Source organism: Kogia breviceps, chromosome 12 (assembly GCF_026419965.1).
Source record: "Kogia breviceps isolate mKogBre1 chromosome 12, mKogBre1 haplotype 1, whole genome shotgun sequence".
NCBI lineage: Eukaryota > Metazoa > Chordata > Mammalia > Artiodactyla > Physeteridae > Kogia > Kogia breviceps.
Genome location: NC_081321.1, coordinates 77,384,341 through 77,869,485, shown reverse-complemented (window position 1 = coordinate 77,869,485; position 485,145 = coordinate 77,384,341). Strand labels below are relative to the sequence as shown.

At 41.9% G+C, this 485,145-nt stretch overlaps 2 protein-coding genes, 1 long non-coding RNA gene and 1 pseudogene across 19 annotated transcripts; 3 read left to right on the top strand and 1 right to left on the bottom strand.

Moving 5' to 3' along the window:
• The first annotated feature begins 53,140 nt into the window (after positions 1-53,140).
• Positions 53,141-195,566, top strand: CEP83 (centrosomal protein 83). Of its 15 annotated transcripts, none has more exons than XR_010835863.1 (22): positions 53,141-53,644; positions 96,123-96,448; positions 96,607-96,879; positions 97,298-97,448; positions 112,321-112,413; positions 114,262-114,393; positions 124,092-124,343; positions 127,190-127,321; positions 134,863-134,977; positions 136,247-136,391; positions 136,505-136,654; positions 147,147-147,222; positions 149,942-150,099; positions 151,706-151,835; positions 166,297-166,400; positions 168,274-168,463; positions 169,458-169,610; positions 170,566-170,686; positions 173,817-173,859; positions 174,944-175,157; positions 177,352-177,418; positions 178,606-181,287. XR_010835863.1 is itself a non-coding variant. In XM_067009871.1 (18 exons), exons 3-17 carry the CDS (start codon positions 96,707-96,709, stop codon positions 169,560-169,562), a joined length of 2,106 nt encoding a protein of 701 aa, XP_066865972.1. In that variant the 5' UTR covers positions 53,141-53,644; positions 96,123-96,448; positions 96,607-96,706; the 3' UTR covers positions 169,563-169,610; positions 191,228-191,922. The 15 variants fall into 15 exon arrangements, 4 of the variants coding, with proteins under 4 accessions (XP_066865972.1, XP_066865971.1, XP_066865973.1 ...); XR_010835860.1 differs by having other exon boundaries at positions 170,497-170,686; XR_010835864.1 differs by having other exon boundaries at positions 170,497-170,686; positions 177,352-177,414; positions 178,606-180,181.
• On the bottom strand, positions 170,896-320,458 carry PLXNC1 (plexin C1). 3 transcript variants are annotated; one of them, XM_059081250.2, is made up of 31 exons: positions 319,335-320,458; positions 301,229-301,369; positions 289,308-289,442; positions 285,806-285,906; positions 264,209-264,323; positions 255,545-255,692; positions 252,094-252,181; positions 249,984-250,086; positions 249,738-249,839; positions 237,583-237,722; positions 234,318-234,497; positions 231,612-231,699; positions 228,425-228,628; positions 228,119-228,304; positions 225,430-225,532; positions 222,184-222,285; positions 221,768-221,871; positions 217,374-217,412; positions 217,039-217,163; positions 215,848-216,046; positions 211,117-211,263; positions 197,783-197,960; positions 195,266-195,369; positions 185,005-185,059; positions 182,565-182,596; positions 182,358-182,465; positions 180,600-180,763; positions 178,681-178,828; positions 174,847-174,987; positions 174,678-174,752; positions 170,896-173,530 (listed from the first exon to the last, which is right to left on the bottom strand). In XM_059081250.2, the coding sequence occupies exons 1-31, from the start codon at positions 320,391-320,393 to the stop codon at positions 173,426-173,428; spliced, it is 4,719 nt and encodes a 1,572-aa protein (XP_058937233.1). In that variant the 5' UTR covers positions 320,394-320,458; the 3' UTR covers positions 170,896-173,425. The 3 variants fall into 3 exon arrangements, with proteins under 3 accessions (XP_058937233.1, XP_066865969.1, XP_066865970.1); XM_067009868.1 differs by having other exon boundaries at positions 174,847-174,954; XM_067009869.1 differs by lacking the exon at positions 301,229-301,369 and having other exon boundaries at positions 319,335-320,415.
• A 73,491-nt stretch (positions 320,459-393,949) lies between these two features.
• Positions 393,950-398,148, top strand: LOC131766679 (uncharacterized). Its single transcript, XR_010835684.1, has 3 exons — positions 393,950-394,035; positions 396,929-397,096; positions 397,978-398,148. It is a non-coding gene; the product is annotated as an uncharacterized lncRNA (long non-coding RNA).
• A 65,636-nt stretch (positions 398,149-463,784) lies between these two features.
• On the top strand, positions 463,785-464,524 carry LOC131766667 (small ribosomal subunit protein eS6-like; annotated as a pseudogene).
• The last annotated feature ends 20,621 nt before the right edge of the window (positions 464,525-485,145 follow it).

The window sequence follows — 485,145 nt, the reverse complement described above, 5'->3', positions numbered from 1 at the left end:
ATGAAGAAAGATTAAACTTCACAAAAATGAAAAGTGCAATCTGAGTATTAAACCACACACATATTTTTTACTTATTAAATTAGCAACAATGTATTAAAGTAGTCAATCATGATGAGTGTAGTGGTGTGATCAGCACTCATATCTCTGTATGGAAGTATAATTAACAAACCATTTTTTGAATGTAATTTAGCAAGATTTAGAGAAAGCCTTTGGGGCAGATGCAGTTGGTTGGGGTGAAACATTACATTATTGTTCCCAATTCCTCATCACGCTCTTTGCATGATTTTGTAGTTCCTTTTCCTAGAAGCAAAGTGTACTTTCTTGCATATTGATAATGTGCTTGGCTCGTGGCTGTTTTTGGCCGATGGAGTGTTAACAAATGTGTCCTGCAAGCAGAGGCTTAAGCATCCTCTGGTTTCAAGTTTGTTCTCTTGCATTTCTCATTTTACCGTAAGAAGAACTTCCCCTGTGTGCTGCTGCCCCTTCAGTTTGAGACCCAGAGTGAACACGTGGACTTGGGAAGATGGAAATGGCAGTGGCAGACTAGTGTTTGGAACTTGCCTAATCTCCGCATAAAAACAGAGAGCACTTGGGTAGAAAAACCAAAAACCCACAGATGTTTTGCAACAAAACCAGGTGAGAAGGATCCCTGTGGACTCTGAAATACAAGCAGGTGAGGAGAAATCATTGACAGTCACAAGAAAAAGCAGTGGGACATCTAACAAACCTGAGAACAAGAAACCCCTAAAATATCTAACAGGTATTCACTGGAGAGCTCAGCAAGCTAGTTTTAGAACAACAGCTGAAACTGTGTGCCGACTACAATTAGCAGGTGAGTGCACAGGCCTGCAGTAAGTCCTGAAAGGTGTGGAGCGGTCTAGCCCCTGTGAACTCTCAAAACTCACCAGCGAGGGCTCCCTTTGAGGACAGGGCCCTTCCCTGAGGATACTGCTGGGAGTGGGATTAAAACTGAGCAGAACAGACACTACAGCGATGAAGGAAAGAAAGTCCAGGTAAAAGAGGATGAGGGGAACAATATCCAGGAACTCTTACAAAGCAAGCTGTTATATTTTTTGCACCACATGAAACACAACATAATGGGTAACTTTGTGAAGTTAAAAAAGTTATCCCTGGGCTTCCCTGGTGGCGCAGTGGTTGGGAGTCCGCCTGCCGATACAGGGGACGCGGGTTCGTGCCCCGGTCCGGGAAGATCCCACATGCTGCTGAGCGGCTGGGCCCGTGAGCCATGGCCGCTGAGCCTGCGCGTCCGGAGCCTGTGCTCCGCAACGGGAGAGGCCACAACAGTGAGAGGCCCGCTTACCGCAAAAAAAAAAAAAAAAAAAAAAGTTATCCTTGGTAAAAACCTCCTTATAAGAGGTCAAATTTTATACAAAGTTATTCTAAGGAAAATTAGAATAAGGAGCAGAATAATATCCCTACAGATAATGAAAGCAGGCCAGAAATACTTGCTTTAAAAAAAAGAAAGAAAAAGAAGCAAAATATAATGTACTATTTCAAAATGAGCTAAAAGACATTAAGAAATGATACAAAATATGAAAGGCTAAATTAATGAGAAATAGAAAAACTCAGTAATGAAGTGACAGAAATTAGGAAAAACATAGAAGTAAAATAAATGAAGGCTAAACTACAACGAATCCAGTGAATAAATACACAGATAATGCCTTAAGAGAAATAGAAGGTGAAAATAAGGAAATTTTTAAAAATAAATTAAGAAAGAGATAAAGATTTGAGAAACAATACAACTATTCAATAAATATAAACAAAGAAGATCCAGCATATGGTGAACAGAAGTTCCTGAAGAAGAAAAGCAAGAGAATTGAACAAATACTAAATATAATTCAAGAGAAATTTTTCTGAAATAATTTTAGTGAAAAATTTTAGTGAAATTTCTGGATTTTAAAGAAAAAGGAAAAAAACTTTAGGCATCTATGTTGAAAGAACATGTGGCTTATAAGGGAAGGAAGATTGTTATTAGACTTTTTGATTGTAGCACTTTATGTCAGAAGAAAATGGAATAGTATTATATATTGTGACATCCAAGTAAAGAAAATGTGACTTTCAAGGACACAGAGAAGCTGTTATGAACATGAAGGAACTTAGGGAATATTCTTCCTGTGAGTTTTTCCTCAGGAATCTATTAGAGAATGAGCTTTAGGTAACCAAAATGACTAGAGAGACTTTGATATAAGGAATTATGGTGAGCATTACATATATAGTTACTTGTAGTTGAAGACCAAATAAGAGTAAAAGAGAGAATGTTGTATGTGATGATTGTATGTTTTGACAATATGAATGTAGTACAATTAAAAGAAAAATGAAGTGAGGATGGGAATAGGGTATGCAAAATTTTAAAAAATTGTTTCTAGTAACATAGTTGGTGGTGCTTATTCTGAGTATTACTATTTTGAAACTGTTCTGTGTATATTGTAGGATAAAGTAAATGAGCGATCATGGGATATTCTGTCATTCCTTATGTCCTTGAGAACCATACCAGAATTCTTGTTATGGACAAAGGAGATTCAGGAGTAATATAAAAGAGATTAAAGAATAGCCCCGTAGTCCTGAATTTGGATTGGAAATATCACTGTGAACTCATGAAATGTTTCATCTTAAACAATATATTTCCTAGTTCTGTTCATTATAAAAGACCAAAAATATTGACCAACCCATCCAATAGCATAAGAGATAGTGGTTATGAAATGCCATTTTCCACTAAAAGAAAACCAGGACTTCTTGAAGAAATGACTGATTCCAAATCTGTGGCAAAAATTATCCTGGGATATTTTGTCATATCAGACCGCAAGAAATCTGTCAAAGACAATTTGGGTTATGTCAAAGTGACATAGAAGTCAATTTGAGAAGTTCCCAGTGGTCAAAGATAAGAAAATTTAAGCTGCAGTAAGGATAAGAATTGCCATGGATCAAAACACATTGAATATATTCAAATTCATGAATTCATAATAATAAATGAATTGTCCTCCTTTGGGGGATAATAGGGAGTTAATTCATTCTTTTGAAAACTAGATAAATAAAGGAAAAGAAACAAGCATTATCCCACCTTTCCCATATAATCTGTACCACTGGGTAGCCAATAGTAGATGAGAGGATGTGTTTTCTCTTAAAAAGTAATTTATTTAATAAATAAGGTGAAATGATAGACTTATTATCATTTTGCAACTCAAATGAATTAATCGGTGTAGGCACTGAGCATTAAAGGCTGGTAACATTTTAAAAAAGCAATGAAAAACAGATATCACCTATAGACTTGCCATAAAGTAAAAGCAGGTTAAACCTGATTCTATTCAAGCCTCTAGATCCAGCTGCCTATTTGCAGGAAATATGAAGGACAAAGGAATGTGCTGAGATGTACTATGAATATGCAATCAGCAAAATCCAGGCTGTGGGACATTCTATAGATAAATAGGCCCAGGTTCTTAAACAGATAAATTATAAGAAAAGAAAAGTATAGAGAAAGAAATGATATATTAAAAAGGACTTAAATGATATGTCAATTAAAAAAATACTAAACCATAGGGTCTATGGATATGCACATGAATGATTAAGCCACAAACCAATGCAAGGAAGTGATTACTGTAAGAGTCAGAAAGGTGGTTATTTGTGGGGAAGGAGAGGGGTATATTTGTGATGGGGCATATAGGGAGAGTTCTGGGTGTCTGGCAAAGTTCTATTTCTTAACCTGGGTGGTGGTTACAAGGGTGTTTGTTTTATAATAATTCACTAAGATATATATTTATTTTGTATTGTTTTCTTTATTTTTATTTTACGATGAAAAGTGAAAACAAAAATAAACAAACAAAAATGACCAAACATAGGGCAGACCTGAGCCCAACCATAGGCAAGTCTAGCCAAATCCAATCTAGCTTAGCCATTCAATTGATCCAAGATGTGGTCAAGAAAAAATGTTTATTGTTTTTTACCTCTAAATTCTGGGGTCATTTGTTACACAGCACTATTGCGACTTCTTCTGTGTCATACAGTTGACTACACAGAAGCTATATCAAACCTCTTATTTCATTATTGAATCTGGAAAGGGAAAGATATTGTTTTCCTAGCCTCCCAACAGTTAATGAGGGCCATTTGACACAGTACTGGGAATAAGCCAGCGAGGAAATTCTCATAGAGGGTTTGTGGGAAAGATTTTCTTTTCTAACTAAAGGATAGCTGTATATGAGGAGATTCTCTCACTTTCCTGACTTCATATATTCCCGCTTTCCTGAATTTTGGTTATATGACAGTGTGATGCTTGGAGCCATCTTGCAATCATGAGCAACAAGCACAAGGATGAAAAGTCAATATTCTGAGGATGTTAGAGAAAAAAATAAAAGAGTCTGATTTCTTGATGACATCATTGAGTTTTCCTGCCTTCTTTCAGACATCTTAGTTATATAAGCAATAAATATCCCAGTTGTTAGTTAGCTTTTCTGTTACTTGCAGCTGACATTCTATTACTTCCTAACTTACTTTAAAATAATGTTCATATACTTTAACCCAGTAGTCCCATTTTTATCAACTTAGATTCAGAAAGTAATCCAAGATATAGTCAAAGGATATTTATCAAGGCATTTAGCTATAAAGAGGAAAAACAGAAAATAATCTAAAAGTTCAGTATAAAAATGATTATATAAAATATTAATAGGATGACATTATGCATCTGTTAACATTTATTTCTTTGGAGAGTATTTAAGGATATGGAAAATGCTTATGAATAAAAAAATTAATATATAAAATCACAGGGGAATTCAACCGAACATTTAGGGAAGAGTAAACACCTATCCTTCTCAAATTTTTCAAAAACTTTGGGGACTTCCCTGGTGGCACAATGCAGGGGACACAGGCTCAATCCCTGGTCCAGGAAGAACCCATGTGCCGTGGAGCAACTAAGTCTGTGTGCTACAACTACTGAGCCTGTGCTCTAGAGCACATGAGCCACAACTACTGCCCACATGCCACACTGCTGAAGCCCGTGCAGCTAGCCTGTGCTCCTCAACAAGAGAAGCCACCTCAATGAGAAGCCCACGCACCGCATCGAAGAATAGCCGCCGCTTGCCGCAACTAGAGAAAGCCTGCACACAGCAACAAAGACCCAATGCAACCAAAAATAAATAAATAAAAATAAAATAAAATTTAAAATTTAAAAAAAACACAAAAAACTTCAGAGGTCTCATTCTATGAGGCCAGTACCACCGTCATACCAAAACTATACAAAGCTATCACAAAGAAGAAAATTAAGGCCAATATCACTGATGAACCTAGATGTGAAATCCATAAGCAGACTGAATATTAGCAAACTGAATTCAACAATACATTGAAATGCTCATACATCATGATTAAGTGGGATTTATCTCAGGGGTGCAAGGATGTTTCAATATCTGCAAATCAACCACATTAACAAATTAAAGAATAAAAATCATATGACCATCTCATATCAATAGATGCAGAAAAAGTGTCTGACAAAATTCAACATCCATTTATGATTTAAAAAAACTCTCGGGCTTCCCTGGTGGTGCAGTGCTTGAGAGTCCGCCTGCCGATGCAGGAGACGCGGGTTCATGCCCCGGTCTGGGAAGATTCCCACATGCCGCTGAGCGGCTGGGCCCGTGAGCCATGGCTGCTGAGCCTGCGCGTCCGGAGCCTGTGCTCCACAACCGGAGAGGCCACAACAGTGAGAGGCCCGCGTACCGCAAAAAAAAAAAAAAAAAAAAAAAAACAACTCTCAACAAAGTGGGTATAGAGAGAATGTACCTCAACATAATAATGGCCATATATGACACGCTCACAGATAACATCATATTCAACAGTGATAAACTGTAAGCATTTCCTCTAAGATTAGGAACAAGACAAGGATGCCTACTCTCACCAGTCTTCTTCAACATAGTATTGGAAGTCCTAGCCACAGCAATTAGACAAGGAAGAGAAATAAAAGGAATTCAAATTGGAATGGAAGAAGTAAAACTGTCACTGTTTGCAGGTGACATAATATTAATACTATACATAGAAAATCCTAAAGATGCCACCAAATAACTCTTAGAACTCATCAATGAATTTGGTAAAGTTGTAGGATAGAAAATTAATACACAGAAATCTGTTGCATCTCTATACATTAAGAACGAACTATCAGAAAGAGAAATTAAGAAAACAATCCCATTTATAACTGCATCAAAAAGAATACAATACCTAGAAATAAAACCTAACTAAGGAGATGAAAGAACTATACTCAGAAAACTATAAGACACTGATGAAAGAAATTGAAGATGACACAAACAAATGGAGAGATATACTGTGCTCATGGATTGGAAGAATTAATATTGTTAAAATGTCCATACTACCCAAGGCAATCTATCCATACAAATTCAATGCAATCCCTATCAAAATACCAATGGCATTTTTCACAAAACTAAAACAAATAATTCTAAAATTTGTATGGAAACACTAAAGATCCCAAGTAGCCAAAACAATATTGGAAAGAAGAACAAAGCTGGAGGTATCATGCTTCCTGGTTTCAAACTATACTACAAAGCTACAGTAATCAAAACTGTATGGTACTGGCACAAAAGCAGACACATTAGATAAATGGAACAGAATAGAGGGCCCAGAAATGAACCCACTTGTATATGGGCAATTAATCCATGACAAAGGAGGCATGGATATACAATGGGGAAAAGACAGCCTCTTCACTAAAAGGTGTTGGGAAAACTGGACAGCTACATGCAAAAGAATCAAACTAGACTACTTTCTCACACTATTTTAAAAAATAAATTCAAAATAGATTAGAGAGTTAAATGTAAGACCTGAAACCACAAAATTTCTAGAAGAAAACATGGGCAGTATGCTTTTTAACATTGGTCTTAGCTGTATTTTTTGGATATGTCACCTCAGGCAAGGGAAACAAAAGCAACAATAAACAATGAGACTACATCAAACAAAAAAGTTTTTGCCCAGCAAAAGAAACTATCAACAAAATGAAAAGACTGCCTACCGAATGAGAGAAGATATTTGCAAATGATATATCCAATAAGGGCTTTATACCCAAAATATTACAAAGAACTCATACAACTCCACATCAGAAAACCCAAACAACCCAGTTAAAAAATGGGCAGAGGATATGAGCAGACAGTTTTCCAAAGAAGACATACAGTTGGCCAACAGGTACATAAAAAGATGCTCAACATCACTAATCACCAGGGAAATGCAAATCAAAACCACAATGAGATATCACATCACACCTTTCAGAGTGGCAATTATCAAAAAGACCGCAAATAACAGGTGTTGGTGAGGATATAAAGAAAAGGGAACTCTTGAGCACTGTTGATGGGATTGTAAATTGGTGCAGCCACTATGGAAAACAGTACGTAGATTCCTCAAGAAATTAAAAATAGAACTACCATATGATCCAGCATTTCCACTTCTGGTTGTTTATCCAAAGAAAACAAAAACACTAATTAGAAAAGATATATGCACCCCTCTGTTCACTGCAGCATTATTTATAATAGCCAAGATATGAAAGCAACCTAAGTGCACATCAATAGATGAATGGATAAAGAAGATGTGGCATGTATGTATGTATGTGTGTATATATTTATGTATATATACACACACAATGAAATATTATTCAGCCATAAAAAATAATAAAATCTTGCCATTTGTGACAGCATGGGTGGACCTAGAGGATACTATGCTAAGTGAAAAACGTCAGACAGAAAAAGACAAACACTGTATGATTTCACTTATATGTGGAATCTAAAAAATAAAACAAATAAACAAAACAGAATCATAGAAACAGAAAACAAACAGGTAGGTTTCCAGAGGAGAGGGAGTTGTGGGGAGGGGAGAAATAGGTTAGGGAGGTTTAAGAGGTACACACTTGCAGTTGCAAAATAAATGATTCAAGGGAATAAAATGTACAGTGTGGGGAATATAGTCAATAATTATGCACCATTTAAAGACAAAAACAAAAAACTTGTGATGTCTGAGAAAATAGCAGAGTAAAGACTTCTAAAAAATCTTCAGTCCCATTAAAGCAATGAGAAAACTGGGAAAATTGTCAGAATCAACCAGAGAATGTTGATTCAAGAAAAGTGACTGGATTTCAGTAAAAGCAGTGAGCTTTGTGGCATTTTAATTAGTTGTATTCCATCCTCCTCTTCCCAGTTCTGCAGTAGCCTTGAAAATGAACATCACGCAATCATGTTGAAAACCCGTAGCCTGGCAGCCACCAGAGGAAGCAGAACAGGGCTGGCGCTCCTTCAAAGCCCCATCCCCAGAGAGGGTCATTATTTGACCTGTCTGGTGGTTGGTTCGCTGGAAGATCCCACATATAAAGCTGTCTTTATTTGACTTCATCCAGAGGTTGCCCAGCATGAAGAGTCTTTCCCCAGGGGTGTTTTCAAGAGCAGTCAGAGGCAAAATCACTGGCTGCCTCAGGTGTTGGATAACTTCGGGCAAACCATAACCAAAAGCTTGAACAAAAGTCTAGGGAATGCGATGCCCACAGGGGGCTTTGAAAACCTCCAAGATATTACTGGGAGTCTAGAAGGCCGTGTGCGTGCTACGGCTGTGCATCCGACCACGGCTGTGTGCGAGCTCAGGTAGGCATGAGGAGGGCCTGCGCTCTCACCTCTGGCTCACCTTGAGGCTCTGTGTCAGCACTAAGTGAAGGCCAAGGTGGAGTTGTGAACTGCCTTTCAACTGAGTGTTGAAAGCATGCCCCAGTGTGCACATAGAGGCGTTCAGCAAAGGCTGGGGAACTTCTTGGCTCCAGGCATTTAAAGCAATTGGCCACTACACCAAGCAGATACTTTAGTGGCCACATACAACAAAGAATAGACTTTATAGATTAGCTCAGAAAGTCCCCAGACAACAACAGGTCAGGAGCAAGAACACCAACAAAACCTGGTATTTCCAGAGTTATTTCACTATATAACTTAAAATGTTCAGTTTTCAAAAAAATAAAATAAAAAGAAATATGAAAAAAAAACCTAAGAAAATGTGACACTCTTAGGTATATACTCGAGAGAATTGAAAATATATGTTCACATAAAAACTTGTACATGGGGCTTCCCTGGTGGCGCAGTGGTTGAGAGACCGCCTGCCGATGCAGGGGACACGGGTTCGTGCCCCGGTCCTGGAAGATCCCACATGCCGTGGAGCGGCTGGGCCCGTGAGCCATGGCCGCTGAGCCTGCGCGTCCGGAGCCTGTGCTCCGCAATGGGAGAGGCCACAACAGTGAGAGGCCCGCCTAGCACACACAAAAAAAAAACCAAAAAAAACAAACAAAAAACTTGTACATGAATGTTCATAGAAGCATTATTCATAATAAGCAAAAAAGTGGTAATACCCCAAATTTCTATCGACTGATGAGTAGATAAATGAAATGTGGTCTATCCTTACAATAGAATACTATCCAACCATAGACAGGAATGCGTTACTGATGCACGCTCCAACATGGATGCACCTGGAAACATGCTGAGTGGAAGAAGCCAGACACAAAAAGCCATATGGTGTATGATTCCACTTACAGAAAATATCCAGAGGGGGCTAATCCATACCGACAAAATGTAAATTAGTGGTTTTGGGGGATTTGAGGGGAGGGGGTTTGGGGAATGATTGCTAACGGGTGTGAGATTTCTTTAGATTGATGAAAATATTCTGGAATTAGATAGTGGTGGTGGTGGTTGCAAAGCTTTGTGACTGTCCTAAATGCCACTAAATTGTATACTGTAAAAGGGTGATTTGTTGGCATGTGAATTGTGTCTCAATGAAAACAAAGTGTGAATAGTATGATTCCAGTTTTGTTTAAAATATCATATTTGATACACATCTTGTGCAACTTCTCAAAATCTCCTGACTGCCTTCTTCTTTCTCTTTCGCACCAAGTCACCTCTTTACCTCCAGACTCCATTGAAATGTCACCATGAGACATAGGATCTGGTTTCATATGAAGCCACCAAGGGGCTACATGATGTAACTTGGAAGCTAAGGAAAGTTAGTTCCACGTGGGTGAGCTTTGGTTGATAGAAATTAGGAGACAGGATGGAATCAGAAGGAATTCAGTGATACTTTCCCAATATTTCTCCATTCCTTGGATTGTTCCAGTGTGGTTTGTCTTTGAAAGCCTCCCAAAGTCCCTCATGCTAAGTGAACACATCTGCAACGTGACTTGCTGTGTCTCGTTGTAGCTTGTCATGAAGAGATGGCCGGCACGATAAAGCTTCACACTACATTACTCTGCATCTTTCCTTGCCTCATGCTGTCTCTTCGCTTCACCCTTCAGCCCTGTGCTTGCATCTCCTAAATAAAGTGTCAGCACTGCAATCCTTGGTTCTGCTTTTCAGAGCACCCAGGCTAAGAAAAATGCATATAAATTTAAAAATTTGGATGAAACTCCCTAGTATCAATAGTGGTAATTGTGGAAGCATGTAGCTTTTATTTTCTTCTTTACTTTTTGCTGTTATCCAAATTTTTGATAATGAACATGTTTTTCACACTTAGAAAAATAAAACAAAAAACACAAAGCAACTGGGTTTGGTGTACCTCCTCAAAGAGAATCCTTTTTACTTATCCAGATATTAGTCAGTCATCTAAATAGCCTCTTTGTTTACTGTCTTTTGGCACTTGCTGAGAATAGGTAAAGTTCACTTATTTATTCATTCAACAAATATTTTTTGAGTGCCTACTATATTTTAGACACTGTTCTAGGAAACTAGGATCTGTCAGTGGAACAGACAACATCCTTGTTCTCCGCTTATATTCTAATGGGGAGAGTCAGACAATAACTGAACAAATAAAGAAACATGTTAGTTTTGATACGTGCTCTAAAGAATAAAGCTGGGTAGGGCTTCCCTGGTGGCGCAGTGGTTGAGAATCCGCCTGCCAATGCTAGGGCACACGGGTTCGTGACCCGGTCCGGGAAGATCCCACATGCCGCGGAGCAGCTGGGCCCGTGAGCCATGGCCGCTGAGCCCGTGCGTCCGGAGCCTCTGCTCCGCAATGGGAGAGGCCACAACAGTGAGAGGCCTGTGTACCACAAAAAAAAAAAAAAAAAAAAAAAAAAAAGAATAAAGCTGGGTAAAGGGATTGTGAACAATGGAAGTGGTATAGGGTGATAGTTTAGGGATTGCTGCTCTAAAGGAGACATTTGAGTAGAGAACTAGATGAACTAAAGGAGATAACCACATGGACTTCTGGGTCAGGGGAAATATTCTAGAAAGAAAGAACAGCATATGCAAAGGCCCTGAGGCAGGACAGGGCTTGGCATGTTTGAATGGCAATGTCTATAGCTTATCTGAGGAATAGCAAGGATGTCAGTGTGGCTGGAGCAGAGTGATGGAATAGAGAGTGGTAGCAGAGGAGGTTAGAGAGGTGACAGGAGCTCCAGGGTGTAGGGCCTTATAGGCCTTGGTAAGGACGTTGGATTTGACCTTGAGTGAGATGGGAAGCTATTGGAGGGTTAAAAATTTTGGAGGGGATAAAATTTACCATTTTAAGTGTACAGTTCAGTAGCCTTAAGTACGTTCATGTCGTTGTGCAACCGTTAATCACTGTTCATCTCCAGAACATTTTCATCATCACAAATCGAAACTTTGTATCCACTGAATAATAACTTCCCATTTCCCTCTCCCTCCGGCCCCTGGTGAACACAGTTCTACTTTCTGTCTCTGTGAGTTTGACTATTTGAGGTACCTCATATAAGTGAAATCGGATAATATTTATCCTTTCATGTCTAGCTTATTTCATTCAGCATAAAGTCCTTAAGGTTCACCTGTGTTGTAGCAAGGGTCAGAATTTCATTGGAGGGTTTCGAGCTGAGGAGTGATATGACTTTACTTACACTGCAAAAGCATAACTCTGGATGCTTTGTGGAAAGAGACTGTAGGCAACAAAGGCAGAAATGCAAAGACCAATCCCAAGGCCATCTGTAAGGCCAGATGAGAAATGACGGTGGACTGGACTCAGGTGGCAGTGCTGGAAATGATGAGAGATTTCAGGATCAAGATGTATTCCAAAGGCAGAGCTAACCAAATTTGCTGATGGATTGGGTTTCAGGTATGAGAAAGAGTACAGGCAAGGATGATCAAAGGAGTTGTGTCTGACAACTTGTAGAGTGAGGCAGTAATTCACAGAAATGGCCAAGGATGCAGGTGAAGTGGGATTCGGCACTCTGTGTGTGTGTGTGTGTGTGTATGTGTTAAAGTTTAATTCTGAACATACCAATTTTGGAATGATTATTAGACCTCCAAGTAGAGATATAGGATAGACTATGGATATACAAATCTAGAGTTCAAGCGGGAGGAGAGAAGTTAGGGCTTGAGATACAAAATTAGGTGTCATATGTTCATAAAAGCCCTAGATCTGGATGAGATTCCCCCATGACCTAAACACAAATCTAGACAAGAAGAGGTCTAAGGAGGAAGGCCAGGGGCACTCTGACGTTCAGAGGCCAGGAAGATGAAGATGACCCAGCAAATGAGATTGAGAGAGAAGGGCCAGTCCCTCAGGAGCACAATCCTGAAAGAGACGGTTAATGAACAGAACACTTCGGGAGGAGGGAGTCATCAAGTAAGGAAGATTGGAAATCACCATAAGAATGACAGTGAGGAGGTCTCCTAGGTCCTTATCAAGACGGGTTCCTCATCACTATTCCACGTAAATTGGGAAGCCAGTTCTGAGAGCTTTCCTTTATTCTCCCAAAGGGAGAGAGTTGAAGAGAGTAAGAAAGTAAGTGTCCTACCTCCAATGAGTGCTACTTCCAAGGATCCTTTATCCTCTACCCCCTGAGTCATCTGAGACCTCGCTGCTGAGGTCAGAGCATTGATTCCAACTAGGTCACTTAGCTTTTCCTAGGGTTTCCCTTTGGATCACAGACTGTCCAGAGTTTTCAGAGCTTGTCCCCGTGGTCCCCATCCTGTGTTTGGGTTTGTCTCCTTGCCTTGTCAAGTTTGGCTTTATACAAGAACTTTCCATTTTTCACACTCCAAGCTTTGTCTTCTTGACCAGACTATTTGCATCCATTAAGCTTTTTCCCCTAGTGCCCGCTGACCACATCTCTTCTCATCATTTAAATTGCATTTCTACATTCAGCTCCATTTCCACTGCCCAACTGGGAAGTGTCTATTCATCATTCTAGGAAAATGTTTGAGTGCTGCCTGTGCAGAGCCCTGTCATAAATGCTACACAGTATACCAATAATTTGACACAGTCTTTGTCTTTAACTTCCCTCCAAGGTAATTTGGGAGACAAAAAACTAATATGTGAAATGAGAGGCAACTACACAATAAATCATGTTTTCCAAAAATTGCCATCAATTCATACTGATGCCAAATGGGAGTCAGGGAAGATGGCATTTGAGCTGGGACATTGAGGGGTGAGAAGGTTGAATAATAGAAAGGAAAGGGGTGGGCAGCCCAGGAAGAGGGAAGATAATTAAAGGCTTGATGACAGGAAGGTGCAGGGAAAGGTAAATTTGATACAGGTTGTAGAGTATGAATATGAAGCATTAGATGCAAGGAATTTAGTGGCTGCTCAAGAGTTTTTGAATAATGTTAAAGCAGTGCTGAAAAGAACAGCTTGGAAGCTTTGGTCAGTGTGAAGAATTAGGAGTCAAGGGGACCAGTGAAAAGACTGGTGCAGTAGTCCAGCTCTGACGGGATAAGAGCCTGAGCTTCCAACTGGTGTAGGACAGAGCACTTCTTTCCTGAGACTTTCACCAGCTGATTTCTCTTGGTCCAGGTTTAATCATGAGCCCATCCCTGAGTATATCTCCATGGCAACGGATATGTGGTGATCTGATTGGCTAGGTTCTGGCCCTGGGGGTGAGGTCAACTCTATCCAACCATTGACAGAGAGAGAGAGGGGTGGTCCCAAAGGAAAATCAGGACTGTTATCAGAAGGGAGGCTAGAGGCTGAGAATATAAAACTAGTCCTCCTCACCGCTTTCCATTCATTCTTCCACCTACCACAGTCTAACCCACCACTCCATGGAAACTGTTCTCACCAAGATCACTCACTCCTTGTTTATCAAGCCAAAGATCTTTTCGGGTCTTATCAAGATCTACTGCATTTGACACTCTTCTGCCCTCTAACTATTAGTACTTCCCAAGGTTCAGTTTTCGGCTCAGTCTCTTCTTACTGTCCGCATTTTGTCCTTCTTTGGCTGCCTCAGAAGAGTTCAGACACTTCCTCCTCCCACCTGTCTTGGACATACCTCTATTGTGGCACATCTTACACTGTACTGTGATTATTTGCATGCATCAGAGGCTATTATGTATCTTTGTAGCTCCAGCCCCTGGCACTCAGCAGGAGTAGACTTAATGACTCAATAGAAATGGAGTGTGCTGGGGAAGTCAGTTTTGGAAAAAAAGAGAGTGAATTTGACTTCAGATGTGCTGTGTCAGGGATGGTGGGACCATTAAACAGAAGTGTCCAGTGGAGACAATTGAAGAGATTGTGCTAGGAGGAGCCCACTAGATTCAATTTCATGAGAGTCAAGACCTTACCTGTCTTGTTCTAGCTTCTAGAATATGGCACAAGGTAGGTGCTCAATAAATATTTGTTGAAACAGTGCAGGGAGGTGATAGGTGGAACCATGTGTGATTGAGATTGCTAAGGGCGGACACAGAGCCAGGCCTGACCCCAGGGGAAGGGTCCTGCATTTCAGAGAAAGGATGAAGACCAGCCATCACATGCAGGCAGACATGTGCCAACAAACAAGGGGCAGAGGCCTTTCTCTTCATGTCCCCCTTTATTATTAGGAAAGAAATCTTTCTTAGAACCCCTTTATTCGATTTCCCCATATTTCATTGCCTGAATTAGGTCACATGCCCATGCTGGGCTGCCAGAGAGGCTGAGAAAGCAAATATGTGACCTTTTCAGACTCTATCAAGCCTCTGTAAATCAATTTTGATGACATGGAAGAAAGGAGAAGGTACAGGGATGGCTAAGGGATTGTATCTGCCTCATAGAAGTGAAATTTTAAACGGGGAGGAGGAGGAGTACAGATTTTTTTAAAAACCCAGACTTACTTCGGGGACATTCTTTCAGGTTCAAAGGGTTCTTCCAAATTCATTCTTCTAGTATATTGCACAATATGCAAATGATCCAGGAAAACTGAATCTCCTCTCCCATCCCCTCCTGCTCACCTCCTTCTCATCAGCAGCATCAGGATCTTGGTTTGAACACTTAAACAACACTGGGGTGTCTGTTTTCCTCCAGGTCAGGGGGGAAGTTGAATTTCAATGCCTCCAGTTCGAAGCAGTGGTGTACTCTAGGAAAGCTGACTTTGAGATTTGCCAGATGGGTCAGACCTATGTGCAGTCTTAAAAAGGCCTGAAATCATAGCCCTGACACAAAGCTGCAGGGGGAAGAAAGTGCAGGCTTTCCCTCCTGAAAACAGCATCAAGGAAAATGTTACCACAAAAGAATTCATTTTCCTGTTCCCTATCCCAGCCTGCAGTTGGGCCTAGACTCCTGTTCCTGAGAGACACAGTACAGCGGTGTGAGATGGGAAAAGGAAAGGAGCCAATGATTTTTTTTGTTTTGTTTTTTGTTTTTTGTTTTTGTGGTACGCGGGCCTCTCACCGTTGTGGCCTCTCCCATTGCGGAGCGCAGGCTCCGGACGCGCAGGCTCAGCGGCCAGGGCTCACGGGCCCAGCCGCTCCGCGGCACGTGGGATCTTCCCGGACCGGGGCACGAACCCGTGTCCCCTGCATCGGCAGGCGGACTCTCAACCACTGCGCCACCAGGGAAGCCCCAATGATTTTTTAATGCTGGATTTTTGAAGTGAAGGAGAACGTGATGATTGCTAGAAAAAGGAAAAAGTGCAGGCGGAGGAAATGATTGGGAAAACCACTGGCAGGGCTAAAGCAGTGGAGAAGCCACCCTAGACTGCCAGCAGGACAGAAAAAGACCTTTGTCAGAGGCAGAAAGAGACAGTGGCCAACAGGTCAAGGTAGACAGCAGCCAACAGGTCAAGGGAGACCTTCATGCCCTTTTATGTGGAATCCAAAAAAAGCCAAACTCAGAGCAACAGGGAGTAGAGTGGTGGTTACCAGGGGCTGGGGGTGCTGGGGGAAATGGGGAGATATTGGTAAACGGGTACAAACTTCCAGCTACAAGATTAGCTTATTTTGGGGATCTAACATACAGCATGGTGATTGTAGCTACTTATACTGTATTATATACTTGAAAGTTGCTGAAAGAGTAGATCTTAAGTGTTCTTACCACAGAAAAGAAATGGTAATTATATGATGGGATGGAGGTGTCATCTAAGTCTGTGGCGGTAATCATTCTGCAATATGTAAGGGTGTCAAATCAACATGTTGTTACTCATTACACTTACACAATGGTATATGTCAAGTGCATCTCAATAAAGCCAGGGGGTGGGAAGGATGGCCTTCACAATGTCAGGACCACAGGGGAAATGTTTTCCACAAGCAGCCGACTTATTATAATAGCATTTCGGAAGCACTGACCGTGCCAGGCACTGTTCTAGGTTTCTTGTATTATCTCACTTGGCAGGTAGTCTTAGTTTTCTTCCATGACAGAAAAAGAAGCCTAAGCACAGAGAGGTCAAGAAATCCCTTGCTCCAAGTCCCTGAGAGACTGAAGGGGGAAGGCAGGGTGTAGGGGAAGGTTGTCTGACCCTGGTTAGCACTTGTGAGCCACTCTGCTAAATCGCTTCCAGCTGGTGATGCAGGCTTCCTTATCACTTAGCAGAGACAGCTCTGGTCACTGGGGGCAGCTGAATTTCCGTGGAGAAAGGAGCATCTCCTGGAGTCTTTGCCCTCTACACTTAGGACTATGGAAGGGCAGCCAGGAAGCAAGTGGCTCCTTCCACACCAGGAGCAGAGCTAGGGCTTCGGAAGGGATCTAACTCCAGCTGCGCCTGTGTGTGGAGGGCGCGATGGTCAGGACAGGGGCTCTGGAGCCAGGCTGCTCGGGTTCCAATTCCGGCTCCACCGCTTATGAATGTCGCACCCTGAGTGCGTTCCCTAACCACACCATTCTTCAGTCTCCCGTCTGTAAAATGAGGTTGGTAGTAAAATTACCTACCTCACAGTGTTTTCGTGAGGATTGATTATACATAATATATACCTATGCAGACAGGCACATATCGATACAAAAAAATTCGATTAAAAAAATTTATATATTACATATTTGTTATTTTATACATATACTTTTAATGTATTAACCATATTAATAAATTATTAAATATATAAAATTATATCTGTATATAAATATACACATATTTACATTGTATAAATATATACATGTATCATATATACATATATGTACGCATATTTGTCCATTTTAATATATTATATATTTATTTTATACATATACTTTATATATATTAAGTATGTTATACATATTATATATATATATAAAATGATGAACAGGGTCTAGCGTATAGTAAGTGCTGTGTGAGTGTTAGCTTTTGTTATTAATGGGTCGTTTCTTCTTACTCTGAGGGGACAAACACTGTGGAGGAAGTTTGGAACTCCCTGGAAGACCCAAATACTCTTGTTTTTTTAAGCCCCTGAACCATTTCTTAAGCAGAAGCAGTGTGACTGTTGTGTGATGACAGGTTGGGCTGAGTGACTCTCAGATTCTTAGTTGGTTTGTGTCGCTGTGGGACATACTAATGGCAAAGGTGCATAAATCTGATCTTCTCTGATATTTTCTCCTACAAATTCAAGTTGGAAATTAGTTCTTCAAGATGGTGATGGCCCAGATATTACTTACATTGCAGGCCCAGCGTAAATATGCACATTTCCATGAAGCCTTCCTGATTCTCACTTGGAAATAAAATTTCCATATTCTGCGCTTCATCCTTACATCTCTTGTGGCACCTATTGCTATCATTTTAAAGTAAGCTTTGAACATTTTTATATATCTTTTAGTCAGACTTATCAAGGTATACTTTTTTTTTTTTTTTTTTTGGCGGTACGTGGGCCTCTCACTGTTGTGGCCTCTCCCGTTGCGGAGCACAGGCTCGGGTCACGCAGGCTCAGCGGCCATGGCTCAGGGGCCCAGCCGCTCCGCGGCACGTGGGATCTTCCCGGACCGGGGCACGAACCCGCGTCCCCTGCATCGGCAGGCGGATTCTCAACCACTGCGCCACCAGGGAAGCCCCAAGGTATACTTTCTGTAGAGTAAAACTCACCCTAATTTTTAGTGTACAGTTCTGAGTTTTGACGAACACATTTAGTGGTATAACCACCAGGACCATAATGAAGTCATATAACATATCCAACCCCCCAAAATTCCCTTGTGCCCCTTTGCAGTCAACCCCTTCCACAAAACCTAGGCAACCTGGTCTGTCACATAAATGGAATCATACCATGTGTTGCCTTTTGAGTCTGACTTCTTTCACTTGCATGAAAATCATCCAGGTCGGTGCATGGATCAGCAGTTCACTGCTTTTCAGCGCTGAGGACAACAATAGCATCCCATTATTGGATGCATCACAGTTCATTTATCCACTCACCTGATGAAGAACATTTGGGTTCTTCCAGTTTTTTTAAGATAATGAGTAAAGCTGCTCATTTGTATACAAGTTTTTTTTGTTTTTTATTTATTTATTTATTTTTGGCTGCATTGGGTCTTTGTTGCTGTGCACGGACGTTCTCTAGTTGAGGCGAGCCGGGGCCGCTCTTCGTTGCGGTGCGCGGGCTCTTCATTGCGGTGGGTTCTCTTGTCGTGGGGCACTGGCTCTAGGCACGAGGGCTTCAGTAGTTGTGGCTCACGTGTTCTAGAGCACAGGCTCAGTAGTTGTGGCGCACGGGCTTAGTTGCTCCACGGCGTGTGGGATCTTCCCGGACCAGGGCTCGAACCCGCGTCCCCTGCATTGGCAGGCGGATTCTTAACCACTGCACCACCAGGGAAATCCCTGTATACAAGTTTTTGTGTGACTGTAAGTTTTCCTTTCTCTTGGGTGACACTTTGGAGTGGGATTGCTGGGTTACATGGTACATGTATGTTTAACTTTGTAAGAAACTGTCAAACTGTTCTCCAAAGTGGCTGTACAGTTTTGCATGCCCATCCAGCAACGAATTCTAGTTACTCTGCATCCTTGCCAGTGTGCTTCCTGCCTCTCTTCCCTCCTTCCCTCTCCCTCTCCCTCTCCCCCTTTCATTTTTTCTTTCACTGGCATTATAATAGGTGTGTAGGGGAGTAAACTTTTTGTTGAGGTATAATATACTTACAGAAAAGTGCACAAATCCTGTGTCAAGCTTGATGAACTTTTACAAAGTGAATGCATCCTTGTAACCACCATCCCGATCAGAAATCAGAGCATTACCAGTGCCCCAGAAACAGCCCTGTGCCCTCTCCCTTTGCTGTGGAGTAAATGTTGTGGCTCCCCCTCTGCCAATGCATATTTTGAAATCCTAACTCGCAATGTGACGCTATTAGGAGGTGGGGCCTTGGGGAAGTGATTAGGTCATGAGAGTGGAGTCCTTCTGAATGAGTTTAGTGCCTTTATAAGAAGAGACACTAGAGAGCTTGCTTCCTCTCTCTCTGCTCCATTCTAAAGGCAACCTTATTCTGACTTCTATCACCATAGATTAATTTTTGGACCTTCTATAAATAAGATCATACACTTATACTCCTTTATGTGGCTTCTTTTGCTCAATAGTATGTTTGAGAGGTTCATCCATACTGTTGCATGTAGTTATAGTTTGTTTATTTTCTTGCTGTAGAGCATTCCATTGTATGAATATACCACAGTTTATTTAACTGTTTTCTCTTGGGTTGTTTCCAGTTTTTGTCTTTTACGAATGATGCTTCTGTGAATATTCTCATGGCCATTGGACAGGTACCCAAGACCACCATCCGGTTCAATAATTCACTAGAAGGACTCACGGATCTCAGAAAGAAAGCTGTTATACACAGTTATGTTTTATTAGAGTGAAAGAATACAAACTAAAATCAATGGGAAAAGGTTCATAGGGCAGAGTCCAGGAGAGTTCCAGGTGTGAGCTTCTTTTGTCCTCTCCCAGTGACAGCACTTGCTTCTCCCAGCAGTGATGTGTGCCAATATGTGTGGATTATTGCCATCCAGGGAAGCTCACCCCAGCCTTGGTGTCCAGAGACTTTATTGGGGGTCATGTAGATATGGTGACTGCCCACGTGGGTGTCATTAATCTCCAAGTCCTCCAGGGGTCAATCTGATACCATGTGGCCCGAGGCCCTGACCGTAAATCACATTGCTAGCATAGATCAGTGGTTCCCCAACCTTTTTGGCACCAGGGACCAGTTTCGTGGAAGACAATTTTTCCATGGACGGGGGGTGGGGGGATGGTTCAGGCGGTAATGCGAGCGATGCAGAGCCGCAGATGAAGCTTCTCTCGCTCACCAGCCGCTCACCTCCTGCTGTGCGGCTCGGTTCCTAACAGGCCGTGGACCGGTACCAATATGCGGCCCGGGGGGGTTGAGGACCCCTGGCATAGATGATCTGGAATATCCTAAAGCCCCCAGTCAAGACCTTCCAAGGGCTTAGAGGTTACCTCCTAGGAGCTGCTCAAGAACCAGACCTTTGTTTGGGCAAGGGTAAGCCATTATTGCATACTTACTTGTATGTGTCTTTTGGTGAATATATGTAGCATTTCTGATGCGCATATATGGAGGAATAGAGTTGCTGTGTCATAACTCATGCATATGAGTTATTCTTTAGTGGTTATTGTCAACAGTTTTCCAAAGTGGCTGTATCAGCTTATTTACATTCTCACTAGCAGTAGAAGAGCTCCATTTGTACATCTTAGCCAACACTTGCTGTTGCCAGATATTTCATTTTATTTATTTTAGCCATTCTGGTGGGTGCATAGTAAAATCTCACTGTGCTTTCAATAGGCATATCCCTGCTGAATAATGGTGATGAGCATGTTTTTGTGTGCTTCTTAGTCATTTTTATATCCTCGGCACTTACTGTTATCAACTTCCTGTGTTGTAAGTTAATTCAATTCAATAAAACAGTCATATAAAACTCTACCATGTGCCAGACCCTGTGCTGAGGCAGTGAGGAATGTAACAGTGAACAAAATGTAGTTCACGCCTTCCCCACACACACATACACAGAGAAGAAGAAGCTCCTTATGTATTGAGGTGGAAAGATCCCCAATATATTCTAAGTAAAATAAAGTGCAGAAAAAAATGTGTATAGTATGCTACCATTTGTGTGGAACGTTTGCAGGAGAAATGAATACACACACGCACACATATACATATATATTTAGTCTTGGATCACGCATAAACATTTTTCAGATGGATAAACAGAAACTATAATAGCTGTTTGTAAAGGAAGAAAACAAAGTGAATGGGGGATGATAGGGGAGGGGAAAGAGACTTTTCACTGTACAGTGAATCTTTCATACCATCTGAGGAGTCAACTAATCATGAATTGAAAATACTTAAAATCCCGTAAAGTTCCAAAGAGCAAAACTTGAATTTGCCACACACCGGCAACTATGTACATAGCATGTACGTTGTATTTAGGTATTATAAGCAATCTAGAGTTGATGTAAAGTATACAGGAAAATGTGTGTAGGTTATATGCAAACATTATGCCATTTTAGGTAAGGGACTTGAACATCCTCAGATTTTGGTAACCGCAGGGCAGGGCAGTGGCGGGGGTGGGGTGGGAGTGTCCTGGAATCATTCGCTCATAGGTAGTGAGGGAATACCGTTTTATACTCTGATGTGTAAGCAATGTAAATCTTTTTACCTAAACCTAAGTCTTTTTACCTTTTAAAATCATTGTATAGAAATATTTAAGAGAAACGTAAATACTGCTTCTGTCTCCATTCTGTTTATAGTCCAGTTGGGAGGAATTGTGGGGAAGTTATGGACACTAGTCATGGACAGTAGTTATGGATACTAGTGAAGGGGAGACTACAGGATCCTTTGGTGAAACATACAAGAGCCACCTAACCCAGGATTTTTTTTTTTTTTTTTTTTTGCGGTACGCGGGCCTCTCACTGTTGTGGCCTCTCCCGCTGCGGAGCACAGGCTCCGGACGCGCAGTCCCAGCGGCCATGGCTCATGGGCTTAGCCGCTCCGCGGCTTGTGGGATCTTCCCGGACCGGGGCACGAACCCGTGTCCCCTGCATCGGCAGGCGGACTCTCAACCACTGCGCCACCAGGGAAGCCCAGGATTTTTTTTTGAGGAAGTGTATTTCCTGCAAAGTTTCCCAGAGGAGCCTATGTCTAAGCTGAGACTGAAGGGCCAGTGGGACTTAGTCTGGGAACGTCTGGGGATTGGGAAAGATGTTGCTGATGGAGGTAACAGCCTGCATCTGACGGTGGAGTGCAGTGTCCTGGGCTCCAAACTGTGAGCAGTTCTGTGTCAGGGGATGGAGGAGCCCTGGTGGGGAAGGGTAGCAACAGTTAACTGGGGCTAAATCTTGAAAGCTCTGCAGACTCTGGATGCCTAAGACTTGGGGAGCCACCTTAGGGTGTTTAAGCAAGAGAGCGACAAGAACACACTCGCATTTCAGAAAGATCACTTTGACTCAGAGAGAATGGATTGCAGGACTACAGGCTGTAGGAGGCTATGGAGAGTATGGCATCATGGGTAAGAACTTGGGCTTTGGAGTCAAACCCACTTAACCAGCTTCTGTAAATGGAAGAAAATGGCACCTCCCTCATAGAATTATTGGAAAAGTAGAATGAGAAAATGCTTATAGGGTCATTATCACAGTGCCTAATACAAAGTAAACCTTCAATAAACATTAGATATTATTACAATATTCTCCTGAGTCTGACCACTTCTCACCATCTCTACCTCTACATTTCTAACCCTGGCCACCATCTTCTTTTACCTGGATCATTAGGGTAACCTCCTGACAGGTCTGCCGGCTGCCATGCCCGCCCCATCAGTTTATTCCTTACAGCAGCCAGGTTTTTTGCAAAATGTGACTCCATCACAGACACAGCCTCATTTTCCTAATATGTGAAGGACTAGAAAAAGATTGACAATCCAGTAGAAAAATGGGCAAATAAGATAAATAGGCAATTCATTGAAAAAAACCACAAATGACTCTGAAGTATGTAAAATAATTGCTCAGCCTCATTCATAAGGAACATGCAAATTAGAACCATTTTTCCACCTATCAGGTTGGCAAAGACCAATGCGTTAGATAATACTCTGTTTGATAATTGCAAGTAACATATTGCTGGTGGCACAGTAACTTGTTACAACCTTAATGGAAGGCAATCTAGCAACACTTGTGAAAAACACCAAAGCACAAACCTTTTGACACAGCCATTTAATTATGTGAACTTACCTTATAGCTATAATGTCGCTTATGCAAAATATCTATAAAAATGTATTAACTTCAGCATTGTTCGCAATAGCAAGATATGAGATATGACTACCCCACAACCACCTCTAATTTCTTATTGCTCTTTTCCCTTGGACACTACACTCAAGTGACAAACCTACTATTTCTAACATGCCAAGCATTGCTCCTGCCTCAAAGCTATTCACATGCTATTCCCTCTGCCTGGAATGCTGTTCTCTCCACCTGAAATGCTGTTCCCTCAGATAGCCAAATGGTTCAATTCCTCTCTTCATTCAGTCCTCTGTTCAAATGTCATCTCTTCAAGGAGGCCTTCTCTGATTACCCCATTTAAGTAGCAGCTCCTCACCACTCGGCTCCATTATAATGCTCTATTAGTTAGCTTTTGCTGTGTAACAAACCATGCCCGAACCTAGTGTCTTAAAACAACAAACATTATTATTTTCTGACATTCTGTGAGTTGGTTGGGCAGTTCTTTTGGTTGGGGCTGGTTTGGCTGTGGCCAGATGGTCTCAATGGCCTCATTCACATGTATAGGATCTTAGCTGGAGTAGTTGAAATGGCTGGGATAATACTTGTTCATATGGTAGCAGAAGAATTCTCAGAAGCCAGAGAAAGCAAGTGCACTACACAAGTACTTTTCAGTATCTTGTTTGCACCTCATTTGCTGATGTCATGTTGGCTAAAACATGTCATATAGTTGAGCCAGAGTCATTGTGGGAGGAAAATACTCAAGGGTGTGGATACTGGGAGGCATGATTGGGGACCATTACTACAATATTGGGGCATAGGTTCTTCATAGCACTTATCACCATTAGATAGTATACTATACATTTGTTCATCAATTAACTGTATCCTCTCCATGAGGAGGATAGAGTCCTCATGAAGACAGGGGCTTTGTTTTGTTTACTACTTATCTCTTCAGCACCTAAAAAAGTGCTTGGTATATACTAGGCACTCAATACATATTTACTGAATAAGTGAATTAATGAATAAGGAGATAGTTAGGAGGCTGTTGTAATAAAAAGTGGGAGAAGGGGAGCAGGAGGGACAGTGACCTGACCTAAGACAATGGAAGTGAAGATGGAGAGAAGTGGCTGAAGTGACCAGATAGTAGAGGTATTATGTGGGAATATAAACAAAACTTAGTGATTGCTTATATGTGGGAAATAAGAGAAAGAAGTCAAAGATATTTCATGTTTCTGAGTTGGCCGATTTTTTATTAATTAATATCCTTAAATGAAAGCAACATAACTCCATCTCAAGGAGCCTAAGCAATAGGGAAACTTATTGGAAAGATAATGGGAAAGATCAGATAATTGAAGGGTTGTATAACCAAAGGGCAAAAGAGAAGGGAATGCAGGTCGGTCTTGGGAAAACTGGATCTAGTCTCAAACATGACCATGACTCTAAAATTCTCTTTACTATATGTCTTTTTGAGAATTGGCTGTATTTTCTCTGTCAGTTTGTTTTCCTAACTTTACTGCCACTGGCAGTTCCTAAATTTCAAACTGTAGGGACAACTGGTTTTTCCTATCTTCAGTTTTTTACAACTGTTTTTTATAAGTTCTGTGGTAGAACTCTTGCTGACTCATTCCCCAACCAGTCAGCTGTGGCCAGTGGGGTAGCGTACCATGACAGGTCCAACTTAGATTAGGGGTCCACTCTAGACTAATGGGCTAAGAGCAGGAGGATGGGACCATTAAGAACTTGGCAATAGAGCTGGAACCACATGGTTGGTGTAAGAGGGAGAAGTTACCCAAAGAAGGGAGTGCTATTCACAGACACAGGGACCTCAGGAGAGGATTTTGGGTGAATATGTGTGCACTTATTAAAAAATCTCCGTTATTGGACTCTGTTTAAGGCAGAATCTGTGTCTGATTCATCCCTCACGGAATTACACACACAAACACACACACACATTTTACTAAAAAAGAAATATTATTGTCTTAGTACTTGTTTTCTTAATATATCATTTTAACACTCTCTTATAGGATTTTAATGACAATAGTGTCCTAAGATATGAATATACCAAAATTTATTTAACTAATTTTCTGTTGGTAGACATTTAGGTGGCTTCCAAGGGTTTGTTTGTTTGGCTTATAATTGATAATATATACGTGTAAAGTTTGGGGCTCCTCAAGACCAATGCCACTTCTGATACCAACTGAAAGTTTGGAGGTCCCCAAGACCACTCTCAGGTTCAATAATTTGCTGGAAGGACTGACAGAACTAGGTGAAAGCTGTTACACTCATGCTTATAGTTTATTAGAGTGGAAGCGTGCAGATTAAAATCAACCATGGAAAGAGGCACATGGGGCAGAGTCCACAAGAGTTCCAAGCAGTAAGCTTCCAGTTGTCTTCTCCCAGTGGAGTCATAGGCAGCCCTAGCTCCTCTCTGAAACAATGTACATGACAATACTCCATAAGCATTGCCCCCCAGGGAAGCTCACTTGAGCCTTGATGTCCAGAGTTTTTACTGGGGCTTGGTCACAGAGATATGGTCGACTGCCTACATTGCTGACCTTAGCCTCCAGCTCCTATAGGGTTTAAGCTGATACAATGTGGCTCAAGGCCCCAACCGTCAATTCATTGTTAGCACTGACAATCTGGTGTGGCCCCAAGGCCCCAGATAAGCAAAGGCACTCTTACCAGGCAGGACATTCCAAGGGCTTAGAGGTTACCTCACAGAAGCTGAGAGCAAAGACCAGACCTCTCTTTGGATAACGTTCTTTACTTCTCAGTATATAATATATTGATATATAATACTGTGATGAGCACCCTAATAGTTTTATCTTCTTTGAAAAAGTAGCTTTTGTCTTTATAAAAATGAATGCATGTCCTTTATAAAACAAAACAAACAACATAGTAAAACAAAGAGAGCAAAATTAGCCCAAATTCAATCACTAGGTGATAATAGTGATTAATACATTAGAGTATGCCCTTGCAGACATCTTTTATGCAGTTTATATAACTAATAAGTATAGAGTTTTATATCAACAAAATCATTGTATTCATGTTGACTAACAATTAGTTTAAGTTTTTAAATTGTTTTTATTAACCATTGACTAGATAAAAAAATATTTATGAAGTACAAAGAAGCATATTTCTCAGCAAACACCCATAACTCATCATCAAGTTTAAGGGAAAAAACTCAATATTTTTGTTACCTTTAGAGTCTCTTGTGTGCCTCTCTCCAACCTGTGCTCCTTCCTCTCCCTCAGAGGTAACCACTATCCTGAATTTATGCTCATCATTACCTTGTTTTTAGCTTTACCACATATATTTGTTTCTCTAAACTACGTATGAATTAGTTTTTGCATGTTTTTGAGCTTTATACAAATGGAATCATCCTGTATACATTATTCTGTGACTTACTATTTCCTCACAACAGTATTCTTGAGAGCATCCATTTTCACTGCTGTGTTTATTTATTTATTGCACTGTTGGTTGACAGTTGGGATTGTTTCTGTTTTCTTGGTCTTACAAACAGTGTGGATATGAACAAGAGTTTCTCTTGACTACATGCCCAGGAGTGGAACTGCTGGGTCATAAGATATGCACATCTTCAGCCTCATCAGATAACATCAAACTGTTTTCAGAAGTGGATGTGCCAGCTTACATTCCCAGCAGCAGTGTAAAAGTGTTCCAATGACTTTACATTCCCACTGACACTTGATATTTATTTTTGTATCTTTGTCTACTACCATGCTGATCAAAGTACAATTAGAAACTTGTGATAGGTATTACCAAATTGCTCCTCAAAAAGGACTTACCAATATATACACCCACTAACATTCTATGAAAATCTTGTTTCCTTACACCTTAGCCCATAATGAAAACTATGTTTTAATATTTGCCAGTTTTAATTTTAATATTTGCCAGATGGCTAGGTGAAAAAATTATCTAATTTTAGTTTGCATTCTTTGTTTAGTAGAATTTTCATGTTTTTTGATGTTTGTATTTTTTCTTACATAAAATGTCTTTTCATATAAAATTGTGGTGTTTGTAGATCCAAGGTTAGGGGTATGAGAGGGGAGCCTTGACTAATGAAAACTTTTCAAACAGAATAAAGAGGTATGGTTCTGTGCAGCACAAGAAAAGACAAAATTAAGTCTGGAGATTCTATTATTTCAATTTTAGTATGGCTCTTTCACCCTAATTGAAAGGAAACTGGAGATATTAGATTTTGACAAACTATCAAATTAACTTTTGTTTTCATTGTATGAAACTTATATAGTACAGAATTAGAAAGATATTTTAAAATAGCATTTACATAATTGAATCCATTAGATATGAGTATACCTACAAATAACCTAGACTTATCCATTTTCTCCAATGATCTCAAAATAATATCCATATAGTTTTTAATGTTTAATAATTAAAAAACTGAAACTGCAGGAAGATAAATGATTTTTGTACAGTCACAGCAAAGTCAATATCAAGATCAAGAGTAAAATTCATTTTCAGTCTATCACTATGGCCCAAACTCTTCAAACTGCCTGTAAGTCTTTTATGTATTAGAAATTTAAGTGTTTTGAAGATGAACGACTTCAGCCAGAGAATTGTTAGTTAAAATACAAAACAAAAACATTAGCACTGAGAGCTTCTAAAGTGTTGAAAGCTAAGTGTTTTAATGCTAAAATCCTTGACATTTAAAAGGCTCAGGAGCCAAGGTTATTGAAAGCCAGCTAACATGCAAATTATAATAATTTATCTCTCTCAGGCCTTGGCATGCTTCTTTTGGACGCCAGAAGTAGAGTGAGATATTTGAGATTTAAATTCTTTGGAAACTTATATAAATTAAAATTATATTCTGCGTGGAAGAATATCCTTGAATCATTTTTCCTATTCCTTTCCCTAGGAACTGGCTGGACTTTACAACCAATTTTGAGTTAGTGCAGGGGGATCAGCTGTGAGAAATTAACCCATACATATAGGGTCAATTAATCTATTAGTTAATCTATTACAAAGGAGGCAAGAATATACAGTGGAAAAATGACAGTTTTTAAAAGAAATGGTGTTGGGAAAACTGGACAGCCACATGCAGATGAATGAAACTGGACCACTATCTTACACCATATACAAAAATAAATATAAAAAGGGATTAAAGACTTGAATGTAAGACTGAAACCATAAAACTCCTAGAAGAAAACATGGGCAGTACACTCTTTAGCATCAGTCTTAGTGATATATTTTTGGGCCTGTCTCCTCAGGCAAGGGAAACAAAAGCAAAAATAAACAAATGGGACTAAATACATCAAACTAAAAAGCTTTTTGCACAGTGAAGGAAATTATCAATAAAATGAAAAGAAAACCTACTGGATGGGAGATGATTGTAAATTATATATCTGATAAGGGGTTAATATCCAAAATATATAAAGAACTTATACAACTTAATATCAAGAAGACAAACAACTTGATTAAAAAATTGGCAGAGGACCTGAAAAGACATTTTTCCAAAAAAGACATACAAATGGCCAACAGACACAGGAAAAGATGCTCAACATCACTAATTATCAGGGAAATAGAACTCACAATAAGATATCACCTCACACATGTCAGAATGGCAAATATCAAAATGACCATAAATAACTGTTGTTAAGGATGTAGAGAAAAGGGAACTGTCATGTACTGTTGATGGGAATATAAATTGGTATGGCCACTATGGAAAATATTTTGGAAGTTCCTCAAAAAGTTAAAAATAGCATTACCATATGATCCAGCAGTTCCACTTTTGGGTATTTATCTGAAGAAAACGAAAACACTAAGTTGAATAGATACATGCATCACTATGTTTATTGTAGCTATATTTACAATAGCTAAGATATGGAAGCAACCTAAGTTTCCATCATAGATGAATGGATAAAGAAGATGTGAGATATCTATCTATCTATCTATATCTATCTATCTATCTATCTATCTATCTATCTATCTATCTATCGGAATATTACTCAGCCATGAAAAAGAAAGAAATCTTGCCATTTACAACAACATGAATGGACTTAGAGGATATTATGCTAAGTAAAATAAGTCAGACAAAGGCAATTACCATATGATTTCATTTATATGTGGAATTTTAAAAACAAAATAAATGTAAAAATGAAACAGGCACAGACTCATAGATACAGAGAACAGAGCTTGGGGTAGAGGGCAAAATAGGTGAAGGGATTAAGAGGTACAGACTTCCAAGTATAAAATAAATAAGTCATGGGGATGTAATGTACAGCATAGAGAATATAGTCAATAATATTGTAACAACTTTGTATGGTGACAGATGGTAACTAGACTTATCATGGTGACCATTTTGAAATGCATATATATATCAAATCACTATGATATACACCTCAAAGTAACATGATATTGTATGTCAATTATATCTCAGTTTAAAAAAGGAAATAAAAATAATAAATGAATAAATAAAAATAGAGAGGTAGTTAAAAGCAGTTTTAGAGTAAAATAATCCTGGGATGGGAACCTGGCATTGAATTTTTTTTTTCTTCCTTTCCTCCATCATGAGTGTTTACTGAGCACATTCTATATGCTCCTAAGCTTTGAGAATGTAGAAGTGAAAAAGACAGTAGGGGTCCCGGACCCCATGGAGCTTACATAAATGAGAGGGGCGAAGATAGTAAAGATTTCTGATACTGGTAAGTGCTATTAATAAAAATGATGTGAGTGGTTGAAAACTCTGACAGGAAGCCAATTTTAGATAAGGTAATCCCTAAGAAGATATTTGAGCTAAAACGTGAAGGATGAAAACGAGCCAGCTAGTAAGATGAGCTGAGGGAAGTTTGAGACAGTTCATATTGTTTATACTACAAAGTCCAGGAGCAAAAAGAACTTGATGTGTTTGAGGGAAGGAAAGGACGATATTGTGACTAAAGAAGAGTGATGGTGGGAGACAACTATAGGAGACTGGGGCAGGAAGGAGGACCTAGACCACGCAGGGTCTTCTAGGCTATAGTCAGGAGCTTAAATCATATTCCAAGAGCAATGGGAAGCCATTGAAGACTTTAAAGCTGGCAAGAGTGATGGCAATGGAGGGGAATATATGTCAGGGGGGAAAAGTACATACATTTAGTGGAAAAGTTCTGAATAACATATATCCAGTTTCATTACATCTTGCAATCATTCTTTAATGTTCCTTTTAGTCTTTGTGTCTTAGCTCTTCTGGAATCAGGGCTTACGATATGAGAATTTCTTCTGCTGTGGATAGTCAAAAGTTGCTATGACAACTGCATGGAAATGAAAGTCCTGTGCTTTATTTATTTATGTGAGGGTGATGTGCTACAGAAGGAGGGAAACAAGACTGCCACAAATGTTGCCTCACAACCTTTGGAAAGAGGACATGCGAGGGCCATCTTCTCTCTCATACTGTCAGTATCCTTTATAATTTATATAAGATTTACTCTCTTCCTCTTTTTTCCATAAAGTATTTGAGGTCGTTGACAATATTAAGATACATATAAGTTAGACGGTTTTAAAAAGGTAAATCAAGAAGATTAAATACTATTTGGAGGAGAAGTAATCCATAACAAACCTACAATAGCGTTGTTAACACTGCAACAAATTTAACTCCAAGTATTTTGGAAGTCAAATAAAAATGGAAAACATGATGGTTTAAGGAATTCTCAAAAGTCTGCTTAAAGGCCACAGGCAGGTTGATTAGACGAGAGAAAATTTTAAACTGATACATATGTTGATACTCTGCGATAATAATAGTAGCCAATATTTGCATACCACTTTACAGTTCATAAAGCACTTTCAGGCTTTACAGAAGGTGGTGTTACAGCATTCTATTTTTTCTTCTTGGTCCCCAAACCATACAACAGGTTAACACAGATAGAGAACTTGAATCATAAATCTTTTACTTCCCAAACCCTGCTTTTTCTAGTAAACTAAGAGGCAAATTCCTTACTTGCAACTAAAAAAAAAAAAAAAAAAAAAAAAAATTGTGAAATACAACATTCACAAAAGTACATAAAATTTGTATACATATTTTAAGAGATAACTGTAAAACAAATATCCATGTAGCTGCAATTTCAAGAAATAGAATACTCCTGTAACTCTAGAACAGCAGTTCCATTTTTGGTCTTAGGACACCCTTATGCTTTTAAAAATTATTGAGGACTTCAATGAACTTATGTTTATATGGCCTATATCTGGCAATATTTACATTGTTAGAAATTAAAACAGAATTTACAAAAATATTTATTAATTAATTTATTTCTGGCCACACCATGCAGCTTATGAGATTTTAGTTCCCTGACCAGGGATTGAACTCTGGGTCCCAGCAGCAAGAGGGCAGAGTCCTAACCATTGGACCACCTGGGGATTCCCTATTAATTTACTTTATTTTTTATTTATTTATTTTTTTTGTGGTACGCGGGCCTCTCACTGCCGTGGCCTCTCCCATTGCGGACCGCAGGCTCCGGACGCGCAGGCTCAGCGGCCATGGCTCACGGGCCCAGCCGCTCCGCGGCATGTGGGATCTTCCCGGACCGGGGCACGAACCCGTGTCCCCTGCATCGGCAGGCGGACTCTCAACCACTGCGCCACCAGGGAAGCCCCTAATTTACTTTAAAATAACAGTAAGTTACTGCATGTAACCTAAAGAAAACGTTATGAAAATTAAACATTTGCCAAAACAAAAAAAAAGTGAGAAGAGTGACATTTCACACATTTTTTTCAAATCTCTTTAATGTCTGGTTTAATAGAAGACAACTGGTTTCTCATATCTGATTCTGCATTCAGTCTGTTGTGATATTCTGCTTTTGGTTTTGGGGGGGTTCAGGGCAAGCATGTGAATTATTAAGAACTGAAGACAATTAAGGCCCAGTGGACTCAGGAGGAGCTATTTACCTCCCCTTGAACTGCCTAAAACAATTTAGATAGGGAACTTGTACCAATAAGAGCACTGTTACCAAAAATAACTTTTTATATCCTAAAGACTTATCTTTAAGTCTTTGCATGGCATAGCAAACATTTGTCCACCATAGATCTGCTCTTCTCATCTTCCTGTGAATCATCTTCCTTCCCTTTGAGACCTCACACCCCTATCCTCTTCTCCTTAGCTCAGGATGGTATATAAAGCATTAATTACCTGACAGCTGGAGAGTCTCTCAGGTCTTTGTGGGCTCCCGTACGTACAAAATTAAAGTTTTCTCCTGCTAATCAGTCTTATGTCAATGTAATATTAGGCCAGCCAAAGAACGTAGAATGGACAAAGGGAAACGTTTTCTGCCCCCAGAGGGTTAAGTATATGAAGAAAATCTAGCCCCACAGAGAAATGTAGTTGGAAAAGGGGCCCTATTTTAGTGGCCTTTTCAGATAACTGTGGATATTCTTTGTACTATACCAGATCTCCACAGGCACTAGTTTTTAAAGGTTAGTTGCAATGTGGAATCTAAAACTACATCATATTCTGTGACATTAAAATCAGTTGGTCTAACTTGTTCTTTGAATGACTCTGTCACCCATACATGATTTGGTAACATTATGCACCGTTCGTTTGGAAAATACTGCTTCACTGAGTTATGCAGGTTTTCCAAATATTAACACATTTCATTATATAATATCAAAAAAAATCACATTCACTAATCTCACTACCAACCTTACCACAGAAATCTTTTAAGTACTGGTATGTAGTCAAGCGTATGATGGTGGATGCAAGTTTTCCAAATTTCTAGTTTCCACTTGCAAGTTCAAATTTTGTCATTGGCAAAAAATAGCACCACTTATTTTCCTCGAAGTGACTGGCACACTTTTTGAGAAAATGTCTCCTAAATACCCAAGTCTGTACAACTTTTGTCAGCATTCTTTCAAATAAAAATGGTGTTCTATAAACAAGTGTCAAGTTCAGCACTCAACTGCACAGTGCTTTTCCTTGAGACAGCCATTGTCCTTAGGGTGTGCAGCACCTTATGAGAACCTTATGTTCTCAAAATGTGGTCTCCAAACCAGCAGCCTCAGTATCACCTGAGAACTAGTTCAAAAATACAAATTGGGCCCCCCTCCAGGTGATTCGGATTCTCTCTAAACTTTTTTTTTTTTTTTCTTTCCCCCGGTACGCGGGCCCCTCACTGTTGTGGCCTCTCCCGTTGCGGAGCACAGGCTCCGGACGCGCAGGCGCAGCGGCCATGGCTCACGGGCCCAGCCGCTCCGCGGCATGTGGGATCTTCACGGACCGGGGCACGAACCCGTGTGCCCTGCATCGGCAGGCGGACTCCCACCCACTGCGCCACGAGGGAAGCCCTCCCTCTAAATTTTGAGAACCACTGCTTCAGTCTTCTAGCAATGGTTCTCAGTCTTTGTCGCACGTTAGAATCACCTGACTAGCTTTAGATTTCCAATGCCTAGTTACTCTTGATCGATTAAGTCAGAAGGGTGGGACCCAGATATCAGTATTTTTTTTAAGTTCCCTGGATGATTCCAAAGTGCAGGCACTGCCTTTGACTCGCTGTCCCAAACAGTTCTCAGCTGTTTCTTGCCTGGTGCTGGGTAGTCAGTCGTCTATTGAAAATGAAGCTCTCTGACAAGTTTCTGGAGTGTTAATAACTAGCCTGCTGCTCTTTGGAGAAAAATCAATTTGTCTTCAGAATGATTTTCCCATCTTGCATAGTTAGGAAATCCCAAATGGTGAACAAGAAATGTCCTGGGAGGACTCAAGATACTTTGAATTGTTAAGCCTCTTTTTTAGGAAAGTAGAAATCCCGGCAGGTCTGGTGAGGTATCTGCTCTGGTTACCATTGAAGCTGCCCATTCAGCTGCTAGGGCTTGCTCTTCTCCATAGCCTTCATTTCTCCACAGACTGTCTTAGATTAGCAGCTGTCACCCTTATTGGACTCAAATTCCCATTTTATAATAAATATTTTTAACCATCTTCAAATGAAACGCATATATAGTGCAATCTGCCTACATACATCCTTAAAAAAAATCAATTTAATGCCCTAACTGTATTATAAAGGATAAATAAAATGAGGTTAATTTATAATAAAAATCATTAAAATATGTAAGTGCTTGGGAAAAAATTGGCAGGTATAATGAAGTTGTCAGGTGTTGGCGTATGAATTTTATAAAAAAATTTTATTATGAAAAATTTCAAACATGCTGAAGTAGAGAGAATAGAATTGTGATATTGTGATTTACAACAGGAAACATATTTGGTCTTCATCCCATTTCTGGCATACAACTAAAACCCTTGGAATTTCTTAAAAGAGCAGCAAAGGTGTCTTTTGTTATGTTAATGAGGCAACTTTGGGAAAGTACCTACGGATGGGGGCTGGTCACCAGAGGAGCAACAGGTGATTAGAGGATTGGAACTTTCAGTCCTGCCCCTCCCCCTACCTCCGAGTAGGACAGAGGGGCTGGAGGTTGAACCTGTTGCCAATGGCCAATGATTAGTCACGCCTATGTAATGCAGCCTCCATAAAAACCCAAAAGGATGGGGTTCAGAGAGATTCTGGGTTGGTGAACACAGAGAAGTTTGGGGAGAGTGGTGCACTCTGAGAGGGCATGGAAGTTCCGTGACCTTTCCTCACACCTTGCCCCATGCGTCTCTTCCATCTGGCTGTTCTTAAGCTACATCCTTTTATAAGAAACCGGTAATCTAGTAAGTAAAATGTTTCTCTGAGTTCTGTGAGCCTCTCTAGCAAATTAATCTAACCTGATGAAGGGGTCACGGGAACCTCCAATCTAGAGCCAGGAAGTACAGGTGGTAACCTGGGCTTGTGATTGGCCTCTGAAGGAAGGCGTTTGCTCAGTCTGCGGAACTGAGCCCTTAACCTGTGGAATCTGATGCTGTCTCTGGGTAGGCTGTGTCAGAATTGAGTTGAATTGCAGGCCACCCCGCTAATGTCTGGAGAATTTATATGTCTCTTAAAACTCTCTTAATCTATGATGATTTTTCTTTTTAATTTCCTGCCATTTATTTGTTAAAGAAACTGGATCATTTGTCACAGAGTTTCCCACGTTCCAGATTTTGCTGATTGTGTCCTTATGTTGTTGTTTTGTCATGTTCCCTTTACCTCTGTATTTACTGTAATCTAGCTGTTAGATCTACAGTCTTGATCGTAGTCAAGTTTGATTTTTTGGTCAGGGGTATTTCACAGGTGGTGCTATGCCCTTCTCGTTGTATCACACCAGAAAGCACATCAGTATCTGGCTGTTTTTCTGATGTAGAGGTTGATTAGTGGGTTCAAATGCTGACAGCATGAACTATTCTGTATCAGTGTTTACCAGCAGCCTTTTACCTAATGGTCTTAGCAGCCACTTGATCATGGCCTCTGTTCATTATTTCACTAAGAGATGCAAAATGGTAATATTCTAATTTTAATAATTGTTTCTGCATTTATTGCTTGAAATTAAAACTTTCTCTTCAAATATCTGTATAGGAAATACAATTTGGACAGGAAGGGGAATATAGGTGCTCAATTTAACTCCTTTATAAAATAGTCCTCAAATGAATTTATACTCAATTTTTACTTTTGAATGTCATTGTGTACTTAAGGATTTTAATATATTTGATATTTTTAATTCACTTCAGTCATAATTCATTATAATGCTTAAATTGTCCTCTTTGGCCAGAAGAAAGCAAGAATGGAGGTGCAGGAGGGACTTCCCTGGTGGTCCAGTGGTTGAGAATCTGCCTTCCAATGCAGGGGACGTGGGTTTGATCCCTGGTCAGAGAACTAATATCCCACATGCTGGGGGGCAACTAGAGAGCCTGCACCACAACTAGAGAGCCCACGTGCCACAGCTAGAGAGCCCGTGTGCCTCAACTACTGAGCCCGCATGCTCTAGAGCAGCAGTCCCCAACCTTTTTGGCACCAGGGACCAGTTTCATGGAAGACAATTTTTCCACGGACCAGGGGTCGGGGGGGTTGGTTTGGGGATGATTCAAGCACATTACATTTATTGTGCACTTTATTTCTATTATTATTACATTGTAATATATAATGAAATAATTATACAACTCACCATAATGCAGAGTCAGTGGGAGCCCTGAGCTTGTTTTCACTTGCCACTCACTGTTAGGGTTTTGATATGAGTCTGCAAGCAGTTGATTTATTATGGTCTCTGTGCAGTCAAACTTCTCTGCTAATGATCATCTGTATTTGCAGCCACTCCCCAGCACTAGCCACCTCAGCTCCATCTCAGATCATCAAGCATTAGATTCTCATAAGGAGCACCCAACCTAGATCCCTCGCATGTGCAGTTCACAGTAGGGTTTGCGCTCCTATGAGAATATAATGCTGCTGCTGATCTGACAGGAGGCCCAGCTCAGGCAGTAATGTGAGCAGTGGGGAGTGGCTGTAAATACAGGTGAAGCTTTGCTCGCTTGCCCACCACTCATGTCCTGCTGTGCAGCCTGGTTCCTAACAGGCCGTGGACTGGTACCAGTCCCTCTAGACCCCTGCTATAGAGCCTGCATGCCACAACTAGAGAGCCCACACACCACAACTACTGAGCCTGCGCGCTCTGGAACCTACATGCCAGAACTAGAGAAGCCCACAATGAAGACTGCGTGCACCATGATGGAAACCCAGCGCAGCCAAAAAAAAAAAAAAAAAAATGGAGGTGCAGGAGGTTAAGGGCTGTCACCTCAATAAAAAGGCACAATACGTTTGTTGCTCAGTTCCTGAATTTGAGCCAATTTTCAGATCTGGAATCCACTAACTAAAGAAGTGGCTGTGTCCCTAGGAGAAGGACTCTGCAGCATTGTGTAAAGTATACTATATTGTAATGATTCCTTCAGTCATTCCCCAAAGGGACCCAGGGTATTTACTTAAGGTATTTATGACGAGGAAAGGGCCATGCCCAGTCATTTCAAGGAGCTTTGGAGCTAGGTTCTGAGCAGACTTTGGTAACTGGAGACCCAAAATGTCATCATGGCCCCCTGTTAGAGCCGGGGCTTACAGAAGCAGCTAATAGAGTCCTAGCTAAAGTCTGGTCTACAGAGAATTCACTGGGTCTGCAGACTCACCTGCCAGTCATTTTCTTGGTCCCTGAGTATATAATTGCAATAGACATACTTAGCAGTTGAAGTATTGGGTCGTTAGGCTGTTAGATAAGAGCTACCATAGTACTGAGGACCAACTGGAAGCCTTTAAAATCGTTCCTCAGCCCAGCTAAGATAATGAAAACTTATATTGTGTCCCAGAGGACATGGTGGTGTTTAGTGCTGCTCTGGATCCCAGTGAATGTAGACTACCACAGCAAGCTTAGACAAGTAGTAGTCCCAATTCAAGCTGTGTTGGACATGTTATCATTGCTAGAGCAGATTAATAAGGCCTCAGGTACATGGTATGTGGTCGTTGATTTGGTGAACGCATTCTTTTATATGCCAGTCAGAAATAAGGATAAGAAGTAGTTTACATTGATGTGGAAGAGATATTTATTTCCAATTTTGTCCAAGGACTATGTTAACTCTTCTATCCTCTATTTTAATATAGTATGAAGGGATCTGGACTGTCTGGACATCCTGCAGAATGTCACATTGATATGTTATACCAATAATACACTGATGGGTAGGGTGAGCAAGAGGTGGCTTGTATACTAGAGGCCTTGATGAGATACATGCATCCAGAGGGTAAGAGATAAACCTTAAGAAGATTCAGTGATCTGCCACTTCTGTAAGGTTTTTAGAGGTCCAGTAGTCAGTGGCATGTGGAGACACCCCCTCCAGAGTAAAAGACAAACTTTTATATCTTGCGTCACCTACTATAATGAAGCACGATATCTGATGGGCCTCTTTGGGTTCTGGAAGCACGACTTCTACACCTAGGAATATTGCCCTGGCTCATATCCTGGGTGACAGTTCTGTGCAGCCTGGAACAGCAATAAGCTCTGCAGCAGTCAGTGTGGAACTTACAGCAAGTCCCAGTGGGAGATCACAATATAGGCCTCTGGGAATTTAGAGCAAGGTGATGCCATCTGCAGCAGAGGACTTTACTCCTTTCAAGAAACAGCCCCTGGCATGGTACTGGGCCCTAGTAGAGCCAGAAAGCTTGACTATGGGGCACCAAATTATCATGTGTCTGGAAGTACCCATCATGAGCTGGGTTCTTTCAGATATGCCCAGTCATAAAGTTGATGGGCCCAGCAGCAGTTCCTCATAATATGGAAATGATGCATTCAAAATCAAACTCCAATAGGACCAGAAGGCATGAGCTAGTAGTCCAGACCCACTATGCTTGTACCAGTACCCCATGCTTAGGCTGTATGGCTATATAGGGGGCCATATTCGACCAGCTGAGGGAGGAGAAAAAAGCTCAAGCTTGATTATGAATGGGTTGGCTTGGTATATGGGTGGGAGCTGAAAAATGGATGGCAGCACATTACACCACATTCAGTGGTGTCCCTAAGAGACAGTGGAGAGATAAAAGCTTCCTAAAGGGCAGAGCTTCACGCAGTGTAGCTGGTCATCTGCTTTGTGTGGAAGAGGAAGTGACTGGTGGTGAGAATTTATACAGATGCCTAGATTGGAGACAGAGAGGTCTGGAGTAGAGGCATGTGGTCAAACAGAGTGGGCCTAAGAGTGAAGATTTTTGTATCTTATATTCATTCTGACCAGAAAGCATTAACCACGGAAAAGGAATGAAACAACCAAGTAGACAGAAAGATTCTACCAGTTGATGTCAGCCACGTGTTGTCATGGCCTACCCCAGACCTGGCACAGTGGGCACATGAATGGCCATGTTTGCAGATATAGAAGCTACACCTGAGCCCAACAACATGAATTCCCACTTACCAAGGCCAAGTTGAGCTACTTCTGCCTTTGAAGGTCTAGCTTGCCCGCAACACAGGCCAACATGGAGTCCCTGGTATGGCACTATTATTTGAGGAGATAAAGCAGCCATTTGGTGGCAAGTCAACAATACTGAGCCCTTTCGATTCTGGAGTGACCACTGGTTCACCCTCATAGGGGTAAATGCCTCTGCTTTTGCCTTTTTTGCCTGCACAGCCTCAGCTGTACCACTATCTAGGAGCTTACAGAAGGCCAGATCCACTGGCATGAGATCCAGCTCAACATAGCATCTGAAAAGGGGAACCACTTCACAGTCAAGGTGATTTGAGTATGAGCTCATGACCAAAACATCTACTGGTTGTATCACCTATTACACTTTCCAAAAGCTGCCAGCCTGATAAGAGCACTGGACAACCTACTGAAGGTGCAGGTAAGCTGCCAGTTTAGAGGCAGTATTCTGCAAGGATAGAGTGCCATCCTTCAGGATGCAGTATATACATTAAATCAGAGACCTCTGAATGACACTGCCCCTAACAGGAAGAATATATGAGTCCAGGGGAGGGAGCAGAAGTGGCCCCACTTACCACCTCATTGAGTCATTGAAAGACTTTGTGCTTCCTGTTCCCAAAACTCTGGGCTTTGCAGGTTTAGAAGTCTTAGTCCCCAAAGGGAGTGCATTTCTGTTAGGGAACACAAGGGTTCCATTGAACTAATAGCTATGGCTACTGTTTGGGCACTTTGAACTCTTTGTGTCCAGGCACCAGCGGGCAAGAAGAAGAGTCCCCATCTTGGCAAGAGTAACTGACCTGGATCAACAGGAAGAGGAGGGGCTGCTTTCATATAATGGGAAGGAAAAATATATGTGGACTCCACGTGATCCATTTGGAACTTTATGATACTTAATTGGAACTGTGGAAGGACACGTGCAGCAATCCCAGCCTGAGAAGTGTCTAATTACCAGTAAATATACGTTCTCATTAAGAGAGCATTTGGGTCATACACAGGTAAGCTACGAAGACCTGTGGAGGCGACAGGTAAAGAATAGTAGATTTTGAACTGGATAATGGAGGAGGAGGAAGATGCGTAGCAGTTACGTCCCTGAGACCAGCTGAGTAATGGGGATGTAGTTTGTCCCAATAACCTCCTTCTTCTGAGCTTTCGCTCCAACAAAGAGAAGTCACCTTAATGAGAAGCCTGAGCACCGCAATGAAGAGTAGCCCCTGCTCGTCGCAACGAGAGAGAGCCCGTGTGCGGCAACGAAGACCCAACGCAGCCAAAAATAAAATAAATTAATTTTTTTTAAAAAAGACTGAGGGCTTCCCTGGTGGCGCAGTGGTTGAGAGTCCGCCTGCCGATGCAGGGGTCACGGGTTCGTGCCCTGGTCCGGGAGGATCCCACGTGCCGCGGAGCAGCTAAGCCCGTGAGCCATGGCCGCTGAGCCTGCGCGTCCGGGGCCTGTGCTCCGCAACGGGAGAGGCCGCAGCGGTGAGACGCCCGCGTACAGCAAAAAAATAAATAAATAAATAAATAAAATAAAATAAATTAAAAAAAAAAATTAAAAAAAAAAAAAATAAATAAAGACTGAGCACAGCAGGTGTATCAGAGCCAGGCCACGCCTGCCCAAATTGGGACCCTTCAAATGGTCAGTCTTTGTTCTGAGATTCCTCACTGGTCTGGCCAAGACTTCTCAGAGCCGAATGGCAGTCTGAGGCTCTTCCTACCTGTCCTTGCTTCCTTCTCTCTCTCGTTTCATGGGTAGCAGAACTGCATCAGTCTGAAGGCACTCCTGGCCTACTGCTTCCTCTTTCCTTTTCCTTAACAGTTATTTTCCCCCAATAAATCTCTTGCACACCTAATTTGTCTTGGCATCTACTTTTCCAAGGACCTGATCTGACCAAAGTCCCATGTATTGCAGGATGTTTAGCATCCCTGGCCTTACCCGCAAATGCTGGTAACACTGTCCCCCCAATCTTGAGGTAACTATTGACACCTTCACAGATTGCCAAAATGCTTCTATTGAGAACCACTTAGAGCATAATCATCAAGATTAAAATTTTAGAGCTAGAAGAGCTCTTACATGTAAAACAATTAAGAAACAGAAAAGCTTAATGACTTCTCTATTTCTTTTCTCCCTCTCCTACAGTGTCCTCCCCTTCTTTTCATTCTCTAATCTAATTCTTGGACCTCAACTGAAACTGATAAACCTGAATAGTGGGTTTTAAGTACCAAAGAGGCTGTATAGCCTCAAAATTTAGAGAAAACTTTAGGAAATGATCACCTTCTGAAACTGAAGCTAGGGAGAAAAATGATTTATGATAGATGAAATTAGCTCCTGTATAAGTAACCCACTCTTGGAATTGGCTACAAAAGTACTGCTTTTGTGATTAGAGTGCTTTCCATGCTTTCCAAGTTTCTATCAAGTCACAAGCATATAGTCTCAGGAAGACATTCTTGGAATGCGGAGTTATTGTGGAGTAGTCAGTAGTATGTAGCACTGTCTGAAAAAGATCCAAGAATTTTAGTTTAGTTGACCCATAAGTTTGTAGCAGAGATCATTTTCACTTTTAATTTAATAAATATTCATCTAAAATATTTATGTATTGCCTACTATGTCCCAAGCATTATATGTTCAGCACAGAACATACAGTAGTAAACAGAACATGATCCTTTCCCTCAAAGAGCTTATTATCTCGAGCATGCATTCTCAATGGGCAGAAAACCTTAGATATTACAATGGTTTGTGGCCCTCCAAAGAGCCACAGTACATAAACAGATATACAGGATATCTGTGGTTTAAGATCTCATAGTGGGTAGGGGGGAAAATTAGGATAAAAGTGCCTAAAATGACTCCTTAGGAGGTCAATCATGAAACTAAAGTTAAAAACCCTGATCGAAAGGAGGAGAAAGAGAAAAAATGAATAGGATGAAAGAGAAGAAGGAGAAGTAGAATGATGAAAGAGAAATAGGAAAGGAGAGATGAGAAAATGAGAAGGTATGTGAAATTTTAAGAAGACAAAAATAGTTCTGTCTACCACTGAGCCATACGACATCTAACTTTTTTTCCTTGACATTCCGAAATACAAGCTTATTCTTCTTACATTATTTCTGGCTTTGGCAACAAAGTATTAAATGCAATACTGGAATGCCTGCTTTTTATCAAAAGAATTCCCATATCCTAAATCAATCTTTCTTAATCAAATACTCCTCGTGTCCTCACTTTCTCTCATTTAAAATTTAAACTTATAAAACAATTTCCTATTAGGTTCCTAAGGACCCCATTATTCCCCTCATGTATGTGTAATGCGAATTTATTAGTTCCATGATATCAAAGCTTTCATTTTTATAGTAGTTATTTCTTTCATTTATCTGCCATGGTAAACAAACACATTTGTTGTTGCTTGATAGCTTATCAAGCTTTTCTGCAGTTTGGATTTACCCCTCAGGACCATATACTTTCCTTTGCTCTGAATATGCGTGCACCTAACAACTTTATGATTACTAGTTAGATTTCTCAGATATCTTGATATAAGGAAGAAAGTGACCTTGCTAGCAGACATTGGTATTTCAGTTAACAGAAAGGAATCATCTTTATCAGCACTTTAAAATATATATATTTTATTGTGGTATAATTAACATAGAATAAAATGCACACATCTTAGATGTTCATTTTTAAAAAAGACTTTAAAAGAGCAGTTTTAGGTTTACAACAAAATTGAGATGAAGGTACAGAGATTTCCCATATACTCCCCATTCTACACATGTATATCCTCCCCTATTATCAACATCATTCACCAGAATGGTGCATCTTTTTTTACCAAGGCTGAACTGACATTGACACATCTAATCACCCAAAATCCATAATTAACCTTAGGATTCAGTCTTGGTGTTGTACATTCTCTGGGTTTGGACAAATGTATAATAACATAATCCATCATTATAATTTCATACAGAATATGTTCACTGTCCTAAAAATTCTCTGTGCTCTGCCTATTTATCTCTCCCACCCCCACCATCAACCTGGCAACCACTGATCTTTGTCTCCATAGTTTTGCCTTTTCCTACAGTAAGTAGCCTTTTCAGATTGGCTTCTTTCACTTAGTAAATATGCATTTAAGGTTCCTCCATGTCTTTTCATGGCTTGATTGCTCATTTCTTTTTAGTGCTGAATAATATTCCATTGTCTGGATGTACCATAGTCTATTTATCAATTCACCTGCTGAAGGATATCTTGGTTGCTTCCAAATGTTGGCAATTATGAATAAAGCTGCTAAAACATCTGTGTGCAGGTTTTAATGTGAATTTAAGTTTCCCACTCCTTTGGGTAAATACCAAGGAGTGCAGTTGCTGGATCATATGGTAAGAGTTTGTTTAGCTTTCTAAAAAATTGCCAAACTGTCTTCCAAAGAGGTTCTACCATTTTGCATTCCCACCAGCAATGCATGAGAGTTCCTGTTGCTCCACATCCTTGCCAACATTTGGTGTTGTCAGTGTTCTGAATTTTGGTCATTCTCATAGGTGTGTAGTGGTATCTCATCGTTGTTCTAGTTTGCATTTCACTGATGATTTATGATGTAGAACATCTTTTCATATGCTTATTTGCCATCTGTTTATCTTTGTTGAAGTGTCTGTTAAGGTTTTTGGCCCATTTTACAATCAGATTATTTATTTTCTTATTGAGTTTTAAGGGTTCCTTGTATAATTTGGATAACAGTCCTTTATCAGGTGCATCTATTGCAAATATTTTCTCCAGTTTGTGGCTTGTTTTCTAATTCTCTTGACATTGTCTCTTGCATTGTCTTTTGTTTTTAATTTTAATGAAGTCCAACTTATCAATGATCTCTTTCACAGATGATGTCTGGTGTTATATCTAAATCACAAGTTACAAAATAAATGAATCATGGGAATGAAATGTATAGCATGGGGAATGTACTCAAAAATATTGTATTAACTTTGTATGGTGACAGAAGATAACTAGACTTATCATGGTGATCATTTTGTAATGTATAGAAATATTGAATGACTATGTTGTGCACCTAGAACTAACACAGTGTTGTAGGTCAATTATACTTCTGTTAAAAATAAGTATGTAAATAAAATTTTAAAAGACATCACTATACCCAAAGTCATCTAGGTTTTCTCCTATGTTATGTTTTAGGAGTTTTATAGTTTTGTGTTTTACACTTAGGTCTATGAACCATTTTGAGATAATTTTTGTGAAGGGTGTAAGGTTTGTGTCTAGAATCATATTTTTGCATGTGGATGTCCAGTTGTTCTAGCAGCATTTGTTGAAGTGACTATCTTTGTTCCCTTGTATTGCCTTTGCTCCTTTGTTAAAGACTGATTAAATTTATGGGGGTCTGTTTCTGGGCTCTCTATTCTGTTGCACTGATCTATTTGTCTATTATTTTGCTAATACTACACTGTCCTGATTACTGTAGCTTTATAGTAACTCTTGAAGTTGGGTAGCATCAGTCCTTCAACTTTGTTTTTCTCAGACGTTCATTTTGGTGAGTTTGACAGCTGTATGTATACCTGTGTAACCACCACTCAAAGCAAAATATAGATCCATTACTCCAGAAAGTTCTCTTGTATCCCTCTTGGCATTGTCCTCAGCAGCCAATTTTAGATTTCTAATATCAAATTAGTATTGTCTTTCTTGGATTTCACATAAATAGAACCATACAGCATGCACTCTGCTGTGCCTGGCTTCTTTTACTAAAATATTTGTGAGATTTATCCATGTTGTTAGGCATATTGGTGATTCCTTTTTATTGCTGTGATGTATTCTATTGTATAAATATATAATTTGTTTATCTGTGCTCCCTTTGATGTACATTTGGGTTGTTTCTAGGTTTTATTTATTATGAATTAGGTTGCTTTAAACTTTCTTTGTATGAGTCTTTTTGTGAACTTGTATTTTCATTTCTCTTTCATAGCTATCTAACACTGAAACTGCTGGGTCATGAATAGGTTAGATGAATATTTAACTACAAACAAATTGCCAAATAGTTTTCCAAAGTGATTGTACTATTTTACATTCACACTAGCAATGTAAATATCACAATTTGAAGCAGCTGGAATTCATATTTGTGTTATTATTAGACTTTGATTTTAGCCACTTCAGTGCATGTGAAATGGAATCTCATTGTGCTTTTAATTTGCATTTCCTTGATGACTAAAGATACTGAGCACCTTTTCTTGTGTTATCAGCCATTTGTATATCTTATGAAAGGTCTGTTCAAGTCTTTGCTACTATCCTTTTTGTTTTTCAACATTTTTTTATCGAGATATAATTGACATATAACACATTAGTTGCAGGTGTACAACATAATTATTTGATATATTTGATATTTATATAATTATGAAATGATGACTACAATAAGTCTAGTTAATATCCATCACCATACAGTTACAAAAAGTTTTTTTTCCTTGTATGATAATTTTTAAGATTTATTCTCTTAGCAACTTTCAAATATGCAATACAGTATTGTTAACTACAATCACCATGCATGTCTGTCCACTTTTAATTGGATTGTTTTTCTGCTATTAAGTTGTGTGAGTTCTTTATATATTTTGGATATTAACCCCTTATTGGATATATGATTTGCAAATATTTTCTCCCATTTGGCAGGTTGCCTTTTCATTTTGTTGATGGCTTCCTTTGGTGTGCAAAAGCATTTTAGTTTGATTTAGTCTCACTCATTTATTTTTCCTTCTGTTGCCTTTTCTATTGATGTCAAATCCAAAAAAATCATTGCCAAGACTCATGTCAAGGAACTTACTGCCTACATTTTCTTCTAGGAGTTTTATGGTTCCAGATCTTACATTTAAGTCTTTAATCCATTTTTTAAAAATCCATTTTGAAGTAGTTTTTGTGTGTGGTGTAAGATAGTGGTCCAGTTTCATTCTTTTTCATGTGGCTATCCAGTTTTCCCAACAGCATTTATTGAAGAGACCGTCCTTTTTCCATTGTATATTCTTGGCCCCTTTGTTGTAATTGACCATATATGTGTGGGTTTATTTCTGGGGCACTATTCTGATTCACCGAGCTGTATGTCTGTTTTTAATGTCAATACCATAGTGTTTTGATGACTATAGTTTTGTAATATAGTTTAAATCAGGAAGAATGATGCCTCCAGATTTGTTTTCCTTTCTTAAGAGAGCTTTGGGTATTTGGGGTCATTTGTGCGTCTATACAATTCTTAGGATTGTTTGTTTTAGTTCCGTGAAAAACACCATTGGAATTTTGATAGGGCTTGTATTGAATCTGTAGATTGTTTTGGGTAGTATGTACATTTTAACAACATTAATTCTTCCAACCCATGAGCATAGACTATCTTTCCATTTATTTGTATCTTCTCCAGTTTCTTTCATAAATGTCTTATAGTTTTCAATGTACAGTTCTTTAACCTCCTGGCTTGAATATACTCTTTGAATTTACTCCTTTTTGATGCAATTGTAAATGGGATTGTTTTCTTAGTTTCTCTGATAGTTCACTATTAGTGTACAGAAATGCAACCAATTTCTGCATATTGATTTTGTATCCTACTACTTTACTAAATTCATTTATTAGTTCTAATGGTTTTTTGATGGAGTCTTTAGGGTTTTTGATATATATTATTAATAATTAATATAATTACTATAATTATATATTATTATATTTTCTATATATAATATTCTTTCCTTTGCCTAACTGCTCTGGCTAGGACTTCCAAAACTATGTTGAATAAAACTAGCAAGAGGGGGCATCCTTGTCTTGCAGGATCTTACAGTAAAAGCTTTCAACTCTTCACTGTTGATGTTAGCTGATGGGCTTGTATGATGTTAGCTATGGCCTTGTCATATATGCTCTTTGTTGAGGTACGTTCCTTCTATACCCACTTTGATGAGATGCTATTATCTTAAATGAGTTATTGTTCAAACTTAATTTTTATTTTTAAATTGTAGGAGTTCTTTTTATATTCCTGTTACAAGTCAATTGCTAGATATGTGTGGTGAATATTTTCCAGTCTGTTGTATAATGCTGTCTTTGAAGAACAGAAGTTTGTTTTTGTTTTTTTTTTCTATGCTGCACGGCTTGCAAGATCTTAGCTCCCCAACCAGGGACTGAACTCGGGCCCTCGACAGTGAAAGCGGGAAGTCCCAACCACTGGACCACCAGAAGTTTAAATTTTGATAAACCCTAATTTGTCAAATTTTTCTTTTATGATTAGTGTCTTTTGTTTCCCATGTAAGAACTATTTGCCTACTTCAACATTATAAAGGTGCTCTTCTATGTTTTCCTCTAGAAGTTTTATGGATCTGGGTTTTATGTTAGGCCTATGAGTCATTTTAATTAACTTTTGTGTACAGAGTGAAATAGGGTTGAAGTTCATTTTTTATTAAAAAAAATAGATATCCAGTTGTTTTAGCAATATTTGTTGGAAAAAACCCTTTTTTTCATTATTTAATTGCTTTGGTGCCTTAGTAACAGATGAAATGATTGTATATGTGTGGGTCTATGTCTAGGCTCAAATCTGTTTATTTACTAGCCTATCCTTATGCAAATAACACACTGTCTTGCTTCCTGTAACTTTATAGAAGGATTGAAATCAGGTAGTGTAAGTCTTCCAACTTTGTTTTTAATGATTGTTTTGGCTATTTTAGATCTTCCATCTTTTTAGATAAATTTTAGAATGATTTGTCTATGTCCTGAAGAAAAGCCTTCTGGAATTTTGATAGGGATTGGGGTGAATTTACAAATCAATTTAGGAAGAATGGACAGCTCAGTGATGGAGTTTTCCCATTCAAGAATATTATGGTTTTTTTCCTCCATTTATTTGTCTTTTAAAATTTCCTTCAGCTATGTTTTGTGGTTTTTCAGTACAGAAGTCTTGTACATATTTTAAGTTTATTCCTAGGTTTCTGATGTATTGGATACATTATAAATGGTGTTGTCTTCAATTTCATTTCCCAATTTTTGTTGCTGGTAGGTAGAAGTAGAATTGATTTTTGTATATTGATCCTGTATCCTATGACTTGCTAAATTAATTAGTTCTAGTAGCTCTTTTGTATAGTCCATAGGCTTTTCTTGTATATATAATTATGTTGTCTGTGAATAGTTTTACTTCTTTTCAATGTTGTCTGTGAATGCAATTTTACTTCCCATTTTTTAGTGATATAATCCATATAACATAAAATCAACCCTTTTCAAGTGTATATTTCAGTGGGTTTTAATATGTTCACAAAGCTATGCAACCACTGCCACTATCTAATTTCAGATTATTTTCATCACCCCATATATAAACCTCATAATTAGCAGTCACTCTGCATTGTCCCCATCCCCTTCCCTAGACAGTTACTATTTTCTTTCCCTACGGATTTGCCTATTTTGGGCATTTCATATAAATGAAATCATGCAATATGTGTCTTTCACTTAGCATATAATGTGTTCAAGGTTCATCCAGGTGGCAGCAGGAATCAGTACTTTTTATGGCTGAATAATATTCCATTGTGTAGATTATAGCACATTTTGTTTATTCATTCATTAGTTGATGGGCATTTGGATTGTTTCTACTTTTGAGTTTTTTGGTTTTTGTTTTTTTGAGGTACGCGAGCCTCTCACTGTTGTGGCCTCTCCCGTTGTGGAGCACAGGCTCCGGATGCGCAGGCTCAGCAGCCATGGCTCACAGGCCTAGCTGCTCTGCGGCATGTGGGATCTTCCCGGACCGGGGCACGAACCCGTGTCCCCTGCATTGGCAGGCGGACTCTCAACCACTGCGCCACCAGGGAAGCCCTACTTTTGGGTTTTTATGAATAATGTTGCTAACTGCTGGATCATACGGTAACTCTATGTTTAACCTCTTGAGGGATTGCCAAACTATTCCCAAGTCACCATTTTACATTCTTACCACAGGAGTACGAGGGTTCCAATTTCTCCACATCCTCACTAACACTTGTTATTGTCCATCTTTTTTTTTTTTTTTTTTTTTTTTTTTTTGCAGTACGCGGGCCTCTCACTGTTGTGGCCTCTCCCATTGCGGAGCACAGGCTCCGGATGCGCAAGCTCAGCGGCCATGGCTCACGGGCTTAGTTGCTCCGCGGCACGTGGGATCTTCCCAGACCAGGGCACGAACCCGTGTCTCCCGCATCGGCAGGCGGATTCTCAACCACTGCGCCACCAGGGAAGCCCTGTCCATCTTTTGAGTATAGTCATTCTGGTGGGTATAAAGTGGTATTTCATCGTGGTTTTAATTTGCATTTCCCTAATGACGAATCATGCTGGTCATCTTCTCATGTGCATATTGGCCATTTGTATATCTTCTTTGGAGAAATCTCTATTCAAATCCTTTGTTCATTTTTAAATTGGGTTGTCTTTTAATTGTTTAAGAGTTCTTTATATATCTTGAATACAAATCCCTTATCAGATACATGGTTTTCAAATATGATCTCCCATTCTGTAGGTTGTCTTTTCACTTTGTTGATGGTGTTCTTTAAAGCACAGTTTTTAAATTCTGATAAAGTACACTTTATCTGTTTTTTTCTTTGTGCTTTCAGTGTCACATCTAAGAAACCATTGCCTAATCCATTGTTGCAAAGACTTACGGCTTTTTTTTCTGACAAATTTTATAGTTTTAGATCTTACATTTGGAACTTTGATTCATTTCAACATTTGTACCTAGTATGAGGTCCAAGTTCATTCTTTTCCATGTGGATATCCAGTTTTACCAGTACCATTTATTGAAGACTATACTTTCCCCCACTGAATTATCTTGGCACATTTGTCAAAAGACAACTGATCATAAGTGTAAGGGTTTAGTTCTGGCCTTTGAATTCTAGTCCACTGATCTATATTTATGTATGTTTTTGGCAATATGGCACTGTCTTGATTATGTATGTAGTTTTGTTGTAAGTTTTGCAATCAGGAAGCCCACGTCTTTCCAATCTTTATGCTTTTTCTTATTGTTTTATTGCATTGAGATCTTCAGTATCATTCTGAATAGAAGTGGTGAAAGCAGACATTCTTATGTTTTTCGTGATCTTAGGGAAAAAAGTCTTAGTATTTCACTATTACATTTTTCAAAGATGTTATCATATTGAGGAAGTTCCCTTCTATTCCCAGGTTGCTGAGAGTTTTTTAACATGAATGAGTTTTGAATTTTGTCAAACGCTTTTTCGGCATCCATTGAGACTATCATTTATTTTTTCTCTTTCATCCTGTTAATGTGGTGAATTACACTGACTTTTCAATGTTAACCTAATTTTCCCTGGTCACGGTATCTTATCTTCTCTATTCCAAGTTTCAATTTGCCAATATTTCATTCAAACTTAAAAAGTCTATATTCATGAGACATATTGGTTTGTAATTTTCTTGTAAACTGTCCTTGTTAAGTTTTGGTATCAGAATTATGTTGGCCTTATAAAATGAATTTGGAAGTGTTCCTTCTTGCTCTATTTTGTGAAATAGTGTATTTATAGGGTATAAATAGGGTATACCCTATAAATACCCTATATATACCCTATAAATACCCTATATATAGGTATATACCCTATATATACCTATATATACCCTATAAATACCCTATAAATAGGGTATTTTAACTTATTTAAAATTTACTGGTGAAGCCATCTGGGCCTGGAGTTTTATTTGTGGAAGGTTTTTCATTACAAATTCAATTTCTTTCATAGGTGTTTGGACAATTAGATTTTCTTTTCCTTCTTGTGTCAATTTTTTTGTAATTTTTTCAGAAATTTGTCCATTTCACTTAAGTTAAATTTTTTGGCATAAAGTTGTTGAAATTATCCCTTTAATATCTGTGTAATTACATTAAAATGAAAACTTATGCACAGCAAAATAAAGTAGATTGACAGAAAAGGAATCAGGGGAAAATAAGCACATAACATGGCAGAAAAAGGACGTGTGTGTGTGGTAGGAGAAAACAGTCTAGTGTCAGAAAGGAGGAATTATAGTTCAGTGTGGCAAATGCCATGAGAGGCAAACAGAGAGCACACAGGAAGGATACCCAGTTCAATCTGGAAGTCAGATCATGATGTCCAAATGGTAAAAGTTTGTCCAACTCTAGGTAAATTAATGTAACCAAATCTATGGACACTTAAAAAGCTGAGACTTAGATCCCAAATATACTTACTTCACATTGGTTATCCACCTGTGAGGGTCTGTAGTAAACTGGCCCTTTTTCACTGGCATCTTTAATTAAAACACAATTTTGTTTTTGTAAAAATGATATATTATACAAAATTCAAACAAGATAGAAAAGGTCAAAAGATAAAATAAAAATCAGTTGCATTTTGGCCGACATCCTTCCTGATCTTTTTGTACTTACATTCACATATATACACATGCATACTCATGTTTGGATGAAGCACTGTTCGTGCTAAACTGTACCCTGCTTTTTAGGGGGAAAAAGAAACCTATATGCTGCGGACATATTTTTGTGTAAATAGAGATTTACATCATCGTTTTTAATGGCTCAAGGGTATTTCATCGTATGTAGGTACCATGACATATTTAACTAGTGTCCTAGTGATGGTACTTACATTGTTTCCATAAGCACCTATTATAAAAAGGGGGTGAGGAACATCCTCGTAAATCTGTTTTCTTTTTATTTTCTTTAGAGCATATGACTAGACAATGAGTTTGCTGGGGCAAAGCCTAATTATTTTGTTAAATTTTGGTAATTAATGGTGTACCAATTTCAAGTTCATACCAGTTAGGCATGACAGTAATTGTATCCCCACCTCACTATCTACACTGATAGACAAAAAGAATGTTTGCAAGTTGAACATCTTTTCATTTGTTAATTAGAATTTTGTTTTTCTTGGCTTAAGAATGTCCTATTGATATCCTTTGCCAATTTTATTTATTATGTTGTTTTAAAATTGATATTCTGTGAGCTTTTTTTTTTTTTTTTTTTTTTTTTTTTTTTTTTGGGGGTACGTGGGCCTCTCACCGTTGTGGCCTCTCCCGTCGCGGAGCACAGGCTCCGGACGCGCAGGCCCAGCGGCCACGGCTCACGGGCCCAGCCGCTCCGCGGCACGTGGGATCTTCCCGGACCGGGGCACGAACCCGCGTCCCCTGCATCGGCAGGCGGACTCTCAACCACTGCGCCACCAGGGAAGCCCTCTGTGAGCTTTTTGTGTATTAGGAATACTTTTACTTTTTCCACGATACAAATTTATATTCCATTAGTTATTATTTGTGTGTAGATAACAATCTTTATGTGGTTCATTTTTATTGATTTTTTTTCTTTAATGGTTTCTGGTTATTGCTTCATACTTAGAAAAGGCCTTTCTCAGCTCAAGATTATAGTCACCTCGATTTTCTTGTAATATTTTTATGGTTTCATTCTTTACATTTAAATTCTTGTCATCTGGTATTAAACGAATGAAACAGATGTAAAGCCGGTCCCCAGTGTTTAGTAATTCCTCAGCTAATCCTTTTCCCACTGACCAATGATTTGTAACATATAGTTCATTGATACCACTGAGACCAGTGGACCCTAAACTCGAGTTAACACGTTTTGAGATTTGGAGCGGGCGGTGCGCGGAGGGACTCGCGCCTGGGCCTCTTTCCTGACCTGGCCGTTTCCGCCTGTCAAGCTGCGCCGGCTCCCCACTCGTGGGCCGAGACTCCACGGCCGATGCGGTAGGCAGGAGACTTAGAGACTCATTCTGACTGCATGGTCAGGCACGAAGGCAGGCGGGGGTGGGCAGGACCACTATCAGAACCCTCAGAGAAGAAAAAGTGTCGGAAGAGCCAGCAGAGCGCAGGAGAAGCGCGAAACAGGGGGAAACCGCCGAGACGTTGCGTGGGGAGGAGGCGAGGGAGAGCGGCTTCCCGCTCAACTGCGCGCGTCACTTTGGCTCCCTGAGGCAAGTGCCGGGGCCCGGACTGTGCGTTCCCTTCGGCTATAGGGATCTCTGCGGGCCCCAGAGGCCTCTCGGAGCGCCGCCCCGGCCCCGCCGTTCCCGCCGTTGTTGCCCGCTACTCCAACCTCGGCTCGCTCCCTCGCCGCCTCCCCCTAACTGCCTCTGGCCGCGGCCGGCGTCGGTGACGTCGGCGTGGGGGCGGGACTTCCTGCTTCGCGCGCCCTTAGGTCTCGGGACTCAGTCCGTTTCGCGGGGTTTGAAGGGTGGCGGGCGGCGGGCTGAGGGAGGCTTCCCAGTCGGACTTCGGCTCCGGCCCCTCACCCCAGAGAAGGCCAGTCCACCGAGGAGGAGAAGGGTTTTTCTCCATTGCCGCCGCCGCCCTTTCCGCCTTCGGAGCTCTCTCGGGATACCCCACATTTCCAGGGGTCTGGAGCCCGAGGGGCGCGCTCGGCCCTCCGGCTCCTGCTCTTCAGCCTGAGCCGCGAGCGGCCGCCGAGACCTCGCCAGGCGTGACGGGCTGGGCCTGCATCCCGCGTGCGGGACCGTCTCCCGTGGCCCCAGTGCCCCGGCGGGAAGAGTGCCGTGGGCGCCCGTGGCTGGAGTAGTGGAGGTGTCCACCTGGCGAGTGCGGCCGGAACACCGGTCACTGTTTTCTGTGCGCACGTTGCAAGGTCCGAGTGTGAGTCTGGTACGTAACGCTGTCTTGTCCGTGGTTTGGAATGCTCATGGCTTTTTTCTTCCCAACTTGCCCCTGAATTTCTTCTTTTGTTATTTTTCCCGTAAAGCAAGTGGAGCGGGTGTTAGAAAAGTAGGCTGGGAGAATGTTCTGTAGCCAATTAAATGCACGTGAAACTCTTTATGGGGCTTTTTGATGAACTCCAGAGTGGTGCTTGGGTAGCCTCAGTTTAAAAGCTGGCTAAACGTGTGGTACCTCCAGTTTCATTTGTGAAAAAAATAAGCTGCCATTTTCGTTGACCCTGAAGACAATTCTAACAGTGATGTTGGCTGTCATTACAAAGATAACGTTAGAATATGTGAGTGCATGCTGGGCTCTAATGGACATTTTGATGTATCCTTAGTGTCCAACTTTGGCCAAAAAAATGGGTATTTAGCTCTTAAAAGTGCCCATTGTCAAGTATTTTAAAAGCCTTTGGTCACATTAGTTGTAACGATGAAACTATTTCAGTAAAATCTCGAAGATGTCTAGGATAAAAAGAAACTTGTCCTTAGTTTCTCATATCAGTAGTATATAGTTCATAATGTGTTCAGACTATGAGCATAAAATAGTTGAGTAGATCTAAAACTGAGTGGGTTGTTAAAGCATTGCTTTTGTTACCAAGCAACATCTTTGTAAACAAGTCTAATATTCAACTAGAATATAATTAAATGTATTTATCCTACAATTATCCGGATTCAGAGTTCTCTAAATTCATAGTTTAGCCTGTAGGTGGTTACAGTTCATACTCACCTTTTGTACTGAGCTGTGATTTCAAACGCATTTTGTTTAGGATTATTTAGAATGCTTTACATTTCAGAGTCGTATAGGACTCTACAGAGCTTTAAAAATGGATTTGACTTACCCTTTGGTTTTTGGGGACATTGTATGTCAGGTGTTCCTCTTCCTTTGAGTATTTTCTAACCAGGTGAAGTGTGACTATATTTAGGAATTTTATCAACTAGTAGGGTAATACCAATTTAGGGTAACACAGAGCATTGAGAGAACACTTATTGCTCACAGGTGGTTTTTAAACCTTGGTTTAGCCAGTAATCTCACTCTTGCTCCACTCATTGAACCCTTAATGATATAATTTGTATGGCAAGTAAAGGGATACCTTGGAGATATTGTGGGTTTGGTTCCAGACCACTGCAGTAAAGTGAGTCACATGAATTTTTTGTTTTTGCTTTCCAGTGCATATAAAAGTTATGTTTACACTATACTGTAGTCTATTAAGTGTGCATTGTGCATTGTATCTAAAAAAAGGTACATAGCTTAATTAAAAAAATACTGTATTGCTAAAAAGTGCTAACCATCATTTGACAACGCAGGGTTGCAACAAACCTGCAATATATAAAAAATGCAGTGTCTGAAGTGCAATAAAGTGAAGTGCAATAAAATGAGTTATGCTCGCAGTTAGTTTTTAGACCACTTTTTTGTGATATTTTGAATGCAGTAATCTCTCAAGTATGTAAGAAAATAGGTGAGAATATTTGAGACACCGTGAGACTGAATGTCTTCTTTGAGATCAAACTATTAGTAATGGGAATCAGAACTTGAAGTTTTATATTCTTTACATCATGCCCTGACTATTTCAAAAATCCGTAGATTTTGTTTTAGTCCTTTCCCTCTTTTTCCTGCATGATGATGTTGAAGTAATGAAATATTCAAGAATGGGAAAGAAAAGCAAAGAAGAAAAATCAAGAATGATTCATGCACGTTGTGTGATAAAATCCTTAGTAATCAGAAGTCAGCATTTTGTCATGGGAAGTTCTAATTCAAGAAGCTTAGAAGAATGAAATCTTAACAGATTAGTGAATGGTCAGAATGTTTTTTTTGTGTGTGTTTTCTAGGTACTCCCTCTGCCTAAAGAAAATGAGTTTTATTTTAACTTTGTCATACATAATGTATTAGGTTCAGCAAGTAATTTTCTCAAGTTGTCTAATCTGTGTGTACTTTTAGGGAATGTTTATATGTCTCTGTGTAAAAATTTTCCAGAAGTACTCTTTTCTGCTGACTGAAGTTCACATTTCTTAATCTGAACTCTTCAAAATCTCATCACACTCTGCCTTGTCAAGTTTATGTTCTTTATATAAAAGCTGTACTCTGACCAGACTGGTTTCTTCACCATCCTCTAAACCTACTATGTGCTTTCTGCTTTCCTTACCAGTCTTCATGTCACTGCCTGATTTCTTTCCTTTCCTAAAATCTGAATTGTACCCTTTCTATAAAGTTCAACTCTGCGGGAGAGGAAAAAGTCTCTACCCTGTTAGGGTCTGTGGCTGGGCCTAAGAATTAAATTGATATAGATTAACAGGAGAAAAGCATACAAGTTTTAAAGTGTTTTTACATGTACATGGAGAATGAAGACCAGAGCAGAAAGCTTTTACAGGGTCTTCCTCGACTTACAGTGGGGTTACCTCCCCTATCATACGTTGATGGGTTTAATATACCTAACCTACCCAATCTACTCAACATCATAGCTTAGTCTAGCCTACCTTAAACATGCTCAGAGCACCTATATCAGCCTACAGTTGGGCAAAATCATCTAACATACAGCCTATTTTATAATAAAGTGTTGATTATCTCATGTAACTTATTGAATACTGTACTGAAAGTGAAAAACAGAATGGTTGTATGGGTCCAGAATAGTTGTAAGTGTATCAGTTGTTTACCCTGTTTTTTTTTTTGTGTGTGTGTGTGTGTGGTGTGTGTGTGTGTGTGTGTGTGTGTGGTGCGCGGGCCTCTCACTGTTGCGGCCTCTCCCGTCGCGAACCACAGGCTCCGGATGCGCAGGCTCAGCAGCTGTGGCTCACGGGCCTAGCCGCTCTGCGGCATGTGGGATCCTCCTGGACCGGGGCACAAAGCCGTGTCCCCTGCATCGGCAGGCGGACTCTCAACCACTGTGCCACCAGGGAAGGCCCTGTTTACGGAGCTGCAGCTCGCTGCTCCTGCTGCCACCCAGAATCATGAGAGTATTGTACTGCATATCGCTAGGCTGGGAGAAGATCAAAATTAAAAATTTGAAGTATGGGGTTTCCCTGGTGGCGCAGTGGTTGAGAGTCCGCCTGCCGATGCAGGGAACACGGGTTCGTGCCCTGGTTCGGGAAGATCCCATATGCTGCAGAGCGGCTAGGCCCGTGAGCCATGGCCGCTGGGTCTGCGCCTCTGGAGCCTGTGCTCCGCAATGGGAGAGGCCACAGCAGTGAGAGGCCCGTGTACCGCAAAAAAAAAAAAAAAAAAAAAAAAATTTGAAGTATGGTTTCTACTGAATGTGAATTGCTTTCGCACTATTGTGAAGTCGAAAAAGTCCTAAGTTGGGGACAGTCTATATCTTTTAGACAAAGAACAAATTTGTGAAACATTGACAAGACAGAGTTTTGGGCTAGGAGGAGTAAATTGTGGAGAAATGACTAGGAAGATAAGGGTTAGTTTAGCAAGTTTGTATGCATTTCTCGGCTTTGATTCCCCGTCTCTGGTGATAAGAATGTCTTTCATCCTCCTGGTACAGGGATGGCACCTCTCACGTGGGAGTTTTATCTCCTGCTTTCTGAAAGAAAAAGGAGGGTCAGAGTGCTCCTCTCGTATCTGCTGTTTCTCAAGTGCCTTTAACTCCATCAGTATACCAAAGCGGCAGATTTGGGGGTAACATGTCCTAAACTCCACCTCTGAAATCCTGTCGAGTGTATTTGTCAGTCCTACACCATTTGATACTTTATATAGTATTGTTTTATCATTTCTATGTATGTCTTATCTTCCTAACTAGATTATAAGCTCTTTAGGCACAGGACATCAGATCTCAGTGAGCTGTATCTTTAATCTCTTCCCAATAGAAGTTACTGAATGAATGTTTATTAGAGATAAGAAATGTATATTTCTACTTTTTTCATTCCTCCCATAGTGTAGTGCAACTAAAAGGAAATCTTTTGAGAGTAACTGAGGGAGGAAGGGCAACTGTCAACCATAAGAAAGGGGATTAAAGAGATGGGATTCACTGGAATTAGAGGTGAAGTTTCTGTTACTAGAAAGTGTGAATAGTTGAGAATTTCCCATGACCTCATCAGCAATAAGGACTCCCTCAGGAATGCTAGCACTGTTCCCTAGTGGGCTTGGGAGTTTGGTCAGTTTCCTGATTCTTCCTTAGTAGAATCTGGGTTTAAAAAAAATACTTCCCCCACTCTTTCCTCCTCCTTGTCTCCTTCCATTCCTCTCTTCCTATTTCCCCATTTTGCCCTTTTCCATTTTACTTTTACCTAGTAAAGACTTAATTTATGAAATTATATCAGTACTTTTATTTGGCCCTCATAAATTAGCAATTCTCTTAAGTTTTATATTTTTCTGTCAGGAGTGCCTCTGTGGGTCATGGAAGGATCACAGACTCTGTAGTCTAGCACTATTTTTTAAGTTTGAGATATAATCCAGGAAGAAAGAAATTAAAGTCATGAAGTGTCCAGTTATTTGTTTTCTGTATATTGTAACTTCAAATCACTTTTGCATTAAAATTCATGGAGTTAGAAGGAACCTAAACCTAACCATTCTCTTCTGGAAAGTGCTTATCACTCCCAAAATATGTCCTTAAATAAATTCTAGGTAATTTTTATAGTCTTGTTGTAAATCCTGTATCTGATGCTTATGACAAACAGTTACTTCAGTTAAAGGTATAAAAAAGTTGAGTCTCAGAGTACATTTATAAATCTTGGTTCGATTCAGTTGTTTCTTAGTGAGCTGGCTGTCTCAGCTTCTGAGTTGTTGCACAGTATAGCATAGCAACCATCGGCAACAGTAGCATTGGACTCCAGGGATTTTCCCCATGAAGTTGCAGCGTGTATCTCTAGTGTTCACATTCAGTCTGTCTTTCTCAACTGAATCACATTAAGGCAGACATTTGAGGTATTGTTAAACTGAAATTGCATATGATATAATTAAGTATATATTTTTTGAGTACTGACAAATTATAACTTTCATGTTTTCCTCCTAGAGATGCATGATAAATATATATTGAATAATGATGTGTGAAGGACATGTGAAAAGACTGGTTCAATTAAAGATTAGTCTCTCAGAAAAACTGTTAATTAACATTAGAGTTCTCCACAACTGATACAGCCAGTCAGAGCTGGAGTGGATGAAGTTGAAATGGTTCTTCTCTAGATAACATTTTTATATTACTTCCAGAGGTTCATAGAGAGCATAGATTAATAAGCATGAATTAATAGGCACCAGGATTTTATGGGAAGAGAATTATGACTCAGGTGACCATGGCTTGACTAAGTCACTTAACCTTTCTTGGCCTATTTTCCCATTTCAAAAAATAAATTCCTGAAGATTTCTTTGAGAAACTGTATCCTTCCAATTTAAAGCAAATTTTATTTCTTCTATTCATTGGTTTAGTCAATGTTTGAGTGCCCCTTATGTGTCTTGCACTATGCTAGGTACTAGATTGTGAATAAGACATAGTGCCAAGTCTCAAGCAGCGTGTTTGGTAGGAGAAATGGATTAAGTCATTATTTGTAATATAACCTGGGAAGTGCTATAAAGATAAATAAGGGTGTGTTCTGGGGGCATGTAGGGAGGACATCTGACTTAGAACTGCAGACATGATACATTGTGACTGAGGAATGCCTCATAAGAATTATGTAAGGGTAATTTGAGAGTGTACAGAGAAGTATTCAACCTGGCCTGGAGGGAGTTAATCCATCAAGGAAAACTGGGGAGTTTCTCTGAATTGGAGAGAGAGTCAGAAGTCGTCAGCCATAGTGGTAGTTAAGATCCTGGGTGTAGACAAGAGCTGGTGAACATCAGCATGTAATAAGGAGGTGGAGAAAGAATAGGGAGGAAAACCAGAGAAGGGTAGAGTTTTGGAAGCCAAGGGAGGAATGAATATCACATTTAGTATACTGATTAAGTGAAAGTTGCTAGTCAAGAAACATTGTGTAGCACTATAAATGTAAACCCATCTTTGCAAAAATGCTTTCTACAAAGATCTGAACTTGCAAATGGGGATGGCTTAAGTCTTTGGTTAGCATCATAACATAGAGGAAGAAGTATATGTTTTGGAGCCTGAATCCTGAGATTGAAGATTAAAATCTTGGCTCCGCCACTTTATTAGCTGCTTGGCTTTTTGGAAAAATTACTTAATTTTAGGGTCCTCAATGTCTTCATATGTAAAGTGATAACTTTTTTTTTTCCACATGAGTCATATGGAATAAAAGATACATGTTGTAATGCCTGACTCAATTATAGTGGGCACTTTGTTAAATGTTAATTTTTATCCATTCCACTGTTAGACTCTTCTAAACATCTTTATTTTTTGCCTCTTCTCCCCACCCCTGTACCCCTCATCATAATCTTTTATCCTTCAAGATCCACCAGAATTCCTGCCTTTTCCTTGATGCCTTTCTATACAGATGATAATTCCAAATTTTCTATAATGAAATGAACGTATTCTTGTATCCCTCAGAACTTTCATATCCTTTTATTTTTAACCTTAAGGAAATTTTATTGACTCATGTATAAGAAGTCTGCAGATACGTGGTTCTAGGATTATCAAATCAGTGGCTCAGTGACATCATTAAGAACCTGGATTCTTTCTGTTTGCTTGGCTCTTTGAACTTAGGCTTGATTACAGCAGTCCAATCATCACATTTTCTAAAGTTCAGAAGAGATAACTTCTCTACCCAATTGTGAGCATACAATTCAGTGATCTTTAATACATTTATAGAGTTATACAGCCATTATCACAAGACAGTTCCAGAACATTTTCATTAAACCTCCCCAGTTTCTCCCAAGCATGTTTGCAGTCAATCCACCTCCCAACCTAGTCCCAGCAAACCATTTATCTGCTTTCTGTCTCTATACATTTGTCTTTTCTGGACATTTCATATAAATGGAATAAAAAATATGTATACTAGTCTTTTGCATCTGGCTTCTTTCAGTTAATATTTTTGAGGCTCATCTGTGTAGCATGTATCAGTATTTTGTTCTTTTTTATTGCTGAATAGTATTCTCTTGTATAGATATGTTGCATTTTATTTATCCATTTATCAGTTGATGGACATTTTGGGTTGTTTCCACTTTTTGGCTATTATGAATAATGCTGCCATGAAGATTTGCATAAGTGTTTGTGTGAACATATATTTTCATTTCTCTTGGGTAGATTCCTTGGAGTGGAATTGCTGAGTCATATGGTAAGTTGTAGGGTGTATTTGGTCTTTGTCTCTGGTTGCTGACACAGAGCTTCTAAAACCCTTGGAATTTCCTGAGTGATAAGGAATATCTTTTGTTATTCATAATGTGTTCCTTTTGATCACACCTAAGTTTATGCTAATGTGGTGATTTAGAAGGGATCCCTAGATCACCTCAGAAGGGACAGGTCACCAGAAAGACCAAGTAATGAGATGGTTGGAATTTTCAACCTTACCCACTAACCTCTGGGAAGATGGAATGGAGACTACTATAAAAAATCTTGAACAGTGCAATTCCAAGAGATTCTGAATTGATGAATAACCAGTGTTGAAAGAGTGGCATTCCCAGAGAGCAGAAGCTCTGTGCCTTTTTCCCCATACCTTGCACCATGCAACCCTTACTTTAGGCTGCTCCTGAGTTGTATCCTTTATAACAAAGCAGTAATAGTAAGTAAAGTGTTTTGAGTTCTGTGAGCCATTTTAGCAAATTTTAAAACCTGAGGAGAGGGTTGTGGAACCTCTGACTTACAGCTGGTTGGTCAGAAGTGTAGGTGGCAACCTGGGACTTGTGACTGGTATCTGAAATGGGAGCACTCTTGTGAAACTGAGCCCTTAAACTGTGGGGTCTGCAATACTTCTGGGTAGTGTCAGAACTGAATTAAATTGAGTGACTACTGGGGACTTCCCTGGTGGTCTAGTGAGTAAGAAAGACTCCATGCTCCCAGTGCAGGGGGCCTGGGTTCGATCCCTGGTCGGGGAACTAGATCCCACATGCATGCCGCAACTAAGAAGTCAGCATGCTGCAACTGAAACATGCTGTAACGAAGATCCCATGTGCTGCAACTAAGACCCAATGCAGCCAAACTAAATAAATATTAAAAAAAAAAATTTAGGACACTCAAGTTGTTGTATGGAGGAGAGTTGGAGAATTAGTTGATGTAAGGAAAACTCTACAGAAGTGTTCTAACAACAGTTCAGAATTAGTTTTTAATCTTTTAAGAAACTGCCAAATTGTTTTTAAAAGTGACCAATTACATTCCAATCAAAAATGTACAAGGGTTCCAGTTTCTCCACAGTCTTATCAGCACTTGGTATCATCTGCCTTTTTTTTTTTTTTGTGTGTGTGTGTGTGTGTGTGTTACGCGGGCCTATCACTGTTGTGGCCTCTCCCGTTCCGGACGCACAGGCTCAGCAGCCATGGCTCACGGGCCCAGCTGTTCTGCGGCATGTGGGATCTTCCTGGACCTGGGCACGAACCCGTGTCCCCTGCATCGGCAGGTGGATTCTCAACCACTGCGCCACCAGGGAAGCCCCATCTGCCTTTTTGATTATAGCCCTTCCACTGGGTGACTAGTGGAGTCTTGTGATTTTAATTTACATTTCCCTAAATACAAATGATGTTGAGTTTTTCATGTGCTTATTAGCCATTTATCAAGTCTTAAGGTCTTTTATTAGAGATTTACAAAGATTTTCTGCCAGTTTGTGGCTTGTTTTTTTAAATTCTTTTTTTTTTAAAATTCTTTATGGTGTCCTTGAAGTGCAAAGTTTTCAATGAAGTTTAATTTATCATTTTTTAGTTTTATGGCTTATACTTTTGATTTTGTGTTTTAGAACTTTTTGCCTAATTCAAGGTCACAAAGATTTCTCCTTTTTAAAAAAATTAGTCTATTTATTTATTTTTTTATGGCTGTGTTGGGTCTTCATTTCTGTGCGAAGGCTTTCTCTAGTTGTGGCAAGCGAGGGCCACTCTTCATCGCGGTGCGTGGACCTCTCACTATCGCGGACTCTCTCGTTGCAGAGCACAGGCTCCAGACATGCAGGCTCCATAATTGTGGCTCACAGGCCCAGTCACTGCGGCATGTGGGATCCTCCCAGACCAGGGCTCGAACCCATGTCCGCTGCATTGGCAAGCAGATTCTCAACCACTGTACCACCAAGGAAGCCTGGGTTGTTTTGTTTTTTTTTTTTTTTAGCTCCTTCATTTAGATTTAGGATCCATGTTGAAATAAATTTTGTGTATGGTATAAGGTCTAAGTTCTTTTTTATTTTCATGCCACGTGGATGCCAACTTGTCCTAGCACTATTTGTTAAAATAGCTCTTCTTTTCCACCTTGGATTGTATTGGTACCTTGGTAAAAAATCAGTTGCTTATAACTTGAGTTTATTTCTAGTCATAATTATGTTCTATGTATACTCCTATACTTAACTCCAGTACCACAGTTTAGATTCCTGTAGTGTTATATACTAAGTTTCAAAATGGGTAGTATAAATCCCCTAACTCTTTCAAAAGTGATTCTAGATCCTTCCTATTTACATATGAAATTTAGGATCAGCTTGTCAATTTCTACAAAAAAAATTAACTGGGATTTGATAGAATTTGCATTGAATCTATAGATCAATGTGGGAAGAATTGGTAACTTAAAACTGGGTCTTCCAATTCATGAACATGTAATGTTTCCCAATTTAGATCTTAATTTCTCTCAATGCTGTTTAAAAATTTTCTATATATAAGTCTTGTACTTACATTAAATTTATTCCTAAGAATTTGATAGTTTTTGATTCTAATGAGAATGGAGTTTTCATAGTTTGATTTTTAGATTGTTCATTGCTAGTACATAAAAATACAATAAACTTTTATATATTGTTTCTACTTAGGTGATCATGTCTGTGAATAAAACATTTCTAGTTTCTTTCCAATCTGAATGTTACTACATTTTGTCATTTATTTTTGCCTTATTGTATAGGCTAGACTCTCCAGTGAGAGGATGAATAGACGTGTTGAGAGTGCTCTTGGTCTTGGGGGAAAGGTATGCACATTTTCACTATTAAGTGTGATGTTACCTGTACATTTTCTGTAGATTTCTCTTTATTAGGTTGAGGAAGTTTCCTTCTGTTCATAATTTGTTGAGAGATTTTAGGCATGAATGGGTGTTGGATTTTGTCAGATTTTCCTCTGCACCCAATGAGATGATCATATGGTTTTTATCCTTTATTCTGTTAATATGGTATATTACATTAATTGACTTTCAGAGCTTAAGCCCATATTCCCAGGATCAGTTTCATTTACTCATGCTATATAATCTTTTATATATTGCTGAGTTTAGTTTTCCTAAATTTTGTTAAATTCTGTGTCTATGTTCATGAGGGATTTTAGTCTGTTGGTTTCATTTCTCATGATGCCTTTGTCTAGCTTTGGTATCAGGGCAACATTGGCCTCATAGAAGGAGTTGCATGGCGTTTCCCCTTTTATTTTTTTTGAAGTAGTTTCCAAAGGATTGCTATTACTTCTCATTATTTGATGACATTTATCAGTGAAACTGTGGGAACCTGGGCTTTTCTTTGTGGCAAGATTTTAAATCACGAATTTGGTTTCCTCACTTGTTATATTTCTATTCAGATTTTCTTTATTTTATTTTTTAAACATCTTTATTGGAGTATAATTGCTTTACAATGGTGTGTTAGTTTCTGCTTTACAACAAAGTGAATCAGTTATACATATACGTATGTTCCCATATCTCTTCCCTCTCTTTATATTTTTTTGAGTTTTGATACTTTTGTTTCCAGGAATTAGTCCAGTTCATATAAATTGTCTAAGTTGTTGATATAAAGTTCATATTTTTTTAAAGTCCTTTAAATTACTGTAAGGTTGGTAATGATGTTCCCTCTTTCATTCTTTATTTTGGCAATTTATATATTTTCTGTTATTTTCTTGGTGAATCTAGCTGTTTGTCAACTTTGCTTATCTTTTCAAAGAATCAACCTTTTATTTCATTGATATATTTTTCCTGTTTCATTGATTTCCACTCTATTTTTTTTTTTCTTTCTTCTCCTTGCTTTGGGCTTAGTGTGCTCCTTTTTTCCTCCTAGTTTTCTAAGGTGGAAACTTAGACTATTGAAACCTTTCTTCTTTCCTGGTAAGTGTTTAAAGCTGTAAATTTCCCTCTAGGCACTGTTTTAACTGCATTTTGTACATTTTGATATGCTTTTTTTGTTTTACTTCAATTCAAAATATATTTTGAAAATTTTTCTTGTAATTTCTTTGATACATGGGTAATTAGAAGTGTGTTGTTGAATTTACCAATATTTGGGAGTGTTCCCAGATATCTTTCTATTGTGGGTCTCTAAATCCATCATGATCAGATAACTTATGTTAATGATTTCATTTTAAAAAAATTTATTGAGACTATGGCCCAACATATCGTGTGTGATGGAGTGTGTTCCATGTGTGTTTGAAATGAAAGTGAATTCTGCAGTCTTTGGGGTAGAGTGTTCTATCAGTTATCTTAATTGTGCCATTCTAATTCCTCTGTTGATTTCTTTTACTATATTATGTTATTTTCATTGTGGTTGATTTAGGGATTATAATATGTGTTTTAACCTATTACAGTCTTCTTCAGAATAGTACTGAATTAATTCTGGTAAATTATAGAAAGTTTGCTCCAGTATAGGTCTTTTTATCTCTTCCTTTTTTTTTTTTTGGCCCGCACTGTGGCATATGGAACTTCCCAAACCCGGGACTGAACCCACGCCCCCTGCAGTGGAAGCACAGAGTGTTAACCATTGGACCACCAGGGAAGTCCTTCCTCTTCCTTTTTTATGCATGCATATTAAAAAACCCAACAACACAGTATTTTAATTAATGCTAATTTGCTAATTAATTATTTGTTTAAAAGAAATGAAATGAGAGCAATTATATTTTTAGAGGTTTTTAATCTTTTTTGCATTTACCTATATAATTACAATTTCCAGCATGTTTTATTTCTTTTAAAATAAAAGTGGATTTGTTACTTTCTGGTGATTTTTTTTTTTTTTCAGCCAGAAAATCTTCCTTAAGTATTTCACATTAGGTATTTCTGACAGCAACAAGTTCTCTCAGTCTTTACCTGGAAATATCTTTAATTCGCCGTCATTTTTGAAGAACCATTTTGTTGAATATAGGATTTTTATTTGAGAGCTTTTTTGTTTGTTTGTTTTAAATTCCATTTTTCCCTCCCTGGACTCATTGTTTCTGATGGGATGCCACCTGTTAATCATATCACTCTCCTATATCTGATGAGTCATTTTTCTCTTGCTCCTTTTAAGATTTTTTCTTTATCTTTGTCTATTAGCCTTTTGACTGTGGTGTGTCTTAGTGTTGATCTCTGTGTTGGATTTTCTGGGCTTCTTGGATAGATAAATTAATATTTTAAATTTGGGATGTTTTCAGCCATTAATTTTTCAAGGTCTTTTATGCGTTTGTCTCTCTTTTTTCTTCTGGAACTCTCATTACATGTATGTTGATATCCTTTGTATTGTCTTTCAGATCTCTGAAGTTCAATTCATTTCTCTTCAATCTATTTTTTTCTTCTCTGTTCTTCAGAGTGGATACTTTCTTCTAATTTATCTTCAGGTTCATTGCTTCTGCCTTCTGTCATCTCAGGTCTACTGTTGAACCCTACTTAAGTTTTTTTTTTTTTTTTTTTTTTTGCAGTACATGGGCCTCTCACTGTTGCAGCCTCTCCTGTAGCGGAGCACAGGCTCCGGACGCGCAGGCTCAGCGGCCATGGCTCACGGGCCCAGCTGCTCCGTGGCATGTGGGATCTTCCCCCACCGGGGCACGAACCCGTGTCCCCTGCATCGGCAGGCGGACTCTCAACCACTGCGCCACAAGGGAAGCCCCCCGCTTAAGTTTTTATTTCAATAATTATACTTTTCAACTTCAGAATCTCCATTAAAAAATACTGTTTCTGGGCTTCCTTGGTGGCACAGTGGTTGAGAGTCCGCCTGCCGATGCAGGGGACACAGGTTCATGCCCTGGTCAGGGAAGATCCCACATGCCGCGGAGCGGCTGGGCCCGTGAGCCATGGCCGCTGAGCCTGCGCGTCCGGAGCCTGTGCTCCGCAATGGGAGAGGCCGCAACAGTGAGAGGCCCATGTGCCGAAAAACAAAAAAAATTAAAAATTGTTTCTATCTCCTCTTTGAGATTTTCAGTCCTGAGTCATTGTCATTATACTTTCATTGAATTCTTTAAATATTGTTTCCTTTAGTTCTTTGAACATACTTATTATAGTTTCTTTGAACTTTTTGTCTGCCAAATCTAATATTTGGGAATACCCAGGGACAGCTTCTATTTGCTGTTTTCCTTCCTGGGAATGGGTCATACTGTTTTTTTGTCTTTGCTTATAATTTTTTTTGAATACTAGACTTTTTTTTTTCTTTTGGCCACACTGCATGGCTTGTGGGATCTTAGTTCCCTGACCAGGGATTGAACCCAGGCCCTTAGCAGTAAGAGTGTGGGGTCCTAACCACTGGACCGCCAGGGAATTCCCTCCTGGACATTTTAGATAATATTTTGAAGCACCTCTGTGTTTTGACCGTTCTCTCAAAGGTTGATGTTTTTTTCTGTTCGTTTGTGTAGTAACTTGTCTGATCTAAATTTGTGAAGTCTTTTTCCCCTACATTGCGTGGTTCCTGATGTCTCTGCTGTTTTATTTCTTTATTTTTAAACCTGGCTTACTATTTCTGCATAACTTAATGTTCAACCAAGGATTGGGCAGAGGTTGTGTTCAAACAGCTTGGACTAATATGGCCAATGCTAGTACTAATATGGCTAATATTGCTGATGGATCTATGTGGGCTGGGCAGTATATTCAGACACAGGTCATGTTCATGTCTTCCCTGGGTTTTACTTTCCACCAACCTCTCTTGCATCTCTTCTGTGCATGTGCTCTGTTGGCTAAGGATGTGTGAGTGGCCTGGGCTTGCTCCAGTTTCTGGTGCACAAGAGACTGTCTTTGTTTTTGTCTTTACAGTTTTTGTTTAATGTGGGCTGGTAAATAGTTTATTAAACCCCTTAGGCTTTCTCACCTCCCAAAACTCCTGTAAAATTCCCAGCTAGTCTGCCAGTTTGTTGCTTGCTACATGGAGTGCCTGCAACCTCAGGCTAAAGGTGCCACTGCCCTCACTGTTAGCTGCCACAGAGATCTCTGCTTTAATTAACAATGCACCAGATCAACAGATTACCTTCAAGTAGTGGTGGTGAAGCTGCTGTTTTACAGTCTGCCCTACCCTTGTTAACTCCTAAGCACCCAAAAGGTAAGAATGCTGTAGACTCATGTTGTTACTCAGAGTTCAGTTGTTTTTGTGAATAAGCACTTCTCAGTTTGTTGAATGCCTTTGATTGAATTCCGGAGCACTGACGTGGTTGATTTTTGGCTGTTTTGTGGAGAGGATTTGTTGACCTGCTCCTTCTCTCATGCTGGAAATAAGAGGCCTCTTTTTTGGTTTATGTGTGGAATTCTTCTCTCAGGAGGATAAAGCTTGTCCCATCCTTCTTTTATATTACTTATAATCCTTTGCACAGCATTAGACATTTATTGATCACTCCAAATATACTTGAGTTAAATTTCCTGATTTTCTTCAAGCATCAAATTATATGGCATTTGGGGTTGGGGAATTACAAGCTCTAAGTAGTTTCTTACTTTCCTTATCCTTTTGATCAGTGGAAGGAACTGCTTACTGTTCATTCAACAAGTGTTTATTGACTACCTGTCATGTTCCAGCTATTGCATAGGGTTTTGGGGTATAAAGATGACTAAGACATAATCTCTGATCCCAAGGAGGTCTTTGCCTAGTGAAGGAGATTGGTATTCAAATAGCTGATTATAATGTGGTGAAGTAAATACATTGATAGGGATAAATGTGTGGCATTATGGAAGAGCTCTCAAGGATACTTAACTCAGAATGGATTAGGGGGAAAGAAAAAGGGAAGCATCCAGGAAAGACTTTCAGAAGGAGGTAATGACTGAATTGAATATGAAGATGAGTGAAGGGTGAGATTAGGAGATTGTGTTCTAGGAAGAGAGATCAGCATGGTGTGAGAAAAAGTGTGGTGTGTTCAATGAACTATGAGCAGTTTAATGTTGGGGCATAAGTACATATCAGGGAGTTGTAAGAGATAAGGATGGAAGGGTAGAGAGGGCCCAGATTTTGAAGAGTTTTGTATACTGTATTAAAAAGCTTGGATTAACCTTTTATTGACCAATTCTGCAAAACTGTGAGTGGGAAGTACTTTAGGATTCTGTCAAAGTTTGATTTGAATTTTGTTTAATTACATTTTCAACTACTTCCAAAGCCACAATAAAAGACTCTGGGTGCATGTGTATTTCAGATGTGCTGTGAGCTGGATTTTAAAACACTAGAGACCAACAGCATATTAACTGATAGAGAATAAAAGATCTGGGGCTTCCCTGGTGGAGCAGTGGTTGAGAGTCTGCCTGCCGATGCAGGGGACACGGGTTTGTGCCCCGGTCTGGGAAGATCCCACATGCCACGGAGCGGCTGGGCCCGTGAGCCATGGCCGCTGAGCCTGCGCGTCCGGAGCCTGTGCTCCGCAATGGGAGAGGCCACAACAGTGAGAGGCCCACGTATGGCAAAAAACAAAAAACAAAAAACAAAAAAAAACCCAAGAAAGAATAAAAGATCTGATATGTCTTTAGAATAACATCTTATGACCTTAAATTTTTATTATTAATATACATGAATAAAATGATATAGTGTTTCTAAATATTGGATACTATAAGATTTAATTTGAAAAAGAAGCTTAATTGCTAAAAGTTGTTTGAAAACTACTATTGTATTTAGATAACAGGCAGTTATATTGATAAGGGAATTATAAGCTGAGCCATAGATTTGGTTAATTTTGTAGAGTATGGATTTGAGGCTGACAACAACTACTTTTTATTTTTTTAGTATATTTTTGAGTATGTATGGCATAAACTTGCAAAGAAGGGAATGGAATTTGAGGACTTCTGGGTTATTTCCTGAAGTGGGGGCTGGAACTTCATCTTACTCTTTTATATTTAGTCACTGTTTTCTGATCTGAAAAGGGGATACTTTTTTCCTCCTCCTTTGGTCTTCAAGTAGACTTTGAGGTTCCTTTCCTTTTTCCTCAGTGACATTTTCTTCTGATTATAAACATAACCTATGTTTGTTGCAAAATAAGAAAAGTGCAGGAAATGCACAATTAATAAAATCAAACATATCATCCAGAGATAATCGTAATATTTTAGTGCCTATCCTGTATCTTTTCCTATGCATATATAGTAATTTAATATACTTTTTACAAAATAAGGATTATACAACATTTTATAATTGCTTTTCTATTACAAATGTTTACCAATGTTATTAAATATTCTTTCATAACTTCATTTTTTTAAAGAAAAATTTAACTGTGACATCATCTGGGCCTAGAGTTTTCTTTTAGGAAAATCTTTTTTCTAAAGTTCATACTGTTTGTTTTTAAAAATAGCTTTATCGGATGTAATAAATTATACATTTTAGAAGTAAACAACTTGTTTTGTTATACATATACACCTGTGAAACTATTACCACAATCAAGGTATTAAATATATTTGTCATGACCTAAAGTTTCCTCATGCTCTTTAGTGATCTTTCCCTCCTTCCCCCACCTCCACCAGCCACTCACTCCTATTCCCAAACAACCACCTATCTGCTTTCTGTCACTATGATTAGTTTGCATATACTGGACTTTTATATAAATGGAATCATGTAACATATACTTTTTTTGGTCTAGATTTTTTTCACTTAGCGTAATTATTTTTGAGATTCACCCACGTTAATGCATCCCTTTTATTACTGAGTAGTTCCATTGTATGGATATATCACAATTTGTTTATCCATTTACCTCTGTTGGACCCAAGTTCGAGTCTCACAAATAAAGCTGCTATGAACATTTGTGTAAAAGTCTCTGTTTTCATTTCTCTTGGTTAAATACCTATAAATGAAATGGCTGGATTATATGGTAAGTGTATGATTAATTTTTCAGTAACCGACAAAGTGTTTTCCCAAACTATTTTCCTTTTTTACATTTCCATCAGTAGTTTATGACAGTTCCCTTTCCTCTGCATTCTAGTTAATAACTTGCTGTGATCAGCCTTTTAAATTTTAGCCATTCTCATAGGTGTATAGTAAGTAGTATGGCATTGTGTTTTTAATTTGCACTTCACTAAAGACTAATGATATTTAACATTTTTTCACGTGTTTAATTAACCATCCATGTATCTTCCTTGGTGAAGTGTCTATTCAAATCTTTTGCCCATTTTTTTGTTTGTTAAATTGAGGTGTTTTCTTGTTATTTAGTTTTATTTATTTATTTTTGGCTGCATTGGGTCTTCATTGCTGTGCGCCGGCTTTATCTAGTTGTGGCAAGCGGGGGCCACTCTTTGTTGCAGTGCGCAGGCTTCTCATTGCGGTGGCTTCTCCTGTTGCGGAGCACGGGCTGTAGATGCGTGTGCTGCAGTAGCTGTGGCACGCCGGCTCTAGAGTGCAGGCTCAGTAGTTGTGGCACACGGGCTTAGTTGCTCCGTGGCATGTGGGATCTTCCCAGTCCAGGGCTCGAACCTGTGTCCCCTGCATTGGCAGATGGATTCTTAACCACCATGCCACCAGGGAAGTCCCCCTGTTATTTAGTTTTGGTAATTTTTTTGTATTCTGGATGCAGGTCCTTTATCGATACATGATTTGTAAATTATTCCTTCAGCCCTGCTTATCTGTTCATTTGCATTACAGTGTCTTTTAAAGAAGTTCTTAATTTTAAAGTCCAGTTTTTCAGTTTTTTCTCTTATGGATTATGCTTTTGGTGTTGTATCTAAGAAATATTTAATTCGAGATCAAAATAATTTTCTGTGTTTGCTTCTAAGAGTTTTATTGTATTATGTTTGTGTTTACATACTCATTTTGATTCAATTTTGTGTATGGTGTGAGGTACGACTTGAAGTTCATGTTTTTGTACTTGGATAGGCAGTTGTCCCAGGACCATTTGTTGAAAAGACTATCCTTTCTCCATAAAATTGACTGTGCTATTTGTCAAAAATTAATTGACCATGTATATTTGTGTCTAATTCTGAACTCTCCTCTCTTTTTAATGGGTTTATGTGTCTGTCATGATATGAATGCCACACTGTTATGATTTCTGTAGCATTTTAATAAGTCATGAAGTCAGATAGTGCAAGTTCTCTACTTTGTTTTTCAAAGTTTTGGCAATTCCAGGTCCTTTGTGTTTTTCTATAAATTTTATAACCAGCTTGTTAATTTCTATTTTTAAAAAGTCAGCTGGAATTTTGAATGGCATTGCATTGAATTTGGGAGAAATTAATGTTTTAATATTGAGTAATTTGATCCATGAATATGATATATTTTGCTATTAAACATGCTTTTTTATAGCCTCTTTTTTCATTATAAATAGCACTGTGATGTAAGCATCATGGTGGCAGAGACCTAATTCTGTCTTCCACTCCTTCCTGGCTCTTTGCATGCACTCAATAGACATTTATTAAACAATAAATGAAGAAGGTTCCTGAACATAAATATTTGTGCATATCTCTGATTAGTTTCATTTTTCTTTTTTTATTTATTTTTGGCTGTGTTGGGTCTTGGTTTCTGTGCCAGGGCTTTCTCCAGTTGCGGTGAGCGGGGGCCGCTCTTCATCGCGGTGCGCGGGCCTCTCACTGGCACAGGCTCCAGACGCGCAGGCTCAGTAGTTGTGGCTCACGGGCTTAGTTGCTCCGCGGCATGTGGGATCTTCCCAGACCAGGGCTCGAAACCATGTCCCCTGCATTGGCAGGCAGATTCTTAACCACTGCGCCACCAGGGAAGCCCTCTGATTAGTTTCTTAAAGTACTTCCTACATGTGGAATTGCTAGGTCAAAGGATATGTTCATTTTTAAAGCTTTTGATTACTAACCACTTCCCTGGAATTTTTGTTTTTTGAGGCAGAAATATCTTGATTGATAACTATCATAAGGCATGCATAATTGATTAGCAAATGGTGTTCTTGATGACATTCTTCCCCAAGCTTTCTCTTAAATTACACTGTAAGCCTATGGGAAAGTAGGATTCATATCACAGAAATTTTGTGGATCACTTTTCTGTCATTAACTAATTGGGAGCTATGGAGATAACCAAAAATGAAGGCGATTGTAGTTTTCCTTTGAGGAACTCATAGTCTCTTTGGAAAGATAGTTTACAGAGTTATAAATCACTAGAAGGGAAAAATACCTATGTGATAGAATTTAGAATAAATATCCTGAGGCAAGCCCAAGGAAGGCAGAAATTCATGGAGCAGAAAGAAGGGCAGAAGGTATTGTTTACATTCACTTTTAGAGTTAACTATCAACTCTGAAAATAGTTTCATGATTTTTCAGACTGTAGGGTTTTAGGTTTGACTCTGACCTTGATTTATGGATTAGTTGAAAAGCTAAGGAGGTATTTTAATTTGGCATAAGTATATGAACAATATTGTGAAGGTAAGAATAAGCAACGTGTGTATGAGAGAGAAGCAACTTAATTTGCTCTAGCAAAGGGGTCCTGTGGGGCAGCAAAATGAAATTGTTTGCATTTTTATAGGGAGTTGGCTAATGCAGGGCTTTGAGTTTGGCTGGGAAATGTAGATTTGATTCAGTAAACAATAGGAAGGATTATAATAGGAGTTATAATAATGGAAACAGTTCATGAGAAAGATTGTCCTGGTGGATAATTTGTAGTCTATGTAAGAATGAGGAAAGGCAAAAATCCAGGACACTGTTTAGGAGGCTTCTGTTAAAATAAACCAAATATAAAATATTTGAGATTTTTGCACTAAAGGGTGGTGGAAAAGAATGGTTAAAAATCAACAGAGAGATGAAGAATCAGCAGGATTAATAATGTATTACTGATAGGAGAGGGGGAGTAAGTTGTGTACTAAGAAATAAGGGGAGGATAGTAGTGATTTTTTTTTTAAGTAGTAGAAAATTTGAAGTTAATTCTTGTTATGCCAAGCTTCTGTTATAGATGGGACATGTAGTAGAGTAAGAGTTTTGAGCTGAGAGAGAGATTAGGAACGTGGTTATAAATTTGAGTGTCATTCATTTAGATGTAATAAATCAAGCTGTGAGAGAGGCAACTTGACTTTGTTTTGGCTGCGTTGGGTGTTTGTCGCTGCGTGCAGGCTTTCTGTAGCTGTGGCAAGCGGAGGCTACTCTTTGTTGCAGTGCACAGGCTTCTCTTTGTGGTGGCTTCTCTTGTTGCAGATCATGGGCTCTGGGCACGCGGACTTCAGTAGTTGCAGTGCATGGGCTCAGTAGTTGTGGCTCACAGGCTCTAGAGCGCAGGCTCAGCAGTTGTGACACACGGGCTTAGTTGCTCCGCGGCATGTGAGATCTTCCCAGACCAGGGCTTGAACCCGTGCCCCCTGCATTGGCAGGTGGATTCTTAACCACTGCGCCACCAGGGAAGTCCATTGACTTTTCTTGTAGAGATGGAACAACAGACTAGAGATTCTCATGGTGAATGGGAGAAAGAACATACAAGGGTGAACAAGAGGGGTCAGAGAGATAGGAGGTGATCATGGTTTGTAGATGCTAAGAGAAGAATATTTCGAAGAGGTTCTTAAAGGTGATTATGTGCAAACTGCCTTGATAAGTTCTCTTTATGTTTACTAGTGTTTAGCATAGCTTAGTAAACATAGTAAACTCTTGATGAAAGATAGTTTGTTCTCTTAATTATTGGATTAAGATTGAAATTTTACATATTATCTGTTATGTTCAGTTGGTAAGAAAGGAATAATGATAGTTATTTTCATAGTTTATAAGCCATGTGTTTATACTCTCATGTAAAGGTATTGCCAACATTTTCACTTTTGTCCCAGATTACAAAAGTAGTTTATTTTTGTATCATTCAAAACAAAACAAAACTTATACTAATAATTTTATTAGCTCAAGTAAAGGGAATAGTATATGACTTTATAATTATAGTTTTGTAAGATGCTTTTGCCTAACTAATATTGTCACTTTTTTTTAAGTTTTATTTTTTTGCCCTTAATTTTTTCTTTTAATTAAACTAAAAATATACCCAGCCAGTTTACCCATTACTCCCCTCACCGCCACACCCAACTTCAACCACCAATCTGTTCTCTGTATCTATGAGCTTGTTTTTTTGTGTGTTTGTGTGTAGATTTCACATATAAGAGAGATCATATGTTATTTTTCTCTCTGTCTGACTTATTTCACTTAGCATAGTGCCATCATGGTCCATCCATGTTGTTGAAAATGTCAAGATTTCCTTCTTTATGGCTGAGTCATACTGCATTGTACATACATACACCACATTTTCTTTATTCATTCATCCATGAATAGCCACTCAGGTTGTTTCCATGTCTTGAATCTTGTAAATAATGCTACAGTAAACATAGGGTTACAGATATCTTTTTGAGTTAGTGTTTTTGTTTTCCGCAGATAAATACCCAGAAGTGAAATTGCTGGATCATATGGTAGCTCTGTTTTAAATTTTTTGAGGAACCTCTGTGTCCTTAATTTTCCAAATGGATTATTGTACATGTTCATACTGCCTCAAGACTGTGGTCTTGGTCTTTCCTATTTTCTAAACCATTTTTGTTATCTGTTATAAACTATTTTCCAAGATAACTTATATAATTTTAAAAGTCTTACCACAAGGTGTCATTGTAACCTATAAAAAGAAATTCCATGTAAATATGTGCAACACCAATTTTTACATTTCCTTGTGTTTTAAGTCTGTTTTTTTATGTTTTGCAGTTGTCTTTTAAGATATATTGTATATCTTGTATTAAACGAAAAAATTAAGTAGCTCTTGTTCTCGAGTTCTCATGTTTTTGCAAAAACATATGCTTTCCACCCACAAATTTCTTAACAGTGTGTTGCTATAGAGATGATGGTTTGAAGGAAAGAATGAGGAGGAGTAACAGCAGGTGGACATTCAAGGAACAAAATACTTATTTTATGTCTTTGTTCCTGACAGAGCCAGCTTTAGCATTTACCCCTCTGCTGGTGAAATCCCTATAGAAGAAAAGTAGATATTTAGAGATACTGTGATGATATTTGCATTTACTTGGATGCTTTTGCAAAGGTCCCTGTGCTTGATTCTTTGTTCATATGAGATTAGTGCTTGAAGTAATTGTAATCTTTGAAACAGTCTTTCTTCTGCTTTAACTGGATTGTATTTTATTTAAAACAAAACAAAAAACTGTCCTGATTTCCTTTTTAATTAATGTCTTTGACAGAGGTGGTTTTTTGTTTGTTTGTTTTTCTTTTTTTGAGAGGTGTGTCAATATCTAACTATAAACTCCTGTTACTTCTGCCTCCAAATTCATTTTCAGGACTATTGCCTGTTGACTACCTGCTGCCACTATTTTTGTTCAGGCATTCATCATTGCTTTCCTGTACTTTTGATCTCCTTTTCTTTTTCTTACTCCCCACCCCACGTCAAATCTGTTCTGCCCCTTGGATAAGGTAGTTATTTTTCTGAAGTACAAATCGGGAACCAACCTGTACTGTCCCTCACCTACCACAAGCTTAAAACCTTTCCTTGGCTCTCCTAGATCCCAGGATGAACTCCGGTCTTCTGCACATTGTCTTCAAGGCTCTGCCCCACCTCTTCAGGCTGATAATGCTTCCCCACATCTCTCCCCTCAACCTCCAGTGATCTCTCCATCTCCGTGCCTTTGTACTTGGTGTTTCTTCCCTGCATCCCTTTCTTTGTCTTAGCTCAGGATTTCCTTCTTTGTGAAGTCATCCCTGACAGCTTCTCCAGCAGAATTTTGCCTCTCTTTCAAGTGTACCCATACTACCTATAAATATATTACAGTGCTTTATAGTTTTGAAACTTTCTGAATTCACTTATTTTAAATAGGTAATATCCCCACATGGCAAAAAAAATTTTTTTAAAGTACAGTAAGTGTTTAATAAATTTTACACTTTCTCTTATTTTTGTTTAGTTAGCAATTGTTGGTCAACATGTATGTTTCATTGACCACTATGAACTCTTTGAGGGCACAAATTTTCTTTTATTTATTTCTGTACCTCTACCCAACAAAGTGTCTGGCATAAAATAGGCACTTAGAAAATGTCCATAGTACTCTGAATATGGGCAGGTTCTTCCTTGCTGAGAAGTCAGTTGGACTTGATGGTCTGCATATTTACGTATCTTCCTCAGAACCCTGTTAGGAAGTGGACCACTCAGTAAATATGATATGGTAGCCACTCAGTAGGTACTGATTGTTTGCTTTTTTTTTTTCTTTTAAATAAATGGTTTTAAAGTTAACCTGTATTGTGTGACTTTTATTTACCTCCCTTTTCTGGCTCTGAAAAACTTTATACTTTCTTTCTGGCAGATTCTCAAATACGAAAAAGGGAATGTTTACATTAACTCCAGTGAAAATGTCAGTTGAACTCATCAATTTTTAAAATTTATTTAACTTCTCAGACTAATGCATAAATCTCATGGAAATAAAATTAAATCAGAATTTATTTAAAAAACAATTTCCAGGACATGTTGTTGGATCAGTAGACAACCTTCATTTTGTGTTAGGAACCATATGGTAGCCTTTTCTATTTCAGGAGAAATATGGGACTGTGAGCAAAGAAGACGCTGTAGCTCGCACAAAGGTATTAAGTACTCATAAATCTTTTGCAAAGTCCCCTCTATTATATGTAATAGAGCCTACACTAAGAAACATGGAAATGAATTTGAAGTATGGTTTGTGCAAGAGTCATCCTTGTTTTTCAGATCACAACTTTTCAGAGACTTTTATAATTTATTTCTAAGCATTTGAGGTTGACTGGTTACTATATCATACTTTCCAGAATTCTTTTGTGCGAATTAAGCTATGCGGAGGCAGACAGTGCAATTATAAGAATAGAATAACATTTTAATTCAGAGTGCTTTGGTGGTTGATTGCTAACCACTCTAATACATTAATACATACCTTCTTCCCTTTCTCTTTCCTTACCCTCTCGTTTCTTTCTAAATCACAATTACAGGGCCTGGCACCTTTCCAGGACTTTGAAGGGTCTGCTCCCAGCTGCACTTCAGGTTTTGGCAGGGTGTCAAGTTGTGACATTTTTTGTATACAAGACATCCTAGGATGGCCATCCAAAGGCTGTTTGGGTGACTAGTATAGGATTCTCTCTGGATATTAAAGAAACTCATTTCTAATGTTTTGTTTATAAGTGAAGTAATACCGGATGTAGGTTCTCTCTAGACTTTTAATGTTGTTTTTAAAGAACAACATTTACTTTGGGGGCATGTAGTATTTAGAGCATTGTTTTGAAATGTTCAAAGGCATAGCATGTGCTTTTTAATGGAATGTGTTTTGGAAGCTTTCCATGAGCATCAGCAGCTGTGCTTTTAGAATATTTTGAATTACCATCCTTTTGGGCAGACATTGTACCACTGCTTAAGAAATACAGCTCCTGTGTGAAAGAAAATGTCATGTGTGGGTCTGTGGAGCTGGGACTGGTCTAAAGATATGGGAGGAAGGACATGTGGATGTGGTTATGTGATAGTAATAGTTGCAAAGATAGGAAGATGTATTTGGAGAAGGGTTATGCTGAGTCTTAAAAATTGCCTTTCAGGGGCTTCCCTGGTGGCGCAGTGGTTGAGTGTCCGCCTGCGATGCGGGGGACGCGGGTTCGTGCCCCGGTCCGGGAGGATCCCACATGCCGCGGAGCGGCTGGGCCCGTGAGCCATGGCCGCTGAGCCAGCGCGGTCTGGAGCCTGTGCAAAAAAAAATTGCCTTTCACAGAGACTAGTCCATTCATAAGTGCCTACTGATTAACAGGCTGATCAAAATAATCTGCTTTACCTTTCATTATTGTTTGAATTGTGTACTTTAAAACATTTGCATTATGAGTTTCTTTATTTGGTAAACTCCACAGGATAGGAATTGTTTCTTTTATTGTATAGTTCAAATGCCTAATACATATTTAGATGTTCTGTGAGTAATTGATACCTGTCTACTGACTGGCTAAAATCAGAAAAGTCTGACTGTGGTAAGAATTTAAAACTGATGGAAATTTTCCGACTGACTAAAATTCATTATGAAAAAATAGACTGAAGAGAGAGCCAGTGTATTAGTTAGTTGTGGCTACTTAACAGATTTCCACATATGAGGTGGTTTAAAACAGCAACAATTTATTCTCTTATAGTTTGGAGACCAGAAGTCTGAAATCATGGGCCACACTCCCTCTAAAGGCTCTAGGGGAGAATCCTTTCCTTGCTTCTTCCAGCTTGTGGTTTAAGGCATTCCTTGGTTTGTGGCTGCATTTCTCTGATCTCTGCCTTCTTGGTCATATTGCCTCCTCCTTTTTATTTTTAGTCTTTCTCTTATAAGGATACCTGTCATTGTATTTAGGGCCCACCCATATAATCAAGGATAAACTCCTCCTTTTAAGATCCTTAATTTAATCACATTTTTTTGTCATATAATGTCATTATCATAAGTTACAGAGATTAGGAAGTGACGTACCTTTTTGGGCCAGCATTCAGCCCAATACAGAAGCTTCAGTTACTGAATATGGATGAGAAAAGTGAATTGAGGCTAAAGTAGCATAGAATGGTGAACATATTCATTTAATATTTTTGAGCCAGTATGTACCTGTGTTTGTTTTAGGTTTGGGGGTTATAAATATGAGTAAGACAGGTTTTCTTCCCTTGGGCGAAGTTACATTGCCTGTGTTACATACATTAAAAAATTACAAGATAGAAGATAGAATAATTACATAATATGTTTGGGAGAGTCAGGGTAAATACTTCATGGAGGAAGTAATGCATTCCTGAGCAAGGTTCTGAAGGCTGACTGGGAAGTCACTAGATCAGAGTGCAGAGGGGATAGAAAAGACCTTCAGGGCAAGGAAATTAGTATTTGCTAAGACATGGAGGTAGAAAACAGCAGTGTGTGCTCACGAAGCCACCAGTAAGTCAGGGCACTGAGATGAATTTAAAATTTGTTTTGTTTCTATAAAGTTGCAAGGTAGACAGTCTTTGTTGTGATCTTTTTTTTTTTTTTTTTTTTGCCGTACGCGGGCCTCTCACTGTTGTGGCCTCTCCTGTTGCGGAGCACAGGCTCTGGACGCGCAGGCTCAGCGGCCATGGCTCACGGGCCTAGCCGCTTCGCGGCATGTGGGATCTTCCTGGACCAGGGCATGAACCCATGTCCCCTACATCGGCAGGCGGACTCTCAACCACTGCGCCACCAGGGAAGCCCTGTTGTGATCCTTCTTAAAGCAAAGATCTTTTCATTGAGAAGATCTGTGAATGGCCATTAAATACGTGAAAAAGTTGCCCCAGGCAAGTGCAAATTAAAACCGCAGTGAGATATATCCCCTAGAATAGCTAAATTTTATATCTTCAGTTCTTTGCTGAGACTTGTATTTGTTTGCTGTGACTTTCTTTTTTCATGTATTTCAAGCTTGTTGGTAATTGCTCACTGAAGCATTTTAATCATGACTTATTTAAAATCTTTGTCAGATAACTTTAACATCTTTGTCATCTCAGTGTTGGCATCCAGCAGTTGTCTTTTTACATTTAATTTGAGATCTTCCTCATTCTTGCTATGACCAGTGGTTTTCTATTGAAACCTGGACCTTTGGGGTTTTATGTTATGAGACTTTGGATACTATTTAAACCTGTTTTAGCTGGCTTTTCGTGACACCCCTCTGGTGGGGGAAAAGGGGGGAAATGCTACCTCATTATTGCCAGATGAGGGTAAAAGTCTAGTTTTCCCATTTGGCCTCTGTTGACACCTGAGTTATGGAAGATCATCATTTTGTTGTTGGGTGGTGAGGACTTCATTCTTCCATGTGGTCTCTACTGACACCGTAGAAAGGGTAGCCTTGTTATTACTGAGTGGTAGTGCCAGCCCTTACTCTGCACTAGACCTTCTCTGACAGCAGTTCAGCAGATTGAGAAATGTGCTAATCCTTATTACTGTTGGTGGGGTGAAAGTTCAGGTGACCCATGTGGTCTCCACTAACATTGCAGGAGCGTGGGGCTTTATTACTTCTCAGCAGAGATGAAAGTCCCAACTTCCTACTGCTTGTAGATTATCCAGGTAGGGTATTGGGGTAACTCGTTACAACCTGGCCTCTCCTTGGCCTTTGCTTGCATGGATGGGGGTGGAACCACAACTTTTTCTGTTGTATTTGCCTGTAGTAAGTTGTTACTGTTTAAAAATTTTTTGTCTTGCTGGGCTTCCCCTTTCTTGTTACTTTGGCTAGAGAAACAGGGTTAAGACTTTTTTTGGGTTGGGGGGGTGTATGTGAACCCACTGCCAGCTTCTTCAGTTCCAAGTTGAGCATAAATGAGGGAAAAAGAAAACCCAGGGAGCAAGCCATTGTGTTGGTTCTTATGTCCCGAGGTCCTTGGCTGGTCTGCCTTCTAGTCTCCATTTTTCAGAGTCATGTTATGTATGTCATATATATACTATTTGGGACTTCTAGTTGTATTAGTGGGATTAGGGGAATGTACACCTGCTCCATCTTCCTGGAAGCAGATGTCTTTATCCCTCAAGTTTTAATCTGTTTTCTTTAGTTCTAGATATTTTCTAATTTTTATTGTGACCTTTTCTTTGGTTTATAAGTTATTTAGAAATGTATTCTTTCTAAGCATATATAACTTTTCCAGTTATCTTTTTGTATTGAGTTCTAGTTTAATTGCACTGTACTCAGAAAACATATTCTGTATAAGTTTGCTTTTTTAAAAAATGTGAGATATTTTTAAGACCCAGCATGTGGTCATTTCTGAATGTTACGTGTATGCTTACAAGGAATGTGTATTCTATAGTTCTGGGATACGGTTTTCTATATATGTCAGTTAGGTCAGGTTGATTAATTGTGTTGTTTACATTGTCTGTATTCTTACTGATTATTTTTTTCTGCTTGTTCTATTGGTTACCAAGAATAGTGGTTAAATTTTACCCCTAAGAGTGTGAATCTGTCTCTTTTTCCTTGTAGTTCTGACCTCTTCATTTACTGTATATAAATTAAAATTGTCACATCTTTTTGGTGTACTTAACCTTTTATCATTATTAATGTCTCTCTTCATCTTTAGTAGTATATTTTGCCTTAAAATCAACTTTATTTGATATTAGTGTAGTTCCACCATCTCTTTTGATTGATGTTTGTATTATCTTCTGTTTTTATCTCAACCTTTCTGTGCCCTTATGTTTTACAGTTGTCTTATAAAAGTCATATAGTTGAGTTATGTTTTTCCTTCCAAACTTCTATGTTGAGCAACCCTTTTTTAGAGTATTTGAATAATTTTAATTTTTCCACCCTTTTAGCATTCTTTAATGGTTATCCTAAAGAAAGGTTCACAAACTTTTATTATGAAGAGTCAGATAGCAAATATTTTAGGCTCTTTAGGCCATGCATGGTTTCTGTTATGTATTCTTTCCTCCCTCCCTCCCTTCCTTCATTCCGTTTATAGAGCTGTTTTAGATTTATATCAGAATCAAGCAGAAAGTACAGAGGGTTCCTGTGTACCCACTAGTTGCCCCTGCATGCACAGCCTCCTGCACTATTAACATCCCACAGCCGAGTGGTACATTGACATGTCATTATTACCCATAGTCCACAGTTTACATTACAGTTCACTCTTGGTGTTGTACATTCTGTGGGTTTTAACAAATGTATATTGGCATGTATTCTATAATTATAGTATCATACAGAATAGTTTCACTGCTTTAAAAATCCTTTCTGCTCTGCCTATTCATCCCTTTTTTTCCCCCTAACCCTTGGCAACCAGTGATCTTTTTAATGTCTTCATAGTTGGGTCATTTCCAGAATATATGGGATTCCTACAATATGTATCCGTTTTTAGATGGGCTTCTTTCACTTAGTAACATGCATTTAAGATTCCTCCATATCTTTTCATGGCTTGATAGCTCATTTCTTTTTAAGGCTGGATAATATTCCATTGTCTGGATATACCACAGTTTATCCATTCACTTACTGAAGGACATCTTGGTTGCTTTCAAGGTTTGGTAATTATGAATAAAGCTGCTATAAACATCTGTGTGCCAGTTTTTGTTGGATGTAAGTTTTCAGCTCACTTGGGTATATACCAAGGAGTGCAGTTGCTGGATTGTATGGTAAGAATAATGAATTGGAGCTTCTGTTGCTCCACATCCTCACTAGCATTTGGTGTTGTCAGTGTTTGGGTTTAGTTCATTCTAATAGGTGTGTGGTGGTATCTCATTGTTGCTTTAATTTGCAATTCACTAATGACATGTGATGTCCAGTATCTTTTCATGTGCTTATTTGCCTTTGTATATCTTCTTTGGTGAGATGTTTGGCCCATTTTTTAATCCAGTTGTTTTCTTATTGTTGAGTTTGAGTTCTTTATATATTTTGGATAACAGTCCTTTATCAGATATATCCTTTGCAAATATTTTCTCCCAGTCTGTGGCTTCTCTTCTTATTCTTTTGACAGTGTCTTTTGTAGAGTAGAAGTTTTTAATTTTAATGAAGTCTAACTTGTCAATTTTTTTCATGAATCTTGCCTATGGTGTTGTATCTAAAAAGTCATTGCCATACTTAAGGTCATGTAGATTTTCTCCTATGTTCTCAGAATTTGATAGTTTTGCATTTTACATTGAGGTGTATAGTCCATTTGAGCTAATTATGTGAAGGGTGTAAGGTCTGTGCTTAGATCCACATTTTTTTTGAGTGTGTTATTTTTGCATGTGCTCTTTTGTCAAAGATCAGTTGACTATAATTTAGTCTGTTTCTGGACTCTGTGTTCTTTTCCATTGATCCATTTGCCTATTCTTTGGCCGATATCATATTGTCTTGATTATTGTTGCTTATATAGTATGTCTTGAAGTTGGGTAGTGTCAGTTCTCTAACTTTGTTCTTCTTTAATAGTATGTTGGCTATTCTGGATCTTTTACCTTTACGTATAAATTTTGGAATCAGTTTGTTGATATCCACATGATAATTTGTTGGGATGGTATAGAATCCAGCTATCAAGTTGGGAAGAACTGACATCTTGGCCGTATTTAGTCTTCCTATCCATGAATATAAACATTTTATTGTTGCCCACCCTTTGCCCCGAGGTGGGAGGGAGGAGGCTCCTCAGAGCCTAGCACGCACGGGAACTGTAAAGGAAATTGTTAACTGTTGGCGAAGAGCACGTGCCATGAGGGATACCCAGAGCAAAAAATAAATAAATAAATAAATAAGGTGTGAAAAGTCTCTATTATGGTAAGGCCAAAGAGTGAAAGGAACACAGAGAACAAAGGTTACTTCTGTGAGGCCGGGGAGAGGAACACGCTGGCTAAGTGGACTGTTGAGGAGACTCCTGAGGAAGGCAATTCTGACATATGCTACAACATGGATGAACCTTGAGAACATTGTGCTAAACGGAATAAGCCAGTAACAAAAAGACAAATACTGTATGATCCCACTTATATGAGCTGTGAGGCTGACAGGGTCTTGGTGCTGCAGCTGGGTGTCAGGCCTGAGCCTCAGAGGTGGGAGAGACGAGTTCAGGACATTGGACCACCAGAGACCTCCCAGCCCTACATAATATCAGTTGGCAAAAGCTCTCCCAGAGATCCCTGTCTCAATGCTAAGACCCAGCTCCACTCAATGACCAGAAAGCTCCAGTGCTGGATACCCCATGCCAAACAACTAGCAAGACAGGAACACAACCCCACCCATTAGCAGAGAGCCTGCCTAAAATCATACTGAGTTCACAGACGCCGCAAAACATACCACTGGATTTGGTCCTGCCCACCAGAAAGACAAGATCCAGCCTCATCCACCAGAACACAGGCACCGGTCGCCTCCACCAGGAAGCCTACACCACCCACTGAACCAACCTTACCCACTGGGGGCAGACAAAAAAGCAATTGGAACTATGAACCTGCAGCCTGCAAAAAGGAGACCCCAAACACAGTAAGTTAAGCAAAATGAGAAGACAAATACCCAGCAGATGAAGGAGCAAGGTAAAAACCCACCAGACCAAACAAATGAAGAGGAAATAGGCAGTCTACCTGAAAAAGAAGTCAAAATAATGATAGTAAAGATGATCTAAAATCTTGGAAGTAGAATGGAGAAAATACAAGAAACGTTTAACAAGGACTTAGAAGAATTAAAGGACAAACAAACAATGATGAACAACACAGTAAATGAAATTAAAAATTCTCTAAGAAGAATCAATAGCAGAGTAACTGAGGCAGAAGAACAGATAAGTGATCTGGAAGATAAAATAGTGGAAATGATTACTGCAGAGCAGAATAAAGAAAAAAGAATGAAAAGAATTGACAGTCTCAGAGACCTCTGGGACAACATTAAATGCACCAACGTTCAAATTATAGGGGTCCTAGAAGAAGAAGAGAAAAAGAAAGGGACTGAGAAAATATTTGAAGAGATTATACTTGAAAACTTCCCTAATATGGGAAAGAAAATAGTCAATCAAGTCCAGGAAGCACAGAGCGTCCCATACAGGACAAATCCAAGGAAAAACATGCCAAGACACATATTAATCAAACTATCAAAAATTAAATACAAAGAAAAAATATTAAAAGCAACAAGGGAAAAGCAACAAATAGCATGCAAGGGAATCCCCATAAGGTTAACAGCTGATCTTGCAGCAGAAACTCTGCAAGCCAGAAGGGAGTGGTAGGACATATTTAAAGTGCTGAAAGGGAAAAACCTACAACGAAGATTACTCTATACAGCAAGGATCTCATACAGATTTGATGGAGAAATCAAAAGCTTTACAGACAAGCAAAAGCTAAGAGAATTCAGCAGCACCAAACCAGCTTTACAACAAATGCTAAAGGGACTTCTCTAGGCAGGAAACACAAGAGAAGGAAAAGACCTACAATAACAAACCCAAAACAATTAAGAAAATGGTAATAGGAGCATACCTATGGATAATTAGCTTAAATGTAAACGGATTAAGTGCTCCCACCAAAAGACATAGACTGGCTGAATGGATACAAAAAGTAGACCTGTGTATATGCTCTCTACAAGAGACCCACTTCATACCTAGGGACACATATAGACTGAAAGTGAGGGGATGGAAAAAAATATTCCATGCAAATGGAAATCAGAAGAAAGCTGGAGTAGCAATTCTCATATCAGATAAAGTGGACTTTAAAATGAAGACTATTACAAGAGACAAAGAAGGACACTACATAATGATCAAGGGATCAATCCAAGAAGCAGATCTAACAATTGTAAACATTTATGCACCCAACATAGGAACACCTCAATACATAAGGCAAATGCTAACAGCTGTAAAAGGGGATATTGACAGTAACACAATCATAGTATGGGACTTTAACACTCCACTTTCACCAATGGACAGATCAACCAAAATGAAAATAAATAAGGAAACACAAGCTTTAAATGAGACATCGAACAAGATGGATTTAACTGATATTTATAGGACATTCCATGTAAAAACAGCAGAATACACTTTCTTCCCAAGTGCTCATGGAACATCCTCTAGGATAGATCATATCTTGGGTCACAAATCAAGCCTTGGTAAATTTAAGAAAATTGAAATTGTATCAAGTATCATTTCTGACCACAGTGCTATGAGACAAGATGTCAATTACAGGGAAAAATACTGTAAAAAATACAAACACATGGAGGCTAAACAATATGCTACTAAATAACCAAGAGATCACTGAGGAAATCAAAAAATACCTGGAAACAAATGACAATGAAAACACGATGACCCAAAACCTATGGGAATCAGCAAAAGCAGTTCTAAGAGGGAAGTTTATAGCAATACAAACCTACCCCAGGAAACAAGAAAAATCTCAAATAAACAACCTAACCTTATACCTAAAGCAATTAGAGAAAGAAGAACCCCAGAAAACCCAGTTAGCAGAAGGAAAGAAATCATCTTAAATATCAGATCAGAAATAAATGAAAAAGAAATGAAGGAAATGATAGCAAAGATCAACAAAACTAAAAGCTGGTTCTTTGAGAGAGAAACAAAATTGATAAACCATTAGCCAGATTCATCAAGAGAAAAAGGAAGAAGACTCAAATCAACAGAATTAGAAATGAAAAAGGAGAAGTAACAACTGACACTGCAGAAATATAAAGGATCATGAGAGACTACTACAGGCAACTATATGCCAATAAAATGGACAACCTGGAAGAAATGGACACATTCTTAGAAAAACACAGCCTTCTGAGACTGAACCAGGAAGAAATAGGAAATATAAACAGACCAATCACAAGCACTGAAATTGAAACTCTGATGAAAAGTCTTCCAACAAACAGAAGCCCAGGACCAGATGGCTTTACAGGCGAATTCTATCAGACATTTAGAGAAGAGCTAACACCTATCCTTCTCAAACTCTTCCAAAATATAGTACAGGGAGAAACACTCCCAAACTCATTCTATGAGGCTACCATCACCCTGATACCAAAACCAGGCAAAGATGTCAGAAAAAAAGACAAAAAAAAGCGCCAATATCTCTGATAAATGTAGATTCAAAGTTCCTGAACAAAATACTAGCAAACAGAATCCAGCAGCACATTAAAAGGATCATACACCACGATCAAGTTGGGTTTATCCCAGGAATGCAAGGATACTTCAATATATGCAAATCAATCAATGTGATGCACCATATTAACAAATTGAAGGAGAAAAACCATATGATCATCTCAATAGATGCAGAAAAAGCTTTCGACAAAATTCAACATCGATTTATGATAAAAACCCTACAGAAAGTAGGCATGAGGGAACTTACCTCAACGTAATAAAGGCCATATATGACAATTCCACAGCCAACATTCTCAATGGTGAAAAACTGAAACCATTTCCACTAAGATCAGGAACAAGACAAGGTTGCCCACTCTCACCACCATTATTCAACATAGTTTTGAAAGTTTTAGCCACAGCAATCACAGACAGAAAACAAATAAATGGAATCCAAATCAGAAAAGAAGTAAAACTGTCATTGTTTGCAGATGACATGATAATATACACAGAGAATCCTAAAGATGCTACCAGAAAACTACTAGAGCTAATCAGTGAATTTGGTAAAGTTGCAGGATACAAAATTAATGCACAGAAATTCCTTGCATTCCTATACACTAATGATGAAAAATCTGAAAGAGAAATTAAGGGAACACTCCCATTTACCACTGCAACAAAAAGAATAAAATACCTAGGAATAAACCTACCTAAGGAAACAAAAGACCTGTATGCAGAAAACTATAAGACCCTAATGAAAGAAATTAAAGATGATAGAAACAGATGGAGAGATATACCATGTTCTTGGATTGGAAGAATCAATATTGTGAAAATGACTGTATTACCCAAAGCAATCTACAGATTCAATGCAATCCCTATTAAACTAGCAATGGCATTTTTCAGAGAAATAGAACCAAAAGTTTCACAATTTGTATGGAAACACAAGAGACCCTGAATAGCCAAAGCAATCTTGAGAAAAAAAAACGGAACTGGAGGAATCAGGCTCCCTGACTTCAGACTATACTACAAAGCTACAGTAATCAAGACAGTATGGTACTGGCATAAAAACAGAAATATAGATCAATGGAACAGAATAGAAAGCCCACAGATAAACCCATGCACCTATGGTCAACTAATCTATGACAAAGGAGGCAAGAATATACAGTGGAGAAAAGACAGCCTCTTCAATAAGTGGTGCTGGGAAAACTGGACAACTACATGTAAAAGAATGAAATTAGAGCACTCCCTAACACCATACACAAAAATAAACTCAAAATGGATTAGAGGCCTAAATATAAGGCCAGACAGTATAAAACTCTTAGAGGAAAACATAGAGCACTCTATGACATAAATCACAGCAAGATTTTTTTGACCCACCTCCTAGAGAAATGGAAATAAAAAGAAAAACAAACAAGTGGGACCTAATGAAACTTAAATGCTTTTGCACAGCAAAGGAAACCATAAACAAGATGAAAAGACAACCCTCCGAATGGGAGAAAATATTTGCAAATAAATGGAAAGACAAAGGATTAATCTCCAAAATATACAAGCAGCTCATGCAGCTCAATATCAAAAAAACAAACAACCCAATCCAAAAATGGGCAGAACACCTATATAGACATTTCTCTAAAGTAGATATACATATTGCCAACAAACACATGAAAGGTTGCTCAACATCACTAATCATTACCAAAATGCAAATCAAAAGTACAATGAGGTATCACCACACACCAGTCAGAATAGCCATCATCAAAAAATCTACAAACAATAAATGCTGGGGAGGGTGTGGAGAAAAGGGAACCCTCTTGCACTCTTGGTGGGAATATAAACTGATGCAGCCACTATCGAGAACAGTATGGAGATTCCTCAAAAAACTAAAAATAGAGGTACCGTATGAGCCAGCAATCCCACTACTGTGCATATACCCTTTGAAAACCGTAATTCAAAATGAGTCATGTACCACAGTGTTCATTGCAGCTGTGTTTACAGTAGCCAAGACATGGAAGCAATCTAAGTGTCTATTGACAGATGAATGGATAAAGGAGATGTGGCACATATATACAATGGAATATTACTCAGCCATAAAAAGAAATGAAATTGAGTTATTTGTAGTGAGGTGGATGGACCTAGATAGAGTCTGTCATACAGAGTGAAGTAAGTCAGAAAGAGAAAAACAAATACAGTATGCTAACATATATATGGAATATAAAATAAAATGGTTCTGAAGAACCTAGTGGCAGGAAAGGAGTGAAGATGCAGACATGGAGAGTGGACTTTAGGACACAGGGTTGGGGAAGGGTAAACTGGGACGAAGTGAGAGAGTGGCATGGACATATATACACTACCAAATGTAAAATAGATAGCTAGTGGGAATCAGCTGTACAAAACAGGGAGATCAGCTCAGTGCTTTGTGACCACCTAGAGGGGTGGGATAGGGAGGGTGGGAGGGAGATACAAGAGGGAGGGGATATGGGGATATATGTATACATATAGCTGATTCACTTGTTGCTCAGCGGATACTAACACAACAATATAAAGCAGTTATATTCCAATAAAGATGTTTAAAATAATTGTTTGTTTAATTCTTTGACTTCTTTCATCGAAGTTTTATCATTTTCCTCATGTAAATCTTACACGTATTTTGTTAGGTTTATACCTGTTTCATTTTTTGGGGGGTTTATTGTAAATGGTATTGTTTTAAGTTTCAAATTCCATTTGTTTATTGCTGTTGGAAGAAAGTGACTTTTGTATATTAATCTATCCTGTAATTGTGCTGTAATTGCTTATTAGTTTGTGGAATTGCCTTTTTTAAAAAAATTAATTTATTTTATTTATTTATTTTTGGCTGCTTTGGGTCTTTGTTGCTGTGCCTGGGCTTTCTCTAGTTGCAGTGAGTGGGGGCTACTCTTTGTTGCAGTGCACGGGGTTCTTATTGTGGTGGTTTCTCTTGTTGCAGAGCACAGCCTGTAGGCGTGTGGGCTTCAGTAGTTCTGGCATGAGCGCAGGCTCAGTAGTTGTGGTGCATGGGCTTAGTTGCTCTGTGGCATGTGGGATCTTCCTGGACCAGGGCTCGAACCTGTGTCCCCTGCATTGGCAGGTGGATTCTTAACCACTATGCCACCATGGAAGCCCCTAGGGGAATTGTTTTTTTAATTGATTCTTTTGGCTCTCCTTCTTGGATGATCGTGTCATCTGCAAACAAAGATAGTTTTATTTCTTCCTTTTCTTTCTGTATGCCTTTTACTTTTCTTACTGTGTTAGCTGAGTGCCATCCATTACAGTTTTGAAAAGGAGTGGTGAGAAGGGACAGCCTTGCTTGTTCTTGTTCTTACTGAGAAAGCTATTTTTCTTACCATTAAGTATGCTGCTAGCTGTAGATTTTTTGTAGATGTTCTTTATTGAATTGAGGAAGTATCCCTCTATACCTTATTTGTTGAGAGTTTTTATCATGAGTAGGTGTTGGATTCTGTCATGCTTTTTCTGCATCTATTGATATGATCATGTGATTTCTATGCATTAGCCTGTTGATGTAATGGATTATAGTAATTGATTTTTTGAATATTGAACCAACCTTGCATTCCTGGAATAAATCCTCCTTGGTCATGATGTATACTTCTTTTTAAACATGCTGTATTTGATTTGCTAATATTTTGTTGAGGATTTTTACATCTATTTTCATTCTTTTTATTTTAACTCTTAAAAAAGGAGGTAACATTTTTAGCTTGGGAAGGGCTACAAAAAGGGCTACAGGCCAACTTTGGCCCATGGAGTATAGTTTGCCAACCCATTTCCTTTACAATATGTATTGTTGACTTATCAAAATAGAATGTTAATTGATACTTTTACCCTTCTCCTATACAGTGCAAGGACTCTATTGCACTTGTAATTGTACCTTTATTGTCTTATATACCATTTATATCATGTATTTTAAGTCAGTATATGTTAAAATCCCATAAGCTATTATCAATATTTTATGCAATTAATATTCAATTCAAATTATGCATATATTTATGGTTTCCTTTAATCTTCCTTTCTTTCTGCATTGTCAAGTTCACATCTAAGAATTTTCATTGTGTATGAAAAGTCCTTGACTGTTTCTTTGTTGTACATCTTTAGGGATGAATTTATTTTGTTTGTCTGAAAATGTCTTTGTTTTACCATCATTCTTCAAAGTTGTAGTATTGCTGTATTTATTGAATGTTAGTTTGGCAGTTGTTTTCTTTCAGCACTGTACATTGTGTTCTGGCCTTCACTGTTGAAGTCACTTCTGGCTTTCTGTTGCTCTTATTTACAGGCACTTTGTCTCTTTCTGCCTGATTTTAAGTTCTTCCCTTTATTTTTGGTTTTTAGCTGTCTTAATGTGATGTGCATAGGTGTGAATTTCTTTTTATTTATGTGCTTGGGGATTGTAGCACTTTCTTTTTTGGTATTTATTCATTTGGCGGTGTCGGGTCTTAGTTGAGGCATGTGGGATCTTTAGTTACAACATATAGGATCTTTTTTTAGTTGCGGCATGTGGGATCTTTAGTTGCGGCATGTGAACTCTTAGTTGTGGCATGTAGGATCTAGTTCCCTGACTAGGGATTGAAACTGGGCCCCTTGCATTGGGAGCGTGGAGTCTTAGCCACTGGATCACTAGGGAACTCCCTGTAGGACTTTTTATATCTGAGGATTGATACCGTTTCTCAGTTTGGGGATGATGTCAAACTGGTTTGTTTCTTTTTCTTTTTTTTTTTTTTTTTTTTGAGGTATTGCTTCTGCTCTATTCTCTCCTTTCTTTCTGGGACTCCAATTTCATGTCTGTTAAAGTGACATTTTAACTTTATTCTCTGTATTTCTTTCCTTCTTTTCTATATTTTCCATCCTTGTTTCTCTTTTTACTTTTTCTTGAACATATTCTTTTAAGCTGTCTTCCAATTACTTCTTAAACAATGTCTAATCTGGGCTGTTTTACCCACTCAATTGAGCTCTTAATTTTGGTTACATATTTTTCAAGTTTAGAGTTTACATTAGTTTCTTCTTATGGTTTCTAATGCTTTCCCGAATTTCTCAACCTTCTTTTCTATTGTTTTGTACACAATTAGAATTTAAAAAATTGTTTTAGAGTCATTGTCTGATAACTCTTTAATAGTGAGACCCTGTGTGTCTGCCTGTTGTCTGTTGTTTCTGTGGCTTTAATTCATGTTACCTTATCTTCCCATGGACTTTTACATGTGTGTATGTGTCACATATTTATTTTTTAGAGTAATTTGAGGTCTAGTCTAATATCTTTCTTCTGAATTACCCTTATTCCTAAGAGGCAGCCTTTGAAGTCTCTATCCAAAATGAAGGGTGTTCACCAGGGCTTCTCCACTCCTGGCTGATGTAATATATTTTTCTTTGAATTTAAGGACTGTCCCAGGGCATTCAATCTCCCAGCTACCTCTCTGGAATTGGCAGATGCCTCTAGGGGGAGGGTGGTTCCAAGTTCCAGTCTCATCTTTCTGCATCCATATCTTCCCCCATTCCCGTCTCAGTAAATGTTTATTCTTTTGTTTTCCAGTGTCTTCAAGCTGATTTTTAAAAAGTATGTATCCAGCTTTTCTTGCTGTCCTTAGTGGGAGGCTTGATCCAAATTACTTAATCCTCTATTACTGGTAATAGAAGACTGTCTTAAGATTTCTTGATATAAGAGATAGATTATATGGTAACTGAGTTGGGGGGTTTTCCATTTTTAGCTAAAAACGTCCTTATATAATTAGTATAAAAAAGTAGAAGTTCTTTCTTTGTAATCTTGAATATAGAATGATGGGCCACTTTTGAAGGTCAGAGAAAGAATTGTTTTATGAGGCCTTTCTATCTATGACACTAGATATCTATTTGGAGGACTACCATACTATATTTTTCAAGATTATTATTGATAAGTTGATTACTACTGAATTAGAGAACTGGATATGTTATATGTGCAGAGTACTTGAAAACAGATGAAAAATTCATTCTGACCTTGGTAGATTCACACAAATCGGCAGATAGTTTTCTGTGATTCTTAACTCTTCCTAGAGGAGAAAATTCTGGAAAAGGCTATTGGCACATGCAACCCAGGGGCTCATAACTTTGAGTCAAGGATTTCTTTCCAGTATCTAACTACTGTGTTTAAGTCTATTTATATTCAATCATCACAGAAATAGAGAACAGTTAGTGATTATCGTGCATAGTAGAGTCCATTTTCATTAGCATAGGGTTCACACACTAAGAAAAAATCTGCGTGAACAAAGGTGTGATGTGCATATTTATTCAGGGGCTAGCTGTAGTAGAATATTCTTGGCAGATGGTAGGAAATGAGATTACACAGGGTAGATTGGGGCTGATTGTGTAGTGCTTTGAAAGACTTGGAGTGTTTTGATTTTGTCTCATATATGGGAGCTTTTGAGTGAGAATGAGAAATCAAATAACAGTTTCTGACTATTAATCTGGCAGTGTTTGGAGGGTAGACTAGAGAGAGAAAATATTGGAAGCAGGGATAATAAAAAGCTCTAATAGTCTAGTTACGAGATGATACAAGCTTGACTTTTTGTGGTTAAGTAGGAATGGAGAGAATGGAATGCATTTGTTGTATTTGTTGTTATACATGGGAAGTAGAGAGGGAAAGCAGAGAAGACTTTGAGGTTGTAAGTGTGGATGAATGGTAGCATAATACTGGTATCAATATCAGAAGCTGGAAAGTAAGGATTTTGAAGGTAGATTGAAAGCAAGGGTAATGAATTAGGTTTAAGATAATTTGAATACAGGGTGATATAATTGTTCATTGTCTGAAAAACTGTTTGTAGTTGTTAAAAAGAAAATTTAACAGTAAAATGTTGAAAGTGCAAGGTGCAAGTTTTCCTGTCAGGGAGTCCCCCCATTGTTATTTCCCCAGAAGTTACCACTATTCGCTGCTTGGTGTACCACTGTTTGACTCTTTTTATGTGTATGTAAACATGTGTGTGTGTGTATCTGTCATTTATACTCTTCACCATGATGTGGGGACAGATCTGACTTATCCTTTTTAATGCGTAGTATAGATAAACCTTTATTTATGGAAGTTTAGCTTATTTCTGATTTTTCATTTTTTTAATTAAAAAAAAGTCACAAAGAAAATTCTTATATAGTAATTACATTTGGGTACTCATCCAGCTATTGTCATAGAATAAATTCCTAGGATTGGGCCAGGGGATAAGCAGATTTATCATTTTGATACAGGTAACTTTGCAGAAAGCTTACTATAGGTGTGTGTGTGCACGCGCGTGTGCGTGCGCGCATGCAAATTAACGTATTTTTTGTGGTATGAGGGGAAAGTATATTGTGTTTGGATGTGGTACCTACTGGTGATGTGTGTTGGTATATTCTAGCTTTATTATTCAAAAAATTAACATATTAAAAAGTAATGAAATTGCAAACATCATCTTGGAACAGGAGAAATCCTCCTGGTTTGGGAAAATACAAGAGGGCAGTCCCCATATGTTTGCATAGAAACTAGAATTGGAGATGAGGTAATGGTGGTGGTGATTGAGAAAGGGATATTCTGAAATTAGTGAAGTCCTGGAAAGTACGTCTAGTGAATATTTCAGTGCCAAGAGGGAAGGAGATAAATCATTTAAATTTTATTTTCCAGAAACTTTCAGGTCTTTGTACATTTTATTTCTGTGAGGACTTAACTCTCATTTTAGGGTAGGGGTCAGTGAGAATGTTTACTGTCAAGTTAACTAGAATACAAAGGAAAAAAATATTCATTTTATCTTGGAAATCTTTCTTTCACTAGTAGTAGGACTAAAGGGTAGCTTTTGATTTTTCTAATGTAGTGTAAGCTTTTAGCTAATTAAAACCTCATAATGCCTTTTGGTGATATTATTAGAAAGTATTAGATATGTTTATTGTATGTTTCTGTCTCTGAAAAATTAATTTGGATCAAAGAGCAGAATCAAAATTATATGCCAGGGCTTCCCTGGTGGTGCAGTGGTTAAGAATCCGTCTGCCAGCTCAGGGGACACTGGTTCGAACCCTGGTCCGGGAAGATCCCACATGCTGCGGAGTGACTAAGCCCATGTGCCACAAGTACAGAGCCTGTGCTCTAGAGCCTGCGAGCCACAACTACTGAGCCCGCATGCCACAACTACTGAAGCCCATGTGCCTAGAGCTTGTGCTCCACAACAAGAGAAGACACTGCAAGGAGAAGCCCACACACTGCAACGAAGAGTAGCCCCCGCTCACTGCAACTAGAGAAAGCCCGCGCACAGCAACGAAGACCCAACACAGCCGAAAATAAATAAATAAATAAATAAATAAAATAAATAAAAATTTACATGCCACTTTTATGATCCAGTTTATTAATTCCATGGCAAATGTATATTCTTGACAGGATAACGTTGTGGCAGCTGCTACAAACAGTGCACTCTGCATTTGCAAAGGTTGAATCCTTGTGCACATTTAACCGAAGAATAAGGAGTAAGTGTGCTTGAAGGACTTTTACCCCTCTTTTAAAATAGATAAAGCAGGAAACCAAAGCAACCTCAATTTTAGTTTAAAAGTCTTTTTATGTAGACATCACATTAATTTATCAGAAATGATGTAGTTCAAGCAAGACTCAGTAATTTAATGGTTGGTTTGTGTAGGCTAAAGATGGTCTCTTGTAGTAAGAAAAGGTAATTCATAATCACCCATGACTAAGGGAGGTACTGTTAGGAAAAAATATATATAATAGTTTTGAGAAAGATGAAGTTAAAAGGGACAGAATTGTTTTGATTAAAATTTTTTTAAAAATTATTTACAGTAAGAACACTGTATCATTTTTTTTTACTTCTAGATGCAGCACACATTTGGTTACTTTCATAATCCTGGATTGGTGCTTTTGGGGATAGCTGAGGTGATTGACTTTCCTGTTCTTAGCACAGTGCATAATACATAGATGATCAATATTTATATGTTGACTGATTTCTTCTCTGAATCTGCAGCCTGAGTGCAGCCACCTTGTGTCAAATAAAAGATCCTTTGTAGCATTAATCACAGACATAATTACATGCTGAAGGTCATCTTTGTGAAGACTGTGATTCTCCCCAGCCACTTATCAAGTTCCAAATAGCTTTTCCCCTGGTTTCAGAGTATGGATTTCGTATCAGAATCCACTCTTGAAGTTTACTTCAGTAACTTCAGGAAACGTTGGTGATTTGTGAATCTGGGACTACCTATACTGGAAGAGTTGTTACATCTAGTTAAGCTAATACTTGAAGATATGACCTTGATGGGCACAGAAACTGCATGGAAATAAAGAAAATTTAAGGTATGATTCAACTTTATTCTTGAATTTTATTTTATGAACAACTGAAAATCTGAAAATTGGGTTTGTTATAGAAATGATAAAGAGAATAATAAGTGATAAAAAATATATAATACTGAAGGAGTTCATTGATCACTAATTAAGTGTATTTCTCTCTTCAGGTATAATTTGGCCTCCCGAGATTCTGTCTTAGCACAAAGAAAGTGAAAAATACTCTTGAAAAGAAAACTAAGACAATAAGAAAACAAGACTTCCTTTTACATGGTTGTCAGCTCACTTACCAATATGGACAGTTTTCCCACCATTTTTCCTCCTGGTGGAGACAGTGGGCTGACAAGTTCTCAATCTGAGTTCCAAAAAATGTTAATTGATGAACGGTTACGATGTGAACATCATAAAACTAATTATCAGACTCTGAAAGCTGAACACACAAGGTAAATAAATTACTTAAATTTGGAAGTGAGAGGCTTGATTAAAAATTTTTATTTTGTCTGTTTGCTCTGGAACATACCTCATAATTTTGTTATTTTGCAGTATACATTTAAAACTTTTTAAATACAAGTAAATTTTCTTTAAATCAGGTGGATTATAAATTTATAAAAGTCTTGTTTTGAAAGTAGCAAGACATATAAAATTAAATGTAGGTGGCTAAATATGTTTTTTTTCCCTTCAAAGTAAAATTGCATTCAGAAATTACAGTGTTAATAATAAATGAAACTGTAAAGCAATTATATTTGTAAGTTTAATGAATATATGATATTGATCTTGCTCTGTAGTGTTGGTTGACTTCATATAAAGTAATGTGATTAGAAAGCAAAAGATACACTTTAATTCTTCTTTTAAAAAAATCAGGTTGCAGGATGAGTACATAAAGTCACAAAATGAGCTCAAGCGCCTATTAAATGAAAAGCAAACTCACCAGGAAAAATTTCAGCTGCTGCTTGAAGAGCTACGAGGGGAATTAGTAGAGAAAACTAAAGACTTAGAAGAAATGAAGCTGCAGGTAAGAAAATATATTCAAGTTAGTATAAAAGTAGTCAGATATTTAGTGGAAATAAATAATTTTGGTAAATTCTCTCTATATTCTTTTTTTTTTTTTTTTTTGGTGGTACGCGGGCCTCTCACTGTTGTGGCCTCTCCTGTTGCGGAGCACAGGCTCCGGACGCGCAGGCTCAGTGGCCATGGCTCACAGGCCCAGCCGCTCCATGGCATGTGGGATCTTCCCGGACCGGGGCACGAACCCGTGTCCCCTGCATCGGCAGGCGGACTCAACCTCTGCACCACCAGGGAAGCCCAGGAATGTTTTTATAACCAAAAAAAAGGGTCATTTCACCAGGAAGGTGATGACCTTCAACAAATAGTTATGTTTCTATTCCTTAGTTTTCTCACGTGATAAAGGGCATAAAGGTTTTTATCTAACAGGGGTTGCTGTAAGGACTAATGAGATTATAACCTGTATATTTTCAGTATGGTGTCTGACACATAGTAGCTACTCATAAATAATGGCAGTTTTTATTCTATTGAAATACAGACTCCATGAGGGCAGTAACTTTTTTTTAGTGTGTCTCCAGTGCTCAGGATGGTGCCTAGCAAGTATCTGTTAAATGAATGACATGAATAAATAGAATAAATGAGCGAGTTGGAATTGTTCTATTCATATATAGTATAACGTTGCACTTGTCTCATAGGTATCTAGAGCCTTAGCATCTTAGAGTTGATAATCATCTAGTTCTTTTTCATATCTGTCATGAGGTGAATTGTGTCCCGCAAAAGATAAGTTGAAGTTCTAACTCCCAGTACCTCAGAATGTGACCTTATTTGGAAATAGGGTTTTGCAGATGAAATTACTTAGGTTAAGATAAAGTCATACTGAAGTATGACAGGCCCTTAATCTAGTATGACTGATGTCCTTAGTAATAGGAAGAAAAAAGACATAGAGACAGAAACACATGGGTGGTGGTGGAGCAGAGAGAACGTCCTGTGATGACAGAAGCAGAGATTGAAGTGTTGCAGCTGCCAGGGAATGCCAAGGATTGCCAGCACATCAAGACAAGCTAGGACAGGGAAAGGAAGGGTTCTTCCTACAGTTTTCAGAGGGAACACTTAGCTGACACCTTGATTTTTGGACTTCTGGCCTCCAGAACTGTGAGGCAATAAATTTTAAAGCAGAATTCCTGTTTGGAACTCTTATGACTCAGAGCTCTTCATTCTGTGCTTCAGTGCTTTCAGTGCTAGAGAACCTAGTGAACTTGTAAAGTGATACACTTCCATTTATGGATTGTAGTATGTTAAGCATTTTCTCTATCATATTGAAAGGAAATCATCCTCCCTGTAGCCTCCCTGTTGGTTATTGCAGTGTTCTTTGGACCTACACAAAATATCTCTGGATATTTGTTCATGTGATAACTTCCCAAATGTTTGCTGATAAATAAAATTTATCTGGTAAAGTTTGTTTTTCAAAATAAACATATCTGATTTCTGTGTGATATTTACCTGGCAGAAATAACTGAAAGAAGCATTTATACATAAATACATGTATTGAAGCAATTTAGCCATTTGCTTCAGTGGGTGTTTGCAATTTGTACAAATTGTGAGTTAAGTGAATTCAGCAAAGTAAAATCAGCAAGAAATACTCCAATGAAGGTTTTATGAAAGATGATTATTTTAAAAATACATATGTATTTTCTACCTGCAGAATGCCTTTTCTGATTTAGAATTTAATATGTCTTTGGCTTCATAGAAAAATAATATAAAAGACATTCATTTAAAGAATATTTCTGCATCACTTGTGTAGTTGTAGTGAGTGGGGATAATAATAGTGCCTAGCTCATAGGATGATTGTAAAGTTGCAGTGAATCAATGATTAGAAATTATTAGTACGATGCTTTGATGTCGTAAGCAGTTAGAACAAGTTAGCTATTACATTGCTGTTATGTAACATGTTAGCAAAACCTTTTTTAACAATATGGGAGTCATTTTATATGTTTCTGATAAAAATTAAAAAAAATTACTGTACCAAACATTTATATGCTTTCTTTGTGCCAGGTAATGAAAACTGTGTAAACCAGTATGTTTACCACTTTATATGCCTGCTAGGAAGCTCAGAGCGAAATTTATTACTCAGTTTGTCATTAATCTTTTAAGAATCTCTGGCACAGCAATATTTTCCCCCTTAAATCAAAATATTCTTTGAAAAATACTGGTCTGTTTTATATTATTATTATTTTTTTATTGGAGTATAATTGCTTTACAATGTTATGTTAGTTTCTGAGGTACAATGTACTGAATCAACTATATGTACACATATGTCCCCTCCCTCTTGTACCTCCCCCCCTCTCCATCCCACCCATCTAGGTCATCACAGAGCACTGGGCTGAGCTCCCTGTGCTATACAGCAGGTTCTCACTAGCTATCTGTTTTACACATGGTAGTGTATTTATGTCAAACCTTATCTCCCAATTCATCCCACCCGCACCTTCCCCCGCTGTGTCCACACGTCTGTTCTCTACATCTGTTTCTTTTCCTGCCCTGCAAATAGGTTCATCTATACCATTTTTCTAGATTCCACATGTATGCGTTAATATTGTTTTGTATTATTAATATGACAAATGTTGGAGTATTGAAGATTTTTTATAGATTTAATATAGGTAATGACACATAGACGGTTGTATGACAAAGCATTCTTTTAAGTTTCTTTTCAGACAAGTAGTGGCAGTATTCCATTAGAAACCTAAGACAGCATAATTTCCTCCTAATATGACATTGAGTTAACCCTCTAATTCTATGTCTTTGGTGTATGTCAGCTTTGAGAGAGAGGGAGAGGGGAGGAAGATAGATTTTTTTATGTGTGTGCTTGTTGTTAATAAGTTTCTTATGAGATAAGCATCTCTAACCATAGATTTTTTTCTTTATCAGAGACCTCATTGATCACAAGACTCCTGTGTAGTTACCAATTGCAGTGTTGTTTTTTCCTTTGTTTACATTTTTCCATCAGTATCATTTTCCTTCCATCTTACGGACTTTAGCATTTCTTATAGTGCAGAAATACTGGTGAGAATTTTTTCAGCTTTTATATGTATATATAATGAATGGTGTTTAAAGGTGTTTCTGCTGAGTATTGAATTCTCGATTGACAGTTTTTTCCACTAATACTTTAAAGATGTTGCTCTTCTGTCTTCTCGCTTATGTGTCACATAAGAAATTTGTTGTTACCTTTATCTTTGTTCTGTTTATCTAGTGTGTCTTTTTTTCTTGTCAGCTCTTAAGATTTTTTTCTTTATTGCTTGTTTTCAGTAATTTGATTGACCTGGCTTTGCACATTTCTTCATGTTTCTGGTGCTTGAGGTTTAATGAGCTTCTTGGGTCTGTGGGTTTATAGTTTTCATCAAATTTAGAAAAATTTTAGATATTTTATCTCAAAATATTTTTTTCTGCCCCCTAGTTGATTTCCTTTGGGGACTCTGCTATTAGGCCACTGAAAGTTCTCCCATAACTCACTGATGTTCTGTTTGTTTGTTTATTTTTAAAGTATTTATTTTTGGCTGTGTTGGGTCTTAGTTGTGGCACATGGGACCTTTGTTGAGGCATGCGGGATCTTTCATTGCGGCGCATGAGCTCTTGGTTGCGGCATGCAGGTTTCTCTCTAGTTGTGGCGTGCGGCTTTTTCTCTTCTTTAGTTGTGGCGTGCAGGCTCCAGGGCGTGTGGGCTCTGTAGTTTGCGGCATGCAGGCTCTCTAGTTGAGGCACGTGAGCTCATTAGTTGTGACGTGCGGGCTTAGTTGCTCCTCAGCATGTGGGATCTTAGTTCCCTGACCAGGGATCAAACCCGCATCCCCTGCATTTTAAGGTGGATTCTTTACTACTGGACCACCAGGGAAATCCCTGTTTATTTATTTTTAATCTTTTTTGTCTCTGTTTCATTTTGGTTAGTTTCTGTTATCATGTCTTTAAGTTCTCTGATCTTTTTTCCTGCAGTGTCTAATCTGCCAGTAATTTCATAGTGCATTTTTCATCTCAGAAATTGTAGTTTTTATCCTGAAGTCCAATTTTGATTTTTTTTCATATTTTCCTTGACATGTTCAATCTTTACTGTAGCTTTATGTGGAATTCAGTTATAGTAACTATATTAATGTCTTTGCTAATTTTAGCATCTCTGTCACTTCTGGGTTGGTGTTGGTTGGTTGGTTTTCCTTTCCTATTTATTGTAGGTAGTATATTCAGCCTTCTTTACATGTCTGCTAAACTAAAAAATAAATTTTTGTATTTAAGTTTCAGGTGTAGAGCACTATGGTTCAACATCTGTATACACTACAGAGTTATCACCACCACAAGTCTAGTTATCATCCATCACCATAAAGCTGACCCCCTTCATCCATTTTGCTCACCTCCCAACCCCCTCTTCTCTTGTAACCACTAATCTGTTCTCTGTATCTCTGAGTTTGTTTTTGTTTTATTTTGTTTGTTAGTTCGTTCCTTGGTGTGTGTGTGTTTTGATTCCACATATGAATGAAATCATATGGTATTTGTCTTTCTTTGTCTTATTTCACTTAGCATCGTAACCTCAAGGTCCAGCCATGTTATGAATGGCAGGATTTCATTTTTTTATGGCTGAGTAGTATTCTATTGTGTGTGTGTGTGTGTGTGTGTGTGTGTGTGTGTGTGTGTGTGTGTGCGCATATGTATAATGTTCTCTTTATCCATTCATCCATCAGTGGGCACTTAGGTTGTTTGCATATCTTGGCTATTGTAAATAATACTGCAGTGGACATAGGGGTTCATATATCATTTGGAATTAGTGTTTTCATGTTCTTTAGATAAATACCCAGAAGTGGAATTGCTGGATCATATAGTAGTTCTATTTTTAATTTTTTTAAGGAACCTCTATACTGTTTTCCATAGTTGCTGCACCAATTTACATTCTCACCAACAGTGTAACAGCATTCTCTTTGCTCCATATACTCACCAACCCTCGTTATTCATTGTTCTTTGATAATCACCATTTCTGACAGGTATGAGGTGATATCATGGTTTTGATATGCATTTTCCTGATGATTAGTGATTTTGAGCATCTTTTCATGTGCCTGTTGGCCAGCCTTATGTCTTGTTTGGAAAAATATCTACTCAGATTCTCTGCCCATTTTTAAGTTGGGTTGCTTGGTTATTTTCTTGTTGTTGAGTTAGATAGGTGATTTGCAAATAACTTCTCGCATTTAGTAAGCTGCCTTTTGTTTTGATTATGGTTTCCTTTGCTGTACAGAAGCTTTTCAGTTTGATCTTTGTTTTTTGCTTTTGTTTCTCTTTCCTTTGGAGTTTGATCCACTAAAACATGAGTTAATTTTGTGTATGATGTAAGGTGGTGGTCTAGTTTTTTATTATTTTTTTGCATGTGGCTGTCCAGTTTTCCCATTATCATTGACTGAAGAGGCTGACTTTTTTCCCAGTATCATTTTTTTAAATTTAATTTTATTTATTTGTTTATACAGCAGGCTCTAATTAGTTATCCATTTTATACATATTAGTATATGTATGTCAATTCTAATCTCCCAATTCATTACACCATCACCCCACCCCGACCACCACCACTTTCCCCCCTTGGTGTCCATATGTTTGTTCTCTGCACCTGTGTCTCAATTTCTGCCTTGCAAACCGGTTCATCTGTACCATTTTTCTCGGTTCCACATATATGCATTAATATATGATATTTGTTTTTTTCTTTCTGACTTACTTCACTCTCTATGACAGTCTCTAGATCCATCCACGTCTCTACAAATGAACTAATTTTGTTCCTTATTATGGCTGAATAATATTCCATTGTATATATGTGCCACATCTACTTTATCCATTCATCTGTCAATGGGCATTTAGGTTGCTTCCATGACCTGGCTACTGTAAATAGTGCTGCAGTGAACATTGGGGTGCATGTGTCTTTTTGAATTATGGTTTTCTCAGGGTATATGCCCAGTAGTGGGATTGCTGGATCATATGGTAAATCTATTTTTAGTTTTTTAAGGAACCTCCATACAGTTCTCCATAGTGGCTGTATCAATTTAGATTCCCACGAACAGTGCAAGAGGGTTCCCTTTTCTCCACACCCTCTCCAGCATTTGTTGTTTATAGATTTTCTGATGATGCCCATTCTAACTGGTGTGAGGTGATACCTCATTGTAGTTTTGATTTGCATTTCTCTAGTAAGTAGTGATGTTAAGCAACTTTTCATGTGCTTCCTGGCCATCTGTATGTCTTCTTTGGAGAAATGTCTATTTAGGTCTTCTGCCCATTTTTGGATTGGGTTGTTTGTTTCTTTAATATTGAGCTGCACGAGCTGTTTATGTATTTTGGAGATTAATCCTTTGTCCGTTGATTCATTTGCAAGTATTTTCTCCCATTCTGAGTGTTGTCTTTTCGTCTTGTTTATGGTTTCCTTTGCTGTGCAAAAGCTTTTAAGTTTCATTAGGTCCCATTTGTTTATTTTTGTTTTTATTTCCATTATTCTAGGAGGTGGATCAAAAAGATCTTGCTGTGAATTATGTCAAAGAGTGTTCTTCCTGTGTTTTCCTCTAAGAGTTTTATAGTGTCTGGTTTTACATTTAGGTCTCTAATCCATTTTGAGTTTATTTTTGTGTATGGTGTTAGGGAGTGTTCTAATTTCATTCTTTTACATGTGGCTATCCAGTTTTCCCAGTACCACTTATTGAAGAGGCTGTCTTTTCTCCATTATATATCCTTGTCTCCTATGTCATATATTAGTTGACCATAGGTACGTGGGTTTATCTCTGGGCGTTCTATCTTGTTCCACTGATCTATGTTTCTGTTTTTGTGCCAGTACATTTTGTCTTGATTAGTGTACCTTTGCAGTATAGTCTGAAGTCAGGGAGACTGATTCCTCCAGCTCCACTTTTTTCCCTCAAGACTGCTTTGGCTATTTGGGGTCTTTTATGTCTCCATACAAATTTTAAGATTTTTTGTTCTAGTTTTGTAAAAAAATGCCATTGGTAATTTGATAGGGGTTGCACTGAATCTGTAGATTGTATTGGGTAGTGTAGTCATTTTCACAATATTGATTCTTCCAATCCAAGAACATGGTATATGTCTCCATTGTTTGCATCATCTTTAATCTCTTTCATCAGTGTCTTATAGTTTTCTGCATACAGGTATTTTGTCTTCCTAGGTAGGTTTATACCTAGGTATTTTATTCTTTTTGTTGCAATGGTAAATGGGAGTGTTTCCTTCATTTCTCTTTCAGATTTTTCATCATTTGTATATAGGAATGCAAGAGATTTCTGTACATTAATTTTTTATCCTGCAACTTTACCAGATTCATTGATTAGCTCTAGTAGTTTTCTGGTGGCATCTTTAGGATTCTCTATGTATAGTATCATGTCATCTGCACACAGTGACCTTTTTACTTCTTCTTTTCCAATTTGTATTCCTTTTATTTCTTTTTCTTCTGTGATTGCCATGGCTAGGACTTCCAAAACTATGTTGAATAATAGTGGCGAGAGTGGACATCCTTGTCTTCTTCCTGATCTTAGAGGAAATGCTTTCAGTTTTTCACCGTTGAGAATCACGTTTGCTGTGGGTTTGTCGTATATGGCCTTTATTATGTTGAGGTAGGTTCCCTCTTTGCCCACTTTTTGGAGAGTTTTTATTATAAATGGATGTTGAATTTTGTCAAAAGCGTTGTCTGCATCTATTGAGATGATCGTATGGTTTTTATTCTTCAATTTGTTAATATGGTGTATTACATTGATTGATTTGCATATATTGAAGAATCCTTGCATCCCTGGGATAAATCCCACTTGATCATGGTGTATGATCCTTTTAATGTATTGTTGGGTTCTGTTTGCTAGTATTTTGTTGAGGATTTTTGCATCTGTATTCATCAGTGATATTGGTCTGTAATTTTCTTTTTTTGTAGTATCTTTGTCTGGTTTTGGTATCAGGGTGATGGTGGCCTTGTAGAATGAGTTTGGGAGTGTTCCTTCCTCTGCAAATTTTTGCAAGAGTTTGAGAAGGATTTGTGTTAGCTCTTCTCTAAATGTTTGATAGAGTTCACCTGTGAAGCTATCTGGTCCTAGACTTCTGTTTGCTGGAAGATTTTTCATCACAGTTTCAATTTCATTATTTGTGATTGGTCTGTTTATATTTTCTATTTCTTCCTCGTTCATTCTTGGAAGGTTATATCTTTCTAAGAATTTGACCATTTCTTCCAGGTTGTCCATTTTATTGGCACAGTGTTACTTGTAGTAGTCTCTTAGGATGCTTTGTATTTCTGCAGTGTCTGTTGTAACTTCTCCTTTTTCATTTCTAATTTTATTGATTGGAGTCCTCTCCCTCTTTTTCTTGATGAGTCTGACTAATGGTTTATCAGTTTTATCTTCTCAAAGAAGCAGCTTTGAATTTTATTGATCTTTGCTATTGTTTTCTTTGTTTCTATTTCATTTATTTCTGCTCTGATCTTTATGATTTTTTTCCTTCTACTGACTTTGGGTTTTGTTTGTTCTTTCTGTAGTTCGTTTAGGTGTAATGTTAGATTGTTTATTTGAGATGTTTGTTGTTTCTTGAGGTAGGATTGTATTGCTGTAAACTTCCCTCTTAGAACTGCTTTTGCTGCATCTCATAGGTTTTGGCTCATCGTGTTTTCATTGTCATTTGTCTCTAGGTATTTTTTTATTTCTTCAGTGATCTCTTGGTTATTTCATAACGTATTGTTTAGCCTCCATGTGTTTGTGTTTTTTTAATGTTTTTTTTGCCTGTAATTGATTTCTAATCTCATAGCATTGTGGTCAGAAAAGATGCTTGGTATGATTTCAGTTTTTTAAAATTTACTCAAGCTTGATTTGTTACCCAGGATGTGATCTATCCTGGAGAATGTTCTGTGCGCACTTGAGAAGAAAGTGTAATCTGCTGTTTTCAGATGGAATGTCCTATAAATATCAATTAAATCTATCTGGTCTTTTGTGTCATTTAAAGCTTTTGTTTCCTTATTAATTTTCTGTTTGGATGATCTGTCCATTGGTGTAAGTGAGGTGTTGTTGAAGTCCCCCACTACTATTGTGTTACTGTCGATTTCCTTTTATACCTGTTAGCAGTTGCCTTATGTATTGAGGTGCTCGTGTGTCCTTCCTTGTCTCTGTAATGTTCATTGTTTTAAAGTCTACTTTATCTGATATGAGTATTGCTACTCCAGCTTTCTTTTGATTTCCATTTGCATGGAATATCTTTTTCCATCTCCTCACTTTCAATCTATATGTGTCCCTAGGTCTGAAGTGGGTCTCTTGTAGACAGCATATATATGGGTTCTGTTTTTGTATCCATTCAGAGAGCCTGTGTCTTTTGGTTGGAGCATTTAATCCATTCACGTTTAAGGGAATTATCAATATGGATATTTCTGTTACCATTTTCTTAATTGTTTTGGGTTTGTTTTTGTAGATCCTTTTCTTCTCTTGTGTTTTCCACTTAGAGAAGTTCCTTTAGCATTTGTACAGCTGGTTTGGTGGTGCTGAATTCTCTTAACTTTTGCTTGTCTGTAACTCTTTTGATTTCTCCATCAAATCTGAATGAGATCCTTGCTCGGTAGAGTAATCTTGGTTGTAGGTTTTTCCCTTTCAGCACTTTAAATATGTCATGCCACTCCCTTCTGCTGCAAGATCAGCTGTTAACCTTATGGGGATTCCCTTGCATGTTATTTGTTGCTTTTCCCTTGCTGCTTTCAGTAATTTTTGTCTTTAATTTTTGCCAGTTTAATTACCATGTGTCTCAGTGTGTTTCTCCTTGGGTTTATCCTGCCTGGGACTCTCTGTGCTTCCTGGACTTGAGTGGCTATTTCCTCTCCCATGTTGGGGAAGTTTTCGACTATAATCTCTTCAGATATTTTTTGGGGTCCTTTCTCTCTCTCTTCTTCTTCTGGGACCCCTATAATGCGAATGTTGTTGTGTTTAATATTGTCCCAGAGGTCTCTTAGGCTGTCTTCATTGCTTTTCATTCTTTATTCTGTTCTGCTGGAGTGAATTTCACCTTTCTGTCTTCCAGCTCACTTAATCTGTTCTTCTGCTTCAGTTATTCTGCTATTGATTCCTTCTAGTTTATTTTTCATTTCAGTTATCGTATTGTTTATTTTTGTTTGTTTGTTCTTTAATTCTTTTAGGTCTTTGTTAAACATTTCTTGCATCTTCTAGATCTTTGCCTCCTTTCTTTTTCCGAGGTCCTGGTTCAGCTTCACTGTCATTATTCTGAATTCTTTTTCTGGAAGGTTGCCTATCTCCGCTTCATTCAGTTGTTTTTCTGGGGTTTTATCTTGTTCCTTCATCTGGTACATAGCCCTCTGCCTTTTCAGCTTGTCTGTCTTTCTGTGAATGTGGTTTTTGTTCCACAGGCTGCAGGATTGTAGTTCTTCTTGCTTCTGTTGTCTGCCCTCTGGTGGTTGATGCTCTCTAAGAGGCTTGTGCAAGTTTCCTGATGGGAGGGACTGGTGGTGGGTAGAACTGGGTGTTGCTCTGGTGGGCAGAGCTCAGTAAAACTTTAATCCACTTGTCTGCTGATGGGTAGGGCTGGGTTCCCTCCCTGTTGGTTGTTTGACCTGAGGCATCCCAACACTGGAGCCTACCCAGGCTCTTTGGTGGGGCTAATGGCGGACTCTGGGAGGGCTCACACCAAGGAGTACTTCCCAGAACTTCTGCTACCAGTGTCCTTGTCCTCACGGTGAGACACAGCCCCCCGCCTCTGCAGGAGACCTTCCAACACTAGCAGGTAGATCTGCCTCAGTCTCCTATGGGGTCACTGCTCCTTCCCCTGGGTCCCGATGCACCAGTATGCACACACACACTACTTTGTGTGTGCCCTCCAAGAGTGGACTCTCTGTTTCCCCCAGTCCTGTTTGAAGTCCTGCAATCAAATCCCGCTAGCTTTCAAAGTCTGATTCTCTAGGAATTCCTCCTCCCATTTACAGACCCCTGGGTTGGGAAGCCTGATGTGGGGCTTAGAAGCTTCACTCCAGTGGGTGGACTTCTGTGGTATAAATGTTCTCCAGTCTGTGAGTCACCCACCCAGCTGTTGTGGGATTTGATTTTATTGTGATTGCACCCCTCCTACCGTCTCATTGTGGCTTCTCCTTTGTCTTTGGATGTGGGGTATCATTTTTGGTGAATTCCAGTGTCTTCCTGTCGATGATTGTTCAACGGTTGTGATTTCGGTGCTCTCCCAAGAGGGAGTGAGCGCACGTCCTTCTACTCCACCATCTTGAACCAGTCTCCTCCCCAATATCATTTATTGAAGAGGCTATTTCAGGCCGTGAATTCCAGTCTGTAATCCATTTTGAGTTAATCTGTGTATGGTGTAAGATAGTTGTCTAGTTTTATTCTTTTGCATGTGGTGGTCCAGTTTTCCCAGTATCATTTATTGAAGAGACTGTCCTTTCTGCAGTGTATTTTTTTCTTCTTTTGTCATAGATTAAATGTCATATATGCATGGGTTTATTTCTGGGCTCTCTATATTCTGTTCCATTGATCTATGTGTCTGTTCTTGTGCCAGTATCATACTGTTTTGATTACTATAGCTGTGTAGTATAGTTTGAAATCAGGGAGTGTGATACCACCAGCTTTGTTCTTATTTCTCAAGATTGTTTTGGCTCTTCAGAGTCTTTTGTGGTTCCATGCAAACTTTAAAATTATTTCTTCTGGTTCTGTGAAATCTGCCACTGGCATTTTGTCGGGATCGCACTGAATCTGTAGATTGCTTTGGGTAGTATGCACATTTTAACAATATTCTTCCAATCCATGAGCATGGAATATTTTTCCATTTTTGAGTATCTTCAGTTTTTTTCATCTGTGTCTTATAGTTTTCAGTGTACAGGTTTTCCTATCCTTGGTCAAATTTATTCTTAGGTCTTTTATGCCTGGTAAATATTTACTGGATGCTAGACATTGTGAATTTTACTTTGGTGAGTGATAGATATTTTTGTATTCTGGTAAATATTCTTAAGTTTTGTTCTGGGACACAGTTCCTTGGAAACAGTTTTATCATTCTGCGTCTTACTTTTAAGATTTTTTAAGTGAGAACAAATTAGTGTTTAGTGCTGATTATTTCCCACTGCTGTGACCCTTCTGAGTACTCTACTCATATCTCTCTGAAATGAAGTTTTAAGTCTGGCTTTTGGGAAAAGGAACTCTGTGTGAGCTCTAAATACTCCTCCCTCTGATCCTTTCAGGTCGTCCTTTGCCATGGTCAGGAAGCTTTTGCAAAGCTCACCTTCTGTGTTTTCTGTCTCTTAGGGATCTTTCTTGCTTCATTATGTCCATTGTCTTGAAAACCATTGTTTGTTTTTTGTTCAGTCTTTTATTTGTTTCAGGCAGGAGGGTAAACCTGGTCTCTGTGCCATCTGCTGGCAGTGGAAGTACTTTTATTTTTAATTAAAATATTTTAATTAATTATGGAAATCTCAAACAAGTACAGAAGTATAGTGAGTGGTGTGATGCATCCCCACATACCCATCACCCAGCATCAGTAATTACCATCTCTGAACCAGTCTTGTTTTATCTTCTAACACTTTTGCCTCTGTCTCTCAACCCCTCTGGATTAATTTGAAGCAAATCATATCATCTCAACCCTAAATATTTTAGTATACATCTCTATTATATACCAAAGCAGTTCCTCAAAAGTGTTTCCACAATACCATTTATATACCTAAAGTACTTATTTCTTTGAACCTCTTAGTGTTGTGTCTTTGTTCACATATTCCTAATTTTCTCACAGTTTTGCTTGTTTGTTATTTTTAAAGTTGGTTTGTTTGAAAAAGCATCCAAATAAAATTTACTTATTCTTTTTAAATTACCATTCCTTCTCACTTTGGACTTCAAATTATTACAGACTCTTGACATCATAAACCATATTATAACAGGATCTTTCCATCTGATTTCTTTAGCCCCGTTCACTGCCTCTCCTTCCCATGGTCACCAGTTCTCTCCCATCAAAACTTTTGATCCATCTTGCTTCTTCCTAAAATACACATATGGTAATGCTGTTCTTAAGCTTAAAAACCTTCAGTGAATAAGCAAGGTACAGAAAAATGTGTATGGTATGCCTTTCTTTATAGAAAAATTAGAAGTAGTATATATGCTTATATATCTGTACACTGCTTTAAGAAGGATACATAAATTATTGACAGTGGTTGCTTCCTAAGAGGGAAACGGGAAACTAGATGACTGAAGTGAGAAGAAGACTTAGTTATTTGGTTTGTTTTTTTTTTTTTTTTTTTTTTTGCCGTACACGGGCCTCTCACTGCTGCGGCCTCTCCCGTTGCGGAGCACAGGCTCCGGACCGGGGCATGAACCCGTGTCCCCTGCATCGGCAGGCGGACTCTCAACCACTGCGCCACCAGGGAAGCCCAAGACTTAGTTTTTTAATATTATATTTTATTTTGTTTGAATTATTTTATTTATGTAATTTATTCATTTTAAGTAAAAGGAAAAAATTTAAATACTGAGTAAATTGTAAGAGTATGAACTTGGTGTTCAGGAAGCTTCCACTATGTGGCTCCCACCTCTTTCCCTTTTGTTTCCAGCCAGGATGCAGCTCTCCAGGGTGGTGTTTAACGGAAATGTGTCAGCATGGCCTTGGTGTCATAGAGTCTAGAGATTACTACCAACATTAACACAGGGGCCCAGGATTCTAAATTTTCTGTAGTGCTTAGGGTGGTTCTATCTAAAATGCCTTTAGGTCACCTTTGAGGATCATTTTTCTCCCCAGGGAATTGAATATTTTATCCATTTTTTTGTTTTGGGTTCTACCTAAGCTTTAGTTTTCCCATTCCTTTTATGTGCCATTCTTTCTGTTCTAAATATCTTTTTTGTTCATCTTTACCTTTCTGGTAAGTCTGTATTGCCTATTTTTATAGGTATTCATATGTATAAATTATTTTTCACCTGAAAATTTGAACTTTTTATGGGGAGAGATATACTTCCTTTGAGGTTTTGTAATCTTTAGCAAGTTTGACTCTGTGTGTTTCAGTTTTGATGAAAAGGGGTATGATAATGTAGCTATATTCTGGATTGTTGTGGGGATTAAATACATAAATGCATGTAAGGAATTTACATGCATTATGTAGATTATAGTATGTTGCACAATGCTTTACATATAGTAGGCATTCATTCAGTAAAGTTTTTGGGATATTTGGAGTATTGATGAATAAATAAATGAATATTATTCTTAGTTTTCAGAGATTAATGTAAATACAAACTAGGTCTTTTTTAAATTTTTTTTTTTTTTACAACCAGTATTCATTAATTAATTGATTCAAGGAGTAATCGAGTGTTTCCTTTGTGCTAGGCAGTAGTGTGTGGTTTTGGGAACACATGGTGACTAAAGACTAACTGTGTGTTTTTTTAAGGAGCTTACATAAATACTTACTGAAATATGAGTTCTATAAGAGTATAACATGGAGGAGCCTAAATTAATTTTGCTGGTAAATATCAGCTTTCTCAGATTGAAAATAAGTCTGAAGAATTTCCTGTGGTATACCAAATTGTTATATCTTTATTTTGCTTGCTTTAGAAAATAGAATCAGCCACTGTATCCAACATGATAATCTTAGGTGCCAACATAGTTTTTCCTATTAATAACAATAATAATAATCAGTGATTGTCTTTACCTCATGTTAATGGAATTGTGGACATCTCTGAGAGCTTGAAATTGAGTTTCTTTGTTTCAAATGATGGTTCTATTTATATAATGGTTATTGTAAAATTAGGTGTATCATGAAATTTCTATTAGTTTAATTTCATTGTCATAGTTAGGAGAGAAGCTTTGAAATTTGTCTGATTCTTCAATTTAATATTTGTGATTTCATATTTAGAATTGTTTTATATTTCTCTACATATTAGGTATTAAGTCCACAAAAGTTGGAATTGTTACGAGCTGAAATACAACAGGAACTAGAAACTCCAATGAGAGAATGTTTTAGGCGTCTGGATGAAGTAAGTAATTTGTATAGAAGGACTGTGCATTTATCTTCATGTGACTGTGCAAAGCTTGAGCAAAAGCATCATTCTTCTACTCAAAAGCCCTGCAATAGCTTCCATTCTTACTCAGAGTCCTTATAGCAGCCTTTTAAGACTGCACCGTCCACATTGGCCTTCTTGGTGTTTCTTTGGCACTTCGGAAATGGTGCATTTCAAGTCTTTGCCTGAGCTGTTATTCCTGCTACATATCTCTTGGCTAATTTTCTCATCTTTTTCTAGTCTGCTGAAATTTCACCTTTACAGTAGGGCCAACTTTGACCAACCCCTGCCTCCTTTTAATATTGCAACTTGCCTTTACTGTCACTCTTTAGACTTTTGGATACCCATTTACCCTGCTCTACTTTTTATTTTTCTCTAGTATTTATAATCTTCTAATATGCTATATAATATTTATTGTGCTTGTTTTTAAAATTTTCCCTTTTACAACTGCTAGAATGTAAGTTATATGAGAGGAGGAACCTTTATCTGGTTTTATTCACTGTTACAATCCAAGTTCCTAAAACACTTCCTAGCATACAACAGGTGCTCAATTAATGTTTGATGAATGAATGAATGAATTTCATGCAGCCTCAGAAAAGTAAAAATTTGTTAGTTTTTCTTCAGATTGAGATCAGTCTCCTCATATGAAATGTTGGTATAATGTGACTAAATGTTTACTAAAGGGAACAGGAAGAGATGACAGATATTGACCATATTAGGTACTATCCTAGACATTTTATATGTTACCTTATTTAATAAACATACTGGGCCTTATACATACAAATGAATATTGTCCCCCTCAAAATGGTCCCCTTTGGAAAGTGTAGACTAGTGATGCTGTCATTGCACAAAACAGTTGTGGGAATCCTCTTTTTTATAAATGATTTTCTGGCTTGATAAAGTCATCTTTTGAATATCATCCTGGTGGGTAACCAGAGCATTATGGTTTCGTAGATTTAATTTTGGATTATAAAAAATCACTTAAATCTGAGGTAGGTGATCAAGTTAAGAAAAAGCATGTTTTTTTTTTTTAAAGTATGTTTCTAATAAAATCACAAAACCCACTTTCTTGGTTTGTAAACAGGCTTAGAAATCTTTCAACTAAAGATTTATAGTGAGCTGAGTATTTTAGGAGGTGTGCTTTCCTTGTTAATTCCCTGCTGTATGTTGGAATAGTGTCTCCATCTTCCTGCTCTGTTGCCTGAGTTTTTATTGAGATTCAGAATGCCAGCAGCTTTTGAAGTGTTAGGAAGCAGAAATTTGGAGCATAGGCATTGCATGTGTTCTTGGTTAGTCAGGAGAGTTGTTTCTACATATATACTTCAGACTGGTGTGTTGAATTAGACTATCATTGTAATATTTGGCTGAACCTTGAGTTACTGTACTAAACATTCAAATAATCATTTACTTCCTTAGAATTCATCCTTTTTGACTTTTAAAGGGATATTTTATATTAAAATTAATTTTAAAAATCTATTTTGAAAGGTGTGTTACATTTTAAAATATTATTTTATTAAGCCCAGAGGTCAAAAGTTTTGACATGCTAATACATTTTTATTATTAGAATCAGTGAGGAAATAAGATTAATTGAATGACAATTTGCTTTACTGATACCTTTTCAGGAGTGTGCTCGTTCTGTTTGTAGTAGCATTCTTGTCATGAGAACTTTTCCAAGGTTTGTTTATACTTCTGTTAAGCTTAATTTTTACTTTTAGAATAGTTGTTAGTATAAAACAACTTAAAATTTTTGAAAAGGTGATTTTTGAAGTGAGTACAAATTTCATTTATAAATTTGTGATAAATTACAATCTTCTTTTAATTTAGGAAGTAGAAAAGTATAGAGCTGAATATAATAAACTTCGCTATGAACATACATTTCTCAAATCAGAATTTGAACACCAGAAAGAAGAATTTGCACGTGTTTTAGAAGAAGAAAAAATAAAATATGAATCAGAGGTGAGTGACTGATTATACTAGTTTAGTCATTATCCTGCTAGTCAATAAAATTTTATGATTTTATATTTTTTGTGAATCTCAACTTAAAGTTGATTAACTTAAAGTTGATTGCATAATTGTTTTATTAATTAATGGTTAAGTATTTGTCATGATTTTCATCTGCTCTATAGCAACATTTTTCTGGTGAATGTTCTTTTTGGACTATTAAAAGAGGAAAAGATGAAGAAAATTTATTTTGCCCCAGTCAGTGGAGATAGATAGCAGAGACAGATAGATAGTCTGTGTGATTGCTTATTTAGCACTGTCCCCCTCTACTTATTGGATTCAAACCATGTTCAGGAGAGCTCTGACTGTCAGCCCATGCTCCTTGTTTCCACTGCTACAAACAAGGGGTTTATACATTAGTGTGTGCCCATCACCATCACTTTGTTCTTTCTGGCATCTACAGCTGCAACATTCTGTCTCTGATGCCTATAGCCTATACTCCTATTCTCTGTCTATTAAGTTTGGCAGCCTCTCTTCTCATTTTGTCGTTTGTCTCCTAATTTTGCCAAAAACGAGGTTTGTGTCTCTTTTTCTTCACGTTGCTTTTAGGTGATTTTTCAGGATGGAAAGGGAGAAATATCAGTTTTATGTTGCTATATTTAAATAAGAAATCTAATGCTAGTTGAATTTATTAAAATAGCTTGTTGTCCATACTTACATGAAGCATTCTGTGTACAAACACATCTTCATAATACATTTATTGCATTGACTTTATTTGGAATTAAGAGCTAAAATATACTCTCCTTTCTTTACCAATTACTAATTGGATCAGACTGATTTCTTCTTAACAGTGAGCAGATTGCTCCATGATTGTTTGAAATGTAAGAAGTTGAATGAACTTTGGATCATTTGAGTCCATTAAGAATTTGGTACCAAAAAACCATAAATAATTATAGTCTTTTCCATTAAAAAAATTATTTATGGCTTTTTTTTTTTTTTTTTTTTTTACATATGATCTCATGTCTATTATGGTCAGTGATAATGAAGTAGGATCGTCTTATTTTCTCCATTTTAAATGACAACACTGAAGCGCAAGATAAGTGACTTGCCCATAGTCTCACAGAAACTCAGCAGCCAAGTTAACAGTAGAACTCAGGTACCCCAACTCCTAGCCCAGAGTTTTAAGTTTCAAATTATTAATGATTTGAGGTTGCTATTGCTAATTAGGGGCCATCTAACCACTGTAATATTGTAGAGAGATCAATTGATTTATATTATGTAAGATATTGAAAGATTTTGAGTCTGTAATTACGATAGACTTAAAGGAGCTACATATAAAAATTTTCCTGTGGAAAAAAAAGAATGATAAAAAGATTTCCAACCTAAAACGTAGATTTAGTTTATTGAAGAGTAACTACTGAGGCTGAAGATAGTGGTGCTTTATTTTATACTTTGCTTTTAAAATCTAATATTGATGTTTATCTGGTAATGATTATTTGTATTCTGTAGTTTCTAGTTTTATTGTTTTTTTAAAAGAATAAAACCTGCATCTGAAACCTGGTGGCTATTCTATTTTTCACCCATGAAAGACTAAATGATATTAAAAATATTAAGATGCCAGTGGCATCTTAAATAATTTTCTAATTGGAATGTCTTATGACATTCTTAGAAATCTGGAGATAAACGGCTAGCTAAGAAGCTATGATTAGTAAAGGCTAGAAAAGTAAAACTTTCTAATAAGACTGAAGTTCTTGTATGAGTGTGTTTCGTGTTTGGTAATTGCAATCATTGTTTTTGTTGTGGTCGTCCATTTACAATGCTTGGTGTCAGTTTATCTCTTGTAAAAATAAAATACAGTGTGTGTGTGAGTTGTGAAAAAAAAAGACTGAAGTTCTCTCCTTTCTACTTCGTAGTTGATTATGCAGGAGTAATATTAGTGGATAATTGGGTATCTGCTTTCATTCCATCACTTATCTTTACACTCCAGTTTCTCTTTACAATTAAAGTAAAAACTAGTGAGATGATGTGGACACAAAACAGCAGTAAAACTTCAAAGTAAAGCCTACTCTTGCCATCTATCAATTTTACAATTTTAACTGGTACAAAATATATTAGCTTGGTGTACTAAAAATAATTGGATTTTCTTGCATTAATTAAGGACTCACACAATACTGTATGTTTTCACTTCTACAGATAAAAGAAATAACTGAATATTCTTTAGTGTTTTGTTTCATGGGGGAGTACTTGAGGAAGATTTTGTTAGTGTTTTCCTGAGGAGCACTCTAGGAATTCACATGTCCCTCATGATATTTTGAATTAGTTTAAAAAGTATATGAAAGAAGATATCTTTATGAAAAAGATAATGGCATGATTTCTCAGTGCATTTGGCTGTATACAGATGAAATTCTGAAGTTACATATATAGTTGTTATTTGGAAGTGGTACTATGTTTATATTTTATTAGGACTCTGATTTTATATTATTCTGCAAATAGTAATGAAGAGCAGTACAAAGAGTTTTAGGTACAGGTGATTGTAATGTAGCCTGAATGACTGAAAGAGTAATCCAATGGAGATATTAAGATCTAGAGAAAGGGCAGTGAGCACTGCATCATATGAAAAACTGTCAGTGACACAATACATAGTGATAGGTCTCTGAGATTATTCCATCATGCTCTCCAAACTGGCTGAGCTCTACCTTGGCTTGTATGGGGCTGGTGAAAAGCCAAATTTCCTATGGCAAAAAAGGAGAACTTCTTTGGGTCCCTGTTACCACATGCTGTTTTTTCATTTTAGCACTGGTAGCACAGAACTGATAATGCACTTCTTCTTTGGGTCCTTATCCTGACATGTTTGTCGGTAGACATCATGAAATCTCTCAAAACACTTCTTTTTTGTTCTGATAGGTTTTGAAGTTCTACCTGGAGTGCTGCTTTAGGTCCAGGTGGGTTCCGTTATCTGAAATATTCCAAGTTCTCTAACTTAACACCCTTCTCAGATTACTCTGAACTATTGATACATTACAACAGATAAAAGTCTCCCAAATTAAAATTAAATTACTTCACAGTTGGAATTCTCTGGAATTGATTTTAGCAAACTTTTAGAAAGAGGTTTGTGAAATTTTACTCATTAAACTTTTCTGTGAATACAGTTTTGAATATCTCAAAAACTTAACTTTTTGCCTGTAAAATTTTAAACATTTTAGATGTTCATTTAGCATGACATGGGGAACTGATTTAACTTCTCTGTGCATCAGTGTCCTCATCTATAAAATAGTGTTATCAGTAGTATCTATCTCATGGAGTTGTTTTGAAGATTTAATAAATTAAAGTGCTTAGACAGCATGCTGAGATTTCCTGAGTATACGATCTTGTCCTTTACCTGAGCATGTTAGAGTTTTCAGTGTCATGTCTGCACTTAGATCCTCTAAGTATTTTGAGGGCATATCTCATTACAGTGCCTGCATCCCCCATCTTCAGCTCACCATTATTCTGACTGCTCTGCTTTCAGGTGCTCTCTGCCCTAGCTTTTCCTATCAGTCATGGTTAGTTATCTTTCTTTTACTACACTCATGACCTCTCAGGGCCTGAAAAAGGCATATGTTTATTATCCCTATTCTCTTGTTCAGTTTGAGTAGAATTCTTCTAAAGACACTGAACATCACCTCATTTCCCAGCAGTTCTTGCATCCCATCGTCTGATCTTCCCATATTTATGTTTGAACGCAAATACATGAAAGTTCTTAGTACTATCTTTCTCTTACTAGGAGAAAGTAAGGAGTTTAAGGAAAGGAGATGTTATCTTCCAAAATTAGAGTAAAACATGAACTTTAAATCTGTAAATAATTTAAGTGCTACCATCTTCTTAGTGTAAATAAATGAGAAAATGTTTTTGTTTTCCATCATTGATACAGGAAAAATCAATTCTAATACATATAGGGGAAAAGGGGGAAACTTGGAATAATAGGAATATAAAAAGTTAAGCTAACTTGATTTTAAAAACAAAGATCAGGGAACTTGGAATTTCATGTGCAAAATGTTTACCATAATCCCTGACAAATAGTAAATATTCAAATTAATGGTATTATCACTATTAGTACCTGACAGCATTAATCGTAGTACTAATTTTCATAATAAATATAGTAGATATTTTTAAATAGATTTCATATTTGTAAATGAGAAGCTACAGAAGTTGAAGAAGTGAAAGAGAACAAATTTGTATTTAATTTACTGGGAGAAGCACTTTATAATTCTTTGAATTTTGTCAGCAACCCTAGAGATTAGATACTCATTATTCCCATTTTATAAATGAGAAAACGCTCATGAAGCACTGAGAGACTGGTTCAAGGTTGGACAGCTAGTAGGTGGTAGAGCCAGGAATCAAATCTAGGTAGTCTGGGGGTTTCTGCTTCTGGCCATGGTAGAGTTTTAGGGACTGAATTTAAATTAAGGTGCTGACTAAAAACTGGGACAAAATATAGGAAACTGTGGTTTTTAGACACTAGAAAACAGGCAGTACAAGGTAGTGATCCCTAAAAGAAGGAAACAAGTAAAATGAGCTCTGAGATTGCCTCATCTTATGTCCACCAGAGTGGAAAGGCCACCTAATGTGTGGTGCATTGCATAGAAAACTCAGAAGGATTTTATCTCAGTAGTAGGGCCAAATTAACCCCACAATAGTGGCTACTCTGGTTCTGCCTAACAAGTGTGAAAGAAAGATTTGAAAGGATCAAACTATTCCTAAGTAACTTAACTGAATAATAGAACAGATTTAAAAGTATGTAAAGGAATACAAAAGAACCTAGCATTAAAATAAAATAAAATAAAAATAAAATTCACAATGTCTGACATCCAGGATAAAAAGACTGGGTTCATAGTTGTATTCTACCAAACATTTAAGGAAGAAATTATACCCCGTCTTTACAGTTTCTTTCAAAAGATAGAATCAGAAGGAATCTTCTTAATTCATTCCATGAAGCCAGAATTACCCTAATACCTAATCCAAACAAAGACGTTACAAGAAGACTATAGTCCAAACTCTCTCATGAACAAAGATGCAAGAATCCTCAACAAAGGGCTTCTCTCGTGGCACAGTGGTTAAGAATCTGCCTGCCAATTCAGGGGGACATGGGTTCAAACCCTGGTCTGGGAAGATCCCACATGCCATAGAGCAACTAAGCCTGTGCGCCACAACTCCTGGAGCCCATGCTCTGTAACAAGAGAAGCCACCAAAATGAAGAGTAGCCCCCACTCACCGCAGCTAGAGCAAACCCGTGTGCAGCAACGAAGGCCCAATGCAGCCCAAAATAAATAAAATAAAATAAATTTTAAAAATAATAAAGAATCCTCAACAAAATATTAGCAAATTGAAATCAACAATGTATAAAAAGAATAATGCATCATGAACAAGTAGGATTTATTTCAGGCATTCAAAACTGGTTCAACATTAGAAAATGAACTAATGTAATTCATCACATCAATAGGCCAAATAAGAAAAATCACATCATCATATCAATAGATACAGAAAAAGTTGTTGATAAAAGCCAACACCCATTCATGGTAAAACTTGCAGCAAACTAAGACTAGAGGGGAACTACCTCAACTTGATAAAGAACATCTGTAAAAAAGTACAACTAACGTCATACTTAGTGGTGTGAAACCAGAAGCTGTCCCACTAAAATCAGGGAACAAGGCAAGGATGTCCCCTCTTACCACTCCTTTTCACTATTGTACTGGAGTCTTAGCTAATACAATAAGACAAGAAAAGGAAATAAAAGACATACAGATTTGGAAGGAAGAAATAGAGCTGTCTTTGATTACAGATACACAATTGTGCAGAAAATCTGAAACAATCAATAAAAAACTCCTGGAACTAATCCAGCTTTTACAGTGGAGTTGCAGGATACAAGGTTAATGTACAAATAGCAGTCACTTTCCTATATGACAGTAATCAACAAGTGGAATCTGAAATTTAAAACATAATATCATTTACATTAGCATCCCCCCAAATGAAATACTTAAAATAAATATGTACAAGATCTAAATGAAGATCTGATGAACATAATCAAAGGATGCATAGAGTGATATTTTACCTTCATGGAGAGGAAGACTTAATGTTGCCAAGATGTCTGTGCTTCCCAACTTGATCTGTAGATTCAGTACAGTCCCAATCAAAACCCCAACAAGTTTTGTGGATATTGACAAACTGATTCTAAAGTTTATAGAGAGCGTCAAAAGACCCAGAATAGCCAGCACAATATTGAAGAAGAACAAAGTTGAAGGACTGACTATAAAGCTATGGTAATCAAGAGAGTGTGCTGTTGGCAAAAGAACAGACAAACGGATTAATAGAACAGACCAGAGAGTTGAGAAATAGACCCATAGAAATATCATCATCTGTTCTTTGACAGAGGAGAAAAGGCAGAGTAGAGAAAAATGGTCTTTTCAACAAATGATGCTAAAACAACTAGATATGCAAATGCAAAAAAAAAAAGTGGATCTAGACACAGAGCATACAACTCCACAAAAATTAACACAAAATAGATTATAGACCTAAATGTAAAACTTAAAATTATCAGACTCCTAGAAGATAATGTAGGGAAAAACCTAGATGACCTTGGGTTTGGTGATGACTTAGATACACCACCAAGATATGGTACTTGATACATGAAAGAAATAATAAGTTAGACTTCATTGAAGTAAAAAATTTCCACTCTGAAAGACACTCTAGAGAATGAGAAGAGAAGGCATAGGCTGGAAGAAAATATTTGAAAAAGATATATCTGATAAAGGACTGTTACCCAAAATATACAAAGAACTCAAGCTCAACAATAAGAAAACAAACAACTGGATTAAAAAATGGGCCAAAGACCTTAACAAACATCTCACCAAAGAAGATACACAAATGGCAAATTAGCACTTGAAAAGATGTTGAACATCATATGTCATTAGGGAATTCAGGACTTCAAGGGAGATGACATGTGAATCTGATTGGAGGAAAAGGGGAGAGCTGAGGCTGTGTCCAAGATCTTTACCCAGAGAATGGATAGCAGTGATTGAATATGAGCTCCTCCAGAACAGAGGTTTTATGATTGTAGTTGACCCTTGAACAACATGGGGTTTGAATGGTGTGGGTCCACTTATACCTGGATTTTAAAAAATAAATACACATACAATACTGCATATAAGTGGACCCACACCGTTCAAACCCATGTTGTTCAAGGGTCAACTGTACACAATCCACGGTTGGTCGAATCGGCAGATGTAGAACCCGCCCATACAGAGGACTGATTTGAGCCCTTGGTTTTTGGTATCTGTAGCAGGTCCTGCAATCAATCCTGTTAGATACTGAGAGCCAGCTGGCTGTCTCTGCTTATCTGCTAGGTTCTCTAATGTATCCTTAATACCTAGAGCAGTGCCACCTACGCAGTAAGTACTCAATATTTGTTGCATGAACGAATGAATAGAGAAGTTAGAAGGCAGTGATCACCAGTTTTGGGAGGAGTGACTTGGTAGAGAACTCTTGTTAAGGGGTTATAACTGTGAGATCTAATCCTGAATTTGCTATTAGCTAGCTCAGTCCAGAGCTTCAGGTCTCACTTCAACTATCACATAGATGCCTTTTAAAACTACTGGAGGAAGCAATAACATAGGAAACATGCTGGTCATGAACATTAGCTTTCTGATCCCATATGTAAAATGAAGACTACAAGATAAATTATTGTTACTAAATGCAATTTTATATATAACACTTAGCTCAGCACTTGATCCATATTAAGTACTCATTAAAGGGCACCATTGTTTGAACCCGAGTTTCATATCTATGAGCTGCCACACCTCTGATAGCACAGTAGAACAATATTTGGATTTCCTCATGCAAAAACTAAGTGGTTTCTTAAAGATCTTCCAGTCCAGCCCTTCATTCTAACTGATGCCAAAGTGAAAAAGTGACTTCCACAAAGTCACACACCTGGCTGAAGGAAAGATAATATGGAGGGAAAAAGGTAGTTGGGGGTCAAACCTTGGGGGTAATGTTTATGTAAAGGATGGGAGGAAAAACAGACACTAATTAGTTGAGTTTTTGAGGGCTTGACTCTGAATTTTACAGCTCCCTTCTATAATAAATTTTATTTTCTGGGAAGAAATGGCATTTGCCTGCTGTGGATAGCTCTACCTATATTTCCCATTGACATCTTTAATTCAGCTTCAATTTAATGTCCAAAACCAAACTGGAATCACTACATGTTAGAACTGAATAGGATCTTAGAGGGCCTCATTCTAACCTCTCATTTTATAGATGAGGAAAACATTCTGCCCTGAGGTGGAGGTCTCACACTTCTTAGATTCACTTATAGCAATGTGAGCAATCAGTTGTCTCTTGAGCCATGTTTGCCCCGGCTGCAGAGCATTACTTTAAGTCCTTTTGGCTTAGAGTGAGCCTTCTAAGCTCATCCTGGCTACAACAACCCCAGGTGCTGTTTGTAGCTGTTGCTTCTAACTTTCTTTTTCTTTTTTCTTTTTTTTAAACAACTGAATCTTTAAGTTAAATCACCTGAAGAAACCCCATATATAAAAAGAGACTAAAAAGAGGAGCTGCTGTGGTTAACAACAAAGGTTTGTTGGTGGTGATAATAGGGGATAGGGAGTTGGCGAGATCAGCAGAGGGAAAGAATGAGTTTTTTTGTTTTTTGTTTTTGTGTGTGTGGTATGCGGGCCTCTCACCGCTGTGGCCTCTCCGTTTTGGAGCACAGGCTCCGGACGCTTAGGCTCAGGCTCCATGGCTCACGGGCCCAGCTGCTCCGCGGCATGTGGGATCCTCCTGGACCGGGGCAGGAACCCGCGTCCCCTGCATTGGCAGGTGGACTCAACCACTGCGCCGCTGGGGAAGCCCCAAAGAATGAGTTTTACTGTGATTACTTGGACCCTCATTCCTGGAGGTGAGGGGCCTCTGAAGTGCCTCAGAGGTTAGGAAGCAGTTTGAATCCCCTGATTTGGAGGCATATGAGATCTGGCAGCGATGGTTGGCGTGAATAAGAAGACCACTGGTATTTTTGTTCAACAAGTTCTTCGGTGATTTGTCTACATGCCCTGGAGTAATGATTTTCAGCTCTTTCTTGGATCTGAGAATTAAGAACTAGGCCATCACTACAACTAGGGCTTTAATAAACTCTCAGCTATTATTTAAAAGCTCTCATCAGTCACATTTGTTGTTACTTATATGGACAAGCAGCTTTTTTGTAAATTAAGTTGCCTTGGAATAGATGATTTTATTAGTATAGATATAGCCCAAGAATTACTGTCACATGAGGAAAAAAGCTTAGGAGTAATCAGTTTATGCAAGATCATATTGATCTTGCATAAATCCCTATAATGTTCTGATGAATTTTAAAATACTTGACATATTTTAAATTATTATTTTATAGTATTATTTGTAATTTTGAATTTTAGTCAGCAACTGATGAAGCCCTGTGCTAGGCACCACGGGGAGATGGAGGGAAAATAGGACAAGGTCCTTGCCCTCACATTTGAGTCATGCCAAGTACAGAATGATGAATGTGACATTTCAGGATTTTTTTCCTTTGTATTTCATTTTACCACCTGAGCTTTTTTTTTTCATATTGTACAATTTTTAATTTTAATTTACTGACTTGTAAAGCATGTTCATGGCTGAAAATTTGATAATTTAAGGTTGTATGCTTTCTTTCAAACTGTCATCAGATTGCAAGACTGGAGAAAGATAAAGAAGAACTATATAACCAGCTGCTTAGTGTTGATCCCACAAGAGACAGCAAACGAGTGGAGCAGCTTGTTCGAGAAAAAGTCCATTTGTGTCAGAAATTAAAAGGTTTAGAGGCTGAAGTAGCAGAATTGAGAGCTGAAAAAGAAAATTCTGGTGCTCAGGTAGAAAATGTCCAGAGAATTCAGGTGCGGCAGTTGGCTGAGATGCAGGCTACAGTCAGATCCCTGGAGGTAAGGTTTTAATTGCTTCCCGGTAGACTATTGCGTACTTTTTTTAAAAGTGCAGTTGACAAGCCTTTGATTTTTTAGGGCATAAATGTATGCTCACCAATCTAATGCTGACGCATTTGTGGAATCCCAAGAGTATATATACTTTTTGTAAAGAAGAAAATTCTTGATTCATAAGCAATAGCTATGCTACCACATTTACAAAGGGATTATTTATTCTTTGGGAGTCATGTCACCTATCTGAAATGATTTAACTTTTACAATGCCACAGAGTAGAATATGCAAAATTCCAAAAAAAAAAATGAGTTTCTGAAGACTAAAGTCATCTCAAACCAGAAAGAGCAATTTCTTTCTAGTTATTTCCTTGCACTGCGATTCAAGATCTTAAAATCGTAAATCCTGTTTCAACAGAAATACCATACTTATATATCTTATGACAGCTTCTTGCCGGAGTTACAAAATTCAACTTGGCTACTAATGCATATAGGCCTTTACTGAATTATTTCCCTGAGTTCATTAGAGAAAGAAAAGAGCTGGCAGAGCTAAGCTGGTACTCCTAGAGGTATTCTCCTATGAAAGATCTTGTTTCTGTTGTTGGAGAGGAAAAACTTTTCTTTCATCCTCTTAGGTTCAGAGTTTAAGGGTAGTGAATTAAACTGACAACAGACAGTTTAGCAAGAGAAAAGACAGATTTTTATTCATGTATGTAAACAGCAGTTCACAGGAAAATGTGACTCAAAGAGGCAGTAGTAATTTGGGGTGTATATACCATTCTAATAAGGAAGAGAGAGGGGGAGAAAGCACACTTATAGGAAAACAAATGACTTTTAGGAAAGATAAACGGGCCCTTAGGAAAACAAATGGCAGATATGACAATTTTGTGATGTTGTTTGTGTAGGTGCTTTCTTATCCTGGTGTTGACTTCTTGTCTAATGTGATAGAAGTTGGCTTTCCCTAGTTATGAAACCCCTGGGGAGGGGACTTCTAACACTTAAATTCTTTTTAGAGGCTCTACTTTTAGACAGATAAGAGGAGTTCAGGAAAAAAACTTTGTCCTGTGTCTGCTGATTCTCAAAAGCCTTCAGCTCCAAATACTTATTCCACAGTGGCATATTCTGGACCCCTTTACAGTTTTATTGAGATAATGCTTATTCCTCCTAGTCCTTAGTGTCTTACATGTAACAAATATACTAGTTTGATAGTTTTTTTTTTTTTTTTTTTTTTTTTTTTTTTTTTTTTTTTTTTTTTGTGGTACGCGGGCCTCTCACTGTTGTGGCCTCTCCCATTGCGGAGCACAGGCTCCGGACGCACAGGCCCAGCGGCCATGGCCCACGGGCCCAGCCGCTCCGCGGCATGTGGGATCTTCCCGGACCCGGGCACGAACCCGTGTCTCCTGCATCGGCAGGCGGATTCTCAACCACTGCGCCACCAGGGAAGCCCCAGTTTGATAGTTTTTAAAAATTTATTTTGAGCAGTCCAAAATGTTTTGTTTTGTTTTCTTCAGAATAGTTGTGAAGTAATTTGAACTGGAGGGAAATTAGTGTGCACCTACTTTGTAATTAAAATACAATATCCAAATCCAAAGTAGTGATTTTTTTCCGGACAGCAAACTGGTACAAGAAGTACATTAATATGTTTTGAAGAGTAAAAGTCACCTTTTTATATTTTGGATGAAGCTTCTGACAGTATTTAGTGGTTTCCTGAATTAAAATTGTCAGTAGTATCATTGGACCTTAGACATGAGGCAGTTCAGAATGAAGTGTTTATGTTGCCATCCTTCCATCCTTACCGTATTTACACAGTGACAGTGGGATGACTGTGATTGAGTATGGTGTGTGATCTCAATGTGAAACTTTGCATTGAGGTCATTTAGAGTGATTATTTTCAGGACCAGTTGAATGATGACAAAAGGTGGGAGGTTCTTTCACAAGAGCCTGTATTTAATTTTATCATTTGTCAGATGAAATGAAAATACACACATGACAGGTAGCCTGCCTTTCTTTGATTTTTTTTTTTTTTTTTTTTGTCATTGTACCTGAAGAGTATCATTTTTTATGTGAGGAAAATAGGGTTTTTTTTCTGAATTATTTGTTGAATACACTCCTTATCATATTTAAGATATATAGGAAATGAGCTGTTGAAGAACTGAAGCTTTTCCTTTAAATGCAAAATATTTTCATTTTAACTATTTTGAATAGAAGTATTTTTAAAAAGCATTTAGTTTTCCCTTTCTAATTAAAGAGTACTCTGAGTATTACCAACTGGAAATTTTCTTGACAACTTACTTCATTAAGAATATTATGTGATGAGTTCAGGAGTTATTGAGTTCTTTGCCCATACTTCCAGAAGCTCCAGATTAGTTGAGGATTTTGAATTTTTAATCTCTTGGGGATTGTTTTCTAATCTCCATTGATTTTAGATTTTCAGTTCTCACTTCTTACTACTACACATAAGCCCTCTCCTCTACCTTGTAATATGCTTTTTCATATCTGCTGTGTACTTGAAATCCCCCAAAATGCTTGTTTGAATTATGTCCACAATAGTAGTAAATAGGTATCACGTGAGTGTGTTAGGCACACTCTCTCATGAGAGAAGTGTATGGGTTTTATCTTGGTGGTGGCTGTTGATAAGTTGTTTGTCCAGATAACTTTGTTGCATACTTCCTGGAGCAAATATCTTGCATTTGAATTCTACCAATTGCTTTGTGAAAACTCTTGTTACTTTGATATATGTTAATATTGTTGAGGTTTTGAATAATTTTGGGTAGTATGATTATTACATTTATTTAAAAGTGCTTATTTTGTTTTTATATAATTGAAACTTTTTTAAATATTTTATTTTAATAAAAGGCTGAAAAACAGTCTGCTAAACTACAGGCTGAACGCTTGGAAAAAGAGCTACAATCAAGCAATGAACAAAACACTACTTTAATTAGTAAATTGCATAAAGCTGAACGGGAAATAAATACATTGACCAGTAAAGTAAGTTGTCTTAAGTATTTGCTTAAGATACTTAAGTATCTTAAGTATTTGCTTTATTCTTTAGAATGCTTGAAACTGTATAATGACAAAGGAATTTTGTGTTTCAGTAGCTTAGTTCCCTACATTGAAGTCTCTTTTTTGATCTTGTTCTACTTTCCAAATACATGTAGAATGTAGAATCTGACCAATTCTTTTTTTTTTTTTTTTTTTTATTTTATTTATTTATTTTTGGCTGCATTGCGTCTTCCTTGCTGCGTGTTTGCTTTCTCCAGTTGCGGTGAGCGGGGGCTACTCTTCGTTGCAGTGTGTGGGCTTTTCATTGTGGTGGCTTCTCTTGTTGCGGAGCACGGGCTCTTGGTGCGCGGACTTCAGTAGTTGGGGCACGCAGGCTCAGTTGTTGTGGCTCGCGGGCTCTAGAGTGCAGGCTCAGTAGTTGTGGCACACGGGCTTCATTGCTCCGCGGCGTGTGGGAACTTCCCGGACCAGGGCTTGAACCCGTGTCCCCTGCAGTGGCAGGTGGATACTTAACCACTGCACCACAAGGCAAGCCCCTGACCAATTCTTAACCGCTTTCATTGTGACCACTCTAGTCCAGTTTTTACAATAGCCTCCTAATTGGTCTCTTTACTCTCTACCCTGTCAGAGCTCTGTGTGATCTGGCCCTGCAGTCTTTCCCCAGCCGTGATAGTCCATTTTCCCTCCCGTTCACTTTGCTCTAGCCTCATGGGCCTTCTCACTCTTCTTTGAGCAAGCTTCTACCTCAGGGACTTTGCACTTGCCTGCCTTGCATGGTCTTCCCTTACATATGTATATAGCTTTCTTCCTCACCCATTTCTTTTTTTAAAAAATTAATTATTTTTTATTTTTTATTTTTTTACATCTTTATTGGAATATAACTGTTCTACAATGGTGTGTTAGTTTCTGCTTTATAACCAAGTGAATCAGTTATAAATATACATATGTTCCCACATCTCTTCCCTCTTGCGTCTCCCTCCCTCCCACCCTCCCTATCCCACCCCTCTAGGTGGTCACAAAGCACAGAGCTGATCTCCCTGTGCTATGCGGCTGCTTCCCACTAGCTATCTATTTTACATTTGGTAGCATATATATGTCCATGCCACTCTCTCACTTCGTCACAGCTTACCCTTCCCCCTCCCCATATCCTCAAGTCCATGCTCTAGTAGGTCTGTGTTTTATTCCCATCCTACCACTAATCTCTTCATGACATTTTTTTTCTTAGATTCCATATATATGTGTTAGCATACAGTATTTGTTTCTCTCCTTCTGACTTACTTCACTCTGTATGACAGACTCCAGGTCTATCCACCTCATTACAAATAACTCAGTTTCATTTCATTTTATGGCTGAGTAATATTCCATTGTATATATGTGCCACATCTTCTTTATCCATTCATCTGTTGATGGACATTTAGGTTGCTTCCATGTCCTGTCTGTTGTAAATAGAGTTGCAATGAACATTGTGGTACATGACTCTTTTTGAATTATGGTTTTCTCAGGGTATATGCCCAGTAGTGGGATTGCTGGGTCGTATGCTAGTTCTATTTGTAGTTTTTTAAGGAACCTCCATATGTTTGCTCACATTGGGTCTTTGTTGCTGCATGCAGGCTTTTCTCTAGTTGTGGCGAGCGGGAGCTACTCTTTGTTGTGGGGCGCAGGCTTCTCATTGAGGTGGCTTCTCTTGTTGCAGAGCATGGGCTCTAGGCTTGTGGGCTTCAGTAGTTGTGGCACACAGACTCAGTAGTTGTGGCTCGCGGGCTCTAGAGCACAGGCTGAGTAGTTGTGGTGCAATGGGCTTAGTTGCTCTACAGCATGTGGGATCTTCCCAGACCAGGGATCAAACCCATGACCCCTGCATTGGCAGGTGGATTCTGTGTTTTGTTTGTTTGTTTTTTGATACAGAAATATGTTTATTAATACATTAAAACCAAATCTCATGATGAGTTTAAAAATTACTATAATTTTGAAGCAGTGATAAGTATTAATGATATTTTGAAATATCTACAAAACATGTAATATTATATGAAAATATCTGTCACGGGTACTGTTAATACTGTGACGGTTTGTAGCCAACATTCATGGTTGAAGTGGCAGGTGGATTCTTAACCACTGCGCCACCAGGTAAGCCCCTCCTCATCCGTTTCTTTTTAGCAATTTTTTTTTTTTTTTTTTTTTTTGCGGTACGCAGACCTCTCACTGTTGTGGCCTTTCCCATTGCGGAGCACAGGCTCTGGACGCGCAGGCTCAGCGGCCATGGCTCACAGGCCTAGCTGCTCTGCGGCATGTGGGATCTTTCCGGACCCGGACACGAACACGTGTCCCCTGCATCAGCAGGCAGACTCTCAACCACTGTGCCACCAGGGAAGCCCCCTCCTCACCCATTTCTGACGTTGCCTTGTCAGAGAGGACTTTTTTTTTCCTTCACTTTGTAAAATACCATCTTCCCTCTTCATCTGCCTTATTCTCTATCTTTTTTACTTGCTTTATATTTCTTCATAGCTCTTAACACCATCTGATATATTTGTTTATTTTTGTCTTTTCTACTCCCTTTGCCTCAAATATAAGCTCCGAGAGAGCAGGGACATTGCTTTTGTTACTGTTGTATCTCTGGCTCTTGGAACAGTGCTGGCACATAGACAATAAATATTTGTTAAATGAGTAAATTAATAGCAGCAGCATGATCTGCATTTGTTATTTTTAAAAGAATATAATGGTTTGAACACCTTTTATATGCAGTTTTCTCAGGAACTTAGAGGTTTTTTTCCCCCTCAAATGCGATGTATATAAGGAATCCAGTAACCAGAAGTAGGATAGCAATGATGAAAGTATTTTATAGAATACTGCAGTGAATATCAGCTCTGGAGTCAGACATATTCAAATTCATTTCTTCCCCTGCTAGCTGTGTGACCTTGGGCAATTTACTTTCTCTCGGAAGACTTAAGCATTTTCCTTTATAAAACAGGACTAATACCTACCTTATAGAGTGTGGCAGAGATTAAATGAGATATTATGCACAAAGCACTTAGCATAAGGTCTACTATAAAATCACCTGAATATTAGCTATTATTAGTAGTACTTGGGTCAGCTCTAAGAACTTGAAAATAAGACTGATGTCTGAATCAGTGAGATCATGTATTATATTTCTATCAGCAGAGTTATGTAAAGTCACCTTAAAAAACAAAATGGTTTCTAGACCAAAGGGAATTTACTGTAGCCTGGTAGAAATATATGAACTTATCTAGAGGAGTAATGTATTCATCGTAAATTCCTTGTCCACAGTCAAACAGTGTTTATGACAGAGGCAAGAGAGAGTTTTAGTTGGCAGAGTGTGAGTATTCTGGTCCCATTGAAGAGATTATTCTTACTGTGGAAAGGAATACCTCAATCTGTTTTAGTTTGTGGCCATGAAATAATCGATTCATCCCATTCCTTTTGTTTTGACTGCATGCGCCCTAAGCAACTGTCTGACTGTTATGTGATTTCCTCTGTAATTTTGTCTACAGGTAGAGAACGCACTGGTCCTTCAGAGTTAGAGTATTCTAGTTTCCATTGTAGTTTTTTTCTCATAATTAATAAATTGACATTCTGGTTTTATAGATCACTCTTTGTAAACTTTAGTAATGTGAGTCAAACCTTGAGAGTGGTCTTTAGGTGTGGTGACAAAATTTGATTTCTGTGCCTGAAAAGCCAAAGCCATAATATTAGATGTATTAGATGCCACCCTTGGGAGATAGTCTACCGTTTTTTCCATGGCAAATACAGACTCTTACACTTCCAGATTGTATGTTTATTAACACACATTGCTAAGAGTTGCCTGTCTTTTTAAAGGCACAATTGCATTATTATACATATAAATGGTTTATTAAAAACCACCCACCAACTTTAGACAAACGAAGTTTTCATTTGAGATCTTGCATATAAAAAGATTTCATTGGAATGTTAAATTTTAAAATAATGTTTCAAACATTGTCACAGTTTTCTTTGCAACTTGAAATTTTCATCAACGTTTTGCAGTTCTCACAAATTGTTGTTTGCAATGCAGAGGAACACCTGGGGTGTATTTGTCTAAGTTATTCAAATCTGTAAATGTTTGTTAGGTTTTTGAACAGAGTTATGTCATTGTGACTATCGGTGTCTTGGATTAAAAAGTATTACCAAAGATGGTCCAAAAATGATGACCTTAAAGATATCTAATATTCAATGAGATAAATTCTTCCTGTTATGAGGTGTTTGAGCTTTAGAACTCCAATAAAATGTACAGTTTTAAGGAAGTCATCCCACAGAATTACCTTATTAGCTAAGTTTATGAGGTCATACCATCTCAGACCTTTGACAAAGATCAGAGTTTGAGTATTGTCTGTTTGGAATTTACATCGAGAGCTTCTTGAGTAATACATTTTTTCAACTTTATTTGAATTTCTTGCTTACGTATATTGTTTTCGTGTGTGTGTGTGTGTGTGTGTGTGTGTGTGTGTGTGTGTGTAATTTAACAAATTCTGAACCCTTATAAAATGCTTACTGTTGCTACTTTGTTACATTTCTTAAAGTTTTATTAGTACTAGCTAATATTCTGAGTACTTCTGTTGTATCAAAAGCATAAAGCAAATTCACAATGTAAAGACCAGAATCTACATGGAAAACATGTTGTGGAAAAAAAAAGCAGAACAGGGTAGCTTGGCCCATGGAAGCTTAAGAAGATTGTAAATCTCTTCAAATTATTTGCAGCGTTTTAACATTGTGCATTTTATTTAAGAAAAGATCCCTAGTTTTCCTAGGATTTTTGATGCTTGATTACAAAAGTTAAGAACTAGGAATCTAGAGGCAGAAAGAAACTTTATTATAACTATTTGGGATTTGGTTCATATTACTCATAGAAAGTGTTTTTATTCATCATATCTAAGTGATAAATATTCATATACATTTTTCCATTTTTAATAAATAAAATAATTTTAATATCATTTTGGAAGTTAATTACTATTAGTGTGAGTGCATTCATTATTTCAGTATTTTAGAAATGTGGCACTAAAGAAAAACTCATCAGGGTCCATAGATAAGTTAATTTGAATGCATGTTGCTTGAGCATATACCACTACTTTAATAATAGAAGTAGTTCTGAAGATAGACTTGTCATTTGACTTCCAATCCAGTGTTCTTTCAGTTTCACTGATTATAGTTTAATTGAAAACTGTTTTCTCATTTCAGTAAACTCAGAGTGAATGAATATGTTTTTTATATATTTTGTAGTTCTTCTCGTTGAAAGATTCTACAAAATAAGATGGCTCTGATTTTCTATCTCATATATAAAGCAGCCACAATGTGGTTTGCTAATGAACTGCTGTGTCATTCAAACCTTCTACAGTTAGTGTATAATAGCAGGTTATGATTACATTTGTCATAGAAATTGGATTTTCATTGTAGTTGTATTTCTTCCAGATTTTAAAGCATTTATAAATTCTGTCTGTCCATGAAATTATAGAAACCCAATCTATAGAAAGTTTAAATTTTAAAATAAATACAATTTTTAGCTGCTCTGAAAGTATGTCAAAGCTGCTTTGTAAATATTGTTCTATGAGACTTGCTTTCATAGAAAAGAACTTCAGAAAGATTAAAAAATGCAAATCTGATGTCAGCACAAGGTATTCATTTTCTGTTGTGTCATTTGAAAATCTACAGGTTAATTTGTGTCTTAGTGTGGTTATTAGCAGTACAAAGGCAGCATAGTACTTGACTTTCTTGTTTCCTTTAAGTGAGGAATTTGCAGGAAACCTTGTTATGTTTCCAAGAGCTTTCATAGATGGAGTCTCCTCCAGTAAGACACTTTGTTTCTCATCTTCGCCCTCTTTGGCTCTAGGACCTCTTCCTGATTTATTTCTAACTCCCATCTCTAGTTTTTATAGCCTTTTATTGCACTCAAGTAAATTATCCTTTACCCTCCTGTTACCACCATCTTATATTTTACATATTTGGCTTGTATATATTTGTGATTTTCTCCTCTGATTTCATAGTTTTATACATTAGTATAATATGTCAGAATGCAGGTTTATCTAACATTTATATCCATACTGGTTAAATCCTCATTATAGTACTGTACCTAATTTTAGAAGCACCTCACCAAAGGGCAGGGATATAGAAACTGTTAAAAGAGAGTAGTACAGATGATGAGAGAGACAAAGCTTTCTTGTTTGCTGCTGTATCCCCAGCTCCTAAGACAGTGCTAGGGCACATAATAGGTGCTCAATAAATATTTATTGAATGAACAAAGGAATACTACTTTAAAAAAATGTTTTATTTGTTTATTTTTGGATGCATTGGGTCTTCGTTGCTGCGTGCGGGCTTTCTCTAGTTGTGTTGAGCAGGGGCTACTCTACCTTGCGGTGTGCGGACTTCTCATTGCAGTGGCTTGTCTTGTTGTGGAGCATGGGCTCTAGGTCACGCAGGCTTCAGTAGTTGTGGCACGTGGGCTCAGTATTTGTGGCTTGTGGGCTCTAGAGTGCAGGCTCAGTAGTTGTGGTGCACAGGCTTAGTTGCTCCGTGGCATGTGGGATCTTCCCAGACCAGGGCTCAAACCTGTGTCTCCTGCATTGGCAGGCAGATTCTTAACCACTGTACCACCAGGGAAGCCCAAGGAATACCACTTATGAACTATAATTATTCAACTTTCAAAAGGATTGTCTCAGGGAAAAGCTGAGATTGGTATGTGGTTAATTATATGGAAAATATTGACAATTAGTTACATTCACCTTGAGGCTTTAAAAGAATCAGGTTTTGGCAATAAAGGTTTAAGTTAGATTCATACATTTTGTATTTGTTTATCCCACTACCAGCGTACACACACACACTATTTAGTCACCAACTTCAATAGATTTTTCTTTCTTGTCCCCTTTGTTAGTCCTTTGCCTCTTAATTGGTTTCTTTACCTTCAGTTTCTTATCCAGCACACTTGCAATTAGAGTTAACTTTCTGAAACAAAGTTGATTGTGCCACCTTCAGCAGCTAAGAGGATATACACCCCTTTTGTATGGCATATAAAGTTTATTCCCTGCCTGCCACTCCATAGTTTTCACATCTTCCTCTGCTCTATCTATAACACATTGTTCATTGTTTACCAAGCAGACCAGGTGACGTTCTACCTTTATAATATTTTATGTGCTGTCCCTTATACCTAAAATGCCTTTTTGTCACCAGCAGTTTGTTTTAGAGGAAGGTTTTAATTTTTTTTTCCCTGAGGATGTTTCAGTCATTGACTATTGGATTTTAGGTACTTGCAGTTAAGCCTTTAAAGGAAAGATTAAGCCGGATGACCCCACCCTGCTATTGAAAGAAATGACTCAATTCTATTAGGAACAGACTGTTTTCTTGGTGCTGAGTACTGTTCCAGGCACTGAAGCATCTTCCCTGCTGGAAGGTGCTTATACTCTATACTCTGCTACCAAAGTGTTTTCTAATTTCTACTAATGTTTTGGGGTTAGCATTTAGTGGCAAGAAAATGACCAATAGTAATTTCAATTTCTAATTATCAACAGGTAAAAGAACTTAAACATTCAAACAAACTAGAAATAACAGACATCAAACTGGAGGCAGCAAGAGCTAAGAGTGAGCTAGAAAGAGAAAGGAATAAAATTCAAAGTGAACTGGATGGTAATATATGATTTCCCATGCTTTTTACTGTTACTTTCACATATAAACTCAAATTACTAAAATAGGTCAAACTGAATTTTTATTTCCAGTTTTAAGCTTAATTGAATTTTAATTTTAGAGCACATATATATTGTTTTTATTTGTATGTTAAATGTTCATTCTGTGGTGTAACGTAAAAAAACCAATCTTATGGTTATATCATTGTTATTTGATTACTACATAAGTTAAGTGAAACTTTACAGATAGGATTCCATACTTCCTGGGTATATAACTTAAAATTTGTTTAGATTATGTGATTATTAATATCAGACCATTTAAAATCTAAAGAATATATAGGTGGGTTCCAGGCCCAATTTTTAAGTTAAAAAAATTTTTTTTTTAGACCCTAGGCCAGTTATTGGGCCTAGTTCAGCCTAAGCTTATTTTTAAACTCCAATTTAGTCTTAGAATGTCCTTCTCATCAAGATTTCTCAGAAATTATATTATTTCTGACTTTTCTTAAGAACTTAAATAAGCTGCCTGGACCTGCAGCTGTCCTGAAGTTGGTCTCTAGTTGAACTGACCTCTAGTTTCAGTTTCAGACAGAGCTTATGATGAATGACTATTTTCATTATTAATTTCTACTTGATGTTGACTCATGGATTTTCAGAGTTAGGGAGCAAATTTTCTTTGGAACTTAAAGAGTTTGAGATCCAGTTTTGCATTCTTTTTAAACTTTGAGTTAGATATGAATTTGTTTTAGTTATTCCATATGCAAAACACTTGTCATTTCATGACAAGGAAAATTTGTGAATTCATTGGACAAACGTGAAAGTGTCCAATTTGTGTTAGATATCTAACAGTTCCGATAGGTTTCAAAAGCTTTTGTGATTTTATTCACTCTGCTTTCCAGCTAGCTTTATGATGATGCTGTCTGTGGGATTTAGGTTACAGAACCCTTTTAGAAGTTAAGTATTTAAACCTCTTTCGATATTACCCAGGTTGATGTCCCCAGCTCTCAAGATCCAAATGAGTAAATGTACATGACATTTTATTGAAGTTATTTTGTGTGAGTGCTTAATAAAATGACAAATTAAGTCTGAGTAGTAGTCTTTTTCGTTAAGAAAAGTTTGTCAACAAAGTAAAGATCTTTGAGATGTGTATCTGGAGAGACTTACTTTCTATATTCTTTCGTCTTATCAGATTATGAATATTTGCTGTTAATTGCAGTTTTCCTTCTTAATAATATTGAATACAGTACAGCTTTCTCCTTTAAAAAAAAAATACTAGGATTACAGTCAGACAATGAAATTCTCACATCAGCTGTTGAACACCACAAAGTGCTTTTAGTAGAAAAGGACCGTGAATTAATACGTAAAGTACAAGCTGCCAAAGAAGAAGGTTACCAGAAACTTGTGGTATTACAAGATGAAAAGTAAGTACCTAATTACCTTATTTTGTGTTAAATCTCCTTGCAAATGAAAAAATTTTGCTGTCATATCATCCTTATTGTAGTTCTTGTAATATAATTATCATCTGTTGTTTTAGGCTAGAACTTGAGAGCAGATTAGCGGATTTAGAGAAAATGAAAGTGGAACATGATGTCAGGAGGCAATCTGAAAAGGATCAGTGTGAAGAGAGATTGCGAGCTTCACAGATGGCAGAAGAGTCGGCCAGGAGGGAACTTCAGAGTATTAGGTTATATATGCATATATTTTTTTAAAACTTCATTCTGAAATAATCTCATAGCCAACAAAACATTGTAAAACTAGTACAGAGTATTCCCATATAATTTTCACCCAGATCTCAGTATCTGAATTATTTTGATACCTTTGTTGGTTTCAGTTGGCCATATGTGAGTGTGTCTGATTCTGGACTCTGTTCTGTTCCATTTATCTCTATGTCTGTCTTGACACCAATATCACACTCTCTTGACTACTGTAGCTTCATAGTAAGTTTGATTCAGGTAGTGCAAGTCTTCTACCTTGTTCTTTTTTCGCAAGATTGTTTTGGCTCTTCTAGGTCCTTTGCCTTTCCTTGTAAATAATCAGCTTATCACCATTTTCAAAAAGCCTTAAGATTTTGATTGGGATTGCACTGAATCTGTAGCTCAGTTTGAAAAGAGTTGTCATCTCAACAGTATTGAGTCTATCCAATCCATGAATATGGCCTATCTCTCCATGTATTCAGGTCATCTTTAATCTCTGTCATCAGAATTTTGTAGTGTTCATTGTATATATCATGCTCATACTGTGTTACATTATAATTCTAAGCATTTTTATGTGATTATAAGTGGATTTATGTTTTAAAATTTTACTTTCTAATTGTTTATTGCTGACATATAGAAATATAGTTGAGGGGCTTCCCTGGTGGCACAGTGGTTAAGAATCCGCCTGCCAACACAGGGGATACGGGTTCGAGCCCTGGTCCGGGAAGATCCCACATGCCGCAGAGCAACTAAGCCTGTGTGCCACAACTACTGAGCCTGCGCTCTAGAGCCGGTGAGCCACAACTACTGAGCCCACGTGCCGCAGCTACTGAAGCCTGCACTCCTAGAGCCCGTGCTCTGCAATGGGAGAGGCCACTGCAATGAGAAGCCCGTACACTGCAACGAGGAGTGGCCCCCACTCGCTGCAACTAGAGAAAGCCCGTGCACAGCAACAAAGACCCAGTGCAGCCAAAAATAAAATAAATAAAATAGATACAACATTAAAGAAATAAAAAATGTTTAAGAAATATAGTTGATTTTTATGTATTGACCTTGAATCCTATGACCTTACGGAAGTCACGTATTTTCTACTAGCTGCTTTGTGGGTTCTTAGTTTTCTAACATCATGTTGTATACGTTGTACTTTCTTTTAGTTTACTTGTTCATCTTTTGGTTTTGGTGGGTTTTTTTGAGGATTTAAGTAGGTTTTATTGTTTTCAATAGATCTTTATTGGAGTATAATGTTTTGAGTTGGGAATTTAATTCAACTAATGTTCATTCTTTCATTTTTATTGGTAAAAGTATCATGCTGAGAATTTTCTTATCACTGCTTTTTAAATGTATCATATAGATTATGATATGCAGTGTTTTAATTATTAGTTTTTAGAAATTCCCTAATTTCAATTTGCATCTTCCTTTTCACCCAAGAAGCAATAGAAGGTATGTTGTTTAATAGAAGGTGAAACTAATAGTTTTCTAGGGCTGCCACAACAAAATACCATAGACGGGGTAGTTTAAACAGAAATTAATTTTCTTACAGTTCTGGAGGCTAGAAGCCTCGGAGCTCAATGTGTTAGCAGATTTGGTTTCTCCTGAGGCCTGTCTCTTTGGCTTGCAGATTGGTTGCCTTCTTACTGTGTCCTCACAGGGGCTTTCCCCTGTGTGCATGTATTCCTGGTACCTCTCCGTCTTATAAGGACACCAGTCATAGGATTAGGACCCACCCATATAACTTCATTTAACCTTCGTTACCTCTTTAAAGGCCTTGTCTCCAAATACAATCACATGTAAGTGATTGAAGGTTTTTGAATTTCCAGGTGATAGGGCTTTCTTGTTTATTTTGTTGTTACATTTTAGTTTTATTGCATTGTGATCAGAGTGTTGATTCTGTTATTTCTGCTTTATGGAACACTCTAATATTTTCCTTGTGACCTAATATATCAAGGCCAGGACTACAGTAAAGCCAGTGAGGCACCCAGGGTGCAAAATTTAAGGAGGTACTCACTCTTATATGTTGACATTGGACTTGCAGGAAACCTAGAGTGAGTCTCTTTAAATTTTTCACTCTGGGTACCTCACTTGTCTTATCTCAGTCTCAGACCTGTAATACATGATTGATTTTTATGAGTGTTACATAAGGACTAGTAAAGAAAGTGCTCAATTATGAGTATAAAGTTTGAAATATACATCTATAAGATCTACCTTACTAACTATGATGTTCAGGTCTTCTGTATACTTTTTTTTTTGTGTCCACTTCATTTGTCTTGTACAAAGAGTGATATATTAAAGTCTCCTATTATTACGTTAGTGTGTTTCTATCTATGACTCCTTAAATTTCTTGTAATTTCTTTGCTGCATAGATGATTGCTATATTATTTGGTATATAGATAATCATAACAGTTATACTTTATGAATTGTGGCTTTTAGCATTTAAAAGCACTTTTCTTTTTGTCATTTAATTTTTTTTGCTTGAATTCCACCTTGTTTGATACTATTATTACTCCTGTTTTCTTTTATTTTACAATTGTTGATTTATTTTTTCATAGATTTCTGACAGCTGTTGTTATAGATTTTTTAGGTGCATATATATTCATGGTTACTTGTTATTTTTCCTTTAACATTTTATCTTGAATTTTATATGGGCTAATATTAACATTTCTACTGTTTCTTTCCTTTTGCTCATATTTGTGGTACATCTTTTCACTTTATTTTCAGCTTTATTTATTGTTTTATTTTAAATGTGTCCCTTATAGACAAAATATTACAATACCTCTTAAAAATACAATTTGAATGATAGTTTCTTGAGCAGTATGTTAACTCATTTACATTCTTGTAATTATTTTACCGTTAGGATTTAATTATCTTTTTCACTTTTTTTTAAACTACTACTTATTTAATTAATTAATTAATTAATTTTTTTGGTTGTGATGTGTGGGCTCTTTGTTGCGGCACACGGGCTTCTCTCTAGTTGTGGCATGCACGTTCCAGGGCAAGTGGGCTCTGTAATTTGCATCACGTAGGCCCTCTAGTTGAGGCACACAAGCTCAGTAGTTGTGGCGCATGGGCTTAGTTGCCCCAAAGCATGTTGGATCTTAGTTCCTCAACCAGGGATCAAACCTGCATGCCCTACATTGGAAGGCAGATTCTTTACTACTGGACCACCGCAGAAGTCCCTTCACGTTTCTTAATGACTGCGCTTTCTGCTTTCTTTAAATTCTAAAATCGTAATGACTTTCTAATGATATAGATTACAGTTTATTTTTAAAAATCATGTTCATTGAACTGTAGGTTACATTTTGGGACAAGGTTTTTGATTTTCATTATTCAGGGAAGAATCACCTCAGGCAGAGAGATATATATTGTTTATAAATGTCTGGTTTTATGAGCTATTAATTTAAATGTTAACTACTATAATTCTAGAATCATAAATCTTTTATGGATTTTGAGAGCCAATTTTGTCCTGCTGTTTGCTTTTAGGTGGGTACATTTTTTTAGTGGTTCAGGACAGGTTAGGTGGGTTTTTTTGTGTGTTTTTTTTTAGATCTCTCCTTCACAATCTCCAGCAAGGGGAGAGAGAGACCCACCCCCCAAGAACCCCACTGTAATGTTTTATCCTATTATGGTCCCACAGTTTGGCCAATTAGAATCTTTTCTCTTAAAATTTAAGCTTGTTTCTCCTGGTTTGGGCTTCTGTTGCCATAGTGATAAAATGTTCAGCAATCATTACTTGAAGACAACAATGAACTTGACCCTTACATTTTTTGGTGGTTTTTTGCTATATAAAACAGCTTTCATTCCTTTATCTTTTTTTAAAAAATAAATTTATTTTATTTTTGGCTGCTTTGGGTCTTCATAGCTGCACAAGGGCTTTCTCTAGTTGCTGTAATCGGGAGCTACTCCATTGCGGTGCATGGACCTCTCAATGCGGTGTCCTCTCCAATTGTGGAGCACGGGCTCTAGGCACGCAGGCTCAGTAGTTGTGGCTCGCAGGCTCCAGAGTTCAGGGTTAGTAGCTGTGGTGCACAGGCCTAGTTGCTCTGTGGCATGTGGGATCCTCCCAGACCAGGGATTGAACCTGTGTCCCCTGCACTGGCAGGCGAATCCTTAACCACTGTGCCGTCAGGGAAGTCCCTATCTTTTTTTTTTTTTTTACAATATAAATCATTTTCTGTTCCTTTAGCCACTTTGATAATTTTTATTTGATTCCTCTTCAGTTTCTCCAGACCATTTATAATGTGTAATTGACCCCAACTTAAAATAAGGACATAGTAACCCAAATTAAAATAGCAGGAGTAATTTGCAAAATTTGCATGATTTTTTTTAATGGTCTACAGTTGTGGTGTTTTTCCATGGCAGTTCTGGTTTATAAGTCTAGCTACATCAGCCAGGTCTATTTTGATCAATTATTAAAATAATCATAATCGCAGCTTGTCTTATTTAGAATTTGTGATAGGTCAGAAAGAGACTACCCGTGGGAAAAAAAGGTTTGCTAAGGATATGGAAGGTCTAAAGCATATAAAGCAGAAATATCCATTTATTTATAAACAACAGATTAATAAGTAGGATTAATCACTGCTTTGGCAGATGCTTTAAACTGTTAATTACATACCAGTCCCTTGTCTTCATTCAAGTGGTTTCTTCACCACTAGCCTAAATAATAAAATGATTATTCTAAACGCATTATTCTAAAATGCATTTGTAAAATTTGTAAAGTTACCTGTAAATTGAAAACATGTTAAAATTACAAGATTTTAAGTAAGATAAAGTATCTAATCAGCTTTTGGGTATTACAGTAACCCTGCTCCAACTAACTCAGGCAAAATTTAAAAAGGGACTTGATTGGCTGATGGAAATGGTGGAAAGGACAGGGATTGTGCTGGTCTTGTGGTCCTGTGGATCTAGGAACTCAAATGTGCCAGATGAGAGTAGCTTCTTCCCTCCTGCTTTCATCTCCCTCCTCTCTTCTTTTCTAACTCCTGTATCTGCTTCTCTCCTACTGCTTTCTCTGTGAGGGCAAGACTATATTTTGAGATCAAAGGCAGAGTTCTTACTTGATGATTCAACTTAGAAATATCTACAAAGGCTTTGTGTCTGGTCCACACACCCATCCCTGGGCCCATCCTATGGCTGGGGGATAGGACACTCTGACTCGGCCCAGGTTTTAAGCGTATTTCTGAGCGGGTAGGGGCTGGGGTGGGGAAGGGGAGTTGGGGAGGGAGGGGCGTAATGTGCAGTTTGTTACCAGAAGTGGGAAGAGGTGTATTGGAGAAGTAGCAGCAATAACTAACTGAAGGAAAGGGAACTTGATGATTTAAGATTTTGCATTGTTTAAAGCCAGAGTTCTGTTTTCCATTTGTGGCTTTCTAATTTTTTTCTTAAGGTTTTTAGAAACATTTTTTAAAACTATCTGTCACTTAGTATATCTTTCTCTCTACTTAATATACTCCATCTTGAGATGAGTTATCTATTGTATATCATCTTAGTAGGGAGAAGGAGACTTCTACTTGGCCAGTTGAACAAGTTCTTTTACAGAATTTGAACAGCAAAGTAGGTGATGAAAAAATATGTGGCAGCATTTGAAAAGCCAGACAGTTTGTATGCATGTCCTTGCTTGTGATTCTGGCCAATTATTCTAGCCTGGTTCTGGCTCTCTGGTTCCCCATTGATGCACTGAGTCTCTTACATCTTCCCAGGAAGGTCCCTTTTTGCTAATAATGACCAGAGTAGATTTCCAGCACTCACGGCAAGAACCTTGGCTTTCAGTGGGTTGATATAAAAACTGCCTTTCTCAATAAACTTGTTCTAAGGATTTTTGACAATAGAGAAATCACAAATACAACTTCTCTTGCTTGCCTTATCTATTACTTTCTTTTGATAATTGAGACTGACATCAAATGAAGCCAAGAGAGTACACTAGAACTTTGGTGCCTAATAAAACATTACTAGCCACATAGAGCTATTTAAATCTAATTTTAAATTAACTTAAAAAAAAATTAAAAGTTCAGTTCCTCAGTCACACCACATTTTAAATGTACAATAGCCACATATAGCTAGGAGCTATCATATTGGATGGTGCAAATTATAGAACATTTCCATCATTAAAGAAAGCTCGGGCTTCCCTGGTGGCACAGTGGTTGAGAGTCCACCTGCCAATGCAGGGGACACGGGTTCATGCCCCGGTCCGGGAAGATCCCACATGCCGCGGAGCGGCTGGATTCCTTAAAGATAAGGAATTATTCCCTGGCATATCTGCAACACTTAGGACTGGGCTCAGCATTTCTAGGTACTCAGTAAATATTTGTTGAATGTTGAAGTGTCACATATCAGCTGCCTGCCATAGAAAACCTAGGCAATAATCAGTATAATTAGCTACCCTGTACTTTGAAGAGGACTTGGAACAGCTCCATCTCACTGTCATTTCAAATGTTTCCCATTGAACTTTTCCTCAGCTGCATACTCTTGTACCTTGGCCCTCCAGTTTGCCTACCAAATATACTTCCACTGTTTCCATAATTACTTTTAAAATATAAAGTACTTTTTCTCATAGTTTTTCATTCCCCAACTTACCCTTCACCTTTTGATTTCTCCCCATCTGCAACCCATTAAAGCTGTCCTTTTAACAATTTTTGCTGTAGCCTCTGAAATCTGTTCCATTACCTATAAATTCTGTACAATCTCCACAGTTTTTAAATCACCTGCCTCACTGATACTTTGTCCTGATGGTATATTGCCTGGCAACCTTTTTAAGTGGAAATTATTCCTCCTTCCCCTCTCCAGCAACCCAGGGACCAAGAAGAAAAATCAGTGTTTTTGAACCACGCTCTTGCTTCCAGACCACTGTGTGACTAACTTTGGTTAAAATGGCTTTTCCTTTGATATTCCTTGCATTCATCTTACCCCTGTCTTTTTCTCCACCAATTACTAACCTACAAGATATTCCCCAACAGTCACTGAGGACCTTGACTTATGTTTCAAGTTTTTTCTATTTTCTATCCTTTGCCATCATTCTAATTGACTGTAATATTGATATTGTTGACTCATCCAACACCTTAGCCTTTTGTTCATTTTATCTTCATTCTGGCATTCTTCATCTTTATTCTAAGCCCCTTCACTTAGCCATATTTTGGACCTTGTCATCTCTTAGAGCCAATCATTTCAAAGACGTACATTTTTTTCTCTTTTCCACTCCATTCTCACTGAAGATAATGAAACTGGTAGTTCTTGTACTTAAAGAAAAACATTTTTCCAGTCTCTTAGCCTGCTTCCATTGCCGCCGTTCAACTTGGAAACTATGTCCACTGTTCTGTGCTCTCACTTGTACCTGAGCAAAGGCTCCTGGATGTGAATTCTTTCAACTTCCCAGTATTTGAGAATTTCTACATCTTCATCCATCCTCTCCTCCCTTTCTGTTTTAATTAAGATTCTTTTCTCCCTTCACTTCCGAAGTAAAAGTGCTTTTAATCCCACCCCCTTTATTTCCTCCAGAGTCTTGCTTCAGCAGTTATCCTCTTCTTTACCTCTCTCTACCTTTAATTTCTCTGCCTCACTCTTATTTTGCCTTTAAGGTCCAGTTCAAATTGTATTTCTCTTATGTAGCCTTTACTGATCCTCTAATGAAAATTAATTGCACCTTTCTTCTGTACTTTGTACTTTTAAGATTTATTTTCTTTTGACTTGTGACACCCCTTGACTATTCAAAATCTTCTAATCAAAAGAGATACTATATTCCTAAATCTTCAGCACTGTCTTGTGAAGTAATATCTACCTGTTTTGAACACTTTTGTTAATTGAAATTTAAGACCACTGAATTTATTCCTAAACCCTGATCATCCCTTTTAAGGTTACTTTTTATTTGTAAAATGTAATTATCCCTTAGAATCCTAAATGTAATGATCTTAAATCATGGACTAATTTTCTTCTTTAAAAAAATCAAAAGTCTCCTGTCAGTTATGAATTGTAACCCAGCACTGCTTTAGCAAAGTGAACTGAAGAAAATTTTGTAGATCATCTCTTACAGTCTACCAAAATGGTGTTCTTACTCCTTTCATGTTTAATGATAGTCAGATACTATTTACCACTGGTTTCTTTGGCTTCAGTTTTTATAGGTAGGGCATTTTTGTTTCTCTTCATATCTACATAATTATTTAGAAAGTATTCAGGCCACTAATGCTTTCATAACTCAGTCTTGTTTCTTATTGATTTATCATGTGTATCCAAAATCTCTACCAGAGCTAAGATATACTTGGGGCCTAACTTTTCTAACTCTGCACTGGAGCTAGGACCCATGGTGTTTTCTCCCCTATTTTCATCTCCATGGTTTTGTAGAAAGAAACCTTTTTTAACTCGGTAACCTAAAAGCTCCAAGTTAATAACAACCTTAAACATTTAAGGGAGAAATGCACAGAAAGTTTGAGGGAGTAATAGTATAGATAGAACTACGGAATAAGAGTATGACTGGTACTGTCAAAGGAGCACAGGAAGAGCAAGACTGGCCCTCTTCCTTTAGGTCCATTGTTTCTGGCGTTTGTATGTAAATATCTCAGGAGCAGTGTATTTTATGGTTTCTTCCATGTCATATTGTCTGACCACCTTGTGCATTTAAATGTCACTAATCCAGGATTTGGGTTGGTTCATTCAGTCCAACAACAGATACTTACTGAATTTTTTTAATAGATCTTTATTGGAGTATAATTGCTTCACAGTACCGTGTTAGTTTCTGTCGCACAACAAAGCGAATCAGCCATATGCATACACATGTCCCCATATCCCCTTCCTCTTGAGCCTCCCTCCCGTCCTCCCTATCCCACCCCTCTAGGTCATCGCAAAGCACCAAGCTGATCTCCCTGTGCTATGCTGCTGCTTCCCACCAGCCAACTATTTTATATTCGGTACTGTATATATGTCGATGTTACTCTTACTTCGCCCCAGCTTTGCCCTCCCACCCCATGTCCTCAAGTCTGTTCTGTATGTCTACCTCTTTATTCCTGCCCTGCAACTAGGTTCATCAGTACCTTTTTTCTTTTTTAGATTCCATATTTATGTGTTAGCATACCATATTTGTTTTTCTCTTTCTGACTTTGTGTGACAGACTCTAGGGTCCATCCACCTCACTACAAATAACTCGATTTCGTTTCTTTTTATGGCTGAGTAATATTCCATTGTGTATATGTGCCACGTCTTCTTTATCTGTTCATCTGTCAGTGGTCATTTAGGTTGGTTCCATGTCCTGACTATTGTAAACAGAGCTGCAATGAACATTGTGGTGCATGTCTCTTTTTGAATTATGGTTTTCTCAGGGTATTAGTGTTTAAAGCACAGCCCTAGGCTGTGAGAATGTTGACAATATTGAGAATATTGTCTTCCCAAGAAGCATTTCTAACTGGGTTGAAAAGGCATGCTAATAATGCTAAACTATAACTAGTATGTGCCAAACAAATTATATTTGAGGTAAATGAAGGATTTTTAAAAGGGAAGGTTGAGGGTTTATCCTGTCAAAGCTAATTAGTGTATAGTCTTTCTCATGAGGTTAGTTAGTCCCTTGGTCACCAGGCATACACTGTGTTTTAAGGTTTTGGCTGAGAATGTATCATTCCTTTTGAAAAGGACACAAATTGTGTAAGTGTGCATTCATCTCAGGAATGAAAACTCATATTTTATAGAATACAGTATGGTGTCTGTACTAGATAGCTTTCTTTTAAATTCTGAATTTAAAATCAGTATAATTACAGCATAATGAAGTGGGAGACAGAGATACTTACTTGGGTGTGAGAAGACCTGGGTCTCATCTTGATTTGGCTCCTTGGTAGCTGTGTGATTTGGGCCTAACTTTGCTAAGCCTCAACCTCTTTTTCTGTATTATCTGGAATTATAAAGATGACTCTGCTTACTTCCATACAACCATTATGAGAAATTACTACAATTGGCCAACCTTAATTAAATTCCTGTTATACTATAGACATCATGGTAGGCATTTTGAATATGTTTAGGAGCTCTATAATCCAGTAGAGTGAAGGTGAAGTCGCAGTATATCTGAAAGCATTTTGTAAATTGTGAAATACTGTATGGCTGTAAGATGGCTTCTCCTAAACTGGACTCCTCTCTGCTGCCTTACTGACTCACTAGGCACTCCTCCACCTAAGCCATTTGTTCAGGCTGTTCCCTGTGTTTGTCAAGATCCTACCCACCAGAGTTTTATCTCCATGTAGTAGTCTCTCATCCTTCTAGATAGACTTGATTTCTCATCTTCTCTATGCCCATAGTTTGTAGATTTTTCCATAGCAGAAGCAGAAATTTGTTACATTTTCATTATATGTGGACACAGCTTAGTTGCCTGAAGTCAAAATCTTTGTTTTTGAATCTACCACTTTATATAGCACAGTGCCTTGTGTCAATATGGGCACTCAATAATATAATTGTCTAATTCAGTGAAATATATGAACTATGGATTTTTTAATAATGTCTTTTGTTGGGTTGTGATTTTAGGTTAAAACTTCAACAACAAATTGTGAATATTGAAAATGCAGAGAAAGAAAAAAATGAAAATTCTGACCTGAAACAGGTATTATTTTAGCAAACATTTTGCTTTTATTTTTTTAAATGCTTCTTTAAATCTGTGTTTTTGAATTTTTATTGGAATTTTATATATAAATATTCTAAAAATATCACTCCAATTGATAATGAATTGACAAGGTTGATATGTAAAGATAAAGTGTTTAGACCTCTTTAAGCTCTTGTTTAGTAAGCTTTTGTTTTTCTTAAGATATTTATATGCTTTTCTTAAGATATTTATATAAATATCTTAAGATATTTATGTTTACAGGCTCATGATGAATTTTTTTAAAATTATAGTTTAAAGGGCAGTATTTTGAATTACTTGTGTGATTGACTTGTAACTTTGCATTTCTTATTCCATGAGCTATTTTTATTATATCCCTATGGAATCTAAGAGTTGTATTTATGGAAGGAAATTCATATTTTAATTAAAGTTGTTTGGGTTCAGGAAAGATTTATATGGGCAAAACAAATTATGAGGAGTGAAAATTCCATTTTTAGGATTTATGTTTGCATGCTAGCTGGCATTGCTTTGCATGTATAGTTATGGTTTCTAAGTCTCAAGTAGGAGGGCATAATGTGTGATACTCTGAGAGAAGTTATCTAGTTTCATTGGCATTGGGCTTTCTGTCATCCTGTAGACATGGAGAAGTATTGAGCTCTTTGAAAGTTGCTTGTTCAGCCAGCTGTAATACAAGTTTTATATTTACAGCTCCAGTTAAAAATACTGAATAGTTCTTCATGGAGAATTTCATTCTAAAGTAGAAATCTGAGACATACCTTTTTACTTTATTCTTCTGACAGTTGCTCTTTGGACCTATACAGTTCTGTATGTGGCTTTGCTACCATCAGGAAGTAATGGAATTATTTCCCATTTATTGCATAAAGAATCTGGTTTCTTTTGGCTCTTGAGTCTTGTAATGGATTCTTTTGATCTAAAGTCACTTGACTCTCTGCCTCCAAACTTCTCTCAAGAGAATGGCTTAGAGAGGTAGAAGAAAATGAAAGAAAAATGAATACTTGTTTATTAATTGGTAAAATAGCTTTTGCAAGAATTAGGGGTAAATATGTCCCAAATGAATTATTTGGATAAAACTTAAGAGCAGTGTGAATCTCCTAGCCTGTTAATCTGTAACTAGATAACTAGCTGCTTTTCATGAGAAAAAGTACTCCCAGATAAAGGTAAACTGGGATGAAGAAGCCTGAGTGATATCTCACAGTTTGATAAATGGTTCTAGAGGCCAAGGAATCCCTACCATTCATTAGGTTTCTCAGAGTATCTTTCTTCTGCCCAACACTGTATAAAATGCTTAAAAACTACTCAAAAACAATGTGACAATGATCCTTCCTGCATTTATGATTCCTGACTATTCAGAGAGCAGAACCCTTGGAAGGGTTGCTAATCACAAGGTTGTGGGAGTGGGAGAATGGATTTTCTTAGCAGCTTTCCCAGCTTACCTTTTAAAGTCTGTTCTTTCCTCGGAGACTAGGAGACTCTAATATTTGGATTCTCTTTGCTCACCTCCCTGCTCTCCTTCTAATGACACTTCTTCCCATCTCTAGTACCTCTTCTGGCCTGCTTATTTGGGGAAGAAGAGAGAGGACTCAGTGGCATATTGAGGAATAGGGTTCTTGATGGTCTCTGGTTATATTAAGATATGATCCTAATGCTACTGCCTTTTTTTTTTTTAACGTTTTTATTGGAGTATAGTTGCTTTACAATGGTATGTTAGTTTCTGCTTTATAGCGAAATGAATCAGTTATAAATATACATATGTCCCCATATCTCCTCCCTCTTGCATCTCCCTCCCACCCTCCCTATCCCACCCTCTAGCTGGTCACAGAGCACCAAGCTGATCTCCCTGTGCTATGCAGCTGCTTCCCACTAGCTATTTATTTTACATTTGGTAGTGTATATATGTCCATGCCACTCTCTCACTTCGTCACAGCTTACCCTTCCCCCTCCCCATGTCCTCAAGTCCATTCTCTAGTAGGTCTGTGTCTTTATTCCTGTCCCGTCCCTAGGTTCTTCATGACCTTTTTTTTTTTTTTTTAGATTCCGTATATATGTGTTAGCATACGGTATTTGTTTTTCTCTTTCTTACTTCACTCTGTATGACAGACTCTAGGTCCATCCACCTCACTTCAAATAACTCAATTTCATTTCTTTTTATGGCTGAGTAATATTCCATTGTATAATGTGCCACATCTACTTTATCCATTCATCTGTTGATGGACACTTAGGTTGCTTCCATGTCCTGTCTGTTGTAAATAGAGCTGCAATGAACATTGTGGTACATGACTCTTTTTGAATTATGGTTTTCTCAGGGTATATGCCCAGTAGTGGGATTGCTCGGTCATATGGTAGTTCTATTTTTAATTTTTTAAGGAACTCTCCACACTGTTCTCCATAGTGGCTGTATCAATTTACATTCCCACCAACAGTGTATGACAGTTCCCTTTTCTCCACACCCTCTCCAGCATTTATTGTTTGTAGATTTTTTGATGATGGCCATTCTGACTGGTGTGAGATGATATCTCATTGTAGTTTTGATTTGCATTTCTCTAATGCTGGTGCTTTTTATAATTTCATTTCAGGGTGTCCTGAAGGGCACATCAGTTGGGTGTGGCATTTGTGAGGGAAGATGCTTAGTGTCCTCTGTGTCTCTCATATTCTATGCATTTGTTTAGTGGCCTTATGTTTCTCTTCTTTCTTCTCTTTTAAGCAAATCAGTAGTTTGCAGATCCAAGTGACCTCACTTGCACAGTCAGAGAATGAGTTGCTGAATTCAAACCAAACACTGAAGGAAATGGTGGAGAGGTTAAAACAGGAATGCCGAAATTTAAGAAGCCAAGCTGAAAAAGCACAACTAGAAGTTGAAAAGTAGAGTTTGCTCTTTTTTTTTTTAATGTACAAACTGTTTCTTCTTTCTGCTATATTATATATAGTTCTTTTAATGATGATTCCAGTATTGACTGTATTTTGGGAACTAGTTACAAATACCCCATTGACAGTGTACAGTGGCCTTAGGTAATGTATTTTTTGTTTCTAGAGATGAGCTTTATGGACTCTTGGATTGCTTTAAAAAAAAAAAAAGAAAAGAAAATAGACATCTAGGGAAGAAGACCTTTTAAAATTCTGCCTGACCACAGTATTATGAAAACCTTCAAAGAATTCTTCTGAATGCCAGAGAACAAACAAAATTTTTGATGTGTACAGCTTACTTCTTAGAATTGCAGTTATAATCTTTTGGATTTTCCCTTTGAAAAGCTCATTTACTTGTTTATATTTTTTGATTTTGAAATCTCTTAGTAGTAGACAGTCTAGTAAACTGGTAGGGAGATGATTTTGGTGACCAAGATCTTATATTCCCTGGAAAATGTTGTTTATATATGGTAGAAAACTACTATTTTGTATTTGCTTTGTTATTATAACATGTCATTATTATAAGTTTTTGAATCTATGAAACATTATTCTTTTCACAGTTTTTCTTCTGAAGGCTACCTTGCCACATAAAATTTTTTCCTTAATTTTCTATTAATATTTTAAGGCTTGTCCATGGACTCATATATGTGGTTGAATTTCAAGAAAAGGAAGTAAGCAAGATAACTGTCCATAATGTGTTGTGACATTCTGCAGGGTCCAAATTATTTTGCTTATATTTTGCAAATAATAGGAGTTTGTATCTTGGGATCCTCAAGTGATTTGAAATGTGCTTAAGAATTCCAGTCATAGTATAGCTAGCAAATGTAACTAACTTATCATTGGTTTCTGAATGTTATTCATAGGATTATACAGCAGAAAATAGCTGGACTTGGGGACAATAGAATGTGATTTTGATCCCAGCTAAGATACCTAAAATCTGTTTGACGTTAGTCATGCAATCTGACTCCTCAGGGTTTGTATATCTCATTTGTACTGCCTATAGTGATGATACTAAAAATCATAACGTATACAGAAGAGCTTTAAAGATGTAAGTTGTTATGATGTTACTGTAAAATTCATTTATATGAATTTTACTGTAGCTAGGAAACATACCACATTAAGACTTGATACCAAGGTTGATTTTTAACCATCTTTATTAGGCCCAGTTTTTAATAGCTTGGTGGTATCATGGTTTAAAGCTGATTATCAGTTGTTTGTCCTGCCCCCACCCCACCCCACCCCCGTTAACTAGGTATAAGTCTTTGAGCAAGTTAATTAACAGCTCTAACAGTTTCCTCAGCTATAAAATGGAAATGATAGACGTACCTAACTCAGGGGTTACTGGGAAGAATAAATGATGTAGTACACGTACTGTTCTAAGCCCAGTGGCTGGCTCATAGGAAATACTCAGTAATGGTGGTGATAGCAGATACGTGGCCATGTGAGAATGCCTGTGTTGGATTATGAAGGCTGTGGGTGAGGTAGGTAGTGAGTTTGATTATACTTGCGGTAATATCTCTTCTAAGAGTTAACATCTCATGTTTTGCATATGTTCTTCTGACAGGGCGTTGGAAGATAAGCAAATACAGTGGTTGGAAGAAAAGCATAGGCTTCATGAACGTATCACTGACAGAGAAGAAAAGTATAATCAAGCTAAGGAGAAATTGCAGCGAGCTGCAATTGCCCAAAAAAAGGCAAGTGGTTCTCATTAAAGTGATTTCTATAGAGTAAAAGCATAACCATTATAGGAGAATAAAACGTATAATTAAAACTGAGACTTTACAGGTATGTTCAGTTTGATATTTAAACATGACATTTTGCTGTCACCTTGTAAAGATAAATTGGGAAAATGCAAACTGCTCAACAGGTTTATTTCTCAATGTTGTGTACAAGTCAGTTTTTCAGAGTATGCATTTTTTCACAGAGACAGTGGTTTTCATTGATAAAGTTTCTAGACCAGCCCATACAAGTGTCATTTAACTCATTCTGCACTTAAATTACAGGGTGATTAGGCCTGTTTCAACTGTGCTTAACTAATACTTGTAACATTGTTTTTGTGGTTACAATACTTTTTGTTTCCAACTCAGGAATATAGAAGCAAGTATCTCACTGCCCCAGCAGAAGGAACTAGGACTCCCCTGGCTTCTGAAACAGCCATGATAGTTCCCACAGCCATGATCTTTTTAAAGTTTCATCTTTGCAGGCATCTTTTCTCCAGAACCTAAAAACTTTGTTTTCTTGCAACTAATCCAGGGCATCATGGAACTAATGAAACCAGATGATTCATCTAAGTCAGTGGTTTATAACTTTTTTTCTACTCAGCAAACCCAAGGAATGTAGCATAGACCCATCAGTAACCATGGCTCTCCATGGCAGCGATTCAGCAGTTATTTTTAGCAAGATTGGCGCATGTGTGTTGGGGTAAGGGGAAGGAAGTGTTTTTTTAAAAATCCCACAAATGATTTGGATATGTCTCCATTTGATAAGTTCCTTTAGTAGTGGCATTGGTTGTGGGAAAGCGAGAAGGTCTGAAATGAGAGGAATTCGTACCTCTAGACATAGGCACACCAGTGTCTTAATGTCTGTATGTTTATTGGTAAGGTTAGCTGTTTGTATTTGCATAAGGGAAGAGAACTGTATATCATTTACATATTCTGAATTTGGAAATCAAGGACACAGTTTTTAGTTACCTGTTTACATTATTAGATATAACTGCCAAGTTCATCCTGATAGTTAGAGTGACAACATGAGAAGTCTTAATGTCATTACTTCCCCACTTTCTTGGTTTATGAATATTGCTTTTCTCTTTCCATTATGCTAAAAGTAGTATAACATTGAGATTAGAAAATAGCACCTAACTATATAGGATCCCAACATTTTATACTCAAATATATATACTTATGTTGTTGTTTCATTGTTTTTTTCCCCCTGTATCACTTCTCTATCTTTCTGTCCATATAAGTACTGAGCAGTGTGTGTGTATTGACGGGATTTTAGTGAAGTTATTTCATGGTTTGGGATGATTTCCAAAATCCTACTTATGCTTCCTTGTACTATTTGAAGCCTAAAAGCATCTGATGCCAGATTAGCTAGAAATCATAAGAAATTATAAGAGCTGATTTTATCTTTCACAGAAAAAACTTTTGTGTTGGGGTTTTAGAGGTAAGTGTCTTAGAGATCAGATTCTAATCATTGAGGCTAGGTTGGGTTGACTTCTTTTGGAGCAAAAGTGACATCCAGTGGTGAGAGAGATTATCAACTAATCATAGGTACACCAGGGGAGGAGGTGATATATATATATATATTTTTTTTTTTTTTAAGTTAATTTTATTTATTTATTTTTGGCTGTGTTGGGTCTTCGTTTCTGTGCGTGGGCTTTCTCTAGTTGCAGCGAGCGGGGACCACTTTTCATCGCGGTGCACGAGCCATTCACTGTCGCGGCCACTCTTGTTGCGGAGCACAGGCTCCACACGCACAGGCTCAGTAGTTGTGGCTCACGGGCTTTGTTGCTCCGCGGCATGTGGGATCTTCCCAGACCAGGGCTTGAACCCGTGTCACCTGCATTGGCAGGCAGACTCTCAACCACTGCGCCACCAGGGAAGCCCAGGAGGTGATATTTTAAGAAATGTGTGAGTAACCTTTCATCAGTAATAACCTAGGATGAATGTTTTTCTTACTGAAGTAACTGCCAAATGATGGGGGTGAACATAGAAAACACCTATTTTACTTTTAAAAATGTGATCTGTGGATAATGATTTTAAGCTGCAGGAAATTGTTAAATTCAATTCAGTAAAATTTATGACCCAGAGCTGTCCCATCATGTGGAGCACTGCCCTATAGGCTTACAACTTTACCTCAGTTAAAATGGAAAAGCAGATAGTACATGTGACATAGAAATACTGTAAAAAGTATATAAGTATATATAATTTTAGGGCTGGGGGATCTTAGCATTCAGATAGTTTTTACAGATTTGGAAACTGAAGTGGTAGGGAGCCAAGATCATTGACTAGTTAGGAATGCTGTGACTAAAATCTACATTTTTCTATTCTTAATCCTGTGCTTTTTCTGCACTGTTACTCTTTTAATTTCCCCCTTTCTTTGATTCGAGATACTTTCTGCTTTTCTCATCATTATAACCATAATCCACATGAGTCTTATTTCCTGTGGCAGAAGGATCACTATAAAATTAATTTTTTAAACTCAAACCCTTTTCCCATTCAAGTTAAATATAATGCTTCTGTATGAAAATGTTGGCTATAAGATTACATAAATATGATTAGTAAAATTGCAACACACTTTTAAGTTTCTTAGATGACAAAGATCATAACTTTCTTGTGTAGTAAGACTTAAATTAAGTCACAAAATATTAACTCTAGGGCAGAAATCATAGTCCTTTAGAGTTACTTTCCTGTGAGAGGTTCTTACAACTGGGGAGTAGCAGCTTTATTTTTTTTTCCCCAGGCTAGGTAAGATGGCTTCATTTACAGCTCCAACTTCCTAAGCACAGAGATTATGTCATTTCTGGTAAGTGTTTTTAGGTAGAGTCTTTGTGTAATGATATTTTGCTGTGTTGATTTGTTTGGAAAAGTTGGACTGGGTATCTTGAGTTGGAATGCCCTTCTGTAATTGATCACTTCTCTGTATGTTTTTCCCCACACACTGTTGAAATTTGAGTATGAAGAGAGATCTCTTGGTATGAGGACAATGAGTTGTGCTTTTCCTTTTGAGGCACTTGAAATGATAACTTATTTTTATTCTAAGGTATATCTCTGAAATAATTCTTGGTTAGATGTTATGAACAGTTTTGAGAAAGAAATGAACCATAGTCTTGAATTTATAAAATATCTATTGAATATGTTGTGTGGCCTGGCATTATGTTATACGCTGAGGGGAAAATAGAAGCCATGATTAATTCCTGCCCTTGATGACCATATAATCTAATTGGAGAAATAAAATAACATGAGGTCCCTGAAGAATCTATTAGTCATTTCCATGTGATCTGTGTGGACACTAAAGTGAGAATTACTGTGCTAGAGAGAAGAAAGCCTTAAGACAGGGAGACTAGTCAGGAAGCTATTTATAATAATCTTTTTAAAAATTTTTTATTTATTTATTTATGGCTGTGCTGGGTCTTCGTTTCTGTGTGAGGGCTTTCTCTAGTTGTGGCAAGTGGGGGCCACTCTTCATCACGGTGCATGGGCCTCTCACTGTCGCAGCCTCTCTTGTTGCGGAGCGCCGGCTCCAGACGCGCAGGCTCAGTAATTGTGGCTCACGGGCCCAGTTGCTCCGCGGCATGTGGGATCCTCCCAGGCCAGGGCTCGAACCCGTGTCCCCTGCATTGGCAGGTGGATTCTCAACCACTGCGCCACCAGGGAAGCCCTATAATAATCTTAAAATGAGGTAAGAAGTCTGGAATTTGGGCTTGCGATATAGAATGAAGGTGAAGGATGACTCCTAGAAGTATTCCAAAGGAAAAAATTAACAGAATATAGTGCTAAATAAGAAGAAAGAGAAAAATATGAAGTATTTTAGCTATGAGAGGATATAGAGGAGTTGTCATGATGGAATAAAGACCATGTGTCAGTTGAGTAGAAAGAGAAGATACATTTGACTAAACACACGTCAGGTATGAACTGATGGCAGTGCATCCATATAGACGTGTCCTAGACTCTTTTTTTTTTGGCTGCACTGTGCAGCATGTGGAACTTCCCTGACCAGGGATCGAACCCGTGATCCGTGCAGTGGAAGCGCAGAGTCCTAACCACTGGACCACTAGGGAAGTCCTGTCCTAGACTGTTAAGTGAAGATGTCATGTAGATTACCAGAAATAATGGAATGTAAAGCGTAGAGATCAGTAATTCAGCTTAGGGATGTATAATTAGACACTTGAGATTTTGAGAACTGTTGAAGAATAAAAGGACTAAGAACTAAGTTGACTTGGAAGGAAGAGCTGGATTTAGTAGAGGAATGGTCATAGAGGTAGAGGCTATAGTATGGTGTTATAGAAGCCACAGGAAAAGAAAGGAATCAAAGGTAAATGGTCCTGATTATTGAAGAGAGTTCATTGAATTTGGCTAGAAGGTGATAAAAGGAAAATTTCAGCTTTGATTCTTCCATCAGTATTCTTTTGATTTTTCTTTAACTCTTTTGTGTTGTAATGTGTGTAACACTAAGGCATCCATTTGATAAACTTGTGATTGTATTGGACTGATAAAATGAAAATTACAGTCATTTCTTACAGCCACTTTCTCCTCTGGACTTTCATTTCTTTCAGTAGAATATCATTCTTCCAATTACTTAGTCTTCAAACCTTTGATTCATCCTAAGGGCTCCTTTTCCCCAAATATAGTCAGTCACTGTATTCATTTCCTAGGGCTGCTATAACAAATTACTACAAACTGTGTGGCTTAAAACAACAGAAATTTGTAATCTCACAGTTCTGGAAGTTAGAAGTCCAAAATCAAGGTGCTGATAGGGCCATGCTCCCTCCAAAGGCTCTGGGGAAGGATCTGTTCCATGCCTCTCTCCTAGCTTGTGGTGGTTGCTAGCAATCCTTGGTGTTCATTGGCTTGCAGACCCATCACTTCAATCTGTGCCTCTCTCTTCACCTGGTGTGTGTGTCTGTCTCTATATCCAGATTTCTTCCTTTTTATAAGGGCACAAGTCAATATTGGATTTAAGGCCCACTCTAATCTAGTATAACCTCATCTTAACCTTACCCTTTTTTCAGATAAGGTCACTCTGGAGTGTTTTCCAACACCAAGAACCAATTATCTAATTCTCTGGACACCAACTGGGTGCCAATCATTCAGTTAAATTCTGACACTACATCAGATTCCACAAATTAAAGGGTTCAGCCTTAAGACTAACCCCATGTCAGGTGTCAGGTCCTTAGCCATCTGCACTGCTGACCAATGACTATAAATTGGGGTTCCCATAACACCCCCCACCCAGGTTTATAGAACTCAGGAAAACTTTACTTGTATTTACTGGTTTATTAGAAAGGATACAATTCAGGAACACCCAAATAGAAGAGATGTATAGAGTATGGAGGGAGAGGGGTGCCCGCTCTGGGAGTGCCACCCTTCTAGCAAATCAGTGTATTCACTATATTAGAAGCTTTCCAGGTATCCTTGTTCAAGAGTTTTTAATAGATATCAATCTCCAGTTCCGCCACTCCCAGAAGTGGAGGGTGGAGAGTGGGAGGTGGGAATAGTGCTGCAAGTTCCTACCTTCTTTATACCACTTGCTCTTTCTAGTGACTGTAGCTCTATTTTGAGATTACCTAGGGTCCCACCCTAAGTTAACTCATTAGTATTAACTGAGGTATGATTGCAAAGGGCTGGTTATGAATAGCAAAAGATGCTCCTATGACTCAGGAAATTCCATGGGTTTTAGGAGCTCTGTGCCAGAAGCCCAGGGCAAAGACCAAATATATTTCTTCTTATATCATAGTCACATTCTGAGATTCTGAGTAAACATAAATATTTGGGAGACACTGTTCTACCCAGTATAGTCACTAGAGCCTGTGAATTCTTCCTTTATAATGTATCTCACATTTTCCCCACTTCATTTCTTTTTATTCTTATTGCAACATCCTAGCTCAGACTCTCTTCACTACAAGGTTTCTCTATGTTCGTTTAGTCAGTTTACTCAACAGATTTATTGAGAACCTACTATGTATTATACCAGGTACTGTTTTATTCACAGGGTTACAGAAATAAAGACTTTGCACTGAGGAGCTTATGTTGTAGTGGATGGGAGACACGGAGTAAAGAAACAAATGTCAGGTGGAGATGTGTGCTAAGAGGAAAACTAAGGGGGATAGAGGGCATTGTTTTATATAGGTGATCAGAGAAGCCTCTGATAAAGTAACGTTTGAGCAGAGACCTTGAGGAAAGAAGGGGGAGGCCATATTTTGTATATAAGGGAAGAATGTTCCAGAGGGACTAGAAAGTAAAAGAGAGAGGCAGGAGTCTGCTCAGTATGTTGAAGGAATACAAGGAGGGAGACCTGGGTGGCTGGAATGGAGAGAAGTAGTAGGAGGCTAGGTGATGTAGGGGCTTTTTTTGGTTTTTATTCTGAATGAGATAGGAACACACTGGAGAGTTCTGAATTGAGAAATGCTATAATCTGAATTATATTTTCAGGAGAATCTCTGGCTGTTGTGTAGAGGGGCAAACAGGACTCAGGAAGACCACTTTTCGGTAGTTCAGATGAGAGATGTAGAGAACTAGTAGTAGACTTGTGGTCAGATTCTGTATATATTTTTAAAGGTAGAACTTACAATGGTTATAGGGTATTAAAGACATAAATCAAAGATGACTAAGATGTTGGGCTTGAGCACGTGGTTAAAATAGAATTGCCGTTTACTGACATGGGAAAGACCTTGGAAGGAACAGGTTTAGGGATAAAATAAAGATGCCTCTTTTGGACACATTAACTCTTTGAGATTCCCCTTAGACTTCCAAGTGGAGATACTAAGTATTCTGGTGAATACATGAATCAGGGCTTCAGGGAAGAGGACTAGGCTAGAGATAAAGATTTGGGACTTATCAGCATGTAAATGGTATTGAAAGCAATGGGATTAAATGAGGTCACCTAGAAAGTGAAGGAAGACAGAAAAGAACAGGTTTGAGGATTGAGTTTTGAGGAATTCCAAACTTCAGAAGTTGTGAAGTTGAGGAGACTGAGAAGGAGTGGCCAATATGATAGGAAAAGAACCAAGAAAGTATTAGATGCCAAATGAAGAAAAATGCTTCAAGAAGGATTAGCTGTGTCAAATGACATTATAGTGTCGATGAAAAATTCATCAGGCAACCTAAGAAAGAATTGGAAAATTTTATTCAAGACAAATTTGAGGGTTAAAAACCAAGAAGAGCATCTCAGAAAGCTCTGAGAACTGTTCTGCCCGTTAGAAGTCAAGATACAGTTTATTTAAGTTTTTTGAGACAGAGGGCTGTACATTAAATGACCTATTATTGATTTACAAAATCCAGATTTTAGTGCCATTGTGGTGGGTCATGTGATCCTTTATAATCAAGAAGGAATGTTCTCTTTTAAGGCATTGTCGTGTTGATGCTAGGAGAATGTTGCTGTTTATGATTGAGCAGGTATTCCTGCTGATGGGGGAGCTTTGGTCAATGCATAATGCAGATACACAAGACACAGTGAGGGGAGAGGGGAGGCCAAAGCGCAGAGAAGAATTTTTATGTTTAAATTTTTCTTGTCTTGCCATAAATATGAATTTTATTTCACAGTGGTAAGATGATAAAATAGTAAGATGAAGACTAAGAATCCATTTGACTGGTAATTGTTGGCTTTGTCAAGAGTTGTTTCTGTGGAGTAATAGGTATGCAGGTCTGATTGAAATGGAATATAGTTTGTTGAAGGAGTTTTGTTGTGAAGAACAGAGAACTGGGGTAATAGGTAGCATTGTGGGAGCAAAGGCTTCTTTTAAGAAGGGAGAAATTATAGGATGATTAAGTAGCACGGGGAAAATTGATGATTCAGGAGAAAGAGGGGGCAAATGAAGGGATGATATCTTTTAGTAGGCAGAAGGGCATTAGATTCAATTCAGAGGGGGAAGGGATAGAAACACAATGTATCTATTGTACCTGGAAAGAAGACAAAATATGTGATTGTAAGTTCCTGATAAATTCATGGATGTAGTGGAAATTCTCTACTGATTGCTGCTATTTCCTCAATGCAAAAAAGAATCTGGGTCACCTCCACTCAGATTTGAGAAGAGACAAGAAGTTGTGAAAGAATGTAAGAGTTTGGGAGAGTGATTGGATTAGGGAAATTAGTAGGATTTCCAGGTACCAACGGTCTAAGGCATTCATTGGGTCTACTAGTCAACCAGCTGTCCAATTCTTCTGCTGCATTCTAACTCAGTTCCTGGCAAAGAGTAGTGCTCAGTAAATGGTTGGTTGTTTTTACAGTGATGAGGATGAGGACAACATTGTCCTGAACCCTGTCTTCAGGAAGCTTATCTCCAGATTTGCCTCTTAAGAGGCAAACTTCAGAGTCCATCCTATACACTGATACCATATTAATCTTTTCAAAACAATGCTTTCACCCATCAATTCCCCTGCTGGAGAACCATCAGGGGAATCCACATTCTTACAGAATTACAGATTCTTCTTAATTCATTTCTTATCCTTTCTAAAAAAGCCTTTTCTCAAGATTTTGTATTTTATGACTGGAATTCCCTTCAGAAATCCCTGTATTTTGTATTAACTATGGTTAATGTAGGGCCCAGTTAAGTGTGCACTCTGTGTGTGTATAAATTATACATGCTTAAGATTTGAAGATGAGAGTGAAAAAATTCGTATTTTACTACAATTTAAATGAGCAGTACAGGGCTTCCCTGGTGGCGCAGTGGTTGAGAATCCGCCTGACGATGCAGGGGATACGGGTTCGTGCCCCGGTCCGGGAAGATCCCACATGCCGCGGAGCGGCTGGGCCCGTGAGCCATGGCCACTGAGCCTGCGCGTCCGGAGCCTGTGCCCCGCAACGGGAGAGGCCACAGCAGTGAGAGGCCCGCGTACCACAAAAAAAAAACAAAAACAAATAAATGAGCAGTACAAATGGAGAAATAGAACTAGATTTTAAGATTGCAGGTTTATATAATCATATAATAATGAAGTATTAAGCATTTCCATCTTTAAAATGTCTGCTGTTAGTTGAACTAAAATACCTAAAAGGAGCATATGCTTTTGATAATGACAGACTAGGAAATATGTGGATCAGCTCTCCACATGAGAACTAGAAGAATCAGACAAAATATTTTTAAAAATATCTCCATGAAGGGCAGTGAAGAATTAAGAGGCCAAGATCCTGGAGAGATGGGAAACCTGGAGAGGTGAGCTCAGCATTTGGGGCTGCTTTTCCCTTAGAGGAAGCTGCCAGTTCTAGAAGAGACAGCTGAGAGGCTGAGAAGTGAAGCAAAGCTTTTGACAACCTCGTAGGGCTTGGGGACCAAAAATTGGAGTTGAGAATCTGCCAGAGAGAGGGTCTCAGGTCTGAGTCTACTAGTTCTGTGGGTTGAGACCATGAAGGGGTGATGCTCTTGGACTAAGAGTGAACTAACTGCAAGTAGCCTGGCCCTTGCAGGCATTGAAGCACAGCTTCAGATAATCTGTCCTTATAATTAGATTAAATTAACCCCTGTTGGTAGTGTTCCTAGCTGCCTGCAAGAAACAAATGTAAATATGCTTTAAGGGAAACCAGCATTGTAGACTTCAGTTATTTCCTCAGTTTTTAAAATGTAATGTCTAGCTCTAAGTAAAAAATAAACAGAGATACTACTGCACATCCATTAGAATGGCTAAAATCCAAAACACTGACAGAACCAAATGCTGGTAAGGATATGGAACAATAGAAACTTTCATTTATTGCTGGTGGGATTGTAAAATGGTACAGCCATTTTGGAAGACACTTCAGCAGTTTCTTACAAAGTTAAAACATAGTCTGGCCATACAGTCCAGCAGTCATGCTCCTAGGTATTTATTCAGATGAGTTGAAAATGTATGTTCACACACAAAAAAAAACTGCACACAAACGTTTGTAGCAGCTTTATTCATTATTGCCAAAACTTGGAAGCAAGCAATATGTCCTTCAGTATGTAAAGGTTAAAAAACTTTGCTATATCCATACAAGAGAATATTATCCAGTGACAAAAAGAAGTGAGCTATTAAGCCATGCAGAGACATGGAAGAACCTTAAATGCATATTGCTAAATGAAAAAAGCCAGTCCAAAAAGACTATACACTGTAAGATTTCAAATATATGACATTCTGGAAAAGGCAAAACTATGGAGACAGAAAGAAAATCAGTGATTGATATTTTGTGGGGTAGGAAGTAGGGATGGATAGGTAGAGCACAGGGTATTTTTAGGGCAGTGAAACTATTCTGTATGATACTGCAGTAGTGCATACAGGACAGTATGCATTTGACAAAACCATAGAACTGAACAACACAGAGTGACAATGTAAACTGTGGACTTTAGTTAAGAATGTATCAGTATTGGTTCATCAATTTAACAAATTTCTATTAATAATAATTTTAAAAATAGCTGCATGAGGAAATAACATTGAAAATCAAGAGAAGTAGCAATCAATATAAAGAAACCCCCCATAGGGGATCCAGGTAATGGAGTTATCAGATACAGAATTTAAAATTACCATGTTGTAGATGTTCAGAAATAAAAGAAATGCTTGAGAATTGACCAGAAAACTAGAAAACATTTTTTAAAATGGCAGGTTCAGAACTAAAAAACACAATAACTGAATTATGAACTCTGTGTATAGATTTAACAGCATCCTCATCTGCCTCCTCAAGGCAAGAGCAGAAATCAATGAAGCAGAGATTGTACAATAGAGAAAATTTAACTTGCCAAGAGCTGATCAATCTGAAAAGATTGATAAAATGGCTTCTCCCCAAACTCCTCATAAAGTAGGGAGGTAGGGAGATGAATAAATACAAATGGACAATATAATGAATGAAAAAGGGGTATCACTATACATCTTATAGATATTAAAACAAAAAGATATTATAAGAACAACTGTGTTAATTATGCAATTTTGATGAACAAATTCCTTGAACATCTCAACAAAACTAATACAAGAAGAATTAGGAAATCTAAATAGTCCTGTATCCATTAGGGAAATGGACTCCTTAATTTAAAACCTTCCATAGAGAAAATTTGGTATTTATATATATATTGCAAAATGATTACCACAATAAGTCTAGTTAACATCCATCACCATACACAGCTACAGAATTTTTTTTCTTGTAATGAGAACTTTTAAGATATTGCTCAGCAACTTTCAAATATGCAATGCAGTATCATTAACTATAGTCACCATGCTGTACTTTACATCCACAGGACTTATTTATTTTATAACCGGAAGTTTGTACATTCTGACCTCCTTCACCCATTTCACCCACCCCCCAGCCCCTGCCTCTGGCAACTGCCAGTCTGTTCTCTGTATCTTTGAGCTTATTTTATTTTTAAAGACTCCACATGTAAGTGAGATTATGTGGTATTTGGTTTATTTCACTTAGTAAAATGCCCTTAAGGTCCATCCATATTGGCACAAATGGCAAGATTTTCTTCTCTTTTATGGCTGAATAATATTCCAGTGTGTGTATCACATCTTCTTTATCCATTTATCCATTGATGGACACTTACGTTGCTTCCATGTCTTGGCTGTTGTAAATACTGCTGCAATGAACATGGGGGTGCATATGCCTTTTCAAGATATTGTTTTTGGTTTTTTTCCACTAAATACCCAGAAGTGGAATTGCTGGTAGTTCTATTTTTAAATTTTTGAGGAACTCGTGTTATTTTCCATAGTGGCTGCATAAATTTACATTCCCACCGACAGTGCATGAGGGTTCCCTTTTCTCCACATTCTCACCAACACTTGTTGTTTCTTATCTTTTTGAGGATAGCCATTCTGACAGTTGCAAGGTGATATCTCATTGTGGTTTTGACTTGCATTTCTGTGATCAGTTCTTTCTTTACATACACAGTTAGAAAATAAAATATATACCATTTACATTAGCATAAAAAATATAAAATATTTAGGAACAAATCTAATAAAAGATAGGCAAATATTGTAAGAAAAACTAAAGAAGACCTAGATAAAGGGAAACTATACCACGCTTGATTTGAAAGACTCAATATTATTAAGATGTCAGTTCTTCCCAAACTGATCTGTAGATTGAATGCAATCCTAATCAAAATGTCATTAGTTTTCCTTGTAGAAATTGGAAAGTAGATTCCAAAATTCATATGAAAGTACAAAGGACTAGAACAACCAAGGCAATCTTGAAGAAAAACAACAAAGCTGGAGGACTTAACACTACTAGATATCAAGATTTACTTTAAGCTACAGTCATTAAAAGTGTGGTATTGGCATAAGGATAGACAGACAAATGGAACAGAATACAGTCCAGAAATAGTATATGAACACCTGACTTACCACGAAGTACCACTGCCTTTCAATAGGGAAAGGATGGTCCTTTAAGGATGTGGAGTCAATTGGTTATCATTAACCCAACCTAATTAGATAAAAATGAACCGCAGACCCAAATGTGACAAGTTAAAAAAAATAAGGCTGCTAGAAAAAAACTTGGGGAGAAAATCTTAAGATCTTGGGATAAGATTTTTTTAAACAGGACATAAAAAGCACTAACTGTAAAAGATATGGTTGATAATTTGGATTTTATTATAATTAAGGACTTCTTTTTATAAAATGACACTCTTATGGGAAAAAATGTTACCACACACTGAGAGAAGGTCAATCTGCAACACAAATATCTGACAAAGGATTCATATTCTGAATATATAAAGAACTCCTACAAATAAGAAACAGATTACTCAAAAAAAAATTTTTTTAAACAGGCAAAAGACTAAGACAAGCACTTCACAAAAAAAGGATATCCAGATGGTCAGTATGCATAAGAAAAGGTAATCACCCTCATCAGATAACAGAAAAATGCAAATTAAAGCTACAGTGACACATTATTCTATTCCACCAGAGTAGCTAAAATTTAAAAAGACTGACCACACCAAGTGTTGGTAAGGATGTAGAGCAATTAGAACTCTCGTATATTGCTGGTGGGCATGTAATTAGTCATTAGTTAGAACCACTCTAGAAAACTGACAGTTTTTACTAAAGATAAAACATATGTATACTGTATGACTCATTCCTGGGTATATACTCAAAGAGAAATGAGGACATATATCTACCAAAAACATATTCAGGAATGTTCATCAAACTTTATTCATAGTAGCTTCAAAGTAGAAAACAATTCAAATTCTTATCAGTAGGAGAAGGGATAAAATATAGTGTGTTTGTAAAATGGATAACAGCATAACAGTAGAGAGGAACTGTGACATGCAATAACATGTCTAAGTCATAGGGATAAAATGTTGAACAACAACCAAAAAACCAGAAACAGAAGTGTATATAGTGTATGATTTCTTTGATGTGGGTAGGTGAATGAATAGACAGAGTCCTGAGTCACCTGTAAATATATACATACTTGTGCTAATAAAGGACAGAAGGGTGGTTCCTGGGCCAGGGTAGGAGATGAATGAGCTATACCTGTAAGCAGTAACATGAATAAATCTCGCAGTATTGAGTGAAAGAAAAAAGCCATCTGTAAAAGAATGTGCACTGTGACTCCATTTGTATGAAGTTCAAAAATATGCAAAACTAAACTACAGCTTTGGAAGTAAATTAGTTGGTTACCTTTTCAGAGGACAGAGGGGGTAGAGATTGAAAGGAGGGAAGGGTAGGGGCCCTTTTGGTACGGCAGTGCTCTTGACCTGTGAGGTAACAACACCAGCATTTGCTTCGTGGTTTTACATTTTGCTTTACATTTACATTATGTGCATTTTTCTGTAAGCCTGTTATACTTAGGTAAAGAGTTAGAAACCAAAAATCTAAAAGGTCTGTAGCTACTAAGTGATTGTCAACATTTATAGGTGTTTTTCTGTAAAAAATAAAAACAACCTGTTTATAAAACTGAAAAAGTATTACCCTTTTTCATTTACTACTTTTGCGTTATACATAGATTTTTCCATATTAGAAAATTTTCCCTTTGTGAAGTTTAAATTTTTTTCTTTTTAATATTTAGAAAGGCATGCTTTCAAACTGAAATGCATCCATAATCTTATCTGTCTGATCCTTTAATTTACTACTTCGGTAGCAATTTATCAGTTGCAAACATGCTTTTAAATTTTAAATTTATAGTTGTTTTAAACTCATGATAATCTTCTGGGAAAATGAAGAGTCATGATTATGAGGTGACAGGCAAACTCATTAGTAAAATTTGACTCCTTCCCTTCCTAGATTTTTTATTTGCACAATTTCCTTATTGATATCAATTTTCTGGTTTGACATTTATAATAGTTCTGTTTGTCACGTTGAGGATGTGAGGTAGATCTGTGTTTTATTATCTTTAAAATTTTTAGTAAGCATCGTATCTACTAATCTTTGCTCCTAGTATTCCCTGAAAATACTCATCTCTAAATAAAATTGTTTTGGTGAGTAAAATATTCACTATATAGCTTTGTTCAAATAGGAGAGTATGTATTACCATAGTTGCTCATATTAATTGTTTCTCTTTTTCTAGAGAAAATCTCTTCATGAAAACAAGTTGAAGAGAATGCAGGAAAAGGTAGAAGTCTTGGAGGCAAAGAGAGAAGAATTAGAAACAGAAAATCAGGTGTTAAATAGGTAATGTGTTTGTATGTATACATACCCCATGTGGCTATTTTGATATTATACAACTTTGTTTAAGTATAATGCACTTGGGTTTCTTTCAAAATATACATTTAAAAGAATTCTAAAACTATTCATTAGACTCCTAATTTATTATCTTTGCTATTTTTTTTCTGATTGAATGTTTCTTCAAACCAAAAGGTCTTTAACACATGCATTTGTATTACAGTTGGGACTGACAGGAGAGGTCAGTCAGTGGCTTTGGTAGCCAGGAGTGGCGTGAATCCTTGCTGCTGAGACAAGACAGTTTAGTGATTATGAGTTCTAAAATTGTGTCCACAACTTTGAATCAAAGTTCAGTTTTTTAATTTTTTGGTATGGAAAATATTGGGCAGTAGCTTCTGGTTTTTCATTTACATCCAAGCACAGCTAATAATCTGCATCATTAGCATTTTTGAGCAGAGAAGATTTACCATATTAAGTTAGTGGTAGTGGCACTGTATGACCCATGTGATTCAAGTTAATAAAATCTTTTCAAATTCAGGTAATTAGAAGTAGTCTTAAGCATTTAGACAGTATCAGACATTTCTGTAATGGTAATTGCCTGCATAGCAAGCAGTGATGTTTTATAATGTGCACTGGTCTTCTTGGGTATAATTATTACCAAAATGTGAACAGTTGTGTTTTTTTAGAACATCCAAGAGGTTTCTAGACTGTGGAATAAATGCCAACTTTATAATACTCTCTGTTCCAAAGTAAGAAGCCACCAAATTCATTCTAAAACAAAATTCAACTTAATATTTCAAAATTAATGGTTATGGAGGAGGTGTTACCAATTCAAGATTGGGCAGCTATGGCACAGATTGCCTAGAACTTCGAATGGTTTTGAAACTATATTTGATTACTGGTGTGATTGATCGTCAGGAAATTTATGTCCAAAAAGGTGGTGATCTGTGAAGTCCTGAAAAGTGTTTTTTTAATCCATGTCATTTTCCCCTAAAGTTGGGTAGCTTTACCTTTGTCATTAGGTATATTTTAAAAAATTAAATTGGACAATATAAACTTTGTTATATTTGACCATATTTCACCTACAAAAATGGCATTCATAAGATTCAACCTAGGGCTTCCCTGGTGGCACAGTGTTTAAGAATCTGCCTGCCAGTGCAGGGGACACGGGTTCGAGCACTGGTCCAGGAAGATCCCACATGCTGTGGAGCAACTAAGCCCGTGTGCCACAACTACTGAGCCTGTGCTCTAGAGCCCATGCACCACAACTACTGAGCCTGAGCTCTAGAGCCCACGAGCCACATCTACTGAAGCCCTAGAGTCTGTGCTCTGCAACAAGAGAGAATGCACTGCAATGAGAAGCCCAAGTACTGCAATGAAGAGTAGCCCCCACTCACTGCAACTAGAGCAAGCCCACGTGTAGCAACAAAGACCCAACACAGCCATAAATAAACAAATAATTCCTTTTTTTTAAAAAAAGATTCAACCTAGTATTTTCTCTATTTCTATTTGATTCCTGCAGTAAAATAAGGCACCCTTTTGGTTTAAGGAGTCTCCTTTTAGTTTCAGGATTCATTGGTTGGCAGAATAAAGTGGAAATGAAAGTAAAAGTATCAAAAGATTTTTAACCTTTGATTAATTGGCAAATAAAACTTTAAAATCAGTTGATAGCCTGCAGGGCCAACAGTAACACATATAATTAAGATGTCATATCATGTTTCTGTTTATCTTTCTAGATAAACCAAATTTTATATGTATATTATATATAGATAAATCTTATAATTTAGAAATCCTTCTCTTCCAGTTAAAATTGTTCTATGACTCATACCGTTCTTCAATAGAATGTAACTATTAAACAACAGAAACACTTTCTCTTTTTAAGACAAAATGTTCCATTTGAAGAATATACAAGGCTTCAAAAAAGACTAAAGGATATACAGAGAAGACATAATGAATTTCGAAGTTTAATTTTGGGTCCTAACATACCTTCAACAGCATCCATCAATCCTGTTAGCTTTCAGTCATCAACTGTGATTCCAGGCATGGAACTATCCTTTCCTCCTCATATTCAGGTATGAGCATTTATTTTAGGGAAAAAAGTTAGATAAATATTTCCATAAGTTTTTACCTGTTTAAATAGTTAAAAACCTAAATCTTTACCAGAAAAATCTCCTGAGAGGCAGAGTGGATTTGAGTCTATCCTATCCTTTAGTGATGGTACTAGGAGTAAAGTCTCCTATTGGGCAATTGAAAGGAAGAAGCTTAACTGGTAAGTTTTTTAATAACTGTTGAGTTTGTAGTCACTCATATAATACTAATTACTACCAACATTTACACAAATGTACTGCACTATGTATTTTCCATACAATATTTAATCCTAATGAAAAATGCTTTGAGGGAAGGTATTAGTATTCCCAGCTTGCAGATGAGGAAGCTGAGTCAGAGAGGTGAAGTGACTTGACTAAGGTCATAGCTAAGTGAGAGTTGAGTTTCATACCTAAATTTGTCTAATTCCAAAACCTGAGATGGTTCTACTTTATCAGATCCCTGAGATGTTGATGGAATCAAATTGATTGGATGATTTTCAGAAGATGAACTGTTAATAAGCAATGACATTTTGTAATGTTGTAAGCACTGGAGATTTTTAATGTTGTAAGTCACTGAATTGAATCTCAGATGAAGTGCTTTGTTTATATGATAAACTGCTATTAAACTCTCATCACATTAGAAAGTTGCCATATAAGTACAGCTGAGCCCTACATTACTATTGTCTAATTCACTCCCTGGTGCATTTTACGCCTAGAGAGGAACAGACTTTGGGTTTTTGCTGAAGGCTACAGCCAGAGGCAGGAGAGAAGCGAGGACTAGTTGGTAGTCTAGACCATGCTGGTGTTCTTAGACTGCTAAAATTGTCATCCTTTTCTTGCCAGATGTTGCAGGCCTGAAAAAAAGAGGCACTGAGGCCACTGCTTCATGGTTATTTTTCCACCAGTTTTTCTAACAGTCTTTTTCGGTGTGCTTTTTCTTTTCTTTTTTTTTTTTTCCCCCTCTTTCTGTGCTTTTAAGGAGGAGCAGCATCAAAGGGAACTCTCTCTACTTCGCAAAAGACTAGAAGAACTAGAAACAACACAAAGAAAACAACTAGAGGAACTTGGATTTCCTGGGGAATGATTTTCTTGGAGAAAAGGCATATCAAAAGGGATCAAAATCAGTGACTCAGTAAGGCTTGAAGTTTTAATGTATGTGGTATTTAGATACTTTATTACTGTTTGCCAAAACACTTGAATGTGCCTCAAGAGAAGGTACCAGTACATGATGTATTGAATGAATGTCAGGATTTTAGGGTTATACTAATGATAAGTGAAGCACTAAAGCAGCTTCAGAGATATTTAGAATATTATTGACAACCCTTTGAGAATGTGAAATAAATGAACAAATAAAAGGAACTCATTAGGGAATCAAGTTTTTAAATTATTTTATTAATCTTATTTTGTTGAATTTTTTGGCATTTTGCCTAAAACATGCCCATCTTGAATTCCCTCTTCCTCTTCTTTGAGATGCTTGGCAATAACAGGGTCAGTGAACATTTTCTGGTTTACTATATATGAATTATAAACCTCTAGTTCTTGAAAAATGACAATTTTAGAGTTAGTATAAAAAAATAGATACCTAGATATATATTATAAAACACTCCCTTTTCTAAAAGCTGTGTGCACATAATTTATTAAAGAGCTTAATAAATATTTTTCTAACTATTGTTTTGTGTTTAATTTTGTTTTAACCATACAGTGTAGAAGATCTCACTAATTTTGGCTTCGTTGGGTTAGGATTGATAGAAAATAACAAAGTACAAATAATTAAATCCTGTGGCTGTATAAAACAAAGGCCATTCATTGTAAAACTTGAACCCAGTGGGGTCCCTTTAGAAATATTGCTGGTTTTTAACTTTGCCTCCTACTGTTTTGGATCTAACAAACTGTTATAAATGTTTTATTTCTGTGTGTCCCTAAGTATGCCATCATTTACTTTTTTTTTTTTTTTATAAATTTATTTATTCATTTTCGGCCGTGTTGGGTCTTCGTTGCTGCACGCGGGCCTTCTCTAGTTGCAGGAGCAGGGACTACTGTTCATTGCAGTGCGTGGGCTTTTCATTGCGGTGGCTTCTCTTGTGGAGCACGGACTCTAGGGCCGCGGGCTGGCTTAGTTGCTCTGTGACGTGTGGGATCTTCCCGGACCAGGACTCGAACCCGTGTCCCCTGCATTGGCAGGTGGATTCTTAACCACTGCGCCACCAGGTAAGTCCCCATTTGCTTTTTTATGTAACATTTTTAAGGCATTCTGCTGGAATAACTTCACGTCAACAAGGCAAAGCTCAAGTCTGCAGGACTAAGTGGAATGTTCATTATCCAGAAGTCTTCACATTCAAAAGTCCAAGTTAATTGATAGCGGAGGCCAGGAGTGAAATTGTGCAGCCTTAACATCATTTAGAAGAAACTAGATTTACTTAACTATATATATAGCTGCTAATTTACAGAGTGTATACAGTGACACTTTGTTTTTGAAAAATAATTTCTATGGAGCCACTCAGAATTTAAAAATCTATTATAACTAGAAAATTTGAAGGAGGAAAAAAAAGACAAAAACAGTCCACATTTACATCAAAATGTTTATTTTTGGATATAGACATTTAAAACATTCATCTCCAAGAACGGCTTCAACCAGGTATACAATAAGAAATAGACTTTAAATCCCTAATACAGAAAAAGGTAACAGAATTAATTTTTAAATGCTGCTGTAGACACTAGTGTTAGAAAAAGAAAGTTGTTTATAAATGGTTTTGCACCAAAAAAATATGCAAAGAAACTTGAAAATAGACAATGTTTGCCATTTGTTTCTCTGGTTGCTGTTTAATATAGACCCAGTGACTGATTGTCTTCAGCACACATCTAATTTGGCCATTTACTGCATTTGGCTAATGTGATCCAGATAGTGCTTTTCACTGGAGGATTGACAAACACGCTACATACATTAGTGAATCTTCACACCACCTCAGTGAGGTAGCTTAGAAATATTATACAGAAATTGAGGCACAAAGAGGTAAGTGACTTGCCCAAAGTTCCCAGCAGCACAGTCCCTGGAAAAGAAGGTAAGTCTCCACACAGGACTCATGTGCCAGAGAGCTGGACAGGGACACCCTCATGTAGCATTTACTGAATACTTAGATAAAGCTGTAACTGATCCTTTGAGATTTCTTAGCATTTCTGTACCCTAAAGAAGGGAAGTCTTCTGGGCAACTCTCCTACCCTTGGCTCTCAACTCTCCTACTGTTCTCTTGTGAACCCCTTCACATCAAGACTGTAGCAGCCTTAGATGGGGACCAGACCTCTCACCTTCATAAGTAACCTATTTGGTAGTATTTTTGAGGTGTGTCCATTGGACAGATAATGGTCAAAAGCGACAGGATTGGGAAGGTGCCTATCAGGGCAATAAATGCTTATTTTCTCTGATCAGTTTGTGAGGTGTCACCTCTCACTCTTTACCAGATAGTGAGGAGCAAAAAGAACTGCATTCATTTAAGACAAATTCACATTTAAATCCTGATAATCCCATACAGTGTTGGTAAATGATTTTAAGGAATGTGTGATCAATGTTTGATTTGCTACTTGAAAAAATTTCTCTCCTCAATCTGGGATTTGGAGCACCAAGGGTAGAGGTGCCACAAGGAGAGTTTTAGTTGCCAATTACACTTTTTACTTCTGGTTTAATAGAAGGAAAACACAGTGGTATTAAAGTTGGTCATGAGCAGCAAAAATTCAGGAATAAAAAATCAGCAATAAAAAGACTACAGTATAACTAGATAGGGAATTCTTTTAAAAAAAGGCATGAATAAAACAGGTTTTTCGTTAACTCTTTCTCTTGTGAGGAATACTCTCAAAAAGTACATCGTAAGACTAAGATACCAAGTTGTATACTAATATTTTTTAGGCCATGGGCCTCAAATATATATTCATATATAATACTCCAGTGTGAACAGCAATTTCATGAAATGTAAAATGTATTTTTTTTTAATCACACACAAGTATTTATAACCACAGGGTTCACCAGAAATCTAAAGCAAGGAGACAGTAATATAGAGATGTAGGATTAGGGGAGTGGGTTAAATCTTCCACAGACAGTTCTGATCGAAGTGTTCAGACAGAAATAAGCTGATTTTTTTTTTTAACAATAGCCAACATGTCCACTATCAAATACATTTAATATGAAAAAAATAAAATGAAGAAAATGTACATACTTTAAAGTGTCTGGATAAAATGCTGTCGCATTTAAAGAAGCCTACTCCCTCTCCTTGCTTTAGAGTTCCTTAGTGAAATGGAGGTGAGTTTCATGGAGTACAGTCGTGACCACTGAAAAACACGAGCCCTTTCAACAATGTTGCAACACTGTTAGTTTTTGGTTTAAAAACACACACACACTCACAAATGCTAAGTGTACACACTACCAAATTCTGCGGTCAGCTTTTCCAAGAACTACCGGGGAAAGTTTCAATGCTGCAAGTCCTCAAGGTTGCCCTAACACCCCTACCTTGTTTCCAGATGACTGATTTCACATTTTGTTTTGATCACTGGCAGTGTCCCTTGTCTGCAGAGGTGCAGTGTAGTCACAAGTGCTTCACAAGTGCTACACAGCTGTAGTTTTCAAACAAAACCACGTATATCATTGTGCTTAAGTGGAGACTGTAGTTAACAATACTGACCCTTGCTTACTGGCCCTGTATTCTCTGTGAACAAGGAGGCTGTTTGTGACAACCACTCCAACTCTATGTACAGAAGCACTCCCACAGTACACACACAGGCACAGTGCTTGGTATGCTTTCTAAAAGCTGTGCATGTGCCTTGCTCTCTTAAAAAAGACAGTGCTCGAAGTGGAACCTATGTGCAAACTTAAAAAATTAACGACACAGAGTAGCTTAAGCAGCCATTTTGCTCCCAAGTCGTCTGAAGAACTTTACCAGATTAAGCCAGGCCCCAGAGTGCTTACATCCACTTGCATTTCTTCTTTTCATCAAATAAGACTTTTACATGCAAGAGTTGTTTCTGAGCTTCTTCCAGCCCTCGTTCTCTTTCTAGTTTATTTAGAATCTGTTGACAATTAGAACAGTTATTTTAGATATTGTGGTTTTAGCATTACAATTGTTTTTTTTTTTTTGCATTCCTGATGCTGTGAGTGGTAAAATCTGTATTAAACAGATGCCAACATTTTCTTCAATCATTTACATACTCACTTTGCAAGTTGTTTTGCTAAGTCATTATCACAGGATCAACAACGCTTAGGTTTAAAATAGAAGCTCACAAGAAATACCAAACTATTTGCTTACAAATATGGGGCCAGAATTTTCAAGGCCCTGTTTTATGCATTATGTTACAGCCATTCCAAGCACAGCAAGCATTCCTGGGCAGCCAACATGCAGGCAAGTATTTCTTCTTAAATGCAGCAGGCAGGGGCATCCTGGTCAGAGACGTCTACTTCCCTTCCCTCCCCTCCCCTCCCCTCCCCTCCTGGGCGGTGTAGTCCCTCCTCTCCCCTCCCTTCCCTTCTAACCCCTGACCCCTGGAAAGAGGGATGCTTATCATGTTTAAGGAACTCATTGCCTCTACCCTACCTTAGTGCTTCACTTGATCTTCAAGTAGCAAATGGAATTGGTGAGCTATTCTCACCATTGACATGGATAGCCTGTCCCAGCATGACTGAGTGGGGGGAATCAGGGAAGGGGGAATTAACATTTTTGGAAACAGCGCATCTGATGACTGTGTCTGTGTGAATTCCCAAAGAAAAAAATCCAGATTAAGGAGGATTAATCATAAAGGAGAATGGTTTATTGAAATAGTTGCTTAAGTTAGAAATATGTCATACTTTAACTACTGAATACAGAATCTAGGCGATTTAACAAGCTTAGCTTTCATTTTAGCAGATTACAACCAAGCATAAGCAGGCCCCTTTTATTAGGACCACTACTTACTCATCAAAGTTAACCGTGCCAGTATGGCTATAGGCCCCATTAACTGAAATGTAAATGGTTGGTCCAAAGGCGATCAGCATAATAAAACTATGAGGGGCAGCAGCCACGTGCAGGGTCTGGCTTGGTGCCAGGATCCCCCATCTCAGACATGGCCTCCCTTTCTGGCCATTTGGGATGCCAGAGCTGTCCTGAGACCTACAGAATGCTTTATAACCAAATTCTGGTGACTGATTCATATCTATTTTTTAAAATGTTATTTAAAATCTTACCTCATCAAAATATTTTACGATGTATTTGTAGATTTCTGTCAAGGCCACTTCTTCATTAAATTCATTTTCATGTTTCTTAAAGAAATAAAGCCTTATTGAGAGATTCTGAAATGGCTTTTTTTTTTTTTAAGAAATATCCAAATACAGTCTTTTTACTTTGTAACAATACCTTAGATTCCTGAGTTAAGAATTCTTCCATCTCTGAAGATGACAATGGAGGCAAATCCCTGATTGCTTTGTAATAAGACTTGACTTCCTCTTTGTAGGTTGGGATATCCTTGGCATAGAGAAGTTTATTAGTTGGTGCTTCCTGAAAAACAACCACCGCCAAGAGTTTTTAAAAAACCATGGGGAATTTATAAGAGTACCAGTGTAGCTGGACCTCCACCACTATTATCTCCTGGTAACAAGGATTCTTCATACAGCAGGCCTTCATAAACATTGTTGACTGCATGACTGACTGCTATCCAGATAGTTCTGGTGAGTCACTGTTATTTTCAGCAGATTAAATGCTAACATATTCGGCCTTCCTCTCATAAAAGAACTGAAATTATTATTTTTGCATGGTTTTGAGTTACTGTAACAATGGAACTTATTTCAATCATAGTTCATTACTAATAGTTGTAAAAAGCCTGAATTAAAACATTTGCTCTCATCCTCACCCACCAGTGAATTCTGGCATTTATAAAAGGTTTGAGTGTAGGTCTGTTTGAGCCCTTTATATAACCTAACCATGAATGTGGTAAGTTATTGGCAGTGGCAGATTTTTCTGCTTTTCCCTTCTATTTTATAAGATTATAAAGATCTTCCAGTGTCCTCAGGAGAGCTCATGGTCATTAGTATTGGTGGCTCTGATGTCTCATTTTGCAAAAATTCCCTGGCAGTTTGAATGTTTTTAAGTAATTTTAACAGTGATATTAAACTTTAAATGGAGATTTGTTTTTAAAAGTTATAATTTTGACAAAATTTACATCTACTGTCAAAGAAAAATTAATAGTCAATATAAGAAAGAAATGGAAAAATGTACTCGGGCCAACCTGAGGATTATGACCCAGGAGACAGCCTCTCAGAAAGCTGTGAGCACTGTTTGGAAGAGGGAAGAGGGGGAGGCCTGTATATGTGATTTGAGGGAAGGGGGATGTGCAACCACATGTACATCTTGGTTGAAGTTTACTGCTATTTGTGAGGAACAGATATCTTAGAAATGCACTAAAACCATTAACTAAGTATGGGAAGATTCAAGAAACTGAGTTCATAAAATTTTCTCTTGAAAATATCTAACTGAGGCCTAGTTCTGCCAGTTTTCCCAGAGCACAGAACACCTCATCCTGATCTTTGCCTTGAATTCCTTTCAGGGTGTATTATAGGTCAGTGACTGTAGTGGCTAATGACTTGATTCTTACAGAGCTGGATGATGGGCATCATTTTTTATTTTGACCAATGTTGGGGAGGCATTTCATGACCGGGAATGCTCATTCCCAGGTCAGATGAGGATTCCATTGATAGGCCACTCACTGTGCTATTACTGAACGAGGTAGGCCCCATTAACAGTGGCCAAAAGCCTCTGGACCACCTGTCTTACTAGTCTGTTATGGTCCAGGCATGGTCCAGGTTCCCTCCTGTTGCTTCTTCCCACATCTAGAATTACACTATTACAATCATTGATATTTGGTCAATCATTTCAAGTCACCCTAGTCATCATCATTTTTATTGGAGGCTCAGTCACACATTTGGTAATGCAAGAAACAGTAATCTTGTAAAATAGGCAGAACATAAGTAATATAGGTAGTAGCGTTAATCAGGTCATAAGTAAGTATTTAAGCTAAGAGCTTCCATTAGGTGCAACCCAGTATCTCCCCAGGTCATCTGACCAGTCTGTTCTGCACCTATAAGGAGGGTGGTGGGTCATCGTGACACCTTACAGGATTGAGAAAGGAATGTTATCTTCTAAGGAGTTACACAGCTAGTGACAGAAGAAGAAAAATTGATCTTTATGGTTCAGCAGGTGTTTCTGCCATCGGGGAGGTCTGGTTGGTGCACAATGCACACTAGAAGAGAGGGAGGAGGCCCAAACAAAAACTTGCTTAAATTTTTCTTATCTTGGAATATGTATTTTTATTGCATCATCACTCCTCAGGGAAGATAGGTGAGTTAACGATAGGGCCAGTGTCACAGTACATTTTTAAACTTATTGATGGCTTGACTGGCCTATCAATGGCTTGATGAATCATTCTGAAGGATGCCTAGACTGAGATAATTGCTGAGATTTTTTTCAGCTGTCAAGTTTAAGTAGAACCCACGACTCATGCGATCATTCATTCAATAAAGATTTATTTAGCCAGGGACTGTGGGTAGGCATTGAATGAAAAACCAACCAGTACCTGCCCTTAAGAAGCTTACAATCCATCAGGGAAGACAGACTTACACAGTGCTTACTAAGATACGAGTAATTAGTAGCAGAGTATAGAGCAAAGAAAAGGACCATAGAGGTAGACATATGATCTTAAACAAGACTTGTAACCTCTCAGAACATCAATTCCTCATCTATATACTTTATGGGGTTCTTGTGAGGATTAATTGAAATATGCCAGGAACATAGTAGGTAAGCAATTAACAGCCATTTTTACCATGGATAAATAACCAGTTACATGTCTTTCCGTGTATTTCATGCTAGGAAGAACTTTATTGGTCAAAAGAAGAAAGCGCATGGGAAATCCATCAGGGGAACAGTCACAGAGTAGGTATGTTTAGACTAATCTGATTCTCCTACAGTTTCTGGTACACATTAGGGAATCGTGTTTCTTGAATGAATGAATAAGTAGGGTTTTACTAGACAGAGGGGTTATGAGACAGGAAAGGGATGAGCCAAGGGATGTGAAAACAAGGTCTTGGTAAGTTTGGGAAAGCTAAAAGCCATAGCGTAGAAGGCAGAAGGGCTGGGCAAGAAAACGAGGAGGCCAGAAAAGAGACTTGAAGCCCAGGGAGGAAGGGCCATGTGGCACCGTGAAGATGGTATCTGGTGGGTAATGGGAAGTATTTGCAGTGTTTAACTAAGCAGGAGCCTGACAAGATAAGAGTTATGTTTTAGAAAGATAACCTGAGACACAGTGAAAGGGGTATGAGGCAGACAGCAGGGGTCAGGACACCAGTTAGCAGGCAGTTACCCAGTGGAGAAGGGATGAAGGGATAGGTCAGAGGAGTGAGAAGAAAGGGACAGAAATGAGTAGTAACCAGTTAGAGATAGAGGTGGGAGGAAGAAGGAGTTGAAGGTAATGCCAAGGATTCTACCTTGAGAGACTACACAATGCTAGGAAAATAAAAGTCAAAACCAGGTTCGGTTTGCAGTGAGTTTGGATTTAGACTAGGAGTCTGAGGCACATATGACACATGCATCACACTTTATTCCAGAGAGCCACTGCTCAGCATGAAAAGTTTTTCTAAACCCATTAGATACAGGTACTGCTCAGTTTAATATATTTCTGAGTACCTGAATAAGACCAACACATCTCTTTCAAAGTTTCCTCTGTATTTTTATCTTTTTTTTGCCTTTTAGAGCTTTTGCTCAGCAAAGAAAACCATAGGAAAAACAATATTGATTGGATTGTAAACTGACAAACTAGAGGTATTAGAAATCTCAGGCAAGACCATCAGAAATTTGTTGTATTCAAGTAGACGATTTTAGTTATATTCAGATGGAATTAATTTAGGCAAATTTCAATAGTTTCATACTTTGGGTTCATAGTTTATTAGCGCCTGTCGATGATTTTTCTAGGAAACAAAAACAAAAGGTTTTCACAGGCGGAGTCTGCAGTAGGGTGGAGATAACCTATTTTGGTTTTCACTTAAACTAGATTAAAAATAGAAATAAGTGAGAGAGTTTTTTGAAGAAAAGCAAATTTTCACTGACTATCACTGACTTTCTTTTTAGCTGGTATGGTTTATTATTTGAATGTTTACGAGGAAGACAGAAATACGGACAGGAAATCCTAAAGCCGGGCCTTACCTTTCCAAGTTGCTGCTCTGTGAGGGAAAACGCGTCCATGAACGCCTGGGCGATCACTGACAAACAGCCGTCTATGTGTGGTGTCTTCTTAATGTCAAAGACAAACTGAGGGTTCTTCAGGATATTTACCCAGAAGCGAAGAGGGAGGCTGTTCCAAGAGAAAGAAATCTCTCTTCAAATACAGCCATTCATATGAGGCAGATGCTCTGTTTATCACAGTTTGTAAACGGGTGTTTTTGTTCTTGTCATTGAAATATGCAAGTCTGCTTTGCCAAATATACCAAGCAACAGATGGCAGCATCACTCAGAACAAGAAAGGGTTAAACTGTCAGAGCTACTGAAAGGGAGGACAGGAGAAGTCTGAAAGTGGCCCTTGACAAGAATTTTCTCCACAAAAATTCCAGATTATATTTAGAATATATCATCAGATCTCTAGAACCTGACCTCTTCTCACCCCCTCTAAGTGCTACACCCCGGCCTAAGCCACTGTCATCTCTTACCTAGATTATTACCCCCCAGTTCCCAACAGCTAATTCTACAACAGGTACTAGCAATCCTCTTAACTCAGAATCAGGTCCTGTGTCTCCTCTGTTCAAAACCCTCTGTGGCTCTGCATCCCTCTCTGGAGAAAACCCCCGCATGATCTAGGCCTGGGCCCTCAGCTACTACTCTTCACCTTACTCGCCCCAACTCCACTGGCCTCGTCGCTCCTCTTCATGCATACCAGGCAGGCTTGTGCCTCAGGACTTTGCTTTTGTCCATCTTTCTGATATGGTCTTGCCCCAGATGGTCTCACGGTCTGTGCCCTCTTTGAAGACCTGATCCAAATGTCATCTCCTGAGGCCTCTGACCACCCTATCCTGTCTCTATCCTTTTTCCCCCACTCTGTGCACTGCACTAATCGACTTCTAATATACCACAATTTACCTGTTAAAATGCAAGTGCTATCAGAACACGGATTTCTGTCTGTTACTTTATCTCCAACACCTAACAAACAGTACTTGGTATACAGTCGGTACTCAGATATTTGCATATGAACTTGGAAGTCATTCAGAGTCCTGTGGCCTAGCTAATTCCCTCCATCATCTGGGCTTCTGAGCCTCTCAGTAGCTCTCCTGTCCTGACTAGTGCCCCTGCTCGTGTGCTACTGTCTTCACAGTGAAACTGTCGCCTGCGGCACCCACCGGAGCTGGGTGTGGGAGAAGCAGGGCCTGGGAAGGAGAGGCTAGAACAAAGGGAGAGAGGGAGCCAGAGCAGAGTTAGGATAGACCTGGAGCTTTTAACACTTATTTAAAATGGTCTGGCTGACCCCAGTGCTTAGAAGGGCTTGAGGTTTCACTGAGAAGTTCTGTTACATCATAACTAACTTTCATTCACCTCATGCACAGAGTATTTCAATTAGAGGTAATGAGCTATGTTTCTTTACTGAGGAGAAATTGTAATTTGGATGCCTTGCCTCAGCTTAAGGCAAAGTATTAAAAAACAAAACAAAATACAACCCTTTGACTAATTCTCATGGCATTTGATCAAATACAAGGAGAAATTTCTATACAAAATAGACAGCTTGGAAACCACAGAGTAATTCTCTGAGGGACAAATTTAAGAGTCTTCTCTAATGGAAAATTGTATGATAAAACCACAAAATATTAATTTCTCATCTTTTACTGGTCAAGCTAAACTTGTTTGAAGATAATAGAGTTTATTTTCTTTGTCCTAAAGACTAGAAGTCTCAGCACAGGAATGGTTTTAATATTTAAAAATAGTAACGGCAAGAAACTGCTTTGACATGATAGCTTACCAAGCCAAAAAACTCTAAGATAGGGATAAATGAATCCTTCTGTAACCATCCATGCCCTTCTTTTAGTTAAGATTCTGACCCAGGTTCTTGAAAACAGTAATCACCTACTGTTTGTTCCCACCTGTTTGTTTTCCAAATATGTACAACATCAGGATCTGTGATTTTTTTGCTTTCAGCCTGGGCATCCAAAAAGTCAAAAAAGTATTTTATAGCAAACGGGGCTCTGCTGTTGGGTAAACTCCAAATGCTTCTAAAAAGTTTTTCGAGCACAGAGTGAATTGCCACCTGAAAGACAGAGCACATCAGACTTGGAAGATTAAAAAAATAGGGTGGTGGTTTTGAAAACATGATAAAAAATGAAATCTAAGTTACAAAACAGACAAAAACAAGCTGAAGAGAAAGTATGTAAAATCGTCAAATGAGGCCAACACTCACAGTATTCGACAAAGGTCCTGAAAATCCATGCCCAGGTTTAGATCTGCTTCATACACTTCTTGCTGATAACACTGTTTAGTCAACAGGGAGGCTATCTTAGACATCTCTAGCAGTTGAGATGTAAGTTGGAGGTCTGTATACATAAACCGAGAAGCCCCAGACGTTTGGCTTTTATTATATTCAGCCTAGAAAAACTCAAGTGATGTTGCTCGGTGCCCAGAACTTTTCCTGTTGCATGTATTTCCATCATAGGGTTTTATTCTGTACTTTCCAAAGCATTTATTTGAATGTTTTACTAAAACCAAATAGGCAGAGCTCTGTGGGACAGATGAGAAAATCAAGAGGCTCTGGCTGTCCTCTACCCACTAAACAAATCTAAGGGGCTTCCCTGGTGGCACAGTGGTTGAGAATCCGCCTGCCGATGCAGGAGACACGGGTTCGTGCCCTGGTCCGGGAAGATCCCACATGCCGCGGAGCTACTAAGCCCGTGAGCCATGGCCACTAGGCCTGCGCATCCGGAGCCTGTGCTCCGCAACGGGAGAGGCCACAACAGTGAGAGGCCCGCATACCGAAAAAAAAAAAAAAAAAAAAAAAAAAATCTAAGCTCCAAGCAGATGCTGTGCTATAATCTGAAAAAGCGTGCCCATCAGAAGACTCGGGCCAGGTGTAGATAATAGCATTTACATTGCTAGTCATTTCAGAAAAAAAAAAAAGGATCATCACAGACTTCCATTAATCCCACTAAAGGCCAGATAAAGTAAAATTTGCTCCCAATTTGGTATTCCATAGGCTTTCATATCGGACTTTTTTTTTTTTTTCTTTTTTTTTTTTGCGGTACGTGGGCCTCTCACTGTTGTGGCCTCTCCCGTTGCAGAACACAGGCTCCAGACGCACAGGCTCAGCGGCCATGGCTCACAGGCCCAGCCGCTCCGCGGCATGTGGAATCCTCCCGGACCAGGGCACGAACCCACGTCCCCTGCATTGGCAGGCAGACTCTCAACCACTGCACCATCAGGGAAGCCCATCTGACACTTTTATATGTGAACAGAATTCTTAATTTTAAAATGACCTCCCCCTTCTTCATTTTATTTGCAATTCAAAGAGGGAGTTTTACTGCTCACCTATAATAATAAGTACACAAAAAGGAATAATTATGCTGTCCACCTAAAAATAAAACAATAGTGCAATGGTGGGTAAAGGGACTGGGAACAATATTAAATCCCTGACTGAAGATGTTATGGTGGAAATTTGTAAAGTGCTTTATCTTTGCAGTTTGTAAAAACAGAAGAAGGGGGTAGGAAGTGTTTACAATTTAAACTTTCATTTTGCTTTGCTAGAAGGCACAAGGGATTTGTAGCATTTTCACACTTCAGTGGAAGTTAAGTCAAACACATCATACACCCCCAAGGTAGCTGTAAAACCGCTCCCAGAACAGTAAGTTTACCTTGGTCGACAGCAGCTTTGTCAGATACATTTCTTTTACTTTGAACTTGTGCTTCCCTCGATGTCTCTTTCCCTGCACATCTTGGAATGCTTCCGAATCTGGTAAAATCTAAAGGGAAGACAGAGTAGAGGAAGCATTACCCGAGGAGACCGTTCGTGCTGCAGAAGGCAGCCGATTCAGCAGGAGCACAAGAAAGCCTGAACTCACCAAATGGCAGTGGTCTTCCGAGTATTCCACATCTGAACGCCACAGAAAGAGGGAGAGAGACAGTCCATTAAAACAGCCACGGTAACTGGCCTTCTCATGAGATGCCCCATTTGTGCTATAAACAGATGAGGTTACTTGAGCCCTCCTACTTGAGCTCTTCGTAGCTACACTCCCCCCCCCCGCCCCCCGCTGTGTCTTAAGACCTTAAGAACAGTACGAAGACAGGATGGGCCAGGGACTGGAGTGGGAAGCAGGTTCCCTGTCCCTGGCACAGAGGCTGACTGATCACTTGAGGGTGGGGTAGAAGAGGTTCAGGTCAGCTAGAGCTGGGGCACCTACTGTGTGCCAGGGGCTACTAGGCAAACAGCAATGAATAAGACAGACCTAGCTCTCACCTAATGGAACTCACATCCTAGCCAATGAGAGAGATTTACTAATGACACAATTAATTAACATCCTTGTGATAAGGGCTGTGGAGAAGAATCATATGCTAGGAAAGTAACAAGAGACGAACCTAGCCTGGGAGGTTCTCTGAGGAAGGGATGTAGGGGACTGAACCTAAATGAATGGACAATGAGCCAGGCCAATGGGGGAGGGGAATGGGTACAAAGGCCCTGCGGTGGGAGGGAAGGCGACCCCTTCTAGGATCTGAGAGAAGGGCAGCAAGGCGGAGGTCTTAAGAGCAGGTGGGAGAGCAGCACAGAGTGAGGACAGTCCGGGAAGAAACCAGGTTGTGAAGGGAGTGGCAAATGCAGGGAAGGGAAGGATTTAGGCACTTGGTTTTTTGATTTGAAGATGAGAGAGACTAGAATACCTTGAAACGCTTGTGGAAATATACAGTAACGTGGGGAGGGAAAGCAAGTGCAGGTGAGAGGGGAGATCACCGGTGGCGTAGGAATGCTCAGAAGGTCGGAAAGGATGGTGGGGTCCAAAGCCCAGGTGAGAGACAGGCCTTGCTGTGAGGAAGGGTAGCCCTGGAATGTCAGGGGAGTGAGGAGGAGGGGATGGCAGATGCAGGGAGAGAGGGTTAGTGCACGTCGTTGAGGGAATTCTGATTTCTGTTTTCTCTGTGAAGCACTGGGTGAAGTCATCTGCTGAGAGTCAGGGGAGCAGTGGGGGTCAGAGCTTCGAGGAGAGAAGGTGGGATTATGGAGAACACAGTCGGTTGCCTCGAGAAGCAGAAACACGGGGGGAACAGGCTACGTGGAGGGTCCTGGTCAAGGCGGGAATTTACTGTGACTCCAGCTGTGCTGTCCTTTCCTCTGTGGCTGTCCAGCTGTAGGGTCAGGAAAGGTGAGAAGTTGGGTTCATCCAGGGCTGGGCTGGGACTGTCATAGAGTGGGTGATGAAAGGACAGAGGGGCAAGGGTTTGGAGGGTGACCCAGTGTCCACTGGATTGGACAGTGAGGAAGCAGAGGTGTTGTTGACTGCCTCGAAGTCCCATGAAGTGATCCAAATGCAAGATCTCCAAATAACAAGCTCTCAAAAAACCAGTCATTAAAGCCTAAGATATACAGCTCTTGCACTTATTACAGCACAAGGACACCAATCCCCCTAGACCAGAAGGATAGCCGCCCTCTGCAAGGTGGTTTCTCACTATAGCCTGACGTAATGATGGATGGGGGAATGTGGGGTGGGCAGGGTTCCCCAAGGGGTGTCCTACAACCTACCAAGTTATCCTATTTAATTGGGAGCCCTGCATTCTTCATTTGCACTCACCAGGTGTTGGGACCTACTAGGCTGCTCCTAGCACTGAATCCAGGAATCAGAAAGCCCCACCTCCAGCTGTGTGTGTGAACAGGTCCTGTTGGTGAGGCCCAGAACCTTTCTGGGGGCTGAGGACTGACTGTCTTGGCGTGGATATAATTTCTCTGGAGACAAACCTGGAACCTGGACCTAGGGGTTTTCTCAAGGCACTGTCACAGTGTTTTCCTGCCCCGAGGCTGGCGGGGAGGTAGAAGAGAGTTTAGAGACTGGCCTAGTAACTTTTCCACAAAGCTCCCTCTGTAGTTGGTCTGTCACTAGGAGATTTGGGCTAAGTGAATTATCTGGTTTGTTCAGAGCTTCCAGGGCTGTGTGATAATCTGCAGGCTTCCCTCAGTTTGCCAGGGGTATCCCCTCGGTTAGCCCCCATCCTACCTTGGAGTTGGAAAAGAGTTACAACGGCTAAGATTCTGCCCTGAGCTTAGGGTGGTTAATGACAGCAACTTCCTCAGTGTCGGGCAGCCGGGGCAACCACTGTTTACAGTTTCCTGTCCCCCTCTGTGCAGAGTTCACATTCTTAGGGCCAGAAACAGATCGAAACGGCTTTCCTCCACCTAGAGAATTACCTGGCAACAACTCAATCTCATCTTTGTGACAGTACATCCAAGAAAGGCAAAAAGTGATACTTTATAAAGTGGGGTGAGAACAAAAGGTTAACAGTATTAACGTCTGTTACCTGAAGTAAAATTTGCTATCTTCTTAAAGACTTTTATAGTGGATCCATTTGATATCTGAAAGCAAAGATAAAAAATAGATGAGTTGTCAAAATTTAATGTATTTCTCAACTTTACCCAGGAATTAGACGGCTGGGTGGATCTTATATTCTCTCACGTATTCAATCAAATATTTATTAAGAATTCCTATGTTTTGGGCACTGGAGGCTGGGGCTATAATGATGAGCAAGACACTGTCTCTGCCCTCAAAGAGTCTGCGGTCCTGTGAAGGTGGCAGACCAAGGCCATGAGATGCAGGGAGGCAAGTGCTCAAAGGATGCTGTGGGGCCAATAGGAGGTGGGCCAGCCCTGGACCAGGGGAGGACCCAGCTGTACTGGGAGGCACCTCAGCTTCTAGGGGGCAGGAGATGTTTGGGCCGTTTTCATTTTGGGGGTTACTACTATATTAAGAAATGCCCAAACAAGTTTTCAAAAACTAACCTATAAACTGGTGACAGAGCAGTTTCACATCTAGGTATACACCTGTACATATCCTGAGATAAACTTTGTAAATGCCCCGTACTGGAAATAACCATCAACAGTAGAATAAATAAATAATATGGGGTATATTCATAAAACAGGCTATGATAAAACAATGAAAGCGAGCAAATTACTGCTACATGCCACATGCATGAAGCTCACAGAGATAATGGTGAGCCAGAGAAGCCTGACAAAATGGAATGCATACCGTGTGATTCCATTCACATTTAGCTAAAACAGTCAAAACTATGATTTAACTGTTTGGAGAAGAGAAGGGGGTGGTGATTAGGAACGTCCAGGAGGGAGCTTCTGTGGTACCCACAGTGCTCTATTTCTTGATCTGAGTGGAAGTTATAAGATAGGCTCACTATATGATAATTCATCCAGTAGTACACCTACAATTTGTTTTCTTTTCTGCAGGTATTTACTTTTTAAAAGAAGCTTGTAAAAATCATAAAATTGCATATACTTTTAAATAAAAACTTTAAAATTGAAACATGGCTTACATGAAAGTACTAATATTAAGTGTACAGCTCAAGAATGTTCACTTAAGTACATACAGTGTAACCACCACCCACATCAAGACATTTGCTGCCTCAATGTTTAATTGGAAATGTTTATGTTATATTAAAGCCCATAATAAATATTCCATTGATAGATATAATACGTTATGGGGTGGGTACCCCATCCTCTAAACATAAACATTAAGGTTTCAGAAATCCTGGTTTTAATTAAAGTGATAGTCATTATGTAGTTCAGATGCTAATATTCTAAATAGTAATATATATTTACATTGAAGCTAAAGTTGTTAAGCAAAACAGTGCCTAATTTGTTGGCTTGTAACTGTTCTGGGGTCTAGAGCTTGTTGATTTTCAATTCCTCCTTTAAAAATTTAACTGCTCACTTATTCTAAAAGCCTTGTCAAACAAACTGATGTTATGTTGGTTTTTACTAAAGCTACTGGGATATCTGCCTCTTTGGAAAATGTGTTGCTTTTCCCCCTGTTTAATAAAGCAAGTTATATATTTGGGGAAAAAAAGATATAAAATTATATTTCAAGGTCCCAAGAAGTACCCCTATTACGCTTCTCAATCAATAACCACCCCATCTTCATCCAGGGGTAATCACTTTTCTGACTTCCATTGCCATTGATTAGTTTTATCTGTTCTTGAACTTTATGTAAATGGAATCATTCAGCATAGGGTCCATATAAGGTCTACAATGTTTATCTTTGTTGTTGCAGCTACCAGTAGTTCATCCTTTTAAAATTACTATTATTCTATTGAATGAATACACTACAAAAAATTGCCATACAATAAAAGGAAAGAAGTATTGACACATGCTACGACATGAATGGACCTCAAAAACATTGCTAAGTGAAAGAAACCAGTTGCAAAAGATCCAATATTGTACAATCCCATTTATATAATTTGTCCAGAATAGGCAAATTTATACAAACAGAAGGTAGATTACTAGTTGCCTAAAACAGGAGTTAGAAGAATGAGGAATGACTCTTAATGAGTTCAAGGTTTCTATTTGAGGTTATGAAAATGTTCTAAAATAAGACTGTGGTGATGATTGCACAACTCTGCAAATGTTCCAAGAACCAATGAATTATACACTTTGAAAAGGTGACCTTTATGGTATATAAATTATATCTCAACACAGCTGTTAAAAAATTGCCACCAATTTTAAATGTACGCATTTGACAAATAAATGCTTTTACCACACTGACACACAATTTCAACACCAATGTATAGCCTCTTTTGGAGATAAGGTCAAGAGTTCTCATCTGAGGCTTTTGGGGACTGTGGAAGCCGGGGCCCAATGGCCTTTTGTGCACCCCTTCCCCACACCCAACCAGGGGAAGAAGGCCTCTTCAGGCCAAGGGGGACTAGATGCTGAGAGACAAGAGAGCAGGCCTTGCTTCCTGGGAGGAGTAAACTGTTTTGAGGGGCTGGTCCACAAAAATGTAAGACAAATGGGCCATGAGAAAAGGCAGGTCAGGTTTACACAAATCTTCACCTTTATTCTGGGATGCGGCTGAAAGATGAACCCTGTCATTTCTGAACATCAGCTAAGTGATTTTTTTCCCTGCACTTGAAAGCACGAAGGCTGCTCTGAATTCTAATATTAATTTGGACCTGGCCTCCCTGCGTTTGGAAAAAAGTAGAAACTTAGAATTTCTTTTCTGGCCTGCAGCACTTTGGTTATCAGAATGTACAAACCTCAGCAAACACCAAAGGATTAAAGCCTAATCTCTTGCAGGTTGTCCCCACAGAGGAAGGAACACGCAGGAGAGCCAGCCCTAGAGGGGGCCCCTGAGCACAGAGTCCAGCCAGCCGTGTCCAGCCAGCCACTGAGTGTAGGCCAGAGGCCTCCAACTCCTGGTGTTCAGGACATCTTGTAGGGAGGGGGCTCTGGGCAGGGGCTGGCAGGGGCCCTCTGGCCTCGGCAAAGTGTCTCGAGCAAGTATTCTAAACTCTTATTGAGCTCCTGGACTCTGCCATTATTACCAAACATCCTCTCCTCTCCCCTTGAGCCATTCACTGAGCGACCATGTTGGCTGATTTTTCAGTTCTCCTCCATATTTGATGCAATTAAAGTAAACGCTCTGTGCAGGCACCCCCTTAGCAATACTCAGACGCCGAGTTTATGAGAATGTTTAAACATAGTTACAGAATTCCTCCCCGTGACGAGCTGGATATGTTCTGTTTCTAAGCCAATAAATACCTTTTTAAAAAAGGAAGCTGGTGATTCATTCTGGGTAATTGTCAAAGAATGAATCCCAAATGGATCCTGATGAGTGTTGAGCCAGTACTCTGCTACTGTCAGATGCTTTGTTTCTCCAAAAGCAAGCACCCTTGCTCTATAGTCCCAAACACCAAGGATGGGCCTTCTGATGAGGAACACAGCCAAAAGTTCAAACGTCTTTTCAAGAGCTGGCAACGACTCGCTGCTGGCACAGTGCTCAGGCATTAAGACAGTGCAGACGCAGCTTGCACCGGGGAAATTTTACTCTGAAATTATCTCCTGAGAGCAAGTGTAAAAGCATTTTATTAGCGGATGAGTTGTGTGTGTGTTTGAGCCTGTATGTGTGCAAGTGTATTTCGAACTTTCACAGCTCCTCTAGGGCTGGAACATTTTCTCCCCACGTGACACTTTAACGTTGTAAAGGCAGAGAACTAGTTTATTTACAGATGTTTGTGGGGGGAAAGGTTTCCATTTTCTGTTTTGCACAAAAGTCAGCTGCTGCTCAGTTAAGGACAGAAATTGCTTTTTGAAAACTGCCACAGAATCCAAAGTGTTAAAACTATGATGCTATTTGTTCCATTTGAGGAGCTCCAAATGCTTTCCTAAGAGTGGATCATTAATCCTCCCGTACTCCTGTGAGGCAGGGAGCGTCCTCTTGGCCCCTACTTTAAGAATGAAAACCAAATTAAATCAACGAAAGATTAATGTCACTAGATGGATCTCTGGCAGGAATGTTTCTCCAGCCCAGAGCAGAACTGGTACACAAGGCAATTTCAAATTAAATTCCTTCCAGTCTCATGGTGCTCCAAGATTCAAAACGACAACGAGGCCATACCCCTCCAGTGACGGCTGGCCCGTGTTGGAAAGAGGTGGAGAGGACTGCAGACTTTTCCACCATCAGAATTAGGAGTTGTGACCACAAAGGGAGAGATGGACCCATGTCATCAATTTAAAGTCGCTCCTGAAATAAACAGAAGCTATGGGCTTCCCTGGGGGCACAGTGGTTAAGAATCCGCCTGCCAATGCGGGGGACATGGGTTCGATCCCTGGTCTGGGAAGATCCCACATGTCGCAGAGCAACTAAGCCCGTGTGCCACAACTACTGAGCCTGCGCGCCACAACAACTGAGCCTGTGCGCCACAACTACTGAAGCCCACGCACCTAGAGCCCGTGCTCCGCAACAAGAGAAGCCACTGTAGTGAGAAGCCTGCACACTGCAACAAAGAGTAGCCCCTGCTCACCGCAACTAGAGAAAGCCCGCGTGCAGCAACAAAGTCCCAACACAGCCAAAAATAAAAGTAAATAAATAAATTTATTAAAAACAAACAAACAGAAGCTACATATCCTCCAAACCATTTGCAAGTAAAGGTGGGATTTCTTTGGGGTAAAATACTATCTTTATGCCACAAGTTGAAGATGATGCCATAAAAACAGATTTTCTAGAAATGTAAGGTTGAACTTATACTTAACCTGATGAAACTGCCATTTTTGTAAGTAAAAAATGGTCAAATATTGGCAATTTCAAATGATTGAGCCGAAGAGGAAAGCTGGAACTTTAGCCTAAGAATTTTATGGAAAATTATGAAGAGGGTCTGAAATACCATGATACTTTTTCCTTAAGTCTAAAAACACAATAGTCAATACAAAGCACCATGTGGAAACACTTACTGGTACCTCTCATTCCTAAAATGGTATTTTGTGAAAACAGAATCCTATTCAACTAGCGTTGTCCCAGCAACCACTCATCAATACTGCTCTCCCGCCTTCCCCTTAGCTCTTCTCACTGACACCCCAAGGCTGGAGGCAGATGAAAAAGGAATCTATTTTTTTCCTCAGGGCCAGAGGGATACTCTTGCTCATTCCTTCAGGAAAGGAGGCTCGGTGCTCATCGGACTGTTTGGAAGGGGCCCATCAGAACATTCTCAGCGGACACATCAAATCACCCAGGATGTTCCTGACACCCGGGACAGAGCTCTGAAGGATTCTTGAAACTAGTGAAAATGACAATACAGCTCCTGCTTCTCTCTCGTGTGCCTGGAATTAGCCTTGGGCCAGAAGCAAACACCCTTTGAGGACTGCTGGAAGCCTGAGCTAGTCTCAGGGAGGGAGCCTGGCCTCCACCAGTGTGCGGGCGACTGGGAACCTAATCTCCCCAGGCTTTTTTGGGGGCTGGAGCTGTCAGTTCTTGTATGTCTGAAAGAGGCCTCTCTTCTGAAAGAAGGTAACTACTGTCGCCTTCAAGGAATATTGGCCTTAAAGGATGTCAGAGTAGGATCAGAAGGAAGCATTTTGATAAACTCAGACGTGAGATTCATCATAAGATTTGAAGAGAGGTTGCCCTTTTAATTTTGACGTCAGAGAAGGTAACTACCAGAATTTCTCATAAGCTCTCCAGCCAGGCTGCTTCAGAGGCTAGGAGCACAAGCTGCAAGCCTGGATCTGAGCTAGGTTATCCCTCTGGCCCCGAGCAGAGCCATGGTCTCTGTGCAATTCCTTTTTCATCTGCTTCCAGCCTCGGGCCATCACTGAGGAGAGCATGGGAGCATGGCCAAGTTTCTTAGCCTCCCTGGGCCTCAGAAGGAGAATAATGACAGTGTCTTCCTCACTGGGCTATACAGAGGACTAAAGGACTTACTCTTTGTAAAAGCTCCTAGAACAGTGCCCAGTATACAGGAAGCACTCCACGTGTCTAGTAAATAAGAATCTGAAGTCATTCATGCTGTAAGAGACCTTTAGAGACAGTCCAAGCCCCTTAAGAGTCACAGATGAGACACCTGACCTGAAGGACCACTGACTTTACCCAAGCAGACCCTTTGGAACATTCCCATGAGCTTTAAATGTCATGTGAATGACAACTTTGGCGTCAGCAGTGACCACTTGAGCACCGGCATGCTCCCGTTAGGAGGAACATTCTTCAATGACACGGTGGTTAAACGCATTTTCTGCCCTCAGAGCCTCACAGCTCAGAACGAGAGGTGTGATCTGTGAACATTCCCTGCCGGACACAACACCTGTCCTGCACACTTGATGCTACCCCGCAGCTGCGCGTGGGTGCAATAACATGGTCCAGCAAGAGGGCACACGGCGGGGCAGGTGCAGAAAGCCTGGACTGGGAGGAGCCACCCTGCTTCAGTCACATCGGGCAAGTATCCCCACACCCTCTATACACTCACACAGACACACGCGACTGATCTCGTCGGCTCCGGAGCACAGCACAGTGTCCCCTTCACTGGGAAGACACACACAGAGGTGGCCAGTTAAGGAAGCACTAGGGCGGAGTTTTTTATAGTGGAGAAAACGCCTCTGGCTTCACGTGTTTGTAAAGGCATCGGCTTTACCCCTTGTCTGCACAGGACAGAACGGGACTGGAGCAGAAATTTGTCCTCTTCCATGCTCATCTGATGGAGAATGAGGGTAATAAAAGCACCTTCATCACAGGTTGTGTCAACGTGAATCACGCTTATGCACACGACAAGTGCTGGGTACCAGCTGCCACTGTCATCATTGTGGAGAGCAATTGTGCCGACGCCCAGGGTTGGCAAGGATGCCGTCCTGCTGGTGACAGGGCACTGCTGGCACTTTGGGACTCTGAAGGCAATCTGGTCTATGAGATGCTATGTTTTTGCTGTGCCTTCAGATCCCCTCTAGAAACCTGTTCTTCAAATACACAGACAGTAAATCATTCAGAGGAGACCAGCTACACTCTATTTGCCCTAAGGACAGAACAAGGCAAGAAGAGAGAGGCTCACACTCCAGCAGAGGGGACTTTGTTTAGATAGTAGGAGGAACTGGCCGTCACTGAAGATTAATTTTAAAACCTAACTAATTTGGGCTAATTGGAGGGAGGTGAGACTTAATCACTTAAAACTGAGTTAGACCCTGTTTTTAACTGAAATACAGTTTTTCACTTTCAAGCACCTACAGTGACTCAAACGAGAGCGCTTTAGTAAATGAATAAGAGTGATAATTAGCATCCTGTCTCTTTGGAGGGAGATGTAAGTGTTTGAGGAGAAAATTTTTCTTTAATGAAAAAAGGGCAAAAGCGAGCTTCAGCTCAGCCCTGTCAAATTACTCCAGATTTTGATTGTGCAGGGGTGCTGCTAAACGGAGAATAGATTTAGCCTGCTGCGGGCGGTGCTGGATGCTTTTGTTCAAGCAGTCTTTGAAAACCCGGGCATTTGAGATGCTCCAGGCACAGAGAGCACGGGGCCGATGACCTCCCCAGTTTCCTTCAAGCTCTCTGCGCTTATTTGCCTTATGGCTTAGCTTTTTAAACATAAGGAGAATCCTTTAAGCCCCTGTGTCCTAGTCTTGTCATTTATTACCACCATGTGGCAATGCTAGGGTATGAGGCCAATAAATCATTTGGCCGGGAAGTGACTACGGGCCGGATTAATTTCATTATCATCCCTAAGCAGATAGATGTCTAGTGCAGCCGACGTCTCCAGTGAAGACTGATGTTCTGTCTCTCCTGAGTCTTCCCCTTGCCTTGCAGGCGGCGCTGGTGGTTCTTCGTCTTCCCTGCTGGAGTGTCTCGGTCTGCCTTTTCCTATTAATGCCAGTGAGTGGCCACGCCCCTTTGGGGCCCACCCCATGCCACACAGTTGCCAGGGGCCGCTGAGAAGCCTGACCAGGGTGGCCCAGCCCTCCCTGCACAGCTGAGCAAGGCCAGCACATCCGTCAAGATGCGAAAGGAGGGCCCTTGTGGCTGTGTTTCTGCCAGGCGTGCCAAGACAAGCTCGCTACCGAGATACAGGGAGAGGAGGAGACTGCGGCCCGGCTGCGGCTCTGAACTCCAGACTGATGCCATAATAAGCCCCCTCTCCTAGGCACTTCCACCTCTGACTCCTCCCATCCATTATATTTCCTCTGGACACTGCTTCTCCAAACGTGGCCCGCTGACGGGAATACATATACTTTCAGAAAGTTCCCTGGGGAGTTTTATAAACTCCGAAGGCTAAGCTCGACAGCTCTTGGCAAGATGATATCAAGGTTGGAAAGTCTACGCTGCAGAAGGGTGAGCACAGGAGCAAGTTGTTAATCTGCCACGTTCTCTGCGTGGTGCCCTCCAGCAAAGGCTGCAGGGGCAGCACCCACCCACGGGTCACCCAAAGCAACTATTTCCAAACCGGTTCTGAGACCCATTCAGCCAAAGAGCCCAAGGCTGTGGTGCCCTCTGTTCCTGGCTGCTGTCCCGGAAAATCTGCTCAAGGAGAAGTCTCAGCTGCTTTCTGGGTGAGGGGAAAGCCTGGCAGGCCCCAAACACCTGCTTGGTGCAGACCCATCTCCCCGGGACTTACAGCCATGAAAGGCGGGGCGCCTACTCTCCAAGGGGCCTGGGAAGCCGCTCCCATGTCTTCTCCGTCTCCGCAAGAGCATCCGTGCATCTGCCCAGCCAGCCCCGTGCCTTCTTGACCCCTCCCCTGCCCGCCGTCTCTCTGCCAGCCACACAGCTCACGGTGTCCACCTTCTGCCCATCTGCTGGGCTCCATCTCCAGGGCCACTGCGTCATTCCTGGTCAACATTGTTTCTCACCTGAAGTTCTTCTAACGAGTCTCCCTATTTCCAGGTTTGCACCTCTTATATCCATGTTCCACGCACGGCCACAGTCATTTTCTGAGACGCAAATCTCCCCTGCTTAAGATTTTCCAATGGCTTTCCACTGTGCTGGGGATAAAATCCAGACTCCTGAAGAAGCTGCTGGGCCTGCAAGGTCCCCTTCTCCCCTCCCTCCCCACTTCTCTGGCCTTCTTCCGTGAGGAAGCACGGCATGTACTGGTTAAGCCGTGGACCCTAGAGCCCAACAATCTGGGTCCTAATCTTGCCTCTGCCACGGACTAGCTACTAGTAAACCTCCCCGAGCCTCAGTGTACCCATCTATAAAGCGGGTTAGTAATAGTCCCTGTCTCGTAGGACCGCTATGGATAGAATGAGCTGAAATAAAGGGAAAGGCAGAGGCCAGCACCTGACACAGCGTAGGGGGTCCGTAAACACTGGCTGTTATTGGCTCTCACTGCCGCCCCTGTCCCTCTCAAGTTCTAGCCAGTCTAAAAGTCTTTCTGCAGAAGAAGAAGCATGCGCTCCCTGCCCTGCTGGGTACGCTGGCCTGGTTAAGTTCTCCTCACTCTTCAGGTCTCAGCCGAGTCACTGCTTCCTGCAGGAAGCCTTCTCGGATGCTCTGAATCACAGCACTATCACACCGTGTTGCAGTAATAGTGCTAGTATTAGTAGTAGTAAGGTGTTGCCTTACTCCTAGTCTCCTCTTCCCTTTCCACCCCTTCTCCAGGGCCATAGGCTCCGTGAGGTCAGAGACTTGGTCTTTGTTCCTCTTGCGTGCAGCCCCAGCTCTTAGTGCAGAGTAGATATTCAACAAAGATTTGATAATGTTGCTGAATGACTCCCAGTCTGCCGGGGTGTTCCGAAACCTCCCCTGCGTCCCCCCTCTCTGGTTCTGGGCAGGCTTCTCCGGCACTCAGCTCTCTGACAGCTCACGTACTCCCCCCTCACCCACCTCAACACTCACCCAGCATGTGGGTCAGAGGCCAAGGAGGCATCCCTGAATGTTTCAAACAAACAGGAAATGGAGATCTTCTTCAGAAACAAAGGACCCTACACAAAGGTCGCCGGGTCAATTATGAACAGCAGTGCAACTTGGAACCTTTAGAGGCTCTGTTCAGTGTCAAGCTGAACAGTACCTCTTCCACTGAACAGGCCAGAGAATCTGGTAAGGGTGAAGTTTCCGACCTAAACCACAGGATGGAGAGTGACTGGGTTACATGAAAATCGCAGGTCTGGGTGAGGGGGTACCGGGAAATGAGCAGACCACGAGCAACTAAGGAAAACGTCTGACCCAGAAATAAGCAACCTGCAAATGATTCCAGAAAATGGGTGAGAGTCTTGTAATAAGAATTCATGTGGTCCTGGAGATGATCTAATCCAGTTAGGGTTGGGGATGAGGAAGGAGCTGGTGGGTGCTAAATCTTTTCCTACCTCGTAGTGGCCAATGGTATTTAGCTTGGTTATTCCATCTTCAAGAATCACAGAGGAGCTGTCAATATCCAGAAGTTCTTTGTGTCGTGTGCCCACTTGAAGCTCTGGGAAAAAAAAAAAAAAAAAAGAGCATGTTGTTCTCTTTTAAAATGACAATGAGGAATGTAAAATGTCAGTTTTGCAATTATTATTTATATTGCTAACTAGCTAAAACAAATAAAGTGGTTTTGAAGATGTATCAGCCAGACTGGTAGCCTGACTTCTGTTTTGTTTTGCGTTTAGGGCTCTGACACGTAAGACCACTTTTCCCTGAAGCTTTTACTCTGAGGCTGAGCCTGGAAATAAAACCAAAGGAAGACAAAATAAGGCATCCTCAGAGGGACTAAGCTCTTCAGAAAATTCCAAAAGCAAACTTGTACGTCCACACCTGGGTGTTCACAAGCAGGCGCTCTGGGAACTATCTTCTGTGGGTCCCCGTGTGTGGTGCGCTGGTGGGCTCGTATGCCAACGCCATGGGCTTCAACTCCTTTACAGAGGTTGCCAACTTGTGCCCTAGGGTCAGAATGTTGCCCACGGATGTGGGTTTTTTTTTCTTTTTGTGAACCTGCACAATGTTTCATTTATTATTATTCTAATGTCAATTCAGCACCAACATTTAAAGATCGGAGGATTGCACATAAAAATTAGGACCTGTGATTTCTCTTTTAAAAAACTGGATCGGGCTTCCCTGGTGGCGCAGTGGTTGAGAGTCCGCCTGCCGATGCAGGAGACACGGGTTCGTGCCCCGGTCCGGGAGGGTCCCACGTGCCGCGGAGCGGCTGGGCCCATGAGCCATGGCCACTGAGCCTGTGCATCCCGAGCCTGTGCTCCGCAACGGGAGAGGCCACAGCAGTGAGAGGCCCGCCTCGCGCACATACACACACAAAAACACTGGATCCTCTGGTAACACTGACCACATCGGCCCCCATGGCAATCATGGGCTGAAGCTAAGTAGCACTGCCCCCTTACATGTCAGGTGTCTTTCCCCAATTAAGCCAAGTCGCACCATTTCCCATTATCCCAGGTGGTCTGACACCCCTTATTTATAACACTTCCTGCCCCTCTGGGCATTGGAGTGTGTGAGCCTCTGCTACAAGAGGTCTCAGCACAGCTGCCTCACGTATTGAATTTTAACACAATTTATGGCTGGTTTCTAAGGCTTTGCCTTAGTTTTCTGGGGCTAGCCGTGGAGGTAGTTTGGAAGATCAGCAGACATGCAGAAGCCATTTGCCATCAGACTGTAACGGGAAGCTTCTACTGGGCCTGTCCTGCTCCCTGCCTCTGCTACCAGGCGGCGGCAGGACTGAGGCCACCAGGCCATTTCCCTATAGTCCCTAAGCTCCAAGTGGCCACCTCCTTTGTAGTCAGAGCCATACTTCGAGACGTAGGCTCAGGGCAAGGAAGTCGATGGCCCTGGGTCACGTCATGGTTTCCTGGCCGGGGCTGCCCTTTGACCCTGCGTCTACCCAAATGAGCTCAGATGGTCTTGAAGTGCCCAATGGTCCAGCCAACAGAAGGACGCAGAAGAGAGGTGGATGAGAGGTGCTTTAGTGGCCTTGCTTTCCTTGAAGCCAGGTCTTGGGGTTGCTACACATTTGCATGGTATCACTCAGATGTGCCAGACCCCGCCCCCAGGCTTCTCGCAATAGCCTTTCAGCCGAGAGTCTGATTTAGGGGGCCCGGTGGGATGACTTTAATGGCCTGCTTAGTCGAGGCTACAACTGTACATGGAGGAGAGATGAACCTTGTTCTGCTGTCTGTCACTGTTGCGATTTTACTCTTTTTTCTTGTCCCATTATCTGCTATAAAATCCCACGACAGTCTCCTGGGAGGGCTGCGTGGAGCTCAACTTTAAAATGTTGATGAACATTTGAGTGAAGTGGAGCCCTGTTAGCTCGCTCACGCATATGCTCGCCTTTGCAGTATACCAATAGAGCCCGAAAATGAATTCAGAGCAGATGCTGTTTCATGTTGGGGGAGGATGGAGACTATACTTAATGCAGGATGTGATTAGCAGAGAGGAAGATGACCTTTCTAGCCTGCTGGAGTTCACACCCAGAGTCTGAGCCACCCGCTAATGACACACTCAGTATCACAACAAACAAATCAAATGCCAATGTGAAATATAACACATACAGAGGGCCTGAGGTTGACACCTTTTTGTACTTCTTGATGCAAGGTGAATTCATTTGGTCCCAGGGCTAGCAATCTCATGAATCTGATTTACAAACATAATATTGAAGAAAAAACAAAAAACAAAAAACAGCATCTATGAAGGATCCTGCTTCCTAGGAAAACGAGTCAGGATACCTGTGGGAGAACAATGCGGTCTCCTGGCCTCTAGACATGCCCTTTGGGAACAACCCAGGATAGTAAGCTTCACCAAACAGCGCTTACATGCGCGGGGCCAGGAGGGAGGGAAGGTGGAAGGGATACTCATCAGGGGATTGGGACAAAATAGCTCCCGTATCGCCTTACCAAGACCAATTTCATTCAGCTGAAGTCCGTAAGGAGAGCCGTTTTTGCTTAGGAATGCTTGGAAAATCTTTTCTTTGGCTTGACCTATGGTATCACAATCAAGAACATTGACTGAAATATTCCGACAGACATCCGCACTCTCATTTTCTGGGATTTTTTCAAAGGTGACGGTTAATGCCTGCAAGAATACAAACAGGTTTCCAAGTCTATTAGATAATTGCAATCTGAAAGGCATTCATAAAAGACACAAACCTTGGCGAGTGCTACTAATACCTCTGACAGCACATTAGCAAACACCATATCGCATTATACCACTTTAATCTTTTTTCCATAATCCATTCTTTTCAGGGATAATGGAAAGGAAAACAGAAAGTTAAAACTCTCATTACAGAGCAAGCATTGAATAAATATATCTGAGAGTAAAATATATATATATATATATATATATATATATACACACACATATAAATATTCTAAAAATGGTGATTTCTAATTTCATCCTCAAAGAAGAAAAAAATTGGAAAGCTTCCACAGTAGATGAGGGCAGACTGGTGACTATCTTTTTTATTACCAGGACCACAGAGTCCTAGTAGCGAACTTCCAGGTGACAGGAGAGGTTATGAGGTCTCCGTATTGATCATGTCAAAGAGGTCACTTTATGATATGCAGCATTCACTACGGAAACGTGCCTCGCCCCCTCCACTTTCAACTGCTTCAGCCAGGCAGTTTCTTGAGCTCTCATTAAAACACTGAGATCCCCACCCTGTACTATTATTCTTGTATTAATTACACTTCAGTGCCATTACTTATGGTTTTGTCAGTTAACATTCTCCCAGTGCAGCAAAACCTCAGAATCAGTCTAATGGGAGAAGTAAGGCCTTGATGAATGTGTGAAAACACAGAACTAGGGAATAATTCAAAAGAGCGATTTCAGGTTTACTTTGCCTAAGAATAAACAGATCTAAAACAACAAAGTTACATACTCAGGATCCTTGAGCGAACTGATTCAGGGAAGTGCTGAGAGTATTTTGTAATTAGCACAACATACAGTTTAGATTCTAAGCCACCCTGGTAATCATGGAGCCAGAGGGACCTGGGTGTGGTGTGAAATGCACCATTATTTCGTGGTTTTGAGCCTGGCTGCAGTGAGGGGATGTAAAATGATTAACTGATGGAAATGTTTAAAAAATGAAAACACAAATAATGTGGAAAATGGGGACCCTTAGGGTTAACTCAACTTTAAAATGGGTATAAGAATAGTACCTGGCCTCTAGTGTTTCTATTGAGATTAAATAAGCTCATGCATGCCAAAGCCTTGGCACGGGGCAGGCTGCTGGGAAAGGCTCAAGGATGATGATAACTATAATAATAACAGGGATGTTATTATTTCAAATAACTTATCACTATCATTATTGTTTGTTTGTTTTTTTGTGGTACGTGTGCCTCTCACTGCCGCGGCCCCTCCCGTTGTGGAGCACAGGCTCCGGACGCGCAGGCTCAGCGGCCATGGCTCACGGGCCCAGCCGCTCCGCGGCATGTGGGATCTTCCCGGACCGGGGCACGAACCCGCGTCCCCTGCATCGGCAGGCGGACTCTCAACCACTGCGCCACCAGGGAAGCCCCTATTGTTAGCATTAATATGCCTTCATGAGGAAACAGACTCAGCCAGCCTTGAGCAGCTGGGACCCTGACTCCGTGGTCAGTATCTCTATCAGAGTAAAGAGCAAGCTGCCCGGAAGGAGAACGGGGCAGAGCACGTGCTCCAGGGTCAGACTCCTGGGTTCAATCCTGGCCCACCATTAACTAGCTGGGTAATCTCTCTGTATCTCAGATTTCTCACCTGCAAAGTCAGAACAACAAGAGTAACTGCCTCCCGGGGTTCCCGTGATGATGAACTGAATTAATCACGTCACACCTAGAACAGTGTCTGACTCAGGAGATAGGACTTAAGGACCCCAGACACGGAGAAGGGGCTTCTGAAGCTCCGGGGAGGTACTCAGAGGCACGACTTCTTTTTACTGCCTTTACATCTTGCCCCTCCAATAATCCTGTTTATAATTATGCAAGCGTAAACCCTGGTGCAGTCCTCACCGAGTTTCAGATGAAACTCTGAATCAGTGGAGGCTGGAGTCTGAGGTTAAGTGGTGGTCTCGGTCTGGCCTGTGAGAGTTTTTTTTTTTTCTGGGACAGAGAGTGGCTCCCTTGCCTGTTCTCAGAGCACACTGGTGTCCTGGGCCAGTGGCTCACTGGGCAGGGATGCGGGACTCCTGGCTGCTAGCAAGCACTGATATACTGGGTGGGCGAGAAGCAGGGTGGAGGTTGAGAACCACGGCAGAGAAGCCTCAGGCCAGAGCCCTCTCCTCACCTCCGTTTTTTTTTTTTTTTTGCGGTACGTGGGTGTCTCACTGTTGTGGCCTCTCCCATTGTGGAGCACAGGCTCCGGACGCGCAGGCTCAGCGGCCATGGCTCACGGGCCCAGCCGCTCCGCGGCATGTGGGATCCTCCTGGACCGGGGCACGAACCCGTGTCCTCTGCATCGGCAGGCAGACTCTCAACCACTGTGCCACCAGGGGAGCCCCTCACCTCCGTTTTTAGCGACATTTATTGGCACCCTGCCGAATACATTTCAAGACACGATTCTTTACATCTTCCCAATATCCTGGGGAAGGAAGGTGTATTATTATTATACCCATTTTTTGAGTGAGGAAACAGAGGCCTGTGCCTCTAGCGACCCGGCTTGTAAATGGAGAGCCAGGGGTGGCACCCTGAACCACTCAGCTTCGGTCCCTCCGACCCCCTGGGCCCTTCCTCCTCCTCTCTGTCCCACCTACAGCCCAGGAACCCTCTGGACCGCCAGGAACCTGTCTTAGATCAGACTATAACCGAAGTCCTAAGCTGCATTCCCAGCACAAACGGGGTTCCTGGAGAGGCAAACGTCAGTCCTGCCCTGTACTGTCTGAGTAGACTTGCCCGTGTCTCCCTGTATTTCTCTACGAGTTGGTCTCGCCAGTAGCAGTAGTGGTGGTTAAGCTATTTCACAGGGCTTCCAAAGATAAAGACGAATGAAAAGGCCCTTTTAATCAGGGCTACAGCAATCCCAGCCTGTTTAATAGTTTTATAGGTATTTGCAAAGTAACATTCTGTGACTACCTAAAGGGCACCATTGTTTGCAACAAAACACCTCTTTATAGGCAATAAATGTTCTCCTTTAAAACATAACCAAAAGGGAAAAAAAAACCCCTTAACTGGATGTAAAATAATGTAAATCTGCCACTGCCTTCACAGCTAGATGGGTGGAAAAAAGGTAAAAAAAAAAAAAATGGTATTTTATAGAGTCCACAGGGAATTCTGAGAGTAAATTCAGACACAAATTGATTTGTGTTCCTTTTTTAGGTCGCTAACGCTTAGCACCCCAACAGCAGTTTCTGAATGTGTAAGAGTAGCGGGGGAATCTCAGAGCAGACTCTTCCTCTTAACCTGACCCCCAGGCTTGAAAAGCTCACGCTGGGCCTCTGCTCCCCATCAAGGAAGATCCCCGCAGAAGTGCCACCTCCCCTTCCAAACCCACTTAACCAGAGTCCTTCCTGTGTGCTACTCAGTGTTAGGGGCCGGGGTTAGGAGAGACCGTAAGACATGGTCCTTGTTCTCAGATGATTCTCAATGTACTTGGGAACCAAAGCACCACCTCTGAAGCAATATTCAGCCACCAGACGCAACTCTTTCACTCTCAGTAAGTGTTCAGAGAATTTGAGCAGAGAGGACAGGAGGGTTGAGGGTCCTCAGCACTGGCACCAGGCCACCTGGATCATCCCCTTCTCCTGCTAGCTAGCTGTGGGAGCGTGGGCAAGTCCTCTCACTCTTCTGAGCCTCAAAATTCTCCTTCTTATCTCGAAGGAGTGACAGGATCACTAAATCATGACACGTAATAACAGAAAATTAAGGAGTGCTTCCTGTGCGCCAAGCACCAGGACAAATGATGTGTATTAATATACATAAATTCATCTCAGAAACAACCCTATGACATATAATAGATTCTCTTATTATGCCCATTTTACAGATGAGAAACTGAGGTACAGAGAGGTTAAGTACATTGTACAAGATCACCCAGCAAGAAAAAGGTAGAAGCAGGCACTCAAGCTCCATGTTTTAAAATATTTGCTGAGCCTGCCTTTCAAAACCTGAAAATGTTTTGTAAACTAAGCACAGTTCAAATCTATGGAATGGTGATTAATTTTCAAGACCCACAAAAGGCTAAAGTGTTCTAAAGTGCACCCTGGTCTCTTCCCCCCAAATCTGCCCCTCTGTTAAGAGGAACTGCTCTGGCTATGAAAGTGTCAGCAAAGCTGGGGTGACAGATATGGTTGACTGTACAATCAGCAGCCATCTCTCTTCCTTCCTTGCTAACAGAAGCTAGGTTTTAACAGCAGTGGGCCCAGCCTAGCCTAGGAAACATGACTGGTGGCAGCTCTCTTCTCCTCATTCACCAGGGACTGGTCATGTAACCCAGTCCTGGCCAATGAAACATAAAGGGAAAGCGTTTCTACAAAAGAGGAGAGCAGTGCTTAGAGCTGTGGCAGCTATTTTGTGACTAAGAGGAAGGGCCAAGAGGAGCAAGGAGATGGTGACCCACAGCCCTGACACTGCTGAGTACATGGACCTTCCTTAGGGCTGCTTACCTCCAGACTTCCCACTCTAAGTGCAATTCCACGCTCTTAGGATTTCAGACACCAATAGTCATATTTTCTCTTACTTACATCTGCCTGCACCCAATCTGACAGAGCTCATTTTGTTGATGCTGAGGTAGATAAAGTCATTCATTGATACCCACCTACTTGGCATGTACTGTGTGCAGAGCACTGCAGGTGATGTACAATAGAAGCTGGCACTGATCCTGCCTGGGAAGTATTTGAAGACTGATACAACAACTTTGGGATATACACAACAAATTCTAATACCAGGAAGAAAACAGGGGTATAGATGGAGTGCTTTAGAGGTTCAAAGAGAGATTACCTCTAGCTTGGAGGAGGGTTTTCAAAGGGAGAGAAATCAAGGAAGGCTGCATGGAGGAAGGGCCATTTGAACTGGGTCTGGAAAGGAGCAACATGTACAACAGTACAGGATGCGGCCTCTGGACCATGGAGATACTTGGCTTCAACTCTTATTAGACTGATGTGCAGCAAGCTTCAATCTCTTACTCAGGCTATGAGGTTAGGAAGTCTAGATAAAGAATCCCATTTCCTTTGGGGAGAATAGAGGGTAGAGGACTTGAAGAACCATGCTTGCCTTTCCAAAACCACCACCTTCCATGTCAGGGAGAAGCCCCGTACTATTTACAGAAACAAAAGCTGAAGAAGATAATAGAGTTTGAGGTTTCTAATAATAATAGCCAACACTTACTGAACACTCACCATGTGCTGGGTGTGCTTTGCTAATTCATTTAATCCTCACAACTGCTCTCTGAAGTGGGCACTATTATTAGTGTCATTTAACAGATGAAGAAACTGAGACACAGAGGTTCAGAAATGTGTCCGAGATCTCAGAGCTGCTGAGGGTCATAACTAGAATACGTCCATACTCAACTGCAGAGCCAAAGGCCAGTCGAGGTGATAAACTTCTGGAGGGTGATAAACTTCCCAATCTGCCTGAGGTTCTCAATAAACGCTATCCGAGCAGACAGGTTGGACACAGCAGAGGAGGCTCCATCTCCGTACCTTGGCTGGCATGGAACCCACTCAATCTGGAGCACTCTGTGGCTTGGGCCCCACTGACAGACATTTTTATGGAGCTCACGTTCACCCAGAATAAAGACGACCTTTCCCAGCCTCTGCTGCATCTAGGTATGGCCATGTGATGAAGTTTAGGTCAATGACATTAAGAAGATGTGTTATGTGGCAGCCCCTGGGAAAGTTCCCTAAAAGACAGCTGGTGACCATCTGTCAACTTCTCTATAGCAAAGGATATGTCCTGCTGGCTGGAATGTGGAAGGAGGCTGGCAGGGAGCAAACACCTTAGATCATGAGGTGACCTCAGGACAGCAAGAGAGGAGCTGGGGTCTGCGAGGACATCCCAGCAGAGGCGCCCACCAGTGCTGGGCTGCCCACCTCAGAACTTCATGGGGGAGAGAGAGAGAAACTCCTCTGTTGCTTAAGCCACAGGTATCTTGGGTCTCAAGGAACAATGGATTCAGGAACCATGCCTTCTCTATTATCAAGAAGGGTTCTTAGAGGGCAAGGTTATCTTGAAGGCACAGGGACCAAACCCAGAAGAAGGACCAGACTGGAAGGACCCGGTCCTTTGCAGCAGGTCACAATCCAGCCCTTTTAGGTGTGCAGGATCGCAGCCCAAGTTAGCTGGGCAGGTGTGTCACTGTGGTCTCCTGTTCACATCTGTCCAGTGGGATACTGTCTGCTATAGGCTGTAAAAGCCCACACATAGGGGTTATGGGTAACATTTTCAATAGTAACATAAGCTTTTAATGACAATGGATGCAGCTCATCAACTGCCCTGCATCACCCATCATCAATACCCAACCAACCAAATAACCAACCAATGGTGAGGGGACAGTTTCTGCTTCAACCATACTGGTGATAAGAAAAACCAGCTCAGACGAGAAAAGCTATTATAAATAAATAATGAGTACCTACTCCGTGGCATGATGGCTAGACATCTTACAGATATTATTTCCTGACCTCATAAAAAATGTACAAGGTTAGGGTTTAATTAAAATAATCCACCTGTTTAAAGATAAGGAAACAGGTTTAGAGAGGTTGAGTGACTTGCCCAAGGTCACACAGCCAGTTTGTAACACGGCTGAGTCTGGATTCACACCCAAGACGGTCAGACTCCAAACCCCGCCTCTTCTGAGCTGAACAACACAGCACCCCGACATACAATCACATTCCTGCTTCACTAGCAGCTCTACGCATCGGCCCTTTCACACAACTTGGCAGTTTCAGGCATTGGGGAGGTAGAAAACACAAGCTGCCGAGGGCTGAGAGGACACATCAAAAGCAGGGGAAGAGGCACCGCCCCACATTTTCCCCACAGTTTGGTGGGGAAAGGATGATGCGGCTACCTCATTAACTCACCGGCCATGTTCTCGGCTAATAAGGGCAGGGATGTTGCTGCATCCTTTCTGTAATACCTTCTAAAACCTACAAGCCAATTTTAAAAGAATTTATTACAAGCGAGCGACTTTTATCATAGAAGGTCTTAGGCCAATAATGGCTTTCGTTAAATAAAGCCTATAAAATACATTTCTAATTTCACTGCAGAGCCAAATGAAGGTCAAGAGAAAAGTCTGGTGCATATACTAAACTGAATGAGAGAGAAGAAAACCACTTTCAGAAGTTCAGCAGAAGCAGCAAGAGCCCAGAGTTAGAAGTCCGAGTCTCAGAGAAGCTTCTGATCCGAGGTTTCTCTCAAGCTGAGGCAGCCCTGGGACATTCCACCAGCCGCTCCTCTAAGGCTGCTCTTGCCTGCCCAACCTCCCCTCCCCCACCCGCCTTTTCCTTTCCCCACCAAAGACTGAGAGCCCCACGCTTCCTGGGTCAGGGTGTTTAACCCCCTGACAGAACACTGAGGGAGAAAGGCCTTTTCCATTTTGAAGAAAAAAATTAAGTTCATGGAGAGAAATTCCTCAAATTTAAGTTTCTCTCACCAGTCTTATACACTTGCTAGCATTTACTAACACTTGTTCATGCAAAAATCAAGTGAGACTGTCCAATTTAGCCCAAAATGATTGATTCCAGCATTTTAGGTTTCATGTATTTCACAGTTTCCTGGGTTTTCTTGGCAGAGTGCCCATAGTTTCAGCTTTGTGGATAGTGGTGAGGCATTTCCACTGCTGTGTCCCTAGAAGGAGAGGAAACAGGCCAAGATTTTGGGGGGTGAGCAGGAGGGTGGATTCTAGGTTTTTTTTCTCTATTATGTCAAGCTCTAGATTAAGGGATGGCAAAATTTCTGTAAAAGGCCAGATAGTAAACGTTTAAGACTTTGAGGTCTGTATCATCTCTATCGCAACTACTCAGCTCTGCCACTGCAGCAGGCAAACAGCCATAGGCAGTAGTGAATGAATGGGTATGGCTGTGTGCCAATAAAACTTTATAACAATAGGCAGCAGGGCCACATTTGACCCACAGGTTGTTGTTGGCTGATTCCTGCTCTAGATAACAGGAACTTCAAATGGAATGCTGACTTTGACAATGCCATAAAAGACAAATCTAAAAAATGCCTTGGGCTTCCCCGGTGGGGCAGTGGTTAAGAATCCGCCTGCCAATGCGGGGGACATGGGTTCGAGCCCTGGTCTGGGAAGATCCCACATGCCGTGGAGCAACTAAGCCCGTGTGCCTCAACTACTGAGCCTGTGCTCTAGAGCCCGCGAGCCACAACTACCGAGCCTGTGCTCTAGAGCCCGCGAGCCACAACTACCGAGCCTGTGCTCTAGAGCCCGCGAGCCACAACTACTGAGCCCGTGTGCCTAGAGGCTGTGCTCTGCAACAAGAGAAGCCACCACAATGAGAAGAGTGCGCACCGCAACGAAGAGCAGCCCCTGCTCACCGCAACTGAAAAAGAGCCCAGGCGCAGCAACGAAGACCCAATGCAGCCAAAGATAAATAAATAAAACAAATTTCATAATAAATAAATAAATTAAAAACGCCTTTATCTCCACCATGGCTTGCTATAAAAGTTACCATTCTCTGAGGGGAACAAGTATAAATAAGAATCCTTAACGATGAAGTAACAGAGTCATATTTGAGCCATAAAGAGGAAAATTAAGTACGTGCGTATTTAGGTAACTAAATTATTTTCTAATCCCAAGACTATGGGTGTGAGAAGAAAGAATATGAAGAAGAGAATCATTTAAAGCACTCATTTAAGGTTAATGTTTCATTTTCCACTGCCTGCCATCAACTAGGATGACTTACCTCAAATGATGATAAAAAATGGTTTCGCTTCTTTGATCAGAAGCTCAGAACAGTAACTATAGAGTTAGTAATGGTTTCAGTATTATTGCAAGTCATAATGGAAATGATTTGCACTATGGTAGAGAGAAAAAGGAAAACAAAGCTCAAGAATTGTTAATTAACTTTACTGTTTCTCCACAAATGCTAGGAGTATTAAAAACAGGATTGCTGAAGTGCAAACATCGGGGTTTAATGAACAATGGGATGTAATTGAAGTAACAGAGAATGACTTAATCGGGACAGTGGCTTGTTTAATTATGGGGATAATGGATCTTCTGAAAGGACAAACTAAATGGAACAGAAGAAGCTGGGGGGAGGAGGGCAGAGCGCCCGCGCTGAAGAAAGCTTGTAGGTGAGGTACTCTTGCTATAGGGATAGCTAGGGCTGTGTCAGACATGAAATATTCTACTAAACAGGATTGTCCACAATGTGGTGACTATTGGGGGAAAAAGGCTAGGGTGGGCTGGCAGAAACGTTCAATAAATCATAGCAGAGGCATTAAGATTTCTGTAGGCGAGTATCTGTGCTTTTTCAAGACTTTCTAATAATCTTAAAGACTTTCTCATAGATATGAGAATGAGGGCAATATTATGTTTGTCAAAACACTGTTTCCCAGGGCACCAAGATGCTATCTCTGATACAGCCGATTGGCAGGCTCATTTCCTGGGTTTAAGAGTTCAAAAAACCATTTCTCGTTTAACTTTGATTATAAGTCAAACTTCTCTTGCTAATTCAGCACACTTGCCATGAGTTATTGGGTTTTCTCATCGCCTCCTGAAAGTGAAGCAAATGTCCTTCTTTCTCCCACGTGGTACACTTTCCTGGAACTGAAATCCTCAACCTTCTCTCGCTCCTCCGAAGTTTCAGGCGATCCGCTCCAGTACGACTCTCTAGACACAGCCCACCCTAAGGGAGAGCCCAGGATTCTTCAGCCACAAAATCGAGCGTGCCTCAAATTTTGCAAAGGATGAAAAACCTTAGAGCAATAGGGCTTATCTCTCTTCTAGCTGTCAACTCGGAATCCCTGGATGTTAGAGGAGCCGTGTATGTGTGCTTGTGTGCGTGTGTGTGTGTGTGTGTGTGTGTGTGTGTGTGTGTGTGTGTGTGTACAAAGCCTCCCCTGATGCTCCCAGCCAGGCAGTTTGCCTCACTGAACACCAGCCTGCAGTGCCTTGCTGGAGGAGGATGATTTCTTCTGGTCCTAGAGGAAGTGACTTTATGGGGCTTTGCTTACATTTAAGAAATGGCAGAGGAATTTCCCTCCCAGGGTACAGCAAACAAAGAATTCCTTCTTGGAGCCCATGTGTTAGTATAATGATTTCATGTATAAGCAATTGGCATGTTGCCTTTATGTTCTAGAAAACACCCTACACCTCAAGGAGAACACATCCTAATCTTAGAGGCGTGAAACCTGACTTTTAGGCTGCTAGATGAGGCGCTGTGTTTTTCAGCATTGAGCCAAACAGAAGTTTGGGGGCCTCTTTTAAAATGTGTCCCAGCCATGGTACCAGGCTCTGTCATTTCAAGTTGTTTGGGTGGCTGCTCTTGATTTTTTTCCCCTGGCTCTTTTTTCCTTGAAAATATTTACACACACACACACACACACACACACACACACACACACAATCGAGTTTGTTCACCACACCTTGGTTTTCAAATACATAAACCATCTCAGCAAATTTAGAAAGTCAAGACTTCAAACCACTGGGTGTACGTGCCTGGGGAAGGGGGGTAAAGTGAGAAAGGGCGGGGGGAGGTGGGAAAGAGGAAAGAAGAAACTTTAAAAGATGATGGTTAAGGCTGAGGGGACTTGCCTGAAAGGAAATGAAAACCCTTAAATTTTTTATGTTGACCTTCTGCTGACATTTTGTCACACAAGCACAGACCGGATCAAGCTTCTCTGGAGCTTCCAGTATAACCATCCACCATGAAAGACGTTTGGGGCGGGTCCAATGAAAGGCATTAAAAATCAATTTCAAAGTCAAGGGCCCTAGAAACAAGTGGCCCACCCCTCTCCCAGTCTCAACGCTATCTACCGGCAAATCCGTATTCGGAAAGGAAGATTTATGGGGATTTCTAAAAACATAATTTTCCGTCAACCTTTTCCCCAGGGGCTACAAAGGAAAAAAGAATCTGAGTCGACACAAATGTCTTCAGCATCAAGAAACAGTTTGATGATGAGCTGAGTGTTAACAAATCAGAAACACATGGTCTTAATTGACTGTGCAATAAATTACGTTTCAAAATGAAGGGGGGAACCGTGTTCGGATATAAAGCATTAGAAAGGACTCAAATCTCAAAAGTTGCTCCAGGCATCTGAGTCCTCCCCACTCCCAGTTCCATCTTCTGCTCTCCTCTCCTTCCTGTCCGGTCCGTGTTTTCATGAACGTGAAACACTGCTGGATTCCCCTGACCTATATGCACTTGCAAATATTTCTCTTCGGGAACCTGTGGGGCTCCTAAAATGTCTCAAAGTAAAAGCACGAACACCCTTCTCCATTAGGACCAAGGCCCTGGGTTTGAAGACAAGACCCTGAATCAGTAAAAGGAGAGTCAATAGGCCCTGATGCAAGTTCATCTTTTGTTCTCCAAGGTACCAGTGGGGTTCTTCCTGCAGGATGCACATTAGAATTAAAACATCTATCCATGCCTGGGCTCTATCCCCAGAGATTCTGACGTAGTCAGTCCGGACGGAAGGCCCAGGCATGGGTCTATCTGGATCTGCATTACCTAACAAGCGCCCGAGGAGATTTGAATTAAATTTAAGAACTCTTTACAGGGCACTCATGTGCCCGGCAACGGTCTAAGTACTTTACAGAAAATCAACTCTTAATCCTCACAACATCCATGAGATAGGCAGGTACCATGATCATCATCCCCATTTCACAAGTGAAGAGATGGAAGCACAGAGAGGTTTCCAAACTTGCCCAAAGTCACACAGCTCGCCAGTGGCAGAGGCAGGATTCAAACCTCCCTGGCTCCAGAGTCTACACTCGGTAACAACTATATCAGTACTTCCACCTGTGTGGCCCTGGACCAGCAGCAGCTGCAGAAAGCTCTTCAGAAATGCAAATTCTTGGGCCACACCCCGGACCTACGGAATTAGAAACCCTGGGGTGCTGCCTCACAACGGGTGTTCAATAAGCTCTCTCTCGGGGACTCTGGCGCATGCTAACATCGGAGAACCACTGCACTCCAGTCCCCCTCAGATACAGATGGCAGTACAGACAGAAGTCAGACCTGGTGACTTTCTGCTCGGCCTCCCACCCTGTGGATGGCGGCTAAGCATGTGCCATCTTCAGTGGAGGCTCAGCTCCATCCAGCGGCTACTGGGGACTCGAAAGAGCTGATCTAGGGACTCTTCTCCCACCAGAGGACACAACCATAACATAGCCTACAGCACCCTGGTGCCTTCTCCAATTAGGGGATGAATTCTTCCAGGATGACAATGTAGTGCCTGCCATCCAGAGCAAAAGCCACAGGAGCCTCAGCCCCCTTACTGGGCAACACCAAATCCCCACTGTAATTTTTACCTCATTCCCCACTAATGAGATTGTGAAGCAGCCCGGAATCTCTGTAAAGCTAAAGATCAAACCCAAATACAGCAATCTCTTTCCCACGTCTCCGTTAACAGAAAAGCACAAAAAAATCCTAAATAATTTTGGAGATCCTTGCCATGCTCGGCTCTCTCTCTCTCTCTCTCAAATTCCTGAATGTGCAAAAAAATTGGTCTCTTTTCCTTTAGGAAAGGGAGAGAGAGTGGGCGGGTGGAGTGGGGACGGGTGAAAAGGAAGATCTTAAATGGGTGAAACCCTCCAGCAGCCAGGCAATCATCTTCCTGTCGTGATTTACAGCATTCCTCTAAAAATATCGATGAGATCACAGAACGCTAAGTGCATGACACCAAACATTTGTAACTAATCCATGAAAATAAAGTAAGGGCGTCATGTGGCAGGGGGAACACAGCGGAATTTGTCTTGTGTTATCGTTCTAAAATAAGACGGCCTCAATTTGGTTGAAATATATCTTCACACATTGTCTTCCAGAGCAGAGCCGTTTGAGAAATTCTGATTGCAATTACAAGTGCTGAGTAGGGAGTGCTTTGCAGTTCCTTTGCCGATGCTGAAAGCTATAATCAATCCTGATATTAAAATCTTCGGAAATGGAGGAGTACCCCAGGCATCGTTAACAATACTCTCTCCCCCAATCCGAGTAATTAAAATCTATTATGTGAACACGTGTTAATATTTTATCAACTACCGTTTTTAATAAGCTGAACGTATGAGGCCTCCTGTGGTAGGAATGATATCATTTCAAGCGACGCTTCCCAACCCAGCCTCTACCCCGCCGGCTTCCTCGCAAACTCACCACAGTGCTGAATTCCGGAACCTGCCACAGGAGCCAGTCCTCATTAAGCGTGTACAGGGCTTTGCAAGTGATTACATCGACGGGGCCCTTGTTTATCTTCTGGTTCAGAGTCGTCACCAGCAAATAGAACGGTTCTCCAACCGTCTCCTTGGAAAAGACGCAAAAGTGACAGTTAGCTTTCGGCAGAATCCACTGTACTTTGCAGAGAATGAAAGTTTCAGCTTACGGCCCTACGACGGGAGACAGGAGACAGCGTTTTCTAACAATCAACATGCACCTCCCAAGAAAACACACTTTGCTCCACTTAGGATGAGGAGCAAAACTCAGGAAGCTGCCTCCTCTCCCCAACACACACGTGTGTTCGCACATGCACACGCACACTCTCGTGGCATTTACAGAGTAGTTGATCATTCTTGTATGCTTAAGCTTCTCTGTGGTAGTCTAACGCTCAATCAGTTGGCCTAAGAACAGTTGGTAGAGATTTAACCTTTCTTTACGTTCCTATTTAACTGCCCATTTTTTTTCTCAGCGTGCTGAAAATAATGGCATGTAAAAAAAAAAGCAGAACGATTAGCCTTGGTAACCAGAATAAACAGAAAAACATTATATACATTTACCTAGGAAGAAGCTTTTTGGTGTTAACAGCTTCTCACGGAGGAAGTGGCCTTCAGTTGCAGTTTGCAGCCTCCTCTCCTGACCGTGAGGCGGCCGGTCCGGGGTCCTTCCCAGACCCAGCCTGCACAGTCCCACCAGGGCGCCTTTGCTGGTACAGGCCCCCATGTACCCCACCTCCTTCCCCTGGGCCAGAGCCGATTCCAGACCCTTACTCTAAGGATCTTCCCAAGCATTTGGCCCATCCTGATAACTTCCTTCTGCACCTTTTTCTGGACCAGGGGTGGCCACCCCCGCTGCTATGGAAACGCCTGAAATCTGTAGCCACTTTGGGCTTGAATGGACCCCGGGCAGCCCGAGTGGGGGGCTTGTGTGTTCCTGCTTTCATGCCGCCTCCCAAAGCACGTCGCCCTGGCTTGACGATCATCGATCGATCATGTGGTATTTGCTAAGTAAACAAACCCTCTGTGATCAAAAGGACATGGAACTGAATTTAAGGGGGAAGAAGAGCCAGGGCCAGAACCAGGAAGTCAAAGTGCCTCAGTGATGACGAGAAGCCAGCCACGTGACTAGGGCTTGAAGCATCAGTTTACAAAGTCAAGCTTCACAGCCAATGCATCTGGCTTGGAAAGGAGGGTTCCACTGGATCTCTCACCTGCTTTCGCTTGAAGAGGTAAGCTAAGACGTCTTTGAGGTCTCCTGGATCCCACCCCGCCCCGCCCCGTACCATCCTCTATACTGACTGCAAAAAGCACAGCCCTCCCTGGTCCTGGGCTTCCTGTCCGTCCTCTGCTGCCCTCCCTGCCACTGGGGACCTGTATCACTTTCCTCTCCCCTCCTGACATATCCTGGAGTCGCCTCCTTACTGGAGGACAGGGTTGAATGTTCAGAAATTTCCCAGGTGGGGAGAGCGCTGGGACTAGAACGTGACATTTCAATTCTTATGAGAAACTTCCTTTATTTAGAGGTTCACAACCACACTGCTCTCTTCTCTCTCCCTCCACCCCCTTAGGTAATGGCCTGACCACAAACCTAGAACCTCACTTCTCTCTTTGCTTCCAGCCCACATCAGAGATGGGGGTAAGCCCCCCTGAGAGGGGGCTGGAGGCACCCACAGAGGTCGGCGTTAGGGGGCCGGTGGGCTCTTCTGGGCTGTGTGGAGTGACAGCTCCAGACTCGATGGCTCTGTAGTAAGAATCCTCCACAAGAGTGCAGCTAGACCCAGATTAGTAACATCTCATCTGGCACCGTTACCCACACCCGTGGTTCTAAGCCTGGATAATCATCACCAGAATCCCTTGGGACTCTCATAAAGAATTCAGATGTCTGGGCCCTACTCTAGACACGGAATCTCTGGAGATGAGGCGTGGGCATCTGTAGTTTTAACACCTGCCAGGGGATTCTGATGTGCGGCCAGCTTAGGAAACTATGGAGCCATGATGTTTCTTTGTCACCACTGAACACAAGTTCTAAGTTAGTCATAGCTGCTGGCAGCTTAGGCATCGCATCAGACCAGGGTGCACACAGCTTCCCAGGGAGCCGGCCTGGGGCAGAGCCCCGTTTATGGAACCGACACTGCCCTTCCCCTCCTGTGATGGGAATTAAGCTTGGCCCCTTCACCACCCTTTCCTTCGGGAGACGAGACTCTCTGACCATGGCTGAGCCTTAGGCTTCTGCACCTGTGATCTCATTCCAGCCCCCAATCCCTCCCGAAGCCTGCAAGAAGGTAGCTGCCTTCCTAGGGAAGCATTAAGCCAGGTGGCTAAGAGCTCCCTGGTGCTGTCACACGAGCTATGGGATCTCCCTCTATGGGAGGAAGTCTTGTCTATCCTGTGTGCCCCAATTCCCCAGTATGCAAAATGGTCATAAAGGTTCTCACCTCATGCGATTCAGTGAGAAAAAGGAAGCAAAGCTCTTAGCATGGTGGCTGGCACATCCAATAAATGGTAGTTATTATTATTACTTGACCCACAGGGCCTTGGAGGCACAGAGGAGGAAGTTACCTGGAGGTCACAGAGCTCGTGGCACCCAGGCCGACGTTTGGGAGGATGGGTAGAGTCCCACACCCCTTGGGCGCCTGGTTGGGGAGGGGCGGCCCTCTGCGCCAGCGGGAATTATTCCACCGAAAACGAAAGTATTGCCGCCGGGCTGAATGCCACTTCCTCCCAGGGAGCACGCGGGCCCCTCACCACCCCAAATGCTCAACACACTCCTGGATCAGCACTGCAAAACCCTGACGAGGAATCCTCTGCTCAAGGGGGCCATCTGGACCCAGAGCGCAGATTTTGGGGACGCCTTGCCTTTTTAACGCCCAAGAGCAGCAAGGGCAAGGCTCTGACCCGCCTTCGAGGGCTCAGGAGAAGAATCACAAGGTCCCAGAAGAACGAACTGGAAAGGGATTTAAAACCACTGGCCACACGCCTCATTTGGTGGGTAGAAAACGGATGCCCGGATGGAAAGGGCCGTACCTGGAGCCACGCAGCAAGCTGGGGCTGAGATGCACTTACAGCCCGAACCTGCTGCTTCTAACCAAGACTCTTAGGCCGGTGCTCCTTCACTCCCCCCAGGTTCTCAAAGGCAGGGGGGTGGAATCACCTGCAGGAACTTGGAAACGTTGACTGCTGCACCCCACCCTGAGCTTCTGATTCAGTGGCACGGTAGGTGGGGAGGCAGGAGCTGCCTTTTGAGACTAAGACTCAGGAACTGGGTGAGGGTCCTGCTGCCTCTGTTTCGAAGCAGCTGCGGCTGAAGCCAGGATGGAGGAAGCCAAAAATATTTACCCCAGAAATAAGCGCTCCACATCTCCCCAAAGTGTATGATGATTTATACCAAGTAAAGAAGGCAGATTTCATTAATCTTAATAAATGGGCATTGCCTTGGGAGAGAAAAGAGTTGGTTAAAAAAAAAAAAAGGTTGTGCATCTACTTGTAAGATTACATTAAACATTAAACTAAGCACAGTCTATTTAAGGCGCTGCTTTTTGGATCTAAACTTAAGTAGCACTGTTAAAACCTGTGGCACAGCAGTGTATCTTATTCAAACTTTAATTAGATTTCAGAACTAGCTACAAACACACAATTATGCAGTTTTGCTGGAATCTGGATGGCTGGTGAAATTGAAGAAGGATAAGAACGTCCTGCACCGGGGGCCTCGGAGGGCTGAATGAAGCCTGGGTTCAACAGAATACACTTCTTTTCCTACTAATATTTTATAATAATGGGCACCATTTATGGAGTGCTTACTCAGTGCCAAGCAATTGTATACATTTTCTCATCAGTGCTTCAGAACAGCCCTAAAATATTCTTCTTCCAATATTACAGGTTATAAACCCAAGGCTCAGGCAGGTCAAGAAACCTGCTTGGGGCCTCTGGTAAGCGGGGGAGTCTAGATTCAAACCGGGCAGCGGGCTCCAGGGCCCATCCTCTTAAGCAGTGGAATCTGTGCAAAGTTCACATTTGAAAAGATTTTAAGATTCAATTAGATTATAACCATGTTCACTTAACTGTAGCAAAGTAAACTCAAGGGGCGGGCGGCTTTTTGGAGACTTGCTTTCATATGGGGTAACTGGTTGGAATTGAACGTAATTAGCTTACAGAGAGCGTAGTGGTAGGTAAATGGCTATTTCCAAGATGCTTCAGAGGCCCTGCAAACAGTGTGTTTCCATCAGTATTTGAAATATGCCCTCCACTCAGCACACGTTAATTAACCACGTGAAGGTGGATGCCAAAGTCAAGGGGTATAAAGTTTCAGTTATGTAAGGTAAGTTCTAGAAATCTATTGTACGACATTGTGCCAATAGATGACACTGTTTTGTACACTTAAAAATCTGTGAAGAGGGTAGGTCTCACGTTAATTGTTCTCACTACAATAACATTTTAAAAAAGGGAAAAGTCTTACTTGAGGAAATTCTAAATGAATTATACTTGCCCAGGCCAGTTACAGCAGAAACAAATTTTATTTTCCCCTCCATGTGCTCCTAGTAAGGACCAAGACTAAAAGTGGTTAAATGCTGACACCACGGTGTGCTCAGGATTTATCCTGGCAAAGACATCAGCATCTGCTAAAAACAACCGCCCATATAGTCTTAGCTCTGACATCACCAAGGGATGCGACACTTACCCGCAGAAAACCAGAAAGGCAGACGGACATCCAGTTTGTGAGGAGCTTTTCCACCACGGACTCTGTGCGTCTCAGCATGAGTTTAGGCTGCATGTTACTGCACTGCTCCATCAAGTCCCTGGTCAGCACCTCGAGGATGCTGGTTAGGTAGACCAGCTTAGTTTGCAGTGCAATGGTTAAGAAGGAAGCAAACAGACACCTATTTAAAAATAGAGCCTTGGTTACAACAGCCAAGACATGGAAGCAACCTAAGCGTCCATCAACAGACGAATGGATCAGAAGGTGGTACATATATATGTACAACAGAATACTATTCAGCCCTAAAAAGAAGGAAATCCTGCTGCTTGCAGCAACGTGGATGGACCTTGAGCGCATCATGCGAAATGAAATAGAGAAAGACAAATACTGTATGATGTCACTTTTATGTGGAATATGAAAAAAACAAAACCTCAGACTCAGAAAAAGAGATATTTGTGGTTCTCATGTTGTACATCTTAAACCTATACAGTGCTGTATGTCAATTATCTCAATAAAACTGAAAGAGGAAAAAAAGATGATAGAAAAAAAAGCATATTAAAAAAAAAAAACCCAGAGCCTTGATTAAGCAGGTTAATCATCAGCTGTGGCTTGCTTGGTGCTGATAGCAGTTTCCAAGGAAACTTGAGGGGTCAGGCAAGGTGGTGCTAACAGGATGCTGCCGTGTGGGTGCTTTTTTTTTTTTAACATCTAAGTTTCAACTACCTTTGTCCTCGAGCCATAAAAACCACACACCAATGTTAACTTCAGGTCATTTTATATGGTTTTCAGCACTGAAACTTTAAACTAGAGTGGTAACAAGAAGTGAATGTCTTCCCTGAATTTTCAGGGTGTTTTTCAAAATAGGAAACAGCACACTTCTGCTTTTTGACTCAGGACTCATGTGTCTTCTTGGTACTGGGTTTTTTTAGGGTGCTTTTTGAGGAGGGGTGTCATATGTGTGTGTGTCTTCAAAACAGAATTTGTGTTAGAGCACTGTGATCTGAAATGCAAAGAAACATCAGGACCGCATGGTGACCCAAATCAACCAGCCTCTGGAGAGACGCATGTTCTCAGATACCAAGCTCGGGTTGTAGTTCTGAAACAAAATGAGAGGCTCCGGCTTTTATTCTTTCTACTTAATGGCTTTCAAAATATAAACAAATTGGCTGATACCTGTCCTTCACTGAAAAGTTCCTCTGCTTTTCAAGAGTGTGGATGACAGTAACAAGGAAACTTCTATTACAAATTAGGGCATCCAGAGCTGTGAGACTTTCATTCTTGTTGCTGGCATCTCTGTTCTGAAAAAAAATATAACATAATATAGATAATATATAAACTTAAAGTTAGAAAGTAGATCCACAGTGGGTTTTCCAAGACAATGAATTATTTTATATCGAATTCGTGATCCCAAAATACCCACAATAACAAGTCAAAGGAATAATGGAGATGATGATGACACTAGAAAAGTCAGGCAGTCATGAGCGAAAAATGAAAACGTATAGACTTACATGCATATCTTCAGTGAAGATGTGTGTGAAGCCACCTGACTGAGAGGAAGGAGACACTTTTATTATTCATAACATCCAAAGGAAATGAAGAGTGCATTTTTGTTATAATACCTGAGTCCGTTTTAATAAAGTAGAGACACTATTTGCTAATCTGAAGAGCCCCTGGGCTTATGTTCACAGCATATCTTCTACATAATAAATAATTGTTCAGCCCTCAAGAAACACCAGTGACTTCTGAAAGCCTCTAAGAATAGTTATCACTGCATCAGTACCGTTTTTGGTAGGTGAAGGTATCTCACATTTTAAAAGAACTGACTCGGGCTTCCCTGGTGGCGCAGTGGTTGAGAGTCCGCCTGCCGATGCAGGGGACGCGGGTTCGTGCCCCGGTCCGGGAAGATCCCACGTGCCGCAGAGCGGCTGGGCCCGTGAGCCATGGCCACTGAGCCTGCGCGTCCGGAGCCTGTGCTCCGCAACGGGAGAGCCCACAACGGTGAGAGGCCCGCGTACCGCAAAAAAAAAAAAAAAAAAAAGAACTGACTCAAAAGTTAAAGAAGTGGTGGTGAAAGATTATGCAAATGTACAGGCCACCCCTCAAGCAATTTACCTTCTAAGGATAAATACTGAGTTGTGTTGGTAAGTTTATACAAGTCTTAGCTTAGAAGCGTTTACTGTCTCGATACACACTGTTATTCAGGAAGGGGTGGAGAAGTGTGGGTAAAAGCTAGAACTTGGAGTCAAACAACTTGGGTTCCAATGCTGGTTTTATCACCTACTGGTCATATGACTTTGGACAAGTCATTTAACCTCTCTGTGCCTGACTTTCCTCATCTGAAAAATGGGGACAATAATGATTCTCACCTCACGGGTTAGGTGTGAAAATAAAATAAACGAATGCACAGTAAGTTCTTCATGTCAGCTATCATTATCAGGTTTTTCTTTTTTCTTTTGCGGCACACGGGCCTCTCACTGTTGTGGCCTCTCCCGTTGCGGAGCACAGGCTCCGGACGCGCAGGCCCAGCGGCCACGCAGGCCCAGCGGCCATGGCTCACGGGCTCAGCTGCTCCACGGCATGTGGGATCTTCCCGGACCAGGGCACGAACCCGTGTCTCCTGCATCTGCAGGCGGATTCTCAACCACTGCGCCACCAGGGAAGCCCGGGTTTTTCTTTTTTTTAATCACTAATTTACAGCAAACTAGACCACAATGCTATTGCCCTGCTGGTTTCTAAAAATATTTTAAAGAGTTATGCTCTGTAGCTCTTGAATATAAACTTTTAAATTTGAGTTTCCTTTAATGTACAATATCATAAATCATATTGGAATTAAATGACAATTTTAAAAAGCATGCTAACACTTTAAATGAGTCAACAGGATGAAAATATAAATTCAAACATTCAGTTATTTAAAAATTTTTTGGTGGTAATACTTGAAACTTTGGGCTATTTTTATATCTTATTTAAGTAAATTTCTTCTGCAGAGAATTTTTGCCTTATAGTTTCAAATTTGTTAGCCCAACTAGAAGACCTCAAACTATTACCTCATACTCTCTCCTGGTAATAAGCAGAAAAATCAGACCCTGGGTTTGCATTTTCTAGTTCCTCATATTTTTCTGCTGAACCAACCTTATGCCAATAGGCAATTTAAACAAATTGAGGACTTCCCTGGTGGCGTAGTGGTTAAGACTCCACCTGCCAAGGCAGGGGACACGGGTTCAAGCCCCGGTCCGGGAAGATCCCACATGCCGCAGAGCAACTAAGCCTGTGTGCCGCGACTACTGAGCCTGCGCTCTAGAGACCATGAGCCACAACTACTGAAGCCCATGTGCCTAGAGCCCGTGCTCCGCAACAAGAGACGCCACCACAATGAGAAGCCCCCATGCACTGCAACGAAGATGCAACGCAGCCAAAAATTAATTTAAAAAAAACCCTCAAAAATAATAAACAGGGCTTCCCTGGTGGCGCACGGGTTGGGGGTCCACCTGCCGATGCAGGGGACGCGGGTTCATGCCCCGGTCCGGGGGGATCCCTCGTGCTGGGCCCGTGAGCCATGGCCGCTGGGCCTGCGCGTCCGGAGCCTGTGCTCCGCAACAGGAGAGGCCACAGCAGTGAGAGGCCCGCGTACCGTAAAAAAAACAAAAACAACAACAACAAAAAAATAAAAAATAAATAAACAGATTGATTCTTGATCTTAAACAGGGAAATATCGCTCTGGTTCCCTGGGTTCCAATGTTCCTTCCTCCTTTCGCTCAAATTCCTCTCCTCTAGGTGGTTCGGTGCTCTGCTTACCCTTATTTCTTCTATTTTCAGCACAAACAAAGTTGCCAATATAATGAAAAGCAAGGCTTTAAAAGCCAAAAACCAACTAGCAGGGCAAAGAACTACCGGTAATGCCTTGGTCTCTGAGAAGCCTCCATTTCCTCTGGGCTTTGCCTACTGTTACCGAGTAGGTGTTGATCACCCAAGTTCTCCCTCCGCCACCCAACCTCCAGGCCTAGAGGATGCGGCTCCTGATCTATCAGTAAAGGGCCTCCCAACAGCAGGACTTACCTTCAGCCTAGAATGCACTTCAACTGGTGTTGCTCTAATGCAGTATCTTCCCTTGTTCTCTAGATCTTTTCTTAACTGTGACAAATTCAGTTTTAACTTAGGTCTTCTCAATAGGGTTCTGATAAATATGTATGCTTGTTTTTCCTGTGTCTTCTTCTGACATCAGTTTCTATAGCTTTCCCAGTTGTCTCTCAAGATTCTACATAACCTTGAGTTAAATCAGTTTGCCTTCTTGCAACTCTCTCTTCTGAGACAACACAGCATTGTTCCCAGGAATTTTTCTTTTTTTTTTTTTTTAAACACTTGCAACAGCATTCCTTTGCATTCATCACTCTATCTTGCTCTTGCTTACCGAATTTCGAAGATAGGAAAACTTTCTCTTTCAGGCCACAGATTGCCCTCTTCAGCACTCAAGGGTAATCATTAACTATAAAAGCCCACAGAGCGCTCCTGTAGATGGTAGAAATCTCTTCTTTTATTGCTATTAAATGCTTAATGGGGATCTCAGAGAGCTGGGAAATAGGACTCTTGGTGCAACCTTTGCTGAGGCCCCACACAGTCATCGTGATTCAGGGAATTAAACTCCCCTCCCTAGGCAGTGTTCTGCCATAGAAATGAAGGAGGTGGCAAACGGCAAGCCTTGGTGCCTGCTATTCTTGGAGGATAACTTAAAAAAAAAAACACAAGTACAAAAAGCTAAAGTCTTATTTCTAGCCTTCTTGATTTACGACACTAAGGCTTGGGCAAAAAAAAAGCAAATATGGTGGGTGTTTTATGGAGGTATCCCACCCTCCAGACACAGCATCACGTATCATGGTGTCTGCTTCTAGAATTATAGAGAAACTGGAAATTGCTTACTGCATGTGTCTGGGTTTCTGAACTCTAGGCTTCTGGCCAAATGTAGCTGAGAAGCTGACGGTAAGGTGACACAAGCTCTCTTTTGGCCTGGAGAGATTTCTGGCTTTGCTTAGAAGTCTAGATTTGAATGTAATATGTAATTGGTGTCGATGTGTTCCAGAGGTTGGGCCTTGCTGTGGTCACCAGTTCTGGACACAAAAAAGGGCAGTATGGAGGAACTGGGGTATCGGGACTTGGAGGTGATGGTAGGAGGATGAGTGTACCTCGCCAAAGACTTGGGAGGGTAAATGAGGAAGGCTATGTGAGTGGGTGAGAAAATGGAGGTGTCAGAACGTGAGACCGAAAACCCAAAGGGTTAAGCAGACTCCTCCTCGGAGTCCCAGAACAAATTAATCAATCATTTCATGCAGCTATTTCTACTAAATGAGGATGACACAAACCGATCAGCTGAAGAATAACTGCCGGAGAGAACCATAAAAAACTCTACATTGCTAAAAATGGCTGTTATTAACTCAGATTCTACACATGTCTACTTTTCTCCCTCTTGGCCAACAGTGCTCTTCATTTCCAATTGAGAAGTAATAGTGAATAATCTAGTAGCTGCAATGTAAGTCAAGCAGATAAACACAACAAACTGGCCAGCCCACAATTTATTGATTTTTAAATAAACTAGCTCACTTCCCAGCTACAAATTCAGTTCTAAACTGGTAGTAAAATAAAGCAAAAATCATCAGTCTGAACTTGTGTCCCTCCTAGGTTTTTGTTACTGGACAAAGAGTAATTGCCAGTGACCCATCACTGCTTTATACCCTAATCAATCCAATTAATAGTTATCCTCCTCCCTGCTCTGCTGAGATTTTAAGCCATTATTCTGTACCAAGCACATTATCTACAGCTGCCTTGGAAGGAAACACCGTTTTTGACAGTAGCAACAAGCACCTTCATTATTATTCAAGACTCAACCTTAGGAATATGATCAATGCTCTTTTACCTCAGGGAAGAAAGTTCTCAGAGCAAAATGTTTGTAGTCAAGGAAGGGAACAGTTCCAAAACTATCAACCACATCCAATTTATCCATCTGCAGCTCAGCAAAGCCTGCAAAACAGAATCCCAAGAGCAATATTTTAACTCAAAAAACAATGGATAAGATCTTCCACTGTTTTTGTCTAACACGGAGTATGACCTTGGTTTTCATTAAAGAAGAAACAGTAGATAATTACTTGGTTGGCTGCAAAGAAGAGCTGAAATAAAACACAAAGCCAGGCCTAGACCCTGCTGTTCAGTTGTCTTCTATTATACAAACAGCTCTCATTACTGTGGCTGGTTCCATTTAAGGGTTAAAGAAAAAAAAAAAAAAAAGGTGGCGGGGGGGGCTTGTTTTTCTACAAATAAAATTTTGGAGCCTACCATCACGTATCTCTTTCCGGAGCTCACTCTCCAGGAGCTCCAGCTGTTGGCTCTGTTTGCGACTCAGTTCCTTCGATTTGTGCCTGGTCACTCCCACAGCCGCTGTGGAGACAGAGATCCAGCATGAGACTAACAAAAAGGAAAACCGAACCAACCTTTACAGTCCTTTACAGAGGAGGCAGTGGAGGGAGAGCGAGAAAGACTAGCCTGGAAGAGGTGGAATTTCTAAGAAGAAAGATTCCCAGTGAGGGGTCACTCTACAGACGAAGATGCTCAAATGCAACAGAAAAACCCCAAAAAACCCATACTCATCTTCAAAGTAAAAAACTAAATCAAATAACCTTCTCTTGTAACCAAAGATCCCAGTTGGCTGAAAAGGAATGAAACAAGCCAAGTTTCCTTACAGCCACAGGCCACTTAATATTGTTCTGTTCTTTTTTAATGCTTCTAAACATCCCTAGAGAAATAAAGTTGAGCCTTAAATGCAGAAAAAACCCACAGATCCACAGTGAGTTACGTGAGCCAAACTTGCATAGATCAAATGGGGTGACAGGATGAGTGGTCCCCAGTGAACCCTTGTATCTGGATATTGCTTCTTTCTCCACTTCATTTTGCTTCTAACTATGCTGCAGATGCAGTAAACCGAACAATTTCGGCACTCGGGTTCATGTCCCTGCTCTGCCATTAACTAGCTGTGTGACCTCAGGTAAGTTCCTTAGCATCTCTGTGCCTGGCTGCCTTATCTATTAAAGTGCCTACCTCCTTGTGACACTGACAGGATTCTAGGAAGTAACTCACAGAAAACATTTAGATCTTATTTTTCAAAAAGAATATGTAGCAATTGTCAACTCTCATTATTATTCTCAAAAGTTTTTCCTCTTTTAATAGAAATTTCACGATAAAAGGATCCTGCTAGATGTGAATGATGGAGGAAACAAAATGCAATACAGCTGTGTGCTGGACCACTTTATAAAGTCAACAGTCTTAATCGTAATGTGCATCATGCATCTTCAAGAGAGGGTGGAGCAGGCAGCGATTCTCAAATTTGCTTGACTATGGAGCCCTCTTTCCAGAAGCATCACTTGGGACTGTTGGCTCTCAGACCACCCTTTAGGCAGCACCAGCTCACTGCCTGAAAATGGAGCTAGCAGGCCATGTCCACAAAGCAGTAAGTTTTTCCTGGCTGAAACCTCCAGGGGAAGCTACAGGGGGTGTTTTGTAGGTGGCAGCCTTAGGCCAGGTGTGTATAGTGTTTTCACTAATGATGTGATTGATGGTCTGGAGAGTACACTTACTCAAGCTGCTAAGGACACATGCCTCCATGGAATCATGGTAACAAGGGGAGGAGAATTTTAAACGGCTTTGCAGATACCAATGAAACCAAAAGTGACGTGTCAGATGGAGCCCACTTCACCTTAAAGAGCATAAACAATCTCCACCAACAAAGTGAAGGGAGAGGAATGAAGAGTTGCAGAGAGCCCAGGAAGAGATCAGAGGTTTCTGGGATGAAGTCACAAAGTAGATGTGACTCCGTGATGAGACAGTTCTACTTAGAGCTGCCTGATAGCAGCAGATCCTCAAAATCAAGCTCAGCGTTTCGAATTTACAAGTAATCTTCTTATTTGAAGCCAGCACCGGCCAGGACTTTATTAAAATATCAGGCCCAATTCTGGATTCTAGATGCATTAATAGTGGGGGATAACTTGGAGAGAGCTTAAAAAATACCTGAAATGATCATCAAGAGTACAAAACAGGGTCTCTGCAAAATGAATTCATTCCATTAGGCTAGTTAACAATACACATAAATCCTTCCTTCGCTGGACTGGGAACCAGCCAAGAGAAAGGACCAGGACTGAACTCATCGTCCCTAAGTCCAAAGCCTTGCACAGTTATCAGCAACATAACAGGTGCTCAATAAACATCAGGTAAATGCATGCAGGGATGGATGAATGAGTGAGTGAGAGAGTGAGTATATGGAAGGAGACGTCAGCAACTATTAACCGAAAACCATTAGAAAGGCGATGCCTGCATTAAGTCAAGGAATATGATGGGCTCCATAGCTGTGGAGAAGAGTTCTCTTTTTTAAGGAGGACAAGAGGAAACAGACTTAAAATGAAAAGCAGCTCAGAAACAGAGGTCAAAAACTGAATGGCTGGGGCTTCCCTGGTGGCACAGTGGTTGAGAATCTGCCTGCCAATGCAGGGGACACGGGTTCGAGCCCTGGTCTGGGAAGATCCCACATGCCGCGGAGCAACTAGGCCCGTGAGCCGCAACTACTGAGCCTGTGCTCTGCCACAAGAGAGGTCGCGACAGTGAGAGGCCCGCGCACCGCGATGAAGAGTGGCCCCCGCTTGCTGCAACTAGAGAAAGCCCTCGCACGGACATGAAGACCCAACACAGCCAAAAATAAATAAATAAATAAATTAAACAAACAAACAAACAAACTGAATGGCTACAGGAACCAGGTCCTCAGATGAGGTGAGTGGCCCGGGTGGAGACAGTAGAGAGTGGTGGAGACTATGGCAAAAGCTCAGTGAACACCTGCCCTCTCTCTAGGGGTAGCTGCTCCTCAGCTCCAGCAAACTGATGTTATGGAAAAATTAGGATCCAATGATCCAGAACTTTCAAATTTTCAAGAGATTTTTAAAGAATCACCTAATTTTAAAATGTTGTCAATTACTTCAAATTTTTAAAAACGCTATGTGGGCCAAACAAAACACATTGGTTGGCCAGATTTCATCCGGTGATCAACCACCATGGGATCACTGTGCTTGGACGAGCCTTGGAACATTTTAATAGATGGTACAGATCACACTTCCAAAACACAGTTCTGCCAGGAAAGACAGGGCTGGGGTAAGGGTGAGGGGCGGGGTTTGCTGGGATGAGAAGGCAGGATGAGAGGACCAAGTCCTTAGAGCCCAAAATCCCAGAGGAATTCTGAGGAAATAATGTAAACAGGACATTTGTCATCACAATTCACAGGTTCAGGGAAGCAAACTGGATTATATTTCTCAAACACCAAGATACCAACCATCTTTGTAATCCAGCCTTGTATTAATGAAGCATCCCCCAAAAATGTTTACAAAGCCCTCAACGTGTACCTATTGGTCCTTTCCCAAAGTTTTGATCTGGGTTTTCATCCATTGATTCTTAATTGAAGCGAACAGCCCCTGAAAGCTGAAAGCCTTCCTGGCTGCCGAGGCCGCAGGGAATAATTTCTCTGACAAAATTAAACAGGGCACTTACCAAAAATGACAATCACTAGCAAGACGGGAAGCCCAATCAGAAAATACCAAGTGGAAATAACCGATTCCCGCTCGACGTAGAGCTCCAGGTTTCCCAGTTTGACCTAAGGGGACAAAGAGTGTCATTTAGACCTGGTCGAGGTGGGGACCACATCTAGGTACACGAATTTTTCCCCCAAATGGTTTTCTCCAAGATACAAAAAGAGGTGGCAAGCTAGGTAGGATATCCAAGTTCAAGTCCCATCTCTGGGCAGGTTAGCTATGTGCATTTGAGCCAGTCAAGTGCATTCCCTGTACCTTGGTTTCCAGATTCAGCTCCAGTCAGTTGCAGAGCTAGACCTACAGATTTTACACTTTGGTCCTCTTTGCCCTGGGGGTTTTCAACTGCAGGAATGGGGGCGATAAAGAGGTAGTAACCTGTGGCTAAGACACCCTCTTACCCCTGGACTAAGGGAGTAATCCAACTTCTTAATTTCTTCTACATCTTGTGTTTCCTTGATGGGCCTATTTTGAAGGAAGCATTCTGTGGCAAAAACCAGTTTGGCAATGCTGCCAGGATGATCCCTGAGGGCCTTTTCCACTTTTAGGTTTTGATGATAAAAGTTTGTGAAACTCGTAAAGGGAAAAACTCTATATCAAGCCTTATTTTTGCATTGACATACATATAAGCATTGAGGAACATTACCATCCCGGGAGCCGCGGCTGCCCCTGTGGAAGTATCTGTGCAAAGTGGCTAGAGCGCAGACTCCAGGCCCAGACAGCCCAGGTTCTAAGTCCCAGTCCAGAGAATGAACCTGGGCGCTCGGCAGTGAGAACACGAGTCCCAACCGCTGCACCTCCAGGGAGCTCCCCGTGCTGTCCTTCCCAGCTGTAGGAGCTTGCGTTAGTCACCCATCCGTGCAGTTCTCACTTTCCCCATCTCTAAAATGGGATGCTGTCGCGCCTCTTCGGAGGGTTATTGTGAAGATGAAACGTGCCGGCATTTGTTGGTAAGCAAGCTCCCGGCACTCCTGCTTGGAGCTCTCCAGCGGACTCCTGAAGCCCAGAGCCAAGTCCTCACAATGACACCAGTTGGCTCTCCATGCTCTCCCTGTTAATGCTCTCACCTCCTTGGAATACTCCCCCCCCCCCACTTGCTCCTTCCACACCGCCACACTGGTCTCCTCGTTGCCCTTTAACAGCACCAGGGAGGCTCCTGACACAGGAACTTTGCAACCTGTGGTTCCCTTTGCCTAGAACCCTCTACCCCAGATGGCCCACGGCTCATGCCCTCGTCTCCCTGATGTCCTGATTCAAATGTCGTCTTGACAGGGAGCCCTTTTCTGGCTGCCATCGTAAACCTTGCAGCACCGCCTCTCACCTCCTGCTTCCTTTTTCTTCATAACAGTTATCACCATCGAACACATCTTCAATTTATTTTCTATACTACCTGCCTTTTTAGGTAAGATCCATTAAAGGCAGATATTTTGGGGGGCGGGTCTGTTTTCTTCTCTGCTATGTCCCTATGTCCCAGTGCAGGCACTCAGGAACTAGTCCTGCCTAATGAAGAATGCTACCATTTGCTCTTCTCAACTACCCAGACACGTGGGATCCCTTGTGAGTTTAGTTGCTGTTATTCATTTTATAATTATCAGGACCCTCTTTACCGTACAACAGACGGACCAAGGGAGGTTCAGCTAAAGCCGGCTTATCTAAGGCCGCACAGCTATTAACTGGTGCAGCTGAGACACACACACATTTTTTGTTTTGCCTTCCAGTTGATGTTCTTTTTTCTCATCCTTTACCCAATTACTTATGACTCTAGATCATAAAGCATTTTGGGGGGGATGTAGACTGTGCAGAGTCTCCTATGGCATGGACACTATAAATGGAGGTTTCTAATATGTTTCCCTTCACCACGGCCTCATGTCTTTATTGTGGGACATAAATATACCAGTGATGGGACGGACCCTCAAACATGTCTGGGAAAAGATGAAACGCAGTGAGTCCGACTTCATGGTGGAGGAAGCAGCCCATGACCCATGGATTATCTGGTCCCCATTAGACTCCACTGCCACTTTCAGTGTGCCAGAGAAGCCCCCGTTCTGGGTTTCTGCCAAGACATGCCACCTCTGCATTTGGGCAAAGAATGACAGCTCACTCGTCAATGGGTCTAGAGATTCTGCTGCAGATGCTGCAGTCTAAATGTATGGCTAGAACAAAAGCTATCAAGACTCACTAGTATCATAAACAACGGTGCGCTCAGTGCTTTGGCATTCCAATGGCACGGGGATGGGTTCTGCAAGCTATCCTGGAGGAATAACGTTTGGGACTACAATACCAGCTTTGTTTATCTTCACTGAAAGTGAAGATCTAAAGATCCATAAAAGATTCTATTCTGGGGCTTCCCTGGTGGCGCAGTGGTTGAGAATCCGCCTGCCGATGCAGGGGACACGGGTTCGTGCCCCGGTCCGGGAGGATCCCACATGCCGCGGAGCGGCTGGGCCCGTGAGCCATGGCCACTGAGCCTGCGCGTCCGGAGCCTGTGCTCCGCAACGGGAGAGGCCACGACAGTAAGAGGCCCGCATACCACAAAAAAAAAAAAAAAAAAGATTCTATTCTGGCTTCTGGTTTAGCCAAGGAATCCCCCCCTCCCCCCGCCCCACACCAGATAAGGTAAAACTAACGGGTAGGACTGTCAGGCAACCTACGCGAACTTTCTTGGAAGAGGTGGCGATGCTGTTTGCAGCAGTGATGCCTTTAATTTTGCAAAAGATGGTGGTGAGATCTTGATTTCTAGTAATATTTTCAAAACTGCAATTTAATTGCTCATTTTCTCCATGGAAGAGAGTAATTTCAATGTCTTTCTTGGAAATGTTGAAGTTATCGTTTTCTTTCTGTGAAGAACGAGGCGAAGAGGAAGAAGTCAGTCAAGGCATGTGTGGAAACTCACAAACATAATACACCTTTCCTGTCGAGGGGAGCACATCCTCCCACCCGAAATGAGAGAGACATACTTGAATTTTGACTTCCAATTCTGTGTCCACCTCAGGCTCAGCCCGATACCCTGTAAATCTGGGGTCATCAAGGTACTGCAAGCTTCCACAATCCAAGTAGGTCTCCTGGACCCTGAGCTTCACAGTGACATTCGTACGCCCTTTTGAACTCTTTAAACTGGGGGCTAAAAATCTGCAGTAAGTCGCCATACAATATTCAGAGACCTGAGGGAGAAGGAAAGAGCATTTTGACAGCTTCATTAATGAATTGCAGCTCTGGGATTGAAGAGCTAAGTGACCTGAGCAACTGAACCTCTCTGTGCCTCTGTTTTCTCCTCTGTAAAATGGGGATAACAGCATACCCACCTCATGGGCTTGAATTAACTCTAAATTAAATGAGATGAGGTCTCACTAAATTAAATGAGAATATCCATGCAAAAAAGCACTCAACAAATTCTAATATGATTATTAATATTATTAGTAATAATGAAAGAAGAAGGTGATACAATAGGAAAAAAGGGTACTCGGAAAAGAAGTCAGCTAGAGAAAGGGGAAGACGGCACCCGTGGGCCTGTGTGTCCTTCAAGACATCAAGGTCGAGTCCTGGGAAACTACAGGAAGGGAGGAGCCAGGTCTTCAGCAAGGCTGGCCGCAGGCTTGCGTCTTGCTGGCTCAATCGTTCTGTGTTGGCGAACCCCTGTGCTTTAGCAGAAATCACTAACCACAAGAGGAAAAGGCTTTGCAGGCCTAACAAAAGGTAGAGGAAAACAAAAGTAAAAGGGACAACACAGCTCCCACGAAAGAAAGAGCATGAAGATGGAAAACCACGCAGAAAGGGTGGCCCACTTTACAGGCTATTTAAAACAAACAAGCGAGCATAAATACTGTCATTTTCAGGTGTGCAGAGAGTTGGACAGAGAAAGCTGCTGGGAGATTCGAGGTTGACAAACGTTCTAAAGAAAAGCAGCTAAGACTCCTACAAGGAAATTTGCCAGGTGGGGATTTTTCCTCTTTGTGATTTGCTGTCTAACTACTGTTGGAATTTTACAAAGAGGGTAGGGCGAAGCAACAGGTGGGAAAATCTGATGCAGAGCACTGAGATGTGGACAAGCAAAACCTCCCTTCGCCTTTAACGCCTTTCCAAACAACTGCCCTGAATCTCTCATTCACATCTCTGGCGACATGAAGAAAACCACAAAACCCACTGCCTCAGGCTTCTCAACAGCCGTAACCCCAGCAGGCTGGCTTTTTGCTGAAGATGCCTTCTAGAAAGATTCCTGGTGATAGGGTCACCCTAACCTCATTATTCTCAACTCTCTAAATTTCCATACCAGTGTCATCTGAAATGCTCTTTTTCTCTAGTTTCTGAGCAACTTCTTGGCCACCTTCACCGGCCATCTTGTTTTCTTTCACTCCTTAAAATTAAGCTGTTCTGCAAGACTCCATCTCAGGCGCTCTTTTCTTCTTCCTTTGTGCCCTCACTCCCAGGATGTCGTTCACATTCTCCTTCTAACGACCATGCTACAAAGATGACCCGTCACCTCCCCACCATCCCTAGATACTTGCAAGAGCATCCTTACGGGTCTCCCAGGCTTTTTTTCAGTTACTGCCTCTCCATATGATCCTACGCACCATCGCCCAAATCATCAGCATAAAGGGTACCTATCCTCATGTCACTCCCTGCTCAAAGATCTTCAATCCCTCCCCACTGCCTACAGAGTTAAGGGCAAACTTTTCAGTCTGATACTCTCTTACGGCCCAGCGTGGCTTTGCAGCCGTCCCTCTGGCTCATTCCCGACCCATCCTCTCGGCTCCAGCGGAGCAGGACTCACCGATACACCCATCAGGGGCCTGTGAGTAACCTGTCTCCTCTGCCCCCCTGCTTCTACCTGCTCAAGTCCTACCCATCCCACTCCACTCCACAGACATGCTGAAATCTGCTCTAGTTTAATTGCTCTTTCATGTGGAAACACACAGTGGGGTATCTGAGCTGGAAGGGGATCAGAGGACCTATAACACGGCCTGTGAGCTCAGCTTTCCATCCCAGTGTAGGTTCCCCGTCTCCCTTGGTGAAGGCAGTGTGACTCTCTTATTTACCTTTTGTCCCTGCAGCCAGGAAAATGTTTGGGCCACAGTAGATGCTCAGTGAATTCTACTTGATACAGGGACAGCACTGGGGAGGGAGAACAAGTTCACTCACAAATGCAGGCAAGGCCTCTGGTAAGAGGCTCAATCTGTACAAACCACTCAACAGGATGTGCTGACATCATGGAGATGGGGCCTGGAATCATATACAACATGAGGCTTGGAACTGGCTCTGACGGGTATCAGGACTCGGGCATGTGTATGACAAGGCTCTAGGAGGACTCAGGAAGGCCTCCTGGATCTAGACCTGAAGCCACACTGGTTCCAAGCGGAGGCCGGGTCTGTGGTCACTAACACACCTGCCAGCTTTGGCAGGCAGTGGTCTGGCTGGGCCTCAGAAATGCTGTTATCTTCACATCTCTCGTGAAGGAGGGACAGAAAGGGGAAGAGAGAATGGCGAGAGCCTTCGAGAAGAGCCTAGACGTGCACTCAGAGGCCCCGACTTGTCTCTGAAGTTGATCATTTCCCATGACGAGGCCCGGCTGTGACTCGTGTTGGGCTAAGAACTGAGTGGGGCTGAGGGCCAGACCTCTGTGCGGGGACGGGAAAGGCAAGAGGAGGTGAGGTCAGAAGGAAGGCACCAAACCAGGTCAAAGAGACAAGGGCAAGAGAAGGAGAAGCACATGACAGGATCTCTGGGACTTTCACGGGTCACTTTACCTCTGAACCACAGCGTGCTCTGTGCGGTGGGACCACTGCCAACTACTCTTCACAGGCATGCTCTTCCTTACACCACCCCTCAGCCACTCACAAGGCATTCTCACACGTATATTCACAAACACTTTCTCATCAAGGTGACCTATTACACAGGGAGGAGGAGGCAGGTCTTGTCGTATCACCTCTCTTCCCTCTGTGCCACCCCTCGAAACTCTCAACTCCAACTCTGAGGTCTTATTATTTCCATTATAGTACAGATGGTATTTATTTTAGATCATGCAACAGGTAAAAGCTTATGATAGCACAAAGGCACAGAAACAAAAAATATCCCCCAACATACTTGAGTGTGATGAAAACAAAATCATCCTTGAAAATAACTATTATTACAAAGCAGCTGAAGACTTACATTTATGTTTCCTTTTAGCTCATGTGAAATGATTAAGTTGTCAATTACATCAAAATTTCGACCCATGATGGTTATATTTTGACCACCACTGCAAGGAAAAAAAGCAATGAGAGGAGTTTCATAGGTAAACACACAGGCATTTTGCACTTATGAATAAAACCATCAATTTATTCATACTCAATATTAAACTCAGTTATGTTTGAGAGCAAATTAATAAATTTTAATTTCAAACGCAGGACAGCTTAACAAGCCTTTTCATGATACTGATAGTTTTTAAGATACATAAATATAAAAATTCAGGTTGTATCCTGTTTGAATTCAAAGAAAATGCCCAAATTCTTGTATAGAATTTTGAGTTTTGCTGTGTCATGTTTCCACATATAATTAGATCATCAGCTGCACCTTGAAAAGATTTCACTAAATAGAATTTTGTTTCATTACTGTTTCATCTATATGAAGACTCTTCTATCTAACACTTTTCAAAATCAAACTCCCAACCTACCAATTATATTTTATGTAGGGAGACAGGGAATACTTTGGACAAGGTAAAATTATAAATGACATTACAAGTCTAAATTCCTATTTGGTAAACCACGTAAATAACAGCTATGTCCTATCTCTCTGAAACTAAGCCAAATAATTTCACATGTTCTTAGCACATAATTGCATTTAAGCAAAGTGGTCATTAGATGTGAAATAAACAGCTGTCCACAGCTCTGGCCACCCTTTCCCGTTCACAAAGGTCACTAGACACTCATTCCAGGGCACAGGAGCCTGGATAGGTCAGCTCCATCGGCCAGCCGAGCCCATGATGACAAGGCCAGGAGGTGGACACGAGCAGGCCAATTTGTGTAGGGCAGAGAGAAGACATGAAGCCCTGAACCTTCCAGCCACAAGGGGGAAGAGCTGAGCTGGCCTCACGCCAGCCTGTCACCATTGCTAGAAAACCAGGCCAAGTGCGCTCCACCAACGGTCAGACTGCAGAGCCATGTTTTGCCAAGAGACATGGGCTCAGAATGTCACAGGTGACTGGACATTAAGAATCCTCTTCTTTTTACAACAAAGGAGAACACTGGTGGCTCAGAGCACAGCACCCTGGGCCAGACTGCCCGGAGCGTGCAAGTTGTCTGAATGCTTCCCACCTCAGTTTACTCGTTGGCAAAAAGGGCTACTCACAGCGGACCCCTTAGGCTTGTAAGGATTTCTGAGTCAACAGATCCAACACACCAGGCATGTGGGGAGTGCCGTGTCAATGTTTGCCTTTATTTATAGGAAGGATTGAGACCCACGGCAGAGAGTGCCACGCTAGAGCCTTGGTTTGGACATTTCAGCTTTCCTCATGCCACTATTACAGGCAGAACTGAAGTCCCAACCCCCAGTACCTCAGCATGTGACTGTATTTGGAGATAGGACCCTGAAAGAGGTAATTAAGGTTAAATGAGGTCATTAGGGTGTGCCCTAGTCCAATATGACAGGTGTCCTTATAAAAAAAAAGATTAGGAGGGCTTCCCTGGTGGCGCAGTGGTTGAGTGTCCGCCTGCCGATGCAGGGGACATGGGTTCGTGCCCCAGTCCGGGAAGATCCCACATGCCGCGGAGCGGCTGGGCCCGTGAGCCATGGCCGCTGAGCCTGCGCGTCCGGAGCCTGTGCTCCGCAACGGGAGAGGCCCACAGACCGCAAAAAAAAAAAAAAAAAAAAAAAAAAAAAAAAAAAATTAGGACACAGGCAAGCACAGAGGGAAGACCATTGTGAAGGCACAGACAGAGGATGGCCCTCTACAAGCCTAGGAGAGAGGCCTCAGAATAAATCAACCCTGAAAGCGCCTTGACCTTGGACTTCTAGCTTCCATAAATTTGATGAAATACATTCCTGTTATTTAGCCATCCAGTCTGTGGCTCTTTGTTATGGCAGCCCTAGCAGCCTAATACATCCACCTCTCACTTCATCTGAAATAGGAATATTAGAAGTGATTTTCTTCTTTTTCTTTTTAAAAAACAAAGCTGCATCTGTAGTTTCACCTACTTTTCATGCTGTGTTAGGTGGAGAAACTATCTTTAGGGTTACATTCTAAAATCTGAATGTGAATTTAAATTCAACTAGGGGGGAGTTTTTTTTTTTTTTTCTTTTTCTTAATGTAAGAGTCATCTGAAAAGAGTTTCTTTGGAATTTCCATCTCTCACTTAGGGAATACCTTTGAAATGTAGATACTGCTTTTCATTTAGATAGTTCCCAATATTCCCTCAAATTATTCAAGACAGCTTACTCTAAAGGTTATAAATGGAAAGATGTGAGAAAGAAGAAGCTTTGTGTCATGGGCAGGAGTGAAATGTAATGAAGAGGGTTTTATGTATTTGTAACAGAAACCTAGGTTTAGTTACTACAATTGAACAAAAATTTTTAAATGCATAAGGTTTAATACGATCTCAACAGAAACCAGCGTCTGAGCAAACATTTTAGCTGTGAGTTTCCTGGCAGCCACAGCTAAGAGTAAAACAAGATGTACTCATAGTGTTTACTGTGACAACGGAAAGCAAGCTGCTTATCAGGTATACCTTTGTTTTCTAAGAAAAAAATCCTACAGAGGAAATTCTGTGAGGAGAATTTAGATATGACCATTATTTCTATATTTATTTGCGTGAAATCCATGATCTTTATGCATATGACCTTGTTAACCACAACAAGAGAAAAATATGCTCTAGAAAGTACCTGATCCAGGTGGTAGCAGGATATATGAGGGAACAGAGGGGCAGAGCGATATAAGACAAGTATCCCACCGAAGAACAGTTCCCGCCATCGAACTGGATACACACATCCTTCATTTCTTTTCGGCTTGATGGAAGAGAGAATTTCATATGGGTGTCATTTAGCACATGGCTAACCTGTATCCTAGAAAGGGGTAGAAAAGAACTCTTCAATGACACAGACCTTAGCACAATTGATTGCCCAAGGGGACAGGATATGAACTTCACTTGAACTACAACAGCTCCCAAACTCTCCGGACAGACACAGGCAACTGCCGATTAATCAGGGTCCACTTAACTCAGTAGGGGTATTATCTGGGGGCTGGGTTCCTCCTTCTTTTGTGCATTTTTATGTTTTTATTTGCATTTCCCTTAGAAGTGGGGAAAGAAGGAAATGTAACCATTGCCTTTAAGAAGCCCTAATAGGAAGTGGAACGTGGATTAGGTATTAAAGTATACTAAGGAATTGTCATTAATTTTGTTGAGTATGCTAAGGCTATATGATAGACATATATACTGAAGTATTGTACTTATGAGTGAAAGGATATGGTGAGATTTCCTGGGATAGGCTTTTACTTTGTTTTTTTTTAAATTTTTAAACATTTATTTATTTATTTATTTGTGGCTGCGTTGGGTCTTTGTTGCTGCGCACGGGCTTTCTCTAGCTGCGGCGAGCCGGGGCTACTCTTCATTGCGGTGCGCGGGCTTCTCATTGCGGTGGCTTCTCTTGTTGCGGAGCATGGGCTCTAGGCGCGGGCTTTAATAGTTGTGGAACGCCGGCTCAGTAGCTGTGGCACATGGGCTTAGTTGCTCCGCGGCATGTGGGATCTTCCCGGACCAGGGCTCGAACCCATGTCCCCTGCATTGGCAGGTGGATTCTTAACCACTGCGCCACCAGGGAAGTCCTGGGACACGCTTTTAAAAACTCCAGCCGCCATCCTTCCTTCACTTCCAAAAATGCGGAGGAGATAGAGGAAACAGAATTGGCAAAACGTTAAGTTTTGAAGCTGGAGGAGGGGTACAGAGAAGTTCGTTACACTCTTTTCTCTTGTGTATGATTGGAAATTTGCATGATGAAAAGCTTGAAAAAAGAGAAGTCCCAGTCAAGCACTGGGGCAGGGGCGTGGTAGAACCCAACCTCAGGCAGAGATGGGGATTCTGCTGTTCAAAGAGCAGAGAGCGCAAAACGAAAGTCCTAAAGTCCATGCCAAGAGCCCAAGGGTCTCAGAATCGATCGGCATCAGAACCAAGCTGCCTCCCGAGGAGCTCCAGACTGGAATTTAGCTGGGACTGTCCTAGGTGCTCCTGAAATCTGCAGAGCGTGCCCTCAACACCTTTCAGGAGTCAAAACAAAGCCTTCTACAACATTCCCTCTGTAACCTGCAGTTTTCTCTGTACATCACATCTACAATGAGCCTCTAAAGTGCAAGTCATGAAGATGGGGGTCTGTCTGAATAATGCTCAGTATAATTATGCCACATGAGAATCTATTATTATCGCTTAAAGGCTACACGCATGATTATCTACTTTAATGCACATGGCCTTTAAGTAGTAATAATAGATTCTAACAATAAGGCAAATTCAAAAAATTTTGAGTCGGTTTGTACTTACACCACCTCAAATTTACATTCTAAGATTTTATATTCAGAGCAAAGCTCTAGGAAATTCATTGTAAAATGGCTGATCATTAAAATATAAACTTATTTATCAATTTTTGACGGAGGCAGAAATGTGGGTCATTCCACTACTATCCTTAAATTTTTCTCTTCAGAGTAATTAGGCATTTAAAAAATACCATATTAAAAGAGTTTAGGATTATGGCATGAACTCAGATATAGGATTAACTGGGTATTATGTTTACTGCTCGTGAACTTGGGTTCACCACACAGATGTGGTTACTGAAATGCTACATGCAGAAAGGTCTCTCTTAGTCATTTAATTTAATAACTGCAGTATCTCAAGACACACTCGGAATTGGAATGAGAGCATAAAGAGTCAGAAACAGGGTAATGCTAGGAAAAACGACTTATTTTCCAGTGAATTTGATTGCCTTTCAGTGAACACACAGGTGTCTAACTTCACAGATTTTGCTCCACAAAATGAAAGATTTTTGCAGTGGGGTATTTAGCCAGGATAAATGGTACAAAAATACCTATGTCGCATAGATACAGCCACTAACGTGTGCTTGATAATTCTGGTAAATAGCAGAACACAGCAGAGCCCCCAGTGAGTAGCTTTTTCCATCAAAATGACAGACATTCCAAATTTACTGCTAAGAGGGGAAGGGGATGGTAGTTAAATGCAGCAAATGAATTAAAACAGAAAACTCAGGAAATAAGTGTGGCAGATCCAAACACTGTACAAATCTGTCTCAGTAGTTAAGAACCAAACCACCACGCTTCAGTGGATTGTCTTCAATGCAGTCCCACGATGAGAACAAAGTCAGCATTATACTTCACGTAGATTGCAACATCTCTTACTTCAAATTAGCCCACACTTATAAACGCTAACAAGCAGAAAACTCAAATTATCTATTATGTTATTATTATTTTCTCTCTTTTTGTGGGGTAGCATGTGCACAAGAGTGTTAGTGAAATACTGAGATTTTCTTCTCTCAAAGTTTCATTGAAAGGATGTGTTAGGGGAAAGAGATCATAGAAATAATGATGTTCAAATGGTACATTGACCACATATTTGTGTTGGGGTGTTTTGTTGTCCTTCTTTTTTAAATTAATGTATGGTTCCACTGAGTTACTATTCGAGCCTGAAACCAATCCAATAAAGAGAAGGCTAAAAAGAATACAATGGATCAGAAAATTTCTTTTTTTCAACTGTAATACATTGAAAGTGTGGTCCTATTTTCCCATAAAATCCAAAGTGCTCAACTATTCTTCTAAGTGGATCATCTTCAAAATGATGTTTGCTACTCAAATCACTTGATTTTTGTTCATGAAAACAAGACCCCAAGAGGCAACATCCTGGAATTATTGTATACTGAGATTTTTGGGGTAACATGGGACAGATTCTCCCACAATTAACTTTAAATGTGGTGCTTAAATTATTTCACTTATTGAAATTATGTTATATCAAATATGCAGACTAATTGGCTCAAATTGGCACATGGAAAAAAATTAACTATATAAAGATGATAATCATAGTGCTATTCCTTTTATGTAAGTTTTAGCTTTTCACTACCTTATGAAGAATAAATTACTCATATTTCAACTCACACATCCTTATCACAAGTACTGGTTCCTTTCAGGATCATTGTGATATTCGATGCCTGGGTAAAGTTTGCTCCCGTGACGATCACATTACTTTTCCCTAAGGTTGATATTTTCTGTGGCTCAATGGACTTAATGTAGAAGACCTATTGGAAGGAAAAGATTCAAACACAAGATCAAAGCTAAGAAATGGCACCGTTCGCAAAAAATCTGTTTATGTGCTGCAGTTCGAAGAAATCACTGGGAAATTACAACATTTTGCAAACTCAAGCAGACAGTGTTTAATGAAATCAGTGAATTCAAGGCAGAGGGCTGAAGACTCATGTCTCTCGACATGAGACAGCATGAGGTCAAACCAATTAGTCTTTGTCTCACAAGACAGTTGAAAATACAGTTGAAGAGTCTGACATTCTGTCTAAAGAGTGAGCTATCACTAGAGTCTCAAAAATGCTTGCTGCCTTCCAGCCTCTGCAGGCTCACAACATAGCAAAATGAAGGAAAAGACGAGGAGTCCACTAAGTCAGCACCAGACTCAGCATTAAGTTGGAACAAATGTCATTCTGGATAAATTTAATTCCCAAGAAAGCAGTTCCTAGTTTTGGTTTGTTTCAGTAGGCTATTTGAATCAAGGAGTATACTGCAGCGAAAAAAAAAAAAAAATCTCAAGAAATCAACCTAAGTCACCTAATATCAAGTAGTTGGATGCCTAAACTACTATGGTTTGCAGATACCATCTTCTCCGTGGTAGCCATTACAAGCTTTATCAGGCCTTTCTTTTTTTTTGGTGGTACACGGGCCTCTCACTGTTGTGGCCTCTCCCGTTGCGGAGCACAGGCTCCGGACGCGCAGGCCCAGCGGCCATGGCTCACGGGCCCAGCCGCTCCGCGGCACGTGGGATCTTCCCGGACCGGGGCACGAACCCACGTCCCCTGCATCCGCAGGCGGACTCTCAACCACTGCGCCACCAGGGAAGGCCTACCAGGCCTTTCTTTATCAAGAAAGTCTCCCTTGGAATCCCTCATAACTGGGGCCCCATCTCATGTAGCTTTATACACCTTACTTCTCTATTTGCAACGTTTAATCAAATTCTCCTCTTTAAAAAAGCCCTCTATGTGATGGCAAGAATCATTTTCCCTTTCAAAGACAAAACAATCCTCATTTCTTTCACTTTTCTCTACAGATGCCACTCTCTCTCTCTCTCTGATCATTTAGTACTTGTTTTGTAGACCATTTCCAGCAAGTCTATGTTCTCCTACAATATGGACCAAAAGGGACAAGATTCTAAGATTCTAGCCAGTATAAAGCTCAGCAGATCTTTAGCATGGGTGAATATTCATACTCACACTCTTGATATTTGAAAACGAACCCCAGGTCCAGAGATGCTTAATCATGTAAAATTTGGCTTAAGTCATAAACACAGGGTGTATCCACTTAGAGGACAAAGTCTAGGAGGAAGCCACTTAAGGCACTGGGGGAGCCTTAGTCACATCCAGCACCTGCCTACCACCTGCTTCTTCAAGCAGCCCAGGGTCCTTTGCTCCTTTGTATGTACAATGCTCATCACAACGGACTTGCTGCACTGCTGGGGCTGCCCATCCTGCTGAAAGGATGTTTTATCATCCTGTTCCTTGACAAACCCAGGTGCTATATGGTAAAGCAGTCACCGTCACTCATTATCACTATGGATTGGTTTTGCACATTGAGGTAAACTCATCGTTTATGTCACCACAGTAGTGACGTAATACGACAGAGAATTGATTTTGGTGGCAGAATTTATTTTAATCACTTTAGTAAAGGACTTGAGCCCTGTATTTACAGAATCACGAAGGGCCCGAAAGGGTCACTTTAATTATGCTGTTAGAGTTGACTGCATTTTATGGGGGAAATTATCTGCAAGAGTGGTACTTGGAATGGGGGGGATTAGCCAAGACTTCAAGATAAATCCCTTGCAAATGCCAAGTGTGTGTTGGATAGCAAAAGGCTTACTCTTTGCTCTGACATGATGACAGCTAAGTGAACAGGTATTTGTTAAACACCTACAGGATCCCTAGGACAGCGCTAGGTGTTGTGAAGGACACATAATCTCTGTGTGCACTAGATCAGGGGTGGGCAAACTCCTGGATTTGCCTGGAGCAAATCAAACTCAGTCCATTGCTCGTTCTTGTACAGCCTATGAAAAAAATGTCAAAAGAAGAATAATATTCCATGACATGTGTAAACACATGAAATTCAAATCTCAGTGTCCATAAATAAAGTTTTCTTGGAACAGAGCCACGCCCATCATTTATGCACTGTCTGTCACTGCTTTTGCACTACAACGGCAGAGCTGAGTCTCTGCGACGGAGATCATGTGGTTTGCAAAGCCTAAAATATTAACTGTCTGGCTCTTTGAAGAAAAAAATCTTGCCAACCCCTGCACTAGAGGATCCACTGTCTTCTTAGGGAGGCAAGAGGCTTTATGTTAAACCTCAATGCAGACTCACATTTATATCCAAGTCAGCTATGATTCTCAGGTTTCTTTGAAGATAGCCCTTCTCACTTCTTAGACTGTTGATGTCTGCTCAAGCAAAATTTCAAACATGCCCAGTAAATGCTACTTCTTTGCTCTCATGAGAGGCTAAAGAGAGCCTTATAACTAACCTAAACCAGATTTTCTAAAGGGGATTATATTTTGCTCCTTAAACGGCTGTACAAATACCATCAGAGGACCCGCCACATCATCTCATTAACTTTTTAAAAATAAATTTATTTATTTAATTTATTTATTTTTGGCTGTGTTGGGTCTTTGCTGCTGCACGTGGGCTTTCTCTAGTTGCGGCGAGCGGGGGCTACTCTTTGTTGAGGTGCGCGGGCTTCTAATTGCAGTGGCTTCTCTTGTTGCAGAGCACAGGCTCTAGGCGCATGGGCTTCAGTAGTTGTGGCACGTGGGCTCAGTAGTTGTGGCTCGCGGGCTCTAGAGCCCAGGCTCAGTAGTTGTGGCACACGGGCTTAGTTGCTCTGCGGCATGTGCGATCTTCCCGGACCAGGGCTCGAACCTGTGTCCCCTGCATTGACAGGGAGATTCCTAACCACTGCACCACCAGGGAAGCCCCACGCCTCATTAACTTTTTATTTCCCCTTGGGTAGAGACAGCTACTTCAAAAGGATTTGGTTTTTAAACCTTATTGTTTCAAGAAGTTTCCATTGGCTGTCTAGGATGGAATCCAGCCCTGGCCTATCTCATGAAAGCAGATGCTTCTTGTTTGCTTGCAAAGAGGGTCAGATTAGTTGCCCTTTGCTTGCTTGGAGAACCTCTTTTAATCTTAATAAGTGCATTAAAGAGCTACCAAGGGGATCTAATTAAATAAACAACACAGGTATACAAGGAAAAAAAAAAGACAGGGTTCCTATATGGCTGTACTACACGGCTACAACAAGTCTTAGAAATAAAACATTTTCTATTTTTACTGATAAATATCCTTCAAAAAATCTATTACAGACAAAAGGCCAAGAATGATCTCTCCACACACTCAACATTTTAGATTTCTGTATTTTAATCAAGAATTAATTCACAACCCGAAATGAAGTAGCAGGTCCCATAAGCTGACACATGCAAGGGGTTAATTTAAAAACATAATCTAGCTCGATGCAAAGAGATAATTCCTTACAGCCCTGCAGTGAAATTCCTCCCTCATCCTATGTCCAAGGATTTCCATTTATCAAATCAAAATACCATTGGCTGTAACCCTTATCGCCCTGGGTTGCCCAGCAATTAACCTCAGAATAGTCCACTTCCTTTCAGTTACATTTTAAAGACTTAAGAGTTATTTTTAAACGGCTGCACAATTTAAAATTATTTCATAAAATACTATGAGCTCTGGTTGCTCACAAGCTTAAATCACTCCCTGTTTGGTGTAAAAAAGCACATTAGAAACTGGCTAACTAGGTAATTAATTTTGTGACGTCAACGCAATTCAAATTACCAGGACGTTGATGGAGAAACTACCACGATGATTGAAAAGAATATCGGAAAGAGGTGCATTAGGAAGTCTCAGTTTATTAAGACCAAATTGTACTCTCTTAAACCGGTTTTTTAAAACAAAATCTGAATATAGCAAAGCTCTCTATAGCCCTGGACCTGAATCAACACTCAGTAAAACATCTCTCAGATTTTCACTTGTGAAATGAGTTCAAACGGGACCGGATAAAAAGTCACATGAATTCAAAACCAGCTGGAAATCTGAAACCAAAGGACATTAGAGAGATGAAAGGTAGCACAACTAATTAAAGGAAAGTGTCCTGTAGGGCCCTACAGGGGTATTTGGTTCAGAATTATTTAACATCTTTCTTAATGACTGAAAAGGATGGAAGTAATGTATTAATGAAATGTATAAATTGAGAAGAGTGGTAACCAGCAGTGGAGATGGTAAAGTGTAAACGGAGGTGAGACGTGGAAAGAAAACAGCAAAATACATTCCCGCCAAAGAAAAATGAAAGCGTTAAATAGAATGAAAAGGGTATGTCTATCTGCTGCTCGGCCCCCATGTGAATGCGCCTTCATGGGGGCCCCTGGGACAGGTCCTTGGGAGACTAGAATGTAACTTGGTCCCAGGAATTGTCAAGAGTTAGAATGCCAACTGAGATGGACCTGGAGACTTCTAAGAAGGTGACAGACCAAGGCCCTGTGCAGAGATTAAGGCTTGCTTCTGTGACCTAGGGGACTTGAAGGCGAGGCTGCCGAGGCCAGTTTATAAAGTAGTTACTCTTGGTCACTGAACTTCCCGAATGCAGCTCCTGAGACCCGGATGGGGTGCCCAGGACTCTGTGACCAAGGAGGGTAGCATCTCCCCTCTAGCAGAGACCCCACCACTCAAACCCCACCCCCTTGCTGAGTTTCAACTTCACCGTGAGACTCCTGGCCCCTCCTCTCTCCTGAAGGCCTCAGTTTCCCATCTGAAGGCTCTCTGCTCTCCCTGTCTTGGAAAAGATGCCAGCCTTGCCTGGGTCCAACTCCTTCACTCTGACTGTGCCCCAGCCTACCCACTCGTTCCAAGGCTTCGATGCTAATGCACTCCCCTGACAGCCTGCCCAGGCCATGGATGGGGCAGGCCGTGCCAGCCTAATGCCAGGAGAAGAAGTCCCTTCCAGACTGACTTCTATCATCAATACTACATTGAGGTCACACAATGTAGAGCAGTCGTTAAAGCTGTGGGCCCTGGAGTCAGACTGCCTGGATTCCAATCTCATGTCTGTCATTTACTACCTACTGACCCTGTGCAAGCCAACATTTGTCTATCAAATGGGGAAAATAGGTCCATTGTGAGGCTCAAGTAAAGAGACACCTGGAGCTCAGGATATAGCATAGGTTGCACAAATACGGGTCACCACTACTCAATTTAGCACATTCTGGCATTCCTGTGCATAACTTTTTCTGTTGTGCACACTCAGATGCTTCATGAAAATGAATCTTACTTCCTTTAAAATATTATAAGTTCTACAACGTAAACTCCACAAGGGCACACACTTTGCCTACCTGCCCAGCACATAGTAGGTGTTTAATAAACACTTTTTGAATGAATGAACGAATGAGTGAATAAAGGAGCAATTGGCAGTGAACCCCACGGCACCCAGCACAGTGCCAGGCCCACAGAAGCTACTCCACAAGGTACATAATAAAGTTGATTTCATTTTCAAGGCAAGGACCCTGAAAGAGGTGATTTGGATTGCCTGTGAGAAGTTAAAATGCACATCAAAAGTGATGGAGGAAGAGAAGAGAAGTCACAAGGAAGGGAAAGAATATGAATTCTCCGAGAGCAGGAGGACATGATTCTGTATGCTGTATTTCTACCCGGCGGAGATAAGCGTAACAAATATTAGAACAACATCATATCACAGATCTCCACAACCTTTCCTTGACAACAGGAAAGAAGAGCAGCCACCTCTTCTCTCCGCAGGTGGAGGCACCAGATATAAGACTGTTAAGAAAAGGAAGGAAAAGAGGTTAGGGCAGGGTGACAGGGCCAACTGCCTCTGACAGAGACTGGCCCCTTACAGCCGAAAATACTTCCCATCCAAAGGGCAAACGTAGATTTTTGAGTTATTTTCCCTGTTCTGGTGATGCTTTTCCTAACGCAGCCCCCTGGTACATGACAATACGTGCTTTTAGGTCACGGTCAAGGGATGGGTCGTAGGGTCATGAAACAGTGTGAGGGCGACAGAGCATAACAGGGATTGAGCCAGGAACACTCTCTCATAAATACCACATCCATGGATGAGCAAATTCATGCATTAAAAAGAAATGTCTTGGGCTTCCCCTGGTGGCACAGTGGTTGAGAGTCTGCCTGCCGATGCAGGGGACACGGGTTCGTGCCCCGGTCCGGGAAGATCCCACATGCCGCGGAGCAGCTGGGCCCGTGAGCCACAGCCACTGGGCCTGCACGTCCGGAGCCTGTGCTCCGCAACGGGAGAGGCCACAACAGTGAGAGGCATGCGTACCGCAAAAAAAAAAAAAAAAAAAAAAAAAAAGTCTTGAAGACCACTGTACTGCTGCTGAAGAAGAACATGTAAGCCTCTATAGATGTAGGCTCGAGGGTCATTTCAATCTTGTTTTGTCCCATAATTCCCTGCATCCTCTGTTCCAGCCAAATCGAATCACTTAGGGTCTCCCGTAATGGGTACCCTGGAATTTTCTGGTGACCCACTATGCTTTTGCAGTGCTAGCCCCTCTGCTTAGAAGACCTACTCCTCTGTCTCCACGTGTCTCTTCCCTCAACTACTGGTTGAAATGCCATCTTGTGTCAATCAATCCATCCATCAATCAGAGACTTATTCAACCACACTGATTAAGTGCTTTTACCTGCCAGGCACTGGGCTTAAATAATCAGGAATGACTCAGACAAGGCCCCAGGCACAGAGAGTTTCTCTGGGTTTGTATACTGCCTGGTACCTTCCCTAGGTTAATATTTTTTTTAATCTTGTATTCTTATCTCATGTACATATAAGATTCTTGAGACTGAGGACAAGATATGTGCCCCACCTCATGGTATCCACGGAGCTCAGTGTAATGGTATCTACTAGGTGCTTGATAAACACCTGCGGAGAGAATCAACCCTAGCTCAGCATCGGGAAGCCTAAGACTGTGTCTGTACCGTTCACATTTCGCGTCCCCATGCCTGGCACATAGGAAGCACTCAGTATGTATGTGATGTGGAAGATGCACTGAATGAAAGCCCTCGATGCTTCTCTGCTAGGAATAGAGTGTTCAGTGCTTCACTCAAGGCCAGCATGAGAATCAAACTGGCAACTTGGATTTACACATTCCGCATGATAATGAAAAGACAGCAGTGTCTCACAAAGCATGAGAAATCCCTCCCGCGACAAATACTACTCCACTCCCGATTAACCAAAATTGAGTTTCTCAACTGAGTCATGTATTTAAAGAAAACATTTCAGTATCAACACGATGTCTTTCTCCAATATGATATTGCTTATATGTGGAATCTTAAAAAATGGTACAAATGAACCTATTTCCAAAACAGAAATAGAGTCACAGATGTAGAAAACAAACCTATGGTTACCAATGGGGAAAGCGGGGGTGGGGGTGAATTGGGAGATTGGGATTGACATGTACACACCACTATAGATTGGGGTGGCCAAAAAGTTCGTTCAGGTTTTGTTCTCCGTAAGATGTTACAGAAAAAGCTGAACAAACTTTTTGGCCAAACCAATATAAAATAAGGACCTTCTGTATAGCACAGGGAACTCTACTCAATACTCTGTAATGACCTATATGGAAAAAGAATTTTTATTTTTATTTTATTTTATTTTTTTTTGTGGTACACGAGCCTCTCACTGTTGGGGTCCCTCCCGTTGCAGAGCACAGGCCAGGCTCAGCGGCCTTGGCTCACGGGCTCGGCCGCTCCGCGGCATGTGGGATCTTCCCGGACCGGGGCACGAACACGTGTCCCCTGCATCGGCAGGCGGAATCTCAACCACTGCGCCACCAGGGAAGCCCGGAAAAAGAATTTTTAAAAGAGTGTATATAAGTATATGTATAACTGACTCACTTCGCTGTACAGCAGAAACTAACACAACATTGTAAATCAACTCTACTCCAATAAAAATTAATTAAAAATAAAAGATGTCTTTCTACAAAGGTCATTCACAGAGAAGCACTGAAGACAGGCCTGGGCTTTGTTCATTACCAGCCTCCTCCTGCTCCTTTGGTGACCCCAGTTCTTTTAACCACATAGTGTCAAAAGTCAAAAGGTTCAGTAAGACACAATACAGGAATCCAGGAGGCTGTGACCTTAGTTTTTCCTTTAAAATAAAAATGTAAAAAGTCATTGTCTGAACCACGACTTGGCGATAGAAAGGAAGACACTATTGATACATAAAAGAACTGGATGGGGCTTCCCTGGTGATGCAGTGGTTAAGAATCTGCCTGCCAGTGCAGAGGACACGGGTTCAAGCCCTGGTCTGGGAAGATCCCACATGCCACGGAGCAACTAAGCCTGTGAGCCACAACTACTGAGCCCGCGAGCCACAACTACCGAAGCCTGCGTGCCTAGAGCCCGTGCTCTGCAACAAGAGAAGCCACTGCAATGAGAAGCCCGTGCACTGTAACGAAGAGTAGCCCCCGCTCACCACAACCAGAGAAAATCCACACACAGCAACGAAGACCCAACACAGCCAAAAATAAAATAAATTTAAAAAAAAAAAAGAACTGGATGAATTTCCTGAGAATTATGTTGAGTTAAAAAGGCCAATCCCCAAAGGGTACCTCTGGAATGATACCATTTGTTTAAAGTCCTTGACATGATAAAATTATAGAAATGGAGAATAGATTAGTGGTAGCCAGGGGTCAGAAATAGAGAGTGGGAGGGAGGAAGTGGGTGTGACTATAGACAGGCAACGTGGGGAGACTTGAGGTGACAGGACTGTTCTGAATCTTGACTGCTGTCACTGTCAATATCCTGGTTGTGATATTGTGCTATTGTTTTGCAAGATGTTACTATTGGGGGAAACTGGATAAAAGATATATGAGAGCTCTCTGTATTATTTTCTCACAACTACATGTGAATCTACAATTACCTCAAAATAAATTATTTTTCTTCCAAAACAATCATGAAAAAGAAGAACAAAGTTGAAGGACTCACACTCTCTGATTTCAAAGCTTATTACAAAACAGTGTCTTATTACAAAATGGAACAGACATATAGACCAATGGAATAGGATATGTAACATAGAAGTAAACTGCTGCATATATAGTCAAATGATTTTTGATAAGGGTGCCAAGAATATTTAATGGGAGAAAGGACAGTTTTTTTCAACAAACGGTCTTGGGAAAACTGGATATCCACACAGAAATGAAGTTGAATCTTTATCTTATACCATATATGAAAATTAATTCAGAATGGAACAAAGACCTAAATATAAGGATTAAAACTATAGAACTCTTAGAATAAGAGCTTTATGACATTGGATTTGGCAATGATTTCTTGAATATGACATCCAAAGCACAGGCAAGAAAATAAAAAAATAGATAAACTGCACTTCAAGAAAACTAAAAACCTCTCTGCATCAAAGGATACAATCAACAGAGTGAAAAGGCAGCTATGGAATAGGAGAAAATATTTGCAAATCATATATCTGATATGAGGTTGGTATCTAAAATATATAAAGACCTCCTACAATTCAACAACAACAAAAAAACCTGATTATAAAATGGACAAAACGCTTGAATAGACATTTCTCCATAGAAGGCACACAAATGGTCAATAAGCACATGAAAAGAGTCTCAATATTACTAATCAGTAGGGAAATGGAAATCAAAACCACACCAGAGGGGCTTCCCTGGTGGTGCAGTGGTTGAGAGTCCGCCTGCCGATGCAGAGGATACGGGTTCGTGCCCCGGTCCGGGAGGATCCCACATGCCGCGGAGCGACTGGGCCCGTGAGCCATGGCCGCTGAGCCTGCGCATCCGGAGCCTGTGCTCCGCAACGGGAGAGGCCCGCGTACCGCAAGAAAAAAAAAAACAACAACACAACAGAATACCACCTTATACCCGTTTAAGACGGATAGCATAAAAAAACGAAAACAGCAAAGTGCTGGCAAGAACGTGGAACGCTCATACGCTGTTGGTGGGAATGTAAAATGGCAGGGCGATAAGGAAAACAGAATGGTGTTCCTCAAAAAATTAAAGATAGTATTACCATATGATCCAGCAACTCCACTTCTGAGTACCTACCCAAAAGAACTGAAACAGGGTCTTGAAGAGGTGTTCGTACACACCTGTTTATAGCAGTATGAGTTACAATAGCCAAAAGCTGGATGTGACTCAAGTGTCCGTCACTGGATGACTGGATAAACAAATGTAATCTATACAAACAATGGAACACTATTCAGCCTTAAAGAACATTCTGACCCATGCTACAATATGGAGGAACCTTGAAGACATTATGTTAAGTGAAATAAGCCAGTCACAAAAAAGACAAACCCTGTTTGATTCCACTTATCTGAGGTACCTAGAGTAGTCAAATTCATAGAGACAGAAGTAGAATGGTAGCTTCCAGGACTGGGAGAAGATATAGTGAGGAGTTATTGTTTAATGGGTACAAGGTTTCAGTTTTGCAAGATGAAACATGTTCTGAAGATGGATGGTGGTGATGGTTGCTCAGCAATGTGAATGTACTTAACTCTACTGAACTGTACACTTATGTGGTAAATTTTATGTTATGTGTATTTTACCGAAATTTTTAAAAAACAACTGAAAACAACAAAAGAGTTTAATTTTTTTTTTTTTTTTAATTTTTTTTGAGGTACTCGGGCCTCTCACTGTTGTGGCCTCTCCCATTGCGGAGCACAGGCTCCGGATGCGCAGGCTCAGCGGCCATGGCTCACGGGCCCAGCCGCTCCGCCGGCACGTGGGATCTTCCCGGACCGGGGCACGAACCCGTGTCCCCTGCATCGGCAGGCGGACTCTTAACCACTGCGCCACCAGGGAAGCCCAAGAGTTTAATTTTTAAAAAAAAATAAAAGCCACTGCCTTTTTGATTCAAACACCCGTCACTATGCCTTAGTTTCATAAACCAATGGGAAGAGAAATGTGGCTCATCACTTAATAAAACCTCAAAGACTTGAATAAAAGTCTGAAGATATTGGCACACCAGGCTTTTCTAATGCCTTTAATTAACTTCATAATCCACTTTGATTCACATTCCCTTTGCTTGTTACTAAATTCACCTAAAGTTACTCTCAACTTTTTGGTAGTGATTAAAAATGTGCTACTTATTTATATTGGCACCAGACCTTAAATAGCAGCAAATGGATACGTCAAAGCCACAGATTAGCCAAGAAATAGAAAACTGAGCCTTTCAGAACAAAACGTGGTTACTGTTTTTAATTTGTCTGCTCCCACTAGACCCAAGGTTAATGAGAACAAGAACTTGTCCTTTTTTGTTTTTCACCACATAGTAGAGGCTCAATTAACTTCCATCAAATGGATGGAGTCAGCATTTGTGTACTAAATGCATCAACCCGGAAATGTTTACATGGTCATGTTCTCTCTTTTCAAACATGTCTGTCAGTTGAGCTTGGTGATTTACTGTGAAGAAAATAAGAGGAATTTCCAAAGAAATTTCATGGAAAGTATTTTTCCATGAAAAACAGTTTTGAGAAGTGAAGAGAAATGTATATTTACTACAAAGACACAACTTTGTTTTGACACTATTGACTACTGGTTAGATCATCTTTGCAAAGGAAAATAATCCAAAGAGATTCGTTTATATATTTTGCATAGACATGCCTAGCCCTCACATACCCCGCCCCCCTGCCAAAATGCAATCACAACATGTGGTTAAACATTGAACTCCCCCCAGTGCTGTGTGCTCTATACTTCCTTCTAACTCTCCCTGAGAGCCACGAAGTCAGATTTAAAAATTTTACTTTTATCGGGCCTTCATTTTTCATAATTACAGATTTTTAATTTCTTTCATGCGAGTGTGCAGCTTCTGATGTATTGAGCCAATTAAATGCAACTTGGTTAAAAACCAAAGGTAAAAAAAGGGAATTTGTGTAGAAGGTAAAATAGGGAATTTTTAAAAGGAACCCAAAGTATCAGGAGATGTTATTGCCATTCAAGGGGGGGGTTTCCCATTATTGATATGAAAACAGGGTCTGACCTGCAAGCCCTGGGTGGTTCTGTTACTTGTCTTCTCCTTGAATCTTCCTCCTCCTGCTGTCTTGGGTGGGGCCCATTTCTCAAAAGCCACTGGACAGAGGTCCTGAAATGAAGAATATCCCTTCAACATCCGAACGGGTGGGTGGAAATTCGAAGTTTGAAATAAAGGCAAAAGACAGGCTGGGGCTAGGTGGTCACAAATATTTATTTTTGGTTAAACCCTGTTCTACTGAAAATGTCACCTTACCTGGTTCCTCTTGTAATCAGAAGGGTCGCAAGCTGTGAAGGGATGGATACATTTTCTCTCACTTTTACACCAAGCACAGCCAGTTCCAATACATACTGGGCATCTGGCAACACAGAAAACCAACTTAATTCCTGCATTTTTAGGAAAACGTTCATATCCTAGAATTTTCCTCTGTGATGCCACATGCGAGCATTTAAAGGAAAAAAAAAAAATCCCTGGATAGACTGTGATGCACCCAGGGGAGAGAGGACAGTCCTTTGGGGCTAGGGATATAGTACTGATTTTATGCCCTGCTCTGGGCAGCCCTCGGGGCTGATGGACCATCATTACACTTGCTGGGGGGTTGCCATGGAAACCTGAAGCTGGGGTCACCTGGTACGTCAGTAGATAACAGGAACCCACTGAATCTGTTTCTGAATCCAGTTCTGCTATTTGTCTACCTTCAGGTAAGTTTCCCTCTGGAGGCTGATCTCCCCCAGCCCCCAACGAACCCACCCTTACTCACTGGAGCAGAAACACTGCCAAATGCCTGGAAGACGGGAAACTAAAAGTGCTACCTGGCGAGCAGAGAAAACAGGGTGCCAGTGTTTGCTTTTTAATCAAATTAAGGAAGAACTGTGTCTACTAATCAAACAAGCATGCATGGATAACAGCAGAAGACCTGAAAAGCACTTAATAGGATAATCAGTGTTAAAGCAAGAACAATAAAAAAGGAAATCGAGGTGGGTTTGGAAACGTAGCCAAGGGAGGCAAAAGGAAGCCTCAGCCCGGGGACAGTGAGAGGACTAGATCAGGGAGAGGGGACACATGTGCATTTCATGTATTCTTCCAGAAATGCCAAGGCATCCTGAGACTCTGACCTACAGAAACTGCAGTTTCGGTGGGAGAAGAAAGCACAGACTCGCCTAAGGGTTCACCCGCCACCGAAGTGCGCTAGAAGCAGGTTTGTGACTTGCGCCCCTATTGCTACCCCTCAAGTGTGACGACTTTACTGGTGCTTTTCGAAGGCGAAGTAGGTACCCAAGGAAAGCGTGCTCCCCCTCTGGGGAGCTGTGGGTCTGAGTTCTGGTTCTTAATTACCTAGCTGTGGACCTGGGGCAAGACGCTTCCTCTCACCAGGCCTTACAAGCGTGGGTGCAGGAGCTGTGCTCTGTTTAAACTCTCCTTGAGCTACACAGGTCTATCTAGCTCTCCCCCTTTTTCTTTTTTTCCCCATTTTCATGGACTTCTGAGGCTCTCTGTTTCAAGTTTGGTGTTTTTCCTCCCTGAATTCATTCTGTTTGTTAGAAATCACTGAATTCAATCCCTCTTTCAAAGTGCCGCGGTGGTAAAGGTGAAGGTCAGCGGCTCCCGTTCATATAGCTATAGGGTGGCCTCCCAACTCAGCTTCGAGTTCGAATGCCTTTACCCTGAAGAAACAATGGTTCCCAGACCAGACCCAAAGAAATCCACTTTTGGTACTCACACAGTTGGTCAAGCAAACCACTGAAAGAGCTATAGAATCACTAATAATACAGCTTCCCATAGTTTCCATGGGAACATCCATCCCATCTTGCAGCTGGAAAACCAGGAATCTGGGAGACATATTTCCTCTGTCTTCCGTCTGCTTTAGAAGCAAGGAGTGAGGTGTGGTCCTAACTCAGGGGGGTATGTAGCTCAACAGGGCCTAACGCGGTACAAAAACGTGGGTCACAATTAACATGTTCTTTTGATGACAGAGACTTCCTTTTTTGCTTCTCCTTGACAGTGACTTCCCCTTATCTCATGCTCAGACTCGTCCTTGACTCAAATTCTGATCAGGGGAGAACCTAGCAGCACCCCTTAGCCTGTTACTTCAAGGCCACCTCCTGGTTGGAGGAACGTATTTCCCTGTGGGTAAAACACACCCAAGCACAGCTGTTTCCCTCTTCACTGCTTCACCTCACTTGGCAGGGCTTGAACAAGTCACTTTATTAGCTCAGGGGCTCTCCTGTCTCCCGTTAGGCCATGCTCCAAAAGGCACCTTGGAAAGTTCTCCTCCACAAAAGAGGTCTTTAGGAAATCGAAGAGTAAAGCAAATAAATACATTAAAACCAATGAGAGAACATTCACATTTTACATAAAATCTTACTCTCTTAATGATGAGCAGTTGGTAAAGTTGAATCTTTTTGACACACTCCAGGAACTGAAGGAGAACGTCACGTCGACAACTAAAGCATCTGGAGCAAAGGGGGAAAAGAAGTCATTGATGGTGGAGCCCTGCTATCGTCAAGCAAAGCTGTCAATGCAAAAAATAAATATTTTTTGCCTCCTCCACAAAGAGGGTGGGGGTGTGCCAGCTGTTCGCTAACATTTCAATCAGTATGTGGTTCCGTCCCGGGGGCCATTCACGTCAGGCAGCCGAAGTGCACAGCACAAGCCTCCAAACAGACCCGAAGTGCACAGCACAAGCCTCCAAACAGACCCGGGCCCACCTCGCGTTCCAGGCCTCCCACGGATAATCACTAAGAAAAAGCCATTTCACAGCCCATTTACAGCTCATACTCTCCCTGGGATCACTATCTCAGCTTGTAATTGGTCACAGCATAAGAATAAAACAAGTCACCGAGCAAGAACTGCCTAGAACACGATAACCAGAACGTTAGAGAAGAAATCCTGCACCTTCAGAAAAATCCACACTGTGGATATTTACCTAACAAACTCCAAAGTGTGGTTCCCATGGGCTGGGAGCCATGATCTTCTTGGAGTCAACTGCTGCCAAATCTATGATGAAGGTTTTCTTATTTGCTTTTGAACACCTACCCAGGGGTTAGAAAACCCCCAAAGAATAAAGTAATAAGATAATAACTCTGCTAAATCAGCATGAGAGAAATGGCATATTTCCTGTACCTCTTTAACTTACAAACTCTACCCTAGGTGATCCCTAAATCTGGCTGAGTATCAGAATCACTTGAGAAACTGATGAAAATATTGCTTCCAGAGCCACACTCCTAGATATCCTGACTCAGCAGGGCTGGGGGATGTCCGGAACCTGTGTCTGTAATCTCCCCACTTACTGACTGTGTATAGCCAGGTTTCGGTGCAGCAGCCCGAAGCAGTGCCTTTCAAATCCTATTGTGGCCAGGGACCAGTGCTACTCTGTGATATTTTCATTGTCACCCATTTTGGTATTAATATCTTCTTCCTTTTATGAATTAACAGGGAGAGCAGATGATGCTTTTAAAATGAAAAGTCTTTCCCTGACAAATTAAGAAGTTGGCCTAACTTTGTTGGCACCCCTAAGTTTTCAACTGAAATATTATTAGTATGTGATTCCAAAAGTCTAAGAACCCGTACTTTAAGGGGCTTCTCTTCAGCAGGAACATTCATTCTGAAAGCCAGGATGCCACATAAAATTCTGCTCACATAAAGTGGGTATATGTGAAGTGATAATCCTCTGTTCCAAAGACAAGAAGGTTTGGAGGGCTGGCGTGACCTCTCAGCAAGAGCATTTGAACAGACACTTGATAATTGTTAGTAGCATGAACAGTAAGCATTGAGGGGCTCCCAGTGAAAATACACATCAATGGAGTCAACAAGTGTCCAGTGATGGAGACTAGCAACAGTCGTCCTTTCCTGAGTATCAACTGTGCACAAAATCACAAGGAAACGAATATATGTGATCTCTGCTCTGGAAGCATTCGCAGTTATTCTAGAAGAGATAAAATAACTTAGGTGAAAAGGCACAGTGTCAGTATAGTCAAGGAAACACCCTCTGAGTGGTTCAAGGCTCATGCAGCACCTGGGTACCAAGATTGGGGTGCAGGTGGGGAACCCAGAGGGTACCGGAATGATCAGGATGATTAGAGCAGAATCTGTCAAGGCCATACGGAAGAGGTGACTTTTCAAAGCAGAAGGGAGACAGGATTTGGTGAAAGAGGCAAAGCCACTACAGGCCACAGACAAAGGTTTGGCAATGGCCACTGGCTGGCTGAATGCAAGAGGTGGGAAGTGGGTTTGTTTGCCTGCTCAGAATATGGAAGGCATCCAGAGAAAAGGGCAGACAAAGGGTTGGGTTCAGTTGACGGAGGCTGTAAAAGCAATCAACTACACCGTAAATCAACTAGATTTCAATTTTTAAAAAAAAGATTAAAAAAATTTTTAAAAAGCAATCAACTAGCTTTCCAAGGTCATCTCAAATACTTCCGAAGCTTACGTTACAGGTGAGCAAGATCTGCATTTTATTTTTTTTATTTTTATTATTATTTTTTTTTGGTGGTACGCGGGCCTCTCACTGTTGCGGCCCCTCCCGCTGCGGAGCACAGGCTCCGGACGCGCAGGCCCAGCGGCCATGGCTCACGGGCCCAGCCGCTCAGCGGCACGTGGGATCTTCCCGGACCGGGGCACAAACCGCGTTCCCTGCATCGGCAGGCGGACTCGCAACCACTGCGCCACCAGGGAAGCCCCAAGACCTGCATTTTAATAACCCACGAACTTGACTCTACTTCTTCCTGACCCAGAGGGACTCATGAATCCTCAGTCTGTCCATTGTATTAACTCCTAAGCATCCTTTGAATCCACCCACTTCGCTCCACCCTTACCTGTCTTCAACAGTTTCAGCTCTCAGTCCCCTCACCCGCTCACTGCCACAGCTTCCCTCCTCTCTGACCTTTCAGAACTCAGCCTTTCCCTCCACCGCCATTCAGTCAACAGAAATTTATTGATCATCAATGGCTCCTTTGTGCCAGACACTTTGTACCTTCTTTGGTATCCATTTTCTATCATTCTGCTCTCTACCTTATTTGCCCTTAGCCATATAGAACCTCTTCTGGCTCCTCAGACAAAGCTTTTTCTCTCCTTTTGGCCATCACGCTAGTTGGTCTCTGACTGCATTACTCTTTCCCCTTCTTCTTTGTCCAGCTCAACCCTATTCATCCTCCAGGAAGCTTTCCTTGCCCCCTCACCTGCACCCCCCCAGGTCCAGTTAGGTGCCCTTTTCATGTGCTTCCCATGGTGTGCTATGTTCCCTGCATGCTACCCGCTGCACTGTAAGGTGCTGTTTACTCATCTCTACCCCAAGGGGCTCTAAATACTGTGAACAAGGACCAGGTGAGTGTTTTCAGTCACTGACTCCCTACCACTTAGCACAGTGTCTGGCACGTGGATGCTCAATAAACACTTCCTGTATGAATGAACGAATGCAATGAACTTAAGATGATAAAATACTGGCCGTTCTGTTTTCTCATCTCATCAAGGGCATTCCCAGCTTTTCAGGTCTCTGAATTATCTGAACCATCCACGTAAGGTCAGCCCAGAGGTCTCTGGCTTGGCTCCACTCACCTAACCAACTTACTATCCTCTGTCATTCTCCAGCCACATGTGACTGTGGGGTCCTGCACTCATGTGATGAGTGGAGCAGAGGTGAGCGGGGCTGAGGGGAAAAGCGGGAAGCAAGGGGTAGGGGAAGAGAGAGTCTACAGCGTGGGACTACTCAGATTCTGTCATTTAACTTGTTTCCTGGGCAATCTGGACTCAGAAGTTTCTCTTGCCTGCTTCCTTTTCTAACAACAACAACAACAACAAAAATAGCAGAGTCCACTTGCCTTTGTAGGTTGCTCCGGTCGGGATGCTGCAGGTGCAGGTCTCATTGGACACACTTTTACCCTTGCAGAACATCTTGCCGGTGTCCACGTTCTTCACCACGCACTCTGAGCGCCTCGGAGAGAAGCTTCCCATCACAGTCACTGTCGTCTGTGTGGGGAAGAAATTTCAGGAACCAAATTATTGGTTTGTTTTGTTTTTGTTTTTGTTTTGTGGTACGCGGGCCTCTCACTGTTGTGGCCTCTCCCGTTGCGGAGCACAGGCTCCGGACGTGCAGGCTCAGCGGCCATGGCTCACGGGCCCAGCCGCTCCGCGGCATGTGGGATCTTCCCGGACCGGGGCACGAACCCATGTCCCCTGCATCGGCAGGTGGATCCTTAACCACTGCGCCACTAGGGAAGCCCCCAATTATTGTTTTTTTCCATCATTTCCATCCATCCTAGAGCCTTAAATGAACTCACCTCTGACTTGACGTAGAAGGAGAATTTCTTAGATTGCCAATAGAAAGAAAGAGATGTTTGATTGGCTATTTAATTTGCTCTTTTGTGAATCGCATATTCATATCCTTGGACCATTTTTTTCTGCTTTGTGTGTATTTTTCTTATCAATTTTTAAGAGCTCTCTGTATAATACAGATATTAATCCTTATCTGTCATATTTCTGACCTATTTTCTCCTGATTTGTTTGTCTTGCAATTTGTATGTGTGGTATCTTTTACCCTACACAATGTGTTTTTATGTAATCAAAGGCAGGGTTTCTTGCCTTGGTTATAAAGTTCTTCCCAAAGTCTTGCTTGTGGAGAAATATAATATTGTTCCACCATCTTTGTTGCTTTATTTTTTAAACTATGCCTTTAATCCATCTGGAATTTATTTTTATGTATAGTGTAAGATAAGGGTCGAACTTTATTTTTATCCAGATGGTTAATCAGCTATGTCGCAACCATTTACTAAAAAAAAAATTCCTTTTCCCACTGAACTACCACTTTTGTCATATATTAAATCACCAAATACTTGCAAGCTATTTCTGAACTTTGCACTGTTCCAATTATCTACTGATCTAATTCTATTCCAATGTCATCAAATTTTTACTACTGTGGATTTAAATATATTTATGGCAACTCTCTCTATTTTTTTTTCATAATTTTCTTAGCATTTCCTAGACATTATTCTTCCATATGAACTTTAAGATCATTTTACCCAAATTGGGTGTGGGGACTGTGAGTTTAACTGGAATTGTACTAATATATGCATTAATTTTAGGGGATTTTATATCTTTATGATATTAAGTATTCTCATCCAAATAATTTTTTTTCATTTGTTTATGTTTAGGAGGGAAGAGGAGGGAGGAGGAGGAGAAGAAAGAAAGAAAGAGAGAGAGAGAGAGAGAGAAAGGAAGGAAGGAGGGAGGGAGGGAGGGAGGGAGAGAGGAAGGAAGAAAAAGAGGAAGAAGAAGAAAAAGAAAAAGGAAAGTTAAAATAATATGCCAGTGGGAGACCGCTTTTGCATCATGTGCATGCAGGGAATCTGGTGAGGAGGTGGGCTAAGTTTTAGGAAGCTGGGAGCATAGGAAGTGGTAACCTTATCACCCACGATGAGGAGTGACAGTCCCACACAACCAGGGAGGTGTCCATCTTCTGTTATACTTCAGACCTCTGCCCAGACTCTGCACAGCCAGCTAAGACCACTGTCTCTCATCTTCTGATACGCTTGCTAAAGCTATTCTAGCCCTGGGATCTCACCCCCCACCTTTCCATTTTCAGAAAATCCTGTTTCTGAGCCATAGGATCATGCTGGAATGCAAGTTCTTATAGTCCAACTTCCACCGGACTGAAGTCCAACCCTCTCCAGGGTACCTGAACATAGTACTGAACCCCAGACCATCCCCAGCAGCTCATCTTCAACACCTGGCTGAACTCTCATGCATGCTTCACCCCTGCATTTCTCCCCGTACTGCACATCTCAGCGCATGACCGTTATCACCTGTTATCCTGTACCCGTGTATGTCTTAAATTGAATTCATTGCTCAAACATCCTAACGAAAGCACCATAATGCTTGTTACAGTCCTATTTTCACTAGCTGTTTTAAATTTTCCACAATGCCTTCCAGTTCTCATATACATAGCATTTACATAACTGTAATCATTGCATTAATTTATTCCATAAACATTTATCAAGCTTTTAGGAGGTGCCATGTGCTACACAAGGCATTGATTACTTCAGTGAAGCAAGCAGCTACCGTCCTTGCGCTCAAAGAGCTTACAGTCTAGCAGAAGTGTGGGAAAGTCTGCTAGATGAAAAGCGGAGGGCCACACAGGATTGAGATCATTAAGAGATGATAGAAGCCTGGGCTAGGATGGTACAGTAGAAATGGAAAGAATTGACAGCTTCAATATACCCATTAGAGGTAGCATGGGGCAGGACTGGAAGTGGAGCATGTGGATGTGGTCAGCAAATGGTTGGACACAGAGGTACTGTATATTGCAATGGGACATACTGAGCAGGAGGCAGACCTTGGGTGGAAAGATCAAGGCTTCAATTTTTGGATGTGTGTAGTTCAAGATGCTTGTGTATATGTATAGCTGATTCACTTTGTTGTAAAGCAGAAACTAACACACCATTGTAAAGCAATTATACTCCAATAAAGATGTTTAAAAAAAGATGCTTGTGTGATAATTGAGAAGATATAATAAGCCTGGAGCCCAGAAGCAATCTGGGTGGGAGATAAAGGAGACATCGACATATAGATGGTATGTCAAGCCATGGGAGTGGGTAAGATTGTCTGTGGACAAAGTACAGAGTCAGAAGAGAGGAAGTGCCAAACCTGGGGCTGAAATAACTCCAACATTTAGAGTCAGGGAGAGAAGGAGCCAGCAAAGGAGGTCGAGGCATAGTCAAGAAGGAAGGAAGAGAGCATGGAGAAGGTGTGCCATGGAAGGTGATGGAAGACAGAGTTTCAAGAATGTAGCCAAGAGGCCAACCAAGTAAGATGAGGACTTATAGTGTCTGCTGGAATGGCTCCATGCATTCAGTTTCAGGGGAACAATGGGGCAGAAGAAGTTGGAGTTGATCTGAAAATAGGAGACGGTAAGTGTCTTCAAGCGGTGGAAGAAGAGGATAGCCAGGGAGTTGAAGGTGTTTTTGTGCGACTTTGGGTTCCATGCAAGAATGGTTAAAAAGCTGATATCTTGGCTTAATGAACCCAACGTGGGAATTCTTGCCAAGTTAATAACTCTTTCTTGAGTTAAGTTGGATAAAGAGGGAATGAAGACCCAAAGAATCATATGAGATATGAAGTTTGAGTGTCAATTAGCTAGTAATGTCCATGGGGCTAAAGAACTTCTTGCCGCATAACATTCTATAATTCTATCAACAGACCTTACTCTACTTAACCTTTCCTCTTATTGCCAGTTTGGTTATTTCCAAGTTTCTAAGTCTATAAATGCCGCTGCAATAACATCTGTAAGCTTATGGGTTTTCTTTCAAATTACTTCTTCAGAAGCCTAAGCCTGGAATTAGTGCTTCAAGCAGAATGAATATATTTATGACTTCTGAAACGTATCGCCAAATTGCTTTCCGAAAAGGTTGTGTTAATTGGCATCGCCATCACTAGGTGTCAGCAAACCTTATTTTCACTTTAATTTATACTTATTTGATAACTGGTGAAGCTGAACATACTTCTACATCTGTATCTAACCCTCTAAACCTCCTCTTGTGAGAATATACACTTCTGCCCACTTACTTTTTGGTGTCTCTAGATTTTTCTTTTTACTTTCTCCTAGCTTTCATATCTTGCAATTAATATTTTGCCTGTCATAAATGTTTTTCCTGAAGTATGTGCTTTAGTCATCTTTTATTTTTCCTTGTATAGATTTTTTTAAAAAGTCAAGTATATGAATATTTTTCTCTTGCTATTACAGAATATATTCCTTCAGAGCCAGAAAATTATACTTCCAAATTATCTGATGCTCAGTTACTTTCTGTTAGGTTTTTAGATGAATTTCTTAATTAGCCTAAAATTTATTTTAATGTAAAAAAGGTGAATTAAACTTTGTTTCCACATTGTAAGCCAGTTATTTCAGCAACTTTTATGAAATAATTCTTTTGTTTCCTCTTATGATAATGCTCTTTAAAATTTTTACATCTATTTCTGAGCTTTCTACTCTATTCCATGGATCTATATTCCTATTTTTAAACCAGAGTCATGGGCCAAATTATTGCCACTATGTATGTGTTTACAATCATATAGAAATGGTCTTGCTTAAGTAATTTTCTTTTTTCAATATATATCTTGGATATTCTTGACCAGTTCATATTATTATTCCAGATGAACTTTATATTAATTTTAAGACAGTCTATTCAAATTTTCACTGGGATGGCATGAAATCTAGAAAATAGATTGAAGAAGTAGTGACATTTTTATGATCTCTTCCCACTAAGAAACATAGTATATGTCTGGATATATTTAAGATGTTTTTCATATCTTCCAAGAAAATACCTTATGTGTCTTTGTTTTTATTTTTATATTTGCTTACGCTTTTAATTGATAAGGTTTTCCTATTATGAATTATAAATAGCATCAATAGATCACTGCCTCACTATCTAATTACTATTACTATTGCTTAAGACAAGCTGTTGCATAGCCAAAATCACTATTTTGGTAGCTGGCTTCAACATGTATCTCCTAGTAAAAATGATTTTAAAATACGGGGTATATACCTCACTCTTCAAGTTTGTGCCTGAGTACTTCTGTTGGTTTTAATGAATGGGATCTTTTATTAATGGATGTTAAGAGTTTGTCTTACATGTAGTAAGGTTACTGTTACTTGAATGTTTACTGAACAATTAAAGTTTTAAAAGCTAAAAGCTAATATATTTAGATTTTAAAGATACACAACCACTTAAGATTAGCAAATAATGATATTTTTGTCTATTCCATTCTAATAATTATTTCTATTACTTGTTTCTTGTATTACTACATGGGACACAACTTTATTGTTTTTGTTTTTGTTTTTATTTTTTTTTGCGGTACGCAGGCCTCTCACTGTTGTGGCCTCTCCCGTTGCGGAGCACAGGCTCCAGACGCGCAGAGCCGCTCCGCAACATGTGGGATCTTCCCGGACTGGGGCACGAACCCGTGGGACACGACTTTAAAAACAATGTTGGGGGGCTTCCCTGGTGGCGCCGTGGTTGAGAACCTGCCTGCCAATGCAGGCGACACAGGTTCGAGCCCTGGTCTGGGAAGGTACCACATGCCGCGGAGCAACTAGGCCCGTGAGCCACAACTACTGAGCCTGCGCATCTGGAGCTTGTGTTCCACAACAAGAGAGGCCGCGACAGTGAGAGGCCCGTGCACCACGATGAAGAGCGGCCCCCGCTCGCCGCAACTAGAGAAAGCCCTCGCACAGAAACGAAGACCCAACACAGCCATAAATAAATAAACAAACAAATAAATAAATAAATAAATAAAACAATTAAAAATAAAAAACAACAATGTTGGTTGTATCAGTGATGGAATTGATGTTTCTGTTCTGATTTGTAAAAGAACATTTCTAGTCTCTCCTTTAGGAACCATGCTGTTTGTGGGAAATACTTTCATTCCTACATTTTTTCTCTTTTTATCAGTATAAGCCATTTTTACTGACTGTTAAAAATCTCTTTATAGGTATACAAACATATAATTTTACATAATGCAAAAATGAGATGTCACGCATCCCTTTTTGTGTTTGTCTGTGTATATGAGGATTTCAGTTGTTTGTGGTTTTGTTTGTTTTTTTTTACTTGTCTCTGACCTTCCCTCCACCACAGGAGTCATTCCATCAGGGGAGGCTATGTTTACAACCTAACATGAATTCTTCCATGTTTTTCTCCATGCTCAAATAACCATATAGAGACATACATACATAAACATATACAGGGACATTTTTTGGATCAATACAAGATCATGCTATACATACTTTTCTGCATCTTGATGTTTTTACTCAACAAAATCTCATGAAATCCCTCCAAGACAATTGGAATTGCTCTAATTATTTTTAATGCCAATTTCATAATGAGGATGAGGATACACTATCTTCTAATTGTCTTGTGTAAAGAGACAAAACTTCTTGGAAACAGTCTCTGTATTATATGGATTTTTTTTTGTTGTTTTGTTTTTTTTTTGTGTGTGTGTGTGTGTGTTAAGCGGGCCTCTCACTGTTGTGGGCTCTCCCATTGCGGAGCACAGGCTCAGCAGCCATGGCTCACGGGCCCAGCCGCTCTGCAGCACGTGGGATCTTCCCGGACAGGGACACGAACCCGTGTCCCTTGCATCGGCAGGCGGGCTCTCAACCACTGCGCCACCAGGGAAGCCCTATTATATGGGTTTGTTTTTTTTTTTCCCCATACCAAGAAAGTTACTAGAATGTTATTAGGTATACGATGGGCAGTGAGCAAACACTCTTTGAACCAAGCTAATAGATAGAATCGGGAAAAACCATAGACTTCCATCTCTATGGGTCTGGGATAAGGAATTATTTAAATAACCAAAGCTCTAAGACTTTCAGGCAAGCCACAGCTAACAATCAAGACAGGAAATATTTTGAAATAATATGACCAAGAGACGGAGACTGACATCTTATCGAAATTACCAAAATAATCAGCCCAAAGATGGGTTCAAAGAATAGCTTGACTCAAATTACTAAACTCGTATCTCCTTTACCTTGAGAGCGGTGGTTAGCTGGAGAGAGTGAGGTAATGGCTTTGTGGGAAGACTCTAGAGGGATTAGGGTAAACCACAGTGGGACTCAGGGTGGGGAAGAAAGCACCCATAGACCTCTGGGTGGTAAACCTTTTTTGTAATGTTCCAGACTAGATGTGAATGGTGATTAACTTACACTAGTGAACCCAAAGAGAGGTCAGCAAATTGTGTAAGCAGCACTTTTCAGTCAATGAACAAGTTACTTTCCCTCACCGCACTGAGCTGAAGTACTCCCCTTAACATTTTCAAAATGATAAAAGAAAAAAAGCTTTGTGTAATCTTAACTCATCAGAGGCCTGGGTGTATTCAGTGATCATGGTATTTTCTGCCAGTCTTTGTCAGCACTAAAGTCGGCTATTCTGCAGACTGATAAGAGAAATAAAAATTTGGCCATACCTATACTAAGATGCCTAAGCATCCTTTTCACAGAATCTATTCATTCTGGTGCAGGGCTGATGGAAGCTTGGATGAAGCCTTCGACGTTTTTTTTTTTTTGCCCCCACCCCCATCCTCCACACTGCCACCCACACGAGGACAACAGAAAGTGACAACAGTCAGATAACTTGAAATCCATGAGCTCTGATCAGTTATGACTTGAAAGCTTGATTCTTTTTATTATTTATCCCTCATTAAATGCTCTGGCTCTCCTTTATTAAATGTTAAATCATCTTAAGGGGTACGGTTCTTGCTATTTGAAATGGCAAAGTGTAAGGGGAAAGAGAAAGTGACCCATCTCCTTGTTAATGTGGCATTCAAATAAAACAGAGTGAGCTCGACAGACAGGTCAAGGCTGCTGATGGTGATTCTGTACAGTTATCCATAATACAAGAGCTGTAATTAGGGAGAAAATGTCTCCTTCCAGCCACCGAGATTGCAAGGCAGGAATTCCATTCTCCCATGGGGCGCAGTTGGTATGTGAATCAGAAAATGCCTGAATATGCTCACGTTTCTACCTTTGTCTCATCCAGTGACAGGGCTGATGTGCTGCCCATGGCGGTACTGCCACAGCAAGAGCCCACGGACTTTCCAAGGAACACCCCCCCTTGCAATATTCACTGCCCACCTTGCTTTCTCTCTCTCCCTATCAACATCGCCTGAAGCCATGCACATAAGACAGTTGTCAAGAGAAGTCTGAACACATCAGGAAAATAAACCATAAAACAACAAAATTCGACACTTAAGACACATTTAAGGAATCTTGACCATTTATCTGAACTTTTTTTTTCTTTTTTTTGGTATGTGGGCCTCTCACTGTTGTGGCCTCTCCCGTTGCGGAGCACAGGCTCCGGACGCGCAGGCTCAGCGGCCATGGCTCACGGGCCCAGCCGCTCCGCGGCACGTGGGATCTTCCCGGACCGGGGCACGAACCCGTGTCCCCTGCATCGGCAGGCGGACTCTCAACCACTGCGCCACCAGGGAAGCCCCACCCCCCTTTTTTTTTTGATGTGGACCATTTTAAAAGTCTTTCTTGAATTTGTTACAATACTGCTTCTGTTTTACGTTTTGGTTTTTTGGCCACGAGGCATGTGGGATCTTAGCTCCCCGACCAGGGATTGAACCCGCACCTCCTGCATTGGAAGGTAAAGTCTTAATCACTGGACCGCCAGGGAAGTCCCTATCAATGTGTTTTTCTGCGACATTAGTAATCTATCTTTTCCTTAATTTCAACAAATAAAGGTTATCTTTAGCTGCATAAGATGACAAACTCCATGAGGGCAGGCCCATGTTGTGTCTTATTCTCTGCTACCACCCCATCACCTTGCAGAGTGTATGGCATCTGACGGGCACTAAGTATCAGTTAAATAAATGAGTGGACTCTTATAACTAAGGTTATTCGATCGTTAATGGATATTTTATACACAGAAGGAAGTTGGCGTCAGTTGTGTAAAATGAGACAGTAGAGACCAATTAAAAATCTTTCCTCTTACCTTATCTTTACTGCTTCGAAATAGGTAAATTTGAGGGCACTTTTTAGCTCCAGATGAAATATCCAGCCAGTTTTCTGAGTTCTTTAAATGCACACAATCTTCTTTAAAAGTACACCTATCAAAAAAGAGAAAAAGGGGGGTAGCAGCAAAGCAGCACAGATGCATCAGTTAAAACTTTCTCATACTTGGCTTCGGTTCAAAATGCCAGACTTTGTATAGTGGATTACTGATTTCAAGAAAGAATAAGAACATGATGCTAAAACCATGAAAAGCAACAGGAAACCAGCAGAGCATTTTTTCCATCATGTCTCAGAGCAGAGAACAAATGTGGACATGCTGAACTTAGACTCCTGAGCCATCTCTCAAGATAACATCGCCAAATACATCCAAAACACAGCTTCTCCTGTATTCTACAATTAAAGAGCCCCCTTCTAGAAAAACCTAGTACAGAACAGCTCAAGAAAGGGTTTACACATTGTATACATTTTAGGTTTGCGATTCATTTCTAGAATATCAACCCATTGTGTAACTTTTTTTGTTGTTAAAAAAAAAATTAAAGCGACCATTCTGTGCTCTGCAGTACGATAATCAAATAAACATATTGCAAGGGTAGAGTCTCCCCAAGAATTTGATAAGACATTCCAGAACCATCTGCTACATAACATTTATTTCGACAGATACTAAATTATATCAAAAGATACTGGGTAAAACATTCGCCAGGGACACTCGGCCAAGTCGGCCACCTCAGAGGATGCCCCCAAATAAATCTTAAGCTGTGGTCAGGGCCAACTACTTTGAAAAACACCATCATAAGCTGAAAGGTGAGATCACTGCTTTGCTTGATGCCTGTCTTGGTCACTCTAGGTCATGCGAACTTGGGAACTCTTGCCTCTCCAGTAGGGCCACCAACTTAACAAGAAGAATGAACACCGAGGGCCGTGTGATTTCCGAATGGTATTGGGCTCCACAGACATCCCCTGAATGGTATCAAGGAAAGAACAAACCATCTGTTACCTCTGCCTCCTCAAGGCCCAAGGCTAAAACGGAGGGGTGGAGGAGAACTAGTGACAGTAAGTTTAAAAAAAAAAAAACTGAGGGCTTCCCTGGTGGCGCAGTGGTTGAGAACCCGCCTGCCGATGCAGGGGACACGGGTTCGTGCCCCGGTCCGGGAAGATCCCACATGCCGCGGAGCGGCTGGGCCCGTGAGCCATGGCCGCTGAGCCTGTGCGTCCGGAGCCTGTGCTCCGCAACGGGAGAGGCCACAACAGTGAGAGGCCTGTGTACCACCAAAAAAAAAAAACAAAAAAATACCCTGAAAATTCATGAATCATGTGAGATTGAAAAGCAACTAAATAATAACCACATTCAGCTCTGGGGAGTCCCTGAAAGGATGTGAGTGGCGTGAGGTGTGGTCCCAAACAGTGTACTTGACTTCACAAGCATTTTATTTCTTCTTCTTCCTCTTCTCTCTCTTTTTTTTAATTCTTAAGAATTTAGGCCCCATGGCTTCATCTTTGAGCGCTGAGCTAATTTGAATATGACAAAAATAGAACAGGAAGCCAGCGAGTTTCATTAACCATCACCCCCAAGTGCAATACTTTCAGCGTGTCATCATATTCTAACATCCTGGGGAACCTTGCTTAAAGGGAGCACATCTGCATCCAAACTCTCCTCCACCTGCGTCAGCTCCTTCTCCTTCTTATGACCATGGGGATTTTCATCAGCAATTCTCCAAAGCCATAAATTTACCTGACCCTTGACGGCTAGCTCGTCCATCACGGACATTACGTTCAAATTAAACCTCCTTTCAACATCAGGGAGAGTTGGCGATGGAGGCACATGTACGGCTGGATTGAAACACAGGGACTGATGAGGTTGGTTTCCTATTTTGTATTTGAAAGTGATGCTGACTGTCAAAAACTACCTGCCTCTCAGAGGCATTCTGGTTTGTATAAGGCACTTCCTCTGCCTAAAAAAAGGCAAAAAAAAAAAAAAAAAAAAAAAAGTCAGCTCTAGAGAGACTGGAGTACAAATATTTTTGTAGGCTCTTAATACTGCCTGGGAGTCAAGGCCTAAGGCTGCCAAAAAAACAAGTGTAAAATATTTCATACAAATAGTGCTACAATTTGCCAATTTGTAGGCAGAAAACGGTAGTGCCACTGAATTATCACTCCCTTTTCTGAACTCCTATGGCATCTCTTGTCAGCACCACACATTTGGGTATTTAATCATATGCTGCCTTGAATTACAACTTAACTGTTTCATATGTCTATGTCATTCCCCCCCGAGTAAGCTGTAAGATCCTCAAAGGAAGGGAGAATGTCTTTCATATTTCTTCCATAAATCCTTCAGTGTCTGGCAGCATGGTATGCAAATACTAGGGTTTCAATAAATATTTTTGAATGAATGGATGAAACATGAAATCTCTATAGGTCCTTTCTGTAGGTGATATTTCTTTCTAGAGTTTCCTTATGATTTATGTCTGACTTGTACTTGCAGTCAAGAGACTATCTTTAATGTAAGCTAAAAGTTTGAATCTGGGGCCAGAGAGGCAACAAATTAGAAATTGAGGTTTTCAGTTTGTCTTTTTTGGGGAAAAAAATTATATATATATATATATATATATATATATATATATAATAAAATATATATATATATATAAATGGACCTTTCAATTCCTATTTTGTATAAGATGAAAACAAAATTTAACCATGTTAAGTAACTAAACATAAATTCCTGGATTATAAAACACCTCTGAGATTTCTAAACTCTCATTCCTTGCTTCTCACCAGCTGAAAAATAAAAATAAAAAAGCAAACCATGACACCAAGAATGTATAACCAGATGGTCAACCAACAACAATATCTTATTACTTCTCCAGGACGGCAGATTATAAAATCTTCACGACAGCACGTTACCCACACAAATTTCTTCAGGAGGGGGAACAGATCTTACAGCTCCCACGTTTAAGTAAACAAAACCAGTTACTTTGAAATGGTCCCTTTTGAAAGCCATCACTCTTATTCCGATACATCCACGAAAGCAACGGTCAAGTGCATAGACTTTGCCCAAACAAAATTAAAATCTCATTGTCAGACTCGACTTTCGGTGAGGCTGATCCTCAAAGAAGCACTCTCAAAGAGGTTGATTTCGGGCTCCCCTGGTGGCGCAGTGGTTGAGAGTCCGCCTGCCGATGCAGGCGACACGGGTTCGTGTCCCAGTCCGGGAAGATCCCACGTTCCGCGGAGCGGCTGGGCCCGTGAGCCGTGGCCGCTGAGCCTGCGCGTCCAGAGCCTGTGCTCCGCAGCGGGAAAGGCCACAACAGTGAGAGGCCCACGTACCACAAAAAAAAAAACAAAAAAAAAATCAAATAGGCTGATTTTTTAACTGGCTTCATTACAATTTCTTCAGTCCACAGATAGGAGGAAAATGGGATTCAAATTAGAATGAGCGCATTCTGGAAAAAAATGGCAGAGATATGTTTGCTTTTCTTATCTTATGCTATTGCCCCACTCTCTACGGAGGATCTCTCCAAAAGTCCTAAGCCTCCCAACCAGTATTTTATTTTTCTAGTCCTTATTTCCAGCTAGCTGTCTTGCCTACAAAATAAGGCCAATGTGCAGACACTCGCCTACTTGCAAATTAGGAAACAGAGCCAGCTCAAATGCAAAGAAAAAAACTGCCTGAAGAAAAAAAAAATCCCCAAACCCGAAAGTTAATTTAAAAAAAAACCTTTGCTAGGTTAAAGAACTGTGGATGCAATTTAGTGAATGAAACTACTTAACAGGCTTGTTCATAAAATCTGCTGTAGAGCTTAATCTATTCAAAATAATAAGAGTTTGAGATTGTCACTCAAACTATTCAAGTAGGTGGACCAACCCTCCCAGACCCCTAACTCATAACGTTCATTCAAAACCTACCCCGGCCCCGACTCATGAACAAGCAAACTTGTTTCTAAGTTTGCTGTTTGGAATTCAGAAAATATTTGCATACAGTGGGTTTGCTTCCTGAGTGTTTGGAAATCTGTCTAAACCCTGATGTCCCTGAGTAACTACCCCGCCATGTACCTGCCTGGAAGGAACACTGCCCCGTGCCTGGCACTGTTCTGAGTGTTTACAGTTAGTCTTCTCCCATTAGTCCTCACAACCACCTCATTCTACAGGGGTGAAACGGAGGCTCAGAGAGGTGCAGTAACGTGCTAAGGGCGCACAGCTCCAAGTGGCCGAAGTCTGGTTTAAGAGCCACACGCTTGGCCCCTCGGCTGCAGGGCCTCCTGTGAGCCCTAACGGCCATTTAATAAGGTGCACAAACACAATGACATTTAGAGTTCCTCCTGGCTTCCTGGGGCCCCCACAGTGGTTGCAGAGTGGGGCTGTGCCGGGATGAGGCGACAGAGATGAGGACCCCAGGAACAGATGAATAGAGAAGGCGAGACAAAGCATCCAGGATGAAGAGGGGAAGCAAGGATTTGGGAGAAGAAAAAAGGGGCGGGGGTTGCGGGGGGGAATCTGAGAGGCCTCGAATTTTCACACGTCGCTAGCCCTGAATACAAAACATCCAACTAGAGGGTAAAATTCCAGGAGGCCCCCAACTCACAAATCTATTGTGTTCCAGGAATTTGCTTGCAAACCATCTGTTTGTAATATGGAATACACTTTTCTCCCCACAGAAATAATGTTATAAGCAGTGATTAGGGGGCTTCCCTGGTGGCGCAGTGGTTGAGAATCCGCCTGCCAATGCAGGGGACACGGGTTCGAGCCCTGGTCCGGGAAAATCCCACATGCCGCGGAGCAACTGGGCCCGTGAGCCACAACTACTGAGCCTGCGCATCTGGAGCCTGTACTCCGCAACAAGAGAGGCTGCGACAGTGAGAGGCCCGCGCACCGCGATGAAGAGTGGCCCCCACTCGCCACAACTAGAGAAAGCCCTCGCACAGAAACAAAGACCCAACACAGACAAATAAATAAATAAAACAAAAATTTAAAAAAAACCAAAACAGTGATTAGGTCTCCAAGTTAGCCCACAAAACCTGTTTATCTGTAATGTAACTTCAGTTCTATCTATTTGCAATGTAAGAGTAGCAGAAAACAATGAGATTGAAGCCATTTGCATCGTACAGCAGTTTTTCTTCTTTACTTATTTGTGTTTCTGCTCAGCTGGTAGTCTGGGAACAGTGCCCAGCTGGATCGACTTTTAAATTTATTATTACAGTATTGTATTTATACAGTATTTCTATTTTTTTAAATGGGGATGGCTTAAATTATTGTTTTCATGCCAACATAAAGAACAGGGAGACCCACTTCTGGAAATGAGCTGAAGTTTCCAGGCAGGTGAAATGCCCATGGGATGGGATGGGGGACCTTGAGAATCTGACTCTATTAGGCTAGAATCTCTCGGTAAGAGTTTAGCACTTACTCAACCTTGAAATAGAAACTCTGAACTCAGAAATATAACTTCTACTTCCTGCCATTCAAATTTCATCAGCATCTTCTAATCTAATTGTTCACCAAGAGCAGACAGTCCCTGAAGTAAACTGATAACTAAATATCAGATAATTGGCTTGAATGGGAGCGGTGATGTGACCTGTAGATTCTCTACTGATATAATATCAGAAAACTTTTCACAAGGAAACAATCCAGCCTCTCTCTCAGGAAACAGGAGACTGTGTCCATCCTGTGGGTAGATTTTTGTCACAAGAGCAAAGGTCTTCTGCTAAGTGATTTGAAACAGCTGTCTGCATTTTCCAGAAAGGCACGGAGTCCAGAGGAAGGGCCAGGTGGTCCCCAGAATCAGGGGGCTTTCATTAACGCTGTCAGTCCACAAGATGGAGAAACCAATCTCGACTGAAAAGAAGAGAATTGGAAGTCACTGTGAAAAACTAAACTCTGAATTGCAGGCCTCCAGAGTCAGCCAAGGGGGATGCCAAAATATGAGACCAAAATAACTTGCCGGGAAAGCTGAAAAATTGAATTTCAGCTCCAGTGATGAAGATCTAATCTACATAAGAAAATGATGCTAATAACAGAGACAATTTAGAATATTTTTTTTTTAAGTGAAAACACCTCACCTGCCAGGAGACGTTCTTTCACATGATTTGATCCACTTATTCTTCACAAAGCTATGAAGTAGGTACAAGAAATTTCCCTGCTTTACAGCTGGGGAAAACTGAGGCACGGAAGGCTCCATATTGTTTTCCCAAGGTCACAGAGTTAGGAAGCAGAGCGGCTGAGATACCAAACCAGGCAGTGCAGCTTCAGAGTCCATGGTCTCATCTCCTACCCTGTAATACCCCTCATAAGGGCTCTCACTCACTGAGCCCTCTCCAGGGGCCAGGCACTGTTTCTAGACTTTCCGGGACTTAACTCGTTGATCCTACAACCACCTCAGGAAGTAGGTATTATTGTTATCGGCTCCATTTCAAAGATGAGGAAACTGAGGCACAGAGAGTTTAGCATGCTATGGATCTCAGCCGTCTGGCACTGGTATCCATACTCTTACTACTGTGCCAATGCCTCAAAATTTTCAAAGGTTTCCTGGATAGCAATGTCATAAATGCCAAGATAAAAGTAAATATGTCCTCCCAGAGCTTGGGCCCTACGGGAAAATATAGGTTTTATTCCACTTCTCAGCATTTCTCAAAGTGTGTTCTTCGGGTTGTTTTAGGTGTTAGTGTTAAAGGAGGGTCAAGAAATTTGGAAAACACTAATTAAATGAAATTAATGGTCTTCTCTATTGCAGGACTTCTCAGAGCCTTGAATATGCCTGTGTGCTTTGTAAATTTCCAAGACAGAAAGGGATGATGTACCATCTTCCAACTCTTCTGTTGAGGGATTAGAAGTTCTAGCCATGCACATTGGGAAACACTGCCTGATCTCAGTTAATGAGTAATAATCCAAACGGAAGATCAAATTAGAAAACTTTGGGCCTTTTTTTAACTATTTTTTTTTCCTCATCTCTCATACTAGTTGATTGTGACCTATTAATTCCAAGCATTTCTCTATACTATCTCCTGCAGTCCGCCCTCAGCCATCACTTCTCACCTAGGCTCCTGCAGCAACTTCTGAAGGGCCTCCCTCCTCCCTGCCTTCAGTCAGCCTCCACAACAACATCTAGGTATTCTCAAGGACAGAACTGATCACATCACTTCCTACTTAGGAACCCTCAGTGGCACCCTTTCACTTACACCAAACGCCTCTACCTACATCACTTTCATGACCGGGGGCCTAGAACACACATTTCCACTCTCATCTCAGTACCCAATACCATGATCGAGCTCCTGCTTTCCTCTCCAAACTCATCCCCAGGCAATCATGGGTTGATAAGTCTGTCTCTCTACTTAGCCTACACGCTCCTAAAAACATCGGTTGCTAATATCTAGTTCATGGTGCCTCACAGAGGGCAGTTACTTAATAAACACATGCAGTGAAAACTGTCCAGCTCTTCCGGGCATGTGCAGAATGCCCCAGGGCCTGCAATGCTGGTGAAATGGTGTTCCTAGTTCAATGTCACCTCCTCCACATCTGCCCAGCCTCCAGGCAAAGCAGTCGTGCCCTGTAAGATGTGCCCTGTGCCCTGTAAGGTGCCCCATGGGCACCTTACAAATGTTCCTGGTATACACAGCACAATGCATTGGTTGCTGATTGCCTGTCTCTCTGACCAGACTATAAGATCCCCAAGGAAAAGGCTAACCTTTATTTACCTTGGCACCCCCAGGGCCTAGTGCCATGTCTAGTATTCCTTCTGCAAATATTGTCTGAGTGCCCACCAGACATCAAACACTGGGCATTGGGGACACATGAATGCCTAAGCCAGTTAAAGCTCCCCTCTTAATGAGCTTATATTCTGTTGAGGCACATGGACAAAAACCAAATAAGCAGACAATAATTTAAATAGTTTCAAACTGAGGTAAGTCTTCTGCAGAAATCAAAAATATAGCAGGAAGGAACTACTTTAGATAGGCTGGTCAAGAAAGATGCCGTTTCGGCTCAGATTTCAAGGATGAAAACAATCTAGCCACATCAAGAGTAGTGGGAACAGCATTCCAGGCAGAAGGAACAGCATGTGCCAAGACCCTGAGTTCACTGAAAGCTTGGTCTCTGCAAGGAACTGATTAAAGACCAGACTGGCTAGACTTCAGTGAAGGAAGGGGAGAGTAGAGTGGGTCTGCCAGTTACAAGCCGGTGACCTTGGGCAAATCACATGCCCTCACACTTGTGTCTCCGGCTTTCCAACTGCAGAAACGCAGATAATAATTGTTTCTATCTCATGGAGTTGTTTCAAAAACGTACATCTGTTTAACTGAGGCTTCCAATAATGCCTCAGTAAATATTAGTATAATAGTTGTTATTATATTTATTACACAGGCAAGAGAAACAGAATTTAGGTGAAAGCTTTGGATGACATAAGCCAAACACACACACAAAATCACAGAGGTGCAGGAGGGATCTGGGCAACAGGGGTAACCAGACTGCCTTCTGCATTGCTTACATACACCAGGTCAACAATCAGCCTGCCTTTTCCATGTAAGGAGGCAGACTCAGCTCACGGCTTCTTGGAAGTTTCTTTTTAAAAAAAATAAATTTATTTATTTTATTTTAATTTATTTTTGGCTGCATTGGGTCTTTGCTGCATTGGGTCTTTGTCACACGAGCTTTCTCTAGTTGAGGCGAGCGGGGCCTACTCTTCGTTGCAGTGTGCAGTCTTCTCATTGCGGTGGCTTCTCTTGTCGCAGAGCATGGGCTCTATGTGTGCAGGCTTCAGTAGTTGTGGCTCGTGGGCTCAGTTGTTGTGGCTCACAGGCTCTAGAGCGCAGGCTCAGTAGTTGTGGCACACGGGCTTATTTGCTCTGCGGCCTGTGGGATCTTCCCGGACCAGGGCTCAAACCCATGTACCCTGCATTGGCAGGTGGATTCTTAACCACTGCACCACCAGGGAAGCCCCTTGGAAGTTTCTTAATCACAACCCTCCTCCTCCCAAGGGTTCTTGGGGTCTCCCTATGCCTTGAGCACCAGCTATGAGGACACTTTCCACGGCATATTGAAATTATTTGGTCAGTGCCTGCTTCCCACACTAACCTGTGAGCCTCTCCAAGGCAGATCCTCATTCATTTTTGTTCCCCCAGGGCCTAGTATCTGACCTGGTATTCAACAAGGGTTAGCTAAATTGGATTAAGGATTAAATTTTCAAGTGACTAAATTCTTGTCTATGTTTCCATGATACCAGCATAAGTTGTTTCATTGATTTTTGTTCACTGGGCTGGCCAGTTAACTGGCGTGGTGGAAAACCAACCTTTGTCTTGAAACTTGGAGCTATTTAGCACACGTAAAACACATCTGCAGACTGAAACATTCACACAAAAGGGATCTGTGGCCTTCAGCCCAGGTGGTTCTTTGGTGGGTGATGAGTGCACTAAAAGTTGGTGATTTAGTTTCCAAATGCAAACCCTGAACTGAAGAATTTAAGGGAGGCATTTGTAAAAAATAGGTAGCAAGGAAATAAAGATGGGAAAATGATGTCTCTTGACTCAGAAAGATCTGGGTTCCAAACTGCTCTCCCACACATTTGTTCTGTAAGGGGGAGCACATTCCTTAGCCTCTTAGGACCTCAGTTTCCCCACCAGTAAACGGCTGGCAGCGGTAACAATGCCATCTTCCAGAGAGCAATATTGAATCCCACATGGGGCATTTCAGAAATGGTCCACTCTCCATAGAGCGGGATACAAGGGCCCAAATGTTACAAAACATCACAAGAGCAAAAACACAAAAGAGTGGCAGGAAGGCTTCCAATGAAGATATGAACATCTGTTTGAATGTGGAGGAGTTGCTGGGAACAGGACAAGTACTAGGTCACCAAGACAAGTGAAAACATTTGAGGAATTTTTAAAAGCCAATCGATACATACTTACAAAAGTGCTTGCTGCCTGAGATAAGGTCATTTCAAAAAAAAAAAAATCTATTCCATTAAAACATGTTATTTACTAAAAGGGGTACCTGCTTGAGTCGGGCTACATCAATTAAAGAGATGCGAAGATAAGTAGTTTGGAGGCTGAGGTTGGACCAAAAACAAAACTGGCTTCTGAGTACGGTAAGCATTCTCCCTGTGTCAGCTGTCCAGGCGCAAAGAGCTGGGCTCCTTCATAGTTTCAACCCCTCTTCACCTTCTGCTTTGAAATATGCCCAGCTCTTCTAACAGCTGACAAAGATGATGAAGAACCCGGGGGATTCAGGTCCACCCAAGACCCGCCCCTCCCAGCGTGAGAAGGCCCCCAAATCCCTTTCAGCATCTTTGGTAACCCAGATGCACGGGTTTGGTCTCTGCCCGGGTAATTCAGTGATGCCCCCAGGCCCGAATAACATATTCCTCTCTGCTCCCACCCCACAGACAGCTGTCCTACTTGCTTCTACACAATTAGTCGGCACAATGGGGTCCTCACACAAGGAGGAGGGGCCACCCCCAAACCCCATTATTATGATGACCGCTGCCATCAGAGCTGCACTGGACCATAAAGGAGCGTCACTGCACAGACTTCAGGCACGAGGACACATCCCGGATTGGAAGGAAAGGAGAGACAGATGCAGAATTAGAACCGTCTTTCACCTGTCTTCCCGGCCACTGTCTTCCTGGCCACTCGGCTAGATGAGGCCATAGCCTACGAAGCGGGACATCCCCAAAGTGGAGTGCACTCCTTTGGGTCTTGGCTCAGCTGTCCCCTTCTCCGTGAGGCTTCCCAGGATCCTCTGGTTGAAACTAACCTCCCCTACCTCCCGTGAGCATGCCCTACCCCCTCCTTGCTTTATTTTTCTTCCTAATAGTGATTGCATCTGACATGCTATTTTCTTCTTTATTTTCCCACTGTCCATCTTCTCTCACGTAGTGGGTCGAATAACGTGGCCCCCACAATTCACATCCACCCAGAACCTCAGAATGTGACCTTATTTGGAAATAGGGCCTTTGCAGATGTAATCAGTTAAGGATCTCAAGATGAAATCATCCTGGGTTTAAGGTGTTCGATGACTAGTGTTTTGCCAAGAGAGAGGAGAAGGACATTTAAGCCCACATAAAGATGGAGGCAGAGGTTGGAGATATGCTGCCAGAGCCAAGAAACACCAGGAGCCACCAGAAGCTGGAAGAGGAGAGGAAGGTTTCACCCCTCGAGCCTTCAGAGGGAAAGTGGCCCTGCTAACAACTTGATTTTGGATTTCCAGCCTCCAGAGAGAATAAATCTGCATTGTTTGAAACCACGGAGTTGGTGACCACTTGCTATGGCAGCTCTAGGAAACTAACACAGCTCACTAGAAGGACCTCCATGAGGGCAAAGATTTGGGGCTGAGCTGTTCACTGCTAGAGAATCCTGGTGCTTAGAACAGTGTCTGACACACACTAGGTACTCAATAAAGATCTGTTAAGGGAATGCATGGATGCTTAAACTTTCAAGGTGGAAGGGTTTCTATAACTCAGGTTGGCCCAGAGCTCCATATTCAACCAGTCATCCATGGTGGGTCCATTTGGACCGGGCTCTGCCCTCTCCTCCCACCACCATGAGGGATAATGTCTCCTTTGTTTCTCTTCCCTTTCACTATAGTGGTAGGTAAAGGTACTGGCTTGGGAGTTAGAGCTGAGCCTAGATTTGAATCCTGGTTCCACTACTTATACAACCTGTAGTAAGCAGATTAATGACCCCCAAATATCTATGTCCTAATCTCTGGGACTTGTGAATACGTTACCTTACGTGGCAAGAAGGACTTCAAAGATGTGACTAAGGATCGCAAAATGGGGAGATGATCTTGGATTATCCGAGTGGGCTCAAAGTAATCACAAGAGGCTGCATAAGAGGAGGCAGGAGGGTCAGAGTCAGCAAAAGAGACGTGATGACGGAAACAGAATTCAGAGCCAGAAGGATCTGAAGAGGCTAGACTGCTGGCTTTGAAGATGCAAGAAGAGGCCACAAGCCAAGGAATGTAGGCTGCCTCCAGATACTAGTAAAGACAAGGAAACGGATTCCCCCTACAGCCTCCAGAAGGAACGAAGACCTTTCTACACCTTGGTTTTTAGCCCAAGGTGAAACCCACTGCAGACTTCTGACCTCCAGAACTGCAAGATAATACATGTATGTTGTTTTAGGCCAGCAAGGTTGTGGTGATTTGCTACCACAGCAGTAGGAAATGAATATAGAAACCTAAGCCTGTTTTCTCTTCCCAAAAGTGGGAATTGTAATAGTACTTTCTTCACAAGGTACCAGGAGGACTAAATGGAACATACATGGAACATTCAGGGCACAGCATCTGATGTGTGATAAGCATATTCTCCTCCATGCGTGGTGAGCCTGTCTCCTGGCTGGGCCTGGACTCAAGGCAGGCTTCCTGGAGAAGGGGCACTGTAATAGCTTTCTGAAGGATAAGTGGGCACATTCTGATGGATTCCTCTACTGAAAAGCCCTCAGGGGCCTTCTCTGATACTTAGTGTCCACATCTCATGATGGCAGACCGAACCAGAGTAACTCAGGTTTCAGAAGAATGTGGCTATGGGTTACCATGCACCAGGGGTTGTCTTGGTCAAGTTGTCAGGCAACTGCAGCTCATAGGCCTTAAGGTTGTTGATTGGCCCTGGGGAGGCTTGAGGAAGGAATGTCTTTTGGGAGAGGGAGGGAAGACAGACCTCAAGACAGGAGAGCAATGCAAGGAGCTGGGTTTGTCCATAAGCAAATCATTGAATTCTTTTTGCTTATTACTCTGGGGTATTGAGGATGAATATGTTTAGCAGGCAGATTTTCGTTTTTCTCTCCAGTGTTCAAATCCCCTTCTGTTACCCCCAACCCTTTCAGAAAGTCTGTTGTCAGACCAGGTTGAGAAATGACCTCGTTCACAGTGTCACGTGTTGAACAGCCAGCCAGCAGATGAAAACCTAAAAACTGCTAGCAGGGGCTGCTTGGAAGTCTTCTAACTGTAAACGTGGACGAAACATGCAGAAGGATATGAGTAAATGTTAAATTGATACAGATAAGTGAGGGGAGCCCACAGATACCTTAGAATTAGCACGCCTGGGGGCTCCGCCCCCGCCCTGAACACATCCTGTGCAGGGTGGGGCATTCTGGGATGGGACAATAAAGATATGTGGCCCATTTTCTGAGGAGGACCCAGCCCTGGTTCCATTACGTGACTGGGACCGCAAGTGGAGCCCGTGGTGGTGTTGGGAGAAGTGGAGAGGTATGTGAAATTTGGAGAAACAGCCGCTAAGTGGATGACTCAGGAAGAGACGTGAGATAAACTCACTCTTTTTTTTTTTTTTTTTTTTTGGCAGTACGCGGGCCTCTCACTGTTGTGGCCTCTCCCGTTGCGGAGCACAGGCTCCGGACGCGCAGGCTCAGCGGCCATGGCTCACGGGCTTAGTTGCTCCGCGGCATGTGGGATCTTCCCGGACCAGGGCACGAACCCGTGTCTCCTGCATCGGCAGGCGGATTCTCAACCGCTGCGCCACCAGGGAAGCCCTAAACTCACTCTTTATAAAAATATACTAGAAGACAGTGACCCTAGAGGAGGTAGGAGTGGCAAGTGTGGTACAATTAATGCTTGGGCTAACGCACTTCGTCTCCTATATACAAGGCCGTCAGGATCATCTTTTAAAAACACAATACGATCCGTGTCTGCTGAAAACCCTTTAATAAGTTCCCAGCACCTATTAATAAAGTCCAAACTCAGAGCCCTTGCCATCGTGGTCCCTCCCATCTACTTCCTTGCTTCCAGAGCCAGTGCTGGGGTAACGTGATTCAATTTGTCATCGCCTCAAAAGACCTCTTATTGTAGTGACTTCCCTGGTGGTCCAGTGGTTAAGAGTCTGTGCTTCCACTACAGGGGGTGCGGGTTCGATCCCTGGTCGGGGAGCTAAGATCCCACAGGTCGCGTGGCCAAAACAATGAAATAAAATGGTCTCTTTATTGTACGGGTGCTGCTCCCTGAATTACCTCTCACCCGCTCCTTCCCTCAGTGAACGTCTACTCAGGCCTCAAGACCCATTTTTTTTCCCTCTTCCCCAAGACCCAGTTTTAATGCCACCTCCTCTCTGAAGCCTTTCCCAACCTTGGTTACAACCAACGGCTCCTTCCTCTGGGCTTCCGTCATGGTAGTAATTAACAACACTTCACTGCTTACTATGAACAGGCCCTGTGCCTAGGACTTTATGCACATTATCCGGTTTCATTGTCTCAGCAACCCTGCAAGGGAGGCACCATTACTAGCCCTGCTTTACAGAAGAGGAGATCTGGCACAGGGAAGATAAGAAACTTGCAGGTCACAAAGTAGCCTGGATGCGACACAACACACCGGCTCCAGGTCTGCATTCTTCCTGCTGCCAGTGTGGAAGTCATCCCCCTGCATCGCTGGGCACCCCAAACCGGCTAGCTCTCCGACATTCCTGCTCGGTCAATGACACCTCTGTCCCTCTGGTACACAAGGCAGATAACCCACACTCTTTGCCCTATCGTCTCAACAGCAAAACCCCTGCACCTATGAGACTCAGCTCCACATCTCTTGGAAGTCCTTCTCCATCTGACTTGGGTACCCGTTCTTTGGGCTCCAACCTAGTGCCTCGTACAAGGCCTGGAACCCAGCAGGAACCCAGTGTACGTTTGGTATCATTTCTTTACTTTCTTTGTGAGGACTTAGATCAAGGGAGAAAGAATACATCTTCCAGAAAAACAGTGGCCACCTTGATATTTTCTTTTTCATTTTATGGCCCTATTTTTAGTGTGTCAGACTCAAGGGGGGGATCCAGTTAATCCCTAAGTCCTGTCAATTCTATCTTCCAAATAGCTCTTAAATCCACCTACTTCTTTCCATACCCACTACCGTCTCTCTTATTCAGCCCCCAATCTCTTGCTGGTTTACGACCACCTTCTAAGGGGCCTGCGGGCTTCCAGCGGTGTCGTCTCTAGTCTACCTTGCACCAGAATGCTTGTTCTGAAACTCACAAATGATCTAGTCTGTCTTCTGATCGAAACCCTGGGATGGCTTTCCCAAAGTCTTTCCAACAAAATTCAAATGCTTTAACCTGGGTTTTAAGAGCGCCCCTCCCCTGCCCCTGCCCACCACGCCGCCCTCATTAACCAACGCTTCCCCTACCGCCCATTAGGCCAGGAACTCCTCCAGCTTCCAGCCTCAGCAGCGTCTGTTCCCGCAGCTTCCCCCTCTACCTCTTTACCTGGATGATATCTGCTCACCCTTCAGGCTCGGCTTAGACATCCCTTCCTCCAGGAAGCCCTCTCTGACCTTAAGTTTAGGTTAGTTTTCTTTGACTGATTCATTTTCACTGTACCTGTTGTTGTCTTTATAATTGAAGTATAACTGACCTGTAACACTATGTTAGCTCCACGTGCATAATACAGTGATTTGATATTTCTATACATTGCCAAATAATCACCACGACAAGTCTAGTTACTATCCATTGCCATACAAAGTTATTACCATATTATTGACTAGATTCTCCATGCTGTATGTACATTTCATTCCCATGACTAATTTTTTTGTACTGGAAGTTTGTACCTCTTAATCTCCCTCACCAATTTCACTCATCCCCCTAACCCCTTCCTCTTGGGCAACCACCTGTTTGTTTCTGTACCTAGGACTCTGTTTCTCTTTTGTTATTTTTGTTCATCTGTTTTGTTTTTTAGATTCCACAAAGAAGTGAAATCATGCAATATTTGTCTTTCTCTGACTTATTTCACTTAGCATAATGCCCTCTAGGTCCATGCATGTTGCTGCAAATGGCAAGATTTCATTTTTTTAATGGCTGAGTAGTACTCCACTGTGTATATATACACCACATCTCCTTTATCCATTCGTCTATCGATGGACACTTAGGCTGCTTCCATATCTTGTCTATTGTGAATACTGCTGCAATGAACATAAGGAAGAATGTATCTTTTTGAACTAGTGGTTCATCTTCTTCAGAAAAATACCTAGAAGTGGAATTGCTGGATCACCTGGTGGTTCTATTTTTAATTTTTTGAGGAACCTCCAAAATGTTCTCCACAGTGGCTGTACCAATTTACATTCCCACCAACAGTGCACTAGGGTTCCCTTTTCTCCACACCCTTGCCAACACTTGCTATTTGTTGGTTAGAGGTTTGTTTGGTTTTTCTCATGTGTCCCCATGGAATCCTCCACATCCTCTGTGCTAACCCTATTATTCTCTATTTACTTATTAGTAGATTGGTAGCTCCTTATTAGGGTAGACCGGGTTATTGTTCCAAGTTCTGCAATCTCTCCTGTACTGGAATAACACACCCATACCCTTTGCCACTAGAGTAAGCAGTGTATGTTTCGCTACCGCACTGATGCTGGGCTTGGCCACGTGGCTTGCTTGCCAATGGAATATCAGCAAACACGACACTAGCGGAGGCTCTGAATGTGCTGCAGAGTTTAGCTTGGGTTCTTGTGCTTCTGCTACCTGCCTTGAGGAGAGTATGTGCAGGATGAGAGATGTGTGAAGTAGACCTGAATCAAACTCTCCACCTGCAGCCACTGCTGAAGCTGACCCACGATCAAGAAAAACAAATTTTCATCCTTGTAAGTCACTAAAAATCTGTTTGTTAACACAGTATTACTGGAGCAGAAACCTGGCTACTAACACTGTCTCTATCCCTCACTAGACTGCAAGCTCCATGCGGGCAAGAAAGAACAGTATCCCAAGCACATAGCACTCGCTCAGTAATATCTGTTGATGGGATGTATGACTGAATGAATGAACGTCGGCCATTGACGTGTCTGTCTCCCTAGCTGGCATGCGAATTCCTTAAGGCCGAGAACGGCATCTGATTTCTCTCAGTATCACCTAGTTATCTCACTTCCCACATTGGGTTCCTGGTAGAGATCCAATAAGTATTTGTTGAAATTAGATAAACTGAATTTTGTGGGCTGACTTGGGAATCAGTCCTTAATTTATGACATTGTTTCTATGGGAAAATGCATTCCGAGTGCCAAACAAACTTGCAAATGAACTTTTGGAATCTCCCCCGCTCATTGGTTCCGGACTGCCAGTTTTGTGGAAATCCATAACTAAACACATGTGCTGTGCTTTGCAATATGGGAGAAACTGAGAAGCTGCTTTCAAACCCAAGATATCCAGCCTGCAAAAATTCACTTTCCACCCACACAGACAAATTCAGCATAGGTTGGATCCGAGGTTCCAACAATAAAATACTAGACTTTTTAGAGCTCATTGTTTATCGAATTGCTTTTTGTCTGCTTATACTGGATGCCTATTCTTAACGTCCAATCAAAAGTAAGTTAAGATCATTTTCTTGCACCACCCCCACCTCAACAAATCCACTTTCTAGACGTGTATGAAATAAAGTCCAACCTTCTCAATAGAGAAAATAAATTATTTTTCTAAATAAATCTGTGACATTTACAATAAACACAGTGGGATGCTCTACAGTTATAAGAAAACAACCCCCTTTAGAGTTCCTAGTTTTGAATGGTACTGACAGCTTAACATGAGTCACAGATCTGAGGCTTAGTTTTATTGCATCTCAGGTCAGAACCAAGCCAGTTTGAAACCAAGTGATCTGACGTGGCTGGGATGGGCCATCAGTCCACAAATCCGGAATGTTCTATCACACTTAATGCACACGTCTCAGCCTGCCATTGGTACAGTTTCCCAATCACTCGGTGTACTCCATTCATTTAACATATATTTTTTAAGCACCTACTGTGCGCCAGGCACCATTCTAGATTCTGGGGATACAGTCATGAACAAGACGAGGTTCCCACGCAACTTACATTTTAATAAAGGAAGAGGCAGAGAAAGAAGATCATTTCAAATAGCGATGGGGCCAGGAAGAACATAAAACAGTGATGTCACTGTGAGTGAGGTGAGGCTACTTCAGACTGGGTCATTGCAGGGAGACGTGTATGCTGGGACCTGATGATCAAGAAAGAGCCAGCCGTGGAAGGATTTGGGGAAGAATTTTCTAGACTGAGGAAACAGCAGGTGAAAAGTCCCTGAGGCGGGAACAAGCCTGGCATATTCTTAAGTCAGAAAGAAAGCTCGTTGTGGCTGGGGTCGAGTGAACGAAGGAGAGAGTGGCATGAGAGGTCTGAGAATAACCAAGGACCCCATCCTGGGAAGCCCTGTATTCAGGTCCTGGGAGCAAGGGAGTCAGACTGAATTCTGCGATGGAGGCCAGTGGAGGTTTTTAAGCTGGGGAGTAAAATGATCTGGCTTAGATTTTTACAAGACCGCTCCTCGTGGGGCAGGGGTGAGGGGACAAAAGCAGAAGGAGGGGAAACCGTGAGCAGGCTTTTCCAGAAGGCTGGATTCCTTTATCACAGCCCATCATGAACAGAAGTCCTGATGTCTTCAACTTCTCCAGGTGTTCCCTTCACCATCTTGCTGGTCTTGCTCACCAGGCTCTCCCCAAGGACACTGCTTCCCTGCAGCCCACCAAGGGCTGGCTGTTTCCTCTCCCTCATCACAGTGGTCCTACTTGTGTCTTGCTGCCTCTTCGGGATGAATCTTCTTCCTTTCTTTCCAAGCCTGGCCCCATCCCCTGCACTCGCCAGCTCAGAAGCTCACGCCATCGGGCCATCTGCCAGACCCCCCCACCCCCCCGGCCCCTCCTCGTCAAGAGCATCCACAGGTCACCCCGCCCATGGGCAATTCCTTTCTTTTCTTGACTGTTTGTCTCTCCAACATTGCTCCCATAGTCCTTCTCGGTGACCGGTCCACGGAACACTCTGACCCCTCCTCAGCTCCCTGACCCTCTCTGCCAATGATCTTGTCCTTCATCCTATTTCAGCTACACAATCACACCCCAGACCTTGTCAGTACCAGTAACTCCGCCCCCTCCATGACCTTAATTCCAAGTTCTCCAATAGTCCGACCACTACCGCTTCTCCAGTTTCCCAGGTCCAACAAGTTGTAAACCCCCAAACAACCTCCCCTGCACAGAGCTGGCTACCTTTTCACAACTCTCACTCCCCTCGTGTCCTCACGTCCCTCCCTAGAGCTCACTTCTGGCTTGGAGCCCAGGGTCCACTGTTGTAAGTACACCAAATCCATATCACTGTCCATCCCTCGCAGGCACCCTCAGCTCCTGGGCCTCGCTTTCCCCCTCTTGAATGTATTTCCTGGCAAAGCCCCATCTCTGGCTAAATCGAACTCTCCGCTAGCCTACCGCGATGCCCACGGAGCCAAACATGGCTTGTGAAAGCAAACCCGTGCTTACTGCTCTCACTTCACAAGCAAGACTACTGACTTCAAGTGAGCCCTGAGGTTGTCTGGCGACTGTTCTCCCTTTCCCGGCTCTGTTCTCTCTTCCACTCTGTCTCATACCTTCTCTCTCTTCTCCCTTCCAACTCCAGGGCTTCCTCCCTCACCTCACCCATCTTACACTACTGAAAATGAAGTAAAGCCACATGCAAAGACACCGTGCACGCTTCCATCACCGACCTGCTCCTGAACCCATATTCTTCACCTTCCCTCCCACGACCAAGGATGAAGGGTCCCACGCCCCTGGCTGAGGCTGGGCCCCCCGCTGGCACACAAGATCATATTTTCTTTCATCTGCTGAAAGACAACACCCCACAATTCTCCCTTCTCCCTCTTGTATCGTCAGTTTCTCTCTCTCTACTGGAACTTTCCTGACAGCACAAAAACACACTGCTATTTCATGTATCTTAAAAAAAAAAAAACCCCAAAGCTCTCTGGACTCCACTTTTTCCTCCACCGTCTGCTCCATTTTTCTGCTGTCTTTCTCAGCAAAGCTCCTCGAAAGAGTTGTCTCCACTCTGCCCTCTTCTCATTTTCTTACAGCTTTGGCAACACTTCCTGTCCTTGTCACCGTACCAGTCATCGCCTGCTAAGTCCAGTGGCTCAGTTCTCTTCCTCCATTGCCTGACCTCTCTGCACGATCTGGCACAATGGACCACTCCCCTCCTCCTTTCTTCCCTGGGCTTCTAGCAGGCCACCTTCTTTAGTCTTCCCCCGCTTCCCCTTCTGGCTGTTCTCTCCCCGTCCGTTACTTCTTCATCTCCTTGACCCCTAAACACTGTACCGCCTCAATGCTCAATTTTCCAATTACTCCTCCTCTCAATCTACACTCCCTCCCTCATCTGGTCTGAAGACTTCACGATGTAGCATCAGAATACTACTAACCCCCAAAGTCATATCACCAGCTCGGACACCGCCTATGAACGCCAGACCTGTGTTCGCCAAAAGAGTAGCCACTAGCCGCTACGCGTGGCTATTTAATCACCGTCACCACTGTGACCATCACCACCATCTCCCCTGCTGTCACTGAATTAACTCCTGCACAGAGCTCTACAAATATAGACAGAGAAGCTACATAAATGGAACAGATCAGAAAGATTATGGCAAAACTGCTTAGTGGGTGTGTGGCGATGCAGTGCTGTTCATGATCAGTTAATTTCTTAAACTCTAGTCTTAGGCAAGCGACGAGAAGAAAACGTTCCTACCAATTACAATTATTCATGAGAATCATCCTGGCCTTGCCTCTTTTGTCTGCCGAGGATTCTGAAGGAAACAGCCCGGTAAGGAAGCTCAGCAAAAGCAAGGGCAATTATGTGTCTTGCTGCATCTCAGCTTCAGACTTCCTCCATGAACTCTTAATTAATTCCATCCCCATATTTTTAGTTTGTTTCGTGAACCTCGTGCTTATACTGTATTTTTCCCCCTCTCCCTTCATTGCTCTTACCTCCCTCCCCCAAAGGCTCCCAAATTCTACTCCCAGTCTTCTTTCCTTTCCCTAAATTGCCCCTTGTTTAGCCTTCAGCTTCCCTGCACCTGTTCCACTCCTTCTTATCCTTTTTCACCTTTAAAAACTGAAAGCACCAAACTGACAGACACTGTTATGGTTTTTTTTTTCCCCCCTGCCTGAGCTGCAGCTCAGGCTCTCTCTTCCTTGCTTCTATAGCAAAAGCCCCGAGTACTGGGTTGCCATGGCAACAGCGAATCCAACCAGGCCGGTCCCAGCGACGCTGGGAGCTGCCATGGCGAGGAAGCTGCTGCTACAAGTCGCCCTGGGCCTAGATGGGTCGTGAACATCGTAATTCAAGACCAGGCTGGGCAGATTCTGCCCGGAGACTGAGACTGCACCTCAGGCCTGTGCACAGCTGTACAGCGCATCCAGAGACAACATCATCAATAATCAGGCTTCCACGGAGCCAACCAAACACGTGACATCATGAGGACGCATCTGAAAATTTTCAAGCACGCTTATTCTTTTATCTCCTCTGACAGAGAACATTTTGCATCTCTCTCCAGTCTTGGAGAACTCTGTAGAAAGTAAGAGCTCAAGTGACAGCTCCAACTTAACGCCGGTGTCCTTCCCCCAACCCCCCTCAATCTCTGCCCTCCACGTTGGGGACCCTTCTCAGTGGTTCAGGTCAAATGATTCAGTAGCACCGACACAACTGGGAACATCCCTGAGAATTGATTCAGATTGCACACTGGTATTTTAGTTGGCGCAGAGATCAGTTCCCCCCGGTCATTGGAACGGATCCTTAAAGTAGGGCAACAAGTGTGCAGCCGCATGACACTGTTTCGAAATTGTGAGCTGGTGAGAAAGGACTCAGGAAATACCTCTGTAGCGAATGGCACCAGCCGCAGTGAGGGTCTGTCGCTGCTAAACACTCCCAACAGGATTTACGTTTACTGCAGTTCGCAACACGAATTCTCCTCACCTAAAAATAAAGATGACGGCAGTTCAGACGGAATTATGAGCAACACCAGAAAAACCACAACACCTTATCTGATGAAAGGCCACAAAGAGACATTTATCCACTCAGACGCCGAACGTCTGTGTAATGACATCTGGCAGCGGTTCTCAAGTTCTAGGGTGTGAAGCAGTGTATCAGCATCTCCTGGGGAGCTTTTGAATGGGCAGATTCCCAGACCCCCTGCCGCTGAGACTCTAGCGGAGTAGGTCTGGGGCCTAGGAACCTGCCTTTTTAAGAGTTCTCACAGGTGAGCCTGATCCACAGTCAGGTTTCTGACCTGCCAGTAGTGATTTTCAAGGATCACGGAATCAGGTCACCTGGTTTTCAGTGACGGTCAATGGCACCTCGGAGATGAGCGTCTGGGGAAAGCAACAGGCTCTGACCTGGAGTGTCAGCACGAGGTTGGCACTTGACATGGAAATGAGGACCCCCCCCTCCCACACCCATCGGTGACCCATCACCTCCTCCTGGCTCACTGCTCACGCTCCCTCCACTGGAGGTGAAAATCAAAGAAACAGGGCGAGTTTTCCAATCATTCCTGGCCCCTCGAGCTGCCTCTTCCAGCTGTCAGAAAACAGCAGCCCCTGAGGTGGGCGCTGGTGCCAGGCAGACCCATGCCCTGGAGGCCGGCAGAGCCTCCAAGCAGGGTTTTGGGGGGGGGATGCAGGGAGGACCTGAGCCTCACACGGTGCATTTTCTGCAGGCAAAATCCCACAGCATGGTCAGGAAACCTGTGGAATTCATTAAGCCAGGTAGTTGTACCTGCTGGAAAGTATAAGTAACTTCTTAAAACATATAGAGAAATAGAGAGTTCTAGAAGGGGTTTGTGAGAAAAGCAGGGGCTATCGCGAGGAATACCCTTCCATTCCAAGCTGACTTCGTGCAGGATAACCACCGCCCATCATCTCACAGTCCCCAGTGCTGCTGACAGATGTGGCGGGCAGACCACCAGCCTGAGCCAGAATTAACCAGAATGTGGACATTTCCGTGTAGCTTTGTAATTCTGGGGGATTTTCACAAACGTCACGGAATCTCTCCAACCTTGTTTTCTCACCTGTGAAACGGTCATAGTGCTGCTGACTTCACGGGGTTATCACCAACATTGCCCGGCACATAATAAACGCTCAATAAATGTTGGCTATTGCTGCTACATGAGAAAAAGTTTCCACAGTCCAACAAACGTGTGAAACCTCACAGGGAAAAAGTAAACGTTTCCTTAGCACAAGGCTTCTGAGAGCCTTTGAATGCTCTATTATGATACTCTCGGAGCGGTACAGTAAGTAACATCTGCTCCTGGGACCACTTTTGCTCAGAACACTGAGTGGAAAATGAGTCTCTAGAACATTCTATGAGAACGACTCTACATGTACTTAAACACACAAACATATTACTATGTGAAAGAAAGGCCACCATAAATACTACATTGGACCTGCTTCTCTAACTTAACACATTTATAGGGACTATTCCACAGCAATGCATCTCTTTCCATATGGTTGTTTTAATGACCAGGTATTCCATGGATGTAGCAGGGCATTTTAGTTTGGCTGTTATTATCTCCCCAAGAGTGTAGGAAAGGACCTCCCTTAGGTTTTGTCTCTCTAGGGCTTATGCTCGCTCAACCAGAGAACCAAAGTCTTCCTAATAGGATCTCTAGCAGTGAATCTGAGTGAAGAAGGTAAGAATAACCAGCTTTGATGCCCAGCGGAAAACTCTTCCCGGGACTTCAGGCTTGGAATGGCCAGACTAGAACTCTTCACCTTCAGAAAGTGAGGACCTATCAACTACTGGTGGTTCTCAGCCTACAGTCTTGGGGTCTGGGAAAGGATTTATGAGCTATTTGCAATATTTCAAAAAGCTGATTGGAAAAACATGCACAGACTAAGCAAGGCTGCAAGTGTCTTTGCTTTGAGCTGGAATTTTATCAGCTCCGTGTGGTAGCGCAGTCAGCGCTCTGAGCGGCCGTTTTGAGATGCCCTTGATAAATAACGCCTGAGAATGGGAACTGTTCCTTAATAAGCGCAGTTTGTTGAGTAGACAAAAATCTTTCAAATACGAGAACCCTGGGGAAGAAAAATAATAGACAGTGTTTAAATGTTGAAGCAAGCTGTTCAAAAAGGTTCTATCTGGTGAAGAACAAAGGTATAGGAGATCCACTGGCCATCTCAACGCAGTCATTTTGAATAACTGGCATTTCAACATGCAAAAGGCAACACAGCCTTTTTAGGAATGTCAGATGCGAAAAAGTGCTGCACATCTTCTCTGCGACTTGGCCGGCACGTGGAGATTGATGTCATTGCTCTTCTCCATAGAATGACTGAGAGGAAAAGGATGGAAAATGAGGGTGGGCCGAGGGCATCTGTTCTACCCATTATGTAATCATGTAATCATGATGTAATCACTTATCTTCTTTGCACTTTGTAATGTTCAAATGGTCATGGGTCAAAACAACCATGCCAGAATTGCCTGTTTCGTTTTCACAAATTTGGGGTTTGATCCCATTTATCATGGGCTTTAACATCAGGTAGAATTTAAGTCCTAGCCCTGACAAGGCTCTGTCTATATCCTTGAGAAGATATTGAACCTCTCTTAGTCCTAGTTCTTCATGTATAAAACAAGGGTAATTTTTATCTCACTAGGTTGACAGATTTCATTAACATTGTTTATTACACTTTGCGGTTTGCATGTGTGTGTGTGTGTGTGTGTGTGTGTGTGTGTGTGTGTGTGTGTGTACAACTCTATGCATCTAGAGAGACCCTCTTTGGAAGAGTAACTAGCACAGCATCAGTAGGGACTCAGTAACAATTAGTTCCCCATCTCCTTCCCTTCGTGAAAGCACTTTGTAAAAATGAATAAAATGTAAAAAGGTACCCTTTTTATTTCAGTAAGCTGAAGCAAGAAGAAAAACTAAAACAGCCAGATAAATTAAGAGAGGGAGGGTGAGTGCCATATATTTCCCAGTTCATGAATGTGTATGAGACTATGGCCTGATGTTAACCCCAAATTCCAAAGCCAATCCCATCGTGTATATTCATAAATGCATCTAACCATTCAATGCCCACACGATCAATGTGTAAATTCAGTTACCTCTCTGATTACGCTCCCATTTGCAAGCACACCCTTCTCTGAAAAACTTGGCACTGGAGGTATAGCCAATAATAAAATTGTCTAAATAGGTAATATTTCTTGCTTACTTACTGACAGTAAGGTTTTAAATTCCATGCCTGTGAACCACTGTGTGTCTTCTTGAAGACTGCAGCAGTGTTTAAACTCAGTAGTTCAAAGGAAAAGCTTCACCACTTGATAATGACATCAATTAAACAATTTGTATTCATAAGACAGAAACAGTAACTAGTATTTCTGCCTACCTCTTTTCCAGCTGTTAGGTAGATGTAGATATTCTTCTTAGGATGAGGAACGAGTTTGTAGAAAACAGGTGTTTCTTCTTTAATTTCATAGATAACCTCCGGACAATTAGAAGTCAAATTCTCACCAAGAATAACCTATTTTTTAAAAAAGAGAAATATGACTTCTATTAAATAATTTGAATTTCAGGGTGGCAAAACTTACGGCTTAATCCTAAGATTACATCCTTTCTTTCTCACTACCTACACTGGCTAAGGTACCATGTTCCTTAATCATCGGCTCATATCTCAGCCTTCAACAAGGCTGGTGATAACAAGCTTGGTATTTCTGCTTTTGTAGGGGGCAAAGTCGTGGTGCACACACACACACACACACACAAAGCCACTCTCCGGTGCTGGGGCGGTATCCTCATATGTGGAAGCTGAATGTCCACAACTGGCTTTATGAGAAGCCACAAGTGACAGCTTCATTAGTGCTATGCCAAGTGATCTTAAAACTAAAGGCAGGCAGCCTGACAGGTACCTGCACGGATTACTGTGATTCTCCTCTATGGGTCTACACAGTTCTGCGTTTTAAAGTAACCAGGACAACTTAACAGGCCTAAACGAGTAGGTACATATTTATATATAAGATATAAGTAAGTGCGGCTTTGAAGTTGGACATACCTGAGCTTCACTCATCTTTAGTCAATAAACATCTATTGAACATCCACTATATGTATCTGCCACATTCTAGGTGTTTGCAAAAATGCAGTGAACAAATGGAGGGAAAATCCTGCCCTTATAGAACTTACATTCATGTGCATGCTGGGGTGGGCGGAGTGTAATGATAGACAATTAACAATAAATAAGTAAATTATAAAATATGTCAGCAGGCACTGCAATGCAATGAGAAGCCTGCGCACCTCAACGAAGAGTAGCCCCCACTCGCCACAACTACAGAAAGCCTGTGCGCAGCAACAAACACCCAATGCAGCCAAAAAAAAAAAAAAAGTTAGCAGGACCGACCGTATAGCACAGGGAACCATATTCAATATCCTGTAATAACCTATAATGGAAAAGAATCTGAAAAAGAATAAATTACATACATGTACAACTGAATCACTTTGCTGTACACCAGAAACTAACACAACACTGTAAATCAACTATACTCCAATATAAAAAAAAAATACATTAGCAGGTGATATAGGTCAAAATTAAGTGGAGTAAAAAGATGGAGAATGGGGGCTTCCCTGGTGGCGCAGTGGTTGACAGTCCGCCTGCAGATGCAAGGGATGCGGGTTCGTGCCCCGGTCTGGGAAGATTCCACACGCCGCAGAGCGGCTGGGCCCGTGAGCCATGGCCGCTGAGCCTGCGCGTCCGGAGCCCGTGCTCCGCAACAGGAGAGGCCACAGCAGTGAGAAAAAAGATGGGGAATGTGTGTTCAGCATTACCTTTCATTAGAAGGTGACGTGTTATTTAGAGACTAACAGGAGATGCTGGAGCGAGTCATTTAGATACGTGGATGAAGCATGCTCTTAGAAGAGTGACCCACTGGTGCAAAAGCCCTAAAATGAGAGCAGACCAGTATGGCCTGAGCAGAACAAGTGAGGTAGAGAGGAGTGGACGGCGAGGTGACAGGGTGGATCACATAGGTTCTTGTTGGCCTGTGTAAAGACTTTGCCTCTACTCTAGGTGAGAGAGGCGGAGCCACTGCGGGGCTTTGAGCAGAGGAAACACATGGTGAGAAGGTGGGGTTTGAGGCATGGATAGGAAGACTCTTCGGAAGACGATTACCCTGATCCTGGAGAAATATAATGGTAGCTCGGCCTCAGATTTGCATCCTGGCTCTACCTTTCAAGTAGATGTGCTACTCTGAGCTAGAAACTTACTTAACCGCCCTGGGCCTCAATTTCGTCACCTCTCAAATGAGAATTACGAATAACGCTTAGCACATAAACAATACTCAATGGATAATAACCTATTACTAGATTACAAGCATCTCTTGGGTAGGGACCATGTCTTAATCATCTTGGTACCTACCCCTTTGCCCCAAACAACACAATGCTCTTTTTTTTTTTTTAAATACAATGCTTTTGAAAGTGAAGATGTTCAACATTTTGTCAGTTTGAGAACATCCAGATATGATATCTATATTCATATCTCTACCACTGTGGACATCAGTTACATTGGGCATATGATTTGAAAAGAAAAAACTGGCACCTGAGATTCTTTTCAAAGTCTACTTTCACACGTCTACTGAGCAATAACATGCCTGTACCACACATCCTGACGGCAAGCACATTTTTGCTATTTAATCAAAAATTAATTTGGCGCGTGGAGCAGCATCCCGCATGCGCTCAGGATCTGGCCTGAGTCTGGCTTTGTCCTGCGATGGTGATTTCCCTCCATCATCTGCTCCGAGTCAAACCCAGGTGGATTTGGTGCAACTAGTAGCTCACTAGGAGCCCATGAACTGCTAAGTTCAGTGGCAGCTCTGTAAAATCAATGTAACTCAACAGATTAAATATGACTTTTTCAAAAGGAAAAGCAGCATTTAGGTCCCAAGGGAGGTGGGAAAGGTCTGTGCCCCAAGTCATTTATAAATGACTCTACAGCTGCACCATCCAATATGGTAGCCGTTAGCCACACATGGCTATTTAAATTTAAATTAAATTAAAAATTCACTTCCTTAGTCACACTAGTCACATTTCAAGTAATCACTAGCCACATACGGCTAGTGGCTATCATACCGTATGTGCGGATATAGGACATTTCCATCATCATGGAAAGTTCTATTATTAGAGACCCTGGCCTACAGAAAACTATGAGCCAAGGGAGACAACAGGCAGGCACTGACCAAGTGTGGACTTGCCAGGCTCCTGTCTTCCCATCTCTAATTCACATTCTTTATTAATCAGCTCAGATTCAAACAGCTGATCTGGTCCTTGGAAAGTGCTTGTATAGAGGGGGAGAGATAGGAAAGCCAGATTAAAATAAAGATTGATAGAAACATTCTCAAGTGAGGCTCAGGAGAAGGCTGCTGCCCAGATCTCTCTTGATGAATTCATCACGTTAAAACCATCATTTGGCAGAAACACCTATGAAGCATTCTTGCCAATAAAGCTGAAGTCGAATCTGATCAAGCCTTAGTGCTAACTTCCATTTAGCATTAGGAAACAGAAGGGGTAGAGGAACAAGCTAAATGGCGCCACAAGGAAGCGAACAGCCAAATCCACGGTTTGAGACATTCCGCGGGACAACAGACTTCCTTTCCTCAAAAAGTCAACAGAGGTGAATCATAGGATAGGCGGAGGTCACTCAGATTAAGAGAAACAGAACTACCTCAATGTCATTTGAGGACCTTGTTCAGATATCAATCTGGACAAAACAATTTTAAAAAGACATTCTTGAGTCAATCAGGAAAATTTAGTTATATGGACTTGACATTAGATAATTCTAAAGAACTACTGATGATTTTGTTACTTGCAAGCATAGCTTTATGATTATGGTGACTTAAAGAAATGATCATAGTTTTTTAGAGATGCATAATGAAATATGTAGGGGGTGAAGTGACATAGTGTCTGGGATTTGCTTTAAAATTTAGAAGTAAGTAAAAACAATTTACAAAGCACCACCATTCATCCATTTTAAGTGAGTTAGGAGCTGCACTGCAGTTGTTATTAGAGCTTATTTATTTTATTTATTTTTGGAGCATGGTGGATATAGATGGGCAAGGGGCTGGAAAGATCTGATTTGGGTCAATACAGATTTATTTACTTGATACCTTAGAGATGAAGCATCAGTATTCTCTGTAGAACTTGGACTTATGGCAGGGAAGCCTTTCTTGCTTGCTTCTTTTTCTCTTTAAATTACCAAAGTGTACAGAATTTTAAATTACCAAAGTTGGCCAGGATTTGCCAACCAGTTTCCTGAACAAGCTACCTTGACAGGCCAACAGTGAAGCTTGTCCTGATAACTGCAGGTGCTGGGTTTATTTTATTTTTTATTTATTATTATTATTATTTTTTGGTATGCGGGCCTCTCACTGTTGTGGCCTCTCCTGTTGTGGAGCACAGGCTCCGGACGCACAGGCTCAGTGGCCATGGCTCACGGGCCCAGCCGCTCCGTGGCACGTGGGATCCTCCCAGACTGGGGCACGAACCCGCGTCCCCTGCATCGGCAGGCGGATTCTCAACCTCTGCGCCACCAGGGAAGCCCAAGGTGCTGGGTTTAAAGGGGCATGCTTCATTGTTGGTGGGAGTGAGACTTCTCTGGAAGGTAATTTGGCATTATCTCTCAACATTATAAAGCACATACCCTTAGATCCCACACTCCCTCATATATACCTATATAATGATATATGTAATGGGTATTTATTGCAGCATCATGTGTTCTAACAAAAGACTAAAATAACTGAAACGTCCAACAATAGGGACCTGGTTAACTAAACTATGGTGCAAGCAATGGAATACTATTTAGCAGTGAAAAGAATCAGAAAGCTCTTTATGTATTATATGTTATGTTTACCATGCTATATTAAATATGTATATATACATGTATATACACACATATAACATATATGTTTAATAAAAGGGGAGAAAGACTATCTTCCCCCTTTTGCTCGCAGACGTATATAAAATATCTCTAAACTGTTATCACTGGTTGCCCCAGAAGTCAAGAATGGGTGACCTGGGTTCTTCTGAGTTTTGAACACTGTTAATGTATTGTCTTTAAAAATAAATACATGCAATTTAAATTTTAAAAGTGTTTGAGGATGAGTGGGTCCAATGGTTTTCCTTTTTGCTAGATTATGCAGAGATGGATCTCCGTATCCCCAAGGAAGTTTCCATTTTCATCACATCTTTAATTTTACTAAAGCAACGTGCCGCACAGAGGGCCTGGGGTCTCTGCTTCGGCATGGTCCTCATCTCTCTCAAATGACTACAGGAAGGATCTCCTCCTCCTCTGTATTTCTGTTAATATCACCTCCAACGCCACCCCCACCCACAGAGCCCAGTCCAGCACAGGGGCATCGGTGGAACACTTAGATCTTCTAACTGCAAAAGTCACATCAACATCAACACAGAAAAGAAAGCCAGCAAGACTGGAGCTGGGCCGCCTCGGAAAAGAATACGATCGGTGAAGTGATTCAGGAAGTAACAGTGAGTTACAGAAACCCAAAATGGGTTGAATTTTGCATAAGGGAAAATGAATCCGATACACACACACACAATCCTCGGGCATGATGTGGATTTTCATCTATTGCTTCCAGCATACGACCTTAATATAGATCTAATCTGAAGTCAACCTTAGCCTCTGCCATGTATATTCTTACATATACCCCTTCATCCTTCTCCAATGTCGCCTCCTCTGAGACGCCTTCCCTGGTCACCTTTCTACCGTACCCCACTGTCTCTCTCTACACATCACTCTGTTTCCTCCATAGCACTTATCACCATGTGAAATGACTTCATTGCTGGTTAATCCATTTAGTCGTTTTCTGTCTTTTTCTTCCCACCAGGAGAGCAGGGGCACTGTCGGTTTTGTTCACTTTTGTATCCTTGGCACCCAGAACAGTGCCTGGCACATAAAAGGTGCCCGATAAATATTTATTAAATGAAAAAACATACTCTATTAGCGTTCAAGATTTTATAGGGCTCTTCAGATTTTTCCAGCTGCAGCCCGTGTGGAAAACAAATTTTCCCCGATGGAGAATTTCAGTGAGTGTCAACACATTGTTTCTGTTGACATCTTCCTGAAGCCTCATGGCAGGCGATTAACTAGCCTTGGGATTTTCACTGCATACAAAAAAACCAACAAACAAACAAAACAAAAAAAAAAAACCAACAACAACCCTCCCAGCTATAGTCCTGAAATGTATGGTGTGTGAGACTTCTACACCATACAATTAGCTGCATTACAAATACAACACCATCCACGGAAAAGAAAGCCTGGTGAGGAAAATGAGGGGGAGAAAAATTAAACAAAAGACTATTTCTTTTTTTCTTTGCTATTAACATGACATGGGAAAGCCATGGGTGTTCAAAACACTAACATATTTTACACCAAATTTCTTTTCTTATACCTCACTCTGTGAGGCTAACCAGTTAAAGGGTAAACCAATCATTCTTCTCACTTTTATTTTTCCATCAACAGTTTCTAAGAAATGCTGCAAAGGACTTAAGCCACACATACACACATACACACACACACACACACACACACACGAGGAAAGCAAGGTAATTATCCAATAGCATTTACTATGCTTCAGTAAGTAGGAGTAATAATAAAAATGAAATATAAAGATTAAAGCAAATGACTCTCTGGTTTCCAATCTACTGATTTTGATGTAAGTAGTAAGAAAAGCATACAGCCTGAACCATGAGTTCTAGATTTGTGGATTACATGGGCAAATTTGTTCCAAATCGGGGAGTCCCTGCACACGTACACACTGGAAGGAATGAGATGGGGGTAAACTTGAACATGACTTTCTCAACAGCCAACCACGAAGCCCGCTTTCTAGTTCTGACAGTTTTCACTGCCTTTACTTTTTGGTCTGTTCCCTCGGCTCAGCATCCATGCCCCCCCCGCCCCACTTCCGGCCCCAGGTCCTGTCCTGGGCTTCTCGTGGCCTCCTCTTCCTTATTTGAACGTTCTGTGGGAGTATAAATAGAGCTTGGCTTTATAAAAGACCTGTTTTTGTTTTCTCTTATTTTTCACTCGAAAACTTTAAAAACCAGCGTCAAGGCAGACTCTTCAAAGGTTACACAGTTTGGAGGCAGGAAGAACTTTCTGGAAATGGGTTGAATCTCACTCCATGGTTTGGATAAATGAAATCTACTAGTAGGAGCAGAGTTTGGAGAACTACATAAGTAGCCAGTCCTGACTCGGCGTGGGCGTGGTGCTTCCCTGCTGGATATGGGGAAACGGCATGATATAGTTATGATAGGTTCAGGGCATGATAGGTTCAGGCATGAATCCTGAACCCTGCTTTAGGCCTAAGGATGTTGGAGAAACCCAACCCTAGCCTCCTGTTGCTGGAGCCATTCTAAAAATCAACGTGGGGCTTCCCTGGTGGCGCAGTGGTTGAGAGTCCGCCTGCCGATGCAGGGGGCGCGGGTTCGTGCCCCGGTCTGGGAGGATCCCACGTGCCGCGGAGCGGCTGGGCCCGTGAGCCATGGCCGCTGAGCCTGCGCGTCCGGAGCCTGTGCTCCGCGACGGGAGAGGCCACAGCAGTGAGAGGCCCGCGTACCGCAAAAAAAAAAAAAAAAAAAAATCAACGTGAACACAGATTTCCTACCTTTGCTCTAAAGGAATTCACTGGGGAAAAGCAGGGGTTCCTAAGGGGGTTCAGAGGCTCCCAGGAGCTACTTGTACCCCCAAGAGGAGAGGGCTCTGCCTTCCTCTAACACAGAAGTCCGCACTCAGCTGGCCTGTCAGCGAGCCGTCCCTAAATAGGAATAAACTAAAACCACAGAAGCCATAGAACCTTCTCATGAAACCCCAAATACTTGCATCTTGATGTTAACCCAGATATTCCAATATTAGAAAATACAAAATAAAGACCAGTTCCACAAACTCTCCCAAGCTCTACAGAACACATCTGAATTATCAGTGCAGTTTGTTTGGGAGACTGGTTGCTTCCATTCAAATCACCTTGAGCAAGTTACCTAACCTCTCAGAGCCTCAGGTCTTTTCATTTATAAAGTGGGAATGCTAATAGTATTGAACTAGTAAACCCGTGCAGACACTGGTTCTAATGCCCGGCACATAGTAGGAGCTCAGAAATGTTAGCTGTTATTATTCCTCGCCTACTGCCATCTTTTCTCCTTTGCTTACAAGAAAGGTTAATGGGCATGGGTGAAGTCACAAATTTCAAACTTCACGCATATTTCTTTATTACTTATTTTACCACCTGGAAAAGTTAAAAATATTCAATTCTGCCCTTGAAATAAGGACCATTTTCAACAGGCAACAGAGTCAGCTCAAAGGAATCCAAACTACACCATAGTCTGCACCACAATCTGGAGAAAGAGCACGTGTTTGTGAGAATGAGTACACATGGCAGCATCCTGGCCACGCAACACGTGAGATATGAATTCCCCAAAACTGAGTTCAGTGTGGCTCTACTTTTTCAGCTGATCTCAGTGAAGATGCTGACAACTGAAAAATTACAGCATGCAATCATGCTCCAAAAGGAAGTAAAATGAGGAAATATCCAGAGGAAAAAGTGACTGGACATAATCTGTCTCACAACCACTAGGATGGCAAGTCGATAATAAGGGGGCAGATTAGATATTCGCAAAGGACGCTTTCAGTTCCAAATTCCTTCAGTTTTTCTAAAACCTTACAAAGGGATTTAGAAATAAAGGTAGGAGAAAGAGGGCAGTAAAGGTATTAGCATATTGTGAAATCTTTGATTTCTCCGCTTATCATCAATAAAGTCTTACCTTCAGAGGCAGTGCCAGATGACTCAGAAGAGTGCATGTCTTTAAAGACACTTTAAAAGTGATACAATATCTCGGTTTAAGCTCAAAATAATGTTTCCATATAATAGAATATGATACAGCTATTTTAAAAGACTGTTTACAGTTTGCCATAACATTTTAATATAAGCATTTTCCCTCATTAACTGAAGAAAAAAGGATGTAAAACTGAATAGAGTCTGACCTCAACCATGTAAAAAAAAAGAATCTAAAGTGTTGACAGCAGCTGCCTCTACATAAGAAAACTAGGGGTATTTTTTCTTTGCTTTCCCCTCCTACCCTGCTACTTTGCAACTTCCTCCAAGAGCATGTATTACTTTTACGATAAGAAAAAAATCATTTCAGTAATGTGGTATTTAAAAGTGCACCAAACTCTATGAAAACTCTGTGAGGTTTTAAGGGATTCAGGAACTCAGAGGGTCTGTGTGTGTGTTGGTCAAAAAGAGCAATTGGCCCCCAAATGCTATTTCCTGCCTCTCCTCCAACCAGGCATATAGTACAGTGCCTGGCATCTGTCAAAAGGCCGTCAACTCTTGATCACCAGGGAAACTGAAGAGTCAGGCTGTGGGTGATCCAAGCCCCTTCTCCTCCTCCTCCTGCAGGCTGCCTTGGGTTGGGTTTTGTTTTTCTCTGCTCATTAGTACCTCCACTCTGTGGCTGAAGAAGCCAAGCTTGTGTCTATCAACGTTCGTCTTTTCTAACAGTTCTGGTGACAAGTCTGGCAAGGGACAAGCTTGAAGTTTTTGAATACAGGGACCTGGAGATTCTCTGTGCCTTCCAAATCATCTACACAATCCCGGGGCTTCAGGACTCTGGGTGATTTCAGGGGCTGCATCCAAGCACCTGTACACAGGATACAGAGGGGAGTCTTGGGAATGGCTGGGCTGTCCTAGGGAGCCTGGCGGGGCCCAGTCAGCTCACACTCTCCCCTCCCAACCTCCTCCTGAGGGGTGGAACCTTCCTGAGGGAAGCTGGGGGTGGTGTTTGACTCCCAAGAAGTGATCGTGCCAGTGAGGTATTTCCTCAGCCAGACGCTCTGCCTTCTTCTCAAGCTGGGATTCTTCCCTGAGCTTCTAAGAACCCTGAACCCGCTCCACTCCTACTGCCATGGGACTCCCTAGCAACACGCTTCCCACTTGCCCCAGAGAACCCTCCCAGAGTGCTTGCCCGCGCCTGGGGCAGAAGCTACCGAGTCAGTGCAGCCTGAGACATAACAGTGCGGCCTCTGAAGCGCTTCCCGGTTCAAGTCCCTGCTTCTGCCATGGGTGGACCTTGGACAAATGGTGCAGCTTCTCTGCGCCCCGGTTCCCTTATCTGTAAAAGGAGAAGAGTGTGTCTACCTCACCGGGTGGTGGAGGGGACTGAATGAGAAAAGGTAGAGTGATGAGCACTGTATAAATGTGAGCAGTCACAGAACAAACAAACAGAAAACCAACCTGCCCTTGTTATTGGAACCCTAAAGACACAGCCACAGATGTGTGGCTTTTGAAGGTGTAGCCCGTACAGATGCCGAGGAAAGTGAGACTTGGGTCAGTCGTCTCTTCCTCAGCAGCCTGAAGCTGCAGCTCAGTTCCACCCCTTGGTAGCACAGCATCACTAAACACCCGCCAGCTGCACGAGAACCACTGGGGTGAACAAACAGGACAGGCGAAACCAGGCCGTCCCATGGGAAACTATTTATAGTCAGTGTTCCTTCACCTCCAATTTACCATCTAACAGTTTGGTTGGCTCTGCTTTGGGGAAACAGTGTTCTTGTCAAAACACTCGTCAAAAATATCCCAAATCTGAAGAGATAATTGGCAAGGAGACCCAGTAAGGATTGGTGGAAACTTCTTCCGCCAGGCAAATGGGTCCAATTAGTCTGACCAGCTTGGTGTAGCTCCAGACATTGCCTCACGGCACTGAGCAACTTGTATACAAGGACTGGCGGGTATTTACCTTTCCCCAGGAAATAAAGCTAACACAAAAGGAAAGATGATCGATGTATATTTTAAAAGCACGTGGATACAAACAAACCCCCTCCCATATGTTACTGGGCTTCCTCCAAAGAAAACAGATTAAATCAAGTATCTACCAGGCACTCAGCACTGTATCGGGCTGTGGGAATTCCCGGCCCCCTTCTCAAGAAGCTTAAAATCAAGCTGGGAAGGCAAGACAAACACAAGGGCAAAGGTTGGGCATCAAAGCAAGACATTTGTAATGAGCCAGAAGAATGATACAGACAATGAGTGTTTCAGGAGATGAGGGAGAAACGTCATCACTCCAGGCTTCGGAGTCCTCAGAGAGGAGGCGGAGTTTGAGTTGAGCCAAAGCATAGATATGCAGGATTCAGTAAAGCAGAGAAAAAAAAAGAGAGCAATCCAGGAAAGGGGTACAGCGTGAGCAAAGGTGTGGGAGCAGCACACAAGGCACGTTTGGAGAAAGCAAGCAAGCAGGTCTGGCTAATTAGAGACCACCAGAAGAGAAAGGGGTTTCTTAGGTCATCTAGTACAATCTCATTTTACAGATGAGGAAATGGAGGCTCAGAGAGGTTAAGAGATTTACCTCAAGTCACACAGCTAGTTATCAGTGGGAGATCAGTTGAGAAAACCCATCTGTTAATATTCAGTTTGGAATCCGAGCTCACAGTAAATTGACTGGCTATAGAGAGGCAAAGGAGAATCCGCCTAGGGTGAAAGAAACAGGGCGATTCTCAACCACGAATGCTGGTGGAGGTCACAGAAGGTGCTCATTAAACGCTTGCTGAAGAAATTGATAACTGCTATGTAATTTCAGACAAGTCATGTGGTATCTCTGAGTTTATTTGCTTCTCCTTCCCCCTGCACCTCCTCCCAGTGAATAAAAATCTCAACTCGGCCAGTGGTGTATCCACACAGTGGAAATAAACAGTTCTCAGAGATAAAAGGCGAGGGGAGCCTCAAAGGGTTTCAGATTTCTAACCTCTCTGTGGTGGGTGTGCGTAGGAAGGTTAGAAAATGAACCACCCCCTCTGCGGGCGGCAGGTGGGCTGGGGAGAAGGAACATCTGTTTTTTTTCTTCTTTTTAGCCCTATAATCTTTTACCTCTTTGAAGTTGTGAGAAATCAGGTGCTTTGTACATTTCCATTATAAAGGAGATAGAACTGAAAAGTTAAAAGTCTTGGGAGGGTGAGCAGGGATGAGGTAGGGGTCAGGTCTCCATGTGCCTCACCCAAGGCAGCCTGTGAGTAAGGAAGGGAACCGTCTTGGCAAGTTCCCGGGAAGCAAGGGGTCTGTCACTTCCACACATGGGTAGGAGGTTATTACAAATAGATGTCCAGAAATTTCCTTCAGGCCATTTCAGTGAAGGGAGGTGTCTCTGAGCAGTTCACAAAGCAGTTGGTATGGTCTTGTGTATAACCCAGAAGCAATACAAAATACAAAAGCACAAAATGGATCAATACTAAAATCGACATGGAAGAAGGCACAGAAAACTAACCTTAAGCAACTGGCCATTTCCAGTCCCCAAGAATAAAACCGTCCTGTTCATTACCACGGTGCCATAAACGGATGTCAGGTCGGAATGGATCAAGGTAGATGATGCGATTGGTTGGACTCTTTCAGGTTGATCCTTGTCATTCTGAACATGCACACAAACGCACAAATAAAAAAAAAAAAGATCATTTTTAACAGCGATAATTCTCATGATGATAAAATGTCACTCATGCCCACCTGGGAAGGATCCTACTGGAGCCCCAAAAACATTTTCTTAGACAAGACCCCCAGGAACAACCTTGGATCCCCTTTATCGGCAGAATCACCACACTTGCCCAACCCATGGAAAGCCATTTGTTGACTGTGTATTAACACGTACTGAATGCCAGCGGTGAGCTGGCCATCCATTTAACGCTCCCCCAGCTGATATATGAAACTGAGTTCCACTTTATTGCCAAAAGAGAGCCCACCGCTGAATTGGGAGGGAGACAGTCTTATACATGGCTGTTTGCAGGTTCATGCTGAAATTTATTTTAACAAGGGTTTGTCTTCTGTGAGGTTAAACAAGCCACTTCCAGAGATGTGAGACGGACCACCCTATTGGGTGTGATGGCAGAAAGGAGGGACCCTGGATTTACAAGAAGAGTGCAGTGTGTTAGCCCAAAGACAGGGTAAGTCATTCCGAGGGTAAAGAGGGAAAGACAGAGCCATGGATGGTGGGTAAGGCAGAGTCACGGGGCTGAAGAGGAACCAAGCACAAGGGCTGGACCCGGTGCTTATGGTTCTTGAAGAAGAAATGGAAAGCCTAACTCTCAGCCTGAAGGCATTTAAATGGTCTGAGGTTCTGAGCACATAGAATCACATGCTCACTCACTCCTGATCATTAAATAAAGCCCCTCTTTAAATCCAGAGCAGACAGTGTGTCGACCAAAATGTCTTTTTCTTCCTTGTTTAAAGGCATGAAGTGTTTCATGCTGCTTCCTGCTTTCAACGACAGGAAACCGAGTTTGTTACACAAATCTCTGGAAGATACGGAGCTAGAAAGAGTCGTTGCCTTCTGCAGCTACCGAACACAGTGCGATAGCATACTTTATCTGCCAGAGTTTGGTTCCCAAATGTACTAAGGTTTGCGAAGGCACATCTACACTTCAACCAACAGGAGAGCCGGCAAACTTCTGTAAGCATCACCGCAACTCCTAAGATTGCCCTGTTTGGAGAGGGGGGAGGTAAGGCAGGGAGAGGCTGAGACTTATTAACTTCATTATATCACTGCCGACAGTGTTTATGTCTTTCAATTTATGTCTTATTAAATATTCATTATTTTTAAACCCACCAAGTTTCATTAACATCTACACTAAATGGATTCATGGACTAAATTGATTTCTGAAGCCTTTAAAGTGCCGTCTATATTTCTTTGTTGAAGTTACACTGGGAGGAAAAGACATGCTGGCAAGGATTTCACCAATGTCGTGATCTCTGCTCAAGGAGAAGATGTCATAACCTAAGAGAACGTGGCTTATTTGCATACAATATTCCTTAGTGAACTCAGTTTAAGAAGATTTTTAGAAAAGCCCACGGAGATGGTTTTTTTTCCTGTTAAAAATATACTTCTCATACAGTCGGGGAAGATGAGGAACTGTCCTGTTAAAATGAAGTTGAGAAAAAAAATCTCTGTGGGTCTAAGAATCAGAACAATAGATCACTGTTTAGATAAGGATGCCTCGTGACTAAGAGCCGAAAAAAGAAAAGTCAGTGACCTTTAGATGTAAAAAAACATAAACCCACACCACACATCTTGCTTTAAAATAAAACCAGAATTGTTCAAACTTAAAATCGGCTGACCACACCTCTTCTTTTTATTAAATATTTGAGCATCTCAGAAGTGCTTAACTCAGAGAATTGGACTTCACCTCTGCCTGGGCATCTGGAATGTTCTAACACCACTATCTTTGGCTGGAGGACTCCGTTTTCCCTCATCCCACTACACAGACAGAGTACTGACTGTGGACTGTTGATTATCCATCCACAGGGACCAAATGGGATAGTGTCCTCCCACGTCTGGTATATAGTAGGTGCTTAATAACTGTAGCTATTTAGATTAGCCAAGAACCGTGACATCACAGTTAGCCTTGGCTGAGGTGGGATGAGATATTCTGAAGTGGCTCAAAAGCTGAAAATGAACAAGGAGAAAATTGCTTCTAAATTACTGTCCCATCCTCTCTAGCATCCTGCCCTGGCTTCTGACTGTTTCTCAATAATTGCAGTTTTGCAAATTAAGTCCTGGATCAATAGCATGGGTTAGTAGTAGGGCCATTAAATCAATGTTCCTGAATTTGAGAGCTGGTGGCATAGAACAAACCACCTGGCACTAGGGGTCAGAGAAGTTAGGTTTGCATTCAAGCTTGGTTCTCATCCCCTGGGTGATGTGGGCAATTTATCGAACCCTGTTGGGATTGGCTTTCTCAGCTGTGAATAAGGCCAATGGTGTCTGATCAGTAGGGTAGTTATGAGGGAGAGATAATGATGATGGTAGTAATAATAACATGTTGATACATGCTAGCTGCTATTATTATTAGTAACTTGCACTTCCTGTGTGCTGCTTGGACTATTTTATAATACTCCAACTAAATAAGGATAGTATAGGATAGTGTGCCGGACCTCCAGGCTTTCGATCCTGGCTCTGTCACTTTCTAACTAATTTTGTGCACATTATTTAGCTTCTCTGTGACTCAGTTTCCTCCTCTATACAATGGAAGTGACGTCAGCAGCATTTATGTCACAGACTCATCGTAAGGACTGAATGAGTTAAGACACCAACCTAGGTAAAGCTTAGAACAGCATCTGGCACATAGTAACACACAATCCATGTTTGCTATCATTACCTTATTAAAAAACACAAACGGTTGCTGCCACACCTGTGGCAGTTATGCCCACCTCCTCCTTTGCCACAAAACCCTAATTTTGTTCAGGTAGCAATAAACGCAAGCCTGGAAACCATGATTAGTGTAAGCCACACAGTAATCCCATTCCCCGTTGCCTGGTACTTGCTCTCCTACCCCTTTAGAGCTAGGGGTGGCCATGTGGCCCAGGTTGGGTCTGTGAGATGCAAGAAATCCAACGGAGGAGCTTCTGGGAATAAGCTTCCTCCTTGATAAGAGGAGGCTCTTGAGGAGAACTCATTTGCCCCTCTTCCTTCACTTCCTCCCTTCGGAATCTGGGATGTGAGGCTATCCGTGCCGAGTGGTGACAGCCATTTTGCTTCCATGACATTCAAGATGGAGGATGAAAATCAACAGATTGGTGCAAGGACAAAAGACCCTCGGTTCTTGAGGACACCACTGAGCTCAGACTTCCAAGCTTTAAACTTTTTACTAACAATGATGTTATGATTTAAGCCGCTGCTTATTGCTTGCAATGCAAAGCAAGTCCCTGTGTAAGAAATGAGAGTCATGGCTGGGGACATGGCACTAGACTCTGGCTTTTCCTCAGCTACAAAGGACCAGGCACTGGCCAAGCGCTCGTTCCTCTCACCCTGGAAGATCCCGTCCACTGTCCGGACTGTGCAGCCAATTACAACAGCGAGCTTGGACCTCAAGTAAACTTGAAGGGCTGCTCTGGCTGAATGGAAATGGATTCTTTTGTGCTGGAAACACACAGAAATGGACAGGTCCCTGTGAATGGAAAAAGGAACCCTCTGAATGGCTTTCTTTTGCTCATTTCAGCACATGCAAACAAAAGAAAGACAGCCTCCAGAGAAACCTGCTCACAAAAGTGAAATTAATACCTGGGGAGCCAAGTAGAAAAAGGGAGAAAATAGTTCAGTCGGCCCCCTGTGTCCAGAGATTATTTTCACTCTTTTTTTTTTGGCCTATTTTCTATCTTGCCCTTCTCTCCCTTTAGGGCATAATCACTAATGTTGCTCTCAGCCTATTCTGTCTAGTTTATTACATGTAATTTATTTCTTTATTCGGGCCTCTGCTTGTTCTTCTGTGTATAACAAGGTTAATGCCTTGTAATGATGCTTTTGCCAGTTCTGCCTTTCTCGACAAAATCCAATCTTGATTTCGCTCTAAACCTTGTCTCCCCTTTGGGCTTTCTTGGTTCCCTCAGAGTTGTCACTCTGTGTCTCCTGTCTGCCATGTCTAACCACACGTCCCGCCTACACTTGAGCCCGCTCTCAGAAGGAAACTTTTTTCAGTTTGAGGAAAAAGCTACCTTGTTTCAAATGATGTTTGGGCTAAACAAGAGAGAGCCTTGGGCTTGACACACCAAAGCAGAACCAAGGCTACTGGGAAGGGGTGAGTGTGTGTGTGTGTGTGTGTGTGTGTGTGTGTGAGAGAGCTCCCACCAAATGTGTGTGTGTGTGTGTGTGTGTGTGTGTGTGTGTGTGTGTGAGCGAGCTCCCACCAAAGCAGAACCAAGGCTACTGGGAAGGGGTGAGTGGTGTGTGTGTGTGTGTGTGTGTGTGTGTGTGTGTGAGCTCCCACCAAATGTGTGTGTGTGTGTGTGTGTGTGTGTGTGAGCGAGCTCCCACCAAAGCAGAACCAAGGCTACTGGGAAGGGGTGAGTGGGGTGTGTGTGTGTGTGTGTGTGTGTGTGCGTGCACGCTCCCTCATATGATCTTTCATTGACCATAAACACCCCCCAGTGTGCACTGCCCAATTCCAGGGGGCACCAGCCATGTATTCTAGGGTCTGAATGGCACACTCTGGATTTGAGTACCACGGGGAAGAGGGCCTGACTCAGCAAGGATCACACAGAACGCTCACAGCCACGCTGCGGCTATTATGGGAACAGCTGGAGGAAATGTGCACAAAAGTGGCCCCTCAAGTGTTGGGGAGACAGCAAAAGTCAAGTCTTTGATCCCCCAAGGTGATGAGAGGACTCCCTTATTTTGGTGTTTCCTTATGGGGCCAGGGCAAATACCAGCTGGAACTTCTTACACATTGATAAAAAGCCTCTCGGGCAGTTAATTTTGTGGTCTGCTCCTCTTTGGTCTACACTCATGGGAAGCAGTTTCCTCATCTTTATTTACCCAGGGGCCTACTTGCAGTTAGGAAACCTCAGCAGGAGTCCGATGCCCAAGATCTGGCCCTGCTCCATCCCTGACAGGCTACTTGATCTGGGCAAGTCCCTGAACATCAATAACCGAATCTGTAAAATGGACCCAATAATACACACGTCCTGTCTATTCGCATTGTTCTGAGGCCCAAATGAAATCATGTGTGGAAATAATTGGAAAACTATCTTTATCAAGCTAGAGAATGGAAAGAACAACTATTCACCCAAGTTAGATAGTGATTTTATTGGCCGTTAAGGCGCCTGTCGCTTTTCTTTATTCTTCTAGAGTATACGGCGCTGATCGGGTTCTAACTTTATGGCACCTCTCTGATCATCTGAAGGAAGAACTAACCTTGGGGATTCAAATGATCCAAAGGAAAAGTTAAAAGTGTGCAGGAGGAATAAAGAAGGGAAGTTTAGGGACATACCTGGGCAGCCTCTATACCAGGCAAGCATGCAGGGCGTGCAGCTGAGCCACGGGAAACGTGCAAAGCAGTGAGGTTTGTATTTCACATCCTCCCACGGGCTCTTCCACCTGCTTCCCTCCCTCCAAGGCCCCATTGTCTTCCAACCTCCCAGGCCTTCCTACTGCCAAAGTCCCACTCTCCAAGATTTATCCTTCCTTTTTCCTCCTTTACACTCCATCCCTTCCATGTGGCTACTTTCGGTCAATTACCTACAAAAAGACAACCTGGCTCAATTCACAAAAATATATGAATTGCTGATAGTATAAAAAAATGCATTTTCCTAGATTCTTAGAGTTGGAAGAGACACAGTTCAACCATGTTTTTCCATGAAGAAGCTACTGGCATTCTAGATGGGATATTTCTTCACTATGGGGGCTGTCCTCCATGATGCAGGACTTCTAGCATCCCTGACACCTGCCCCAAAATACCAGTAGTGGCCCCCCACCATCATTTTGACTTCTGCAAAAGCTCCCTCTCTCGCACTGCTAAATATCCTCTAAATAAATGGCATCATCTTCTTTGAGAACCTGTGGAATCGCTCCCAAGATTTCAGAGTTGCTGGAAAATGACTATCTAGACATCTCTTCCCTCCAACTCTCTCCCTCCCTATCTTCCCCATCATGGTGAATGGTACCAACATCCACCCTCAGCTCCTCTCTTTCCATCACTCCCCACACCCACTACCTGAAAAATTTCAGCTGAATTCCCTATCAATCTTCCATCTATCTTCTCCATCTCCATGGTTTCCACCCAGTCCAAGCCCCCATCATCTCACTCCTGATCTACAGCGAGAGCCTCCTGGTTTCTCTCTTTCAACCTACAATCTATTCTCCATCCAGTAGCCAGAGTGATTTTTTTTTTTTTTTTTTTTTTTTTTTTTTTTTTTTTTTTTTTTTGGTATGCAGGCCTCTCACTGTTGTGGCCTCTCCCGTTGCGGAGCACAGGCTCCGGACGCGCAGGCTCAGCGGCCATGGCTCACGGGCCCAGCCGCTCCGCGGCACGTGGGATCTTCCCGGACCGGGGCACGAACCCGAGTCCCCCGCATCGGCAGGCGGACTCTCAACCACTGCGCCACCAGGGAAGCCCCAGAGTGATTCTTTAACGTATAAAGTAGGTCACGTTACTTCTTTGACTAAAATTCTTCAACGGCTTTCTATCACACTTAGAATTAAACCCAAATGCTTCCCCAGGTCCTATCTGATCTGGTCCCTGCCTACTTCTTCAAACTCATCCCTTGTCACTCTTCTCCTTCACTCTGCTTCAGTTCCCACAGTGTCTTTCTTTCAGACTCTTTAACATGTTCCCATCTTTCTGCCTCAGGGCCTTTGCATATGCTATTTCTGCTACCTCCCCTCTCTTCACACCTTGTAGGCTGTTTTTTTAAAAAAAATCTTTCAGGTTTCAAGTTCAATGTCACCTCCTCATGGACACATGACTATAGATCATCCTATCCCTATGCCAGTAGTTATTCTGAATCATAACATTCCATTTGTTTCCTCGAAAATAATTATAATTACATGGCTTTAAATTTTTTTATTTAATGTCTGTCTCCCAGTAGACTCTAAGCTCCACAATAGTTTATCTTACTCTACACTCTGAATGCAGCATATACCTCAGCATCTGGCATGTTGTTAGTTGTCAATAAACATTTATTGAATGAATGAATGAATACATGGATCAATATTTGAATGCTTCCAGTCAATATCTCACCAGGCAACCCTGGTACATTGCTAAGGAGGTCTGTCTAATCATTACAAAGTTCTACAAAAGTTCATTACAAAATTTGTCCCTTGCAAGCACTGGGCCTTGGTTCTGCCTTGGGGAACAGTACTAAATTACCCCACATTTGCTGCCATGTAGCCTGGCCTTCTCTAAATTTCACATCCACAGTTCACTGACAGCTTGCAAAAGATATTTCCTAGGTCTTTTGCCATCTCCATCTATAGACAGTCTACAGACTCAGTGTACTTAAAATGAGTTTCTAAGTAAACAAAATACTTTAGGTATTTTCGTATCCTCTAAGCAAAGTGAAGAATAATAGCACTGTTCGTCTCCCATGATTAGAACAGCGTAACTTACAAACTGTTGCATTTGGCTAACTCTTTAAAATAAAAATATTGAATAACATAGTGGTAGCATGGAAGAGTAGAAAGAACAAGAGATTTAGGGTAAAAAAAAAAATGTGGGTTCAAGTTCAAGCTCTATTACTTATGAGCTGTCTCTAAGCATTCACTTCACCTTTCTGAGGCTTCTCCACCCACCCACCTGCTCCATCCAGTCCATTTACGGAGCACTTGGCTCTTGGCCTAGTGCTTGACCTGTAAAAAATCCAGGTGGGACTGAACCCCCATTGTCAAACTAAGCCAATCACATGAGTTTTGAAACACAATGCAGCATCTTGTCATTGGTTTTCTGACACACACACACAGTAACGGAATGAGGGCTTGGAGTGGGGATCGCACTGGCATCCACAGTTCCTGCAAAGAATTCCGGGAATCCATGAAACTGGATGAGAAAAGAATCCTATTTTAGCGAACTCTGACTGAAATTCAGCATTTCATTTAATTATGAATGCAGACCACAGTCATATTAACTGAACCTGTGACTTTGTCATCAAAAGAAATCAGATATTTTCATATCATTTTATAGTTGTTGCAGGTATCTAAAAATATCATTTGTGCTTATCGCTACTTTGAAATGATGGTAGTTACCGCTGTTAGGTCTTGCTATTTAATGTGCTAAGATATATTACTCTATTTCAAATTGGAAAAAACGTTTTGATATATCTGTAGATCAATATAATTGGTTCATTTTGCAACTCTCTCTTTTTATGTGTTTAAAACCACTGCTCTGAGGAGGGATCTACAGGCCTCCCCAGAGGTCCACAGCACAAGGGCTCCACGGGAGGGAGGGGCACAGATGTTGCTAAGCCCAGGGGACTGAGACTGGGTGACACCTATAACTACCAGCTGCTCTGGGCCACCTAGCTCTCCTGATGCCTCAGAGAAGCAAGGGCCAGCACGTGGAATCCCATTTCCAAGATTGCTTGCTGATGGCAAAGGAACCTCAGAAGGACATCAGTGCAGAATAATTAGCAACAGTTGATGTGTTCGAGAATATGCTTCTCAAGTGGACTCTTCCAAGACCAGGCTGGAGGGGAAGGAGGGAAAGACCAGGAATCCGGCCTCACAGGTGAGGGAGTCACAGGCAAACTGCCTTCTCTCTAGGCTACCTGGCTTTTATTCCTCCTGTAAACACAGCTCCAGGGCCTCGGGCTCCTCTTGGAAGCTCTTATCTCGCCGAGCTGTAACCACATCTTCTCCACTAGATTGAGGGCACCTTCCTTCCAGTTCAACATATACTTATTGAGGGCCCACCGTTCAGCAGAAGGCATTCTGGATGCCTGGGAAACACTGATGAGACACCCCTGGCCACTCCCCTCAAGGCACTTACAGCCCCAATGGGCACCGTGTTGAGCCCAACACAGAGCCTGGCACACAGCTGGCACTCCACAGAGGCTGACAGAGTGGATCCGCAATTCCTCACTTCCTGGCCGCCTGCTTAATGGCCCTTTCTGGGGATCCCAAAGATATCTAAAACTCGACGAAAATTAAACTAATGGATCACCAACACCTCTCCGTTCTACATCTTAAAAAGCTCTTTCATTTAATCCCTCCTCTCCACCTGCACTGCCACCACCTCAGTTCAGGTCTCCAACACGCTCACTTGGGTTACTGCAGCCCACGCACTCCATCTTCTTCTCTCCACGTTCGTTGCGGCCACCGCTCTAGACCAAGGCAACATTATTTCTCACCTGCACTACTTCGAGAGCCTCCTGCCTCTGCTGGGGCCAATCTCTCATTCATGCCCCAAAGGGCAGCCATTTATTTAGGAATTCAAATCCAGTGGTGTCCCCTCCCCTCAAAGGCTCTTCTAAGCTTTCAGGAAAAAAATATAAGCTCCTTCACATTGCCCACCAGGACTACAGGATCCGCTGCTGCTTCCTTCCCCAAACTCTTCCCCCGACACTCTCCCCCCCTCCACCTCCCTAACTCAACCACGCTAGCCTCTGGTTCTTCAGAATGACCAAGCCATTTCCCCTTTCGAGGCCTTGCACTGCTCCCCAGTTCCCCTTGGGGATGTGTACAACTATCCTTTCTCATCTCCCTGGTGGCAACTCAACCTCCTTAAAGAGAACTTTCCCCAACACCTCGACTAACACGGCTCTCTTATGTCCTGTTATTTCTCTCGGGGCCCCCCCATCTCAGCCTGGGCCTTAATTTTCTCATCTGTAAAATGGTGGTAATGACATTACCCATCTCATGAAGTTGTGGTGAGGATTAAACGAGTTAATATTGGTAAAGTGCTGACTTAGGACAATACTTGGTGAGAAGTGAGTGCTCTAGGAGTGCTAGCTCTCATTTTAATATAAAAATAACCTCTTTATTTGCTGCACATTTATTGTCTACTCTGTTGATCATTGGTAGAAATATTTCCTCACAGTGCTTGGCACATAGTAGGAACTCAAGAGGTATTTGTTGGCCCTTCTCATCAGCTGTTTTGCCTCCCATCTTGCCTGATCTGTTCTTCTGAGTGATCTCTCTAGAACAGTCAGATCATGTCTGCCTAGAGCCCTGCTGTCGTCTTCCATCAGCCATGGGCCATGGCTTTCACACCCTGCTCAGCAGAGTCCCAGAAGTTCCTTTGAGATGCCACAGGGACAGGCAGGGGGTGGGGGCAGGGCGAGTTGCAGGATTCTGGGAACCTCCCCACCCCTGTTTCACCCTGAGCCCTGGCACTTGGCAATGGCCTCACCCAGAACAGCAGGTCAACGATGATTTATTAGCCTTTTGCTCATACTGAGCCTCTGGTTTAAGATTTAAAGCCCAGGTTTAGAAAGTCTGAAAACAACTGACCATCAGGATAAAATCCAGCCATCTTGGCCAGTCTTACGAAGCCCTTTGCCATCTGGCCCTGCATGCTCATTTCTGGACACTCCCCAGCCAGGGTGAGCTACCTGCGGTTCACAGGCTTATTCAACTTCCTGCTTGTGCACAAGCTGTGCCCTGTCTCTGGAACTCCCTTTCTTGCCTCTTCTACTTGGCTTCAAGACACAGCTCCAGCATCACCTCTCTGAAGCCTCCCAGGTCCTCCCACGCTGACGGTGACACACCTTCTTGGGGCTTCCGCACTACCTTTTTGCTAAATCTCTCACGATGTCTTAGGGCAATGTGAAGGTCTGTTTTACTCTCACCCCTCCTGCTACAGCAGGCGTCGGTAAACTACCAGCTGTGGACCAAATCTAGCCTGCTGCGGGTTTTGCTGAATGACCCCCTGCCAAGCTAATAGTTTTTACATTTTTAGATGGTTGAAAAAAATCAAAAGAATAATATTTTATGACAAGTGAAAATTATGCATGAAATTCACATTTCTATGTCCATAAAGTTTTACTGGAACATCCCCACGCTTGTTCATTTATATGTTGTCTATGGTTGCTGTCACACTTCAATGGCAGAGTTGAGCACTTGCAACAGAGACTGTGTGTGGCCTGCAAAGCCTACCATATTGACGATCTGACCTTTACAGGAAAAGTTTGCCGACTTCTGCAACAAGAACATTGGCCAGAGAGGTGGGGTGGGGATTGCTGGGGTCAACTCCCCCTCATAACTCCTCTGAGGAGACACTACGTGTAACTATTGATTAGACAGTCAAACCCATCAACTACAGAAACGGTAAAACTTAAGTCACAATTCTATTTGGTTCTGTGATAGTATATAAACTAGTATTAATTTTCTATCTTGATGAAAATGCTAAAGTAAAACTATGAGCACAATTGATACCAAAAAAAAAAAAAAAATCTTACCACGACCATGCCTCTGCTCCCCCAAACAAGTTAGACCCAGGATGCCTACAAATTGTCCCCCGGCAGACTTCGGTGTTTCTCTGAGCAGGCCTCAGTGATCATCAGCTACGTGCCACCACATATTCAAGGAAGGCAGAGGTAGGTGGTGGAGAAGCCTGAAGGGAGGCAGAGATGATTCCGTGCTGCTGTAGTCAACGCGGTGATCACGGTGTGGCCCTCCCACCTTCCCATTCTAAGGCGACCCGCCCGCACACCTGCCGGGGACCACGGCATGATGGTCTTCCTTCTTCTGACGGGACCTGGGGTCAGTACCTGCCCCAAGGGCAACGAATCCCTATCCTGAACGAGGGCTCATAATCTGGAGTGAAAGGATGGGTTGGACCCCAATTCTCTCTCTTTCCTGGTAATTTGAACTAAATAATAGAGAAAGCTGTTGCCAGTTGGTAGCCGGTGCAGAAGGTTAAATGCTATTAAAGGCAAAGCGGGGATCAGGTCCGGCTGAGGCACATTCAGGTGGAGGGGGTGAGGGGGGGCAGATGTTCGAGGAAGTCGAGGTGGCCATTTTGTAGCGGGACTGAGGGAAGCAGCCACGCTAAGCCATGCTGCCAATGAAACCCTAGAATCAGCATCCATCACACTTCCTGCTGTTACGCCCCTTTCCGCTGCCGTGAGTCCAGACCCCCTTCCCACTCTGTATCAGAGAGCCCCAGCCTAGTTCTCCTAAATAATCACGATGGTAATGCCAGTAAATACATACATGGCATTTACTATAGGTCAGGTAGTGTTCATACATACTAACTCATTAATCCAGGCAAAAATCCTACGAAACAAATAGGATCCCTACTTCTAGATAAAGAAACAAGCACAGAAAGGTTAAATAATTTGCCTAATGTCACACAACTGGGAAGTGGCGGCTGTGGTCCCGGTGGACCTGGCTCCAGAGTCTGCACAGTACTGTTCCTCCTCCTAGATTTCCATGTAATCCCACGTGTTTCTATCCACTAAATCCCCCATCCCCTTGTTTGAGCTCGCTTATGTAGATCTTTGTTTCACGCAACCAACCGTGCCTAATTAGGATAGAAACTGGTATCAGGAATGATGTTGTAAAGACCAGACCCTTGAAGAGAATTTTGGTGCGGTGTACAGCAGAGTAGAAGGCTCTAGACATCTCCCCCAACACCCCACCTCCTGGAATGAAATGCAAATAGACTGCTGTCCGAAAGGGTGAAGGAGCTGATTTAACTAGGACCTGTAGATTCTTGAGACTCGGACTCTAAACTCAAGAGCAGTAAGACTTCAGAAGTTTTTCTAGGTATTTCCTTTGGGCAATTAGAAGAGGATGAGGAATATAAGGGTAGTGGTATTAGCTGGTGACTTTAGATGACCCTACGTAAAACCGCAATGAAAACAGTGGAACAAATTCTTATCCCAGGTGCCTCAGCTGGACTACAAGGGAAATTGCAATACCTTACAGCTGTGGTTCTAAAAGCTGAATGTAGATTAGAATCACCCGGAGGGCTTGTTAAACCACAGAGTGCCAGCCCCACACCCTACTCTGAGTTTCTGATTGGGGCCCAAGAGTTTGCATTTCTCATAAGTTCCCAGGTGATGCTGCTGAATGCTGCTGGTCCGGAGGCTACTCTTGAGAACCCTGCAAGTTCTTGAGGGGCTTTGTGCCCTACAGCACAGAGCCCTCTCCTCTTGCCCACTGAAAGCCACGATCATGCACATTATTAAACTATACCAAAGAAGTGCCAACCATGCTGGGTTTCTATGGTCAAAGTTAACTCCCAGATTGGCAAGACCAAAAGCCTGGTGAGTCCAATGAATGGGGATTTCAGAGGAGTGGAGGATGCCAGTTAGGCTCGGTCTAGGGAAGAGAGAGGCCCCAACACATCAGACATCAAGAAAAAGACAATGGTTAAGGGCGTATGAGGCGGCCAGGTTCAGGAAAGTGTGGCTGCCAACAACAGAAAGCATCCCCAACATGACTCCCCCATTTATTAATTCAACAAGTATTTCTTAAGGTGCTATGCTAGGTACTCTGGGTTCAACAGAGAACAAAATGTTACAAGGTTCCTGACCTTCTGGGGCTTGTAGTTTAACGGTGGCTGCTAATAAAGACAAGAGCGCCTGTAACCCAGGCTTAACAGGTTGAGATTTCTGGATTTAGTTTATGAGCTAGTTCTTCTGTCTGAGAACAAAAGCTGGGAGCCGTCCTTTAAGGTCCTGTAAGTCTCTCTGAGGTCGTTTATAAGCCTGGATACAAAATGTGCCGGCACTATCTAGAAATTGACAACTGAGGAACTACAACCCTCCCAGAGTCTGAATTTCAAGTGCTCAAATGTGCAGACCCAGAAACCCCGTTCGCACTCAAGGATTCTCTGTTCTATCGTCTTACGCCCAGCAAACAGCCGATCCCAGAGTAGTTGCAAGGGCCTAGCCTGCTCCATGTAGGACAGGATTGACACCAGAACCCAAGGTCTGCGATGCTGGACTGTCCGTGGCTGTGTGCTACAGGCCCAGGTCCTCAATCCTCTACCATTTACCAGTTGTGGAAACCAACCAAAGCTCTCCGGGCCTCAACTCCTCATCAGAAAATCATAATGATTACTACAATCCTTGCCCCATAGGGTGATTATGAGAATCAACCAAAAATAAGGCATGTGAAGTGCTTAGCACAAAGCCTGGCCGTAACAGGCATCCAGCAGTAGTAGCTATGATTGCTTTTTCCTCTTTCTAAGTGGTTGTTGGGCTTTTAAAATCTCCCTTGCAGATCAGATGTGTGTATGGGGGTAAAATTCACCAGCTAGTCCGTAGACGGCAAAGTGGCTAGACAGGATCATAACAGAAACTAAAGAAGAAATAAACATTTCAGGAAGACTCTGGAGTTTTGAGGTCAATAAGGTTCACTGCTGAGTGGCCCTGGGACATCACTTCTGCATGCAATAGCTAGAAGTGTCTTGGGTTACCGTCTGTTGGAGAGCATGTGAGTGTTTTGTGGTCGTCTGCATGACAGTTACATTATGTCAGGCTTTGGAATTACGTGAGTGTGGAGGAAGCAGGTGTGTCTCTCCACGAGTGGTAGAATGAACTAGAAGAGTCAGTCCTGTTGGCCAGCACAGTAGGAAACATGCCACCCTCAGTAACTATAGAGGGGGTGACCACCATGTTTAAACCACAAGCAACCCCAGGACCCAACTATGGCAGCCAAACAATCTGGAACAATCAGACTTCAAAACTCAGGTACACACACTTTTCTACCATATGCCAAGGGTAACAGGAGTTCAGAAACAAGAGGAAGTTAACTTGTACATAATTTGAAACATTCACTTTTTATGTTAACCCAAGGACATAGATATGTTATGGAATAGAATGAAAAAAAAATCACCTTATGTTTTAAAACACACTTCAAGGGGCACCCTCCAGCCTCAACCCCATATCCTAGGGGAGGTTGGTTACTGCCTCTAATTAGGGGACTTTGAAGGGAAAGTCTGAAGCATCAAAGCGGTGGAAAGAATACAGAAGTAGATATTGCGAGACCTGGGTTTAAGCTGGAGGCTCTGATGCTTACTTTGCTATATTGGGCAAGTTGCTTAAGTGATCTTGAGCTTCCTCATCAGGTAAATCAGAATGCTCCTCAGAGAATCAACCTTAGACTTGACGAGGGCCTCAAAAGAAGTGATATATGAGGAAGTGCCGTACAAATATTTATTAGGATTATTAGAGAAGGCCTACAGAATTTGGCTGCCTGGGCACGTTCACAGGCTGAAGCTCTCCTGCGATAGTTGTGAAAGGGGATCCAAAGTTGGAGGCAAGACAGAAAAAGTCACGGCCCAACGTGTGAATGGCTGAGGACACACTCACTGCACAAGCGTCTTGTAAATTAATCTTTAGCAGGAGAAGCTGAAGGCCAGCACATCAGCCAACAAGAGATAAGGAGAGAACCAAGAAATGAGAAAACACAACCCAGTCACTCCTGTCACTTTCCTACCCATGGCTGACTGAAGATGGAAAATAAGAGCGAGTCATCCAGGGGGAGCAGGAGAAGGCAAGCAAATCTAGCCCCTTGTGCCTTGCTGCCTGTGGATTACTGTTAAAATGACTGTGTCTGCTCTGGAGGAATCACTGATAGAAGCCACTGAGGCTCCCTCAGAGTGTTTCAAGTTTCGTCTATCTTAGGCACCTGTAATTCAGCATGCCTTTTCCAAAACACACTGAAAACCTGAAAATAAAATGCAGAACAAATGCAACCCAATGACATCATTGTTCTGAGTGACAACCAGGGGCACACTGATCCCATAACCCCATTAAATGGGGCTGCCACCTGCTATTGTCCTTTCAATGGCAGAATCAGTGGCATCCAGCACAGAGCACAAATATTTGTGGAAGCATCTTATCTGCCTATTTAATAGATTAGAAAATTGTCAGCGTTTTCATCAAAACGACCGCCTTTTTTTTTTTTCCCATTCAAAACCTCTCTTGAAATTCAATTCCACTATAAGGCTTTTTAATTCATAAGAGCAGCAAGGAATTTACTTAAAGAAAAAAATGCCAAAACTCCAAGCTCCTACCTGTGCAGCCGCGCGACAAGCGACAAGCTATTGTTTGAACCGGAGTATATTATTTAACTTGGATGACAAGCTCAGGGGGTAGAGACCCCGTCTTTCAGAATCCGCAGCTCTGAGCACACTGGGAGCTTTCAATAAATAACAGCAGCAAGACAGGCTGTGGAGGGACCTGTCTTAATTATTTATTTTTCCAATTCCAGATTTGGGGCAGCAAGTGTTTATCCCTTGCTTGATTTCCAAGGGGCAGCTACCTCCCAGAAGCTCTCCATGAAGATGGATCAACAGCTCTCTGACTTTCCCTTCCCCTCATCCCAGCGCAAGTAGGAACACCTGATCAAGCCAAAATGTGGATTCTGAGTGCATTCAGGGTGCCTGCTGGGTTTGGAAGGGAACGAAGTCCTCCAGGCCCCAGTGGGTAGAGAAAGGCAGTCAAGAGAAATGTTTTGGCTCCACACATCTACACAGCTGTCAGATGGCAAAGCTTGGACTTCCACTGTTATCACCTGCTGCGGGCCTCCGAGCTGTCTGGTCATTAACCCCGGAGACCAAGTATGCCGAAAGCTCGACACCAAGTAATATGTAGGGGTACTTTCAAGTCTTATCAACGGAGAAGTCGAAGGTGATGATTTTTGTCAAACTTGAACTGTTACATAATAAGGCTCTCACAAAGACAGATATTAAATGTTAAATTATACTTGTATAGCAAGATGAAGTCATTTAGGGAGCATTATGCGTTATTTATGCTTTAAAATAATTATAGCAGTAACTAAATGAAGGCATTATGTGTGTGCCCCAGTACCCAAGTAGTGGGCAAGGAAGAAGAAGCAAATGTCCATTCTAAGGGGACTTGCAAGAGACCTGTTTTTTCTTTCTGGATAATAGGGCTAATATTTGGTAAGATGTGCTCTGCGTGGGTGGGGATGGGAGTGTCTTTCCATATGCTTATTAATATACCTTAGAGCCAACGTCCCCTCCATGCTTACACAACAAATGTACCAACACAACACGTTTTGCCAAGTGGAGACTTCTCGCCTTCCTCTCTGACGCATTTTATATCAAAACAATGGCAACACCTGTAGCCGTTCATTTCTGCTCTCTGATTTCCGTCCAGTTATAAAGGAGGCGCTCAGCAGGCTCCCCTCTCAGGAGCCATATGTGGACTTGACGTGCCAGCAGCCTTGGAAGGAAAACGGCCTCAGAGAAGTGCACAATGGCTCCATAATCCCCATCAACTGAATCCTCTTGAACCGCCGCTTTATTTTCCAGTCAAAGAAATGCCAATCTCAAGAGTCAAGCTGTGGCTGCCCTGGGAACCCAGGGGAAACCTCTGCCGTTTGCCTGGGAGGGTGGTGCCTCTGAGCCGCGCGATCTAGTCAGGCAATCTGGAGCCCAGAAACTGCCTGAAGTACCCTAACACTTTCTCTTGCTCTCCCCTCTAGGGCGAGGCTTTTTACCCACAAAGCCACCTCCAGCCTGCTCAGCCTCTCCCCCCCAGCTGGAGACCACAGCTCACGCTCAGCAGAGCCACAGCCCCGCCCCCTTGCACGGGGTCACGCGGAGGGTTCTATTCCCGCAAGCCTGAGCCTCTCGGTTCCAGGCTAGCGCTGACCCATGTCGAGCAGGCTACCAACTCCTCAGACCACATCACACGTGTTACGGGGTTGTTGGGGGGAAGATGGGGGGCACAAAGACTGGGGTGTGGCAAGTCCTTTAGGTTCTGGGGCTTCTCTGCCTAGGGCACTGTGTTTGGTAACGCCGTTGAGGACAAGGCTCAAAGCCACACGCCCGCTAAGACCACACACCTGGGGAAGAGATTTGGGAAGGGCAGGGGAGCGGCGCGGCGAGGCTCAGACCCAAACAAGCGCCCATGTTTGGACAGAGAAGGATGGCAATGGAATGCAGCCACCAGAGTTTTGAGCCTAACTCCTACCCTCGCCACCTCCCCTCTTATACTCCCTCGGGGACCTCTGGCCGTGCTTTAGAGTAGCCCGAGGTCTCGGAGACCGTAAGGGAACGGCCGTCGGGCGGCCGCCGCCGGGCTGTGTAAATCCGAGACCTGGTAAAGGTCAACCCTCTCCCTCCGGCTCTGCCTCCCCGGCGGCTCCGCAGCAGGAGCGCTCCCCGCAGCGTCACGGGGGTAAGACTTACGCAGTGGTTCTCAGCCTCGAAGTCCCAGCTGCAGGTCTTGGTGCGCGCCTGTATCTCCCTCATCCTGAAGAGGCAGAGTGCCGTAGTGGCGGGGGAGCGCCTCTCCTGGTCCCCTCCGGTGGCCGCGCTGAACACGCCCGCCCAAACATCCAGGGCCTCCACCAGGCTGGAGGAGAGCAGCAGGCGGCGGCCGTCAGAGTGGCCGTGGCCGCAGTCGAGGGCTGCCTGGCCCTGGAACAGGACCTCGGAGCTCTTCGCGATCCGCGCCATGCTGGGCCAGCCGGTGGCGGCGCCGCTCGTGTAGTTGTAGGGGTAGTAGGGGAAGTAGACGCTGCCGTTCCAGAGAAAGGCGTCCACGAAGTGCAGGCTACCCCCGCCCTCGCGCAGCTTGAGGCGTCCCGTCTCCTTCGTGGCCAGGCTGCGCCCCTCCGTGTCCTTGAGCGCGATGGCCGTTTCGCGGTCGGACGCCGCGGGGTTGCAGCGGCTTGCCGTCTCGGGCTCGGGCAGCACGTAGGTGGCGGCCACCGCCAGGTACCAGCTGTTCGTGTCGCCCGCGAGGTACACCACGCCGGCCGTCGAGCCCTGCGGGTGACACGACACCACCTCGGTGCCGTTGCGCAGGGAGCTGCGGCTCAGATTGCCCAGGGGTCGCACCTCGCAGGCGCCCCGGTCGAAGGTCCAGCCGGTGAGCAGCAGACCCCCGAGGCCGGCCGCCCCCTCGCGGTAGGGCAGCAGCAGCTTGCTGAAGCTGCTTCCCGGCCGGGGCCGCGCGGGGGGCGTCAGCGAGACGGGCTCCGTGCAGTTGCCCGCTTGGTCCCGGTATAGGCGCGAGAGCCTGTGCTCCAGGCTGTAGTCCAGCTGGTCCAGGCAGCTGCCGCTCGCCACGAACACGCCGTCCTCCCGGCTCACCGCGATGGCTCCGATGGCTTGCTCTGACCGCCACACGGGCTCGTCCGCGCCCCGGCCGGGCGCCGCGAGCGCCAGCAGATAGGCAAGCAGGGGCAGAGGCGCGGCGGGGCGCTGGGGGCGCGGCGGTGCCTTCCTCCGGGAGACCTCCATGGGGTTGTGGGGGCCGCCCCCGGGCAGGGCGCGCGGCGGCGACGGCGGCTCAGGCGCGCGGCGACTGAGACGCGGGCGGCGGCGGCTCCTGCGCGCGCTCGGGCTCCTGCGGCCGCCCCATCCCGGCGGCTCGCCCGGGAAGGAGAGCGGGGAGGGCGGCGCGCGGCGGGCTCGTTCCGGCAGCCTGTGCAGCGGCGGCGGCGGCGGCGGCAAGCCCTGCGCGCTCCGGTGCCGCTTCCTCCTCGCCCTCCTTCTCCGGAGAGTTCCTCTCTGTGCAGCGCTGGCGCTCGAGGGGAGGCGCGGAGGGGAAGGGAGGGGACGGGCGGAGGGGAGCGAGGAAAGCGGGGAGGGCCGGAGAGGTTCCGTGCGCTTGTGCGTTTCACTTTCCCATTGTGAAAGTGGGATGCAACTAGCCCCCTTCCTCATCCTCTTCCTCCTCCTCCTCCGCCCTCCGCCCTCCGCCCTCCGCCTCCTGGCCGCCCGCCCTCCCTCCACGCCCATCTCCCTCCCCTCTTGATTCGGTGAGATAGGGAGGAGGAAGGTCTCGTAATTTGGGTTACTGTGTAGGTGGCCTCTTTCATCTATTCATAACAAAGCTGAGCCGCCTGCCGCTGCCGCCGCGGCCGCCACCATCGCCCCTTGGCTCGCCCGGGGCTCCCGGGGCGCGCTAACTGTGCACCGAGCTGGCTCCTGCGCCTGTCCGCCTGCGGGGCTGTTTCAACGTTCGGGTTTTGTTTACGAGAGCAGCGGGGGGGATACGCAAGGCTCAGGGAACTGGGACCCAGGGCGCCGAAGGGTTGCAGCTGAGGCCCGGATCTCGGGCCACTGGGAGGCTGCGAGGGCGGCTGACAGGTGTGGAGCGGCGGGAGGGAGGGCCTAGGGAGGAGCGCGGGAGACGGTGGCGAGCCGGAGGCTCAAGGGACCAAGGCGCCCCTGTGACAAGGGGTGGGCTTCCCCGGGTCAGAGGAGTGGGGTGGAGGAAAGGCAGGCGCCAAGATTCTGGTCTGGACAATCCCTGGGGCCAGAGCTCCCATATTTGAAAAGGTTCTCCAATCTCCCTTGGCAACGGAGTCCCAGGCTTTCAAGCCTAGCACTTGGAAAGTTCTACTCATCATCTAACCTGAATGATCATGGCTAATATTTATTGAGCACTTACTGCTTGCCGGGTCCTGCTCTAAATTCACTACGTGGATTAAGACCGTTTAATACCCGTAACAACCTTATTAATTAGTGACTGTTATTATCTCCTCCATTTAGTAGAGAGGAGGATGATCACGGAAAGGTTACAGAACTTACCGGGGTCCTACTGATGGCAAACAACGGAACTGAGATTCGAATTCCATCTAGCTCCAGGGGGCCTTACACCACCCCCTCTAGCCACAGTTCCACCTGTGGTCTTTACAGTACCACCTGGAGATCATTCTCAGCAGGTGAGACAGAAAAGTTCCCCGAGTTAAATGTTCCAACCTACCTCCCCAGCCCAGCCTTCTAATCTCAGAGCCAAGTACGCTTTTTTCCCTAGAGGCTCTCCCTCTGTCTCCTTCTTTCCCACCTCTTTCCTTTGGACACTCTGAGGTCTCACCAACTCACCCAGGGGGCAAATGCCAGCTGGGTTGCCCCCCAAACCACCAAGAATTTCTGCAGTGCAGTGAATATCTGAATCATTGCACACCTGGGTGTAGGGTCATGATTTATCAGAAGGGGGCCCCAGAGGATGCACAATACCTGCCAGTGTCCTGAGGCAGCTGATAGCACCACCAGCACCCTTACCGTCTGGCAGGTGATCCAGGGGGTGCAGCAGGGGGACCCCGAGGACCCTATGCACCCCTGGGAAAGGATCTCTGTCCTGTCTCAGGCTATTTCCAGGCCAGAGCCCCCAGGGAGGTTAATTGGTCGCAACCCCTTTCTTCCTTCCCCTCCCAGTTTCCCAGCTCTAGATAGAATCTGTTTGGGGGTGGGGCGGGGTGCATGGGCTTCCTCCAGATGCTCCTGAAGGAGCAGCTGTTGCAGGTTTGAAACTTCTACAGCAGGGCTCCAAGTTCTCCCCAGTGCTGAGGGATAGGGCAGGAGAAGGAGGTCTGGAAGGCTTGAGGAGAGGAGGGTGAGGTGAAGCAAGAAGCAGAAGAGGAACTGGAGTTTCGGCCCTAGATGTGCAGTTAAAGACTCATGTCATCCCAGCAGTAGCTCTCATATTCTGAATTCAGAGTGGTCATCTTCCTATTCATCATTTCCTTGTTTGAAGTTGGCTAACATTATCTTTGCCTGCTGGGAGGCAGCAAATGCTTTCCCACGAGCTGTCAGGTGGCTCCTTTTGCTGCAGTCACAGCGGGTGGGGTACCGGTGAGGAGAGAGGAAGGGGAAGGCCTAGAGCTACCAGGTCGATGTGAATCAGGAGTTCTTAGGCAAGGCTAATCAGACGCTCTCTGCTCCAGAATAGTCAGGCCTTACTCCCCCCATTCCCTAACCACCTGAAATGTTTTAAGAGTTTTTGCACTGCTGGAAATCTCAGAAGCATCTGCACAAGCTCAAAGAACCCTTCACAGCATAGTAGGGGAGGTATGTGCCAGTATTTTGACAATGTTCCCTGTGAATGATGAAGAAACACAATGATCTTCACTGCTGTTATGAACCGGCTGTGGCAGTGTTGTTATGTGCTGAGAAGCAACAGTTCAATTCCATTCTGGAGATAGTTTTCCTTCACTGGTAACCAAGTAATTTCTCTAAGTCCTGTAGAGTTGGTACGATCAGGAGCCGACCATCTCGGGAGCTATTTGGATTAAACATACTCTGTGGTGCGGCATTTTGATCACTACTCAATTCATTGCTGCCTCGTTTTGAAAAAGAAACAACATCTCAAAAAATACTACCAGCAAGAAGCATAAGTGGCTTTGATGGCTACAGCTTCTTGCCATTCTACTGGGCATAAGCCCCGCTCTTGAGAGCAGGCTTCTTTTCTCTCCCATTTAATTGTATGCAGGCTCCTATGGTGAAAGAAATCAGAATCTGTGCCTATTTTTTGGCATGAAAAATATAGAAGACTAGGAAGCATATTATTGTGTTCTTTGCTGATTCTACCCTGTTTTATACAAACATGTTTGCCCCATTCCAATTTTCCTGTGTACTAAAGCTCCACCTTCAGGACACAAGTTCGCGTTTGAAAACGGTGGGAAACATGAACAACCAAAATAAATATGTAGGCATGTGGATTCCGTATGTTTTCGATCACTTTCTCTTGGACACTGCTGTCTGGCCAAGGGTGCAAATACCATCGGTGACAACACTCCCCTCTCCAACTGATGGAGCCCATCCTGTTGGGTGTCACGTATCGTACATTCGGAACTCCTTGTAACACAACTGGCTGAAACCCAAAAAAAGGAAGATGGTGCAGATTTATCCTCCAGACAGAGGCCTGCTACCACGGAAACAGGCAGTTCAGACTGATTCCGAGCAGTTTTTATTTGTAGCGTTCACTAGATGGGAAAGTCTTCATAATGAGAAAATATCAACTCCCTTAGGCACCAAAGGCAATCTGGGTTAAGCAAACCATCCACAGTCAAACTCATTTCTGCTGGACAGGACTTCATAGATTCTGTGGTTTCCTGCTGAGGCTCAGGACATCAAGACCTCGTCGGCAGGCAGTTGGTCACAGTCATAAGATGGCTATCATTGGTGCTTCAGTTTACTTTCTGATGTAAAAAATCCTGACAGTGGTCTGTAGGGATGACTGGGCCAGCAGAGATGAAAAGCAACCAGGAATATTAGTTCCGGCGGCCAATGAGTTCTCTTTATACCTTATTTATGTAGCTACAACCCCCTGGGGGGCACCTGGGAAACACCACCCAGTGGGTTGAGTAGTTGCAGTGTTGTCCTTCTAGGACTTAAGACAGGCCACTCCCTTCTCCACAGCTTTGCTCAAGTCTATGTGGTCTTCCACATCGAGGACTTTATCAGAGCCTCTAGCCCCGTTTGTGACTGACAGGAAAAAGAAATGAGCCAGGCTCCTTTCTAGTCTGCTGATGAGTAGATGCTTGAAAGCAGATAAGATGAAGAGCCATTTAATAAGTTTGAATTGATGCTGAGAGACGAGTTGAATACACTTCAATCGACATGGAAAGTCAGTCGAAGGCACAGTTAAGATGTGGCTGAAGGAACATGGTGCCTCATCTTCCCTGCCCACCCAACATGGCCCCAGACAATTGCTGAGCACCCTTGACCTTGGTGATGGTGCCCATGCCTTTGGTTAAAGTGATGAAGGCTCAGGGGTGTTCCTTCAGTAGGTGGAGTTTGGGTTCACTCCCAACATTACACTTGTCCTTTTGGACATCGTGTTGTCCCCATGGTCATTCACCAGCAGACATACAAATTGTAGATGGGAGAATGTGCAAAGTAACGATTCTTTACTCAAGATCCAATGACTTCCTTTAAGCTAAAAAAGGGCCTTCACTCAGCTTTAGGGATAGATGAACCATTGCCTAAGGAAAGGGTGTAAAATGTCAGATGTTTTTAAGAGACAGTGGTGTCCAGGACATCACCCTGCCACCCTAGTACCCCCCTTCTCATGTAATATACTCGGTGTCATGAAGTTTCTCTTGATCCTTTTCTCCAAAACATTCACCAAAACCATCAGTGGTTAAGAGTCTGAGACCATTAACAGCTGAAAGCAAAATATGGTAAATCACCAGCCATCACCATGTTTTTTCCAGACCAACTGGAGTTCACCCTGCATGAAGCACACAAAGTCATCTGTAAATTATTACTCTGGATTTGGGGGACCTCTGTAACTTCCTGAGAAGTCTCTTGGTCACCAGCTTTTCTCTTGATTTTCACAAGATTCAGGTCTATCCCTGCTTATATTTTTCTTGCTGCTCTTTTGAAGTATGGAGCCAAAGGGGCACCATGGACTAAACACAACATGCCGATCCCTCTTTAATACAATGTCTTTTCTCATGTCTCTGTTCTGCCATCACAGCTCCGAGGCTCCCTGTCAGCATAATTCTAGGCCCTGAATCCTTTGATAACTGGCAGCTTGGCATAAACCCATTCAAAGAGAAGAGCTGCCAGAAACCAGGCTCTCATATTAATAAGAACTTGAATTATTGAAACAAATAGCAGAAGATAAGATAAACACGCAGATAACATCACAGTCACTCATATTTCTGTTTCCTTGAGGTTCTGACAGGGAGATGCTTGAGCTGACAATAAAGTTGCTGGGCTTGGCTGTGAGTGGTCTGCCGCTGGCCACCGAGCTGGCACCCCCTTCTCATTTTTATGGCCTTGCCGCTCCCTAGAAAATATCTCCACCAACGTGGACAAGAAGCAACTGGCATCAGCTCTGGGCTTGGGTTGTTGCTGTTGGGAAGCTCAGCATGTGGTCCGCATGACGAGGGCAACGCCACTTGTCGCCCACCGTGGAGAAGGCATTGGGAGTATGGACATCCAAACAGCATCAGGCACAGAATCCCAGGCGCAAATCCAGTGGAAGGCTGAGCCTTTACCTCGCCTTTCTGCCCCTTCTCTAATCCTTCCTACTTGTTTTTTCTTCCCCATTTGTGCTGGATAGTCTCCATTTATCTCTACAGACCCCACTCTTCTCCATCCTGCTCTATACCCACAAGTTTGACACTTCTGGACATCTCCCTCGCTTTCTGGCCGCCGGCTGGGTTCAGCCAATGCGAGGCCTCAGCAGGAAATGCAGGGGTGGGTGGCTAGGGTGACGGCCAGATATTTATTCTCCCAGTGATCTGTCCGTTGGCCTTGGCTGTGTCCCTCTCGAAGGCCACAGATCCTCTGGGCAGCCCTACCCTACAGCCACAGCTACAGTTCCAGCCTTCTCTGGGTTATCACCATCCTTCACCCTACTCCTCAGGCCTGTGGGAACCAACGCCTCCCCTGTTGCCAGCCCTTGGTGGCCTCTCTTCATTGCATCCATACCTTTGCCACCATCCCTTCATTAACGAACCCATTTGCCTGTGTCACCTGTTTTCTACCAGAACCATAACCGATGCACCAACCTCCCTCCAAGCATGGATGGAGAAGTGACCTAGAAGGCTATTTAGATCTATGCTTTCTGTTTGTCCACCGATAGAATGCATGAAACACTGCTAGGCACAAGAGAACTCCTAGTCTTTCTCTCCAAATGTTTGGCTCCCCCAAATCTGGATTTGGAAAAACTCCATTTTTCTTCCTTTTGCACAGGCTGTCCTATGCTAGTTCAACCTGGTAATGCAAACAAATGATAACCTGACTGAGTGGGATTATATATTTTTTCCAGCTAAATCATAAAACGAAAAGCTTTACCTTAAAAGTAAACTGAGAACTACTGGGGGCTAAGGGCTCAAGAGGTGGTGGGGGGCAGCGGTGGTTCTGATCTCTAAAACACTGCTGAACATTTGAAGTCTATTTTCAAATAAGACACGAAACTGAGCATACTGCTTTCTCCTTTTTAGACATTTCTCCTTAAGTCTGAACTTCAGCAGTCCCTTCCATACAGTCTAGAAATTCCATTTTTATTCATGATTCCCAAAACAGGATTATTAAGAGACTGCCATCCTTCCTCGTCTCCAGATCTCACCCCACCCCACCCCCACTAATATTTAAAGATAAATCAGATATTCTTGGTTCCTTCATGGCTCAGGTGACCCACACAGTGTTCTGTGGAGTAGAAATAGAAACCATCTTGAGTTCTAAGGCCGGTACTTTTTTAGAGGGTACTTTATTTTTACCCTGCTATGACTTCTGTACTTTAATCATGTGAACCAGCCAATCTGAAACCAGACTCCCCTCCTTTATTGGACATTCTTAATGGTGATTAAATATTTACACTGTCAGAGGCCTTTTCTTTCCCCACCACAAAAGCTGCAATTTGGAGCATTCAGCTTTAATTGTGAGGAGAGGCACACTTACATTCATGTCAAAATAGTCAAGAGATGCTTTTCTCAGTCTCTTTGATGGGGGGGTGGGGGTGGGTGTTGGCGATAGGATAGGTGTGTGATCCCAGCAAATTGGATTTCTTGCTTACTGAGGACTGGAGACGGAGCTGTTCTGAGGCCACTTAGCAGAACTGGGCTGAATCAAGGCCCCCTTGTGGATGCAGGACCACTGGAAGCCCACCCACTGGAACCCAGAACTCATGCCCCTGAGTTCTCGCACGCCCAACTGTGGAGTAGGTGAGGTTTGCAATCCCAGCTCTCAGAATCCCTTTATGTGCCCACCTCTTCCTTCCTTGGTGGTATTACCTCTAGCCACCCCAGCCCCTTGGGAGGCCCAGTATAATGACTCAGTGCTTGGGCTGCAGATTGGGCCACCACAAAGGGTGGGACCTGTGCAAGGGCTTCCGGCCCAGGGGACAAGAGGAACTGAAATCTGGCCCGTCTTCTGCTCATCAAGCCCTGGACCCTGGCGTGGGTCTGGGTGTGCCCCAAGGAGGAGATGCTTTTTCTTTGTACAAAGACTTTATAAGGCTAGTGGTAGCCTTAGTCAGGCCTAGGTTCCAGACCCAGTGACCCTACCACCCCATAACCATGTAGCCTTGGGCTCTCTGAGCCTCAGCATCCTCACCGTAGCCTGGAAATAGTAGCATCTAACCTCACGGGGTTTTCAAGCATATTAAATGACATCATCATCATCATCATCATCATCACCATTACTAGATACCAGGGCTCTAATGCTATGTTAACCCAGTATTAGTCTTCTAGGGCTGCCATAACAAAGTACCACTGACTGGGTGGCTTAAACAACGGAAATCTATTTATTTCCTCACAGTTCTGGAGCCTAAAAGTCTGAGATCGAGGTGTGGCAGTTGGTTTCTTCTGAGGCCTCTCTCCTTGGCTTGTAGATGGCCATCTCCTCCCTATGTCTTCACGTAGTCTTCTCTCTGTACCTAACTATGTCCAGATTTCCTTGTCTTATAAGGATGCCAGTCATACTGGATTAGGGTCCACCCTGATGTCTTCATTTTACTTCTTTAAAGACCCCATATCCAAATGCAGTCACATTTTGAGATACTGGGGGTTAGCACTTCAACAGATGAATTTGGGGGTGGTTTGGGTGGGAGGAACACAACTCAGCCCATAACACTCATTTCAAATCTCATCCTTAGGAAAGAATTTTAACAGCATTTCTTGGGCATATACCCAGTACTGAGCACATTTACTTGGGTTTGACAAGTACTTAAGACCTATGCTCATCCCCTGGCTCTTACCATCATTACTGTCAAAAACAACGAGTATTTACTCAGGAACTTCCCTATATAGGGCTTTTTGGCTAAGAACTAGGGATATATTTGGTACTATCTTCCATTTTTAGCAATGAGATATTCCCTAAACAAGCCAGGTCCTTACATGCCTCCATGCCCTTGCATATGCTGTACTTTTCATCTAAAACATCCTTTCCCTCTTCTCCACCTTGCAAACTCCTATTCATCCTTCAAGACCCAGTTTAAAAGCCACTTTCTCCTGGAAGTCATTCTTGAAAGTGTACTAGAAGCTCTGTACTAGACTATGAGCTTTTTTTTGTTTTTGTTTTTTAAATCAAATTAAAATACAAATCAAGTTCTAATTCATCTTTGTGCCCCCAGGAACTAGCACAGGGCCTGGTGTATAGTAAATGTTCGTTCATTTATTCCAGAATGGTAACGAGTATCTCTTCCTTGCCGGGCTCCCTTCTACCAGTGTACTTAAATCTGCCTGTTGCATTTGTTTAACTGAACTGATTTCTCCACTTGGTTGTGAATTCCCTCCCCCAAACTTGAATAGCATTTTGCCAGTCTATGAAAGTATTTAAATCTTGCAGTTTACATTCTACACTCTACATAGTTGTGTATATAGTTCTTCTATTCGACTGTAGATTTCTTGAGGTCAGGGATGTTGTCTTATTCAGTTTATTGCCATAATTCCCTTTATGCCTCAAACTTTTCCTTCATTTACTTGCTCATTCCTTTAACAAATACTTTCTGAGAGCCTACCATGTGCTAAGCATGTGTTCATGGCTGGGGCTGTGGCAGTGAGCCAGACAGATGGTTCCCTCCCTGTGGAGCTTCCTTGGGCCTTGCACAGTGGTCAACAAATATCGGTTGAATTGCATTCTAAAGACTGTAAACTCTAGGGTCAGGGAATCATTCTTTGGGGTACTCACAGCCCCAGATACAAAGACTTAATCTAGCTTATGCACAATACATATTTACCAGTTTGTGAATTTATTATCTCTGTAGAGGCAGAGAACAGAAAAGGAAAAAAGCAATATCCGGCGACACACACACAAAATATTATTGACAATATGGAGAAGCAACCACTGAATTCAAGTCCAAGAGTTGTATTTGGATTATTTGTTAATTTACAGCATCTTTCAAACTTTGTTTGAAAATGGCTTTGTGTTGAAAAGGGAAGAGTCTTACACTGTACTTATGTTAGACATGCTTATAATAAGTATAATAATTATCGACGGAGTGCCAATAATACTTTAAGAACTCCACTGAGCCTTAAGGTCACACTAGAACCTAACAGTTATTTAAAATTAAGCTCTTTAAAATCGAAAGGGCACAGATTCAGCATTCTCTATTTTTTAATAAGCAAAGATTCTAACAAATAAAGACTCTCCTTTTCAGGGTAGAAACTTCTGTTTATAATACAAATTTTCATCTAAAGTTGTTAGTGGATGCCTTCTAAATCCAGTGAGAATTGAAATAATTGCCCCTCTTTAACATACCTTGAATGATATTCTCTAATTTGTTTGAAAAATATGGCAATATGCCAGATCTCTGAGCCCTTACAGCGTGGAGGTCACACCCACCAACAGACAAGTTTTCAAGGGTATATCATTCCATTATGCTTAGAAAAAGCCAAGTTTTGATACACCCTAGGATTCCCCCTAGTGGATATAAAAGGTACTTGGTAAGAAAAAAAATAGATACATATTCACTACCTGAGGGGAGGTGGTGGGTGCTATGGATTACAAGCTTTCTTTCATCCCTTCCTAGCACCTGTTCCCCGAAGTTGGAAGTATGTCACCAATTAATAAAGATTTGACTAGCACTCCTCTTTCTGTCTAGTGTCCATAGTAATTAAGGTGTCTGCCTGCAGGCTTGCAAATGAAGGTGAAATTACAGTCAGCCTTAGAACAGAGCAATAAACTGAACATTCTTTAAGACACCACCACCTGATTTCCATTAGACAATCAAATTCTCAACTGTAACTATTTTGGTCCAAATTGATATGGTGCCTTCATCCGAATCACGAAAAAGATTGGCTCTTTTCAGAGAATCTATTAATAACTATGACAGTAGTGGTCAGTTACTTAAAAAAAAAAAAATGCTTTTGTATATTGTCCAAATCAGATTTTCTGGGTGTCAGCCTTTGCTATGTCTTTTGAAAAATACCCACTACTTGCCATGTAGAATGTTTGTGAATTCATTCCATACACACTTGTTGATTATAGGCATAACACTAGATATCAGAGGGGGGAGGGAGGAAACAGATATGAATAAGACACATTTCTCAGCCTCTGAAAAGCCGATCATCTACTCTGACATGTCAATTTTCTGTCTCCTTCACTGGTCCCCTTCTTCTACCTACCTCTTTAAGTGCTGATGTGTGGGCAACCATGGTAACTATATTTATCTGCCCTGAAAGCTTTACTATCACTGTTCTTCTGGTAATAGAACCCATCCCTGTACCTCCAGCCAGATGTGGGCACATGACCTAGGTCTGGCTAATGCTAGTGCCCCACAGCTGGCAACTGTGTTTGGTCAAGGATAGGTCACGTGACCCAAGCAAAGCCAATCAGAGTTCTTTCCAGGGATTGTTACATGAACAGTGGGAGAGAAAAAGGTCTTTTACTGGGATAGCTTAATCTGGGGCTGCCAGTGACTTTGTTCTCCACCTGGTAGAAAAGTCCAGTCTGAAATAGGAGGCAGCGAGGCAAACATTTGAGTCCTCAGTCTTCGTCCTTTGACTTGAAGTATGGGTTTGGGTTGAGCTTCTCTCCCTTGCTCTGTCTCTGGTCCTCTCTTATCCCGGCTCTGTTCTCCCCCTCAATATCACCAATTGCAATGGGCTTCCACCATCACGTACCTGCTGAAGACTCTAAATCTCTACACCAGAGTGATCTCTCGAGCATTAGATCTGTATGTCTAAATGTCTAGTGGTCATCTTCCTTGGACGTTCCACATGCATCTCAAACCAACTTTCTTCTACTTTCCCCACAAGTTCCTAGTTTTAATGGATGACACCACTGTCCAGTCAGGTTCTCAATCCAAAAGCTGGAAGTCATCCTGGATATGTCCCTCAATGTATCTAATCAGCCAGTAAGTCCAAGTCCATTGATTTTTATCTCCTTACAATTTCTCATATCCCAGATCCCTTCTGTTCTCTCATTCCTACTCCTTAGTGCAGCCCCTCATCGCTTCACATCTGGGCCTTTGTAGGTGAGACTGGTATTCCTGGTCTCAGGCTCATTGTCTACCCCCTCCCGTCCAGCTTTTGCATTGCTTTCTCATTTTCTCTCAAGATGGAGAGTTGATTAGGTTTCTTACTGTTAAAAAAATCCTTCAATGCCTCTGCATTGATTTCCAATCTTTTTATGTCACGGTCCCATCAAGCTCCACTCTGCTTGGATCCCACCATCCTAGATCCACACAAGGCTACTTGCCGCTAGAAGTGATCAGCCCAAGGGCGCTGGCTTCCAGGCTCTGCCCAGCAGTCCCAAGGGCTGAGAGGGCAGGGTAGTATCTCAGCATACCATATGCCATAGTTTTGGGGAAGCTCTGGCTTAGAAATTACTGCTTACACTTCTTAGCTTGACATATAAGGTCCCCGACTGCCTGTCTTTGCATCTATGCAGCACTCTGTTCCCATGCCTTCATGCGCACCTGTAATTGTGCTCTGGGCTGAGCTAATTGGCGAGTAACTGTGCAGGGCCAGTAAACCTGAACCCTGAGGCATCTGTTGGCACTGGTTGATATGCCTGGGGGCTTTTGTTTTGTTCTGTTCTGCCTAAAGGAGGAGGCTGATGCTAGGCTTTTGTGGAAAGACACAAAGAAAAGTAGATGAAAACAGTATGCCTCCTGTTCCTCAGACAATCCCCTGTAGAGCGCAGGGGAAGGCAGGAGCTAGAAGGTATACTTTGACTGAAGGCCTATGACATTCAAGGAATCCCCACCATCTTGGGGTCTAGTGATAGAGTGAAACACAGAGTCAGAGAGAAGGGCTTTCTTGCTAGCTTTGCAGAGAACGCTGTTTCAGTGTCAGGGGAGATACAGAGCAGCAGGAAGGAAGCCACATTCAAAGATGTTCCCCTGGGGTCTTCCTAAAGTGATTGGAGAGATTGAAGAAGAAAGGAGTTGAACCTAGAATTATGCAGGTAGAGGATAATCAGACAATAAAATTCAGGGGTATTAGTCATGTGACCTCATTGGCATCCACTGGGGAAACCTGTGAAAAATAGTTTACAAAAGCTATGTATATGTTATGATGTTTAGTTATAAGGGGGGGGGGAATCTAAATACTTGTAGCACAGACAAGTAGGTGTTAAATTTTTTTTCCCCTACACGAGGAGTCCAGTTGCCAGGATTGGTTGCTATTCAGTGTTACTATCAAAGAGCCCCCTGGGCTCTTATTATCTTTCTGCTGTCACAAGATAGCTGCCACAGCTGCAAATATCATAACAGTTTTCTAGACAAGAAGGAGAAAGCTAGTTTTCTCCTAGCCAGGCTCTGTCTGTCTTTCTGTATCCAAATGCAAGGCCCTGAGCCGACTTCCCCTTATTGGCTCATGAGCCTGGGTCTGGGGGAGGATCTTACCTTCCTTGAGATCATCCCAGGTTGGAAACTAAGGTTCTATTAGCAGGGAAGTAGGAGGGAAGGGGAGGAAATGGGTGCTGGGTAGGTAAATGCTGCTCCAATACTGGTGCATTTATGGTTCCTCATTCCCTATTCCCATTGGCTAAATTCCTACTCATCCTTTGGGTTCTCACTCTAGCATCTTCTCTTTTTTTTCCAGAGTTGACCATCCTCTCCTTGGTTTCACCAACACACCTGGCTCACAACCCTATCTTTTCTCTCATTACCTTCCTTTGCACTATGTATTGGTCTGGTGTCCCTATGGCTCTAGACTCCTTGGGGGAATTAGTTATATTCATCTTTGTCTCTAACGTCTAGCATGATACCTGGCACATAGTAAATGTTCAGTATTTGTGGAATAGATGTTGCATAAACAAATCCGAGATAGAAAATAATCATGTTAGCACTGGCATCTTCAAGCATGAAGGCCCAGTAATATGCACAGTCGACAGCTATTCAATTCAGCCACATATATTTATGGCAGGTCTATTGTCTGCCAAGCACCAGAGGCAACCCAAGAGAAGGATAACACAGGATCCGTGAACTCAAAGAACGTATGCACTGCAAAGATAACAAAGATGCAAAATAGCATCTGATAAGTGTCTCATTAGAGCTACAGGAGTGCAGTGGCGGGGGAGACAGAGCACACTGGGACAGGGAAGGCATGGTAATTAAAATCCACAGGTAATCCCAAAATCTTAATTTAATCAATGCTTTCAACCTCTGCCCATTCACAACTTCTTAGTGATGTAGGAAAACTGTCAGATTTGAATGTCATTTCCCCTCGGGTCCCCTGCCTATCTGTCAGTGCACCTGTGACCTATAGTAAAAGAACCACATGGTAAACAGCCAAAGAGGAAACCAGGGAGAAAAGGGGACCTCAGTAATTCACAGCTCAGATAGTAAGCTCTTGAATAGCTGAAAGCTGATGCAGTTTTAACCAGTGATTTGAAGATCAAATGATTCCGTATTTCACAATGGTACTGCATTTGAGGTTTTTGTTAAGGTGTGTTATTGGGAAAGAGGTAACTAAACCAAGTGAAAGGCACAATGAAATGCACTAAATGATTAATTTTATAGGCCCCTCTCTGCATGGAAGCTCCGCTTTTGCAATGGGGCAATACTAAAATCACTTAAAGCGACGGGAACAGCGCAGAGAGTCCCCTAAGGGGCTCTTAACATTTTTTGTGTGGGGGGGGGAGGGGGAAGGGCATGGACTTCTTTGACAATCTAGTGAAGTCTATTGACTCTTCTCACAATGTTTTTAAATTTTAAAACTTCTTTTTCCAAAAATCAAAAAAAAATATACATAGGATTACAAAGGAAGCCAACTATGTTGAAATACAGTTACAAAATAATAAAATCATGACATGGTACAGATGTGCTTTTTTAGTAACATTATAAATAACAAGGTCTAGCAGCACCTCTAATATTTAATCGTGAGGTAAAGTAGAGATAAGTATGAATCAAGGTGTTGGCAACAATTGTCATGTGATTTGAAAAGATCTGTGATGTCTCTTGTTGACAAAGTCACAGGTAGCCACTGTTGCTATTCCAATTTGTTGCCTACAATTGTAATGGAAGGAAATGCTCAATTTCAGTTTGAGAAAATAAAGATGTAATTTTGTTTACCATCCAAGTTCACAGACCCCAGTTAAAAACTGCTGTTCTGAGGTCCCTTGAACACCTGGTGACGGAGTTAAGAGCCAGAGTCAGTGTGTGTTTTCCTGCTGTCGATGGACACAGGTCTAGGATGGCATTTCCCTCATCAAGTAATTATATTACAATTTATATTCTGCTCCTTAAAAAATTAGGTTCTTGGGACTTCCCTGGCGGTCCAGTGGTTGGGACTCATGCTTCCACTGCAGGGGGCATGGGTTCGACCGCTGGTCAGGGAACTAAGATCCCACATGCCATGAGGCATGGTAAAAAAAAAAAAAAAAAAAAAAATTAGGTTCTTAGGGAGATAGATTCAATACCAGGAATAGAGAAAGGGCCCTTCGAGGATGCTAGCTGGAAAAGACCTTTATTAAATTCATTCCCATTAACTCTTCTTGGAATGTGTTCCTCTTCCACTGGTGTTCTTGTGTTTTCTGCTGAGTTAGTAGTTGCTGGATCCTTGACAGTCCTTTGTGGTATTCTTGCCTCATCAGATGTGGACATCTCTGACATAGGCAATGATTCAGGAAGCAGAAATTCATGCTCTTAGCCTAGAGAAGCTAGGCTTCTTTGAAAATGGATGCGTGGCAAGGCCCGGTCCCTCTGGAAGGGGAATTTTGTGTGCATCAAAATACAAATGAGGAACTCCTGTAATTTTTCATCTTTTTTGTTTTTTTTCAAATACAAAGCTGTAATCATAGTTGACCAGGCTGGTTGCCATGGGGCTGGTGCACAGTTCCCCTTTCCTGTTTATTTTAAGTCCTTACCTAAATGAGAAGTGGAGAAGAGAGTGCTAAAGGGAAGTATCCTAACACAGTTGGGAAGGGTGGATCGCTCTTTCATGGATCTGCAAAAATGAAGTTCCTTCTCCACTTAGAAATAAGCACACCAGGCACCAATTCTCCTTCAACAATTACTGTTTCATTTAGAAGGTATGTCTTCAAAGATTAGCTTCCACACCTGTACATTTTGTTAGAAAAGGTAAAAATCTATTCGATGGTAAATCTATATCTGAACGGTAGGTGATTAAGAAAAACTAGGTGATTGGGGGGGCAATTCTCAGACAAATCAGATTTATGAGGGCAACACATTCCAAACTATGGTGTTGTTACAGCTTCACGTTGGAAAGGCTTTTGACCAGTGACACACTTATAATTTTTTTAAAAAGTAGCCTAAAGTAAAGAACACATCTGCTGGGTGGTCATCTACTTGAATGTAGGTCATTTTTTTTCCCAGTCAGCAGCCACAGAACAAATCACTTCTTCATTTGTATTGGTATTTAAATTATAAGACAAGCAGAGCATAAATCCTATCCTATTACAGCTGTCTGTGTGTGTTCCTTTCTTTTTGATTTTGATTTTCTGGATCCGGTCTTGGCAATCTCTAGGGTCTTCCCGGACAATTATTAGGTTCTCAATAAACATTTACTGAACTGAATGTAATTAAAGAAGGTGTTGCTGGCTAGATAGATCAGCAAATGGTTTGTCTGTAAAACCTGATCAGCAGTGTTAAAAGGTTTTCCACCACCAGTTACTTGAAGAATGGATTTTCAAAAGGGTCTAAATGGGCAGTGAACAGATTAGAAATGAACACAATGCAGTCCGCCAGGAACCTGACGATGCTTGATGTGCCACTGTTGACTAAATTACTAGTTTTAATATCAATAGTGACCATGATAGCATACTGCCTCGTGCAGTTTCCTCCTCTGTAAAATGGAGACGTGAACAGAATGTCCATCACGGGGTTGTTATGAGGATGAAACGAGTGAATGCACGTAACACACTTAGACTAACTAACGCCTGCATAGAGCGTTAGTTATTGGACGTGCCAGGAGTGGTGCTTAGTGCTTCTCGTACTTTACTAGTAGAAAAAACGGAGAGCCAGGATGAAGAGAAACCTGAGGAGTTGGGGGGAAAGAAGGGTAGAAACTTATATCCTAGAGGTTTTCAGTTCGGTGCTTGTATTACTGTCCTTGTTGCTTGGAACAAGTGTCACCATCTCTTCATGCGGCAGGCTCCGGGTCTCAGCCTCTGCTCAGACATGCCTCTTCTCACTCATATTAGATTCCCTCATATTATTCCCTCTTTCCCTTTAGAGCATTTAATATGGTGTGTAATTGCATGTGTCATTCTTTGTTTACCCAGCTCTGAGCTTCTCTACCACTAGACTGTTCACTCCCTAAATGCAGGAATTGGTTGTGTTATCCATTCTCCTCAACTCCCAGCAAAATGCTCGGCACATACTAGATGCTCGGTGAATGAATGAATGTATCAGTGTACCTGTAGTGCACAAATGGAATAAACGAATGTATCGTTTATTCACACATGAATAAATGAATGGAATGAATGAATGAATGAATGGAAAACATGACTGAATAAATAAATGAATGCTGTAGGAGGTTACCACCAGCCAGCATGGCATCTACTTGGTCTACAAGATACCTGTCTCTCAAAAGCACACCAGCACTTAGAAGAGTGCCCCCCCCCACCAACACACAAAATTACAAAACAGACACTGTATTCTTATATAGTTTCTTCCCGGATCCTAGGATTTGTGTCTTCCACCTCCAGAGAATTTTATTTTATTTTATTTTATTTATTTATTTTTGCGGTACGCGGGCCTCTCACTGCTGTGGCCTCTCCCGTCGCGGAGCACAGGCTCCGGACGCGCAGGCCCAGCGGCCATGGCTCACGGACCCAGAAGCTCCACAGCACGTGGGATCCTCCCGGACCGGGGCACGAACCCGTATCCCCTGCATCGGCAGGCGGACTCCCAACCACTGCGCCACCAGGGAAGCCCTCCAGAGAATTTTAAATCAGCCCTACCTCACCATATACTTCCTTATTTTGATCAGGTTTACAAAGAGAAGGGGTGGAGATGGAAGGGGAGGTTACCCTGACAGCAGCTGGGGTGTAAAAGTGGAGGGAAAGATAGAATTTGAGGGTCTATCACCCTTTTATTAAGAAACAATTCCTTTTTGAAACTTCCTGAGGAGGCAGGAAGTACATGACGAAACCTCAAAGTTTTGGGTAATCAACAGCACCCTAAAATCCCCAAACAGGTTCAGACACCCAGGGTGACACATAGGAATGGACTGGATGTCTTCAAGTTAAAGGCCAGATGCGGAGGAAAGGAAAAATGAAAAAGGGAATCCTATAGCGAATCTCCTTGGATTACTGGGAAAAACACAAACAGAACTTAGGGAAGGACAGCAAAGAGAAAGAGGAGGTGAAGTTTTCTGATCTTGCTGTGTAAAGCAGAATAAAATGGTCCCACCTGGAAACTGACAAACAGGAAGCCAGACTGCCTGGTCCACTTTTATGTTATAGCCCAGAGTGCACATGGAGCCTGCCCTGAAGGGGATGGAGGGGCTCCTGTATCTTTATCTTTTGCAAAATTATGATCCTTAATTCATTTCTTTTTCCTGCTATGTCCAATTTGTGATGCACTGAATGCACAAAATGTAATTAACAGAAATGAAACAGATCTGTTTGTCAGTGAGGTAGAATTATGAAGTTTCAAAAGAAAAGAAAGTATTGTGAACATCTTTGAGTCTCTGTGTAAGTCTATAATATGTATATAGCTAGGGTTCAATAGCAGCCCAATTCTGGGTAGTGTGTGTGTGTGTGTGTGTGTGTGTGTGTGTGTGTGTGTGAGAGAGAGAGAGAGAGAGAGAGAGAGAAAGAGATAGTGTGTGTGTGTGTGTGTGTGTGTGTGTGAGAGATGCTTGAAATGAAAAGTAAGGGGGTAGTATCTTTCCTGCATTTGATTTCCCCAATTAAAACATTCCCACGTCAGATGGCTGTGGGTTTACCCTGAGTATTACCTCTGAGGTTGGCAATAAACAACTTGTGTACTTCTCTCTCCTGATTCATGCCTGGAGCTTTCTAATCCCCTGGCCTAAAGGTCTCAAAACAGATAAAACTGAAATGAATGTCTAAAATTCCTAGGGGCTCTCACCAGCTATTTTGGAAATAAATATAGCTGCTTGCAGGCTAGCTTCTATTTGTCCAGAATTACCTAGCCAAAGTGGAAGCTGCCCACACAATTACACTCTAGTTAAAGTATTTTGAGCTCCGCCCACTCTCTGCCCAGTTTTAGCATGGTGTGATGGAGCAAGCTGGCAGTGAGGAGCCATGTGAAAATGTCTCCAAGTGACTGAACCCCAGGCCTGTTTGCAGGTGGCGCCTGACCACTAGCTGCTAACTCCCTCCTACCATAAATACACAGATTACTTTTGAAAGTTCTTTCACACAAGCTCTCATGCTTAAAACCAATGAAAGAAGGGCAGACCTCATATCTCTCCTTTACAGAATAGGAAACAGGCTCAGGGAGGCGGTCGTGGGGGTAAATCAGAACGTGAGTGTCCTGATTCCTGGTCCATTGTTCTGTGAGTCTCAGATCTCGGCATTGGAATCATCTAAGGAACTTAGAGAAAACCCAGGTGGTTTTCAGGCTCAAGACCAGCTTCTCAAGGGATGGAACATGGAAGGTGTATTTTGTTAAAAAGCACTATAATTTCAGATAAATAGCCAAGGTTGCAAACCCTTAGTTTAACACGTGCTTAATCAGAGCACCCAAGATAATATGAAAATGAATTTAACTGAAGCAGAAGGAAAGAAACCTGGTTTGTTCAATTTAGGAGTAAATTCTATTAGAGCGATACTACTGCGTTGCATATTGTATTGTGTATAAAGGCGCCGCCTGGAGTTGTGCAAAGGGCAGGATATCCTGTTGGAAGGATATTTGTTAATAAGATGCCAAAGAATACAGTAAGAATCCAAGAGGGATCAAGGTGACCCATTAGAGGCTCTGGAAGGCAGATACACACCTAAATTCCCCTAACTCCACTGGGTTTCTACAATTCCAGAGAATGAAATAACATGCAGTATATCCACACTGGCTCCCTGCAGGTCCCAAAGCAGAGCCTCATTAAAGACACTGTCAATCTGTTGGGCTGATATGGTCTTCTCTCTTCTTCCATGCATGTTTCCTCTCTAATCACAGCTGATTCAACTATTCCAATGGTGAGGAGTTAGGAGCCCGAACACCCGGTTCTGGTCCCATCCCTGTCATTACCTGCTGTGTGATCCTAGCAGCTGAACTGACTTTTAGTTTTCTCATCCTTGACACGGGGAGACTAATTCTTTCTCTGCTTGCCTTCTATGCAGGCTGCATTGTGTTGGCGTATTTATACAAAAATACAAGTATTAGGCATTATTACTATGAATAACACCTTTGGATTCCTTAGTGCCAAGTGGGGCGTATTCATTCGGTGAGTCTCATATGTCATTAATAGCCCATTTGTTAGAGGCCTGACCTCTTGCCTGTCTCTGGTGTGAGAATGTTTATGAAGCACTGGGTCTCTTTCCTTTAAACACCCAAGCCAGAACACTCCAGAGAGGTGAAGAGAGTTGAGAGAGCTAGGTGACTCGGGTCACAACAAGAGATTGGGAGACAGAGTCTGGCGGTAGATCAAACTGATTCAGGATTGAGAGAAGGTCCTGAGGGATGAGGACAGTGGCCAGGCTCTAGGCTTGGTCCCCAGTACAGCAGCCACTAGCTACACGTGGCTATTCGATTTAAATTAATTACAATGAAATAAAACTTAAGGTTCAGTTCCTCAGTCACACTAGTCACATTTCTAATGCTCGATCGCCTCGTGTGGGAGTGACTACCATTTTGGACAGTGCCGATGGAGAACTTGTTCATCATTGTGGAAATTTCTGTTCGACAGTGATGCTAGACCTTCTGAGCGGTGGACTGAGGCTAATCTTTCCCATAGTGTGGCCAGATTTCAGTTAAGAGAACAGCATTCTAACGTTGGTGCATTGGGAGGCCTGGGCAGGTTGGGATAAGACACTGTTATTTCTGGTCTGTCCCATCCCCTCTCTGATTCAGCCTGGAAATGGACTGAGAAGCATTGATGTGGGCCCCTCACTGGGTAAAGCTGGAGCATGGAAGCCCTGGATGGGACTTTCCGGTCTCAACAAGGACAGCATGGACCTTCCTTGGACCCTTGGGAACAGCCAGGGGCAAATGGAAAACCTTTGAAGACCAAATTATGATCACAGAAAGCTTTCCTTCACATACCAGCACTGGAAAGACACCAGCCAACCTCTGCCAGCTGCTGTCACATCTCTGAGCCTTTCAAGACCCACACAGTAGGGCTGGGTGGAAAGAGAAGCCTGAGAAAAATCAAAGAAGGTCATCTGGGCAGGGCCCTGGAGCCTGCACAGTCTCACCCCTTCTTGGGAACCGACATTAGATCTTCTTTAGAGGGTAACAGCAGCCACTGAAGAAGCTGAGATGGTGAGAATTCCCTCTTACCCCCAGACCTCACGCCCTGGCTGAACCGAAGGCAAAGTTCAAGCCAAGTTCTGCCACACTTCTACTTTCAGACCAAAATTCTTTAGCCACACAGGCCTAAAACCTTGATGAAGTAATTGTGAAGTTCCAGCTCTCTGTCCCTTTTGGTTACTGAGGCCGGATGCTGTGCCCCCAGCAGGCATCATGCCATCAGAAATCCCCTACACCAGTGGTCAGAAGCTGATCAGGGATCAAGCCTCAGGTGCTGTCCCAGTGGTGAGGGTTTTAGGGCTTGGCTGGATTCTTATTCCCTATTAATTCCAGGTGTGTGGGGGTGGGGAGTGGGGAGGTGGAGGGGGGCTGTCTTTGAACCATTTAAACCTAATCAGATGTCTTTGATGAGAATTATTTCTAACATGAATCGTGCAAATTAACAAGTCACTAATTTCAGCAGTAGACAACAAATGCTGATATTCAACACGCAAACAATGTACAAATCATTGATTGTTGATTGAGATACCAATCACAGAAAGACTTCTAGCTGCCTCTGAAGTTGGCTGTCTCTGATGCAACACTAGCTGACCTCCCTCAGACTCTGCATTCCTGGTAGTGTGACCACCTGACAGATTCGAAAGTACTTAAAAATAAGCAAGAAACATGTTCTACTGCTACGAGTAAAAAAGAAACAAGAAACATCTTCCATTGCTACAAATAAACAAGAAACATGTTCCATTGCTATTGGAAAACTTAGGTAGAGGAAATTCAATTGACTTTAAGTCACACAAAGAAATAAAACTGAACAGATCCCAGCTGTTCTGAGCCTTGGATCCATTCCCCCCAATTCCTAACCCAGCCGGTGTTCCCTCAAACATGGTGTGTGTGTGTGTGTGTGTGTGTGTGTCTGTGTCTGTCTGTCTGTCTGTCTCACATACCCTTGGTCATCCTCTCATGATAGCCCCCACCAGCTTCCTCTGGCTCCCATTCTTCTGGTCATAAGTTCAAAAATGCTAATTTGCCTCTAACTCTTTGGGAGACTGATTCTTGTAGACTGAATCTAGAGTAAGTCAATTCTTTGTTCTCTAGAAGACTCCTACTTCTTTAAGCAATTGTCATATGACGTTTGCTTAATTTAACCTTATATTTATTTAAACACATCATATGACGTTTGTTTAACTTAACCTTAAATTCCAAACCCACTAGGGATAGGAAGCTCCTTCAAGGGCAAGGACACTATCTTAATTTTTGGTATTTTCAATGTTCAAGGTAATGCCTGACACTTACATGACAGCAATAAAGCACTGCTGGATAAAAAAAAATATGACTAATATTATTGCATCCAGGGTACAGAGTTAAAGCTTATCCTGGTGGTAGTTGATAGCATGGAAGATTATTACTCATATAATAGGTAACATTTTTATAACCTTTGCTGTGAGCCAGACTTTTTTCTAAGTACTGTATATATATTCACTCATTAATCTTTATAAAAATCCTAGGCAATAGATATTATTATCCCCTTTTACAGATGAGGAAACTGAGGTGCTGGAGTGTTAAATAATTTGCCCAAGATCACGTAGCCAGGAAATGAGAGAATCAGGATTTGAACTCAGACCCTCCGGCTCCAAATCATGTGTCCTTTCTCTTATGATGTAACAAGTAGGAGGAAAATTAAATTTTTACTTCTGCCCCACATCCTATACCAAAATAACATATAAAGTGGTTTCAAATTATCTTCTGCCAGTCAAATGGCTAAGAGATAATAAATAATCAGCCTAGAAACTGTCAGGGAATTTGGGCCACCACTCAGGCAAGTATAGCCACTGGAATCAGTGGAAGAAGATGGAAGTTTGACTCTCATATCCATTTCCTGGAGATGCATTTATAAGTGCATGTATATGGGTGGGACGGACTGCTAGGGAAGAAAGAGAAGGTTGAGAAGCAGGGGAAGAGGAAACTTACGGAAGAGGAACCCTCTTTCTACCCTTGTTCTTCGGGCAGCCCCAGTCACACAAGTGAACCTATAGTGCCTTGCATCAGAGAGTAGCGGCACCCAAGGGCCTGTGGTCACCGGATTATTGCTGTGCAGGGATGGAGACCCAGCATGCTAGACCTTCAGTTTTTAAAGAGAACAGGAAACCTGAATTTTATGTGAGATGCCCTGATTTTTAAAACAATACACTCCTCCCTGCTTGAGACACACTCTACCAGCTTGAGAGCTCAGATCTTAGACTTCAGGATGTCCCGGGATTCATAATTGTAAAGACTCACTGAGGATCCAAAAGGAAATGCAAATGTCTGCATCTAAGTTACTGCAACGAACCATGGGCTTTTCTGGCCGTTCCCCAGGAACTGCCTTGGATGTGCAGAAGAATTCCCACTCATATTTTCCGACCGTCATACATGTATGCACCACTTTGCAGTTTTTACCACGTTTGTATACCACTCGTATCATGATTTATTGAATACTTTTCTCTTTATTGGCTCTATATTAACTCGCTTTTTAAAACTGAGGCTGCCATAGCCTATAATAAAATCACGGATTTGATGTGCTAGACACAGTATTTCCTAAGTGCGTTAAAAATAAACAACTAGTAGAATTAATATTGCTCATCCTGTCTACCACTTAAAATCATTCTCTGGTGATACACTTTTCATTATTAGAAAGCACTAACATTCTGAAACAGACTGTTTCAGACAAGGCTAAGACGGACTGTCGGGGAAGCAGAAAGAGACATGATCATGCTAGGCTGGACGGGGAGGAAGAGGAGCCGGAGTAGAGAGGAGAAATTCTCTTCCACTTGATAAGAAACGTGGGAGCTGGATGTTTCACTGTTAAGCGATGTGCTGTGGTTTTTATTAAAGAACTCCCCGCCCCTTCCATTGGTTTAGAAAAAAAATCTCTGCCTAGCTCCCATATTTCATTTGCCTGTTATCTCCCTCCTACTAAAAACAATTTGCATGAAAACAATCAGACTCTTTGTTCACAGGAGTCCTTGGGCTCCCGCTGTTTTCTTGCTCACTCTGGCTGGCGCTTTTTCTGTGGTTTAATCACAAGCCCCTGCTTTGGGTACGAAGCAGCAGGTAGTGGAGCCAGGCTTCAGACCCAGGGTTCTGGAGGAGGTGGCATTTTCAGTTAGAATGCTTGAAGGCTGAGTCCAGGGGAAGAAACTCCTTGGAAGTGGACCCACAGGAGGGCTGGGATGAAGCAACTGTGAGCGGCCGGGGGCGGTGGCGGGGGTGGGGGGACTAGACTTTATAAAGTGAACGGTACAAAGAGCGTTCCACTCCAGAGTAATAGATGCTGACGAGAAGGAGTCCTTGCTCCCAGCACCTTGCCTCGGGCGCAAATGACAAACAGACTTTCCTCAAGGTTCGGTCCTCGGCACCCTTAGCAGGTAACGTCAAGAAGCTGCTGGATGGAGCTCCCCTCCTGACACAGGCAGAGAAAGCGTTGTTGTTTTCCTGGAGGGATGATGGCTGCTCCATTCTTCCATCTTGTTTTAGAAAACTTTAAAAAAAATTTATAAAAGCAGTTCCTCAGGATGGAGACCGTGCTTATGTTCCGCCCATCACTGAATTGCTAGGCACGTCCAGTATGGAATGAGTGCTTAATATTGGTTCAATTAGCACATGTAAATGATTTATTAATTAGTGCACACGTCTGAGGGGAAGATGAAGTAGTACACAAATGGAAATAAAAACTACTAATAATTCCGCCCACAGAGGTAGCCTGTTAACATTTTGATAAGTTTGCTTCTAGTCTTTTGGCATATACCGTTTTTTCCACATAAAATTGAGATCATGCTTTAGGATGAATTTTATATTCTGCCTTTAAATTCCTGTTATATCATGAGACATTTCCAAGATCCTTAGTCTTCAAAAACATCACTTTTAACGACTGCATGACGTTCTAACACGTGGGTGTAAATGGTTTATTGAACACCTCCCATGGTGTGCATTCAGGATGCTTTCAAGTTCTCCCTTGGGACTCGTTGAATTCACGGTGCTACTTCTAAATGGCTGGCACTGTACCTTACGCCAGGGCACAGAGAAGGAGGAAAGCTCCAGGTTCACACTCACAGGTAAGGGGCAGTAGTGGAAGAACCTGGAAGGGGGTAGGAATAGTCAGGAAGGGGAGGAGAGTCAGAACTCAGCAGTTCTCAGACTCCAAGGGTGGGGAGAGTGTGGGGAAGGTGAAAGTAGACCGGGGTCAAAGGGGCAGAGAAGCCCCAGCACCCGTTTGCAAACTGTGCCGCATCTTCTTCTAGCTCCTGTAACGAGGCCCTGCCCCTCCCGCGGCAGGCCCTTTGCACACGCTACCGCCCAGCCACCCCTAACCCGCATCCACTGCCTGATGCGCCCTTGTCTCCCATCCTTTACTGCCTTCCCTGACTCGGCTACTTCCCTCTGTTATACACTCTCACAATCGATGCTCTTCTTTGTACATTTTCTAGTCATTTCTGTAATCTTTGGTCACTGCAAGCCTCGCGGGTAATAAAAATATGTTGAATGAACGAGTGGGTGAAGAGATGGGGCTGAAAGATGGTTCTCTTCTTTGTGAAGTTATGACAGATGCGAGCACATAGAGACAATGGATGAAAACACACAGGTAGAGGTTCTCCTGCAGCCGCCCCTCTGCCCAAGGAGAAGCATTTTCTTGGCAGGCTTCTGAGTACAGAGCAAGGCTGGCTTGGCCCACACAGGGCAGGGCCAGGAATGAAACCGCATGAACTTGGCATCAGTAGCTCCGGCACTACTCCTCTGACACGGAGCAACAATGAAAAGGAAGGCAGGTGGTGGGCACCGCTTCCTGAGCCCCCCAGTTTCCTTACTATCGAGGGAGAAGCAGGGATAGGGTGTCTTTGGAAGGGTCTCCGTGCATAGCAAGCAGCCAGAGGTAGCAGGAGGAGAGGTAGGAGGTCTGCTGGTGCTGCAGATGAAATGACTGAGAATTCAGGGACCTATCTGGTGGCAAGACCGTCAGCCGTGGAAGAATCCATTTCTGATAGCTCCTTGTTATACATTATTCATGAAAACAGGAAGACAGAGCCGATAATATCAGAATGATGCCGCTGTCCAGCAGATCTAATGACTGTAGCTTGAGGGCATTTTAACTTGCATGGAAAAATGATTTTTGCCAATTTGAGGTCTGGGAAGCTTAGAAAGCTCACGCAAACTTGAAGAGCTGGTGTGAGTTTTGTAACATTTGGAAAAAGGCGTGGCCTTCTACCAGCGTCATCCGTTTCTTTGTGGTGACTGCCCGCCCCCCCGGCAATTTCTTTGTTTCTAACGGAGAAATTAATGCTGCTCTAGTTAAATAGCTCTAGATTTTCAAATCAGTTTCTATTTTCACATCTGTCAGTCAAAAGGCGGGGACAGCACTAGGACTTTGTGGAGGGCTTCACCAGATTTCAACATAAATTATTAGTTTCTAATCTTTTCCAGCCTCAGGGGCGAGGGCTTTTTAAACAGTGAGAGTATTCTGCTATTGCTGAAGTCTGATTTCTCCTCCCATTTTTGATTCATTACAACTGCAAGATTCATTCCATCCTAACCCCCCCCTCCAACTTGTTGTCAAATAAGCCAGGAGGTTAGTTTGTTGTAAGAGGAGAGAGAAAATGGGAGGGCAGGTCATTTCAGTCTTCCCGGGGGGTGGTATTGGGGAGAGGGAGAGGGCGCCCCACTGCGCTTCTTGATTTGCCTGTTATTTTCTGTCCTTTGTGTAGAATGTTCTGGCTTCTTGAACATCGGTTGATGCGTTTAATTACATTCATTCATTTATCCCGCAAACAGTTATTGAGGGTGGACGAATTGTCACGTGTGCTTGCAAACTATTTGCAAACTAAAAAATGAACCAAGCTTTGGTGCCGGTCCCCACGCAGCTTACCATCTCTGCAGGCAGATGGACGTGTGATCGAACTGCTGCATAGAACAGTGTTTCTCCAGGTGTGCTGGGAGAGGAAATGATTGTGGAAGGTCTTCAGATGATCAGGTTTTATCTCAATCATTATGTATTTTATTATCTTGTGTATTATATAACATAACTAGCCTTTCCAACCTGCAATTTCACAGACACTTGCTCAGGAGGCTGGTGAATTTTTTTTTCACTTTTATTTATTTTTTTAAACATCTTTATTGGAGTATAGTTGCTTTACAATGGTGTGTTAGTCTCTGCTGTATAACAAAGTGAATCAGCTATATGCACACATATATCCCCATATCCCCTCCCTCTTGCGTCACCCTCCCACCCTCCCTATCCCACCCCTCTAGGTGGTCACAAAGCACCCAGCTGATCTCCCTGTGCTATGCGGCTGCTTCCCACTAGCTGTCTCTTTTACATTTGGTAGTGTATATATGTCCATGCCACTCTCTCACTTCGTCCCAGTTTACCCTTCCCCCTCCCCCTGTCCTCAAGTCCATTCTCTATGTCTGCGTCTTTATTCCTGTCCTGCCCCTAGGTTCTTCAGAACCACTATTTTTTTTAGACTCCATATATATGTGTTGAGGCTGGTGAATTTGATTTAAAGAAAATATTAATGATAGACCAAGTGGTATTAGGATATGGCAAAATCACAAAGTTGGATGATGATGATGATGATGATAATAATAATAATAATAGCCAATACTTAAAAGTGCTTAGTATGGGCCAGGTACGTTTGGTGTTTCACAGTTTGTTTATTTATTTATTTATTTTTTCAGTACGCGGGCCTCTCACCGCCGTGGCCTCTCCCATTGCAGAGCACAGGCTCCGGATGCGCAGGCTCAGTGGCCATGGCTCACGGGCCCAGCCGCTCCGCGGCATGTGAGATCTTCCCGGACCGGGGCACCAACCCATGTCCCCTGAATCGGCAGGCGGAGTCTCAACCACTGCGCCACCCCAGGGAAGCCCATGGGGCTATTTAAATGGCAGTGGGGGGGGAGCCCTCTGAAGAGGTGACATTTGAGCCAAGACCTTAGAGAAGGGATCACTCCTTCCTGCCTGAAAGATATTTGCTGAGTGCCAGCTAGATGCTGGGCACTGCCGTAGGCTCTAGGGATACTGCAGTGAACAGAAGATGCGCGTCCTGTTGAGGAGAGACCGATGAAAAAAACCTGGAGCATGGCGATGGTGGAAAGCACTCTGGTGCAAAATATAGCAGGGAAGGGGGAAGCGGCATGGACAAGGGTGTTGCGAGCCGAAACTGGGGAGATCAAGGAAGGTCTTGCTGAGAAGGTGACATCTGAGCGAAGTCCTGGGGAGGGAGTGAACCAGGGGGACGACTGGGACACGAGTGTTGCAGGGAGAAGGGACAGTGAGGGCAAAGGCTCTGACGTGCTTGGTGAACGGTACCCAGACCCACGTGGCTGGAGCAGAGAGAACTGACCAGAGACAGTAGAGTCTGGTCAGAGTTAAGGACTCTGGCTTTCACTCTGTGTGGGAATGGGAAGCGATCAGAGGGTCCTGAACGGACGGCCATTCTCTGACTTATGAAATGACAACAGTTAGAATCCCCGGGACGGCTGCCGTTTATTAGCGCTGCTATGCCAGTCACCACGGGTGCCAGCAGGGCACCCTTGCGGCAACGCTCCAAGGTTAAGTGGTGCTCTTGTTCCCACAGTACAGTTGAGCTCCTCGAGGCAAAGCATAATCGAGGCACTTTCCCCCAAATCGCACAATTACTCCCCACAGGATTTGTTTTCTCTTAGCCCAGCTGGGCCCTTGACACAGCTCAGAGATCCTTGGGCCTGTCGGTTCTCATCTTTTTCACGTCTCGTCCTCCAGAGTCAAGGATGTCTCCACCTCACTCCTCTTTCTGCCTCGTGGGTCCCACTCTTATAAATGTATCTGCATCCTCGACCTCGGCATCTAGGCACCCCTTCTTTCTTTTCTTCGAGACCCTCCCCTGCCCGCTTCCCTGCACAGTTTGCGTCTGGCAGGCACAGGCCCAGTTGCAGCCACGTATGTGGGTTCTGGGTCGGGTTCACAGCATGGAATGTGAGGGGAAGGGCTGCGAGCCCTCTAGGCCCTATCCTCTCCTTTTCTTCACAGCCACGTTTCTGAAGCACAGTACCCACTGCCTCGCGTCCCACGGGTCTGGCCTCCTCCCTCCTCACCCCACCGAAGTGGGCCTCACTGATCCTGCCCTTGAGCTGCTAGTAGCTGGGGCTCAGGGACGCATTCACACTTTCTGGACTGCTCCAAGGTGGGGACACTGGGGACAGCCACCTTCTCGGACCCCTCCCCGCAGAGCACCCAGTCAGCCTTTCTGATGGCCCTCTCTCGGGATCCTAGACCCCTGCCCCCAGCACCGCTACACTGTAAGGTCTGTTCTTGACCATCTTCTCATTCTGTAGGCATCAGCCCATGGTTCTTGCACTCATGGACATTCCAGATTGTATTTCCAGCCCCATCTTATCTCCTCCATTTTAGACTCTCCAGCTGTCTACCTGACTTTCCACCTGGATGTCCCACGGATGCCTGGACTCTGGTGACACCATCTGAGTCAACCTAACCGCCTCCACCTACCTTCTCATAATGTTTGCAGCCCATCCTCTGCCCTCCCTCTTTCTCGCCATCCCTTCCGATCCGTTTTCCAGCCCCATAGATTCTACCCACCTCAAAGTCTGCCGCCCTCCCCCCCATTCTCACCGCCAATGCACCGGCTGCTTCTCTCTGTCACTCTCCCCTAGATTATTACAATGGCCTGGTTACAAGTCTTCTTATCTCTTGCTCAGTGATTCTCAGAAAGATCACCTGGGATGCTTCTTAAAAGTGCAGATTCTCAGTCCCCAGCCCCAGAGAGTCTAGTTCAGCCTGGACTCATGGTAGGATTCCGGCGTCTGCATTTTTAATAAGCCCCCCCCCCCCCGGTGATCGCAATAAGGGTGTCCCCAACGACTCTGTAGGAAACGACGACATCACTTAGCCTCTTCTTGTTCTCATCCGTTCTCCACATGATTAATTACTGCAACTATTACTACCCAACATTTCTTAAACACTCACCATATCCGAAGACCCTGTTGAATCCTCCATGTGCATTTGTCCGACTAAACAACTCTTTAACTACTACCATTAGCCCCGTTTTACCTTTAAGAAGACTGAGGCACAGAGAGCTAAGTTAACTAGCCCGAGGGCACAGTCTCCCTGTCACAAAGCCAGGCTCTTGATATTACATTTTACCATCTCCTTTGCTCCTCATGGTCCGGCTGTACCGAATGACTTCAGATCTCCAAATACACCTTGCTGCTCTATGCCTCTGAGCCTTTGTCTAGGCAGTCGCTCTCTTTCAAATGACCATCTGTATTCGTTTTCTACGGCTGTGTAACAAATTACCACAAAGTCAGCAGCTGGGCACAGCGTGGCTGCTTCTCTGTTTAGGTTCCCACAAAGCTCCAGTCAGGGTGTTAGCCGGGGCTGTGTTCTCACATGGAGCTCAGGGTTCTTTTCCAAGCTCACTGGTTGTTGGCAGAATTTAATTTCTCCTCTTTCCTTGCTGGCTGTCAGCCAGGGGTCGCTCTCAGCTCCTAAAGGCTGCCCAGTTTCCTTGCCACTGGCCCCCTTCATCTCTAAAGCTAGCAAAGGAGAATCTTGCCCATGATAAATCCTTTCCATGCTTCAGATCTCTTTTGCCAGGAAAAGCCTAATTGGTTTTCAAGGCTCACCTGATTAGGTCAGGTCCACCAAGGATAATTTCCAGATTTTAAGATCAGCTGATTTGGGACCTTAATTGCATCTGCAAAATCTCTTACCACTGCACCTAAACTAGTATTTGATTGAATAACTGGGGGAATGTCGGCAGGGACGCAGGGGGAGCTGAGAACTTTGGGGGCCATCTTAGAATTCTGCCTACCATACCACCTAATCTTCAAAATTTAGCTCAAGGATTTCTGCCTTCCTCAATGCCTCTAGGCAGTTAGGTCCACCTCTGATTCCCCCACAGCATCCAACACACTTAACATTTGTCCACTGTTTTAACCTCTCCATTTCCCCCCAGCTGGGCTGTGAGTTTCTTGAGGGCAAGAACTAAGCCCTGGTCATCTTTGTACCCCCAGCATCTACAACAGCATCCAGCTCAATACATGTTGTATTTGCTGCCTGAGAGTGATCAAGGTGCCCAAGCCAGGTCTCCAGGTAAGGAGAGCATGTTAATTAGAGTTGCCTGAGTTGCACGAAAAGCGCTGTTGATGGGGGCCAGAAAACAGGAAACATCAATGGTACCCGGTGCTCCCAAGGCTTTTAGCGATCCGTGGACAAGTGCCGCCTCGGAAATCCCGCGGAGAACCAGCCGCTAGGTGTCACTCCCGATTCAGTAAAGAGAGCCCCGGATCTTGGAAAGCAGTGGAGGCTTTTCTAGCCAAGGGAGCTGGTTAGATGACCCCCACCCATTGTTTTCTTCTGGTTCACGCTCCAAAGCATCCCCTGTTCCTCAACTCCCTCCACTGACACAGTCTGGGTCTAAAAAAACGGACGACAGAATCAAGAACTTCTAGGGTTAGGGCCACCCGACCATCTAATTCAGTCTCCAGATTTTGCAACCAGAGTGGAGGGCGGGGAACAGAGCCGGCTTCGGCGCCCACGTGGGTGCGAGCGCCCCTCCCAGCTTTGGGCTGCTGCCAGGAGGCACAGGTGGGCCCCGCCTCCCTGCCTAGAGGGTGTCCTGGCTGGTCCCGGGGCCTGCACCGCGGTGTGCCCCCAGGACCAGTTCCACGGGCTTGGGGCGCTCTTAGCCTCTTTTCCGGCGCGGAAAAGGCACCTGCTCCTGCGCTCCAGAACCCAGAAAGGGGAAGATGACGTGGTCACAAGAGGGTCCTGAGGGCCCGATAAGACCTGCCATTTCTGATCGTCTCAAGCAGTCTCTCTTTTCTTTGGACTTTAAAGATGAGAAGCGGGGGTAGCCCTCCGGCTTCCCGGGACCTGGGCCGTCAGTACCTGCAATTAACCGCAGTCAGTCCCCCTTGAGCCTGGAAAAGTTCGGGGCTGTAAGGGCGGCGGTCGGAAAACACTTGTGAGAACACTCCCTGGGCGAGAGTTTGAGTCGTGTTTTTCTTCCCCTCCACTTTTCCCCCTGGAAGAAGTTAATTACTCTCGAGGTTCGGGACAGACTTGAGGACGGACACACCGCCTGTGCGGATGCATTTTCCTTCACCCCCGGCAGAGGGCGCACCCCCTCCGCGCCCTCTCCCCGCTGGGCAAACCCACTCCCCGCCCACCCGCCCCAGGCCCTGCCTGGTCCTGGCTGGACCTCCAACCCGAGGTGCCTGCAGCCCTAACCTGGGGATAATTTCAAAGTCACTTCCGTCAGACCTCGCGCATAGCCTTTGAATATCTTGTTTCCTTTGCTCCCAGCAGATTTACTGTTCATCTTGTGAACATTAAGTGAATATTAAAATTCCTTTGCACTTCCTACAGCGCTGGGTAATTGAGAGCTTACCTGACTGGATGGAAATGGAGCTAAGGAACCTGGCTCAGGATCCAGACTTCTGCTAGGGCTCATCCACACAGTGAAAAATCTTTTCTATCAATACAATACTTTCCTTTAAAGTTTGCAAAGGAGTTTTCCCATGTAAACCTTGATGGATCCTGTTTGTTAAGCTCCTTCCTCTTAGCGTGAAAAGGTGGACTCATTCATCTATTTTGCAACAAGTATTTTATTGAGTGCCTTCTGTGCTCCAGATACCAGGGTGAAGAAGGCAGGCTTGGTTCCTGATTTTGGTGGAGCTAATGCTCTAGTAGGGGAGATATACTGAACAAATAATTGCAGGAAACATTAATTTGTTTTGAGAGATATGCTACAAAGGAGAAGCAGAGGCTGGGGAGAGGGCGCCAGCAGGGAACCAGCTGAAGTCCTCACCTGAATCTTAGACACAACTTTCCTCATTCACCCTGATGCTGTCTTCCCTGCCAACTGATACAAATCATGTCTCCCGCCCCTACCCCAGAAAAGATGAGTCAGTGCCTTCAAGGCTGCACATCCCCAGGTGAGGTAATAGAGTCAGACTCTTGCTGGACTCTCCTCTTTACTCCTTCACACTCCTGGGCTGAGGGCCACTAGGCAAGGCAGTAACTATTTTGCATGATGAAATGTACATTACAAATTTCACCTGAGGCCTGATGACTAACAAGTTCTGAAAACAACAATTCTGGGTACTGCCTCCTCTTTCTCCTCCTCAGTATTTATTAAGCACCTACTAGGAATAGGGCTGGGTGTTCATCCAAGGATGCAAAAAAGCACTAGAGACAAAAGGAATATGCTAAAGGCTGAGCAGTGGTACAGACTAATAATAGCTCCCAGGGTTAGAGACTCTATGAACAGCTAAAAATGAGAACTTTATTAGTTAGGATCAGGTCCAGTTAATTAGGTAAAAGGATAAAAGAAGTTCAACATAACAAGATAGAAAAAAGTTGATCTCTGCTGTGAAAGTCTGGAGCTAGGCACTCTTGGATTGATAGGGCAGCTCGGCTCCAAGAAGCCCTCAGGGACCCGGGGACTCCTTCTGTCTAATTTCCCTGCTATGCTTAACCTCCATTCCTAAGGTCATGGTCTTGTCAAGGTCCAAGATGGTTGCTCCAGTTCCAGCCATCACATCCAGCAGGAGGGGGAAAAGGATAAAGAAGAGGGGCAAAGGGTGGATGGTAGATAACATAAAGAAGGTTCCCAGAATAAGACTCATCCACTTACAAGTTATTGGACAGAACTTAGATACAGGGCCCTTATAATTGCAAGGAAGATGGGATATACAGGTTTTATCTGGGGGAGCCAAAACTACAGATTCTGTGACTAGCAGTCTTTGCCATTGAGCCCGACTTAAGGTGTCAAATTTTAATTTTTGCCACTACGAGATATAAAATACCCTGCCAATTCTTCTTCCTTAATATATCACATATCCGTCCTCAATGCCACAGCCCTTCGTAATTTCTCACCTTGCATTAACTCAACGGCCTCTCTCTGTTGCCAGGGTGATCAGTCCAAGATGCAAATGTGCTCATATTAACCCTCTGCATAAAATGCCTTGGGGGATCCCTATTGCCTTGAAAGAAGATGCAAACTCCTTAGTAAGACTAAAAGCCCTGTTGTCATCTCACCCCAGTATCTTCTCTAGCCTCATCTCTCGTGACTTTTCCACATGCACCCAACAATCCAGGCGCATTAGACTACTGGCTGTTCCCAGGATGTTTCCTTACCACCCTCTCAGTCTGGAATATTTTCTCCTCCATTCTCGGCAGCTGGCCAATTCCTACAGTCCTTTACAGACTTTGCTGAGGTTAACCTTCATCGGAATCTTCACCAATTTTACGTCCTACGCCTCTGGTATCTTCCTGTTCTCCCCGCTACCTCAGTACACAAAGGCAGACCTATTCAAAGAACAGGATGCTGTTGCCTGGGCAACAGTGAGTACCAGCCGATGGTCGGATCACCAGCTGGATTCGCAGCGCAGCTTCTGGCGGTGGACTTCCTGTTGGCACTGTTGGCCATGCCCTTTTTGTTGATAGACTCTCCCCCTCCGTGGTCATGCCTCTCCCCTGGCCCTCTCTACCCTGTCCCCTGTTTCTTCTTATCCCGCTCACCCTGAAATGTTGATGTTTCCTAGAGATCAGTTTTCGCTCTTCTCTTGTCATTTCACATACATTCCCCAAGACTTGATTCCATTTCAAGACTTCAGGTGCTACCTACACCTATGCTTCTAAATCTGTATTTCCAGACAAATTTTCTCTTCTGAGCTTTGGATGTGACTGTCCAACTACACACTGAACACATGGAATAGGGAGGAGCAATTCCCCATGAAGGAGGTGATGCAGCTTCACCCGCCCACCCCTATCCCTACCCCACCCCAGAGTATTGCCCACGCAGGGCAGGAATCTGCAAAACGACCCTCTGCTTTGCTTGCTTCTTGGTGCACAGTGCATATCCCACCTAGACAGAGCCGCCAGCCAAGTTTGGATGCCGGGAAGGATGCCTGGCACATGTACAGCAGGTGCTTACAGATATGTGATGAATGGGACTGAGTGGAGGAGAAGGAGAAAAACTATCGCCGAGCTCCGTCAGAGACACCATTCAATGTTCGGGTGGGTGGTTGGCCTGCTGAGGCCTCTCCCTGACTTGGGTGTGGTCACAGCTGGCACATTCCAGGACAGAGAAGCCACTGACGCGGGTATTTACTTCAACCATTGCCACCCACTCCCATCTCACATGCACCCCAAGCTCCAGGTATGAAAAACGACTCTCCTGGCTGAGAGAGGGGCTCCATATCCCACTTGCCCGAGTCAGCTTCTTTGCAAACCTGATGCCATGATTTGGGGTCCATTTGGGTTGTGTAGAAATGATCTCTAGGGGGTGTAAGGCCATTGATGAAAGCATCTGGGTCTATTTCATAAGGCTTGTGTTCCTGCTGGGTAGGAGCTCAGTGGATATTTGTGTTTTTTTTAATTGAAGTATAGTGGATTTACAATGTTGTGTTAGTTTTTGGTGTACAGCAAAATGATTCAGTTATATATATATGCACACACACACACATATATATATGTGTGTGTATATATATACACATATATATGTGTATATATATATACTTTCTCATATTCTTTTTCATTATAGATTATTATGATATTGAATATAGTTCCCTGTAAATGGACATTTCTGAGACACCACTAAGAAGCTCAGGTTTGACCCGGGATCTCCCTCTGGAGAGGTGTTCTTTTCTCCTTTCTTCCGGTAGCATTCTCTTCATTATCACAAAAGACCTCTGAGGCTGTGAGGGGGAAAGAAGGGCTGGCTGGCTGGCTGGCTCACTGGCACTGAGAGAAATGGGCCACATCATCAGAAAGATTTGCATAGTATAAAATTTAAAGGCTCTAAGGGAATACTGTGGCATGCATATATATATATATATATATGAAACAACCTAAATTTCCATTGACAGATGAATGGATAAACAAAATGTGGTATGTACTTATAGTAAAATATTATTCAGCCTTAAAAAGGGATGAAATTCTGATACATACTCCAACATGGGTAAACTTTGAAGACATCACACTAACTAAAACAAGACAGACCCCAAAGCACAAGTATTGTACAATTCCACTTATGTGAGATATGCAGAATAGTCAAATTCACAGAGACAGAAAGTAGAATAGTGGTCACCGGGGGCTGGAGGGAGAGAGGAATGGGGGACTATTGTACAAGGTTTCAGCTGGGGATGATGGAAAAGTTCTGGAGATGGATGGCAGCGCTGATAGCATAATGATGTGAATGTACTTAATGCTACTGAGTTGTATACTTTTAAATGGTTAAAATGGTAAATTTTTTTTTTTTTTTTTTTTTTTTTTTTTTTGTGGTATGCGGGCCTCACTGTTGCGGCCTCTCCCGTTGCGGAGCACAGGCTCCGGACGCGCAGGCTCAGCGGCCATGGCTCACGGGCCCAGCCGCTCCACGGCATGTGGGATCTTCCCGGACCGGGGCACGAACCCGTGTCCCCTGCATCGGCAGGCAGATTCTCAACCACTGTGCCACCAGGGAAGCCCTAAAATGGTATATTTTATGTTATGTGTATTTTACCGCAAATGTATATATCCACAAATGTAAAAAATGTATATCTGAATCACTTTTCAGAGGTATCTTTTATTTGTCTAGCAGATGTCAGAAAGCGCCGTTGAATTGCTTTTAAAATGTCTGCTATAAATTTGTTTACATCAGAGTGCCAGTTGGTCCCAAAACAATTTCAAGGAAAGGAGAGAGTGTGAGTGTGTGTGAATGTGTGTATGTGTTGGAGTGTGAGAGAACCTAGGTTACAATCAGTGAATAAAAAGAACAGGTAATGATCCTTTAAGTTGGAATTAACTACTACTTACATGTTCCTATAAATTTTGTTCACACACTTTTCTAATGGCAGGAGAAAGCTGAATCACTTTGTATGAAAAAATAGTCCATGACATTCAACTTTTCTTTCCAAATAAACTTTAGAAAGACTGTATATGAGGAAATAAGGAGACGCCAGTCCAGCCAGCAAGGTCAATGGAATCAGTTCAGTGGGTTCATGCAGTAACCAATGTTGCAGTCAGATTCACATCCTCTCAGGGATGTGAAACATTTATGTTAGTATCTTCCCGGTGCCTTATCCATCTAGCAAGCAATAAGCACTTGCTGAATTGTAAGTTTAGTGGGCTAATTTTCCTAGAGTCAAAGCTTTAAATTTAAAAAAAAAAAAAAAGCATCTAATAATAGAATTTCAGACATGTGCCATGACAAGAAACTACTCATCTAGTCCAGAAATGTGTCTTTAAAAAAAAAATAGTAAAAGAAAAATAAAGTTGGAGGTCTTACAAAAAAACCGACAAACAAAAAAGAACAGGTAAAACTGAGATGTTTAAGACAGGTGGAGAAGTCCCCCACATTCTAGCTGCTCTCTTTCTTCTGTAGGGAGGTTTTGCAGAAAATTGCAAATGTCCTATTTCACCAAATTCAAATTCTGAGGCACAAACATGCCTAACTTTGTCAGTTTTAAATGTAAAACTTCAGGTAAAAGCAGGTGTATGAGCAATTGTCACCCAGGTGGCTGTGGAAGTGAAATTCATTCATTCCAGTAAATATTTATGAGCACATGATGTGTCAGGCAGTAGGGGCAGAAAATGAATTAAGTATAACCCCTCAAATTCCTGTAAGCAGGACTGGCTACAGAATTTGGGGCCTGGTGCAAAATGCAAATGCAGAGCCCATTAGAAAATTAGGGAGAATTTCCAGATGATGACAGCAGAGCATTAAGCCAAGCCCGGGGTCCTTCTAAGTGCGGCAGTGGAGGGCGGCCAGGCTGGGTCAACTGCAGGGGCTTGGCCTGTGAAGCCAGGTGCCTCCAGAGTCAGGGGCTGACGTAAGGCTCCAGTCAGTCTGTGGACGACCCCGGGAGAGCAGGTTCCCAGCAACAGGGTGTCTCATTGCCACGATTATACTGCATCTCACTTTGACTTCAGAAAATCTCTGGTACCTTTTAACACGTGTTTGAACACCTGTCTATGGCACAGTTCAATGAGTGTTCTTGCGCTAATATCCTCCATTCAATCAGGTTATAATCTTGTCATATTCCGTTTTTGCATCTCCATCTCTACCCTGACTCCCGTACAACAGTCAGCAGCAGGCCAGGTAAATAGGAGTACACAGTATATTCATTAAAAGGCTCAACATTTGATTCTGGAGTAAAATATGGGTAGGATAGGATGATTATGAAAACTAATTTACACCTAGGATTAGGATGATGGTGGGAGCTCGGATGTACACTTACTATATACTAGGCACTGGGTTAGAGCTTAACAGAAACTTTTGAATTTAATTCTCATAAATAAACTTATAAAATAGGTACTTTGTCTCCATTTCAGAGAAGAGAAACTGAGGCTCAGAGAGGTTAAGGAACTTGCTCAAGGTCACACAGGTGCTCAGGAATGGAGCAGGGATTCAAACCTAAATTCAAAGCTCTTGAAATTCCCACGAAGTTGCTCGCCCCCTCCCCCACCCCCTGCCTCTCCGCTTCCTAAAATCTGATGAAAAGAACAGAAATTATTCTCAAAACTAAAGAGTACAAGTTTTCTATCTGGATGCCATTTGGAAATGGGGCTTATAATTTCTGAACCCAGGATAGAAAATACTCAGGGAGATAGTACTTCAGTGCACATGGTAAGAAAAGTATCGATGCTAAGTCCAAATCAATTCAATTACTACTTATTGAGCGACTATTAAGTGTAAGAAGCTGTGCTGGATGCTGCGGAGGACACGAGGCGAACAGATGGAGAAAATGCCCTGACAGAGAAGGTTAAGACAGGCACACAGAAGGATGGAGAATGGAACAGAATATGGTGCGTCCACATGGGCACCCAAAGAAATTGTCTGCCTAGAAGAACAGCCTAGGCTTTTGGAAGAGGGTGGTGCTTTTGGCCTAGAACAATGGGCAGGATTCTGGGAGGAGGAGGGACCGGGGGCTGTCCAGGCAGGAAGTGGGGGTGCACGGTGCGTGTCTGAGGACAGATGGAGTCTTACCCCTGAGCAGGGCTGAGTACTGGTGGGGCGGGCACAGTGGAGGAAACTGTCAGGGCGACTTCATGGCAGGCCTTGGACCAACACTGGGGCACCTGTACTCCCTTTAGTAAGGTGTGCCTCCGACAAGTGTTAAGCAGGAGACAGATATGATTAACACTGGGCACTAGGAGATTGAAGCTGGCATCCGTGAGAGGGAGGGAGGGAGGGAGGGGGGCAAGAGCTGAGGGGGGGACCTGAGGCTAATCCAGGTGAGAAACAGCCAAGGCCTGAACTTGGGTGGGCTGAGGGGATGTTTTAAAGACTCTTTAGAAGATACTTTCTCATTAAAAAAAAAAAAAAAAAAAAAATCTGTGAAGGGGGGGGTCACATGTAGGTAAAGCACCCCTTTGTTCTATGAAGTTTCTGGAAGCGAGACAAATTCAAGATACTATCGCTACTATTCAGCCTAAGGATATTTTTCTACAATTCTTATTGGCTCCTGTGGGATCGGGCTCCCCTGGAATCCGCAGCAGCAGACTGGCCTCTCAGGAAAATAGCCATCGCACGAGGAGGAACCCATTGCGTCAAACCTCTGCACTTCTGTGGCGTCTTCTGTAACATTCCACCCTGCTTGGGCAACCGGACAGTTTAAAACGCACAGTATTTTAAGTAAGAGATCATTTATGGTGGGTAGAAGATCAGATCAACCAAACCTGCTTTAGAAATCTTTCATTCTTCGGGCATCAAAACAAGCTCAGACAGGGCAACACTCGGCCAGGGGCCGGAACCAGTTTCTTAAGATCCCAGGGTCCTGGGAGAAGGCACGGGAAGGGGCCTTTCCTTGGCCTCCCACGGCACGCCTTATAACCGGAGGTCTGTCATTACGGGAGACAGCGCACAGGGGTGCCACACGGGGCAGAAAGGAAAAAAAGCAGAGAAAAGTCTGACCCATCAGTATAGCTCAAAGTAATTAAAATAATGTTTTGTTTGTGAAATGCTAGCAGATTGGAAAATATCACGCCAATCAGGGAAGCATGTGGAGCCCAGGATGCTGTAATTCTCACCCTGCCTAATCTGCTAACACATTCTGGAGCTGTGGCGACCACAGAGCAGTGTCTGCATCGGAGGAAAGCCGAGCAGCCCATCTATTACCTCCAAGAAGGGAAAATGCAGTAAATTCAGGAAAAACACTACTTCAAAATGTCAGTGCTGCGCAGTGCTTTCAGGAGAGGGGACGTGGAAAAACAGCCATCAGGCGCTGGTTGGAGGAGCCTGACAGAGGTGACTTGGACCAGTCGATGCTGATGTGTCCCAGCTAGTCAGCCAAGAGTTGCAAAGCTGGCCACCTTCTTGGTGCAGAAAAGGAGACCTGGGGTGGCTGACAGATGGAGAGGGTGTGGCTACTTCCGAGGTCCAGATGGGCTTTCTTGCTCTGGGCGTCCACCAGGGCTTCTAAACCGCCTCCGGAATGAAAGGACCCTTTCTCTTTGTCTTCAGCAGTCTGTTGGAAGGAAAGCTTATTTGCCCCACTCCTCATGATCCCTACAAAATAGCGGATATAACTGGAGGAACAGTTCCAGCCCTTCTTTGCAGTCTTCCTGGGGAAGATGGGGAGAGGGCATGGTGCCTCCTACCCGCCTTGCTCAGCACTTCTGCCTGCCCACAGGTCCCCGGTTTTCCTCCACTCCGCCACGGGTCCTGTATGCGAGGCCCCATGGCAGTTTATCCTGGGACCAGTACGTGATTTCATCTTAGTGGGAGGAGAAGATGCTTCTTTGGGCCTTGGATCCCAGCCAGGTCTTCACACCAGCCTTCTCGGCAAGAAGGTTATCCGTGTGAGTTTTGATTCTTGTGTATTACTTCCCCACTGGTTCAGAATCCAGAGGGGAGGAGAAATAGGATGCATTGACACCCTCAAATCCCCAAGGCTGTGGAGAAACTCAGGAAGTGAAATGCCAAGTATAAGTGTCAGTAACACTCTCCTTGTTTCCCTTGCCTTGAGTTGCTATTCAAGACCAAGATCAGAATCTAGCACTGAGAGCACACCTGTTCTCTACAAAAACGATGTCGTGAAGGTTTAAAGGTACAAACGATTGGAATAGGAAAGCTTGGTGGGCTAAAGGCAGGTTCTCTGGAGAGAACACTGCCCCCCCCCCCTGTGTTCTTTAGGAGGAGACAGTGCTTTGGCCCCCTGCCCCCTCCACCCATCTTCTCTTGTCTGTCGCACTGGGCCACCCGTGACAGATACACTCATGGTCTGAGAAGGCCTTTACCTTTCCCAGTGTGACATAGAGCATCTGGGCCTTCTGTTTTCCTCTGATTTACTGAGCTGGCCCAAGGGCCTGTCTAGGTCACCCTCCCGTGCAGAGACGTCTGGCAGAGTCCAAACCTTTTCAGCTCTCAGCGGTGATGCGGAAAATCACAGACGCCAACAGCTCACTTGGGAAGCCAGAGGGGACTTCTGAGGACAGTGTCTTTCGTGTGGGGGTCAGAAATCACTAACCTCTCCAAGCTTTCCCTTTGTAAGTTTTCTCGTGGCAGGGAGGGTGATTAAAATTTAGAGAAGATTGAAAATGTTGCCGTGAGGTGACCTATATAAATCATGACTTAAAAAAAACTTTCTGGGACTGGTGGTTGATTTTAAGGGGATAAAAAAAAAATCTATTACGAGACAGGGATCTGGCTATGGTTTTGTGGTGATTAAATTACCCCCAGGGACTAGAGTCCTTACACACTGAGGGGCAGCCCTGGAACCAGGTACATCATAGTAGAGAGGAAAGGACACAGCTTTGGGAATGAACAGACCTGGATTCAAAGCCAGTTCTGCTACTTACTAACTCAGCAAGGTTCTTAACTTTTTTGAATCTCAGTTTTCTCATCTGTAAAATGGGGATAAAGTATCTCTCCCTCAATCACTTTATGGCTAGAATTAAATAACATACCCAACTTCTTAGTATGGTATCTAATATACAGTAAGCATTCAGTAGCTATTGATTTTTATTATTGTTTGCATAAACATTCTATCCCTTCTCTGTTAATACTCATAACTATTATAAGTGCTGATTATCTGCAAGGTTGCTAAGCAGTGCTCAGTGCTCCAGAATTTCTATATATCAGATTTTAAGAGGGGCTAGGGAATTCGTCTCGTGGCCGCACTTGCGTATTCTTCAACAAAATATTGAGAAACACCCACCTATCACCCTTCAATAGACTCTGTTCATTTTGGGGTACTTTGTGAGGGAAGATGATAGACATTATTAAGGGGCCTAAAATTCTTTACAGATGTCATCTCAATCCATGACAACCTTAAAGTAGGAACTTACAATTGTATTAGTTTGGGTTAACACTAGTTTTAACAAATCCCCAAACCTCTGAGCTCTAACATGATTAAAAGCTGATTTCTCACTCACTTCGGTCTATTCTGAGTAAGCCTGGGTACGCAGACTTCTGTGTGATGTAGGAATCTACGCCCCTTCCACCTATGCCTCTGCCCTCCTCTAAGTTTTCAGAATTCTCTCCTTTCAGTAGTTGGATGGGGAAAGAATTGGTAGGGGAATCACCCACTTCTTAACCACTCTGGTCAGGGACAGTCACTTCTGCTTACACCCCATTGGTGAGACTCAGTCACATGTGGCCACAAGGGGGCCTTGGAAATGTAGGTGCTGACTGGGCAGCCACACACCTGCACTGTGGATGGGTGGCCAGCCAGCCGCCTCTGCCACAAGAACTGTCCTTATTACAGCTGGAGAGAGCAAGGCTTAGGGGGGCTGAGTTAACTAGTCTAAGGGCAGAACCCACAGGGGGTTGACTGCAGACTTCGTCTTTTTAATGATTACTCCAAATTGCCTCTGACAGTGGCCACTGACCATTGGGGAAAGAAGAATAAGGCATAAGGAGAAAAGGCTTCCCTGATTCATCTCTCTCCTCTATTTGGGGGCACTCTCAGGATGGAGCTCTCGAGTCCCACACGTTCTCATTTCTGCCAGGTTTGCAGCTGAATTCCCAGGATGCCGGCAAACAGAACTGCAGAGCCCCATGGTCTATTGTGAAAGTGTCTCATCCACCCATCTCTTCATGGCAAGCCCATTTATTTTGACTCTGTCACACAGGTGAGTTGGTTCTACTTTTAAGGGTCTCCAGAGAAGTAGACAGATGCTTCCTCCCTAACCCATTCCAGTGTTTCAGTGTTCTGTTCCTATAGTAGACGCTGGGGTACACAACCCAGCTCCCCCTTTATGGGCCAGTGCATGCATCCCACAGCTGCTATAAGTGTTGGCTGCTATGGGATCTCAGCTGCACCCTCCTCAAGAATTGTCCTCAGCCCAAGGGGACCTCCTCACTCAGAGACACTCGGGAGATCATTGTCGCCTCACCCTCTTAGGGGTGGTCTGCCCCAGTGCCTGATTGATACTGAGGTATAAAATTCTGGTCCTCTTGCCTTGAGGTGACACAATTCCTTGATGTTATATAAGCTCCAGAGTTCCCTCTTGGATCAGGCTGAGGCTAGACTTGAGGGGAACCCATATAGTTATCTTCTCCTGCTCTAACCCACTTCCCTAAATCCCTTACATTCTCCTCCCGAAATCTCTCCCAGAAGACCACCAATCTCTGCTTTTGGGGAACCAGCTTGAAGACAGTGCCCAAGCAGGAAACATTTATTCTTCTAACCAGAAGCCTCCCTCTTTGGAGGTCATAGCAAACAGCTGATCACTCTTTGCAACGACCTCATAATTTGAAGACTTTTTAAATGCCCGCTTCTCTCCCACCTTCTTTTCTTTAGAAAGAATTCTAGCTTTGTTAACCACTGTTCAGTTCTTTTTTAAAATATCTATGCCTCCAGGGATCACCATCTTCCCATTGGCCCTGAGGGTGTTCACTCCTCCAGGGATAATCAGATTGTCTCCACTTTGCTTTATTAAGCCATCTTCCATGTAAATATCAGCATAAAAGGATTGATCATGTTGATGCTTCTGACTCCCTTGAGGAGAAGCCGGTCACTCCCCAGTGAAGAGAAAGGCATTTGCAAAACTGTCTGTGCTCTATCAAAATGACTTCTGATTTCTTAAGCTCTATGGTTTCTCTTTTAATGTCAACATCACTGCCCAGAACCTGGGAGTCTAGAATTGACCCATTTAGCAGGAAATGGGCTAATGGAAGGATCATTCTGTAGAGTATCATTACTACAACCAACTGTAACAATGGTGAATGGTTTTACCATCTCAAAAGACTTTCCCGGGACTTCTCCGGTGGCACAGTGGTTAAGAACCCGCCTGCCGATGCAGGGGAGACGGGTTTGAGCCCTGGTACGGGAAGATCCCACTTGCCGCGGAGCGACTAAGCCCACGCGCCACAGCTACTGAGCCTGTGCTCTAGAGCCCGTGGGGCACAACTATGGAGCCTGTGTACCACAACTACTGAGCCTGAGCTCTAGAGCCCATGAGCCACCACTACTGAAGCCCGTGCGCCTAGAGCCCGTGCTCCACAACAAGAGAAGCCACCACGATGAGAAGCCCGTGCACCACACGGGTGGTGTGGGCTACAATTTTAGGAAAATTTGGAGAGGTTTTATAGCAGCCTGAAGAGTGTTGAATAGTGTGGCCCTGTTCTCCCAACCAATTCATGTCCATCTGGAACCTCTGCATGTGACCTTATTTGAAAATAAGGTCTTCGCAGATGTGATGAATTAACTTAAAATGAGGTTGTACTGAGTTGGGGTGAGCCCTAAGTCCAATGACTGATGTCTTTATGAGAGAGAGGAGACAGAGACAGACACAAGGGAGAAGGCCATGTGACGACAGAGGCAGAGATTAGAGGGATGTAGCTACGAGCCCAGAAAGGCAAGGAAGCCACCAGAAGCTAGGAAGGGGCAAGGAAGGAGTCACCCTGAGAGACTTCAAAGGGGGCGTGGCCCCGCTGACATCTTCATTTCATAATTCTATCCCCTAGAGGAACTGTGGGAGAACAGGTTTCTGCTGTTTTGAGCTGTCTGGTTTGTGGCATTTGGCTATGGTAGCCCTAGGAAATGAATACAGGGTTCAAAGGAGAGTCTTCATGGCATTTAAGGTTAGGAAAATCAGCTGTCTGAGAATCTAAAGCCTAGAACAAGAGAAAAAACACCTATTGTTCTTGAGTCCAAGCTTAATGTGTTTTTCAGAAAGGAAAGTAAGCAGCTGCTTTCTATGCCTACCCTAGAAAGAACGAGAAATGGCCACCTGGAAAGCTTTCCACTGGGAGTCTAGTTGTGGCTTTAGTTCTGCATCCTGCTTCTAGTTCTGTTGGGCTGCTGGGCTTTAAGCAAGCGTCTTCAGCATCTAGTACTTTGGTCTTCTCAACTGTTATATAAAGGGATTGGACCAGATGAGCTAGAAGATGTCATCTAGCTCTAAACTTGTATTATTCTTGTTGGTTTACTTATGGTGATGAAAAGTTTCTGGATAGAAGGGAGATGTTCCAATGTCCCAATGGATTACCAAATAATATTATGGGTTTTCTTCTTTGGAACTATTTGTAAATAGGATCAATCTGATAGCTGCAACTTGGGCAGTCAACTATGTGCTGTGTAATATCCCTTTAAAAGAGGAAATTTCCAAATTCAAATGTCTTCAGGAACCAGACAGCAAAAGAAGTGAGTCGAGCAACTGGATGCAATAAAACAGGGAGTGGTGGGGGCTGTGGCAAAGTACAGAGCTCCTATGCCTTTACAAGGAAGCAATCATTGCTTAGCTCCAGCACGTTGCTGCCAAGCAGCAATGCAGACTGAGGGTGCCAAATCTTCAGATTTTTCAAAGGAAGCCAGAATATAAATGTGAAGTCTCTCAAATCTTAAGCCTTTTAGTAACTGACTTAAATTTAAAAATTAGCACTACTGGACCAACAAAACACTTCTATTGACTCAATGTGGTCCCTCAGATTACCAGTTTGTAACCTTTGCTTTAGCGCCTTGGAGTCAGTGTTGACTAAAACTAATAAACAGCTTAATGAAATACCCAAAGCATTTTAACATCCCTTGTTTGAACATTTATATGGGAAAAATAGTTTTAGGGGGTATCCTAAGAATACATGATATTATCTTTATTCTGTGGTTAAGGAAACCAAAGGGAAACAAGTTTCCATTACTTAAGAGAGCTGTTAAGTACAACTTAGATTTAGAACATAGAGTTGCTGACTCTATACGGGTACTTCTTCTATCAGCTCCTCTGCCATTCATAGTAATGAGAGGGCACCAGGCAAAAGTTATTTGTATTGACATGCCCACAGGCACATGGATGTTGGTACTGGAAGCAGCTCAAAGGTATAAAATATTATCTTACGAGAAATGGTAGCTTGTGTCTGAACTTTGTTACATAGCAAGAAAAGAAAATGACTGGGAAACTTGGGGTTGGTTCAAGTTATCTTGCAATTATAGGATGTGGTTGAAATTTTAAGGACCAAAATATCATAAGAAGTAGAAAAGGTCAAATGAAATAGTAATTGGAAAACAATCAGAAAAGCAAAAGGGAAAATATCAGAAAGGGATTCCAGAGGCAATTACATAGGGCTCTTATTACTTACAGATGACAGTATTCATCTGTGATGGTTAATCTTATGTGTCAGTTTGACTGGGCTAAGGGATGCCCAGAGAGCTGCTAAAACATTATTTCTGGGTGTGCCTGTGAGGCTATCTCTGGAAGAGATTAGCATTTGAATTAGGAGACTGAGTAAAGAAGATGGCCCTCACCGATCCAGGTGGGCATTTTTCAATACATTGAGACTCTGAATAGAACAAAAAGGCCGGGAAGGGTGAATTTGCTCTCTGCCTGAGCTGAGACATCCACCTTCTCCTGCCCTCACACACTGGTGCTTCTGGTTCTTGGGCCTTGGGACTCAGACCGGGACTGACACCATTGGTTCCCCTGGTTCTCTGGCCTTCAGCTTTGAGAGGGAGCTACACCATCAGCTTTCCTGGGCCTCTAGCTTGCAGATGGCAGACCACGGGATTTCTCAGCCTCTATAAACAGGTGAGCCGATCCATAATAAATCAATCTCTCTTTCTTTCTCTCTGTACACACACACACACACACACACACACACACACACACACACACACACACCACACTATTGGTTCCACTTCTCTGGAAAACCCTGATTAATATACATGTTTCATTCATCCTTCCATTCATTTGCTTAATAACTGCTGTTTGCGTACTATTATATTCCAAGTAATATGCAAAGAACACAGAGACAACAGTAAACAAGATAGACATGGTTCCTTTTCTCCTAAAGTGTCCTGTATAGAGGAGGAAACAGACAAATAAATTGGCAGCAAGTATGGACCCTAAATACTCAAGCCCAAAACATGGATTAACACTTGTGTCCCCTCACCTGCCAAGCCTGTGACCAAGTATCATCTCGTTCACCTTGTCACAGTTGTTTCTCAGTGGAAACACTAGCAGTGTATCTTAATCCTCTGCTTAGAAATGTAAACCTGAATTTAAGGAAGACATGGGGTTAAGACTGGTATCTTAAATATTCGCACCAGCATAACTGGAGACGAAGTAAGAAGACGTGGGTTCTTATCTTGTCTCTCCTACTAAACAACAGTGTGCAGGTCACTGGCTTCTCTGAACCTCAGCTCCCCTTTTTAAAGTGACAGTGCATTGCGACTAGAGATGCCTCTATAAATGGTTAGCTTTATTATTCTGACTTCTATGGTTCTAAAACACATTAAAAATATATTTTGTACACAAAGAGTGAATCCTAATGTAAACTATGGACCCTGGTTATTAATAATAAAAATGTATCAATATCAGTTTGTCAATTGTAACAAATGTACCACATTTGGACATGCAAGAGGTTCATAATAGGGGAAATTGTCTCTGAGGGCAGGGAGAAGGGGAATATGGGAACTCTCTGTACTTTCTGTTCAATTTTTCTATAAACCTAAAATGGCTCTAAAAAATAAAGTCTGTTGGCGCTTCCCTGGTGGCTCAGTGGTTGAGAGTCCGCCTGCCGATGCAGGGGACATGGGTTCGTGCCCCGGTCCGGGAAGATTCCATAGGCCACGGAGCGGCTGGGCCCGCCATAAGCCATGGCCGCTGAGCCTGCGCGTCCAGAGCCTGTGCTCCGAAACGGGAGAGGCCACAATAGTTAGAGGCCCACGTATCACAAAAAAAAAAAAAAAAAAAAAGTCTGTTAATTAAAAAAGATCAAAAACGTTCCTCAGTATTACCAATCTATTAAATTTATGATCTGCCCCCAAAAGGTATATTTTGGTAAATAAATTGAAATCATAATTTATGATTGTGTGGTTTAAGTGTGATTAAGTGTGGTTTCCTGTACTTGTCAACAGAAGGAATCCGCCTTTTGTGACCTGGCATGGAAATACATCAGGTGTCAGTTTCCCCCAATATTAAAACTTCACTGTAACTTCATCTAGCCTAGCAAGGATGATCAATATTTGAGAACTTGTTTTCTTCCGCTTTGACGTCCTGTTCCTATCTTCAAAATGTGCATGACACCATTTAACACAAAGTAGTTTTTTCCCTTTATTTTGACCTCACTTTGGGAGTAGTTAGAGAAGCCTTGCTCTTGTAATATAGGATAAGGGTGGCGTGAAGGGAAAGGCTCTTAGCATTTCCCACAGGATATACGCTCGGTTGCAAAGTTTTTTTGTTTTTGTTTTGTTTCTTGGTGCCAATGTTTTAATGGTATTTTTCCAATGCTTTCAACTGCTGGGATGAGTTAATAAAAAAGAGATTACTGTGTAACACCAAGTCTCAACGTCTGCAGTTCACTTCCTCCTTAATCCAGGTATGGGCAAAGACAAGACTGAACAGCACTGTTTTAGAGGAGGGGTCAAAACAGAGTATGGTGTCACCAGAAGGGCAGGAAGGTAAAACCTGAGACTCCCTGGGAAATCCTCAGAAAAGGATTTTTAACTTGATAAACTTTAGCTTGATAAATTGTACAATGTAGAGAGAGAACAACAAAAGGAGACCTTCCCTCTCTCCCCACATCTTAGTTTCAATGTCCTTTTATTGATATCACTTCCCTCCTGCCCCCATCCTCCTGCTCTTTATATACCAGGACTGCTTGTTCAGAGTAAGCCCAGTTGACAACTATATCCCTGTGTCTCTTTTTGTTTATTTTGTGTTTTTAAATTTTTATTGGAGTATGTTTGCTTTACAATGTTGAGTTAGCCTCCACTGCACAACAAAATGAATCAGCCGTACACATACAGATATCCCCTCCCTTTTGGACTTCCCTCCCATTTAGGTCACCACAGTGCATTAGGTAGAGTTCCCTGTGCTATACAGTATGTTCCCATCAGTTGTCTATTTTATACCCAGTATCAATAATGTATATGTGTCAATCCCAGTCTCCCAATTCCTCCCACCCCTTTCCCCCTTGGTATTTGTACATTTGTTCTACATCTATGTCTCTATTCCTGCTTTGCAAACAGGGTCATCTGTACCATTTTTCTAGATTCCACGTACATGCGTTATTATACGATATTTGCTTTTCTCTTTCTGACTTACTCACTCTGTATGACAGTCTCTAGGTCCATCCATGTCTCTACAAATGACCTAATTCTGTTCCTTTTTATGGCTGCGGAATATTCCATTGTATATACGTGCCACATCTTCTTTATCCATGTGTTTTTATTGCCTGTGTTTTTATTGAAAAGGAATGTTTTGGTCTAGTAAACTTATTGGATGACAAGATCGGGGACTCCAGATGACCATTCCATTACCCAAAAGCATGCCCACCCCAAGTCCACTTCTGAGACTTCTTCCCGACTCTCCTTTTCTCTTACAGAGTCAACTTTCATTATTCACAATATTTATGTTCTATAAGGTCACCCTGAACACTGAATTCGTGAATCCTGCACCACTGCTCCTAGAGGGAATACAGGGTTAGGTTCCTGTGAGCCTCTGGTCACAACATTTTTATCAACCATTCAACATATAACCTAGTTCTATGTGTGTTTCTGTTCAGAGACACCTTACTTAATATATACTGTTGAATCATTAACATTGAACTCCTAACCAAAAGCTCTATAACTCAGGCCTGAAAGAAGCTTATCTCACACATGTATTTTTTTCCATAAGGCACATCATGGCCCTCCCGCACTAAGGAACACTCGATAATACTTTAGCACCACACTTGAGGCAACTTTAAAAAGTGACATCACCAACAAAAAGCACCAAAATGTGAAAAACACAGCACTATATATACTGTGAAAAGGATGCTTGTTTATAGCATGAGAGCTGAAGCAAGAAGGCAGAGCATCAGTTGTTCAACCTCAGCTGGAAAGAAGCATATTGGGAGACTCATATTTTTTTGCTGTTCTGAGCATGTCCAGGAATGACCATGAGGGTGCTGTAAGTATTGCTTTTGGGGTTACAAGTGAATTTTAGCAAGTAAGAGAATTTGCAAATACAGAATCTGATAATAATGAAGATCCATGGTACTATCAACCCTTCCTTTCTTCCCTTCTCCCTCATCAGCAGCATTTCAATATTCTCAAGTTTTTCACATGTTAAAAAAACCTGTCTACCTCCTGCTTCCCTCCAATTACTACCTTATCTCTCTGCTGTCCTTCTCAGACAAAGCTCTTGCAAGAGGATGTCATGTCTTCATCTTGAGAGGTCCCCATTTGCCCTCTCCACTTGCTTGTCTTCTACTCCTTGCCCACATCCATCAGTCTTTTTCACCCCAATCCCTCTACTGGAACCACTCTTGGCAAAGCTGGTAATGGCCTTGAATTAGTCAAGTCCATATCCTTGTTTCCTTTGGCCTCAATGAAGCCCTCAGCACTGTGAACCACTCCTTCCTTTAAAGCACTCATTTCCTGGACCTCCTGGCTGCCCCGATCTCTTGGGGGTGTTTAGGCTTAGTCTCCCTTTTCTGACTGTCCTTTCTTCCTTTGCCCAACCTTAGATCATTGACCATCTTCTCTATCTGCTCTTCACTCTCCCTGGGTGGTCTCATTACTTCCGTAGTTTCAAGTAGATCACCTATGGACTGATGATTCTCAGACCTAGGTCTTCATCCTAGATCTCTCTCTTGAACTCCAGACTCATGTCTTACTGCCAACTACATAAAACCACTTGAAGGTCCTACAGGCTTTCATTGTGTTCAGATCAACATGTCTAAATTGGAGCTTATCACTTGACACTCAAACTGCTGGTTCCTCCATTTCCTGACTCAGTGGATATCAGGGTTTTTTTCCCTCCCTTTCTCTTATCTCACCACACACTCTGCAGCACTACTGCCCTAATATGTCTAAATCTATCCACCTCTGATCACCCCCACTGCCAGTACTTCGGCTCCACTGTCCATTCTCTCCCACCAGGATTACTGCAGTCACCTCCCATTATCTTTTTTTTTTTTTTTTTTTTTTTTTTTTTTTGCGGTACACAGGTCTCTCACGCTGTGGCCTCTCCCATTGTGGAGCACAGGCTCCGGACGTGCAGGCCCAGTGGCCATGGCTCACAGGCCCAGCCGCTCCACGGCATGTGGGATCTTCCCGGACCGGGGCACGAACCCGTGTCCCCTGCATCGGCAGGTGGACCCCCAACCACTGCACCACCAGGGAAGCCCCTCCCATTATCTTTTGACTTTCATCTTGTCCCTCTTCAACTTCTCTTCTGAGAGTGGTCTTTCTGAAGTTCAAGTCTTATTACAGAATCACCCAGCTTGAAGTCTCTCAGCAGCTCCTCAATGTCCTCAAGCTAAAATCCAAACTTCTTATCATGGTTCTTAAGTCGCTCTGTGCTCTGAATGGCACTTAGATCTCCAGCCAAATCTCTCAATATGCCACCTTCACCCCAGCTTTTCTGGCCGTGGCCCCATGCATCATGCTCATATTGACTCTTTGCTGTTTCCTGAAAACACTGCTTGCTCTTGACCTCGAGTCTTCGGAAGAGCTGGTTCCTTCTAAAACTCTTCGCATAGTATCTCACTCCACCAGCTTAGATGTATTTTCTCCAGGAAGTCCCCCCTGATGCCCCCTCCTCCACATGAAGGTTTAGGTCTCTCCTAAGCCCATCTTCATCACACCCTACCTACCCCAATTCTAGCATGGATCTTGCTGCCTTGTGATGGAAATTCACTGTGCCTCTTTCCACCATTAGACTGGACATTCCTTGAGAATAGGAAATGGATCTTGTTTATCTTTAGGTTCCCAGGTCCTAGAAGAATTCCTGGTACCTAATAGGCACTCAATAAGTGACTGTAGATGGCTCTGATTTTAGACTACTTTCTCTTGTAGCTCCTTACAAGAAACTGAGCAAAACAATCACAGGGCATTGAAAATTACTGTTTTTCATGTCAGGTCTTCTAAGTGGGTGGTTCCCTTCACCTGTCCTCACTTCTTTGCCCCAAAGAAAAATAACCTTGATAGGAATGTTAATAGCTAACTTGCTGAGCACTCGAAAGTGTGCCAGGCACTTCACAATGCCCTCTGCATGGAGAAAGCATTTAATGCTTATAACAACGCTACAGGTGGGTGTTACCCTCGGCCCCATTTTACAGATGACGAAGCTGAGGAACAGAGTCATTTGTCCAAGATCACGAGTGTAGTGAGTGGTACAGTACACATTACTAGTCATAATTCCACCAAAACTAAATAGGTAGAAAACATATTTTATTCTTGAGCGGGTTTAAGAACCCCAAACTGTCTATAAGCTCAGAAATTGACCTGCTGGCTGGATATGGACTGTGAATGAAATACTGGGGAACCTGTATCTCAGAGTCTTTTTGGTGTCTTGAGGATTCCTATCCCTTTTCTCTCTTGCTGTATTTTACAGTGAAGGAGATGAGTTCCGGGGGGTAGACCCAATAGCTCTGGGAATATGGTCAGATGTTGAGAACAGGCAGGTGCAAACATCTCCCAAAGGCCAACGGGCTGAGAAATCCTGCTGCCACTGCTCTTTTGCAAGAGTCTTTGCAATTTTGTTCCATTTGCCTCAATCCCTTGTCCTGTAGAAATGTACTTGGGCGCAGCTGGAAGTCCCTCTCTTCTCACATCACTTTCTGCCTCATGAGACCTCTATCCATGACCATCATAGTAAGCCCTGTTTATAAGCCATCGTACCAAGCATTTTGTTTCTAATCAATGTATTTAACCCTCAAAACTACCCTATTGAAGTAAGATGATCCCATTTTAGAGACGGGGAAACAGAAGCTCTGAGAAGTGAAATAAGTTACAGAGGATCTGCATTTTTTTCCTATAGACCAATGGTCAACAAATGACCATAAACCTAGTGGCTTAAAACAATACAAATTTATTTAGTCTTACAGATCTGGAGGTCACAAGTCCAAAAGCAGTCTTACTGGGCTAAAGGCAAGGTGTTGGCAAGGCTGTTCCTTCTGGAGCCTCTCCAGCTTCTAGAGGCTGCCACATCCTTGGATCCCTTCCTTACACCTTCCAACCTCTGCTTCTGTCATCACATCTCCTTCTCTAACTCTGATTCCCCTGCCTCCCTATTAGGACCCTGTGATTACATCAGGGCCACCCAGATAATTCAGGATAATCTCCCCCTCTCAGAATCTTTAAGTTAATCACATTGGTAAAGTCCCTTTTTCCATGAAAGGTAACATATTTACAGGTTCCAGGGATTAGGATGTGGAGCTCTTTGGGGATCTATTTTTCACCTACCCCAACATCACAAGGCATCACTGTAACATTCCACTATTGAGCTCACATCCCTCAAAAGTGATTCTTTTTTAAGGAAGCCCTCCAAATCTGCTCTCTATTATTAACTACTATGTCCTAGGTTTGAGGGGACCATCTATTTCTGTCTCCATCCCTCCTGCAGCTAGAGCAGACATTCTTAGTACTGGCTACCTATTAGAATCACCTGGAGAACTCTTAAAACTCACTTAAGCCAGGATCCACCCCAGGTCAATTACAGTCAGGCTTTCCGGCTGTGGGGCTTGATTGAGTACTCTGAAGGTTAGTGCTGCATTTCTAGGTTATTCTAATACGTAGCTACCTTTGAGAACCACCATGCCAGAGAGAACCGCTGGCAGACTCTCAGAGCATGAGCTATCTGACTCCAAGATGGAAAGATTATCTATAAAGATAAATGGCAAGAACATGAAACTTGAAGTCCTTTATCCCTGGTTTAGCATTCTTGCTTGTGCTGAATCTTAGTTACATGACCTTGGGCAAGTTCCTTGATGTCTATGGTCTCGGTTGTTTTTTTGCTTTTGTTTGTTTGTCTGTTTCAGATAATAATTGTTCCCAAGGGTTGTGCAATGGCTAATCAATCAGTCGAGACCATGAATGAAAAGCCCTTAGCTGCGTACTTACAGGCCCCCAATAGAGGGCAGTGTCGTCTACCTTGCAACCTTCCCCCACCCAGACTTGAGAACAGAGGTCACTGAGCTTCCCCTAATAATAGAATAATACCCTTGGCTCTAATTTTCCAGCTCAGAGAAGGCTGAATTTGCTTATTTCCTGGTTATATCTGACTTTCATTTCCTCCTTGGTGTTTTCATCCAACTTCAGTTCTGGGGCCTCTGTGTGCCTTTTGATGGTGCTGAGTCCTGGGGGCAGCAAGGAAAGCCTTCTCTGATCTTCCACTCTGCTTTCCGAAGGTCAGGATGTTACTGGGTTTCTTGGTTGATGTCAAGTCATCCAGCTGTACACTGAGAAGAGTGATTTTACACCCTTAGAAGGAAATCGCTCACAGTATGTGGTCGGGGGTGGAGAGAATTTTCCTTTGGGCTGAGGATACAATGGTAAGTCTAAAACACGGCTGTGGTAGAGAAATGTTTTTCATGGAAAGAGTTCCCAGGGATGGAAGGAACCGGCCAAACTGCTTCCAATTAAGGATTTGCTGAAGTTGATAGTCCTCCGTGCTTCTCGTCCCCTCCTTTGCTTCTTCTAATTCTTGAAGGTATTAGGAAGGGCAAACGAGATGGAGATGATTCAGCAACTGGAACAGAGCACATTTGGCCTGGCCGGCTCTGCCCCTGACCGCCGTGCGGGGTTAACAGCATTAATGGAAAGCGTTCCCAGATTGAATGAGGGAGCAGGGCCCTGGCAGGGTCACTTTCCATTAGGGACTGCCAAGGCTGATGTCACTGGGACTTGCATTTTGCTCTCTGCCTCTCATTCTTTTAGGTACAGAATGATGGAATAATCCTACTGGCTTGGTTTTGCCAAAGTTTGTTTCTCATCTTTCATTCAGGTAGTATCTTATGTTCACAAAGCCTATTGCCTTACCCAATTCAGTTGTTAAAGATTGTTTCCACGTCCCAGCTCGTGCTTATGAGTCAGCAGGCATTGAGCAAGCAGCCGCTGGGGCTGAACGTCGTGCTGGGGGCGGGAGGGAAGAAAGGACACCAGGCGTGGTGCGTGCCACAGAACCTAGCTGGGAATGGAAGGGTTTCATGCACAGAATAATATGGGGAAGATGGCCAGTAGAAGCTCCTGGAGCTGTGGGACGTCAGTGGGGCCTCTGGTGGCCTGGGAAGAGAGCATGGAGGAGGTGAGCCCTGAGAAGGATGGATAGGGTTCAGATAGGGAGAAGGAGGGCATTCCAGACGGGGAGCAATGTGTGTCGGGGGGGGCCCACAGTGGATCCACGGGAACTGTGAAAATAATAGTAACAAAAACAATGATGTAAAGCAGCTGCCTGTTGGCGGATCCTGGCCCCCAGATATCTAGATAACCTCAACACAAGCGTACGTCCACACCTTTTCTAAGGTTTCTGTGTGTCCTGAGTGAAGGGGTGTTATCTTCCTCAGGTCACCCCAGGCTCTGGGCTCTGTTTCAGCAGGCAGCGTGTCTGTTTCTCTTCATTGCTAGGGACCAATGAGATGCCCCATAGTGCGTGCGTGCGTGCGTGCGTGCGTGCGTGCGTGCGTGTGTGTGTGTGTGTGTGTGTTATCTGTGGAGAGAAGTCCCCGGGCATTTCACATGGGCTCACAGGATCAGAGAAGCAAAGGACCTGTGCCTACCATACAAGGAACAAATCTCTAGGTGCTGCTAGTCATTCTCACAACCCCCCCTGCCCTCTTCCTCTGCCACACGCTCAATGTATTCCAAGTGGATTCTGGAGCATCTGTGTGTCCACAAAGCTTCTTGTCTCCTGAGTAGATGGAGAAATGCCCAGCTGAAAACTTTGGGATTGGCCACTGAACTGATGGGCCTGTTGTCTGGTTAAAAGATTGCGGGCGGAGGGTTTAGAAACCCCCCAGGGCCCATCTGGCTTTTGGAGGCATCTGGGTCCTGCCGAGTCAGAGTGCAGCAAAAACTTCAGGGCCTGCTTTCAACCAGGACAGGCTGTCCTCTGGGCACCTGCCCAGATCAATATGCAGGTGTGATCGCTAAGTTGGCCACAGCGATGGAATGGCTGCGGGAGAAGAGCCCAGTTCTGAAATGCTGGCATAAAAGCAGCAAGTCCTTGATTTTGTGGCACTTGGCAAAGTACCAAGGAAAGCCAAGGCTGAGTGTTCTGGGGGCATAAGAAGGAACACATGGAAAGAACATTGGAAATTCAGCTTTAGAAAAAAGGCTCTACATTCCCTCTTGTCCCTTCAGAAGGGAAGCGTGTAACGATTCACATTGCCTGTTTAAAATTCGGACAAGTGGCCTTACCCAGCTATTTGAAATGGAACTCTATGTACCACCCACTGGGAAGATTCAAACGTGATGAATAAAATCCATCCTTTATATTATAGGTATGTGAATGCCAAGAATCTCCGGGCACTTAATTATACCTTATCCCTTTTTCTATTCCATCAAAGTTAGCTCCTGGACCAGTAGATCTAAGCTTTAACGTGTTTAAGAATTGCCTGGGGGCTTCCCTGGTGGCGCAGTGGTTGAGAGTCCACCTGCCGATGCAGGGGACACGGGTTTGTGCCCCGGTCCGGGAAGATCCCACATGCCGCGGAGCGGCTGGGCCCGTGAGCCATGGCCGCTGAGCCTGCGCGTCCGGAGCCTGTGCTCCGCAACGGGAGAGGCCACAACAGTGAGAAGCCCGCGTACCGCAAAAAAAAAAAAAAAGAATTGCCTGGTGCCGGGTAGCGGTGGGGAATGGGGTGGGAGGAGGGGAGACTTGGGCCAGACTGGGCCCCAGAATTCAGTACCTTATTAAGCAACCCCAGGTAACCCTAATGAAGGAGATTTGGGATATAGCAGAAGATGCTGGGGATTATGGCCTATGCATTTGGAGATTTAATCAATATTATTATTCATGACAGCTTTCATTCAACTACTTTCTCTAATTTGATTCTCCATGAGGTTCAGGGGCAGATGCTGTAGTTCTCATTTTATGCTCAAAGACTCGAAAACTCGGAAAGGCTGCAATCTGTGACTGACAGCTAGCTCGCACCAGGGGCCAAGACTCTCGGTGTGGCATTTGTCCTGCTCACCCCTCACCCCTCCTTCAAACCCCACATGGACCACTCTGTGATGGTGCCAATATTTCTCCCCATCTCCTTGTCTGTGCACGAAATTATGGGAGGAGGGAGAGGCAAGCGTTCTCCGTTCTGTTATTCTGGAACAAAGTCTTTGGTCAGAGTGAGGCAGTGCTTGATAAATGTTACGATGTCTGGTCCATTCAGCCCAGCGCCCTAAGCCAGGGGAGAAGAGGCTGTGGATCATGTTGTTTCTGCTGGAAAGTGGGTGAAACCAAGTAAAAAAATCATTCAAAGAGCTGTCCCCTCTCCCCCAAGCACACACATAACCACGCCCCAACTCCAGAACTGTCTCGGACTCCTAGAAAAGAGTCTATCGCTTAAGAAAACATTGCTTCAACGAGATGGAGTATAATTAAAATGTTGAAAATGGAATGTTACTCCCAAGAATGATCAATTGACCGGAAGCTGTCCAGAAATGGAGAAAAGAGAACTCGGGGAAAGAATACAGGACTGGGGGCAAAGGGCCATGTTCTAATTACAGTCGTGTTGAAAAAATAATAACAGCTACCACAAGTGACCAATTCCTGGGTCCCAGGGGCTGCAGTCCTCACAATAACAAATCTGTTACGTGTCAGCATCTCCATTTTACAGGTGGGGAAACTGAGCCTCAAAGATGTTAAGGGTCTTGGCCTAGGCCACCCTGCTAACGAGTACCAGAAACAGCGTTCTAACCCAGGCCTGGCAGCTCCCAAGCCTGAGCCCTGGAATTGCAACCTCTATGAGGCCTTGACTGTGAGATGCAAATGAGATAATTAGTATGAATGTGTCATGTAAACCATGGACATTTTGGCTCAGGTCCCAAACTTGGGAGAAATCCTTGACTCCTCTCTTTCTCTCACCCATCACATCCAATCCTTCAGCACATCCTGTTGACTCTGTCTCAAAATATACCCCTAATCTCACCAAGTCTCTCCTTCACTCTCACCCTGTTCACTCCTCCATCATCCCTGGCTTCGATAATTGCTGTAACCTCCTGGCTGGTCTCCCAGCCTCACCTTTGGTCCCCGGGTCTTCTCTCAACATAGTGGCCAGAGAGATTCTGTTAAAACATAGGTCAGCACCCATTTAGAAATGCATATAGATATTGAAGCACTATGATGTACACCCGAAACTAATGTGATATTGAACATCAATTATGCCTCAATAAAAAAAAATTATAGGTCCGCTCTTGTTACTCCTCTGCTCAAAACCTGCAATACCTGACCATTTCACTGACAGGAAGAGTCAGGTGCCTCTAGTGGCCCAAATCCTGTGCAACTGTCCCCTCAGTCTCCCACCTTGATACTCCTCTTCCTTCTTGGAGCTCATCTTCCTTTCACTTGCTCTGCTCCAGCCCACCAATCCCCCAGGCACACTCCTACCTCAGGGCCTTTGCACTTACTATACCCACTACCTAGAACACCCTTCTGCTCACCAAACCCATATGTTTTCTCCCCTCCGTCCTTCAGGTCTTTGCTCAAATATCTCCTCCTCAAGGAAGCCTCCCTCAATCATCCTGATTAAAACTTCACACCCCTTACAACACTCCCTACTCCTCTATTTTATTTTTCCATATATGAGATATATATCTCCTATGTTTTTCAAATTGTGATAAAATAAACATACCATCTTAACCATTTTTAAGTGTACAGCTAAGTGGCATTAAGTATATTCACACTGCTGTGCAGCCATCACCGCCATCCATCTCCAGAACTCTTTTCATCTTGCAAAACTGAAACTCTGTCGCCATTAAAAAATAACTCCCCATTCCCCCTCCCCCACAGCCTCTGGCAACCACCATTCTATTTTCTGTCTCTATGAACTGGACTATTCTAGGTACCTCCTGTAAGTGGAATCATACTAGATTTGCCTTTTTGTGACTAGCTTATTTCATTTAGCATAATGTCCTCAAAGTTCATCCAGGTTGTAGCATGGGTCAGAATTTCCTTCCTTTTTAAGGCTGTATAATATTCCACCGTATGGATTTACCACATTAAAACAAGACTCTAGGGCTTCCCTGGTGGTGCAGTGGTTGGGGGTCCGCCTGCCGATGCAGGGGACATGGGTTCGTGCCCCGGTCCGGGAGGATCCCACATGCCGCGGAGCGGCTGGGCCCGTGAGCCATGGCCGCTGAGCCTGCGCGTCCCAAGCCCGTGCTCCGCAACGGGAGAGGCCGCAACAGTGAGAGGCCCGCGTACCACAAAAACAAACAAACAAACAAACAAAACCCAAAAATAGAGACTCTATGGCAAATCAGGAAATAGCAACGCCAGCCACTATTCATGGACTGAATGCCACGAGGTGCTGGGCACTGTGATAGAGCGCCCCAGTCAAAAGCCTGTGGTACTCTCATATTACAGGTGATGACACTGAGTCTTGGAAAGCTTACATACATACAGCCAGCGGTGGCAAGTCCAGGACTCACATCTCAGTGCTCCAACATGAGTCAGCAAACTACAGCCTGTAGGCAGAATCTGGCCTGTTTCGGTACATCCCATGAGCTAATCATTTTTACCGTTTAAAGCATTGTTTAAAAAAAAAACAAAACACCAAAAAAAAGAGGAATAAGAGTAAGAAAAATATGCAGCCAAGACTGTATATAGAATGCAATGCCTAAAATATATTTACTATCTGGCTCTTTAGTAAACACAATTTCTCCATCACTACCCACCCTTTCTCAGGGAGAGAGGACCACTCTATAAACATTTACTATTTCACCTCCTTTGACTCATTCTAACCCTCAGATCTCTATTTCTAAATATCCCCCAAGAGATCTGATGCTCATTTTGACCTTGTTGACAGCACACGAGTGTGGGCTTTCTCCAGAGAGCCCTGAGGGGAGGACCTCCAAGCCCTACTGAGGATGAAGAGTACATATTAAATCTTCAGCAGGCATCCGTCTGTCTGTCTTCTAATTGGCTGTCCGGGTTCATGGAAAACTTTCAGGGGCCAAAGATTTCTGGAAGCCTAATCGCTTAAGAAGAGAGTGGTTTGTAAACTTAGTTTTATGACTTGCATGTCGTATTTTTGCTAAATAGGTAAACAGGCAGGCGTTTCAATAATGTCCTGCTTCTCTGGGATCATATTTCTAGGAATGCTGGCCACCAAGCACCTAGAACTTAACTTTGAAGTCAATGGAAAGGGTCTCTGGGGGCATAGTTGTACTTTACTCGAAGGGAGGGCAGACAAGGACACATTCTTGGACCTTGATCTAAGCAACTGAGCATTCGTTAGGGAGGAGATTAGCAGCAGCGAGAAGTGACCGCAGGCCGGCCCAGGGAATGGGTAGCGCTGCCAGAGACACAAACCCGACTTCAGAGCACAGAGATCTGAGACCACGCGGAACGGGGATCAACAGCACCTGCATCCCAGGGGCACTGGAGCGAGTGAGCCACGCGGAAGGACTGATGCCCTCCACGCGCTGGGGGCACAAAGAAAACCCAACCATTCACGCAGGGTTTGCATACGCTGCAATAAGAAGGCAACGTTAAAATAAAAATACATTTGTAGTTCTCAACGGAGCTCCACCTTAGAAGTGGAGCCATGATGAATGAAAGATGCATTATTATGCATATAGACATTGGAAAGGACACAACAGAATAAAAAAGGCTGAGGAGGGTATTGAAACAAACAAGAAAACTGGTATCAGCAGATCTCAGTGGATTTCAGATATCAAGTAACTTGTTCAAGGCCACCAATTCAGTCACTGACAAAGCCCCAGTTCTCTTGTGGCCACCAGGACTCACTCGTTTTCAAGTTCTGTCTCTCTCTCTCTTTCTCTCTCTCCTCCTCTGAATCTCTCCCTCTGTCTCTGTCTCTCTTCCTCTCTGCCTGTTTTCATTTTGCAGACACCTTGACTTCATCGCAGAGAACATGGCTACAAAAGTCCAAATTCAGATCTCCTCTGCCCACCCCACCCCCAAAGGTTCTCTTTTTCTCCTAGCTTTCCAATATCAATCCCACAGGCGTCCTCTGATTGGTTGTTTGGGTCATGTCATGGGTCCACCCTTTAACCGATTTCTGATGGCTAACGGTCCACCAAAATTTATGCCCACTTTCCCAGATATTAGAACTCTGTCTGGGAAGAGCAGCCCAGACAAGAACTACATTTCCCAGCCCCACCTGCATCCAGATGAGGCCACACGACTAGTTCTTATCAGAGGAATGTGAACAAAATTGATTATGTGTAACTCCAAGGCCATGGAGGTTATGAAACAGACACACCTTTCCCACTGATAGAAGGGGCTCAGAGTCCCAACCTTCTAATCACATGGTTGATCTTTCTGATCTTGCAGCTCCGAGCCTCAATCATTTCAGCATTTAGTTTAACCTTAGTTGTGATCCAAAATGCTCACGAATAACAAAGACAATCCTATTACATGGGGTATTCCCATCAGAGTCTCCCTCCCAGGAACCAGAGACAAAGGCAAGTCAAATTCTTTGTTGTACAACAGATGGGTTATCTATACAAAAGTGTGTACGTGTGTGTGTTTAATTAGACTTGGGTAAATTAGAGTCTCTTTGCTTTCTATTTAATCAAGTAAATTAATGCCAAGAAATGAAACTAGGGGTTATAATGAGGGCATTACTGTTGGAAAGTTGTCAATGGAGTGAACATCCTGTTTTCTATCAGAGAATGTGGTATTCTAGCGAAAGGAGAACAGATTCTGCAGTACCCTTCCTTTACATGACCATGAAGACTTCCATCCAAGCAGGAATCCCACTGGAGCACTTTGTGAACTCTACCACTCACCCATGTGGTTTCCAAAGTATATTTATGTACCTGTCATCCAAGAATAGACTGCTATTAATAACCACTAACATTACTGAGTGCTCAGCATGTGCCAGGTATTGTATTAAGAGCTTCATGTACATTATCTAATTTAATCCTCCCTAGAAACCTATAAAATAAGCATTATAATCATCCTCATTTTATACGTAAGTAACTTACCTAAAGTCACTCAGCTCAGACGTGGTGGAGCCTGGATTCCAATCCAGATGTCTGATTCCCTTAAGCACTGCACTTGAGCCCATTCCTGCAAAGAGCCCGGTTGAATGGAAATGAGATTTAGGAGAGAGAATTTAAGGGATGTGCTATGTAGCTACTCTTTTGTGTATTCTAAGCGCTACACTTGGGTGGAAGGTCTCATGCTTGCACTACGCACCTTCACTAAATTATGTTTTAATGTAGTTGCTTGACTTTTATGACGTTGGGTACAAGAAACAGCTTAAACTCCTCTTCTGAATTCTGAATGAAACTGGTGTAGAAGATACTGAATGATGCAGGGGACAGCTATGCCCTCTAGACTGGCCCCTGTGGAAATTTCTCTGAGTTCTCTACAAGGTAAAAATCTTCTGTCTCCTGAAGTCCTGCTATAAATCTTCCCCTCAGATATTGTTTGTATCTGCTGCTGTGTTGCCCAAATTTGGAATATAATTTTATGCTCTAGTAGAGCAATTTTTATTTATTTATTGAAGTATAGTTGATTTACAATGTTGTGTTAGTTTCTGCTATACAGCCGAGTGATTCAGTTATACGTATATATACATTCCTTTTAAAAAATATTCTTTTCCATTATGGTTTATCATAGGATATTGAATATAGTTCTCTGTGCTATACAGTAGGACCTTGTTGTTTATTCATTCTGTATATAAAAGCTCACATCTGCTGACCCCAACTTCCACTCCACCCTCCCCCAACCCCCTCCCCCTTGGCAACCACCAGTCTGTTCTCTACATCCATGATTCCGTTGCTGTTTCATAGATAGGTTCATTTGTGTCATATTTTAGATTCCACATATCAGTAGAGCAATTATAATGACTCTGATGGTCAGAACATTTGCTCTTTTTTTTTTTCTTTTTGCTTAATCCAACTTTATCTGTTTTTATTCTCATTTTATTGAAATCCTGTTTTTGGTATGTTACTTAAACCCTCAAGTTCTTTTAGACTAGAGCAAAAACAAACATTCTTGATATTTGGTGGTTATTATAAAACCATCCAGGAATGACCAAATTTTATATTAATAAAATACAATCAACATTAAAATTATACTGAGCTTAGTGTAATCTCTGTCCAATAATTCAAATTGCATTTGGGGATCTTTCCATAATTCCAGGATATTATTATTCATATTAATTATTTTGTGTCAAGTAAATATTAATTAATATCAAGTATAGAAGGATAGAAATGCCAGTTAAAGGCTTCTCATTGAAAATGATCATGATGTTGATATAATAAAAATGATGAACAATTATATATTGATTCCCTCTGTAAAGATTAATGACTACCTTCTCTGTACCAGTGAATGAAGTTCATGTTCTAAAGGAAGGGTCGTTATGGTGTGAGTTGTACTTCCCCCATTCTTATGTTAAAGTCCTAACCCCCAGTACCTCAGAATGTGACCTTATTTGGAGAGAGAGTCTTTACAGAGGTAATTAAGTAAAAATAAGGTCAGTAGGGTGGGCCCTAACCCAATACGACTGGTGTCCTTATAAATGGGGGAAATGTGAACACAGGCAGACACAGAGAGAAGACAATACGAAGAGACACAGGGAGAAGATGGCATCTACAAGCCAAGGAGAGAGCTCCGGAGCAGACACTTCCCTCACAGACCTCAGAAGGAACCCACCTTGCTGACACCTTGACGTTGGACTTGCAGCCTCCAGAACTCTGAGACAACAGCCTTCTGTTATTTAAGCCGCCCAGTCTGTGGTACACTTTGTTACTGCAGCCCTAGCAGACTAATACAGAGGGCAAAGGGCTCTGAGATGGGAAAGAAATGAATGAGTTCAAGGAACAGAAGAGCAGGCAGTTCAGGGGAGCCCGGTGGGTGAGGGAGAGAGAGGAGAGCAGGATAAAGGTGATGCGTGTAAACTATTCACCCCCTACGCATGTAAGGCTTGGCTCTCTTCCTTGAGTTCAGAGCCAGGCGTGGGAATGTGGTGTGAGATACGCTCTTATAAGAAAGAGACCTCAAAATACAGTGGCTTAAGAAGGACAGAGGTTTGTTTTCCTTCTATCTGATGGAACAGAGGAGGGTGAGAGGTTGAGAGCTGGGAGGATCGGATGCTGGTAGGACAGAGCTGCCATCTTTGACCGTGGGTTCCTTCTCGTGGTACCATTCCCCAGCAGGTGACAGCAGCGGCGGGGGAAAAAAAAAATGGAGGCCTGGAGCTCCCTTATAAAAAAGCCATGATTTGCAAAGCACAGGCATGACTTCTGTTCTCAATCCCTTGGCCGGAGGTCAGCGTCTAGGACAGGTGGTCTCCAGCTATCACTTGAGGAGTCCAATTTCCAAGAGTTCCCTGCTAACTCAGAGACTTGTGTTTCTAAAAGTTAGAAAGAGTCTAGCCTCTGGGGAACTGTTAGCAGTCTCTGTCCCAGCCTAACCTCAGTTAGCCAGAGGGCTGGACTCATCTTTAGCTCTTCCCTCAAGGCTCCAAGGTGGTAGAGGTGACATTCAAAGTGGACTGTCACTTGTCTGCTATTCATCTCTCCAATGGTTTCCCAAGAAGAGCTCCTCTAGTGAGATGGCCAGCCAGATAGCCGGTGCTAAAGCCTCTCTCGCTCCCAGCACAGCTCTGAAGAAAATCTCCCTGCTTCACCCGCAAGAACCCCTCCCTGGTCACTGTGTTTTCTGACATCTGGGCCTTGTCTTGTATCCTTCATGATCGTGAGCCGCCTGGGGCAGGCAGTTTATGTGTCTGGCACTTTCTGCGACTCTCCAGCACTCTGAGCCTTTACTGCCTGTCAGAAGCATTTATTAATATTGCTGCTAATAATAGTACCTAGCAGGGGTGGACGGGCTCAAACATGTCAGAAGGCAGTGTTTCCCATTACTGTGCTTTCATTGTTCACTGGAACATAACAGGCGGGATAGATTCAGACTTGCCTTTTCAGTTCTCTTACTCAGATTACTGATCCCATTACTAGAAGTCCTTCCTTATTGGCATCCGCAGAAACATGCAGTAAATACAGCCTGTAGGGTGTTCTCATGTCCCGTTTATGCAGGCTGAGATGGAAAATTTGGTGTCTGTGAAAGATAAAAGCTCTGTAGCCCGAGGTTGTCTTGAAGTGGGGTGGGCACGAAGGCTGAGTGTAGGCTGAATCTTGCCTGCCTTCTTGGTTGCAAAATGGAGGACAGGCAGAGAAAGAAAAATTACCTGCCTTTAGATCTATACTCCTATCTCTCATTCTTTAAAAAATTTCTCTGTCCAGGACTGTATAAATTGATATAAATTGCCAACCTTATTGAATCGACGTTTATGTCAAAAAACATGCAGGGAGCTTTCTATGAATTATCCCCTTTGAACCTCCCAGCAACACACTGCTGTAGACACTGTCAGTTGCTCAAACTTTCTTCAAGCCAGCAGAATCCATTGCCTATCACAGAGGCAGAAAACGTAGGTTCTTACTTTTACAGCTGCCCTTGCAGCTCTGGCAATAGTCATGTGACCCAATATTGGCCAATTAAACTGATAACAGAGGGGAACTCTGCTGGGGCAAGACAAAATTTGTGTGATAAAAGAGATATGATGAAAAGCCGCATCTCCTTCTTCTTACCTTTGAATATGCTTTTGTTAAGACATGATGTCTGGAGCCTTGGCAGCCATTTTGCAGTAATGAGGGAGAGTGGCAAGAGATCCTCAGAGAAACCCTGACAAGGTTGAGACACTGATCTTGCTTGGAATCATCTCCCTCTAGATCACCTGTTATGTGAAAAAATTAAATCCTTTTAATTTAAGCCCACAATAGCTGAATACTCTGTTATGTGCAATTGGGAGCATCCTAATACATCTCTGCTCCCTTCCACTTCCTTTCATTACCCTACCCTCTCCTTGGGGAAGAATCAAAGACCTCTTTCCATGTGCTCAGTGATGCCCACAATTCCTTAAACAGGAGACAAGGCCTTGCATTTCTAGGATGACCTTAGGTTTGCTTTGCCCAGGACCCTTCTGGGACAGTTCTGGTTTATATTTATTGTTCTGGTGTAATTTTAAAGGATGCTAAAAATACCCCTGGATGGATGATAAATTCTATGGCCACTTGAATGCTTTTTCAGAGAGAAAAACCTGAAGGGTGAGTACCACCGCAAGAGGAGAACACACAGCTTTCAATTCACAGTGAAGGGGCAAATGGCTAGGGTTTTGGGAGAGGATATAGGAGGGAACACACAGGGTGCAAGGAGTCCCCTAGGGTAGGGAAAGGCCCAGAATGAGAAACTGGGTGCTCTAATGGCAAACCTCACCCACTCCCTAGATTTTGAGTTATCTACTCTGCTCCTAAGAAATACAGGCCTTTGTTCCTGTGGTTTTTTTTCTTTCTCTCTCTCTCCCGTCACATGGTCCCAATCTACCTTCTACCAGTGCCCGTGGGCTTATTGGAACCTACCCCTTGGCAAAAAGTCTCAAACTCTTGCCCAGATAAACTCCCTGCTTTCCTGACATCTTTCCAAGTTCTCCATAAGATTGACAAAGGTGTTATGTGAAGTGATAAAGTCACCCACACTTACGCTGTTTCGAGTCTGTTTTTTTCCAGACCGACCCCTCAAAACTTAAAGTTATTTGGAGCATACCCCACCCCTACTCCCTCCTTTTTCTGGACACTCCCTGACCCTGAATAACTGAAAATCAGGCCTGCCTCCACCTCTCCTCCCATCAGTTGATGATGTTTCACCTGCCTCCTGTGCTAATAAAAACAAGTCACAAATCAGGCAGTTTACCTATCCTGGCAACAAGTATTTGAAATGCATAAATTAGTCTTGATTTAAATTGTACAGGCTCATTATCTGTGAGAAAACCGGGCTGCCCCGTATGCCTATTAGAATGATGAGTGGTTGTGCCTACAGCCCCAGTAGCTGTCCCTGAGGAGGTGAATCCAGGAATAGCATGAGCCCTGTGCTCCCAGCAGCAGCACGAAGATTTGAGGCAGCCAGCTTGGGAGGGCTGAGGTTTCTAGCCTTCCTGCTGGGAATGTGGATATGGGCGGGGGTCTTGACAGGGAAGGACCCCATTTTTCCTGATTCTTAAATGGAGACACAGTACAGGAGATGAGCTTCTTTTATTTTGCTTTCCACGCCTGACCATCAGGGCAACAGTTTGGGCTTGTGCAGCTGTGGCAGGCTGGAGAAATGCTTAAGGGGCTTCGGGCCACACTCAGCTGGGTTTGGAGAGGCATGGGGGCTGCGATCACTGCACAGATTTCTATCGCTCGCAGCCTGATCTGTGGGAAACTCCTAAGAGGGGGGTTACATTAATCCTCCAAGAAGAAATCTTTTAACTCATCCAACAATAATCTGAGTGCCTACTACAGACTAAGCTAAGATCAGAGGCTACAAGAGTGACCCAAAACACAACCTCATCCCTAAGAAGCTTTGCAGTTTGCTGGGAATTTCAGATAAGATAACAGGTCATTATAATACCGAGTCTGAATGTTACTGGTAATAAAAAGAAATTTTCCAGAAAGATGACAGTGTATCCTTTCAATGTCATACTAAAGTATTGTCTAACAGGGCAGCCCACAGGTCTTCTGACAGCCTTGATTTGGCTAACTATTACTACATAAGTTAGGATCTAGTCCTTGAAAAGTTAGATCTTCATTGGTAGGAAATTGACACATTGCAAATCATTTTTGTCCGGTAAAGATGTAGATGATTTCTATCCATTGGAAAAGACAGCTCCTAAGGGTTATGATTTTATTGCCTATGAGACATTATATTACATCCAATTTTGGATCTAAGATAGCAATCTTACATCAGCATTCTTTCTTTCACTGACCCCATATAAATCAGTTTCCCTTATGTTCCTTTGATCCAGCTTTATTACCCTGCTGGCTCCCTCATTAATGAATTAAATGAATCTTTGCCATAGGCTCATGATGTATTTGTGTGAGAGTTGTGTCTTTAGCCTTCTGGAAATTATGTGAAACTACCTTAGAGGTAAGGTGCTAAGGGGTCACAGATGAGGGATACCAAACCCAGTCTTAGGGGTTTAGGGAAGATTTCTCAGACAGATCATCTAAAGCTAGACATGAAGGATGAAGGCGTTAGTTTGGCAAAAATGGAAGGGGGCTGGTGTGCTAGGGAGAAGGAAAAAGCTTATGCACATGATGAGACACCTGCATTAACAGGTCATGAAACCCAAGAACGTGAGTAGTGAAAGGCAAGGCTGGAGAGGAAAGCAACAGCCAGATCATGGAGGACCTCAATGCTATGACAAGGAACTTGGTCTTTATACAGAGGGCATAGGGATGTCACTAAGGAGTTTTTAAACAGGGACAAGGCACGATTGGATTTGGCTCCTGGGTTCACTGTTTCATAACCCAGGTGGAAATCTCATTCATCTGTAGAATAATTGCAGCTTGCTGAGGCTGCTTATAAAATCCCTATACAATTATGCTTCACTCCAGTTTGCTCTACAACTACAATTAAAAGATATATTGGTGAATAAATTCATGGATATATATATATATATATACACACATATATATATAAATGTATATGAGATGAATGCCCAAGAATGGATATTTACCACTTATAATGCTTTCTTTCTCTATTCTGAAAATAGAAAAAGCAGATGTGCAAACAAGCAAGGCTGACATATTTCAAAATACAACTCAAAGTAATGGGCAAATCAGAGCTGAAGGAGGAGACTCCAGGGACCAGCTATTATATGCAATTGCTTTGGTCAGAAAGGTTTCTGCTTCTTTCAAGTTTCCTTGGCCAGATGTTTCCATTTCAGCAATAAATTATAAAGCAATTTTGCATTTTTAGCACAAGGAAACATTTATCTTGTTATGATACAGCCTGCTGAGGACTTTTCAGCAATCACAGCACTTTTGTTTCTTGTCTCATTTCATCTTCACAAGAGCCTATGAGGCAGAGAGGATGACTGCTACTGTGCCCATTTCACAGATGGAGAAACCAAGGTCCAGAAAGGTGATTTGCCAGTAATCACTGCAAGTTAGAGTCAGAGACTGGAAAAGGCTGATCTTGTTACCAATGCCCTGAAATTTTTACTTATTAGGTGTTTAATAAATGCAATCAAGGAACAATTCCATTCTGTTCTTCCCCCCTTACTATGTATTAAATGTATAAGTATACATCTATGTGTTTTTTTACTAGTTAAGGTTACTAAATTATAAGTTCCATTAGGGCAGTTTTCTATTGCTCTATGACAAACAGCCCTAAAACTCAATGGCTTGAAACCAGTAATTTACTGTTTTTCATGATTCTGTGAGTCAGGGATTTGGGCAGGGCTCAGCTGGTTGGGTCTTTTGTTCCACATGGTGTCAGGCAAGGCTCACTCAACTGCATTATGCTGGTGGTTGGGTTGGACTATGTAGTGATTAATTTTGTGTGTCAACTTGGCTGGACTGGGGTGCCCAGATATTTGGTCAAACATTATTCTGATGTTTCTACAAAGGTTTCTTGGATGAGATTAACATTTAAATCAGTGGATTTTGAGTAAAGCAGATTGCCCTCTATAATGTGGGTGGGCCTCATCCAATCAGTTGACAGTCTGAATAGAACAAAACAATGACCTCCCCTAAGCAAGAAGGAATTCTATACTAGATGACATTTGAACTTGAACTGAAACATATGTACTACCCTGGTCTCCAGCCTGATGGTCTTCAGACTTGAACCACAACACTGGTTCTTCCCTGGGTCTCCCCTGCTGGCTTACCTTGCAGATTTGGGGCTTGCTAGCCTCCATAATCATGTGAAACCATTCCTTAGATTAATCTGTCTGCCTATCTATCTATCTATCTACCTACCTACCTACCTACCTACCTTCTCTGTTGGTTCTGTTTCTCTGGAGAACTCTGACTATAGATTGAAAGGTCCATGAAGTCCACCCAGATATCTGGTGCCCTGGTTCTCCTCCATGTGGCCACCCTCTCTTCACATGGCTAGCTTGGACTTCCTCACAGCATGGCAGTCTCAGGGTAGTCAGATTACATGGCAGCTGAGATATAAGAAAAGTGCAAGCTGCCAGTGCTCTTAAACTTTGTACTTTAGTGTCTCAGAATATCTCTTCTACTGTATTCTATTGAGCAATGCAAGTCACACCACCAAGAGAGATTCAAGGTGAGGGTAAATACACTCCACCTACTGATGGGAGGATTGACGGAGTCTCATAGCAAAAGACATGAGTGATGAAAGACACTATTGCAGCCATTTCTAGAAACAATTTGTCGTAGGCAGGGACCATGTTTTCTTCCTAACAACCTAGAGTTGTTGGCAATACTAAACACATCAAAAAGCAGAGCACAATAAATATTTCTTGAAAAGGTATATGTGTTTATGTGTGTTTGTATGTACGTACAACATGCACAGTGTGTATGATAGTGGCTTCAAAGACCCATTTTGGCTTCATATACCCATAGGTGAGACCTCATATATACCAACAGATAGTCCTTTGAAAAGCAAAATAAGGATGCAGTTAAGAGCTTCGGTTTTAGAGTGAGACTGCAGGGCTCCATATCCAGGCTCTACTACTTATAAGCTGTACGATCTTGGTTAAGTTTTTACCCTCTCTGTGCTTCAGTGTCCTCACTTATAAGAAGCTTACAAATAATACTCACTTCTTAGGACTGTTATGTGCCTTAAAATACAGGTGAGATAATATGAAGAAAGGGCATAGCACAGGTTTAGCAAATTATTAGTAATTTTATTATTTATTATAAATATTCTTGTTATTAGATTTGTGTCTATGTTTGCGTACTGCCCACTACAATATATAGCTCTTCCTCTCTGTCCATGTGGAATTTGCCCGTCTTTCTCTTTCTCTCTCTGAACGCTGCTATTCCATCTGTGACCACAGTCCCTCAGCAAGCCACAACCATGCCATGTCATTTGGAGTTGTGTGTCAGTGGCTTGGGCATTTGGAGAGACACAAATAACAGTGGACGTTGCTCCATGCCATCACTTCCTCTGACAGATGCTTGAGTGCCGTGTACAGCCTCTCACCCACTCCCATTCCCCATGGCCTGCTTCCTGGAGTTGTTTCCAGGCAGGCATACATGGTGCTGTGGCTGGTTACTGGCTAGAATCTTGGTGCGGCCACCTCACAAAGCCTGTGTCATAGATGGCTCTGTCAATTGCCTAAGAAGAAAGATGTGTTCTGGAAGTTGGTCTGGCTCCATGGCAAGCAGGTTGCCTGCAGTCCTGAGCTCCAAATCTTCAGTTCTTCGTTAGCGTTGTATTCTATCTTTCAGGGCTCCAAGGGCACCCTGGCTTTCTGGATTAGGTACTGAAGTCAAGATGAATGAGTTGGCTTTGAGTTATGGCTTTGGCTTGGATTCTGTCTGCATGGGTTTAGTTGGCTTCTATATCCCATTGTGTCAAAGGCTCTATCAATCATTTGTTGCTGGCTCCGATAGTTGTTTCTCTCACCTGGATTATAAAGAGCTATGAGGTTTTGATCAATCCATTATTTGATTTATGGTTAGTGACTCCCTAATTGCCAAGATTCCCGCATTCACCAGGGCTAGACTCTTTACTATACAGAGAGTTGCAGACCACTTATGGTTGCTCAGGTTGGGCACTGCACAAAGGTGCCCAGCCAAGTGGGCTGGTGTGGGCTGAAATCCCGCCCATGCTCAGTTTACTAACCCATGCACCTTGGCTTGGACTGAAGGAGCACCTTTTTCTAATTTGCCCTTGGTAGGATGTGTTGAAGGATTTACCCTGTACAGGATGCGGAAAATCATGTTGGTTATTCGGAGCTGATCTTTAGCATGGCTACTCTCAAAAGGAGACGTTTGATAATGAAATAGCTCAATTCAAAGCTATAAAGACGTCTTCCTACCTTTCAACCTCACTGCCAACGCATCCCTAGAATCCAAGTCTGCACCAGAATGCGTCTCTGTTTCCATTCTCCACCACGGATACTTCCTGATGGGTCTGGGACTCAGGATTAGCATATATCTGGCTTAAAAAAAATCCAAGCCTGTGCCACTTTATATGTCCTATACTAGGAATTGGGGTTTAGCGAAGCGTTATGATGTCACTTAGAGGAAAAGGCACCTCAGATTCCTAGTGCTCTTCTTCCTGAAAGAAGGCTGTTCAGGCGGATGGATAGTGGAGTGAGTCCTGCCTCTCAGTCTGCTGTGTCTCCTTCTTCTTTCAGAGTTTGGAATTCATTCTTTTATTCAAGAGATGTTTACTGCAGGAGGCAATTCAGTCTGGCAGCATGCAACAAGAATTCAAGTACAGGCAAGTTATTTCACTTTTCTGTGCCTCCATTTTTTCATCTGTAAAATGGCGGTAATGCTAGATCCTACCGCAAAGCGTTGTTGTTGTGATTAAATGAATTAATGTGTGTAACCTACGCCTGACACAGTGCAGGCCCTCAATAGAAGTTAGCTCTTATTTATGGAGCATCTATAATGGGCCAGGCACTGGGTAAACACTGAAGGGGATCTAGGTAGCCATGTAATGCACTCCAGGCCTTCTGCAAGTTTACTGTCTAGTAAGGACCACAAGGCAGGTAACTCCATCACATACTATGGGGCAGTGTATCAAAGGTTCTCAAACTTTAGTGAGTATAAGAAGCACCTACCTGTGTTAGCCATTAGGGAAATGTAAATCAGAACAAAAATGAGATAGCATTTCGCACCCGCTAGGATGATTAGAATTTAGAAAGGCAGGTAAGGATGTGGTGGGGATGTGGAGAAATCTGAACCCTCATTCTCTGCTAGTGAGAATGTAAAATGGTGCAGCTACCGAGGAAAACAATCTGACGGTTCCTCAGAAAGTTAGACATAGAATTACTCCATGACCTAGCAATTACATCCCTAGACATATAACCAGGAGAAATGAAGACATATGTCCACACAAAAACTTGTACCCAAGTCTTCACAGTAGTATTTATAATAGGCAATATTATACGTGGTAGAACAATGCAACTATCCATTAACTGATGAATGGGAAAATAAAATATGGTATATCCACACCATGGAATATTGTTCAGGCATGAAAAGAAATGAAGTACTGATGCACGCTTCAACGTGGAAGAACATTGAAAACATTATGTTAAGTGAAAGAAGCCAGTCACAAGGGACCACATATTGCAGGATTTCATTTATATGAAATGTCCAGCATGGGTAAATCTATAGAAACAGAAATAGGTCAGTGACTGCCTACAGCTGAGACAGAGGAGTGGGAATTGAGGAGTGATAACTAAAGCATCCGGAGTCTTCTAGGGGGAGGGGAATAAAAGTTTTTAAAATTGATTGTGGTAATGGTCGCATATACTAAAAGCCACTGAGTTGCACACTTTGAATGGGTGAATTGGATGGCATGTGACTTATATACCAGTACATTTTTTTTAAAAGAAGTATCTGGAGTGTTTGTTAAAAATGCATATTTTCTGCAGCTTACAGGTTAACGTTAATGGAGGGAGAGAGACTTTCCAGGAACAGAGAATAGCACAAGTCACATTCTTGTGTCGGAGTGTCTGATAGAACGTAAGCTGGTGTCTCCTCATGTCTGAGTCTTGCTGAGGGAAGGAATTGGGTGAAAGAAGAACATTCATGGTCTCACTGAATGACTCCTTTTCCTTCTTCAACCCTCTGAGCTTCTGCTATCAAGGTATTTTTAGACAGTTCACACAAACTAATAAGCCAGGGCAGGAAAATGTCAGAGAGAGGATGGAGAGGGACAAGGCGGCCAGCAGGCAAGTGACGGCAGTTCACGGCAGTCTCTTCTCTTAGACCTGAGCTCTGTGATAGCTTCTGTGTTTGCAACTGTCACTATGTGAGTTAGAAATGGGCCAAAAGGTAGCTATTAACAATCCACTGAAGGTCTTACTTTAATGCCCAAAGGGGTTCTTTGGAGCTGGCTCTTTCTGTCTGCCCTATAGAAGTCTTCCTATGACCTCAGGATCAATAGTTTTCCAGAAAGGGCAAAATATCAGATACTCAAACAGTTACCCTAGGGAGGTGGGCAAGGGGAAATGTGATCTGAAGATGTACATCTAATAAATACCAGGTGGAACCAATGAAATCTGTGCAAGTGACAGGGCTAGGGAGGGAGAGAGGCAGGAAAGCTTCTAGAAAGAGAAGAAGAAATATAATATCTAAATATAACTTTGAAGGGTAAAGTGAAATCCTCATCAGATTAATATTAGCTACAGAGTTGAAGTAACTGTGAGTTATAAAGACTGGTATTTTTTCCCGCATTCCTTGGTAACTTGTGGTTCTTTGTAACCGAGGTGACCAACTTGTCCTGGATCGTATGGGACTTTCCTGGTTTTCAAACCACGAGTCTCATGTCCCAGGAATCCTCTCAGTCCCGGCAAACTGGACCAGTTGCTTACTCTGTTGGTAATATAGGCATCCCGTCCTCTGTGCCTCAGGGAAGAGATGACGCAGTAGAACACAGAGAACAAAAGAGTCAGTTCTTGGCTTCTGAGTTTCAAAGCCTAGACCTAGATATGAAACAGGATGGTGTGAGATTGTACGATCATGTAAGAGCAAGGCTTCCACCCCAGGCCAGATACAGATTCTGAGATGGCGGGGGATGGCGGTAGGACCAGACAAGGAAGAGATCCTAGAGCAGTGTTGCCAACAGAACTTTCTGGGACGATGGAAGTGTTCTTTAACAAACATTGTGGTAGCCACCAGCCACATACGGCTATGGAGCACCTGAGATGTGGTTAGTATTGCTAATTTAGCATATTTTACCCAATTTAAATGATCCCTGCACTGGGCAGCTCAGTCTTAGATTCTGCTAGGATATATCCCCAGGAAGTTGGTTGATGCTGAATGATGGACTCTGAAGATAAGATCGGGGAGCCAAGAGCAGAATGGATCTGAGCCTCATTGCTGGGGGATGGGAAGACTCCAGAAGTCCCTAAGCCAATAAGGCATGAAAGCAGAAGGTACATTTGTTCAGCGAGTCAAGACAGGTCCAAGGCAGACCGACAGAGGTTTCTGGGGTCCCAGGATGTCATTGGCAGTACTGTGTACCCTGTGCACCGTGGAGTAACCCAGACATGACACAGGGAGTTGGCAGATATGCAGATGCTTGGTGGCTAGGAAGAAGGCAGGGCCCAGCTCCGACTCACACAAAACAAAGACTAAATGACATGCAAAGTCATCTCAGTGGATGCCACCACAGACAAGCAACAACATAGGACAGATGGCTACCCTCTCACCCTGCCATTCTGAATCCACATTAGCTCCCTGCAACTTATGCAGAACCCAGGGAGAAGCTGTGAATCGACTGAGATGAAGTTTCCATCGTCAGAAGGAAAGGGGGATTTAACATAGACATTAGGTTCAGATATAGGAAAATAAAGTTATATTTCTTACACAACTGAATATACAGACTGAGGCTTGTACCCTCTACTCTCTCATATACTGATGTTTCCTCTTGCATCATGTTGTGGCAAGTACATGACAAACATTATCTAAGTTTACAACAGTCTGTGAAGGAAGTACTGTTATTACCCCCATTCTACAGATGAGGCAACTGAGGCCCAGAAAGTACTTGTAACTCTCTTATAGACCTCCAAGGCTCATAAATGTTCAAGTCAAGATTCCATTCTAGGTCTTTCTGCCCTTCGAAATATTTAAGCTCTATCCGGGTTGGAATCTGTTTATCTACTTCGAATCCTATTTTCTTCTAGAAACAATACCCCTCTTCTCTCACAGAAGGCTTACCTCACTCCAAATATGTGCTTTGAGTAGAGGCTACCAATCAGGATAACTTACCTCCCAGGCCAGATGAGGAAGAAGTAATGATATGGATTCAAACCCCATTTTTGTTTCCTTTTGGACTCATAGTGACACCCTATTTTCCCGGCTCTGTTGCAATTAAATGGAACATGTGAATTCTGGCCAATGGAATGTGGGAATGTGGGAAGATGTGATGTGAGCCTTTTACTAAAAGAGAGGGAGAGACAGACAGACAGACAGACTGGGAGGTATAAGGAAGCAAAGACGTAAATCAGGTTAGAGAAGTACGTCTAGGAAGGACGTGGGTGTGGTCCCTGCCATGTAACGCTGACTAAACACAAATAGAATAGAAGAGCCACTACATTTGTCAGAGAAACCACAAGCCTGAATTTAAAAGAAAAGCAAAACTCTTTGATTGTCGAGGTTGTAAAACAATCTCAGGCCTCTAAACTCACTCCAGGAAGAATCAGGGTCCAAAGCTGGGGAACCTCCAAGGAGACCGTGCTTGTCAGCGTCCAGTTCAGACATGCCAGGGAGGATGACAGACAAGGCAGTGTTTCCCAGAGACCAGAATTAGATCAAGTCAAGAAATTTCAGAATTGCTGTGGTCAAGGACTGCTTCTTCCATCCTTCCCTTTACTGAATGGGAATTTTTAATTTCCTGTCCCTACTCCTCCAGCGCGTGGGGAGTGGTGCAGGCAGATGACTTGCCTTCTAGTTCCCTGGTCACCAGACTGCAGGAGCCACATCTGGGCCTGGTGAAGAGGACTGCACAGCATCACCGAGACCGCCTCCTGCAGCTGGCTGTGTCACTGGATGGCCTTTGGGGTGCTTTACTCAGGATGAGGTCTGTACTTTCTGCGTGAGGGTCACAATGGAAATGGATGAACAGAGAGTGAAAAGATGGGTGGACGGTGACAGAGCCAATGCTCTGTGGCCAAGAAACCCAGTTTCCTTGTCCTCCCGGTCACCCAGCAAGACTACGATTCCCAGCTTCCTCTGTAACTTGGCGGAGCCACCTGACGGAGTCCTGGCCAATGGGCTGTGTGTGGGTAGAGAAGAGAGGGACAATAGAGCGGCCCCAAAGATGGGCTTGAGCCGCCACTGGGTAAACTGAAGGGACAAGTTGGGAGGTCGAGTGGGGCAGGGTCTTCGGTTTCTATAAACTCAGGCCAGCTCTCGGTGGGAGTCGCTCCGTCCGCGTTTTCTACACAGGGCTGCCGCTGTGGTTGTGTGGATTATGTGCTGTGCAAAGGAGCCTGGCTGGCAGGGTTAAGTAAAGCTTAAACTCTAGCCCACTCTCTGCTCAGCTAGCCATGTGTCCTGGCACTAGGCTTCATACACCTGGGGCGAAAGGTCACTTATGTCTCTCCATAAAGCGCCGCCTTATGTCTCTCCACAAAGCACCGCAGTCTCCTCGCTAAGCCACGCACCTGGAGGGCTTTGCCTGCTAGAGGAAGGCGTGGGTTTCCCATTGGTTTTCCTCCTCTCCTCTCTAATTTGCACAGAGAAGCCGCCTGAGCTGGTGTGGCGGCTCCATCTCTGCAGTTTTTGCATCAGCTGGGGGCTGCCACGTCAGGCTTCTGACCACGTCCCCGCAGTGACATTGCTTTTACACGTGGTGAAAACATGAGACTCTGGCTCCTCGAATAGCTTTTATTTAGGAAGAAAGAAGTATAGCGTTGTTTTCAAAGAAGTGTTGAGTGACGTTATCTACTTCTTTCCTAGGTTCTTCCTCCCATTTATGGTGGGCAGATAGGAAATGCGAGGTGCTGAGTGTTCCCACGGCTCCCAGGACTACCAGAAACTGCTGAAACTTGTGCTCTTCTTTGTTATGATCATTTTTCTTCTTGCCTCCTTGATCTGGTATTTCTAGTAAACCTCCTCATTAAAGCAATATTAAGCCAACTCATAAATATGTATATTAGTCCCTTAATTATCTGTTGATGGATATGGACTCCGAGGCATTTACATAATGAGTTTTAAAACATGCAGATGCATTTTACAATTAGACCCAGGTTGGGGCTGGGCGAGGCAGAACTTGGAAGGAAAAACAAGCTTACCCTCGACAATACCAAAGGCGCCTGCTAGGGAATGCCTGAAGTTTGAAGGCGCAAATTTGTACTGTTGAGGAGCTTAGTCCCCACAGATTTCAGATAACATCAGGGATGTTGTCAAGTTGGAAGCAAGGCCAAGTGAAATGAAATGACATCCTATGCCAAATGCTGAGAGTGAAGCAAATAAATCAGGACAAGAGCAGTAAAGCAGTCAAGGCTTCGGAGCCGTGACTGGTGTGGTAAACATTACCATGTCCATCAACGTCTAATGTCCTGTTCCCCTCCATTCTGAGCACATGGGAGAGGCGCACTGCCCCACACTTGAGATTAGGCATGGCCGTGAAAGGTGAGCAGAGGTGATATTGGTCACTTTTGGACAAAAATATTTAAGAGCCATTTCGCGATTTTCCAAGTTCTCTTCATTGTGCTGTGAGTCTGGAGAATCCCAAATGGTAGCACTTCTGTCGGCCTGGGTCCTGGATTGGGGGGGTGCCATGGAGCAAGACCACCATAAGTACATGCTGGACATGTAGCATCAGCTAGAAATAAACCTTTGTTGTTCAAGGCACTGAGATTGGGGTTTTTTTGTTATAGTAACAAAGCCAAGCCCATCCTGACTGATAAAACTGGGACCAGAGACTTGGAATACTATTCCAGGAACAACCTTTGCTGGAGACTTGAATCTAAGAGCTCAATTCTGAAGAGGGAGTTCCGTAGCTCAGAAACAGATTAAGGAAGCTAAAACAAACTCCTTTTCCTTGTTCCCCCAAAAGGACAATTCAGGTGGGTTCCCTAATCTTACACCTATAAGACAGAGGGTTTTTCCAGTTTTATTAGGGTGACTGATGTTTCTGCCCAGCTTGAGTGCAGGCTCCTGGCAGCTGCTACAATAGGATGTTCAAAATAAGTAAAGGTAGTAAAGGCATCTGATCCATCTGAAGGGCTATTATAAGGGTGAGTAGTGATTTGATAAATACATTCTGTTAAAAAAAAGATTGAGTTCCCTCAGATAAAAACCGTGATATAAATCCTTACTTCATATTAATACCCTGAAAGAGGAGAAAATTAGAAAGTAGTGATACCAAAAGGGTCCTAAATTAGAAATTGGTCTTCATTCACAGAAAAAACAGAGGAGCTGGCTATGGTTTTAGGACCCATAACAAGCAGCGGGTCCAGAGTGAGAGACAAATTCTCTTTCTTCTTGCAGCCTGAAGGAGAAAAAAGTAACAGACTTTTTTTTTTTTTCTGTGTTCCACACACCTTTTCTAAATACTTTATTTATGTAACTCATTTATTCATCATAAGACCTTGTGAGGAAACTGAGGCACAGAGAGGTCAAGTAATTTGACTAAGGTTCTGGATTTTGAGCTCAGGCAGCCCAGTTCCAGAGTCCATGCTGATAATGTTAGGGAACCATTGACTGAAACCACCTGCCCTGGCCAGGCAGTATAATAACTGCTTGTATTAGTTATCTCACAACAGGAGGTCCCGATAAGGAACAAAGAACTGACAAGCTACAGCCAGCTGGAAGAATTCGGGAGGGGCCAAAAGGAGGGAGGGGTTGCCAGCCCATAATATGTCCCGCCAACCTCCCAGAAACCCTCGCACTGGAAACCATCTTGACTGAGAGGTGTGCGCGCCTCCAGGAATTGGACCAAACGTGTGCACAGGCAAGATGATTGGCCAGAGACAACCCAGAAAGCTAACCCCATTACCATAAAACTTGAGGCTGCGAGCCACGTGACAGAGCAGTGCTCCTGGGTTCCCTTATTCTGCTGTTCTCTGCCCAGGTGCCCCTTCCCAATAAAGTCTGTTGCTTTGTCAGTACGTGTGTCTCCTCAGATAACTGACTTCTGAGTTTTAGAAAACAGCCAACTCTTAGGCCCTGGAAGTGGTCCCCTTTCAATAACAATAATAATATTGGAATTTTAGGTACTTCTATATCTACAAAATGTGAGCAATTAAAAAAGCCAAAAGATGGATGGAGAGATGAGTGACTATAAGGAAAACTATTGCTAAAGGATAATTTTCAAAATAAGGTACAATTGTGACTTTCATCCACATAAAAAATAAACAAGTGTCTAAGATGTTATTTAACTCATTAATCAAAGACGGAACCAGGAAGGTATTATAACCTCTTTTTCACATATACCACATATATATGGACTGCTAAGGAATCTGGGAAACGACTTTATAATGTAAAGAGCAGAATGGGGCAATATCCAGAGAGAGTAGCATCGGTTGCATTCCAGTGGACGAAACTAGCATTTCTATGACAAGAATTATTTGCATTACTGTCTATTCTCTGCAAGTTAACTTCTGTCTCTGCAGGGTTGTATACAGCCTAGTCAAAGACAAACAAAGGCATGCACATTTAAGGAACCTGATGGTCATTGATGCCCCACATAAAAGATAGCCAGTAATGCCTTCTTCCCATTTCAAAATCTCCCACATTTTTCTTTCCAATATTTCTCATCTTTGTAGGTATGTAGCTGAGTAAGTCTTAGATTTTTTTGCCTCTGTGAGCAGGGATCTGGGAAAAAAGAGTTGGGATCCTTATCCCTTCTGTCATCTAACTAAGAAGGTCATTTCTAACATATGGTCCTTTTCGATAAACATTTAAAAAATACCTTGGGACTTCCCTGGTGGCACAGTGCTTAAGAATCCGCCGGCCAATGCAGGGGACATGGGTTTGATCCCTGGTCCAGGAAGATCCCACATGCTACGGAGCAACTAAGCCCGTGCACCACAACTACTGAGCCTGTGCTCTAGAGCCCACGAGCCACAACTACTGAGCCTGCATGCCACAACTACTGAAGCCCACGCACCCTACAGCCCGCATGCTACAACGACTGAGCCCACGTGCTGCAACTACTGAAGCCCGCACGCCTATAGTCCATGCTCCACAACAAGAGAAGCCACCGCAATGAGAAGCCCGTGCACCGCAATGAAGAGTAGCCCCCGCTTGCCACAACTAGAGAAAGCCCGCTGCAGCAATGAAGACCCAATGCAGCCCAAAATAAATAAATACCTCATATTCTGCTTTAATATCATTTAAGGTTTCAAATCAAATGTCTTCACCAAAAACAAACTCAACAATGCCCTGCACTCAATCCTGATATACTCCTTACGTCATACCTTCCTCCTCTACATTAAAAAACATGGGTGTAGAAAGGTGGACTTTGGAGGAAAAAATTGAGGACATGACAGCTATTTTTGAATACCTTCAATCTGTTCTTTTTGGAAAAGAGAACGGATTTCTTTTGGAGTTCCAGAGAATAACATTAACCAAGAGGTGGAAATTACAGGGATGCAGATTTTTGCTCAACACAAGAAATGCAATTTTGCCTCTAGAGATGTTTTCACCAAAGCACTGGGCTGCCTTTTTACATAATGACATCCCCATCACTTGAGTGGCTGGCAGAGGATGTGCAGCTTCTGTTAGAGATGCCCATAGACCCTTAGAGGGACAAGATGGACTCTGTCTTGGGAACCAAGCTTCCAAGCAGCAGCTCTCAAGCTTTAGCATGCGTAAGAATTATAGGAGAGCTTGGGGAACACCCAGATACCTGGGGAACTACCCCACCCTTCACTTCCAAAGGTTCAGATTTCATTGGTGGGACCTGGGATTCTGCATTTCTAAGGAGCTCCCAGGTGATGCTGATTAAGCCCTCCTAGGACTGTACCTTGGGTGGGCATTCTTTAGAGGGCCCTGTACAGACCCTCTCCCTTTTGCACTCATCCTTACAGGGTACAGCGTCTATGGGTTGAGAGGCTGTGCCTCTCAAGAACCTAGACTCCTTCTTTTGTAGATCACTCTTAGGGCACTTCCTAGAATTCCCTGACCAAAGACTTCCAGCTTCCTGCCTGGGCCTGCATAACCTTCTGTTCTTGAATCAGCATCCTGATGAATCTCTGTTAGTTTGTTTTTAATTTAACTCAGAGATGGATATGGGGTCTGTGAGGGTTGAATTGTTGACGTTCTAAACCCTGGTATCTGTGAATGTGACCTTATTTGGAAATAGGGTCTTGCAGATATAATCTTGTTAAGATGTAGAGTTAAGACGAGGTCATTAGGGTCAGCCCTAATCCATTATGACTGGTGCCCTTATAAGAAGAGGGACATTTAGATACAGACACATACAGAGAGGAGGACGCTGCATGAAGACACAGAGACGCAGGGAGAACAGCAGGTGATGACATAGGCAGAGTTTGGAGGAATGCAGCTGAAATGCAGAGGACCGATGGCATGGCCAAGGAATGCAGAGGACCCATGGCCATCACCAGAAGCTGGAAGAGGCAAGGGAGGAGTCTCCCCTAGAGCCTTTGGAGGGTGCTACGTGCATGGCTCTGCTGACACTCTGATTTTGGAATTCCAGCCTCCAAAACTGTGAGACAGTACGTTTCTGTTGTTTTTAAGCCACCTGGTTGGGTACTCAGGTACAGCAGACACCAGAAACGAATACAGGGATTCTGGCTCCACAGGGCAGCTTCTCTGAAAAGCAGAGCTGGTTGGCTACAGAGCAGACCCCCTTTAGGAGAGGACAAGGGAGGGAGTGAAGAAGGGTTGTTTCACTCTCCAAAATGTGATGAATGAGAAGACAGAGACTAGAAGAACTGAGTGAGAACTGTGGTTGAGAGGAGTTTGGATTTGCCTTGAGGTGGAGGAGGAATGCAGGTTAAAAGTGGATGAGAAGGTCAGGGAAAAATAGGAAATCGGGTCCATGACAGGAGGAAACAGAAACAGCAGCTAGTTATCCTGTACTGAGGCTGACATTGCCGTTAGGTTTCCTTAGTTAATGGGGATGACACATACACGCACACACGCGCACACGTGTATGCACACACCAACGACAGCACACCTTCTCCACTGTTTCCTTTATGGTCCCAGGTTTATAATCACACAAGCATCTAAATACTTGTTAGGACCAGACCAAAAGACCAAGCATCAGATGTCTCACTGAAACTGTGCTTGTTGATTATGTCGTACGGGATCCATCATTCTCTCCCATGGAACGGTCACTGGATGGAGTGGTTAGGAGCAGCAGGAATTAACTTCTAAGTGAATAGTTATCTGGCTTTTTTTCCCCCCCTATTTTCTAATAGCCCATAAACCCTTCTGTCCCTGTGCTCTGGACATGTCATCACAGAAACAGTGATAGACACAACTCCCCGAGGGCTGCGATTCCAACTTCCTTTCAAGTCCAGAAAATTCCACTCTGGGGCTCCTTATGCCCCTAGATTCTTACAAAAGTGCAGTGGGAGCCAAGGAGTTGGGGTTGCTTACAAGGAAATGTCTGGCTTGCTAGTCATAGTTTGGGCAATAGAGAGTTTTGTGGTAAAGGGCAAAAAAAAGAAATAGAAGGAGCCTGAGTGTTCTCTTCTCTCCCTGTTTCTTGCACCAAATAGAAGAGACAAGTGGAGTGTGACCTTAAGTGGTTTTCATGGATGTGATTCTTTCCAGGACTCTATAGATGGATGGAGTAGAATTCATGGGGAAAGTCCCTGGGGCCAAATGAGGAGCAGGCAGGGAAGGGATGTGGTAGAGACAATTCTTCAGGAAGGGCTGGAGGAGGCAGGATGTCTGGGGCTGATGTCTTGGGGTGATTCTTTTTCTTGAGTCTTCTCACATCATCCTACAAGTCTCAAGAATGAAATTCCTACCCAAAGCACCAACCTTTTAGGATGACACTTGGCTTCTCAAATGCTTTCCCTCCAAGTAGGGGGAGACATAGAAAGAGTTTTCGAAGAATCTTGGTGAGAGGGTGAAACCTATATTTCAAATTTCTCTCCTGCCCAGGAGTGGATGCTAAATCTCCATTAATTGGGGACCCTTCCCCATTCCCTAGGTTGTGTCTAAGTTTGGAGGGCAGAGAGAGTGGGAGTGGCCTTTATATGTGGAAAGGGAGGCTGTCCTTCCTCTCCATCTGTCTATACTGGCATCCACTAATATTCCCTCCTTTCCATGTGGCTTCCTATCAAGAGTCTACTTAGATGGCCACCTGTCTGTCTTTCTAGGCACCACACTCAGCTGTGTCCCTTGTGCTCATAGGCAAGGCTTGGTGCCAGGGAACTCTGCCAGGCTTACGCTCTGTTTGCCCCCTCCTCCCAGTCCTGGAAGCCAGGTGCAGGTCTCTCTGTTCTATGATCCCCAAAACCCACCTGTGGTTTCTATTCTTCTTCTCCCCAGGACTGGGATGGGGACAGTAAGTCAGGAAGCGGAGCCCCTTCTCAGCAACACAGATAGCTTAGGTCTCACACTTTCCCTGTATCCTTCCTGTGCCTCAGTCTACAGAACCTTTATCTAGTCTAGGGTGGGGAAAACGGATTGGGACCTAGCATATATCCTTTAAAAACTACATGGTATTAAATATATGCTCTGAGTCCTTCAAGATTTTGGTCCAAATTCTTAAAGCCAGGATTTTGATGACTTTGTTTTCCTGTTTCAGTCTCACAATCCTTCCCTGAAGCAGTATATAGAACATTTTTTTCTGGGGCCTGGATGGGAGGAAGGTTCTGGAGGTAACAGAAAGTCTGTAGCACAATACATCATCGAATTACAATGTCATACTAGGATACCATAAAGGGTAGACGTGTCCTAGAAGCAGTGTGGGAGGTAGTGATACATCTGAGGATGGATTCAAGGGGAGCGAGTCTGGATGCAGGTGTCTCCATTCAGGACCATGGAAAGAGTCTAGCAAGAGATGATAATGCCCTGACTTAAACTGTGGGACTGAAGAGGAAACAGGTTTTTAGATGTACAGGACCTAGTGTCTACGAGATTTGGTGACTCTTTATATGTGGAAAGGGAGGCAGTGAGTGGAATCTAGGGTGACTCTCAAGTTTATGACTTAGAAGACCAGCTATAAAGAAGATCACCAACTAAAACAAGGAATGTTAAGAAGGAGAACAGGCTTGGGTGGGACGCTCTGCCAAAAAGAGGCTAATTCATGCAGTGGAAACAGCATGGTCTCTCTATTGCTGCGTGACACATCACCACAGACTTAGTGGCTTAAAACAACACACACATTATTTCAAAGTTTTTGTGGGTCAGGAATCTGCATATGGCTTAGCTGGATTCTCTAATATAGGATCTCTCACAAGGCTGCAATGAAGGTATTGAACAGGACTGAGGTCTCATTTGAAGGCTCAACTGGGGAAGGATCACCTTCCAATCCCACTTACATAGCTGTTGGCAGGATTCAGCTCCTTTAGGGCTCTTGGACAGAGGTTTCCCTTAGTTTTTGCCAAGTGGGTTTACCCAATCTGGCCACTTGCTTCATCAAAGCTAGCAAGGGAAAGCCAAGAGAGTCTGCTAGTAGGGTGAAAGTGACCATCTTCTCATAACCTAAACTGGCAGCAACATTCTATCACAACAGCAACATTGCCATATGCTATTCATTGCAAGCAAGGGACTAGGTCCAGTCCACGTTCAAGGGGAGGGAATTACACAAGGATGTGAATCCCAGGGTGTGGGGATTATTGAGGGCCATCCTAGAGCCTGCCTGCCACGTTCAGACAGACCTAGAACTGAATTTTCCCTTTGCCACTCATTAGGTGGTAACTTTGAATAAGTTCTTTGATTGCTCTAAACTTATTTCCTCATCTACAAAATAGGGATATTATTACCTATATCACTGGATGGCTGGTAGGTTAAACAAGACAATGTATGTAAAAAACCTAGGACACTCCCTTTCCCTCTGCCATGCTGCTTAACAACTTTCCTGATAATTCCTTCTTTGTCGCCTGGGGCTCAGAGTAACGACTTGGCAGTGAGTTGGACTTGCCCCTATGCTGACGGAAAGCATGAGTGAGAAGTAAACCCTAGTAATCGTGTCACTGGGATTTGGGGATGGGTGTTACTACAGCAAAATCTAGCCTACCTTGCCAATACATCCTCCCCAATAGGTCTACATATTATTGATGTATTGTCACTTCCTTTACCTTGAATGGTGTACTGAATTTCAAGCTGGTTTTCACATTGTTTTTCACATTGGCTTCATTTCTTAATACTGTCATTTGGTGCCACAGAAACAAAACAGATCTCTTTCTGTGTTATTGTTTGCCTAAAGGCTCAATTTTAGTTGTGGCAAGAGAGGATGTCTCAGACAAGGGCTGTCATTTCCCAGCCTTTGAGGGATCCTGCTCCAGCAAGCTGAGTAATTTGTTAGAGACTAAAGGGATGGGAGGAGATGAAGTGTCACCAGCAACAGGAAAACACGCTCACATGCTTTCTTCTTATGTGTCTGGCAAGATTTTTAATTGTTTCTAAAGAAATCAGCCAACTGATATTAACCATATGGAACTGTTAAAACACGGGGTAACAGAATAATAGAGTGGGATCGTGTTTCTTTAGTTGTCTGTAAAATGGCATGTAATTTGTAAACCAAAAATGGTGCCTAAGGCAACAATCACAGCAAGGCTCTTCATCTGAAATTCCTCTCAAATTTTTCCCAAAACGATTCCAAATGGATGGCACTCTTTAAAATACTTCATTTTAATGGCATTCCTTAAAGGACCATCGAACTTGCAACTTTTAAAAAAAAATAAACCTAATCATCTGCCTAATCCTATTGATTATGGGTCCCTCCTCTCCTCCCACACTTCATACAATATGCAGCATTTTCTTTCCTACTAGTGCCCCAGGGGTCCCTATTTGGTCACCATTTCAGGAGATGTGTCATGTACCTGCTCTGGGCAGCATTACAGGGATTCTGGGTGTTGCTATATAAATTTTCCAGAAGGTATGCTTTTAGCTTAGGCTTTATAAACACCTAATTTAGGGATAAGGATTAAAATCACATAATGGGAGGAAATACATGTTGTTAAGTAATGGTTAAACAAAATATCCTGTATGAAACAGACAGTAAATGACAGATGGCTTTAGACGCAGTATGATTTTGGCACTAATGATCAATCCCTTTCTGAATTACAGTGTGGACAGATTCTCTCCAGGAGGGCCTGGAGTGAGGTTTCAGTCTTGTTCTTACTCCAGAAGCTCTTCTTTTATGGTCCTGGGTATATTTCTCTGACTCTTGTTAGGCATTTTTCACCCTTCATCGGTCCAAGTCTGATGTCATGAGAATCCAGATGGGCACGTGTTTGGATCAAGGCTGCTGAACTTACTACAGTGGGCTTTCTGTCTCTCTGTCTCTGTTTCTCTGTGTAATGGCTCAGAGTTTAGGTTTTAATACAGCAGAGACTTAGAGACTTTAAATCTCAAGGACTAACCCAGATCTACTGTTTGGCTCTTTCTATTCCTACTGCATTAATCAGTGGGGATTCTGAAATTATGGCAACATACTCTTTCAAATGCAAACATACTCAGCACTAGGGCTTCTCCCACTTCACTGTACTTAATAGTCACCAGAGGGAGGTGCTTGTTAAAAAACACAGATTTCCAGATTCCACTTTTGACTACTGAATCAGAATATGGGAGAGTGGAGTTCAGAACTCTACTTTTTAAAGCAAACTTCTGAGAAGATTCCGACATCTATAGGTCAGATAACTCCCTCCATGAAAAACACTACTTATAAGATGCCCTCCCTTGCGATGTGAAGATTCTAGAGGATTTCTCAACTTTGATTGGGGAATGAATATATCCTGGTCTGAGTGACATCTGAACATCTCTCCTTCATTACTCAAAAGGCTTTTTTTCTTAGATGATTTGCTTGCTCTAACTTTCAAATGTATTTCCCTAAGTTCTTGCTGCTTAATTGGGTGATGTGTCCCCTTAACCCAAGCAACAGTGGCAGCACTCATGCTTGCAAGGCTGGGACATGGAAGAGCAACGAACCCATCACATGTTTGTCATAACTGACAAGTGTCTGGGAGAGTCTACTTTTTAAAGATATTTCTTTATTTCTTTCTAAAGATATTTCCAAATAAATGCCCAACAAGATCATAACCTCACTGAAGGCAGCAATAAAAAAAAAAAAAAACCCTGTACTTCCATTATAGAATTATTAACCTCCATTATCTGTAATATGGTGGTAATTTGAAACTCCTTCCACTACAACACACTTGGAAAAGTTGAATAAAATATAATCAATGTATTCTCAAATGCAAAGTTGAGAATGACAAGAAGTAAAAGAAATCCTTGGGGGCCTGAAACAAAGAAGTTGAAAGCCCCAAAGCTCAGAAAGTATTTGCCAATTTCAGAACAAAGAAACATGGTTTCAATGGCTCTGTGGGGACAAAAACAAGATCCTAGCCTTGCAAAAGTCAGGGGTGGTTCTGAGAATGCTGTATAAATCTGGGACCCTTACAGGTACACATTCCATGAAAGAGTGGGCTAGAAAACATTTGCTCCACAAGGGAGATGAGAAATAAACGTGTCTGTCTTGGCCAAGGTTCTGAGTGAGTAAAAACATCCCCTTAGAAGTAGTGACCATATATACCTGTTAGCACATGGGTTTGGATTCACATTTATACCACATTGTCCTGGGAAGTCCAAAGCAGGAAATTAATATAAAGTGACCACAGCTTTATAATATTCCCAGGCTTTTAGCAGAGGAGAAAAAAATTTTTCCTGGAGGGATGAACTTTCAGTCCAAGATTCAGAGGATTCCTACAGATAAAACTCAGTTAGGGGCTTCCCTGGCGGCGCAGCGGTTGGGAGCCCGCCTGGCGATGCAGGGGATGCGGGTTCTTGCCCCGGTCCGGGAGGATCCCGCGTGCCGCGGAGCGGCTGGGCCCGTGAGCCGTGGCCGCTGAGCCTGCGCGTCCGGAGCCTGTGCTCCGCAGCGGGAGAGGCCACGGCGGTGAGAGGCCCGCGTACCGCAAAACAAAACAAAACAAAACTCAGTTAACTTGTGCTCACAATCCAAAGTTGCAAACATGTATAAGTAAGCTACTATTGGCAGAAACGAGTAATAGAAGGAGGACCACACACCTTCTCCAAGAACTTCAGGAAATGAAATTATCCAACACAGGATATAAAAATGAGTTACGTTTAAAATATTTCAAGCAAAATAAAAAGGAATTGAAAGCACAAGAAAGCAACTAACACTATAAAAAAAGACTAGGAGGATTTAGGAAAAAAACAAATAGAATTTCTAGAAGAGAAAAACAAAATGGCTAAAATTAAACTCTCAATGGATGAGTTAATAGATTAGATACAGCTGGAATGGGAATTAGTAATATAGAATATAGGTCCTTTTAAAGATATATAAAAGCACCAAGTAAGGAATATGAATGGAGTAATATTTTTTGTTGTTGTTCTCTGCTGAATCCCAGTACCTAAAACAATGGCTGGCAAATAAAATTTGCTCAAATCATGTTGAATGAATAGTATTTAGGCCAAGAATCTAGGAGTGCTTGTCCTACTAACTCTACTTCCACCCACAAATTCTTGATGAAACTATATCAACAAGGAGAAATGTGCTAATTAGGCAAATGATAATTAAAGTACTACTTCACTTTCGGCAGGAACAGCTGTTGATACTCCAGCTAGAGAGCCCTGATCAAAGCTGGTCTGAGCAACCTTTTTTAGTATGAAAGCTAATATTGCTTTTCTATTTCCTTAAACCCAAACCCTAATTTTGGGTTATGATGTAGGAAACGGAGTACATACGCAATGAAATAGAAAGAATAAAAGACAGTGATCAAGATCAGTCTGCTTATGACATGGGATAATTACAACAGCAACTAGCATTTATAAGACACATACTATGTGCCAGGTGCTAGACTAAGCACCTTACATGAATAATGTCTTAGCATATTAACAATACTAGTTAGCATTTATTGAGCACTTACTATGTACCCAGCGCTATGTGTTAGATGCTGCATATATATCATCATGTTTAACCTTCCCCACAATCCTATGAGGTAGATAGGGAGAGCTGTTAACTCTCCAGATGAATTAACTAAATTTAGAGAGTTAACTTTAAGTAATTTCTCTAAAACCCCAGCAATTGAGTAATTAAACCTAGATTTATCACTGGTCTATATGATACCAAAGCCCATGCAGTTAATCATTAGATCATTAGTGATTTATTTTGGATTCTTACATATGAGCCTTTGTAACTTTGATATTCTGGAGTCCATGGTGATGGGTATTATTGTGACCTGTGACACATTTTTTTCCCTTTAGATTTCTGTGTAGCCACTTGTTTTAGCTTCATGAGCCCTGGGCTTTGAGTTAGAAGATGCTACGTCTCGATTTGTATTGGACCTTAGGATTTTTTACCCAGCTACCTTTTCCTAGAATATGTCAAAAACACCTGATTTTATTTCATGCAAAAAAATAGGTATTTTCTAGGAAATTTCTTAGGCAAAGTTTAACTGTTAACTGCACTTTCTCCCCTACCTTCCAACTGTTCTCCATTCCACAGCTAGAGCTTCTGTTTATTTCCTTAGCTTCTCTGTGATCTTCTATACACCCTTCCTGTTTGGGTTCTATGTAAATAAAGTAAATTTACATCACACCAGGGCACAAGGTATTTGTGATAGTGTTAGAGCTTTTAAATAGTTAAGTATTTCAGAAATACAAGAACACAGAAAGTCATAGAATAAACACATGTGTACTCCATAAATGGCTTAATAATTTATATTGTGTTAGATCTGATGAAATATGGTAGCAGGAGTGCAATAAATATTTGTTGAATATTTACCAGCTGGTGGCATCTTCAGGATGATGCCTATCTACTTTTGTCTTTTGCGGCTCCGTGACAGCCTTTAACCAATCATTTGTTTGGCCCTGTAAGACAATTTTCAAATCTATCCTTATAACAGTTCCTTGCATGTTTAGGTCATCTAACAGTGGGCAAATGTGTCTCCAGGGACGACTGCCCCTTTCTCATTCTTGGCTGTTTTGTTTCATCCAAGCTGGATGGCATCTACATACACACACACACACACACACACACACACACACACACACACACACACACACACACGGTCCTTGTCTCCCACAGCTCCTGACTAATGTGATAAATAAATAAATAAATGTATATATATATATATTTTAATTGTGGTAAAATATACATTTTAACCACTTTAAGTGTATAGTTTAGTGGTATCAAGTACATTCACATTATTGTACAGCCATTACCATCTCCAGAGCTTGGTCTGATCTATATTTTACAATTAGTTAGTTAGCAGCAGGGGCCTTTACCACACAGAAGACAACATTTTATCAACAGCTTTAGCTGAGGCTTAGAAGTGAGCGTATATTTGGATTTCTTGGAGGCTGCTACAAATTTGTGATCCTGGGAGAAGAGGCTTTTGCGCCAACTCTTAAAACTATTGAGAGAAAGCAAATTATAGGAATTAACAGCTGGTACATAGCTTAAAAGATTTTCTAAGTGAAACCCCATAATGTTCAGCAGTTTTGTTAATCTTACAAATGATAGAGATGGACAGGGCAAAATGACCTAGATAGAAATGTAAAGAACTAGAGAAGAGGTCTATGGTGATAGGTGATGGGGCAGCACTCTCAAATTTTGTACACTCAGTGTAAGAGCAGGTATATGAGCCCAGAAAAGAAATTTAGGATATATGTCAAATATGAGAACTGCCAACACTTTTAAATGAGAAGACAATTCGGGTTGTACTAAAGTGTTTCCTTGCTTTTGGCCCTGTTCCCAGAGGCTAGCTGTTAATGCCTTGGTGCTCGGTGTGGCATCACACATGACCATGCTGACTATCCTCAAAGAGGACGACGTCATCTGTCACTTCTTAAGGGCAGCCATCTAGGTTTTGGAGCTCAGGTGATGGTCACAAAGTATATATATATTTTTTCTTTTCGTCTTTTTAGTATATTTCTTTTTTTAATAAATATGCTTTTTGCAATGGTTACACTCTTTGGTTGCAAAAGAAGTATAGTTGAAATTGATGAAAGAAAGCAAAAGCACTAAGTCACATGGAATGAATGAATAATCACACCCCTGAAAATCCTGATTTGTTTTTCAAAATCACCTTTTTTCAGATGAACTCACTTTACCGAAGCTCTAGGAGCAAAAGGCACAGCTGTCACCGATACATTGCAACAGCAGTTGGCATGGTCTCTAGAGTTTTTAGCTTGGGAGTGGCAGATTTCCTCTGTGTTACAGATATGGTGGCTCTGTAAGTTATCATTCAAACTTGGACACTTTTGAAAGCTAAAGAGGGCACTGTTAATAATTATGTGGGGATAACAGTCATAAGATGGATTGTCCTGGGGAAACCATGATGCCCAAGCATACAGGAAAAGTATTTGGTCACGTGTTCAATTACAGCTCATATCTACTTAATGACATGTGCAGTGAGTGCTGTGAGAACTGTCAATTAGGCATCAAGGTAAGACATCCATGTACACATTTGTCATTAGTATCACTCCTAAGCCCTTGCACTGAAGAGTAACCCTACATCAGAATGCTGAACTGCTGAATGCTGTAGCCAAGGAGGTCGGATCTGAGGATCCAGCTCTGCAGGGGTTAGATCTGAGAACACCCAAAATAAGTGACTGCTATTAAACAGAACCTCACCATCCAGCCTCACAGCAGGGCAATTCTGGTCAATGTCTCAAGTGATATCATAAATTGCTGTATGTCACAGACTTTTAGTGACCCATCTCCATAGCCAAACCCCAGAACTATAAATCTTCTGTTGCTGAGGATCAACTGGGCCTGCCAAAGGTAGTCTGGGAATTTTAGTGCTCAAAACCAGTGATTCATACCTAAAATGTACCATGTAACAGAAAATCATTTCATACTGCCAGCAATTATTGGGAGTCTGCTGGTGGTGGTACACAGTATGGTACTCTCAAGTCAAACTGCCTGAGTTCAAATCCTGGCTCTGCCATTCACCAGCTTTGTTTCCTTGGGTAAGCTACTTAACTTCTCTATACCACGGTTTCCCTCACATGTACACTAAGGTTAATACCTGTATGAGACGATGTATCTAAAGCACTTAGTGCAGTGTCAGGTCCACAGTGGATACCTGATGAATGCCAGTGCTCATGTTGATGGTTTTGTGCTGAACTGGAGGCACAGAGATGGAGAACACTTGGTTCTCATTCTTACCTGCGTCTAGTCTACCTCAGCCAGACCAGGTCCCCAGTGGGGCTTGGCACCTCACATCCTCCACTTTGGTCCCAAATTCAATGACAGCAAACACTGAGTTTTGTATACCTTGTTAGCTACCCAGACTCCCCAGCCTTTCCCATCTCTCCCTTATTTTTATTAATAGAATTTATTTATATAACAGTTTTAGATTGACAGAAAATTGAGCAGAGAGTACAGAGAGTTGCCAGCAGGCACACAGTTTCCCTCTTATTAACATCTTACATTAGTGTGGTACATTTGTTACAATGGATGAATGAATATCAGTAAATTATTATTGACTAAAGTCTATAGTTCCCTCAGATTTCCTTAATTGTTACCTAATGTACTTTTTCTGTCCCAGAATGCCACATTACATTTAGTCATTATGTCCTCTTAGGCTCCTCATGGCTGTGACAGTTTTTCAGACTTTCCCTGTTTTTGATGACCTGATGGTTTTGAGGAGTACTGGTTAGTCATATTATGGGATACCCCACTACTGGGATTTTTTCTGATGTTCTCCTCATGATTAGCCTAGCATTATAAGTTTTGGGGGAATAAGATCACAGAGGTTAGAGCCATTTTCATCATATCATATCAATGGTACATACTGTTAATGTGATTTATGACTGTTGATGCTGACCTTGATTACCTGCCTTGAAGTAGAATTTAGCCGGTTTCTCCACTGTAAGATCACTCTTTTGCTCCCCCCTCCTTTCCATACTGTACTTTTTTTGGAAGGAAGTCACTATATACAACCCACACTTCAGGAATGGGGCTCCCCCCTTTTTTCAAGGGCACAAGACACAATACCTCCTACTGTATGTATATATGTTTATTAAAATTTGGATATTCTGTGATTGTGAGCAAGAGGTGGCAAGGAAAGAAGTTATTATCTCAGTGGAAGGCTGAGCTCCCAGCCTGAGGACAAATGCTCAGATGGAGATGGGCTGGTTTTCTCCAGTAGTGGTCAAAGCAGTCAAATGAGGTAAAACAATAGGATGAGAGGAAGTTAGAGAAGTGAGTGGTGTCTGTGGTGGGAAATATCTGACAGAGGGACTTTAAATAAATAGAGTATTCCTCTTTATATGATTTTAAATCCCTTCTTAAACTAAGGCCAGTGGTAATTCTTTGAGTTCCAATCTAACTGTTACGCATTCACTATTTAAGGGGATTTTTAAAAAGGTGTCAGTTTGATTGAAGAGGATTAGAAAAGAAGAAGCAGGAACATTTTTAGACATTTTAAAAGAACTCATTTAGCTGCTTCCTATTTAATCAGTCTGTTTTCTGAGATCAAACTGCTGTATAATTACTAGAGGAAAATTACTCTTAAAGAAAGCCCCTGAACTATAGGAAAACTTGATTTTCTCACTGGTACTCAGAAGATTTAACCTGCTTAACAGGGATGAACAATTGCATTAACAGAGTGATTTCCCATCACCCAGTGTTTTTTTTTTTTTTTTTTTTTTTTTGCGGTACGCGGGCCTCTCACTGCTGTGGCCTCTCCCATTGCGGAGCACAGGCTCTGGATGTGCAGGCTCAGTGGCCATGGCTCACGGGCCTAGCCGCTCAGCGGCACGTGGGATCTTCCCAGACCGGGGCACGAACCCGTGTCCCATGCATCGGCAGGCGGATTCTCAACCACTGCGCCACCAGGGAAGCCCCCATCACCCAGTTATTAAGGGTTAATCCTATATTAGAGCTGCTTCTTTATAGCGAGTGTTGATGAGGGAAGAGGAAAAACCATCAGGCTGACAGGCACTGAATCCAAAATCCTGAGACATCTACCAGACTAGACATTCTCATTACATTAATATTTTTCTCCCCATTGTGGGCACTGCACTCAAGGTCCCAAGTAGTTTTCATAGTATGTTTCAAGATAAAATCTCCAATATGATAAATGCCAAATTTTATTTAACAAGCAAGGAAGACAGCATCTGGAAGCAAGTCTGCAGGCAGATCTTTAACTTCCAGGAATACTGTTCAAGATTTAATGTTTCTATAGCAATATTTTGTTGTGGCATAAACTAAGTTTGAAGAATGCTGCAGGGTTTGCTTCTGTAATGTGTTTCTTTTATCTCTGTACCATCTATTACAGAGAGTCTCAAGATTTTATATATTATATATATGCCTGTTTTAATTGTATTTTCTAACATTACTCTCATGTGAAAACTCCCATAACAATAGAAACTCAATTCTTTCAAATGATTTTGTGAAAAAGAACTGAGTAAAGAAATAACTATTCCCCATTCAAAGCTGTAAATTTCTCTGCGAGGCATTTTATTTCTCCAATAGTAATATGCTTCCATCATAGGAAAATTGACCGTCTAAGTTTGAAAGAAAAATGAGGACATCATTAAAACTATTAGTAAGGCTGGAAACAATGCATTAATTTTTAACCTAATGGTGCTCAGAGAGTGGCATGAAGGTTCTTGATTATCCAGTCTTTGATGATGAATGCAGGTCTCTTTAGTCTATTTTAATGGCTGAGATTGGTTTGCTTCAGAAGAAAAAAGATTTGAGATATGAAAAAATTTCCCATCTACAAGTTCCTGAGACCTTTTTTGTAACCCTGACTGTTAAGTTGTCTGAAGTTTCATTTTTATTTAAAATTAGTTTTCAGCAGGTGGAACTGAAAATTAATGTCAGGAAAGAATGATTTCCAGGGGAGTTAGGATTAGAACACATTTTATGTTTTTACTGTACACGTACACTTCTTTCACTTCTTATGAGCTGAAGTCATAATCTTTCCATTGTGATGTCACAATCATTGCACAATAACTAATAAAAGGTTTAAATCCTAGTGATTCAGAAGCCAAAAATTGGACTATTGTCCTATGGATTCTCATTTTATGAAAGCAAGAATGAAAGAAACATAAGATATAAAATTTCATATGCAGATTTTTCCCTCCTTAGAAATTATACGTTGAAATGAACCTGCCCCTAAGGTGAGCATTTAAAATTTTTTTCTTTGATACAGTAGAGGAGGTTTAACTATCATTGCTAAATAACTTACAGGCTCTTCATTAGGCTAAGTGAATTGTCCAAAGGTCAGGATGACTATGTCCCAAACCTTACTCACAACTAAATGATGGATTTCGGCAAGGATTCTCAGTTGGGGATCAGGAAGGTTAGAGAATGCATGCTGTATGGGTTTAAACAGTTTGAATGTGATTTCTTTTTAAGTATTATAATTCAATGCCAATCTAATACAGGATTAATGTAGTCCCTAATGTTTCCATTTACAAAAGGAACACAGTTTACATGTGGCATCATCAAAGAGGCAGGAGGGTGCTTCATCTTTGGACCATTCTAGGTGATTCCATCCAATGCCTGAGAATATGTTGTGGTGTGATTTTGGGGAAATAGCAGGTGCCAAGAACTGTCACTTAATCATGTGTAAATATCTGAAATTCTACTCTTAGAGTATATGGAGAGACTGCAGTAGTATAAAGAAGACAGTACAAACTTTGGAAACAAAACTCAATTCATAATCCAGAACCTATCACTCATCAGCAGTAGAACTTTGGGCAACCTTCACCTCATCTATAAACTGGAGATAATGATACCTGTGGAATCACTATCCTGGGTCTACTTTCTGGTCACACCCACTCCCCCTGTTCCTTATTGCAATTCACTATAGAGGCTGGATGACCCGAAGTTCTTGCTCTCTCATCTCCTTTGCAGACAGGGGTAGCCATTGACCCAGTTCTGGCCAATTAGAGGTAAATGGAAACCTGGTGGGGGCTTCTGAGAGAACTCTTGCTTCCTTGTAAAGGGGCCAGGCCTGAAAAGAGAGCTCACTGGTATTACCTCTTTTCTTTCTTCTCTCTGAAACCCGGGGCTTCATTAGCCATCTTGCATTATGAAGAAACATGAATAAGGATGAAAAGCCAATTTGCTAGGTATAGCAGAATGGAAAAGTAGAAAGACTCTGGGAGTCTTTGATGGCATCACAGAACTGACGAAATGCCAACTTCTACATTTATTGTAATGTGAGAGAATTAACTGTCTTTGAGGTTTAAACTCCCGTCAGTGAGATATTCTGATTCTTATAGCTGAAAGCATTCCTAACTGCCCATCTCACAAACATGTTATAATGATTAAATGAAATGATAAAACCTTAGCACAGGACTTGGTTCACAGTAGGCAGAGAATGCATGTTAGCCCCTTTCTCTACCCAATGCTTTCCATGTGTCTTTAAGTCCAAAGACACATTAACAGAATAACTCATTAAATGCTTCACACGAATTTATTAATGTTAGCTGCTTTCCTCTTCAGGAGGGGATATAAAAGGCCTTATAGGCTACATCGAGGTTGTGTAGACAATAGGGAGCACTGAGGGATTTTAAAGTGAGGTTACCATATGATGAGATGTGCTTTTTAGATAAATCAACCCAGAGGTTTTGTGGGATATATTTGGGGTGGGATGGGGCTGGCCGCAGGGAGAAGGAAGGAATATCTTGCACATTTATAATGATCTGCTATAGAGGTGAAGGTAAAATGGGGACAGCAACAGCAGAGACGGAGAAGATGGAAGGTAGTTGTATCCATAAGGCATGTTGAATATCTGAGCCTGAAGCTTCAGGGAAATGTGAAAGCCTTCAGTTTAAAACTAGTCATAGCTTAAATCATGATAGTATATGAGATTAGCCATAAAGAAAAACGTAAGTTTAATTTTAGTGTGTCTGAAGATAAAAATTGAGATTAAGGGCTTCCCTGGTGGCGCAGTGGTTGAGAGTCCGCCTGCCGATGTAGGAGACGCGGGTTCGTGCCCCGATCCGGGAAGATCCCACGTGCCGCAGAGCGGCTGGGCCCGTGAGCCGTGGCCGCTGGCCCTGCGCGTCCGGAGCCTGTGCTCCGCCACGGGAGAGGCCACAACAGTGAGAGGCCCGTTTACCGCAAAAAAAAAAAAAAAAAAAAAGAATTTAATGCAAATGGAAGTGTGGCCAAGATAATGCAGTGGGAAGATCCTGAGCTCACCTCCTCCCACGAGCACACCAAAATTACAACTATTTACAGAGCAACTATCTATGAGAATGACCTGAAGACTAGCAGAAAAGATCTTCCACAACCCAAGACCCATAGCCTGGGTAGGCAACCCACAAATGGAAGGATAATCACAACTGCACAAGTTTCCCTGAGGAACAAGGGGTCTGAGCCCCACATGAGGCTCCCCAGATTGAGGGTCCTGCACCGAGAAGATAAGCTCCTAAAACGTCTGGCTTTGAAGGCCAGCAGGGCTTGTATATGGGAGAGCCAGAGGGCTGTAGGAAAAAAAGACTCTGCTCTTCAAGGGTGTGCACAAAATCTCACATGCTCCGAGTACCGGAGTAGAGGCAGTAATTTGAAAGAAGTCTGGGTCAGAATCACTTGCTTAACTTGGATAACCTCCCAGAGAGGCAGGAGGCAACTGGGACTCTCCCTGGGGATATAGACACTGGTGGCAGCTATTTGGGGGAGCTCAATCTACTATGAGGACAATGGTGCTGGCAAGTGCTTTTTGTAGTCCTACCTCTAGCCTATCAGCATTGAGGGCTTACGTGCCCACCAGCAGGCTGGTGCTAGCTCTGTCCCCCTTGGGCCAGGCAGCCAGCAGCCCCAGGACCTGGCCCAGCCTACCAGCAGGCCAGCGGCCACCACATGAGACTGGGCCTGGCAGCCAACCAGCCTGGGGTAGCCCCATTTACCAGTGTGTCCACATTAGTCAGCTCCACCAAAACAGAAGGGCCCACAAAGCCAACGTAGGGAGCACGCCTGGAGCATACAACTCTGGTGACCAGAGGGGAATGTGCTGTGGGGCCCCATAACATGTCTCCTACATAAGACCACTTCTCCAAGATTGGGAAATGTAACTGACCTACCTAATACATAGAAATAAACACAGAGAATTAGATAAAATGAGGAGACAGGGACTATGATCTGGAAAAAGGAATATGACAAAACCCCAGAAGAACTAAGCAAAGTGGGGATAAGCGATCTACCTGATAAAGAGTTCAAGGTAATGATCATAAAGATGATTAATGAATTTGGGAGAAGAAAGATGATTAACAGAGTTAGAAAACATAAAAAAGAACTAAACAGAGCCAAAGAATACAATAACTGGTATAAAAAAATACACTAGAAGGAATCAATAATAGATTAGATGATACACAGGAATGAATCAGCAAACTGGAAGAAAGAGTAGTGAAAAGCACCCTAGCTGAACAGAAAAAAGGATTTTTAAAAATGAGTATAGTTTAAGAGACCTCTGGGACAACTTCATGCATACTAACATTTTCATTATAGGGGTCCCAGAAGGAGAAGAGAGAGAGAAAGGAGGAGAGAACTTATTAAAAGGCATAATAGCTGAAAACTTCCCTAATCTGGGAAAGGAAACAGACATCCAGGTCCAGAAAGCACAGAGAGTATCAAACAAGATGAACTCAAAGAGGGTCCATACCAAGACACATTATAATTAAAATGGCAAAAATTAAAGAGAGAATCTTAAAAGCAGCAAGAGAAAAACAACTAGCAATGTACAAGGAAACTCCCATAACACTATTAGCAGAAGAATTGCAGACCAGAAAATAGTGGCACAATACATTCAAAGTGATGAAAGAAAAAACCCTCAACCATGAATACTCTACCTAGAAGGGCTATCATTCAGATTTGAGGGAGAGATCGAGTTTTACAGACAAGTAAAAATTAAGAGTTCAGCACCCCTAAACTGGCTTTACAATAGATGTTAAAGGGACTTCCCTAAGGAGAAAAAAAGGACTACAACTAGAAATAGAAAAATTATGAAAGGAAAATTCTCATCGGTAAAGGCAAAAATACAGTAAAGGTAGATCAACCACTTATAAAGCTCGTAGGAAGGTTAAAAGACCAAAGAAGTAAAATCATCTATATTTACAATAAGTAGTTAAGGGATACACAAAATAAAAAGATGTAAAATGTAATGTCAAAAACATTAAAAGTGGAGTGGGAGAGTAAAAATGCAAGGTTCTTAGCATGTGTTTGAACTTAAGAGAGCATCAACTTAAAATAATCATATATATATGTATATATATGTTGTTATACATGAACCTCATAGTAACAATAAAGCAAAAATCGATAATAGATATACACACCAAAAAGAAAAAGGAATCCAAACATAACATGAAAGATAGTCATCAAATCACAAGGGAAGAGAGCAAAGAAGAAGAAAGGAAGAAAGAAGAACTACAAGACTACCCAGAAAATAATGAACAAATGTCAATAAGTACACACCTATCAATAATTACTTGGACTGGAAAGCTACTTATGGGGAGCAGAGATAAGGCCTCATCAAGAACTTCCCCTTTAGGGTTATTATGGTATTATACGAAATCATGTGTGTGAAACTTTTGAAAACTGTAAAGCACTGTAGAATTTAAAGAATCTTTCATTCAATAAAAAAAAATTTTTTTAAAGAACTCCTTTACCCAGGATTTGAGGTCTTTGCAGCATTTCCTGGGTGGGATTTCAGAATTGCTATGGATCAGTGACCAATGTGTCTTCCCACCTTTCAATGGGAGTGTGAATAGAGGTTGTCCCACGTCTGTTTTCTACCACTGTATGTTGGAAATATTGAGGGTGTATATGTATATATACAGAGAGAGAGAGGGTAGATTGTTTTGGTAGTTTTTTAGGCTTCAAGATCAAGAGGAGCCACATCCAAATATGATGTAGGGACTACTACAAAATCTTGAATAGACTTGACACTCATAATTAGATGGGACTTTTGGGGAAGAATGGGTATGTTTATTTTTTGTGAATGAAAGGGAGGAAAGAAAATATTTTTGACCTGGGGGTAGACATGGTAGATTGTATTATTATTTCCAATTATTTGCTGCTCTCCCTGTTTGGGGTATTCTTTTCTATGACATTGACATTAAGCCTCGTCTTGTGATTTGCTGTGGCCCATGAATGTGAGTAGAAATGATGTATGTCACTTCTGAGCAGAAGCATTAAGAACCATTTCATGGTATGGCCATTGATGTTTTCTTTTTATTACAGAATGACACATCCCAGATAGATACTCTCTTTAGTTTAGATACCCCTGCAAAAAAAAAAAGACTCATGGAACAGAACCACAACCTATTAGCAGCCAACATGTTATGTGAGTTAAAAATAAATTTGTGTTGCTATGAAGCCCTGATATTTTAGAGTTGTTTTGTTATTGCAGCATAATTAATTAATAATATGGGGCTAATACATTTGTATTTATATTTATATATTATACATATGTTTTTTTATATATATAAAAATATATATTTATATATTTTATATTTATATAAAGCTGTTTCCATTAAAATCAAAAACAAGACAGGAATGCCTACTATCATCATGATTATTTAATACTGTCCTGAGAATTTAGTAAATGCAATAAACACAAAATTCACTATATAAATATGGAAAAAAAGGGCTTCCCTGGTGGCACAGTGGTTGAGAGTCCGCCTGCCGATGCAGGGGACACGGGTTCGTGCCCCTGTCTGGGAGGATCCCACATGCTGCGGAGAGGCTAGGCCTGTGAGCCATGGCTGCTGAGCCTGTGCATCTGGAGCCTGTGCTCTGCAACGGGAGAGGCCACAACAATGAGAGGCCCGCGTACCGCAAAAAAAAAAAAAGAAGTGAAATTTTTTGCTGATAATATCATTTCATACCTGCTATCACTAAGAAACTCTAATGAAAAAACAAGTAGAGGTAATAAAAGAATTCAATAAACTGGGTGGATGCAAAATAAAGATATAAAATTATTAGCATTTTCTGTATGAGCAACACCCATATAAAAATGGAAATGAGGAAAATATTCCTCTCATAATAGTGACAAAAATCATAAAATAGATAGGTAATTATACAAGAAAGAAACAGGATTTATATAAAAATAAATAAAATCCTACTGGAGGGCAAAACTCTGATCTGAATGAATAGAAATCTATACTATCCTCTTGGAAAGGAATACTTATTATTATAAAAAAATCTGTTCTCCTGAACAGATATAAATTTGGTACAACTCCAGTAGAATCCCAATGTTATCTTTAATTGGATAAAATGCTCTTAAATTGATGAATAAAGAATGGTGGTATTAAAACACTAAATTAAAACTACTTAAAAGCCATTATAATAAAAAAAAAGGACTGTACCAAAAAATCAGTAAAACATAATAGAGAACTCAGAATTAGAGGTGTGTGTATTTCATGGTGGAGAAATTTAATTAATAGTCTCATCACAATTGGTTTTACTCCTACAAGAAAATTAATTTGAGGCCCCTGGTTTACATTACTTCCAAAAATAAATTCCTGATGTATTATAGAAAGTGAAAATAAATGATAATAATTTTAGGAAAAAAATGAGTACCTTCAGTACTCCTAGGCACCGGAGAAATCTTTCTAAGACAAGAATATGTGAAGTACATATACACACATAAATATTGCTCACACACACACACACACACACATCAAATTTGGGTATTTGTAGCGTAAGAGATATAAAATCAAAGTCACTAGGCAAACAATTTAGGGGAAATAGTTTAAATTCAACTGCTAGATAAAAAATTACTACCTATGCTATACAGAAAGCTCACAATTTAATAATATAAAGACAATCAACCCAGTAGCAAAACTGGGGTTGGGGATATGAAGAGGCAATTGACAGAAAAGCAAGTATGCTAAAATGTTCAACCTTCTCACAATAGACAGAGAAATGAAAATTTAAATTACCACGAGGCTACCTATCAGAGTGGCAAACATAAAAGTGTAATAGCACCTATTATTAGCAGAGATAGGAGGCAAGGCAGGGCACTCTCACACATCACTGGTGGAAATGAGAAAAGGCAATTCATGATCTCTGTTAAAAATTTAAATGCATACACAATTCAACCCAGCAATCCCACTGCTGGGATTCTAAAGAATAGAAATAAATGCTCTAGTATTTAAGTACACATATTCGAGGATGATTATTGCAAAATTATTTTTAATAATAAAAAACTGGTAGCAAATCAAAAGTCCATTAATAAAAAAATTGCTGAATGAATTATAATAATCCTTACAGTAGAATATTATGCAAGAATTTAAAATTAATGATCTATATACTACTTAACCAGGGGAAATTTCCATTATAGGCTGTTATGATACAGAGAATTATATACCACCAACTCCTTTCAAAATGCCCTCTTAAACCTTACGTGAATATTATATGCATGTGTGCATTTGTAAAAATATACCTATGTGTACATAATACATAAAGAATTATGGGAAAGGATGGTAACTGAGATTTTAATAGTTTTTCTCTCAGAAAGGTGGATTTCAGGTGACTTTTAGTTTTTTCCTCAAGGTACTGTTTGATTTTTTTAATTGTTGTTTTTGGCAATGAATATGTTTGATTTATATGAGAAGGAAAACACAATAGACTTTTCTTCATTGTGGGGAGGAAGAAATTGGACAAATTGGACAAATGCTTAAAGCTCTATGCCCAAATAGGGAAACCTCATTTATTATTAATATTTTTATATATATATTATTATATTATTACAGTAAAAACCAGTTAAAAATGTCTTAAATTAGGATTTGGTTAAATAAATTATGATCCATCAATGAATATACTACAAAGTAGCCATCTAAAATTATAATGACATGTAAAATATTCACATTTTATTGTTAATGGAAAGGCAAAACTATTAAAAAGCACCTATAGTGTACCACTTGGGAGGAAAATACATTTTATGTGTATATGTCTACTTATATGTACATATATAAATATATATTTACACTTACAAGTTATATATAAACATTTTGAAGGAGGTACGCCAAAACATATTAACAGCGTTTATCCTTCGGTGCCAGGCTTTTATTTTCTTATCTCTATTTTCCAATTTTCCCTACTGTATCGTGGGTGCTTATGTCAACCCAGAAAGTGCTGAACTTTGCTTTTCTCTTCCCATTGTTCTTCCGTAATTTGAGTTGGTCATTCCTCAGTCCTGAAGAGGAAGAGGAGTTACCCACAGAACGGGACATTGTTGGGAGAGCTTTCTGACTCTCAGTTCTAGAATTTTTTTGTTGTCCTGGAACTCAGATCTCATTAGAGACAGAATGTATTCCTTCTTTTCATTTTCCCCCTTGTTGTTAAACTTTAAAGGCACACAGGAAAAATGTGATGTCAATTTTATTTGCTTTCATCATGGCTGCATGCCGCTGAGATTAATATTTTCCTTGGTTATTCTCTCCTCCTACCCTCAGGCCATTTTTCATACACCTTAATGACAGTTCATTCATGTTCATATGTATTCATTCAGTTCATTCAGTTCATATGTATTCCTTCCTACAGGGTCTGTTTATGAACCAGATGTTTATGAGTCTTTGTCACTTCGAAGTTGTAGCTTGTTTTAACCCACCTGACCAGGTTTCACCTGATCTGACTCTAACTTAACTTCTGGCCATTTGAAAAAATGAAACCCATTCTCAAAGGATGAAGTTTGGTCGCCTCCGAAGAAATCCCACAAAATGTGCTGCAGGCTCTAAAGGAGCTTACAAATGAGGAGTTCCAGAAATGCTTTTGAGGAATGTCCATAAAGGAACATGGGTCTCTTCCGAGCTCAGCTCCTCAGGTTGGAACAGCTTGCCCTTTATCCCTTAAGAACCCAGAGATTTAGCCCAAGTTTTCTCCTGCCTGCTGCCAACTTCTACCTGGATTTCTCACAAGACTTAAGAAGTAGGGTGATGCAAGAGGGAAGAGATATGGGAACATATGTATATGTATAACTGATTTACTTTGTTGTAAAGGAAAAACTAACACACTATTGTAAAACAGTTATACTCCAATAAAGATGTTTAAAAAAAAAAAAAAAGAATACAGTCATTTCCCAATTTACTCAATAATTAGGTTCCTATATGTGCAAACTTTTAAATGCTTATCTAAGAAACAATTTTCTCTTAAATAAAAAGGGATATGTTCTAGCAGTTAATTTTTTCTTGTTTCATATTAATAGGAAGAATAAATAGTTTAATGGAAAAAGGTTAATTGAGTAATAGTAACCAAAAGGAAGTCACCTGATAATAATGTCTAATTGAATTACAGACAACATGAACTTACAGTGGCTGTGTTTTAAATGCCTCCATTATGGAATTCTTGCATGTGAAGTCTTTTTTATACTCAGTGATGTACAGGTTTTGCATTTCCTTTCATCTTGGGGGCATTTTAATGAACTAATCTGAATCTGCCAATGTCTGTGTTTCATTCACCTTTTGCAAGATAGTCTGACAACCTCCAATTTTACATATTGACAAGTTTTCACTGCTTTTTCTTATGGGACCCCCCCATGAGGTTGACTGATAATTTCCAGTAATTGTTTTACCTGGAAGATAAAAATAATTTAGAAAACACACAAGTTCTTGTAGCTTGAATAGTGCAGCGTCACATGGCTTTAGGAGTGAAGGAGGGAATGGCTGATTCCATGCCCTGCATCTTGCTGAGAGTAGCTTCATACCATTTGCACTCGGCCTTGTGCTATGTTCCAGTAAAAGAGCCTCCCCAAACTTTAACAGGCATCTTCACCCCACGTTATTCTGAAATTTGCTTGTGCACATTTAAAACAATGTTAATTTAATTTCAGTGGCAGACGAAGACTTAATACTTGTCATTAGTCACTGTTTAGTATACGTAAGGTTAGACCTATGCTTCCATAGCTGCTTTACCTGTTTCTAATCTGAGCGATGGTTCTTGGTTTAGGATCCACTCCCATCTACCCCTTGATCTGGGCACTAAATCAAGCTGTTCAGACTCGGGCCCCCCGAGTTGATATCACTCCTGGGGAGTGTGACTTCTCCATCTCTTTGTCATTTATACTTCAATGACATTGACAAAATCTTACAAGAGGACAAACAGCTCAGCCTCCCAAGGTGACCAAGCATCCTGTGTGGAGGTTCCAGGCTCTGTGGATCAACAAGAGCTGGCCCTGTCCTAGGGCAGCTTAGGCTTGGAATATGACGGCGGAAAGGATGTGGGAAGCATGGGCAGGAACTGGGTCTAAAGCAAAAAGGCTGAGCCGAGGAGAGGCAAAGTCAGCCGCAGGATGGGGGAGGGATGGTGAGTTTCCTGAAGGCAGAGATGCAAAACGGGGGACTCTTTTATAGGGGCCTTAAGGCGTGTCGGAGTCCCTGATTGCTTTCAGAAGGCTCCACTCTTGCAGAAGCAGGGGTTCTTGGTTGTTCATAGAAAACACACTAAACATACACCGTGTATTTATTTTTCAGCCAACACCTACTCTTGTATGCTTTAATCCACTAGCTTTCGAACTTCTGAACTGAGACCCACAAAGAGAAATACATTTTACATCAGAACCCATCGCACACACCTATTCATTCTTAACTGAAATTCAAGTTCCCAAAACCAATGTTCATTGTGATTATACATGATACCCTCTGATACTTGCCTTCCCTTGTGTTCACTTCCCTTCCTGTTTCTTGTATTTCTAAACATACTGGTTATGATCCACCACATGGATCCCTTGACTTACTAATGAATATTAATCTGCAGATTGAAAACACTTTTTCGTTCTGGTCAGGGGTTCAGCCACCGTTTTTTGCGGCACATCTCCTTCCAAACAGCTGTGCCCACGTCCAGCATGAGCACGGACGCTATTCCCACTCTCCTCAGGCAAATCCTGTGTCTCACCTTCCCCTTCGGCCTCACCTTTAAGGACCATCCCCCTCAGCCCATTCTCCCATTTCACTGTTACCTGCTCGCTCAGTTTTAGAGAGACAGAACAAAAAAGAATTTCCCGAATTACGGTAAACCTCTCTATCCAAGAGGATTTTAGGGACACACCGATAAACATATTCTTCTTTTACTAGTTACACCCTTTGTTTCCTATTGCCGTCTATTCACAAGTGATGCTGGTTTTCACTTTAAACTAATTAAAGCTAATAACAGCGAAATTTTATTGAACACTTACCACATCAGGCACTATTTTGAGCTTTATGTGTATGGACTTGCTTAATCTCCATAACCATCCTATGCAGCATTACTATTATTATTATCACCATTTTACAGATGAAAACAATTGAGGCACAGAGAAGTTAAGAACTTGCCCAAGATCACACAGCTAGTAAGTGGAGGAAGCAGGAGCTTTAGCTCCTTACAAGAAAGTCAACTCTAGAACAGCCTGGATTCAAGTCCTAACTCTACACTTCCTAGCTTGGGATCTTAGGTGAGTTATTTAACTTCTCTGGGCCTCGGTTTCCTCATAGAAGCCAACGTACCACCAATGTACATGCAACTAAGAAAAAATTAAAAATATAAATTAAGCCATGAAATATATGTTCTCTTATCAATTATGTGATGCATCCTGATAACAGGCAACGTTAAAATATGAAAGAAAAAAATGAACACCTTAGAATCGGTAAAATATACTAATATTTCCTACCTCACAGGGTTGCCAAGAAGAGTAAATGAATAAAGCATTTATTCTGGTGCCTGGCACATAGGCTGTTCTTAAAAAATGTTAGCTATTCCAGCTGTTAAAATGATGGTGCCTGCTTACTAGATGAAGGAACTGAGGCAGAGAGAGACTAAATTACTGTTCCCACGTTGCCCAGGTAGGAAGTTGGTGGTGCCCAGATCTAGCTGAAGTCTTGGACCCTCAGGCTGCCTCTCCCCGAGTCGGGTGAGGCCCGACCCCTGTGGGAACCAGATGCCAGATCACTGCACCTTCACTTTGCTTTAGGTGCCTTAATCAAGATCTACTGGGCCTATTCACTTCAGGGGTCTTCCAAGATGGTCTTTGCCTTTCCTGTTTCAAAAGTGTCCTGAAGGTCATGGTAATGAAACACATTTTTGACATTTCCGGGGGAAGGGGGTATCTAGACTTTCTGACTCAAGGCAAATTACCAAATGCATAAATGCCCAGTCCACTTAAGGACTTTGCTTCCACTTATCACAGATGCTCGGATGTGGCCAGAAATAGTTCAGGCCCTATAATCTTTCATAGAGCTGACATCAGTTAAGTGGGTAGCATTTCTCCGTGATGCCACTTCTAAGCACTTAACACTGATGTATGTCCCTCCCCTTTTTGCTTGCAGAATAGATGTTTGAAAAAATGCCATTTGTCTGTGAAGAAGGAAAAGAAAATCACTAAAATGTGGATTTCCACTCCCACTCCCATATATAAGCTCTTGGAGCTACTGTGAATGCTCTCTTGGATGGATATTTCTCTATTAAATACACACACACGCACACACATGCACATGCATACATACTCTCCCCCTTTGCCGTTCACATGACATTTTATTCACGCAAATTCTCCAACTTGTATTTTGATTATTTTTGCTTCATAGCCATGGCTTTGAGGTAATTATTTCACATTTTTAATGTACACCAGAAGTGGCAATTGCATGAGTTTGGCAGTAGGTTTTTTGAGAGCAATACAGAAAGGGCTAATTTGCTAACAGTTACGAGACAGAGCCTCAAGACCCCTGCTTAATTTGGGGGTCCTTGGCAGGCTGCCTTAGAAAGAACACCATCCTCTGAGAAGATGGGGTAAGCACTGACTTCTGCCTCGAAGTTCAAAAGCTTTCCTGTAGAGACAGCACTAGGTCTTGGGTGACGTCTTAGTGCAGACATTTCATATTGGAACAAAGGTTACACCTGACACTAGTAACTGCAGCCTTTCCAGATAATTATTTTCTCTTTTACCTTGTTGGGACTGCTTATGTTTTCAGAGAAGAGCAATCCTGTGGTGAGCTTTTCTTACTTGTCATCCTCTTTTGTCTCCAGGGAGAGCACAAAAGTGAGATAGGGTGCAGCCCAGTAATACACCTGCTTTCTCTTGCCTTGTCATCGTGACAACATGTCTCAGGGCACTTTGAGAGCTGAGAATTGTCCCCTAGAGAAAGCGATGAGTGTGCACCCACTGGATGTTGAGTATTGCCTGTATCTCCCTGGGATTTCTGAATTTTAATACTTCGAACACGACCCTTGCTGAGGGTCCTCCATTCTTTTTCTCTCAGGTTGAACCCTCCCCTGCTGGCCCTGCGGCAGTCAGATATCCTTTGTGGTTGACTGATTTTACAGGTCCACGGGGAGCCTAAGGAAGGGAAACACTCATTCCTTGGCTATTTCCTTCAAACTGCAAGACAGGCCTTTCAGATCCAAATCTAAAAGCGTCCCCAAGGAGGCAGTTAAACCCAAAGGTCAACCTTTAGTCTTCACCACAGAGGCACCATTTTAATGGAATATTTTCCAACTTTAAAATTCTGAAGATCCCATCTACCCCAGGAACCCCTATTTCATGTATATTTTGCAATGACTGAATAAAAGTTTGTTAAAATTAATATTTCTACTTAATATAATACTGTACATTTTCTCATTATCTAATATTTTTCTACTCTGTTATTTTAATGGACTGTTCAGTGTTCCATTGCATGGTATATCAGCCAGAACAGTCTGGGTTAAGCTGCAGTAACAAACACCCCCCAAATCTCAGTGACTTAAAACAACTTAATTTCTTGCTCACTCTATTTGTCTATTCTGGGTCAGCTAGGGGCTCTATTACGTATTGTTCTCACTCTAGGACCAGGCAGAAGGAAAAGTGACCATGGAAAATTACACAATGGTCTTTAAAATTTCTGCCTGGAAGCATCATGTTATTTGTTTTTCTGCTGTTTACATTTCTTTGGCTAAAGCTAGTTTTGCGGCTTCACTTAACATAAAGTGGTCAAAGAAATGGAATCCTGCCATGTGCACAGAAGAAAAACCGGAAACGTTTTGTGGATAGCACTATGATTACCATATGTGGATATAACATAGTAAACAAATAACATAGTAAACCCTATTTTTGGACATTTTTTCCAAATTTTGTGTTAAGTTGAATAACTTTTTGGTTGTGTATTTCTTTAAGATATCCAATAACTTCCAAAGAATTTCAGATGAAAATGTTAGTGAATACAGTCATTTATACTGACTTGGTGCAAAACTTAAACAAATTACGAGCTCAAGCAGTGATATGGGAATGGGTCTTGGCCTCCAGCGTTGCTCCAAATAACAACAGTTCAAAGTAAAGTAGGCAATAAAAGAATCTTATTATTCAAATCTGCTTCTTAGATTGTCTAAAAATTGTTTATCTATTGTCTGTTTTTTTCTTTTTTTAAACTTAACAATGAATCGGCTACACCTTTGTACAGGAAGATTTCCAGTGTGATTAGATCCAGCAAAAACTTCACCAGTTTGAAAATTATTCATCAGCTGTTGTCCCTCCTTCTGAATCTATGCAATTCTTTGGACGCCTAAGTGAGCACATGTGGCTTCACGTACTATTTCCCAATTTATTCCAGATGATCCCACATGGAAACCTGCTCAGACACAGAGGTACCTATTACCTCTAGCTATGGACAAGCCCATCTACAGTCTAATCATACCCTCCACACCCAAGGACATTAAATTTGTTTAACAGCTAATGAGCTAATGGGCTAATATCCAACATTAGCTCTAGGGTCTGGATAGTGTCCAAGGTAAATCAAGATACCCAGGAAGGTAATAACACAAAACATCTTGGCAAAATCAAATTCAAGGACAACTGCTCTCCAGAACCAGTTGGGATCCGTGTAAATATTGGCCAGACAAACTCAGTCAGTGGTTATTCTAGCAAAGTTATCTTGTCATAACTGCAAGATGAGAGGCAACGTGGCACTGCTTTCCATGTTGTGTGAAAAGGGCAGGTCACATTCAAACTATGGCTATCCTCATTGAAACATCCATCCTACCATTCTATGTGTATGTTCCAAGTGTGCCTTCAATTACTTCTGTTATATCTTTTGTAATTTAAGGCCACTTTATCCAAATGGCATTCCATGGGTACTTATGTGTGTATGTGGGAGGGGGTAGGGTCAATCTTAAAGAAGATTCGTTTTTAAACACATTTGAGAAATACTGGATTAAACAAAGATAAATAGAACTCTTTATTGCAAGACTTCTCAGTGCTTTTAATATGCTAATGTACTGTAATCTTGAAGAGGTACCTAGTGTTTATCAATATAAGTGACGATACATTTTTTTTAAGGAAGAAACAAAATATCATTAATGTAGAAGGAAATGTCCTGCCTCTTGCCTGACCTGTACCCTCTATGAAAACTTCTCACTAAGTTTATTCAGCATCTCTCCCTTAATTTGATATCCACCTCATGGTTCTTCCTACACAAACCAAACTACCCATAAGGGTGGAAGACTCAGTAACTGGAATAGGTAATTGCCATCAGGCAGGACTGCAGTTTTCTTGAAAGAAATTTAAAATAATGGAAAGGAAGGAGGAGAGGAAGAAAAGTGAAGATCCTATAAGGGTAGGGGTATCCAGGATAGTTTGGGAGGAGTTGAATATAAAGAATGGGAGAGGTCTTGGGGGAAGCTTTGAGATGTGAGACAATTTTAGAAGGAGAAGAATGAGGAGAAGAAAAATGTAAGAAATGATGTTGTGAACTATGAATTAGATCTCTCAATGTCTTTTGAGAAATTCAAGAAAGGGAAAGATAGCAATCACACCTCATTACTGGACTGTGTTTCTCTGAATGTTCACTGTGTTGAGACTGGCCACTGGAGCCCTGGGATTTATTCAGGTTACAGCAGAGCCCCTTCACACCAGTAGTATCTTTAGAGAACGGCTGAGTAACACGGCTGAATAACACTGCTTTTCAATGCACACAACCAGGAATGGAGGTAGGGAATTAAAATATTTATTGCTTTTGGCCCAAGGGCTTTTAAGGTTTATAGAACAGAGATTAGAAACAATGGCATATTTTTTTTAAATGGTAAGGACTGAAACAAAACTAAGAATGAACTTTTGAGCATGAAATAAGGTTACATTTTAGAAATTGATCTCCTGAAAGAAAACATCAGAGCAATACTTTCTCACACGATTTTTTTTTTTTTTTTTTTTTGTGGTACACGGGCCTCTCACTGTTGTGGCCTCTCGCGTTGCGGAGCGCTGGCTCCGGACGTGCAGGCTCAGTGGCCATGGCTCACAGGCCCAGCCGCTCTGCAGCATGTGGGATCTTTCCAGACCGGGGCACAAACCCGTGTCCCCTACATCGTCAGGCAGATTCTCAACCACTGCGCCACCAGGGAAGCCCTCTCACACAATTTTAATTCTTGCTTTGATTAAAACATAAAATTGTCAGTTCAGATAAAATCTTTAACTTGAATTTTTATTAAGCCTAAGCTGTCTGTTAGGCTACCTATGGATGTCAGTGGTGTTAACACATCATAATACCTCATCAGATTGTTAGGATTAAATGAATTTATACATGTGACACATTTAGAACAGGATATATTATATAGTTAGGACTCCATACATTTAGTTATAATTTTTATTACCAAACTTCACCCCTTTAAAACATACTTTTTTTGCATTTGTTGCAACATCTCTGAAGTTGGGATAGTGTCCCTTAAACTGATTGGTGACACTTTTTTTTCTTTCTTAGTAGTACATAGAGCTTCTGACAACTGATGGTGCCTTTAATTCAATAAACTATGTTATTATTATTTCTTTTTTCCTTTTCTTCATTATTTTTGGATGTTTTACTATATTTTTTGATCCCACAAGTGATTACCTTTCTTTTTACACACTGATAGTCAAATACATACCTCATATATTATAAGAAACAAAATACCACCCCATCCCTACCCCTACAAGACCCGTCAGGGTGAAAGATATTTGTGGATAAGCAAGGTTTCAGATGACATACTGCCCATTTATTATAGCTTGGGTAATATTTGATAAAAGATTTGAAATAAACAACAAATTAATCAGAAGAGAAACTTCAAGGCAGGAGTGGTAAGGAAAAGAAGACTTGGTGTAATGAGTCTTGCAGAACACGTAGATGTAATCAGCTTGCTGGGTTTACTAATAATCTCCCTTCCGGTGAGCATCTTTGTGGTAGTGTAAACTTCGGGTGCATGAATCTCTATCAATTAGGAGTCTCCAGTTACAAGCAGCAGAAACCAACTCTTGGCAACTTAAGCAGAAGGGGAGACTTTTGGAAGGATATGAAACAGCAAAAAAGAATAGACTCTTAGAACCAAATTCCGAAATGGCTGGAGAACCAATCCTGGAACCAGAGAAACCTTATAGATCTTTACAGTGTCAAGAACACCTGGCTTTCTTTCCTGGGAGCCACTGCTGTATGGAATGAGTGGCACGGGTCATGTGCCTGCTCCACAGGTGAGGCAGAGCAGGGCACCTTGATTACAGTCTTATCAAGCTGTACCCACAGCAGAGAAATAAATCTTCAAAAGGAACCAGGTGTTACTATTAAGGGAATATGGAATAGATGTTAGCCTGCCAAAAGCCAACAAACGTCCACTACCAGTTTGACCAATAACAACCAGTAGCGGGTCATCCTAGCGCATTACATTCCACAATCAGTATGAAAGTCCATTGAAAAGTGGAAAGAACCATAAGCACCCCTTATGGTCCTTGTATCCAGAAGGCACTGTCCCGGTCACAGCACTATAAATAAAGGAGGACTTGAGGGCAGCGTAGGGTGGGGCAAACACCATCCAGCCCAACCTACTGCCAATGTTCACACACCACATGGAGCGCACCACGTGGCTGAAACTGCAGGCCACGAAGAAAGGCACTTCCTGAGGACAGCCCCAGATTCCTCCTTTAACCTTGCTGTGCTTACCCAGCTCTGAGCGCTACATGACCATACAGGTGAACCTCATTAGCTCATGTGCAAAATACTCAAATTTGCTTTAAGGCACAAGATTACTTATAGCTGGTGGCTTGACTTACACGTTAGATGATTCCCTGTGTGCATGCCAACACTCTTAGCTGTTCCCAGGGTTGCATGAATCAACTTGCTTCCTTTCACTTGGGGGAATGCTGGCTGGCTCTGTTTCCATCACCTGGCTGTTTGGTGTTTTATATGGCTCCCTGGTGGTGCTCTCTCCTTCCTGACTCACCTTTGTCTCCTTACCTTTGCTTTTGCAGTCCTACTGATTGCGCAAACAAATGCCTACTCAGCGGGGCACATGTTCCTGCCGTGGAAAAAAGCAAACCCAAGGAGAGCTGCTGAGTGTGTCACCTGCTTTCCTGGCAGGAGCAAGATGTTAATTTTTGCAAAGGCGGCTGCAGCAAGAGGCCTCTCCCTCAGGCTTGGCAGGAGCAGAGGGGCAACAAAGGCTTCGTGGGGGTCTAATCCGCAAAAGTCCCTGGGTAGAGCCAGTCCTGTTTCCATCTGCCGCTTGTCTTAGGGTCTGCTTTATTATTAGCGCATATGTTGAGAGCTACCTTTTCCACTCTGGCTTTAAATACAGTCTTAAAGGATCGAGAGATACGAAAATTTAAAGGAAAGTTGCCCAGTCAATATTTTTGCGTAAAACTGGATATAAGAGACTGAAACTACAGAAATTTATTGTTCATCATGGTTTCAACATAGGATTGGAAGGGATTACTTTATGATTACCTTTATTTATCTCTGCATTAATGCATGTTACATGCATGATTCTGTGTTATCAGCTGATCCTGCACAGAGGCAGTTCTGACAGTTCCAAGAAGTATTCCCACAAGCTTAGTTCTGAATCATTTGCCTTGTCCCAACTTGAACTCTGCAATCCGACTCGCTTCCCTTCTGGTCCCTGGGCTCTGCCTTCTCCACGTGTGACCTTGTCTCGGTCCTTGGACTTCACACCTGGCACCAGTTTTCTAATTACAGCCTTGCACTGCCTTTCTTGATGAGAATTTAGATTTTTCCTTATGATCTTGTTTCCTTCACCCATCAGCTCAGATTTCAGCACCTTCAACATCTCCTCTTTGACCTCAGGATGCCTGCAAACGGCACCTGTCTCAACTCTGTGAGCAGAACCCAGACATGTAATGAAAAAAAAAGAAAAAAAACCCCCCAAAACAGAATGAGGAACTTATAGTCTATTGGAGGAAACAGGATCCGCATATGTTGAACAGCAAGATTTTGTCGAACAGCATATAATTCATGTTCAGAGATGGAGGGCTGTTAAAACCCAACTCTTGGAAATAACTTTGTAGGCCAGACGTGATAAATCAGATTTATCTCCCACGCCAATTCCAATTAGTTGGTAGTACCAACTGTGGAAAAAGGATTCTAAAGCTTCATCTAGGTCGAGCAGGAAAGAGTATCTTGATTAGTGAGGTTGGCCTTGAACGAGGCAACATGCATTTGCCATGCATGCCGTGATAAATGACCCACCGTTTAGAAATGTTTAAGTGGAAGAGTTTTAAAAAATGTAATCAATATTTTAAGGCAATTAATTTGGCTCAGAACACAGTGGATTGGAGGAGGACGGTATGTTTTCAGAGACATGAGTTAATAGGCTCTTGTAGTCTGGACAAGAAATGACAAAATGGGAAAACACAATTTCCCAAAGGGGGCAAAAAAAATGACAAACTGGTGGAGGACTGTTCTCTGGGAGGAACTCGGGGTGGAGCCAGGGTTATTGGGAATGAGCTGAATGTGGGCAGAAGGTCATAGTGGTAGAAGCAGTGATTCCTTATCCCCCTTGAGGAGGGACCAAGTCAGAACATCCACTGCCCCCACTTCCAAACTCCAAGAGGCATCCACGTTAAAGGCGGTAGAAAACTATGCCCAGTACCATTTGCCAGTGGAGAGAATCTGCCTGTATCCCTTCCTACCAAGCAGTCAGCAGATGGGAGGTGATCAGTTTGGACCTCTGGATGGGGCTGACAAAGCCAAAGAAGGATGAGAATCTGTATTCAGATGGCGATAAGTGTGAAATAGAAAAAAGGCATGGGCTAAAAAATATTTTAAGAATTGTTTAAAATATAATAAAATGAACAGGATTTTGTGAGTGACCAGAAAAGACATAGAAAAAGTAGAATTAACGCTTTAGTTTCAGATCTGAGAGAATGGAGGAAGCTTGAAGAGATACAGAAAGGAAGCAGGATTGGAGTATGGCAGTTTCTGCTAAATTTTCCTCAATATCCGTCTTCTCCTATAAAACTAGAGCCGCACATTTTTAGATGGGTGCATTACAGCTAATGTAAAAACAACGTTTTCAAGTTTCCTTTGCAGCTGGATGCCCAGGTCTGTAAATTCTTGCCAATGGGCTGTTAAGTGGAAACGACATGTGCAAGTTCAGGTTTGTACTCAGGGAGAAGGTATGCACCTTCCTCCTCCCTTTTTTCTCCTTCTGCTACATAGATGGCATCTGAGGTGATGTGATGAGCCATTTTGAACCATGTGGGCAAGGGCCACTCTACAGAGATGCAACTCGACAGCAAGATTGAAGGATTCTGATCCTTGGCACTGTCAGAAGGATAGGACTGCTTACACCTGGGCCATTACTGGGGGTGGAGGAAAGTGTCTATCTTTTCTAATTCACTGTTATTTGGGGTCTTTGTTACAACACCTGCCCCTATTATATACTAACTTCTACAAGGAATGTATTAAAAATTGCATGTCACATAATCAGGCATTTTGCAGTGACATGATTGAACTGCTTTGGGTAATCCTCTTGATGACCAGAAAAATAGAGGTGATGGCAGAAAACTAGAGGCAACCAAAGGCAGGAAACAATTTATTAAAAGAGGAGAAGCAGGTGAGTCTTGACAATCAGAGCCTGGTAAGCCTGGAGGTGATCCAGCACCTTCCTGTTTTATACAGGAAGATCCTTGAATATTAGAACAGGGGAAGAAGACCAGCGGGAGCCAAGGTACGTTCACAAAGAACAAACAGCAATTCCTGGGCTTCCTTGGTGGCTCACTGGTTAAGAATCCACCTTCCAACGCAGGGGACACGGGTTCGAGCCCTAGTCTGGGAAGATCCCACATGCCACGGAGCAACAAAGCCACAGCTACTGAGCCCGCGTGCCACAAGTATGAAGCCTGCTGGCCTAGAGTCCGTGCTCTGCAACAAGAGAAGCCACCACGGGGCTTCCCTGCTGGCGCAGTGGTTGAGAGTCTGCCTGCCGATGCAGGGGACACAGGTTCGTGCCCCGGTCTGGGAGGATCCCACATGCCATGGAGCGGCTGGGCCCGTGAGCCACGGCCACTGAGCCTGCGCGTCCGGAGCCTGTGCTCCGCAATGGGAGAGGCCACAACAGTGAGAGGCCCGTGTACCACAAAAAAAAAAAAAAAAAAAGAGAAGCCACCACAATGAGAAGCCTGCTCGCCGCAGTTAGAGAAAGTACACTCACAGCAACGAAGACCCAACACAGCCTAAATAAATAAATAAACAGCAATAAATAGATAGATAGATAGCAATTCCTATTTTGATTGTGACTGTAGACAGGTAAACCGAGGTACTTTTGTTCGCATAATAGTTCTGAATGTCTGCAAGGCATTTAACAAAGTTTTTCTGAATTTGTTTTTGGAGAGATTCGAGGGATCTGTAGTCCATGACAGCCCAGCTGGAGGGATACATAAGTAGCCAAGTGGATCAGCACATGGCAAGAAAGTACTGATAAGACAAAATTGTCCAACAGGCCCAGTACTTACCCACCGTTAATGTAAGTAGAGTGCATAACAAAGAGAGGACTGTACTCATCCTTTGCACACCTGCCATTTTTATGTTCCATTCATGGTGCCTTGAACAGAGACCCTGACAGATTGCAACCCAACCAGAGGAGGGCAACAAGGCTAAACTGGAAACTAAAGAACCATAAAGAATGGGAGGGGTTCAACTGGAAGAACTGAAGGCTTGGGGGCAGGGTGGGGGTTGTAATAGAGCAACACTCCCCAAATATCTTAAGAACTATCCCTGTAAAATGTTTTATGTGGTTCCACAGGCTTAGTGTTTTTTTCCCGAGGTTATAGCAAGATCCACGGACAAACTGACTAGAACTCAAGATTTCCTCAGTGCTGGTCCCTGCAACATAGATTCCTCCTGACGACAGACCACTGGAGCACGGTGCCTTTGATTTGGGCTTTGGAGTCATTTACACCTCAGTGAGAATACACTGATTAGACTCTGTTCAGAAAGACAAGAGTATTAGAAAAAGACGCTTAATGTTAGAGACTCACGTTCCCTACCTCTCTGCTTCCTCGAAGATTCCGCTTTTCTCCCCACCCGCAATGATACCCCAATTTCTCTCACTCCTTTATCTCAGCTGCTTATTACGAAGAAATGAAACTAAGCTAATTAAGAGCTGGTTTGGTAGCGGATCTGGATTTATAGTCTTTCTCTCTTGCCAACTTGGTGATGTGGGTCAAGATATTTAATGTCTCTGAGATCCACTTTCTTCAAATAAGGGGATTAAAAATTTCCTTTCGGGATCTAAAATTCTGTGATATCAACTTTAAGTGAATTCACGTTTTTCAAGGGGGTATTTTTGTGTCCAAGTATTTCCTATGGGACCCTCCAGTCACCCAGAGGTCACATGCTACCCATGAGCTCTCCTGCCCTTGCTTTTCTCCTCATTATCTGGGTCATTGTCTCCTTCCCTCTCCACCTGTCCTCCAAGTTCAATGTAGAGTTCTTCCCCTTTGAAGTCCAGTAGCACTTGGTGCCTATACCTTGACCAATTGGACAAGGCTGTGTCTTTTGGAGCGGGGAGTGAACTAGTATGGATTGATCGCTAATTTGAAAGAGTCAATCTGTAATGGCAGAATTTGAGCAACCTGACAGGCTAGTAAGAGAGTTATTTGAGAGGCCAACATACTCCTGTATTCTCCTCAATCACATACTTAAGATTGGCCATGGAAGTCTCCTGTCCGGACAAGAATATCAGAGTGCCCTGTAGCACTTCCAAAACAGTGGGAAAGGCCCAGCTCCATTTACCATATGCCATTCATTACACAAATAGTTACGGAGCACGGACTTGGTATCAGCCAGCGTGCTGAATGCTTTACACGAATCATCTCATTTGACCCTCACAATAATCCTATGAAGTAGTTACTATTATGGTTCCTTCTTTACAGATGAGGAAATAGAAGCCCAGAGAGTCTAAATAACTTGCCCAAGGTCACTAGCTATGAGTAGTGAAGCCAAGAGCCCAATCTGGGCTGTCTGATGCTAGAACCTGAGCTCTTAGCCTGGACATCAGCAGCTCCTCTCGGTAGGTACAAACGTCTCCCTCTTGGAGCACAGATACCAGAAGGAGAGATTCCGGCTCATCTGAATACAGATAGATACCATAAGGGAAAGCCCAATGTGCCATGAGCACACAGCAGGGCCAGAGAAGTCTCCCGAGAATAGGTGATAGCTATGGGGCGTTTCCCAAGATAAGCTGAGAAAAGCAGAAGCAGCAGTGTGTTCACCAGACAGAAGACACAGCGGAAGCCCAGAAGCAAGTGATGATAGAGGGGCGAGCATAGCTGATTTGTGTGAGCAAGTGGTTTGATATGACTGCAGGATGGAGCACAGGCCAAGGAGGCTGAGGAGGTAGACTAGGGCCATAGCATGAAGGGCCTCGTGTGCTCATATAAAAATGCGGGCTTTTTGCAGTAGAGTAGTGGGAGCCAGTGAAGGATCTTAAGCAGGAAGTGATCTGATCACATTTGTGCATTTGAATGAGCACTGTTTGCTATGTAGAAAATGGATGTAGCAGCCCCCTTCCTCCTTCCTAACAGAACCCCGAGCTTGTTCAAAAATCTCCCTCCTCTGGGTGGCCATGTGCCTAGGAGATTCCCTTAGGGGTCTTCTAGAAAGGTTTTCTCATGCCTAAGTGATTCACAAGAGATGGCCTTTTCTATCTCTGGACATTGTAGGGACTGGATATGACACCAGAAATGGCTACGGTTATCAACCTACTAGCCTGAGGATAAAGCTACCACAGGGGGGAGTTTGAGGCTAAGACATGCAGTGGGAAATGGTGCCAGAGCACTTTAATTTGCCAGGCTGGGGCTCTCTTTTGCCGCTGCTGCTGCAGGGAAGCCTAGAGGGAAGGTTTGCTATCACCACACAAAAGTTTGCTATTGTCTGTTAGCTGGAGATGTCCCTCTAGCTTTTCCAGATCCACTCTCCATCTTTCTCCTCCCTGTTGCAGGATGCATATGGCTGACCTCTAAGAATTGCATCAACCGGCCTACGTTCCCTGCAGTTTCCGGCTGGGTTGGGCCAAAGGGAGCACCAGCAGGAGACAGGAGGGAGAAAGACAGTGAAGCAAGAGTACTGATTCCTTTAGCTCCTCCAACTGGGGGTCTTGCGGAGGGTTGCCTCCTTTTGCAGTTTCCAGCTCCCATAAGGCAAGCCTCTCTCCACCGGCCTCTCAGTCTCTGGATTCCAGCAACTGCCCCCTCTTCTTGCTCTTTCAGGCCTAAGATGGGGAAGAGTGCCTTACAGAGCCCTGAGTAACTACACTCTCCCTTGTGGTTTTTCTATACCATGCCCATACCTTTGAAAATAGCTTCTTTATCAAACTCTACTCAGAGGATCCCAATATGAGGGCTTCATCTCTTTCCTGCTGGAATCCTGACTGTGTACAGTCCTCATTGTTAATCTGGGGGCTTTTGAGAAGCAGATACAGAGCTAAGACTGTATGTGTAAGAAATATGATGAAAATATGACTCTGAGTGAAGGAGAGTGAGAAGGAAGGTTGGATGGATGCATTCTAAACTGCCATGCAGTCTAAAGAAGGTTTGCCTAGGCAGCTAGGGAGTTCTCAAGCCAAAACTGGCCATCAGAGCATCAGAGGAGTCCCGTGTCTCCCAGGAACGGGCCTGCCTTAGGCCTTGGTGGGTAGCAGTCCATGGTAAGTGTGGCTTCTGTCAAATAAGGCAATGAATTTGAGCACAACGCCCGCTACCTCCCTGTGGCTGTAGGTTTGTGAGGCACATTCTCACTACTAACACACTCATCCCACGAACATTTTTAGCACCACCTTAAGTCTTGAGTGTTTCCCCCACCCCTGCACCACTAAGACTCTGTTTTTACCTTGCTCTATCTATTTTCCCCTCAACGAGGATGGTGTTAAAGTTCCAAATGTGCTTTCTCAGGCCAATGGCACTGGAAAGATTGGCTGGCTATCTCCCAAATGGCCTTAGAGGGTGTCACTGATTACACCTTACCAACTGAGACCAGTCAGCAGTCAGATAATTAGCCTGATAAGGTCACAACTTGATTCTGTCAGCACCGCCATGCAGTTCATCTCCTAGGGCAAGCTCATGCTAATCACATTCAAGAGACTAGTGTAAAAAATCAGAATGCCAAGTTATTCACTCTTCATGAGCAACCACCATTAGAAAGACCAAGACCATCTGAAGTCTCTGGAATCTGTTGATGGCATTACTTCCCTGGAAAAGCTAGATAATAATCAGGAGATTCTTCTTGAGTGTGACATCAGGTCAAGGGGAATTGGGTAAGCCAAAGGTTTGCAGTAACAGGGCAAAGCTAGCCTAGTGCACCATTCATCTCACACAGGGAAGGTCGTACAGACAGGATGTGCATACTCGAAACACAATGGTATATCTACCCATTAGGAACGGCATTGCGTGCTCAAAGTCCGTTGGCTGTCTCCTTCTCCAGCAGACAGGGTTTGAACAAGCACTATTAACATCTGTCTCTTTTCTGTTTCCATGTTTGACCATCACAACCACCACTTCCCTTTGCACCACTCAACATTCTACTCCCAGCCAGCTCAAGAACCTTGGAAGCCATCCTGTCTTTTTTTCATTGACCTTTCCCATCTAATCTAACATATATTGTTATTAAAGTCTAGCACTTAAAAAGTCAGTCCCTTGGGCTTCCCTGGTGGCGCAGTGGTTGAGAATCCGCCTGCCGATGCAGGGGACACGGGTTCGTGCCCCGGTCTGGGAAGATCCCACATGCCGCAGAGCGGCTGGGCCCGTGAGCCATGGCCGCTGAGCCTGCGCATCCGGAGCCTGTGCTCTGCAACGGGAGAGGCCACAGCAGTGACAGGCCCGCGTACCGCAAAAAAAAAAAAAAAAAAAAAAGTCAGTCCCATTGCTCTCATTTCCGAATTTTGGGGGCTCTTAAATACCAACAAGTCAAATACTATCAATAAAGCTTCTTTCTCTTTTCAGGGCCCTGAGCTAGAAAGAGGAGCCTCACAGTATATTCCTAGGTCCACCTGGTTTTCATCACTGGCTGAAGACACCCTCCAGCTGTTTCTTTTCTGTGCTAATGGAGTCTCAGTGGCTCCTTTTCCCAGGGCTATGGCTGGGAAGAACTGTCTGTAAACCCTAGCCCTCTGTGATTCCTTACCTTTTTGAAAGGGAAATGTAATTGACCACATCTAACAATACAGCCAAGTAATTCTTCAGGCAAATGTCTGCCTCCTAGGAGCCTGCCAAGCCCTCCTGGTAAGGAGAAATCCCTTCTCCTGATTTGGAAAATGGCCCCAGCCATGATGGCAACCTCTCCTGAGGCATATATGGATGGTAGAAACATACATTTTTTGCTTTTTTCCCTCAGGTCAGATTATCCCCCTCAGCCTTAGCCCACATTGCTCTTGTCATATTCTTGACCTCCTTCACCAGACTATGTTAGTATTGAGCCTTTAATTCTCTCATTCCACTTGATGAGAAGACAGAAGAAAGGGCCTTGCCCCTATGTCCCATCATGATCTTTGTATGGCTGTTAAAAGTCCACGTATGCCAGCTAGAGGGTCATTTCCCAGGTCCATTTCTCTGTTTCCTCAGACTAAGAGCCAGAAGACAAAGCCACAAGACACATTTGTTTTCAGTCAAATGAGTAGAGCAAAGATAAAGTTCTGAGAGTCAGGAAACCCAATTTTTAGGCTGGTTTTGTCCTGGACTAACTCAGCAGCCTTGAACAAAACACTTAATCCTTCTGGAATGCAGTTGCCTCCTCCTTTTAAAATGGCAATGGTGACACTTGGCCTCACTCACCTCCAAGAGCTCTTCAAGAGTAAAATATGATAACGGCTGTGAAAGTGCTGTAGGAGATATGAAAAATATAAAGAGCTCTGCTTTCAGTCACAACCAAAAAAGATGAGGAGAAGTTTTAAAACTCTCATGATTTCCAGGGATAGAATACCATCTCTAAATAACCTGGTCAAGCAACAGGACTTTATTACAGGTACAGTCTCATAACTGAGACAAGGTTAGAAGTGCAGCTGGACCTTGGGGACAGCTGGATTGGGGACTTTGAATCTGCCGGTAGAGTTCTGTCTCCAACTCTCATCTGCCACTCTACACTTCATTCTCTTATAAGGATTCCTTTGAAAAGGCATTCAACATGGCCACTTTCAGGTGCCAGGACTCACATCTCACATCTTTACTTCCAAATTAGAGCCAATGGTCTTCTCGTAATTCCAGCTTGAAAAGTTCTGGGGAACAATTTTGGCTGGTCTGGTTTGGCTTAGATAGCCACTCCCAGACCAACTACCATGACCAGAAAGACAAATTACCATGACTGGCCAACTTGAATTTGGGCCCATATTCAGGGTGCCAGCCCTGTACCAGTGGTATCTAATGATAAAAGTCAAGGCCAATAATCCAGACACGGCCACAGAGGACAACTCTGTGATTTAGGGTCATTCCTAGAAAAAGGGGTATCATTGGAAGTCAGGCAATCAATCTAATTGCAGGGAGTGAAGGGGAGCTGCTACCAATGTCTCCATGTTTGGTCTTTTACTGGAGTTGCACTTGTCCAAAAAACACACAGACTGAATGCTGTCTCTGCTCAATACCACACTTGGCCGTGCCATGCTCAGAGGGCTTAAGAACTCTGGGGACCTTGTCTGGTTCTGTTAGATCAACGAAGGCTCAACAGCTGAATATTCACATGAGGGGGACAGAGAGAGAGAGAGGACAAAAACCTGCCAGCATTTCTCTAAGGATTTTGGCTTCATGATGATATAGATGTTGTCATCCTTTCTCCTCCCCCTCCTAAGCATCTCAAGTCATAGTTCAAACCACCAGCTTTGTAATAACTCATTTCCATGACAACAAATTACTAAGTCTCCCTTTTTCCCTTCCTGCATCACTTACACATGATACAGAAGGGGCAGCAAATGTCAGTATATTTTCACACCAAGAAGAGGGACTTGTGTGAACAAGAAAAATGTGTCTCATTAACGATTACCAAACACTAGAGAAAGACAAATATATACATGAAGAAGTTGATCTTTTTACCCCAGAGATACAAATTACATTTAATTCTTCCAAAAAACAGTAAAGCAAATGTAATTCACTTAAAAACACAATTAATTATAGGCCAAGTCCTTTGGAATTATGATGATTTTTCTTTAATCACAGAGTATCTTTTATAAAGCGTTCATGTTTCAGGTAAAGAGGCTGCACAGGAGAATTTCCCAGAAGACCTCAGTCAACCCAATGTTAGGTGGAGAATTTCATTTTAAATAAAGTAGAAAGTCTGACTTCTTTTTTAATAAGGAGAACTCCTAGAAACACCAACATAGTCTGAATGAGCAACCTTAGCAAAAGGAGTTACACTTGATGAGCCACAAATCCTATGGGGAAAAAAGAGTAAAAAAGAGGAGAGGGTTTTCTTGTTTTTTTTTTTTTTTTTATTTTTTGGTTTGTAATATAATTACTCTTTTTGCTTTCCTGATATGATAGTGTGGACCTACATTTGGCCACTTGCTTAAGTCACAAAGTGCTACAGTGGAAGTGAAATCTCTTCACTGAGTTCTGGGTTTATATAAAACACTTGATCACTGAAAGAAAAAGGTTATACATAAAATCAAGTTCATCCTAAAATGATAAAAACCAACTGAGTTGTGAACTTTGTAATGCTCAAGACTACTCACCATTCTAGTGGATTGAATACTGCCCCCCTCCAAAAGAAAAAGGTATGTCCATGTCTTAATTCCCCAAACCTATGATGTGACCTTATTTGGAAAAAGGATTTTGAAGATATGATTAATTTAAGGATATTGGATGAGGAGATTGTTCTGGATTATCCTGTGGGCCCTATGACCTATCCAATGACATGTGTCTTTATAAGAGACACAGAAGAAAGAAGAGGAGAAGGCAATATGACCATGGAGGCAGAGGCTGAGTGGTGTGGCCACACATCAAGGAACGCTTACCTTCTTTGATGAAAGAAAAAGAAAAATTCTCATTATCAGTTAACTGGAAATAAGGGAGAAATTTACTTAGCAAACTAATGAGTTCTCCCTGCTTGAAAGGATTCAAGCAGAAGAGGGGATTATGGTTGCCATAGAATAAATTCTTACCTTTGGGAGGCAGGTTGAAATAACCAAACTTTAGATACCCTCCCAACTTTAAGATTCTATCATTCTATAATTCAACATGGCCTAGGGATGCTTGCTTAGTGTCATCATATCCAACTTTTCCCATTTCTTGGGGTAACCAGCCCAAATATGACATCAGCTGAGAAGGTCACTGAGGGAAGGGGAAATAGAACAGGAGAATTTATGAGAAATATACCAGAGCACCAAGCCAAAATTTGATTACTACATCAATGTGACAGTCCTGAGATAGCAACTGTCCAAAAAGTAGGAAGTTAAAATAATCTTCAGATAAAGATAAGCAATGAAACTGACCAAAGAACCAGTTAACATGAAACTTACAGAGAAACTGAAAAAAAAATTTTTCTTGAAATAGGCCATAGCATTTTGGCAAATGAATGGGAAGGGCAGCCAGGAGTCTCAGAATGGTACAGTCAAGGAATGACTAAAGCATGAGCCAGAACCTTGGCGGTTGCTATGGTCAGATATCTCTGAATACTGCAAAGGTTACAGAAATGATCATGGCAAGATTTCATGAATGCAGCAATTAAAGCTGAGAATAGATCAATCCAAATCTGGGGGAGGGGAGTGAGCAAACTCAACTCCCTCCAGAAAATAGGAAGATGCTGACTGCCAGGATATCTCTAGCAAAACCCAAAAGACTAAACCATAGAAACTGAGCCAATAGCCTAGCAATCATCAGCAGAGGCCATTGACTAGAATAGGGGTGGGGGGTGGGGGTGGGGGAATCATAACCCAATTCCACTGTTCAAATTCCTGGGAGGGGGGAATGTCTACTATGTCATCCACAAAAAAGACCAAAAGGAAGTAACTACTGTGGATACTTTACAAGTGGAACTCCTCAAATGGAAACAGAATGAGCTTAAAGGTTGAGGTATGTAAAAAATGCAACTTGGTGTGGGTATGCCTTCCCACGGCTCCCCTGGAGGGTGCTTTCACCACTGTTTAGAACCCAAATTCCCTTTCAGATAAGATGTTGTATAGTCAGTCTCCAATTGTGATCATAGTATGATTACACAGAAAGAGCTAGAATGTTTAAGGTTTATGAAAACTTTGGAGTTGGCTTAATATTGAAGAAGACTCAGGATGTTCTAAATAATGTCCGTGCAGCTGAGACATCTGGAGGCTCAGGATCCATTTGGGGTTTTTCCAATGCTACGAACTGATGTTGTATGTACCAAGAGGCTGAGAAACCTTAAGACAATAAGATCACCAGGTGAGACCTGCCCAACAGTAACAGACATCTCCAAATTGGGGCAGAGGTCACGTTTTCATCTGTGCTGAGACCATCACCACTCACAATGGCCTCACTGCTTACTTTGTGTAAGTGATTAATATGATGATAAGGGGGCCAAGTTGAGGAGACAAGTATGAGAAGACATCTAAGTGAGGTAAAGAGGCTTAACCTGTAAAACTGTTTTGAGAGTTTATACCTTTAACTTGAGTTTGTGATGTCACATGGTCTACTATGACATAGCCTCCATGGTCTAAGTCATAAATCACGTGTACTTGCAAGTCACATGGAACAATGCCACCATTATGGAGTCAATGAAGTCCTCTAAGATTCTCTAGCCAGGCTGTATCCATGTTATCTCTCTTATGCCAGGAAGGCCATGAATCCCAAGGGGAGAGTCCTTGGTAATATTAATGAAGACCCCAGAGGGGGACCTTCAACATGGCAGAGGAGTGAGGCATGAAGATCACCTTCCTCCCCACAAATACATCAAAAATACATCTACATGTGGAACAACTCCTACAGAACACCTACTGAACACTGGCAGAAGATCTCAGACTTCCCAAAAGCCAAGAAAATACCCATGTACTTGTGTAGGGCAAAAGAAAAAAGAATAAACAGAGACAAAAGAATAGGGATGGGACCTGCAGCTCTAGGAGGGAGCTGTAGAGGAGGAAAACTTTGCACACACTAGGAAGCCCCTTCACTGGCAGAGACCGGGGGTGGGCAGGAGGAAGCTTCAGAGCCATGGATGAGAGTGCAGCAACAGGGCAAGGTGGAAAGATTCCCGCACAGAGGATCAGGGCCGACCAGCACTCACCAGCCAGAGAAGCTTATTGGCTCACCTGTCAGGGTGGGTGGGGGCTGGGAGCTGAGGCTTGAGTTTTGGAGGTCAGATCCCAGGGAGAGGTCTGGGGTTGGCTGCATGAAAAGAGGCCTGAAGGGGGCTAGTGTGACACAGCTAGCCAGGAGGGAGTCCGGGAAAAGGTCTGGACCTGCCAAAGAGGCAAGAGACCATTGTTTTGGGGTGCGTGAGGAGAGGGGATTCAGAGCGCCACCTAAACGAGCTTCAGAGACAGGTGCAAGCCGTGGCTGTCAGCTTGGACCTCACTATCCACAGCCCATCCCTCCCAACCCAGGAGCCTGTGCAGCCCACCACTGCCAGGGTCCCGTGATCCAGGGACAACTTCCCTGGGAGAACACACGGTGTGCCCCAGGCTGTTGCAGTGTTGTACAGGCCTCTGCCGCCACAGGCTCACCCCACTTTGCAATTATAACCACCGTACCCCTCCCTCCCTCCCTCTGGCCTCAATGAGCAAAAGCACCCTAATAAGCCACTGCTTTAACCCCCTCCTGTCTGGGAGGGGAACAGATGCCTAAGGGCGACCTAAATGCAGAAGTGGGGCTAAAACCAAAGCCGAATCCCAGGAGCTGTGTGAACACAGAAGAGAAAAGGAAATTTCTCCATGCAGCCTCAGAAACACAGGATTAAATCCCCACAACCAACTTGATGTACCCTGCATCTGTGGAATACCTGAATAGACAACTAATCAACCCAAAATTGTGGTGGTGGACTTTGGGAGCAACTTTAGATGTGGGGCTTGCAGTTTGCGACTGATTTGTTTCTGATTTTTATGTTTATCTTAGTTTAGTGTTTAGTGTTTTTTTTAATCATTGGTGGATTTGTTTATTGGTTTGGTTGCGCTCTTCTTTTTTATTATTCATTTTTAAATTTTAATAATTAAAAATTTATTATTTTTTAATTTTTATTTATTTTTCCTTTCTTTTTTGCTCCCTTTTCTTCTGAGCCATGTGGCTGACAGGATCTTGGTGCTCCAGCCTGGTGTCAGGCCTGAGACTCTGAGGTGGGAGCAGGACACTGGACCACCAGAGACCCTCGTGGCCCCACGTAATATCAATTGGCGAGAGCTCTCCCAGAGATCTCCATCTCAATGCTAAGACCCAACTCCACCCAACGGCCAGCAAACTCCAGTGCTGGACGTCCCGTGCCAAACAACTAGCAAGACAGGAACACAACCTCACCCAACAGCAGACAGGCTGCCTAAAATCATACTAAGTTCAGAGATACCCCACAATACACCACCAGACGTGGCCCTGCCCACCAGAAAAACAAGATCCAGCCCCACTCACCAGAACACAGGCACCAGACCCCTCCACAAGGAAGCCTACACAAGCCACTGAACCAATCTCACTCACTGGGGGCAGACACCAAAAACAACGGGAACTACTAGCCTGCAAAAAGAGAAACCAAACACAGTAAGGTAAACAAAATGAGAAGACAGAGAAATGTGTAGCAGATGAAGGAGCAAGGTAAAAATGCACCAGACCAAACAAAAGAAGAGGAAACAGGCAGTCTACCTGAAACATAATTCAGAGTAATAATAGTAAAGATGATCCAAAATACTGGAAGGAGAATGGAGAAAATACAAGAAACATTTAACAAGGACCTAGAAGAACTAAAGAGCAAACAAACAGTGATGAACAACACAATAAATGAAATTTAAAATTCTCTAGAAGGAATCAATAGCAGAATAACTGAGGCAGAAGAATGGATAAGCAACCTGGAAGATAAAACAGTGGAAATAACTACTGCAAAGCAGAATAAAGAAAAAATGAAAAGAAATAAGGACAGTCTCAGAGACCTCTGGGACAACATTAAATGCACCAACATTCGAATTACAGGGATCCCAGAAGAAGAACAGAAAGAGAAAGGGTCTGAGAAAATATGTGAAGAGATTATAGTTGAAAACTTTCCTAACATGAGAAAGGAAATAGTCAATCAAGTCCAGGAAGCACAGAGAGTCCCACACAGGATAAATCCAAGGAGAAACACACCAAGACACATACAAATCAAATTATGAAAAATTAAACACAAAGAAGAAATATTAAAAGCAGCAGGAAAAAGCAACAAATAACATACAAGGGAATCCGTATAAGGTTAACAGCTGATCGTTCAGCAGAAACTGTGCAGGCCAGAAGGAAGTGACAGGGCATATTTAAAGTGATGAAAGGGAAAAACATACGACCAAGATTACTCTACTCAGCAAGGATCTCATTCAGATCCGATGGAGAAATTAAAACATTTACAGACGAGCAAAAGTTAAAAGAAGTCAGCACCACCAAATCAGCTTTACAACAAATGCTAAAGGAACTTCTCAGGGCACGAAACACAAGAGGAGGAAAAGACCTACAAAAACACACCCAAGAGAGGAACGAAGATGGTGGAGTAGAAGGATGTGGTCTCACTCCCTCTTGCGAGAACACCAGAATCACAACTAGCTGCTGGACAATCATCAACAGGAAGACACTGGGACTCACCAAAAAGGATACTCTACATCCAAAGACAAAGGAGAAGCCACAATGAGACAGTAGGAGGGGCGCAATCACAATAAAATCAAATCCCATAACTGGTGGGTGGGTGACTCACAGACTGGCGAACACTTATACCACAGAAGTCCACCCACTGGAGTGAAGGTTCTAAGCCCCACATCAGGCTTCCCAACCTGGGGGTCTGGCAAGGGGAGGAGGAATTCCTAGAGAATCAGACTTTGAAGCCTAGTGGGAATTGACTGCAGGACTTCGACAGGACTGGGGGAAACAGAGACTCCACTCTTGGAGGGCACACACAAAGCAGTGTGTGCATTGGGACCCAGGGGAAGGAGCAGTGACCCCAGGGGAGACTGAACCAGACCTACCTGCTGGTGTTGGAGGGTCTCCTGAAGAGGCGGGAGATGGCTCTGTTTCACCGTGGGGATGAGGGCACTGGAAGTGGAGGTTCTGGGAAGTGCTCCTTGGCATGAGACTTCCCAGAGTCTGTCATTGGCCCCACCAAAGAGCCCAGGTAGGCTCCAGTGTTGAGTTGTTTCAGGCCAAACAACCAACAGGGAGAGAACCCAGTCCCACGCATCAACAGTCAAGTGGATTAAAGTTTTACTGAGCTCTGCCCACCAGAGCAACAGTCAGCTCTTCCCACCACCAGTCCCTCCCATCAAGCCTCTTTGATAGCCTCATCCACCAGAGGCCAGACAGCAGAAGCAAGAAGAACTACAATCCTGCAGCCTGTGGAATGAAAACCACATTCACAGAAAGATAGACAAGATGAAAAGGCAGAGGGCTATGTACCAGATGAAGGAACAAGATAAAACTGAAAAAAAACAACTAAATGAAGTGGAGATAGGCAACCTTCCAGAAAAACAATTCAGAATAATGATAGTGAAAATGATCTAAGACCTCAGAAAAAGAATGGAGGCAAAGATCGAGAAGATGCAGGAAGCATTTAACAAAGACCTAGAAGAAATAAAGAACAAACAAACAGAGATGAACAATACAATAACTGAAATGAAACCTACACTAGAAGGAATCAATAGCAGAATAACTGAGGCAGAAGAATGGATAAGTGACCTGGAAGACAGAATGGTGGAATTCACTGCTGTGTAACAGACTAAAGAAAAAAGAATGAAAAGAAATGAAGACAGCCTAAGAGACCTCTGGGACAACATTATACTCAACAACATTCGCATTATAGGGGTCCCAGAAGGAGAAGAGAGAGAGAAAGGACCCGAGAAAATATCTGAAGAAATTATAGTAAAAAACTTCCCTAACATGGTTAAGGAAATAGCCACCCTAGTCCAGGAAGTGCAGAGAGTCCCATATAAGATAACCCCAAGGAGAAACATGCCAAGACACATAGTAATCAAATTGGCAAAAATTAAAGACAAAGAAAAATTATTGAAAGCAGCAAGAGAAAAACGACAAATAACATACAAGGGAACTCCCATAAGATTAACAGCTGATTTCTCAGCAGAAACTCTATAAGCCAGAAAGGAGTGGCATGATATACTTAAAGTGATGAAAGGGAAGAACCTATAACCAAGATTACTCTACCCGGCAAGGATCTCATTCAGATTTGATGGAGAAATCAAAAGCTTTACAGACAAGCAAAACCTAAGAGAATTCAGCACCACCAAACCAGATCTACAACAAGTGCTAAAGGAACTTCTCTAAGTGGGAAACACAAGAGCAAACAAGTACCTATGAAAACAAACCCAAAACAATTAAGAAAATGGTCATAGGAACATACATATCAATAATTACCTTAAATGTGAATGGTTTAAATGCTCCAATGAACAGACACAGGCTTGTGGAATGGATACAAAAACAAGACCCATATATATGCTGTCTACAAGAGACCCAATTAAGACCCAGGGACACATACAGACTGAAAGTGAGGGGATGGAAAAAGATATTCCATGCAAATGAAAATCAAAAGAAAGCTGGAGTAGCTATACTCACATCAGATAAAATAGACTTTAAAATAAAGATGTTACAAGAGACAAGGAAGGACACTACACAATGATCAAGGGATCAATCCAAGAAGATATAACAAATATAAATATATATGCACCCAACATAGGAGCACCTCAATACATAAGGCAACTGCTAACAGCTCTAAAAGAGGAAATGGACAGTAACACAATAATAGTGGGGGACTTTAACACCTCATTTACACCAATGGACAGATCATCCAAAATGAAAATAAATAAGGAAAGAGAAGTGCTAAATGACAAAACAGACCAGATAGATTTAACTGATATTTATAGGACATTCCATCCAAAAACAGCAGATTACACTTTCTTCTCAAGTGCACACGGAACATTCTCCAGGATAGATCACATCTTGGTTCACAAATCAAGCCTCAGTAAATTTAAGAAAATTGAAATCATATCAAGCATCTTTTCCGACCACAATGCTATGAGATTAGAAATCAATTACAGGGAAAAAAACGTAAAAAACACAAACACATGGAGGCTAAACAATACATTACTAAATAACGAAGAGATCAGTGAAGAAATCAAAGAGGAAATGAAAAAATACCTAGAGACAAATGACAATGAAAACATGACGATCCAAAACCTATGGGATGCAGCAAAAGCAGTTCTAAGAGGGACGTTTATAGCTATACAAGCCTACCTCAAGAAACAAGAAAAATCGCAAGTAAACAATCTAACCTTCCACCTAAAGGAACTTGAGAAAGAAGAACAAACAAAACCCAAAGTTAGCAGTAGGAAAAAAATCATAAAGATCAGAGCAGAAATAAATGAAATAGAAACAAAGAAAACAATAGCAAATATCAATAAAACTAAAAGCTGGCTCTTTGAGAAGATAAACAAAACTGATAAACCATTAGCCAGACTCATCAAGAAAAAGAGGGAGAGGACTCAAATCAATAAAATTAGAAATGAAAAAGAAAAAGTTACAACAGACACCGCACAAATACAAAGCATCCTAAGAGACTACTACAATCAACTCTATGGCAATAAAATGGACAACCTGGAAGAAATGGACAAATTCTTAGAAATGCACAATCTGCCAAGACTGAACCAGGAAGAAATAGAAAATATGAAAAGACCAATCACAAGTAATGAAATTGAAACTGTGATTTAAAATCTTTCAAAAAAAAAAAAATGTCCAGGACCAGACGGCTTCACAGGTGAATTCTATCAAACATTTAGAAAAGAGCTAACACCCATCCCTCTCAAACTCTTCCAAAAAATTGCAGAGGAATGAACACTCTCAAACTCATTCTATGAGGCCACCATCACCCTGATACCAAAACCAGACAAAAAGACTACAGAAAAAGAATATTACAGACCAATATCACTGATGCATATAGATGCACAAATCCTGAACAAAATACTAGCAAACAAAATCCAACAGCACATTAAAAGGATCATACACCACGATCAAGTGGGATTTATCCCAGGGATGCAAGGATTCTTTGATACACGCAAATCAATCAATGTGATACACCATATTAACAAACTGAAGGAGAAAAACCATATGATCATCTCAATAAATGCAGAAAAAGCTTCTGACAAAATTCAACATCCATTTATGATAAAAACTCTCCAGAAAGTGGGCATAGAGGGAACCTACCTCAACATAATAAAGGCCATATACGAGAAACCCACAGCAAACATAATTCTCAATGGTGAAAAACTGAAAGCATTTCCTCTAAGATCAGGAACGAGACAAGGATGTCCACTCTCACCACTATTATTCCATATAGTTTTGGAAGTCCTAGTCACAGCAATCAGAGAAGAAAAAGAAATAAAAGGAATACAAATTGGAGAAGAAGAAGTAAAACTGTCACTGTTTGCAGATGACATGATACTATACATAGAGAAACCTAAAAATGCCACCAGAAAACTACTAGAGCTAATCAATGAATTTGGTAAAGTAGCAGGATACAACATTAATGCACAGAACTCTCTTGCATTCCTCTACACGAATGATGAAAAATCTGAAAGAGAAATTATGGAAACACTCCCATTTACCACTGCAACAAAAAGAATAAAATTCCTAGGAATAAACCTACCTAGGGAGACAAAAGACCTTTATGCAGAAAACTATAAGACACTGATGAAAGAAATTAAAGATGATACCAACAGATGGAGAGATATACCATGTTCTTGGATTGGAAGAATCAATATTGTGAAAATGACTATACTATCCAATGCAATCTACAGATTCAATGCAATCCCTATCAAATTACCAATGTCATTTCTTACAGAACTAGAACAAATCATCTTAAAATTTGTATGGAGACACAAAAGACCCTGAAGATCCAAAGCAGTCTTGAGGGAAAAAAACAGAGCTGGAGGAATCAGGCTCCCTGACTTCAGACTATACTACAAAGCTACAGTAATCAAGACAATATGGTACTGGCACAAACACAGAAACATAGATCAATGGAACAAGATAGAAAGCCCAGAGATAAACCCATGCACCTATGGTCAACTAATCTATGACAAAAGAGGCAAAAAATACAATGGACAAAAGACGGTCTCTTAAATAAGTGGTGCTGGGAAAACTGGACCGCTACATGTAGAAGAATGAAATTAGAACACTCCCTAACACCATACACAAAAATAAACTCAAAATGGATTTGAGACCTAAATATAAGACCGGACACTATAAAACTCTTAGAGGAAAACATAGGAAGAACACTCTTTGACATAAATCACAGCAAGATCTTTTTTGATCCACCTCCTAGAGTAACGGAAATAAAAACAAAAATAAACAAATGGGATCTAATGAAACTTAAAAGCTTTTGCACAGCAAAGGAAACCATAAACAAGACGAAAAGACAACCCTCAGAATTGGAGAAAATATTTGCAAACGAATCAACGGACAAAGGATTAATCTCCAAATTATATAAACAGCTCATGCAGCTCAATATTAAAAAAACAAACAACCCAATTCAAAAATGGGCAGAAGACCTAAATAGACATTTCTCCAAAGAATACATACAGATGGCCAAGAAGCATGTGAAAAGCTGCTCAACATCACTAATTATTAGAGAAATGCAAATCAAAACTACAATGAGGTATCATCCCACAACGGTTAGAATGGGCATCATCAGAAAATCTACAAACAACAAATGCTGGAGAGGGTGCAGAGAAAAGAGAACCCCCCTGCACTGTTGGTGGGAATGTAAATTAACACAGCCACTATGGAGAACAGTATGGAGGTTCCTTAAAAAACTAAAAGTAGAACTACCATATGATGCAGCAATCCCACTACTGGGCATATACCCAGAGAAAACCATAATTCAAAAAGACACATGCACCCCAATGTTCATTGCAGCACTATTTACAATAGCCATGTCATGGAAGCAACCTAAATGCCCATCGACAGACGAATGGATAAAGAAGTTGTGGTACATATATACAATGGAATATTACTCAGGCATAAAAAGGAAAGAAATTGAGTCATTTGTTGAGATGTCGATGGACCTAGAGACTGTCATACAGACTGAAGTAAGTCAGAAAGAGAAAAACAAATATTGTATATTAATGTATGTATGTGGAACCTAGAAAAATGGTAAGATGAACCGATTTGCAGGGCAGAAGTTGAAACACAGATGTATAGAACAAACGTATGGACACCAAGGGGGGAAAACCACCATGGGGTGGGGATGGTGGTGTGCTGAATTGGGGGATTGGGATTGACATGTATACACTGATGTGTATAAAATTGATGACTAATAAGAACCTGCCATATAAAAAAACAATAAAAACAACTAATACTAAAGTTGCTTTGGGTTATTTGTATGGAAATACATTAATATAAATGTTTCAGACATTACATGAAATTACTAAAAATCTTATATGTTCTGGTATAATGTTATAAGTCATAATTCTAGTTATTATTTTAAAATGTATATCTCAGAAATAACTAAATTTCCTTGTCAATTTCATTATTATGAACTTTCATCAAATCTTTAACCAGGGTCATTTTTAAGTCTTTTGTCATTTACAGACAGTTCTGGGTGTACTCTGACATTTTTGCAAAAATATTCCTATAAAAGGGTTTCATCTTCAAGGAATTCATGGAAAAGACTCTGACAAGTATAAGTTTCTGGTAAATGACTATACTGCTGAACTGAATGAATAAGCATGTTCAGAACTCTAATGGAAAACTGATGAGTTCATAAAAGTGCTAACAAAAGATCAAGATGAAAAAAATTAATTACATGAGACTGAGTGAACTGATGAGGATAATTATAATTTTTGTGACTTTCTGTTTGAATAAAAAAAAATCCCACAAGAACTCAGAGGCAAAAAATATACAAATCAATTTTCACTGCAAAGTAAAGGAGCTGTTTCAGTGGAGGATTACTGGACTGAATGTCAATATTATGACATAGTATGAGTGTGTTTCGTGTTTGGTAATTGCAATCATTGTTGCTTTTGTTGTGGTCATCCATTTACAATGCTTGGTGTCAGTTTAGTTATCTCTTGTACAAATAAAATACAGTGTGTGTGTGTGTGTGTGTGTGTGTGTGTGTGTGTGTGTGTGAAAAAAAAGAAAATGTGATTGACATTAAACTTATAGGCTTTAATTTGGGGTTTTCAGGATTATTTATTTGGTGTTAGAATTTTGATTTCAAGATGAAATAATTGAGGGATGCACATTTTGTACTTGTGATTTTAAATTGACAACTAAGATAATAGAAGTTGTTTGTATACAATATTTAGTTAAATATTTGATACTTTTAACACTTTAGAAATTTAGACTTCTTACGTTTATAAGCAGTGGTTAAAGAAGTGGTTAAGAAGTTTTTGCTTATTAGATTTCTAAATCTTTCTTGTTAAGTGTTTAAAATGCTTGAGGGATTTGGATGTGTTAAAATTTGTAACTGTAATTTAAAATGTCTAAGGAAATTGAATTAATCAGGTTTATAAATGGTGCCAAATGTTTAGGGGAAATTAATCTGTCAAACTCACAACTCAAATGACCATTGATCAAAGAACAAGAAGGAACTGCATGTTTTTTATTTTAACAAAAATATTAGATTTATATGTGCATTTATTAGATAGAATTTCTCTTTGAAGGTTTAAGAGCTCATTTAAATTGGAATTTTAATAAATTGAATGCAAATTTTTAAAAAAACAAACAAAACGAAAAAAATTAAGAAAATTGTAATAGGAAAAAATACATATTGATAATTACCTTAAATGTAAATGGATTAAAAGCTCCAGCCAAAAGACACAGACTGGCTGAATGGATACAAAAACAAGACCCATATATATGCTGTCTACAAGAGACCCACTTCAGACCTAGGGACACATACAGACTGAAAGTGAGGGGATAGAAAAAGGTATTCCATCCAAATGGAAATAAAAGAAAGCTGGAGAAGCAATTCTCATGTCAGACAAAATAGACTATAAAATAAAGACTATTGCAAGAGATAAAGAAAGACACTACATAATCAATCCAAGAAGAAGATATAACAATTGTAAATATATATGCACCCAACCTAGGAGCACCTCAGTGCATAAGGCAAATGCTAATAACCATAAAAGGGGAAATCAACAGTAACACAACAGAAAGGGACTTTAACACCCCACTTTCACCAATGGACAGATCATCCAAAATGATAATAAATAAGGAAACACAAGCTTTAAATGACACATTAAACAAGATGGACTTCACTGATATTTATAGAACATTCCATCCAAAAAAAACAGAATACACTTTCTTCTCAAGTGCTCATGGAACACTCTCCAGGATAGACCATATCCTGGGTCACAAATCAAGCCTTGGTAAATTTAAGAAAATTGAAATTGTATCAAGTATCTTTTCTGACCACATGCTATGAGACTAGATATCAATTAGAGGAAAAAAAACTGTAAAATACCAAACACATGGAGGCTAAACAATACACTACTAAATAACCAAGAGATCACTGAAGAAATCAAAAAATACCTAGAAACAAGTGACAATGAAAACACGATGACCCAAAACCTATGGGATGCAGCAAAAGCAGTTCTAAGAGGGAAGATTATAGCAATACAATCCTACCTCAAGAAACAAGAAATATCTCAAATAAACAACCTAAACTTACAACTAAAGCAATTCGAGAAAAAGAAGAAAAAAACCCAAAGTTAGCAGAAGGAAAGAAATCATAAAGATCAGATCAGAAATAAATGAAAAAGAAATGAAGGAAATGATAGCAAAGATCAATAAAACTAAAAGCTGGTTCTCTGAGAAGGTAAACAAAATTGATAAACCTATTAGCCAGACACATCAAGAAAAAAAGGGAGAAGACTCAAATCAACAGAATTAGAAATGTAAAAGAAGTAACAATGGACAGTGCAGAAATACAAAGGATCATGAGAGATTACTACAAGCAACTATATGCAAATAAAATGGACAGCCTGGAAGAAATGGACAAATTCTTAGAAAAGCACAACCTTCTGAGATGGAACCAGGAAGAAATATAAAATATGAACAGACAAATCCAAGTAATGAAACTGAAACTGTGATTAAAAATCTTCCAACAAACAAAAGCCCAGGACCGGATGACTTCACAGGCAAATTCTCTCAAACATTTAGAGAAGAGCTAAAACCTATCCTTCTCAAACTCTTCCAAAATATAGCATAGGGAGGAACACTCCCAAACTCATTCTATGAGGCCACCATCACCCTGATACCAAAACCAGACAAAGATGTCACAAAGAAAGAAAACTACAGGCCAGTATCACTGATGAACATAGCTCCTCAACAAAATACTAGCAAACAGAATCCAACAGCACATTAAAAGGATCATACACAATGATCAAATGGGGTTTATCCCAGGAATGAAAGGATTCTTCAATATATGCAAATCAATCAATGTAATACACCATATTAACAAACTGAAGGAGAAAAACCATATGATAATCTTAATAGATGCAGAAAAAGCTTTCAACAAAATTCAACACTGATTTATGATAAAAACTCTCGAGAAAGTAGGCATAGAGGGAACCTACCTCAACATAATAAAGGTCATATATGACAAACCCACAGCCAACACCATTCTCAATGGTGAAAAACTGAAACCATTTCCTCTAAGATCAGGAAGAAGACAAGGCTTCCCACTCTCACCACTGTTATTCAACATAGCTTTGTAAGTCCTAGCCATGGCAATAACAGAAGAAAAAGAAATAAAAGGAATACAAATTGGAAAAGAAATAAAACTGCCATTGTTTGCAGATGACATAATACTATGCATAGGAAATCCTAAAGATGCCACCAGAAAACTACTAGAGCTAATCAATGAATTTGGTAATGTTGCAGGATACAAAATTAATGTACAGAAATCTCTTGCATTCCTATACACTAATGATGAAAAATCTGAAAGAAAAATTAAGGAAACACTCCCATTTACCATTGCAACAAAAAGAATAAAATACCTAGGAATAAACCTACCTAAGGAGACAAAAGACCTTTATGCAGAAAACTATAAGACACTGATGAAAGAAATTAAAGATGATAGAACAGATGGAGAGATATACCATGTTCTTAGATTGGAAGAATCAACATTGTGAAAATGACTAAACTACCCAAAGCAATCTAAAGATTCAATGCAATCCCTATCAAACTACCAATGGCATTTTTCACAGAACTAGAACAAAAAATTGCACAATTTGAATGGAAACACAAAAGACCCTGAAAAGCTGAAGCAATCTTGAGAAAGAAAAACAAAGCTGGAGGAATCAGGCTCCCAGACTTCAGACTATACTACAAGGCCACAGTAATCCAGACAGTATGGTACTGGCACAAAAACAGAAATATAGATTAATGGAACAGGATAGAAAGCCCAGAGATAAACCCACGCATATATGGTCACCTTATTTTTGATAAAGGAGGCAAAAATATACAATGGAGACAAGACAGCCTCTTCAAAAAGTGCTGCTGGGAAAACTGGACAGGTACATGTAAAAGAATGAAATTAGAACACTCCTTAACACCGTACACAAAAATAAAGTCAAAATGGATTAAAGACCTAAATGTAAGTCTAGACACTATAAAACTCTTAGAGGCAAACATAGGCAGAACACTCTATGATATAAATCACAGCAAGATCTTTTTTGACCCACCTCCTAGAGAAATGGAAATAAAAAGAAAAATAAACAAATGGGACCTAATGAAACTAAAAGCTTTTGCACAGCAAAGGAAACCATAAACAAGAAGAAAAGACAACCTTCACAATGGCAGAAAATATTTGTAAATGAAGCAACTGACAAAGGACTAATCTCCAAAATTTACAAGCAGCTCATGCAGCTCAATATCAAAAAAACAAACAACCCAATCCAAAAATGGGCAGAAGACCTAAATAGACATTTCTCCAAAGAAGATATACAGATTGCCAACAAACACATGAAAGAATGTTCAACATCACTAATCATTAGAGAAGTGCAAATCAAAACTACAATGAGGTATCACCTCACACCAGTCAGAATGGCCATCATCAAAACAATCTACAAACAATAAATGCTGGAGAGAGTGTGGAGAAAAGGAACCCTCTTGCACATTTGGTGGGAATGTAAACTGATACAGCCACTGTGGAGAACAGTATGGAGGTTCCTTTAAAAACTAACAATAGAACTACCATATGACCCAGCAATCCCACTACTGGGCATATACCCTGAGAAAACCATAATTCAAAAAGAGTCATGTACCACAGTGTTCACTGTAGCACTATTTACAACAGCCAGGACGTGGAAGCAACCTAAGTGTCCATCGATAGATGAATGGATAAAGAAGATGTGGCACATATATACAATGGAATATTACTCAGCCATAAAAAGAAACGAAATTGAGTTATTTGTAGTGAGGTGGATAGACCTAGAATCTGTCATACAGAGTGAAGTAAGTCAGAAAGAGAAAAGCAAATACCGTATGCTAACACATATATATGGAATCTAAAAAAAAAAAAAAAGGTTCTGAAGAACCTAGTGGCAGGACAGGAATAATGACACAGATGTAGAGAATGGACTTGAGGACATGGGGAGGGGGAAGGATAAGGTGGGACGAAGTGAGAGAGTGGCATGGACATATATACACTACCAAATGTAAAATAGATAGCTAGTGGGAAGCAGCTGTATAGCACAGGAAGATCAGCTGGGTGCTTTGTGTCCACCTAGAGGGGTAGGATAGGGAGGGTGGGAGGGAGATGCAAGAGGGAGGAGATATGGGGCTATATGTATATGTATAGCTAATTCACTCTTTTATAAAGCAGAAACAAACACACTATTGTAAAGGAGTTATACTCCAATAAAGATGTTTAAAAAAATAACTAAAAAAAATAAAAGTTATGTTTACACTATACTGTAGTATATTAAGTATGCAGTAGCATTATGTCTAAAAACACAATGTACATACCTTAATTTAAAATTACAAAACAAAAAATAATTGCAAAAGTAACATCAAAGATTACTGATCATAGATAACCATACAAATATAATAGTAATGAAAAAGTTTGAAATATTGTGAGAATTAGCAAGATGTGACACAGAGACATTAATTGAGACACGCTTTTGGAAAGATGGAGCCAACAGACTTGCTGGACACAGGGTTGCCACAAACCTTCAATTTGTAAAAAATGAAGTATCTGTGAAGCACAATGAAGCAAAGTGCAATAAAACGAGGTATGCCTGTATGCCATACCCTTATGCAATATACTTTTCTTCACTTTCTCCTGTTCCTTCTGCTTTTATTGTCATATATTTTACTTCTGTATATGTTTTAAACTCCCTTGATATATTATTTCTACCTTAGTCCATGGTTTTTTAAATAAAATAAACAATAAAAGTATTTCATATATTTCCCTGTGTATTTATCATTTCTGGTGCTCTTCATCCCTTCACATAGATTCAACTTTTTTATTATATCATTTCGGCCTGATGGACTTCTGTATTACAGTCTACTGTAATGAATTGTTTCAGCATTTGTTTATATGGAAATGTCTTTATTTCTACTTCATTTTTTTAAGGACTTTTTTTGCTGTATATATTGATAGAATTGTAGGTTGACAGGTTCTCCCCGGTCCTTTTAGCCCTTTAAATGTTATTCCATTTTCCTCTGGTTGGCATTGATTTTGATGAGAAGTTAGTTCTTGTTCTTATCATCAGTCCCCTGTAGGTGATATTTCTCTCCTTTCAGAATTTTGTCATTGTTGTTCTCAGCAATTGGAATATGATATGACTAGATAGAATTAGTTTTCTATTTACCCTGCTTGGAATTTATTGAGCTTTGAGGCTTATTTTACATCAAATTTAGAAAAATTTCAGTTACTGTTTCTTCAAACTTTTTTTTCTGTCCCCTTGTTTCCTTTCTCTTCTTCTGGGACTATAATTACAAGTATGTTAGCTTTCTAGATATGGTCCTAGAGTCACTGAGGTTGTGCTTATCTATAAAATTCTTTTAAGAAGTTTAGATAATTTCTTTTGACCTGTCTTCAAGTTTACTGAACTTTTCTTCTGCAATGTCAAATCTGTTAGACCCATCCAGTGAATTTTTAACTTCAGAGATTGTATTTTTCACTCTGAGGATTTACATTTGTTTCATTTTTAAGGTTCCCGCATCGCTTTGAATCTTCTTCTATCCACATATAATGTCCACATTTTCTCTTAAATCCTTGAATATATTTATAAAAGTCGTTTTGAAGTCCTGGCCCATTAATGCTAATATCTGTCAATTCTGAATTTATTACTATTGACTATCTGTTTCTCCAGAATGTGTAACACATTGTCCTGCTTCTTTGTATATGTAGTAATTTGTTACTGTGTGCTTGACTTTTGGGATGCTATTTGGTTGAGAGTCTTCCTTTAATAAGTACTGAATTTTGTTCTGGCTGGCAGTTAACTTATTTGCAGCTTAGCTTGATTTTGTCAAGGTTTGGTTTTAGGCTTTTTTAGGGCAGGTCTAAAGTTGTTCTTACTCTAGGGCTAGAGAAGCCGCACTCCTAATGTGTGGTTATTCTGGAGTCTCAACTAACTGCTGTGGATTTTTATTGAGGGATTTACTCTCTGGTTTATCAGAACTGAAATATCTCTGGAATCCCCATTCAGCTCACACCTCACAAGTAGTTGTTCTCTGTCAGACCTTTTGGAGCCTCACCCTGAACGTGTGCAGCTTAGTACCCAGCCAAGACTCAAGGAGATCTTTATCCATAATTTTAAGCCTCTCTCCTCTCGGGTGCCCTACCCTAAAAATTCCAGCAGCCTCAGAGTCCCTGAATTCTGATCTATCTTTTCTCTACCCAAAGAAACCACTGCACTCTGTTTGGGTTCCATTTCCCTGTGCCTTGATATGCAACATGGCAACAGGCAGATTTTTTTCACGTATTGAATTTTTCATAGGGATGAATGGGAAGTTCACTTCATGTAGTTTCCTTCTTTCAAGGATTATGATCCTCTTTGCCTATTGTCTAATGCCCACATACTGCTTCTTCATACATTTTCCCCAGCATTATAGTTGTTTAAAGTGGGGAACCAATATGATACCTATTTTTCTATCATAGCTGGAACTGGAAGCTGCATCCATTAAGTTTTTGCTCTCCTGTAGGACCCTAGGAATCTAAGTCCCTAGGGGAGGAAGGGCTAGGACGACAAGAGGAGGAAGAAGCCTCTAATGTTTAGGCTCCAAAATTCCCATACTGGAAGAGCAACAATCAGGTGGTCTCTTTTTCATGGTGCCTCGGTGGCAGTCTGCCGCTTCAGAATGAAGCTGAACATCTCTTTCCTGGCCACTGGTTGCCAGAAACTCATTGAAGTGCATGATGAACGAAAACTTCGTACCTTTTTTGAGAAGCAGATAGCCACAGAAGTTGCTGCTGATGTTCGGGGTGAAGAATGGAAGGGTTATGTGGTCCGAATCAGTGGTGGGAATCAGTGTTTCCCCATGAAGCAGGGTGTCTTGACCCATGGCTAAGTCCACCTGCTACTGAGTAAGGGGCATTCCTGTTACAGACCAAGGAGGACTGGAGAAAGAAAGCACAAATTTGTATGGGGTTGCACTGTGGATGCCAATTTGAGCATTCTCAATTTGGTCATTGTAAAAAAAAAAGGGGGAGAAGGATATTCCTGAACTCACTGATACTACTATGCCTCGTCGCCTGGGGACCAAAAAAGCTAGCAGAATCCACAAACTTTTCAATATCTCTAAAGAAAATGATGTCCGCCAGTATGTTGTGAGAAAGCCCCTAAACAAAGAAGGTAAGAAACCTAGGACCAAAGCACCCAAGATTCAGTCTTGTTACTCCACGTGTTCTGCAATACAAACGTCAGCATATTGCTCTAAAGAAACAGCGTACTAAGAAAAATAAGGAAGAGGCTTCAGAACATGCTAACCTTTTGGCCAAGAGAATGAAGGAGGCCAAAGAAAAAGGCCAGGAACAGAATGCCAAGAGATGGAGGCTGTCCTCTCTGAGAGCTTCTACTTCTGAGTCCAGTCAAAACTGAGATGTTCTAAGAGTAACAAATAAATAAAATCAGACATCACACAACACAAAAAAAGAGCAACAATCAGGTTCCAGAAAAAGAGTCAATTTGCATGTGAATACCACTTTTGCATAAAAAGTCAAGAAAATATTAACTATTTCAAGAATGGGAGGATGGTTTGTTGATGAATAATATGAAAGAGGTAGAGGGCACCTTAAGCTTACTTTGACACATAACTACTAAACACCTGTTTTTCACCAGTATTGTAGGCTGGAGGTTGGAGTGAAATTTCAATTGATTAAAGAAAATGAAGCAATGTGGTCTTTCTTGCCCATAGAGTTTGGGGATTATGTTTCAAATTTTCTAAAGAAACTCTCATAAAGATAATTAGTCAAGTGAGTTTCTTTGCTGTGGCAATTCCCCCTCATGAGATATTTACTTCTAATCATTAGAAAATTTTAAAAAATGGAGGGGGGAAGGGAAGCTGGGACGAAGTGAGAGAGTGGCATGGACATATATACACTACCAAATGTAAAATAGATAGCTAGTGGGAAGCAGCTGCATAGCACAAGGAGATCAGCTCAGTGCCTTGTGACTACCTAGAGGGGTGGGATAGGGAGGGTGGGAGGGAGACGCAAGACGGAGGGGATATGGGGATATAGGTATATGTATAGCTGATTCACTTTGTTATACAGCAGAAACTAACACCATTGTAGAGCAATTATACTCCAATAAAGATGTAAAAAAAAAAAATGCAGTGGAAAGCAAAGGTTAAAGTAAAAGAAACAGATCTAACATGTAGTCAGAAAAAAAAAAAAAGAAAATTAAAGAAAATAATTAAAGTATAGAAACCTAACCAAGCGCTCCTGCAAACTCTGATAATCATACTAACTATAAATAGAAGAGGGGTCCTTTTCACAATTTAAAACTGTGAACCATAAATACTGAAGGAATTTCGTTTTCTTTAGTGCACTTAGAGTAATGAAGAAGATAAAAGTGAGAAACATCTCCCCTTAAGATTCATATTTATCCATCTGCAACAATTATCTTACTGATAATTACAACAAAATACATGGTAAATTATTAGCTAAGCATACTCTTTATAATTCATAAAAGAGAATTAAAATTTTCATCTTTAAAGGAGAAAAAAAGTCTGTTTGAAGGCATTCACTCCTGATCATAAATTGTTGAGCTTTTAGAGAACAAAGAAACGCACTCTGGCTCATTTCAGCGTAAAAGGATTTTATTTTAAAAAGAATTAAACAGCTAAAGGTCACTAAAGGAGGCCCAGAGATGGATTGCAGCCAGGAACGATGTCTCCACCTGTCCTGCAGAGCTGCTCCAATGAAGTCATCAGGGGTCCCCCCAACTGGAGCTCCCTTCACAGCCAGGCACTGGACATTACCTCCAGACTCTCTGAGACTGCAGCTTCAACAAACTGATGTCTCTGCCTTCATCATTGCCAGATGGATTCTGTGCAGAGCTTACCTCTAACCATCACCAGATTCCAAACAAATTCAGAACAGATATGCCTGAATTTGGTGGACCTAGATTCCATGGTTGCATTCTTACTACAAAGGATGGTGGGAAAGTAAGTTTCTGGCTTCTACATTAGAGAGAACTGCATTTATAAAATGGAATATCACCCAAAACACAAGGACAAATATCAACCATAGCTGCTAAGCATAAGCCAATGAATAAAAGAATGGATAAATATCTTCTTCTAGGAGTTTTATGGTTTCAGGTTTTACATTTAAGCCTTTAATCCATTTTTAGTTTATTTTTGTATATGGTGTGAGAAAGTAGTTCAGTTTGATTCTTTCACATGTAGCTGTCAAGTTTTCCCAACACCATTTATTGAAGAGCCTGTTTTTCCCCCATTGTATATTCTTGTCTCCTTTGTCGTAGATTAATTGACCATATAAGTTTCTGCACAGCGAAGGAAATTATCAACAAAATGAAAAGACAGTCTACTGAATGGAAGAAGATATCTGCAAATGATATCTCTCATAAGGGGATAGCTTCCAAAATGTACAAAGAACTCGTACAACTCAACAATATCAAAAAAACAAACAACCCAATTGAAAAATGGGCAGAGGACCTGAATAGACATGTTCCAAAGAAGACATACAGATGGCCAACAGATGCATGAAAAGGTGCTCAACATCACTAATCATGAGGGATTTGCAAATCAAAACCACAATGAGATGCCACCTCACACCTGTCAGAATGGCCATCATCAAAAGGCAACAAATAATCAGTGTTGGCGAGGATGTGGAGAAAAAGGAAGCCCCGTGCACTGTTGGGGGGATTGTAAATTGGTGCAGCCCCTGTGGAAAACAGTATGGAGAGCCCTCAAAAAATTCAAGATAGAACTGCCATATGATCCAGCAATTTCACCTCTGGGTATTTACCTGAGGAAAACAAAAACACTTACTCAAAAAGATATATGCACCCCAATGTTCATTACAGCATTATTTACAATAGCCAAGATATGGAAACAACCTAAGTGTCCATCTATAGAAAAATGGATAAAGAAGATATGGTACAATCAATGGAATATTACTCAGCCATAAAAATAATGAAACCTTGCCATTTGCAACAATATGGATGGATATAGAGGGTATTATGCTAAGTCAGGGGTCCCCAACTCCCAGGCCACGGACTTGTACCCATCTGTGGCCTCTTAGGAACCAGGCCACACAGCAGGAGGTGAGAGGTGGGCAAGCGAGTGAAGCTTCGTCTGCTGCTCCCTGTCGCTCCCCATCGCTTGCATCACCGCCTGAACCATCGCTTGCATTACTGCCTGAAGCATCCCCCCCACCCCACCCCACCTCCATCTGTGGAAAAACTGTCTTCCACGAAACTGGTCTCGGGTGCCAAAAAGGCTGCAACCACTGTGCTAAGTGAAATAAGTCAGACGGAGAAAGACAAATATCGCATAATCTCACTTACGAGTGGAATCTAAGAAACAAAACAAGCACACAAACCAAAATGAAAACAGACTTATAGATACAAAGAACAAATGGGTTGCCAGAAAGGAGGGGGGTAGCAGATGGATGAAACAGGTTAAAGGGGATTAAGAGGTACGACTCTCCAGTTACCTCATAAATAAGTCATAGGGATGTAATATACAGCATAAGGAATGTGGTCAGTAGTATTATAATAACTTTGTATGGTGACAGATGGTTACTAGACTTATTGTGTTGATTTCGTAATGCATGCAAATATCAAATTATGTAGTACACCTGACACTAACATAATATTGTACATCAACTATATTTCAATTAAAAAAGAATGTATAAATGAATAAGGGAAGCAAGGAGGTACATTGTAAGTTATTTAGATCAATTCCCCAATTTTACAAATTTGCAGAAATAAGGGCACATACACTGGAAGTGACTTACCCCAAAATCGACTCCTTCTTAGTCTAGACAATGCCCTTTTCAACTCACAGAGATGACAAACTCCTTGGGCACCCCTTTCTTCCACTTCCACCGAAGACACATTTAATCAACTATAATATTCATTCTTGTTGAACCGAGATTTGGCCTCACAATCTTTCTCAACACAGCCCACTGGGCAGCCACGACCACAATTGGCACGAGAAATGAAAACTATTTGCCGTGCCTGTACTGCATCAGGCTGACATTTACTCAACAAATTCTTAAATGAATTAATGAACAGAACAAGGTCTAGTATAATTAATGCCTTGGAGTCCACAAAAGATCTTTTAGGTTGTTAGATGATCTCTTTGCGAATTAATGTTTATTATGCCCAGTTGTCTCTATTTTGGTTCCTGGCACCAATTCACAATTTGTTTACAACAGTTAATAAACACCAGGCTTCAACTTGTTGTCTTGCCAACAAGAGCACCAATCTCCCCGTTCATTCAGATGAAGAGTTTTCTCTTTTTGCTATTGTCAAGTGTCAAAGTGGGTGGGATTATGGCTTGGGAGGTGTGTCTGTCTGGCATGGGAGGCAATGTCTGCAAAGATGCAGCTGGGCTCCAGTTATTTCCCTTTGGAAGTGGTATGATGGCAAACCATCTCCCTAGCTGCTGTCTCTACTGAAATCCAGTATGTTTCACTACACCGTGTTAATGTGTATCTAATCCAAAGATGAAATAAGGCTGGTTTTCTGTGTAGATAATTCAGTGAGTATAACGAAATTTGTGTAAAGTGGTCCCAAGTTTTGTTTTGTTTTTTTAAGTTAAACTTTAGGATACAAATGGCAGAAACTTCAACCCAAACTGGCTTAAGAAAATATAAGGAACTTTATTGTCTCATTGACGAAAACACTGAGGAGTGAATTTAGTTCCAGGGCCACAAACAAGGTCACCTCTGGACTTTGCCATCTTTGGTGTTGGGCCTTGTCTTCAGGTTTCACTAAATAGCTACTGGAAGCTCCAAATTCATATGCTCCCAGGTTCAAATCCAGTGGAATAGACAGCACTGCTTGGTAGCTTCTACATAAGTATTGTTATTCCCTCCAATGGGGACAACTTGGTTTATGAGACCATTTCAGAACCAATTACTATGGCTTGGGTGATTCAGTGTGCTGACTGGCCTAGATCACATTTCAACCTGGATTTGAGGTTGGAACCAATACTGTTACACCTGGAAACAGTGAATGTCCACAACAAGGGCATATTCAGACAATGCCCAGTGGGGAAGAGACTGTACACTTGAAGGGAGAATTGAAGAAAGTTTGATGAAGGGACCACACATGAGGTGTGGGCAATGGTATGGAAACCAACAAGGGATGGAGAAGCTCTCAGGGCTGGGAATAGTCAGAAACCAGTACCACTTTTAGGGCTGAAGGGCAAGGAGAAGAGCCGATACTGCACCTGGGTGAGAGGTATAGCCATAGGTATGGACTACCAGTCAGAGCTGTGGCCACAGGAAGAGGAACACGGCCATTGCCAAAGCACAGTCCGGAAGACAGAAAGTAGAGGGACTAAATTCCTCCACCCCCCTCCCCTCCTAACTTCTGATCTCTTGCCAGTGCCTCCCATTGGCCAAATCTAATCAGAAGCCAGAGGGCAAGGAGACTGGGTGACAGAGTCTGTAGAAGTCAGCTTCTTGGGATAGAGAGCAGGGTGGAAAGGGCTATAGGTTAGATCTGGAGAGGCATCAGAGAATAACCAGCACACTGTTTCTCTAAACTAGGGGTTAGCAAACTTTAACCCATGGGCCAAATCTGGCCCACCACCTGTTTCTATAAATAAAGTTTTACTGGAATACTTTCAACAGGCAAACATTTGTTTACTTATTGTCTATGGTTGCCTTTGTGCCATAGCAGCAGAGTTGACCAGTTAGCCCTTCACAGAATAAATTCACTGACCCCTGGCCTAGGCCAACACATCCACTGTGCCTGACACTTGGAAGATACTCAAACAAGTTTTTTTAAATTAAAAATAAATGAATGACTGAAAGCACTGGTGAGAGCCATAATATGAGTGAACCTGAGCTTCAACCCCATGAGACAATTGAGACTACAAGCTCCCGCAAGCCACTTCCCCTTATTCCAGAAATCCCTGTGTGGCTTACTGCCTTCCTCTGTGGCTACTGCTATACTCCAACTGCCCCTGCACCTCTTGATCTCTGCTGTTACCTTATCCCCACAGTTCAGATGATCTGGTCATTTTCCTTTGCTGCATCACTGTTACCCCGTCAAAGCCCTGGAATTTTAGAAGAGGGTGTGCTCCTAAGATACTATCATGCTTTTTAGACTTTCAAATGGGAGCCTACTCTTTCCATTTTTATATCTCTTCTTTAGGGTAATTTGGGACAAGAACCTCAGAGGCTAAGGGCTCATTGCATAGCCCCATCAGTATCATATTCAAAAACTCTCTTCCCTGTGCCATCAACCAGGGTACCAGTGCCGATGAAGGCACTTGGATTCTTTCCTCTCCCAGGAGGAGTTCCTCACTTACCCAAGGCACTACTCACTCTGTTTTTGTTAATGAGTATTCATCTTAGCATTGCAGCTCCCCATTCCCACTCATTCATTCATTCATTCATTCATTCATCATTCAACAGGATGTCTCCCAGGAGCCCACTAATAGTTATAACTGTAATATATGCCTAACAGTCATCTTTACTACCCCATAGTTTTTGAGATGGGATGCAGCTTAGCGCCTACTTTGCGACCTGTGACCCTTGCCCTACATTTTGTTTAAAGTTGTATAAAAACAGCCAGTCTACATGAGCAATGAGAACAAAGACTGAACATCTATGGGCATCATGGCACCATGACCAATCAACTGAAGCCCAAATTAATCCAACACACTTAATGCTGTTGTGTTAGTCAGCGTTCTCCAGAGAAATGGAACCAATGGGAGATACATATCCCACATATCCTATAGTCAACTCCTTGAACTAAATCTCATGATATGTGATGTATACAAATGTAAAGAAATATATGTATATGTATATACATATATAAAATATCATATAGATTAATACATATGTCACAAGTATATATGATATTTTATAAGGAATTGGCTGAGAAGGAGGCCGAGAAGTGCCACCATCTGACATCTGCAGGCTGGAGACCTGGGGAAGCTGGTGGTGCAGTTGGAATGCTGGGAGCTGGTGTAATGGTGTAGATTCCAGTCCTAGTCTGAAGGCCCGAGAACCAGGAGCACTGAGGGCAGAAGATCCATGTCCCGCTCAGAAGTCAGGCAGAGGGGGCCAATCCTCCCTTCCTCCATCTATTTTTTTTTTTTTTTTTTTTTGTGTTACGCGGGCCTCTCACTGTTGTGGCCTCTCCCGTTGCAGAGCACAGGCTCCGGACGCGCAGGCTCAGCGGCCATGGCTCACGGGCCCAGCCGCTCCGCAGCATGTGGGATCTTCCCGGACCGGGGCACGAACCCGTGTCCCCTGCATCGGCAGGCGGACTCTCAACCACTGCGCCATCAGGGAAGCCCATTCCTCCATCTTTTGTTCTATTCAGGCCCTCAGTGGATTGCCTAATGTGCACACACTGGGGAAAGGACGGCAATCCACTTTATTCATTCCACTGATTCAAATGCTAATCTCTTCTGGAAACACCCTCACAGTCACACCCCTGATATAACCTTTAACCAGATGCCTGGGCATCCCTTGATTCATCAAATGCACATGGAAAATGCACTATCACAGATATGCACAGTCATCCTTATTGTGCTATATGGCAACCAGGCATGGATGGTACATAAATGCTGTAATTGCTAGTTTTTACCCAACCCTAACAGGGATTAGCAGGAGAGAGGAAAAGGGAAACTAGAAGCAGCTAAAGAAATGCTCTGAGTTGCCTTCAGGGACCCTTGATACTATTTACAGATGGGAGGCAGGTGAGGGTGCCTGGAGAGACAAGAACAGAATAAGATGGGAAAGAAGACAGGTATAAGAGAGGCAGGGGAGCTGGGGGTCCGTATCACCAATGTCGTCCACATTGCCTCTGGCCTAGGGCTGGGGAACGAACTCTCCAGAACTGGACGGGTAGATATGGGACAGTGAAAGGAAGGGGCAAGGCTCCTCGGAAGGGATTTCTTAGGAGGTGGGCAGCTGACTGACAGTGCACTGGAGGCAGCTTTGGCAAAACACGTGCCTGAGCACAGTTTAGTAGTAAGTCTCCAGCTACTGCCTAACAGTCTCTCAAAATCTTGGGAATTGGAGCTCAGTCCCTAGTCATCAGCAGAAGCCCCTGCTCGCTGATTTTATCCAAACGAAGAGCCCTATTTCAATTCCCCAACTGAAATCCATCAAACTTGTGGCTGGATAATGAAAAGAGAAAGCAGCCTGGCCCTTCCACCAGCTGAGGGCAGGAGGAGGTGTCTGCGACCCCGAAAAGAGGCCTCACCCAACCACACAGGCACCCCCATCTCAGACTTCCAGCTCCAGAACTTTCTGAAGCTCAGCAAAGAAGGGAAACTCATTGAGACAGTCTGTAAAGCAGCCCCACTAGGATCCAGGTCTTCTCTTCGTTTAACAAATGAGGAAACGCAAACATAGGAAAATGTGCTTTTGTGGTTTCTGCAAGGTCCTACAGTGCCTTTGGCCAGAACTGTAACCCAAGCTGCCTGACTCCTACCTCTAATGCTCTAGAAAGACTGATAAATAGGCGAATTTGGACAATGATGCCGGCACAAGCATCCCATTGCAAATCCAACAACAAAATGAGAAATTCTCATGGTACCCGGAGGAAAGATGACAGAACACATGGTAAACTAGTGGCCACACCCAGCTATGCATGTATTTTGTTTGGTCTGCTCAGCATTTTAAAAAAGTAATTTAGTTGCCAACATTTTAAAATTGAGGTGTTTAAAATAAATTTTCAGTTTCTGACATCCCTGGGAAGGTATGGCTGCATCTAGCCCTCTTCCTTCTAGAGCAGTATTTCCTTGGAGAGGAATAGTTGCTACCTCTCTCTGTCTCCCTGACACAGTGCTCACCACCCCTCATTGTGTCCTTGTCTCCAGGTGGAAGGGTGCACTGCCCATGTGGTCTTGGCGAGGCCTGCTTTGCTCATTTACATCACCTACCTGACCTGCCAGCTTTTTGCTTGTTATCTCTGACTAGGGAAAACCACAATATCCTTCTGCAAATGATTTAAAGGCTGGGAGAGGAAGAGGCTGACTCAGCACTGCAGAGAAAGAGCTAGCGCCAATGGGGAGGGGAGGGAGGAGGAGGGGGAGGGGAGGGAGGAGGAGGGAAGGGAGGGGAGGGAGGAGGAGGGAAGGGAGGGGAGAGGGGAGGGGGGAGGGAGGGGGAGGGGGAAGGGAATATAGATTTTAGCTCAATATCAGAATGAATTTTAGATGTTTGACTTCTCAGCCCTGAAACTGTCAAAGAAAATGTTTGGATACAGTCAGATGCCTGTCTATCAGGAAAAATGAAGAAAGGATTCCTCCATTGCCTTGGGAACTGGACTTGATCCCCTTTAAGGAATTCTTCAATGCTCAGATTTAGAAACACTTTTTAATTGGATAACAGTCACATCATTTTTAAAGTGTTAAAAGGTATGCAATGTAAAGTCAGTCTCCTTCCACTTCTGTGTCTCAGGCCTCAGCTCCCCTCCAGGAAGCAACCATTGCGCCTTTTACGTGCCCTTCCAGAGATGACCCATGCCTACGCACATTACATATTTTTCCTTACGTAAGTGATAATTCACTATACAAAAGAGAGAAAGCAGCCTTGCACATAGACTCTCGGATTTACCAATACACACACAATTTTGCCAGTCCTCTCCTGGGAATCCTCAAACACACGAATCCAACCAAGTTAGTCTCCTACCTAACATCCTCCAGTGGTTCCCATGGTTCCTGGAACACAGGACAAACTCTAAGCTGGCTGATGAGTTAGCCTCTGTGATCTGTCTGCTGCTACCCCCTCACGGTCCCTTCTTGGCAATGCCATCTGACATGCTCTGTTCCACCCAGACCGAGCTTCTCTTGCTCACTTCCTGCTGGGAATCTCATCTCCTTTCCCTGGTACGTGCTGTTCCATGGCCCATCCCTCACTTATTCACTTCTCCTGGCCCCCACGTGTTTATGGAGGTCTTCTTGGCTGCCCAGACCAGGTTAAGTGTCCCTCCTCCTGTCCCCCGACTCTGTGTCTGTATCTCTGGTTGTAACACTCCCGACAGTTTAAGGAAATCATTTACACAATTGTCCGTCTTCCCAGCCAGGCTACATGAAGGCCATTTTCACTTACCAATGTACCCCCAGCACCTGGTACACATCTAGCACAGAGGAGACACTAAAATATCATCATTGAACCAATGCATGAGGCTCACTAGAGAGGGAAAGAAAGCTCACAGCCTTTGCTACACCCCACACCATTTCTTGGCCCAAATATGAGTTGGTGGCTGGGTAACTTGTTTTCCCAGAAGAAAGCTTTTCTTTGATTAAAAACCTGATTCCAAATGTCCACGTTCTGTTATTTAAAAAAACAATAAGTCACATCCTATGAGATGTGAAATAAGGATTTTCTTTGATCTAGCTCCTGCTTAGCTCTGAAAAGCTTTGATCTTCACCATTCTGACAAACGAAACTCAATCTGTATTAAGCAGCCACTAAACTGATCATAATTTTCTGTGCCCAGAACAATAAACCAATCAACCAATGTCCGGAAAAGGAGTCTGAAGAAATGAAAAATAATTTATAGGAATACAATGGAACCCACAACTCAGTACCCCCAAAACAATCATATTTAAGAACTTAAAAACAAGACAACAGGCCCCAAGTGGAATCGCTTATGCTAAGTCCCCCGTCACCAAACTGAGACTTAATTACAGTTTCGATTCTCCCAGAAATGGAACCTTAACCAGTCAGTCAGGAACCACCTGATCAGCACTAGCGGGGTCGTCTGCCTGACAGGCCCCTGCCATCCCCTGAAGGAAAGTAACTGCGTTAACCCACCGCTTCCTGGCCTAGTTTACTTTCCTCGTTCCTGCTCCCTTCTGCCTGTAAGTCTTTCATTTTCAACAGCTCCCTGGAGCTCTTTTCTATCTTCTAGACTGGATGCTGCCCGATTCAAATTGACTTTTGCTCAAATAAAATCTTAAAAATTTTAACAAACCTCAGCTTATCTTTTAACAGTTCTGTTAGTAACAGTAAGAAGCGGGGACCGAAGGAGACCCCCGACGGCCCCAGGAACAACGAGCAACCAGACGTGGTACCTGCTGAGCCCTGAGCTCGCTGCCTCTCCGGCCTCAGGAGGTGCTGGGTCCGTCCCTCGCGGAGCCTCCGTGGCTTCTGCCTGAGGAGCTTTCAGGCTTTGAGCATTTCTTTTCCACACTCCGTTAGGAAACGGCCAGAGCTGGAGTGGGTCCGACTGGAAAACCGGATCGGGTTCAGAGTGGGACCGGTTCTGACTTAGCTGGATTGGCCCCGCGTGAGGCGTCAGGTGAATACAATTTTGTTTTCAGGCTGAACGAGCAGGTTAACCTTTCCCAGGAAAATCTTTAATTACAGTGGCCACAGCTGAGAACTTTTAACCTGGCTAAGCCTATCCATTTACGAGGCACCTTAGAGAAAAGGTCTCAGCCAGGCATTCACCATAAAAGGTAGAGGGGAAATTATTTTTCCTTCTCTACAGTTTCTAGTGACCGGGATGAGACCCTCTGGGACACCCCACACACCTGTGTTCCCAGGATCCCATCTGCTGGATTGGATGCTGCCTGATGTTTGCTCAAATAAACTCTTAAAATTTCTAATATGCCTCAGTTTATCTTTTAACAGAACCTAAAAATAATTGCCTATTACCAAAAACTTTAAATGCCACCTGCTTAAAAAAAATACGTAACTGTTAGAAACAGAAAGAAACTGAGATTCTATGTCTGGCTGCTCACATTCTGTGTGATTCGGTCCGCTCATCTTTCTGCTAATGCCTTTCAAACTCTGCAAGCTCCTTGGGCCACTTTGGGCCCTCTGAGCTCACTTTCTCATCCATGAGGATTTCTTTCTTCATCTGGTCTGGACTCAGTGTCTTAATTAAGCACTCCACCTCAACTAGTTATTTTCTCAAAATGTTACTTTTTTTGTTTTAATTCATGGAAATATAGGACTTCATAGCTCTCATGGCCCTCAGAGCAGTCATTCTCCATATTTAGCCTAAGTCTGATCAATGTGGAAAACCAGTTTGGGTTATATCTGAGCCCTTAAGTCACTTTAGTTCTTGTGTCAGATGGAACGTTGAGATATGTGGATCACGTGACTTGGAACAAATAGGCTTTGAGAGGCCCGGGTGTGATGTCAAGCCCTGGCTAATGAAAAGTCATGGAGCTTCCAGAACATGTGAGAGCTCTGACTCTGTGTCCATAAGAGAAGCAGGTCAGGTCAGTAAACGGTTCAAAGACCCAAAGAACCATAAAGTGGTGAAGTACAACCGAAGACTGAACCATAACTGTGGGTGATTTTATAGTTACTGGGAGACACTGCTGTACTGGAGTCTGAAGTGTATTTAGTGATTGCCAATGTTTTTAGTGTTGTTTTGAGTCTTTTAAAGTTTTTAATATGGCTACTCCGTAGTCTGCTATTTGAAAGTAGGCTACAAACACAAAAATGAGACTCACCAACGTATCAAGCCCCCAGTCCCCTATTTAAGGCTAAGGAACGAAAGTCTTAAGAGGAGAAGGGATGTAAGGTGGAGCTAGATTAGGGTACACGTAGCCAGGATGAAAATTCAGGCCTCAGGACACCCAGCCAAGTGATTTTTCTACTACATCTCATTTCCTCTCTGAGTCTATAAACCTAGGTCATCAGCGTTAAAAATGAGCAGCAAAGAACAACTGGCAAAAGCCAGGGACTTAATCACATCCCTCCCTGCACTGAAGACATGTCTCTACTTGGCTCTTAAACTGTCTGGGGCACTGTGGACCTTCTCCTTCAAGAGCACTCAAATTCACAAAGATGGAACCCATCCAAATATTTGCATTGAGTGTTGGACATTTTGTTCAGATAAGCATGATTCCATTCGGCTTGTCCTTGTTTTGTAACTTCATGAAACCCTTACACAATGCATGATGTGTCTTCTTTAACAAGAGTGGAGAAGAGTAGGACACGTGGGATATTTGGAGTTGATGGGACAGAGCTGGAGGACTGAAGAAATGTGCCTGGCTGCAGCCCAGCCCCTGAGAGGAATGCAGGAAGCACATTTTACGGTTACCCATCTTGACCTCAGGTGTGCTTTCTGCCCGAGCTGGTGTATAAGGGGATCCAATTCATCAGATGGAATGAGGCAGTGGGAATCCAGGCGATGGGAGGTATTAAAAGCAGGTAGGAATTCATGGTGCGATAACTTTATTCACAGCAAATCCACAGCCCATGGTTGAGGAAGGAGAGCAGCCCCCAGCCCCTGGGGAGGGGCCTGGGACTATGTGGGCAGGAGTCAGGTGCTCACCTAAGCAGTCTGGGGTTTTAAAGGGGATCCAGTTCCAGCAAGATTGTTGGGAGGTGAGATGAAGAAGTAGGAAAAGGCCAATGAGGAGTGGCGAGCGGGCCATACTCAGTGGGCACACAAGTCACCAAAGATGCAGTGGAGATCGTGATGGGATGTCTCTGTTACAGAATACTCAGTTAAAAACTTTTTTTGGGGGAAAGTTTAATAATTTGTGCTTAGAGACAAGAAACAACCCACAAATGTCTACAAGTGTCCAAAGCATAAAAATGTTTTACCAAAATTCCCCAGTCAAGACGTCACGTGCCAAGTCTCTGTGCGCCCCCCCCAGTCTCAGGTCTTGTAAATGTTCTCCCTGGTGCCCCACCCCCTCAGTGGGCCGCAGCAAACAGTTTGCAGACCCTGTTGCTTGTTGCCCTCCAGCCTCCCTGAAATGCCCTTCCCTTCCCCTCCTTCCGATGGTTTAATGGACCATCTTGGTAATCCTTCCACTCCCCACCCGGAGAGCTGACCCCTCCCACTTTTATCCCACTACTCGATATTCCAACTCATGTGTTTATTTATGACTAGGGTTCATATTTGCCATTACACACCAGGTTGGCTGTACCAGCTGTAAAATTATTCAGTTACTTCTGAACAACTTAATAAAAAAAGCTTCTATCCCAAGACCCCCAATGCCCCCTCCCCGCTGCTCCCACTCAGCCCGGCCCCTCCTCTTGCACTTTCCAGACCACCCCAGGATGTGGGGAGACTGGTGCCACGAGCAGCAGGGCCCTCCCCAGCTCCCTGGCCAAGATCTTCTCTTGCTCTCACCCAGTCCTGAGACTTCTCAAGTGGGAGTCAGCACCCCGGTTCAAGTCCCATCTCTGGCTTGTGAATCCCTTAGCTCCTCTGAGACTTCTCTCTTCTGTAAGATAGAGATGGAAGCCCACCCTGCAGGGCTCCCAGTAAGACTGCCGGGTCTACGGGCATATACGTTCAGATTTCAATAGCCAGCTTGTGGTAGCTTTGAATCGGACACAAAGTTGAGCAAGGATACTAAGAAAATTCCGGATAAAGGTAGCCAGGCCCGGCCGGCACCGACCCCAGCCACTTGGGCTGACAGACACTGCTGCTGTCTGCCACTGCTAGCCCTGTCCTACCCAGCGGCCAATCGTGGGACCGGCAAGGCGGGGCCTCGCCTCCCAAAGCCAGTGCGGTGGCCTAATTGGCGCCAGGCTTCTTATCTGACTTTAGTTGTGTAAACTCTCAGGGCATATGAGAAAGCACGGCTTTCACTGCCTTTGTTTTTGTCCAGAAAGCTCTTGAATGGGCGGGTGAGTTCGAAGGCTGCAGTCTTCTGAGAATCGGAGTTTCTTGGAAGTTTTTAACAGCCCAGGCACTATTCCCTGGAAAATGTGAGGTTCCTGGGGTTTATTAGAAGCTTAAACTTTTGGTCAAAGTTAAACATCTAGAAAAATGTTCCTGGGAAGTGTCGTCAACACCTTCTTAATTGGCTGCCTTGGCACTGTCTCAAGGCTGTGGTTTCTACTTCAGATACTGGAACAGGACCAAGCCCTGCTCGGGGTCCCCTTCTGGGATGGAAGATAAGTAAGAACCTCCAGCCTGTGTTTCCGAGTCAGGGAAATAAAAGGAGCCTGGCTGCGGGAGTTGCATGAATCATATTTACATTAGTGTTAGAAAGTGCATTTCTCTCCAGGAGATTATATCCCTTCAAGGGCTTGCCCTCCCCCCCTCGCCTCCCCTCTTACCTCCATCCCCGCAGTGAGGGTGAGAGGCGAGATAAGAAAACTGGGGACATCCCTGGTGGAGCCCTGGTTGAGTCCACCTGCCAATGCAGGGGACACGGGTTCGATCCCTGGTCTGGGAAGATCCCACATGCCGTGGAGCAACTAAGCCTGTGCACCACAACTACTGAGCCTGCGCTCTAGAGCCTGCAAGCCACAACTACTGAAGCCCGCGTGCCACAACTACTGAAGCCCACATGCCTAGAGTCCGTGCTCCGCAACGAGAAGCCCCCGCAGTGAGAAGCCCGTGCACCGCAACAAGGAGTGGTCCCTGCTCGCCGCAACTAGAGAAAACCCGTGAAAGCCCAACGCAGTCAAAAAAAAAAAAACAAAAGAAAACTTGATTCTTCTTGGATGGACACCTTTGTTCTGGGCTCCAAGGGGCAAGGACTAGGACCCAGGAAGCCCCCTGTGTGTTTGCATCCAGATGGGCAAGAGCATGGACCACAGGACCTGGGTAGAAAGAACAGCCAAGGGGACGGCCCCCCATGTCTCCTCTTAGAAAACTGTCCTCCAGGTTGCCACCTCCCAGCCTGCTAGGAGGAACTGGGACCCAGGGTCCTATAAGCACAGTGGTGCGACCCTGCTGTAAGACTGTATCTGGCGTTCCTTCCACCTTCCTAATAGTTCATCTCATGGCCCTTCTACCCTTCAAATGAGGCTGTTTGGAGTTTTTGCCTGAGTGATGGGAATTGAACAGCAGAAGAGAGAAAATGGGACCCTCTCCTGACTTTTTCTTTTGAAAGCTGTGACCTTAAGAGGAACAAGAATGACAACAAAAATTCAGAGGACGAATAACAGATTTGGAAGGTCCCTTGAGGAAGAGGAAAGCTTCTTCTGAATTCTCTTCAGATGCCGGGTGGAGGGGGTCAACTAAGCAGGAAAATCATGACTCCACAGGTACTTGTAGACCCTGGGAAAGGGGAGCCTGCATTTTCTTCCCAGGCACAGCCTGGGCAGGTGGTAAAGAGCAAGAAGAAATGGCCCAGAGATGTGTGTGTGCAGGAAGGGCTTTAGGTAACCAGGGAGCACGTCCTAGGCCCTGGTGAACTGACCTCTGTGTCTGAGAGTGATATGCAATCAACAAGGCCCCTCAGACAAGCTCACTGAGTTTCCTGAAGCTGGGCATGACCCAAGAGGGGCACAAACATAGCTAAAAGGATGGAGGTCTGGAGGACTAGCAATTAGAACAAGAAAGGGCTCAGCAGCACACTGTATGGACTGGTGACTGAGCACTGAAGCAGGTGAGGAGACTTTGACCCGAGATGCCATCCCTGCTCCTCCAAGAAAATGCAAGCTTATGATATAAATTAAGTTACCTGAGTGAGTTGACTGATATTCTTATATCCTATTAAGAGTAGAATTCCACTTTTGGAAAAAAATTAATAATACTTGGGTCCACTGAAAAAACATTGAAAAGATATACATACAACGTTCACTGTGTTTGCCTCTGGCAGTGGAATTACTAGAGCTCTCCTCTCTCTAATCTCTCTATTCCTCCCTCCCTTCCTTCCTTCCTTCCTTCCTTGCTTCCTCCCTCCCTCCTTCCCTCTCTTCTTTTCTTTCTTTTCACAATAAACTATTTTCTAATTTTCTCCAATAAACTTGTTTTGTTAAGAAAAAGCAAAGCAATAGAATAAGAAAAATGAAAAATAATCAGCATTCAGGGTTTATTCCGTTTCACTCCGAGGATGAAGGAGTTTCTGTTGACATGTGTTCGATTTTCCTGTTAGACCTGGGACAAGCCAAGGATCTCCTGTGTGCTCTGGACTATCCTTCACCCTTCTTCCTCTTCCATACATGTCTGGGATCTGGGCTTTCTAGAAAACCTCCAAGAATATTCTTTGCATAGGACCTGCTGTTTGTATCTGCTAAACTGGCTTCTGTCCTTCACAGTTTGGGAGTTTGCAGCTCAAAGTACATTTAAGGCACTTCCCTCCTTCATCCAAGCAGGATGCTGGCCCTCTTACTTTCCTACACTTGGGAGGCTAAAACAACTTATACATTTGTATCTGAGGGCAAAGTCTAAATAATATCAAGGGCATTTATCAAGAGGAGGGGATTGGGCTAAATTCCCATCTCCCTGTAATGTAGAGAAATGGCTAAATTAGTCATGTTCAGTTTCAGTTGGAAACTCAGTTTGATATGAACATCTGATAAGGAATTTGATTAACCATCATGTGAACTATCTACCTTGTATGTTTTTAATCACGGTCTGGAATCCCCATGGTACCCAGCAGGCCTCTGGGGATAGCCTGGCCCCTATATCACTCTGTGAGAACCCAGAAAATGAAAATTCACTTAAATCTTGGCCTATAGCTCAGCAAGTAAATTTATTGCTAAAATATATATATATATTCATTCTGGTTTCAAAGTTCTAGGCTGAAAGGATTTTGCACATTTCATGCCATTAGTTACTACCTACCTCTGCCCCTACATATGGAATAATGAGGAAAAGGCTCAGGGTGAGTTTTGATGGCTTTCAACATCTAGACGTTGCTAGACAGAGATTTTTTTTTTTAATTGTACTTCCACTTTTTTCCTTTTACTTTTATTTTTTAATTTATTTTCATTTATTTATTTATTTATTTATTTTTAACATCTCTATTGGAGTATAACTGTTTTACAATGGTGTGTTAGCTTCTGTTTTACAACAAAGTGAATCAGTTATACATATACATATGTTCCCATATCTCTTCCCTCCTGCATCTCCCTCTCTCCCACCCTCCCTATCCCACCCCTCTAAGGTGGTCACAAAGCACCGAGCTGATCTCCCTGTGCTATGTGGCTGCTTCCCACTAGCTATCTGTTTTACATTTGGTAGTGTATATATGTCCATGCCACTCTCTCTAGATGGAGATTTTTAATAACTTCCTGATAATGTGATAAGTCAAAGACTTGACTCCTTTCCCCTACCTTCCCCCAGACATCCATGTCCTATCACTTCTACCTCCTACATGTTTCTTGAATGGAAACAACTCTCCTCCATCTTCATAGTCACTTCCCCAGGTCAGACAGAGACACCGCCATCTTAGCTTCCTACCTGATCTTCAATAGGTGCCCACTTACTAAAATACAGGTGTGATCCTGCCCTGGTCCCTTCTGGAGTTCTGCAGTAGATCCCCATCGCTCCTAAATCTCCCGTTGCTCTTAGGGTAAACTTGCAACTCTTTCTCATGGCTTTCAAGACTTTTCCTTAGAGCTTACAAACCAGAAGCCTGGGGAACGATAGGTTTTGCTTGGCTCACACAGCACTTTTATACATTTCAAGTAGAGCCAATGTTTATAATTTTGAAAACTTTGTGTACAAATCCAAACGTATGGCTTCTCTTGAAAAATCAGGGTATCTGGTAACTCTGGGCACAGGCTCGCACATGGAAAGGGCCTCCCACATGGATGGGGGCTTTGTTCTCCAGTTCTCCCAGTCTGCGCCATGCCTGCTATATACCCTTCCTCTGGTTCACGGAGGCTACCTGTCTGATGATGCAGACAGCTGGGCTCTACATTACTGGGCCCTGATGGCGCTCCTGTTCCCTCTCTCACTGCTCTCCCACCACACATGCCTGGGGGGAGAGTCTGGGGGGCTAACTTCTCTCAGTCTCCCTCTCCCCATCCCACCCCCCCATATGCACAATCTGGGCTCTCTCTCACCTTGCTGCTCTGTAGAGGGAACCCACATTTGGGAATGTTTGATTCCAACTCATGCTTTGGGTCTCAGTTTAAATGTTCTCTTTCTTAGGATTGTCTGCCCCGACCTCACCTACCCAGGCCCCATCCCCAAGTCATGTTTTAACTGTCCCTCCTTAGAATCCCCTATGGTCTAAGAACTAAATTTGACACTCCATATTACATGCTGGGCTTCCCTGGTGGCGCAGTGGTTGAGAGTCCGCCTGCCGATGCAGGGGACACGGGTTCGTACCCCGGTCCGGGAAGATCCCACGTGCCGCGGAGCGGCTGGGCCCGTGAGCCATGGCCGCTGAGCCTGCACGTCCGGAGCCTGTGCTCCACAATGGGAGAGGCCACGACAGTGGGAGGCCCGTGTACCGCAAAAATAATAATAATAATAATAAAAAAAAATTACATGCTGCCTTGATGTCTGGTGAAATCAGGGGGGCCTCAAATGGCATAACGGCAAGTTCCCCTCTCTACTCTACTCCCCTGGATAATTCCCCTAGTCAAACAGCCCTCCTTATCAACCCCCCCACCCCGTGCAGTTCCCATTAATCCCTGAGCAGTGGGTTTCAGTTTCCTGCCAGCTCACAGAACTAGTCAAACAAGCCAATCACATCCTCTTGCAGGAACCAGGGGCCTCCTCACCCTCTTGATACTACAAGCCTACCTCTCACAGCCCCTGATGGTTCACTCGGTTCCTGAGTGCCATCCTTGTGTGACCTTGTATGGCGTGTGGTGTCCCCTGCCCCCCACCAGGCTGTGAGGATAAGTGATTGATAAACTGCTCTCAGTCTCAGCTGTCCAGTGCTGAGTGTTGCATATTCAGCCATCCCCATAACCCTAGGTCAGGAATCCCTCTTTCAACAATAGGGTGAATAGGAGGTGACTAAAACAGCCCACACGTACCATAACTGCTTGCTTACTCACCTCCTCCCCAACTAGATCACTGTCTCCATGAGGGCAGGGGCTAGGAGGACAGGGATGGGTATGCTGTTTGCCTCCAAATCCTCAGTACCTAGCACAGAGCCTGTCACATCACAGGTGCTCAAGAAACTCTTGCTGGCCATCTCAGCAGTGTGGTAAATATCTTCTCAGTGGAAGTATTCAGCCAGAGCAGAAGAAATAAGCATCTTTCAGACATTGTAGAGGTTTCTCCTGGGTGATGCTTACTGCACATTTCAATTCTTAAGATTCTGTGATTCCAACAGTTTGTTACTTTGTCCCTTCATAGAGTTATGGCAGTCCCTATCTTGCTGAATAGGACAAGGTAGAAAACCAGTCATCTTTTACCATGAAGCAAGCTCTCAATTTTCAAGACGCCATCACTAATGTTAAATAGCCTTTGTTTTCAAGAACTAGGGCCCCAGTTCAATGAGCAGGACATCGCTATGCAACATATGAAGAGGCTGCAGAATTGAGCCCATTTGTTCTAAAGAGCACTATCACAGCCCCTGGTGTTGACTGGGAGAAAACCCTACCATCTGCAGATGGTTTAGCAACAAATTTATACCATTTCCATATGTTAGTAATGCAGTTCTAGAAATGAATCTAATCAGAGTGCTGTTTTAGCAGGGAGGATGTTCTCACTTAAATCCAAAAAACCATTTCCATCATTTCCAGATTTTTTTTTTCCACTTCCAGATTTTTAAGAATCAAAATCCAGCTGACTTTCTGCAATATGTCATTTAAACATCTTGGAAATAAATCTACATGTTAAAATAGTAGCAACACTAATGGGTTGTCATTGAACATTGTAAAATATCACCCTGTAACGTGATGGTACCTTAGAGAGGATATACTTACAATTTAAATTTCAAGAATGTGTCACTGCCTTTTCTTTCATTTATTGAATTAAAATCCAAACTATCTTAGAACCATAAATTTTGCAGTTTATGCAGAATTTATGCCCATCAGAGCAATCAGAGAAAGACCTTCCAGTGCTTCATTTTAAGCTATGCCTACACATGAAACTAATCTGACTAAGGTCAATTCTTATTTGATCAAACCTTTGGCTTAAGTAAATCTTAATTTCGTTCAAACTCTATTTCAGGGGTGAGGAAGAATGTCCAATAGAGATAAATTATCAGAATAAAAACACCAGCTCTCCATAGGAGACAACAGAGGTGAGTGGATCAGAGCTCAGGCCTTAGATTTCACTGCCCTGGGTCCTAATCTTGGCTCTGCCACTTATTAACTGACTCAGTTTAAACTTAACCACCCCCAACCTCATCATCTTAAAACGGCAACAATGAGAATACTTCTGCCATGGTGATGTTGTGAGGATTAAAGGTGAAAA

Bases quoted from the DNA above. Each gene is read 5' to 3' on its own strand.
- CEP83 (XM_067009871.1), top strand. From the start codon at position 96,707: ATGGTTGTCAGCTCACTTACCAATATGGACAGTTTTCCCACCATTTTT. The intron at 151,836-166,296 runs GCAAGTGGTTCT...CTCTTTTTCTAG, and splicing joins CTGCAATTGCCCAAAAAAAG to AGAAAATCTCTTCATGAAAA. The intron at 166,401-168,273 runs GTAATGTGTTTG...TCTCTTTTTAAG, and splicing joins GAAAATCAGGTGTTAAATAG to ACAAAATGTTCCATTTGAAG.
- PLXNC1 (XM_059081250.2), bottom strand. From the start codon at position 320,393: ATGGAGGTCTCCCGGAGGAAGGCACCGCCGCGCCCCCAGCGCCCCGCC. The intron at 264,324-285,805 runs GTATTTCCTGAG...CTTTTTTGATAG, and splicing joins TGGTGCCATTCGCTACAGAG to GTGTACTTTTAAAGAAGATT. The intron at 250,087-252,093 runs GTAAGATTTTAT...CTGTGTTGCCAG, and splicing joins AACTGCTCATCATTAAGAGA to ATGCCCAGTATGTATTGGAA.